We start from the raw sequence: 570,431 nt of genomic DNA, 5'->3' as shown, positions 1-570,431 counted from the left end.
GGCGGTTAAGAAGATGATTGGACTGCTATAAGGATGTTAGTATTGAGATTAACAGCGTGGGAATGTAGCAGTAATGCAAAGAGTTCCAATAGTGGTTTACGTCCTGGAGCTCTTCCTTGGATGTCAGTTGTGCCAAGTCTCTTTTGTATTGTTCAATCTCAACACCTGGGTTCTGGGTTCTTCATTTGGATGAGTCACTGTTTACTCTTGGAATAATTTGGGTCTGACCACTGCTGGGAAATTTCACTGTTACCTGTATTTTTGTACACAGTAGCTCTCACTGTGGTTTGCTGGAGTCCCAAGGCCTTAGAGATAGTTTTGCAACGCCTTCAAAACAGATAGCAGCCTGGAAAGAGTAGAGTGTCAGTAAATTCAATGTCGTCTGACATGAACTTGTCTGGTGAAATAAAACCCAGATTTATAAAAACTGCATTTAACCACATTTCGTTCATGATTTAACAAGGGCAGCAATTGCTTTTTCACACAGGGTCAGGTAGCTTTTCTTAATTAACAACTGAAATCGTCATTTAATAACTACATTTTACATTCACACTTCACTCTGAACCATGTAATGGTGAGAAATATGCAAAACACTAAGAAATCAGGAAGGGGGTGACTTGCACACGCACTGACCTCATTGTCTTAAACTTTTACCACTTTTAATATCCTCCATTAGTCATGTGTTGCAATAAGGAAAAGCATAATTGGTCCACATTAAATATCTTACTAGATCACAGGAGTGTACTATGAAGTAAGTTGTATGCACTTAATGTATTTCAGGCTTTCTGCGTGCTAGCTGACTAGACTCCACCTAAGATCGTAGTCAGAGATAATGGGTATCATGATGGTGGTTATCAACTGTCTTTGTTAAACCTTCTGACCAACTGACAGCCTCTTGACTGAGTCAGAGACCTGGGTGACAATCCACAAAGAATAGAAAAAAATAAAATGAATAATACGATAATAATGATACAATGCTGGCGGAGAGTGCTTCTTCACCCCTCTGTAGTGCTGCAGGAAATTGTGCTGTGGTTTATGTTTAATGTGACAAACAGCTGTACATTTGAGGTGTTAAACTTTAAACTTGATGCAGTTTTTTATTAAACCTTTACTTATATAGGTAGTCCCACTGAGACTCTGGGTCTCATTTACAAGAGAGATTTGTCTGTTTCAGACAAATATTTTAAACTTACAGCAATAATAAAATAGCAATAAAATAACAACAATAAAAATTGACTACTGTCAGTCCTTCTGCAACGTATTCCATGAAGACGAGGCAGAAAAGGAAACTCCAACATCCAACAACTGAATGTAATAAAGTCCTAAGACCACAGGCTATGGCCAAAATGTTCATGTATCACGTAATCTGAGAAATAAGAGGGGACTAAACCACAAATAGGTTTATCGTTAAACATTACAGGCTACTCAGTGCATTCATGTCTGAATACCCATAATTACAATTCATAGTACTCCAGTACACAGGACTGGCTTCTAAGGCTACATTCACACTGCAGGCGAAAGCGCATCAAATCCGATTTTTTTGACCCTATGCGACGCATATCCGATCATGGTGTGACAGTGTGAACGGCACAAATCCGATATTTTCAAATCCGATCTGGGTCACTTTCGTATGTGGTACTGAATCCGATACATATCCGATGTTTCAGAAAGCGACTGCTGTGTGAACGGTCAAGTCGCATTAAATCCATCTTTTACGTCACTGACACAAGACAGACGCCAATTATCAGCGCCAGAGAAGCGCCCGAGAAGACATCGCGAACGCTTCCTGGCCATCCGGTGAGACTGCTGGGAAGACAACGTTGGAGAAACGTGAACATTTTATTTTTACTGCATAACCTGCAGATTCTGACAGAAATCTGCAACTATCCTTTGAAGCACTGCTCCTCTAAAACAGCAATAAGGATCATTATTAGGTTATTTACATTATTATGTAAATAACAAAATAACTTAAAGCAAAAATTGGGAAACATGAAGTCTTTATATTAAGGGCCATCAGTCAAACAATATTGTTTGCTCTGGATCTAAACAGAGCGCGTTGTGTGTGACGTCTTCTTTTGCGCATGCGGGCCGCTTTGAGCGTTCACACTAGAGCGCGTTTGCTGTCGCATTTTATTTGTAGTGTGAACAAGCAGACAAAAAAATCGGATTTGATCAAAAAATCGGAATTGAGCATTAAGACCTGCAGTGTGAACGTAGCCTAAAAGAAGGCTTCTTTCGGTCCATGCTTTGATGTGTTTAGTCATCACTACAGAGTAAGACAGTTTATCTAACAAAAACAGAGTCTCTGGGGGCATTCGAAATGGACTGGTGATCACAGGGAGGGAGAGGCAGCCGAAGCATCTGCATTTGCATTTTAACTTCCTACCTTGTAAACTATGTGACAATGGTATGCTGACAGTGTTAATGCTCTGTGCTACACACATGCTGAAGACATGGGTAGATTGCCTTAAGTTTCACTAAATGCTCTCAGTAAGCGCTCATGGTCTGTAAAGACAGTGAAAGGGCAGCCATACAGGTGCTGATGAAAACACTTTACAGCAAAGACTACTACTAATCCTTCCTTCTATAGCTGTGAATAGCCCTTTTCCGCTGCTGTAAGGGTACGTGACATACCCCACGTCAGGGGTGTCCAACTCCAGGTCTCGAGGGCCGGTGTCCTGCAGGGTTTAGATCTCACCCTGGGTCAACACACCTGAATCAAATGATAAGTTCATTACCAGGCCTTAGGTGAACTTCAAGACTTATTGAGGAGGTCATTTAGCCGTTTAAATCAGCTGTGTTGGATCAAGGACACATCTAAAACCTGCAGGACACCGGCCCTCGAGGCCTGGATGCTTTTCTGCCCCTTTGTCCATGCAGTGTGAAAGAACAGCTTCTACACCATACAGAGAGGCATCGCAGGACATGATAACACACTTTTGGGGATCAAAATGCACGAGGAGTGGTGCAGAGCGTAACGGTTGCGTTACCTGCTGGAATGCCTTCTTATGAGCTTGGTACCACCTCCAAGGACTGTCTGTGCAGTAACCCATAGAGCGGTTGAGCACGGCGGAGAGGTCAGGCAAAAACTACATTTGACCAAACAGGGACACTTTGTTTTCTGCGCTAACCTGTTATTTCTCAGATATCAGCCAATTTGCTGGCAGATGCAATAAAATAATAATAATAATAATAATGATGATGATAATCTCTCTTCTCGTTACTTCTTATTGAGAAGAGAGAAAGACCTAACTCATGGAGAGGACACGCACAAAGACTAAGCTCACTGGGAGGAGCTTGATGACAAAGTGTACAAAAGAACATGCCTGACAGTGGTCAATTTCGACATTGATATGTTTTTTTTTGATAAAGTTTCTTTTAAATTGCAATGTATGCTCATAATACAGCTGATACACTCCTCATTAAAAGGATACAAGCATAAACCCCACGGTGTGAAGGGTTAACTAAGACGGATAGAGCTGAGTGTTGATGGTAAACACTTACAGAACACAGTATCAGACAGGAAGGGCTGATTGGCCTTGGGTGTATGATAACAGGGTGCTGTAGTCAACAAGAAATGGAAACTTCCTTGTGTCACTTGAAGCTGACTTTAGCATGAAAATAAGATGTCTGATCCCTGACTGGAAGTTAATAACTGTTGCCATGAGAAAAGACCCTGAGGAGAATAAATCAGGGGGCACTAAGGGTTAACCACCGCATCTCCCCATCAATAGCCAATCACAATTTTTTCCTGTTTTCATGTGTCTAATATATACTTGGAATTATGAATTGTATTTCATTCTCCGTGTGCAGACTGCCTGACACTGAGAAGTCCACAGCTGTGCAAGAAAAATCTTTAACTGCCTGATAATAAAATAGTGTGAACTGCTAGACTGTCTTCTGAACTTCTCTTAGTGAAACAGAACACAACAGTGACAAGATCCTTTGATCCTTTGACAACATCCTTTGATGCACACGAACGACTCCTTTACACAAACCCAGAGCCTGGACTTATAGATCATAAGCTCCCATTACATTGAAAAAAAGACAAGCCTTCTCTGTTGCATGAGCTGAGACAAAAAGGAGAAACAACTGAGACCAGTTGTGTATCATTTTGCCTTGAAATAGGTACAAATCATAACCATATGAATGGGTCAGTAACAGTAACACCACGTGTAACATTTTAATTTGATTCATATGCTTTGTATGAGCTAAAAATGCAGCACAGGGCAAGTGAGAGAGGAAACTTTATTTACAGCAACACAAACCAGTCATATCAGGAGCATGACGCAATCAACTCTACTCTCATATTTTTAAAAGTTTATGTTGCAAAGGGAAGAAAAGTACATTAAGCAGTAATTGTGAGTAAACTGGAACTGAAATAAATCATTACAAGATGCAGTGGGTATTCACTAAATGTAAACCAATCGAGCATATTTGATTTAATAACCCTTCATTAAGGTGTTTATTTGATTTGGATGGATTCTATTAAAAGTAAATGTGTAGAAGTTGCATGTGTCTGGAGTTGATGGCAGTTTTTTGCTCTTTTGTGTTGTTCATCTTGATAGATGTCCTTCTGGGTAGATGAGGAGATGAGATAATGGTTCAGTGGCGAGCCTGTGTGTGATTCATAGGTCAACACACAGAAACAGAGTGAGCCACAAAATGACCACCAGCAGGGAAGAAGAAGTGATGAAGACAGGCCACAAGAAAGCAGAAATACAAATCGAGGCAACAATGGTGGCATTAACTGATGGTTAGATGATTAGATGATGATTAGATGATTATGCTGTCCTATTCCTTGTTTTCTCTTTACAGTATAAGGATGGTGATAACGATTTCTCCTGAAAGAATGGGGGAGACATAGCACAGGTTTAAGAGAGAAAGAACAATATCACACCTGTGAAGGATACCAAGGAGGGATGTGAGGCTTTCAGTTTAAATATAGATTCACACCTTAACGGGTGTAAAAGGAGGGATTTGTTAGAATTCATTTTTTATCTTTAATATATGTATTCCCTAATATTTTATATTTCACAAATACCTCATAATTTTAATCACACATTTTATCTTTTACTGCACCAATTAATTTGAAATTCCAACCATTTAATAATAAATTGTAAAAACCTATACTATGGGTTTCTTTGTCTTCTCTCATAAAAAATTAACCCTGACATCTTTCATTCCTTCTTTATCTTTAGCACTTCTGCATTTCTTGGTTAAGTGCCCCTTTTTCTCACAGTTATGGCATATACCTTTAAAAATGCAGTCCTTGGCAAAATGTGCACCCCCAACACTCCACTGGCTTCCATGACTTGCTTTTAACATTGATGTACAGTGGCTGGGTGCATACTGCCGTTAGCTTTCTGATTTTCTTTAGGGTTATCAGCTGCTGTCACTATTTTATGTGTTCTTAAAGTTAAGTTTGGTTTCTCCCAACAAGTGGTATCATGTTGTCATCATTGATACCTCGACATATCAGATCCAGTCGCCATCTCTCTCTGTGAACTCTGTGAGCCAACGAGCTAGCTAAATGCAAATTCATACTCTGACCATAATCTCCCGAGAAAACACGTTCATCTTTCTTCTTTTGTTTTTTATTCTTGCCACCTAAAAGGTGTTATAACCTCGGGGTACTCATTCGTGGAAATTTAGTGACCTTACTAGGATTTTTAGGTCCTGATGGGCAAACCGTGGTTCTGTGGTGCAGTATTCCCAAACACATCAACACTATCACTTCTGTAACAATATTTATTTTAAAAATATATAATTTCTGTTTCAGTGTTTTTTCATTTCTTAACCAGCAGTGGTGGGTGGGGGTTCATACCAGATGAGTCAAAAGATGAGTAATGACTTTCTCTGGTGCTGCTGGTCAGCAGCATTCTGGTAAAAGCTGTTATTTGGCTGAAGACCAAAAAAGGAAGAGGAAAAGCGTAAGAAAAACAGAAGCTGGAGGTACGAGTAGGACTAAATATAGAGATTGTGGTTGGTAAAGGAGGAGACCTTGCTGATATGATGGAGAGAAGGAGGTAGACATATTTTGTGTGTGTGCAGGGGACAAATATGAAGGGAGGCAAGCTGTATTAAAACTTTGTAGAAAGGAAGAGAAATAGGACATTAATATAAATAGTGTTGTGGGGACGGAGAGATGGTCAGACAGGATCAGTTTGACATCGAAAGGTTAAAGAAAAAAAATGAAAACAAAGAGGTTAGCAAAGAAAAAGTGGAACATTCAGAGAAATTAAGAAAGTAACAGGAGTACAAGGAGACTGGGATTACAGGAAATAGACAGGTGTCAAAGACAACACACAAGAATGATAGTGAGTGGTACAGACACCCAGGAATTCATTGGCTGGTCAGAGAGACAGAGCTGGACAGGATCTGTAGCAGATTAATCTCCATCATTAATCTGCCTAAACTGTACTTTGAGCACTTTAAGTGCTCCAGGACAGTAGAAAAGCCCTACATACAGTAAAAATCAGTCCACTTATTATTTATTAACAAGTGGAGAAAGTGTATTGAAAAGATGGAAGGAGCAATTTGAGGATCTCCTAAATGTAGAAAATTAGTTAAAGAAGAGGACAGATGGATGAAGTCAATCAACAAGGGCAGCGGATAAGTGAGAGCAGTAAGAGGATATCCAAGGAATGTAGACGAAATGTACTGGTGCCGGTTTTCAGAAGAACGGTAATAAATTAAAAGCAGTTTGCAGTGAGGGGTGAAAAACTGCCCTCCTCTGGCTGCTGAGTGAAATAATGAAGTAAAGTACAAGTTTTCCAGGACAGGATGTTGTGAAGCAGGGGTCCTTAATCCCAGTCCACGAGGGTCCCTGCAGGTTTTAGATGTGTCCTTAATCCATCACAGCTGATTTAAATGGATAAATTACCACCTCAACATGTCTTGGAGTTCTGCAGAGGCCTGGTAATGAACTAATCATGTGATTCAGGTGTGTTGACCCAGGGTGAGATCTAAAACCTGCAGGGACACCGGCCCTCATGGACTGGGATTGGGGACCCCTGTTGTGAAGGAAGACATACAGATGGGTGACGTGACACAGGAAGATGCTACAGATTGGATAAGATAAAAGCACATAATCCACTGTGACAGCCCCTGAAGGAAGCAGGCGAAAAAATAACAAGAATTCAACAAAAGCCTTCTCTTCCTTTGGATTTGTGGCAATGCCATAAGACCATAAGACCCTGCTGAGGTTTTTTTCAATTCAGAATTTATCCACATATTGTTTAAGAAGTTAGCAGTCATAGCACTGCAACATCAGTGAAGGGATCAAGACCTCCCTGTAGTTTCTTTGTTAGTAATGGCATGTAAAACCAGCATGTTTTTGGCAGTATTGTACTGTACCATGTATAAACGCTGTCTGTGTAGTATGGACTGTTTGTCATGATCCTGGGTCAAACTGTGTTTTTGAACGTTTAAGTGGTGAATTTTCTGTCTCGATTTGTAGTTTTGTTTATTCATGTATTTATTGAGTATCGTGGAGGAGTCTTTAATTCTTGCCATAATCAGGGGCAGGGATAGCTCAGTAGGTAGAGCGGTTGCCCCATGATCGGAAGGTCAGGGGTTCGAATCCCCTGAACGGCTACCCTGAGGTACCCTTGAGCAAGGTACCATCCCTACACGCTGCTCCCCGGGCGCTGCACTGGTGGCTGCCCACTGCTTCACTGAGTGAATGGGTCAAATGCAGAGAAGAATTTCCCCACGGGGATCAATAAAAGTGTACATTATTATTATTATAATCGTAATTTTAAAGTTTCATTTGTTCACTCTGCATTCCCTGTTTTGTTCTCTTGGGTCATGCTTTAGTGTTTCCCAATTTTATTATGGTTCTCACTTCTTGTTTTACTTTGATTTCTTGTGTCTGGTGTCGGTGTTTAATTCTACTACCCCTCTTGACTCTATACCCCATGTGCGTACAGAGTACTGGCTTCCCCTCAGTCTTTGTCTCAGCGTCTGATGTTGTGGATCTAGTTTGCTGCTTGATTTAACTTTGAACTCTTTCAAAGCCTTCACAAAGGTTTGTTTGTTTGTTTTTTAATTTTTTTGAGTCTGCAGTTCATGACAGTTTGGTACCAAATTATAGGTCTCTGTAATTTGGTACACAGCAAAATCTCCAGTGTTAAATTAACACTGGAGAGTGTCTATATGGGTCCACACCTCTGAGTGTTAAATTAACACTTTTGACAGTGTTATATGTTTAAAAGTAACCTAGTCAGTTTTGAAGATTAACAATGGCTAACACTGCCTCCCCCCACCGCAGGGAAAAGGGTAACACCATCTGGGTCTGGGTGCGGTTCCCCCTCCAGGGGCAAGGGTACCTAGACCCGGTTCGTAGAGTACGCTTGGGGAGTGTGATCGTGTGTACAGCGTCTCTTTATGTCTGTCTCCACGTTGGTTGAGTGTGGAGTAAGTGCATATGAGAGCATGAGGGTGGGAATGGATGTTTGTGTCTGTGTGTGCCTGTATGTCTGTGTCTATATGTCAGGTTGGGTATCAGACGCCACCTCTCTGGGGACATCTCAGGCCCTCCAAGGTTTGGAGGCCTATCTCCACCCACCACCACTTCCCCTGCCAGTGGCGGACTCCCTCAGACATCGGTGCGTTGGTGGTTCTTTGTGTCCGGGATGGGCGTCCAGGTACACACCGGCTCACTCCTTGGCGGCCGCTTATCGGGACCTGGAGCCTGGGGCTCGCTCGGGCCACTTCGGAGGTGGGGTGCCCCCGGCCTCTCGGCCTGGGGCTCGGTCACTCAGGCACAGCTGGCTGCCGGCGGAGCTCACGGGCGCGTCACTGCAACTCCCCCTGGCTTCTGCTCCGCGGCTGCTGAGTGAGCCCTCATCTGGGACTCTCCTCAGCTCTTTCTGGGACAGTGGCGCGGCTGTCCCTCTGTTGGTCTTCCTTGGTCTCTTGTGTTCTGGGGGCCTCTGGATGTCTGGAGTTTTGATCTCCTCCATACCTGCTTCATACCCTGGGCTGTGGCTCCCCACACTCCCTAGCAGATCGTTACATGGAGAAACCTTTGGAATGCAAGCATGCTGATCCACACAGGTATGCACACAGGTGTACACACGGGTATTCACAGACGCGGACTACAGCTTTCTTGGCTGCTGCCTCAAAGCACATTGTGCGCTGTCTATCTTGCGTGCTGCACAATATTGTTTATTATTTAGTACCTACTGATATCTACTGCTAGCTAGTTTATTGTGATGGTGCTGTGTTTTTTTTATTATGTTGCTCTTTGTTGTTTGCTTTCTCTTCTGTTTTTTCTCTCCATACAGGTGACCCAGGTGTTTTGTTTTTTTTTTGTTTTTTTTTCTTTCTTCCCCCCTTCTCACCGTCTCTTCTCCCCTTTGGTTTTCTTTCTCTCCCTCTCTTTCTTTCATTCTTTCTCCCTGTCCTATCCCCCAGTCATGTCTGTCCCGTTTGTAGCAACCGAAAATAAAATAAATTCTTAATTATAATAAAGGTCAATCAAATGGACCAATATGGCATGGCCATGATGATCCACTTGGTAAAATAAATCCGCTTGGCATCTTTCTTGGCCTTAAGACAACAATTTTGATGGCTAAAGATCCAAACGGGACACACACAAAAAAAAAAAGGCTAACACTGAGCAGTGCTGATTTTCTAACACTGGAATATTTCTAACATTTTGAGTTATTTTCCAGTGTTAGAAAATCAGCACTGCTCAGTGTTAGCCATTGTTAATCTTCAAAACTGACTAGGTTACTTTTAAACATATAACACTGTCAAAAGTGTTAATTTAACACTCAACAGTGTTGTATTTAACACTCAGAGGTGTGGACCCATATAGACACTCTCCAGTGTTAATTTAACACTGGAGATTTTACTGTGTACAGAGACCTATTATCACATGCATTGAATGTCTTGTTCTCTCTCTCTCTCTCTTGGCTTGTTACTAGTTGTTGCTGGTTCACAGTGCAGCAGGGTGTTTTCTAATTTGACACATTTTGCTGCATTTATATTACTTTTTTGTTTTTCTGTCTGTTCACGTCAACCTTTTCACTTCTTCATCCGCACTAAACTCTGTTCCAAAATGTGCATGAAATTGATGGTAGGGGTCGTGCTGAGAGATTCTGATTGGAGAATGCAGTATCAGTAATGACAATGAATGAATAGGCTGTTGTCAGTGTGTGTAAGTACTGGTGCGCAGCAGCCCTTCAATTGGCTTAAAGGTGCATTGGCTTACTTTGGCATGTGGTCATGGCTTGGCCTCCCCAGAGCGTAGACACTAACATTACTGAAGCAATGTGGGATCATTTTGAGATAGCAAAACAAACAAATAAAAAAAATGATGTCGGAGAACTATTCCTGAAGACTTATATTTTCAGGAATAGAGCAAAGAACCAGTAATGGTGGCGTGGCAAATCAAACATAAAGCTCTCATAATTGGCCACCCTGGGAATTTTACCCAAATTATGCTAATTACCAAGAAGGCACTTAGGTCTTTTACACCTAGGACTTAGACATGGTTCAATTAAAAACAAAACAACAATTTATTGACAACTAGTTAAAACATCACATAAAAACAAGAGCAGATGAATCAGTTGCACATGTATTCTAAAACTCAGAGCTGTGGCTTACCAGTGGGTGAGTGGGATGCCAGATGAAGGTAGGTCCAAAAAAAAAAGACATCACCAATGCATACGTGCAGCACAACGTCATGCACACACACACTAACACTATTATGCTGCTCAAGACAAGGGTGTATAATAAACGGAAGGTCCCACCACCAAGGCATCCCAGCCACCTCCACTTCCGGCCTTCTGCATCTGAATAAAAGAAAGAAACGTTATAATGTATTCCAACAAAAACCTAAATGCACCCTCTGTTGTGAGCCCAACTGCAGAAACACCCTGGTGATCCACAGCTAGAAAAAGGGCCTCCTTCCAGTGGTGTAAAACACAAACAAAAGTATACAAATCAAACAGTCAGAGACCAAATATACAAACAAAGTAAATGAAACCCTTAACTTTGAGCAGACGGCCTCACATGTCGGCTCAATGCTTTTCTAAAAATGTTCACCTTTAGTGAAACGGTAAACAACACTGAAAGAAAAGGCGACAAAAAAAAAAACAAAAGAAACCAAAAAGGAAAGGCTTTTGGGTTTCACTTCTGTCAATGTAGCCTGGAAAGGCAGTAGGGTATCGGCTGCCCTCTGAGGCCCACACTTCCTGCAATGCATCATACAATTAGTATTTACAGAAAAAGACAATAGAAGGATCGTTGCAGAGTTACGCACCGGTCAAACGGGGTCGCTGTTAACAAAGTGGCCCAGAGGATGCTTCTGCAGCTACAACCTATCCAGGATATAATTGACTGTTAATGACTGGACTGTCACAATGGTTCCTTTCTTTTTTAGCCATTCTGCTATTAAATTTGCTGCTGTGTTTGGGACCACTGTCCTGTTGTATGACCCAGTTTAGCTTTCACTGTAAAGCAAATTGTACAGTCTCCTGCATTTTTAAGGAAATCCACTACTTTGATAGCTTCTGTCCTGCATGTTTTCCACTTTCTCATTGTAGCAAGCTGAACTTTAAATTGTTCAGAAATAGCCTTATAACCCTTTCCTGATTGATGGGCAACAGCACTCGTTTTGTATCTAGATCTGCTAAAGAGCAGCTTATTTATTTTTTCAATCATATTCTGGCACATAATACCTTAGAAGTAACAGAAGGCGTGCTTTCTTTTTTTTTTTATAGTGACTGTATATCCCACATACTTTTTGAGAGATGACTTTTTATAACAAGCCTCGAAAAGACAAAGTGTCAAGAGAACAGAAGCACTGTCGGAAAAAAAAGCACAGAAAAGTAAAGTAAACCTCACCTACTTTATGAGATGTTATCTATGACCTGTTGCTGTGGTATTGGTAAAAGTGCAATACTGGGTGGGAAAACTACTACAGTCAGGGTACACTCTCACAGCATCGTCTCCGACTTCAAAGACCCAACCAGCCAACCAAAAGAAAAAAACGGCATTTCACTCACGTGGTCACACACCAAAGTTATCTGTTTCCTGTTTGCACGCCATTTCTGTGGTATTGTGTAAGCATCTGGGCATGGTCTTAATACTATGCATGTATGTCCACTGTGCAGGCACACATGCAAAGAAGCTGTACGCTAAAATTAAGATGATTATTAGATATCAAATTTTCCTGCTTGTGTGACATCAAAGCTGTTAAAGTTGCTGTGCAGAGAAAAGGATTAAACAGCATATGACTCAACGGTAAGAAAACAGTATTGCTATTTAGTCTGTACCACCTTTAGGTTTGCACAGGAAGTGACCGTTATCGTTCTTATGAGCAATTTATTGCTTTTTATTACAGTCATAGGGTATTTAAAGATTACTGATTTGATACTGCACTTCAGTTTCTTGTAATTATTAAGAAACTCTCAGCTGAAAAGAGCTCGAAAAGTTTTCGTGCATTTAAAAATTTTGCTCTTTTGCGTGACCCTGTTTTTTGTTGCTTTGTGTTTAGGACATCCTTGATATTTACTTTTTGACACTCAGTGAGAACAAAATACCAGTTGCAGATATTTACATTCCAAATGAATAAATAAATAAATAAATCTTTTTTTTTAAGCTGGCATGGAAGACTTGTCAAGATATTGGGGAATCGACAGGATCTTGTTTCTCATATGCTGCATCGTCTCTATATCTTTACAAGCAGGTAAAATTTATTTTACGGCTTTGACAATGAGTATAATGTAATGGAAAAGTTTAATAGTTTAATTTTTTCAGCTTTTGCTTTTATACTGGAAGCTACATGGAAAAAAGTATGAATAGTGCAAAATAAGCTTAATTTTATATCTGGATTATGACTTAAACTTCAGTTCTTTGTTTTTTTGGGATGGGCTGTATTCTGCAACGTGCCTGCCTTTTTACAAAGCTGTGTATCCTTTTTTGTATATTTGTCACAAAATACGGTTAAATGTTGATTTATATCTCAAGTGAAGTAACCTATCCAGATCTACCTGATATTAAGAAGTAATTCCTCCCTAAATATAAACCCTGTTGCGCAGCCTTGGCAGCAAGAACTGCGATCAGCAGTAACTTGTAATGTGTCTTTCAGATCACTGTGCACAAAACTTGACCCATGTCTTGGCCAGACACTCTTTAAGCATTTTCTTTTAAAGAGCAGAATTCATGAAAACAGAAAAGCAGCCTCCGACCATCACACTACCACCACCATGTTTTACTGTAGCTATGATGTTCTTTTCATGAAATGCTGTATCAGGTTTATAGCGCATGTGCCGAGGCTCAAACCTTCCAAAAAGACAAACTTCTTTTCTCTTGAGCCCACAGATTAATTTCCCAAAAGTTTCATTGATCAACAAGTTTTTTTTATGTCAAATGTGAAATAATCCTTTGAGGTTTTGTTTATTGGAAGCTATGTAACTCAATTTTTAGGGTGTTTTTTTTATTTATAAATGTTGAAACATGAATACTGACCTTAGCTGAGACAAGTGAGGCCTGAAATTCTTTAGATGTGGTTTCATACCTCAGACACCCTGTGTGGTTTTTTTTTTTTTTTTTTTTTTACCTCCTCATTGAGTCGTCAATTCTCTCTTGGGGTAATTTTGTTAGACTGGCCACTCTTGGGAAGGTTAATGTTTATTTACTTGTGGATACTGGCTCTCACTGTGATTTGTTGGAGTCCCAAAGCCTTAAAAATTACTTTATTACAGTCAGGTAGATTTGGATATCTTTTTTCCTGAACAAATATAATCACCATTTGAAAACTGTATTTTTAAAATGTATGTTGGTTATCTGCTCTGAAGCATACAAAAAATAGGAAGTGGGCAAATAGTTTTTTCACAGCACTGTACATGCGTTCAATATTGATAAAGTCAGAAAAAGGATGAAAAAGCAGAGCTGGCATAACGGTGGGCTGCAAAGTGACTTGAAGAGAAACCAGCATCGATAGTCAAGCGATAGTTGATAGTACCCATAGGGTACACAATGAGATTATGTACCCTATGGGATATAACAGTTGAAAGTGCGTAGGAGCATCAGCTGAGCTAACTGATATACCAGGATTAACTTCATTCAGTGACCTGCTCTGTATGTTCTTCTACTCTTTATGCTCAAAGTTAAAGCTAACCATCTACAGCAACTGTGACACGCTTTCATAAAAATTAAAATCATGTAAAAAAAAACAAAAAAAAACACATTTCCCAAAATGCAGTCCTATTCCCCAAAATACTGATGCTGCAGAATGTAAACACAACCCAAGCTTAGTATACTACAGGATACTATATATGTAATGGAAGTAATGAGTAAATGAGGCCTATAAAGGGATTTTTTTTTTGTCTTTCAAGAAGCGAACAGCACTTCCAGGATGGTGGGGAGCACAGTGACCCTGCACTGTACCAGTAACACAACCGGTGACCTCCTTCAACTGACATGGGGAAGGAATGGGACTTGTCTTTTTAGTTTCAGGCCACAGAAAACCTCAAACAGCAGCTCTGTCACCTTAAGCAAGTCTCCTGCTGCTGCCACCCTGAATCTGATCATGTCCACCTTAGAAAGCCAATCATATGCACTAATCATAGAGAGCGCCCAGAAAAGTCACACAGGAAACTACACTTGTGCAATGACCACAAACTCTGGAGTCTTCGAACTGAAATGGGAGCTTGTGATTATAGGTGAGTTTATCAGCTTTTGAAGTTTTTAGATTGCAAAAACCAACCAACCAAACAGACAAAAAAGCACACCTTACACACCCATCAGGACTGAATACAGTGTGGGGGTGGGGCAGAGGCTGGCTGATGGTGGGGCACGTAAAGAAGAAGAGGTTGACAACAATGGCATTTTTTAGCTTATCCCATTTTTATCTTCTTTCTAAAATACACAAGTCCCTGCCCTTTTACTCTAAAGATTACACTGGATTAACTGCAGTTTGTGGGACTTTTATAGGCGGCTGGTGAGAGCACTACTCAAATGCTGTTCTAGGTGAAAGTTGAAAACTCACCCACACACAATAGCGCTGAGCACCTCTGGCTGCACTGACATTTCCTTCATAATTGTGCATTGACCTTAATGTTAGATTGTGTGGCAGGATTAATGCTTTTCCCACTCAAACCACAGTATGAAAGTAGAAATATAAAGCTCCCAAGTTTCAGACTTTACATGAATGACATGAATGACATGAAGCGGTAAAAAAACATTTTGTGAGATGCCTGAGGTCTTTTCAGAGACCACAGGGCAGGTGTAAGCACTTCTGACTTCCTTTCTGAAAACATAGAGCTAATAATAATAATAACAACAAAAAAACAAGATACTGCTGTTGGTTGGAAATTAGCATATCTGAACCAACTGAATTGCAGTGAAATGACTCACTTTTTTATTTTATTTTACAGAGAACGCTGAAGCTGAAAGTTCGAATAAAATCAGCAAAGTTACAACAATTGCAATTATTGTACCTTCGCTATGTTTCCTGATCTTTATATTAACTGCTGTGATCATTCTCAGAGGAGTCTGCAAACGACGTTCACAGTGAGCTTCCTCCAGTCATTCTTTTACATTATTTTATGCCATTGCTATTACAAATAAAGTGTTTTTTTTTTCTTTTTCTTTCTTTTTTACAGAACAATCACCCAGCCTCCGAGAAGGTTGGTAAGTGTGGTAAGTTAGGAAGTTTCTTCGTTTTTTTCCCATTTATACACAATACTTAGACTTAGAAGGTCAAATAGATCTGCCACCTTTTCCAGCTCCACTAGCACAAGGACAGAAACCAACCAATACCACAATATCTGCATTCATGTTGTATTTAAGCTCCTTAAATATGATGTTTTGTTCCTCTTTTTTCCTTCTGCAGCGGGAGCCGACACAACCCACTTATGAAAACCTGGATTTTGAAGGTCGCCAGCAATGTGGACAAATTCAGGTTCACCCTTATAAATACAGGGCTGAGTGATATGAATCGCACAGTAAAATAAGGCATAACTCTTTTAAACGATCATCCACTTTAAACAGCTTTCTCCCTGAGTGTGTTGTAATGAAGAGCACAATCTGTACTTGAAGATGCATTATTTTTTCTCTGGGTAACTGAAAACCAGTCAGAATGTGACATCATCGATTTGTAATCATAAGTTGACAGTACATCCCTGTCAGTTTGTATAGGGTGTGTAAATCCTGAGCAAAATAGCTTTCTTGGAGCTCCTAAATGCACTGTTATTCACTCACTGGCTAATGTTGTTTTAAATGAATTCAGTTTTATTTATACAAGTCCAAATCACACCCACATGTCATCTTAGGCTGCTTGTCTAGTAAGCTCAAGACGTTACAGTTTTACAGAGAGAACAAGTGCCCATTCATTATGCTCTCAGTGCTGCAGTTGCGAAAGTAAAACTTTAAACTTGACGCATTTGAACATGATAGGGTAGTTAGTGCGCTCATCTCTGATGCTGTCTCACAGTTTAATATAGGAGATGCAGAGAGAACCAGATCAAAGCGGAATTTATTTACTTAATTGAAGATTCTTGGTCATAAATAAGACTACACAAACCCTGATCACTGTTTTTGTTATCTGTGTATGCTTTCATTTCATAAATCAGACTTCAAGGCAAATAAGTTACAAGTATATTTATTGTTTTTCTCATGTTGAAATCTCCCAATTCTTTGAATCTTTGGGCTGAAGGAGGGACAATACTCGGTGTATAAATGCTCAATCAACAATCATTTATTTCCATACAATTCAACAGTCAGAGCATTACAACGTCCGGACGGGAGAGATGCTACCAGAGGGTCAGGCACATGTCTCAAAATGGTGACGGGTTGCTCAGCTTTTTATAGTCTCTAGTGGCCCCCAGCTAGTCGTAAAAGCCAAAACATCACATTTTTTCTCTGTTACAGCGCCTAAGTTATGACCTCGGCAGTTGTTTCTCTGCTTTCTGTAAGGTGGGGGTGTGGAATGTGGTCTATCTATCTCCCCTGTCTTTAGACACAGAGTCTCCTGCTTACAACCTTCTCTTCATGATTCAACAATTAAGCATGTCAAGAAAACAGTGTAACACATTCCCAGCAGATCAAGGATACAGAGTGATGCACATTTATCTAATGAACTAATATGTGAATATGTTCTGTTAACTCAAAAGTATAATGAGAACTAAACTACATACAGCTCACACACTCTATATTAAAGGGTATAATGTGATCTACAGCAGTATTCTAATTCAACTACTTTGATTACATATATAAGGTAACATATAATAACAGAATAATCTAATACTCATCACCGGGTAAATGCAAATGCATGACAATGCAAAAAACATAGTTTATGCTGGTGTAACCTCACAGGCGATCTACCTTCTGTGGTTTTAGTACGATACGTCTCAACAGGTTACATACATAGAAAATATTCTTTCATCAGAGATTGTATATCACTGTTAAAGCACACTGTAGCAACAACCCCAAAAGGTTTGACACTGTGTGAAATAAAAACAGAATGCAATTATTTTCCAATCTCATAAACTCACATTTTACTATTTCATGGGAAATATGAGCTCATTTTCAGTTTAATGGCTGCAGCATGTGTCAAAAAAGCAGGGATAGTAGCAACAGAAGACTAATACTAATTAGGTTAACTGTTTTCAGGCCATTAGAACCAATTTTAGAAAATACGACATCTACAAATTGTGGAACAGTTTCAGAATAATGTCCCTAAACATGAATCTGGAGAAATCTCTGTGCACATGTGACAAGGTGGAATATCAATAATTGATGCCTGTCATGATTCTGTCATGGAGGTCACTTCATCAGCTCAGGAACACAGTTTACTGTGCCATCCACAAATACATGGAAACCATACTGGCTGAACCAAACAGGACCATCAGGCTCAGTACAGATGCCTGTATCTGTGATGGTAAAGTGTTGCATTAATTAGTGCTTATGGAACTGGCAGCTTGCATCTTTAAAGACGCCTTCAATGCTAGCCAGGTTAAAGGAAAGTCAACTTTATGACACTGCAGACTCTGACTTCAAGCTCACTAACGCATTAATGGCACTTTGTACTGCACTCATTTTGACTGTATTCTGAAGAGGAGAAACAGAGAGTCAATAAGATGGTACTAAGATCACATTTAAAGACTCTGCATGACTCAGTGGAACATATCTCACATCCTTCCCTTGTCTGTGGTCACTGGTGTGAAGTGGCGTCAATGCTTAAAAAAACAAAACAACCACAACTCACAACAGTGTTTGTTTTTTTTTTAGGTCAAGAAACTGTTTAATTCCAGGCACGGATGTAGGAGGTAATTTCCTGTGAAATTATTTTTCCAATCGTTTAAGAAATTAAACAATAAAATCTAAAAGTGCAAATAGTGCACTGCTAATGCAAGTAGCTTACTCAGTTCATCAGCTGGCAAAGTGAATGAAGAGAAAACTTAAAATTCATGATGAGGGCATTTTAAAAGAGAAGTGCAGTGCTTAAAAAATGCTTCAAAAGACACTAACAGTACACATGAGCCAAGTTTAAACTCAGCAAACTCCTACTGGTTGGAGCTGCCCATGCTGGCAGTCCACACCTCTAATTTTAAAAAGGCTGTACTAAAAACAAGAATAGATAAGTCCTAAAGTAGAAAAAACATCTCCCTCATCCATATTAGGTTAACTGGGGATTCAAAATTGCCCAAAGGTGTACATGTGAGTGTGAATGGCTTTCTGTCTCTATGTACTGTCTCTGCAGAAGACATTGTTGAACCCCTCTCCCCACAGCCCAACCTGTTTGGAATAAGTTAACACATTGCTCCAGTGTTGTTGTTGTTGTTGTTTTTTTGAATACGTATCATTTAATGTGTAGCACCTGTGCTTGTCAGTATAAATGGCTCTGTAGAGACTACATCGATCAGGCATAACATTATGACCACCTGCCTAATATTATGTCTGCCTCTTTTTCTGCTATAACAGTAAACAATTCCAATGCACTGTGTATTCTGAAACCTTTTTATGTGAACCAGTCTTACCTTTTTTGGCAATTTGAGCAAAAGTAAGTCATCTGTTGGATCAAAACATGTGGGCCAGGCTTTGCTTCTCATGTGTAAAATGGCCTGTATTTGTATAGCGCTTTACACTACATTCAGTCATTGGTGATGGCAAGCTACATTGTAGCCACAGCTGCCCTGGGGTGCGCTGACAGAGGTGAGGCTGCCGGACACTGGGGCCACCGGGCCCACCACCAGTAGGAAACGGGTGAAGTGCCTTGCCCAAGGAGACAACAACCAAGACTGTCAGAGCCGGGGCTCGAACCGGCAACCTTCCGATTACAAGACGAACTGCCAACTCTTGAGCCACGATCCCCCCATGTGTCAATGACCCTGTTGCTGGTTCACCACTGTTCCTTCCTTGAACCACTTCTAATGGATACTGACTATTGCAGACTGGGACCACCGCACAAGAGCTGGGTTACTGAGATGCTCTGATCCCGCCGCCTACCTGTCACAATGTTGCCCTTTTCAAACTTAATCAGAGCCTTGCCCATTTTTCCTCCTTTAAACACATATAATTTTAGGGCAAAATGTTCATTTGACCCCTAATATATCCCACTCAGTAAGACGTGACATGATGATCAGCGTTATTAACGCCACCTGTTAGTGGTCATAATGTTATACCTGATCGGTGTAGGTCCTATAGTTACGTTGCAATCAAAGCCATAACTTTTGGAAACTGAATGACTTTATTTTGTACAGAAAAATAGAATGTGAGTGTTGAGTGTATAAAACAATGAAATAAAAAGGAAATAAAAAAGAATAAGAAACTACTTCTTCATTTAAAATCAAATTGACACAAGGGGAAAAGTCACTTACTCAATGCATTTGGTCCCTGCTGTGCCTCTGACTCAGTCTGACTCAGTCCTCAATCCATCATTGTTTGTTGTCACATCTTTTTTTTTTTTAAACCAACATTGTAATTGTGGAAACATTTATTTTGAGGCTTGAGAACGGACATCATAAACCTGCGGGTGATGTCACAGAAGCTACGCCAATCTTTAATATCATATATGGGAACAGGTCTCGGTGACTTCATAGCTGGTTATGGCCATATATGGAATAAATACATCTTTAGAACATCAGAAATCAATAATTTGCAATTCAGTTAATGGGAAATTCTTATATTATTTCTCTTTTTCAAAGATTTAGAGTTATCATGAATTGTTTTAAAGCTAGCAGACATCTAAAGTGCGAATAACTGTAAAAAAAAAAAAGATATAACTTTTAGTTTACTCAGTGGTCATTCATTGTCAGCGTTGCTGTGAATGAATATCACCCCCACAACATCCAGCCAATCAAGAAAAATGAATTACTCACATGGCCAGCGACCAAAGTCATTCACTTCCTGTATGGAAACCACTCTAATATAAGTACTTGGGCAAGGTTGAATCTTTTGCATACATGCTATAGCTGGTATACTGTATAATTACGATGATTATTATATATACACTTTACTTGTTTTTGTGGTCTAAAACGTGTTAAAGGTCTGTTATAGAGATAAGGACCAAACAGCATATGACTCAATACTGGTAAGAAAATGTTGCTATTTCTGTTGTTACTGCATTAGGTTTACACAGGATGTGATCTTTCTTGCTGGAATTATAGGTTATCTGTTTGCAATGAGACATATTTAAATTCTTCTACTGTTCTTCAGTTTCGTGTAATTATAACCCTGAAGGTAAAAAGTCTTCACACGCTTAGAAGTTTTGTTATGGTATGTTTTGCGCTAAAGTGTTTATTGCGTTGTTCACTGTACAAGACATTCTTGATAATGACATGTATTACATGAATCTCAGTTTACAAATATCGACAATTCATCTGTTATATTATAAGGTGGCTACTTTAAAAATGTTATGTTTCTAAATGGATTTTTCTTTCAAGTGGGGATGGAAAACCTTTCAAGATACCTGGACATCAATCGGACCTTGACTCTAATATGTTGCTTCTCCTGTATTTTCTTGCAAGCAGGTATTAGCAATTTCTGTGATGATGATTATAAGTTATGTTTCTCTTTCTAATTAAGAGGTTTATTGTAAAAACAACAACAACCATAAAAACAATTAAAAAAAGAAGACATTTTGGAGGATGTTGTGGCTTATTGTTAGCAAACTTGCTTGTTTAGTTCAGTCAGTGCAGCTTAACTCCAGTACAAAATTTTGTGGATGCAATCTTTATTTCCACAGTGTTTATTTTTTATCCCCTTCAGAAGGTAGCAGCACTTCCTGGATGGTCGGGAGCACAGTGACCCTGCACTGTAGCAATAAGTCAATCAGTGACCTCGTTCAACTAACATGGAGAAGGAATGGGACTTGTCTTTTTAGTTTCAGGCCACGGAAAACCTCAAACAGCAGCTCTGTCACCTTAAGCAGTAATCAGAAAACCCCAGACAGCAGAATTAGGATGTTTCCTCCAGCTGCCCCCCTGAATCTAAATATGTCCACATTGGAAAGCCAACTGTACGCACTAATCATAGAGAGAGCCCAGAAAAGTCACACAGGAAACTACACTTGTGAAACAACCACAGACTTTGGAGTCTTTGAACAGAAATGGGAGCTCGTCATTACAGGTGAGTTTATCAACTTTTGAAGTTTTCAGATTACAAAAACCAAACAAAATATTACTGTCACACATTTATCATAACTGAATGTGGGGATGGGTAGGCCCCATAAACAGGAAAAGGCTGGAAACAATGGGACTTTCCATACATAGAGCTTATCTCTCACTTCCCCCTTCTCTCTCTCTCTTTCTCTTTGTTTCTTTGATATCAAAGATAAGTTTATCTAAAAAATATTCCATGTGATTATCAAAAGTTAAGCTTTCAGAGCAGGCTGGGGAGAGTTGAGTTTCCCTTAATATACTCGTCTACCTCTATATGTACACCTGAACACTTTTGGTTACAGTGGCTTTGCTTTCCTGTTTGTATACAGAGCAGAGACACTGTGGGTACATGAGTACTTCTTAAATGCAAAGCTCCCAAGTTTCAGACATTGACATGACGCACAATTACAATAAGTTACATTTTATAAGAGCCAGAAGTCTTTTGCTTTTACATTTAAGTGAAATTAACTGAGTATTAAAACTGCAGTCAAATGAGTTCCTTTATTATTTTACAGAGGAAGCTGGGAATACATTGAAAATCCATATTGCTGCAATTATTGTACCTTGCGTGTGTTTCCTGATCTTTATAATTAGTGCTTTGACCTTTCTGAGACAACTCTGCAAAAAACAGCCAGAGTAAGTTGGCTCCAGTCATTCTTTTGCAAAATGTAATGCTAATCGCATGACACTGAAACGAACTCTTTCATCTCAACATTTCAACAAACTCTTTCTATTTTTTCACAGAAATATCACCCAGTCTCCGACTGTGACATCGGTAACTAGAATAATTTTTGTACTTTCTGCTGAGAAGTTAGATTGTCTTTGTAGATGTCATGGTCCTGGGTCGTGTGACCCAGTGTTTTGTGCTTAACCTATTTTGATGTTTATTGTTTGTTTAGGTTCTTTAAGGTAGTCCAGTCCTTTTGTAGTTATGTTACCCTTGTATCAAGCCTCCCTTGCCCTTCGTGTGTTTATGTCTGTGTGTCTTGTATTGTCAAGTTCATGCTGTCGCGTCTGTCACCTCCCCCTGTACTACGTCTCCCCGGTTCATGTCTCATGTTTCCTGTTTTACTTTGAAGGCCTGCATTCACTGTCAGTGTATTCAGTTTCACTCCTCCTGTCCTGTCGTTAAGTTCATGTGTGTCAGCTGCGTTCCCATGTGTGGCCACTTCCCCTGATCATCCCTCATGTGTATTTAGTCTCTGTGTTTCTTACAGTCTGTGTCGCGTCGTCTGTGTTCCCACCCCCTGTGTTCCGTATCTCCAGCCATAGCATTTCCATAGTTTGTCCAGTTTAGGTTTCTGTTGAGCTACTACTCTTATGCTGCCCTCACTCTGTTTTGTTCCTTTCATCAGCCATAATAAAAGGCTCGCTTTTGTTTAAATCCACTCCTGTATCTTCGCTTGTGTTCGCACCTGGGTCCACCACACACATTTCCGCACGGTCTGCCTCCGCAGACCGTGACAGTAGACAATTTGCAAATTTATATTTGAAAGATCAAGCAGATCTGCCATCCTCTCCACTTTAGACAATACTGAAGATCTGGATATGCAGCTAAACTCTGATATAGAAAATATAGAAAATCAGTACCACCACATACAATATACCTATTTATGTTAAATTTACTGTTAACTGTTTTGTATTTAATTTAGTTACATTTTAGTGGGATTTTTAACTTTTGAAGTTATTTTGATCTGCGAGACCGTATGTTTATCATTGAGCTACATTGTTTTACATGTTTTGCTCTGCTGTAACACATTTTGTGTTATTTTGATTCCTTTTATGCCAATTTTTTTGCAGCAAGAACATATTTATGAAAACCCCCTGGAACTCTAAGCTCGCCGGCAACGTTTACAAATCCAGGTTCTCCCCTACACAAAGAGTACTGAGCGATAAGAATCACACATAGTAAATAAAATTAATTAAATTAAAATGAAAACATTTAATAAATAATCCAGATATATTTGTACTGTAATGAAGAGCACATTGTGTACTTAAACCTCCATTAAATTTGTTTTTCTTGCTGACTGGACACTTACTATAATGTGACCTCATCAATGTGTGAATACTACAAATCTCTGTAAATTAAACAGCAGGTAAACTGGAGCAGGAACCTGCACTTTCTTTTCTAAATGCACTGTCCTTTACTCACTGGCTAATGTTGTAGTTTTACAATCACAATCTACATTTTGTCATTTTAGGCTGCTTGTTTAATAATTTTAAGACTTTGCAACTTTATAAAGAATAAACAAACAATTTAATCAAGCAAATGGCAGCAATGAGAAGAAGAAATGACATCTTACAGAACAAGATTCAGGTTCTGTGTCTGTCTTTTTAAAAGCTGAGAAGCCAAAACAGTTTTTCAGCGTTTATTTTTACTGGCCATGGATTTTTATCATTAAGGAAATAGAAACAATGGGTCAAATAATTCCTCTGCTGAGGAAACTGTGGAGTCAGGTGATAACGTCCAGACTTAGACATACAAATCTACATTACATCTCTCTTTTACTGAAAACAAAGAAAGCAAATATTAGGTTGTTAAAAAATTGCAGTGTCTGCATTTTATGCAGCATGCCTGTCATGCCTGTTAGTCTGTTGGTTGGCCATTACTCTGCTACACCTAGTCATGAATTTGTATCACAATTTCTGCCAAAATCAGTACTTAAACACATTAGTAATGTTAGACTGCTATTATTTTGCACATAACTGTAAGTAGCCTACTTACAATGTGTCTTTTTTCTCATCTTAATAAAAAAGCATTTTTAAATATCATATTTGCCTCCTCCCTTACTGAAAAATGTAGGTATTAGAACACTAAATTTATTGCCCTTCTAGGTCATTGATTTCAGATATTCCAATCACTTCCATGACTATAGGTGTTTAAAATAAACCACCTAAGCATTCAGACTGAAATGGAAACAAATCATGCATTAAGAGGATCTAATGCCTGTCTCTCAATCTTGCAGTCCATGTCACCCCTACTTGCGGCCCGCATACGACGTGAAGAAATGTTTTTTTTATTATTCAAAAAAATATGAAGGCAATAGGCAAAGTGTTACAGGCATAGTATGAAGCATGTAAATATAATAATAACCACTGCAGCTAAAAAGAGTGACTGACAAGCCCAGTTGTAAGTAAGCTATTAAAACTCAACTGTACAGTGTGTTCGTGTTTTCCTCCGAAACAATAAGTTTCGTTGGAGCAGCCGTTCAACGTCTCTCTCTGGTTCTCGCTAGCGAAGTTAACTCACACAACAAAGTAAAGCCATTTTTCAGCTACGAGCCCGACACGGAACCCGACGTAGCCAGATGTCCCTTTACTACGGTTCGGAGCCGCTGACTTGTTTTATATATGCGTACAAAATATTTTTCTATACGAGATTGCTGCAAAAGTGCAGCCTTACCTAATGTCCACCCTACTATTAACTCATTTTATATTACGATTTAAAAATCTAGTTGGTATTGGTATGGCGAGTAGCCTTCAGTAATAGTAATAAATCACACAGCAATAGTAGATTCATGTAGTTGTAAAAAGCTTGATAATATATTTAGTAATCCAAAGTATTGAGAATACGTTACTCTCACTGAGTAACGTAATGGAATACGTTACAGAATACATTTTGGGGCATGTATTCTGTAATCTGTAGTGGAATACATTTTTAAAGTAACCTTCCCAACACTGCTGGTAACAGGTATCACGAAGGTCGTTGTCAACATACTCTCTTAAACCAGGCGGTCCTCCATTAGTTAAAGGCATTTAGCAAAGAAGAACCCATATGTGATCCAAAACACCTTCTATTGGCCAAAGATAGACTGGAAAATTATTCTGTAATCAGATGAATCAGAATTTTTAATTTTCCACAGTGTGAAAGATTTTGTAAGCATTTGTAAATTTGATCACGTCAATTTAAGTCCTAAAGGGTTCAATGACAATACTGCTGTGTAAAACACACATACAGTTTATGATTATATAACTATAAGCTACTGTATTCTACTTTTCATAATGGACCCAACCGCTAGTTCAGAGGGAACTAATTTTCCTGAGGCAGAGATTTCCTTGGGAGAGGGTGGTTTCTCAACGACATGATTCTGACACCCAAAGTGGGTGGGTCACCTCTGTGAATTACAAACCTCATAGACAGCATCTTTAAGTACACCCATCTCAAAGCTGGCTAGTCAGACTGGTTAGTCCATTATGAGTAACAATAGGGCATTGTTGGGGCTGTTACTTACAGCAAAAAAAAGTAATGTATTACACATTTCTCATTACTTTTCTTAAAGGTAATGCAGTGCATTATGCAATTACTTGTTTGCAAAAGTATCACTGCTTCTTATATTACTTTGTTATTACTTTCTTATTAAGGATGTTATGCACCAAACACATTATAAAAGTGACAAAAAATTGGGAATTTTTTGGAAGTGTCCAAGAAGAAAAGGTGTTTTTGTTTTGTTTTGTTTATCTGTCTCTGCCCACCTGTCCTGCAGATGATTTAAGAGTGCAAAAAAGAACGCATTAAGAAAAATGACTTTGGGCCTTTTTTTGGACACGCCTGGGCTAAGTAATGCTATTGAAATTGTTGATGAGTGCCTATGGTGGCAGGGATGTATTGTTTAGCATCCATAAGGTGTCAGTGATGTTCACCAAATGTAGCACCTTCAAGGATTGACGTAGGCACGATGTAGAGTTATAAAACAGGCTTTATTCTGGTCTTGACATCTCGTGAGAACTGTTCACGGACCAAAAATATAAAACAAAAACATCACATCAAAATGCGCTCTGGTATTTAGTGCCAATCAATCAAAAGTCCTTAATTACAGAAAATAAAACATTTAAAATACACAAACCCCGTGAGCTGACATCCAGGAGGGGCTAAATAGTCCTTTATGGCCTTATTGCCTTATTCTCCATCTTCTTTCTCACTTATTTCTTCTCTTTCTCTAACTTTAAACATTACTTCTCCATGTGTGGAGCTATCCGTGAGCTGCAGCATGCAGACACCATGCTAGCAAAAAGTGGCTGGGTGGAGACCCAAACTGCAAACAACTGTACCCTACACAGTTTACCACCAGAGGGTGCAAAAGAACAAAATCCGGACATACAGCTTAACAAAACATCAAATACAAAAGACCGTTACACCAAATATCGCACTCTTCAAAATGTGTTAAAGAAGCCACAGAATGGACAACCATGAGGTCCAGGAATGCATTGTGACTTCAGTGTCAACTCAGGGCATGCATTCAAGTTCTTCCCGAAGCTCCAGGGACTGGTGGGATCATAATGACAGTGCAGGTCACTTCCAGCTCACAGCTCATCTTGAACTTTGGGCTTGTTGTGCAGTCTCGACCTGCAGACCTCACTCCTCAGATTTGCCCACAGCAGGCCCTCTTAGACTCAGTCTTGGTGTTTAGTTACATAATTTATTATTTTATAATCCTGTTTCCTTGTTCCTTATTTTCATTATACTTTCCCATGTCTTGTTATCAGATTTAATTCAACTGTGTGTAGTTCCACTGGTATCTCCACTCTGCCCTGATCTCTTGTTTATTCAAACCATAAAGCCGTTGTTTTGTTCGTTGGTCCGTACTGACTGTTTGGCTGCGTGTGTATTTTCCTCCATGCTTTCAATGGATTTTTGGACTTGCAGATTGGTACTGTTCTACAACATAAATAAAGATTTGTTTAATGGTATTAATTAGTTCATCTCGGTCTCTGGTTTCGGTCCATACATTCCACAACAACATGACTGCATCAATGTCTTCATGCCAGTGTGCCTGAGGGTTTTTCCTAAGAATTGTCAGGACTGGGTGATACCAGTCAATCCACTCTCATGATCTACAGTTACTCTTAGTACCATTGATATTAAGTTAGACTCTTTTTCTCCAATTGATCTTTCTGAGTTAACTTCAATAATTACTTCCTCCAAACCATCAACGTGTCTTTTAGACCCCATTCCTACAAAACTGCTCAAAGAAGTCCTGCCATTAATTAATTCTTCGATCTTAAATATGATCAACCTATCTCTAATAATCGGCTATGTACCACAGGCCTTCAAGCTGGCTGTAGTTAAACCTTTACTCAAAAAGCCATCTCTAGACCCAGCAGTCTTAGCTAATTATAGGCCAATCTCCAACCTTCCTTTCATATCAAAAATCCTTGAAAGAGTAGTTGTCAAACAGCTAACAGATCATCTGCAGAGGAATGGTTTATTTGAAGAGTTTCAGTCAGGTTTCAGAGCTCATCACAGCACAGAAACAGCTTTAGTGAAGGTTACAAATGATCTTCTTATGGCCTCTGACAGTGGACTCATCTCTGTGCTTGTCCTGCTAGACCTCAGTGCAGCGTTCGATACTGTTGATCATAATATCCTATTAGAGCGATTAGAACATGCTGTAGGTATTACAAGTACTGCGCTGCAGTGGTTTGTATCATATCTATCTAATAGACTCCAATTCGTGCATGTAAATGGAGAGTCCTCTTCACACACTGAGGTTAATTATGGAGTTCCACAGGGTTCAGTGCTAGGACCAATTCTGTTTACATTATACATGCTTCCCTTAGGCAGTATCATTAGAAGACATAGCATACATTTTCACTGCTATGCAGATGACACCCAGCTCTATCTGTCCATGAAGCCAGATAACACACACCAATTAGTTAAACTGCAGGAATGTCTTAAAGACATAAAGACCTGGATGGCCGCTAACTTTCTGCTTCTTAATTCAGATAAAACTGAGGTTATTGTACTCGGCCCTGAAAATCTTAGAAATATGGTATCTAATCAGATTCTTACTCTGGATGGCATTACCTTGGCCTCCAGTAACGCGGTGAGGAACCTTGGAGTCATTTTTGACCAGGACATGTCCTTCAACGCACATATTAAACAAATATGTAAGACTGCTTTCTTCCATTTGCGCAACATCTCTAAAATTAGAAATATCCTGTCTCAGAGTGACGCTGAAAAACTAGTTCATGCATTTATTACTTCCAGGCTGGACTACTGTAATTCATTATTATCAGGATGTCCAAAAAACTCACTGAAAAGCCTTCAGCTAATCCAAAATGCTGCAGCAAGAGTCCTGACAGGGACTAGAAAGAGAGAGCATATTTCTCCTGTTTTGGCTTCCCTTCATTGGCTTCCTGTTAAATCCAGAATTGAATTCAAAATCCTGCTCCTCACATACAAGGTCTTAAATAATCAGGCCCCATCTTATCTTAATGACCTTGTAGTACCATATCACCCTATTAGAGCGCTCCGCTCTCGCTCTGCAGGCCTACTTGTTGTTCCTAGAGTATTTAAAAGTAGAATGGGAGGGAGAGCCTTCAGTTTTCAGGCCCCTCTTCTGTGGAACCAGCTTCCAGTTTGGATTCGGGAGACAGACACTATCTCTACTTTTAAGATTAGGCTTAAAACTTTCCTTTTTTCTAAAGCATATAGTTAGGGCTGGACCAGGTGACCCTGAATCCTCCCTTTGTTATGCTGCAATAGATGTAGGCTGCCGGGGGATTCCCATGATGCATTGAGTTTTTCCTTTCCAGTCACCTTTCTCACTCACTATGTATTAATAGACCTCTCTGCATTGAATCATATCTGTTATTAACCTCTGTCTCTCTTCCACAGCATGTCTTTATCCTGTCTTCCTTCTCTCACCCCAACCGGTCGCAGCAGATGGCCGCCCCTCCCTGAGCCTGGTTCTGCCGGAGGTTTCTTCCTGTTAAAAGGGAGTTTTTCCTTCCCACTGTCGCCAAAGTGCTTGCTCATAGGGGGTCATATGATTGTTGGGTTTTTCTCTGTATCTATGAAGCGCCTTGAGGCGACTTTTGTTGTGATTTGGCGCTATATAAATAAAATTGAATTGAATTGAATTGAATTCATGAGCTACAACAAAGAGACTATGTGTCTCATGCTTCACTAGTAGTTACTGGAAAAGCAGCTGCAAAAGACATGGAAGGAGATCAGTGACCCAGGCCAAGCCAGAGTCAGCCTTTGAAAAAAGTAGATCACCCACACTTGGAGAGGGGCAGTGTGGAGGTGAACTAAAATCCCTTAGTGCAGATGAGTCAGATATGTTAACATTTGCACAGGTATGCCAAATCTTTCATGTTGGTTCAAGGATCAGCAGAGGTTTTTTTTTCCAACACCCATTTCTAGCAAATGGCAAAGTTAAATTGGAGTGTATTATCAGCAAGAAGGCTGAATGTTTACTTACAGTGTGTGGAGTGTTATTGGTGAACTAATAGAACAATGGTGGTCTTAGCTGTTTTGGAAAGCAGGCCGTTTGATTTGACTCTTATTGTCTACGGAGTTCCTGTCTTAGTGGAGTTAGGCCAGTGCATTAACCCTTTAAAGCCAAGTGCATCATATTTGATACATGTGTTTCTGTGAGTTTTTGAGACTTCTACATCATCAGCGTGATGTTTTTTACCCTCAAAAAATGATATAGATTGCATGACACATTTTTAATGACTAAATTACAAAAATCTTAAAGCTCGTATTTACTCGTAATTAAAACTCGTATTAAAAAACTTGTATATGCACATTAAGATTTGATGTATTTTCATTTATGTTTTGTCTAAAGGTTCAACAAACACTCCATTATCAAATAATTAAAGATTTCTGGCAGTTATTTCAGGGTTCAGGATTTAAACGGTTAAACTCAGTGTTGGCTTGAATGTCCTTAAGGACATAACTGATGTTGTGAAAAACACTGATGACTACTGCAAGCTAGTGACTAAGAGCATTGCTTGGTTATTATGTCATCCACCACCAGACTGATGAGGTTTCTGATGAGATAATCACTGTGAAGTTGCACCGTACTGTCAATCAATCAGCAACATTTGCCTCAACGTGCTTTATATTTTAAGTTGAAGACCTTAAAATCACTCAGAGAAAACAGAAAAAACCCCACCCCCATTATACTACAGTGTAGCATTAAAGCTTGCTTTCAGCTTGTGATAAAAAGTGGTTGTCTACCAAAAGGACATTTCTAATATTTCTGTGTATTTTCTATGTGTAATACCTTTGATTAGATTGGTAAATAGACTTTATTGAACACGATTAATGAAGGGGTTATATATAAAATATATAAAAGGGCTTATTGTACCTATATAATAATCAATCCAGTCCCTTTTTTTACCACCTAAATTATCTTGATAAAATATTTGTTGTTACATTATATTTGTTTCAATTTCTACTCCCCTCTCTCTTGGAAAAGAGTTTTTTTACAGTGATAAATAAAGGATATGAAAAAGCCACTTGTGACAAGGATGTTCTTTCTGGGTCTTTTGCTCATGAGAGATATGTTCAGCCTATATTTAACAGATTGTAGGCCAAGTCATTTACAACTGTGTAAACACAAGCAATCCTTTTGGGGCAAATATCAGAAATCCCCTTTTGGCGGATGACTCATCTTTTACTACACTGTGGTAGTGTCATTCTGTTTACTTTCTGTGTTTACCCATAACTCTCATCCCAGATTTGATTCCTGGTTCCTTCCTCCCTCTTCCAAGTCTTTCCACCATCTTTGACCCTTTCCCTCTGTAACAGTGGGATTGTTGTGAATTGTTGTTGTTGCTGCACTAACTGTTACTGAGGGAACACCAGAAAGACCCAGTTTGTGTGTCTCTCACAAGTCAATTTTTCAAACTTGGTCATTCTGTTTTGTATAAAGAGTGTCCAGTTATTCAGTCTCTCCTTGTTAAATGTGTGTGTGTGTGTGTGTGTGTGTGTGTGTGTGTGTGTGTGTGTGAGTGTTTGTGTGTGTTTTTTTAAACCAACATGGCGATGGTAGAAATGTTCATCTTGAGGATTCAAAACATCAGCAAACAGTGGGTGACATCACACTAGCAATGTCCATTTTTTATTCCGTCTATGGGCACAGACCTTGGTGACCTCACAGCTGGTTATGTCCACGGATGGATAGATGTCATTCCATCTTGTTGAGATAGAATATGTAAATGTTGAAAACTCCCCTCCTTCTGGGTCATTTTCTCGAGCTGTGCAGGTGTAAATTTTGAGACATATCTTTTAGGACTTCTATAAAAGTAAATTCCAACACAGTTTATGGGAAATTCTTATATTTTGGGGGCATTTTTTTTTTTAAATTTGTGTTGTGATAAATTGTTTTAAAGTTATAAAAGGTCTAATGTGCGAATAACTATCTAAAATCTATGATGGGCCATCTTAGATGTTAGATGGGATTGAACTTTTATAACACTGTTTAATGGTAATCTTGTAAAAAACATGTGAAAGGGAAACCAAAATGAAACAGTTTTGGTGCCTGAAGATGAATAAGTGATGGGACTAGAAGTCTTCTCTGCAGATGTGTTTGAGTGTCTTTACACAGAATTTTTGCTCTTTTTTTCATTTATGGGCTGTTTGTGTTGTGATGTAGCTCCTGCAGAGAGTGCAAACATGCTGTTCTTGACTAGTTAGAAAATAAAATGTACAATTCAAGATAGGACTGAGCAAAAATCGTCCACAGATGCGTTTCTCTTCCACAAATTTTCAGTGGCATCACAAAACAATCTTAGAGAAGGCAAAATGCCATTTCAAGAAAACAGAAGCACGGTCGCAACGAAGTACAAAAATTTATGCTACATCTCACCTACACTGGAGGTCAGGCCATTACATTTTAACATTCATTTTGAGCCATGCAGCATGGAATCTGTAGTGCCTTATCTGAGCACAAAGCAGTGAAATGCTAAAATGCACTTCATTGTTGGATTCTATTTGATAGCATCAGGGGTACTTTTGTGCATTTACAGACATGGAAAAAAAACAAGTTACGTGATCTGTGACCTCTTTCTGTGTTGTTCAGAAAACAGTCAGAAAATCACAACTTGTTTTACATCTGCAGTGATATAGTAAACCATAAATATTTTTTCTTTTTAAATAAAAAACTTTGGGCTATTATGAATTTAAAGTTAACCAACATCTGAAGTGAGAATAACTGTATTAAAAATTGTTTTAACTTTTAATGTGTAATGTTGCTCAGTGGCCATGTTGTGAGTGTTAGAGTGAACAAATGTCACTCTTACAACATCCTCTCCAACTTGTGATCAAACCAATCAAAAAAAGGTACACCACAGACCAATGCCATTTACTTCCTGTTTGGAAAATATATGTGTGCTGTATTAAGTAGTTAGGTAAGGCTGACTCTTTGGTTGTATATGTGTTGTAGATGCTGTGCAGTATAATTGCTATGATTATTACATATACAGTTTACTCTGTTTTGTGGCATTGAAGTTGTTAAAGGCGTTGTATAGAGATAAGGACCAAATTACACATGACATTCATTACCGGTAAGAAAGTGTTGTTGTTGTGCTATTTCTTTTGTGACACATATAGGTTTACACAGGAAGTGATCGTTCTTACTGGCAATTTAAGGTATCTGACTACATTCACATCTGATTTAAGTTCTTCTCTTTGGCTGCTCTTCTTCAGTTTTATGGTGTTAAAAAGACAATCAATGGAATGCTTGGTGAGATATTTTTGTGCTAGACTGTTTATTAAGTGCTGCTTCACTGTCCAAGGCATTCTTGGTAAAGACATCTTATTTATGATAAGGAAATCTTATTTAGAATTTAAATTTTATACTTTGAGTCAGTTGTACTGAAATCTTGTTTCTAAATAATATTTTCTTCAAGTTGCTATGGGAGACTTTCTCAGATATTTGGGCATCAACTGGACCTCGACTTTGATATGTTGCATCTTCCTGGAAGCAGGTATATTTAATTTACGCTTTCCATGACAATGGGTATAACCTACAGGAACAGTTTGACAATTTGTGAAATATGTTTTTTCCCCTAAAATATAAGTTGGGAAAGTAATTTTACCCAACATTTTACTTAAATATCTACAAATCTTTCCATATAATTTTGTCATAAGTGCATAATGTGGCATTTAGTGGAATCTGTTCAAATGAAATGTACATGATTGTTATACATTCAGTTTATACAAAGCACAGTTTCCTTATTGATGAATTATTTGAAGAAGCAATCTTCAAATAAGTTTGCTTCTTCTGCATTTACTTAAAATTCTTATTTCAAGTTTATTGAGAGTGACGAAACATTTTTAGTTTATCACTTCAGGGATCTGCTGGGAATTTATAGACTTAAAAGTTCACTTAGGTGTGCCTGTGACTGCTCATGTAGAGCTCTAAAAGTCAAAACCAGAATAGAAAAGTGGACTCTGAAGTTCATCAGAAACAAGTCAGAAAATTTCACTCTGAACAACTTGAAGACATTTCAAAGAGGTTGTTTTTGAGACAATAAATGACAATAAAGAAGACAAGGTCAAATCAAAGCATGAAGACAAATTTGTAATTCAGTGTGTGAGACAATAAAACGTCCACAGCCTTTTACATGATATTGATTAACGCTGTGCACCTCTACCCCAGCTCTGCATGAAAAAGCAGAGGTGTAGTTAAAACAGCATCCATAGAAAAGTTGTAGCAAATTGAGATGATAGATTTGGATGTGTTGAGGAGTATCAGCTAAATCTATAGTTGATATGACCTGTCGCTGAGATCAGTTAGTGTTTGGGGATCTTGGCCTCAGCTTAAAGTCAGCATAGCAAAATGTAAATGAAACCAGAATGCAATGATTTTTTAATTAATATGAAGTGTGTATGTTCCTTAAAGAATACATAGAATAAAATAGAGAATTTAAATCATTTGCAAATAATTGCATTCAGGTTTGGTGCATTATATATCATGCAGCATCAAAATTAAACAGGAAATAGGTTAGATTTATTTAGTGTAATGCAAATGTTACAAATCCATTGGATGCAGCAAAATGATGACTATGATGTGATTTTACTTTGTTCCTCAGTTGGGAAAGGCACATCCTTGACAGCTGGGTGCACAGTGACCCTGCACTGTACCAGTAACACAATTGGTGACCTCCTTCAACTGACATGGGGAAGGAATGGGACTCTTTTGTTTAGTTTCAGGCCACAGAAAGCCTCAAACAGCAGCTCTGTCACCTTAAGCAGGTCTCCTGCTGCTGCCACCCTGAATCTGACCATGTCCACCTTAGAAAGCCAATCATATGCACTAGTCATAGAGAGCGCCCAGAAAAATCACACAGGAAACTACACTTGTGAAATAACCACTGACTCTGGAGTCTTCGAACAGAAATGGGAGCTTGTGATTACAGGTGAGTTTATCAGCTTTTGAAGTTTTTAGATTACAAAAACCAACCAACCAAACAGACAAAAAAGCACACCTTACACACCCATCATGACTGAATACAGTGTGGGGGCGAGGGCAGAGGCTGGCTGATGGTGGGGCACGTAAAGAAGAAGAGGTTGGCAACAATGGCATTTTTTAGCTTATCCCATTTTTTATCTTCTTTTTAAAATACACAAGTCCCTGCCCTTTTGCTCTAAAGATTACACTGGATTAACTGCAGTTTGTGAGCTTTTATAGTTGGCTGGTGAGAGCACTACTCAAATGCTGTTCTAGGTGAAAGTTGAAAACTCACCCACACACATTAGCACTGAGCACCTCTGGCTGCACTGACATTTCCTTCATAATTGTGCATTGACCTTAATGTTAGATTGTGTGGCAGGATTAATGCTTTTCCCACTCAAACCAAAGTATGAAAGTAGAAATTTGCACTAATCATGGAGAGAGTCCAGAAATATCCCACAGGAAACTACACTTGTGAAACGGTCATGGACTTGGGAGTCTTCGAACAGAAATGGGAACTTAGTGTGAGGTGAGTTCCTCACTTCTAGGTAGGTGGAAAATGCAAACAAGAAGAGGGTGAAAATTTTGGCATTTTCCTCACCTGCTTGTCACGAGTCGTTATGGTTTTACCTGTGGTTTGAAACCTGTTAAAGGGTGATGGGGGGATGTAAGTTTCCTCTAAAATTGTTTTTGGGGCTGGCAATCCCACATAAAGTGATTTTAGGGGAACGCTAACCTACACCTGCCACTATACATCACATCAGCTGTAACTGCACTTCCATTGCATTCATATTTGTGTCTTACAACACTAGAGACTTCTTTCTAATGAAGGGAACACAAGTTAATTAAGTACTACAAGTGAAATGAGTCACTTTGTTTTCCACAGAGGAAGCTGAATCAAGTGGAATCCATGATGCAACAGCAGTTATTGTACGTTGTGTGTGTTTCCTGGTTATTACAATTACTGCTTTGGCCATTATGAGAAGGGTCTGCAAACAATGATCCAAGTAAGTTGCTTCCATTTATTCTATGACATGATCTTGTGCTAATGGAATCACAGTGATCACAGAAAAAGTTACCAAAAACATATAGATCTCCCTGCAGGCAAGTAGGGGATCAATCTGAATTACCATATCGTCCACTTTAGGAAAAGATAGTGAACTTTACTGATACTGAAGATAATGACTTTTTTTTTCCGTAGGAGGAGCAGAGAAGATCTTTATGAAAACTCATGGGAAACTGAAACTTGTCAAACATGTGAAGCACATTCAGCTCAGCTATTACAAATACGTGCTGAATGACCTAATTGTCATGTTTCTGGGTCATTTCCCCAGTGTTTTTGAAGTCTTGTGTTTTGGTGTCATTTTTGTATTATTGTTTATGTTCTAGGTTCATTAGCAGTCTGTAAGTTATTCTGTCTTGAGTTTCTTATATCCCCCTTTGGTTCCTTCTTTTATGTGTGGGTCCTTCTGTCTTATTTCACTTTTCTGTTCACATGTTTCCCTGAGTGTTTTTTCCTCTCAGTTTTTGTGTCATGTTGTGTGAGTTTTATTTCAGTTTAGTTTAAGTTAGTTGTGTAACTCCTGCACTCCAGCAATAAAGCTGCTTTATTGAGTTTAAGTCCTGTCCGTGAGTCTGCTTCTGGGTCCTATCCTGCCTGCTGTGCATCGCCAGTCCTTGACATCATACATAACAAAAGAATACACAACCTTTAGCTTTACACATTGTGAGATTATTATACTATCTTATGCCACCTTATACTTCTAATCAAATAATTGTTGAATCATTATACAGCTATAGGCCACATTATGCCTTGGATTAGAGATTGTGAAATCATTACACTGATTTATGATGCATTATACTGCTGAGTTATAAGAAATGCTGTTTGTGTAGAATCATGGCCTTCCTTTTCTGATTAGAAAGAACAAAACATACTGAACAGGAAGCCAAGTTCGTAACTCAGGCTCACTGAGAGAGAGAAAAAATGTGGATGTTTAGGTTTTATGACTTTGGAGGGGGGCTTAAGCTATAAGAAAGGGAGAAACCTTCGGACACTTCGAGATCTGGTGGACACCCTCCTGTCCACATCTCCCGTCCGGACGTTTATGCTCAATGTTGTATGGAATAAAGAGATTGTTGATTGAGCATTTATACACCGGGTGTTGTTCTTCCTTGATCCCAATGATCAAAGACTTGGGATATTTAACAACTTGGTGCTGTGTGACCCGGATCTTTGGTGTGCTGAGGAAGGCAGATTTGGTCTGTGGTGAGATCGTGAGACGAGGCGAACAGAGGACCGGTCCAACAGAGTAAAAAGGTGAGCGCCACCTGTTGTAAAAAATCGAAGTGTGCATATTGGACATTCTAAATTAATCTGTTCGCTGAGGTACAAGTATTTTCACATTAAATTCTGTCGGTGTCTGGTTTTGGGAGCGAAACAAAGAACATCATAAGTTGAGGCTGAATTCCAGTGTGTCTAGGTTCCACATTAAATTCTACATTTAATTTCGTTTATGACTGGCTTTTGGGGCAAGAAACTGTGAAAAAAACAAGTTAGGGGCAAATTTCAGTATATGAAATAGAGACTGGCTTTTGGTGCAGAAAAACTTTAAATTATTTCCAAGTTGAGCTTGGAGGTTTCTCTGTGTGTTTCTGCGTGTGAGACATGCTCTCTGTATGTTTCAGTGTGTGAAATATGAACATGGTGACAGTGACGGTGGATGTGTGAATTACAGGGCACTAGAGTGAAGACACGTTTGATAAGATACTCAGGTTGACGCCTAGCGGGCCTTGTGGATTTTGTCCTAGGAGTGGTTCCCCCAACCGGTGTTCTGGACGCAGCCCGGATGTAACTAGGATAGCAACCTTGGGAGTAGGACCTCTAAAAAGCTTTGTTCATGGTTTGGCAACCCTCCTGCCTTTGGACGCAGGGGCAGGCCCAGCGGCGTCTGGTTAGATGAGGTGGCGACTTGGGAACTGAGGACTCCCGCATCAGCCGCAGTATAAACAAAGAGACTGCTGTGTAATCATGGGTTGAAGTTTATTCTGGCGTAGAACAAGATACGTATTTAAAAATCACAGGTTGAGTTCTACAACAGGTAAAAAGGTTGACGAGCACAGCGGCAATAGATTAAGATAACGGGAACCACACCCAGCAAGAATCCACAGCTGTAGAACGGACAGCAGCAAGGAGATAATTAGAGGAGAAATGAAGGTTTTAAGAGCACATAAAAATTGGGTTGAAATTTGGGCCAACTGAGTTGTGGAGGTTCAGAAAGTGTCCAGAGCATCGCAACAAAAGGTGAAACAAAAACACGCACACAGGCAGAGAAATGTAAGAGAAAGGCACCTTTTAATGAAATGCCTTTTTTGGGAAAAAAAAAAAGCTAAGGCAGAGAGAGGCTTTGCTGGATCTGCAGCTCCACTGAACACACATACACTGGACCCCTGCTCTCCCCTCTCCCATCTTTGACGTGACCCTGACCAATCGCTGCAGCAGCTGGACCCACAACAACAACCTGAAAATGTCAACCGTGCTGCAGGAAAGGGATCTTATGCAGCAGAGACGGAGAGCGCTAAACTTAGGGCCTGTTTCACTACACGGGGGGAAATTCCCAGACAGCTTCAGCTCACAGAGCTGTGACGAGACGCCCATTAAGCCTGGATGAAAAGTGAGGCCGAGCAACATAATGCTGACCTTGATTACTCTGCATTAACACTGTGCAGGGCAGTGACGGACCAACACGGATGATCGGGCGGCAGAGGAAAAGGGAGTGGTGGAGACAGAACGAGCAACTGAGGTCAAAAGCCACCTCAGAAAGGACAAAACACAAGAAGATGCAGGTTTCACCTGCGGCAAGCATGGACATTTGGGAAAGGACTGCCCAAATTGGGGTCAGAACCAGGATGGACAGCACTGTGAGCAGCAGCAGTGGTCGCAAACAGACTGAAAAGAAGGAGAGCAGGACCCCAGGGCACGCTTCAAGCTGTGGTTTACCCAAGACACCAGAACAGGAAAGTGATGAACACACACACACACACACACACACACACACACTGACTCAGCACGGAGTGATACACACACATGAACACATGTCCACTTGTTGATTGAGTGAGAAATGACACACACACCTAAACCTAGAAGCTGATGCAATGAGAAGTGATCCACACATAAAATACACATGCACAAGCTCGTGCAACAAAGAGTGATGCACACACACATGCTGATACAATGAAGAAAGCTTTACTAATAAGTGCCTATGCAAAATGCTGTATACACACACACACATACAGAATCTGTTACATGAAGCTATTGATAACACAGAACACATTTTATGTCCTCCAGAGGGCACATATGTACATTTAAGAAAACAATGAAAACAATGTCTCTGTGTGGTGACAGGGTGGACTTTTTGCGTGTGACTTCATGCCTCGGGATGTTTATGGCTGCTCAAGGCCTCGACTGAATTGTTTACTGTGCTTCACGCAGCCTGATGAGGAGCAGTGGTACAGAGTGAAAATGATGAACTACCTTTGTAATGTTTAATTTGGAGCACTGCTTTTTCTATGATTGAGATTTAATTCATGGAGGAACAAAAGGTGCTACGGCAGCTGAGGTTATACTTCCCAAACACTATTGTTCCATGGGGAAGCAAAAACTTTCCTGTGAATTTTCTGGTTTATTTTTGGGTTTTGCTTGGCACTAGGTTGATTTTATCAGTGAGGTTAGGGTTGTTTTCTTTCTCTAAGAGAGAGAGAGACGGTTTTATGCTTGGACATGTCTGGAACTGGCCCTAGTATTTGTTATTCGTATTCTTATTTTATTGTTTACTTTTGTTACAGTGCACTGAGATAAGAAATATGAGAGGTGTGATCCATCGATGGTGATATTTTATGAGTTCATGCTTTAAGAATCAGCTCTCTTTTAACCAGCACCTGGAAGACTGAAATTTAAAGCACTATGAAATATTCTTACTGAAAACAGTCACAAAGTGTGTTTCTCCATGATTGTCATGGGCTTTGGAGAAGTTCATTTATATGGGACACTGATGACATGAGATGGTAAGTCCTGAGTCTAAAAGGATTGCAGCGAGTCAATCCAGTCCAAAATCATAACGAATAGTTTTTCTTTTAAAATTAATGACGTTATCTTGCTGGTGACGGAGACTGGACTAGGTTGCGTGTGAGACTCCACTCTCAGCAATATCTGGTATGGATGTGTGTGAATGAATGCGTGTGACTGGACTGTGATGGACTGACGATGTGGACTAAAGTTTTGACTGACTTGATACTGTGACAAAGAGTGCACCAACCTTAGGATTAGTAAATATGACATAGTATTCACCCAGCCGGTAAGAAAAGTGTGAATGCTTTGCTTTGTTTTGTTTTTTGCAGGAGCAGGAGGACAAGAGAGACCAGAGAGGGAGACTGTAGCTTCACATGAGAGTGTGGACTGCAGACTTAACCTTGTGGTTGCTAATTTTGAGTTACTGATGTTTGCATTAAGAAAATTGTGTTTTAATGGCTGTGTTTTGATTAGGGTATCACGTTATTGTTGGGAATGCCAAATGCTACAGTGGAGAAAACTTTTGATATCACTTATGACTGGAATATATTACTATTAACCATAGCAGGCCACTGTAGAAGTCAATTAAATTTTATAGAGGAAAATAGCCAAAACCAAAACAATATTTATCAATAAAAGGGGAATGGTAGATTTGTCACAGTCATACTCGAGTTATTTAATAACAAACACTGGTCCACGTGATTTAGGTTTCCCCTTAAAATAGTAAATTATTAAAAGTAGAATACAACCGACAGGGGCATGTGCTAGGATGTGATACTGCAAAAGAACAACAGCAAAGTAAAGAAAGAAAACCTATTGTGTTTAGCTTTGATAAATTCAAATTAAAATGTACCATTACACTCAATATATGCAAATTTTGTATGAAGCACATGACTGATAACCGTTCTGTCCTGAGCCTTTGCTTCCTATAGCACCCACTTGATCACACCACCAATTTTCACACGAAAAGGTGGGTAATTGCAAATGTTCGAGGGAGGAATATCACCGAAAGTGGGAAAAAGATTGGCTAACCTGGCCAGGGAATGTAATAAACAGGACTGTCAGAATAGTCGGCGTTAAAGTCACCTTTGACGGTCCAGACTAGGATGGCATTGGACATGCTCAGTGGAAAAAGGGTTGGTGCGACCAAGGTGTGGTTCGACATTTGAAAATGATACAGCTCCAGATGGGCCAGGTATCAGGGCATGGGAGGATGACAGACAATATTAAATGGGGAGAAGGAATTTTCTGGGATTGAAGATTCTCTGGGTGAGTGGTTAACTAAAGCAAAAGCTATCATTTTGTTATTGATTGCTAACTGATTGATAATTGGCCACATTCACAGCTGTATTAACTCGTTGTGGATGCAGTCTATTTCATGTTTAAGGACTCTAATTAACAGATTGAAAACAGTGACACTAAGGGAAGAAGATGCAGTGCCACACTATCAGATGCCAGTGATGGTTGGGCTCAGTGATGAATCAGGTGACCTGGATTCATGGCTGAATCAAGACATAAATCCAACTGCTGTGGTCAGTGAGGGAAAGACAGTGGGGAAAGACAGAGTTTCAAATGTGAATTTCATGTTAACACACAGGTTTTGTTTCTAGGCAGTTCTGCGGATGCCGGCTCGGAGCGGAGCCAGGAGTTCAACAGATTTAACATGATAATTAAACTGATTTCAGTCCCTAATACAGGGTGGCAGAGCTGGAGCAAAGCAACTCAAGAGGAGAATTTCTGATGTTTTCTGAGAAATGATGTCACTAATCTTTTCTTTTAATTTCTAGCTCCGGTGAATTGACACATGGGGGTGTGTCAAAAGTGGGGAATTTGAGTTTTAACATGAAACAATGGTTTCTATGATGATTTTTATGACTTTATTTGTGTGTTTAATAATTTAGGTATGGTAAAACTTATAATGACCCAGAAGTTCCCAGACTTTTTCTAGAGAACCAGTTAAAACGTGTGAAAGTGGGGAAAATGTTAGGATAGAGAATGTTTTATAATTATTTTCATACACACACTGCAAATGTGCTCATGAGAGTTGGCACTCAGTCTTTTGAAGGTCAAAAGCTTTGTTTGGCGTGACTGTCCGGACTGATATATTGTAGGAAATGACTTAGAGTGCAGAGGGGTAAATGCAAACATGCTTACACTCATAGATAATAATTAGACTAATTCTCTAGTCCTGAACATGATATTCTAAACCATTTTTGAATCACTAGAAGAAAAATCGCTAACAACATTAGATTATCAAGGCTAGTCAGAGAGGTGTTTGGCTTTTCTGGTTCTTACACAGAGAGTAGCAGACACCAGACGAGGTCATGGAGATAGGAGGATCCTTGGCAGCAGACACAGAGACTGCCAAGACAGCAATTGGGGTCAAAGGTAGTGTTGTTTGGGCTCCTGCTAGTCACCTCGAGAGGATCCCTGAACCACAGCAATAACCACGAAGGGGTTGGCGAAAATCCAGAAGCACCAGACCAAGGAGGTCCGAAAAGCTCTGACCAAAAAAGGGGGACACAGCTGTGACCCCAGAACACATAGATCTTTGACATAGGGGCAGAATAAATAACCTCATCTATGCAACAAACCGAAGGGTAGTCAACCCCTGACATTGAAGAAAGAAGAGGAGCAGAACATCACCCAACTGGAAGACACTGGTAGCTGCAGAAATAAAATAAAGGTCAAAAGCTCCTCGGACAGAGGTTCTAGTCTGAGTACGTTTGAAGGCTTAAGGTAGCACCATGATGAGGGTGGGGGGAAACTGAAGCACCAGAAATAAAGCTTGGGGAGAACTGGAGAGTGGTGGGAGTGTTATCTGTAACTACTGTTGTTGTTGTAGCCATTATTTTTTCTTGCATTGGAATTGCCCAAACACAGCGATCATACTTCTAATCAAAGAATTGTTGAATCATGTGGATGTGAAAGAGTGCGGATGTTTAGGTTTTATGACTTTGGAGGGGGGCTGAAGCTATAAGAATGTGAGAAACGGTCAGACACTTCGACATCTGGCGGACACCCTCCTGTCCACATCTCCCGTCTGGACATTTATGCTCCAGTGTTGTATGGAATAATGAGATTGTTGATTGAGCATTTATACACCGAGTGTTGTTCTTCCTTCAGCCCAAAGAACAAAGAATTAGGATATTTAACAATATTTAAGTTATCTCTGATCATGAGCAGTCAAAATTTTTCCACCAGGGCATTTCTTCCTCAGAGATGATCCCAGCACCACACAAAACACAACCACTATCTTTAATCCATCGGATGATGAAAATGTGTCATATTTTTCATAAAAATTGACTTATTTCATTAAAAATTCTTAAGAGCTGATCTTCATCTCTCCTCCCTGATTAGAATCCACAACTGTGACACTATATAAATAATGGAAGGGATAATGAGTGGTAAGTATTTTAGTGGGGGCTTCGTATGAAGCAACATCAACATAGCTAAGTCTGCAGCTTTCTTTGTTAATCCAGTCTTTCGTCACTCACACATTTAACTTTTCTTTATAGTCTTCTGCATGCATTTGTGGTCTGACACTGTGCCACAGTTGGTTTGTGGCCAGATCAAAGTAAAGTGAATTACACTGATCGAATATTTGTCAAGATAAACAGCTTAGAAATAAACTGATTGTTGTTAGTGTTTCCATTTGGTGGTTAAAAACATATTTATAGGTTTTCTGTGCCACTAACTGAATACTTTATCACTTCTACTGCACACTTCTGTAACTTCCCAGCAGGTCATCATTTGTTGGCAATAGTGAGATATGTCTTAACAGGTTTCAGCGGAGACTCTGTAGCATTCATAGTGCATTAAAAGACTCATTGAAAGGACTTTAAACCATCTCCGGTCCATTATGTGTTCAGTATGAGTTACCATGGTGATCTAGAGAGGTTGAAAGAAAGACATCTTTGTGGCACTGCAATGTGGGATATAATGGTGCAGTGTATTTAATAGAACAAAGAAATAAAAGTTTTTTTTATATTAATATGATAATGAGACAGGGGCATGCAGGTCATTTATGTTTATTCTATAAAATTAAAGCAAGTCAAAAAACATGGATTCTTATAAAAACACTTGTAAGAACAAAACAGCAGTTTGAGACATTCTGACTTTCAGTTTCTAGTAACGACGAGAATAGATAAAGAGCTACTTTTAAATGATTAAGACACAGTTTCACATGTATAATTGTTGGTATATTATTTCAGAAGAATTTATGAAATCGAACGTGAGGTTTTCTTTTCTTTTCTCCTGTGTCGTAGACAGTATTGAAACATGTCAGGTAACCCATGTCAGGTTCAAGTTTCTAGAAGACTTTTGTTTGCACCGGAGCCTTCCCCGGAACAATGCTACGTTACTCCCCCATCGCACGCAGCACTTCTGAGATATTTTATTTGATAACACAATCAGTTGATCACTGTAGTCATTTTTCTGGTCAAACATTTTGTGAGTAAACCAAAGCTACAAAGAAGCTGTGTAGACTTGTGAAATGAATATAGTCAAAACACTGCTCAGGCGAATTAGGAGCAGCTGGAGACTTGATAGTAAAGAATTAAACAAGATTACCCAAAAATTACAATCTGAGGTTTCCATCCATATGACGTGTTAGAAAGCTTTGGTCGGTGTATCTCATTTATCCACGAGATCCTGTATTGTAATATCATGGATGACAGGTGTGATATATACACTAAAAATATGTGTACTGAGTAGGGATGGGTACCGGTATCGGTTCTGTCATAAACGGTAGTAACCAGACCGAAAAGCAGCGCACATTTCGGTGCTTTATTTTTTTTCCTGAGCTGTGATACACTTTAGATTCTAGCCAATCATTTTACGTTTCCGAGGATAGTAGGCGGGTCCAGGTACGTACGTTCTTTTAGAGCAGAGCTACAGATTAAAAATGCCCAAGGCAAAGTGGTCAAAAGTCTGGCTGTACTTCACAGCAAAATATGCAAACTCAGCAGCCTGCAACAAGTGCTTTAAGCTGATACTGTGATACTGTCAAAGGAGGTAACACCTCAAATCCGATGAAACACCTGGCGACGCATAGCGTTATTTTTAAAAGCCGAGAAATGCGCCATATTTGATAGCTTGCTGCGGGACCTCACACTGTGCACATCTACTGCAGGTGTGGTGCCTGTTATCGGACCCGGAGTTAGCAACATCCCCCAAAAACCCGAAGAGGAGAGTCCTGGCCTCTAGCCCTGCCAGTGTAGCAGAAATGATGACGGATGATGATGGCAGCAGCCGTTCTTCTCTGCGTGAGTAGCTTAATGTTTTTCGTGTGTAATTTACGTTGAGTAGGCTAACCACGTTATTACATTAATGCATGTAAGGTGAACTAGCAAACATCATCATAGCTACATGTGTCTGTCTTCTTGTTTGATGGCAGATACTCCCTTCTCCCCAAAAAGGCTAAAATGACCAAAGAAAAAGTGGAAAACAGTTAAACATGAGAGGTTTTTGGACAAAGTCTGTGTTTTTTCCATTGTTTAAGCACTGCTTCCAGCCAAGAATGATACCATATATGCCCCATAGCTGCAGAAAAGGCTAACATTGTGTCACGGCTGCCGAGGCGAGCCGTGTGGATATAGAAGGAGGACCCAAGATGCAGGCAGTGGATGAGATACCGGTGGTTTTATTTACAGAGGTGTAGTGGCAAACAAACAGTGGGGCATAACAAACAACTAAAGACACCTAAACTGGGAGAACTAAAATAACAGACCTGGGAGCATATGACAACAGATGATGAATAGCAGAGAGACGCAGACGAGGAACAGGACACCGTGGAACACAGGGTAACAGACTGACACGGAGGACCACAGACGAACCGGCAACAGGCAGGAGAACACACAGGGCTTAAATACACACACCAGTAATCAGGGGATGCGAGACAGGAGGGCAACACAGCTGGGAGAAATCTGGGCTGACGGGACAGGGGAAACGTAAACTGATCACACTCACATATGACACGGACCTTCACAATAAAACAGGAAACTCAGATACATGGAACCAGACAAGACATTGAACTAAACAGACAGATTCACAAACAGATGGGGAGACACCATAGACAGACAGATACAGACGCAGACTCAGAGGCAGATCGAAAATAACACAGAACTTAAACAATCATCATCTAGAAAATGATAACAAACTAAAAGCGCTGGGTCACCGACCCAGGACCATGACACATTGTTATCTTTTTACAAATAAAACAGCTGAACACGAGAGGTTTTTGGACCAATTTTGTGTTCTCCATTCTTTAAGCACCAGTTTGAGCACCGTTTAAGCACCGGCACCGTTTCAAAAGTACTGGTTTGGCACCGGTATCGGATAAAACCTAAACGATACCCATCCCTAGTACTGAGGAACTGAGGAAGTCCTTATAATATTTATGCGATTACAATTAAAAAATTTCTTAAAAGGAGTAAAAACATCAACAATGTAACACTTCATAAATATAATTACAAAACAAACAAAATGCAGTGTTGAAATTTCAGGAAAGAAACAAAATGTAAATGTAAACAGTAACTTAAAGCTGGTTAATTTAAAACAAAGCAAACAGCACACTTAAATGATTTAAGGCTTTAAAAAAAAGTTGCCACAAACATGAACACCCACCCCCCTCCACTGAAAACAAAACAAGAAACAACAACAACAGTTAGTCCAAACTATATGACACACAGGAGAAGCTTTGCTGGTTGCTGCATTTTAAAACCAAGCAGTCATTAACAACCAAAACTTTGCAAGATGGAATTCAGTTGAATAAACTGAAAAATATCCATCTGTCCACATCCATTTCTGGTCATTCATTTCACTTTTTATTTACTTTACTCTCTCATCCATCCTGACTGAGTTGTCTGTAGTTTTGCTAGTATCCATGACTGGTAGCATGAGATGGTACCTGACGTTAGGGCTGCTCGATTATGGCAAAAATGATAATCACGATTATTTTCACTGAAATTGAGATCTCGATTATTTGACGATATTTATTTAACCCTTTAAGACCTACCATAGAACCAAGTCTGCCAGAGCTTATATATATATTTTTTTTACATGTTGTAGTGCCATTTTTGGGAGCATTTCAAGTTGCTATACATCAATACAACTGTTATAGCCCATATTTTAATAATATGCATGCATTAAGTCCATAGTAATTACATTAATTGCAAAAAAAGTGCAATAAACTACAAAAAAATTGAAAATCGTTTTTGTTTTTTTATACATATATTTCTACTTGGAGAAATTTAAGAGTTTTATCCCTCAAAACTTTAAATACAAAAAAGTTGCAAAAAATAGTTTACAATAACAGGAAATTTATTTTGAGTGTCTTCATAGTTTTATTTTGGAGATACAGCAATTTTTATATACTGCAGGAAAAACGAAAACAATCCTATGATGCAAATTTGCAAAGAAAACAGCATGTGCATCAAAATAAACTATTTCCAGCAGTGCAATTCGAGTTCTAAGCATCCCAGAAACTATTCAGAAAAGTCAAACATGACTTATAAAAACACCAGTATAGGCTTTTAAGGCTTACAAGTAAAAAAACTACATTTTCCACGAAAATGGCGGACATGCGATAGTTCGCGCTGACGTCTGTTTCAATGTGGGAAGTGTTACAAACAGCTGATCGGATCGGCAAAGCATGTTTCTGGAATATTATGTTTTTGTTCCTGTAAGCGCTTTTTATGCAATTTTTGCAAAGCTTTATGTGGAAGGAAACCGTGACCTAGGACAAGCTGATGGCATGAGATGTAAGTACAACTCCTCCGGTTTCATATGCAAAAAAAATTATTGCGCTAGCTTACATGGTTCAGGTTCTACAGGGATTTAAAAATAGTTACACAAACTGGAGCGTGCCGCTCTGACCGGCTTTAAAGGGTTAACAATAACAATGTATTGAATAATGACTTTAAAAAATAATATAAAATAGTGTGCAAATACTGATATCAGTGCAAATGTTTGCAATATAAGAAATAAATGAAAAATGTAAGCATCTATGTTTAGTGAACTTTGCAGTGTTGCTCCGTGGTGCAGCTACGACACCGTAGCAAAGTTTACACACTGTGTCTACTTGATCCACGTCTGACTCCGCGAACCCATAATGTTTCCACACCACTGAAGTTTTTTTTTTTACCTCTCTTTTCAACCAACGGCAGTCACTCTCCTCTCCAAATAACTTCTGCTTAGCTTTCCGAGCTTCCCTCGGGTCCTCTTAATTGTTGTGACGTGTGTTTGAAATGCAGAGAGGTGCGCTCGATTTGCCACACGGAGCAGCGCGAGAGTAAAGCACAAGGGAGGGGCTAATAATCAGCTCAGTCATTTTTAATGATCGTTGAAAGCCCAGATCGTAATCGTGATTAAAATTCGATTAATTGAGCAGCCCTACCTGAAGTCTATTCAGGCTCCAGACATAGTTCAGCTGCTCCAGGACAGCATATTCATACATGCTGTTGCAAAAACGTTTGCTCTGCATTTCCCAGCACAGTGTATTACATGAATGCTGAACAATAATATACAAGAGTATTGACCCAGCAGCAGAGGTAGGAGCATTGCCACAGCGCTACAAAATGATATCAGTCAACTACTCGGTGGACTACTACTGCCCATGTTGATGAAACTGTCAAATCAGACTCAGTGAGGATGTCATGAGGTCCTAACATTCATAAATGGAGAGATGTCAATGGGGGAGGAATGTAAATGATACCAAGTACTTTAACCTGGTCCTTATCTGTTTATTCCTCAGTCTGCAATGACACGTTGGTGGAGCCCTCAGTACAGGTGCTGTATTATCCATTTCTGCTTTCCACAGCTGTCAGCTGAGATCCCTGAGAGAGACAATTCAGATCCTTTGTATAAAGCGGCATTTTAGTTATGACTGAATATGCAAGATTTTACAAGGACTATTTAAACTTTCCTCCTAGAATATTCAAAACACAATAATAATTTTACTGCTAAGGGGCTCAGATATTTTAAGAAGAAAATTTAATAAAATTAATTGTACATAATTAAACTATCTCCAGTGATACCTTAAATTATGCACACATATATTTAGGGTGATGTTTAAAATTGTGGGAAACAAAAAGACTTTTACCTTTTCCTGGAGTATTTCTCTTTGGCTATTAGTCCCATTTTTAGAATCTTTTGAAACTAGATGATACCGCCTGTGAAAAAATACAAAAGACATAGCGTTCGCATTTTACGGTTAGGTTAGGAACTTTTAGGAGCAATAACAACTTTGTCTCTGTATCCCACCACATCTTAGTTTTTAATTCTCTTTTCCTCCTTTTGTGATTCTTTTCTGTTTTCAGATATTTTGTCACGGCTGCCAGGCCGTGTAGTGTTGGAGGAAAAGGACCCAAAATGCAGGCAATGACTGATGATATGAGTGAGAGTTTATTTACAAGTGGCAGAGTGACAAAAGCAGGAAGTAAGAAGAGAGAAGCTACTGAACAAACTGGGAAAACTAAATAGCAAACCTGAGATCATACGAGACAGGGTGAGGGGCAGAGAGAAGCAGACTAAAGAAAAGAACACCATGAAGCACAGACGAGCCAACAACGAGCACAGACCGACACCCACAATACACACACACACACACACACACACACACACACACACACACACACACACACACACTGAGACCAGGTAATGACACACAGGTGGGAAGCACAGCTGATCCTAATACACAAGATGACCGGAGGATACAAGCTGAACACAGTGACACCAGACACAGACCTTCAAAATAAAACAGGACAATCACAAACACAAACTCCGGGACACAAACAGGGCACAAGGGGAGGACACAGGATACCAAAATCAGAATCAACTAGAACAGAAGACAGTAATCATACTAAACACAAAACGCTGGGTATATGACCCAGCACTATGACATTTTTATTGTTGATCTTTATGCATTTATTTTGTCCTCACTGTGAGGCACTGACTGAATTTGCTGTATTCAGGTGAATATACAACAAGTTTACAAGCATTGTCAAGTCCTTCAATTTCTCTCCCCAATCAGTCGCGGTAGACGACCGCCCCACTCTGAGCTTAGTTCTGCTGGAGGTTTCTTCCTGTATGGAAACTCCCACTGGGTTTAAATCTGGGACTCTCCACCATTTGACTCTTAGAACTGAAGAAGCTTCTCGGATGAGAAATGAAACGTCTTCAATCAACTTAAAGAAGTCCAGACGCTTTTCTTTCCAAGCTCCTTAGACTCCATTCTGTTATCTTGCACTGAGACTGACACATACATGTTGGAAGTTCACAGAAAAAGCTTCCAGGGTGCAAATGTAACACTTGGAATCCTCTCCAGACTTTTTACCTGTTTAATTTATAGTGCAGCCCACACTCTTCTGCAACAGTTTTAGAGGGAAATGCTGAATTATATTTGAGACCTTCAAAATATAATAAGACAACTGAGAATTGTATATAAAAGAACAAATATTGCTGTCCAACCTCAGAGTCTGCACTGCAACGACACTAGTTTTTGTTGTTGTTTTTATGTACAAATGTGTGGACCTATTTGTACATCATGCGACTATGGTTTCACATGAGAAGTACTCGATATTATGCTACATATTAAGTATCTGTGGAGTCATTGTTCTACATACTTTTTAAAATATCCAGATTTAGATAAGCCCCATACTGCAGCTCCAATGACATTGAAGGAAACCAAAAGGCCAAATAAAGTCCAAGCAGTAGAGCAAGTTCCTGCAGGGAAACAAAAAGGAAGAATATAATGAGTTCCCAGTTTCCTGCAATTCAGTTATATATTTTCACATTTAGATGGCTCAGCTGGTATTCAAACACCATGCAACACCTCCACTGAACACATTAAAAACTTGTACTGACAAGATTTGTTACGCAAAAGTAAATCAAAGAAACACGAAACAAACTTGATATGGTGGTCTACGCTTCAGTGGTGACTTGAATGATATTTCTTTTGAATGCAGGTTGTAGTTTAAGCTAAATTAGATGTTTACAAAGGCATTCTAACATGTTTTTTGGGCATGGCTGGAAAATCATTGAAGCTCCATAAGGAGAGGTTTTACTCAAATTTTAGATGTTCAAGTATGTATTTATATAAACTTGTGGAGGAGTAGCACCAGGAAACGGAATAAAATCAAAATGGCAAAACATCAGTTCAAATCCAAAAGTCAGAAACAAATCCAGAAAGATTCGAACAAACTGCATAGCTAAATTCAAGCTGACCTCACCTGATGCCACATGCACATAGAGCTGACTGTGTTTACTTCCATGTGGATTAGATGCTTCACATCGATAGAGGCCGTTTAGACCAGAGGTCAGACTCAGCAGTTGTAGCTTCGCACCCTCTACTTTGACAGCAGACTCCAGCAAAGGCTGGCCAGATCTGGAAAAACATGAACAAACTTTAATGTGAGATGTACAGAGAGGGCAGAAAACTGTGAGTTGCGTCAAAACTCACGTTAATTTCAATTATTAGCCATTTGTCTTTCATTGCTCACCCCAAGATACTGTATTGTTTCATTTTATGAATGCAAAAGTAAAGCTAACCTTACATGTTACATCATTTCTTTCTTGGGCAGAAAATTTTAGTTTTAGTAATGTTTTGTACTGTGTACCATCTTGTTCACCATTTTATAAGTTAAAAGAATCAAATTTAAAGCAATTTTTCCCTTTTGAATTAGTTTTTATTGCCTTATGTAGTGCATTGATTGGACAATTCAATAGGTCACATCTAAACAAAAGCAGGTTTGGATACCAGAAAATAAAACTTCTGTTTCTCCACAGGGTCCACATAGCGCTCAATAACTCTAACAGAAAGAACTAGTCTTAATCCCTTAGTGTAGCTTTAGAGCAATAAACATAAAGCAAGACTAACACAAACACGGCATTCACCAGGAATTCCTCACATCTAATGGATCATCAGCAGTAAACTATAGACAGAGAGCCCAAGAAAGACTACTGAGTGACACCAGTGCAGTTTAATGGATAGGACTTTCCTCATAATGAAATAAAAAACGAAAATAAAACAGCTTTAGTATAAGAAAAATATTCAAGTTATCTGTTATTCCTTTGTCTATTTATAAACATAACATTTGTTACTAGCAATCACTTCAAAATAATCTTAAGATGGAGTTTAGAGGGTGAAACTATTTTATTTTATATCATCCAAGTATGTCCTAACTTTCAATGCTGTAATTGACTGCCAAAGACTCGAAAATACAATGAATCATATCTTGGCCTTTGGCTTCACCTGCACAACAGTGGTGCCAAGGTAGGTGTACCTGGCAAAATTTATTTCCCCTGTGTCGGGAGCACGTGCTGAGCTGTCCAAATCACAGACAAACAGTATCCCACATTCTTGATTTTTAGTTGTTAGCTCTTTATACAGTAAAGTTACAATGGGACACAAATAATATCAGGCTGATCCTTTTTTTTTTTTGCCTGTCCCGATCGGTTCTTTAGACGTCAGAATTGTTGTCTGAAGGCCAACAAAGATCAACAAGGATGATATCAACTTTCAATATGAACTGTGCACACATCCTGTAAATGAGAACAAACAGGCAAGTCTGTACTTGTATCTACCTGAAAAGATGATTGCTTAATGCGTGCCAACTCTTTTTAAACCTGTAAAACAGTCCAATAAATCATTTGCTTTCTGAATATGTTATCCAGATTATTGGCCAACACAAGGCCTACTGGCTCTGATTTGAGAATTGGTTTCTATCTGCTGAGCTGAATCAGCCTACATACTTCCCCAGAGCTCCTGGACAGCCAAAACAACAGAGCTGCAATACTTCCAGATGCTTTCAAACAAGTTTGAACTGGCCTTTCTTTTACACATAATTTTCTTATACTGAAATGGACCTACTTGTGTATTTACTGGCAATATTTAGTTTTCAAGTGCAATTCTGCCACAAAGTTTTGTATCTTGCTTTTGATGGACAGTTTTTGTAGTTATCTTAGAGGGAAAAAATGGGATTCAGCTGCTCTGACGAGTTAATGATATCAACCAAAAATGTTGTCCCTCAAAACAAACAAGCAGACAGGAGTATTTCTTTCTGCAGGAGGTAGGTTGCAGAGTAGTTTTGATTTGGTATAATTTATATAATAATTATAATGCCCTGTAGTGTTGGAGATAGCCACCCTTGGGAGGACTGCATTAATAAGCAAAGGGTTATCAGACCAGATGTTACACGCCATATAAAGCATACAACGCTTTGACTGTGAATATGGTTTCTGCAGAATAAGACAGCATAGCAGTGGCTTAACTTTTGTTAAGTTGCATACCACAGATTGATAAAGAGTTCCTACACTCAGGTTGATCATTGACCATTTTTAAACAATAACTAAAACCAGCATGATGCAGAGGTACAAAGGTTACAAAGATAAACAAACTCCCACATACTGCCCTGCTCACATTTGGTATGTGTATAAAATGACAATAGTTAAGTCGATCCAACCTTAATGGTATATGGGCAATATCTCTGCATTCCCGCACACACATAAAAGGAATGCATCAACCGTTCTAACATGAAAGCATTAAGCAGTATCACCAATGTTATATGAATCTAAAATTAAATCTTCAGATCTCAAATTCACAGACGTCAGCAACACATCAAATCATTATCAATCACGTTCCATTTATATTAAACCCAGAATAGAAACACCAAGTCTTTATGTAATAAAATATGAGGTTGTTGTGAAGAAATAAACAAGAGCCTCAAAACCAAACTGATTGTTTGAGAGTTACTGAATAAAACCATTGCAAAAGAATCAATATAACAGCCTTCATCCCAGCACGGATACAGAAAAGAGAGATGAAACTACTTTCTACTCGTGTGTCTCTGGTCAAGCAATGAGAAAATAGTATATGCAGTTGTCCCGATCCCTCATTTTCTTCTGTATGCGTATGGCGGTGTTCATGCCTTCGTGCAACACCGGGCCTGGAGAGTTTTCCCTCCCTGAAGCCAGGTGAAGCCATATCTGCCAGGTGATCACACTCACCTGGCACCTGATGCTAATCATCCTCATCATGGGCTTACAAATGAACTGAGTGGATGCGCTTCAATCAAGGCTGGATTGTTGAGTAACAGTCAATAAACTCCACCTTGCCAGGTGAAGTTGTCTTTGTCTGTTGTCAGTAAAAAAGTGAATTAACCTTTGTGTCTTGTTTTACCTGAAGGGAGAGTCAGAGCTCAGAAACCCAACATATAGGGAGTTGTTTCCACAGTCACATACCAACTTTCCTGATGACAAAGCCACAGGGAGTGCACCTCATGACCTCGAACATACTCACACAAACCCTTTGAACAGGAAGGTCATGATCACACGCTGACGCCTTTCCCTTTTAAAAGCTTTTGCGTTCTCATTAAGTTGTCACCATTAAGTGTATTTTATTTTCTTAGTTTTCTTTCAGATTCAAAGTAGCAATTTCACCCTTGAGCTCTCTGTTTGAAATGTTTCTCTTTAGATTGAAAAGTTTAGAATTTCGATCTAAACCTATGTTAGTATTTTTTAAACATGTTTTTATATATATTTTTATATATTAATTGTAATCTATCATCTTTATTGATACACTTTATTTTGCTTGGGTTTTTTTTGTGATGTCAGTGTTTTTTCAATTAATTGGAGAAGAAAAGTTTGAAACTTTACTTGCTAACTTTCAGAAATCTTAAAGTGCATGAGAGGGGTTCTGCCAAGGTTACTTTTTTTAAATTGCACAGTAAAAAATGGTTAAAGTGAGATTAGTCCTAATTCGAAATAATTGAGCTACATTGAGCTAAAATGTTAAAGTCAAACATTATGTTAACAAGTTTATTTTGTGCATGTGGATCAATGCAATAAGACTTGGCAATTTCAGTAAAATAAATACTTTATAAAGGAAGATATCCTTTTATGGCAAATTTGAACTGCAACATATCCTAATACCACGGAGAACATTGGCCTTCCCCTCCTAAGTGCTCACCACCCATGGAGGCACCATAGATATTGGGTGGAGTCTGTATTGGGCGGTGGCTGAGGATGCTGTCTTTGGATGCCGTTGGGGACTTGAAACACCTCTTCAATGGCGGGTGGAGGTTCAGGGCGGTGATCCTGTGAATGGTAATCCAGGAATTCGATATTTATGGTCTATCATTACGCTCCTATTGTTATTTGGTCCTTGTACAACTGTAGTAAGAGCCTGTCCATTTTGCTAGTACTAAGTCAAATCCGTTCCGAGTGAGTGTTGGACTTGGCCAAGACTGCTTACGAGCTGAGTATGTGTTCCAAAGTAAGGCTGTCTATGTGCTCTAGTCTAGGCCAGCTGTCCACAACTCCCGGGTCACGGACTAGTACCGGTCCATCAGTCGTTTAGTACCAGGCCGCAAGAGTTGAGGCTCGGGTGTAAAATTTACGGTTTTGAGGGTTTTTAGTGTGGCGGACCACCAGGTGGCTCCACTCACACCCAAGTTGAAGGGAAGTGTGGGTGTGGAGATTTTGGCGCTTACTATATGTGAAGTTCTGAGAGTCAGTTAATAAAGTTGGAGTGAGACACTGAGACCTCTCCTGTCGTTATTACGTACCTCCACATTGGTGACCCCTGTAGCGAACATGCTAAGGCTCGATGACGAAGCCAGCTCTGGCCTGGAAGCATCAGCGGCCGCCGGACCTTCACCTCCGCCGATGGCTGCGTTTGCTGTGGCGCTTAAATTGCCAGATTTTTGGCTTCACGATCCTCCTTCATGGTTCGTGCACGTAGAAGCTCAGTTTGCTCTTCGTGGAGTTTCAGCTGACGACACTAAATACCACCATGTGGTGGCCTCACTTGACCCGCTGTCAACCCGCCGCGTGATGACGCTCCTCCGGGATCCCCCAGCCCAGGGCAAGTACGCCGCCCTCAAGGCGCTGCTGCTGCGGCGTTACTCCCTCTCTGATGCTGAGCGGGCCGAGAAACTCCTTTCCATCGCGGGCCTGGGCGACGGCACCGCTCTCGAGCTCATGGAGAGCATGCTGTCCTTGCTGGGCGCGGATGACGGAGGATTTCTCTTCACCCACCTCTTTCTTCGACAGCTGCCGGCTCCAGTGCGCGCTGGCCTTGCCAACTCCCCGCTATTGGCCACGAAGGATTACCGCTCCCTTGCGGAAGAGGCGGATCGCATCCTCCTGGCTACCAGGACTTTCGGCGTCCAGGCGGTTGTTCAGGACTCACCAGCGTTTTCCCCCGCCCCCTCACCGATGCTCCAGGGGCCCTCCGACTCGTCCACGGTGGCCGGAATCGCTGCACGGCGGCACCGCGGAAAGGGGCTTTGTTTTTATCACCAGCGTTTTGGAGCGAAGGCACGGCGCCGTCTCCCGCCTTGCAGTTTCCAGACCCAGGGAAACGGGCATGTCAGCGCTCTGTAGCAGCCGCGACCGCTGGCAACAACGAAAGGCTGCTTTTCTTAGAGGACTCACGCTCTGGGAGACGTTTCCTGGTGGACTCCGGCTCACAGAAGAGCCTTCTTCCCCCGGCTGGCTCGGACAGGCTAGCTGAGGGTTGCGGGCCATTGCTAACAGCGGCTAATGGCTCTCCCATCAAAACCTTCGGTGAAAGGTTGGTGACTGTTTGCTTTCACGACCGTGACTTTCAGTGGAACTTTGTTGTTGCTGCTAGCTCTGTGCCTATAATAGGTGCTCACGGGCTGCTGGTTGATGTTGCTAACAGACGTTTAATTGATGCTGTGTCATTTTCCTCATTACCCTGTTTGACTCGGGGTGCTCAGCCCGTGGTGCATGCTAACTCAGTAGATTCGAGTGACGTTTTTCAGTGTTTGCTTTCTGAGTTTCCCTCACTCACTGTCCCCACTTTCTCGAGCACGGTGACGAAGCATGGGGTGGAGCATTACATAACTACAGTAGGGCCCCCGGTGTTCGCGCGCTCGCCGCTTCGACCCGGCCAAGCTGCCCTTTGTTTTTGTATATCTTGATGATATACTGGTGGCCAGCAGCTCGAAGGAGCAGCACATGTTCCATCTGCGTCAGGTTTTTCAGCGTTTGGCGGAGCATGGACTGATTATTAATCCATCTAAATGCCAGTTTGGGTTTCCCGTTCTCGATTTCCTTGGGCACTGTGTTTCCGCCGAGGGCGCGGTTCCGTTGCCTGACAAAGTCCGAGCTGTTTCGGAATTTCCGCGTCCCACGAATGTTAAGGCACTGCAGGAATTTTTGGGGATGGTGAATATTTACAACCGTTTTCTCCCCAGAGCGGCACATCTGCTGAAGCCCCTTTATGGGGCGTTAAAGGGTAAGAAAGCTAATGACCCCGTTGACTGGTTTCCGGACAGCATCCAAGCGTTTTCTGATGCTAAGTCAGCGTTAGCTAATGCTGCCCTTCTGGCCCACCCATCCCCCTCAGCGCCGATTGCGTTGACCACCGATGCGTCGGACATAGCGATGGATGCGGTACTGGAACAGCGAATCTCGGGTGTCTGCCAACCGCTCGCCTTTTTCAGCCGTACGCTACGTGACAGCGAACGCAATTACAGCGTTTTTGACAGGGAGCTACTGGCGCTCCACCTGGCGTCTCGTCATTTCCGGTTTTTTCTCGAGGGTCGTCACTTTACCGCATACGTGGGCCACAAACCCTTGACGTTTGCCATGTCCAAGGTTTCCGATCCATGGAGTGCACGCCAGCAGCGCCAGTTGGCAGCCATTTCTGAGTTTACCACGGACATTTGGCACGTGGCTGGTAAATCCAATCATGTGGCTGACTGTTTGTCCCGTGCGCTGGTTTCTCCCGTCTTTCTCGGCATAGACTACTCCGCCATGGCTGCCGATCAGAGCGGTGACCCTGACATCCTCGCGCTTAAATCCACCCAGACGGGCCTCATACTAGAGGACAGACCCGTGCAGGACGGTGGTCCCCTCCTCGTCTGTGACGTTTCCACCGGCCGCCCTCGCCCAGTGGTTCCCGCTTCCTGGCGTCGTCAAGTTTTTGACTCTGTACATGCTCTCTCTCATCCAGGGGTCCGGGCCTCTGTTAAACTGGTCAGCTCTAAATTTGTTTGGCCAGGCCTTCGCAAATCTGTTAAGGAATGGGCGTCGGCGTGCATTCCCTGCCATCGCGCGAAGGTTCATAAACACACCAAGGCGCCCCTGGAGCCGTTCTTCATACCCGGCAAACGTTTCGATCATGTGCATGTCGATCTGGTGGGTCCCTTGCCACAGTCACAAGGTTTTACGCACCTTTTGACTGTTGTTGACCGGACCACCAGGTGGCCGGAGGCGGTCCCCCTGGCGTCCACTACCGCAGCAGTGGTGGCCAAGACGTTTTTGTCGACCTGGGTCTCGCGTTTCGGCCCACCCGCAGACATTACGTCAGACAGAGGCCCCCAGTTCATTTCCGAGCTTTGGTCGGCCATGGCTGATGGACTGGGGGCTAAAGTCCACCGCACAACCGCATACAACCCGCAGGCTAATGGGATGTGTGAACGGTTCCACCGGTCGCTGAAGGCTGCTTTTCGCGCCTCCTTAAAGGATGGCAATTGGGTTGACCGCCTCCCGTGGGTTTTGCTTGGGCTGCGCTCTGCGGTTAAGGAGGATCTCGGCGCTTCCCCAGCTGAGCTAGTGTTTGGTCAGCCCCTCCGCGTGCCTGGAGAATTCTTGCCCGAAAATCCTCCTCCCTGCTTCGATCCATCGGTGCTATCTCTCAACCCGCTTTTGCACTCGCTTCGGGTTCCTGGTCTGGTGCACCATTGCGTGCCTGACACCTTTGTTCCAAAGACTTTAGAGACTGCTAAGTTTGTTTTTGTCAGGCACGATGCCCACAGGACACCGCTGCGGCCGCTGTATGACGGCCCTTTCAGGGTTATTGAACCGGGCCAGAAACATTTTGTTTTGGATTTTGGGGGTCGAAGGGAGACTGTGTGTGTTGACAGACTTAAACCTGCACATGTTCTTCCGGACAGTACTGTAGTGCCGGCCCAGGCCCCTCGCCGTGGCCGCCCTCCTTCGATGGGGTTGACAGACTCTGGTTTTCCCCCCAGGACTACCCCCGGACCACCGGCGTTTGAGCCTCCTCCTGCCTTTCCTGCTTGCCTTCACCAGCCTCGTTCACAGGATGGACCTTCCTCTGCCTGTTCTCTCCCTCCCAGGTTCAGTCGTTCGGGTCGTTTGCTTAGACCCAGGGTCCTGGACTGAATGGAGACCTGACTGTGTGTTCAGGGGGGGTATGTGTGGCGGACCACCAGGTGGCTCCACTCACACCCAAGTTGAAGGGAAGTGTGGGTGTGGAGATTTTGGCGCTTACTATATGTGAAGTTCTGAGAGTCAGTTAATAAAGTTGGAGTGAGACACTGAGACCTCTCCTGTCGTTATTACGTACCTCCACATTAGCAGTTTTTGTTATTTTATTTTTATCGTTTTTATCATTAACTCTGTTTCCCTGAGTCTTTTCCTGTGAGTTGTGAAAAAATCTTCTTTTTTTGGTACCGGTACTGGTTTTATTTTGTTGTAGTTATCCGCGACACCTGAAAAGCCAGTCCATGAAAATAATGTCAGACAAGGGTGGGGACCGCTGGCCTAGGCCAGTGTTTCCCAATAGCTGTGCCGTGGCACATAGCTGTACCTTGAGAAATGATCAGGTGTGCTGTGGAAGATTATCTGGTGCCAACTAATTAGTACTCTAAGCCAGACCTTCCCAAAGTTTGGGGCCCACCCCCTGGGGGGGGGGGGGGGGGGGGGCGCAGAGCCATTGCAGGGGGGGCGCGGTATCACAGACAAACAACATCCCACATTCTTGATTTTTAGTTCACAAACACTTGTTGTAATGACTAACTACTCTTGACATTTTGGTGATGTTAGCTCTTTATACAGTAAAGTTACAGTGGGATACAAATAACATCAGGCTGATCCTGCCACGATTTGTTCCCCCTGTCTAAATCACAGACAAACAGTATCCCACAGCTGTTTATGTTTTTAAACCCATTTTGCACAGAGAGGCATTTTTTTTGAAAAATGCATTGATAGCAATGTTGAATATTATTACACAGGAAAAAAACAACTACATGTAAAATAATTATACCATGACGCCTCTGCCTTTCTAAAAAGAGGGACAGTAACTGCGTGTTTATATGTAAGCGTGTAAAACCTGAAGACGAAACAGCTGCGTTTTCAAAAATACCCGTGTAGGTGCGGACGTAGCGTAAAAGAGTTAGTAGTTTATTTTCTTACTACCTGCAGATTACTTGTATTTGCTTAATTGTTTACTAAATGTTTGAGGTGTGAAATAAACCGCAATTGAGCAAAATATGGGTGTGTGTGGTTGGAGGATGTGTTCGTGCGTGTGTGTGTGTGTGTGTGCGTGCGCGCGCGGGGGGACATTTTCTGTAAAACAAAGTGCTCATGAAGTAAAGGTTGATGTTTGTTTTTCCCTTTCTATCCACCATCATTCAGTTATCTCAAGAACCTTTGTAGCATAATTGTAATGCAAGTAACAACATATTAGTAACAAACTGTAACAAACTGTTTCATGGTGTTTAAACAACTGTTTAAACACCATGAAACAGTTTCACCCGATTAACAGCAAAGACCTGGAGGACATCTTAGGTCAACTGAACTCCTCCTCCTGCTGTTTAGATGTCCTGCCAACAAGTTTTTTCAAAAAGGTCTCAAAGACTTTAGAGTCAGACCTGTTACAGATCGTCAACTTTTCTTTATTATCAGGTGTGTTTCCAGAACCACTAAAAACTGCTGTAATTAAACCTATACTGAAAAAGGACAATCTTGACAAGACACAAATGAACAACTACAGGCCGATCTCAAATCTCCCATTTTTAAGTAAGATCATTGAAAAAGCAGTTTCCCAACAGCTCAGTTACTTCTTAACCCTTTAGAGCCGGTCGGAGCGGACACGCTCCATTTTGCGTAACTATTTTTAAATCCCGGTAGCACTGCAACCACGTAAGCTAGCGCAATAATTTTTTTTGCATATGAAACCAGAGGAGTTGTACTTACATCTCATGCCATCAGCTTGTCCTAGGTCACGGTTTCCTTCCACATATAGCTTTGCAAAAACTGCATAAAAAGCACTTGCAGCAACAAAAACATAATATTCCAGAAACACGCTTTGCCGATCCGATCAGCTGTTTGTAACACTTCCTACGTCCATCAGCGTGAACTGTCGCATCTCCGCCATGAGCTGCCCGAAACCGGAAGTGACGTCATTTTGCGGAAATGTAGTTTTTTACGATCGGGGCTGTGTGAGCCTATACTTGTGTTTTTAAAAGTTATGTTTGAGTTTATGACTTTCTGTGTCGTTTCTGGGATGCTTAGGACTCATATTGCACTGCTGGAAATAGTTTATTTTGATGCACATGCTGTTTTTCTGCAAATTTGCATTATAATATTTATTTTCGTTTTTCCTGCAGTATATGAAAATTGGTGTATTTCAAAAATAAAACTATGAAGACACTCAAAATAAATTTCCTGTGGTGGGAAACTATTTTGTGCAACTTTTTTGTATTTACAGTTTTGAGGGATAAGCCTCTTAAATTTCTCTAACTAGAAATATATGTTAAAAAAACAAAAACGATTTTCAATTTTTTTGTAGTTTATTGCACTTTTTTGCAATTTATGTAATTACTATGCACTTAATGCAGACATATTATTAAAATTTGGGCTATAATGGTTGTATTGATGTATAGAAACTTGAAATGCTCCCAAAAATGGCTCCACAGCATGTAAAAATTTAATATAAGCTCTGGCGGACTTGGTTCTATGGTAGGTCTTAAAGGGTTAAAACAGAATAACTGCTAAGGTTCCTTCCAGTCAGGTTTTAGACAGAACCACAGCACTGAAACCGCTCTGACCAAAGTGTTTAATGACATATGTCTGAATACAGACAGTGGAAAAATGTCAGTCTGAATACAGACAGTGGAAAAATGTCAGTCTTAGTTTTACTGGATCTCAGTGCAGCATTTGATACAGTTGACCACAACATATTACTCAAACGACTGGAGAACTGGGCAGGTCTTTCAGGAACTGTACTAAACTGGTTCAAGACATACTTAGAAAACAGGAAATACTTTGTATCAATAGGTAACTTCACATCTGAGCAGACAAGTATCACATGTGGAGTTCCCCAAGGTTCCATCTTGGGACCCCTTCTGTTTAACATTTACATGCTCCCACTGGCACAGATTATAAAGAACAACAAAATAAACTATCATAGCTATGCGGATGACACACAAATATATATCACAATGTCACCAGGAGACCAAGGCCCTGTACAGGCTCTTGGTAAATGCATTGAGGAAATTAATGACTGGTTGTGCCACAATTTTCTCCAGCTAAACAAAAACAAAACTGAGGTAATAGTCTTTGGCGCCAAAGAAAAACGATTACAGGTCACCAGAGAACTTCAATCTATACATCTAAAAACCACAAACCAGGCGAGAAATTTGGGTGTAGTGATGGATGCAGACCTAAACTTAGAAAAACACATAAAGACAATAACAAAGTCAGCTTACTATCACCTCAAGAATATTTCAAGGATAAAAGATCTGATGTCTCAACAGGACCTGGAAAAACTAGTCCATGCATTCATCTTTAGTAGGCTGGATTACTGTAACAGCATCTTTACAGGTCTACCTAAAAAATCAGTCAGACAACTACAGCTCATTCAGAACTCTGCTGCTCGAGTCCTCACTAAGACCAAAAAAGTGGACCACATCAGTCCAGCTCTGAGGTCTTTACACTGGCTGCCTGTCCGTCAGAGGATAGACTTTAAAGTTCTGATGCTGGCCTATAAAGCTCTGAATGGTTTAGGACCAAAATACATCAGTGACCTCCTGACCCAGTATGAACCTTCCAGATCCCTCAGGTCATCTGGATCCGGTCTTTTATCAGTTCCCAGAGTCAGAACCAGACACGGAGAAGCTGCATTCAGCTTTTATGCTCCTTATATCTGGAACAAACTCCCAGAAAGCCTCAGATCAGCTGAAACACTCAGTTTATTTAAATCCAGGTTGAAGACTCACCTGTTCTCAGCTGCATTTGAATAAAGCACCAAATCCACACTTTTAAGCTTAAATTTCAAAACTTACATTAACTACTGATTTTATCTACTGTTCTGATTTTATCTGTTTTGATTTTATATACTGTTTTGTTTGTTTGTTTGTTAATTAGTTAGTTTGTTTGTTTGCTTTAATCAATTTTAAATCATGCTTTATTTGTTTTTGTTTCTAATGTCTCTGTAAAGCACTTTGAATCACCTTGTTGTTGAATTGTGCTATACAAATAAATTTGCCTTGCCTTGCCTAGTAACTAATTATATTACTGAATTTAGTATAGTGCTAATGGTATATTACTGTATAACTGATAATGTAATGTCATTACAGTAAAGCCTTACTTTGGAACATGTTTCACTGAATACTGCTACATGATGTAATATAGCCTTAAATACAATACCTCTGTCTCAGGGTTTATTTTTTGTGTCAAAGAACATAAATCAAACTCTGAGGGTGCAGTTTAAATTCTTTTTGAACCACATCTTGAATACAGTATAATTAAGATCAACTAAAAAAAAACCCAGAGTACTGGAATGTTTTGGTTAAACCATTCTGCAAATTAATTACCTGCTCCAGTTATATTTAGCTTTTGGGTTGGCTTCTGCCACGCACTCAAATGTGTCCTCTGAAATCAGGCTGATGTTCACTTCTGTGGGAGAGACTGCAAAAAAAGAAAACAAGAACAGATTTAATCCTGAAATAAAAAAAATAACATTTCACACGTGTTTAAATCCTATAATGTTACATAAAGTACACTTTGGTGAATTTTTGTTTACTTTCAATTTCATTCAGAGAAACATTTTTTTCTTGTTGCATTCTGACACCGCTACTGATTTACACTAGTTTGTGGATGCACACAAAGTGGGCTGTGGATATGTGCACGTGTCATGCTCTTAGTTGTTGATAAGATTTATATCAAAGCACTGACAAAAAGCATGCATACCGCTGTGCTGCTTCACAGGATTCTAAAAAAAATATCAAGGATAGCCTCTGTTTTAAAAGTTGAAACCATGATATTATCCTTCTTTGGCAGTCCTACATTCCAAGTGGTCACTAGCTTGCCAACAGTCACTTTCAACTATGCATGCCAAGTTTTGCCTTTTAAGGGAATTTTCAGACACATAACACTACAAATTACCACATCACTAAGCAAAGCTACTGAATGAGCTTTCTCTTTCAAAATAGCCTCAGCTATTTTTGTCTTATGGTTTGACCCAACAAATCTCTTTCTCATTATCAAATTATCCTTGTGAGAGCAATTTGTTTTCATTTATATTTTGTCTGAAATGTCTATTTCTGCTTGACATTTTGACAATTGACCCTTTACTCAAAGGAAAGTCATGAGATCGAAGATGATGTGGCAAGTAAAAAAATCCTGAAGAAGAAGAACAACTTTAAATATTTTATGTTTTCTGTTGCAGAAAGTATGTAAGTGAGGGTTACTTTCTAACAAAAAATGATTTAGAGTTAAAAATATCTATATTATAAGCACTGAATGATCAGACTTTGCTTTTCTTTTGTTTTTAAAGTATTTTATCATTAAATGTGTGCATGGCTAGATAACAATGAGTAACCAGTATAGAGAAATTATCCAAGATGTTTTTGCAGACTTTCTACAGTTTAGTAATTAAACAGCTGAGTGTAATACTGGGTGGTGTGTCTGCGGAGTGCCTTTTTAAAATAGAACAACATGACATTCAGGTAATAATTCTGACTTATCTTGTATCATACACGACAGTTTTAAACAAAAATCTGAGCAAATCATTAAAATTTTTTAAATCAACAGTGACACAAAAGAAGACAAATAATAAACTACATGAGCAGCTGATACTCACAGTAGACCTGTATGGTGAAGGGCAGACTTATTTCTTTAGTCAGGAAGTCACCGCTGATGACACACTGGACCCGTTGACCATTAATCTCTCTCGTAGGAACACCAAACAATGAGCTGACTGTGGTAGTCGTACCGTTGTCATACTGGATGGAGTTTGTTGTCGTCCTCACTTTGTCTCCCAAAGCACCAGTGAGCCACCTCACCTCTGCAGGAGGCTTCGATCCAGCAGCCGTGCAGGTAGCAAATAAAACCTCTTCAGTGCCCAAAGTCGGAAGATTGTCCTTGATGTTTGTGAAAGGAGGCACTAGGAGAGTTACAGCACACAATTACTTAACATGCGAGCAACATGGTGAAAGTAACTGTTTCAAACACAAGCGCAAAGAGAATTATTCTAAATCAAAGTTGTTTTTTTCTTCCATACCAGTCACTTTTAGAGGTATTTCAGTCTTCTGATTTCCACTGGGAAACAGGGTGAAGATGCACGTGTAGCTGCCTTCATCCTTCAGGGCAACATTGGATAACTGGAGAGTTCCATTTTTGTCATTAAAATTCCCGATATATTTAAATCGATCATCACGTCCATTGACAAACCGTGTTTCTTGACTTGGTCCAACAGTGATAAAATTGTCATTACTGGGTTTTTCTCTGGTCCTCCTCTGCCAGGTAATCTGTGTCAAGTCTTCCGTGGAGTCAGTGAGTCTGAGTTTGCAAGGTAAGATAGCTGTATCGCCTTGAACCACTGTCACGCTTCCATCAATCACCTGCAGAGCTGTAAAGTAAATGAAGAAGTATTAATGATGGGAACTGAAAAAGTTGAAATAGAGTGCCCAATAAGGTTTAGAGGATTAAACTCTAAAGTATAAGTTAACTTGTATCTGTCCTCCTGTTTTGTTTTTGTTTTTTTTAATGCAAGGCACAACACATTAATCATTATGTGTTGCAAGAACACTTGATGGTATTTATGACAAACTGGACTCAACCTCACACTGTATGGAGAGACAATCAAAAATCATGTCGTGGAAAAAAAATTGGTCAGCTGTATTATATTTTATGCTCCAGCTACTGACTGAACACCGTGGCTTTAATTTTGGTTTGCATCATGCTTTTTCAAGATGTACTATTGCTCAGCTAGTAGTTAGTGAGCATTCACAGACAAACATGGAAAAATACAGACAATGGTGGCAATCTGCTCTCAACCAAAGTAAACACTTAGTTTTTGGTGCAGCACCTACTTTGTAACCAACTTCACCCAGCAAGAGACTGAAACCTCCAGGAACTACTGCCACCTAGTCTGGAAATACACATTTCTCATGTGCTCAGGTGTGTGTGTGTGTGGCGTCTAATACCCAACCTGACAAATAGACACAGACAAACAGGCACACACAGATACAAACATCCATTCCCATCGCCATGCACACATACTCAGCACTCACCCAACGTCGAGATGGACATAAATAGACACTGTACACACAATCATACTCCTCAAACATACTCTAAACCCCAGGTCCCCTTTCCCATAGAGGGGGAAACTGCACCTAGACCAAGGAGGTGTTAACTTTTCCCTGGAGTGGAGACAAGGAGATCGCCCCCGAGTCCCGATCCCTCCGCCCGCTCATATGTTGATGCGTGTGTGTTCTTTTTACGTTACGTTAGGTAAATCTGAATACACGCGCACAGCTCAGTTTCGCACACGCCGACTGAGATTGACGCATGAATCTGTATCTACAAATATCCCATCTTTCTTAGCGTTTGCCCTTTGATCCATGACTGTAGTTATATGAGCTGTGTTGTAGTGCAAGCATGCATGAATAAAGACAAAGTCTTTCTACATACCTTCAGCACCGCTGCTCAGCAGGAGCACAGCCAGCAGCACCAGGCAAGGTGCCAAAAAGAAACAACACATTTCAATTTTTCCTGAAATAACTGCGCCCGAAAACACAAACAAGTCCACCCATTTGCTCTTCTTTTTCCTGCGAGCAGCTACCCATGCAGTACAGGGTTGAGTTCAGTTAACAAGTTAGAAACACGTTTCTGAAGTGACGACGTTTCAAATCCGTTAAATACTGTGAGGGCGTGTGAGAAAAAACAACGTTCCTCCGTAACTCCGTAGGTGGAGTCAGCAATTACATGATCCTTTGCCCTGTATTTCGTTTGGATCACGGAATTAAGAAATTTGCTTTCAAATGGGGGGTTTTTTGCATCCCAGAAGTTTTTCCTTGGTGATCATTCCTCTTTGATTGTACAGTACGGTACAGTTTTGTTAAACACAAGTTTTATGATGCCTGTTAGTGGCATCAACATAAATATTCAATTAAGAGTCAGCGAGGAAGATAAAGCTGGTGACGAACAAAAAACAGGCTATGTCTGTTACAAAATGCTCATACACACCACTAAGTATGTCTTAAATTAACATTGTTAACAAGTGTTTAATTTAAACAAGAATACAAGAAACATAAACTGATTGTTCTTCTTCTTTTCGATTACACCTGTCCAGATGAAAAGTATTTAAGTTCACTTGAAAAAGCCACGAGAAGCATCCAAATACATTTTTAGAAAGCGCCTCACTTTCAGAGTCTTAAAGTAACTGAGCAATTTTAAAAATTGTGTTTAGTATTTGGGTGAAAATCATTTTCAGTCAGTTACTGGCTAAAATTTAGAATCACTTCTAGACTCAAGTCAGAAATCACCAAACACTGTAGGCTATATCAATAATTTACACACTTGGGTGGTGTGTCATACTTTTCATTGTCATTGTGGATGTTATCTAAGTTTCGACTTATTTAAAACTGTTAGTCATTCGAACTTTGGCCCGCTTCTCCGCCTCCACCCTCCACGTTGCTTTAACAGTATCCCTTTGTTTGGGATCCCTGAACCCTTTAGTTTTAATTACTTTGGATCACAGATCTGACAACTTTGTTTTTATGAAAAAAAGGGCCGTATTTTTTTCCCATCACAGGATTTTGGCTTGTGAATTATTCCTCTTAGGTTGCACATTTTTACTCGCTACATATTATTATACAGACTTTCTATCATTTTATTTAGTTTTGTTTTAAAAAGTTAGGGGGTGGGGGGGGGGGGGGGGGGGTGTACTAATGGATTCAAATTACAGTACAACATAGTCATAGATTTGCTTTCTCTATGTTTCCAGCACTGCTTTCCCCTCTACACGATGTTTAACAATTAAATACAATTTAAAAAATCCCTAAATGTTATAGCATGTAATAGATCATGTGAAACGTTTCAGTTCATTCATATTACTAAACATTTCCCATCACTCATCATCATTCATTCAGATGAAAATACACTGTTTCAGACCAAATAAATAAATAAAAGAAAGGGACTGAAGAATAGTGTATAACACAAAGTCAGCCAAACTTCAGACATATCAATCTGTCCAGTTAGGAAGCAAGAACCACTGTTAATCTACTTCACCTGCTTTGGTTAAAATAAAAGTGGCAATAATTCCACCGGAGAGGCAACACGACAACCCCCAACAAGACTGACTGGTTTTATTTTTCTAGTTTTAACTCTCAACTGGTAAATGGCCTGTATTTATATAGCGCTTTACTTAGTCCCTAAGGACCCCAAAGCGCTTTACATATGCAGTCATCCACCCATTCACACACTGGTGATGGCAAGCTACATTGTAGCCACAGCCACCCTGGGGCGCACTGACAGAGGTGAGGCTGCCGGACACTGGCGCCACCAGGCCCTCTGACCACCACCAGTAGGCAACGGGTGAAGTGTCTTGCCCAAGGACACAACAACCGAGACTGTCCAAGCCGGGGCTCGAACCGGCAACCTTCCGATTACAAGGCAAACTCCCAACTCTTGAGCCACGATCGCTTATCTCATCCTATCTGGTAGGATGAGATAAGACATGCTTCTGATGAGATGGTGGGTAGTGTCCTTTAAACTTCTACCAGACTATGTGGACCATTTGGTGTTGTCAAATGCACAGAATCAGAATCAAATTTATTGGCCAACTATATGTGGAAACACATACAAGGAATTTGGTTCTGGTCGATGGTGTCTCTCAAACGCAGCAATGCAAAACACACAATATATCAGCCAGAAAAGAAGAAATAAACAATACACAATATCTACAAACAATTCAAAACATTAAAGAGTGAAGGTTAGGGAGCATTAACAAAATCAGTGCTTTTGTCACCCAGGAATTGCCTGTTGCCTAACCCAGGCCCCACTGCATGGTTCAGGTGTCAGTTGCAGACCTACCAATTCTGGTGTTCTCAGGAAAATGACAATCAAGCTGCAGGTCTGTGAGCAGACCATCTAGTTTTACAGCCGGAAGACCTGTAACTCAGGTGAACTTCCTTTTCATAATACATGGCTAATTAAAGTGCTATTCAAAGGTGAATTCTATTGAAATTCTATTCAATTTATAATTTGCATTCAAACCTTGATCAAAGGTACAAAAATAAATGGGATTAACTATGACTATGAAAAGAACCATTGACAGGCTAGGACAAGTAGTGGATGTCTAACCTTTTATCTGGGCATTGCTGGAATATCTCCATAGGGAAAGTCATTTTTTGTGTGTAGATTTTCAGGTTTTTATTTGTTTTCCTTGATAGAAGTCAAAAGAAAAGAAAACAGAATCACATCTGAATGACACAACACCAGCAAAAGCTCAAATACAGATAATATATTACTCAAACAGATGACTCAGACAGTACTTAAATATCATGCATCACCTGTCTCTAAAACATTCAAAAACTTTCATGTACTGACAAGTAGTGATATGAAAGCCATTTGGGAGTCGTGCCACAAGAGCCGGCTCTCTGAAAAGAGAAAAGACTTCCCATCATTACTGACAAGATCTGAGGTAGGAAAAGCAAGTGAGACAAATTTGTTATTTGGAAAGAACTACAAGCTAAGATACGTTTTTAACATCAAGTGGTTGAACTGGTTGTAATGTACTGGGTGTCGCATCACTCATGCGCTCTTTAATTTGGTCATAGGGTAACTTAACCACTAATTTAAAGTAACTGCTCTCCAACAAAGTCTAACCTCTGGTTTGGGCATGAGGTGAATTCCTAAAGAGGGAGAGTCCAATTCGAGATGTTCGAGTCTCTGTGTCTCTTACTTTTGTTCTCCTTTGATAGAACACAAGAAAATAAAACAGAGAAACATCTGAGTGACACAACAGCAGCAAAAAAAAATCAAACAATTTCAAAAAGATTTAGACAAACTGCACAGCTAAGTCCAGTAGCGTTTTTTGATACGGGCGACACGGGCGGTTTCCCGGGGCGGCATCGTGGTTGGGGGCGGCATCACGGGCATCGGCAAAAAAAAAATAAAAAAATTGCTCGTACTCCTGCTGCCCGCGCATATTGGAAATGGCCCATTTGCTGGGAGTAAGGGCACCCTCCGTTTGTGAGGTGCGGCACAGGGAGGAGAGGGCAGCCCGGCGGGGGATTCTCTTTTTTCTTTTCTTTTTTTTTTGCCTGTCCCGTTTGGCTCTTTTGCCATCAGAATTATTGTTTAAAGGCAAAGAAAGATGCCCAACGGATTTACTTTACCAAATTGACCATCCCAGCCTTGCCGTAATGGTCCATTTGATTCACCTTTTATTGTTTATTTTATTTTCACTTGCTGAATACGGGACAGACTTGACTGGGGGAAAGAAGGGGAGAAAGAAAGAGAAAGAGCTGAGAAGAGGGACGGGGGAGAAGGGCAAAAAACAAAAACCAACAGAATGGGCAGAAAAAGAAATGCATCTATCGATCACCTGGATCACCTGTTGAGAAAGAAAAAAGAAAACAAGCAGAAGAGAACAAGAATAATATGATAAACAACATCACAATGATATACGGGAATATGACAGTAAATACTAAATATTAAACATTATTGTGCAGCACATAAGATCGACAGATCACCCGTGTGTACATCTGTGAGCATGGACGTGCTTGTTTTTTTTAAAAGGTTCCTTCATGTAATGATCTGCTAGAGGGTGTGGGGGGGGGCCACAGCCCCATCCTCCAGGGCATGAAGCAGGTATGGAGGAGATCAAAACTCCAGACATCCAGAGGCCCCCAGAACACAAGAGACCAAGGAAGACCAACAGAGGGGCAGCTGCGCCACTGTCCCAGAAAGAGCTGAGGAGAGTCCCAGATGAGGGGTCACTCAGCAGCCGCGGAGCAGAAGCCAGGGGGAGTTGCAGTGACGCGCCCGTGAGCTCCGCCGGCAGCCAGCTGTGCCTGAGTGACCGAGCCCCAGGCCGAGAGGACGGGGGCACCCCACCTTCGAAGTGGCCCGAGCGGGCCCCAGGATCCAGGCCCCGATAAGCGGCCGCCAAGGAGTGAGCCGGTGTGTACCTGGACGCCCATCCCCAGACACAAAGAACCACCAACGCACCGATGTCTGAGGGAGCCCGCCATGGCCAACTCCTCCTCCTAGCCCCCCCGCTCCAGCAGGCCGCAGAGAACGGGGGTGAGAGAAGACTCCAAACCTCCCTCCACCCGCTCATTGTAGTGTTGATGCATGTGTGTTCTAAGGTGCATTTAAAACCCAGGAGGGCATGGAGCTACCTGCCAGAGAGCAGCAGGTAAGCGCATAGCCCCTCCTGCTAGCCCTCAATGTCTACGTGTATTTAAAATTGAGAGGTGGGCAACCACGCGAGGGGTGAGGTGTACACCCTGATGGTAATTTGGATTCCATGTATCATGCCCACTCCCAAGATCCTATATGTATGTGTAATGAGGGTGTGAGTAATGTGAATGTCTAAGTTGTGGGATAAAATTGAGGCAGAGGCAGCCAGAAGGGGACAGGGGGGTAGCCTCCTCTGCACCCTGGTGACATACCCCTACTCCAAGGCCCTGCATGTGTGGGTGGTTGTGGTGGAGCGGGAAGAGGGAGGCAGCTGGAGATGGGGAGGGAAGGAAGGGAGGGGCGGGGGATTCTCTGACCGGCTGGAGCGGAATCTAACCAACTCGCAAAAACAAACCAACAAACACGAAAACACCAGACATTATGATACAGACTTATAATTTGTACCGATGTTTTTTCGAAGTGAGCGAAAGGGTTTTATTGCCAAATGTTGAGCAGGTTTACAACATTAGGAAATTGCTGCGGTACTTAGGGCAAACATTGTCATATAATGCTTAAATAGACATAAAAATAAGAATTAAAAGTGCTAAGTAGATAGATATATACATGATATATACATGAGTGCAGGTGGTGATCAGTGCCAAACATGGAATGATGCAGTGACACAGCGTAGGGTCATGTGTTAGTGGTGGGAACAGTCATACGGTTATTGTTCATGTGTCCGACAGCAGAGGGGAAGAAACTGTTCTTATGGCGAGAGGTTCTGGTGCGAATGGACCGGAGCCTCCTGCCTGAGGGGAGCAGGTCAAACAGACTGTGTCCAGGGTGAGAAGGGTCAGCTGAGATCCGAGCTGCACGCCCCAGTGTCCTGGAGGTGTACAGGTCCTGCAGAGATGGGAGTCTGCAGCCAATCACTTTCTCAGCAGAGAACAACAACACGCTGCAGTCTCTGTTTGTCCCTGATAGTGGCTCCAGCGTACCACACAGTGATGGAGGAGGTGAGGATGGACTCGATGATTGCAGTGTAGAACTGCATCATCGTCCGTGTTGGCAGGTTGAATTTCTTCAGCTGCCTCAGGAAGTACCTCCTCTGCTGGGCTTTCTTTTTGACGGAGGTGATGGTGGGCTCCCACTTTGGGTCCTGGGTGATGGTGGTACCCAGGAAGCGGAATGAGTCCAAAAAGGTGATGAGGGTGTCAGTCAGGATGATGGGGGGGAGTGGGGCTGTGTGCTTCCTGAAGTCCACAACAATCTCCACTGTCTTCTGGGCATTCAGCACCAGGTTGTTGTGGCTGCACCAGGACACCAGACGTTCAACCTCCCTCCTGTAGGCAGACTCATCCCCGTCCAAGATGAGTCCAATAACGGTGGTGTCATCTGCAAACTTGACAGACTGGTGGGTGGAGGTGCAGCAGTTAGTGTACAGGGAGAAGAGCAGAGGAGAAAGAACACAGCCCTGAGGGGAGCCGGTGCTGATGGTCCGGGAGTCCGAGACATTCTTTCCCAGCCTCACATGTTGCTTCCTGTCCGTCAGGAAGTCAGTGATCCACCGGCAGATGGGATCAGGCACATTCATCTGGGAGAGCTTGCCTTGGAGATGGTCTGGAAGGATGGTGTTGAAGGCAGAGCTGAAGTCCACAAACAGGATCCTGGCGTAGGTTCCTGGGGAGTCCAGATGCTCCAGGATGAAGTGTAGTCTTTCTGGGAAGGTCTGTGCCAGAGTACTGCAGAGTCCGTCTGTTGAATGTCAGATTCAAGAGGAACAATGCGGTTTTCACTGGGGTTTCTTGTGTGGGTTGCTTTGAGAATGCCAGGTATGTGGCCATTATTATGAGACACTTGACTACTGTACAGCCACAGTGGCAGGCTTGTTCTGCATTGGTGGTAGTAAGTCAGACCAATTCCCAGTGGGTGATGGACTCTACCAGGAGTCAGTGTCCCAGCAGATGAGCAAAAGTCTGTTGATGCATATCACAACACTTCACTCCACACTCAACTCTGCTATGAAACTGTCAATCAGATAGGAGGAGAGTGGTTTATTCATTTGATCTGCCCAAAGTCCAAAACTTTTAGAAGAGTGAACTTGAAAAAAAAAATGGCCTGAGTGCTGAAATTAAAATTTGAATTTGCTTCTGTAACACACTCAAATGAGTCCTCTCAGTCCACTGAACTGTTTACTTCTGTAGGAGAGACTGCAAAAAATGTAGTGAGAAATGTGTTCATCTTGAACCAAGGAAATATTAATGCTATCAAAAGTACAAAAGTATCAGATATATTTTAGTAAATTCTGGTTACTTTTCCATTTCGTTCCAAAGCTATTTTAGAAACAATTCTTTTACTGCTGGCACAGCTCTGTTTTGTCACGGCTGCCGAGGCGAGTCGTGTGGTATGAAGGGAGAAAGGACCCAAAACGCAGGCAGTAGATGATAATGCTGGTGAAGTTTTATTTACACAGTGGTGAGATGGCAAAACAGGCAAGAGGGAAGACAAAACTAAAGACCTAAACTGGGAAAGCTAAATGACAAACCTGAGAGGGTACCAGAATGGGGTGAGAGACAGAGAGACACAGACGAGGGACAGGACACCGTGGCCCACAGACTGACACGACGTAACACAGACGAACCAGCAACAGGCAGGAGAACACATAGGGCTTAAATACACACACCAGTAATCAGGGGATGAGAGACAGGAGGGCAACACAGCTGGGAGGAATCTGAGCTGACGGGACAGGGGAAACGTAAACTGAGCACACTCACATACGACACAGGCCTTCACAATAAAACAGGAAACTCAGACACATGGAACCAGACAAGACATTGAACTAAACAGACAGATTCACAACCAGATGGGGTGACACCATAGACAGACAGATACAGACGCAGACTGAATATAACAGATAGAACTTAAACAATCATCATCAAGAAAATGATAACGAACTAAAAGCGCTGGGTCACCGACCCAGGACCATGACATGTTTATTAGGACCTTCATGTTTACGGTGCCTTTCTGTTTGAGATTTTGAAGCACAGAATGCTGTTTCTCATCACATTTTCCTTCCTTCCTGTCTTCTAATTTCATGAATATAGATTCATGATTTTCACATACATTGCTCTAAATAGCTTGGAGCTCTAAATTAGAGGTATAGTGACCCTCAATAAGCATTACTGTTGTCTTACTTATTTTGTACTGAGTCCAAAATAAACTCCCAAACTAAGAGAATTATGTTTTATATTTCTGCAATCTTAGAATGAATCGCTGGTTCTGCAGCATTCAACCACAAACAATTAAAATTGATGACTGAATAAAAATACATTTGTATTTTGTTTTAATTTTTTAAATTTTCTTTTATGTTTTTATTTTAATATTGATTTTTTTGACTATTGTAAGTGAGTGACACCAAATGTCACAATACCCCTCAACAAAGAGAAGTATGTTGACAAAGGTGTTTACAGAATTTTGATGTTGTGTCTTTTTTGTTAAAAATACCGATGTAGGGTCATCCTCACTTTGTCACCAGTGAGGCACCACTAAAATAAATCAACATAGTGGGTGAAAGGATGGTGAAAGTAATTCTCTGTCTCACAAATGTTTGTTTGTCTGTTTTTCATAGTAAGCAAGTTTAGAGGTATCTCAATCTTCTGATTTCCACTCGGAAATAAGGTGAAGATGCACGTTTATCTGCCTTCATCCTTCAGGGCAACATTGGATAACTGGAGAGTTCCATTTTTGTCATCAAAAATTATGACATATTTAAATCGGCCATCATGTCCATTGACAATCTGTAGTCCATTTCTGGGTTACATAGTAATAAAATTGCCATTGAGAGGTTTTTCTCTTGTCCTCCTCTGCCAGGTAATTTGTGTCAGGTCATCGTTGGTATCAGTGATATGACACGGTAAAATAGCGGTACCTCCCTGAACTACTGTCACACTTCCACCAATCACATGGAGAGCTGTAAAGACAAACACTATTAAAGAGAGGAACTAGGAAAACCAGAAACAGGGGACCCAAGAAGATTTACAGGTTTAAACACTAAAGTATAAGTTTACTTGCGTCTGGCCTCCTCAAAAACTCTTGAGGGAGAGGCTGGAATTTCATTAGAAATTACTTGATGTATCAAACCTGTGTCATCCATTGCATCTTAGATGGAGCTAAACGAGAATCAGATCTTACACACCAAGTTTGATTGTCTTATTTCACAGGTTTGGCACATTCTTCATGAAACAAAAATAAAAATAAAGCCCACTTTGCACTGGTAGGGGTAAGTAAACTAGTCATAGGCAGTTGAAAGTCATGCCTGTATTGCTAAAAACAGGACTAGCTGGATTATATTCTATGCTCCAGCTACTGACACAACAAGCACACCTTTATCATGACTTGAATTTTCACAGCAGATTGGAAAAAAGAATAAAAATTAAACAACTCAACGGTGTGGACGATTGGCCTTCTCAGAGAATTACCTTATTTACCTTAGAGTTGTTTTTGATTTAATGGTCTCATTCTTTGCCTATGCTTCATTTTTCTGCTTTGTGCTGTTTTGTATAACCTTGGTGAAAGACAAGTAACGACTAAGGAGAGTAATGAAAACATTTTTCCATTGCTCTCATTTTTTTACTAGCTTCCCACATCCTTGTTCAACAAAGCAAGGTAAAAAACCAATAGACCCTAGATGTGTGGGACTGAGTCTGAGAGTAAAACAATGTGAAAGTTCATCTTCATCATGAAAAATTTCTTTAGCTATCCAAATTTAGTTAGGGCTCAAACCGGTGTCTACTGCCATACTGAGAAACTCTCAGCTCATGTGAGAAATTATCACATAAAGGCAAATTTACAAATTTCACACATATATGAAGCATTGAAATTGTAACTGAGAAAGTAATCAAGCTTAAGTGTGAATTGATTTGCTGCATTGATGGAACTGTTCAACCTACAAACAGTTCAGAGATTTTCAGAAACACAGGGAGGCATAAAACTGTCACAGTTCCTAGGTGTTTGACTCAGTGTTTTGTTTTTCACTCTTTATTTTTTCAGTATAATTTATTATTGGGTTCTCTTTTTTTTTAATTTTTAACTTTTTTTTTCTTTGCTTTACTGCTTTATGTTGATCTCTATGATATTCTTTTGCATATTGAGTCTTTAGTTCTTGTGAGTTTTAGTTATTGAGGGTTTTCTGGAGCTTGTTGTCTTTCAGTTTTCTGTCAGTTCCCCCTGTACTCTCTCTGACCCTCTGTTAGTCTTGGTTCTGTGTTTGCCTCCATTCCAGTTTAATATCTTGTTCCCTTGTTTAGTTATGCTTTGCTTCCTGTTTAATTTTGGTGTGTTTATAATTTTGCTTATTTTGCCATTTTTTGAAGTAGCTTCAGATGTTTATTTGTTTTTTCTTACCCTCTCCCCGATTACCTCTTGTGTATTTATAGCTCGAATCTCACCTTCAGTTGTTGTCTGCAAATTGCTCAGTTAATCTGGAGATTTAGCAATAAACATTTTAATAGCAGTTTATAGTTTTATCACTGTGTGTGCTCTCACTGCTGTTGATGGATGCACATTAGAGCTTTGTAACTTTAAACTGGAATCATTCAAACATCAAACCTTACTAATGAAGAAGATGTGGAAATCGCTTGAGCTTGTGAAATAAATTTGATTGATTGTCTGATTGATCTGTGATTCCTAGAGTGCGAAAGAGACACAAACAAACAATAAAACAATATTTAATGGCTTTCTAAATCACCAAATTGATCTGCAACCATCCCTGTGGTTTCAGTAAGGTACAGCTTAACAACTTGAATTCTGTCACAGCTGCGTCGTTAGTTGTGTGATGTGGAGAGAAGGACCCAAGTGCAAGCACAGATGTAGGATTTGTTATGATATAACTTTATTTACAGAGGGGTGAAACAAACTACAAACAAGGGCTGAACACAAGAGCTGCTACACTGCAAAACCTAAACTGGAAAGACTAACTAAACAAACCTGAAACGCAGATAGAACACAGGGAATGAAGGGCAAAGATGACAGGACAGAGACTATCAAAGTAAAACAGGAAATGCAACAGGTATGCACAGACATGAGCTTAACTCTAAGACATCAGACATGGCAACAGGGAGGGAACACAGAGACGTTGGACCAGGGCAGGCACAGAGACACAGAACAAAAGGAGCTCAAAATCAAAAAACAGATACCAAACCCTAAGAGCAAGATAATCCTAACAAGAATTAACTTGAAACATAAGATAATAATCAAAACCAAAACCACTGAGTCCACAGGCTCAGGACCATAACACATTCATCAAATCTATTCTGCCAGCAGAGAATCAATATCATATTATGACATTTATTAAGTATCTAAATGAATTTAATAAACTATTTAAAATGTGTTATACATTTTTTGTTGCCAATAGAAAAAGAAGAGGAATAAAATCAGGGAAACACTAAGACATTAAACGGTATTTTAAAAAAAAAAATTAAAAAAATTACACCTTCCCACTATCGTGCACAGGGGTCCAAGAGATATTTTAAGAATTGTGAAGTTATTTTCTGCATAATCGATTGTTCAGTTACAGCATAAGTTGTCATAGCAAGCTATAGCAGTAGGTAGTGAACCAGAAAATCCAGTGTTAACCCTGAAGTTACCCAGATAAGCCAAAATCAGACATATGCAGGTAATTGTATTATAGGCTTAGGCCTCTAGATTTAAAACAAGGTATTAACACAGTGAAAAGTTTCCATGGACATGAATGGGTTACTTTTTGGTTGTCTTGGTTATCTTTAAAAAATAATAATAATAATATTTTTTGGATCAATAATAAACTCCAGTAAGGAGCACCACTCGTCAAGCATGGGAGAGTCTGTGGAGGTTTATTACTGGAAAACAATTTCAGTTCTCAGCACAAATGTTTTCTGGCAATCTGTACATTCTGCAGCTGTGGAGTGTTGTAGAGCCCTTTGTGTGACCCTGAGGGATGAGGGACATTTGTGTCACAGGAAGAGATGTTTATTATCGAGATTATGTCGACTTTCCTCGGACTGACTTCTATTTACTTCACTTAAAAAAAAAAATGCTGTATGCATCCTCCTTTTATTTAGTTTAGTTAGTCTTGTTAAAGTAAGTACTCAATGTTTACTTATTTGCTGGTAACATGTGGGCAATACATGACGAGTTAATTTATATGTATCTATATCTTTACATGATTATTAGCATATGCATAACAAAAAGGAGCACAGTCAGCAGCACCAGACGACTCAGCATCACACTTTCATGTGCTTTCGTGCAAATACAACAGATGTCAGACTGAGAAGGAAATTGCTAACATTCCTCTGACACACCTAACGGGAACAAATGTCCCGCCCCAAGAGTTCTTCAACAGTACCTCTTTGTGAACCTTTTTCTGGCTGTTACTGTGGTCAGGCTGTGTGTAAACATTCAAGTTGTGCATAGTTTCAAGTAAAGTTTACTAATAATTTGTTACCTATATACATTTAAAATAGACTCAAACTGTTCATTAGTGCAAAACCGTAGTGCTTCCAGCATCCTCAATACTGTTGTGTTGCTGTAATTCTGCCAGTGAACATTACCGTAATATGATTACCAGAACTACAAACAGGCAGTTACTGCTGTTACCTGTACAGAGTCAAAGTATTTATGTTCTTTTGAAAAAGCCACAAAGTGCATTCAAAACTTGCAAGATCCAAATACCTAGACTTTTAGGTAGTTTCTGCCGCACCCTGGTAAAATAAACCACATTTAAACACGTGATGTTCCACAGGCTTTTTCCAAAAGTACTGCATTTTTGCACAGTGACCAAGTGCTGTAACCAAAACACATGGCACCTGTTTGTGATTGTTATAAAATATTAATTAATTAATTAGTTAAATTTAGCATATTTAACATCATTACACGTGGTGCTATCCACTGGTAAATTATTTGGGTTCATTTAAGCAGTCAAACCTCACTCCCATCTCCACACCAACTCAAAAAAGAGCTTATGTACCATCACTGGTAGCAAGCAGGTTGGGCTGAAGTACAACATATTGATAAAATATAAAGTTTTTTTTAAAATACTCAGAAGCATTTATTGAAACGACCACCAGAGGGTAGTGTTGATCCAGCAATGAGGGATTTAGCTGCAATTCTGTGTCTATGCCACGTTGTATAATCGGCTTCTATCCCATAATTAATATCATACTTTATTTTGTTATTGGCTTTAATACCGAATGTGAAAGAATAATTGAAATAGGTGTTTATATTATTTCCTACTTGTACCAATTTCAGAACCAAATCCTTACTCGAAAGCCAGAGTGCGTGCTTAATGTGTGGCAGCAAATACAGTCCTTAAGTACTGTGACATAGTCTCATGTCTCTGACTGGACATTATTAAACGGGGACTGGACTGAACCATGTTCCAGAGATCGTGGGTTATTTTGTCCACTATAATAATGTTGGGATTAAACAGATGATGCAAATACATTTGTGAGCAGAACCACAGGAATTCTACAGACTTCTTGAAGGACATTCAAAACTCTTCTTCGGATGCTGGCTGCCTTTTTGTCTCTATCAAGATGATCCCACACTGTTTCAATAAAGTTGAGTTTCATTGTGTGTTTTTCTTTCCAGGAAAGCTTCTATTATATATAATGAAAAAATTCAAATTTTAGTTCATCGCTTGATAAGACCTGATATCTCTAATTCTAATCACAGTTCTTGTGTTATCTGACATTTTTTGTATATTCAAAATATTATTATGTGTTTTTGTTACAGAGTGCTTGCAACAAAGTGCCAGAAGATATTATTTAAAATGGGTTCTTTGCTAAGCTGTCTCTTACTTGCAGATGCAACACTGGTTTATCCGCCGAGTTTGCTGCCTTTTGTTTAATGCATGAATGATTTATATTTCTGTGTTAAGTGTCCTTGTGTTCTGGGCCAGCCTTGCTGTTGTATGTTTGCTGTGTTTTAACTTTTGTACCACAGTCTTTGTGTCTACATGCAGAGCCCTGCTAACTGTGTTCACAGGCTTGTAAATCAGTCTACAAAGTAAGAGAATAAAATATTGAGAAATGTCTTCTTTTTTGTTTTAATGATTTGAGAGCATTGACCCAAGTATCCAATAAAAATACAGCTGGACAGACAATAAAACATTTCAGTTTCACCACTGTCATGTCACAGTCAGTCATGTCACATGATTAACACCAGTTGGAAGAAGAAGTTTGCTGTCTCAACCACTGAATAAATAAATTAATGTAGTTTTAGAGCTACTTAAGATTAAAAAAAAAAAAGAAAAGAAACACTTAATATTTAAACACACTAACACTGCATTTACCAGTGTTAAGGTTCAAAATATTGGGGATGGAGACAAGAGAAAAAACCACAATAACAACACTGGTCTGGTCGGGTTGAGTCAAACGATGATTTTAATGATCACACGCGTGGGAGATGGACACTGTATGCAGACAGCCTCAGATCTCAAAATGGTGGAGTATTGCTCAAACTTTTATAGCCTCTGGTGCCTCCACCTTATCATAAAAAGCCTAAACATTCACATGCTTTCTCTCACACAGCGCCTAAGCTACGACCTTGGCTCCCCGTCTATCTGCTCCTGCTGAGATGGGGCAGAAAACTCCAGCATGTTCTGTTCTCTTCTAATCAGACAAATAAGACAATAACTTTCTGCGAACAGTATTTCTTATAACTCAGCAGTATAATGCATCATAAACAATATCATTCATTCACAATAAATCAGCAGTCTAATGTAATGCAAATCAGTTTAACTAATGCAATAGTTATCAGCTTCTTCTAATTCAGGAGAATAATGCAAACTAAAACTACATAATAATTCACAATCTTTAATTAGGGGTATAACATGGCATAAAATAATATTAGAATCTAACAATTCCCTCTGATGAGGTCATTAGAATAATGAGCTCACCAACACCCCATAATTCAGTGTGGCCGGGTTCATCTCTTCTCACTCCTGAGGTCCTTTGTCCCCCTGAGGGGCGAACCATATGTGAGATGACCTCTGTGTTTGCGCAGTTCAGATGCAAGAAAAACTATTATTCCAACAATAGCAGGTACAGATGACACTCCCCGGGTCTCCCACAGCTTTATTTTGGTGCTACCTTATACCCTTCAGACGTACTCAGACTAGAACCTCTGTCCAAGGAGCTTTTAGCCTTTATTTTATTGCTGCAGCTACCAGTGTCGTCCAGTTGGGTGATCCTCTGCTCTTCATTCTTCAACCTTAGGGGTTAGACAACCCTTCAGTCGTGGCACAGATCAGGGGATTATTCTGCCCCGATTTCAAACAACGATCTGTGTATCCTCCAGAAAAAGGAACAGGAAGGTGTTCCCCTTTTTGCCCAAGAGCCTCTCGAACTTTGTTGGTCTGGTGTTCCCGGATTTCCGCCAACCCCTTCATGGTTATTGCTGTGTTTATGGGATCCATCCTTTTGTGGTGACTAGCTGGAGCCCAAACGCCATGACCCTTGGACCCAGTTGATGTCTCGGCAGTCACTCTGTCTGTCTCTGCTGCGGAGGATCCTCGCATCTCTGTGACCTCATCTGGTGTCTGTTCCTTTCTCTGTAAGAGACAAAAATGAGAATTTCTCATTTTTAATGGATCCGCAATGAAGTACAGAAAGAGAAGCCAAGGACTGCTGAGTGACACTGGTGCAGTTTAAAGTGAAAATAATTTATGTGTAATCAAATTCACAGTGTAAATAAAACTGCTTTGCTAAAAAAAAAACAAAAAAAAAAACACGTTTTTTTTTTTTTTTTAAATTCCACTGTCGGTTTGTGAACATAATGGATTTAGTTTAAGTTTTAAGGTCTCATTTGACAATTTGACAACAAATGATTTAAAAAAAAAAAAATCACCACAGTTTCTTCCTGTGCATGGATCTGGATTTTAAAATGTTCAGTTTCTGTGGTGAGCTGTTCAATAATCAACATTTACTTCAAAGCACATTGGTCGAGAACCTCAGGGTATAACAATTAAATTTTTTAATTGTTAGTTTCTTGACCTCTCTGTATTTTCAGTGTTCACTCAGTGTGGACCGACACATCGACAACAATGTCTCAGTCAGTAACATTTTCCCTCCTTCACTTTCCAGTTTACAGTCTTCAGCTATGACGGAGTGTCAGGATACCCAGTGTGTGGCAGGCAGATGTGAGAATAACAGAAGGAATTAAAATACCAACAGGACACATGGCCAGAGGAAGATTCCGACACTGGACGGAGGGAGACAGAGAATATATACGAGAGGGAGTCAGGGGAGAGAGGAAACACCTGTGTACACAAACATGATCTAACGGATGAGACAGAGGGAGCTAAACTGAACATGACGCACACAGGATGAAAAGAACTGTCAGAATAAAACAGAAAACACCAGGAACACACACTAAGACGCAGACTAAATACAGGGAACACAGCGAGGACCCAGGGTGACAGAGCAAGGGACGGAAACAGCGAGCGACATAATTCAGGAGCCAAACTGGCAAATAAACATGGAGACAAGATTGACTTAACAGGTAGAGACTGGGGGAAGGACACAGAGACGAGACAAAACCGTGAAGGGGACCAAACAACCTAAACTAGAAATATAGATAAACTCAAAAGCACAAGAAAACCAAACTAAGAAACATAAGTCACACAGAGAATATAAAAATAATGTTTAAACAAGACGTAAAAATCCATAAACACAAAACACCAAGTAGGGGTCCAAGGAAGGGAGTCCTGATTTTAATGCTTGAGATTATAATTCTCAGCATCTAAACTGCAAAACAAACATGTTTGCACATTTATCTTTTATAGGTGTTCGAGGTCTGTGAAAACGTTAAGGATGCTAATGAAAAAGAACAAAATATAACAAAAAAACCCTGAAAAAACACCCCAACCTTAATATGTGCTATACAAAGCCATTAAGAAGTGAGGGTGAATAAAAGGAAAAAGCTGTACAAAGGCATTAAATGTGCTTCACTCCCTCAGCCTTCAGAACAGGAACAGACTGCAGAATACTGCATCAGTGCGCTCCAAAATCATTGGACTGCTTGTAAGAACTCTGGCACAGGTTTTCAGCCAACATGCCCTTAGTGAGGCAGCCAAAATCATCTATGACCCCCCTCACATACTTCACCCCGGCTTCCTTCTGGGTGACGCCTCCACCTCCGCCTCCGCTGGTACTCTGCTTTTTAACTCCAGCCAATAAGAACATTTCCCACACCAGAAACATAAACTACACTCTTCTTATACTACTGACACTTTATTCACTTTTAGTCACTTAGTTATTTATTCACCTTTCAGTCACTTTCATTTTAAAACTGTATAATTTTAAAACTGTGTATATTCTGTATATTCTGTGTATTTATTATTTCACTCCTATTGCCTGTTCTTATTGTCCTGATCTTCAACGTATGCTGCTCGGTTGTTTGTTAATTGCCCCTTGGGGATAAAGAAAGTGTTCTGATTCTGATGATTCTGATTCTCTTGGTTCCTCCCTCTTTCACAGTTACACACTCGAATGAGTCCTCTGAAATGTAACAGAGAATTCAAAGATCAAAAACAGAACTGTATAAACCCTCAACTGATGAAATACTGATGTCAAAACAATGTTTCGTACATGTTTGAATCCTGTCATGTCAGACAAAACCATAAATCTTGGTTTAGTATCAAGGAGTAATCCTTTCAAACACATTCAGAGTTGTCACTGGCTCACTTACAATCACCTTGGTCTGAAAACATCATATTAGGTTTCTTGGTCTTTGTTAGAAAAAATCCTCTTATTAAGTGAGACAGACAGAGTAGCAAGTTCTAACATGTTTATTTTACTTGCAAGGAAGCAAAAGCAAACACCATGAGTGTCTATGTGAGTGCTCACTGGGGCAATCCTGTGTGTTTCATTTATACACTTCTTCCAGAATTATCCTGGGAACAGATTTGTGTGTGAAGCTCTAACAGAAAAGCAGTTCAGTTACACGATGTACTCGTACAACAGATAGCAGAGCCGCAAAAACAAGGCCTGAGAAAAGAGCAGATTAGAGGGTCAGAGAGACAGATACATTCCTTCAGCTTACTGTAAATAGTCATATTGAATCATTATTATTACAGAATTTTCAGGCGGGGAATGAAACAGCATCCAGTCAACAAGGCAGCTGCAGAGACTTAAAGAGAAGACACACTCCCACTTCACCTACCAAACCACTGCTCCACTGAAGTTTTGAATGGGTCAGTTCATCTAAAGCAATTCTATTCTGCCAAGTCATCAGAGAAGTTGCACGCAGTCAGAGATCCCCTTCACTCATACCGAGTGTGACTCAGAAATCTCTGTTGATTATAATCAACAATCCAATCTACGTTTTTATAAATTGTCACCCACCAGAAAAAGACTGACTCAAGCCATGCAGGTATTTGATTTCTAGCTTTAAACTCATTGGGCACTCCCCTTGGAACACAGAGGACGTCCATGTACACACCTCAAAACTAGGGAACAAAAATGCACGATGAGAGAAGCTTAGTGTGCAGGTTACTTTCCAGTCAGAGAGGATTTTAACTCTCAGCTTATGACCCCAGCAAAGCCACCACACATCACCCCTTCTGGTGGTATGGTTAACAAACCAATCCTATGGTAAGGGGAAGTAGCTCATGTCACATCATAGGTGACATTGTATCAGTTTAAGTCATGCAGATCCTGACGTTGCCCATTCCTGTAAACTGTCTGTGGATGCTGCTTCATTCCCCGCCTGAAAATTCTGCAATTCAATAATGATTCCATGGTAACTTTTAGCGTTGGGGGGGTTTACAGGTAAGTGATGCAAAGATTTATATGTCTCGATCGGGGGCAGTAAAGTACTTCTAAACAACTGCAGAACAAGTGCTAGGCTGGCTGGACCCATACCTGATGTCAGTTGAAATCATAATGTGGTCTGGGTTGGTCTAGCAGGTGCAAATGCCACACACCTCGAAACATTAACTTGGGAGACAGTCGAAAACACAATCTAACAACTTATTTTTCGTCTGTATCTCTAACACTTCTTTAGCATTTGCTATAATTAGGGTCATTTCTACTGTGAGGTTTGTGTGTTGGAAATACAGAAACTGTGTCAGTGATTTACTATTTTAAACATCGAAAATGGGCCGGTGCCTGATGCCCAAATACCTAATGCATCCAACCCTGTGTCCCTTATTTCAACATTTTTCAAATATATTATGCCCTTATGTTCTTAACCTACTTTCTTTATAATGGTGAGGCGACCCTTTACTCTGTGTATTAGCAGGTGTCCCCAGTCAGGGCCTGTATTAGACACTACAAGACCCCAAGCATTAGAATAACATCTGTCTGTCATTTGACTGTGCTGATGTCTCCTTATTTTAAAAAAAAGAGAAAAACTGCTTATGAAGGTTCCTTTTTTTTTTGCCTGTCCCGTTTGGTTCTTTAGCCATCAGAATTCAATTCAATTCAATTCAATTCAATTCAATTCAATTCAATAAAACTTTATTGATCCTGATTGTTGACCCCGAAAGAAATTGGGGTAAGGCTGCCGAGAATTATTGTCTGACAGCCAACAAGTTACCTAACGGATTTACTTTACCAAGTGGATCATCACGGCCTTGCAGTATTGGTCTATTTGATCGACCTTTATTTTATTTTATTTTATTTTATTTTATTTTATTTTATTTTATTTTCAGTTGTTACAGACAGGACAGGCATGGTTGGGGGATAGGAAAGGGAGAAAGAAAGAGAGGAAGGAAAAAGAAAAACAGAGGAGAAGAGGGACAGTAAGAAAGGGCACTTAAAACGAAAATATCTCCCAGATCACCTGTTGAGAGAGTAAGAAAAAAAAGAGAAAACAAGCAAAAAGAGTAAATGGACTGATTCTTATATAGCGCTTTTCTACTCTCCCAGAGTACTCAAAGCGCCGTATACAACATGCCTCATTCACCCATTTGCACCCACTCATACAAGCACTTCTAAACACAAGTGCAAACTAAACTACATTCACACTCTGATGAACACATCAGAGGGCAACTTGGGGTTAGTATCTTGCCCAAGGATATTTGGCATGCAGACTGGGGAAGCCAAGAATCGAACAACTAACCTTCCAATCAGTAGCTGAGCTGCTGCACCTGAGCCACAGCCACTCTACAAGCAGCATAATAAACAAAACACCATCGCTTTAATCTAGCTAAGTGTAAATAATAGTACTAGATATTGAATGTTGTTGTGCAGCACACAAGACTGACAGCGCACAATGTGCTTTGAGGTAGCAGCGAAGAAAGGGGTAGTTTTTGTCAATGAACAGTGAATACCCGTGTGCACACCTGTGAGCACACCTGTGTGGACCAGCGGGCTTGTATTCAAAAGGTTTATCTATGTAATGATCTGCTAGGGGTGTGGGGAGCCATGGCCCCATCCCCCAGGGCATGAAGCAGGCATCAAGGAGATCCAGGCCCCAGACATCCAGAGGCTCCCAGAGTGCAAGAGCCCAAGGAGGATCATCGGAGGGGCATCTGTGCCACCCTCCTGGGAAGAGCTGAAGAGAGCCCCAGATGACGGGTCACCCAGCAGCCACGGAGTAGAAGCTAGTTTTTTTTGTTTTGTTTTTTTGTGTATATTCAAACATAACTGAAGATTAGCTCTGAAATTGCCAGCTCTGGCCATGGATCACATAAGCAAAAACTGAGAGGAGGGTGATTGGCTTAATAGTCACAGGAAGAACTGGACCAAGTGACTGACCTGGTTAAATAGTGGAAAATGAAATATCGAATTTTTCCAACCTCCACAGGAGGTTACAGATGGGAAGTGCATCTGTAACCGGAAGGTCACCGGTTCGATCCCCGAGCTCTCTGTCCTGGTTGTCGTGTCCTTAGGCAAGACACTTTACCCTACCGCCTACTGGTGCTGGCCAGAGAGGTGCGATATGGCAGCCTCGCTTCTGTCAGTCTGCCCCAGGGCAGCTGTGGCTACAACTGTAGCTGCCTCCACCAGTGTGTGAGAGTGAATGAATAGTAGCATTGTAAAGTGCTTTGGGTGCCTTGAAAAGCGCTATATAAATGCAATCCATTATTATTGGTGGACAGGACATTTTTCAATCTTTTTCAGTGGGTAAGCAATGTCAATGCAACCTAATGCCTCCCCAGCAGAATTGTCAGGTGAAGTGGAGGTAAACATTATTGTACTTGCTTCTTGCTGATAAGAAAGCCAAATTAAAGCTCCTGAATCCCTCTTTGTGTGAGTTATGAAGAGAAAGGTGAAATGTAGGTAAAGCAGCGCTAACCCACAGAAACACATTCTTCCTAATGAGATAAACCACATCTCTGTTACCTGCCACTACCTGACAGAGCAGGTATACGTCTGCAATACTTCGTTGTGCTGTCTGGATAGTTTCAGAAGAATATGCAAAGACTTTTAGCGTATCTGCAGATTTTAGAAAGAACGGTTGAGTTTTAATTCCTCAAAAATCAAGAAAGAAAAGAAAGAAAAAGATTTACTTTTGAACTGCTCAGTTCTTTAGAGAAAACCAAACAAGGTGCAATTCAAGTGCAAAACTCGTAATTTTAATTGAAGGCTTTGAACAAAACTACTGTATTGCATGAAGCTGAACTGTAGCTGGAGAAACATAAACATAATCATAAAACAGACTGTTTGGTTTGAATACTTTATTGTATCCTTTGTAGGCAATGGGTGAAGTCTTAGAGATCATTGGAGAATGGGTTTTCTCTTCTTGATCCTTTCCAAGCCCTTTAATCTCAGGCTTTTCACTTTCTTATTCTTGGCTCTTACATCCTGTGTTCAGGATGTAAGATCCAGCCAAGTTGGAGTGACATCAGGGGACTGAGTCCATCACTGCAGAATACTACGCCTCCTTCAAAACCTCCTGGGCTTCTTTTTCAGTGTGTTTTGGATCATTGTCCATCTGTACTGTGAGGCACAGAATCAACTTTAATGTATTTGGCTGAAACCAAAGTATACAGGGAGTGCAGAATTATTAGGCAAGTTGTATTTTTGAGGAATAATTTTATTATTGAACAACAACCATGTTCTCAATGAACCCAAAAACCTCATTAATATCAAAGCTGAATGTTTTTGGAAGTAGTTTTTAGTTTGTTTTTAGTTTTAGCTATTTTAGGGGGATATCTGTGTGTGCAGGTGACTATTACTGTGCATAATTATTAGGCAACTTAACAAAAAACAAATATATACCCATTTCAATTATTGATTTTTACCAGTGAAACCAATATAACATCTCCACATTCACAAATATACATTTCTGACATTCAAAAACAAATCAGCGACCAATATAGCCACCTTTCTTTGCAAGGACACTCAAAAGCCTGCCATCCATGGATTCTGTCAGTGTTTTGATCTGTTCACCATCAACATTGCGTGCAGCAGCAACCACAGCCTCCCAGACACTGTTCAGAGAGGTGTACTGTTTTCCCTCCTTGTAAATCTCACATTTGATGATGGACCACAGGTTCTCAATGGGGATCAGATCAGGTGAACAAGGGGGCCATGTCATTAGTTTTTCTTCTTTTATACCCTTTCTTGCCAGCCACACTGTGAAGTACTTGGACGCGTGTGATGGAGCATTGTCCTGCATGAAAATCATGTTTTTCTTGAAGGATGCAGACTTCTTCCTGTACCACTGCTTGAAGAAGGTGTCTTCCAGAAACTGGCAGTAGGACTGGGAGTTGAGCTTGACTCCATCCTCAACCCGAAAAGGCCCCACAAGCTCATCTTTGATGATACCAGCCCAAACCAGTACTCCACCTCCACCTTGCTGGCGTCTGAGTCGGACTGGAGCTCTCTGCCCTTTACCAATCCAGCCACGGGCCCATCCATCTGGCCCATCAAGACTCACTCTCATTTCATCAGTCCATAAAACCTTAGAAAGATCAGTCTTGAGATATTTCTTGGCCCAGTCTTGACGTTTCAGCTTGTGTGTCTTGTTCAGTGGTGGTCGTCTTTCAGCCTTTCTTACCTTGGCCATGTCTCTGAGTATTGCACACCTTGTGCTTTTGGGCACTCCAGTGATGTTGCAGCTCTGAAATATGGCCAAACTGGTGGCAAGTGGCATCTTGGCAGCTGCACGCTTGACTTTTCTCAGTTCATGGGCAGTTATTTTGCGCCTTGGTTTTTCCACACGCTTCTTGCGACCCTGTTGACTATTTTGAATGAAACGCTTGATTGTTCGATGATCACGCTTCAGAAGCTTTGCAATTTTGAGACTGCTGCATCCCTCTGCAAGATATCTCACTATTTGTGACTTTTCTGAGCCTGTCAAGTCCTTCTTTTGACCCATTTTGCCAAAGGAAAGGAAGTTGCCTAATAATTATGCACACCTGATATAGGGTGTTGATGTCATTAGACCACACCCCTTCTCATTACAGAGATGCACATCACCTAATATGCTTAATTGGTAGTAGGCTTTCGAGCCTATACAGCTTGGAGTAAGACAACATGCATGAAGAGGATGATGTGGACAAAATACTCATTTGCCTAATAATTCTGCTCTCCCTGTACAACACATATTTTCAAATCACAAATAAAACATCAGAGACCCAGTACATGAGAATGAATTCATTGTTTTAAGAGGATGTTGTAAGTTTTAGATTACGAGCTGTTCAAAAGGCTTCCATAGTTTCCCTGACATCATTCCGGTTCAGGTCCAATCACATTTATGCCAGTCAAAATATAACCGCACAATGTCTGCAATTGAGGCTTGGCCTATTTTTATTCACTAAAACTTCAAAAGCTATTTGTACATTGTGTACATATCCTTTAATATTAGGAGTAGAGTGCTACGTATTCAGTGCACAAAGAGTTATTGTTCTAAGCACTTTTGAAAACACCCGGATTTATAAAAGAACCATGTAGCTCCAATGGCATTCAAGGAAAGCAAAAGACCAAATGAGGCCCAAGCAGCAGAGCATGCTCCTGCAGAGACACAAGAAGGAAGAATATATTGAGAAGGAGATGATTAATCGTTTTCTCTGTTTATTGGAATTTAGTTTTATATTTCACATTTAAATGAGTTGGACAGTATTCAAACACCACCTGACACCTGTATCCAACACATTGAAAAATGTTTTCCAACAGACAAGATCTGACATAGAAAAGAATGTGAGACAAATTTGGTATGAAAAGAACTTCAAGCTAAGACATGCTGTTAGCTTAAAGAACTGGTCGTATTACACTGGGTGGAGCATCACTCATTGATTGATTAACTTATCTCTAGGGTAATCGAACTACTTCTTTAACGTAACTATTCTCCAAGGAATTCTAACTTCTAGGGCATGATGAAAATGCTTAAATATGGAGAGAAATTTATATGGAATAATTTTACTCATAGTCTAGATATTCAAGTCTCTGTTTATATCTTTCAATAGGAGAAAACAAGAAAACCAAACAGAGTAACATCTAAATGACACAACATCCACAAAAGCTCAGATCTAAAAAAGAGAAACAAAAGATAAATTTGAACAAACTGCACAGCTAAATCCAAACTGATCTCACCTGATGCCACATGCACATAGAGCTGACCATGTTTTATTCCATATGAGTTAGCTGCTTCACACTCATAGAGGCCATTTAGATAAGCGGTCAGACTCAGCAGTTGTAGCTTTGCACCCTCTTCTTTGACAGCAGACTCCAGGAAAGACTGCCCAGATCTGATAAAAAACATGAATGAGGCTCAACATTAAATATACATAAAGTGAGTGAGTTGTGATTTGTGCCAAAAGTTAAATGAAAAGTTAAACTAATTTCAGTCTTTGTGATAGTATTTTTCTTTATTCACATAAAGACGATGGATACACAAAACATCATGTTAATGGAGACAATACTTGGACTACAGCTTGAGCTGTGGGGGAATAAAGGCAGTTGACAAAGTCTTTGTCTTTAGTGAAAAGCAGATAAAGAGCCATTCAGAAAACCCTATGAAGAGTAGGTTTTCACGGTGGGGTTATCAAGGCCCAACCCAGAAACGAGGCAAATGGTGAGCGGGTATCCCTGGGGCAAGGCTTTAACCCACGAAGCCCTAATAAGAATATCCTGAAGAAATAACATGTGCAGGAGATGCCCTAGGTGTTGGGTACAGTGTTTATCAGGGGCAGCCGAGGGAGAGATTTTAGATATCGTGGGTGTGTCTTGGTAGAGGAGATCTGTGGTGGTGCAAAGACAGGGTTTCTGGATAGTTTTAATCTCCCAAATATAGCAAAAATCTGTTGATACATATCAGAAAACTTTTCTTCGCACCCAACTCTGCTATGGTACCTTAAATCTGATAGGACCACTAGCACACTCTACTTAAAAAACATGCCTTAGGCAGTAAAAGAAATATTTATACTTTACCTGCTCCAGGTAAAGTTTGCATTTGGGTTGGCTTCTGTCACACACTCAAATGAGTCCTCTGAAATCACTGAAATGTTCACTTCTGTAGGAGACACTGCAAAAAATAGAGCAAGAAATGTGTTAATCTTGAACTGAGGAAATATTTATGCTATCAAAATAACATCTCACATATGTTTTAGTAAATCTTGGTTAGTTTAGATTTTGTTTTAAAGCCATTTTAGAAAACAGTTCTTTTCCTGCTTCATGGTTTTCATTGGCTCACTTACATACACTTCAATCAATCAATCTTTATTTATAAAGCACTTTTCAAAAAAAAAAAAGTAGCACAAAGTGCTTTACATGGTTAAAAGCAGCCCACCCCACCCCACCCTCCAACTTACTCCACACACTCTCATTAACATAAACAATGTGAATACACACATATTCCCCCCCCCCCCCCCCCCCCACACACACACACACTTAAAGCGTAAAATTGGGCTGGGTACGCATGTGCCAAATGAGGAAACACTATAACAGGGAGCCGTCTGCACCGGGAGCCGGTCACAGACCGCAACCTCCAGGCCGGGCACACAGCAGGAGAGAGGCAAAGAAGCCCCCCAGCCAGGCTGAGAGGACCCCCAGAGACCCAGCAGCCACGGTCGATCACAGCCCCGGTGCAGAGAGCCCCCTCCGAGGAAACACTGGAGATATGACGCAATAGGCTATATACAGGGTAAAACGATAAAATAAATAAGAACGGGATACAATATAAATATAAATATAAATAAAGTAAGAAGATTAAAAAATGAATAAGAATAAAATCAATAAATATTAGGTAAAGCCTAAATTAATAATAGAATAACAGGATAGAATAAAAAAGCATAAAATAAATAAACGTTAAGTAAAAGCTGAATTAAAAAGGTGGGTCTTGAGCCTGTTCTTAAAAACGTGTACGTTCTCTGCGGCCCTGAGCTCCTCCACAGGCTGTTCCACAGACGAGGACCATACCACTGAAAAGCTGCCTCTCCGTGAGTATGTGTCCTGACTTTAGGGACAATTAAAAGGCCAGTACCAGAGGACCTCAGGGTCCGTGAGGGTTCATATGGTAAAAGCAGATCTGAGAGATAAGAAGGCCCAAGACCATTAAGACATTTAAAAACCAATAAAAGAACTTTAAAATCGATCCTGAAACACACGGGGAGCCAGTGCAGCGATTCTAAAACCGGTGTAATGTGGGCCCGCCCTCTGGTCTTCGTCAGCACACGAGCTGCTGAGTTTTGTAAAAGTTGTAAAGTTGAAATATTCTTTTTAGGAAGACCAGAGAGCAGGGCATTACAGTAATCAATGCGACTGGTAATAAAAGCATGCATCAGCATCTCCGTGTTGGCCCGAGAGAGAATAGCGCGGACTCTGGCTATATTTTTTAGATGATAAAATCCAATTTTGGTTACATGTTTAATATGTGGGATAAAACCAAGCTCAGAGTCAAAAATAACACCCAGGTTTTTCACTTGTAGCAAAGGACATAGTGAAAATGCCTCTAATTTAGACAAGAGTTTCTCTCTCTGAGCCTCTCTCGGGACCGATGATTAAAACTTCAGTTTTGTCCTGGTTAAGCTGTAAAAAGTTTTCTGCCATCCAAGATCTTATATCTAGAATACAGTTAAAAAGGGCACTTATAGCTTTAAACTCTAAATTTGAGGTATATTGTTCTAAACAAGCATACCGTTGTGTTACTTATTTTATACTGTTGTTTAGGAGTCAAAAATAAACTCTCATAATAAGGCTTATTGCAGTGGAAACTGTTAACGGGGTTTTATTATTATTTTTTCTATGCATACAGACAACAAACAACTAAAATTACTGATCAAACAATAATATTTTTTCTATTTTAATATTCTTTAGTTACTATTTTATGTGGCCGAGGTAAAATGTTACAGTCCCACTCAACATAGAGAAGTAAGGAGAAACGTGTCTCAATTTAATACTTAATGCTACTTGTTATAAAAAAGTGTGTGTCTGTTTTTGTTAAAAACACTGATGTAGGGTTTGTAAAAAGAACTGAAAGGATAGACATTACATTATTCATAAACAAATGTATTTTATCATTAGATAATGAAACTATTTTTGTCTCATGGCTGGATGACCGGTACAGAGTAATTTCATACTGTGAAAAGAGGTTTTTGCTCATTTCAGTTCAGTAGCATTACCTTATGGTTGAATGTAAACGTGTGTGTGTCTGGCTGTGCACCTTGTTGAATAGCAAATTAAACAATTAAAATTATTAAATGGACAGCGACACAAAAGAGGGAAAATAATAAACTCTATTACCGTAATAGATGATACTCACAGTAGACCTGTATGGGGAAGGGCAGGGTTTCTTCTTTAGTCAGGGAGTCACCGCTAATGACACACTGGACCTTGTGACCATTAATCTCTCTCGTAGGAACACCAAACAGAGAGCTGACTGTGGTAGTCGTGCTGTTGTCACACTGGGTGGAGTTTGTTGTCGTCCTCACTTTGTCTCCCAAAGCACCAGTTAGCCACCTCATCACTGCAGGAGGCTTCGATCCAGCAGCCGTGCAGGTAGCAAATAAAACCTCTTCTGTGCCCAAAGTGGGAAGATTGTCCTTGATGCTTGTGAAAGGAGGCACTAGGAGAGTTACAGCACTTAAATAAATCAACATGCAAGCAGGATGGTGAAAGTAACTCCTTCTCTATGTCACACACAAACACAAAGAGTATTTTAAATAAATGTTTTTTCATACCGAGCAAGTTCAGAGGAATCTCAGTCTTCTGATTTCCACTTGGAAACAGGGTGAAGATGCACGTGTAGCTGCCTTCATCCTTCAGGGCAACATTGGATAACTGGAGAGTTCCATTTTTGTTGTTAAAATTCCCGATATATTTAAATCTATCATCACGTCCATTGACAAACTGGAGTCTATTTCTGGGTTGGATAGTAATAAAATTGTCATTATGAGGTTTTTCTCTCATCTTCCTCTGCCAGGTAATCTGTGTCAGGTCATCATTGGTATCAGTGACATGACACGGTAAGATGGCCGTACCTCCTTGAACCACTGTCACACTTCCACCAATCACCTGCAGAGCTATAAAGAGAATGAAACACTATAAAACTGAACTGGACAAAGCAGAAACAGAGGATCCAAAAAGATTTACAGGTTTAAACACTAAAGTACAAGTTTACTTATGTCTGGCCTCCTCAAAAACTCTTGAGGGAGAGGCTGGAATTTCATTAGAAACTTGATGTATCGAATCTGTATGATACAGTGCATCTTAGATGAACCTAAATGAGAATGCCATAGATCTTACACGCCAAATTGATTACCTTATTTCACAGGTTTGGCACATCCTTCGTAAAACAAAAATAAAAAATAAAGTCCACTTTGGACTTTCAGTCTTTGTTATAGAATTTGTGGGGATAAGTAAACTGATTATAGGCAGTTGAAAGTCATGGCTGTATTGCTAAAACAGGACGAGCTGGATTATATTCTATGCTCCAGCTACTGACTTAGCAAACACACCTTTATCATGACTTGAATTTTCACAGCAGATTGAAAATGAAGTGTCTAAAATTACTGTAACAGTTTGCAGAGAAGGCAACACCCATGTTTTGATTTAATGGTCTCATTCCTTGCCTATGCATCATGATTCTAAATGCTGGGGTGTGCAGTTTTGTTTACACTTGCTAACAGACAAAGTCATGACTAAGTATAGGATATGTAAAGATGTTTTTGCTCGTTTCAAACATACTGTGTCTGAGAGTGAAACAATGTGAAATTTGATCATGATCTTTAGCATTTCTTTAGCACTATCCAAATTTAGCTGTGGCTTAAACTGGTATCTATAACCATATTTAGAAACTCAACACTAATTTGGGAACTTATTACACAAAGGCAAAATCACAAATTTCACAAATGGACTATAGAAATCCCTAGCACAGCAGGTTCACAGCACAAGTTACCATGGGGAATGACCCCAGCAAGAACTCAATCACCTTTAAAGTAGAGAAAATCAAGCATCAACCCCAGAGGTACCAGTATAAGCTTTAAAAAAATGCTATTATTTTAAAGATATTAATAAACGTTTTTAGCGGTGCTCCGAGGTTAACCAGCCCCTTTTTATACTGTGAAAAGATTGTGAATCATAAACCAGCCGTGGATATTTTTGCCATGATCACACTCTGAAAAGTAAAAAGCTAGGTTAACACATAATAGATCAAACAAACTGTGAATTCTGTCAGAAATAAACACTTTATTTGTTGGGAACAAAATACAAAAACGAAGTAGCCATTTTTTACAATTATTATGGATGTTTTAAGGCTGTAAAACCCCTCACTACACACTTTAAACACTTTTCTCAGACAGGCATGATCATTTTCACACTTTTCTCTCTTGTTTAAACAGTTCAAACCTGCTTAGAAAATATAAGTCTAGCATTATAGAATGAAACCAAAGGCTCGCGCTGTGCCTTTGATGGTGAAAAACGTTTCCTCGACATTGTTGTGTTTGTTGGGGAGAAAACTAATAAAGATTCAATACAGCACTTCAGAGTCACACTGCTAGCGATCGAAGATTTAAGTAAACTTGACAGGCCGAAGGCATTCTGTTCTCTACAGGAGATGCGGCACGAGATTGATTGACAATGGTCGACAGCCAATCAGGAATCTCACATCACAGGTTGATTTGAGTTACTTTTAATGTATCTATACCTTTACATGACTATCAAAAAATGAGTGACATAGGCAGCAAACAAACAGCTTCTATATACTGTCAGCATCTCTGCTCAGCAGGAGTGCAGCCAGGAGCACCAGACGACAGGGGATCATAGAGAATTTACTTAGTATGAAATTACTGACCAAGAACACACAAAGAAAAGCTCCATCCATCCATCCGATCTTTTTTCTTGCCATTAGCTCATTGCTGGAGGAGGAGTGAGGAGCGATAATTACAATATAACACAAAAAGAACTTTTACGTTTACGTATACACCATTTATGTAGTATACACCATTGCAACTCAGTATCTCCTGCTTTAATAGTAGCAGGCGTCTGGGTGAGACGGAAACTGCCAACATTCCTCTGGAAGAGAAAAAAAAAAACTCAGACAGTATGTCTTTGTTAGTGAACAGGTTTCTGCCTGTTACTGTGGCCAGGCTTTCAAGTAGAGTTCACTAGTAATTTATTACCATTACAAACGAATTTGAAATTGTACTATTTTGTTATTTTGTTTCTGTGAACATTGTTACACTGTAACATGATCACAAGAAACAGCTTAGCCCTTTAAAAAGAAGTTTTTAAAAAGTCAGTTACTTTGGAATGACACCTTTCAAATAACAGAAAAAGAAAAAAAAACCCACAAAGAGCTTGCAAAGCTTCAAATAGCCATATTTATTTTTTAGGTTTTAGGGAAGCTTTACCCCCACCTAGTGAAATAAACCACAAGTGGATTTCACAGGCTTTTACCAAAGATATTGCATCTTTGCACAGTCATTAAAATTTATAGGATAAAAAGTAGATGGTCAAACCTAAATAAATTGAAATAGAAGGTCACTGATAAGAAATGCCTATCAGTGACTGGTTGTTTTTAGATCATCCTAAACAAAAGACAACTGTTTGTGAATCATACATATAGTGCAGAATTATTAGGCAAGTTGTATTTTTGAGGAATAAGTTTATTATTGAGCAACAACCATGTTCTCAATGAACCCAAAAAACTCATTAATACACAGCAAAATCTCCAGTGTTAAATTAACACTGGAGAGTGTCTATATGGGTCCACACCTTTGAGTGTTAAATTAACACTTTTGACAGTGTTATATGTTTAAAAGTAACCTAGTCAGTTGATTTTCTAACACTGGAAAATAACTCAAAATGTTAGAAATATTCCAGTGTTAGAAAATCAGCACTGGTCAGTGTTAGTCTTTGTTAATCTTCAAAACTGACTAGGTTACTTTTAAACATATAACACTGTCAAAAGTGTTAATTTAACACTCAGTGTTGTATTTAACACTCAGAGGTGTGGACCCATATAGACACTCTCTAGTGTTAATTTAACACTGGAGATTTTGCTGTGTATCAAAGCTAAATGTCTTTGGAAGTAGTTTTTAGTTTTAGCTATTTTAGGGGGATATCTGTGTGTGCAGGTGACTATTACTGTGCATAATTATTAGGCAACTTAACAAAAAACAAATATATACCCATTTCAATTATTGATTTTTACCAGTGAAACCAATATAACATCTCCACATTCACAAATATACATTTCTGACATTCAAAAACAAAACAAAAACCAATCAGCGACCAATATAGCCACCTTTCTTTGCAAGGACACTCAAAAGCCTGCCATCCATGGATTCTGTCAGTGTTTTGATCTGTTCACCATCAACATTGCATGCAGCAGCAACCACAGCCTCCCAGACACTGTTCAGAGAGGTGTACTGTTTTCCCTCCTTGTAAATCTCACATTTGATGATGGACCACAGGTTCTCAATGGGGTTCAGATCAGGTGAACAAGGAGGCCATGTCATTAGTTTTGCTTCTTTTATACCCTTTCTTGCCAGCCACGCTGTGGAGTACTTGGACGCGTGTGATGGAGCATTGTCCTGCATGAAAATCATGTTTTTCTTGAAGGATGCAGACTTCTTCCTGTACCACTGCTTGAAGAAGGTGTCTTCCAGAAACTGGCAGTAGGACTGGGAGTTGAGCTTGACTCCATCCTCAACCCGAAAAGGCCCCACAAGCTCATCTTTGATGATACCAGCCCAAACCAGTACTCCACCTCCACCTTGCTGGCATCTGAGTCGGACTGGAGCTCTCTGCCCTTTACCAATCCAGCCACGGGCCCATCCATCTGGCCCATCAAGACTCACTCTCATTTCATCGGTCCATAAAACCTTAGAAAAACCAGTCTTGAGATATTTCTTGGCCCAGTCTTGACGTTTCAGCTTGTGTGTCTTGTTCAGTGGTGGTCGTCTTTCAGCCTTTCTTACCTTGGCCATGTCTCTGAGTATTGCACACCTTGTGCTTTTGGGCACTCCAGTGATGTTGCAGCTCTGAAATATGGCCAAACTGGTGGCATCTTGGCAGCTGCACGCTTGACTTTTCTCAGTTCATGGGCAGTTATTTTGCGCCTTGGTTTTTCCACACGCTTCTTGCGACCCTGTTGACTATTTTGAATGAAACGCTTGATTGTTCGATGATCACGCTTCAGAAGCTTTGCAATTTTGAGACTGCTGCATCCCTCTGCAAGATATCTCACTGTTTGTGACTTTTCTGAGCCTGTCAAGTCCTTCTTTTGACCCATTTTGCCAAAGGAAAGGACGTTGCCTAATAATTATGCACACCTGATATAGGGTGTTGATGTCATTAAACCACACCCCTTCTCATTACAGAGATGCACATCACCTAATATGCTTAATTGGTAGGAGGCTTTCGAGCCTATACAGCTTGGAGTAAGACAACATGCATGAAGAGGATGAAGTGGACAAAATACTCATTTGCCTAATAATTCTGCACTCCCTGTACACACACACACACACACACACACACACACACACACACACACACACATATACATACATGTACATATATGTACACGTACATAAAAGAATAAATAAAGAAGAACAAAGAAGAATTGTTAGTTTGGTTAACTGACCTGTTTCACAGTTTCCTCAACACTGTTTTAACAATAGCTCTTTGTTTCTTTTGTATTTTTTCCCCGTTTTTAATCTTCATTGACAAACTGCTCTGGGAGAATACCAAAAGAGGAGAGGGAGGTGACTGAGAACAGGTTGTCCCTGTTTCTGTGTTTTTTTTTAATGCACCTGAACATGCACAAAATGCTTCTGTGATGGAGTTACACTGTCCCGGGCTGTAGACAGCTGACCTGAGCACATACATGCACCACCACCATTAGTTTCTACACTTGTCACGCTGGGTCACCGCGGCGGCGCGTCTTTTAGGTGACAGATAACAGAAAGGGGTGAGAGCAGGGGCGGCTCTAGATGGGTGGCATGGGGTGGCAAATAAAATTGCCACCCTAAAATAATCCTTTGCCACCTCAAGTGCCACTCTAGTTTTGCATATGACAGTGTTGTTTATTAAAGTAAGATAGCATTACCACTTTGAGCGTAGTTACAGTTAACATTAAATATAAATGCTGAAACTGAATATATTGCATAGTGTTAAAAAACAGCTTGATTTTGCCACCCCATTTGATTTCTTTGCCACCCTAAGAAAATTTCTCTAGAGCCGCCCCTGGGTGAGAGGTATATTCGAGCGGTACAGAGAGTGGCCACTGGCCAACATATTTTTTTTAACTTACCGTTATTAAAGCTGGTTGCGTAGACTCTCTGTGATCGCCGATTATGTGAGTGGTTATGTAAGCCGATGGTATGGTGTTCCAGGGTTCAAATAGTGGGTTTAATTGAAATTCAAATTCAAATTCAAATTTTATTTGTCACGTACACAGTCATACACAGTACGATATGTAGTGAAATGCTTGGACAACTGCTCGTGACCTAAAGAAAACAAAAAAGGAAAGGCTATGAATAAGATAGGAAATAAATATGAAAAATTAAAAAGGGTAAATTTAACTAGGAAGGAATAAAATATAAATTAAGGTTAAAAATGAAATAACTGTACAACACAAATTAGAATGAAGGGTAAATTTAACTGGGAAGAATAAGATAAAATATATAAATTAAAGTTGAAAATAAAATAACTGTACAACAAAATACACAATACACAATATAGAACTATATAAGAATGTATGAAGAAATCTAAATATAAATAAATATATACACAATAACAGCAGCTGTACAAGTATTAACTGGAAATGAAGAATATAGTGACCAGTGTTGTGCAAAAACAATGTCCAGAAAGTCCAGTGTGTGTGTAAGAACCATATGTGTGGGTCAGTACTGTGTGGTGGTGTGATTGAGAGACCGTATCGCCTGCGGGAAGAAGCTCCTCCTCAGTCTCTCTGTGTTGGTCTTCAGGGAGCGGAATCGCTTTCCTGACCTCAACAGAGAGAACAGTCTGTTGTTGGGATGGCTGAGGTCCTTCACGATCTTCCTGGCCTTGGTCCAGCACCGCCTGCTGTAGATTGAGTGCAGGTCAGGGAGCTCAGAGCGGATGGTGCGCTCAGCTGACCGCACAACCCTCTGTAGAGCTCGTCTGTCCTGCATGGTGCTGTTCCCGAACCAGGTTAAGATGTTTCCCGCCAGGATGCTCTCTATGGTGCACGAGTAAAAGTTCCTGAGCACCTTGGAGGGCAGTTGGAAGTCTCTCAAGCGTCTGAGGTGGTAGAGACGCTGTCGGGCCTTTTTCACCACGGTGTTGATGTGACAGGACCATGACAGGTCCTGCGTGATGTGAACTCCGAGGTATTTGAAGCTGTCCACTCTCTCCACTGGGCACTCGTTGATGACGGGGGTCTGGTAGTTCCTCTCCTGCTTAGTGCTGAAGTCCACTATCAGCTCCTTTGTCTTACTGACGTTTAGAAGGAGGTTGTTCCTCTGGCACCAGTTCTCCAGATTCCTAATCTCCTTCACGTAGGCCGTCTCGTTGTTATCAGAGATCAGGCCCACCACGACGGTGTCGTCAGCAAACTTGATGATGGTGGTGGAGCTGGTAGTGGCCACACAGTCATATGTGTACAAAGAGTACAGCAGGGGGCTCAGAACACACCCCTGGGGGGCTCCAGTGCTGAGAGTGGTGGAGGCTGAGACATGTCCGCCCATCCTTACTGCCTGTGGTCTGCCAGTTAGGAAGTTGGAGATCCACTGACACATAGATGAGCTGAGTCCCAGATGCTCCAGCTTGGTGGTGAGTGTGGAGGGAATTATGGTATTAAATGCAGAGCTGTAGTCTATGAAGAGCATTTTAACATAATTCCCCCTTCTAGTGTCCAAGTGAGTGAGTGATGTGTGGAGGAGATGAGAGATGGCATCGTCTGTGGAACGATTTGGACGGTAAGCGAACTGTAGTGGGTCCAGTGTGTCTGGTAGTGAAGAAATGATGAAGTCTCTGACCAGGCGTTCAAAGCACTTCATCACTACTGAGGTGAGGGCTACAGGGCGATAGTCATTGAGAGAAGCAGGGTGGGGTTTCTTCGGGACAGGAACAATGATGGACTCTTTGAAGCATGTGGGGATCACCGACTGAGATAAAGAGATGTTGAATATCTCAGTGAACACAGGAGCTAGCTGGTATGCGCAGTCTCTTAGGATACGACCTGGGATGCCGTCTGGTCCTGCTGCTTTCCTGGTGTTCACTCTTTTGAAGGCTCTCCTTACTTCATGCTCGGAGATGACGAGCACGTTTCCGGTGCTGGCAGTATCTTCCTGTCTGCAGCCGTTAGCGCCGCTAACACTAGCATTGTTGGAGACCTTAGCTGCAGCCTCGAAGCGAGCATAGAAAGTGTTCAGCTCGTCTGCCAAAGTCGACGTGAACTGTTTAGACGTGAACTGTATTATTTTTGTTTGTTTGTTTGTTTGTTTTTTTGTTGAAACACTGTAGGCTGCCTCGTAGTGGCCATTAATGTCTGTATACATGACGGCCAACAATAATAAACATCGATTATTGTTGGTAAGTATCCAACTTAGACACGGAAAGGCCTATGCTACTAAAAAAAAATACACTTAACCACATAGAAATAATCAAGCTATAGATTTAACACTATATTTACAATAAAGATAATAAACTATCACCATTTGGAGGGATAGACAATCATTCTGGAAAATACAATAATTATAATTCTACAACTGTTTACAACTGTTTATAACTTGCATAGTTCATATTTCTGTATAGTTTTCATATGTATATCCCCAAAAGACAAGGGTTGAATTGTAACCTCTTAAGCCCTAACGCCCCCTGATACGGGGCAAAAGGCAGGAGATCAGTGAAACATACATTTTAGAACAGTATATAACTTAGATGCACTCTAGGCCGAGTAGATTTTAATTGTCCCCAGTCGGTTTGAAAGGTCTTTAAAAAAAAAAAAAAAAAATAATAATTCCATCGTGGATTTTTGTACCATGGAGCTAATTAGCACAAAGGGGTTGAGCTTGACAGCAAATTGCCAAAAAAAGCCACCTTGCATTCAGACATTACTTGCAGATACAGAAAAACTGATGCCTGGTGAAGAATATCGTGGAACCCCACAATCATCATAATGACTATCCTCCTTCCCATCCATGATACTGATGAAATAAAGATGTAAACAAGTGTTTTGTTTATTTGTTCTTTTTTTGGGAGTTGGAGTGAAACAGAAAAATGACTGACTGATCATGCAGATCTGATACATTTGTAAGGAACAACACAACTTGAAATACTAAACAACCAAAAATGACATTAACAATGAAACGTTTGTACATATTATCTTATTGCCGCACACCAGTCTAGATGCATTAGGTTTTAAAGAAATTATTTACGTTGTTTTTCAATTTTACCACAAATAAATAAATAAACATGGAAGGTCATTATTGTCTGAGTTTTTAAGGAGCTTGGAAAGAAAAGCGTCTGGACTTCTTTAAGTTGCTTGAAGACGTTTCACTTCTCATCCGAGAAGCTTCTTCAGTTCTAAGGTCAAATGGCGGAGAGTCCCAGATTTAAACCCAGTGGGAGTAACCCCCCAAAGAGAGACAAAAGGACCCCCTGATGATCCTCTACCTCAGCAGTTCCCAAACTTTTTTTGTGAGGCTACCATATGTGAGGAGCAGAATCTTAAATTTAGTTCTGGATTTGATGGGAAGCCAATAAAGAGAAGCCAATATTGGAGAAATATGCTGCCTGTTTGTAGTTCCTGTCAGTACTCTTGCTGCAGCATTTTGGATCAACTGAAGGCTTTTCAGGAAGTTTTTAAGACAATCTAGAAGATTACAATCTAGAAGTAATAAATGCATGAACAAATTTTTTAGCATCAATTTTAGAGATATTGCCCAAGTGGAAAAAATACTGCATGTTTCTTTAAGACATTCTTGCAGTATAACTGGTGTGTTGTGTGTGTTATCTGGTTTCATGGACAGATAAAGCGGGGTATCATCTGCATAGAAGTGATTATGTGTCATATGCCTTCAAATGAAACTGCCTAAGGAAAGCATGTATAATGTAAGCATAATTACCTAAGTGTGTAAAGAGGACTCAACATTTAGGTCAGGGGTCTCAAACTCGAGTCCTCAAAAGCCAGTGTCCTGCAACTTTTCAACGTGTCCCTATTGCAACATATCTGAATATAATTAGTAGGTCATTAGCAAGACTCAATAGAACTAGACTGCATGCTCAGGTGGCAGTTCAGCCATTTGATTCATGTTACAGCAGCTCATGAGTACACGGTGGAATGATTTTTCCAAACACTTACATTCACTTAAATTTATTTGAGTAGGGTTAAGGGTTGCCATATCAGCATGCAGTCAAGTTCTATATTCTTGCTAATAACCTAGTAATTGGGCACTGTGTCGCACCGTCTATCTATCGTCAGTCTATCTTCGCACAAGCCAGGTCCTTTCCCCTCGAGCCTGGCTTCTATATGCTCCTTCTTCCTGGAGTCTGAGCCTCTCTTCCTTTTTGCCTGCTCAGCCAGTTTTTTAACAGATCCATTCAGCAGCTGATAAGCCACCTAAGGGCGCACCCACACCTCAACAGGTGGCTACTAATTACCAATTCGTCCATTGCCCAACCAGTCCACAGTGAATTAAAAAGAATTCCTGCAAAGCACTGAAAACATGCAATACAAATATCAAAATCAAAATGAAAATCATGCAAATAAACACACTAAAATTGACTATAAGACAAATCCAAATTTTCACTGTGTGACATTTGCATGAACCACTTGAAGTACATTAGATAGCATGCTCTAATCCAGCGGTGCCCAAACTTTTTTTCGCTAGGACCCCTCTGTTTCACAAGAAAAATGTTACATTAACATTTTAAGATCTTACTATCTTCAGGTTTTACATGCTTAGATATACACACACAACTCCTGTTCCTCCATTTAGAAAGGCAGAGGCGACATGGTGTAATTATTTTACTTGTAGTTGTTTTTTTTATGTGTAATAATATTCAAAGTTGCTATAAAATGAAAAAAATGCCTCACTGTACAAAATGGTTTCAAAAACATAAACAAGTGTGGGATACTGTTTGTCCGTGACAGGGGGAACAAATTACAGCAGGATCAGCCTGATATTATTTGTATCCCACTGTAACTTTACTGTATAAAGAGCTAACATCTCCAAAATGTCAGGAGTAGTTAGTCATTAAGTGTTTGTGAACTTAAAATCAAGAATGAGGGATACTGTTTGTCCGTGATTTGGAGAGCCCAGTGCGTGCTCCCGACGAAGGGAAAAGCAATTATGCAGGGGAGACCTACCTTGGCACTTGTGCAGGTGAAGCCAAAGGGAGGACATGCTTCATCATATTTTCTAGTCTTTGGGTTGGAAGGAGGTTGGTTTGGAAATGCTTATGCTTCATTTCCTGCTTTGCGTTTGTGTGGGCGCCCCGTCAAAAACCTGTCTAAAGCAGTGTCCAAGCATTCATTCTTTTTTTTTTCTTTTTTTTTTTTAAAATGTATTTATTTATGCAAGTTTCAAAATTTTTACACATTCACAAACAGGGAGACAGAGGAACACAGACAATAAAGACAATAACAACAACAAAAAAACAAAAAACAAAACACAGGAACAAACAAACAAACAAACAAACAAAAAACAGAGCAACAAACCCCACAACAGGGTACACAGCCAGCACTTATTAAAAACAGCAGAGAAGAAAAAAAAAGCAACTGGTATACATGTCAAACAACTCACAATCTAGTGAGTCCAATCCACAAGATCAAATCCAAAGATCGCTAGGAAGAGCTGATAACAATTATGCAATAACAGTTATGGGCAACAGCTCAGAATGAAAGCAGTTAAAACAACGTGGTCAGGACCCAGGGCGTGGACTGTCCTTCTTAATGTGGTCTATAAAGGGCCCCCATATCTTCCTGGGCCCTGTTTCAGGAAGCCGGTTTGGAAAACTCAGAGTGAAAAACGACACTCACGGTTGAGTAACCCCGAACTGTCCAACTCGGAATATTCGGTTTCAGAAAGGCTGATAACAATTAGTTCAGTCAACGCGGAGTTGCTTTAACCCCAAGTGAAGCGCGCGGACGAGGATACATAAAGCCCTGATAAGCGGAGCACAGATTAAGCGAGTCACCATGGAGACGGAGGGAAAGAAGGCGCGGTCAATGTATCTTACAGCGCTTGAGGCCGAAATTCTGATGGCAGCATATGCCGATAACATGCAAATTCCGCGGAAAAAAGTAACACAGCCACAGCTGCAAAAGCATGCATGGCAAAACATAGCCGACAGAGTCAATGCGTGAGTGTTAATTTAAACATTGATCTAGGGATTTCCACCCATTTAACACGTTATTTTATCATATGTTATTTTATTTGTTATTTTATACATTTTATTTTGTGACGTGATGTGAGCGCAGGTGCAACCCAACAGGCCCCAAACGTTCCTGGCAGCAAGTAAAAATGAAATATAAAAATATAGTCCAAACAGGTAAGGTGTAATTGTATTATGAGCCATAGTGCTTGGTCTGTTTGTCCCATGTAAATCAATTGCAGTTAGAGGCTACATTAATTTTCTTTCTGTAAGCACTTATTGAAATTATCTGAGCACATTACAAGTACATATTTGCTTACTCTGTATGCTCAAATGTGGCCCGTTATAGCCAACAGAAAAAAAGCGGAGGCCCGAAAAACAGGTGGGGGTCCTCCACCACCACCACTCACAGAGGCTGAGCAGTTGGCCCTCAGCCAAAACAGTGGGCGCCCTGTGGCCGAAGGCATCTCTGTGGGGACATCCTCTGAGTCAATAACCCCGCAAGACACAAGTGCCTACATAAGGGGTAAATTCAAAATAATACATGATGTGCATACATCCTTTCTTCACAGTCACCTTTGCAGTGCGACACATTCATTTGATAAACTCTTTACCATAATGAATTATTTTGTAGTGAAGTTATTTTCCGACTGATTTTGCCTTCCCTCAGCCTTGGTTGTCTTTGAGAGCATAATGACAATGAAGTGTAAGGTGCTTGGTATGTTTGTTAATTGCCATTTGGTCCCTTGTAAGTTATAAGTGACCTGTATAAACCTCATATTCTATCAGTTGATGGTGATGGTGTACTGCATCTGGTGCAGCCTCCTGTTGAGCCAGACCAACATGCAGTTGTGAGTACTCTTAATACTCCACAGATTATATGAGTTTACAGTAGAACAGCAATGTTGTCTATTTCTTTACTACAGGAAAATAATGAAGAAACATTGACAGCTGTTACAGAGGAGGAAGCAACAGAGACACTTTATGAGGTTTACATCTTTTAATACTTTGTGTACAGGAAATACAGGCGACCAATAAAGCCAGTTGAACAAAAAATCTGTTTATTCTTCTTTCAACATGTTGAGGTGATGGGTCAAAAGAAATGATTGTGACATATGGTGTCTCTGACTGCGCTTCCATCTTGTATGTCCGTGGGAGGGTCAGGATGTTCATGGTTTGGATCACTGCTGATGTTTGGTTCAGAAGGACAGTGTTCTCCTCTAATTGTGGCAATGTTGTGAAGAATCACACATGCCACAATAATGTCACATGCCCTTTCTGGGGTGACCCTGAGTCTTTGCAGGCACTGGAACCGGGCCTTAAGCATTCCGATAGTCATTTCAATTCTGGCTCTTGTCCTGCAATTAGCCAGATTATATCACTGCTGTGGGCCCGGTTCAGGGTCAGGGTAAGGGGTAAGCAAATAGGGTAAACATGGATACCCCCTATCACCAAGCAAGTAGCCAGTGAACTCTCCTAAGACAGAAGGGTACACTTCAGTTCAAATGTCCCTGAAGCAATTGGTCTTTATATATTTTAAAGTATTCTCAACTCACCATGTCCAAATTTTGTGCTCAGTGTACATTCACGGAATATTTGTGAGTCATGGACAGAGCCTGGCCACTTGGCTTCCACATTTGTGATAATGTTGGCAGCATCACATATGATCTTCACAGTGCAGAGAACACAAATTAGCATCCATTACTATAATGAAATAATTTGTTAGTTTGACATGCTACAGGGAACTATGTACCTGTACATTAATGCTGTGGAAAGACTTCCTGTTCACATAGTCTCCTTCATTTACTGAAGGAGCAATGATTGGAATGTGAGTGCCATCTGTACAGCCAATCACGCCTGGGAACCCTGAAAATAAATGTGCAATTTAAGTAGTAGTCCAAGTATCACCACATCATAAATTAAGTTTTGGTCATCCTGATACCTGCAATTTTGTGGCATCCCTCTTTGATAAATCTTGTGGGTCTGTGACCGGGGAACACCACAAACGAGTACAGGAGACGTTTCAGTGCAACTGTAACATTCCTGACTGCCCGACAGACGGTAGCCTTGGAAACGTGCTCAGCGTCACCAATATTATACAGAAAGCTCCCGTTTGCAAGAAACCGAAGTGCAATACAAATAATATGTACAGAACTGAGAGAATGTCCGCGATGTGTCACATGCGTAATATATGGCCTGAGGATATTATCCAAATAAATTATAGATTGTGCTGAGAAACGGTAACGTTCGCACAGACAATCATCAGGAAATGATAAAATGTCCATACGCGCTCTGATCACTCTCTCCCGGCGGAGAGCTCTGCGGAGAATTTGGGCTTCACGATCTACTGGCTCTTCAAGGAAGTGGCACGCCATGTCCGACACTTCCTACTGTCAGGTTTCCGACAAAGGGGCGGAGACAGTCAGGGTTAGTTGTAGTAAACCTGCTAGGGGGCAGGTTAGCTTCACGGAGTGTGTCGTCATAGTGACTCACTCAGGCTGCAGCTGAACTCGCTTTGTGAAACCGAAAACCCAGAGTTTTCGTTAACTCAGGGTATACTTACTCAGTTTTTCCACTAAACCGGCTTCCTGAAACAGGGCCCTGAACTTCTCCATGGAATCAGACGTAGAGAACCGAATTTCTTCCAGGTATAAACAGGAGACCATCTCCTCGAGCCACCTCTTGAAGCAGGGAGGGGAGGCAGATTTCCACTCCCCCAGAATCAGACGTTTGGCAATAACCATACCAAACATGAAGGCCTGTTGAACAGCAAAGGGAAGTGCCAAGGAGTCGCTGGAGCAGCCCAGGATCACCATAAGACAGTCAGGATACAGTTGCCTATCATAAACAGTGCTATAGAAACTAAAAATACTAGTCCAAAAGGCTGTAAGCGTAGAACAGGACCAAAAAAGATGGCCAAGAGTACCGTCCACAAGTTTACATTTATCACATTTGGGGAAACATTAGGAAAAATCTTGTTCAATTTGGTTTTGGAATGGTGCAGTCTATGGACAACCTTAAATTGAATTAACTGAAGTTAACAGAGCATAGTTTTATCCGGCTTAACACTTCAGCCCATAAATAGTCAGTGATAACCAAACCAGTGTCCCGTGTCCAAGCCTCTTTAATATGGCAAGAGGGGGCTGCCGAAGAAAAAAGGTTAACAAGCCGAGAAATTAAGTGTTTTGAGGTGGGAAGTTCGTTCATTATATTGTAAAAGACATGCTGTATGGGGATGGTATCTAAATTTGAGAATGCTTGCTTGACATTAATTCCTAATTTGTAAGTACCGAAAAAAAATGACTTGTAGGGAGATTGTACTTTGTCTGAAGCTGAGCAAAAGAGGCAAAATGATTGTCAATATAAAGATCCTTTATAGCAATTAACCCTTTGACAGGCCATCGTTTGAAAGCAGCATCCAGCATTCTTTCTTTTTTCTTCTTTTCATTCTGCGCCCCCCATGGAATGGCTCTGCGCCCCCCTAAGGGGTGGGCTCCACACTTTGGTAAGCTCTGCTCTAATCGCTGTAATAAAATATTGTGGTCAACAGTATCGAACAATGAAATGAGATCTAGCAGGACAAGCACAGAGATGAGTCCACTATCAGAGGCTGTAAGATCCTCTGTAACCTTCATTAAAGCTGTTTCTTTACTGTAATGAGTTCTGAAACCTGACTGAAACGCTTCAAATCACCCATTCCTCTAAAGATGATCAAGAATTTCTGAGATACAGTTAGGTCCATATATATATTTGGACACAAACACAATTTTTTTCCAAAGGTAATTGGACACTTGATTCAAAGGCTATTTCATGGGCAGTTGCGGGCAACTTCGTCATTATGTCATCATCAAGCATTATGTTCTGTCAGTGCGCCCCAGGGTGGTTGTGGTTACAATGTAGCTTGCCATCACCAGTGTGTGAAGCGCTTTGGGGTCCTTAGGGACTAGTAGAGCGCTATATAAATACAGGCCATATGTTCATGCAGGTGAAAACAAGCCATCCTTAAGCAGCGAAAACAGAGAAAAAAGAAACCAAATGAACAATCTCTACAAGGTAGGCGTATTGATAGTCCAGCATAAAGAGAAGACTGCATGAAAGTAAAAACAGAAGGTTCACTGCAAGATCCAAGTCATTCATAAGGCTCAAGAACAGAAAGGTTAGATTGGACAAAAAAAAAAAAAAAAAAGCCAGCCCACTTCTTGAAAATCATTCTTTGGACAGATAAAGCCAAGATCAACCTCTACCACAGTGTCAGCAAGAAAAAGTATGGAGAAGATATGGAACATTCTCATGATCCAAAGCATACCACATCTTGGGAGTGTAAGGCTGCCAGTGGCACTAGGACACTAGTGTTTATTGACCATGTGACACAGGACAAGCAACCAAATTAATTCTGAAGGGTAAAGAGCCATACAGCCAAAGCAACAGCCAAGCAGGAGTTTAATAAAGCACAGAAGTGCTTAAACCGAATTGAGCATTCACTTCCCTTGTTGAAGAAAAAACTTTGGACAGAAAGGCCCACAAACAAACAGCACCTGAAAGCCGCTGCAGTAAAGGCCTGGCAGGGCATTAAAAAAATTGGAAACTCAGGTTGTGATGTCCATGAGTTAAAGGCTTCAAGCTGTCATTGCCAGCAAAGGGTTTTCAACCAAGTATTAGTAATGAACATTTCATTTTCAGTTATTTAATTTGTCCAATTACTTTTTAGCCCCTGAAATGAAGGAATAAAATGCTTTAGTTCCTCACATTTTATGCAATCTTTCTGTTCAACCCACTGAATTAAAACTGAAAGTCTGCAATTTCAATGCATCTGAGGTGTGTTATTTAACATTCATTATGTGTTAATGTACAGAACCAAATTAAAAAACAAACAAACCTGTGCCTCTGTCCAGATATTTATGGACGTAATTGTACTACACACCATGATGAAATATGACAAGTTTTCAACTAACAGATCTTTGGAAATCACCTTATCGTTGCAAAAAAAGAAGAAAAAAAGAATGAGAAAAACATTTTAAAAACGTATATGTATGCAGGTTTATTTAACTTTTAAGACAAATAAAAAAACAAATCAATTTACAATGCAGACCAAAGACCATGTTTTAGTTATTTAATCTTTTACGCAAAGCTGCCACATTTGAGACACCAGAGTATGTTATACTATCACTACCATATACCAAAGTGGTTCTCAGAAATTTTCTGCTATGCCCCGTCTTACAAAGTTGATCCCAGGAAGTCATTAACAATCAGTAAGGTGCAAGTCCTGTAGTTAAAGGGCAACATTAACACATAACCAGACTGTTGGCTGTTTATTGACATTCACAAAAGTAACAAGTAACAAACAAAGAATCAAAAAAAATATATCAGTTTATTTTAATTTCACCTCAGTTTGTCCCCAGGTAATCCATGCTTTTATAACAGCGTCTTTGTGAAGCCACCAGTAAGTAATACCTCATAATTTTAATGTGTAAAGATATGATGCCAAAGGGAAGAGATTTTTACTGGGTTTCACTTTTTTGACAGGTTTTAAAGAGCCAAATGTGCCTTGGCTGTTTTGTTGCATGCTAAATTCAGGCTTCAGGATAGGTTAAGGCTTTTCATATAGCTGTGATGGCTAAGGTTGTGGAAAGGTCAAATGTAACAAATAACCATTAGTGTAAAAATAAAAACAATGCTGTCTACACTTCAGTAACAAGAGAAAAATAGCTCAAGGTGTACAGTTAAAATACATATACAAGTGCATCGAATGCTAAGAAGGATTAAGATAGCTAAATATGTTTTAGTAAAAAATATGGAGGTACAAAAAATACTTACTTCTAAATACTTATTTACTTACAAAATCTAAACACTGATTTAGCAACAATGACTTGATTGGTCAGATACTGGTCAAAAGTCATGCTCCTCAGAAAAAAAATTTGGTATCTCTATCATTCACTGCAGTAAAAGTTCGTACCTAAAACAGATGTGCAAAAGTTCCACTAGGAAATCAACAGGTCTGTGAAAACAACATGAAATAAGGGAAACAAAACCTTTCCTTTCTAGCTAAACTCTCCCGGAAAATGTTCAGACTTAATGTTTCTTATAGATGGTTAAATGAAAAAATTTAAGCAGGATAAGACCTTTGATTTTAATTCAGTGCGCCCCAGAGCAGCTGTGGCTACAATGTAGCTTGCCATCACCAGTGTGTGAATGTGTGAATGACTGAATGTAGTGTAAAGCACTTTGGGGTCCTTAGGCATTAAGTAAAGCGCTATACAAATACAAGCCATTTACCATTTAATTAAAAAAAAACAAAACCCTAAAATAATAAATCTGGCAAAATGGAGGATCTTTTATCTGTATAAAAAAGTCCCTGATGAGTGATTGAGATTCCTTTTTTTTTTTTAAATAAAAAGGACAAAGGCAGGGCTGCATAGTTATAAAATTATATACTAATGATACTGGTTGAAATTACAGAGCAAGTGTTTGCACCCTCAGCTTTGGTTGCTCAGTAGTAATTATACACCAGACAGACAGATTACTGCATTCAAGGTGTTGTCTGGTGTGAGTGTTTGTACTGTCTGCGAGCTGTTTTGAACCCAATGTCTGCGTGGGCTTTCGTGGTGTACTGCTGATGAACAGGCTGTGTGTCTAAACTTGTGCTGGTACTGTACATTTTAAACCTAAAAATATACAATTAACATTGCTACCCTTCATGAAGGGTAGTAATAATAAGTAGATGGGGAAAAACAAAAACAGCTGTAACCACATTAATATAACTGCTATCAACAGCCAACTGCAGATGAAAGCACTTCAAACTGTTGGTGGAAACAGTATGGATCCCAAATACTGCTTAAGTTGTTCATGACAACAGGAACAGGCAGTAAAAGCCACATCCAAAATGCTGTGGCAGTGGGAGTGACATGCAAGGAGAGTGGGAGTCAGTTACCAATGTTTTGCGTGTATTTATGCAATTACTGCAATTTTAAAGTAAGACAAAAACATTTATAAACCTGAATCACAAAATAAAAGGGATTCGCGGGTAGGAAATGTTACCAAATACCTCCATCTATTCATCTGTATGTTTACCAGTTGACTGTGGAATGACACGTTGGTGCAGGCATCGGTCCAGATGTTGTCCCTTATTTGCTCCCACAGCTGTTAGAGGAAGCCGGGGCAGAACACTAATTTAAAATTGCATTTAATTTCAACTGAACATGAAGAGACTTTCAGTTTATCTGCTAATGAATGTTTAATATTATAAAACTATTATAATTATAAACGTTTAATATCCTAGACAATAGTAATGGAAAAATTATTATTTTAACTTCTCAGCTGCTTTAAATTGTTTCCTCAAGAAAAGCATATTTAATAAAATGCCTTTTGCATAACTAAAACTATAAATATACCTCAGATAATAGAGTTTTACATTAAATTCAAGTAAAACTAATCACAACCAAGGCAAGAGAGACTCAACTCCCAATAATAATGTCATTTATATAGATCATCAACTAATAAACTACCTGTGGTATTGCAACATACTTTTTTAATAGAACGAATTATGAAATATGTTGCTTTAAGAAGTACTCAGCCCTTGATAATGCTGCAAACAGCTAGTTTGCAATGTGTCTTTCAATAGCAGCTTAGTTACAGCCTATTGTGGTATGTGGGCCATGTGTAAGCACATTGTGTGGGCCAGATCTGGGCCATACCAAGTTTGCTATGTGGGACACTTCTGTAAAAGCTTCTGAGGAAATTATCCAATTTGAGACCCTCAAAACGGATGTTTGATTTTGAATTGTGCAAAAAAATAAAAGAAAAAAAGAAAGAAAGACATTTATATTGTTTTCCAGCCCCTTGAATTAAACCTGAGTCTGGACTGTACCTGCATTTGATTTTTTACCCTTTTCTACTTACCAAAGATTACTAGACCCAGTTGTCCATTATGTCCATATACTGTTATATCAGAATGACTACATATTATACCACATATTAGCTATGTTATTGTTCAAAGTACCTTTTAAAACGTCCAGATTTATAAAAGTACCATGCTGCAGCCCCAACATTCAGGGAAAGCAAAACAAGAAATAATGCCCAGGCAACACGGCTTGTTCCTGCAGGGGCACAAGAAGAAACAATATCATGGGAAAGAAATTAAATATTGTTCTTTCTCACTTCCTTAACATTTAGTTTTATATTTCACATTCAAAACTTCCTTGTATTTTCAAGTTTTAACGTGCAAAAATAAATTAGATGAACTTGATATGACCCTGAAAAAAGCTTTCACAAGCTAGGACACGCTCTGAGATTCTGTCAGTGAGGCAGAATAACATGTATTAATAACATGTGTTGCACTGGGTGAAGCATCCGACAACCATTCATCAACATGCAACATGACACAACATCCACAAAAGCTCAGATCTAAAAAACAGAAACAAAAGATAGATTTGAACAAACTGTAAAAGCTAAGACTTCACCTGATGTCACATGCACATAGAGCTGACCGTGTTTACTTCCATATGCGTTAGATGCTTCACACTGATAGAGTCCATTTAGATCAGACTTCAGGCTGAGCAGTTGTAGGTTTGCACCGTCTACTTTGACAGCAGACTCCAACAAAGACTGGCCAGATCTAGAAAAACACGAATGAGACTCAACATGAAATGTACAGAGAGAGCAGAAAACTGTTGTACCAAAAGTCGAATACATTTCAGTTATAAGCTCTTTGTTATAGATCTTTACTTGCTCACACTAAGATTTTGTATAAAAAAAAATAAGAGTAAATGGCACTTTTCATGTTAATTATAACTTGAAAATATTTAAAGCACTGCATTGGCCAGGGATTCCTCACATTTATTGGATCATCAGTGAACTACAGAGAGAGAAGCCAAAGATCGCTGAGTGACACTGGTGCGGTTTAATATGAAAAGAGTTTATAAGTATGTGAAAAAAAATCATGTTATTTGTAATTCCACTTTTGTTTTATGAACATAGTGAATTTCTTACCTACAATTACATTTAAAAATGTCCCAACTTTAAGTATGAACATCATACATCACGAAAACAGCTTTCCCTGAAGACCAGGCATTTCTATAGTTCAGAAGCACCTGATAAAATTATTTGTTTAGTTGCTATTTTTTGGAAAGCATCATCCATATATCGACCGACACATCACCTATGGGTATGTGTATAAAAGTATAGTAAAAATGCAAGGCAGGGTGTCTGTACTGCTGTGATTGGCTGAAAAGCCAAGAAGACAAATGAATCATCAATGCTCACAGCTGATCTTCTTGAGAGCCTCTTTACCATCTGCCTTTCTACATCTAGTAGCAATAAAGGGCATGCTGAAGCAGTTTTCATTACTTTTGAAGAGTCTACCTAACAGATGCAGCAGGTAAATGTAATGCTTTAAGCATTTTGTGTTGCTGTGTTTATGTTTTGTTTTTAATGCAATTTTTGACTGTTTTGCTTTTCCATTACTTTAAGTGGGAACACAGAAGCTGGGAACAATTCTTGCCTTTGTCACTGGAGCTAATACTCTTCCACCAGTTAGCTTCTCTCCACAACTTACCATTTAGTTTTTTTTTACCAACACCAATCCAGGAACCATGTGTAAACTACCTCATGAATCCTCATATCATGAACAAATTAAATGGTCTTGGGTTGCTTGGCTGCTATTACTTCAACAAAGAATTCTACACCCAACCCTAACATGAGATAATCATCTGTTGAATAAGATTTTTTTTCTTTTTTTTTTAAAAAATTAGGCGACTTTATGAATTTTACACTCTAGTTGTTGAAAACTTTTAGCAAGGTAACACGGTCGCAGTCTTGTTACCTTTGTTGCCCAACACCAATATAGCCCTGGTTTTGAATCCAAAAACTTGGACTTATAAAGATCTAACTAAACACAAAAACCTTTTAACTATTTGGAAGCAATATCTAAAAACAGTAAAAGGCTAATGTGTGTGTGTGTTAGTCCCCATAGGGAAATTGCTCCTCTGCATTTAACCCATTCACCCAGTGAAGCAGTGGGCAGCCACCAATGCAGCGCCCGGGGAGCAGTGTGTAGGGACGGTACCTTGCTCAGGGGTACCTCAGGGTAACCGTTCAGTGGAGTCGAACCCCCGACATTCCAATCATGGGGCCACCACTCCACCTACTGAACTATCCCTGCCTTAATGTAATTGTCTGGACATTGTAACAACAATTAAATAGAGCTCTTATGCAAAATTCTAGTTTATCCTCACATTTAGACTTTATGTGTTTAAAATCTCACTGTAGGGTTTGGTATAACCTTTGTATGCTTAGGTGAAGTGTGTGTGTGTGTGTGTGTGTGTGTGTGTGTGTGTGTGTGTGTGTGTCAGTATGACGTCGTAAGGAAAACTGCTTAGCTAGGTGCAATGATGTTTCATTATGTTATCTGCTAACTGTTTTGCTCAGAAGGATGAATCTCAGAGCCAGCGCCAGGGGCTTCCTGGGAAAAGATAGTGGGAGTAGCTTTTAGGTCTTCATCCACAGGCCGTGGGACCTAAAGATACAGAGAGTTGTGTGTGGAGGGGTAAAAGAGAAGCATCCGAAGGGCAGAGCAGGCATGACTGTGAACTGTGATGTTTGATGTGTGTGTTGGCTCTCCTGCCCAGAAATAAATAGCTCTTTCCGTGTTGCAGACTTTATTCCACTTTATTCCATTTTGCAAAATTCCACAACAATACTGACTCACTGTTGGTATATGTATTAAATAGCAATATTTAAGTCCATCTAATTTTCTTTGGACACATGGGCAGCATCTCTGTATTCCCATTCACACATGGAAAATCCAACATCCAATTAGAGTCATCATGTATGTGCTCTAGCGGTCAAGACAATGGCATTACTGAAGACACCAGTGTTACAGTATTAACCTGAAGTGACCTCCCTATAACTTCAAAGTAGTTCAGAGTTAAACCATCTAAAAGTTACATTATCAACCACATTATATATGTACTATACACAAATGAACTGGGTTTATATAGTTTATACAACGATATCAATTAAAGATGAAAGTGAGGCCACATAGGCAATTTATGGAAAAGCAGCACACTTGATGGTCTCTCAAATGTAATCCCTGTTCATACAAATAAAGGTGGATCAGTTACACGTATAACTGAAAGTCTTATCTTTTCTCTGGCTATTGGCTAAAAGATCAGAAAAATAAAATCTCAATAGCCGAATCTTGATAGCATCTGCAAGAGCTTGCCAAAAAAAACAGTACCTAAAATACTGGTATGAATGACGTTAATGTCAAAAGGTGATGTCGCTATCAATAAATCATCTCCTTGGGTTCCCCTCCAGTTGCTCTTCAGTTTCTGGGATAACACCAATGGGATAGAAGTATGCATGCAAAATAGCTGCAGGTTCAGGTAACTGTCTGTTCTTTTTTTTTCCTTTTTTTTAAATTTTCTTTATTTTTTGCTCAGACACATGAAAAATTAGAGGGAACATTGATCGTGGGACAGAAATAAAGTGAGTAAAAAAACTACCTAAATGCATTTAGAATATATTTAGAACTATAAATTAAATTATCTTAGCAATTATTGGTTTTTTTAATGTCATAATTCCAACCCTCCTCCTTTATCCAGGCTTGGTACCGGTGTTCTGACAAACCATTCTAAGTTTAACTGGCTGACCTTTTGATCAGATCGCAGATTATGTGCTTAAAGTACTCACACTGAGCTTTCATCTGATATCATAGTCTGCAGTTTATTTTGCAAAATTCACTGCCAGCACTACAAAAAGAGTTTTTACCCACATGTGTACATGTGCCTCTAAATATAAGTCTCTTTCTCTCTCAGCATTTAAATGAATATTTCAACCGAAACCATTACTAAAACTGCTTTACCTGATCCAGGTGAATTTTGCATTTGGGTTAGCTTCTGTCACACACTCAAACGAATCCTCTGAAATTGCTGAAATTTTCACTTCTGTAGGAGAAACTGCAAAAATCAAAGAAAAAAAAAACAAAAAAAAACTGTAAACCCCAAACTAAGGAAATACTAATCATGTCAAAATAATGTTTCATAAATGTTTGAACCCTGTCACGTCAGGCAAAACCACAAATCTTGGTTTTCATTCAGTTTCAAAGATGAATCCTTTCAAACATAGTCAAAGGTGTCACCGGCTCACGTACAGTCACTTTATACTAAAAACAACATATTAGGTTTCTTGATCTTTTGGGGAATTCCACCAGAAACAGAACACCACAGTTATATAACATCACTAAAAAAAAAAGAGCACACAATACTTCAAAACAGCCTCATTTAATTTTACTTATAGTTTGACATATAAATTGCTTGTTTGATAATACCCATGTTTATATTATATATATATAATGTTCTTCCTCTACCCCCCTGCAATTTTTGCACAAGTCGAGGAGCGTGTCAGGTTACATTTCACTGTTTTATACTTGTATAACTATGCATGTGACAAATAAAGAACCTTGAACCTAGGGGAACTGCACAGATTTTCTCACTGGAAAGAGAATGATGCTAATTGAACTCATCATCTAGCTTGAGAAGACAGCTTTTACTTAGTGACATGGTGTTTTGTCATGCAGGAACCAGTAGGACATAACCTCAGGCCACAAACTCTGCAGGACAGGCTGAATATCTGAAATAGTAGTTTATTGGTACTGAGAGGTGAAGGTCTGCAGAGAGAGCAACTAAAATTACGGAACAACTGACAAAAAGTGACATACATTATATTAATAATGTATCTAATAAGAATGCATGTATAGAACCACATTGCACACAAATATTCCAGTATTGTAGTACCAGTCACTGAGGAAACAGACTTGTGTCTGGACTCAAAGTCAATAGTTTCATCTCACTGGAATAACTACTGTGGTATGACTTCACTGTATTTTTTTGGTTACATGATTTCATCTTTTGCAATAGTGGTGTAACAACACCCTTTATACGAGTCTAAATGTCGCAACTTAGTCTGTCTGGTTTTTGAGGAAATCTCTCCGTCTGCTGTGACAACCTAAATTTAAGAGACTTAACACAGAGGCAAAGTCATGCCAGCAGGGATAAGGTTGCAACTGCAAATGCAACCGCCCCCCCCCCCGCTAAAACCTTCTCCTGAACAAAGACAGAAATATGAGAACGTTTATGTCTGTTTTTGTATAAAACAGGCTGAGATTGATCCTGGGTGTGTTGGTGTACTTTACAGTGATAAAAAAAAAAAAAGAAGAGGAAAAATAATAAACTCCATGAACAGCTGATACTCACAGTAGACCTGTATGGTGAAGGCCAGGGTTTCTTCTGCAGACAGGGAGTCACCACTGATAACACACTGGATCTGGTGACCATTAATCTCTCTCGTAGGAACACCAAACAGAGAGCTGACTGTGGTAGTCGTACCGTTGTCATACTGGGTGGAGTTTGTTGTTGTCCTCACTTTGTCTCCCAAAGCACCAGTGAGCCACCTCACCTCTGCAGGAGGCTTCGATCCAGCAGCCGTGCAGGTAGCAAATAAAACCTCTTCTGTGCCCAAAGTGGGAAGATTGTCCATCACACTTGTGAAAGGAGGCACTAGGAGAGGTACAGCACACAAATAAGTTGACATGTAAGCATGACAGTAAAAGTAACTCTATCTACATCGGTTATACAAACACCTAGAATATCTTAAAACACATTTCATTTGTATACCGAGCAGGTTTAGAGGAATCTCAATCTTCTGATTTCCACTTGGAAACAGGGTGAAGATGCACGTGTAGCTGCCTTCATCCTTCAGGGCAACATTGGATAACTGGAGAGTTCCATTATTGTTGTTAAAATTCCCGACATATTTAAATCGATCATCACGTCCATTGACAAACTGTAGTCCATTTCTGGGTTGGATAGTAATAAAATTGTCATTATGAGGGTTTTTTCTAGTCTTCCTTTGCCAGGTAATCTGTGTCAGGTCATCATTGGTGTCAATGACATGACACGGTAAGATGGCCGTACCTCCTTGAACCGCTGTCACACTTCCACCAAGCACCTTTAGAGCTGTAAAGAGCATGAAACACTAAGATCAAACCTCAGCTTAAAGATAAGAGACAAGAGAGGAGATGCTTTACACAGATTTAAAGTTACAGCTAAAGCAGTTAATTAAAAGTAGTCTAACATAAATGTAAATGCTGTAATTTGATTATTTTAATAAACCATATAACTTGGATGGATTCGATGCTGGCGTGACCACAGTGCACGTCTGATTTACACAGATTTAAAATTACAGCTCCAAGTCCATCTAGGATAAATTGTTCAAAACCCAAGCAAAAACTCTCAGAGCATAGTGTCTGATTTGGTTATTTGGCCTGTACAGAACCATTTGGAGCCATGGGTGTGGCTTCCTGGTTTTTACCTAAAATGGGACACTCAGCTACAATGCGTCCAGGCTTCATACAATAAAAACACATTTTTCCAAGTTCAATATAGAAGAACTAGAAACGTTGGTACGGCCACTTCCTTTAGCATCAGGATGAGATATTTGTCACTAGTGCGGACTTAATGGGTGTCAGGGTATTTCATACATTATTCCAAATCAAGCACCATGGTGACAACTCAAAACAGTCACTTTATTCAGTCTTGCAAAGTTGCCTGCCTCCAACAGCTCTTTTGTCTTGTACTAGCAAACAAAAGGAACAAAAGAAAAAACACTAGCAAAACAGTTTTAGTAACTGTAGGCCACAAAGCACAATATAATTACAATACAACAAACCACAGTACAGTAAAGACAATTAAAACTCAAAATACCATTTACCACACAAAATGTGACCGACATAAACACAACTGCACAATTACAAAACTCAGACAAATCAAAGTAAAAATAACCTGTTGGGTAATCGTTGGGTAATTGCTCCAAAATACACTCTGAAAATCTAAAGCATACGCAAGAATCCATGTGCTACCAACTACTACTGACTTGTTTTGCCTTATTAATCTAAAACCTTCCAGGTTCCTACCTATCTGTAAAGTCTGGCTTCAATTGAATTTATTCAGCTGAAGACAAACTTGTCTTATATAATCAGCATTCGCCGAAAAAATGTGAACAAAATATAAAAGTTTTTGAACTTTTCACTTTTTACTTTATAAAAAGCGTTACTGCTGTTTCGGTTTAAATTTAACTTTGTCATACCTGGTTTTTCATTTCTAGTCTGTTTTCCCTTCACTCACGTTATCTAGTCCCACATTTTTCGCTGTTAGATTTTTACAGCCTTCAGTTGTAACATCTGCCAGATTATCTCCCTTCAGCTGCAGCCTATCGAAGTATGGAAAACAAACTACGTACCGTCAGCTTCTCTGGCAAATAGAAGCACAGATATTAGCAACAAACGACAAGTTATCAGGGGAAAATAGCGTTGCATGACTTCTCGCTGTAATTGCCAATGAAAAAACAGAAAAATCCACTCGCTCTGCTTACTGCGGTCAAGTGAGCCCTCACTTACGAAGTCACAGTCAAGCTAGCCGCCCCGCCAGCCGCACCTAAAATGTGGTTGCACTACTCTTACGCATATTACGGTACAGGTGCCGACTGGCTTAGAAACGAAGTGTTTTCTGTCCTGACACTATTTTACTTCACAATCCACTCCCAGTTTTGGTTTATCTCCACTTTCCCCCCTGTGATCCACAGCCCAAATTACTGTATGATTCAGAGAAAATTAACAATAAAATTTGCCCAATTTACTCTACTGTACTCTTAATATTCTCATCTTTGAGCTCAGATTACAGGAAAACTGTAAGAGGTGACGCAGATATTTCACTGGATTCTGACTCTGGGTGACCCCCACTCTTCACACTGTCATCCACAGCAAAAATTACTGTACGGTTTTTGAGAAAATTGATAGTAAAATCTTCCCATTTTGCTTTACTGTACTCTACATATTGACATCTTTGAGCTCAGATTACAGGAAAACTGTAAGAGGTGACGCAGATATTTCACTGGATTCTGACTCTAGGCTGTCTCCACTCTTCACCCTGTGATCCACAGCCAAATATACTGTACGGTTTCTGAGATTGCTGTGTTGACAGAGTATGATAAAGGCTAAGAAAATATACTGCCTAAAATAATATCAAATTTATACAACAAATTACAAAATTGCCACATCTGCTGTTATTGCCATGTGTTAGAGCATTATTTAGTCATAGAAAATACATATCATTGTAATATCATCAGTAAAAGAAATACTCCCACTATGTAAGACATGTTTTTAAATTCAGTTAATAAATATTGTATCAAGTCCATACAGATGTTTAAAGACATAATGCAAAGCATGTTTGTTTCTTATTGCTTACAAATGTGTTTGCCTTTAACATAATTTACATTTCATTTATACATTTTCACAGACGAAACAATAAAAGAGGTTTCCTGAACTGTTCTTGATGGCCCAAATTTTGAATCCTTTTGAGGGTGATGCATTATCCAAGAAAGTGGGAAATTTGTTCATTGATCTCTGACCCTAGCTGACTATGACGCCTCCTAATTCTGCTTCCAGCCTTGCTGATTAATTTGTTCTTCCTTTTGGCATCCCTGTCACTGATGCTGTCACCAGTTGTACACAGCATCTCTGTTTGTCCACCAGTCTAATCTGTAATTCAGGTGAACCCAGAATTACATGTATCTTAAGATAAGATAAGATAAGATAAGATAAGATAGAACTTTATTAATCCCTCGGGTGGGTTCCTCTGGGAAATTCGACTTCCAAAAAAAGCACAGCAACGACCGAAGTTACAGTTACAGAATTGTTATATATATATATATATATACACACAAACACACACATATATAAATACAGAGACAAATATAAATAAAATATACAAAGGGGATAAATAGAATAAATAGGAATAAAAAATAAAAATACAAGTGAATTGCACATTTCAAGTATTGAGTCTATTGCACTGTTGACTATTTACAAAAAGTATTGCACAAGGTATTGTACAGTGAGGTGAAGAGGCACTACAGCTTAGTTGTTCCCCCCTCCTTTGTCCTCCTGTTTCCCCTCCCTCTCCCCTCCAGAGAGGAGTTAAACAGTTTGATGGCGTGTGGGACAAAGGAGTTTTTAAGTCTGTTAGTTCTTGTCTTGGGGAGAAGCAACCTGTCACTGAACAGACTCTTCTGATTGTTTATGGCCGTGTGCAGAGGATGCCCAGCATTGTTCATAATGTCCAGCAGTTTCTTTAATGTCCTTTTCTCTGCCACTGTCACCAGAGTGTCCAGCTTCATGCCGACCACAGAGCCAGCCTTCCTGATCAGTTTCTCCAGCCTGGATGAGTCCCTCTTTGCTGTGCTGCTCCCCCAGCACACCACAGCATAGAAAAGTACTCCAGCAACCACTGACTGGTAAAACATCCTCAGGAGCTTCCTGCAGATGTTAAAAGACCTCAGCCTCCTGAGGAAGTACAGTCGGCTTTGGGCTTTTTTATACAGGTGCTCTGTGTTGCATGACCAGTCCAGTTTATTGTCCACCCACAGCCCGAGGTACTTGTACTTGTTGACCACCTCCACCTCCTCCCCCTCTATCTGAACTGGCAGTGGACCTTCTCTGGACCTCCCGAAGTCCACAACCAGTTCCTTAGTCTTTGAGGTGTTGAGTTGCAGGTGGTTTGTGTGACTCCATGCGACAAAGTTCCTCACCAGACTTCTGTACTCCTCTTCCTGATCATCCCAGATACACCCCATGATGGCCGTGTCATCTGCAAACTTCTGAATATGGCATAATTCAGAGTTGTAGCAGAAGTCAGAGGTGTACAGGGTGAAGAGAAGAGGGGACAGCACAGTTCCCTGTGGTGCTCCTGTGCTGCTGACCACAGTGTCAGACGTGATGTCCTTCAGCCTGACGTACTGTGGTCTGTCGGTGAGGTAGTCGGAGATCCAAGCCACCAGGCAGGGGTCCACCTCCATCCTGTTCAGTTTTTCCTGAAGCATACAGGGCCGGATGGTATTAAAGGCACTGGAAAAGTCAAGAAACAGGATCCTGACCGTGCCTTTTCCCCCATCCAGGTGTGAGTGGGCTCTGTGTAGGAGGTACAGGATGGCATCCTCCACTCCGACACCCGCCTTGTATGCAAACTGTAGTGGGTCCTGGGCATGTTGTACCTGTGGTCGGAGGAGGTTGAGGAAGAGCCGCTCTAGAGTCTTCATAAGATGTGACGTCAGTGCCACCGGTCGGAAGTCATTCAGCTCATTGGGCCGGTTCTTTTTGGGGACCGGGACAATGCAGGATGTCTTCCATAGGGCGGGCACTCTCCCCAGTCGCAGATTGAGGTTGAAGACTCGTTGTAGCGGCTCCCCAAGTTCAGCAGCACACGCCTCTTTGTAATGTTTCAAAAAATATACACTATATGTTGATGGGCATTGTCACACTTTTCTTTCCTTTATAAGTAAGAATCTCTATGGTTTTAATGACAATTCATATACAGATTGTGGAGGACATTTAATTCAACATTCAAAAAAGTTCCTCATCAGCAGACTATAGTACAATTTCAGCCCACCGTTAATAAACCCATCCAATGCAGGGTTATCAGAGAAATTATGCAAATGTTATGTTTTCATGTACTGGTAATCTATTTATCATTTATCATGATTCCTGCTCTGATGATTACTTTCTTCTACTTCTGTAATTTTAATAGATAAAGGATGTTGAACATTAAGCTCCAAACAGGATGAGTGAGGAAGACCACAGAGGAGAATCGTGGATGTAGTAAAAGAATGCATGCAACCGTTTTTTTTTTCATGGTGGAGGAGCAACTTCTGATACTATCTTAAAGAAAAAACACATCAAATTGAAGAGTAAAAATAATGACAACAATATGTCTACATTTTTTTTATTAATTCCTTAAAGTAAATGCAGTCTTGTCATGGTCAGAGTTGCCCACTCATATTTAACTAATTCAAATACAATTACTGCATATCAATGCTTATGTTCTAATAAAAGGCATTGTTTAATACTTCTTCCATGACAACCCAAATAAATCAATGAGAGGGAAACGGGAAGATTAGTAATCAGGCAAGGTTTACTGTTCATTTACCATTCCCTGGTAACAGTAAGCTTAACAAAAGAAAAATGTTGGGGACGAGAACCGGGCGGCTGAGCCAGATCAAAGACATTACTAAAACAAAAAGACGCCAACAGCTTCCCTAAAGTGGAAATAAAATAATATGCAAAACAAAAGGCCTGTCTACCTGCTTGACACATACAGTGGGGCAAAAAAGTATTTAGTCAGCCACCGATTGTGCAAGTTCCCCCACCTAAAATGATGACAGAGGTCAGTAATTTGCACCAGAGGTACACTTCAACTGTGAGAGACAGAATGTGAAAAAAAAAGTCCATGAATCCACATGGTAGGATTTGTAAAGAATTTATTCGTAAATCAGGGTGGAAAATAAGTATTTGGTCAATAACAAAAATACAACTCAATACTTTGTAACATAACCTTTGTTGGCAATAACAGAGGTCAAACGTTTACTATAGGTCTTTACCAGGTTTGCACACACAGTAGCTGGTATTTTGGCCCATTCCTCCATGCAGATCTTCTCGAGAGCAGTGATGTTTTGGGGCTGTCGCCGAGCAACACGGACTTTCAACTCCCGCCACAGATTTTCTATGGGGTTGAGGTCTGGAGACTGGCTAGGCCACTCCAGGACTTTCAAATGCTTCTTACGGAGCCACTCCTTTGTTGCCCGGGCGGTGTGTTTTGGATCATTGTCATGTTGGAAGACCCAGCCTCGTTTCATCTTCAAAGTTCTCACTGATGGAAGGAGGTTTTGGCTCAAAATCTCACGATACATGGCCCCATTCATTCTGTCCTTAACACGGATCAGTCGTCCTGTCCCCTTGGCAGAAAAACAGCCCCATAGCATGATGTTTCCACCCCCATGCTTCACAGTAGGTATGGTGTTCTTCGGATGCAACTCAGTATTCTTCTTCCTCCAAACACGACGAGTTGAGTTTATACCAAAAAGTTCTACTTTGGTTTCATCTGACCACATGACATTCTCCCAATCCTCTGCTGTATCATCCATGTGCTCTCTGGCAAACTTCAGACGGGCCTGGACATGCACTGGCTTCAGCAGCGGAACACGTCTGGCACTGCGGGATTTGATTCCCTGCCGTTGTAGTGTGTTACTGATGGTGACCTTTGTTACTTTGGTCCCAGCTCTCTGCAGGTCATTCACCAGGTCCCCCCATGTGGTTCTGGGATCTTTGCTCACCGTTCTCATGATCATTTTGACCCCACGGGATGAGATCTTGCGTGGAGCCCCAGATCGAGGGAGATTATCAGTGGTCTTGTGTGTCTTCCATTTTCTGATGATTGCTCCCACAGTTGATTTTTTCACACCAAGCTGCTTGCCTATTGTAGATTCACTCTTCCCAGTCTGGTGCAGGTCTACAATACTTTTCCTGGTGTCCTTCGAAAGCTCTTTGGTCTTGGCCATGGCGGAGTTTGGAGTCTGACTGTTTGAGGCTGTGGACAGGTGTCTTTTATACAGATGATGAGTTCAAACAGGTGCCATTCATACAGGTAACGAGTGGGGGACAGAAAAGCTTCTTACAGGAGACGTTACAGGTCTGTGAGGGCCAGAGATTTTCCTTGTTTGAGGTGACCAAATACTTATTTTCCACCCTGATTTACGAATAAATTCTTTACAAATCCTACCATGTGGATTCATGGATTTTTTTTCACATTCTGTCTCTCACAGTTGAAGTGTACCTCTGGAGCAAATTACTGACTTCTGTCATCATTTTAGGTGGGGGAACTTGCACAATCGGTGGCTGACTAAATACTTATTTGAGTTAGATTTAAAACCGTTGTAATTGATTACAATGAATGTTCTCATAAGAAGAATTATTTGAATTTAGTTACTATTGTCTTGTTGAAACACAGGTCGCATATTTGTGGAAACAACAGGAAACGGAAGTTGTTGTTTCTGTGGTCCCATCTCAGATTAGAGGTAACAACTTTGTCATACGTCACAGTGAGTTCCTGACCCTTAGACCACACAGCTGGCTTGTTGGAGAGGTATGTAAAGTAGTTATTAAAAAAAAAAAAAGTACTGCATAAGGTTAACGTTAAAGCTGGTGCAGGACATTAGTTTTTCCCTACACATTCAGTAAGTACTACTTTAGATCGACATTCCAGGCATATCCTCATGACTGAATACTGAGTATACGTAAGTTAAAAAAATCTTTATTAAACTTTGTATTCCAAAACTTTATCATGTTTACAAAGTAATAAAAGGTTATTTATTATACTCCTCAGGTCATTGAAAGTCTCCTGCACCACTGGGCCATTCGGCTAAATCAGGGGAATAATATCTACATTATGAACCACTACACGAGCGGTGTGATCCTCTATGGAGAGAGAGAACTAATCAGGAGACAAAGCTTGTCCAAGGTAAAAAATTTTTTTTATATATTCTAGAATTAATTTTTTAAAAGTTCATTAATATCTCGAAATGGAAAAGGTATTGTTGCAAATTTGTAATTAATTCCTAATATGTCACAGGTGAACTTTGACAACTACAGAGCCGTTTTATCCTTTGTGAACATTGGAAATATACACTGGAAGTTTCTGGTTAGTATGAGCAGCATTTCTGTGAAAACAGTTTGTTTCAATAACACATTATTGAAAATTTATGTACTTTTTAAATTTATATATCTATCGCAGTACATAAATGCAGATGACAGCTGTCTGTATTTGGTCGATCCTTCAAGAAACTCTTTGGAGCAGGAAGAGTCTGACCGTGCAGCCAAAAGATTCTGGTAATTATGCGTTATTACATGTACATAATAACATGAAGTATTAGAGAAGTGACAGGAGGACTTAGGAGGTCTTTTTCTAAAGGTGAACGTATGGTTGTAGATTAAAGTTTAATAAAATCTGTGGTTATCAGTTCTTTAAAGAATTTAAAAAAATAATTCAAAATTACACACATATGTAATTTTAAATAATAAAAAAACCACTGACAGTGTTTAAGCAGTGATACATTTGAGACAGTTAACATTTGTAGATTTAAAAGAACATGTTAATAAGTTTGATACTTCATCTAACATAATGTAGAGCACAGGGCTTTCTGACACACCATTAAAAACAGTGATATGTACTATATGTGTCTTTTTCTGTGTGACTTTTATCTTTCATTTGTATATAAATGTGATGTATGTTATGTTCACAAAGTGAATACTTCAAAATGAGGAGGACATGCTACAACAAAACAGACTGGGTGAATGTGAGACTTCGAGGAGGAGTACTGACACATCCATTTCAACGGGATGGTTCTAGCTGAGGAGTAATGGTCATCATGGTATGGTACCACAGTAACGCAATAATATTTTTCTGTGAAATTAGATAAGAAGATGGGGTGGGGGAAGTTAAAATAACCTTAAAAGGTTAAATTGTGTAAACAGGAAGTGTAACATTTGCAGATGTTTTCAATTAATTGTTTTTGTTTTTTTTTATTTCAGATGGTCAAAGTAGTAATGGAAGCATTCCCAAATAAACCAGAAATGACATTTTTGACGACAAAAAAAGAGATGGCCCAGGCACGAAGGACATTTGCACAGACAATACTTGAGGCCTCTGGTGTGTAATATCTTCTTCAAATGGACATATTTATTTGTGTCAAACTGATGAACACTAACATACATATATATATATATATATATATATATATATATATTTTTTTTTTTTTTTTTACACCAGTCTTTACGGTAGCGCCTTTTCGCTTTATGTGCCGATTGAAAGCCTATACCCGCGCACACGTGCGCGCGCGCGAACAGTCGCACGCACATGCGCGCACACAAATTACAATGAAACAGCCCGATACAGTCAATACAATTATGGAAATGTCAGAAATTCATTAAAAATCATCCTAAGTAGTTGATGTCCAACTTTCAACACATCCCTCCTCTGGGACACCTACTGTACCTGTGTGCCAAGTTTCATCCAGATTTACTGTAGAATTCCTCAGAAATTAAAGGACATTTATATTCAATCTAATACAGCCAATACACTACAATTATGGAAATTTCAGAAATTCATTAAAAATCATCCTTAGTATTTGAAGTCCAACTTTCAACACATCCCTCCTCCGGGAAACCTGCTGTACGTCTGGGCCAAGTTTCAGCCAGATTTACTGTAATATTCTTCAGAAATTGCAGGGAACTTATGTTCAGTTCAAGAAAGGCTGAAAGACGACCACCACTGAACAAGACACACAAGCTGAAACGTCAAGACTGGGCCAAGAAATATCTCAGGACTGGTTTTTCTAAGGTTTTATGGACTGATGAAATGAGAGTGAGTCTTGATGGGCCAGATGGATGGGCCCGTGGCTGGATTGGTAAAGGGCAGAGAGCTCCAGTCTGACTCAGACGCCAGCAAGGTGGAGGTGGAGTACTGGTTTGGGCTGGTATCATCAAAGATGAGCTTGTGGGGCCTTTTCGGGTTGAGGATGGAGTCAAGCTCAACTCCCAGTCCTACTGCCAGTTCCTGGAAGACACCTTCTTCAAGCAGTGGTACGGGAAGAAGTCTGCATCCTTCAAGAAAAACATGATTTTCATGCAGGACAATGCTCCATCACACGCGTCCAAGTACTCCACAGCGTGGCTGGCAAGAAAGGGTATAAAAGAAGAAAAACTAATGACATGGCCACCTTGTTCACCTGATCTGAACCCCATTGAGAACCTGTGGTCCATCATCAAATGTGAGATTTACAAGGAGGGAAAACAGTACACCTCTCTGAACAGTGTCTGGGAGGCTGTGGTTGCTGCTGCACGCAATGTTGATGGTGAACAGATCAAAACACTGACAGAATCCATGGATGGCAGGCTTTTGAGTGTCCTTGCAAAGAAAGGTGGCTATATTGGTCGCTGATTTGTTTTTGTTTTGTTTTTGAATGTCAGAAATGTATATTTGTGAATGTGGAGATGTTATATTGGTTTCACTGGTAAAAATCAATAATTGAAATGGGTATATATTTGTTTTTTGTTAAGTTGCCTAATAATTATGCACAGTAATAGTCACCTGCACACACAGATATCCCCCTAAAATAGCTAAAACTAAAAACAAACTAAAAACTACTTCCAAAAACATTCAGCTTTGATATTAATGAGTTTTTTGGGTTCATTGAGAACATGGTTGTTGTTCAATAATAAAATTATTCCTCAAAAATACAACTTGCCTAATAATTCTGCACTCCCTGTAGGTCTGTTGACAGAGCTCTGTACAGGTCTGCTCGAGCTGACCTGAAAAGGGGTCCCACCTGTCCAGCAACAACACATGGCATGGAATAATAGACATCATAAACCACAGAGGCAGAACTGTGAAAACAGAAAACCTGAGTGTGCAGCTAGCAGAGGAAATAAACAGCTTCTTCGCCTGCTTTGAAACACCACAACAGCAGCATTCATCTGCCTCAGCCCTGCTCCCATCCTCATCCTCACCTGGTTCCTGCACCGCTCCATTCACTGTAACGGAGCACGATGTCAGATGTGTGTTCCTAGCAGTGAACCCCAGGAAGGCGGCCGGTGCCCACCAGCTCACCCTCATCTCCACCAGAATCTTCAACCTCTCACTGGATGAAGCAGCCATCCCATCCTGTCTAAAATCAGCCACAATCATCCCAGTACCAAAGAAGTCTCCCATCACCAGCCTGAACTATTATTGCCCTGTGGCCCTCACACCGGTAATCATGAAATGCTTTGAGAGACTAGTCCTTCAGCACACCAAGGATTACCTCCCCCCAGAATTCGACCCCCACCAGTTTGCATACCGTGCAAACAGATTCACAGAAGATGCCATCACCCTCCACTCGGTGCTGAGTCACCTAGAACAGCGGCAGAGCTACGCCAGAATGCTCTTTGTGGACTACAGCTCACCCTTCCACCACTCGCCCATTGAGAGCCTACTAACTTACTGCATCACAGTTTGGTACAGCAGCTGCACTAAGGCGGATAAAGCCACCCTCCCAGCATGTTTGCAATGAGTAGGAGATGCTCTGTATCTCACTGTACAACTGTATAGTGACAAAGGTATTGGGTTCTTTTCTAAAAATTGCTATAAACAGAGGAACCCAAACTGATGAAAAGTGGCGAATATTTTTTTTCAAATGACTATTTTTAGTGGATTTTTGATATAGAAGCAGAATGACAGAATGTTAAAAGAAGTTACTTTTAGTCATTCTAAGCTGGGCATTGCGTTCTCTGGCTGTTCAAAGCCATGGAACTTTAGACTTTCCAAGCAAATAATGATGGCCATACTGATGTTCTTTTCAGTACATTTTACTTTATGTTCATTTTCATTTTTATGATGTTTCTATTTTTACATAATTCCTCCCACATAGCAAAATTGGTATGGCCTGGATCTGTCCTACACAATGTGCTTACACATGGCCTGCGTACCGCAAAGAATGACGGCCCTATGGTGGCCCAGATCTGGTTTACCAGAGGTGGCCCACACATGAGCCAGCACAAGGCCAGTTGCAGACACACTGCTGGCCCTGTGCTGGCCCAGAACAGTTTCAGCTCTGGCCCCAGATGTCAGCCTAATGTGTACCTTAGCCATGTAAGCCATGTAATAACAACATGTGCTGGAACATAATAGTGCAAAAGTAACATGACGAAACTCTGTTCAGACAGTGAATGGACTGATTCTTATACAGCACTTTTTTACTCACCCATATTACTCAAAGTGCTCTATACAACATGTCACATTCACCCAATCAGGCCAAATGTGGCATGCCATCACATAAACAGTGCCATCTTACCATGCCAGAAGTCAGCCAGCAGTGCCGGCTTGACACCAGATCCAGGCAAGACCCGTCTGCTATGTGGGATGACTTGTTCTTTTGGCATTTTAGTTGTGGATTATGTTTGGGCTGTGTCTCTTGCCCTTTCAGTATTGTTTTCTTGTGCTTCTAAGTGTCCCTTTGTTTCTTTTTAGGTTATGTAGTATGGGTTAGAGATATTTTGTATGTTGTTTTTGTTTAATAAATCCGCCTTTTGGATTATTCCCTGATGTGCCTGAGTTCTGTTATTTAGTGTCACTTTGAAAGGACACACATCCAGCATTGACATATAATTGTTCTTTCAATTTTTGATAAAGATTACAGTGAATTGAGATGTAACTTGGCACACAGGACGCCCAGAGGAGGGATGTGTTGAAAGTTGTACCTCAACTACTCAGGATGATTTTTAATGAATTTTTGAAAATTGACATAATTCTATTGTATTGACTGTATTAGATTGAATACAAGTTTCCTGTAATTTCTGAGGAATTTTACAGTGAATCTGGATGAAACTTGGCACACAGGTACAGTCCCAGATAGCAAGGAAACACTGAAACTATGTTGAGTCAATATCAGGCTGTGTCATTGAATCAACGTTGAAGTGTGATGTTGACCTAACGTCACTCTTGCACCCTTTTTAAATGTTGAAACAACATCAGGTTTTGATGTTGAATCAATGTTGAAACCTGACGTTGATTCAACGTTATATTTTCTAATACTGCTGACATTGAAACAATGTCAGATTCTGATATTGAAACACTGTTGAGCTATGGTGTTGATTTTCCACCTCTTTCGCACAGTTGCTTTTTATTAAAACAACAGTTAAATCATGACTGGAAATCTACCTTTCTTTATAGGTATTTTAACCAATACTAAACTACTGCATGTTTCCATCAATACTTCAACCACCTAAACACATAATTGTACTTATTCCTTAAATTGGACACCCTTTATAAAAAAAACCCAAATGTCTCACAATGTATCATGTCAATATTAATATCCTAAAATAAGAAAGCATTGCATGTGATGTAACAGAGAAAAAAAATAAACAAAAAAAGGTCAATAGGCATGTTTCGTTTGCTAAATACTTTATTAAAAGACAGTTTCCTATTTACGTTTATATGATTCACAGAAGTTTGTAATTTTTTGCATGATGTGCGTCCTGCACCACCCAAACGATCTGGGGCGTATCGGAGCCATTTCTGCACTGCTTGTGCAAAGACAAACTCGGACATAGAGTTTGCCCCTAACTGCTGCGTCAGGCTCCAATCAAGGCAAAGCGTCTCACCTATAGACACATTTTAAGAGCTGGAATTAGCGTGTCTCATGTCTTAAATGTGTATGCAAGTGCTTGTGTGTTTAACCAACAGGCCGTTGTTATGTATTTAAATCACATCTGACAGCTATTACACTTTATAGTTACAAAGTGTACATAACCTTTATATACTTACCATTGCCTTATTTGCCTCTTGTGATTGAAGAGCTGCCATTGTTTAGCTCCTCAATGTTGTGCAAGGGCAAATCCAGAGGCAGTACCCCAGCATCTACCGATTCATTGCAGCCGGTATTGCGGATGGCTCTGACCTCCTCACGGAGTTCGTTAACAGCTCTCGTCAGGTCTGACAGAAAAAGATAAAATTTTTAAGTATTTAAGAATACAGACAACTTGTCAAAAGTTTCCTTGTGTCACACACAGATATGTACAAAGACACTAGACAGTATTTTATTACCTGGTATTTTCACTCGAGGGGCCTGGGGAAACCATTTATTTGTGGGCTGCTCATCTGCTAAAGAAAAAAAGTTGAAAACGGTCATAAGTAATTACAAATGTGCTTTTGGAATATTTTTTCCTAAAGTTACAGTTTGATTTATAACAACACACACAGGAAACGGAGATGTGCAAGAAGGTACAGTATACAAGGAATTTTTGAAGTGCACAAGTGTACACGGCTTTGCATTTATAAAAAGTTTACAAACTTCCACTTTTTGGACTATATTATGTGGTGATATTGCAGTATGCAAGCACCACAGATATGTATAAAAGACAAGATCATAAATTCTTAGCAATCAAAGATATGTTTGTGAAATAAAAAAAGTTTTACTTGTGCTTTCTTTTATGACTGGTCTGAGTTTCAGCTTCGGACTGAAGGTCAGACATATCACAGTGTTCACTTAGATATTTCTGAAGACTGCGTTCTGCTTCGTGAAATGTGTCTGGAAGTACAAACACAATGTATGGCCAGACATAAATTAGGACACGAAAAACTTGTTATTGTTACATTTATACAACACCAATCCAGATGATACCCACCATGGCTTATTAGAAGTCGGACTGGTGCATAGGTGAGCCATGTTGCACCAGGATGAACTCTCCTCTTTACTGCGTCGTGGATCCTGAATGTGTCTCACGGAGGATATGGAGGCCATGACAATTTCTCCCCATTTATCCATGATCTAGGGACTATTTCTGTACCACCAGTGCTAAACTGCACAATGCACCAGTCTTTCATTTTTATCTTTTTTTTAATTTGGAGTCCTTTTTTGCCCTGTCTAGGATAAACAGGAAACAGATAATTACAATATATTTCATAGTCACTACAAAACTTGATCTATTGATTGAACTAAATAATAAATAATAGCTTAAAATGTATATAGGCAACAATTACAAGCAAACCCGTATATGTAAGCATTTAAACACTGAAGATAATAAAATTAACAGTATTTTGTCTAAGTCTGCCATTGTAGGAATTCATGGCACCGAGACAAAAACTTGGCGCACAGTGTGGCGTCAAAATAGGCGCACACCTTTGACGCTGCGTTTTCTCCGTCTTCCTCGTCCACACGTAAATGCTAAACGCAGTTTACGTGTGGACAAAAGGTGCAAACGCAAGTTAGGTGAGCGTGCAGCGTAAAGTTAGGTGAGCGTGCAGCGTAAAGTTTGAATTGAGTGCGAATCGAAGCGGGTGCTCTCCAATCATTAAAAGTAACAAAGTCATTGAACACATTTATACAGTTACCTTTACGTTTATCAATCATATATCACAGATTTACAATTTATTTGTAGTACTATGCTGCCCTCACGACACGTGACCCTGTGAGGTTAGACAGCTAGCAAACAAATAGAAGAGGTCTTCCACACAAGGCTTGACTTTCTTGTTTTTATGTAACTAGAACATGAGAAAAAATGAAAATGAATCGCTGGTTAACACACATCTTAATAACAACTTGCCGATTAGCCTAGCTTAACATGTACATTACATCAGCATACAGTTCGCTCCATGTAAACACACATAACGACTGTCTCTACACATGTCAATACTCACAAAGACGAACGTTTTCCGAGGTGCGAACGTGTGGAGCACTCTTAGCGTGAACATGAACTAGTCCCTATTTAATAACTGCCGGAGCACTTTTTCACGACATCATAAACGAAAGGGTACATCAAAGATAGGTTAGTGAACAGAGCGCTCCCTCGCTCCATTTCCGCACATAGGATACAAAGATCTCTTGTGGCAATGATGTCTCACTCTGAGCTTATTTATCACTCTGCTTATGTGGCTCAATCAGCACACGCACCAACCGCTGACTTTTGACTCAAGGGCATAACACTCCCCGCTTGATATACACACATTATATCACAATAAACATCAATACAACATATTCAAACATCATCTAGCATTGAAGAATATTCATTCAGTCTCTGCAAGCAAAACAACAATCTCTGAAACTGGTCTGAGAAACATTTTAACAGTCCCATCTTTTACAGTCCGCACTTCCACTTTTCGGACCTTCTTGTCGCTGCTGGGGAATGTTTTTACTATTAGTCCCATGGGCCATTCGTTCCTGCTGGCTTGGAGGTCCTTTAGCAGGACCACATCTCCTATTTTGACATTAGGTCTAGTCTCTGTCCATTTTGCACGACTTTGTAAGGTGGACAAATATTCTCCTTTCCACCTTTTCCAAAAGGTATCAGCAAGGTGTTGAACATGTTTCCATTGTTTCCCAAACAGCTGCCCTGATGAGAAGTTCCCAAGTGGGGAGGACACAGCACTCATCTTCTGCGTTAGTAGCACTGCTGGAGTGAGTACTGCAGGACTGTCAGGGTCGGTGGATATGGGAACAAGAGGCCTTGCATTAATAATTGCCATCACCTCGGCCATGAAGGTGCACAACACTTCATGAGTAAGACGTGTTTGTACAGTTCGTAACAACATTGCATCCAGAATGCGCCTGGCAACGCCTATAAGGCGCTCCCACGAGCCTCCCATATGAGACGCATGAGGGGGATTGAAAGTCCAAACACACCCTCTCTCTTGCAGGTACTTTCCTACTGCTTTGTTTCCCGAGTTTAGGTCTAATTCCTTACAAGCGCCCACAAAATTCGTGCCTCTGTCCGAGCGCAGAAACTTGGCCGGGCCCCGAATAGAGAAGAGCCTTCTTAATGCATTGATAAAACTATCAGCAGACATAGTCTCTATCAGTTCGATATGCACAGCCCTAGTTGACATGCATGTGAATAACACAGCCCAACGTTTGTTCTGGGAACAACCACCTCTTGTACGACGCGTCACAATAGTCCATGGCCCAAATACATCTAGGCCTACAGTGGTAAAGGGTGGTTCAGGGGTGACTCGGTCTGCAGGCAAGTCTGCCATTTTCTGGATCTGCATTTTGCCTCGCAACTTGCGACATGTGACACACCGATGAATGACAGATGACACAAGCCGCTTCCCTCCAATTATCCAGTACCCAGCACCACGGATAGCTCCTTCAGTTATGTGTCTTCCTTGATGAGCCACTCGTTCATGATAGTGAGTTACAATTAGCATGGCGATGTGGCTGGTAGATGGGATAATCAGAGGGTGCTTTTCATTTTCTGTGAGATCGGCGGCGGAAAGACGTCCACCGACTCGTAAGAGACTGTCTTTGTCCACTACAGGATTGAGCTTTTTGAGTGCATCAAATATGCCACTGACCTTCCTTCCTTTTTTAATGTTTTCAAGCGTCCCTTTGTAAGCTTCTTGTTGGACGGCTCGAATAATGACTGCTTGGGCTCGGGTGAGTTCTTGGACGCTCGGTGTCTCACTGAAACCTTTCCATCCCCTTCGCCCACTTGTCTTTTGTGCAAAGGATGTAACTACATGAATGAGTCTGGCTATGACTCTGCAAAGAGTGATCCAGTTTGAGTACTTTTTGAAACGGTCAGAACCCAACTGTGGCTCTGCTACAGTAGTTTTCATTACTTTTATTTCCGGATGTATCTCTCCGTCTTTTTCAGGTTCGATGAGCGTGAAAGGACCAGTGTGTGGTTCTGTGTGTGGGTCAGAGTACAGAAAGGGTGGACCTGAGAACCAGGTACTGTTCTGCAGGTCTGCTGCTGGAATGAACCGAGTGGCCTGGTCAGCTGGATTTAACTCACTTGGTACATAATGCCATTGACTCGGATGGGTGGATGCTCTAATGCGCGTAACCCTGTTGGCAACATACATGTAGAATCGTCTGGAGGTGTTGTGTATGTACCCCAACACAATCCTACTGTCTGTGTAAAAAGTCACATTGTCTACTTTAATGTCTAACTCGTCTCTGATGAGCTCAAACATTTCCACCGCGAGCACAGCAGCACATAGTTCCAGGCGTGGTACAGTGTGTGCGGGGCGGGGTGCGAGTTTAGACTTCCCCATCACAAACCCAGTATGACACTGTCCTTCACTGTCAACTGTACGCAGATAGACTACTGCACCTATAGCGACAGTGGAGGCATCACAGAAAATGCAAAGTTCTTTCACTTTCGTTGTGCTTAACGTACCTGGGCTGTAGCACCTTGGTATTTGGAGGTTCTCAAGGGCTTGCAAAGAGTCTTTCCATAAGTCCCACCTCTCCTGTTTCTCAGGGGGTAAGAGTGTGTCCCAGTCTTTTCCATCAGATGACAGTTCCCTGAGTAATGCTTTGCCCTGCATTATTATGGGAGCAGCAAATCCCAAAGGGTCATAGAGGCTATTAACTGTCGACAATACTCCCCTCCGTGTGAATGGTTTGCTCTCATTTGACACCTGGTAAGTGAAGCTGTCAGATTGTAGGTTCCAACAGAGTCCCAAGCTTCTCTGAACTGGAAGAGGGTCTACTCCTAGGTCTAAATCTTTCAGGTCCTTTGCACGATCCTCAACATGGAAAGCTTCCATGACTTGACTGCAGTTTGATGCCACCTTGTGGAGGCGCAAGTTAGACTCTGCCAACATGTTTTGCGTTCTTGTGAGCAGGTTGATTGCTTCCTCTGGCGTGGCGACTGATGTGAGACCATCGTCAACATAAAACTGACGCTCAACAAACTGTCTTGCATCAGATCCGTGTTCTCGTTCTCCCTGCTGTGCTGCCTGTCTCATGCAGTAGATGGCAACAGCGGGTGACGGGCTGTTTCCAAACACGTGGACCTTCATTCTAAACTCAACTATGCTCTTTGTAATGTCATTGTCCTCATACCACAGATAACGCAGATAATCTCTGTGGTCTTCGCGCACAACGAAGCAGTAAAACATTTGCTGCACATCGGCTGTCAGGGCTATGGGCTCTTTGCGGAAGCGCAACAGCACTCCCAATAGGGAGTTGTTCAAATCAGGTCCGCCAAGAAGCACTTGATTGAGCGAAATTCCATCACATTCTGCACTTGAATCAAACACGACTCGTATTTGTTGTGGCTTCTGTGGGTGGTATACCCCAAACGTGGGCAGATACCAATGTTCTTTATTTAGTGGCAGAGGAGGGGCAGGCTCGGCTTGGTCGTTATCCAACATTTTCTGCATGAATTGGATGTAGTGATCTTTCATTTCTGGTCTCTTTTCCAAAGTCTTTCGGAGAGAGCAGAGGCGTTTTAGGGCTTGTTCTCTGTTGTCAGGGAGCCTCCTTCTCTGTGAGCGAAAGGGTAAAGGTGCAACCCAGCTGTTCTCTTGGTTTTGATAAACTTCACTGTCCATTATTGTCAGGAATGCTCTGTCGTCGATAGACATGGCTTGTTTGTTATCACCCTCAGATCTAACAAACACAGAGTGTCCCAAATCGTCTGTGATGCAGGTTGCATTCATAGTGACCCCATAATTCTCTTTAACGTGAATTGTGTTTGGGCAAGGCTCAAAATAGGATGCACGTCCATTATCTAAGGTGTGTGTTTTATAGACATTGACCTCTGACTGACTGTGCACTTTTCCTAGACACACCTCCCCCACAATAACCCAACCCAGGTCTAGCCTTTGGGCGTATGGTGCATCATTGGGTCCGTTGATTTGCTCACGTACCTTATGGACCCTGATGACGTCCCTTCCAAGGAGTAAAAGGATTGGGGCGTGGTGGTCGACAGGTGGGATGTTATCTGTCACTGGAAGAAGATGTGGGTGATGCTGGGCAATCTCTGGAGAGGGTATTTCAGATCTATTGTCCGGCACAGAGTCACATTCAATTAAAGGGGGTAGCTGGATGTTGACTTCTCCATCCAAAGACTCGAGGAAGAAGTTTACAGCTCTCCTACCTGAGGTTTGTTCTCTGCCAGAGCAAGTCTTTAAGGTGTATGGAGTGGGTTTGGCATTGATTTTGAAAAGGCTGAAAAACTCTGACTTAACCAGTGACCTGTTGGACTGATCATCTATTACTGCGTACATTTTTATAGCTCTCTCTTTTTGGCCTGCGGGATACACTTTGACCAAACTGATCTTAGAACATGAACGTGGGCTATCACCTTGGCCACATACCTCTGTGCACTTCGACTCGACTGAAGGTGAGCTCTCGATTTGCTCTTCATTGTCGTTGTTTCCTGGTGTAGTACTCTTAGGGGCAAGAGTAGGACCAGGATGCATTGCAGATAAGTGTTTGAGGCTGTCACATTCAATACACTTAACCATTGCTTTACAGTTTTTTGCAATGTGTTGGACAGACCCACAGCATCTGTAGCATATGTGGTGCTCTTTGAGATAGGCTTGTCTTTCTTCAATAGGTTTGTCTCTAAAGAGCTTACACTTTTTGAGTGGATGTGGTTTTTTGTGGATTGGGCACTGGCGATCCGGTTCCTCCATTTTCTTTGGACTGAGATTATTCTGGTCCGACTCTGCCGTAATGTCCATTTTGTGTGCTGACACAGTAGGTTTGCGACTATATGACCTCAGTTTTTCTGTGGGAGAAGGGACATGGGTGTTGGCCTTGGACATAGCAAAGCTTGGGTCATTCCTCATTTTCGCTTGCCGCTGGACAAATTGTGTGAAAACTGAGAAAGGAGGAAATGACACACTATGAGTCTCCTTGTACTGTGTTCCTACAGTTGTCCACTTTTCCTGTAGGTTGAAGGGAAGTTTTTCCACTATTTGCCTGACTCCTCTAGCTGTGTCCAGGTAAGCAAGTCCTGGGAGCGCGCCATCTTGTTTAGCACACTGAAGCTCCAATAAGATGTCACTAAGTTCCTGCAGCTTAACATTGTCTTTGTTTGTGAGTTTGGGAAAGTCCTCTACCTTTTTTAAGAGTGCGTCCTCAATAGCCTCAGGTGAGCCGTAGCACTCTTCAAGGCGTTGCCAGACCATCTTCGCACCTGCAGCAGGATTGAGGGTGTGTACAGCACGAATGCGCTTAGCCTGTTCGGATGATGTTGGACCCAACCATTTTGTTAACAAGTCTAATTCCTCTCTTGGAGACAAATTTAGGTCTTTGGTTGCGCTGATGAATGAGGTTTTCCATGCCCAATAGTTTTCAGGTTTGTCATCAAATTGCAAAAGACCTGTGCTGACTAGTTCTTTGCGAATTAGGTATTTTGCAAACTGTTGCATTTCACTTGATTCAGGTACACAGTTGTTAAGGTTGGGGGTGTGCTTTGTGGAGTTGGACCAGTACGTGTCGACTACACCAGTGTTCACTGTTTGCTCCTGTTTCCTTTCTCTATTTACAGGTGGTGTTTTCGTCTGAGTGTTGGTTATAAAAGGATTAGTTATTTGTGTACTGTCTTGTGCATCTACTTCATTGCAATTTCCTTTAGGAGGCTGTGCTGAGTCGTGCTGAGTGTCTGGGTAGAGTAACTCACATTGTTGTTGAACATATTCGTTAGTGCGGTGCACTGTACTGATGGGCTCAGCTTCCTCACAAAGTTCTCCGTAGAGCTCCCCGCTCTGAATCTCTGCTTCTTCATAGGCTGAGGCCTCTGCTTCAGCTGCGGCTATTGCTTTTTGGCACTGGAGGACATGTAGATGAGCATCCAGTTCAGCTCTCTGTTTCATTGCATTAGCTTCCTTTTCAGCGAAGGCCAGTTGAGCTCGTGCTGCTTGAGCTTTGGCGTAGGCCCTTGCAGCTGCAGAAGCTGTTGATGAGGATGTCCGTTGAGAACGCCTTGTCGAGGTTCTGGATTGCTGCGACTTGGTGTCGAATGGTTGAGACCGTTGCTGCGTTGTAGCTGGTTGAGTGGCAACGTCTGGTTGCTGTTCACCACCGGCTGCTTCGTCTAGCTCTTCAGCAGCGTAGTCTTTTAGGTAATTTCTTCCTGAGCGTAGACTCATGTTGCTTAAAGTAGCTCTGTATGTTTGAACCCGCTGAGTAGGCGTCTTTTCCTTCATCTTTTTACTATGCTGCCCTCACGACACGTGACCCTGTGAGGTTAGACAGCTAGCGAACAAATAGAAGAGGTCTTCCACACAAGGCTTGACTTTCTTGTTTTTATGTAACTAGAACATGAGAAAAAATGAAAATGAATCGCTGGTTAACACACATCTTAATAACAACTTGCCGATTAGCCTAGCTTAACATGTACATTACATCAGCATACAGTTCGCTCCATGTAAACACACATAACGACTGTCTCTACACATGTCAATACTCACAAAGACGAACGTTTTCCGAGGTGCGAACGTGTAGAGCACTCTTAGCGTGAACATGAACTAGTCCCTATTTAATAACTGCCGGAGCACTTTTTCACGACATCATAAACGAAAGGGTACATCAAAGATAGGTTAGTGAACAGAGCGCTCCCTCGCTCCATTTCCGCACATAGGATACAAAGATCTCTTGTGGCAATGATGTCTCACTCTGAGCTTATTTATCACTCTGCTTATGTGGCTCAATCAGCACACGCACCAACCGCTGACTTTTGACTCAAGGGCATAACAAGTACTATGCTAAAAAGCAACTACAGAGCGAAAGTCTGGGTCAAGCGCCGAGGCGACGGCAAGAACAAAGGAACCCTCGAAGCGTTAAAGCTAGCTTTGTAAGGGAATATAACGGAAAAGTATGAAACGAAAATGTTTTCTTTGTTGATAGACTTTGTTTGCAGTGCAATTTATTTGTTGCCGGATTGTAAGATGAAAGTAGACACAATTTCGGGCTCCCACATTTTATCCGAAACTTTACATTAACAAGTTTGTTTTGGTTTTTTTTTTTTTACTGTTATTCAAATGCAACCGTGGAAATAACGAATAGAACAAAAGTCATTCATTCTTACCTTATACTAATCGTGGTGCAGGCCAGTGCAGTGCATGAACTGATGCCTTCTCCGGTCAATTCCGCTGAGAGTAAATCTAATGTCCCGCTCTACTGTACAAGACAATGGTTACCTGGAGGGATGTACCAATGTGATAGGGGTGCTGCGGAATAGTCCAAGTGGTAGCAGCTTTAATTTCCCGCTCAACCATAAATCGATGGTTTTTCAACGTGATTGTTGTCACCTTGTCAACTATAAATAGATCAACAATCAACGATGACAGAACAACAGTGAATCAATGTTATTTCAATGTCAGTGTCAGGTTTCATCAGTATTTCAATGTTGTTTCAACATTGGTTTTGTGTTGACATTTCAATCCTGACGATTCTGATGGTTCAGATGGAAAATCAACATCTGTTCAATGTCTCCTTGCTATCTGGGGTAGGTGTCCCAGAGGAGGGATGTGTTGAAAGTTGGACATCAACTACTCAGGATGATTTTTAATGAATTTTTGAAAATTGACATAATTCTATTGTATTGACTGTATTGAATTGAATATAAGTTTCCTTTAATTTCTGAGGAATTCTACAGTAAATCTGGATTAAACTTGGCACACAGGTACAGTAGGTGTCCCAGAGGAGGGATGTGTTGAAAGTTGGACATCAACTACTCAGGATGACTTTTAATGAATTTTTGAAATAAACATAATTGTAGTGTTTTGACTGTATTGCACTGAATATGAGTTTACTGTGAATTCTGAGTAATATTACAGTAAATCTGGGTAAAACCTGTCCCAGAAGAGGATTGTGTTGAAAGCTTGGCATCAACTTTTAAGAATGATTTTTAATGAATTTTTGAATATGCAACCAGACTGTCACGATGGCTGTATTGGGCTGTTCCATTGTAATTTGTGCGCGCGCGCGTGTGTGCGCGAGTCTAGGCTTTCAATCAGGATATAAAGCGAAAAGGCGCTACCGTAAAGACTGGTGTAAAAGCGCAAGGAAATCTATGCGGCGGATAGGAGGCGGCTGGCTTGACCGCGGCTCACAAATGACGGCTCACTTTACCGCGGTCAAATAGAGCACATTTCATTCATAATGAGGTAAATCCAAGACCATCATGTATTCATGATTTGAATCCTGGGTTGTGTGAAATCCCAGAAATAAAATAATAGACAAAGTGAATCTGTGAACTAAGGTGTAGGTCTGTTAGGTTATGTTGTGGTGATCCTTGGGTTGGGGGATTTGTGTTCATACTGGAGTGCAAAATTAAAACCAATGGAAGATAGACAAGAAAAGTTCAAAGCCATCAGGTGCTCAGTTTAGAAAAAATAGAAAAGAAGAGGAGGAGAAACAAGCAAAAGATACAGGTAAGCAGATGTGTCATTGGATAATGGCAGGTCATCCTGAAACAATCAGAATACTTTAATAATCCCTAAGGAAATAAAATAGAGCACATTTCATTCATAATGTTGTAAATTCATGATTTGAATCCTGGGTTGTGTGAAATCGCAGAAATAAACCCTGGACAACGCAAATCTGTGAACTAAGTTGTATGTTGTGTTGTTCCAAATCTAAGGAGCTTGGAAAGAAAAGCATCTGGACTTCTTTAAATTGCTTGAAGACGTTTCACCTCTCATCCGAGAAGCTTCTTCATTTCTAAGGGTCAAATTGTGGAGAGTCCCAGATTTAACCCGACAAATGACCCCCTGATGATCCTCTACCTAATCACTAGGCGTGAAAGCGGGTGTGAGTCACAATCCAGAGTTTCGGGTGAGTTCATTGTGAAACCTAGCCCCACCCTATCATGCGAATTCCTGAGGTCAGATGGCTCAGGGAGTGAGTGGGTGATAAGGCTGCTGGGAAGGGATCTCAAAACTGGATTATGGCAGACAGTCGGTGTCGTAAGCCACCGCCTCTGTTCAAAGATATTTGCTCACAGTGGACATAGATGGCTTCTTTCACTCCTCTTTCAAACCATCTGTCCTCTCTGTCCAAAATGTGAACATTGGCATCCTCGAAAGAGTGTCCTTTATCCTTAAGATGCAGATGGACTGCTGAGTCTTGTCCTGTGGAGGTGGCTCTTCTGTGTTGTGCCATGCGCTTGTGAAGTGGCTGTTTGGTCTCTCCAATGTAGAGGTCTGGACATTCCTCGCTACACTGTACAGCATACACCACATTGTTTAGTTTGTGTTTTGGAGTTTTGTCTTTCGGGTGAACCAGTTTTTGTTTGAGTGTGTTGCTGGGTCTGAAATGCACCGGGATGTCGTGCTTGGAGAAAACTCCCTTGAGTTTTTCTGATACACCGGCTACATAGGGGATGACAATGTTGTTGCTTCTGTCTTTCTTATCCTCCCTAGCTGGTGTCTGATCTTCTGTTCTGTGCCTCTTTGTTGACTTTATAAATGCCCAATAAGGATAACCGCATGTTTTAAGTGCTTCCTTTACATGTGTGTGTTCCTTCTTTTTCCCCTTTAGGCTTAGAGGGAACATGTGTAAGGTCCTAATTATTCCAAGTTTGTGTTCCAGAGGGTGACAGGAGTCAAAGAGGAGGTACTGGCCCATGTGTGTGGGCTTCCAGTAAACTTCACTGTTGAGGTTGCCATTCTCCTCAATGTGCACAGGGCAGTCTAGGAAACGCAAACAGTTATCTTTTGTGTCTTGTTTGTGCCTTCCTGTTCCAACTGTCAGCAGCACAGACACTGTCCAAAAAGGTGGACAGAAACATTTTAAATGATTTAAGAGACATAAAAAAACCCCAAAAAAAACAAACACCCGAGGCATTGCCAGCATTTTTCTGTAAATAGCTGTATATAACTTTGTTGCTTGAAAAATATGGACATATTTTTTTCTAATTTACAACTTATGTTTCAGACTATGAAAATGAGTTGTTGAACATGTTTGTGGTTTTCACAGAAAAAAAAACGACTTTTTTTCTACTTTTTGTGGGGGGGGGGGGGTGATTTTAGTTCTAGTGTATTAATATAATGTGGGGTTTTTTTATAATGTGTGTTTTTGGTTTTTTTTTGTTGTTTTTTTAAATGTGCAAGCAGACACATGAAGCTGTAAAAATGATACCAACTCAAGGTAAACAGTTTTTAAAGGTGAAATATATAGGTAAAATCAAAAGTTATCAGAAACAGCTTAATATACCGTTTTAACCACATACGGACCCCAGAGGTTTAATAAAGGATTGTTGTGCTCTTTGCGCTCATGTCCACTAGAGGGCAGTATTGATGAGATGAGATTCCATCCTCAAAGCTTTGATTCAGTCTATTCCTCTTTGTAATATCTGCTTCTCTCACATGGCTAACAATATATTTTATTGTTTTATTGACTTTAATACTTAATGCAAAAAATAATGGAAAATTATTGAAAGAGATGGTTATATTATTTCCTACTTGTACTGTTAAATTACCCCAATTCTTTGATCTTTGGGCTGAAGGAAGAACAACACTGATATTATAAATGCTCAATTAACAATTACTTTAATCAATACACTCTTATTATTCCATATAAACACAATGAGCAATACAATCATCCGGATGGGAGATGTGCACAGACAAAATGTCGGACCGTTACTCAAACTCATATAGCCTCTGGTGGCCCCCACCTTGTCATAAAACCTAGAACCTTGGCTCCCTGTTTTTCTGCTCCTGGCTAATGTGGGGGAGAAGCTCCCGTACAGTGCGCTCTGTTCTTTCTACAATCACAAAAAGAAGGCCATGATTCTCTGCAAACAGTATTCTCTTTATAGATCAGAATAAATCAGCAATATGAAGGACCATAAAACAGTGTAACTCATTCACAGTAAATCAGCAGTATAATGTAATACAAATCAGTCAAATAAATCTAATAATTTCACCTTCTTCTAACTCAGGAGTATAATGCAACCTAAAACTATAATGCGTTCATAAGCTTAAATCAGAGGTATAATGTGGCCTATAGTCATACGATGATTCAGCAACTCTTTGATTAGAGGTATAATGTAACATAAGACAGTGTAATAATCTCACAGTACCAATTTCATCATCCCCATTCACCCGTCTGTTCGTGACACTTATAAAGTCCTAAACACATTTTGCTTGTTGTTTTTAAATTGGAGTTGGGTGTGAAACAGAAGAAGGCTGTAAGTATGCTTAACTGGTCATGTGAATGCATTTGTGAGGATATCATTTAAAAGGGGTTCTTTGCTAAGTCTTCCATTACTTGTAGACACAACACCGGCTTATCCATGAGTTTGGTGCCTTTTGTTTTATGATTTACAGTTCAGTGGTTAGTAGCTTAGTGTTCTGGGCCAGCTGTGAGAACAGTGAGCTCCTGTGGCATGCTGTGACTGAGTTTTAACTGAGATCTGTGAGTAATGCCTGTTCTTTTGTTTGGGTGATATACTGGCACAGCAGTCTCAGCAGCTTTGTCTTTTCCTGGTCCTACTATTATCTTCCCTCATCCTCCAGATCTTATTCAGGGTGAATAGTTAAAAGAGGACAAGCTATGACCAAACCATTTTCAAAAACATTTATTTCAGAGGTGCTCTACAAAACGTACAACAACCACAAGTCAGAATGCAGAAGCAGCAAAGAGATTAAATCACCCTTTCTCACTCCCGAGGCTTAACATCCCGATGTTTTGTCACGTCCCGCGGCGTTCCTGAGGAACGCGAAAGGTGACCGTCCGCATTCTCGTGGTACGCGCCGGGTCATGGATGGAATCCAGTGGAGTGACAGTCCCGCGGTAATAGACGTTCCAGCCCTAAACCTAACCTTATCCCTAACCATAACCATGTTCCTAACGTTAAACAGCACTTTAATGACGTGAAATAGTGTTTTCCCAAGTGATTTTAAGAAAAAGAGCAAACGTGTAGAAAGAGTCCAAACAGTTCTCATGTTTCCTCATTTTTCCGATGTTGTCCTTTAGGAACGTGTTAATATGTTGACGATTTGTCACCTAGTGTAAAATGTTACACTTTGGGAGTGAGAACGTGTTGAAATCACATTTGCAAACGAAATAATGCTGGTACCTTTCTGTAAATAAATGAAACTAAGGGATCCTTTTTTTAAACATGTTGCAGAAAACAGTAAAACAGATTCGATAAAAATCAGTAATGTAACACAATTGTGTTACATTACCACAGCATTTACACATATTCAGGTTTTCAATTATTTTTTTGAAATTTACATTTAATCAACAAACAAACAAACATACAAAAACATATCAGTTCACCTTCATTTCACCTCAGTCCCAAACCCCGCACCCACCCTGGTGATCCATGGTTTTACAGCAATGGCTTTCAGCAGATTATGACCCACAGTTTTTGAACCACTGTTTTAAAGTGCACATGAAACACTACATGCCTAAAGTCTACATCTTACATCATGGAGCCCTGCTCTCAAAAACTGACATAAATTTAACACTGTCTGTCAGTCTGGATTGAAGAAATAAGTGCTTAAAGTTAAAGTTTTTGATTGGCACCAAATTGTGCCAGTACAGAATATCACATCACTGAGTTGTCTGGTTTGTTGCGACAAATAGACTTCCATTAGCTTATGTTAGCGAACTAGTGACAGAACCTGGTGACATAATGATCTGTACTAGGACATGATGTTGCTATACATATTCTTAAACTTTAAGCACCTATTTCTTAAACCAAGCTTCACAGACAGTGCTAAATCTACAGTTGTATGAAAAAGTGTTCACCTGCTTGATTACAAGACTTGATTACAGTTGTTCCTGCTAAGGGTGGCACAAACATTTATTGGTTTAAGTTAATTGCTTAGCTTAATAACAAACACGTTAATTTAGAAACTGCATTTTGTGTGTATTTGTGTCATCTTTGTCCACTGTTTAAATTTGTTTGATGATTTGAAACCTTTGTGAAAAACATACAACAACAACAACAACAACAACAAAAGAGTTTAGAGGGCAGAGGTGCTCCCAACCAACCTCTTCTCTGAGTCTGGCTCCAGGAGGGGCCCCTCACCCATCACCAATTTGAACTGGGGATCTTACCAGGGGCAAATTGCTCCCAACATCATAGCTCCTAGATTCACTGGGGCACACAAACCACTCCACCACATTAAGGTGCTAATTAATGAGGGGTGAGCTCATTGTGAAACCTGGCCAGGTTTCACAATGAGCTCATTGTGAAACCTGGCCAGGTTTCACAATGAGCTCAACCGAAACCACCAGATGCTTTTCTTTCCAAGCTCCTACGATGACCTGGATGACTGAGAACCTTCACAGACGTCTGGTGTGAATGTTTGTTCTGGGTGTCTGAGTGCTGTATTGAACTGTCTGCGTGAGCTTCTGTGACTTACTGGTAATACATCTGTTGTTATGAATGGTTGATGTGTCAGAACTTGTCCTTGCATTAGATTGTAAACTTAAAACGTAACATTAACATTGTTACCCTTAATGAAGGGACATACTAATATCCAGGTGGGGGAAAAATAAACAAATGAATTTACAGTAACTACATTAATATAGCTTCTGATGAAAGCAGTTCACACTCTTGGTAGAAACACAAGCACAGCTCTCAAGTGCCATTAATGTTGTTACACATCAAAACAAAGGAACAGCCACATCCAAAATGCTGTGGCAGAGTGGGACTCAATTAACAATGTTTTGCTTTTAAAATGCTGTAATTACTGCAAATATAAAGTATAGTGACAGCAAGACAGAAACATTCATATCCATGGATTCAAAAAAAAAAAAGACATTCAGGATTATAAAAGTACCGAGTACCTCGACCTGTTCATGCGTTCATCTACAAGCTGACCCTGGAACATGCTGGTGGAGCCTTCAGTCCAGATGGGCAATTATCTGCGCCCACAGCTGTCAGAGGATGCTGAGGCAGAAAATTCAGAATATATAAGAAGTATTCAGCTTCTAATAATGTTGCAAACATCTATTCAACTTAATACAAGCTACAATGCTTCTTTTAACGTCAGCTTAATTGTTGGCTGACTTATTGTGGTGTTAAAAATAATTCAGAATGAATAACTACAAGTTCCAGCAGACAAATGGAGAAACATTGTTGTAAACACATTGAAACAAATTTGCCGTTACTGACTTCGTGCTGTTCTTGCTCTGCTTCATTTGCTGAAAAATTCTTCCAACAAAATGTCACAGTTGCAATCTTCTCCATACTTTTTACCCATTTCATTTACAAAACTGCTTTTTGAGATTTGTGATGGAATTAACCAATTATATTTGTGATTGTTCAAATTTAATCGGTTGACTGAGAGTTGTGTAAAAAAGCAAGCCCTAAAAAAGCCTTATATCTGAAGTCCTACATATTATACTACATATTAGGTGTATACAAAGTTATTGTTCTTTGAAAGCGTCCAGATTTATAAAAGCACCATGCTGCTGTCCCAGCGACATTCAGGGAAAGCAAAACGAGAAATAAGTAAATTTAGTTTTTATATTTCACATTCAAAACTTCCTTGTACTGAAAGGTTTTAAGGTACAAAAACAAAGGAGATGAACTTGCTATGACTTTGGAAAAACCTTTCACAGGGTAGGTGTCATGGTCCGGGTGAGTACAGGGTTTTTCCACTCCGCTGGGCTCCACCTTCAGGCAGAGACTCCAATCAGCTTCCACACCTGGTTCCAATCAAGTCACCAGCATATAAGACCAGCATTCACAACAGACCTCTGCCAGACCTTTTGCTAACTCACGTTAGTGCTAGGCTGCCAAGCCCTTGTGAGAGCCCTTAACTCCTGCTTTTCTCCTCACCGTGTTTTCTTTGTCATAGGACCCACCTGGCAGTCGCATTTCCCAAGCTAAACTACCCACATCTCCGCCTGGACGCTGGTTCTGTCATCTGGTTGCTTCCTTTCCATCATTGGACTACACCTGCCTGCCTCCCTGCCAAGTCCCTCACTCCAAATATATTGTGGATCCTCTCTGGACACTCCTCACCCGGAACCCCTTGGACACCCCCTCCTCGCATGACACTTTAACCTACAACGCGTAAGCCCTAACCACCACAGTCTAATCCTTCAGCTGTGATTCACTAGACTGCCACTGACTACTTGTCTCCTCTCATTATAGTGACTGCGTACCTCCATCCAAGCCGCTGCCCCTTTTTCCATTCCCAGGATCCATCCATGAAATCTAGCACCTAGTCATAGCACTCAGTTTCATGTTCATAGTTTGGCCTCACAGTTCTCAGTTCATAGCTTCCACAGTTCATAGCTTCCACAGTTCATAGCTTCCACAGTTCATAGCTTCCACAGTTCAGAGCATCCACAGTTTCCTGCTTTGTAAGTTCACTAGGCACTGTAAATAAAGCACTGTGTTCACGCCCGTTTTGCCTCCCTCTTTGTCTGCATTTGAGTCCACACCCACAGCCTGGCCCTCTCGGCCCTAACAGTAGGAGAAGTAATGGATTTCAAACCATTGCTTATTACCTTCATAGGGTGAGTCATTCGTTTTAATTTAAGTCTAGATGTTAACGTTTCTTTTTATTCCCTTTTATAGAAGTCCACAGAAAAAGAAAACAGAATAACTTCACAATGACACATCTACAAAACCTCAAATCCAAAACTCAGTAACAAAACCAGAAAGATTTAGACAAACTGCAGAGCTAAATCCTCACCTGATGCCAGACAATGTGAAGACAATCTTAGTTTTAGTAAGGTTTCACACCACACTCCTCGTGCCTGTAAGCCAAGTCCTGCTAACTCTGTGATCACAGTCTTGTACATCGGTCTGCAACTTAACAGAATAAAATGGTGAGAAATGTCTTCTTTTTTTGTTTTAATGATTTGAGAGCATTTAATAAAATGCAGCCAAACAGTATCAAGTTTTAATACCAGACAATAAAATATTTCAGTTTCACCACTGGGTCCATTAAGCTCACAGTTATGTCACATGATTAACACCAGTGGAAAGAAGAAGAGTTTGCTGTCTCGAGCAGTGAAAAAAAATCAATTTATGTAGTTTTAGAGCTACTTACCGGAAAAAAGAAAACATTAATCTTTAAACACACAAATACTGCATTTACCAGGAATTTCTCACTTGTAATGGATCAGCAGTGAAGTACAGACAGAGAAGCCAAGGACTGCTGAGTGACACTGGTGCAGTTTATTGTGAAAAGAGTTTATGTGTAATCAAATATACAGGGCAAATAAAACCGCTTTGTCATGTGAAAAAAAATATTCATGTTGCTTGTAATTTCACTGTCGATTTATGAATATAATTCTTTTCTTATTAACTATTACTGTGTGTGATGGCTGCACTTACAGCCACACAGTGGTAATATCACCATGTTAGTGTAGAGGCTTATAAGTAATATTGCATTCACATTTCTTTCTTTAAATATAGGAATTTATTTACAGAACAATAAATAACTGGTTTTGGTTTAGAATTCATTCACATATCCACATAACGCTGCATTCTAAAATAAGTGCGCACATTTTAGTTTACACTGTTATGTATGATTAATCTTTTGTTTTCTGAGTTACCTTAGTTGCAGCTGTTCCAGTCCCTTGATTAAGGAGCCAAGAGGTGGAAAAGGGGCGGAGCGAGCTTTAAAGGAAGGCTACAAATTGGTTCACGCCATAACTCAGGACCATGGGGGGGAATTGGAGTTCATTATGTTTGGTTTAGTTAGGTTTTGTGTGTTTTACCCCTTTTCCTGTTTTTGTGGGCTGATCAGCCACTATTTAAGTTTCCCCTTTGTCTCATTAAGTTAGGTCAGTTTGTTTGAGTTGTCGGTTGTGTTGTTAACTTTGAGTAGAGTTTTGTTAGTTTGACCTCTTTTATGGGCCCAAGATTTTGATTCTTTTTGCATGAGTTAACCAATTATGTTTTTTGGGTTAAATAAAAAAATCATTTTTTGGACTTTAACCTGTGCCTAAGTTTCCTTCACTGCTCGGTCCATCACACTGTGAAAGAATCACAGCATGGAGCTTAAATGCTGAAGATATTTAATGACGTTTTACAGAATCAGTTATAACAACACATTTACACAAATTCTGTTATTATAAATTTGAGTTTCTTTTACTTTTTCTATTTTATGCGGCTCTATTTCGTAATTGTACTCATCTAAAATGTAAATATACTTTTGCACCCTTTACGCCAACTCGTTTGACCTCCCGAAGGAGGAACTTAAAAAGCTCAGCTGGGCACTCACCTACCTTAACTGGGAAGTTATGAATCTCTAAAAGGTGCCAAAGCGAGATAATCAAAAAAAAAACCCAAATCCAACACAGAACTCCCTTTTCAATTATCCCGGACAAGCCCCCACTTGTTACGTTCCCCTGGGGGGGGGGGTCTAGGCATTAAGGGGGAAGCAACAAAAGTGACCGGGTCAGAAAAAGGAGTCAGGGAGGCAAAACAGTTAAATAAAACAGTTTTATTGAAGTTATTCAACTAAAAGAGACGGACAAGCCGTTATCACCATAAAAGAAACACAAACAAAACTCAGGCGTTGGTCAAATAAAGCAAAAAGTCAAAAGGAAAGCACAGCTCACTAACTGAAAACCACAAAACACAGCTCACCAGCTGGAAACACCGCAAAACACTCAGCTCACTAGCTGTACCCACACAAATGGCACTCTGGCCCAAAGCTCACCCTGCTCTGGGCTTAAATACCTTTAATTGCTGATGGGAGTCAGCTGTACAGGAGGGAAGGGTGGCATCTCAGGCAGGAGGTAGTGGGTCACGCCCACACAGGCACCCTCAGGAGAGAGAGGCCCTGCTAGGGGCGTAACAATGGAAAAGTGCCCATGAAGCAAAATAAATGACCTTGATTACAATTTAGGTAAACACTGATTAGGTGATTCTTGTGCATCTGTAATGAACATTTGTCCATTGGTCTATATTTTTTGACTTGTTTGAGCTATCCTGCTAAGTCCTGGTGTACTAAATGGAGAACAGCCTGTGCTTCTATTGATATCTCAAGTGTTTGTGCTGCCTCTTTTAGCCCAAAGAGGAAGGAAACCACAAAACTAGTTCAATGAGAAGATGCCTTTTTCCTTGTTGCATATACAGTGGGGCAAAAAAGTATTTAGTCAGCCACCGATTGTGCAAGTTCCCCCACTTAAAATGATGAAAGAGGTCAGTAATTTGCACCAGAGGTACACTTCAACTGTGAGAGACAGAATGTGAAAAAAAAAAAAAATCCATGAATCCACATGGTAGGATTTGTAAAGAATTTATTCGTAAATCAGGGTGGAAAATAAGTATTTGGTCAATAACAAAAATACAACTCAATACTTTGTAACATAACCTTTGTTGGCAATAACAGAGGTCAAACGTTTACTATAGGTCTTTACCAGGTTTGCACACACAGTAGCTGGTATTTTGGCCCATTCCTCCATGCAGATCTTCTCGAGAGCAGTGATGTTTTGGGGCTGTCGCCGAGCAACACGGACTTTCAACTCCCGCCACAGATTTTCTATGGGGTTGAGGTCTGGAGACTGGCTAGGCCACTCCAGGACTTTCAAATGCTTCTTACGGAGCCACTCCTTTGTTGCCCGGGCGGTGTGTTTTGGATCATTGTCATGTTGGAAGACCCAGCCTCGTTTCATCTTCAAAGTTCTCACTGATGGAAGGAGGTTTTGGCTCAAAATCTCACGATACATGGCCCCATTCATTCTGTCCTTAACACGGATCAGTCGTCCTGTCCCCTTGGCAGAAAAACAGCCCCATAGCATGATGTTTCCACCCCCATGCTTCACAGTAGGTATGGTGTTCTTGGGATGCAACTCAGTATTCTTCTTCCTCCAAACACAACGAGTTGAGTTTATACCAAAAAGTTCTACTTTGGTTTCATCTGACCACATGACATTCTGCCAATCCTCTGCTGTATCATCCATGTGCTCTCTGGCAAACTTCAGACGGGCCTGGACATGCACTGGCTTCAGCAGCGGAACACGTCTGGCACTGCGGGATTTGATTCCCTGCCGTTGTAGTGTGTTACTGATGGTGACCTTTGTTACTTTGGTCCCAGCTCTCTGCAGGTCATTCACCAGGTCCCCCCGTGTGGTTCTGGGATCTTTGCTCACCGTTCTCATGATCATTTTGACCCCACGGGATGAGATCTTGCGTGGAGCCCCAGATCGAGGGAGATTATCAGTGGTCTTGTACGTCTTCCATTTTCTGATGATTGCTCCCACAGTTGATTTTTTCACACCAAGCTGCTTGCCTATTGTAGATTCACTCTTCCCAGTCTGGTGCAGGTCTACAATACTTTTCCTGGTGTCCTTCGAAAGCTCTTTGGTCTTGGCCATGGCGGAGTTTGGAGTCTGACTGTTTGAGGCTGTGGACAGGTGTCTTTTATACAGATGATGAGTTCAAACAGGTGCCATTCATACAGGTAACGAGTGGGGGACAGAAAAGCTTCTTACAGGAGACGTTACAGGTCTGTGAGGGCCAGAGATTTTCCTTGTTTGAGGTGACCAAATACTTATTTTCCACCCTAATTTACGAATAAATTCTTTACAAATCCTACCATGTGAATTCATGGATTTTTTTTTTCACATTCTGTCTCTCACAGTTGAAGTGTACCTCTGGTGCAAATTACTGACCTCTGTCATCATTTTAAGTGGGGGAACTTGCACAATCGGTGGCTGACTAAATACTTTTTTGCCCCACTGTACTTGCTGCATCCATGTTATGCATGTATTCATAACAAACACAATATGTGGAACATTCTTTTTTTGCTTCTGGAAACACCCAGCAGCTAAAGTTCACTGCCAACACCACTAAAACAAATTTAAATAACTTCTGATAATAGTTAATATATTTAGTATAAATATAGTTTTAAATACCTGTCTTTATCTCTCAGCATTGAAATGAATATGTAAAAACTGTTCAAATTACATTGTCTGCTCCAGATAATATTTTCACTTGGTTTGGCTTCTGTCAAACACTGAAATCACTGTAATGTTCATCTCTGTGGGAGAGACTACAAAAAATAAAGACATGAAAGTTTTAAACCTGAACTGATGAAATGCTAATGATGTCAAAATAATGTTTGAATCCTGCCACGTCAGGCAAAACTATAAATCTTGGTTGCTTTTCATTTAGTTTCAAGTAGTAATCCTTTTATAGACTTTCAAAGGTGTCATTGACTCATTTACAATAAGCTTGGACTAAAAACAACATATTGGGTTTCTTGGTCTTTTGGGGAATTCCACCAGAAACAGAACACCACAGTCATACATTGTCACTAAAACCCCCCACAATACTTCTTTTTCAAAACATCTCAGTTACTTTTGGTTATAGATTGACACATAAACTGCCTCCTTTGATAATTCCCATGGTAACTGTGCAGATTGTTTTGACTGGGGGAGAAGAATAAAGCACAATGAACTCATTATCTAGCTTGGGAAACCAGCCTGAGACAGCTTTTACAGGACAAATTGTAAATGCTTGGTACTGAGGGGGGAATGTCTGCAGAGAGAGCAACTAAAATGACAAAAAAGTGACATAACTTATTATTAAGTAATGTATCTATCTAGAGTACATATATAAACCTATTCTGCACACAAAGATTGTAAATAGTGTACTAGACTACTGTCAGCCAGTGAAGAAACACTCGTGTCTGGACAGCAGTCGTTTCATCCAGATTCCTCCCCTATCAAAAAACCTTATTGACTGCTTTAATTTGCTGCATTTATTGGCAATAGCCAATTAAATAATTAAAATTATTAAATGGACAGCGACACAAAGGAGGATATATAATAAACTCTATTAACCTCAGCAGGAGGCTTCGATCCAGCAGCCGTGCAGGTAGCAAATAAAACCTCTTCTGTGCCCAAAGTGGGAAAGTTGTCCTTGATGTGTGTGAAAGGAGGCACTAGGAGAGTTACAGAAGGCAAGTAAGTTAACTTATAAGGATGACAGTAAAAGTCAGTCTGTCTACAATTCATGAAAAAACACATCTCTTAAATAAATTTTTTGTTTTGTTTTTCCTATACCAATCACTATAAGAGGTATCTCTGTCTTCTGATTTCCACTGGGAAACAAAGTGTAGCTGCTTTCATCCTTCAGTGCAACACCTCTCATCTAGACTATGGACCATTTCATTCTCCATCTTCTTAATAGCTGCCCTCACTTCTTTACTAAACCTCTGAACTTCCTGGTTCATCAACTGTCCACCATGTCCTCCACTCTCTTGTTTTCTACATACATCAGCTGGAAGTATGCTTCCATCTTCTCAGTGCACTCGCATCATATGTTTCCATTCTTATCGCTAATCCCCCTAATTTGCTCCATCTCTTTGCCTAGCTATCCAGCATCAAAGTCACTTAAAACTGTTCCCTTTGCCACCCTGCTCATTACCAGACATCTTACATCAGTACAGCCAGTACTCTTTCTAATCTTTCTGAGTGTCCCACTTCTTAATTGATTCACAGGGGGAAATAATCCACCAAAACATATACCATCATGAGACTGAACTCATTTACAAGCAGCTTCACATTTTTTTCACCTTTTCTTTCTTTTATCTTTTCTCTAAAAAGCAATTCAACAAAGAAATCTCTGAAATCTAAAATGTCTAAACACCAAAGAAACTTCAATGCTTCACTGAGCTAACTAGAAACTGTGGCAAATCATGTTTTTCATTTCATTTATTTATATGTTATTTTCTCTTTCAGTTTTTGTCATAACATGGTTCTCTTTTAAATGGCCTGGGTGATACAAAACTGTAAGTAAGATACAGTGGGGCAAAAAAGTATTTAGTCAGCCACCGATTGTGCAAGTTCCCCCACCTAAAATGATGACAGAGGTCAGTAATTTGCACCAGAGGTACACTTCAACTGTGAGAGACAGAATGTGAAAAAAATAAATCCATGAATCCACATGGTAGGATTTGTAAAGAATTTATTCGTAAATCAGGGTGGAAAATAAGTATTTGGTCAATAACAAAAATACAACTCAATACTTTGTAACATAACCTTTGTTGGCAATAACAGAGGTCAAACGTTTACTATAGGTCTTTACCAGGTTTGCACACACAGTAGCTGGTATTTTGGCCCATTCCTCCATGCAGATCTTCTCGAGAGCAGTGATGTTTTGGGGCTGTCGCCGAGCAACACGGACTTTCAACTCCCGCCACAGATTTTCTATGGGGTTGAGGTCTGGAGACTGGCTAGGCCACTCCAGGACTTTCAAATGCTTCTTACGGAGCCACTCCTTTGTTGCCCGGGCGGTGTGTTTTGGATCATTGTCATGTTGGAAGACCCAGCCTCGTTTCATCTTCAAAGTTCTCGATGATGGAAGGAGGTTTTGGCTCAAAATCTCACGATACATGGCCCCATTCATTCTGTCCTTAACACGGATCAGTCGTCCTGTCCCCTTGGCAGAAAAACAACCCCATAGCATGATGTTTCCACCCCCATGCTTCACAGTAGGTATGGTGTTCTTGGGATGCAACTCAGTATTCTTCTTCCTCCAAACACGACGAGTTGAGTTTATACCAAAAAGTTCTACTTTGGTTTCATCTGACCACATGACGTTAATTCATGGATTTTTTTTTTCACATTCTGTCTCTCACAGTTGAAGTGTACCTCTGGTGCAAATTACTGACCTCTGTCATCATTTTAAGTGGGGGAACTTGCACAATCGGTGGCTGACTAAATACTTTTTTGCCCCACTGTACACATGTTGTAGTCCATCTTCTGGACAAGGAAAAACTATTAGGAAACGTATGTAGCGGTATGTGTTTTTAATATTCAAACATAGCTGATGATTGACTTTAAAATTCCCAGCTCTGGTAATGGATCACATGAGTAAAAACCTAGAGGAGAAAGACAAAGCACAAAGGAAGGAGGTGCCCTCCTTCCTTTGTGCTTTGTGTCCCACAGGAAAAACTGGAACGAGTGAGTGACTTGGAAATGCAATGGAAAATGAAAGCATAGACAGGATTCCTTTGTTGACCTTCCTGAATTACTGAAAACACTGCAGGTATTATTGGTGCAGAACAATAATACTTGCCTTGTCTTATCACACAAGCCAGTGTATTGTTCTTTCACATGCTTCAGTTTAACTGAGAATTCGGTGAATTGACCATAATGGTTTATACAGTTTTAGTCTACATGCTTCCTTCAACAGTTTCTTTATTTTTCACAAGCATTAGCCAAGACATGTAGGTGTTCCAGTAAATATTAGTAAGAATAGAGTAAAAATTATAGTTGTACCAAAACTATCCATAATTTCAGTATGCTCAGTTTAGGATTAGTTTCACTTGCATTTTTACTTATTTATTCACTTTTTTAATTTTGCTTCATGTTTTTCTTCTTTTCTTAACGGATTAATCATTCCCCGTTGTGAAGACTGTAGATGACACTACTGATTTGAGTTCATTTATTTTAATATGTCTGTAACTTGTACACACTTGTACTTGCTTTATGTTTTATATTTAAGAGGAGTAAAGTTATTCATATAGTTTTTATTCTTTATAATATGTTGTGCAGATCACTGCAGTCATACTTATCTTTACAGACAAGGTGAATAGATAGGTAGCTAGACAGAGAAAGAGAGAGAGAAAGAGAGAAGATGCATTATTAATTATTAAATCCAGTCTGATGAGAATTCACTGCTTGAGTTCAGTTTTGGTGTTAAACTCCCAAGAATACCACCTGGATCAATAGTCTTTTTTTCTGATTATTGGCAAAAGGTTTACAGCGGTCTTCTTCTTAGAGATGCTGCTAAGGCTGTAATTAAGCCAAGAGATACAATAACTGAAAACATGTGCACATAAAAAAATCTCCTGATGAATGAATCACAGGCAAGGATATGCTGTATAAACACTGTATAAATTAACAGTACTCAGTGCTGGTTCTAACAGCCAGAGCTGCTTCAAGCTTTATCAGAATCACAATCAGAATACTTTATTAATCCCTAGGGAAATTATGCAAGTTACAGTTGCTCCAGTACAGTAACATTAAGAAAAACAGAAAACAAAACCGACTGAGACAGGACTCTTCTAGACACTCTAACACCCACCAGGACAATGTACATTTCAGATTTTTCATTTAAAATTTTCAGATTGTCTATTTTATTTAATTCATGTATTGTACAAAATTCACCCGGGTGGGAGGTATTGGTATTGTCCAACATTGTCCTTATCTTGGACAACATTGTAAATGGTAAATGGCCTCTTCGACACCACCTTAAAAGAGTGCAGCTCCATACACACAACATTACTGGCCTTATGGATCAGTTTATTGACTCTGTCGGCATCAGCAACCCTCAACCTGCCGCCCCAGCATGCAACATCATAGAGGATAGCACTGGCCACACCTGACTTAAAGAAAATCCTGAGATTGGTGGTGTGGCTCTGGATTCCAGGCTGACTGCAGGTGAGGTTGTAGGTGAACATCTGGCACAGCTGTCCTGTGCCAGATGTTCTGTTGACCCACTGAGAGAGGCTTCATTTAAGAATCACCAGGAACACTGAAGCTCATTGCACTGATCAAGCAGGACTCATGATCTTCACCAGCAGCTCCCTCACAGGGAAATCTTCAGAGCTCCACCGCAGGCCGACCCCAGGAGATGGATAAACCCAGCATTTCATGAACACTGTGATGGAGACCTTTGGTTTGTGTAATGTTATAAATACTCGTTTTTTTTAATGTGCAAAAAACTGTAAAGGAATTCCAGATCACAAGTTTGTAGTTTGACATACAAGTGATGACCTTTGAGCTTCATCAGGTTTTATTTAATTGTGTCAGAGAAAATCAGCTGTGCTCTTCATGCAGCTGAGTACATCAAGTGTTTAAAACAGAAGCTGTGCAGGTCTGAGATCAGCAGCTCGCTGAAAAACCAAGCTGAGGTCCTGTTAATGCTGATATATAGTGACACAGTTACATGGGTGATTAGTCCTTTTGACTTTTTGTCTTTAACTTTGTCAATAAAACAGCTGCAGCTTTCACTGACAGCACATGTGGTACTTTAACCTTTGTACTGTTTTCATCAGTTCATTTTGCAGCTAACATGTGAACATGATGGATGATCTGTCTGCTCTCACTGGTTGGTGCTGAGGTCCAAATCTGAGGGCAGCTCCTGTAATCACAATGAGAACAGAATCATCACAAACTGAAATATGAAGTTTATCTTTCAAATCCCAAATAAAGCTGATCCTTCTCTGTCCTCACACACCCAGGATCTGAAGCTCTTCTCTTACATTTTTTTTTCAGTTCTACGGTTCAATCCATAGTTACTTATTAATGAGGAGTTACTGAAGTACAAGCTTTAAAAAAATAAATTGGTGTTACTGTCTTTAAAGATGTGGCAAGAGACTAGGGTTGCCAACCGTCCCTTAAAAAACGGAATCGTCCCGTATTTCGAAACAAAAGTACACGTCCCGTATTGAGCTAATAAGGGACGCACTTTGTCCCGTAATACAGTGATAATCAAAAGTAGTCTATAACTTTTAATGGAATTAACACTTTGTTTGAAAACATAATTCCCAGCCCCTCTCCTGCTTTGTGACCAATGAGCTGACAGCACACTTGTGACAATTCGAGTATGACAATTCAGATTACCGCTCATCTCATTGGTCGAGGAAAGGTCGCTGTGCGTCCATAAAATGAAGGTTATAACAGAAAATCTGTCGCTCTCTCTCTGTCTTTCACTCACACAGACACACCACCACCATCAACTTTGCTAAATTGCTAATGAAAAACATTGATCAGGCAGCTGTGATTGAGCACCAATGTAAATCCAACTATTTTCACGGTTGTTGTGGTCGTGATAATTTTGTGATGCCACATCGAAAAGGCTCGGATGAGCTTTCCAAAGTTCTACAAGTTGTGCCTCCATCGCTTGTGTCCAGATCACACGCGGCACTGCCGTGCTGCTCCGTCTTTTTCACCGACGTTTGCGCGTGAGCAGTGTGAGCGCCTGTGGTGACACTAGGGCTGCCACGATTTGTCGACTAGTCACGATTACGTCGACTATCAAAATCGTCGACGACTGATTTAATAGTCGACGTGTCGTTTGAAGCTTTGTAAGATCGCAAAAGACGCAGGAATAATAGCAGGATTTAAGAGTGTAATAACGGACTGAAACAGAAGATGGCAGCACTGCATGTACAAGGATTCCAGCTGCCGTTAAACCCCGAAGAAGAAGAAGAAGCAGCTGTGTCCCAGAATTCATAGCGCGGCCCAGCTTAGTTTCCAACAATGGCGGTAGCTAGTTAGTTTTAATATTACTCTTATTATTCTTTCTGGGTCACAAAATAAACGTTTAACATATTTTCAGGCGAGAATGTAGCTGTGTAAACCTCAAATATCGGCTCAGTTTATCAGGACACCACATATTTTCAAAAGCGCTCCGACGTTTTCGGAGACGTCTGTTACCCACTAGCTCGATAGCTAGCCGGGGGCTAGGTCACTAGCGCCGTGAGAACACCGGACTCCCGGCAAATTGTTTTCAAACCCACCGCCGTCTTTCGCGACTCAGGTTAAATATATATGAGTCACTTAGATAAATTAAAAATGTTGTTGTTTGGCTTTTTTTTTTTTTTAGTATTTTATTTGTTCCTGAGTAAATCGGTTTGTCTGAGATTAAAGTTATAGTTTTTACACAGCTGAATAAACGTCAAGCAGACAGCTGATTATCAGAAGTGTGAGATGCTGGAGAATATACCCCGGTGTCCTGTTATATTTTAGATAGCAAGGAGTTTATTAAACTTTACCGAAACAATCTGCAAATTTCATTAAAATTTAATAAACTATCATCTTGTCTTTATTTTTAGTTAGCACCTTAAAAGCTTAAAGCTGTAAGCTAATGATAGTTATATAAGCTGTAGTTTTACGTCCAGTGGATGATGATCTGATTAGTCGACTAATCGCAAAAATAATCGGTGACTAGTCGACTATCAAAATAATCGTTTGTGGCAGCCCTAGGTGACACCCTCACGAGCGATTGATGATCGGGAGCTGGTCGTGAGGTGTTAATCACTTCTCGTTACCCCACGTATACTACACGACGCACAATGAAGGCCAAAATCGGTCCGATCACTCAAAAATCGGCTCAAAATGGGCCTGAAACCGCACAGTGTGAGCCCAGCATTAGAGCAGCAATGTTTGTTCCCCTCAGAGAAAGGGAAGAATGGGAAAAGGAAAACACCTGGCTGGAAAAAGTTAATATGGGCATGTGCAGTGAATATCAGCGCTATGTGGCCAGAAGTGTGATAATATAATTTATTTTGTGTAATAAACAACTGCAAGGATAGATGATTACAACAAATTGATAACTAATACATAAAAGTAATACATAGATGAATAATGATGATGAGTTAAGATGCGTAATCATGTGAACAAGCGGGTTTACAAACAGGAGCAGCTGATTAGCATTAGAAAAGCTGAAATAATACCTCAACTGAAGCCAATTGTACTAAATGCACTAAATGTGCACTGTTACAAGAATATTTTTCTTTCTATTGTTTTCTATTATTTTAAGTTAAGCAGGACAAAGTTCTTTTAAAGAAAGATTTACTTATATTCTCAAAAGTTAAGCATGACAGGCTTCTGTTTAAGAAAGAGGCCTGTTTTATTGTGTTAATGTTGTCATTTTGAGCTAAAAATAAATGGCTAAATGATCATTTGTTTCACATGTGTTCATATCACAAAGAATAGAATATGCATCTACTTAAATCAACTTAAAGTCAAATGGTTAAAAAAAATAATTTCACACACAAAAAAAGAGCTAGAAAATTCACCACACTGGGAAGGGTGAAGACAACTGGGTCGCCCGGCCCTGGCCACGAGGTGTCCCTTATTTATTTTTCAGGGAGTTGGCAACCCTACAAGAGACTGAAAACATGCTGCTGTTTGAATATATTTAATAATCAGCTCTGCAGCTCTGAGCTGAAGCAGAGTGCAACCTGTTGCTTTTACAGTATAATACTTGTAATAAAAGTACAGTAACGGTAATTAGTGACTGAGCAACTCGGGACGTTTCTCTTGATTTCTTTAGTCAGGGTAAATTCATTCATCTGCACGGATTAGCTAAACGAACTTTAAAAACACGTTTCCCCGACAGCCGCGTGCTCATTTTAGCTAGGTCTCAGGACCTAGCTAAGGACGGTAGTTACGGATGATCTTACAAACACGTTTAACTTACTGAAAAAGTGAAGCAGGGCCTCGGATCCTTCTGTCGGGTTGTCCAGTTTACTGAAGAACACCTCAGGCTGTCAGGTTAAAACACTCGGTCGTGGTTTTGTAACGTAAACGCTGGCCCTCCTCTCAGAGCCTATGCTCGATCTGCTATTCCTGAACAGAGATACGCAAGTTTCCCCGTGACTGCAGCTGTCAGTCAAAGCTGCTATGATGACGTTACACCCCAATTTAACATCGCCCCGTTAGTAATTAGAATCAAACTTATGGGAAAGGAGACCCCTTAGACATGAATCAACGCGATGAGAACTATTGATAACAAAAGAAAGAATCATATCCACTAACATGGAGGAGGCGAGGTTTATGACCTACACTTCAGCCAGACACCAGGGGGCGACAGAGACGTTTTGGCTTCATTTTTTGGGAGCTATCGCGTCGTCCATGTTTTCTACAGTCATTGATCAAACACTGCAACAGATCTAAAACTACAAAAAGAGCAAAACAACACACAAAAAAAATGAAATAAATGTAAAACTTCTTCAGCCATTTGAGGCACCAGTATAGGCTATTTGGTATTAAAATATAATAATAATTAATGGTGATAAATCGTTTTCTGCTTTAACACATTGGTTCTCAAACTTTCTGACATGCCAAAATTACAAATGCAAAAATAAATAATTAAAAAAAAAATTTTTTTTGCCCACACCAAGGAGTTTGTAATTAGTCAAGTAATTAAACAGTCATTAACAAATCAAAAAGATACAAGATGAATTTTAGTTAAAAGTTGACAATAAGAGCAACAGGCTCTTGTTTTTTAATGACCTTTACAAAAACAACAAAAAACAATCAAAAACTTTTTTTCCCATGATGCTTCAATACCTGGTCCATGTTCCACAGCTTGAGAACCACTGTTATCATGTGCAGTGCATGGATATACATTAAAAATTAAAACAGTTTTACTGATCTTACTTTTTCAAAAGGTTTAGAAAACAGAAAGTGTCATGTCTTCATTGTTAGGTTTAAAGAAAAGAACAAAAACTTGATAAATAATATAAAGTGTAGAGTTAAAATACACACGCAAGTGTTGCTAATGCTAACAAGGATTAAAATTTATGTAACTGAATTTACCATACTCAGCTATGCAAAAGGCGAAAAATATCTTTACATCCATTATTAAATCTAAACGCAAATTCAGCAACAAGATCCAGACAAAATGAGTCAACAGTTTCTATCCTAAAATAAAAATAAAACAACATGCTGCTGTGGCCCCCTTCCGGTACTGAAGGTAGGCAACATGTAATAATACATACAGTATGCCCTCCAACCAGCCACCATCCAATTCAGAGTCATTTACATTAAATGTAAGAAAACACCTCAAGTTTTCCTGAACTGCAAACAGCAAATCAACAGATCTGCGAAAACATGAAAGTATAATGTGACCTTTGACACTGCACATTTCATAAATTCTGTTTTTGCTGACTTTGCTTTCTGTCTTAAGTTTGTATACTCGTAGTTCACAAATGAATTCAACACAAAACAGAGGGTTTCATTGACATGACTTTAGAAGCTTGTTTATAAACAGCTGTTAAATATGCTAATTAACCTTTTACAAAAGTGAAGCAGCCAAAACAAAAACTTAAGGCAGTACCAGAATACATTTCTAGTATAAAAAGAGGTATTGTTTTAATAGCTATTATTAATAGCTGCAGTGCTGACATGTCTGCTTGACTGGTTTAAAACTGTAAACATTGTAAGTTTTATACTCAAACATTCACATAAGTACCATCATGACCACTGAGACAATGGAAACTGTGACTCAACAAGACTAGAACATTTAAAAAAAACAAAAAAACCTCAGAATTTAATGATAATAATTTAGAATATGCACTTAACACATGAAAACATGGAAAATCATTAAAAAAAATGTAAACTTGACATCACACTAACAAAATGCCCACCTTCTAATCTATCACATAATATTTCAGTCAGTGACCAACAGTGTTGGTCAAGTTACTTGAAAAAAGTAATCAGTAACTAATTACCAATTAATTCCCCAAAAAAGTAATCATATTACTTTACTGATTACTTATTTTCAAAAGTAATTAATTACTTAGTTACTTTTTAAAAACACGATTTACAACCTGAGTAGGTGATAAAGTGATAGATCTTTCAGCCTAATTCTACTTTTTCTGCATAATCCATCATACAAAATGTAATCAAATGGAAAAGTCTCTTTTTAAAACGTGTTTTATTAGTTTTAATCTTTTAACTTTATGCATCAAGCAAAAAATTTAACTATATGCAACATTCTCTGACTTTAATAAATTAGTTTAACATTTAAACTTATTTTCTGCACATTCCAGCACATAAAATATATTTTTTTTGTGTTTACACTCACTCTTTCAAATAGATGCAAGTAAAACACAGCAGAAAATAAATAAAATCAAAGACTAGCGGTCCTGTTGCTCTATTTTCACCTGTAAAGCAGGAGTGGGGTAGGCGGAGGTTTGCCCTGGTGCAGGTGTACCGCAGAATCCGCGAGTTTCTCTGTGAGTTTCCCATTACATCGTTGCGCACTCGGTGCTTGCTTGGAGGTTTAGGGGTTTTTTTTCCACTGTAAAAAGAAGTTTTCTTCCCACGCACAACGGACACTAATGTTTTTGTCACTTTTTATGGAATCAAACTCAAAATAAGGTCAGTACTTCCATGCTTTAAACGCTGCATGCTCATACTCTCTCCCGCACTCGATATATGATCCGTTGTTGATCTGCACACAGCTGTTGTCACGAATGTAGCACTCGCTTACGTCACTTTCATGAGACAGTCTCACACAAAAAAAAAAAAAAATCACGGTTTTAGTAACGCAGTAACGCAGCGTTCCTACAGGAAAGTAACGGTAATCTAATTACCGTTTTTGCAATGGTAATCCCTTACTTTACTCGTTACCTGAAAAAGTAATCAGATTACAGTAAGGCGTTACTTGTAACGCCTTACTGCCCATCTCTGGTGACCAATGTGGTGGGGAAAAAATTTTAATCATAAAACAATGAATGTTTGTTAATTAGCAATAAATTTCATAAATCCATGTATGAAGTGTGACTTTATAGACTGGTCACTGCTCTCCACCTACAGCAGCTGGAGTTATGAATCATTAACAAAGCTTGTTTTGCCTGAGTGGATATTTTAGAAAACCTTTCCATCTCATTATGTATGATAGCCAACAAAGTACACTGCTCAAAAAGGAACACTTGATTATCACCATATATCACAAACCAGTTTTAGCACCCGATTCACATAACACTGGACCACTATGGCCCCTCCAGCAGGTGATGGGTTCACTGGAGTAACTGGGGTCAGCCAGGACCCATGAATAATAGGTTTTTAATAAAAAGCCCCTTGACTAAGCCTGGCTTTATGAAGGGCCCCTGGTAACCAAGATTCTGTCAAGTAACTTCTCATCATCAAACTCTTTTGAATCACACTTGGTCTGGCCCTTTACCCATGACCAATTTACCTAGGGAGACCCTACCAGGACCAAACTGTCCTCGACAACAAAGCTCCTGGGATCAGAAGGACACGCAAACCCCTTCACCGTGATAACGGTGTGTTCACACCGAACGCGATGGACGCGAATAGAGCGTCAGGTTTACATGTAAAGTCAATGGAAAGGCGCGATGACGCGCGATTGCGGGTCCCGCGAAAATTCGGAAGCAGATTTGCGTCGCGAAAACGCGAAAACGCGTGAAACGCGCGTCAGTGTAGCGCGTCTGGCGCGTTTGACTCGCGAATAAAACCACGCGCGTGAGTTTTTGTGTTGCATTTTGTGCATACGCGCGTTTCGCGTCTACCGCTCGAGTTGGAAAAATCTGAACTCCAGCGTCAAATCGCGCCGCGACAACCAATCAGGAGCCTGGTGACGTGGCTGTTACCTAGGTCAAAGGGGCAGATCCAGCCAAAGCCTTTCATACTTCAATGGAGGGGAAGGCTAATCAATGCGGTAGCAAACAACTCGGAGCTGTACAACACCAGCTGCTTTCAGTACCGAGACAGGAATAAAAAGGACCGAGCTTGGAGGAAGATATGTGAAGAGATCGGGCAACCTGGTAAGTTCATTCATTTCTCTTTTGAAAGTTTTCACTGACCCGGGGAAGCCGCACAAAAGCTAGCAAGCCACCGCTATTTTCCCACTGACGTACAAATACCGTTCTGCTTTTATGCATGTTGTCATTTAGGAATATATTTTATTGTTTATTAATAAACAGCACACAGTGGTCCCGCTGTTCATCCGTCACTGCTTTGCTTTTTCGCTGATTTTTTATTGCACAGTACAGCATTGCATTCTGCAGCCTGATTGACAAATCTCCTGCGCTTGCCAAATTTATCACGTTTGGTTTTGATAACCATCGCGTCCAATAGAAAAAACAGCACAAAAACACCCATAACTATGAGCCTCATTCGGAAATAGACACCTGCACCGTGAGGGAAAAAGGCGCACGAAAGTGGCGGGCAGATGAAGACAAACCGCGGCATAATAATACTTTTACGTTTTGCAATCTACAAAGGTTTGCACTTTGAGAATCAATTGTGAGAACTGTGACCAGGGGCTAGTTATTCTGAGAACCCCTGCAATAAATGAGGGACCACTGTCTACTCTACGATTATTATATCCAACCTGTTAACATTTAATACTGTATTGATAGAACCAACTGATTCTGCAGCAGAGCATCCCCAGTCCCTGAGCTCCTGCTGCTGCACCCACAGATATGTACAGCAAGCACTGATACCTTTTTAGTCGGTGGGATTCCCTTGTGATCACCTTTACTAAATATCTACAACCAATCTGATTATATCCTGTTATTGTTTTTTTTTTTTTTTTCAATGTTGAAATTAAAATCTAGTAGCAGCCTTCTCATTTCTTTGTGTTTTGTGCTGTTTTACAGGCCCACAGAGGAGGACGGCTCCGAGGCAGATGAGGGACGGGTCCCAGGACGGTCCATCGGCGGTGGAGCTGGCCATCCTGGAGTCCCTGAAGAGGCCACACCAGTCTCCAATGGAGCATTTCCTCCTCAGCCTTGTTCCTGCTCTGGAGAGCAGCTGGTCCTTTTTATTCCTGTCTCTCTGTAAATTCTTATATTTTATATATTTATGTTTAATGTTTTTCTGTTTGAGACTTTTAATATTATTTCAAATAAATGTTTATAATGACTAATGTCTCAGTTCTACTACACAGCAAATGTTGGCACACAACTTGACACATGTAGAATTTATTTCATATTATACTAATGACAAAATATACTGATACAGTGGGATGCAGAAGTTTGGGCAACCTTGTTAATAGACATTATTTTCCTGTATAAATCGTTGGTTGTTACAATAAAAAATGTCAGTTAAATATCATACAGGAGACACACACAGTGATATTTGAGAAGTGAAAAGAAGTTTACTGGATTTACAGAAAGTGTGCAATAATTGTTTAAACAAAATCAAGCAGGTGCATCAATTTGGGCACCACAAAAAAGAAATGAAATGAATATTTAGTGTATATCAATGTGTGTGTCTCCTATATGATATATGGGGTGCCTTTGTCTGGATGTGCTTCCCATCCAGAGCTGCACAGCACAGAGGAAAGTTCCAGCGCTCCTGGAATCCCTCTATGATGGACCGCCAGTCTCCAGGTGAAGGCACAGCCATGAAGTCGTCCACTAGACAGTCCCAGATGGACGTCGCTGCCTGGGGGATGATCTGACACACCGACTCTGAAACTGAACGCTTGGTCCTGAAGGAGTCCCCGGTGACAAGGAACCTGGACAAAATTGTTCAAAATCAGTATTATGTGTACTGCAGTTACAAAATACATTATTCAAATTCCAAAATACTTTTGTGATGTCAGATTTAAATCACAAAACTTAAATCTTACATAAAACATTTTGTAATTATAAGGATAATTACAAAATGTATATTAGATAATATCTAAAACAGTTGTGTTTTGTTTTAACTTTAACATATCATAATTTGATTGGTAGCAACTTTCACAACTACAGTGAGCCAATCACTCATAATTCCTAAACATGTCAATCAGGTAGGAATGAAGTAAGACATTAATAGAAATAAAGAGTTGTGTGTTGACATGTAGCCCTTTCCTTGCTTAAATCATTAATATTTTTGAAAAATTAATCTGTGATAAGACAGCTTATCAAGATAGAACCATGTAACTAGAGATGAACCAAACTGTTCACAGTTTTATCTAACTCAGTTTTAATAAAGGCTGTGACCCCTGCTATAGAGTCTGACAGCTGCAGGGATTATATACAAATATTCAACTATCCCAGAATTAAACCAGGTCTAAATAAAAAAGGAGTGAGTATCACTACAAAGGTTAACTCAGTGGTCCTAATGCTACAGTTTGATATCAGCAAACACCGAGCGCATACATTGATGTGACACCACAGCCATGCTATCATGCAAACACTGATAACAGCATAAATCGAATTAAATCGGGACTTGATGAGACCTTCTGAGTATCACTAGAAATATTATAAAGAGTCGTCTCTGTACCACAGTTTGCTTTCAGTAAACACCGACAGCATTCACTGTTAGCATAGCACATCCATGTTAGCAGTGTATAACTGGATGGATTAGCATATTAGCACAGGTATCAATAAAGGACTACCGTATTAAATAGTTTTACTAACCTCAGGCAGACGGACAGGCGCTCTGCAGGTGGGATTGAGCGTCTGTAGTTGGTGTCTAGGCGGGCGATGCTGGGACCGACGAGGGAAAGCAGGTCCTCAAACTGGCCGACGGTGATAGCGCTGGAATCGGCCGTCATCCAGGCGCAGCTCCTGGAGCAAGTGGTGAAACTCACCAAACTGCTCATGCCTCTGGAGGACCTGATGGACCCAGGTACGGCGAGGACGTCTTTTACGCTGCTGCTCTGCTCTCCACAGTACATAGAGAAGGGAGACTCTCTCTTCAAGCGCTAGCTCGATAGCTGCCATCTTGCAAAGATACCGGTCTGGCACAACTCCCTCCCACATTCCTCCCACATTTCCGGTTCATGCGCGTCAAAATATCATATTTTGACGCGCGATGGATTTTTCTTGGACACGCGTTGAGACGCGAATGTACACGCGTCAAATTAGGGGCGTTTGGGGCGTTTTATTCGCGTCCATCGCGTTCGGTGTGAACACACCGTAAGGTGGTGATTCATGAAGGGAGATCACACCTGGACAAATCTTTGCTTTTACTTCTGTATCAATTACCCTATGCTTACTTTGGATCTGTGCCTGAATTTAACTGTTTACTTTTGCTTATCAGTTCCTTTATTAAATCATTCCTCACACTGCGCATTATGACAGGAAGTGAAGATAAGGAAAACAGAAAGATAACATCAAAGGGCAAACTAATAAGATAAGATAAGATAAGATAAGATAACCTTTATTAGTCCCACACGTGGGAAATTTGTTTTGTCACAGCAGGAAGTGGACAGTGCAAAAGTTATGACGCAAAAATTAGAATACAATAAGAATAACAATACGTTGTCAAGGTGTGCTGTGTGCAGCAGGATGTAGGACTCAAATGCTGGACTTGGAGACTGAAACTTGGAAACTTGAATATGAATTCAAGGAAACTAAAACTAGAAACTCAAAGCACGAAGCACTAACTAGAAAAACTGGGGAACTGGGAAACAAAACTGCGAACAGAGAACTAGAATGCTACCAGAAACAGAGAGACGAAAACACAGCACAGTGAGGGTACAACACGACACAGAACAAGGAAAACACAGGGCTTAAATACACAGAGGTGTAATGAGGGAACGAGACAAAGGAGGAGTGCACAGCTGGGAGTAATGAAGCGTTACAAGACGAAGGGGAAGCAAAACTGAAAACATTTACATAGGACAGGGACTGTCAAAGTAAAACAGGAAACATGAGACAGATCACAAAGACTGCAGCATCCAATCTTAGTAAATACACCGATTACGATTAATGACTGATGAGAGAAACCAAATTTTCCAGTTTTCCTGGAAAACGAAAGTGTAGCTTTCGTTTTCCAGGAAAGCTGCACTCTCCTGGAAAATGCTGCAACGTGTTACTTTTTACAGTTAAAGGAAAAGATTTCAGCAGGGTGAAGACCTTTAATTTTATTAAAATTAATTTAAAAAAAATAAACAAAAACCCTATGATTCAACACAGTAAAAAAAAAGTCTCATTCTAACCTTTTTAAAGATTTTTTTTCCTCTTTCAAATTTCCTTGTATGTTGCTTTACGTTAGGTTATCCGAGCAAAACATCTGCTTTCACCCCCATGTACAAACAAGGGTGGGGCTGTATTACTCAAGTATTATATACTATGTGGTAATCTTACTGGTTGGAATTACAAGGTATTCAGACGGTGTGCTTCGCTTGACTGTTTGTACTGTCTGAACCTTATGGTCTCTGTGGTCTACTGATAACACTGATAACATTGTTTTAAACAGAAGCCCTGTGGGTTGTTATCCTCAGTAGCTTAACGGCTTGTGTTATCAGGAGATGAAGAACAGAAAGAACAGTTATCTTCTGTGAACAGTCACAGAAAAACTGCCATTCATATTAGCCAGAGCTGGTATGTACACCCTAAATGCTGTGGTAGTGACAAGAAAGCTATAACTAAACTTCATTAAAAACTAAGAGATGATAAACAAAAAGGGGGCAGAGAGATAAACGAACACCAAGTATGTCCACCGGTTCTCCATCTGTTCATTTACCAGCTGACTTGAGAACTTGAGAGCTTTCAGTACAGATATAGTCCATCCTTTGCTTCCACAGCTGTCAGGGAGATTGCTGTGGTAGACAGTTCAGAACATTTGTTTAAAATGGTTTTAATTTTAGCTGAACATGCAAAGACCGTCAGTGTATCTGCATATTTTAAAAAGACCATTTAAACTTCTATCATATTCAACACACACACTCATTTTTTAAGAAGAGCAGATTTAATAAAATGACTTGTTTAAAACTAAAACTACTAATATATCTACCATAACTGCAAAACAAAGATTTTTACATTAAATAAAGTCATTAGCGTCAAAATATTCAGAGAGAGAAATTAAACTTTGAGTGAAAAAACTGCATATTTCAACAAATTAACAGTTACTGACCTCTGTCTGACGTTGTTCTTACTGCGCTGCACTGTCACCAGCTGATTCATTTGTTGGGACACGCTGCCAAAAAAGTGCAAACCTATGCCTGGAATTTTGGGGACATTAATTAAAAATCCCTCCAACACCACTGCAATAGCGCTGAAATAAAACAATCAAGTGAATGAGTAACCCAATGTTAAAAGTCAGATATCCAAATACGTGAAACAAAGGCCAATGGCAAACGAGGAGCTATTGTCTATTGTAACACGCTAACTAGTGCACTTTTTCCCCCCACAGAAAGTATCAAAACTGCCAATTAGGCCATTCCTAAGATTTGCACTCTCTCTGATAAGATTGCTTTGATTTTGCAGCATAAGTATGGCCTGACTAACTACCGTCAAGAGCTCATTTATCCACACTTCCATACTACTTTCCTCTTTAATTTAAGAAAAACTAAAGAAGCATTCCACACAGCTTTTAAATAAAGTGTCCATTTAAATTCAAACACCTCAAAATAGAAACTGTGTATTTAAAAAAAAAAAAAACGAAAGTAAAAATAAAAACATTTTTTGGTCAACCCCTTTGAATTAAAGAGTCTATACTTCAGTTTGGACAGTAGGTCCACATGCTTTAAAGTCAGATCTACTAAATATTATTCTACATTTTGGAAACATGCAAGTTAATGTATGAAGTACCTTTGATCTTCATGTTCATAAAAGTACCATACTGCAGCCCCAACGATGCTCAGGAAAATCAAAACACCAAGTAAGGCCCATGCAGCAGAGCACGATCCTGCAGGGACACAAGAATGAAGGATATAATGAGAATTACATTATCTGGCATTTATGTTTCATATATTGAGATGACTCAGACAATACTTAAACATATACCATACACAAATCAAACATGTAGCTCATGTAGGTTGAGGGCAGGTTAACAATGATCACTTCTGGTACTGTTGGTCAAAAATGTTCTAGCAAAAACTTTTCTAGTCTTGGGTGAAGATAAAGGAAGAGAAGATGGGAAAGGTCTGAGAAAGCTGTCTGATACAGTTGGGGAAAAGCAGAACGAAATGAACTGTTTCTAATTTTTATGGTAGTTTCATTTTAATGAGACAACATATCAACCTAAAGTCCAGAACAAATAGCCAGAATTCTGGTTTCAACGGACTGACAGACAGATTAAACCAATCAATTAATCACAGATACTTCTGACCTGAACTGAAGAAACCACAGAATTGGTTCCTTCTTTTCCAACTCTGCACCATGGGAAAGACCAAAGAGTTATCAAAGGACATCATGGACAAGAATGTAGATCTGCTGTAATGGATTACAAGACTATCGGCAAGTAGCTCGGTGAGAAGGTGACAACTGCTGGTGTGAATATTTGCGTGCGAGGGGCTGGACGGCGCTAACGTGTTAACGTGTTAAAACAAAGGCACTGCCTTTGTTTTAACCATATTCTATCGCAATATTTCATTTTCTTATCGTTGCCTAACATTATACTGGCATTACCGTGAACGGTATGATATGGCCCAGCCCCAATCAGAATGATGCAACATCCACAAAAGCTAAAATCCAAAAGTCAGAAACAAATCCAGAAAGATTTGGACAAACTGCACGGCTAAATCCAAGCTGACCTCACCTGATGCCACATGCACGTAGAGCTGACCACGTTTACTTCCATATGTGTTAGATGCTTCACACTGATAAAGGCCATTTAGATCAGAGGTCAGGCTCAGCAGTTGTAGCTTTGCACCATCTACTTTGACAGCAGACTCCAGCAAAGTCTGGCCAGATCTGGAAAAACATGAACGAGACCTGAACGTGAAATGTACAGAGAAGGCAGAAAAATGTGAGTTGTGCTAAAAGCTAAACATCTACGTTAATGGTGGCAGTTTTATAAATTATGGTCGACATTGAGTGGATGGATCTATGCAGGTCAGATTTTTGGAAGCATCCTTCATGTTTCTTTAAAACTAAAATGAGGTCACTTCAGCCTGTGCAGCTAGTTTTAACCCTCTCAGGCTCAAATTAAGTTTTTGTTGCTAATGCACAACCAAGTCCTGCAGTGGTACTTCTGAGTAAAAAAAACTTTATAAAATATGTATGTGGGGTAATCAGGTTGTTAGTTTTTAACTGTTGCAAATCGGCAACGCCTGCCTCAAGAGGGTTAACCACAGGCCTGCTTAAAAACAGCAAAACCAGTGGAACTATGAGGATATTGTGTGCTCACAGTCAACTGTCTTGTTTGGTGAACACATTGATCGACTTGTACATAGAACTTCAGATAATGTCTCTCCTCTTTGTCTCCTGCTTACCTCTGCAATCCAAGACAAACATTTTAATCAGATTGCAGCTTATATGCCTAAAGTGCTCACACTGAACTTTCATCTGATATTATAGTTTGCAGCTTATTGTCCAAAATTCACTCTAAACACTCTAAAACCATCTTTACTGACATGTGCTTGGTGATAACACCCTTTCCTGGGGGGTGGCTGTAGCTCAGGAGGAAGAGATGGTCATCTACTGAATGGAAGGTTGGTGGTTTGATCCTTGGCTCCCCCAGTCTGCGTGCCAAGCATGCTTGGGGAAGATACTGGCCAGATACTAAAAAGTTGCATCCATTGGAGTATGAATATGTGTGAATGTTAGTTAGTGAGTACTTTAAAAGCATAGAAGAAAGTGTTTATGTGAATGGGTGTGTATAAAGCGCTTTGAGTGCTCTAGGAGAGTAGACAAGCACTATAGAAGACTCAGTGCCTTTAATATTACCACTCCCGTGAAATGAAATGAATATTTCAACTGAAACCAATATTCAAACTACTTTACCTGCTCCAGATAAAGTTTGCATTTGGTTTGGCTTCTGTCACACACTCGAACGAGTCCTCTGAAATCACGCTAATGTTCACTTCTGTGGGAGAAACTGCAAAAAAAGAAAGAATGAAAGACCTGTGTTAATATGTAAAAAACAAACAAGCAAAGAAATGCATTTTGGGTACTTTTCATGTAGTTTCAAGGAGAGATCCTGTCATACACATTCAAGCATGTTGGTGCTCTGTTTAAAAGCATGGCCTTTATGGGGATTTCAACCAGAAATAGAACACCACAGATGAACCGTGTCATTTAAAAAAAGAACCCACACAACTGGAAGCACATGCTTTAACTTTGAAAACAGCCTCTAGTATTTTTGCTTCACTGGACAGATCTGAAACAAATGAAGTCATTGTCAAGCTTTACAAACAGGTTTAAGCTAGTCTGTGCACCATGGTGTCGTGTCACTTGCCTTTAGCTGCTGACAGTTAATTTTTAACCTGAACATCTGCACTCTTACCGAGAGCAAATATATAGTGCAAACCTATATTTCACATGACCAATGTAAATAGTGCATTGCACAACTGCTAGTAAGTTAAAAAAAAAAACACAGTTGAACTTTGATTAAACAGACATAGTTTCAATTCTACTTTTCCCCTACCAAAGCCGTGCTGATACACACACTGATGCACAACTTTATTGAGTTTTCTGCATTTCAACTGAACTGGGTGGTTCTGTCTCAGGACACAGATCAGGTTCCATTACTCGTCTCATCATTTGCAAAATCTTTATCCAGCTATTGTGACAACATGAGTGAATGACAGTAGCATGAGAACAAGGATAAAGCTGGTATCCCATACTGGGAAAAACAAAAATCAACAAATTAACTCATGAACAAAGAAAAAAAAGCAAAACCATGTCAACTCTTAACACTTAAGGTTACCTGAAAGTATGAAGTTTTGAGGGTTTATGTCTGCTTTTGTTCAAACCAAAGATGCAGGGTATAGTTTTAAAAAAGTGCAGCTATTACTTTTATTTTATCCATAATTGATGAAGCTATTTCTGTTGCATGAGTAGATAACACAGATCAACTGGTAGCAAGTAATTAAGTTATATAGTATTGCTTTGCAGTTGCAGTTTAATCAGTTAATCCTGGGTGTGCATGTGTACTTTTAATATTTGATTTAATAATCAAAATTGTTAAGTCAACAGTATAAAAAAAAGAAGACAAATATTAAACTACATCATCAGCTGATACTCACAGTAGATCTGTATAGTGAAGGAGAGACTTCTGTCTGTAGACAGTGAGCCACCACTGATGACACACTGGACCTGGTGACCGTTAATCTCTCTCGTAGGAACACCAAACAACGAGCTGACAGTGGTAGTTGTATCGTTGTCATACTGGGTGGAGTTTGTCGTCGTCCTCACTTTGTCTCCCAAAGCACCAGTGAGCCACCTCACCTCTGCAGGAGGCTTCGATCCAGCAGCCATGCAGGTAGCAAATAAAACCTCTTCAGTGCCCAAAGTGGGAAGATTGTCCTTGATGTTTGTGAAAGGAGGCACTAGGAGAGTTACAGCACACAATCAGTCAACATGCAAGCAAAATGGTAAAATGTCTGTCTCACACACAAACACCCACAATATTTGAAATAAAGTTTTGTTTTATGTTTTTTTATACCAAGCAAGTTTAGAGTTATCTCAGTCTTCTGATTTCCACTGGGAAACAAGGTGAAGATGCATGTGTAGCTGCCTTCATCCTTCAGGGCAACATTGGATAACTGGAGTGTTCCATTTTTGTCATTAAAATTCCCGATATATTTAAATCGATCATCACCTCCATTGACAAACTGCACTCCCTCTCTGGGTAGGATAGTGAGGAAATTGTCATTGTGAGGTTTTTCTCTCGTCTTCCTCTGCCAGGTAATCTGTGTCAGGTCATCATTGGTACCAGTGACATAACATGATAAGATAGCAGTACCTCCTTGTTCCACTGTCACACTTCCACCAGTCACTTGGAGAGCTGTAAAAAGCATTCAGATAAAAATTTAATGAATTCTTTTGTGTGTGTATGTGTGTGAGAGAGAGAGGTTGGGGGCGTAGATAATAAATGATGATACACAACCATTCAGTTTGATGAACCACAAAGTTTGATTAAAAAAAAAAAAAAACAACAACATAATAAGACCCTGCAGCGCACATTGACGCCATATGTCTTGCAAGCCAAATCTCTGAAGCGTCAATATTAAAATAAGGTGCTACAGTGGACAAATATAACATTCAAATTCAGTTCATTGTAGCCTAGTCACTACAAAATACCTTCTATATCAGCACATAGAAGAGACACGATCACGAGAAGGACACGTAGTAGCGCAGAGTCACATATGGCCGGTATGTTGTGGCAGAAGCTGCCAAAAAAGGAAGCAGCTCCATCCATCCGCTAATCATTACTGTCCACTAATCATAATATTTACACATTCCAACTTCCGGGAGAAAAAAGTCCACAGCCCAAAAATGTTAGAGGACCGATGATTCTCTTGGGAGTCTTGCAGACAGAAAGAAGGACGCGGGCTGAAAATGGCTGGATACGGACTAGTGATGCGCGAATCATGAACGAATCGTTCAATACTCGAGAATCACTTTACTGACTCATGAATCATGATTCACAAGCTCAACTGACTCACTGACTCATCCCTGTTGCTGTTAGCAGCAATGTATCTAGCTTATAATTAAAATTGTGGTGAAAAACACAACATCCAGTATCTTAACAAAATAATTTCTGCTCTGAACTGGCAGAAAAAACCCTGAATAGAAGCTCACATCAAGACAATAGCTCCTCGGTTCACAGTAGCATCGCTCTGCTAACATGCTAACAGCACATTTGAGCTACTCACCCCCTCCCTTACTGTGCTGAATCGTAAGCGTAAGCGAATCACTCAGGACTCACTCACCCCCTCCCTCCTGGCTCACAGCTTCTTCTTCTTCTTGGTTGGCAACCAATGTTAAGGCGCATTACCGTCCCCTGGCTCACAGCTCAGTAGACATTTAGATGAGAAAATATATACTTAACACATTTAAGGAAAATACTAATAAAATAAAAATAAACAAAATAAATGTTTATTAAGCAATTTTGATAGGAAATTGCTTAATTTTAGAAATGTTTTTGCTATTTTTTGCTCTATAAAATAGTTGTTTTCTTTTAGAATCATTCATCTTAGCAGTAAGATTTACATGAAAAGAGAAACAAATTAAGTTTGAGTGAAAATGTACATTTTTTGCACTCTCTGGTCAACTAACTCAGTGAATCAAATGACTCAAAAATGCGATTCACTTTGGTGAGTGACTCATTAAAACTCGATTCAGTAAAAAGAATCAAATTTACCATCACTAATACCGACAGTGACACACAGAGGGGAGATAGAGGGGGGAAGGGGTGGGCGGGTGGTGGAAATAAAACCTTTCACACATGAGATGAATTAAGGATGTAGCTTTCTGTTGAGCCTTTTAAACGGCGTAACCGACGGAAACACACATGGCTTTAAATGTACATCAAAACAACGGCGATCACAGGGAGGAACAAAATCCTTGCTGTCTGCACTGCCTGAGAAAAGAGTGGGTTTTTTTGGTTTTTGTAGCACTCTCGTGTGATGCGACGAGCCAATAATCACTCTCGATGTTAGTCCGCTGTAAAACTTTAATGCGTACGCCAGCACACGACAAAGAACACCGGAAGAACAAAACTCCCCTCACCATACTATTCCGGTTGGACTAGTCCCCCACAGTTATGGCAGGTCTGCACAAACAAATATTGCATGGTGATCATTTAACCAATGATCTACAGTTTTCTTTTCAGGGGTGCATTCAGGATTTTCCTTAATTGGGTGGCACAGGACCCAAAAACCAGGCAGAGGGGCTCACATGAAATCTGAATAAAACACTGGGCGCCATTTTCAGGTTAGTATACACCACTGTGTCCTGTTGTCAAGAAAACATGGTGCTGCACAAGGGTTTAAGTATCATTTGTGTTGGATAATTGTTTTACAAAGCAGGAATAATGTATTTAGATTTTATCCTTCAGTAAACAGAAAATAGTGAAAGCTTCTTAGGTAGGATGCTTAGGTAATTCACCTCTGGGAGATCATAAAATAAAAAAATATATACAAATTATTATATTATTATTAGCTGACATTATTGGAATTTTCCTCCTCAATTTAGATGATGCAGTAAAACCAAGAGAAGTGTGATGAATGTGAGTTGATTTCTTGGCACTACCTTATCAGTGATCAGCCAGAGACCATTCATGTGTAAAGCTTCCAAGTGAAGCTTCACTTAGTGTCTTTAAGGTAGTTAAATATTTATCCAGCCTCTTTGTTTGGTTTTGCATTCTGTGGACAGTCCCAGTGCCTTGTGTCACAGTCAGCTGCACAAACACATCAGTGTTATTTGATTTGCATGAAGGATTTAAATTAAAAGGAGGCTGTTCTCTTTGCATTGGGTGAGTATGGAAAGTGAAAAGCCATCCGTGAGCCTCCAGTAAGTCTAGAAATACAAAAAAGGCACAATTGCTAGTGCTTATAAACTGATCTGTAGAGTGTTTCCTGTTTTCATTCTCATTTCATGATGGCAGGTGATGGACAGATTCACTGAATATACACAAAATGCTTCAAAATAGCAACTATATCCGCATCCTTTAAAATTGTTCAGTTTGACTGAATTCAGTCTTTACATTTTTTGATTCAGCTAACAGTAACTAACAGTAATTAACCTGTAATACAATAAATTACAAGAATCCATCTTAGTCAAACATTACCATTGGGTTTTTTTCTTTTTAATCACACTTAAAGAATTGGTGGTAACCAAGTTATCAATTTAGGAATATATTGTGGCATAACAGACAAACTGTCATAAGCATATTGTAACTCATTACATGCAGTTATAGTCATAGTTAAGTGAAATCTTTAGTGTAAATGCAAGCTTTGAATTTTTTATGATTGTTATTCATAAAACAAAAAAAATCCAAAAAAACATCTCTGACTTACTTTGATAATAGAGTGTCAGCATTTTATTAGAATGTACATGTGCTGTAGGCTGAGTGGATTTTAATGTATTGTAGGCAGATTCATCTGCTCTTGGGGCTTTTAGCAACAGCTAAAAGCAACTATTTGTAGGCCTAAATGATGTTTTCTTCCTTTCTTTTTAAAAACCATGCTGTGGAAAAACAAGTGAAAATATAATGACTCACTCAGTAAATGCAGGCTATACTGTGTCGTGGTAATGTTTGCAGTGATGGATGTTGCAGTGGTGCAGGGCAGGCTGTGGTATCCTTGGTCACTAATGGGTTAGGGCCTGGTGGCAGCAGAGACATCATAAAATAGATTTATGGGACAATTGTGCAACAGCAAAAATCGTTACAGAGCTGTACCTTCAAGGGGATACTTCTATCATGGAGTTTTTATGTGTCTTGCTTGCTTCTTGGAGGAGTCATCAATTAAAATTTTAAATGCTACTAAATTCCATTTCGATTCTACCTTTATCCCAGATAGAGATTGAAGAGCAGCCATTATTGCTAAGCTAACATCCTCTTCTATACTATAACATTTGTGTAAATCAACACAGGGCAACAGCAGCATAGGTCAGCTTACCAGTGACGCATTTGCAGTTGAGTACCTCACCTGCTACATCCCTCTTTAAACCCTTCTTTGCTTCTTCTCTCCAGTTAAGTTCATGGTGTAGAGCGCCAGGGGTGTTTTCTGTTCAGACATCCAGACATCAGATCACTCAGGTCAAAACTGACTTAATCTTCCAAATTAATGAGGTACAAGATCAGGACCTTTTGAAAAAAAAAAACCCCAAACAAAACAAAAGGCTTCTTAGTCTTTATGAACTGTAACATGTCTCCTGTTTTCATTCTTTTCAAATCACTGGAATTAGAATGTAAGTCATCTAGTCTGGCAATTGTTAGTTGCATGGGCTTGTTTTTATAGCTGCTCCTTCCTCCTCATTGATCTAACAGTGCCTCTTTGTTTAGATTCCTTAAACCGTTTCCTTTTGTCTAGGATTCTCACTAACAAGCCTCTTTTTAATTTTTATTTAACCTTTATTTATACAGGTAGTCCCACTTAGACTGGGCTCCATACCATCTAATCCTGCAGATGATCAGCAGGGAGTATGCACAACTCCATGCTGATCAGGGGCAGATCTACAGGGGTGGCATGGGTTGTAATCTCGTGCCACCTCTAGTGGTAACCTGATTTTACAAATACAGTGTTGTTTATTAAAATAAGCTAGCATTAGCACTTTGAGCCTAGCTACAATAAACATTGAATATAAATTCTAAAACTGCATAATGTATTGCATAGTGCGTGCAATACACGCAAAATGGTTCAGCCAAAAGCTTAGGGCGTACCCATGACAGATTAGCTTAATACAAAACAAGTGATCAGCACAACAATATTATCACAGAACATATGAAAAGCATGTGCAACGTAATCTGATCAGGATGCCTCCGGGGCATGTCCCACATGTATGCGGTCCCCGAGGCAGGTCCAGGACATGCTGGCAAGTTTACATCACTCAGATGGCTTTATATGATTGGAAAAGGTTAAATAAGTCGCTGGGATGAGGAAGATCTGGGCATGTCTAAGACTGCAGCTCAAATGGATAAGTGGTAGCAAATGATTGGATGGAAGCAAACAGAAATCTAAATGTAATAATATGGAAACAGGATTTTGGAAGAATTTCTGAAAATGTTTCCCCCAGTATATGGATAGGAGTGCAATACTGTGGACAGTTTCCCTTTAGAATACAAAAGATTTTTAGCAATTGTACTGATAGTGCAGATCTATAGTTTCAGATCACCTACAAAGACACAATGAAGCTAATAAAAAGTTTAGTTAGCCAACTCAACCTGTGGAATTACAGTAAAAATCTCTCTCTCCTCACAGCACGTGAGAGACTGAAGTTCTGTCTCACAAGACTTATAATTATCATGTATTTCCTGTTTTTGTGACAGAAGTCAGTTCCCAACCTCATGATCACATGCTGAGTTATGACACTTTGGTCTGTGTATCAAATTTATCCAAAGTATCCAAATGTGATCCTAAAAACTACCTGAAAAGCCTTCAGTTGATTCAGCATGCTGCAGAGTACTGACAGTGACTAGAAAAAGAGAGCATATTTCTCCCATACTGGCTTCTCTTCATTGGTTCCCTGTTAAATCCACAATCATATTTAAAATCCTTCTCCTCATATACAAGGTCTTGAATAATCAGGCCCAGTCTTGTCTCAAAGACCTCATAGGTCTGTACCAACCCAGTAAAGCATTTTGCTCTCAGACTGCTGGTTTACTTGTGGTTCATAGGATATTTAAAGGTATCATGGGAAGCAGAGCCTTCAGCTTTCAGAAGCCACTGCCTTGGGTGCAACCTCATGAACAAAAATATCACTTTGGGCCAGACTGCTTTAATGTTGCAAACCATGCCAGTCCTAAAAATATAACACTGTGCAGACATGGATCAATATTCTGCTCGGGTTTTTTGATTTTGTGCAAGACTGAGATGTGCAAGCATGTTTTTTAAATTTTTATGTTTTTAGCTATAACTTTATTTGATATTAAAATAAAACAAATAAAATACATGTTAACTTTTCTGAAGTAAATAAGCTATCTTATTTATACTAGGAATACTAGGAAAGTCAAGCAGTTTCTTCTATGTGGACTTCGCTATGAGTTTAATTTCTCTTTTCTTGTTAATGGACCATCCTACCTTCTTTACTCTTTGCTCAGCCAACCAATTCTAGGAAGCAAAAAGGCTTATAGGTACCCTGTCAGGGAAACATTCTATGGTGATAGGTTAATCATTATTTCAAACAAAACTAAGTAAAACTACTGTTGTCTATGGCCCCTAAGGGATCAGTCATGATCCCTTAAAATCGTCAGCTTTTCCTCCCACACGGTGCCAATGCCAGCTCCACCTTGAATTTCATTGAGACAGACATTTCATCTAGCTGCCACTGGAATCCACCCTTAGTGCTGGGAGTTTCCCACGATGCACTGAGCATTTCTCCTTTCTGACCTCTTTTCATTCACTATGTGTTTACACAACCAGCCTGAGCCAGAGACTTTGACTTGCCTTAAGCTTGTATACTCCTAACCAACAAACAACACAAAACAGATGATGAAATAGATTTTTACTCACATTACAATGAAAGCTTTTGTGTCAACAACAGTGAAATTTGCTAGTTAGCCTTTTACATTTTGGAGCAGTTTCTGGAAGGGGAAGCAGTGACTCTAACTAGCTTAGTTATCAAAAACTGTAGATAATGTCACAGTACATTTAGAGTATAACTCTTTCCTTATCACAATGTTTAACAATAAAGCAAACTGCTGAATAATAATAATAATAAAATAAAATTTTAAAAAGGGGACACTTGTCACAGTATAGCACAAACTAGCAACTGGGGATTGGTCCATCAAGGCCTCTACGTTTTATCCACATTACACTGGACCACCACAGATCCTTCATCAGATGATCTTGCCCGATGTGGCTCCTTTGGGCTAAGCCTGGTCAGGGGCCATGTACTACAGAGGTGACTCTCAACAAGCCCCTTGCCTGAGCCTGGGTCCAGGTTGGAGCCATAGTAACTGAGATATGGTCGTTGGACCATTTTTGAATTTTTCATCAAAGAAGTCTGTTAAATTTCACTTGTTCCGGTTGCTCACCCGTGAACGATTTGCCTTGAGGGGCAAATTGCCCCTGACAGCATAGTTCCTGGGATAACTAGGGCATACAAACCTCTCCACCATGATAAGGTGGCAATTCCTGTCTGTAGTTATGTTGTTTCCTCTCCAGTGCACTGTTGTCACTGCTGAAGGATGGCATGAGTCATTGGAGCCATTTGACCAATCTGTGTTATGAATCAGTCAACTGAGTTGAGTGTATGGAGTTAAAGGTCTGGATGAGGACAAAAAAAGGAAAAAAAACAATAACATAAAGATTAAAATATGATATTAGGGTCATTCTCCTGGGTCTTTAAAACTTTTGGACTTTCAAGTTTTGTAGTTCTGCTTATTGTTAAATAAATAGTCTCGGTCGTTGTGTCCTAGGGCAAGACACTTCACCCGTTGCCAACTGGTGGTGGTCAGAGGGCCGGTGGCGCCAGTGTCCGGCAGCCTCGCCTCTGTCAGTCTGCCCCAGGGCAGCTGTGGCTACAATGTAGCTTGCCATCACCAGTGTGTGAATTTGTGTGTGAATGGGTGACTGACTAAATGTAGTGTAAAGCACTTTGGGGTCCTTAGGGACTAAGTAAAGTGCTATACAAATACAGGCCATTTACCAAATATTAATATCACGCAAAATAATAAATAATCTTAGTTTACTTATTCTTTAGGTTTTTAACTTCATATTTCAGAGAAGTGTTTTCTCTGTTCCTCTTATGTGTAGTGTATGCGTTCTGGTGATATTTGTGTGTTATTATTCGTTATTCCTCCTCTGCCTCATTGTGTTGATTGTCTACTTGTGCTTGTTTGCCCCGGCTGTGTCCACTTCCCTTGTGTATCTTGTATGTCAGTATACTGATCAGATCAATGATGGATCAGAGAAACCTGATCTTCCTAACTACTCATGGAAAATACATCTTATTGTGTTTTTTAGTTAAAATAAAAATATCTGCAGCAGCCAAGCTTCAATTTTCTTAAAGTTAATAATAATAAAAATAATAATGATAGTAAACATAAATCCAATAGAGAAGCATCTTTTATCAGTAAACTTTTTAAAAATCCCTTTAAGTTGCTTTATATTAAATTTTACTAGTGCAAAACTTGTGCATTCACTGTCAGGAACACACAAAAGGCAGGCCTGTATTATTTATTACATAGTGTGCACTATGTGGCAATCTGTCATCAGACAGACTGATTAATGCATTCAGTGGGTTTGTGTTGTGTGAATGTTGTGTGGTCTAAGTGCTGCATTATAACTACTATCTGCGTGGGCTTCAGTACCACAGAAGTCCAATAGGAAAGCTCTATCTAGTCTTTAAGTGATGACATGATCAATCCTGCTTCCGGGCCCAAACTACTCTGCGTTGTGTTGTTAACATGTTTTAATGCTTTGTATCTTGTTCTATTTAATCTCAACAACTCCCTAAAAACAGTCAGTGATCACTGTCGGCCTCTCTTTTTTATTACCGCTAATCATTTTAAAGCTCAGTCTTTTTAACCCTTACAATGCAACTACAGCACAGCCCATGCAGCAGTATATTAATGACTAACCTCGTATTGTGGATGGATTATCTCAGTTTTTCTCCTGACTGACGTTTGGTCTGTTTCCAGCATCCTGCTATGCGATTACATTTGTCCCTAACCCCTAACCCTCAAATTAACTTTTATGGAGTGGAAAAAAATTCATCCTCCAGCTTCAATGTGTTTATATTATGCTAACATAGCCGTGTCGCAAGCGATCACCTAGCACACCATTATATACCAGCTAGTCCAACTTCAGTAACCCTACAAACATCACTGCTGTTTACTTTCCTGTCTTCATTTATTTTGGAAGTGATAGCAGATCTGTACGTTTTATTTTGTTTCAGAAATCTCTCAGTCAGAACATGGTGTATTATATTTAGATGGAAACTAGCGCGCCAACTCCCTGCTAACTTCTAACTCTGTTAAATTTAATAAAATCTGTTTTCACGAATGCCTGGATGTCAAACTCAATTGATACACCTGGTAAAGCAGCCACACTGATCATTTAATTAAAGATGAAAGAATTTAGACAGTTTTTACCACTGAGAGGAAAATAGGACAGAAAAACTGAGCTTCAATCAGCACAACCAGACAGACCAGCTACAACTGCATTCACACAGTGGCTGTATAGTGTCATGGTGCTTTTCAAATACATAATGTGCAAAAAAAAGACAAAATGTAAAAGTCTGAGTAAGCTTAAAATTTGACATTGTATCCTTAAGGAGAGGTCGTACTAACCAGCGGAGTCTACAGTTACCACATTAATAATACAACTGATGAAAGTAGTTCTGACTGGTGTAAACAAGAAACGGAAACCAAGTAAATATTTCAAGAACCTTTTTATGATTCTTCAAAAGGAAGAGACAGCTAAAGCTACATCCTGAAGGTCTTGGCAACGACAGGCAAAATTAGAGAAAATCAGTGAACAAATAATTAAAATATTTCACTGTATTTCTATCATTAAGCAGGAATCATTTCACATTACTGTAATTTAACACATGGCAGACAGGACAAGAAAGGCAAACAGTGCTTGCCTTGTCAAATCGAAAAATACACATAAATTAAAATGTACCAAAGTAAAACAATTTTTCTCCTTTCATCTTGAACAGTGTTGCTATAAAGTTCCCCACCTGTCTGAATCCATCCTTTACATTACTGCCATCCTGTGGTAGCTGTTGGCAGTTGTTCTTGAAAGCTGTGTTGTTTGTTTCAATCTTCCAAAAGATTGCAGCTCTCTGTTTTGATGGTGTGTGGTGAATGAGGACCCAGGATTGCAGACATGGAGGCAGCACAGAGGAGTTTCAGCCAAAGGAGAGCCTTTTAATGAAAAGGAAGCTAAATACAAACTGTCTAACTAACAGGATCACAATTTGAACATAACGTACAAGTATAAGGGAAGACAGACACAATACATACACAGGAAGGTGGTTAGGAGAAGTGGACACAGGGAACATGGGAACACAGCCAGAGAAACATAGACATGACAAGATGGGAAGCAAAGCAGAACACGAGGCACATGAGATGACGACTACCAAAGTAAACAGGAACACACAAACGCTGAGACACGGACACAGAGATGTGAAGAGACAGAGAGAGCGAGAGACATGACTGAGGAAACAGGTAGTCTTGTCTCCATGCTTATTAACCTGATTTTACAGTGAGACATTGAGGACAAGACACAGAGACGACACAAAGACATGAACGCAACCTATTATCAAACAAGACACTGCGAACTAGAAATACAGATAAACTCAAGACTAAACTAAAACTAAGAGTCTAAACTCAAGCTCTGACAACTATGAGAGGAGATGGCAGTATGTTTAACCAGCTGCTTTTCCACCAGTCCACTGTCATTTTTCATTACATTTTAATTCACACTGTTGATATTGACAGTCAACCATGTTCTTCAAGCTTTTTATTTGAGCTGATTTATACTATCAATGTATTTTAATATACTTAAAACTAATCAAGCTGTAGGCCTGTTTTTTTCTTGGGGGGGGGGGGGGGGGGGGGGGGTTCAGTATACAAGGTATATACCTTCAGGCGACTGTTGATCTGTTTCTTTACCAGCTGACTTTAAAATGACATGTTGGTGGAGCCTTCAGTCCAAATAATGTTCATCTTTGCTGTCAGAGAGATTCCTGAGGGATCATACGGAGCATTTGTTTAGACCTGTATTTAATTTCAACTGAAAATGCAAATACTTTCAGTGTCTGCAGATTTAACAAAGAACATTTAAACTTCTATAACACTTAACACACACATTAATAAAATGTTTTTTTTCTTGTAGCTCAGCTCTTTCAAGTAAGATAGATGTAGTAAAATGCCTTGTACACAACTAAAACTATAATTGAGTCTCCAGTAAACTGCACAACAGTAGTTAACATTAAAATATATAATTAATCCCAACATTTTTTTCAGAGACTTATTTAACTGTGGGAGAAACAAAAGTGAGCTATGAAGTATATGAACAAATTAACTGTTACTGACCTCTTGATCTCTCTGTAGGTCTTCTTCCTCTGGTCCGTGATCTTTGTTTCTCACACTCCCAGATGTTTTGTGTCATGCTGCTTGCCACCATGTTGGTTTAAAGACCTCCTACTGTACAAAATAGTGACACAGTATTCACAGAGGCTGCAAATCAACTTTTAAAATGTTGCCTCTGTACACCAGAACAGTAGATTTGAAATAAAATGATAAAGGTACAATTTAATTGCAGACTCAGTTGCAACTGAAGGAATTGAGCAAAAACTTCTGTATTACCTGCAGCTGAGATTCAACTTGACAAATAAATATAATCATAAACTAAGTCGGAATACTTTGTTGAATCCTTTGCAGGCAGTGAGTGAAGACTTGAACTCTTGGACATCATCAAATTCATTTCTATCTTTTTACTGCATTTGTCTTCAGTGACAGTATATTTGTTCATGGCTTCGCTTTTATAAAGAGGGAAAGGCCATGTAGCATGTGGTTCAATTGGGGTAGACTAGCACAATTGCATACTTATTGGACCAAAGGCCACTTCTTCAGGACCACTGAGGGTATCACACATGACAGTCTCCCCACTAAGAATAGCAACTACAGCCTCTGAGCTAACTACAGTTTGTTAACCTAGACAATGAGGAGAATGTGCTGGACAGGTGAAGAGAACGTTTAATATTTCTATTGCACCAAGCTAACTAATGCACTTTGCTTTTTGTAACAATGTAACAAAAATGTGATTTGGCCCCTCGTAATACTGGAAAAAACAAACAAACATCCGGATATCTATACTGATATGGACTGGGTAATGTGTAAGGAACAAATGGATGTCACATTGTTCGATGGAAATGAAAATGATCTACCTACAGAGGGATAAATTCAAAGACACCCTGAAAATCAAAGTGAAAAAAAAAAGATACAGCAGTTTTTTGGGTTTAGGAGAGTGATTAGTACCAATTCTTTCATCTGCCTGCATATTCTCGCCTATTAAGGTCAAGCATTATTGTATAAGAGGAGGAAACCAGGATCAACTGAACTAGCGTAGGGCCTGACAATGTGTTCAAGGATTTCACCCTGATTCCTAATGGCAGCCTGTAGAGGTCTCTGCGTCCCTCCATGGATTTGTCTCCCCACATCATCACTGACCTACCATCAAACTGTTCATGCTAAATGATGCTACAGGCAACATAATGTTCTCCATGGCTCCTCTCTACCCTTTCATGTCTGTGACATATGCTCAGAGTGAACCTTTTCTCATCTATGAAAAGCACAGAGCACCAGTGGTGGACCTGCCAAATCTGGTATTGTATGGCAATAGCCAATAAGGCTTTCATGGTACCGGGCGGTGAAACTACATGAAAGGGCTTACTAGAGGATGTCAGGCCTGCCTTTAGATTAAACTTTACACTTAAGACATTAAGTACATAAGCTTTAAAATCAGAAGTATTCTGTATTATTCTAGATATTAGATACATGCAAGTTCATATATGAAGTACCTTTGAAAACATCCATGTTTATAAAAGTACCATGCTGCAGCCCCAACAACATTCAGGAAAAGCAAAACACCAAATAAGACCCCAGCAGCAGAGCATGCTCCTACAGGGACACAATAATTAAGAACATGAGAATGAGATGATTGTTCTTTCCCACTTTCATGACATTTAGTTTGTTATTTCACATTTCATTAAAAAAAGACTGAGACAATAAAGAAACATTATCTACCCAACACAAATCAAGCACATGGCTCACAAAGAATGAGATTTCCACACTGGATCAGTGGGTGACTGTGTTTATAATGAGGGTTTACAATGACTTGTGGCTTTTGGTCAACAGGATGCTGGCAGAAACTGTGATACTGTTGGCCAAACACAGGTCACTTGAGACAAACAAAAAGAACCAATGAAATGAATGTTTCAGCTGAAACTGTTATTCAAGCTACTTTACCTGCTCCATGTAAAATTTGCACTTGGATTGGCTTCTGTCACACACTCAAATGAGTCCTCAGATTTTGCTCTGATGTTCACTTCTGTGGGAGAGACTGCAAGAGCAGAAAGACAAATAACATGAAAATAATGTTTCGCCTCTGTCTCCTACATCTTCGATCCGAACTCGACAAACTTTTGGGACTGAGGCTGATGCTGTATGGGACAGGCCATGATTCAGTCTTTAGCAATAATTGTGAAACAATGATCTTTTTTAAATCAGTCTAGATGTCTTTGTCTTTCAGAAAGTATTTTCCCATCTATTGTGACAACATGCTACTGTGTGACAAACAGGAGGCAAAGTCATGAGATTTGGCATGTTTCACTCCCATTCATTTAAAAAAACAAAACAAAAGAAGAACAAACTCCAAAACAAACTTTCTGGAGTTGATTAGTTTTAGTCATTTGAGGATTTTGTGAAACATCAAAGTAAAACTGCTTTTGTTTACATCATTTAATGATGTAAGGAGTCGAACCAAAGTTTGGTACATAGGATGTTTTGTCTTTACAACACGTAAGGCTTTTAGCAATGTAAGAATTGGGAAAAAGATCATATCTATCAGTCCCTCAGTAGAGCTGTAGGTATTTTGTCTTTTGTAAATAAACTGTTCAATCGTTTCACTAACAGAGTCCTGCGACTGAGTCTGTTCATACATTGCGACAGATGTGTCCACTGGCTAATCCACTAGCAAACTTTGCAGAGATTTCCAAGAAAAAATATAACAAATACATCAACCATGGATAAAAGATAAATAATAAACTACATCCGCAGCTGATACTCACAGTAGACCTGTATGGTGAAGGGCAGGGTTCCTTCTTTAGACAGGGAGTCACCACTGATGACACACTGGACCTGGTGACCGTTAATCTCTCTCGTAGGAACACCAAACAGAGAACTGACTGTGGTAGTCGTACCGTTGTCACACTGTGTGAAATTTGTTGTCATCCAAACTTTTTCTCCCAAAGCATCAGTGAGCCACCTCACCTCTGCAGTAGGCTTCGATCCAGCAGCCGTGCAGGTAGCAAATAAAACCTCTTCTGTGCCCAAAGTGGGAAGATTGTCCTTGATGTTTGTGAAAGGAGGCACTAGGATACACACAAAGAGCACACAAATAAATCAGCATGCAAGCAGAATGGTGAAAGTAACTCTGTCTCTGTCTCACACACAAACACAAGAGTATTTTAAAATAAAGGGAAAAAAAGTTTACTATTAGGGGAATCTCAGTCTTTTGATTTCCACTGGGAAACAATGTGAAGATGCACGTGTAGCTGCCTTCATCCTTCAGTGCAACACTGGATAACTGGAGAGTTCCATTTTTGTTGTTAAAATTCCCGATATATTTAAATCGATCATCCTGTCCATTGACAAACCGTGGTCCTTCCCTTGGTTGGACAGTGATAAAATTGTCATTATGAGGTTTTTCTCTGGTTGTCCTCTGCCAGGTAATCTGCGTCAAATCATCATCAGTGTGGATGATTTGGCACGGTAAGATAGCAGTGCCTCCTTGAACCACTGTCACACTTCCACCAATCACCTGGAGACCTGTAAAGAGCATGAAACACTATTAAAGCTCAAACCTCAGCATAAAAATAGAAACAAGAAAGAAGCAGATTTGCATAAGGTAAAACACCAGTTTCACAATTACAGCTACAAGGAAAAAAAAAGCCCTTTAGAAAAAAGAGAAAAGAAGAGGAGAAACGAGCAAATGATACAGGTAAGCAGATGTGTCACTGGATAATGGCAGGTATCCTGAAACAATCAGAATCAGAATACTTTATTAATCCCTAAAGAAATTATGTGGGTTACAGTTGTTCCAAGAAGAAATTGTAAAAAATAGTAACAGTAGCAGACTAAGCTCCAAACAATAGGCTACATCATGTTACAGATTTTACACATTTAAGAAATAGCAGTAATATATACAGATCACTCAATTATAAATATCAAGGATTAACAGAGGGGATTATAAATATAAATATAAACAAAATTGACAAGAATATTACAGAGTAGAAAAGAGTGTGTGTAAAAAGGGTGTAACTGCAGTGTTTATAGTGTATTAGATGGAGGAGTCGCTCAGGGAGATGGCCACAGGCAGGAATGATTTCCTGCTTTTTGGTAATGTCAGTCTCTCACTGAACGTGCTCCTGTTAGCCAGTATGTCATGGCGTGGGTGGGAGGTATTATCCATGATTGTCCTTATCTTGGACAACATCTGCCTCTCAGACACCCCCCTAATGGAGTCCAGCTCCATCCCCAACACATTACTGGCCTTGTGGATCAGTTTATTTAGTCTGTTGGCATCTGTGACCCCCAACCTGCTGCCCCAGCATGCAGCATAGAGGACAGCACAGACCACAACAGAGGTACAACAAGATAACATTTATTAGTAGGGATAGTGAAAATTTCTGTTTATGTTTGTAAGCCACTTGGCTATGATTGTAAACAGTAGACACTGATGTAGCTTACTGAATCTTTTGGACTGTGTTCAGCACAGTATTACGTAATGATTGTCAATTGTTGATTTTGTCATGGCTGTGCTGTGTGGCAGGCAGGTAGGCAGGAAAAGGGACCCAAAATGCAGGACTCTCAAAACGGGAGTGGAACTCAAAACGCAGCAAAAACAAAACAAGACTCGGAACAGAGGTGCTGAAACACTGGAACACTGGACATAAACACACAGCATGTTGAGGGTATGACGCGACAGAGAGCAAAGGCAAACACAGGGCTTACAGGGGAGTAACCAGGGAATGGGAAACAGCGCTACAATGCCACTCCCTGGGCAACTGCCCATGTCGCCAAAAACCGCTAATGTCCCCAGAGCAGGAGAGCTGAAGCCATTCCTGTTAATGAAGTTTTACAGAATCAGTTATAATAACACATTTACACAGATTCTCTTGTTATAAATATGAGTTTCTTTTACTTTTTCTGTTTTATGCTGCTCTATTTGGTAGTTGTAAAATGTAAATATACTTTTGCACCCTTTACTCCAACTCATTTGATAATTCAAACAAACATTGCTTAATTTTAGGGATCAGTATTTCATATTACTACGTCCTAACTTTTCATCCAGTGACATCACCTCTTGGTTCAAACAAGACCATTTTTTCATCATCTTGTCTGGTGAGCTGAAACAGCCCATGCAATCCTCCACAGTTCCCAACAACACTACTGCAAACCCAAACACTGTCCAGGTCTCCACCCAACAATCCATACTCAGAGAAGTTTGAAATTTTCTTATATTGCAGTGGACGTACTTTAATGTCACAATGTCCCTTGACTACTGTGCAAGGAAAAAGCCATACAAACATATCTGCTCTAATCTATCACTGGACTTGGCATTGGTTAAACCTTACACTTTTTCTCTAGATAAAACGTAAACATGAAATAATTAAAAAAGAGGATTTATAGCCATCATTTTTATTGTGCTTTTAAGCCAAAGAAGGCATGATTCATGACTGTACTGGATCAATTCACTGACCAACAGGATGCCAGTGGAAAATACACTGCTGATGGCCTTCAGCTTTTAGGCCCATCTTCTGTGGAACCAGCTGCCAGTTTGGATTCAGGAGACAGACACCCTCTCTGCTTTTAAGATTAGGCTTAAAACTTACCTTTTTGCTAAAGCATATAGTTAGGGCTGGCTAACGATGATTCAAATTTGGTTAAGCCACATACCTCAGATTGATAATGTTCTACCTAAATGTAAGAACTTTTTTACCAATTTGTAAACAATAATTAAAAACAGCAAAAGGCAAATGTACATTTCTGGATAGTATAATAGTATTGCAAAGACAATCAACAGGAACTCTTACATATTGTTTCACTCACAGTTGGTATATATATTAAATGACGATATTTAAATCCATCCAACCTTCAACACATATATGGGCAGCATCTCTTCAGTCCTATACATCCTATACATACACAAAGGAAATGCCTCAAACATTCCAACACCCAATCAGAGGACTAGTGAGATTTACTTGACTAATGTGCATATGTGTGCTAGGAGTCAAATGTCATTTGCAGAATCACCACTTTTACATACAAAAATTACATTATCAACCACATTCAATATGTATTAAATAAATAAGAAATAGGAATACAAAGTCGCTGTGTAATGAAACTCATAAGTTAATAAATAAAATGTGCAAGCACCTGCATAAACAGCATAACAAAGCCAAGCTAGCCAAGACCTCATAGGGATGTTAAAGCTTAGTGAATGATGAATCTAGACCAGCAGCCAGAGCCTGAACTTCAACAGGTAAAAACTGATGAGCAATCCATTTCTACCTGTTCAAGCTTCTACAGTCAAATTCCCATGGCAATTGCTTTGTGCCAATTTTCATCTTTTCCTTGCGTTGTCAGCTTTGTGTTTATCCCCAAATTGAACAAAGAAAGATCATTATATGTCCTCATTAGGATAGAGATTTGTGTTGGTGTGTGCGATGTAGTCTATAGGTTTACATTATTACATTTTCATAGAGAAGCAATGAGTTTCAGGTCATTTTATGGAAAAATATTTATTCCCAAGTGGACCATTACAGCTTTTGCTATAACGACCCACTTGATAGCCATATTTTATTAGATTTTTTATTAGGATGTTTCTATTTTTAGTTATTACAATCTCAACGGACAGAAAAAGGATATAGTCAGAAAAAATGCAAAAGCAATGTAACCAGTTTTGTTGCAAATTACTTTCTCCTGGGAGTAAGGAGCTTACAGGATTACTTTTTTGAAAAGTGTTCCCTGCAAAATATGTAATACATTTTTTTTTTAGTAACGACTCCAACACTGATCACAACAAAGAGGAGAAATACCTCCAAAATGCACTTAAATTTGACCACACAGCATGCAATTTGATTTAATCTGCATGAATGTAGTGTCTTTGATATGCTGCTTAGAGCTGGTGGCGATTCTCAAAGCGGACCAAATAAGAATTGATAAGGAAGCTCATAATTCATCACTCGCTATAATGTTAATGTGATGTTAAAGTGGAAAACCAAAGTAATAAGTTCTGGTGGCACTAGCTGTCTTTGTTACAGAAACTCACAAGAATTCAAATCCACTGAGGAGGCAAGGAGGCCTCCAGACAGTCATATCCAAGATCAATTAATCTAATTTCATTAGTTTGACTAATACTCCAGGAGGAGGAGTGATTCTTGTGAACATGGAAAAGTGCACCTAAAGCAAAATATATGACCTTGAGCACAATTTCTGTAAATACCCATTAGGTTATAACTGTGCATATTTCACTAAAATATGAAGTGAAAATATGAAAAAAGTGCATAAAATCCAAAATGGCAAATTGTTGCATTTTCTGTGACATCCTCCTGAGAACCACCCCGTTCATTCCTTCCTTCCACTTAAAGTGTTTACACTGAGTTCTCAACTGATATCATAGTTTGTAGCTTATTTTCCAAAGTTCACTGCCAACACCACTAAAACTACTTTTAATAACATCTAGTATAGTTAGTATAATTGTAGCTTAATATACTTCTCTCTCTCTCTCAGCATTTAAATGAATATTTCAAATGTAAAAACTGTTCAAATGACTTTACCTGCTCCAGATAAAGTTTGCACTTGGGTTGGCTTCTGTCAAACACTCAAATGAGTCCTCTGAAATCACTGTAATGTTCACTTCTGTGGGAGAGACTGCAAAAAATGAAGACACAGCTGTGTTAAACCTGAACTGATGAAATACTAATGATGTCAAAATAATGTTTCAAATTCTCAAATTGTAAATGCTTGGTACTGAAGGGGGAATGTCGGCAGAGAGAGCAACTGAAATGACAAAAAGTGACATACATTATTAAAAAATACTGAAGAATACATACAAAGAATACATATATAAGCCTACACTGCACACAAAGATTGTAGATAGTGTATTGTACTACTGCCATTCAGTGAAGAAACACTGGTGTCTGGACTCAACAGCAATTGTTTCATCCAAATTTCTTCCCCTATCAAAAAACATCATCGGAATGACTGACTGCTCTAATATGCTGCACATCAGCTAAATCGCCTGCTATGTAAGGCAAAACCATAAATCTTGGTTTTCATTCAGTTTCTAGGAGTAATCCTCTAACACACATTCAAAAGTGTCACCGGCTCACTTACAATCACCTTGGACTAAAAACAACATATTAGGTTTCTTTTGGGGAATTCCACCAGAAACAGAACACCACAGTTATATAACATCACTAAAAAAGAGCACACAATGCTTCATTTTCAAAACAGCCTCAGTTAATTTTACTTTAAGAATACATGTATAAAACCACATTACCCACAAATATTCCAGTATTGGACTACTGCCAGTAAATTAAGAAACAGACTTGTGTCTGAACTCAAATGTCTACTGTGGTATGACTTTACTGAATTTGTTGGTTTCGGTTCACATGGTTACATCATTTAGTCTTTTGCAATAATGGTGTAACAATGTCCTTTATATCAGTCTAAAGGTTGTCATTAAGTCTTTCAGGTCTTTCGGGAATTCTCTCTGTCTACTGTGACAACCTAATATTGAGAGACCTAACACAGAGGCAAAGTCATGACAGCATCTCAAACAGGGGAAAAAAAATACTTCTCCTGAACAAAGATGGAAACATGAGAACTTTTTGAGGATTTATGCCTGTTTTTGTATAAAAACAGAGTTTGATCCTGGGTGTGTCTGTGTTCTTTTCTAATTATTTGATTAAACTATTAAATTTCTTAAATGACAAAAGAACAAAAGAAGACAAAATAATAAAATACATCAACAGCTGATACTCACAGTAGACCTGTATGGTGAAGGGCAGGGTTTCTTCTTTAGTCAGGGAGTCACTACTAATGACACACTGGACCTGGTAACCATTAATCTCTCTCATAGGTACGCCAAACAGAGAGCTGACTGTGGTAGTTGTACCGTTGTCATACTGTGTGGAGTTTGTTGTCGTCCTCACTTTGTCTCCCAAAGCACCAGTGAGCCACCTCACCTCTGCAGGAGGCTTCGATCCAGCAGCCGTGCAGGTAGCAAATAAAACCTCTTCTGTGCCCAAAGTGGGAAGGCTGTCCTTGATGTTTGTGAAAGGAGGCACTAGGAGAGTTACAGAAAACTAATAATTCAATATGTAAGCGTGACAGTAAAAGCAAATCTGTCTACATCTCATATACAAACAAATCTCTTAAATACATGTTTTTGTTTTTTCTATACCAATCACTATAAGAGGTATCTCAGTCTTGTGATTTCCACTGGGAAACAATGTGAAGATGCATGTGTAGCTGCCTTCATCCGTCAATGCAACACTGGATAACTGGAGGGTTCCATTTTTGTTGTTAAAATTCCCGATATATTTAAATCGATCATCCTGTCCATTGACAAACCGTGGTCCTTCCCTTGGTTGGACAGTGATAAAATTGTCATTATGAGGTTTTTCTCTGGTTGTCCTCTGCCAGGTAATCTGTGTTAAATCATCATCAGTGTGGTTGATTTGGCACGGTAAGATAGTAGTGCCTCCTTGAACCACTGTCACACTTCCACCAATCACCTGGAGACCTGTAAAGAGCATGAAACACTATTAAAGCTCAAACCTCAGCGTAAAAATAGAAACAAGAAAGAACCAGATTTGCATAAGGTAAAACACCAGTTTCACAATTACAGCTACAAATCCAAACAGGATCAATTTTTCAAAACCTGAACCAGGACTATCAGAGCAGCTTGGCGTCTGGTCTGGGTGAGGAATAAGGAATTAGTACTGTGCAGATCTAATCAGGGAACAGAACTGAATAGTCATATTTTTTCAGTTTCCTTTCAATTCAACACAATTTTATTTAGAAATCACAACAACAGTCACCTCAAGGCGCTTTATTATGTAATGTAGACCCTACAATAATAAACACAGAGAAAAACCCAACAATCATATGAGCCCCTATGAGAAAGCACTTTGGTGACAGTGGGAGGGATAAACTCCCTTTTAACAGGAAGAAACCTCCGGCAGAACCAGGCTCAGGGAGGGGCGGGGCCATCTGCTGCCACCGGTTGGGGTGAGAGAAGGAAAACAGGATAAAAGACATGCTGTGGAAGAGAGACAGAGATTAATAACAAGTATGATTCAGTGCAGAGAGGTCTATTAACACATAGTGAGTGAGAAAGGTGAGTGAAGAAGAAATACTCAATGCATCATGGGAATCCCTCAGCAGCCTATGGTTATTGCAGCACAACTAAGGGAGGATTCACGGTTTATTTCTTATCTGTAAGACTTGGGAGAGGGAATGCTACACATGGGAAAGTTAACCTTCACAGCTTTCTCACCAAGTCCATTATCAGAACTTGTTGCGTTTCTCTCCCGTCAGGTAGAAACGGGACCGTGCAGTGGGGGTGGGGGAGAAATGAGAGGAGGAGTTGCATGGAGTTTAGAAAAAGTAAGATTAGGATATTCGCTACTTAAACTGTTTTACAATTGCGCTTTGTGTGTGTGTGTGTGTGTGTGTGTGTGTGTGTGTGTGTGTGTGTGTGTTAAACAACTATAAAATGTTGTTTCGGATTGCAAATATGGTGCCCGCTACACCCCAACATAACACTGCTTAATCATAAAAGTCAGAATGCTAATGAATCGGGTGGGTGGAAAAAAGACAGAACAAAGATTTTATTTCTTGTTCCAACTGTGCTTATTCTACCATAAACAACAGCCCCTTCTCCTGTGCTCATTTTCTTTGCTGCTGCTCACTGATCATCACCTCTCTTTTTAACCTAGCTTCTAGGGTTAAGAAGAAAACTTATTATTTTCCAAATATTTATGCTATAGCTCATCAGCTTTATTGTTCTTTGCTGGACGCCTAACAGTACACCCAGTACTCCTGTCTACTTTCTTTCTAATCTTTCTCACTATCTCACTTTGTCTTTAATTCAGAGGGAAAGTTGATCCCAAAAACAATGTTATACCATCATCAGACTAAACAGACTTACAAGCAGCTCCCAAGGCTGTTTCACCGATAATCTTGTAAAAGCAGCAGGCATGGAGCTCTCTCCCAACCGTTTAAAACTAAACAAACATCACAGACAGACAGTGCCCAATTTTGTTACAAATGGTTCAAGCAAAAGAGGAGAGAAAGACTGGCCTGGTGCATGCCTTAGATATGCTAGGGGTGCAGCTTAGTAGTCAAATGTAAAGGTTCCTAACTCAGAAGTACATGTGTAACAGCCATAGTAAAAGCCATCTGAAATCTCTAAGAAAGACCCTTCAAGGCTAAATAGCAACCGTGGCAAATCATGTTTTTCATTTCATTCCATGAGTTGCAGCCAAAAAAGTGTTAACAAAAGAGGGGGAAAAAAACAAGGAAAAAACAACACACATTTTATTTTCACTTTCAGTTTTTGTCATAATGCTCTTTTATATGACCTGGGCGATACAGTACTGTAAGAATGTACTGCTGTTAAGTAGTAGTCACAAGCTGTAGTCCATCTTTGTAAATTTGGAAAAGCAGACATGGTGACATTGTTAAGTAGTCAGCTGGAAGTGTAATTAGATCTTCTGCAAAGTCAAGGAAAAACTATTAGGAAAAGTAGGTAGTAGTATTGAGAGGTTCGTTTTTGTTTGTTTTTTTTTGTTAATATACAAACATAACTGATGAACCTCCCAGCTATGGCCATAGACAACATAAGTAAAAACTGAGAGGAGGGTGGCTGTCTCAACAGCCTTTGTATTGCACATGAAGAACTAGAATGAGTGAGTGGCCTGGATAAAGAGTGAGAAATGAAAGCACAAATAGAATTCCTTTTTTTACCTTCTTGGATCACTGAAAACATGACTTTCTTCAAATGCAGAACACTTTTCCTTGGCTTTTATGGGCTCTGTAAAACAGAAGGCAGGTTTAGCACACAAGCCAGTGTACTGCTCCTGCATGTGCTCCAGTTTAACTGAGAATTCTGTGAACTGACCATTATGGGTTATACTTTTTTGGTCCACCTGTTTTTAACAGATTTGTTATTTTTTACAAACATTACCCAACACGTGTGGGTGTTCCAGGAAATTTAGCAAGAGTAGAGTGAAAATTGTAGCTTAATTACCATAACTATTCATAATTGCAATATACACAAGTCTTAGTTTTACTTACATTTTTAATTATTTGCTCACTTTTTTTATTCGTCTTTTTTTTTCTTAGAAAACACACTTCAGCAATTGAAACTCGTGTCCAGAGACTAAAAACAGCAGTTACACGTGCCACGTTTTAAGGTCCACAACATCTTCTGCTCCTGTCTTCATACAGTTTCAACTTTTGTTTGCATTAACTGTAATTTGTTTGAAAAACAGTCAAAACCATCATAGTCTGGCATTTTTTGAGATTGACTGGGATTGAGAAGTGCTTTTATTTGTCGGTTGCAGTTGCCCACAACTGAGATGACAGACCGTGCCAACCGTACATACAATACACAAACATCACATTGGGGAGACAGGTCAGGCTAGGTAGAAAAAAGGAAAAATAATGAAATGTGTAACACGGAAGGGCAATCTAGGAGAAAAAAAGAAATTCTGCTAATACTGGTCCCCAAAAGGGAGTCAGTATGAGGAGAAAAAGAAAAACTCCATAGCACATAAAGAAAACACAGACATCACGACACCTTAACACAGTAAATCACAGACAAGCAATGCTGCATCTGGGACGCTGCAATCTCACGGTTGCGCCTCCGTCTGGCCCACTGTTCACATCGGATGGGAGGAAAGCATGGGAGGCATTGGATTTGGGCGGGGGAGAGTGGGGGAGAGTGGCGGTGAGGGCGTATCAGTATCAGTGTATGTGTGTGGGGATGTGTATCCTGTGTTCAGCCTGAGAGAGTGTCCTTTCACCTATTAGGCGTAGATCAACAGTTCGCAGCCTACGCAGGTGGCCTTGAGGAATAGGGCAAGACAGTCAGTTCATTCTTGTTATCGTATCTCTGGGAAGAATTGTTGTTGTTCTCTTCGGCGTCAACCTTCAAGCGTTGTGCAGCTGGTGCCTTTTTAACCTGTTACCTGTTAAATGAAGGTTCGGGTTATAAAAAAGATAAAAACAACCACATAACAATAGCTGAACTTGAAATCACAATATTTTACCCTCAAACATTTTATTTAAGAACTATCATGCTGTACATCCTGAACTCACCCAAATACTTTTCAGAATCTCGCTCACATTAACCAAAGAAACTATGCATAAAATTAGTGCATGCATAAAAAACTCAGACAGGCTCTTTTGGGCAAAAATTGCATTCTTGGAAGAGTTCAAGGAGAAAACCACTGACTGCTGAGCAAAGGGAACACAATGGCTGGTCTCACATTTGCCAGAAAACATCTTGATGATCCCCAAGACTTTTGGGAAGATATTCTGTGAATCAATGAAAATAAAGTTGATCTTCCTGGAATGTTTGAGTCCCGTTACTGTCATGGTGGGTGGTCGGAAGGACTCAAAATGCAGACTCACAAATCGACAGTTCAGTGCATTTATTTACAGTGCAGGCAGTCTAAACAGGGAAGTAATGAATTTGCAATTGTATCTCGAGAGCAGCAGTGTGGCGGAGGTGTGGTCCCTGGCTCAGCTGCAAGGGAAGGAGTGTGCAGTGAGCTCAAAGGGGCGGTGACAGGAGGCAGGTGAGGCCACAGGTGGTGGTGACTGAACTGATGACAGTCTCTTTTCCTTTTATAGTGAAGCAAGAGACGCGCGCGGGTGTGTGAGCTGAGACCAGCCCTGAGTGGGGACTATGGCATTAACATTACAATAAACACTGAGAACTGTGAACACAGCCATTGTGTGCATGGGTTCACCTTACAAGAAGGAAATCCAGAAGGCTCCTGAGCCATGCCAAGGGGATGGCCACAGTGTGGTGGCGATTGAACTACTATATGCCATGCTTTGGTGGACACGGGCTGTACGCAGACCCTCGTGTACCAAAGCTTGGTTCACCCCGAGGCATTGCTGCAGGCAGAGTGGGTGGAGGTGAAGTGTGCTCATGGTGATATTCACAGGTATCCTATAGTGCCGTTGTTGTTAGAATATAAGCCCCGCTTCTCCGGTGAGCCTGGTGAAGGAAAGAGATGAGTTGGGGTCGGAGGTGCCAAATTCCATCATTCCTGCCTCCCTCCATTGTGATAACCATCTCACACAGGCCCTGAGAGCAGATGTTGCCAAGTTGCAACAGCGCTTTGCAGACATGTTCTCCCCCCTGTCCAGCCAAACGTCGCTCATCGAACATAATTTTGAAACAGCCTGGCGTGATGGTGCGTTTACGCCCTACAGGCGATCTGAACATAAAAGGCAAATTGTTCTGAGGAAATTGACTGAAATGCTGAAAATCGCAGTAATAGAAGAGTCAGAGTCGGTCAATGCAGAATCCTGCTCTACCTTCAAAAACTCCTGGGTTTTTTTGTACTGTGTGTTGGATCATTGTCCATATATACTGTCAGACACTGTCCAATCATCCTTACTGTATTTGGCTGAAATGAATCTATATTTATAAGTCATGTTAAATCAAAAATAAACATCAGTAGTACATGAGATTAAATTCTCAGTGTCTTAAAGAGGATGTTGTTCTTTTCAGATTATGAGCTTTTCCTCATAAGCGACACTTGGAATCCTCTCCGTACATTTTACCTATTTAATTTATAGCATAGCATATAAAGAATGAAACTTGAATACCTAGAATGAAACTTGAATATATAGAATGTATGAACCTCATGTTTAGAGATGAAGTTTTTTTCTGAGTTTCCTTTATAAAATGGCATCAGCTGAACTGTTTCAGTACTTTGTAGAGCTTGACAACTGTTTTCCGACAGCTGTTCAAACTGCAAATGGTAGAAATAATTTGGAGTTTATATTGCGTCACCTTGAAGAACATGTTTTCATTATTGCAACATTTCTAATGCTCATGAATAATGTTCAACAAAATGTTTCTGGGAGAAGATTATGCACGCTTCTTGAGGGAATTTATTAATCACTGATGGAGATGTCAACTGAGCAAACACTTCAGGCAGAAGCTGAAGCACATATTATGGGCTCATTATACCAATCTACATCTCAAAGTGGAAGGCCAAGTTAAGTGATAAAAATGGAAACAAATTTATTCATAATGTGTATGGCACTTGACACAGTCAATAGATGGCAAACAAGATAATGAATGCAAGGAATAAGGAAGAAGTTAACATATTTGTTATTTTGTTTCTTTTAGAGGATGGAGAGCAATTCAGCAGAGGGTCTACAATGTCACTGTCCCAAATCAAGTGTGATATGTCTTTTTTTTCTTTTTAAATTCGATTAATATTCATTATTACTTGCTGAATTGCAGTAATTTAATTTTTTTTGCTGTGTTATAATAAACAAAGTTGTATAATGTCTGGGTTGAAATATTGTTTATCTAAAGATTACATGACAGAAGTACAATGCCAAAGTCATAGACCATATACCACACCAAACCATCACTTTTGTTGTTCCAACAGTCTTGGAGGGATCCATCCAATGTGGGATAGTGTCAGACCAATAGCGGTGGTTTTGTTTGTTAACTTCACCATTCACATAAAAGTTTGCCTCATCACTGAACTGAGGGTCCTGTACCAATTTTTGTTTTGCCCATTCTGCAAATTCTGTGCGCCGATCTGGGTCATCCTCGTTGAGATGCTGCAGTAGCTGGAGTTTGTAAGGGTGCCATTTGTGAGTAGCTAATATCCGCCGAAGGGATGTTTGACTAATGCCACTCTCCAGTGACATGTGGCGAGTGCTACACTGTGGGCTCTTGCTGAATGAAGCTAGGACAGCCACTGATGTTTCTTCATTAGTGACAGTTTTCTTGCGTCCACATTTTGGCAAATCCAACACTGAACCAGTTTCATGAAACTTAGCAAGCAATTTGCTGACTGTAGCATGGGACATGGGTGGTCTCATAGGGTGTCTTGGATTGAAATCTGCTGCAATGACCCGGTTACTGCGTTCACCAGATATATCAACACAATTTCGATCCACTCCTCACGTGTTAAACTCTTCGACATGTCAATGGCTGTGAACAAAGAGAAACTTGTAAATAACTCATGACAGAATAAAGTTACGTTGAAACCAAGCACACCATTGTTTTTCTTGTGACATTACCAATAAGTTTGATGTGTCACATGGCCCTCTTCCTATTGAAAAAACAAAAGTTGTATCCAAGATGGCCGACTTCTAAATGGCCACCATGGTCAGCACCCATCTTGAGGAGTTTGCCCCCTCACATATACTAATGTGCCACAAACAGGACTTTAATATCACCAACCATTCCCATTTTATTACGGTGTATCCATATAAATGGCCCACCCTGTATATATGTATAACATTTCACACATACTGTTACTTACAATTAAAGCTGACAGTCTTTCTCTCTATTGCAGTTGATTGTTTATTTCAAATGATCAAAAACCTTTAGACCTATTTGAACATTATGTGTATATGATTTGATATCAGGAGAACTACATATTAAGTGTATGAAGTGTTGCTGTTCCGAGTACCTTTGAAAACATCCAGATTTAAAGAAGCACCATGCTGCAACCCCAATCACATTCAGAGTAAGCAAAATACCAAATAAGGCCCAAGCAGCAGAACATGCTCCTACAGGTACACAAGAAGGAAGAATATAATTAGACTAATGTTGTTCTCTTTCCCCTTCATGGCTTTTAGTTTTATATTTCACATTTAGATGACTCAGACAGTATTGCAAGTCTTCTAAATGGCAATAGGACACCTCAGGTGGCTTGGCTATATTCCAAAATCATTCTACACCTGGACTCAACATATTTAAAAACTTCCATCTGCTGGCAGGTGAGGCACAAAAATAAAATACAAACTTAATATGACCGTGAAAGAAGCAAGCTGGCAGTTTTTGGGAGTAACAGAATACATGTACCGGCGTTACGTATTTAAAATACAAAATATGGGTAACTGTATTCTGTTACAGTTACCGTTTAAAAAGGTAGTATTCCGAATACAGTTACTTTGTTGACATAAAGGGATTACACGGAGGTCTTTTCCTGTTTCATATGTTAGGCTGTCCCCTCTCTATTTTTGGTAATTCCATGCCAGTGGAAACCCAAACAAAACACGCATTAAGAGGCTCTAATGCCTGGGTCTCAATCTCGCGGCCCATGTCAACTCTACCTTCGGCCCGCATAATGACGCAAAGAAATATTTAAAAAAATATTGTTCAAAAAATTATTTAATATGAAGGCAATAGGCAGAGTGTTACAGGCATATCCCTAAAGAATGTAACCTCATGGTCAGTGTAGCCCAGTTGTAAGTAAGCTATTCAGACTCGAATGTACACTGTGTTCATGTTTTCCTCCTTCTTTCTTCTATTGGAGCAGCCTTTCAATGTCTCTCACTGGCAAAGTTGACCCAGACAACAAAGTAAAGTTTTCGGCTACGAGCCCGACATGGAACCCGACGTATTAGCCAGAGGTCCCTTTACTACGGTTCGGAGCCGCGGACCTGTTTTCTGTTCTGTTTCATGCTGTTTATACTTTAAGCCAATCTCTTCAAGCTAGTTGGTGTTCAGAACAAGATCAGAATGAAGCAACACCAGCAAAAGCTCAAATAAATACTCAGAAACAAATCCAGAAAGATTTGGACAAACTGCACAGCTAAATCCAAGCTGACCTCACCTGCTGCAACACGCACATAGAGCTGACCATGTTTACGTCCATATGCGTTAGATGCTTCACACTGATAGAGGCCATTTAGATCAGAGGTCAGACTCAGCAGTTGTAGCTTTGCACCGTCTACTTTGACACCAGGCTGTGACAAAGACTGTCCAGATCTGGAAAAAACACGAACAAGACTCTACATGAAATGTACAGAGAAGGAAAAAAAAATGTGAGTTTTGCAAAAATGCAAATTAATTTTAGTCATTAGCTTTTTGTGTTGCACTTTCCTTGCTCACACCAAAACATTACATTATTTAATTTTTACCTAATTACATGACTCCCTGAAAAACAAGATCCGAGAAGGTAGAGGCAGCCAGGCACATTCACATCACAACCCTCTCCCAATTGTTTCCATTTTCCCTTTTGATCCCACCATTATATCATAAAAATAAACACCATATTATTAAGCTTAGAATTCATGTTTGGGCACAAGAAAGATCATTCATTTACTCAAATCAACACCATCTTATTATATTCACTCTGTTTTACATTTATTGTCCACTTGTTGGCACAGTAGAGCAAGTGAAGCACAATGCAGCTTTGGCCCATGAGTTTACCAAGTGGATGAAAAGCTTTAATGCTTCATGAAACTTCATACAGCCATTACTGATTGCAGAATAAAGATCCAAATACTGAAACACAACAAAAAGGAAAAAATAATTTATTTTACTCATGTATACATGTGTATTTAGCTATTAGTAGTGTCTCATGGTGATGGGTTTACTTAAATTTTTAACTTCCTAATTAATTCCCTCCAACTGTTTTCTTACCACCATAATTACATCTTCCTCTCTTTCTTTCTCCCTCCATTTTTGGGACTACTGTCCCTTGTCATGCATTTCTCCATGGACAGTGCTAGCAACAAGGCTTTATAATAGTCACTGCTTGTAATAGGATTGATGGTGCAGCAGCTAACATTTTAGTTAATTTGATACATTTTAATTTCTAGTTTCTTTTTTCTTTTTCTGTCATAGCATTTAAAGCTCCACCTTTTCACTTTTGGTTGTCCATCTTTATCAAAGGTTTCTTACACAGTAAACTTCTGTTCTACAAGGTGGATGGTAGGAGACCGGCCAGTCTTGTTAAGAGATTTGATCAGGCAATCCAGTGTCAGTAATGAAAAAGAATAAATGAGTGGCAGTCAGTGCTTGTAGGGCTAGTGGCAGTGGACCACCAGCCAGCCTGTAGGCTATAAAATAATATTGACGACAAAGAAAAAAAATGATATTGACCCATCGGCCCAGAAGTGTCCTGGCACTGGGAAAATGCCTGGTATGCCAGATTACCAGTCCAGCCCTGGTAGGTAGAAAGACTAAACACAGATGGACGCAACAGACACAAACACAGTGAAGGAACACAAACCTCAGAAAAAATGAGTATCAAAATAAAACAGTAAGTAAATAATACAAATAAATAAATAATACAAAGGTTAAATAAAAACCTACATATACCAAAAAAAAAAGTATAAAAAAAAGTGAACATTTAAAACTGCAGTGTTAAGCGATGCGGTAGAAAGACTTGGGTGCACCTAACTTTTGTGCTGGTGCACCTAAGAAGAATGTTAGTCTAGAGCCCTGACATATACAAGACTTAACACAATACAACTGAAAGCAAAACAGAAAAGCACTAAATAAGCCAAAAGTAATATTAAACAAAAGCACAAAAACCTTTTTTTAATATTAGTTTCTGGCACAGGCAGTTAAAAATCACTTAATTTGGATTTTGAGTACACCACGTGACCAGATGATTCATTATTTAGTTTCTATTTTTTTTTTTAAATATCTCTGTCCAGCCTTTCTATGGGGAGTTTGTTTGTTATTTTCATACTTGCACGAGTTCACGGGTTCACCAGCTACTCCGGCTTCCTCCCCCAGCGCAAAGACTGATTCTTTGTTTTAGTAAGCTGGTGACACGCCTCTTACCATTATAGCAACTAGGACAGGCCCCAGCCCCCACACGCATGACCCTGAACTAGATAAGTGGACAATGATAAGTGAAACTATGTGTCAACAGTCTTTCAGCTTCTGTCTGCTGTTCTAAAACGGCCTGTGCAATCCTCCAGAGTTCCAATGACAAAACACTTTTCTTTTTATTTGCAACATTTTTTTCAGTCAAGTCACAATGTCTCTTGACTATTGCACAGCAATTGCAATAGGCTACAGCAGATCATTTTATGTGGCTTTTTGAATGCAGTTTTCCTATCCTGTCACTGCACATTGACTTGAGTAGAAAAGATGATCAGATATGTTTAACTGGATATCATCAAAAGGAGGGTTGCACCACTATTTTTATTTTTGCTTTTAAACCACTACTGATTAGTAGTAGCAGTCTTCAATTATAGGCTTGTTTTATAGTCTACGTTGTGGACATTTTGTTGTACTTCTTTTTTGCATGTTGTCAGAGGTTGTCAATAAATGTTAGTTAACCAACTACAGCTGATGAGTTTGAGTGATACAGGTAGGCCTGTCATGGGACTAGTGAGCAAGGGGAGTTGTACTCTTGGTTGGGTTGCTAGCTTGACTTTCAACACAATGTTCATTCTCAATCATTGGATTTTCTTGTTGTTGAAGCTTTCTGGATTTTTGGCCTCCGCTTTTTTTTTTGTGTAACTTTACAAAAAAATATTCACTCAGTTCGGACCATCCACACATTAACAGCCATGCCTTTGGGATTCCTATAGTTTATGCTGAAGACTAGAATTCTCTGAGCTTCTTCAACTAAAATTCAAATGTGTTTGCACATTTATCTCCTGGAAAGAGCTCACTGTCAGTGAAAGGAAAAAAACCCCACCACCAACAACAAAACTTATGGCATCAAGTCTATTCAGGTGAAAAAAAAACTTCACAAACACAATTATGTAATACTTCTTTCAGTGTTTCCCTTTTCACAAGCAGTCGCGACAGTGGATGACTCTGAATATTTGAGCTTGCAGAGGTCTCCTCCTGGTCTCAAACCAGTGAGATTTCACGTACGAATGTGTAAACTACTACACTATGGAGTCACCACAAGTATCTAATGGAATAGTATCCAACTTTGCCCAGCTTTAACAGAATTTTTATTTAATTTACTTTGTGATCTTTTCCATGGGAGTAGGCTACATCAAATTTGACAGTTGCTGCATTTATGGAAATAATCTTACACAGCTGCATTAGAAGCAGTTTGCATTTCACTTGAGAATAACTCTTACACGTGACCAGTTTTTGTACAGTTTATGTGATTCTTAGGTTTGTGGTTATTTGTATGTCATCTATTAAGTATGTTTCTCTTAGTCTTCCGTTTTGTGTGATTTTTGAGTTTTTCTTCCTCATTGTCTTCTCCTGTGTTTAGTCAGTCTCATCTTCACATTTGTTTTTCTCTTGTCTCAGTGTTTTCTGTTCCATTTCTGTCTTTCCAGTCAGTCATGTCCCCATGCTTGTTTCTCCCTGGTTCCTCTGCCAAGCCTTTGTGACATAGTCTCTGTGTTATCCTACTTCCTGTTTTAGTTTTTACAGTCCTTTTTCCTATTTCCTATTTCCTTCTTTAGTACAGCTGTGTTATGGTAAATGGCCTTAATTTGTATAGCGCTAGTCCGTAAGGACCCCCAAAGCGCTTTACACATCCAGTCATTCACCCATTCATACACACATTCACACATGATGGCAAGCTACATTGTAGCCACAGCCATCCCGGGGCGCACTGACAGAGGCGAGGCTGCCGGACCACCACCAGTAGGCAACGGGTGAAGTGTTTTGCCCAAGGACACAATGACCGACATTGTTCAAGCCAGGGCTCAAACCGGCAACCTTCCAATTACAAGGCGAACTGCCAACTCCTGAGCCACGATCGCTCGTTATGTATGACCTGTTGCCCATCCTCTCGTCATGCGTAATGTGTGTTCCTCGTCGACAGTGTTGGTCAAGTTACTTGAAAAAAGTAATCAGTAACTAATTACTGATTACTTCCCCAAAAAAGTAATCCCGTTACTTTACTGATTACTTATTTTCAAAAGTAATTAATTACTTAGTTACTTAGTTACTTAGTTACTTTTTAAAAACACGATTTACAACCTGAGTAGGTGATAAAGCGATAGATCTTTCAGCCCAATTCTACTTTTTCTACATAATACATCATACAAAATGTAATCAAATGGAAAAGTCTCTTTTTTTTAACTTGTTTTATCAGTTTTAATCTTTTAACTTTATGCATCAAGCAAAGATTTAATTATATGCAACATTCTCTGACTTGAATAAATTAGTTTAACATTTAAACCTATTATCTGCACATTCCAGCACATAAAATAAAATATTTTTTGTGTTTCTTTCAAATAGATGCAAGTAAAACACAGCAGAACATAAATAAAGTCAAAGACTCAGCGGTCCTGTTGCTCTATTTTCACCTGTAAAGCAGGACTGGGGGTAGGCGGAGGTTTACCCTGGTGCAGGTGTGCCACGGTCAGTTGAAGAATCCGCGAGTTTCTCTGTGAGTTTCCCATTATGTCATAGCGCACTCGGTGCTTGCTTAGAAGTTTAGGGTTTTTTTTCGCTGTAAAAAGTTTTCTTCCCACGCACGATGGACGCTAATGTTTTTGTCACTTTTTATGGAATCAAACTCAAAGTCCACGCTTTAAACGCTGCACACTCATACTCTCTCCCACAATCGATATGTGATCCATTGTTGATCTGCACACAGCTGTTGTCACTAACGGCGCACTCGCTTACGTCACTGTCGTGAGACATTCTCGCAAAAAATCACGGTTTTAGTAACGCAGTAACGCAGCGTTCCTACGGGAAAGTAACGGTACTCTAATTACCGTTTTTGCAATAGTAATCCCTTACTTTACTCGTTACCTGAAAAAAGTAATCAGATTACAGTAATGCGTTACTGCCCATCTTTGCTCATCGATTTGTTCCCATTTGCTGTGTTTCTGCTCTGTTTTCTAGTTCCTAGAGTCCTGGTTTCCTCCTGGCCTGTACTGTTTAGTTTTGAGCTGCCTCTTCCACTTCATCCCTTTGTGTTTGGGTCCTGCCTGACCTGCCACTCACCATACACACACACACACACACACACACACACACACACACACACACACACACACACACACACACACACACACACACACACAGTAATTATTCAAATGACTTTACCTGCTCCAGTTAAATATTGCATTTGGGTTGGCTTCTGTCACACACTCAAACGAGTCCTCTGAAATCACTCTAATGTTCACTTCTGTGGGTGAGACTGCAGAAGATATAGAGAAAAGTGTGTTAATCCTGAACTAAGGAAATATTAATGATTTCACATATGTTTGAATCCTATTATGGCACGCAAATCCATAAATCTTGGTTACTTGTCATTTAGATCAAGGAGTGATCCCTTCATAGTGATATAAATATGTCACTGACTCGATTACAAACACCTTCAACTAAAAAAACTGAAGGTTGGTAACACTGCAGGACAGTGCTGTGTCACTGAAATGGTCATGGATTGGTATTGAGGGATGAAGGTCTGCTGAGAGAGCATTCCTCTATGTCATCACCGGCATTACCTTGGATTTCTGGCACAGCTCAGTCCATTAACTGTAGCTACTGACAGTCAGCATGTCTCTGACAAAATGAGTGTTAAGTTTTGACTTTTTTCGATGCCTCAGTTCAGGTAAACTAAGCTCACTCAAGGTAGCCAAAAACTCCAAATTGAGGTATATTGTCCTCAGTAAAGATCAATTATTTTGGTACTTGGTATTTGGTCTTTCATCTGACAGTCCAAAAAACAAAACACCCACATTAAGTATTATTTAGTCTTTAACACTAATGGCGTAACAATAGCCTTTGTATCAACCTAGATATCCTCATTTTGTTTTGACTTTTGCTCTACTTATCTTTCAGAAATTCTTTCTTAATCTGTTGTGACATAATATTGACTGCCACAACCAGGAGACAAAGTCATGAGAGCAGGGGAGATGTCACAATCGCATATGAAGAAAGAAAAAAAAGTAAGACTGGACATAGCTGCAGTGCCAGAGTGGAACAGTTGACAGCCAATATCTAATTATACCTCCCCTGTTTCTACACAGCAGCAAAATGGTGCATTGGGAGAAAACGCTGAGCGGACAGGGAGAGGACAGCATAGACAGAGTTGGGGGACAGTGCTGTAAAGCAAATAACAGTGTAGAAAATGTAAATTAAAATACTGTGATAAAGAAACGGCGTGTGCAAGGTACATGTGTGTGTGTGTGTGTGTGTGTGTGTGTGTGGGGGGGGGGGGGGGGGGTTCATAGTGGCAGACATGCTACAACTTGGTTAAACAATTAAAATTCTAAAATCAACAGTGACACAACAAAAGACAAATAATAAACTACATCCGCAGCTGATACTCACAGTAGACCTGTATGGTGAAGGGCAGACTTTTTTCTTTAGTCAGGGAGTCACCGCTGATGACACACTGGACCTGGTGACCATTAATCTCTCTCGTAGGAACACCAAACAGAGAGCTGACAGTGGTAGTCGTACCGTTGTCATACTGGGTGGAGTTTGTTGTCGTCCTCACTTTGTCTCCCAAAGCACCAGTGAGCCACCTCACCTCTGCAGGAGGCTTCGATCCAGCAGCCGTGCAGGTAGCAAATAAAACCTCTGCAGTGCCCAAAGTGGGAAGGTTGTCCTTGATGTTTGTGAAAGGAGGCACTAGGAGAGGCACAGCACACAAATAAATAAACATGCATACAGGATGGTCGAAGTAACTCTGTCTCTGTCTCACACACAAACACCCAGAATAATTTAAATAAAGTGTTTTTTCATACCAAGCAAGTTTAGAAGTATCTCAGTCTTCTGATTTCCACTGGGAAACATTGTGAAGATGCACGTGTAGCTGCCTTCATCCTTCAGGGCAACATTGGATAACTGGAGAGTTCCATTTTTGTTGTTAAAATTCCCGATATATTTAAATCGATCATCATGTCCATTGACAAACTGCACTCCATCTCTGGGTAGGATAGTTAGGAAATTGTCATTGCGAGGTTTTTCTCTCGTCTTCCTCTGCCAGGTAATCTGTGTCAGGTCATCATTGGTATCAATGACATGGCACGTTAAGATAGCAGTACCTCCTTGTTCCACTGTCACACTTCCACCAGTCACCCGGAGAGCTGGAAAATACATGAAAGATCAGATCACAGATGAAAAAGTAAAAACAAAAGAGCATCCAAGAAGATTTTCACACTTAAACACTTAAAACACACACTTAATTGACTGTTTATCTTGATCATTATTTTGACTTTCAACAATTAAATAAAAGTGCCTGAGTGAGAATAGAAATAGAAAACAAAGCAAAAGCAGACCAAGCTCTCCCTGATCATGTGCCTGGATGTGCCAGTCAGCTGTTTTGGATTAGTCTGAATGAGTAACACTATGTCATCGAGGAAAAACGGGAGCTGGAAGCATGTAAATATAATAATAACCACTGCAGCCAAGAAGAGTGCCTGATGAGCCCAGTTGTAAGTAAGCTATTAAGACTCGACTGTACACCGTGTTCGTGTTTTCCTCCGAAAACAATAAGTTCCGTTGGAGCAGCCTTTCAACGCCTCTCTCTGTCTCTCGCAAGAAAAGCTGACCCACACAACAAAGTAAAGCTATTTTTCGGCTACGAGCCGACAGGGACTCCGCCGTATTAGTCAGAGGTCCCTTTACTACAGTTCGGAGTCGCGGACCTTCAGTAATAGTAATAAATCACACAGCAATAGTACATTCACGTTGTTGTAAAAAGCATGATAATATATTAAGTATTCCAAAGTATTCAGAATACGTTACTGTCATTGAGTAACGTAACGGAATACATTACATAATACATTTTCGGGCATGTATTCTGTATTCTGTAATGGAATACATTTTAAAAGTAACCTTCCCAACACTGCCGATGAATGAATATTCCTACTATGATTATTTAGTGGCCATAGATGGGCCTAATAGAAAAAAACATGGAAATTAATTTACGCAAAATAAAAGGTCCTCAATTAATTATACTAAATTTGATATTAACAGCTACTTTGAAGCTACATTGAAGATCTCATTAGAAAAACAGAAATTATTTCATCCCCAACCATGTTCACCTCACATACTTTATCATGATAAGGATGCAATAATTCAAACATACACTGAAAATATGGAAATGCTTTTCAGATTTTGAGGGGAACATGAGGTAGTATTAAATGTTTTTATTTCAAAATTGAAAAAAAGTGCTACTAAAGACGGTCTTTAGTGCTAAATTTCTTTTTTACATTCAGTCCACTGACCTGACAAGAAATAAACATGAACAAAACTTGTGCTATTTACAGAAACTATATAAATGATATTAGGTGCCTTTCAAATCATAAAATTTACAGGTTTTGACTTCAGGTCTTGTTTTAGTCTGCTGTAGCTTGGCATCTGTTTCTGTATATCACGTTTAACATAAAGCACACCTTAGGTATTAAGTAATCTGAATACAGGCAGTCAAAAATCATGGCTATATTACTAAAATAAGTAGACTAGCTGGATTATACTTTGCTCCAGCTATTGACTTAGTAAACACACCCTTACTATTGCTTAAGTTTTCACAGCAGATTGAAAAAGAAGAATCTTAAAATTCTCATTTATGCAACTCCAGGAGACTAGATGATTGCCTTCTTTGTGTGTGACTTTGCTGACAGACAAACTACTGAAAGGTAAATGAAAACATTTTGCTAGTTTCCCACGTCCTTGTGTACTCAAGGTAAAACCAACAGACCCTGGCTGTGTACTGAGCTGATAATGTAACAATGACATAATTTTGTAACATCACCCACCATGAAGATCTTTCGAGTTATATCTAAATTCTGTTCCTACCCAGTGAATTGCTATAATCTTATCTCATGTGAAAAATCCTCTCACAAAAAACAAAAACAAAACAAAAGTCAACCATACTTTTTTGTTTTATTTTATAAACTGTGGGTGAAGTGGGGGGGGGATCACGCATAAGTGGGAATTTATTAGTTTATATGAACTGTCCTGAAAATGAAAAAGAAATAGAACTGTACATATTTAAACTGTAGAGCTATGATCTGTACACACTCTTAATCCACCAGATATCCCATCATTTTGATGTTTCTACATCACCACCACCAGGACCCGCATTGGTAATGAGCAGTTACTTTTTTCATTTTCACGTTTCCCTGCCCGTCCGTTGTGACACATGCAAGTTTATCTCATTTCAGCCCAAGCCGATCCAAGCGTGTACAAAAAACTTTCAACATACCTTCAGCAGCTTCTCTGGTCAGCAGGAACGCAGATATTATCACCAAACGACAGGGTATCACGGAAAACATGGAGTGGCACTGACTTGTCATAATAATTGTCCGTGAAAACATAAACAAAACATGTAACTCTGTCCGCTTCATTTGGTTTTCTTTCTTGTGATTTGCTCATTGCTGCTGCTGCTGCGGCTATCCACGCCCATTGTTTCAAACAGGAAGCAAAAGTTACTTTCAAAGTCAAATGTAGGAATGCGGAGGGGGGGATACTTAGTCAAATTTGACAAACATCATATGATTTTACATTCTTTTCGTTGTTTTCGGAAGGTGCCGCTTGTTTTGCTATGATCACACAGAAATTAAAGACACGGGATAAGCATGAGTCTAAGCCAGCTGACCTAGGACGAGAGGTCCATGGTCATGGTTGGGAAGGTTACTTTTAAAATGTATTCCACTACAGATCATCATCTGCTATTCATCTTCCTGTTCCGTCCTCACACCTTATTACTATGGGGAGCAGAGCTTTCAGTCGCTCTGCTCCTCGGCTCTGGAACTCTCTTCCTCCTGCACTAAGAAATATTGACTCCCTCTCCGTATTTAAGACACAGCTCAAAACACATCTGTTTAAACTGGCTTATTTGCTTTAATGCTGATTTTATCTGTTGTCACGCTCTGTTTTGTAATTTTAACTTATTTTATGTATTTTATGACTACTGTTCCTTTTATTGTTTTTGTAAGGTGACCTTGGGTTTCTGAAAGGTGCCCTCAAATAAAATGTATTATTATTATTATTATTATTATTATTATTATTATTATTATTATTACAGAATATATGCCCCAAAATGTATTTTGTAACGTATTCCTTTACGTTACTCAATGTGAGTAACGTATTCTGAATACTTTGGATTACTTGATATATTATCATGCTTTTTACAACTACATAAATGTACTATTGCTGTGTTATTTATTACTATTACTGAAGGTCCGCGGCTCCGAACCGTAGTAAAGCGACCTCTGACTAATACGGCGGGTTCGTAGCCGAAAAATAGCTTTACTTTGTTGTGTGGGTCAACTTTGCTTGCGAGAGAGGCGAGAGACAGAGAGAGGCGTTGAAAGACTGCTCCAACGGAACTTGTTTCGGAGGAAAACAGGAACACAGTGTACAGTCGAGTCTTAATAGCCTACACAACTGGGCTCGTCAGGCACTCTTATTGGCTGCAGTGGTTATTATTATATTTGCATGCTTCCAGCTCCCGTATCTGCTCGATGACAACTCGTACTTTCAGGGCCGTGCAGAGAGGTTTAAAGGGGCGGGTGCTCAAAGTTAAAAAGGGGCACATTGAACCAGGCTGAATAACAGTATTGCAATAACAACAACACACATTCATCAAGAATCTAATATGGGCAACAAGGCAAAGCAAACATCGCCGATGTTTTACCTGATGGGTACATGGTAAATGGCCTGCATTTGTATAGCGTTTTTCTAGTCCTTAAAGACCCCAAAGCGCTTTACACTACATTCAGTCACAGCCACCCTGGGGCGCACTGACAGAGGCGAGGCTCTGTCAGCCCTCTGACCACCGCCAGTAGGCAAACATGGGGTTAGTATCTTGCCCAAGGATATTTGGCATGCAGCCAGGAGGCAGCCTGGGATCGAACCACCGACCTTCTGGTTAGTGGCTGACCTGCTCTGCCACCTGAGCTACAGCCACAGTACAATGTTGCTGTTGAGGTGTTTCTGCTGCTCCTGCTGCTGATAGTGCTGGAGGGCAGGGCTGTGTTGATCTGAGACTGTAGACATTAAAAAGTCCATAGGAGAGATGGTAGCTGATTAAACAAGTGTCATGAGATAATAACAAAATGCAAAGATTGGTGACAGCGCTTGGAACCATAAGGACACAAAAAACTGTGAGAAATAATTTAGGCTCTGCCTGTGAATCACTCTTTGCTTCTCTTCTTCCTTCCATCGCATCATTTCATATATCACTCTCCACTTGCTGTCTATCTGAGAACAAGGCACAACTTGTTATTGCAATAAACTATAATCTAATTATCCACACCTAACAACTCTTGCACTTAATCTAAATGATGACAGAAAAATGTTATAGCCCTGCCTTTAGTAGCCTCACACAGCTTCCTCACAGTTTCCTCCTCATGTCCTTACCAGCCATGTCTGGACAATGTTATATCATGAGTAATCCATCCATCCATCCATCCATCTTCATCCGCTTTGTCCGGGGCCGGGTCGCGGGGGCAGCAGCCTAAGCAAAGAGGCCCAGACCTCCCTCTCCCCAGCCACCTCCTCCAGCTTATCCGGGGGAATACCAAGGCGTTCCCAGGCCAGCCGAGAGATATAATCTCTCCAGCGTGTGTAATGAGTAATATTTTTTTTAAATCCATCTAAATAAAACACACACATGCACGCACACACAGTGACATTTTAGACCTTCTTCAGAATACTGAATATACTATGGGCATCATGGTGCTGATCCAGAATCCTTGCATTATTATTTATTACTAGAGCTACAATAATAAAGGAATGAGGAGGGGGAAGTAATAAATATGAAATAATGTATTTATGATGATTCCATTTGTTTCACTATCCACTCTGTGCAGGGGCAAAGTTTATTACATTTTTAAACTGTAGAGATACAATCATTTTACTCCTGTAAAATCCAAATTTTGTCTTATTTAAAATATAAATCTGATATAATCTGCTTCTTAATGTATGTTCTTTAAAATACAGCGTGTGTTTTTTAATATATTATAATTATAATAATGCATAATTATGTGGACATGCATATTAGATCGGGCAGCACGGTGGCACGGTGGTTAGCACTGTTGCCGCACAGCAAGAAGGTCCTGAGTTCAATTCCAACATCAGGCCGGGGTCTTTCTGTGTGGAGTTTGCATGTTCTCCCCATGTTTGTGTGGGGTACTCCGGCTTCCTCCCACCGTCCAAAGACATGCAGCTTGAGGGATAGGTTAATTGGAAAATCCAAATTGCCATTGTGTGAATGGTGTGAATGTGCGAGTGAATGTGAGTGCGAATGGTTGTCTGTCCCTGTGTGTTGGCCCTGCGACAGACTGGCGACCTGTCCAGGGTGTACCCCGCCTCTCGCCCTATGACAGCTGGGATAGGCTCCAGCGCCCCCCGCGACCCTGAAAAGGATAAGCGGAAGCGGATGGATGGATGCATATTAGATCGTTTTTTAGTGAAATATAATCCCCCCAGAAAGGCAGGAAAAGCCCGGAAACTTACTTTAAAACTAAATATGTTCCGTAAAACGGTGACAGCCTTACACAGGTAGCCAGCAGCTATGACCAGCACTACTTGTGCAGTTAAAAAAAGGACAGGTAATGTTTGTCGCGCTGTTGCACACACAGCACGCTCGTTTGTTTCAGTTCGTCAGTTGCAACAAGACAGCTTACCAACGTGTACGTAATAAGCTAATACTCCTGTGTGCTATACACTACAGTGTGCGCTGTACACTAGTGATGGCCCGCTTGAAGCTGAAGCTCCGGTGCGTGTGTCAAAAAAATCAACACACTGCTTCAGAAGCACTGTATCGAAGTTTGATTCGTTTGGCCAGAGTCACGTGATCGGTGACGTCCGAAGCTTCATTTAGAACCTAACTGCTTCGGTATCTGATTCAATGGTTTATAAGGAAGCGAATCATTCACGGGATTTGTGGAGTGTTTTGATGGTGACAGATAGCGAACCACTGATCATTCCACTGAGAGATTTGGAGCCAGCGAGGAATAGAGGAGGTTCTGTTGTGTGGGAGAATTTTGAGTTGATTTTTGTCAATCGGGTGGGTTTTACAGCTTTGTGTTCTGGCCGTTTACTTTTGTTTTGTGCGTGTTTATTATATCTGAAAACGGGAAAAAGATAAAATGTCAAAAATCTGCCTCCATAATATAAATATCATTAAATAACTTTAGAAAAACTTCCACTTGACTCTTTACATGTAATGTTGTAAAAATATATATTTTATTGTTTAATTAATCTGAAAATGTTAGTCTGCCAAATGTGCAGCAATTGAATTTATTTATTCTCTTTAGCTGATAGTTTGTGGGGCCCAGGTAGACTGTATAACTGCATCTCTACCAGTTTCTCTGCACTCCAGCCTCCTCTGGGCCATGTGAAGGGATTTTCCTTAAGGCAGGATAAATGATCTCCACGAAAAGGAACAGGTTCGGCCATCGCACACTAGAACAAATTCTCTTTTTAAATAAAAATGAAAAAGGGTTACCTTAAATGCATCATGTTTTTAATTTGCAATTTCATAAGCATTTTTCCTTTCCATTTCACAATCAATTCTACCCACAGGTCAAAAATATGTCTGGGAAAATTTCCCTAATATAATATTATTTATAAATACACCTGTCTAGCGATTAATTGCATAAGTGCATGGAGGCAGGACCTCAGGGCAGAAGCATACTCCATAATGTGTTGTACATTATTATATGTATATATTATATGTAACGTGGTATTTTTCAATTATTGTATTTACTAACATCAAGAAGTCACAAGCAAAGGAAGACCACACCATGGTGCATGTTTAAACAAGGACACCTACCCGCTTCAGGACACCTACACCAGGAGATGCCGGACTAGAGAAGCGCAGATACTGAAGGACCCGTCCCATCCTGGCAACAAACTGTTCCAACTTCTGCAATCTGGTAGAAGGTTCCGCATCTTCCGGGAAAGGACAGAGAGACTCAAGAGGAGCTTCTATCCCCAAGCCATCCGTGCCCTAAACACACACACCCGCCCTCTCACATCATCTATAATTGACTGAGTCAGGACTCTTCCAGACACTAAACCAAGGCACAATGTACATTTCAATTCCTTTAATTTTAAATATGTTTATATTGTCTATCCTGTAAAATAGTCAGATGTCTATTCATATTAATGTACAGAATTCACCTGCTTGCTGCTACTGCTGCACATTCACCCAGTGTATATACTACACACACACACACACATATATATATATATATATATATATATATATATATATATATATATATATATATATATATATATATATATGATGTTTTTCCTCTACACCCCCCCCCCCCCCCAATTTTTTGGCACATGTCGAGGAGCGTGTCAGGCTACATTTCACTGTGTGTTATACTTGTATAACTGCATGTGACATATAAAGAACCTTGAACCTTGAGAGTTTACTGGTCAAAACTATTTATTAAACAAATAAAACACATTTTTTTAACCACCAAAAAATACACGTTCAAAGCAACACAACAGCGGCCCAATATCAGACAAAACTCCACTCTGTAGAGTAGGCAATCGTAATGAAGCAGTTGGTTTTATTTTGTGGATTCAAGCTGCTCTTTGTATTTTTGGCCACCAGATGTCACCAAACAGGACTGTGTTGAAAAGCTTCGAGTAATGAACCGTTTTTCAATACAAGCTTCAGTGCTTCAGAAAGCTTCATTTGGCCATCACTACTGTACACCTACTTACTGGTTTTGTCGCATCAGTCTGTGTCTCTGAGTTAACTTGTGTTTCTCCTACAGCTCCGAACCGCAACAAATGCGCGTGCTCTTTGTGAGCTCGTTCCCGTCTCGTAACCAGCGCGTTCTGCCGTCAAGGGCGATCATTGGTTAAATGTGATCATGTGACTGATGCAAGCCAGATCCTTTTATTTAGCAAAACTGTGATTAATAGTTAAATATTATTGTTGAGGGGCACAGACAGGACTCCGCACGCACACACACATTAAAAAAAATTATATATATATATCTTTTAAAGTTGCCTCAACAAAAGGGCACTTTGGGCACCCATCAGGAAAGGGGCGGGTGCTCAAGTCCCTCTAGCCCCCCCCTCTGCACGTGCCTGCGTACTTTTCTCCCTCCCTCGCGCTCACACACAGACACATAACGGATATGGCAGTCCATTCTCCCTACAGCACGGACTACACTGCCCATGATGCTACATTCTTTAGCGCTATGCCTGTAATCCTCTGCCTGTTGCCTTCATTTTAAATCATGCAGCATGAATAGTATCTGACCTTCTTGATGGATGCTCAATCATCCAGGTAAGAAAATCCACAAAAGTTGATTCTGTTCTTCTTGAAGTAGCATTTTCAAGAAGATGTTTTGTCACTCATCAAAATATCATCCAAGTGACAGTGAGCACTTGGGTGGTCTTTCCCTTTTAGGTGAAAAGGTGCTGGTTTCAGTCATTATGCAAATGCACTGTTTATAAGATTGGGGAAACTGCAGTCAGCTGAGACTGAAGAAGTCACTTGGATGAGTGACGAAACGTTTCTCCCACTGAAAACCCTGATTTCCAGATTAACAGAATCAACTTTTGAAGATTTACTTACCTGGACGATTGAGCCTGCATTAGGATCGTATTTTCTAGTCTTTGGCTTGGAAGGACGTTTGCTTGGAAGCATATCTGGCGATGCTTCAACCTCTGCTTTGCGTTTGTGTGGGAGCCCTGTCAAAAAACCTGTCCATTATGCTAGCAGTGTCCAAGCATTCTTTTTTTAATCCATACCGTGCCCCCACTTTGGGTACCACTAGCATAATAGATAATGAAGTGCCATCTGCTGGTTATTTCACCTCATTACATGCCGATGAATCATTTCAGGTAAATTCATTCTGTGCATTCAAATCTTTTCCAAAAGATGGCAGATCAAGACACTTCAAAACATGCAAATATGTCAAGCTTAATGTTGGCAAAATGGACTTTAAACAAGAACATCATTTTTATTAAAACCACAAGTACTCCTCTCAGTAGACTGAGTCTGTTCTCCTGCAACACTGTTTGGCAGCTGGTCTGTACAAGTGTTCATTCATAGTTTTGATGTCTTCAGTGAAAATCTACAATGTAAATAGGCACGAAAATAAAGAAAATCCAGCTGAATTTGGTTTCTATCTCAAGCACGTATATTTATACCATGAAGTCAACACAAAACAGATGATCAGAGGGTTTCATTGAGATTACTTTGTGTGAAGACAGCAGTGAAATATTCTACTTAGCCTTTTACATTTTGAAATGGAAAGCAGCTTAAAGAAAACACAGTACATGACATCAAAGTGCATTTAGAGTATAAAGAGACATGGTGCTGAATGATTACATTTTTATAGCTGTGGATAATCTTTGCAGTGTTAACATGTTTTTGTGCCGGTGGTTCTAATACTAATAAGCGGGTGGAAAACAATAAAACTGCTGCAACCAGTTTTATTGCTGATGAAACCCAAATGGCAATGACAGGCAGATGGGGATATAGATGAGAACCAAGAATCTTCATCCATTTTTCATCCTATTTAGTAGTCGAGTCTGGAACAAAAGGATGGTGGCGCCTTCAGTCCAAATGTCTTCCACAACTGCCAGAGACACTCCTGAGGCAGAGAATTCAGACACATTGTTTAAAGCTGTGTTTAAATTTAACTGAACATAAAAAGACTTTCAGCGTTTCTGCAGATATTAGAAAAAGATATTAATTTAAATGTTCTAAGTAGTCAACACACATAATAGTAATGAAAAAATGATAAGTTAATACATTTATTGCTCAACTGCTCTCTCAAAAAGGCAGTTACAATAATTAAAAAGAAATATTGTGCATAACTAAAGCTATAAAGTATGGCATACATAACACATACAGACATTAAGTCATTATTCGCCCCCAACACACGCACACGCCCATCTTTTCCCATTGTTTAAACATACCTTTTGTGCTGCCTCTTTTTTTCTTCTTTTAAATATACTGATCACCTTCCTGGAGCTTGCTGCACTGGACATCTTCCTGGCTGAAGAATTATAAAATATTTTACTTACTACTACTACTACTACTACTACTACTACTACTACTACTACTACTACTTATTTACTATTAGCTGACAATGACGAGTGGTCGAATAATTTTTTTGAACCATTCCTAAAATAGCAATAAAACACTGAAAACACACTACTCCACATAAATCTGTATGATTGGCAAGTGTATTTATAAAGCACTTTTAGTTATATGTAAACTCAATGTGCTTAATACAAACGAGTTACTGACAACGCGTATGTAGGTGATGTCAAGTAAAAGTAATTATTCTACAGAAAGTTTTTTCCATCTGTGTTTTATAATTAATATTACTGCTGCAGATGGTTAAGGTTGATGCTTTTCACTCTGTTTAATCTAAAGTAATAATGGATTGCATTTATATAGCGCTTTTCTAGGCACCCAAAGCGCTTTGCAATTGCAATTTCACTATTCATTCACTCTCACAATCACACACTGGTGGAGGTAAGCTACAGCTGCAACTGGCTGCCATATCGCGCCATTGGCCCTTCTAGCCAACACCAGTAGGCGGTAGGGTAAAGTGTTTTGCCAGGACAGAGAGCAGGGGGATCGAACCGCCAACCTTCCGGTTACAGATGAGCTTCCCAACCCCCTGAGCCACGGTCGCCCCAGCAATAATCATATTTAATAAAATCCACTATGACTGTCCTGTGAGGACAGCATTTCTCTGAAGAAACAGTTGTTTAAGAGCTCAAAAAATAGCATCAAAATCATGATTGTTTTTTAGAAAAAACAAACAAAGAAAAGAAGACTGAATTAAAGGGCTTAGGTGATGTGCGACACAGTAAGATGCAGATTAGTGTGAAATCAGAATTTTCAACTACTTCAGAACTTCCTAGGCTGGACTTTAACTTTATTGTATTTGGTTGTATTTGTTTTTTGTTTTGTTTTTTTGTGAAATTTCAAATAAACATCAGTGACTAAATGCATCAGATATTTCTGTCAAGGTTTATGATAAGCTTTGATATAAGGAGTTTTCCATATTATGCTACATATTAAGTGTATGCTGGGTTATGGTTCTAAGTACCTTTGAAAATGTCTGCATCTATAGAAGTACCATGCTGCAGCTCCAACAACATTCAGAGAAAGCAGAGCACCAAATAAGACCCAAACAGCACAGCATGCTTCTACAGGGACACAAGAAGGAAGAATATAATGAGATTGGGATGTGTTGTTTACACTTTCATTGCATTTAGTTTTGAATTTCACATTTGGATGAATCAAACAGTATTCAAACACCTGTACCCAACGTATTCCCGATATGACCTAGAAAACAACAATCAGTAGCTTGAACATCCTCCGAGGTGAAACTGACTTGAATAATAATGTGTTGCACTGGATGCACCATCCCATTCAAACTCATCCAAAAGCATGTCTTTATCTTGGAGCCGGTTGGAGCAGATGAGCCTGGTTCTGGAGGTTTCTTCCTGTTAAAAGGGAATTTTCCCTTCCCACTCTCGCCAAAGTGCTTGCTCATAGGGCATCATGATTGTTGGGGTTTTCTGTGTTCTGTATACTATTGTAGGGTCTTTACCTTATAATATAAAGCGCCTTGAGGCAACTGTTGTTGTGATTTGCTGCTATATAAATAAATCTGAACTGAAACTTGTATGTGGTGCTGGCTGCGGTTTAAGTCAACCACTTCATTAAAATATCTGTTTATCAAGGAATTCTAACCTGTTGTTTCAGGATGGTTGGAATAGTTTTACTTTAAATCTGGAAGCAAATGTTTCTCTTTCAATCCTTGACAGAAGTCAACAAAGAAGAAAACTGAACAACATCACAATGAAAACATCTACAAAAGGTCAAATCCAAAACGAATATTGAATTGAATATGATCATATACTGCACTGGGTAAGGCATCCATTATCCATTAACTTGTCTGCTTTGTGCTGACTTTAGGGTAAGGCAACCACTTCTCTAAACTAGCTGCTTACCAAAGAAATCTGTCTAGATGTTCGAGTTTCCTTTGACAGGAATGGACAAAAAAGAAAACAGAATAACAACACACAAAAGCTCAGAAATCACAAAAACAATTCAGAAGATTTTGACAAACTGCACAGCTAAATACAAGTTCACTTCACCTGATGCCACATGCACATACAGCTGACTGTGTTTTCTTCCATATGCTTCACACTGATAGAGGCCATTTAGGTCAGAGCTCAGACTCAGCAGTTGTAGCTTTGCACCCTTTACTTTGACAGCAGACTGCAGCAAAGACTGGCCAGATCTGGAAAAACATGAACGAGACTCTACATGAAATTTTACAGAGAGGGCAGTACAATGTGAGTTGTGCCAAAAGTCAAAAGAATTTCAGTTATTAGCTCTTTGTTAGCAATGCTAAACTGCACACTGTGGTATTCAAGAGTCTGGCTTCATAGCAGAAGAGTCCAGAGTCTGAACTCTCCAGACCTTTCACCACATTTGCAGCTAGTATCGTCAGGTTATAGGTTATGGAATGTTATTAAATAAAGACATAAGAGTACACAGTAGTAAACACGGTCATGTCCTGACTTGTTTTTAGATGTATTGTTTCAAGTTAAAAGTTAACCAGAAAAAAAAGTTCTGATTGAACATTTTATATGTTTGCTGTGTTCTACTATTAATAAAAAGCAACATTTTTTCAGATCAATGCATTCTGTTTTTATTTACACATTGTCTCAATATTTTTTGTAACTGATTTTGTATCTGCATGTTGATTGCTATACAAAGATTTGGGCAGTAAAACACTTGTTGTCAGCATCCAAATGATGTTTCCTTTGTTGGAAGACCAAAACCTTAGCAGTATATACTATGTGCAGTATTTTTATACGTGTATAAATATATGTCATTTATTTTCTGAATATACAGCTTGCTCACACGCTGCTCCCAGTGCTGATATTTTCTGAAAACACTGTCAGCTAAAGTTTAAATGTTGTATTTTTAAATTGGCTGGCCATCTGATCAGACTGCAGCTTATGTGCTTGAAGTGTTCACACTGAGATTCAATCTGATATTATTGTTTCTACAGTTTATTTTCTGTCTGTCTTTTGCCCTGTCTCCCTCCTCCTCCCTCCTCCTCCCTCCTCCTAAAATTGAACTGACCTCTGTTACAGGTAATATAGCTCTAAATACAATGTCACTCTATCTCTCTAAAGGCTTTTCCAGAACATGTTTGAGCTGAAATCATTATATAAACTACTTTACCTGTACCAGGTAACGTTTGCATTTGGGCTCTCTTCTGTCACACACTCGAATGAGTCCTCTGAAATTGCTCTAATGTTCACTTTGGTGGGAGAGACTGCAAAAACAGAGAGAGAACTGTGTTAGTTCTGGGTGGCAGAAATACTAATGATGTCTGGAAGTGATATTTTTCAAATTTTCCTCTTGTGCAAACCTTGTCGCAAATACTGCAATCCAGTGCTTCACATCAATGTACATAATTATTTTAATTCAGCCACACGTGAGAGTTTTTTCACCATACACAGGTGGACTTGCTGGTGCCTTGCTGGATAATCCAAATGTGGATTATGATGGGCGGACATTCCCCATCATGATTTTGATCAGAAGTCCTGTTTCCATCAGTTATGGAAGGCCGTCCAGGTCCTGAAGCAGCTAAGCAGCCCCAGACTATTGTAGCTTAAATTGTAGACGACAAACTTCTACCGCTTCCCATGTGTGCTGCATGGATCTTATGACTGAGGAGATTGGTGAAGTATAATGAACAGCTTTTGAAACTGCTTTTCCTGTATGACATAACATCTCTTCATGCAGTAAGTAGTGGACCGGAAAAAGAAAAACAATCAAAATTGGTCAGCAACATTACTCTGCCAGACAGGCTGCATCATTACAGTCGTCACTGACTGGTACTTCATCAGAATTACCCAGTATTCCCAACACAGGTCAGGTCCACTAACCTGTAAATCTGCATGGCTCTAAAAAAAATCTAAAACTGATTCGAAGCCTAAAAACTCAAAATTCTAGGTGTATATTGAACTCAACAGATTGCATTAATTATTTTGCACTGTCCAAAAAGTAACCCCCATGCTAAGGCTCCTTGGCAGTGGAAACTGCTGAAATGATTTTTCCATGTTTTGGGAATGAAAAAAATGACTCTTTCCAAAGCCTCTTTTGGAATTCGTTAATAATATTTGAGTTCAGTTCAGTAATATCACCTTCCAGTTGAGGAGGAGTTGTACAGGGAGATGACCAAAGGCGGGAATGATTTCCTGCTTTTTGGTAATCCCAGTCTCTCACTGAACGTGCTCCTGTGACTAGCCAGTACATCATGGAGTGGGTGGGAGGTATTTTCCATGACTGGCCTTATCTTGGACAACATCTGCCTCTCAGACACCACCCTAACGGAGTCCAACTCCATCCCCAACACATTACTGGCCATATGGACCAGTTTATTTAGTTTGTTGGCATCTGTGACCCTCAACCTGCTGCCCCAGCATGCAACAGCACAGAGGGGGTGTTCGCCCAGGGCACCAAACAGTCCCAGCTCTTTCTAACAGATGGGTTCTGCCTTATAGAAAACCATGCAGATTCTTCCTCAGCCTCTCATTTATAAAAAAAAAAAAACTGCCACTTTGTTTTTTGAGAAAAACTGTCCTGTAATTGGCAGGTTTACTGAAATGAATTGCCTTTATATTTGTACACTAGCACACTGTTAGTTTCTTAGTCCATGGGTGTATTTTAAACACATTTAAAAGTTAGGAAGATCATATCTAAATTCATTGTGGGTCAAAAAGAGTGGTTTGTAATATCAATCTCATTAGGTCGTAGATTTAAAACTGCTTTTATATCACAATTTAAAACAACAACAACAACAACAACATGGATTTCTGTTCACAGCGCAGCCAATTACCTTCCACTGCTGTCAGTAAGCAGTGTCTGCGATTTTTACAATGACCGCAGTCTTTTTTTTTAAACTTAATTTACAAAAGTACAGGTTTAGATATGATTCGTAGTGAAATCCGCACGAAACGGACGCATTAGAGCAAAGACAAGGCTACATACCGTCAGCATCGCTGGTGAACAGGAGCAAAGAGATAAGCACCAAACCAAAGAGTTTCACAGAAAAGTGGCTGGAATTTCCAGGAAAAAAACTCATGACTGTTTCCACAAGAGATAAGTGATGTGCCAGCAACAGTTAGTGGGTTATTAAGAGATAAGTCTTACAAAATCTGTTAGGGCAAAAAGGAATCTCACAGAAAAATCTACTACCTCTTTGATCTACTGGTAGAGGAGGAGTTTGGCTATTTGCTCTACAATCCTAGGAGGGGATGGCTTTGGAATACGTGATTCTTTGTGCTATTTAAAAGCAACCATAAAAACTCTTCTGAGATTTTTATGACTGCAAATAAAAAATAAAAAAGATTGCAGGATTGCAAGTTTAGGCGAGTTTACAGCCCCAGGTCCAGGTGAAAACAAGTAAAAAAAAAATCTTACCTTATCTTCTCTTCAGTTAGAATAATTATATGAATTAAGATGGAGCAATTTATGTGTTGCTGAGTGTAGCATGGTGGAAAAGAATTGAAAGAATCTTCCACTAAACATTTGGGTTGGAATTGCTTTTCATTTTTTTGCTAACTGCATGCTTAGATGTTTTTGTGTCTTGTGTGAGGTGAGTCACACCAATGGGGGAGTTGAGATTCTACTCTAGTCCAGCTGCTAGCTATTTGGAAGCTACAGGAAGCAGTTGATTGGGAAGGATTTTAGCCCTTCTTTATAAAGAGGAGAGGAAACTGGAGGGGTGTTGTTGTTTTTAGTAGGACATTGTTGCAGCAGAGAAGTTGACTTTGGAGACGCCAGGATAAAAAGTGTACATTTTAAAGGGAAGGATTTTTAACCTGGCCTGGTTTTGCTTTTAAAATAATCTGATAATGTTGGAGGGAGGACTCGTTTTAATTAGGATTCATGTGGATCTGCTGGGATAAAAATACTAGTTTGGAGACCTTGTGTGCCCAAGGAAACTAGTCAAAATGTAGAGAAGTTTGAGCTCAAGAACAGAAGCTCCAGGATCTTGTGTAGAGACCCACACTCTAACAACGCCAGGTCTAATAAGGTGGGTGGAAAGCCTTTCTCAGGAAGATGCAAGATTGATATGTTTTTGGGTGCTTGTTCTTCTGAGTGACCACCTTTCCCTGTTTGTAACCAGGCTAACAACTCTAACAACCTGCGGCAGCTTTGGGCCTTGGATTCCAGGCCGGAGTGTGGTGGTTTCTTACTGGTCAATATTAGAGCCCAGGGGTGTCAAACTCATTTTGCATCACGGGCCACATACTGCCCATTTTGATCAGAATTGGTGAAACTCCATTTTCTGTCAGTGTACTGGTTTTTATATGATAAGGACAAAGCTGCTGTGACAAAGAAGTCTGTCTGCATGACTCCTTGGAGTTTGAGCTGAAATTTCTTCTGCACAGTCAATTTCTTGTCAGAGGTCATTTTGGGGGGTAAAAAAACCCCATTAAACTGCAGACTTGTAATAAGCGTAATAAGCGAGCCAATGAGGCAGAAATGAGGTGTGTGTGTGTGTGTGTGTGTGTGTGTGTGTGTGTGTGTGTGTGTGTGTGTGTGTGTGAGTGCGTCTATGTGGTATGGATTGACATTTGACCTGCGCTGTACCTGGGCTCCGGGGACATTTCGACTTTTTGCTGTGTATTCATGTGTCCCCCTAAAACATGACTTGTAAATGCATTTTTAAGTGTCTAAATAATAATTTTTTCTACTTCTTATGAGGTCATTATTTATCTTTTGACCTGTATTTGCTTAAACTGTAGTGTAAATTCATTTATTAAACTATAATTAAAAGATTTTCTGATTTTCTTAAAAGTCCACCTATACCCCCTCACCTGATTTTTGTGTATTCCAGTGTATTGCACAGCGACGTTTCGAGTTAGAGTGGATGTGTGTAGGTACTGCAATTTAATACACATTTTCAATACACACGGCCGGAAGTCATTGTGATTGGTAGGCTATATATATGGGCGGTACCTACAGGAAACGGCGCCACAACTTTCGCGCGCGTGCCCTTTAACAAGTGTATGTCGACGGCAATACGAAGACGGATTAAAAACACAAAGGTAAGCCTTTTTTAATGTAAAATGCACCATGACTTTAATACTATATGAAATTATAGGTGCACAGGCCTATATTAAACTGGTTTAATTTATGCTTTATGGACTGTTAGTGAGTCTTTGAAGAAGTAAAACGGCCCCAGCGTTTGTCATTGAGTAAATAAAATAGGGCTGACGACTAACCGCGTCAACGCGATAAAGCGGGCTAACCCGTGTTAGGATTTACTCGGTGTTAAAGCATTATTGTGGCTTAAACGTGTTAATGCCGACATCGCGACTAACGCGATTAACAATTAAACCAGCGCAGTCTGAGTCAAAATCCCTGATGTCGCTGTTAGCTAATTTCGGGCAGTTTGTCCAATGTCTGTCCATTCTGCTGACAGCCCTAAAATAAAAGCAAGGGTATAAGTGTATTTAGTCGTGTATTTATTTATATGCCTGAAGAAAAAACTTCTTACAGTTTTGATGCCTAAGCTTTCTCAGTACTTGTATCACTCTCTGCAGTCGCCATTACAGAAATGTCACATGTCGCCATTTTGAGTACTAGGCCTTTAACATTTTAAAAGAAGGCATAAATTAGCACTATGAATAAGTCAGCTGTGTTTATGCTGTAAACTACACTACTGCTAGTTCTGCTACTACTGATGATGATGACAATGATGACGATAATCGTAATACTTTATATGCTTTGGTAATACAGCCAATCGTACAGGAGAACATGCGAAGGAGACGCATTCCTCCACGGGAGGATGCAGTCTGTCATGTTTCTGCTGGAAGGGACAAACTGGGACTTGATATCCACTACATAAATGCCTTCAAAGGTAAGTTGGTCTTTAGTTTGGATTAGATTTGGAGTTTGTCACTTTGTCTTTTGTCACTCACTTGGTATGCCTCTGCAATTCAGGTCGGGGCATTTTCACGACTGTTCCATTCCAAAAAGGAGACTTTCTTTTGGAATACAGAGGTAAACTCATAACAAAAGAAGAATGTGAGCGGAGACACAGAGTTTATCATGACAGCCTGAAGGTGTTCATGTTTGAATTCAAGTTTGATGGAAAACTCTGGTGGTGCGTATTATATCAGTGTAGTTTGATTAAGATTAAATTACACATTGCTTTTGATTTATGAAAAAAAAGCTTCCTAACTAGTTAAGCTAATACTTTTTTGCCTAACCCCACAGTGTGGATGCATCTCAAGAAGATGGGTCATTAGGCAGACTTGTCAACGACAACCACATCAGTCCAAGTGCTAAGATGAAAATATTAAATATCAATGGAAAGCCCCATCTATGCTTATTTGCAAGCAGAGACATAAGTCCAGGTGAAGAAATAGACTATAATTATGGTGACTCGGATTGGCTCTGGAGATGCAAGGTATTTCTACAATTGTACTTTTTGGAACTGATAAATTGCATACCCTAAGCCATTTTTACATTTGTACCTACTCAAATTGGCTTAACGTGACTTACGGCATCTAGTTTTTCACTGAAATTGAGTATCACCTACTGTGCCTGGGGTAACTATAGCAATGCAGCCGAGCATCCAGTGATATAAATGCCACAGCAAGCATGGACGTCAAGGTGACAAAATGCCTGCTGCTCAGTCTATACTTTAGTGTTCAATTCAGGGATCACGCTGTTAATTTTGGTCGCTATTTCAAACATTTCAGAGTTTCAAAAATGATGGCTTGGATTTTCACGAAGGAGGCGCACTCATAACTTATCGAGTGACACCATTGACCAGCCACCTGGTGGCATTCAGTCTATGTCAAATTTTCTGATCACTTTGGATCACTTGGAACCTTGGTGCAGTAGTTACTGAAAAACTACATGGTACTATAACCTACTGGAAAAACAGGGGTAGGTACTAATGGAAAACAGGCAATTGTGATGGCTGCCACATCAAAGCCCTCTAAAAGCACTAAAAAAATATCAGCAGGTATGCAGAAATAAAAAATGGCTTTCGGTTTCTAAATTTTAACAGTGATTGATGTTTAATGTGATTCTACACAGCAAAATCTCCAGTGTTAAATTAACACTGGAGAGTGTCTATAAGGGTCCACACCTCTGAGTGTTAAATACAACACTGTTGAGTGTTAAATTAACACTTTTGACAGTGTTATATGTTTAAAAGTAACCTAGTCAGTTTTGAAGATTAACAATGGCTAACACTGAGCAGTGCTGATTTTCTAACACTGGAAAATAACTCAAAATGTTAGAAATATTCCAGTGTTAGAAAATCAGCACTGCTCAGTGTTAGTCTTTGTTAATCTTCAAAACTGACTAGGTTACTTTTAAACATATAACACTGTCAAAAGTGTTAATTCAACACTCAACAGTGTTGTGTGGACCCATATAGACACTCTCTAGTGTTAATTTAACACTGGAGATTTTGCTGTGTAGCCTCTTTAGTTAGATTCATTTTAAATTTTGTCCCTCGAAGATAAATGGGCCCTAGTGACAGTTCGTTGCTGCTACAGGTGATTGTTTTACTCCTTTAGCAATGGCTTAAAAAATAAAGAAATCACACTGACTATTTGTCTCTTAATCATAGGGCCTTAAATTCTCTATACATGACAGTGAATATTTTAAAGACAATAGCTTGAAACTTATCTTTCTCATACAGTTTATTTAATGTTTCAAAATCCTCTTCAAAAATGCACTGTATATTCATTTTCTATCTGTTACACACGAAGACGGAGACCAGCCAGATTCAGAAGACTGTGAGCTGCCTAAAGCCGCAACCAAACAGCTTTCCAAACAATGATCTGGACCTGAAACATCCAGAGCCTGAAAGGGTAAATATAATCCAGTGTACCACTTAATGAACTAATAATTTAATCTATCATCATTCTTTATGGATGCTGTGTGTGTGTGTGTTTGGCAGTCACCTGGGTGTGATGTGATTTACATGGACCGTGGCTTGTAGGTCCTTTTCATTGTTTCAAAGTGCAAGTCTGGATAACATCTGAGTGTGTGTGTGTGTGTGTGTTAACCACCCAAATGTGACTTAGGAGGACCACACTGTTATTGGGGGACTCCGTCAAAGTTTGCTTCATGGTGACATCACTCTGGTTTTAGGAGGGGTCTTCTCGTATGTCTTGACAGTTTGACCTACAGCATGCAGAACTGACTGCATGTGCTTTGTTTCTATGTTGAAATTTTTTGAAACTCAGGCTTGAACATTAAGATAGATAGTACTATACAACTTCTTAACTTGTTTTAGGCACTTTTTACTGCTTTAGTGCATGGGCTCTCTCTGGCTGTGTACTCTGGCTTCTTCCCACAGTCCAAAGATGTAGCTTATGGGGTTAGGTTAACTGGTGATTCAAAACTGCCCTTTGGTGTGAATGCAAATGCTTGTCCTTCCATGTTAGACTGGTGATCTGTCCAGGTTGTACTGCCCTATGGTAGCTGGTATAGGCCCCAAAACTGCTACCCCACAATCCTGATAAGGATAAGTGGAAGAGGATGGATGATTGCAAAGGAATCAGTTGTTAATTATTGTAGCCAGTATTTTTTTCAGAAGAAAACATTTCTTGAGTGGAAAGCCCCCCCCCACACACACACACACATGCAAATTAAAAACAGAAGCACAGGCCTGCCCAGTACAGTTGCAAGAAGAGCACTTGGTCTAATCTTTGTGCCATCTTTTCTTTGTTGCAGGATCTTGATGAAGAAATGCCTCAGCAAGGCTCAGAAGCCATGCATTCTTCTTCAGTGCAAGATTTTGAAGAGGTAACATTGACCTAGGACAGATTTTAATGAATGTTTCTCATGCACGATGTGTACCTTACGCTATTTGCCGATAGTGAAATGGTCTATTCATCCTCTTGAGTGATGCATTTTTAGTAACTGTCAGATTACTGTTCTTTTGTCTTCATTCTCTATCTGTTACACACGAAGACTGAGACCAGCCAGATTCAGAAGACTGTGAGCTGCCTAAAGCCGCAACCAAACAGCTTTCCAAACAATGATCTGGACCTGAAACATCCAGAGCCTGAAAGGGTAAATATAATCCAGTGTACCACTTAATGAACTAATAATTTAATCTATCATCATTCTTTATGGATGCTGTGTGTGTGTGTGTTTGGCAGTCACCTGGGTGTGATGTGATTTACATGGACGAAGTTTATTAGTTGATATCTGCAACTGAATTGAAAACACCTCACCTTTCCAACTGTCCAAAACAAATAAATGTTGCAATATTTTGCTAACAGTGTCACAATCATCGTCTGGTGTGCACAACAATATCATCTTTGGACAAGTGCATTCAGTGTGTGGGACTGGTTTCCTCCCTCAAGTGGCTTGGCTATAAGTGCAAAGGTGAGACATTTAGTGAATAGGTACATTATATAGTAAAAAGCATTAATGGAGTTCAACAAGTTAAGACTAGCTGAAATGAACACTGCTCCCTTTTTAATTAATGGGTGGTCACGTCTAATTAAAGAAATGTAGTATTACCTCATTGGTGCAGGACCTTGTAAAAATGGTATACTTGGGATTGTCCTCAATTCCCCATTCCATAACATAAACTGCTCAAAATAATAAAGGGAACACTTAAACAATGCGATGTTACTCCAAGTCAGTCACACTTCTGTTATATCAAACTGTTCACTTAGGAAGTAACACTGACAACCAGTTTCACATGCTGTTTTGCAAATAGAGTAGACAACAAGTGGAAATTATAGTCAATTCACCATAATAAAGGACTGGTTCTGCAGGTGGTGACCACAGACCACTTCTCAGCACTTATTCTTTCTGGCTGATGTTATGGTCACTTTTGAATGCTGGCGGTGATTTCATTTTAGTGGTAGCATGAGACAGTCTACAACCCACACAAGTGGCTCAGGTAGTGCAGCTCATCTAGCGTAGCACATCAATGTGAGCTGTGGCAAGAAGGTTTGCTGTGTCTGTTAGTGTAGTGTCCAGAGCATGGAGGTGCTACCTGGATGTGGAGTAGGCCATAGGAGGGCAACAACCCAGCAGCAGGCCTTAAATAGTAAAACTATGTACTATAATTTCCAGTATTTGCTCTGTTTTTTGTCATATCTCGTTGTTAATGTGAGGTTTTTGGGGGGGTTGTATGTGTTTGGTTTTTTTGGTTTTTTTTTCCCCCACAATTTCTCAGATGAAATTGCATTAAGTGATGCTGAAACAAAGGACAGTGAGAGTGAATCAGATGATGATGACACATCACTCACAATGTCGGCGTGTGGCACCAGTGAGCCTGTACATGCAGTAGCTGATTCCACAAACACAGCGCAGCCCCAAGACACTGTAGATTGTGGTAAGTTACCACTAGCTTGGTTTCTGTGGATAAAATGTTTGTTACAAATATTAAAACTTAATCAAATTGTGTAATCAGCAGATGAAGGACTACTCACAATGCCTGCAGCAAGTGAGACTGCTGCTCCCTCTGAAGGTAAGGGGTGCAGTTGGTTCTCGAAGCTTATTATTGTTTCATCACTTTGCAACATATGGCAAACTGCAGAGTGGTGGCAAAAAGTCACTTGGATGAGTGACAAAATGTTTCTCCCACTGAAAACGCTACGTCCAGATTAACAGAATCAACGTTTTGGGATTTACTTACCTGGATGATTGAGCATGCATCAAGAGACTTTTATTCAACTTTTTATTCAGTCTTTTATTCACAGCGGAACACTAAATGTTGTCTCATTTTAGAAATTTGATAAATTTTCAAACAGAATTTTAGCTCGTTTTGATATTGATGGTAGCAACACATTTCAGAAGTTAGTACAGGGTAGCATCCATTCTTTTAACAAGCAAATGTTTTTTGTTTTTTTTGTTTGGTTTTTTGTTTGTTTTAACTACTACTACTTTATATATCTTCCAGAGAAAAATGCCGCTCAATCCCACAATTCCCGAAGAGCTCCCAAAAACATGTGGTCCAAGGCTGAGGTTGCTGCAGTGATGAGGCATTTGAAAGACCACATAAACGAAGGGAAACTAGCCACCAAAAATGAATGCAGTCATTGCAAATTGGTAGAAGATCCGGTGTTGGCAGGAAGAACAGTTCAAAACATAAGAGATTTTGTAAGAAACAGAGGATTAACTGCAAAAAGGCAGAAAAAAATGAACTAAAATAACTGTTTAGAGAGCTGTGGTTTTACATCTTGGTCAGATTGCCAATTGTTGTTAACACTGATGTTCTGTTTAAAGAAAAAAAAGTTCTTGTTAAATACAGAAGTAGTTTGTATTTCATAATTTTTACATTTAATTTATTTAGGGTTTTTTTTGACGGGTTATATTTAAAATAAAAAATTATAAATGCATATTTTCTCCCCTTAATATTTACCTTTAAACTATTAAAATTCATTTTAAATGTTTTTAATTTTTCTGTTTTCTATATTTTTATATTTCTGTGGGAAGCGTGGGCATTTTTGTCCATAGATTTCTTTTTTTATTTATGGTTAAAATTAATGTTCAGATCCAAGAACACTAATAAAATGATGTTCCAGTAATCCTGTGTCCTGTCAGATGTGTATTCATGGTAATGATGAGCTATTTAAATATTACATCATTGTCCCTTTAAAGACCCAATATTGCTTTTTTTGGACCTCATAAAACACATTGTTGTCAAGTGGACAATGTCTCCAGAAAACACAATAGAGTCTGGTTGGTGTGTATCAGTGTATCTAGACTTCTATAGGGAGTGTATGAGGTCTGAAGTGACCCAAATTTTTTTCAGATTTTTTCGAACACTTTAACCTCGCTCCCTTGGCTCTAAGTCCTTTCAAAAGGGTAGTCCACTTAAACCACCACCGGGCGGATTGACGTAGTATAGTCCCGCCATACCACATAGACCCGTATGTGTGTGTGTGTGTGTGTGTGTGTGTGTGTGTGTGTGTGTGTGTGTGTGTGTGTGCAGTCAGTGTAAGAGGGAAATCATTAGAATGTTTTTTCTAACCAGCAGCCTAGCTTTGGTCTTTTGATTAGATTAGATAAAACTTTATTAATCCCTCGGGTGGGTTCCTCTGAGAAATTCTGTTTCCAGTAGCACAGCACTGACAGAAATTGCAAAAGAATGTATGCAGAAATAGAAATATACCATATATACACATGTATAAATACAGAGACATAAATAAATACAGAGTATATAATAGTGACAAACAGGGGCGGAGCGTGGGGGTGGCTTACGGGGCTTAAGCCCGGGTTGTTTTGTCAGAAGCCCGGGGTCTTTTGGAGTGTAATTTTTTCATAGTTAGATGCCTGGCTGACAACTGTATAAAACAAAAAGTACACACAATATTCGAAGCACATAGTGCACAGTGTGGGAATTTACGACTGTGCGTGAATCCCCCCTGATATTGGTATGATCCGAGCTCAGGCACTAAGCGACTGAGCGAGGGGGCGGGGCAGCTGCTACCTGTGAGTGCACTGTTGGAGAAACAGAGCCAGCCATACTAAGGAGAGCTTAAGTTTGAGCAGGTACCAAAGCAAATCATTCGTACCGTACAAATAATGTAAATATGACGGTGAACCACGAAAGATTGATATGAAACTGATCACTTGACCAATATTACGTTACTTGCTCTTCAAGTGAATCAACAAATGGCGAAATGAAAAGCCGAACAAATGCCATTTTCTTTTAGTCTTAGCTTACGTGTGTTTATTTCATATTTTCAGTTCTTACCCTCCCCGACTAAATCGGTTTCAGTTATGTACTGAAATATAAGAATGGACATTAGAGGCTTCTTTCAAAGAAGAAACTCAGGTAAATGTTATTTTATATATTATGCTTTGTATGCTGTTCAGTATATTTCTATGCAAAACAAGAGGGATTTCAGTACACAGCAGGATATTTACATTTGTAACCAGATATTTACACTTTATGGAGAAAACATAAAACATTTTTACTGTACAACATCAATTTAGAGTAAACTTTTGTTTTAGATAAATATTGAAATATCTTTTGAATTAGTTAAATGTCAGAATAAAGAGAGAGAGATCTGTCTATTTATTATCACTTTCATCAAATTTAGGAGTACATATACACTAAGTTTGTTAATTAATAAGAAAACTCCAGACAATTCCATTCTGAGCTGAAGAAGCTTCTGATAGGTTAGTAGAGTCCATGTGAGTAAACTGGTGGCACACCTGTGGATGCATATAAGGCAAAACACAGAGCCTTCTTCTTTGAAATGGGAAAATCAAGAGATGTCAACCAAAACACCAGGAAAAGAACTGTGGAGCTCCATAAGTGTGGCTCAGTTTGAATACAATTTGGTGCCATTTGCAATTAAGAAATACAGATAGTTTCTCTCTTTACTCTTAAAGTTAACAAATATGTTTTTTATATTTATCAATCTAAAAAAATAAACATTTAGTCTGATTTGATGTTACAATTAAAAAAGTGTTTGTTTTGATCTGAAGAGTTTGTAAATATCTGGTTTCAACTGTATATTTTATGATTGTCAGCACAAAGAGAGAGAGAGAGGAACAGAGAGAGAGAGCAGAATGAGGACAGAACAGATGAACAAGAGCAGGTGAGACACACATGTTAGTCAAATGGTCGTTTGCCAAAAGTATCACCGTATCATAGGTCCTCATGTATCTCGTACCTAGTGTTTCTTTTTAGGTTTGCTATTTTTCAAATTCTATATTTATTAAGTTATGCAGGCTTGTTCGCACAACAAGGCCAAAATAATTATATAAACTTTTCTCAATCTAAATATTGTACTTTGGTAGAATTAAAAAAAATAAGTGTAGTGCAGGTCTATGATGATTTTTAGTGCTACTATCATCTAGTTCTGATTCTGGTTCTGTCTTGGTTAAGTCCTCAGTAGTCCTGATTTTGAACTGTTGTAGTCCTGTTTTAATTCTGGATCAGTTCTGCGTCTGGTTGAATTGGGGTTTAGTCCCTGTGTCTTGATACAGCCCTAACTTTGTTCTGCCTTGCTGCTTAATTAAAAAACTAGTTTAAGGTGTCCTGCATGTGTGATATATATTTTTCCCTATATGAAGTCATTCTTTTTTGAACAAAACTCAAAACAGAGCCAATTAATCTTTCAGTCATTTCTAACCCCACCCCCCAAAAAAAAAAAAAATCCCACATGCATACTACCCTTTTGGGCTAAGCCCCGGGTGTTTCAAATCTCTGGCTCCGCCTCTGGTGATAAAATACCAGGGAATTGCACATTTCGACTATTTTTAGTCTATTACACCGTTGAGTATAGAAAAACATTGCACAGTGAAAAGGTAACTACAGCTTAGTTCTTCCTGCCCTCCTTTGTCCTCCTGTTTCCCCTCCCTCTCCCCTCCAGTGAGGAGTTAAACAGTTTGATGGCGTGTGGGACAAAGGAGTTTTTGAGTCTGTTGGTTCTTGACTTGGGGAGAAGCAACCTGTCATTGAACAGACTCCTCTGGTTGTTTATGGCCGTGTGCAGAGAATGCCCAACATTGTTCATAATGTCCAACAGTTTCTCTAATGTCCTCTTCTGTGCCACTGTCACCAGAGTGTCCAGCTTTGCCAACCACAGAGCCAGTTTTTGATTCGTTTTTCCAGCCTGGATGAGTCCTCCTTTGCTGTGCTGCTCCCTGTGACAAAGTGGAGGAGCAGTTGCAATGCTCTCCATTTGTCCCATATGTGTTTACCTTTTTTTGCACATTATACACATTATTCTGTTTCTATGTATTTGCTATGATTTGCTATTTGTCAAGTAACATTGCTTCACTCACTATCCCGGGTTCGTTTGTGTAAGCGTTCTGTTGCCGGCAAATCAAACATTCTGCAAATTAAGACAAATACTAAGTTATGTTTCTTTATATTTTATTATGTTACAGATTAAGTCATTTGTTCACACTTACTTTGTTTGTCTTTTCAGTCGTCATAAGGGTCAGGTGTGGGGAAACGCCCGCATGGCATTTCCTCAAAACAAGTGGAGGGGTTTCTTTTTCCATAGAGATGCTTCCTTTTGTTTGTGTTAAGGTTTAAAGGGATTTGTTGAATGTTTTTCCTTTCGTTAATACTGCCATTTAGTTGTGTAAATGTGCATGTTAGAAGTGTGTAGAGGTTTTGTGTTTTTGGATAATCTGTGTAGAGTCTTAGATCTCTCAGTTGAGTGAGTGGTACTGGCTGGGCAATTGGAGGGAAATTGATGGCCCTATTTAAAGCCAGTCTCTACCAGATGCAGGAGAGAGAAGTGAGCCACGTCACGTTTTGTTAATAGAGTTTATTTGGGGGTGGGGAAGTTAATTAAGTTCACTGTAAATAAATTGCTCACCTTGGAAACCTGAAATGTCTGCATAGTCTGCTTCCCTACCACCTTCCTTGACATTTGAGTCTGACTACTTCACACTCCCCCAGTACACCACCGCATAGAACATTACTCCAGCAATCACCGACTGGTAAAACATCCTCAGGAGCTTCCTGCAGATGTTAAAAGACCTCAGCCTCCTGAGGAAATACAGTCTACTTGGGCCTTTCTTATACAGGTGTTGCATGACCAGTCCAGTTTGTTGTCCACCCACAGCCTGAGGTACAGGTGTTGACCTCCTCCACCTCCTCTCCCTCTATCTGAACTGGCAGTGGACCTGGTGGACCTCCCGAAGTCAACAACCAGTTCCTTGGTCTTTGAGGTTTTGAGTTGCAGGTGTTTTGTGTGACTCCATGTGACGAAGTTCCTCACCAGACTCCTGTACTCTTCCTGATCATCCCAGAAACACCCCATGATGGCCGTGCCTTCCGCAAACTTCTGAATATGGCATGATTCAGAGTTATAGCAGAAGTCAGGTGTACAGGGTGAAGAGAAGAGGGGACAGCACAGTTCCCTGTGGTTTTGCTGCTGGTTCAGTGAATTTTGGTCACAGAGTGATGAAGCCTGCAGTTGGTAATCTCAGTTTACAGCACCTGACGGATGTGCGCGTACATGACTGTGGGATCCAGGCTTTGTCTTTACAACTTCTTGTGGAATCTGTTTATCTGCTCTTAATTCGTTTCCTGGTTTAGCTGATTGGAGGTTGTTGAAATAGTTTTGTCACATTCAGCTGAGATTCTGTTTCTGTAGGTACCACTGTTGCAATTTATTTTTTATCTTTAAGGCTGTATACCTCATTAGCATCACATATTTGTTTTATCCCTTACTGCACACAAAATAAGTATTGTAGAATAAGTTTTGGATGTAGACTGTTACACTGTGGTACTAACAGATACAAGACTATGACCCCTCTCAGGAATGTGGATAGAGGTTGTGATATCTGCAATAGGGCTGTAAATGGTAGGGAATGTTCTTCCACTCCTTCCCCATTCTCTAACTTTCTACATGCCTGACAGGATTACCACATGCAATAAAAATGCTTACTGCCTGTGTGTGGGAGCCAGAGAGAGACTCAGGTCCATGACGCTAACCATTTCATAATAAATTGTGAAAACTTATAATTTGAGCATATTTGCCTCCAGTATTGGGGGTTTAACGAGTTAATTATTTATTGGTTAATTGCTATAAGTAGAATGGCCATAAGGTTTTTATCAGTAAGAAAAGCTGTAAAATTTAAGAAAATGCAGTAAAACAAAATGTGTGCTTGTGCGTGTTTGTGGTGAGCAGCAAGTTAATTTGTTATTGTTATAAATGGCTTTAAGTGCACATTCATGCCTGTGAGACTCATCCAAACATAAACCATGGCTCTGTGCTACATGCAGACATTTCTGCATCTCTGCCATTTAAACACACTTTGTATACAATCAATTTTAAGTAATATTTAATACTGAACTGTAAATTTAGGCTTTTTTAAGGAAGATATTTGTTATTCAGTGTTGTCATAAAGGCCTTAATTTTTTTGCAATTTGCTACTACTAGGGAGAAAACATGTGAGGTTTAAGGCCTGGATAAATTTGAAACATTTTGTCGTTAAAAATGGAAAATGGCTGAAAATAAAAACGGTATTACGTTAGCCAGTTTCATAAATACTGAACTCAGATTTGGAGTCTCCAATATCATTGAAATGTAGGCAGATGCTGCTCACTTTCCTTTTTCGCTCATTTCTTCACTTTTACTGCAGGCTTGGATTTAAATCTGCCTCCCCCATCTTTCTGTGCACCTGGCCTGTATGGATATACTTGCTGTCTTCAGATAATAATGACAAATGATCATAATGACCAAAATTCAGTATTCTAATTAATCTGAACTCTCACTGATAAAAATCTAAACAAAGATACAGCTCCATTCAAGTCTTTTCAATGACAAAGAAGGACGTCACAAAAACCAGAGCATGGTTAAAAACTGTTTGCCCTTAACTTACTGCAACATCCAAAACCAGAGATCGTTACAAAGCAGGACTTTGGCTTATCCAGGTAATTTCAGGGTTGACCTTGTTTTTTTGTACCACAAAGATGGTTCTGGGATGTTACTGCGATAATCGCTATGGTAATTTATACTACATCTGCTTATAGATCAACAAGTATGAAATCACTGCCTACTGACCAATCAAGTCTCTAGAAAATTCACCATTCCTGCAAAATCTTTTTTTTTGTTTGTTTTTTTCATTTTTACTCTGAAACCCTTAAATAGCACTGATTCTGCAACCGAGATTACAAGGACTGAATTTGCAGCTAAAATACGAATTAAAATAACTTTATTGATCTCAAAGGGAAATTCACATAACAAAGCTCATCTGCTATTTTTATGAGAATTTAAATAGCCGTGGGAGGGAATGCTTTTCTGCAACTCTGTTTCATAAAAATGCCGTAAAGTTGGCGACCACAGTTATTCAAGATGGCTTCTATCATCCTTCATGTGCATCTTTCTACCATCTCCCCTAGCGTGTCCATTCTGGCTCCAATTAAAGAGCCAGTTTTCTTCACTGGTTTGTCCAGTCTCCTTGCATCCTTGTTTCTTATGCTTCATCCCCAGCAGACTGCAGCATCAGAAAAACCTACTTATCATTACAGGTAGTCTAGTTTGTTATCTAGGTGTAAACCTAGATATTTATATTTCATTACCACCTCTGTGTCTGCCCTACACACTTTCACAAGCTGAGGGAGGCCTGAATCTTCGGAAATCTGTTATCATTTCCTTCGTCTTTGAGGTGTTCAATGTGATCAATGTGAACAGAACACCCTCTGAGCAGAGGCGGAGTCAGACATTTGAAACACCTGGGGCTTAGCCCAAAAGGGTAGTATGCATGTGGAAATGACTGAAAGATTAATTGGCTCTGTTTTGAGTTTTGTTCAAAAAAGAATGACTTCATATAGGGAAAAATATATGTCACATGTGCAGGACACCTTAAACTAGTTTTTTAATTAAGCATCAAGGCAGAACAAAATCAGGGCTGTATCAAGACACGAGGTCTAAACCCCAATTCAACCAGACCCAGAACTGATCCAGAATTAAAACAGGACTACAACAGTTCAAAATCAGGACTACTGAGGACTTAACCAAGACAGAACCAGAATCAGAACTAGATGATAGTAGCACTAAAAATCATCATAGACCTGCACTACACTTATTTTTTAAATCTACCAAAGTACAATATTTAGATTGAGAAAAGTTTATATAATTATTTTGGCCTTGTTGTGCAAACAAGCCTGCATAACTTAATAAATATAGAATTTGAAAAATAACAAACCTAAAAAAAAACACTAGGTACGAGATACATGAGTACCTATGATACAGTGATACTTTTGGTAAACGACCATTTGACTAACATGTGTGTCTCACCTGCTCTTGTTCATCTCTGTTTTGTCCTCATTCTCCATCTCCCTCTCTTTGTGCTGACAATCATCAAATATACAAATATTTACAAACTCTTCAGATCAAAACACAAACACTTTTTTAATTGTAACATCAAATCAGACAAAATGTTTATTTTTTTAGATTGATAAATATAAAAACATATTTGTTAACTTTAAGAGTAAAGAGAGAAACTGTCTGTGTTTCTTAATTGTAAATGGCACCAAATTGTATTCAAACTGAGCCACACTTATGGAGCTCCACAGTTCTTTTCCTGGTGTTTTGGTTGACATCTCTTGATTTTCCCATTTCAAAGAAACAGGCTCTGTGTTTTGCCTTATATGCATCCACAGGTGTGCCACCAATTTACTCACATGGACTCTACTAACCTATCAGAAGCTTCTTCAGCTCAGAATGGAATTGTCTGGAGTTTCTTATTAATTAACAATAAACTTAGTGTATATGTACTCCTAAATTTGATGAAAGTGATAATAAATAGACAGATCTCTCTCTCTTTATTCTGACATTTAACTAATTCAAAAGATATTTCAATATTTATCTAAAACAAAAGTTTACTCTAAATTGATGTTGTACAGTAAAAATGTTTTATGTTTTCTCCATAAAGTGTAAATATCTGGTTACAAATGTGAATATCCTGCTGTGTACTGAAATCCCTCTTGTTTTGCATAGAAATATACTGAACAACATACAAAGCATAATATATAAAATAACATTTACCTGAGTTTCTTCTTTGAAAGAACCCTCTAATGTCCATTCTTATATTTCAGTACATAACTGAAACCGATTTAGTCGGGGAGGGTAAGAACTGAAAATATGAAATAAACACACGTAAGCTAAGACTAAAAGAAAATGGCATTTGTTCGGCTTTTCATTTCGCCATTTGTTGATTCACTTGAAGAGCAAGTAACGTAATACTGGTCAAGTGATCAGTTTCATATCAATCTTTCGTGATGCACCGGTACGAATGATTTGCTTTGGTACCTGGTCAAACTTAAGCTCTCCTTAGTATGGCTGGCTCCGTTTCTCCAACAGTGCACTCACAGGTAGCAGCTGCCCCGCCCCCTCGCTCAGTCGCTTAGTGACTGAGCTCGGATCATACCAATATCAGGGGGGATTCACGCACAGTCGTATATTCCCACAGTGTGCACTATGTGCTTCGAATATTGTGTGTACTTTTTGTTTTATACAGTTGTCAGCCAGGCATCTAACTATGAAAAAATTACACTCCAAAAGACCCCGGGCTTCTGACAAAACAACCCGGGCTTAAGCCCAATAAGCCACCCCCACGCTCCGCCCCTGCCTCTGAGTGTATCAAATTAACTTTACTTGGCTCTGTCAAGAAACTAAAGTGATTTTGTGTATGTGACAGTAAGCCAGTGGCGTGTCTAGAAAATTTTTGTTGGGGGGGCCAGGTAGGGGCACAGATTTGGAGAAGGGTGGCCGATGTAATTGGCAGATAATGTTAAAAACAATTCTACCAACCGTTAACCATAATTCAATAACCCTACGAACCTAATAACCGAATGCGCTTTTAACTCTTATTAGAATGAGATTTTAACCACTACGGTGCAAAGTTTTTAGATACTGCGTTGATAAAGTACAAGAGATACAATCAGTCAGTGTTTATTCAGCATTCAAGGACATCAATATTTGCATAGTATTTTTACTGACATGTAGTGCACATATGTTTTGGGCAAAAACATTTTTGAATATTAAAATACGAACATTTTTAACATACAATTGGCAAATTAGCCAATGTCAATGCAAAACCAATGCCTGTTTAAAAAAAAAAAGAAGATAATCTTCTCACAAACTGGTGTTTGATTTTGAAACAGGAAAAAAGTGGGGAAACAAATGAAAAGACTAACATTTGAATAAAACCTGAAAGCAAGTAAATACTTTCTGTGCTGCCTTTTGTTAAACTTTGGTAATATTGAGAACAACACTGGCTGATGATGAAATGCAGTCAGCTGGCATGGTGACACTGCCAGTATTAACCTGCAGGACTGGACTGGGACAAAAAATTGGGCATTTTCACTACAGATTGGCCCACCAGGGCCCTGTTTCAGGAAGCCGGTTTAGTGGAAAAACTGAGTAAGTATACCGTGAGTTAACGAAAACTCTGGGTTTTCGGTTTCACAAAGCGAGTTCAGCTGAAGCCTGAGTGAGTCACTATGACGACACACGCCGTGAAGCTAACCTGCCCCCTAGCAGGTTTACTACAACTAACCCTGACTGTCTCCGCCCCTTTGTCGGAAACCTGACAGTAGGAAGTGTCGGACATGGCGTGCCACTTCCTTGAAGAGCCAGTAGATCGTGAAGCCCAAATTCTCCGCAGAGCTCTCCGCCGGGAGAGAGTGATCAGAGCGCGTTTGGACATTTTATCATTTCCTGATGATTGTCTGTGCGAACGTTACCGTTTCTCAGCACAATCTATAATTTATTTGGATAACATCCTCAGGCCTAATATTACGCATGTGACACATCGCGGACATTCTCTCAGTTCTGTACATATTATTTGTATCGCACTTCGGTTTTTTGCAAACGGGAGCTTTCTGTATAATATTGGTGACGCTGAGCACGTTTCCAAGGCTACCGTCTGTCGGGCAGTCAGGAATGTTACAGTTGCACTGAAACGTCTCCTGTACACGTTTGTGGTGTTCCCCGGTCACAGACCCACAAGATTCATCAAAGAGGGATGCCACAAAATTGCAGGTATCAGGATGACCAAAACTTAATTTATGATGTGGTGATACTTGAACTACTACTTAAATTTTACATTTATTTTCAGGGTTCCCAGGCGTGATTGGCTGTATAGATGGCACTCACATTCCAATCATTGCTCCTTCAGTAAATGAAGGAGACTATGTGAACAGGAAGTCTTTCCACAGCATTAATGTACAGGTACATAGTTCCCTGTAGCATTTCAAACTAACAAATTATTTCATTATAGTAATGGATGCTAATTTGTGTTCTCTGCACTGTGAAGATCATATGTGATGCTGCCAACATTATCACAAATGTGGAAGCCAACTGCTCAGCCTCTGTGAGTGGTGGTGGTGGAGGACCCCACCTGTTTTTCGGGCCTCCGCTTTTTTTCTGTTGGCTATAACGGGTCACATTTGAGCATACAGAGTAAGCAAATATGTACTTGTAATGTGCTCAGATAATTTCAATAAGTGCTTACAGACAGAAAATTAATGTAGCCTCTAACTGCAATTGATTTACATAGGACAAACAGACCAAGCACTATGGCTCATAATACAATTACACCTTACCTGTTTGGACTATATTTTTATATTTCATTTTTACTTGCTGCCAGGCACGTTTGGGGCCTGTTGGGTTGCACCTGCGCTCACATCACGTCACAAAATAAAATGTATAAAATAACAAATAAAATAACATATGATAAAATAACGTGTTAAATGGGTGGAAATCCCTAGATCAATGTTTAAATTAACACTCACGCATTGACTCTGTCGGCTATGTTTTGCCATGCATGCTCACTTTCTTTTGCAGCTGTCGCTGTGTTACTTTTTTCCGCGGAATTTGGATGTTATCGGCATATGCTGCCATCAGAATTTCGGCCTCAAGCGCTGTGAAATACATTGACCGCGCCTTCTTTCCCTCCGTCTCCATGGTGACTCGCTTAATCTGTGCTCCACTGATCAGGGCTTTATGTATCCTCGTCCGCGCGCTTCACTTGGGGTTAAAGCAACTCCGCGTTGACTGAACTACTTGTTATCAGCCTTTCTGAAACCGAATATTCCGAGTTGGACAGTTCGGGGTTACTCAACCCTGCGTATCGTTTTTCACTCTGAGTTTTCTAAACCGGCTTCCTGAAACAGGGCCCAGGTATTAAAGCCATAAAGCCTTTGAATGAAAACAAATGCTGTTGTGACAGTGATGTACGCTGTCTTTTTGGTATATGTATGATTTCTATACATTTTACGTCAGATAAAAACTTTGTTCGCAAGATTCAGATAATTATTTAATAAAAGCTAGATATTTTAAATGAGAATAAAAAAGAAAAGTATTTCTTTGTGCCCTCCTCTCCCTGTTAATGCCCTACCTGGCCCCCTGGAAACACTTTGCTAGACCCGCCCCTGCATAGTTACCAGCTGTCAGCTACATAAAAAAAGGATCCTGGTGTTATTTATCTCTCAGAAACAGTTCATCACTTCCCTTCAACTCATTCCTGTCACCTAAAAGGTAAACCTGTTTCTCCATCACAGCTCTGATAATTCAGTAAGGACATCTCCTGGTTTCATCCTCATGTTTCCCTCTCACCACATATCCAAACTGACATCATGACCAGCAGCTTTACAGCTGTGGCTCCAGAAAACATCAGCTGATACTAGAAAGTAATATTAAATAAATTCTAACAACAGCTGATCAAGCTTAAACGTGCTGCTGTTGTTTAGCGCGACATCTGCTGGTTTCCTGTTTCTGGCGCAAAGTGGGCGATAAACAAACAAGAGAGACGATCAGCTGATCATTGATCAGTTTCATGATTGAAGTAGCAATAGAAGAGGGGGGGGGGGGGGGGGGAGAGATAAGAGAAGAGGCAGCTGTAAAGACAGAATAACTCCAGCTTTGTGTCTTTTTCCATCCTAGCTGAAGTACGGGACAAACTGCATCTCTTCTCAGCTCAATACGAAACGCGTAATATTTTCTCTGAATGAGGGACCATTCCATTTTTTAAGGAGCTGTTGGCAACTCTACTAACTAACCTTATGAATAAAATAAAGTTCACTATCAGTAACATCATAGCAACCGAACAGCTATATAAACTCGTCATGCTAGCTCACGCAGTATGAGGTATTGTAACTGACTGTAAAAAGTCAGCACAACGAAAATAAACTGCACCTAAACTTGGTTTATATCTGACCCAGATAGACTGCAGGTCATAACTTCTTACCTGAAGTTCAGTTCACCTGACATTCGGACCGGCGGCCGCCTGGGGTCTCTCCTCCTGCCTCACCTTCCCTCATCCACCTGTTGCCTCTGTGGAAGCTCCGCCATAGCCACCACCAAACAACTGAGTTATTTTTACACATCGGCCAGCATCTGGCCAATCCACCACCTCTCATTGTTCATGCCGTTACAAAAAAAAAAAAAAAAAAAAGTCATCAGCCCACCATGCAAACGTCCGATGGCTAGTCCAGCTATGTTAACTTGTTAATCTTTCCCCGAAAAAATGTTTTCTGCGGTGCCGTCTTTCGTGCTTGGCTCTCCTACCTTTGCTAACATGATGCGCATAGTGCAGAAGCCGGTGCTGCATTCACTTACCCTCGGATATCTGAGCTTCACTGTGAAACCATAATCGTACATTTGATATTTCATTAAATTTTATTGTTTTAGCTTCGGGGTGGCACCTGGGGTGGCCAGTCTGCAGTAAGCATTTGTTAAAGTGTATCTAATTTAAACTTTTGTAGTCAAATATTTCGCAGCTAAAGATTGCACCAAATCAACTGCTTTCCACCTAAAAGTGATGAATCAAGCAAAATCCAGAGCACACAGTGTCCTTTAAATACTGCAACAGCAGCCAGGAGTCATCTGTACATGTAAATGCCAACTTTGAGCATCAGTTGAATTAGAGTAGCTGCATTTCCTCCTGCAGGAGCTTGATACATACAGATCCTGTAGCTTGGACAGATTAGTACAACATTACAGCCACTATGTGGAGCTCTTTCTCTATTTTCTATATTTGATGGTCTTTCCCTTTTAGGTGAAAAGGGAAAGACCATCTTTAAATCTAGGAGGGTATCTAAGGGTACATCTTTCACCATCTTACAATGCTGTGATTGCAACCATTCCCCATCTCTCTGTGAATGGGACTCATGGCCATTGAGCAGTGGTCTTTGATTAGTGGTTGTTGATAAATGGTCATGAGAATTTGCATATTAATAATGAAGGAATTGACCTCCCAGCCCATTGTTCCTTCAGTGTTGCTAGTTTCAGTCATTATGCAAATGTACTGTTTATTGGGGAAACCTGCAGTCAGCTGAGACTGAAGAAGTCGGTGATGAAACGTTTCTCCCACTGAAAACGCTACGTCCAGAAGAACAGAATCAACTTTTGGGGGTATCTGACCTTACATGGCCCCTCTATATGCTTTATTCTCATTAACATTATCAAAATCATATTGTTGTCTGCGGATATCTCAAATAGGAAATTTACCACTTTTTTCCAGTCACGTGTTATTACTTCTTAAGCTAAATTAGTTATCGCCACCACCCTTGCCTGTGGGAGCTCCATCTGGGGCCTCCATCTGTTTTATCCCGACCTTCTTTGCTGAGCCTTTCCTTAACTGTGTTTCTGCCTCAATATTTTCTTCTTCCTTGGATTTTCTCTGTTGTTGCTGTTGCTTTTTTGTTTTTCTACAATTTGTTTCAGCTCTCACACATTTGCAACCATCAGTATAGTAATTTGACTTCTTACAGTCACACTTAAAAAGGTTGACCTAACAAGTATTCAATTTAGGCATAACATATGTTAAACTATCACCATCTGCTGGCTACTATAATTTTCAAGTCAAGGTTCAAATCCTGAACAAAGAGGAGAGACAGAACAGAGGAGAGGCATATACAGAAAAGAAACATAAATGTAAAGTATGTTAAATCCAGGTTTGATGTTTTAGATTATTATTTGAAAAATAAAACAAAATGTCTCAAGTAATAATCTGTTTGAAAAGCACATCATACACTTTCTGAAAAACAAAAGATACATTGTCCAGATACATGTACCGGTACTATAGGCTGAGTCGATTTTAATCAGTTTAAATGCCTGTTTCTGTCAAAGTAATTTAATTATGGTGGGCATGTTGTCCTTGTGTCATTGAGATAATGTGTTTAAGAGGAATCATCATGTTGTCCCTGCAGTTCAAAGACTCCCTCTGGCTACAGTCTGTGAGGAGAAAGAGTCAGGAAGTCAGTGAGTGCCTGAAGGACTAGGATCCACGTGAGGATGGCATAAACAGCATCATAGACTGCATCACTGAGATCACTGCCTATGTAAATATATGAACCATAATTCCAACAACAAGCCCTGGATCACCACTGACCTGAATACTAAATGAAAGGAGGGTCGTCAACTGCTCATAATTACCTATAATTTCCTTATTGATTCATAAAGTATTCTGATTCTTATAACCCCACCAATCCCATCTTCCTGTCTGAAACCCCTGCTTGTATACGTTTGTGACCACTGGTCAGTTCGGGAGATGGCATGAGCTACTAGCTGATGCAGTGTGCTCGCTGTCACCTGGATGATATTTTGGTGGTATTGTGAGAAAGCAACCAAACTCCATCATGGTGAATCCTTCTCTCCCACTTCATCCCACTCTACTGAGACAACAGAGCTCTTTCTCCCTCAGACAGGTGAATACACTGATAATATTCCATTGTGTAGTTTTCTATCCAGGTGTGCTTTTAATGCACTGGGAGTCCATTTGGGAATCCATTGTCTGTCAGGTTCTTTTCAGATGTAATTTCATGGTGGATCTAAAACTGATGGTGCTTTTCTTTGTTCATAACTCCATTAATTTTGACATGATCGCCAACACGACTGACTGATATGCAGCTCCATACCATGACAGAACCTCCACCATGTTTTACAGATGCCAGAAAATTCCACATTGGATTTCTTCTCTCCACAAGACCAAAACGTCCAACTGGAATTCAATATCAAGGATCACAGATGGGGTTTACACACCTGAATGTATATACACATGTATACTGAGGGAGAGGAACGTACTGATTTTATGCATGATTATTTACTTTTGAAGAAAAATGATAACAAAAAGTATTTCAGCAGTGTAACATGTTATAAAAGCAATTACAAAACAAAGTTTCATTTTAAGCAAACAATAAAAAACACAAGATATAAAGCAAGCACACCAAATGATTTATAATTGGTCAAGAATACAGATCAAACAACACACTTTAGTGATTGAATGCTTAAAAAAAGCTGCCACACAAAAACCTAAATAAATTGAAAAGTACAACCATCTGAGACACAGGTGTATGATATATGATTTGATATGATGTATAGCTTTCCAAAAGCAGGGAACCCTGACTGTGTAATGCTTTAACAAAGTAATTCTCCAGCTTTCTCTGAAATGTCAGCCAATTATTCCCTACAGTAGTCGCACCACCAGCTCCACAGTTTGAGAAGACTGTTTTAATGTGTAGTGTAAGGACATGTTATCAAATGGCTCTCACAAATATCCCCTGTGTACATGTGTAAATGAGAGAAAAGACAAGGCACAGTTTATTCATTAATGCTGACTCTTTCAATAAACAAGTTTAGAGATTTAAAGTTTAGAGTTAAAAAACGCGTACTAGTGTAACTATTGCTATAAAGGATTAAGATGAATTTAGCTAAATGTAACCTACACAATTAAAATACAAACATATCTTCATTTGACACACAAACTTGGCAGCAAATAGTTGATTGGTTAACTAACTGGTCAAAATACTCCATCAGCCTTTTTATGTCTGGGGGTAAAAATTATGGGCCAAAGTTTAAACACACATGCTGTGAAATTTTAGCTTCATATACCGAATACAGTTTTGTGAAAAATGGTCTATCGACCTACTATCAAGCCATTTCTTTTCTTAAACTGGTCAAGGAAAAGTCAGATTAGCAGCTGAGAGTGCATTTTGAAGGTTGACATTGTTTTTCACAGTATTTCACTGCTTTTCTGTAGTGCATGTAATACAGAACTTAAATTTGACCTTAGAAACTGCCCATGTCACATATTCTGTTTTTGCTGACTTTGCCTCCTGTCGTTAGCTTGTATACTCATAATAAAAGTCGGCACAAAACAGATGATCAAAGAGTTTCACTGACATTACTTGATAAGTTTGTGTGTCAACAGAAGTTAAACATGCCTTTCACCATTTTGGAAAGTGAAGCAGCTTACAGCAAACACTGTAGAGCGAGTCTGGCTCTCTGGAAACAGAGATCCAAGTGATAGCTCCTGGGAAAATACAGGCATCATAAGCTTTGCAGAAATACGTAAGCCAATGTCGAACAGAATTATCAGTTACAGTCAGTTTCCGTCTTTATGATGACACACTTTTCATAACAGTGAAGTAAAACAGCTCTTTATCAGTCAGCACACTTATTAGACCCGTCTATGTTTTAAATAAGTCAGCTCGGCTGAACGGATGGAGTTAAAGGTCTGAACCAGAACAACAAAAGATAAGAAATTAAGAGAGTGCATTTGCATTTGTGTAACTTAGCATTTGTTACTTAATGCACTATGTAGTCTTGTATTCATATAATATTAAATTTTAAATTTACCATTTTTAGTATTTTATCATTACCTAAAAATGAGTATTTAATCATACTCCCATAAGTTTATAAGAAATCGGTTCATATACTTGGGCTCTCTGTTCAGGTTTGTTATTAACCGTTGATCAGCACATTCATTTAAGTAAATACATGAATAAAGATTAAGATTTTTTTTTTTTACTTGCATGTGTAAGTTTTGTTTTATTAGAGCAAAACTTGTACATTCATGGCAAGTACAGACAAGTGCAGGCCTGTTTTATTATAGTTTTATGTAGTAGTTTTACTGGAGGGGAGTAAGTGTGTGCACCATCATCATGCACAAGAGAAATTTAGCACCATTCACAGTGTGCAGTGAAGCTATTCTCTGTGTGAGTTTTTGTATTGTACTGGTAATTCATTTAGTGTTTCTGATACAAACACTGTGGGTTTTATAAACTGCAGCTTAATGACTCGTGTTATCAGGAGGAGTAAAGAACATCAGCCAGAGCTTCAATGCAGACACACCTGCTGCAGCTGTGCTAGCACACTGACTGGATACTGTTATGGTGCTTTTATAGGCACAAACAAAAAAGGAAAACATGTAATTCCATATGAATGGTTGATGTGTCCACAATTGGCCAGTATTGTACATTATAACCTTAAATACTTGTTACCCTTAGGGAAGGGTGTTACTGAAGGCAGGTGGATTTTTCATTCCTGAATTTACAGTAACCACATTACTATAGCTGTCAACAGTTTTCACTGATGATGAAAGCTTTTGACAAGTTGGGGGAAACACAAGAACAGATGGCAAATATAGTTAAAGCTTTTCATGACAATAGAGGACCAGGCAGTTAAAACCACATCCTAACAGTTGTTCCAGTTACATGTTGTTTCACAACATGGCCTTTTTAAAAAAAGACTAAGCTAACTCTAGAATAATATGTTGGTAGAAACTTCAGTTGAGATATTTTCCATCTTTGGCTTCCACAACTGTCAGAGGGATTGCTGAGGCAGAGAATTCAGAACAATTGTTTAAAAACCTGCATTGAATTTAAAACAAACACGCAAAGACTCTGTGTATCTGCAGATTTTACAAAGAATAGTAATACTTCTGTAATATTCAACACACTATTAAAAAAAGAAGGGCAGATTTAATAAAATAATAAAAAAAAATATAAACATATCTCCACCATATCAGAGAGTTTTGCATTACATTTTTTTTTCGATCGCTTTGGCCCAGTTCTCAGAGCAGAAAAGTCAGTCTCACTATTCTATTTTTGTCTGTTTTCTTTTGCATATAGTTTAAAGATTATTATTTTGCTTTTCTCAATTTCATCAGTTTTGTAAAATAAATATTAAAATCCTTCGGATTTCACTTTTGTTTCTGAAATATGTGTACACTACATTAGGCCTACATTTTTGCAATATTTCTAAAGTCATTTAAGGTTTTGAGGGAAAAAAAACTAAACAATTTGATGACTACGTCTTTAAAGGGTGGTGAAAGGTTTCTATTCATTCATCACAGAGATAAAGTGACTGACTGACTATTCGTTTTTTGAACAATGTAAGAAAGGTTTTGATTGTAGTAGTTCCTTTTGCACAAGAGACTCTGTTATGAAAAATGCTCTGTTTTGAGAATTGCATAAAGAGTGGTTTGAATGACTTTTCTGCTGTGAGAATTGCACAGAAGCAATTGAGAAAAACTGTAAGTTAAGTCATTAGCACCAAAATATTGAGAGACATATTAATTAATTTATATTTAACATAATTAATTTTGACTTTAACATCTCTACAAATTAACCGTTGGTGACCTCGCTCACTTCCTGCAGTTGTTCTTGCTCTCGTCTTTGATCATCTCCTGCACTCCTGGGAGATGGTGGGTCTCTAGGCCCATCACCATGTGATGGAAAACACCTAATGCCAGAGAAAAATAAGACAGTATGCATGGCTTACAGTTAAGCCCGGAAATTTTGCGGCATTAAAAAATGAAACAAAGGTGAAATGTCAGACAAAGCAGAACACGAGGAGCTTATCCCCAGAAGTGGATCATCATCCACTGGCTGGAACTACTTTGTATTTGGGACAAATGACATTAACTAAGAACAAATTATAAACAAATGTTGCTGTAGAGTTGTGTTGGCACCACACAGCAACACAACTAACTGAACCACCTGAAAACTCGCCACAAACTAAGATGAATGTACGAAAGCCAAGAAAACCAAAATCATAACTCAATATCAATAAAAGCAAACCTGTACAGTCTGTCAATGTGTCCCAGTGAATGAACACTTTGTCTGCAAATACATTTTAATTTGAGGATTATAGTGAAATGTAAGAGAGAAACCAGTGCCCTGTTGAATCGTTAGTGTTGAACTTTGCGGCAAATGCAATTTGGAATTTTTAAAGAAATAACCAAGCAGTTTACACAGTTTTTCAGTGACCTGTCAAATTGTGTCTGTGTGTGTGTGAGAGAGTGTGTGTGTGTTTGAAGTACCTTTGAAGTTGTCTGGATTTATTAAGGTACCATACTGCAGCAACAACAACATTCAGGAAAAACAAAACACCAACTAGGGCCCAAACAGCAGAGCATGCACCTACAGACACACATGGAAAAAAAGAATATTGTGTGAATGAGGTAATCCTTTCTCTCCTTCATGGTGTTTAGTCTTTTCAGACATTGTTCAAACACCATGCAGCACTTGTACCAAACATTCTAAAACTTTTATGCTCTGAAAGGTTCTGAGACAAATGACCATGAAAAGAACTATTTGCTAGGACATGTTCTTCCAGTGATGGAGCTGACTTTAATATCATTTTTGCTCTGTGTGGAGCTTCAGTCATCCATTCATTAACACTACGTTTTATGCCGGAGATGTCTTAAACCAACCACCTCTTTAAGCTGGCTGGTTTTCAGAAAAACATTAGAATGAAGCAACACCAGCAAAGGCTCAAATTAAAATTCAGAAAGATTTGGACAAACTGCACAGCTAAATCCAAGCTGCCCTCACCTGATGCCACATGCACATAGAGCTGACCATGTTTAGTTCCATATGCATTAGATGCTTCACACTGATAGAGGCCATTTAGATCAGAGGTCAGGCTCAGCAGTTGTAGCTCTGCACCGTCGACTTTGATAGAAGACTGCAGCAGAGTCTGGCCAGATCTGGAAAAACATGAACAAGGCTCAACATGAACTATATATATATATATATATATATATATATATATATATATATATATATATATATATATATATATATATGTATATATATATATATATATATATATATATATATATATATATATATATATATATATATACATATATGCATATGTATATATATGTATATATGTATATATACATATGTATATATATATATATATATATATATATATATATATATATACATATGTATATATATACATATATGCATATGTATATATATGTATATATATATATATATATATATATATATATATACATATGTATATATATACATATATGCATATGTATATATATGTATATATGTATATATACATATGTATATATACATATATATATATGTATATATATATATATATATATATATATATATATATATGTATATATACATATATATATATATATATATATATATATATATATATATATATATATATATATAGTATGCACACACACACACACACACACATACGCAGTTTTTCTTCTCTTAATTACTTTACCTACTCCAGATAAAGTTGGCACTTGGGTTGGCTTCTGTCACACACTCAAATGAGTCTTGTGTAATCACTCTAATATTCACTTCTGTGGGAGAGACTGCAAAAAAAAAGACAGAAAACTGTGTTAATCCTGAATTGAGGACATAATAATAATATCGAAATAATGTTTCACAAATGTTTGGGTCTCATTGCATCAGACAAAACAGTCAATCTTTTCAAGACAAAAACAGTAACAAGGTTGTGACTGGCTAATTTATAATCACCTTGATGATGGAAAAAAGAATATTACATTACATGGAAAATCCACCAGAAACAGGACCCCACAGTTGTACCATATCAATAACAATAATGCACTTCTGAATAAGCCTGCTTTTTACTTTCATTGCAACTTCCATTATTTTTGCTGATGGTGTGACCAGCAAACCTCCTCCTCTGCCATTTCCCATTTATATTCAATGACTTACGACTGGAAAGATAAATTACATTTATCTTAACGTTAAGCATGTCGGTCACAAATAACCTTTATGCTTGACAAACAAATCTGAAACAGCTTTTGCTGTGACTTGGTGTATTATTGACATCAATGGTTTTGATGGTATGGCATGTTATGGTTCCTTGCACGTGTGAATTAGATGGGTTGTTAATGACATTTGATGAGAATTCCATTTCAGTGGCACCTTTAGAAATATGTTAACTTAGAAAAATTGGTGATGTGTTCAATACTTATCTGCTGTGTGTGCATGTGTGTGTAAATATGGGGACATTGTTGAAGTGACAGTGGTGAAAGAGAGAGTGATATCAATAAGTTTTGGAATTTGATAAATTTGGGACATTTAACAGAGTGTATAGTTTTAGTGAATCATTAGTATGTAGTGTAATGAAAAAAAATTGAGGCATTGTTTGCATGTCAAAAGCTGTTATAGAACTTTGTCGTTTGCTAAATTTGTCAATAATTTTCTGTTAAATCTAACAATTCATATTTGCATTTCAAGTTATAAAACTTAATTGTTAAAGATTTTTGTGGTTTCTGGCACTCACAGTAGACTTGTATGTTAAAGGGCAGGACTTCTTCTTTAGACAGGGAGTCACCACTGATGACACACTGGACCTGGTGACCGTTAATCTCTCTCGTAGGAACACCAAACAACGAGCTGACAGTGGTAGTTGTATCGTTGTCATACTGTGTGGAGTTTGTTGTCGTCCTCACTTTGTCTCCCAAAGCACCAGTGAGCCACCTCACCTCTGCAGGAGGCTTCGATCCAGCAGCCGTGCAGGTAGCAAATAAAACCTCTTCTGTGCCCAAAGTGGGAAGATTGTCCTTCACATTTGTGAAAGGAGGCACTAGGAGAGGTACAGCACTAAAATAAATCAACATGCAAGAAGGATGGTGGAAGTAACTCCGTCTCACGTACAAGAATATTAGAATATTTGAAATAAAGTATCTTTTCATACCGAGCAAGTTCAGAGGTATCTCAGTCTTCTGATTTCCACTGGGAAACAAGGTGAAGATACACGTGTAGCTGCCTTCATCCTTCAGTGCAACATTGGATAACTGGAGTGTTCCATTTTTGTTGTTAAAATTCCCGATATATTTAAATCGATCATCACCTCCATTGACAAACTGCACTCCCTCTCTGGGTAGGATAGTGAGGAAATTGTCATTGTGAGGTTTTTCTCTCGTCTTCCTCTGCCAGGTAATCTGTGTCAGGTCATCATTGGTATCAATGACATGGCACGGTAAAATAGCGGTACCTCCTTGAACCACTGTCACATTTCCACTAATCACCTGGAGAGCTGTAAAGTGAAATACTGTTAAAGAGCAGAAAAAAAGTAAAAAAAAAAAAACAAAAAAGCGTCTCCAAGAATTTTTGGGCTTCACAATTAATCAAATATGAATCTTGATTTGAGTTTTACACAATTAAATGAATATGGCTGATACTGAAAACGTTTGCACAAACTTTATGCCTGCAAGTGGCAATAACAGCTTTTTCCTACACTGTGAAGCTTCCTGGATTAATCTGGATGAGTACATTAAATCAACCTAAAAATTATAATTTGTATTATACATGCATCTCAATAAAAACATTTAAAACAAAATCTCAAGGGGTTTTTTTCAGCTTGTAGAAACCAAAGATTCCTGCCCATTCTGCTCCAGTCATATGGGTAAATACTGGACTGTATGTAGCGGAGATGACAATAAAGTTTACTTTGATTTCAGCAGCGAGCAGGCGCACCGAGGGCTCTCGCTCTCACTTTATAGAATTTCGAAAAAACATCGGTGCAAATTATAAATCTGTATCATAATGTCTGGTGTTTTCGTGTTTGTTGTTTTTTTTATTTTATTTTATTTTTATTTTGCGAGTTGGTTATTAGATGCTGCTCCAGCCAGCCAGAGAATCCCCCGCCGCCCCGGCCGCAAGGAGCATCAACACCTCGCAAACGGAGGGCGCTCTTACTCCCAGCAAATGGGCGATAGAAAACCGATCGGTGCCTATGCCATTCCCAATATGCGCTGGCATGATGTCGGAGCAGCATGAGTACGAGTAATTTTTTATTTTTATTTTTTTCCCGTGATGCCGCCCCCCACCACGATGCCGACCCGGGCAACCGCCCGTGTTGCCCGTATCAAAAACCGCTACTGGGTAAAGATAATAAAATACACAATTTTTTAAAGCTTTAAGGTCACAGGTCCTGAGCATCTTCTGAGTATGTCTCCTTATAATAATAATAATGATATTAAATAATAATAATAATAATAATAATAATAATAATAATAATAATAATAATAATAATAATAATAATAAATACATTTGGACAACACTAATATAATACAAAAACATAATTTCAGTCATCCGCTTCAAAATCCCCACATTCTTCCCTGTCAGATTTTGACAACAATCAGTTAACACCTGCCATTTTATCTCATTTCAGCCCAAGCAAATCCAAGCATAAACAACAAAAAAAGAAAACTTTCGACATACCGTCAGCTTCTCTGGTCAGCAGGAGCGCAGATATTAGCAAAAACACGCGGTTATCGCGGAAAAATAGCGTGGCATGACTTATCGCAGCAGTTGGCCATAAAAACACAAACGAAAGTAGCAGTTCCATCCATTCGCCCATATCTTGCCGTTACCTCGTGGCTGCTCTCAGAGGAAGAAAAAACAGAAATGGCATAATGGACACGGTAAGGCTTTACTTAAGTCACGTAACCTGGATCGGCCCCTGGGACACTTGTGCTGGGTCTTATAATTATGAAAAGGGAATAATTCCCCTTTTCTCATTATTATTTCTGCTTTGGATTGTGAAGACATTCATTTTTACAGTCAGATCCAAAGTGTAATTACATAAATGACGGCTTATTGGAATAATTGCCGTCATACGAGAAACATACAAAGAGACTGATGGGTGAGACAGCGCTGCGTTGTAAAATTATTAAGGTATTTTAATAAAAAGTCGCCTCTAAGAGGGTCAAAAATTTTAAAGTTACAGGGAATACAAATAATATCAGGCTGACCCTGCCACAATCTGACCCCCTGTCCATGAACAAACAGAAGGCTAGTGTTTCAGCTACATGTGTTTTACAACAATAAAATAGAAAATTGTTTTAATTGATGCACTCAGAAAGGTGTATTTTTGGTTCCAGCAGACATAACTTTTAGCGACATGCAACAATCAGAGCAAATATTATTTTTATATGACGTCTGAAAACAAACACAGAGCCGTTATCTTGTTGAGAACATGTTAATGTTATATTGAGGGGCAGTGGCGGCTCCTGAAAAAAATCTCAGGGGGGGCAATTTTTATGATATCGACTAAAATGACCCATTTAATGAGTACATCAAACAACACAATTTTAATTTTAATTTAAAATGAACAACCATATTCTGGCCATTTGTATAGATTTGTAAAAATGAACAACCATATTCTGGCCATTTGTATAGATTTGTAAAAATGAACATGAACAGATTTTTATTTTTTTTTTGAATGAATGAAAAATAACTATTGAAAACAACAACTGTAAACTGATTGGGGGGGTGGGCTAAAGAGAGAAAGAGAGAGGGATGGAGAAAGAGAGTAAATATGGTTAAGGGTTCTTATTTGTACAAGAACTTTGCTCGTCTGTCTTTCTGAGTGGCAAATTTCTCGATGACCCTGGTGTTGAAATCAGGAAGTTCTTGTGTGAGTTTTTTCTCTATGGACAGCATAGCCAGAGCGTTGAGCCGATCCTGAGCCATATTGTTTCTCAGGAAAGTTTTTATCCTCTTTAAAGTAGAGAAACACCTCTCCGATTCTGATGTTGTCATTGGTGTGGTGATGAGGATGTTAAGAAGACTTACAGTTTCGGTGAATGTGTCTTGAAGGTTGTTTTCCATCAGAACCTGATAGAGCGCCAGCGCACCACTACAACTCTGAAACTCCTCGTTGTCGTAGATCAGGGACAGTTCTGTTTTAAGTCTGGCTTTGTCCAATGAGGGATAGGCTTCCACTGTGGTTTGTAGTGCTGCATCTGGAAAATTTTTGCTGTGTTGTTGGAACAAGTCTCCTTGCAACAGAGTGGCGCTGACAAGGTGCTTGGTGAAAGAAAACCTCTCCTTGGCATGGCTCATAATGGTGTCGCACACCTATCCAATAATATATAATTGGTAAGAGTTAGATTCAGTGGTAAGACTTTGGCACATGTCTCATGTTAATCATTATTCTGAAAAAAAAAATCTGTCCATAACAAAACAAAACAGTCATGACCACTATATCAAATGACATCTGACAACATCGTCATTAGATTTTATCTGATGATCCGATTTAAATCAGACCAAGCAGCTAGTGCTTACCTCCAGTGCCAAATGGTGTTGCCTGTCTTCCCCCAATGTTCTCCGTCTCTTTGTGGGTGGGTCTTGAACAGGTCCCCTGTACTCCTCATCCACAACCAGATTAGGAAGTGCCTCCCTGATCCAATACATAAGTTTCATTAATGGCTTCTGAAAACTGAATAGGGATATATTAACCAAACACAAACCAAACAAAGGTTGTGTTCTAATTACCGGGAATTACCGGATTTAATTAATAACCGGACCTGGTTTAATGGCTGGGGGAAAACCAGTGCAAGTAAATAAAGGCCCTGGCCATAATTTCAGGAAATAGCCTATGGTATAGGCTACATCAAATCATTACTGGGAATATACTTCATCAAATATACTTAATCAAATATTTTTCATAAAATTACTTCAAAGGCTGATATAAATCAAAATTATCTGAATTCCATTAAACATTTAAGTCACAGAACACAGAATATATGCAGAGAATTTGATAGAATCTATGCATAGATAATTAACCTTTATTCTAGGTTACATATTTATGCTTTTATGCCTACCTGATAGCCTGCATGCGGCTGATGAATGTCTGGGTGATCCCTGCGATGGTGACAGAATCGATGTTTCTCTTCTGTAGGTGGTTATACAGCATGTCTACATGTGGCATTATCTTGTGAAACAAGGCCAGGAAAAAACAGAAAGCTTCGTCTTCCAGCATTCTCACGAAACCACCGGCATCTCTCTTTGTAGGGGCATCAAATCCTTCACTGTTACGGATGGTCTGAAAACACCTCACCAGATCGTCTTTATGTTCATACACTGTATTCACAGCACGACTGTTGAAGTTCCAACGGGTTGCCGATGCACTTGGAAGTCGGTGCGCCACCACCTCGTCAAGCACTGCAGTCCTCTTGCTCGATTTAGTAAAAAAAGAAGCGAATCCTGCTATGTCGGAAAAAAAGTGACTGATTTGAGGGATGTGGGAGGTTGCTTGTTGCATTACCAGGTTTAACTGATGGGCATAACAATGTACGTAGTGAGCGTTAGCATAAATGTCCTGTATCTTACGCTGCACTCCTCCAGTGGTACCCCTCATTACAGCGGCCCCATCGTAGGCCTGGGCGATCAACTTTCTCTCTTGTCCCTGGGGGAGGATGAAGCGCAGCCTCTCCGATAAGGCACTGGCTATTGCATCTGCACAAGCATTGGGTAGCTTGATGAATTCAAAAAAACGCTCTTGAATACGGTTTCGTTGGTCAATGTATCTTAGCACCATGACTAACTGACAGTGTGTAGAAATGTCAGTGGTTTCATCAGCTTGAATGGCTAAAAACTTCGCTGCCTTTACTTCTTCCACGATCCTTTCTCTCAGAACTGCCAACATGCAATCCAGGATCTCGTTCTGGACTGTTTTCGAGGTGCCTTTAAATACAGTAGCATTTTCAAGGTGTTGCCTCAAGTCGTGATCAATTGATGCCATCAAGTCGACTAAACCTCTAAAAATCCCTGGATTGTCTGAGGAATCACTTTCATCATGTCCCCGCATTGCTAGCTCAAAAGCACCACAAAACTTAATACAATCGATGATTTTAGATAAAATATGACGGTTTTTATCTACCTCTTCGTTGTGCCTTCTTAAAGCAATCCGATGTCCATCATCTAGCTGCGCCGCTATGCTAGTTTTCCCTAGCACAGCTAGCTTTACACTGTTGTCCATATGAACTCGTGAGCTTTCATGTTTCTTGATTCGTTCGGAGAGGTGCTTTAAGTCGGTTTGTCCAGATTGTGTCCACGTCAAATCACACTTGTCACTTTTGAACAGTATGCACGGGAAACAAAAAAGTGCATTAGCTGTTCCACAGCCTGTCAGCCACGACTTGCGCTGGAACCAACTCCGACAAAAAGTCCTGTTGTATGCTTTTGACTTCTCCTTCGTTGCCTGGGTTAGTTGAATTTCGGGCTTGTCAGGTCCCAACTCTTTAACTTGCAGTTTTTCTGCCATTGTCCTTCTGGCAAAAGGGTAGGTTAGAAGCGATCTAACCGAATTTGGGGGAGGCTGTGCCTCAACCGTTAACAATACCGCTGCCATCGTCTCTCTCTGACCTTATAGCTCACTTAGGCTACTGACTGAGGTAAAATTCTAGAACAGCAAATCTTCGCGCGTTTTCTGCAGGGGCGCAATTTTAAGCGCCCCCAAACCATTTAATTCAGCGACGCTGATAGGTCAAATATTTATTATTTTCCCCTGGCAACCATTTAATGATAGGCTATTTCGCTGCATATCAAGGGCGCTTTGACGAGCGCCCCAGAAGAAGAAAAACACCGTTTGTTGGTTGAACTTTAATGAGTCAGCTGGTGAAAATGTTAAAATACGCCTGGCTGTATATGGGCACACACATAGTAAAACTATCATTGATGAATTTTTTAAAAATATATATTTTTACTCCTCCACATTTGGGGGGGCGGAGCCCGAGCGCCCCCTATGGGCCAGCCGCCACTGTTGAGGGGTAAAGCTTATATGAATCACACAGGCATGATTCTACTCCTATCAGGCAAAACGTCCTCTTTTTAAATAATAATAATAACAATAATCATCACTTGAGAACAATAAACATATAATTTTTATATCATAACCTACAAACTAATCTAATGTAATTTCCTTTCCAGTCTTTCTCACTCACTATGTGTTAATAGAAATCTCTGCATTGAATCATATCTGTTATTAACCTCTGTCTCTCTTCCACAGCATGTCTTTATACTGTCTTCCTTCTCTCACCCCAACGGTCGCAGCAGATGGCCGCCCCTCCCTGAGCCTGGTTCTGCCGGAGGTTTCTTCCTGTTAAAAAGGAGTTTTTCCTTCCCACTGTCGCCAAAGTGCTTGCTCATAGGGGGTCATATGATTGTTGGGTTTTTCTCTGTATCTATGAAGCGCCTTGAGACGACTTTTGTTGTGATTTGGCGCTATATAAATAAAATTGAATTGAATTGAATTAATGTAAACGATGATTTTCACTTTTTCACGAAGTTACACATTGCTACTTTCACCTTTAGTTGGTTGGAATGGAGGCGAAGTTAATTGGATCCGCTCTCCCTGCCAGTGCGCCATGGCACGACACTTTTCATCACTTTTTGACAGGAAGCCAAGACTTAGTATTTGCCAAAAAACATTATTGCCCGTCAAGGCTGGACTGGGACAAAAAATTGGCCCGGGCATTTTGACTAGAGACCGGCCCACCAGGGGTAAAACCGCAAAGGATTCTGGGAACTTGTGGCAAGAGCTACTAGCGCACGCAGGCTTTCAATTACACTCAGTTACACAGCGATAAAAAGAAACCCAAAAAATGTTCAAGGTTCAAGGTTCTTTATTTGTCACATGCATAGTTATACAAGTATAACACACAGTGAAGTGTAGCCTGACACGCTCCTCACATGTGCAAAAATTTGGGGGGGGGGGGGGGGTGTAGAGGAGGAACATTATATATATATATATATATAGTATATACACTGGGTGAATGTGCAGTAGTAGCAGCAAGCAGGTGAATTCTGTACATTAATGTCAAGAAGCTGTTGTATTATTAACTGCAATAGCCGGTCGCATGACAGCCAAGGGAAGCCGACGGGTAAAGAGATCGTTTTTCTTTTTTATCGGATTACGTCGTTGAAGAGAAATTTTTTAAGCCATGTTTCCGAAGTAAGAGCCGATGGATGGTCTGGATATACCAAATATAACGTCTCAGAACACTCCAGCAGCTCACATGTTAGTCTGCTCCAAGCATTCCCACAAAGGTCAGAGTTTTGTAGTAATTAATACGTCATTTTTCTTAACATAATTGGTGATATAGGTTACAAGCAAGTCTGGTGCTGAACAGAAATTGTCGCGCTATGCTCCTTTATTTATTGTGCATAAATAGTGAATTGTCCTAACACAATATTGCGTTTCGCTTCTGTTATTATGGTACATTGACAAAAACATATACTTTTATTCACAGGATAAAACAGTTGTTTTGTATCACTAATTGTCCAGTACGATTACAGCATACAGTATTATTGTCACTGCTACATTTCTGTAATGCTACCAGAAATTATTTCCACTACTAATTAATTACCGTTGAGCTCAAAGGTTATATTAATAAACGGTTAACGAATGTGTATTTATGACGACGATTTGTGAGACTGGTAAACTTACCTTTGTTCGTACGATGGTCTTTCGTTCTACACGGTGCATTTCAAGGTCCTGTACCCATCCGTCCGTAAACCGTACCTGGGCTTGTTGCAGTGACCTGAAGTTACTAAACTTCATGAGTGTATGCACTCACTCCAAGAACTGTATAATTATAAATCTCAGCGTGGTGAAAGTCGGGCAGCACGCTAACGTCTTTTGTCCACTCTGTGTGCTCGTAAGGGTCTGACCCTTTCACTCCTTTGATTTTTTCCTCGTATCTCTTCTTTGTCTTTTCGTCAAGTCTGTCTTTGTACGGACCGGTGTTGTGCCAAAAAGTGATTGTCTGCCAAAAACTGATTTCCGGTATTTGCCAAAAAACTGATTGCTCGTATTTAAACTGCTATAAGTAACTTGTTGGGCTATAATATGTGAAACATATGTCAAATGCATCCCTCATGGATGACATAAAGTCATCTTGAGCCACAAACAACATTCGTGTAACAAGGTAGAAGTCGCAATCAGTTTTTGGCAGTGACTTTTATATAACCTTTATTTATGCAGTTAAAAAAAATCTTATTAACATTAAAAATGTCTTTTGTAAGAGTAAGTTGGCCAAGAGGACGGAAGAAATGGCAGCAAATATTACAATAGTTCAATAAAAATATTTGAAGTGGGGATAAAGGAGCGGATTGGTTATAATGTAAGTACAATAACACAGAGTTGTAAAGATACTTGAAAAACAGATAATTTTTTAATTCTATATATAACCTCTTTGTAAACCCTGTTCACCGAAGTCTATTTACGAACATACATAAAGATATTACACATAAAAAACACACAGAAACATTGGAAATCAGTTTTTGGCAGACAATCACTTTTTGGCACAACACCGGCATTGTTCTCCTTTTGTTTTGTACATTCCTTTTTTGTACGGCAAAGAAAAAACAAGAAGGTATTGGAACCGGAGACTGAACGTTTTGCGGTGCTGCAAATGCTTGCATTTGATGCGGTACTTGGATTGTTTTGCCACGAGTTCCCGGCATGCAATGCGCGAAAATCACGTGATTGCTAAACAAGAGGGAGGGTGCATCCGGCCTCCTTGGCTATAATTGGTCCAGCCCAGAGTCGATCATGACCAATTGGCCAATCCAACACCTTTCATTATATACACCCTAAAAATAAATTTTTTTTTAAAAAAAATCCATCGGCCCATAAAAACAAAAAATCGCCAGCGGCCCACCGGGCAAATGCCCGATGGCCAGTCCAGCTATGTTGCCCGTATTTAAACTGTTATAAATGACTTGTTATCCTATAATCTGTGAAGCATATCTCAAACATATTTCTCATGAATGATATAAAGCCAGTTTGAGCCACAGACAGACGGTAGAAGCTCCAGTCAGTTTTTGGCAAAGTGACTTTTGTATCTCCTTTATTTATCCAGCTGAAAAGTCTAAAAATGTCTTAAAAAAAGACAGCTCTGGCCAATTGGGCAGCAGACAAATAAATATAATAGTTCTATAAAGATAATGTATGTGGCCAAAACACACTGGATGATTTTATGTAGGCACAATAATCCAGAGTCAAAAAGTTATTTGCAAAACTGGCGTTTTCTTTATTTTATATATAACCCCTTTCATAAATTCTGTTGACTATAGTCTATTTACTAATATAGTAAAGACATTACACTTTACCTCGCAGAACAGAATTTAGTGGAGGAGATGAAATTGTTGGAAAGCAGGACATTTGTGGATGTTTTTTTTTTTCTTTTAAAAAAAAAAACTCAGTCTGCATCCTGCACTCAATCGTTACATTTTCTATAAGAAACAATGAAGTGAATTCGAGCCCTCACCTGCTCCCTAACACGAACAAAAAAAAGACAGTTTGTGGCCTAACTGGTGCAGACAACTGGGGAACTGAAATATAAAGTAGAAAAGGGGTAGTTTGTTAGTCAGTGGGGAGTGTGGGGATGAACAGAAAAGTATTTGACCAGCATAATATGATCTGCAGTATGATCATTGCTTTAACAATGTAACAGATAGCTTTAAGATGGCCTTAAGATGTTTATGATGATGTTAACTTTGTATTCCAGGTGCAGTTATAACTATTTTATACATATTGCATATCTGTGCTTATTTGAGTTGATGTTCAGGTTCATTAATGGTTGTGAGCTTCATCTAGTGAGAGTGTCTAGATGATCCATGTTGAGGGAAAACTAGAACATAGAAGGAATTGCAGTACATGCTTACACAACAGTTCATTTTAATATCTTTTATATGTTCATATTCTTGTATTAAGCTTTAAGTAGGGGTTCTTGATTAAAACATTTATTTAGTAGAGGACACATATATAGTTTCAGTTGTTGCATATCAGAGTGGCTTCTGTCTCTCTGTCTGGTTAGAGGTTAGGAGCTAGTCGCGAGGTGAAACAGGGTGCAATTGTGGTTAGCACACAGACACACACTTAGTTAGAGAATCATTTATAGGTGAAAGTTTAATCATGTTTTGCTGGGGTTGCAACAAGAGCAGTTTGTCGCAGAACTGCTGCGAGCATCCGGCAGTGACAGGAAGCACCTGTTGTGAAGATAGGAGACAATTGTTCTTTTAAACGGTGTCAAAAGTCGTTGTGGTTTTGATTTGATCTATGTATAAAATGTATCTGTGACGTTGAAGGGGCGTCATTAAATTTAAGCCCTGACGGTATAAATATCTGTTTAATGCTTTGAGTAAGTTGAAGATCAATTGCTGTTTCCTTTGATCTTCCCACATGTGAATTAAAATCTTCGTTTGACTTCACCCGGCCGGACCAGTGTGGTTATTTTTCGATCACCTCTTGTACCCTTCCTCAATTTTTGAATCTTAACAGGAGAAAGCTGTTAAATGAAAGGTTTAAATAATATGTCGTCAAAGTAGCACTTCCCTTTGTGTCTAGGTTGGGTACAGCTTCCAGAAATGAAATTGAATAATTTGCTCGGATTATATTTTTGCTTGCGGATGTTATGACATGAATATAATTCCATAGGGCAACAACAGATGAGAAATTAACTTCAATATCGATTAACTGGATATTATAAACTTAAATACTTCCATCGTTACCCAGAAGGAAGGACTGTAGGGAGCAAAATTAGTATTTTTATTATTTTTACTTATATTTATCACCATGGTATGTGCATCACTGAATAACACATCACAGTAAAGAGCTCAACTTAGCTTCCCAGACTTTCTTCTAATAAGCAGATGTGGAAACAAGCAATTATAAAATTACAATGACTACATGTTCAATACTGCTGCAAGCACTTTCAACTGCTGATGAAAGCAGTTTAAGCTTTTGGTGGAAACACAAGTACAGATTTCAAACTGTACCTACACCTGTTCTTCAGGTCTGTCGGTGGAGCCGTTTATTCTTTTCTTCCACAGCTGTCAGATTGCTGAGGCAGACAATTCAGAAGATTTGTTTAAATTTACATTTAATTTCAAATCTTTAAAGATGTTTTATATAAAATAATTTAGTATTCAACACACAATGAAAAAGATCAGTTTTATTCCTGAGCTGCTTATTTTATTTAAGAGCAATGTTTTTAAAAGTTTTTGTAAAAATAAATATATCTTCAGTATTTTCATAACAGACAGTTTTACATTAAATAAATTAATTAGTACAAGAATATTTTGAGACATATTTAACTTTGAGTGAAACAAAAGAGGACCTGCTGTTGTTCTTGTTGTTGTTGTTGTCCATGCTCTTGTTGCTCATAATTTGCTGTTCAAAAAAATAAAATATAAAAGAATGACACAGTATGTACAGTTAGGCCTTCACAAGTTATTCACAATTATGTAACAGTACAATAACATTTTTGTTAATAAAATCAATGAATAATTGTCATGAATGATTATTATCTCAAAATAAATCAAAATAACTGATTATCATGTTGGCCATGATCATGTAGAAACACTGACCCCAGTATATGAAATAGAATTTTGTTAGTAGAATTAAATGTTGAGCTATTCCAAATGTTTTATACATTCAGTTTTTTTAAACATAATTTTGATGCTGGAAAATTTTGTTTGATCTGTACATAGAATATTGCTTATGAATATCCCTTTTATTTCTCCTTCCTGGATGAAGTCAAGTCTATTGTACTTAGCTAAGTAGTGCACTTTGTTTTTACAGAATGTATCAACTTCTTAGAGTTTCTTTGACAACATCTGCAACTTCCAAACAACTTTCAGATTGCAAATGCCACACGTAGATTCCTCTCCATACTTTCTACCTGTTAAATTTATGAAGAAATAACCCAGAAACAGTCCAAACAGCTTTTGAGAAAATTGCTGAAAGAATTTGGAGCGCCTCAAAATAAAGACTGCATAAAAAATCAAACATATTTTTTCAAAATTTTTGAACTGAAGAGTTTTCAATTTGAATAACTGCATATGCTTTGACATCAGAGGAATAACATATAATTCTGCATATTAGTTACGTGCAAGTTAATGTTTGACGTACCTTTGAAGTTTATAAAAGTACCATACTGCATCCCCAACAACATTCAAGGAAAGCAAAACACCAAATAACGCCCAAGCAGCAGCGGATGCTGCTACAGAGACAAAATAATGAAGAATATTATTAACATTAACATATTATTCATTCTCATTTTTGCACTATTTAGTTTTATAATTCACATTTAGGTGATTCAGGCACTTTTCAAACAACATGTACCCAACACAAACCAAACATAGCAGACCACAAAGAACACAATTCACAGACCAGCTTGGTTGGAGCCAAATAAATGCCTCTGGTGCTTTTTGCCGGTGGTAATTGTGCTACTACTGTGAAAAACAAAGAAAGTGGGAAGGTGAAAGGTGTGTTGGAGTGAGAGAGAAGGTAAGGCAGAAGTGGGGGAGACAGTGGGTATTCATGTAGGTGAAGGGAACACATGTTGAAGTGTTTAGTAGGTACGGCGTTGAGAAGAGAATTGCAGAAGGACAGATGGTAGTAGACAGAAGCGGTCCTAGCCTGTTTGGTGCCCTTGGCGAACACTCCCCTTCCCCCCTCTTGTGGAGCCTTGCCTGGTGTAGTAGACCCCAGTCTGTCTCTGTCTCTGTCTCTCTCTGTCTCTGTCTCTCTCTCTCTCATATATAACAACTTTGTTGTACTGACAAGTTCTGAAGCATGAAAGTAAATGAGATAAGTTGATATGACTGTGAAATGAACCTATCACAAGCTGGGACCTGCTCTGAGTTTCAAATGGTGGAACTGGTGTGACACAACCACTTCTTTAAGCTTAAAAGATCAAATAGCATATCAGAAAGACACAACGTCCTCAAAAGGTCAAATCTAAAAATCAGAAACAAATTCACTGCACAGCTAAATCTAAGCTGACCTCACCTGATGCCACATGCACATAGAGCTGACCATATTTTTTTCCATATCTGTTAGATGCTTCACACTGATAGAGGCCATTTAGATCAGAGGTCAAACTCAGCAGTTGTAGCTTTGCACCATCTGCTTTGACACCAGGCTGTGGCAAAAGCTGGCCAGATCTGGAAAAATATGAAAGAGCTTCAGTTATTAGCTTTTTGAGCTAACCATTTGCTTACGCACACCAAGACGATGTATTCTTTAATTTCAACCTACTTTGCATAGCCCAGGTAACTCACATGTTTACAGTCTTCTATATAGGTTCATAACTTAAGAGTATTAAATATGAAACAAATTCTTCAGTTAGACCTTTTCAAGTCTTTTCAACGCAGAAGAGCTCGCTCCCCAATCCTTCCCAGCTACACACCTCATAACATTAATAACTTTTTTGCATTTGGTTTCAATCCGGTCAATATGCTCGAATCACCATTCATTTCCTGCACGATCTTCTTCTTCTTCTTCTACCATTTTAACGGCAGCTTGCATCCATAGATGTTGTATTACTGCTACCCCCTGGAGTTTACTTATATCACATCTAACTCTTTAAATCCTCTTAAATAATCCTGTATTTCTCAGAAACTGAAGAACCACTCCTTTCCCTTCTTGACATCCTAACCAATCAACCGCCTTTTCAAATTTCAATTCCCCCGTATTTCCCATTTCTACCCTCATCATTCTCCTATAGTTACCATATCTCCTGCACTTAATAAAAACATGTTCAACAGTTTCCATAACACCACACCAATTACATAACCCCTCAATTGTTTCCCCATCCTTAAAAGACCATTCAGGCAACAATGCCCTGATCTTATTCTACTCATATAACAATCTCCTCCTGCCTATTCATTCCTTTATTTCTTTTTACTTCTACTGTATTTTGTACCCAGTAAAATTGTCTCCCTCTAGTTTCATCATTCCATTTTCCATAACTTCTTACTTTCTTTCAAAACTATACACTTTCCTTCAGATTTAGATAATGGTATCTGAACATCTACGTCTACTCTTTTAATAACTTTAGCCATCTTATCCGCTCTTTCATTAACCATATCGCCTTTATAACTGGCATCAACGTTATTACTACACTTTTGCCCTGTTCACACACTCTGTGGTGAGCAAACGTAACTTCATACAGAATGTTGGCTTCTGTCACACACTCAAACGAGTCCTCGGAAATCTTCTTAATGTTCACTTCTGTGGGAGAAACTGAGAAAAGACAAAGAAACACACGTGTTAATCCTGAAGTTGGAAAATATTAAATCATATCACTATAATGTTTCAAATTTGCCTGAATCTTGTCAAAGCCACTGTTTTAGTTACTTTTCATTTAGTTTCAGGGAGCGATTCTTTCATATGCTTTCAAGGTTGTCACCAGATCACCCACAAACCTTTTCCTCATCTGCTATTCTCTGTGCACACCATGGATCTTATGACTGAGGGAGATGAATGAAGCCCAATGAAGTAATTTTGAAGCTTGATAAATTAATTTGAAACAGCCTTTACGTCTTGACGTGGTGTTTAGTCATGTTGGAAGTAGAAGGTCAAAAATGAATAAATAGATCCAGATTAGAAACATTCTAGTCTGCAAGATAGGCTGTGTTACTCAAATCATAGTTGAGTGGTGCTTCTATTTCACTACGCTTACCCTGGATTGTTGGATTACCTTGGACTGCATTCCTCTGAGAAATGACTGAATATCAAGAAATACTCTTACTGACACTTTAGCTCAGCTGAACAAAGCTTATCTGGGTTTTCTGGGTATGTTGACCTCAATGGGCATCGCTAATTCCACGCTGCTTTCAAGAATCCAAAAATAACTCTAACAGTAATGCTCTTTGCAGTTGAAACTGTTAAATTTATCTCATGTTTCTATTTAGTCGGTTTTGACAAAAAGGAGCTATTACAAGCACAATTCCCCAGACCACAAACAACTAAGTGTTTTGAACAACTTAATTCATGTATCAATATATAATGTATATATTGCACACAAGCATTGCAGATAATGTATTGTCACTTGTCAGCAAATGAAGGAGCACATCACCGCCTGGATTAAAGAGAAATAGTTTCATCCAGATTTTCTCCCTTACCAAATGTCTGTCATGCTAAACATGGAGGCTAAAACGGCTGCAACCACCAAGTACCTGCAGAGGGTCAGGCAAGTCCTGAGGAGTCAGCTGAATGGTAAGAACAAGATCCGGGCCATCAACACGTACGCCCTGCCCGTGATCAGGTACCCTGCTGGGGTAATAGGCTGGCCAAAGGAGGAGATAGAAGCCACTGACATAAAGACAAGAAAGCTCCTTACCATGCATGGAGGGTTTCACCCCAAGTCCAGCACCCTGAGGCTGTACGCTAAGCGGAAGGAAGGGGGCCGGGGACTGGTGAGTGTCAGCACCACAGTCCAGGATGAGACAACGAACATCCAAGAATACATTGGGAATTTGGCCCCAACTGACCGAGTGCTCAGTGAATACCTCAGGCAGCAGAAACCCAAGAAAGAGGAGGGAGACGAGGAACCATCATGGAAGGACAGGCCCCTGCACGGTATGTACCACCGGCAGATAGAGGAGGTGGCTGATATCCAGAAATCCTACCAGTGGCTGGACAAAGCTGGACTGAAAGACAGCACAGAGGCACTAATCATGGCAGCACAAGAACAAGCTCTGAGTACAAGATCCATAGAGGCTGGGGTCTATCACACCAGGCAAGACCCCACGTGCAGGCTGTGTAAAGATGCCCCAGAGACAATCCAGCACATAACAGCAGGGTGCAAGATGCTAGCAGGCAAGGCATACATGGAACGCCATAACCAAGTGGCCGGCATAGTGTACAGGAACATCTGTGCCGAGTATAACCTGGAAGTCCCGAGGTCAAAATGGGAGATGCCCCCAAGGGTGGTGGAGAATGACCGAGCTAAGATCCTGTGGGACTTCCAGATACAGACGGACAAAATGGTGGTGGCTAACCAACCGGACATAGTGGTGGTAGACAAACAGAAGAAGACGGCCGTAGTGATCGATGTAGCGGTTCCGAATGACAGCAATATCAGAAAGAAGGAACACGAGAAGCTGGAGAAATACCAAGGGCTCAGAGAAGAGCTCGAGAGGATGTGGAGGGTGAAGGTAACGGTGGTCCCCGTGGTAATCGGAGCACTAGGTGCGGTGACTCCCAAGCTAGGCGAGTGGCTCCAGCAGATCCCGGGAATAACATCGGAGATCTCTGTCCAGAAGAGCGCAGTCCTGGGAACAGCTAAGATACTGCGCAGGACCCTCAAGCTCCCAGGCCTCTGGTAGAGGACCCGAAGGATAAACCGCCCGCAGGGGCGTGCTGGGTGTTTTTTATTTATATATATATATATATATATATATATATATATATATATATATATATATATATTAGGGGTGCAACGATATTCGTATCGATATTGAACCGTTCGATACAGTGCTTTCGGTTCGGTACGCATATGTATCGAACAATACAACATTTGTAATTTATTTTATCAATTTTCCTTCTGACGATGCTGTCTGTGTTGAGCGCGCAGGAAAGACTGGGCAGATCTGGAAAAACATGAATGCATTTACCAGGAATTCCTCACATGTAATGTATAAGTAGTGAACTGGAGAGAGAGAAGCCAAGCACTGCTGAGTCACACTGGTGAATATGCATAATGAAATATTTAGTGTAAAAAGACTGTTTTGCAATGTGAAAAAAAATGTTTATGTCATTTGTAATGTCTGGACTTTAGCGTTGTTGTTTTGAAAGAACAGATTGCAGATACAAGTGGAGGAAATTAAGGGTGGCTGGCCTCTCCCTTAGATACGGCAAGGACATCAGCTATTTGGTAGAGGTTCAGAGTAGTGCTGCTACTCTGCTACACATCAAAAGGTGCCAGTTGAGGTGATTCAGGCATCTGACAAGGATGCCTCCAGGGCAAAGTGTTCCGGCTATGTCCCACTGGAAGGAGGCAAAATGTGGAACACGCTGGGGCGATAATATCTCTCAGCTGGTCGGGAACGCCTTGGCATTCCTCTTGACAAGCTAGAGGGAGGTTGCTGTGGTAAGGCAGGCTCAGCTTCTCTGTTTAGGCGGATGCCCCAGCAACACAGCCCCAGATAGGTGGAAGAAAATGGATGGATGGATGTTTCTTTTTCATGAATCAGCATTTCATTTAACTATGTCCTTATGTTCAATATGAACTGTGCACACATCATGGAAATAACCTGCCCTGAAAAACAGGCAAGTCTGTATCACACCTGACCAAATAGTTATATATTTAGTGCCCACTGTTTTATACCCATAAATAAGTCCCATTTGATCATGTCTGAGTGAACGTGTTACCCTCATAGTTGAACGAGAAATGACCGATTGGTTTTGATTTGAGAGTAATTAAATGAAACCATCTTTCAAAACTCTTTTTAGCTTTTATCTGCTGAGCTAAACCAGCTTACACAACCCTCCAGGGTTCCTGGAGCACCAGGACAGCACAGGTACGAAGTACTGCCCAAAGGAGTAATCCACAAACCAAGTTCAATGCAGTCAGGCTTTCTTTTTATTAGCTGGTTTAACAAAACCTAAAACCCATGTTGGAGATGAAGGTTACCATAATAGTGTTCATCTACTTTCTCTGTCTGCTGGGCTTTATGCTTCAGACTTCATGTGTCCTCACATAAATTTGGTCATGTGACTCTTTTTCAACAGGAAATGATTCCCTACGCCACCTACTCCAATCAGCTGTTATCAGTTAATAATGAAAAATCTCAAAAGAACATAAAATACAACACTAATAATAAGACAATGTTATGAGTTTGACATAAGTCGCCACAGTGATTTACCCAAAAAGAAATACAGTTTCATGAAGTAGTTTACATTTTACACACAATTAACCTTCACTTGTGGCCCGTTTGTACCTAATTGTGTACAGGAAATCTACATATATATCTATATATACACACACAAATGGGGCCAATGGGGTGGTCGTGGCTCAAGAGTTGTCAGTTCATCTTGTAATCAGAAGGTTGCCAGTTCGAGCCCCGGCTCGGACAGTCTCGGTCGTTGTGTCCTTGGGCAAGACACTTCACCCGTTGTCTACTGGTGGTGGTCAGAGGGTCCGGTAGCGCCAGTGTCCGGCAGCCTCACCTCTGTCAGTGCGCCCCAGGGTGGCTGTGGCTACAATGTAGCTTGCCATCACCAGTGAGTGAATGTGTGTGTGAATGGGTGAAAGTCTGAATGTAGTGTAAAGCGCTTTGTGGTCCTTAGGGACTAAGTAAAGTGCTATACAAATACAGGCCATTTACAAATGAGAAATGAATCATGAATTTTGGTCTTAAAATCACGATAGGGAAACTCCTGAACAAAATGCACTTGAAGTAAAAAGGCAAAAACAACTAGAGTAAAACCTCGGGGGTGTTTCAAGCTTGACTAAATCTGTTCAGTAAAGCTAAAAAACATTACAGCAAGCATTACTGTCAGAGCCAGTAATGACTCTGACAGCCTGCAGTAATGACAGTTTTTGCCAGAGGGAATACAGTAAAATGTGAAACTGCTCACAGTAACTGCTAAAAACCAGAGGTGTGGACTCGAGTCACATGACTTGGACTCAAGTCAGACTCGAGTCATTAATTTTATGACTTTAGACTTGACTTGAAAAAATGTTCTAAGACTTGTGACTTGACTTGGACTTTTACACCAATGACTTGGGACTTGAATTGGACTTGAACCGGTTTACTTGAAAAGACTTGATATTTTACCCCAAATATAAAATCTAACATGCATATTATATAGAGATTGAAAATGTGACGTCATTCACGGGTAGAACCGCAAAGGATTCTGGGAACTCGTGGCAAGAGGTACTAGCGCACGCAGGCTTTCAATTGAAGTCAGTTATACAGCGATAAAAAGAAACACAAAAATGTCAAGAAGCTGTTGTATTATTAACTGCAATAGCCGGTCGCATGACAGCCACGGGAAGCCGACGGGTAAAGAGATCGGTTGTTATCGGATTACGTCGTTGAAGAGAAATTGTTCGAGCCATGTTTCCGAAGTGACAAAGACGCGACGGATGGCCTGGATTGCAGCCATTCAAAGATCAAATATAACGTCCCAGAACACCCCAGCTCACAGGTTACTCTGCTCCAAGCATTTACACGAAGGTCAGTGTTTTGTAGTAGTTAATACGTCATTTTCATAACATAATTGGTGATATAGGTTACAAGCAAGTCTGGCGCTGAACAGAAATTGTCGCGCTATGCTCCTTTGTTTATTGTGCATAAATAGTGAATTGTCCTGACACAATATTGCGTTTCGCTTCTGTTATTACCATGGTACATTGACAAAAACATATACTTTTATTCACAGGGTAAAACAGTTGTTTTGTATCACTAATTGCTCAGTACGATTACAACATACAATATTGTTGTCACTGCTACATTTCTGTGATGCTACCAGAAATTATTTCCACTACTAATTAATTACCGTTGAGCTCAAAGGTTATATTGATAAAAGGTTAATGAATGTGTATTTATGACGACGATTTGTGAGACTGGTAAACTTATGATACGTACGATGGTCTTTCGTTCTACACGGTGCATTTCAAGGTTCTGTACCCATCCGTCGGTAAACTGTACCTGGGCTTGTTGCAGTGACCGGAAGTTACTAAACTTCATGAGTGTATGCACTCACTCCAAGAACCGTATGATTATAAATATGCATATAAATATGCTAAGATGAGATAGCTGACTTCATCTAACTAGCAAATGTTGTCCAGGCTACGTTGGTGATGCAGTTTTTTTTAATGTGTATGATATTTTTGTCATGCGATTTTAAAGCCGGTCCTACAACCGCATCCAAGAATAACAAGCAGCTTATCTCAGAACCATCGGTGTAAATTATTCTAGGAGCTAAGTTTAATTGAGCTGCATTTTAAAGAGGTGCAATTTCACAATTTGTGTATATTTTCTACGTTCACTATTTTGTCATGTGTTGAGAAAAACACATATTTAAAAATTACATGGTCTAATATTTACATTTAGTATATAACTGCAACATGCTTTTTTTCGTTTTTTTTTAAAGACTCGAAAGGACTTGAAATTCAAAATTTCAGACTTGTGACTTTACTTGGACTTTTACACCAGTGACTTGAGACTCGACTCTGACTTGCCTGACATTACTTGAGACTTGACTTGAGACTTGAGAATAAAGACTTGAGACTTACTTGAGACTTGAGAATAAAGACTTGAGACTTACTTGAGACTTGCAAAACAATGACTTGGTCCCACCTCTGCTAAAAACTAAACAGCTTAAATAAATACCTTAAATGTTTGTTTTGTTGATTGTTATCTGAAGAACCAACCATGACTTATTATAGCATCTACTTGAGCTGAACGTCCATCCATAATCCCTCAATAGAATAGAATAGCTGTTTATTGTCAGTGTACATATGTATATAAATTGTGGTTGCACCAGGCCAAATATAAATAATAATTCAGCAGGAATAATCAACAGATAAGAGAGAATATATACAAAAAAAGAGGTATACAATACAAAGGCACATACTATGTGGGGGATAGTGTTCGTTTACAGTCTAAATAGCCCTGGGGAAGAAGCTGTTTGTGAGTCTGGATGTTTGGAACCTGATTAACCTGAGGCGCCATCCAGAGCGCCTGTGATGGACTTTGTTCTCCTGAGACAGGAGGATCTGGCAAAGGCCTCCATGGGTGGCAGAGGGCAGCCAATGATTTTTTAGGTAGTGTTAATTCCCCCTTGTGCAGCCTACCACCCAGCCAGTAGGAGAGCATGCTCTCCACTGAGGAGAAATAGAAGACCAGCTTTAGCTACTGGTTCAAAGTTATTCTTCCTCAGGATATGGAACAAGTGCAGCTACTGCTTGACCTTCTTTACCAGGGCAATGGTGTTGTGGGTCCAGGTAAGGTTGGCAGAGATGTGGGTGCCCAGAAACCTGAAGTTGGAGACAAACTTGGATGGGGGCTGTCTGACTGATTGGGGCCAGGTGGTGATGGAACCTATGATCCAGGACCAGGTGGGAGGGGCATCTGAAGGTGATGATGAGATTATGGTGTTGAACGCTAGAGCATACTCACATAGCTCTTCCTGTTCTCTAGATGGCTTCGCGTTCTGTGAAGGGTGATGGTAAATCTGTGCTGTAAACTGTAATTTGGTGGGGGTCGAGACAGGGAGGAAGGAGGTTTGTGATGTGCTGAGACACTATCCACAAGAAACACTTCATGACCACAAGACATGAGGAGTATGATTCTGCAGTCACTGAGGCTGTCTATTCCAGTCCTTTGGGGGATGGGAATGATGGTGGGGGCTTTCAGACAGATGGAGCCAGTGCCGTGATATGTTCACAAAGTTATAAGTTCAATTGACACTGGTTGGCTGTATTGCACACACCAATGAGAATTCACATCCACTCAAGTCAAGAAAACTCCCAAACTGTCATATCCAGGTCACATTTATCTAATTTCACTAAAATTTGATGAGTAATTCTTGTGAACACAGAAAAGTGCCCATAAAAGGAGAGTTATGACCTTGACCCCAGTTTGACTGAAGACCCATTAGGTGATAATTTTGTGAATATTTCACTAAAATATGAGCAATATTCTAGGAGTAGAGACTGTTGTGAATTGTGGAAGGACAAACACATGGCAGATGCCTCATCATAGCATAACTTTCCATGTTAATGTATTTTTAACTACAGCTAAGGAGGAATATCTGGAAGACAAAAAGAACGAAACCTCAAAAACTTAGTAAAACATCTAAAAACAATAATACCCCAAACTTCTCTACTTGTAGATGTATATATTTACCTTAAATTATTTTATTTTTTCAGAACCTACAGTTTAACCACAGTCTGTTCCTAAAGCGTGCATGTTCAGGAAACACCCATCAGCTAAAGTTTAAATGTTGCCTTCTTTAATTTTCCAAAATTCACTCCCAACAACTTTATTATGTGTTATACTGTATATCACTAAATACAATACATCTTTTTGTTCCTCAGGGGTTTTTAAAAACAGGTTGCACAAGACAAACAAAAAGAAGCAAATTAAAGTTTCAGCTTAAATCATTATTCAAACTACTTTACCTGCTCCAGGTAAAGTTTGCGCTTGGGTTGGCTTCTGTCACACACTCAAATGAGTTCTCAGAAATTGCTCTAATGTTCACTTCTGTGGGAGGGACTGCATAAACAGAAAGAGAACAGTGTTAATTCTGAAATGAGGAAATACTAATGGTGTCAAAGTAATATTTCACATTTGCCGGAATCCTATCATGTAACACAAAACCATAAATTCTGGTTTCTTTTATTTAGTTTGAAGGAGTGATCCTATGCTACACATTGAAGGTTGCCAAGGGCTCACTTACAATCACCTTGTCTGAAAAAAGGATATTAAATTTTTTTTTTTTTATGGAAAGTTTTGAGGATATTAAATTTTGTGTTCTTCTCAGGGACTTCCACCAGATACATAACACCGGACAAAACCAGAGGAACCTGTGTTCAGTTTCAAAACAAGCCTCTGTTAGTTTTGCTTCATCCTCATTCCTCATGTGTACTGAATGGATCTTATGACTGTGGAGATCAGTGAAAATAATGGACTCATTGTCAGGCTTCACAAACAAGTTTGAGGCAGACTTTGTCACATGGTGTTTTGTCATGCTGGAAGTAGTAGACCAGAAACAAACAAAATAGGCATGGCTAAAAACAGACATCGTCAGCAGCTTTACTTTGCAGGATAGTGGTGTGCCCCTAAAATCATAAATGGTACCTCTGCTTTAAAACAACTGGATTGCTGAGCCATTTTCTGACTTTAGCTGCTGTAAGTTAATTCTGACCTGAACATATACATGCAACTGAAAAATTATTAAATGATGAATAAGTTGATACCTGCGATCATGTGAACAAAACTCATTTGAGGCAGCTGAAATATCTAGACAGTACAAATTGACTGGTAAAGAGTATTTGATACTGCCTTACGGGGCTTTTCCTGATTCAGTTCAACTTCTTTTTTTCAGTTCAATCTATGGCTGTTTATATCTGTATATCGTTTTAATATACATTTTTATGGTCAAATAAAAAAAAAATCTTTATTAAAAATGACACAAAAGACAAATAATAAACTCTATTAGCAGCTGATACTCACAGTAGATCTGTATGCTGAAGGGCAGGGTTTCTTCTTTAGACATGGCGTCACTGCTGATGACACACTGGACCTGGTGACCGTTAATCTCGTAGGAACACCAAACAGAGAGCTGACTGTGGTAGTTGTATCGTTGTCATACTGTGTGGAGTTTGTTGTCGTCCTCACTTTGTCTCCCAAAGCACCAGTGAGCCACCTCACCTCTGCAGGGGGTTTCGATCCAGCAGCCGTGCAGGTAGCAAATAAAACCTCTTCTTTGCCCAAAGTGGGAAGATTGTCCTTGACGCTTGTGAAAGGAGGCACTAGGAGAGTTACAGCACAGAAGTAGGTCAACATGCAAGCAGAATGGTAAAAGTAACTCTGTCTCTGCCTCACATACAAACGCCCAGAATTTTGGGAATATCTTGTACATACCAATCACTATTAGAAGTATCTCATTCTTCTGATTTCCACTGGGAAACAAGGTGAAGATGCATGTGTAGCTGCCTTCATCCTTCAGGGCAACATTGGATAACTGGAGTGTTCCATTTTTGTTGTTAAAATTCCCGATATATTTAAATCGATCATCACCTCCATTGACAAACTGCACTCCCTCTCTGGGTAGGATAGTTAGGAAATTGTCATTGTGAGGTTTTTCTCTTGTCCTCCTCTGCCAGGTAATCTGTGTCAGGTCATCATCGGTACCAGTGACATGGCATGGTAGGATAGCAGTACCTCCTTGAACCACTGTCACACTTCCACCAATCACCTGAAGAGCTGGAAAGTGAAATACTATTAAAGATCAGGCCAAATAAAAGTAGAAAGGAAAAAAAGAGTCTCTAAGAAGACTAAACCAAATTTTTCTTTCTTTGTGTGTGCTTGATTTCTTCGCTAAATCTTGAACTTGTGTTTGGTAGTTCTTTTTAGACAAATACAGCGTTTTCCTCCCATAATAAAAATTCTGCCTTCAACTAAAGGATAAATCCCTAGGATAGTGATAATGTTCTTACTATATGTATCATAGCATGTATATATGCCTGTATGTAGCCTTCCTGCTCCCTAACCAATAGGTCGACCTGAACAAAACTTTGCACAAACACTGTGGCACGGCCAGAAATTATTACCATCTATATGTTAAAAAGTCATTAAATCATTTGTTTTTCCATAAAGATTGTTTATTAGTTAGTCATTGTTAGTCATCTGTAACTTAACAGTGACAAAAATTGGTATACTTGATGGAATTATGTTCGAATCACCACTGATTACAGAGTAATGACAAATGAACTGCAGGCATGACAAAACCTCTCTGCAGGTTTGGTTTTTCTAATGTTTTTAACCATTTTCTTAGGTGTTTAATCTAATCGAGATTAATATTACTTTTGTTTATTAAATGATCAAAATAACAAGAACATACACTGAAATCTGTCAAGTAAGGTAACAACTCATGTCCTTAAATCAAGAACAGGATTTAAAATCCTCCTCCTCACATTAGTGATGTGCAATACCACTGATTTCCTTTCCGATCCGATACCAAGTAATATTCAGGGTGGTATCGACGATACTGATCCGATACCAATACTTTGTACAAAAACGTATTTTATTTATTGTATCTCAAATTATAGTGTCATAATGATTACAGGGCATCAGATTACTTGTTCTTATCACTTAATAATGCAGAGTTCATCATATAGAAATAAAAAACCTGATGTTGTGCCTATTTGAACACCTTGCCTGCCTGCAGCACTAAAGGACTCTGTGAGAGACGTCTGTCTCGCCCTGGCAGCACCTGTCCCTCTCCTCCTCTTCAGTTCGCCTCAACATATACTCCTCATATTCTGTGATATGATTTACTCTGAGGTGTTTGACAAGGTTAGTGATGTTGCCATATGTTACCATACATGCCAACCCTCCCGATTTTTCCGGGAGAATACCGAATTTCAGTGCCCTTCCTGAAAATCTCCGGAACCACCATTCTCCCGAATTTCTCCCGATTTTCCACACGGACAACAAAATTGAAAAACCATATTGCAGAATTCATAGCGCGGCCCAGCCAATTCCAGTTTCCAACAATGGCGGCAGCTACTTAGTTTTAATATCACTCTTATTTCTCTTTCTGGGTCGCAAAAAACTTTTAACATATTTTCAGGTGAGAATGTAGCTGTGTAAACTTCAAATATCTGAGCCAAGTGACACATTGTTTTCAAACCCCCACGGTCTTTCACTACTCGGGTTAAACATGATATATAAGTCACTTTGATAACTTAAAAATGTTATTGTTTGTTTTTTTCAGTGTTTATTTGTTCGTGAGTAAATCGGTTTGGCTGAGATTAAAGTTATTAGATTAGATTAAATTAAATTTAACTTTATTAATCCCTCGGGAGGGTTCCTCCGGGGTTTTCACACAGCTGAATAAACGTCAAACAGAAAATGATTAAACAGAAGTGTGAGACGGTCGAGAGTTTACGTCAGCGCCCGGTTATATTCACCCTCCACTGAGGGAGCCTGTGGCATACTACCCGGCTTTCTTTAGACCGCGAAGGCCGGGTCCTCAGGTGGACGCAGCCTCTGAATTTGGACACCCCCGCTGTTTCCGGGCCGGCCAATAATAACGGTGATTTAACGTATTTTATCCGATAAATAAACCCTGTAAAATGTATTTATCACGCCGCCCCCTCACAGACCTTGTGAATGTCTCCCTAGTAGGTGTTGTTAATGACAAGTAGCTAAACATATGCCATTTTATGACCAGTAGTCAAGGTAGTAAATTAGCTTAACAGCTGCAGGCCATATATTATCCTTTAGTTCTAATGGTGTGCTATGTATGTAGTTTAGTCTCTATTATACTCTTGAATAAAAGAAACACAATCATTTGTAGTTCATTAGACAAAATGTGCATTACTCTGTATCCTTGATCAGCTGTGAATGTCTGACACTGTTTTCGTGAGAATGTTTTACTGCTGAATCATGTGAAGAAGGCCATAACAGGGAGACTAGGTGTCTGAGCAGAAGAGATAAAACCACATTCTTCACCCCCCTTCCAGTTTCACACAGAAAGACAGGGAGGCAAGGTCAGGAGCCAGGCTCACTAAGAATTAGAAAAACATGTGAAGATGCAGCTTTTATGACAAAGAGGGGGGTCAGGATTAGCTATAAAAGTCTGTGAAAGTTGCCACCATTTTGAGACATGCTGTCGAACCTCTGCAGGCATCTCTCCCGTCCGGACGTTGTAATGCTCTTATTGTGAATTGTACCGAAATAAATGATTGTTGATTGAGCTTACATACACCGAGTAGTGTCCTTCCTTCAGCCCAAAGATTCAAAGAACTGCTTGTTTTCAACATAGGCTATGGCCACAACACCTCACTCTTGGAGCACTTTTTTGCCACATGTATCGCAAACCATGTCTCAGCTGTTTGTGGAGGTAAAATACGTCTGCACAATTAGCTCAGCCATTGTTGTGAGTGCGCACGCCAAGGCGCTGCGAGACATTTATACAGCCGTATTTCGCACATGACTATGAAAGGCGGAAGAGGAAGTAGTTCCTTTGAATCTAGACAATCCGAATGTTATAGTTTCTTTCCACTGTGTTCCTGTTAATGATAAACTACAAATTTACCCTAAATTACTAAAATATCGATATTTTAATGTGAGAATCAATTCTAGAACATAAATGATTGGTATCGGAGGAATCGATATTTCAGGATCGATCCGCACACCACTACCTCACATACAAGGTCTTGAATAATCAGGTACCATTTTATGTTAAACACTTCATAGTACCATATTACCACAACAGAGCAGTTCACTCTCAGAATGCTGTCTTATTTGTGAATCCTATCTGTTTTAAAAGTAGAATGAGAGGCCCTGAGCCTTCAGGCCTCTGTTCTGTGGAACCAGTTGCACAGATTTGGGAGACATACACCTTCTCTACTTTTAAGTTTAGGATTAAAACATTCTCTCTATTATTGTAGGGCTTTAGGTTACAATTTAAAAACCTTGAAGCAACTGTTGTTATGATTTGTTGTTATGATTAGTGCTGCCATGTCAATCATGTTCGCTGCAATTTCCAGTGTGTGGGGATCATTTGTCACCAACTGCATCACGTGCTACAACCCTGGTCTACATATCACCGTTGATGAACAGCTTTTCCCATCAAAGACTCGGTGCTGTTTCCTGCAGTATATTGCAAGTAAACCTGACAAGTTTGGGATCAAGTTTTGGGTGGCTTGCGACCTAAAATCCAAGTACATTTGCAATGTCTTCCCATATCTTGGCAAGGACCCCAATCGTCCCACTGGGGAGAGACTTTCTGAAAATGTAGTAATGAGGCTGATGGAACCATTCCTAGACAAGGGCAGAAATGTTACCACGGACAATTTTTTCACATCGCTTTCACTTGCGCAAAAACTTCTTAGACGGTGTGTTGATTTCTCCCTAAGATGGCAAACTGAAACACTCCAAGTTGGTGACTTTTGGAGATTTATTTCCCTGGATGATTGAGAATGCATCAAGATGAAACACAAAAGGAAGTGCACAGCTTCTAGCAGCTCCCCCACCCCCTCAATCACACACCCCCACTCCCCTCCCTCCAGAATTCCCAGGTAACAACCTAATATACATATGAATGACTAGCCAATTTAGCTTCCACTTGGCTGAAGCTAAAGCTTAGCTAAAAGCCTACCAGCCATTTGGCTGCTCTCCGGGTTTTATAGGTAGAAAGGTAAAAGCCTGGGGATGCATGTGTTAACAACATGTGAAACACTCAAGGTTGCATGCTCTAGTGGCCTGGGAAAATGACTTTGAAAACATACCCCACCTTAAATCTCCATGACAGAGGAATGTGAAAACAATAATCTGCAGCTTGATTCCCATGCTTTCAGTTTGAAGTCATAAGCAAATACATGTACTCAAAACAATGTAAAACCAGATCCTGGTTGCAGTTTGGATGGATAATCAAAAAGCTAAACAATTTAAAGTCTTTCAGTTAGTTACATAAAAACTCTGCCCTGTTGTATAGAAATTAAGGAACATGTGACCAGTCGAATGAAGGATTCATATCTTGGGGTCACTGCTTGAATTCATCCATCCATCCATCCATCTTCATCCGCTTTATCCGGGGCCGGGTCGCGGGGGCAGCAGCCTAAGCAAAGAGGCCCAGACCTCCCTCTCCCCAGCCACCTCCTCCAGCTTATCCGGGGGAATACCAAGGCGTTCCCAGGCCAGCCGAGAGATATAATCTCTCCAGCGTGTCCTGGGTCTGCCCCGGGGCCTCCTCCCGGTGGGACATGCCTGGAACACCTCACCCAGGAGGCGCCCAGGGGGCATCCTTGTCAGATGCCCGAACCACCTCAGCTGGCTCCTTTCGATGTGGAGCAGCAGCTGCTCTACTCTGAGCCCCTCCCGGATGGCCGAACTTCTCACCCTATCTCTAAGGGAGAGGCCAGCCACCCTTCGGAGGAAGCTCATTTCTGCCGCTTGTATCCGCGATCTCGTTCTTTCGGTCACTACCCACAGCTCGTGGCCATAGGTGAGGGTAGGGACGTAGATCGACCGGTAAATTGAGAGCTTCGCTTTTGCACTCAGCTCCCTCTTCACCACGACGGACCGGTGCAGCGTCCGCATTACTGCAGCTGCAGCCCCAATCCGTCTGTCGATCTCCGGCTCCCTTCTCCCATCACTCGCGAACAAGACCCCGAGATACTTGAACTCCTCCACTTGGGGCAGGAACTCATCCCCGACCCGGAGTGGGCACTCCACCCTTTTCCGGCTGAGAACCATGGCCTCAGATTTGGAGGTGCTGATCCTCATTCCCGCTGCTTCACACTCGGCTGCGAACCGTTCCAGTGCGAGCTGGAGGCCCTCACCCGATGAAGCCAACAGAACCACATCATCTGCAAAAATCAGAGATGAGATTCTGAGGCCACCAAAGCGAAAGCCCTCCGCCACTTGGCTGCGCCTAGAAATTCTGTCCATAAAAATTATGAACAGAACCGGAGACAAAGGGCAGCCCTGGTGGAGCCCATCACCCACCGGGAACGAGTCCGACTTATTGCCGGCAATGCGAACCAAGCTCTTGCAACGGTTGTATAGGGATCGAATGGCCCGTAGCAATGGGCCAGACACCCCATATTCCCGCAACACCTCCCACAGGACACCCCGAGGGACACGGTCGAATGCCTTCTCCAAGTCCACAAAACACATGTAGACTGGTTGGGCAAACTCCCATGCACCCTCAAGTATCCTGGAGAGGATAAAGAGCTGGTCCAGTGTTCCGCGACCAGGACGAAAACCGCATTGTTCCTCCTGTATCCGAGGTTCGACTAACAGACGAACTCTCCTTTCCAGCACCCTGGCATAGACTTTCCCAGGGAGGCTGAGGAGTGTGATCCCCCTGTAGTTGGAACACACCCTCCGGTCTCCCTTCTTAAAGATGGGGACCACCACCCCGGTCTGCCAGTCCACAGGTACTGCCCCTGATCTCCACGCAACATTGCAGAGGCGTGTCAACCAGGACAGCCCTACAACGTCCAGAGCCTTCAGGAACTCGGGGCGGACCTCATCAACACCAGGGGCTCTGCCACCAAGGAGTTGTTTAACTGCCTCAGTGACCTCGCCCCCGGAAATTGGCGGGTCATTCCCCTCATCCCCAGACTCTGCTTCCTCCTCGGAAGACGTGTCAGTGGGATTAAGGAGGTCCTCGAAGTATTCCTTCCACCGCCTGACAATTTTCTCAGTCGACGTCAGCAGCGCTCCGCCAGCACTATACACAGTGCAGGTAGAGCACCGCTTTCCCCTCCTGAGACGTCTGACGGTTTGCCAGAATCTCTTCGAGGCAGTCCGAAAGTCTTTTTCCATGGCCTCTCCGAACTCCTCCCACACCCGAGTTTTTGTTTCAGCCACTGCCCGAGCCGCATTCCACTTGGCCTGTCGATACCTGTCGGCTGCCTCCGGAGTCCCACAGGCTAACCAAGCCCGATAGGACTCCTTCTTCAGCCTGGTGGCTCCCTTCACCTCTGGTGTCCACCATTTGGTTCGGGGATTACCACCACGGCAGGCACCAACCACCTTGCGGCCGCAGCTCAATGCAGCAGCTTCGGCAATGGAGACGCTGAACATGGTCCATTCGGACTCAATGTCCCCAGTCTCACTCAGAATGCTGTTGAAGCTCTGCCGGAGGTGTGCGTTGAAGATCTCGCGGACTGGGGCCTCTGCTAGACGTTCCCAGCACACCCTCACTACGCGTTTAGGTGCACCAGGTCTGTCCAGCGTCCTCCCCCGCCACCTGATCCAACTCACCACCAGGTGGTGATCAGTTGACAGCTCAGCCCCTCTCTTTACCCGAGTGTCCAGAACATATGGTCGCAGGTCTGCTGATACGATTACAAAATCGATCATCGACCTACGGCCTAGAGCGTCCTGGTGCCATGTGCACTTATGGACACTCTTATGCTTGAATTCATCTTTCATTTATTCTTTTCATGATAAAATTTTATATACAGTGAACTTCAGTGAACAAGGCTCCTCAAAAACTCTCCTCACTACGAGAGTTACTGTTGAACTGTACACTCATTAACAAAGAGCTACAATCCACAAGTAAAACAAAACAAAATAACAATGTAAAAATACAAGTACAAGTTAGAATGTGTAAAATCTCACTACTAGATGTCAGTAGGTTTCTTTCATTCATGAATAGGTTTTATTCATGCTTTTATTTCTTCTCGTTTGAATTATTGTGATGGTCTTTTTACTTACTTCAACTTCAGCTTTGGATCGCGTTCAGAGTGTACAGAATACTGTAGCAAGACTTTACCTGGCACTAATAAGACGTCACATACTACTCCAGTTAATACTCCAGGCTTCTCTTCAGTGGTTGCCAGTCCAGTTTAGGTTTTATTTCAAAAAAACAAAAAAACAAAAAACTTCCGTGCTCTACACAGAGAAGCTCCCCAATATATCTCTGACCTGTTAAAATCTCATGCTTTAGACCTCAGATTTTCAGGTTAGAGGTTACTGTTTAGGCTTTTCAGGCAGTGGCACGAGGGTTGTGTAATTCTCTTCTGTTTTCTTTATCCTGTACAAACTCCACTGACTCTTTTAAAAAGCAGCTGAAGACATTTCTATGCAAACAAGCTTTTAATTTATTTTTTCATTGTTTCATATTATTATTTATATATATTTCTGGTTTTATTGTGAAGTGCTTATGATTTTTATCTGTGAAAAGTGCTATATAAATAAATTCTACTTACTTACTTCCTATAAAGGGGGATGTGTTATTTTGAAAGAAGCAATATGGATTTAATTGTGGTGTAACAGAAACAAAGATCACTAGGAGAGAAATAAGGAGAAACTGGGAGAGTAAAAGATGAGTTTAGTTTCAGCTGAAAAATGGCAACAAGCTCTTGTGTTGGTTTGTGATTGTAATGAGTGAAGCTGCTGAAATAAACAACAGAGGCTATGAGTTGAGGCTCTGGGTGGAAGCTACAGCCAGCATAAGTGAAACCTTCTCTGAAGTGGATATAATATTGCTGGACAAAAGTAACATTTCTGTTATTTTTTTGGGTGCTTGTTTTTTTGTTTTGTTTTGTTACTTTGTACAGCACTTTGGTCAACTTGTGTTGTTTTTTAAATGTGCTTATAAATACATTGATTGATTGATTCATCGATCGATTGATCGAGAATGTAGCCTAATTTGTGATCAAGCTCTAATCTTCTGAAAATAAGTAATTGTGACAATATCCAGAATAAATAAGCAGGTTTATGTTTTCATCTGTTAAAGCCCAGACAGTAGAGGAGGCTTTAGGTGAGAAGAAGGGGAAGAAGCTGGTCATGTCTCTCCTTTGACTTCTCACTCCTTTGGTAATTTGTGACATTATGAAATATCAGATGAAATATTGTGTATTTTCTTAGGCATATTGGAACAGTTAGCTATGGAATACTACACACGTACAGTTTATGAGCTAGAAGAGGACTCTGTTGAGAATTTTACGTTAACTATGAAGGATGTTTTACAAGGCATGACATGTATGTTTTTATTATGATTGGGCTTTTGAGCTGAGCACACCTAAAAGTTTAAACCTAGAACCTAGAATTAAACCTCACAGGGCGCACATGTCAGGCACAAACACAGGTGAGCAAATCCATTGGTTAACCATTAGAAAGTCTACAAGTCATCCAACCAAGAGGTCTCTTAAGACACAAAAGACAAGACATACAATAAACCTGCTGACCAGAACCTTTCCAAATATGGATAATATTTTCCCCCACCCAAACTCCAAATGTACACAGATGAGTGCCCTTTTGTATCAAAGACAGGACTGCTGCTTAATTACACTGTTAAAACTGCAGCTTGTAATAAGCTAAAGTGTTACCTTCAGCTGGGTGCACAGTTAAAATACTCCAAATGTGAACGGACACTCAGAGGTTTCGGTGATTTCCTCACCTCGGTGTACTAATGTCCAAACTGTTCAAACTGTCTGTAAGGACAATCATCAGTTCTGGGCGTCTGATTGTATTTTACATGTTTTTACACTTAGTCTAAGCTGATAAGGGGATCAGGCAAACACAGAAAAATTGAATGAAGCACAAATGAAGCTCCTTAAACGGATGCTCTTTTGTTGTGTTTATTTTGTTTGTTTATTTGTTTTTGTTTGGGTATTTTTGTTTGTTTAAAATGCTTTTGTGCCATTGTGGTAACTGGTGATATCGGCTGATCACTCATTCAAATTCTTGTACTGTTGATTTTTTTTTTTTTTTACTATTTTTTACTGATTTAACACAGATTTTCTAAGGGAAAATAACGCCAGTTATGGTGTTTTAAGTGTTTCCGCACTTCATTTATTTTATTTTTTGTATTTGGCAGGGGGTGTTGTGGTGCCTACCCTTGGCAACAGGCTGTGCCGCTCCCAGCACTCCCTAACCCCAAAACGTTGATCAAAGCCTGCTCAGAACTGCCTTCCACAAAAGCAGAAGTAATTAAAATAATAGCAATAAAAGATATCATACATACCTTCTACTACATATGTGCACTGAAGCACCACCATCGGGAGCAGCAGACTGCTCATGGAGTCGCAATAACTTCCATCCACTGATCTTGTTAGAGTTAAAATGATATTCACATAAACCAACTTTACGGAGAAACAAATCATTAGGCAAAGATTTTCTGTTGCAGCGAAGTGGCATTAGGAAGGTACCTTAGTTAGTACCTACAACCAGTAGCAGTTTTTGATACGGGCGGTTGCCCGGGGCGGCATCGGCAATAAAAAAAAATGCTCGTACTCATTCTGCCCCTACGTCAGGCCATCGCATAGTGGGAATGGCATAGGCACCGATCGGTTTTCTATCGCCCATTTGCTGGGAGTAAGGGCGCCCTCCGTTTGCGAGGTGCGCCTGCTGCTTACACGGGGAGGAGAGGGTGGGGCGGCGGGGGATCTTCTGGCTGGCTGGAGCAAAATAAAAGAAAGTAAAAACAAACCAACAAACACGAAATTCTACGCGCAAAAAGTGAGCGCGAGAGCCCTCGGTGCGCCTGCTTGCTTGTTTGTTTGTTTTGTAACAGTATAAGCAATTAAAGGCGGTGGATTGGCTAATTGGTCATGATCGACTCTGGGCTGGACCAATTACAGCCGATGAGGTTGAACTTTAAAGTTCTGTACTGAGGGGGAAAGGAACGCGATTTGTCCCGTACTTCAGCTAGAATGAAAAAAAAAGACACAAAGCTGGAGTTATTCTGTGTCTTTACGCTGTCAGCTGCCTCTTCTTCTGTCATTGTCTCTCCCTCCCTCTCGTGTTGCTACTTCAATCATGAAACTTATCAATGATCAGCTGATCGGCTTTTCTGTCGCAAGTCCCGTTTGTTTGTTTATCGCATTGACATTTCCGGTAAGTACTGTTTAAAGGATAGTGTAGGTTTAAGTTTATTAGATTAATACCTATTTACCAACAAGATAGTGTACATCAATGTCACAACAGCATTTGTTTTTATTCAAAGGTTTTTCGTATAATTCCTGGTGGGTCGACTCTAGTCAAAATGCCTGGGTTGATTTTTTGTCCCAGTCCAGCCCTGGTAGGGCTCATGTTACAATGAAACAACGATAGATCAAAGCAGCTAAAAGGATCTACTCCCAGAAGCTGGAAGAACGGCTCTCAGCCAACGACCCTGCGTCAGTGTGGAGGGGCCTGCAGGAAATCACCAGCTACAGACGCCCCCCACCCACTATTGAAGCAAACAAAGACCTGGCCAACGAGTTAAACACTTTCTATTGCAGGTTTGAGACGGACAGACTCCCACGCCCCACCCTCCCCTCCCCAGGGACATTGCTTCAGACATTGACCCCCAACACACCTTCCACCTCTCCCCCCTTCACCCCCACCCTCCCCAATCAAGACTCAACGACCACCCCCACCCTCCCCAATCCAGACTCAACGACCACCACCACCCTCTCCAATCCAGACTCAACGACCTCCACCACACCTCTCACCCCCCTTTCCTCCTCCCTGAAACTCAGAATACACACTCAGGATGTGAGCCGACTATTCCAGAAACAGAAGCCCAGGAAAGCCCCCGGACCAGACGGCGTCTCACCCTCCTGCCTCAAAACCTGTGCTGAACAGCTGGCTCCCATCTTTACTCGCATCTTCAACAGATCCCTGGAGCTGTGTGAAGTTCCCTCCTGCTTCAAACGCTCCACCATCATCCCTGTTCCCAAGAAACCCACCATCACAGGACTGGATGACTACAGACCTGTCGCCTTGACGTCTGTGGTCATGAAATCCTTTGAACGACTGGTGTTAGCCCATCTGAAAGACATTACAGGCTACCAGCTGGACCCTCTGCAGTTTGCCTACCGGGCAAACAGGTTGGTGGATGATGCAGTGAACATGGGGCTGCATTACATCCTGCAACACCTTGACCGCCCGGGAACTTATGCCAGGGTCCTGTCTGTGGACTTTAGTTCGGCTTTTAACACCATTGTGCCTGAACTTCTTTCCTCCAAACTCTCCCAGCTCAGCGTGTCACCAGCTACCTGTCAGTGGATCACCAGCTTCCTGACAGAGAGAAAGCAACAAGTGAGGCTGGGGGAGATCACCTCTGAAACCCGGTCCCTCAGTATTGGTGCCCCTCAAGGATGTGTCCTCTCACCACTACTGTTCTCCCTCTACACTAACGACTGCACCTCCAAGAACTCGGCTGTCAAACTCCTAAAGTTTGCAGATGACACCACTGTCATTGGCCTCATTCAAGATGGTGATGAGTCTGCATACCGGCAGGAAGTTGAGCGGCTGGTACTCTGGTGCAGTCAGCACAATCTGGAGCTGAACACTCTTAAGACTGTAGAGATGACAGTGGACTTCAGGAGACATCCCTCAACTCTGCTCCCCCTCACCATATCAGACAGCCCTGTGTCAACTGTGAAGACCTTCAAGTTCCTGGGTACAACCATCTCCCAGGACCTGAAGTGGGAGACCAACATCAACTCCATCCTCAAAAAGACCCAGCAGAGGATGTACTTCCTGAGACAACTGGGGAAGTACAGTCTTCCACAGGAGCTGCTGATCCAGTTCTACACTGCGGTCATTGAGTCTGTCCTGTGCTCCTCCATCACAGTCTGGTATGGAGCAGCCACTAAACAGGACAGGAGTAGACTGCAGCGGACTGTATGGGCAGCAGAAAGGATCATCGGCGCCCCCCTGCCCTCCATCCAGGATCTGTACCTCTCAAGAACCAGGAAATGGGCAGGGAAAATCATCGCAGACCCCTCACACCCTGCACACAGACTTTTTGATCTGCTGCCCTCTGGCAGACGATATAGAAGCCTGCAGACCAGGACCACCCGACACAGGAACAGTTTCTTTCCCCTCGCCATCTCCCTTCTTAACAGTTGACCTGTCACACTGCTCCCACTGCCAGACTGCAACTGCACCTTATGTACATTTTGTAGTATTCATTCCACCTCATTCATTTCTGTATTTTATGTATATAAGTTTAGATTCGTTATTTATAGTTGGTTTACACAGCTTTGTGTATGTATGTGTAATGTGTATATATAGACACTTGTGTGTGTGTGTGTGTGTGTGTGTGTGTGTGTGTGTGTGTGAGATTTACATTGCTGTGCTTGAGAGCCACCATCTACCGGAACCAAATTCCCTGTATGTGTCTGCACATATACTTGGCCAATAAACACGATTCTGATTCTGATAAATTTCCACACGATCCACTGCAGGTTAATTTTAAGTCGAGTCAGCTCCAAGTGCTGTAATCGCTTCACTGCACCTGTTTTTGAGCACATTTTGTTATATTTTCTGACGTAAAACGCACTTCTGACCGCAGCCACATAAAAATACCACATTTCCTGTTCCTGCACAGCCTTATGGGGCCATATTTACACAATCGTGAACCCCCCCCCCAAAAAAAAAAAAACAACAACAAAAAAACAAAACAAAAAACAAAACGTGCACTATCATTAAATAGCGCTCATAGTCGTGGTTAGTTTAAGAGTGATTTATAAAAGATGTGCTCCCATCTAAACTAATATTAATATCGAGTAATTTTTCAGTTACAGAGGTTTATTAGAGACATTGATATTTCTCGTGTATTTAATAGCAGAAATGTGGCTTTTTAGTGTACATAATGAGCAAGCGAATAAGGCAGAAAATAGGGTTTTTGATGGAAAATTGGTCTTGAAGCACACATAAATAGGAAGTGCAATTTTATTATGGTGGAAGCAAGAGAGCCGAAATAAAAGTGAAATCATCACAACGTACTATTTTCTACTAACTTATGATTGTTGTATTCAGTCATATTTATTCATAACTTTAGACTGCAGTAGTCAGTGTTTTCGTGAGGGGTGCACTGTGTAATTAAGGGTGATATATATACACACACAGAGATAGGAAGTACAGAGATAGGAAGTGCAATTTTATTATGGTGGAAGCAAGAGAGCCAAAATAAAAGTGAAATCATTACAATGTTTTTCAAACATGAAGCATAGTTTTGGTCGTCTTTTGCTGTTGGTTCAGTGAACTTTGGTCACAGAGTGTCGAAACCTGGAATTTGGGAATCTGTGAGACGTCAGCTTTAAGCACCTGATGGTATTTAAAGCTGACTTGGGCCACTAATTTGTTCCAGTTTGTCTTAATCTGTTTTATAGGTTGCATCAAAAGATGCATTGTGTTGCAGGCACTGAGCAGTGACACTAAATTATTCTTACTTGCAGTAACACCACTATTTTCTATGGGCATAATGTCATATCCTGTTTTTGTGTGTGTGTATATATATATCACTCTTTAATCACACTTCACAGTGCACCCGTCACGAAAACACTTATATGTGAGTGGTGCTAGTCAATCAATCACTGACTACTGCAGTTTAAAGTTATGAATAAATATGACTGAATACAACAATCATAAGTTAGTAGAAAATAGTTAGTAGAATTAAAGCACAAAGAATAGAGCAGAGTTTCCATGACTGAGTAGAACACAGAAAAGTTTATCAGTTATCTGTTATGTGTGTGGCGGATGCTTAAGAAATAAAAATAACCATGTACAAGTCACTAAAAGCAGTTTCTCATCTAGAGTGTTTTCTGAAAGAGAAAACACTGCAATCCTATGACAGGAAACATTCAGTCATGGGTCTTCATAGTAGTGCATTGCAGTTCAATTAGTAGCACTAAATTGCCCATAGGTGTGAATTAAGATTCATTATAATGATACCAAAAAACCCATTGGACCCATTTCAACCATACAAACATTGCACAAATATCACATTGGGAAGACAGGTCAGAGAGAAATTGCATGGTTAGAAAACAATGAAATTCACAACATCCGGGGACAAGAGGAGAAAAAAGAACTTTACTCAGACTGAGCTTAGGAGAGCAGTTAGACAACAGAAAAAGGGTGATTGTATGTCTGTGTCTGTGTACATGTGTATCCTGTGTCCAACTTGAGAGACAGAGTGTCCTTACACCCTGTTTTAAACAGAAGTCAACAATCCCCTAGCTGACACAAGTGATCTCGAAGAAGTAGGAGGATAAGGCAGAGAGTCAACACAGTCTTGTAATCTGAGATTTGTTGTTCCATCTTCAGTCTTGGAGCTTCCAGCTCGTGAGGGGAGGCCGCATGAAGACAATGGTTGTTTGGGTTTGGATTGGAGCGAGGAACTGCATCCACTTTTGCAGTTGATCTAATGTCCATCACTGGTACCCAGATCTATCGATTCCCATTGTTTGAGTCACAACATTTATTTTTCTTCTGTAAAATGAAACCAAAAGAGCAGAGTTAGATATTCTTTCTGTTTCTAGTTCTAGGCAATCCCCAGGAAGATGAATGGTTATACGAGGGGATTTCCACAAAATGTTTTTCTCTCCTTACCGTTCTCTAGTTTTGCTGGTAGCATGAGATAGTAGCTGCAAGCCTTTCAGGTCACACAGATAATCCAGCTACTCCAGGATGGCAAATCCACACATGCTCTTGCAAGAAAGCTTGCTGTGTCTCTGAGCACAGTCTCAAGAATGTGGAGAATATATGTGCATATTTCTGACCAAACTGTCAGACTCAGACTGCATGATAGTGGCATGTTGTGAGCACAAATCATTTAGTGAGATTTGTGCTCACAAGCCACCGTGCAGTTTAATACCTATTCCTGTTTAAGGCGTTGTGTTAGTGTTGCATGTCCAACACACCTGTTGCCACTTTCATCTCATATCCCTGAAGTTTCACAGATTTTGTGTTATAATCTGACAACAAGTGTTCCCCAATTTCTTTGAGCTGTGCACTCTTATCACATTTTGGACAGTGGCAACAAAAACTAGAGGCAGCATAAGTTTTGCAGAAGTAATCTGATCAGTCAGATTAGTTACATTCTGTTTCTGTCTTTACTGTAATGATGAAACAATTTCCATGACAGTGAAGTAAAACCACTCAAGTTGTTTCTCAATTTATCTCTGTGCCTTGTGCAACATCCGTGAGTGCTTTAAATAGTCCACCTGTGACTCGCAGCTTACCCACACTTTGTAAAAGCTGCATGATGGCATCAGTCAGTGTACTCGTTTGACTTATTTACTCACTCTCTTTACTCCTATTTAATCATACCTCTTTATAAAATAAAAAAACTGTTTAAAGCAGTAATTACACAGCACTGTAAGGCAACAATGCCTTCCATCATCTTCTGGTACATGATCATCATCTGTTCTCCTAGATGGCCCGTGATCATCATGTGCACTCCTGGGAGATAGTGGGACATGCTGTCTGTCCCACTGTCTGTCATCATGTAGCCCAACCCCCAGCGACCGTGGCGCTGGGGGCTGGGAAGCGCATCTGTAACCGGAAGGTTGCCGGTTCGATCCCCGGGCTCTCTGTCCTGGTCATTATGTCCTTGGGCAAGACACTTTACCCTACTGCCTACTGGTGTTGGCCAGAGGGGCCGATGGCGCGATATGGCAGCCTCGCTTCTGTCAGTCCCAGGGCAGCTGTGGCTACAACTGCCTCCACCAGTGTGTGAATGTGAGAGTGACTGTGAATTGTAAAGCGCTCTGGGTGCCTTGAAAAGCGCTATATAAATCAAATCCATTATTATTATTATGATCACACTGCTCTCCTGGGGGAGGGTGAGACATTATGTGGTCCTTGATCACCTCCAGCACTGCTAGTCGACAGTGATCCATGTCTTCTGTCATCTTCTTGTCCATGATCATCATTCTGTTCTCTTAGATAGTCCATCATCAACATGTGCACTTCTGGAAGATGGTGGAACATCATGTGGCCCGGGATCATCTACTGCACTGCTAGGTCTCAGTGGAACATGCTCACTCTCTGGCGTGTTGTCATTATCTGGTGTGTTTTCTGGTCTCCTAAGAAAACAGTAGGACATGCTCCCTGTCATTATTTGTGGTTAAAAAACCAACAAACAACCAAACAAAACCCAAAGATGCACATGAGAAAGTACATGTGAGAAACTGTTCTAACATCAGAGGAAACACTGTCAGCACATCTCAACATTTTCAAGTGTTGAGATGCTGACTGCTCGTGTCACTTTCAAGTGGACTTTTAGTGCTTTTAACAGAGTGTGCATATGGGAATTTCCGCTTATTTTGTTGATCTACTGTTGAACTTTGTTAGATATTATCTTTACACCTTGTTGATCGTATTCTTTTTCATTTTTGCCTTCATCAACAGCTTCCCAAGGAAATCTTGAAGATTTACTGGCCAAACAAGATCCACAGTCATAACCTGTTGGAAAAACGCAAGGCGGGTACATTCGGAGGAAAATATATAAAGAAGATAATGGAAATGGACAGGATATGCACTGAGGAAACCAGGCAACAACCTCACCAGACAAGCTCTGAAACTCAGAGGGGAAGAGACAAAGAAGAAGGCCAAGAATATATGGTAAAGAGATCTCAAAAAGAATACATTTGCCATCAGATTGAGAAAATGGCTCAAGACTGAGCATTTCTGAGGATCCTCATCAAAGGTCCATACTCCAGAGAAGGGTTAAGTAGGTAATATATGTGCTTTCTTTCCCTTTTTTTTACAGCATATGTACGACCTGTTTAACTTGCACTGAGAACTCATTTGACCACATGTTTTAGGTTAACACTCACAAATTGCAAACACTACACTTGGATCCCTGCTATATGTTTTACTTCTTTCATTTATGAAGAAATAAAAAATAAATTTTTATCAGCACCCTTTAAAGCACATATGCTTTAAAATGAGATAAACTTTATATTTTCCAACATACAGACAAGCAGGTAAATGTTAGAAGTACCTTATCAGAAATCCATGTTTATAAAAGCACCATGCTGCAGCCCCAGTGACATTCAGGAAAACCAAAACACCAAATAAGGCCCAAGCCGCAGAGCATGCTCCTACATGGACACAAGAATTAAGAATATTTGACTTTTCCAATTTTACATTTGGATGACTTGGACAGCATTCAAACACCATGTAATACCTGCACCTGTACACATTCAAAAACGTGTCATTCTGACAAGTTCTAGGGCACAAAAATAAATGAGACAAACTTGATACGACCATGAACAGAACCTATCACAAGTCAGGACATGCTCTAAATTTTAGGTTTTGGAACTGACTTGAATAATATAATGTACTGGATGACTGGAGCATCAGTTATCTATCATTCATTCATTCACTTGTATGTTTATCCCTTCATATGGAGAGTCCATCATTTTACTCCAAGTGTAAATGTTCAAGTTTCTATTTATTTCCTTTGATTGTGGTCCACAAAAAAATAGAACAGAATAACTTCAGAATGATACAATCTGCACAAAAGTTTGGAAATCAGAAACAAATTGAGAAAGATTTGGACAAACTGCACAGCTAAATCCAAGCTGACCTCACCTGATGCCACATGCACATACAGCTGACTGTGTTTTCTTCCATATGCATTAGATGCTTCACACTGATAGAGGCCGTTTAGATCAGAGGTCCGACTCAGCAGTTGTAGCTTTGCACCATCTACTTTGACGGCAGACTGCAGCAAAGACTGGCCAGATCTGGAAAAACATGAATGAGGTTTATTGTGAAATGCACGACAGGGCAAAAAAAAAAGTGAGTTGTGCTAAAATTCCAATGAATTTCAGCTATTAGTTTGTTAGTTGTGTTAGTCATTTTCCTTGCTCACATAAATGTTGCTATGTTCTTGAAATTAAACCAAAATACATGATCTACAGTGGGGTGAAAAACTATTTAATTAGCCACCAATTGTGCAAGTTCTCCCACTTAAAAAGATGAGAGAGGCCTGTAATTTTCATCATTGGTATTCCTCAGCTATGAGAGACTAAACAAGAAAAGAAAATCCAGAAAATAAAATAAAAGACACCTGTCCACAACCTCAAACAGTCACACTCCAGACTCTATTATGGCCACGATGCAAGAGCTGTCAAAGGACACCAGAAACAACAGGCTGGGAAGACTGAATCTGCAATAGTTAAGCAGCTTGGTGTGAAGAAATCAACTGTGGGAGCAATTTTTAGAAAATGGAAGTCATACAAAACCACTAATAATCACTCGATCTGGGGCTCCACGCAAGATCTCACCCCATGGGGTCAAAATGATCACAAGAACGGTGAGCAAAAAATCCCAGAACCACACGGGGGATATAGTGAATGGCCTACAGAGAGCTGGGACCAAAGTAACATCAGTAACACATTACGCTGCCAGAGACTCAAATCCTGCAGTGCAAGACGTGCCCAGGCCCGTCTGAACTTTGCCAGAGAGCATTTGGATGATCCAGACGAAAATGGGAGAATGTCATATGGTCAGATGAAACCAAAATAGAACTTTTTGGTAAAAACTACCTGTTGTGTTTGGAGGAGAAAGAATGCTGAGTTGGGGGCATGGGGGGGACCCTGCGCATCAAATCCAACTTTTTTGACCCTATGCGACCCATATCCGATCATGGTATGACAGTGTGAACAGCACAAATCCGATATTTTCAAACCCAACCTGGGTCACTTTCGTATGTGGTACTGAATCCGATACATATCTGATGTTTTAGAAAGCGACTGATGTTTGAACGGTCATGTCGCATTAAATCCGTCTTTTACGTCACTGGCACAAGACAGATGCCAATTATCAGTGCCGGAGAAGCGCCCGAGAAGACATCATGAACGCTTCCTGGCCATCCAGTGTAGACGTTTAGTGAAACTGTTGTGAAGACAACGTTGGAGAAACGTGAACATTTTATTTGTACTGTATAATCTGCAGATTCTGACGGAAATCTGCTACTATACTTTGAAGCACCGCTCCTCTCTGAAACAGCCATAAGGATCATTATTAGGCCATATGTAAATAACAAAATCACTTTACAACTTAAAGCAAAATTGGGAAACATAAAGTGCAGAACGAGTCTTTATATTAACGGCCATCAGGCAAACAATACTGTTTGGTCTGGGTCTAAACAAAGCGCTTTGTATGTGACGTCTTCTTTTGCGCATGCGGGCCGCTTTGAGGGTTCACACCAGAGCACGCTTGCTGTCACATTTTATCTGTAGTGTGAACAAACAGACAAAAACATCGGATTTGATCAAAAAATCGGAATTGAGCATTAAGACCTGCAGTGTGAACGTAGCCTAAGTGGTGATGTCATACCAGCGAAAGCTTGCCCTCTCTCAGGGCTTTTTCAGCACAGTGTACTTAGACAAACCTAAAGAATCAATGAAATCACTTAAATTAACTGAAACCATTATTCAAACTGCTTTACCTGCTCCAGGCAAATTTTGCGTTTGGGTTGGCTTCTGTCAAACACTCAAACGAGTCCTCTGAAATCACTCTAATCTTCACTTCTGTGGGGGCGACTGCAAAAAAAATAAACAGAAGTGTGTTAATCATAAACTGTCAAAATAAAAGTGAACATACCTTTGAATCCAATCATGGCAGGCAGAACCATGAATCTTGGTTGTTTTTCTTTCTTTCTTTTTAAGGAGTGATCCTTTCATGCACATTCAAGGGTGTTAATCACTGGCTCACTTATAATCACTGCTGACTAAAAAAAAAGGCTCATTAAATTCTGTGGTCATTTTGGGGACTTCCACCAAAAAACAGCTTCACCATGCCACTAAAAGAAGAAACAGTACTGGAGGAGCATGCTTTCACATTTATATTAGCCTGAATTGTTTTTGCTTCGTACTCTGATCATGTGTGCTTCATGGATCTTGTGACTGGGGGGTGAATAATGACAGAATTTTTAAGATAGACAAAAAAGTTTGAAACCTCTTTTACGTTGTGGCATGGCATCATGATGGAACTGGAAGGCCAGAAACAGATAAACAGATGCACATGGTTATTGACATTCTACTCTGTAGGATAGGCTGTGTCATTTAATTTCTGTATACCTTTTTTAATATTTGATCAAATAATTAAACTTCTTAAATAAACACTAAATAGGAACTCCATGAGCAGCTGGTACTCACAGTAGATCTGTATGGTGAACGGCAGGGTTTCTTCTTTAGACAGGGAGTCACCACTGATGACACACTGGACCTGGTGACCATTAATCTCTCTTGTAGGAACACCAAACAGAGAGCTGACTGTGGTAGTTGTATCGTTGTCATACTGAGTGGAGTTTGTTGTCGTCCTCATTTTGTCTCCCAAAGCACCAGTGAGCCACCTCACCTCTGCAGGAGGCTTCGATCCAGCAGCCGTGCAAGTAGCAAATAAAACCTCTTCAGTGCCCAAAGTGGGAAGATTGTCCTTGACGCTTGTGAAAGGAGGCACTAGGAGAGGTACAGCACACAAATAAATAAACATGCATACAGGATGATCAAAGTAACTCTGTCTCTATCACGCATACGAACACACAGAATTTTTTAAAGATAAAAAAAGTTTAGTATACCAAGCAAATTCAGAGGTATCTCTGTCTTCTGATTTCCACTGGGAAAAAAGGTGAAGATGCACGTGTAGCTGCCTTCATCCTTCAGGGCAACACTGGATAACTGGAGAGTTCCATTTTTGTCATTAAAATTCCCGATATATTTAAATCGATCATCACCTCCATTGACAAACTGCACTCCCTCTCTGGGTAGGATAGTTAGGAAATTGTCATTGTGAGGTTTTTCTCTCGTCCTCCTCTGCCAGGTAATCTGTGTCAGGTCATCATTGGTACCAGTGACATGGCACGGTAGGATAGCAGTACCTCCTTGAACCACTTTCACATTTCCACCAATCACCCGGAGAGCTGTAAAAAGCATGAAACACTATCAGATTACAATTTCTTCTATATCTTACTTTTGGTGTGTGCTTTGTCTCTACACCAAATCTTGAAATTAGGCAGTTTTGCAGCATCTTGCTGACATACAATTGCAGTGTTTTTCCTGCATAAGAAAAATGTGGCATAACAAAGAGGTCTTAGCCTCCAAATATAAATGAAAAATGACTGTGACAGTGATAAATATTTGAACAATTTCTCAATTTCTTGGGAGTTTAAAGGACTCAAGCTTAAAATGAAATCTGTTTATCAAATAGCCAAAAGTAACACAACTGAATCCCTTGCTACATGTGAACGAATCAAGGCTACGCGAGTAACTTATGTTACAGCTGTGTGGCAAGCATGAATTGGACCCAAAATGCAGGACTAACAGGCAGAACATGAACTTAAACACTGCTTCATTGCGGGATAGGAAGTGATACAAAACAGAACCAGGCTAAACTGAGCTTCTGAAACCTAGGGGAACACAGGGAGATGCACACAGCATGAGGGGCAACGCGACAACGAACAGGTGCAAGCACAGGCAATAAATACAAAAGGTGAACTGGGCAAAGAGGGAACAGCTAGGAGACACGACTGATGACAATTACACATGACGAGACAGGGAAGACGCAAAACTGACACATGACGCGGACCTTCAACGTAAAATAGGAAGAAGGTCATGCAAGCATACACCTGGGGCTTAGCCCTAAACGGTAGCATGCATGTGGGATTGGGGGGGTGTAGAAATGACTGAAAAACATGGCGTGAAGTTGAAGATTTATTAGGCTGTGTTTTGAGTTTTGTTTGAAAAAGAATAACTTCATATAAGAAAAAAATATATATCACATATGCAGGACACCTTAAACTAGTTTTTTAATACAACAGCAAGGCAGAAAAAAATTAGGGTTGTATCAAGACACGAGGACTAAACCCCAATTCAACCAGACCCAGAACAGATCAGGAATTAAAACAGGGCTACAACAGTTCAAAATCAGGACTACTTTAGGACTTAACCAAAATAGAACCAGAATCAAAACTAGATGATAGTAGCACTGAAAATCATTATAGACCTGCACTACAATGACAACACCTCTTTATTGTGGTAACATGAGACTGTATCTTCAAGGCTTGAGTTTTGCGAACCTGTCAATGACATTTTCAATTAATTCAAGTATTCCTTTTCAATAGATAATATGATGAGTTACTAGTTTGTACCATATTATTTTCTAATTCTACGAAAGTACACTATTCAGATTCAGAAAAGTTTATATAATTATTTAGCCTTGTTGTGCAAACAAACCTACATAACTTAATAAATATAGAATTTGAAAAATAACAAACCTCAAAAGTTCTAATTAGTTTTGGCAAACAACCATTTGACTAACAGGTCTGTCTCACACTGAAAAAAAGGGATTGGCCAGCTCTTGGATTTACATAAGCATCATGCTTACGTAAATCATGCTTCAAAGTTAAGTGTAACTATATAGTGTAGAAACTACATGATATGCAGGGAGGCTAGATTAAATCGTTCATGTCCTGTTCGAGTGAAGTAAGTCAATGACTTACTGCGACACTGCACGGGATTTCAGTCTTACGTGCTTTGGATAGTGGTTTCTGGAAGACATCCATCTCAGTCAAGTCGAGCAGCCACCTCTACTTTTTTCGGTATACCAAAAAAAGTAAATTGGGTGGTTGTTACATTAAAAAAGTCTACCTTGTAATTTGAACACAATAATTTCATGTTTCTATGAACGTAATTAAATCATGAAGGATTTGTACAAAATTCAACAACTTAATTTGTTCTTGTTAAGATGACATGATACAATCTAGTAAGAGTGGTTAGTTGCTGAACTCATGAAATTCACAAGATCGCACGAGATGTCAAACTGCAGGAGAATCACTGGAGTTCTAAGAGGCAGACAACTACACACACGTCATGTGTATACTATTGCTATTTATTGCAGTTTAACCAGTCAAGGACAAAAATGCACAAAAAATTCTGAATCAAGCCTTGAAATCATAGCTTTCCTACTTTTGCTAAATCTGGTGGCATGGTGGTTAGTGCTGTTCCTTCGCAGTAAGCAGGTCCTGGGTTCAAATCCACAACCTGGCTAGTTTGCACTGGCTTCTCTCTGGGTCTACTGGTTTCTTCCCACAGTTAAAAGTCATTCAGTTGTTAGGTTAATTGGTGATTCTAAATTACCTGTCAATGTAAGTGCAAATGATTGTTTGTGATAGACTTGTGAGCTGTCCAGGGTGTACCCTGCCTTGTAACCTATCACTTCAGGGTTATTTCCCAGCCCCCCTGCAACCAGGATAAAGATAGGATGATGGCAGTTTTTGTAGATCCATTCAATTTTTATGGTAACCAGACTCTAGACTTTGTTGAACATTGTGTAATATGAAGACAACATGTAGTATTTAAGTGACCAAGTAGTACTGGGGTAAAAAGTTATTGAATAGTATTGAAATAAAATGACAAAATTGTGAAGGATTAAAATATTCCAAGAGCTCACCTTACTTCATCTAAACATGTTTCAATCGCGTTTTATGAACACAAAATGCACAGGTTTATTGAATATGAAAAGTTGTGTTGATTTAACTCAGTTGTTTAAGTTTCTGCCAAAGCAAAACATTTGTGTGCAACCAATGTCCACTATTGAATTAAGTAAATCCAACATGGCCTTTTTTTCAGTGCACCTGGCTCTTGTTCCATCTCTGTTCTGTCCTCATTATCCTCTCCATCCCCCTCTCTGTTCCTCTCTCTCTCTCTTTGTGCTAACAATCAAGCCAAACACCAATATCATCAAATATACAGTTGAAACAATATATTTACAGAGAAACTATCTGTATTTCTTAATTGCAAATGGAACCCAAATTGTATTCAAAATTGAGCCACACTTATGGAGCTCCACAATTCTTTCCCTGGTGTTTTGGTTGATATCTCTTGATTTTCCCATGTCAAAGAAACAGGCTCTGTGTTTTGCCTTATATGCATCCACAGCTGTGCCACCAGTTTACTCACATGGACTCTAATAACCTATCAGAAGCTTCTTAAGCTCAGAATGGAAACGTCTGGAGTTTTCTTATTAATTCAAGACACAATAAAAACGTGATAAAAAATAGACAGCTCTCTCTCTCTTTATTCTGACATTTAATTAATTCAAAAGATATTTCAATATTTATTTACCTAAAACAAAACAAGTTTACTCTAAATTGATGTTTAACAGTAAAAAAAATGTTTTTATGTTTTTTCCCTAAAGTGTATGTAAATATCTGGTTTCAACTATACTGCTGTGTATTGAAATTCGTCTTGTTTTGCAGCATTGTTGTTGTTTGGCTTTTCATTTCGCCATTTGTTGATTCACTGGAAGAGCAAGTAACGTAATATGGGTCAAGTGATCAGTTTGATATCAATCTTTTGTGATACACCGCCATATTCACATTATTTGTACAGTACGAATGATTTGCTTTGGTACCTGGTCAAACTTAAGCTCTCCTCTGTCTGCCTGTCTGCGTTTCTCCAACAGCAAATTCGCAGGCAGCAGCTGCTGTGCTCAGTCGGCTAGTGCCTGAGCTCGGATCATACCAAAATTAGGGGGAATTTACGACTGCGCGCTATGTGCTTCGAATACTGTGTGTAGTTTTTGTTTTATACAGTTGTCAGTCAGGCACCTAACTGTGAAACAAATTTGTAGGGCATAAGTCTCGAAGAAGATAAAAACACAAAGGATGAGATAAACATTCTCTGCGGGGATGGGAAGCTCGACACTGACATCGAGCTCAGCTCCGATTTTTCGAAACACAAATGTCACGTGACCGTACATTTATAAGCAGGTACATAGGCACGTGTAAAAGAAAATAACAGGCCTTCTCTCTCTATTATCTTTGCGATGGGTTATGAAAACCAGCAGGTCTCCATTCACATAAACCTCAACATTCAAAGTTTAATTAAAGAAATATCACCTTATTCAAATGATTCTAGTCACAGACGAGAGAGAGGGAGTGACAGAAATAGAGATTGGTGATTGACAGGGCTGGACTGGCCATCGGGCATACCGGGCATTCGCCCGGTGGGCCGCTCGTGATTTTTCGTTTTTATGGGCCGATGGGGTTTTATTTCTTTTCTTTTTTTTTACGGTATAAATGAATGGTGGTGGATTGGCCAGTTGGTCATGATCGACTCTGGGCTGGACCAATTACAGCCGAGGAGGTCGAACTTTAAAGTCGAGGTGAAAAGGAACGCGATTTGTCCCGTACTACAGCTAGAAAGTTGCTAATTCAATCATTAAACTGATCAATGATCAGCTGATCGGCTTTTCTCTCTGCGCAAGAAATTGGAAACCAACGGATGTCGCGCTAAAAAAACAGCAGCTTGTTAGCTTGATCAGCTGTTGTAAGAATTTATTTAATATTAATTTCTAGTATCACATGAGGTTTGCTGGAGCCACAGCCGTAAAAACTGCTGGTCATGATATCGGTTTGGATATCCTGGTGAGAGGGAAACATGAAGATGAAACCAGGAGATGTCCTTACTGAATCATCAGAGCTGAACAGGTGATGAAGAAACAGGTTTACCTTTTAGGTGACATGAATGAGTTGAAGGGAAGTTATGAACTGTTTCTGAGAGACAAATAACACCAGGATCCTTTTTTATGTAGCTGACAGCTGGTCACTGTGCAGGGGCGGCTCTAGCAAAGTTTTGCCAGGGGCCCAGGGAGAGCATGAACAGGGAAAAGGGGGGCACAAAGAAATTAAAATGTCTAGCTTTTAATAAATATTTATCTGAATCTTACAACCAAAGTTTTCATCTGATGTAAAATGTATAGAAATCCATTATTGTATTCAGTAAATATTAAGTCTAGTATATACCCTAGTAAGTTATAGTATTCTTTCCTTTGGGAATGTACCATCTGTGCAGTCTGCAATTCTGTTGAAGAAAGATGTTGAATCTATTTAATTACTGAAGAAAAATAATAGATTACTGTGCATTTGTTTGATACGTGCATTAAATTAAAATCGGTTTTGCTTCCTGGTGAAACTGTTGGGGAGACAACGTTGGAGAAACGTGATCATTTTATTTATACTGTGTAATCTACAGATTCTGACAGAAATCTGCAACTATCCTTTGAAGCACCGCTCCTCTCTGAAACAGCAATAAGGATAAATTTTAGGCCATAGCATCCCTGGCTGAATGATGGTCTCTTATACTAATGCGTCACAGAGATTTCATTAAAAGTTTTTTCAAATTTCTCCTGCTCACATATAGCATGCACATCAAATTTGCATCACTTAATTCACTATCACCTAACTAGCTTACAACTACACATAAACTCTATTAAACAACATTTTGATTGCACATAACTAATTCCATTAAAGGAAACATTAACAAACCATGTACAATTGTCAGCCTGGTACTAATTTGCACAGGCAACGTACATATTTTTCACCTTAAGGCACATTTACCATATCGTATCTTTACCAAACATATGTGAAGATTTTACCAAATTTAAAGGTCATTTACAATATGTACATAACAAAATAACTTTATAACTTAAAGCAAAATTGGGAAACGTGAAGTCCGAAACAAGTCTTTTTATTAAGAGCCATCAGGCAAACAATAGTGTTTGGTCTGGGTCTAAACAGAGCGCGTTGTGTGTGACGTCTTCTTTTGCGCATGCGGGCCGCTTTTTATTTGTAGTGTGAACAACCGGACAAAAAAAAATCGGATTTGATCAAAAAATAGGAATTGAGCATTAAGACCTGCAATGTTGTATCAACAAAGCCAGCAGTTCATTGTGATTTGAATTCATGAAATTACCCAGCCAGAAACTGAAGGAGTAGCCTACTAATAGTGTTAACACACACACACGCGCGCAGACATTAATTCAATGTGACCAATTTCTTAGCAAGACAGATGAGTCTCGCTCCTCTCTTTTGTACCCCCTCTTCTGTTGTAAATATCTCATAAACAAAATGCATGCAGGACAACAGAAACACGTGATGAGGACTAAACAATCACACTGCACGAGATTTTGAATTCTGCAACACTTTTCTGTGTCACTGCGTTAGTGAACATCATTATCAAGATGCGACGATCACAAAAGCAGCCAGTTCCGGTGCAGGTGCTGTTTCACAAAGCCTCACCTTTTTTCGTACGAGTCTACCTTCCACAAAAGAAGCAGTAATAACATAAAAATACAACAAAATAGAAAAGAATTTAATCGACGTACCTATTACATCTGTGTGCAGAAGCGCTACCATCAGAAATAACAGACTGCGCAGCATCGAGTGACATCGGGACGATAAACTGTGGCGGTAATTGCCACAAAAAGGAGAAATGTCATCCATCCACTAATCCTCGGTAGATCAATTAAAAAAGAAAAAAAAGATATCCACACATATCGACTTCCGGGAGAGATTAGGTTTGTTAGTGCGTCTTTAAAACACTAGGACGGAAATAAAGCAAGATGCAGGATAGGCTCTGTGCATGTCTAATTTGTAGCTACATTCATGTGAGTAAATGAACAGATAGCGCAGTTTTTATAAAGTATAAAAAAATTACTGGTAGGAACCGATTGTTCATCAAAATGTAGTCGATGACGGATTAACAAGTGGCCACCCGCTGCTGCTGCGAGAAGAGAAACTTTGGGAGTTTCCGTTGTTTTCTGTTTTTTTTTTTTTTTTTTTTTTGGGGGGGGGGGGGGGGTGGCACACAACACTGACAACACTGCAACCAGGCACAGTGCAAACTATAAACTATACATATACCGTTTATAGCTTATATTATTAAGTTATGTATTATATTATATTATATTATATTATATTATATTATATTATATTATATTATATTATATTATATTAAGTTTATACAAAAAAATATACATTTTCTCATGAAGGTCACTGATCTCCCCAAAATGTCTGTGAGGACATCAGGGACAGGTGTGTGAATCTGTTTTTCATTATGGTTATCCACAATCATGTTTTTAACTGTATGATACTCGGATGAGGCCAAATCCAAGAGTTTTCAGAGGGACTAATCTATCTAATCTGATGCTCATCTGCTGATGATGGATGGAGGCTAATGATTCGTTAAAAAAATGCTGCGCTTCTAGCTACTGCTGCCTAAAATGTAACACCATTAGACTGTGATTCTTTATGGAAAAGAAATAAAAAGAAAAAGATAGGATGTTTGCCCCTGGTTTATTTAAGGATGGTCATGTTGTACATTCCTGAACTTAGTAAAACATTTAAATACCATACTAAACAAACCATAAGTATAAACTGAATTCAGACAGGCAGCAGTGGTTTTAACCAAAATAATTCTTTTAATAAAAATACATTGCAATAAAATCTCGGAAATTAATTTATTTTCATCTGTTTCTGTGAATTTAAATCTCCACCAGGGGTTCTTTGGTATAACAAAATCTGACTGTTCACAATTTCTGCTCTTACTTGGCCCAGTTGAAGAGATGCACCCACCATTCAGCAGCAGTCAGGAGTCCCCACTCCTCAAGTGCAGCTTGAGACTGCTGCATCAAACCCGGAACCTGCTTCAGAAGCCGTGCCTATATCTGCCTCCGCATCCACAGCCCCCTTAGCCTGCTTGCCTCCGTTGCCAACTCAGCCTGTACCTCCTGCTTTAATGCAGCCTGCATTGCCCATTTCACCGCCTCCTGCTTCTCTTGTGATGCCTCAGCTACTCTCCCCTGTTACATCACAGCCAGAACCACATGTGCCTCAGTCAGTGCCCCCCACCAAACCGTTACAGCCTGAGCATGCCCCACCAGCAGGCACGTGCAGGGGGGGGCAGCAGGGGCTTGAGCACCTGCCCCTTTCCTGATGGGTGACCAAAGTGCCCTTTTGTTGAGGCAATCTTTTTTTTTTCGATGTGTGTGTGCAGGGCTGTGCAGAGACGTTTAAAGACGTTCAAAGTTAAAAAGGGGCACATTGAACCAGGTTGAATAACAACAACACACATTCAAGAATCTAATATGGGATTGCATCATACTATACGTTTGCTTTGCCTTGTTGCAAAGTAAAAGTAGCCTATGTTTTACCTGATGGGTACAATGTTGCTGTTGAGGGGTTCCTGCTGCTCCTGCTGCTGGGGGTCAGGGCTGTGCTGATGGTAAATGGTAAATGGCCTGTATTTATATAGCGCCTTACTAGTCCCTAAGGACCCCAAAGCACTTTACATATCCAGTCATCCACCCATTCACACACAGGTGATGGTAAGCTACATTGTAGCCACAGCCACCCTGGGGCGCACTGACAGAGGCGAGGCTGCCGAACACTGGCGCCACCGGGCCCTCTGACCACCACCAGTAGGCAACGGGTGAAGTGTCTTGCCCAAGGACACAACGACCGAGACTGTCCAAGCCGGGGCTCGAACCGGCAACCTTCCGATTACAAGGCGAACTCCCAACTCTTGAGCCACGATCGCCCCTGATCTGATCTGATCTGATCTGAGACTGTAGACTGTAAAAAGCCCATAGGAGAGATGGTAGCTGATTAAACAAGTTTTATGAAACAATAATAACATGCAAAGATAGGTGACAGTGCTTGGAACCATAAGGCAACAAAAAACTGAGAGAAATAAACTAGGCTCTCCCTGTGAATCACACTTTGCCTCTCTTCCTCCTTCTATTTCCTCATCTCATCTATCACTCTCAACTTGCTGTCCATCTGAGAACAAGGCACAAACTGCTATTACAATAAACTATTATTTAATTATCCACACTTAACAACTCTTGCAATTAATCTAAATGATGTTGGAAAAATGTTATAGAAGCAAAACATTCCTGGAATACCTTTCCAACAACTGGTACATGTGTTATTGTTACCTGTGCTCTTTGTAATCCAGCTGCTGAGGGATCCACTGCTTTTAGTAGCCTCACACAGCTATTTTTGTCACTGTTTCCTCGTGTCCTTACCAGGCATGTCTGGACAATGCTATATTATTAGTAAGAATTTAAAAAATCTATACAAATAAAACACACACACACATACAGTGACATTTTAGACCTTCTTCAGAATACTGTATATACTATGGGCACAAGTTTCCATCACGGTGCTGATACAGAATCCTTCCCTTATTATTTATTTATAGTGCTATAATAATAAAGTAAATACTTATAGTTATAGAATATTCACAACATACTTCATACCGTGTACATTATAACATACCATAATAGACCCATTTCTGTAATATACTCACATATCTATATTATTGCTAATATATATTGTAATATATCTCAATTCAATTCAATTCTTTATTTATTTGTCACATGTAGTTATAGCTAGTACAACATACAGTGAAATGTTTTTCCTGGCTAAAAATATATCACTAAAGCACTTCTGGATGGATGCAAACTGCATTTCGTTGCCCTGTACCTGTGCATGTGCAATGACAATAAAGTTGAATTCTATTCTATTCTATTCTATTCTATTCTATTCTATTCTATTCTATTCTATTATTCTAAAAAGAATACAAAAGTAAATAATAATTACAAAAAAATAATGTATGTTTGAATATCCACTCTGTGCAGGCAGAAAGTTTATTAAATGTTTAAACTGTAGAGAAATAATTTTGCTGCTGTAAAGTAAGCATTTTGTCATATTTAATAGAATAGAATAGAATAGAATAGCCTTTATTGTCATTGTACAGAGTACAACAAAATTGGAGTGCCACTCCCTTGGTGCAAGTTTCAATAATAAATATAAATGTAAAATATAAAAAGTACAAAAAAACAATTGTAAGTACTCAAACAATAGTATGTACAATATATACAGGATAGCAGCATTAATATAATGACAGTATGAATAGCAGCATAATATAATGACAGTGACGGTATGGAATAGGTTCAATTGTTTTTGTGCTTATTTACTACGGTGGTAGCTCTGGGAAAGAAGCTATCCCTGAATCTGTTTGTCCTGGTTTTATGTGACCTGTACCGTCGGCCTGACGGTAATAGTTCAAACAGTTGGTTGCTGGGGTGAGAGTGGTCCTTGATGATATTGCCAGCTCTGCTGAGGTACCGAGAGTTTGCAGTGACCTCCAGGCTGGGCAGAGAGCAGCCAGTGATCTTCTGGGCTGTGTTGATGACCCTCTGCAGTACTTTCCTGTCCGCAGCTGAGCACCCTGCATACCATGTTGTTATGCCGTGCGTTAGGATGCTCTTTAAAATATAAATCTAATATAATCTATTTCTTAATTTATGTTCTTTAAGAAACAGTGTGTGTTTTTTAAATATCACAATTTTAATCATCCATAATTATGTGGACATGCTTGGTTATGCAACATCGGACATTGTGGACCCTGATCCCATTACTCCTAACCTTCTTGTTAAAAGTCTGCTTGTTCACTATAACTGTTTAGATTACGTTACCCATGATGCACCTCGGTATCTGTACTTCCGGTTGGGAACGTGTTCAGTGCAGTTTAGTGATGGTAAATTTGATTCTTTTTACTGAATCGAGTTTTAATGAGTCACTCACCAAAGTGAATCGCATTTTTTGAGTCATTTGATTCACTGAGTCAGTTGACCAGAGAGTGCAAAAACTTTACATTTTCACTCAAACTTAATTTGTTTCTCTTTTCATGTAAATCCTACTGCTAAGATGAATGATTCTAAAAGAAAACAACTATTTTATAGAGCAAAAATATTTCTAAATTTAAGCAATTTCCTATCAAAATTGCTTAATAAACATTTATTTTGTTTATTTTTATTTTATTAGTATTTTCCTTAAATGTGTTAAATATATATTTTCTCATCTAAATGTCCACTGAAATGTGAGCCAGGGGGCGGTAATGTGCCTTAACAATGGTTGCCAACCAAGAAGAAGAAGAAGCTGTGAACCAGGAGGGAGGGGGTGAGTGAGTGATGCGCTTACGCTTCAGCACAGGAGGGAGGGGGTGTATGGGCTCAAAATGTGGTCATAAATATTTTGTACTTGTAAAAAAGATTTGTATGTGTAAAAAAGATTTGTATGTGTAAAAAAGATTTGTGTGTGCGTAAAAAAGATTTGTGTGTGGACTTAGAAAAAAAACCCCTGCAAGTTACAAGTACAGATTTTGACCCTATTTTTCTTCCTTTCATCTGATTGGTCAATGTCATGTCAATCACAAATGTAACAATCCAATCAGAGAACAGATGGGTTTGGCTGTCGAGGGGCGCTTTTTTTGAACTGCAGGTCTTTGAAGGGAATAAATGCCCTTTTACATGCCAACCCAGCGTTTTCCTTCATCACCACGAAGGAAAACAGTCTGTGGTCGTCCGAGTTTGGTGATTTTTGTGTCACAGGTCTACATGTTTAATACAGGGACTTCCACAGCCTTTTCAACAGCGCTGCGGTGGGGGTGGGGGCGAGCAGTGTTTTGGAAATGACAGTCTTCATTACAAAGCTTTCTTCGTTATGAATTAGCATACATGTTTTTATTGAACATTTGAAGAACCAGCAAAAAAACCAAACTCTTGTAGAGGACATAAAGTCAGAGATAGAAAAGACAAGGAGCAGGTGCATCTAGTACAGGTAGAGCTGCTGCAAAAACCTACAGAGCCCAGCAGCCAGCGTAACAAATTCTGGATCCTTTGCTTTTAGTTAGCATTAGCAGCACATCCTGCGTCCGATGTGAAAGGACTTTTATGCTGGGCACTGTGACTCACAGCAATGGTCCTGGGTCAGCCCTGACTTTGTGTTAAACTAATCCTAAAGTAATAATGGTATTTCTAACCACTGATATACCACAACTTTTTCCTTTCAACAGCTACTGAAAGTTAGGGGACCTAGCTGCTATCGGATATTTATATAGCGATCCTCCAGCTTCAAACTGTATCACCCTTCAAGGACCTGCAGTTCAAAAAAGCGCCCCTCCGACAGCCAAACCCATCTGTTCTCTGATTGGATTGTTACATTTGTGATTGACATGACATTGACCAATCAGATGAAAGGAAGAAAAATAGGGTCAAAATCCGTACTTGTAACTTGCAGGCAGTGGCGGCTGGCCCATAGGGGGCGCTCGGGCTCCGCCCCCCCAAATGTGGAGGAGTAAAAATATATATTTTTAAAAAATTCATCAATGATAGTTTTACTATGTGTGTGCCCATATACAGCCAGGCGTATTTTAACATTTTCACCAGCTGACTCATTAAAGTTCAACCAACAAACGGTGTTTTTCTTCTTCTGGGGCGCTCGTCAAAGCGCCCTTGATATGCAGCGAAATAGCCTATCATTAAATGGTTGCCAGGGGAAAATAATAAATATTTGACCTATCAGCGTCGCTGAATTAAATGGTTTGGGGGCGCTTAAAATTGCGCCCCTGCAGAAAACGTGCGAAGATTTGCTGTTCTAGAATTTTACCTCAGTCAGTAGCCTAAGTGAGCTATAAGGTCAGAGAGAGACGATGGCAGCGGTATTGTTAACGGTTGAGGCACAGCCTCCCCCAAATTCGGTTAGATCGCTTCTAACCTACCCTTTTGCCAGAAGGACAATGGCAGAAAAACTGCAAGTTAAAGAGTTGGAACCTGACAAGCCCGAAATTCAACTAACCCAGGCAACGAAGGAGAAGTCAAAAGCATACAACAGGACTTTTTGTCGGAGTTGGTTCCAGCACAAGTCTGTAAAACTGTAAGTCTTCTTAACATCCTCATCACCACACCAATGACAACATCAGAATCGGAGAGGTGTTTCTCTACTTTAAAGAGGATAAAAACTTTCCTGAGAAACAATATGGCTCAGGATCGGCTCAACGCTCTGGCTATGCTGTCCATAGAGAAAAAAACTCACACAAGAACTTCCTGATTTCAACACCAGGGTCATCGAGAAATTTGCCACTCAGAAAGACAGACGAGCAAAGTTCTTGTACAAATAAGAACCCTTAACCATATTTACTCTCTTTCTCCATCCCTCTCTCTTTCTCTCTTTAGCCCACCCCCCCAATCAGTTTACAGTTGTTGTTTTCAATAGTTATTTTTCATTCATTCAAAAAAAAAAAAAAAAAAAATCTGTTCATGTTCATTTTTACAAATCTATACAAATGGCCAGAATATGGTTGTTCATTTTAAATTTAAATTAAAATTGTGTTGTTTGATGTACTCATTAAATGGGTCATTTTAGTCGATATCATAAAAATTGCCCCCCCTGAGATTTTTTTCAGGAGCCGCCACTGCTTGCAGGGTTTTTTTTTTCTAAGTCCACACACAAATCTTTTTTACGCACACACAAATCTTTTTTACAAGTACAAAATATTTATGACCACATTTTGAGCCCATAGGGGTGAGTGAGTGATTCGCTTACGCTTACGTTTCAGCACAGGGGGGAGGGGGTGAGTAGCATAATGGGCTTGGATTTACAACATTATAAATGAAATGTGCTCTATTTGGAAGCAGCAGATCTCCCTCCCCTTTCGACAGGTTGTGTGTGAGACTTTAAATCATCAAACTGTAAATTTTAAATTGTTATTGATCCCTTTACCCCGAGTCCTAAAGTGTATATTTATTTTCTTACTCTTCTTATATATATTGTTTGTTTACTTGCACTGCTGTAACTGGAGCCTCGTCGTCTCGTCTCTCTATATACTGGACTGTATGTAGCGGAGATGACAATAAAGTTTACTTTGACTTCAGCACCAAGCAGGCGCACTGAGGGCTCTCGCGCTCACTTTTCGTGTACAGAATTTCGAAAATACATCGGTGCAAATTATTAGTCTGTATCATAATGTCTGGTGTTTTCGTGTTTGTTGGTTTGTTTTTATTTTGTTTTATTTTGCGAGTTAATTATTATTAGATACTGCTCCAGCCAGCCAGAGAATCCCCCGCCGCCCCGCCCTCTCCTCCCAGCAGGCACACCTCGCAAAAGGGAGGGTGCCCTTACTCCCAGCAAATGGGCGATAGAAAACCGATGCCTATGCCATTCCCTGGCTGACGTCGGGGCAGCATGCGTACGAGCATTTTTTTTTTTTTTTTGCCGATGCCCGTGATGCCGCCCCCCACCACGATGCCGCCCCGGGCAACCGCCCGTTTCGCCCGTATCTAAAACCGCTACTGCACTGAATTGTTGTAATCTGTAGACGTCCGGTTTGCCAATATATATACACAAGCCGGAAATTCATTTATGGTCTTAGGGTGCCATCTAGTGGCCATGAGGTTATGGCAGATTGTATAACATTACGCTGGAAACCCACAGTCAGGTTAACATATAGCCCGACGGGCGGGGCTGAGATAGATTTTGGTCGTCCGACGGAGAAATCGCTAGCTCCGGGACGTCAGGCTAGCGATTTTGCGAGCCCTGCCATGTGCTCAGCACGCAGAGGGAGAGTGGGAGTCTAAAGGAGCAGCAGCAAAGCATAGCAGTTGTAACACCGTTTTGTGTGATTAATTGTGTGTTAATGAACCTGTAAGTGTTATTCCCTTGAACAGATTCATTGGTATGATAATGGCTATAGTTGTTTGTGCATGTTAAAGTTATGCCTCAGCATATTAATACCATGTTTGTAGGATTATTTAATTATTTAGTACTCAGTTAATAGCAGTGGCCAGAATCTCCCATGATGATTACATCCAGCATTTAAAGGACTTTTCTATTGTTTATTGTTTAGTTTAGCTGTTGCTAGCTTGCCATTTTCTTGCCTCACTGCTAGTCACTTATAAGGCATGTGCCATTTAGCCAATTTATGGTCTGCAGTGACCTCTTGTGGACATTATATAACATTACTGTGTCGAGTAGATGATGTGATTGTTTTCTTAGTTATCTTCGACTCTATTAATTATAGAATTGCCTTCATCTCCGTGTCTTAATTGAATTGGACTGCACAGAGTTGCAGTCCAAAGAAGAGAGATCATCCAGACCAGGCTAATCCAAAACATGTCGGCCAAATGTATGATCAATTAAATTTTCATTAAAAAATAAATAAAAAACAAAACAGCAAAACATCTCAGTCACAAACAATTTGATATTTAAAGTCCATCAGGCATTTTCAGAAGAATCAGAGGCTACAGATTTAATTAATCCTCTCAAAGTGGTGTCTGTCCTGTATACTTTATTTAAGGTCTTCCTAAAACACCTAATTTTAAGTACATAAAAAAGGAATAGCAAGAACAAAAACAAGAACAAAAAACAAAACATGGAAAAGCAAAGACATGACAGAGAACACTTTGTGAGAAATGAGAATCTGAGTCATAACAAAATTTGTCTAACATCTCTGCAGCAAATCAAGTTCCTGTTCTTCTGGAGTCCTAGTTCGTCTTTTACTGTAATCACATGACATTTTTGTAACATGTTACTGTGGTAAGTAATTACAATAATTACATTACAGCTATAACTATGTCATTACTTGTGTTAATAAAATTTCTTCAGTTACCTGCACGCCAGGCAGACATAAAGAAAAAAAATCAAACAAATATATTTTTTTCCTGTGCACTTGCTCTATAGGGAACCAATTTCAGCTAATGTGCTGTGAAGAGGATAACGCTGGTACAGTGATACAGCTTTTCAGCAAAGGACATTTGGGCATTAGTTGATTTTTATTGAACTAAAAGAAAGGAATGCAACATTAACATCTGTGAGAGTTATTAGCACAATGCTACTGCAGGAAACCTATTCAGTTTGCCAGTTGTCTTACTTGTGTATTAATTGTATAATAATCAAGTTTTATATCAATGCAGCCTGGACTGTCAGAGTAGGTATACTGCATGTTATTTAAAGCATACAAATTATAAATAGTTATAACAATGTAATGACAAAAGAACAAATAATAAACAGTTGTTACAGAAACTAATTCAAATCAAAATGATGAATACAATTCATTCACACAATTCAGAGAAATTGTTTGTCCTGGCAATCAGGATAAAGATTTAACATTCTCTGGATGCATTCAATTTGTTTCAAATGTTCAGTTTATTCAACCTTTAAAAAAAAACACCAGGTGGTTAATGTTCCTGTCAGCATTAAGACAGCCATTTGAGACAGCCGTACAGGCTATACAGTATTAAATAATAATACTACTAATAATAATAATTAATGGTGGTAAATAGTTTTCTGACAACATGGAAACCTACCCGTGTAATGCTTTAGCACAGTGGTTGTCAAACTTTTTCTGACATGCCCCACTGTACAAAGGAAAAATGAAATGAATGAAATTCAATAATTAAAAAAAGTTTAGTGTCCACATCAAGGAGTTTGTAATTAGTTAAGTAATTAATTACTCATTAACAAATCAAAAAGGTACAAGATGAATTTTAGTTCAAAGTCAGCATTAACCTCCTAAGACCCGAACTCTTCCACGTCATGCAGTTTTAATTTCTCTTTGATATTTGGGCTGATTGGGACCCGATGAATGTAAAAACAAAGAATTACCAGATATATTTTTTTAACCTGATTTTTATTTCTAAGAAAAATGAAAGCCACATATGAAGATATTTGTTTAAAATTTTGATAGAACAGTGGCAGTATAATGTCCTCATAAGTGGATATCAGGCCCTTGTAGAGCAAAAATGAGTATTTTGGTCTAAATAACCCAAAATGTGATGTCCACATATGTGGACGCCAGGTCCTAGGAGGTTAAAAGCCGACTTTCCAGAGAAATTAACTAGGCTTTACAAAAAAAAAAATAATATATATATTTTTTTTCCATGATGCTTCACGAGTGGGGCCATGTTCCACAGCTTGAGAACCACTGTTATCATGTACGGTGCATGGATATACTTTAAAAATGAAAACATTTTTAATGATCTTACTTTCTGAAAAGGTTTAAAACCATAAAGTGTCATGTCTTCATTTTTAGGTTTAAAGGAAAGAAAAAAAATCTGATGAATAATATATATGTATGTAGAGTTAAAATACACATGTAAGCGTTGCTAATGCTAACAAGGATGAAAAATTTATGTAACTAAATTTACAATATTCAGCAGTATGCAGGAAAAAGGCAAAGAATATCTTTACATCCATTACTAAATCTAAAAACAGATTTAGCAACAAGATCCAGACAAGATGAGTCAGCAGTTTCTATCCTAAAATATAAATAGTATAAAACAACACGCTGCTGTGGCCCCCTTCAAGCTTGTTTGTAAACAGCAGTTAAATATGTGAATTAACCTTTTACAAAAGTGAAGCAGCTTAATACAAAAACTTTAGGCAGTACCAGAATACACTTCTAAAAAGTATAAAAAGAGGTATTGTTTTGTAGCAATTATTAATAGCTGCAGTTTGCTTGACTATTTAAAACTGTAAAAAGTTTTATACTGAAACACTCACATAAGTACCATCATGACCAGTGAGACAATGGCAACTGTGAATCAACAACACTAGAACATTAAAAACAAAACAACTCCCCCCCCCCCCCCCCCCCCCCCCCGCGAATTCAATGATAATAATTTAGAATAAGCACTTAACACTTGAAAACATGGAATATGATTAAAATTTTACTTTCAACTTGACATCACGCTAACATCCTCACACAATACGCCCACCTTCTGATCTATCACATAATATTTCAGTCTATGACAAATCTGGTGGGAAAAAATCTAATCATAAAACAATGAATGTTTGTTAATTAGCAATAAATTTCATAAATCCATGTATGAAGTGTGACTTTATAGACTGGTCACTGCTCTCTACCTACAGCAGCTGGAATTACAAATCGTTAACAAAGCTTGTTTTGCCTGAGCGGACATTTTAGAAAACCTTTCTCATTATGTATGATACTCAACAAAGTACACTGCTCAAAAAGGAACACTTGATTATCACCGTATATCACAAACCAGTTTTAGCACCTGATCCACGTAACACTGGACCACTATGGCCCGTCCAGCAGGTGATGGGTTCACTGGAGTAACTGGGGTCAGCCAGGACCCATGAATAATGGGTGTTTCCAAAAATAGCTCCTTGACCATGTTTGGCCTTATGAAGGGGCACTGGTAACCAAGATTTTGTCAAGTAACTTCTCATCATCGAACTCTTTTGAATCACACTTGGTCTGGCCCTTTACCCATGAACAAATTGTCTTGGGAGACCCTACCAGGGACAAACTGTCCCCAACAACACAGCTCCTGGGATCAGAAGGGCACGCAAACCCCTTCACCGCGATAAGGTGGTGATTCATGAAGGGGGATGTAGGGAATACTTCTTTCCTACACCTTGACAAATCTTTGCTTTTACTTCTGTATCAATTGGTTACTCTTGCTGATCAGTCGCTGTTTTTTATTATTCCTCACACTGCACATTATGACAAAGAGCGAAAATAGGAAGATAACATCGAACTAATAACTTATTACGTGTGTGAATACTATAAAATCATAAATAGCTTGTTTAATTTTCTCAAACTTTTCTTTCCTGCTGAAGCAGACTTTTAAACTGCAGTGTGTTGAGTACCACCACAGAATTTCCAGCATTTTAGTGTGTATGCTTTGGTGTTCTGTTCTAGTTTCACATTAAACATTGACCAGCATGTAATCTAAGTTAATACAGTCATTAAGATTAATGATTAATGAGAGAAATGTGACCTTTGTAACTATACTCTCCTGTAAAATGCTATAACGTACTGCTTTTTACAGTTAAATTAAAAAATTTCAAGGGTGAAGACCTTTGATTTTCTTCAAATTAATTAAAAAAACAAAACGAAACAACCAATAATTCAACACAGTAACAAAACCTCACTATGATTTTTTAAAATACGTTTTTTTTTCTTTCAAATTTCTTTGTATGTTGCTTTATGTTAGATTTCCAAGCAAAACATCTGCCGTGCACTAACAAGGGTGGGGCTCTATTTTTCAAGTGTTATGTACTATATGGTAATCAGACGGTGTGCTTCACTTGACTGTTTGTGCCGTCTGAACCTATTATCTGTGTGAGGCTCTGTGGTGTACTGATAACACTGATAACACTGTTTTAAACAGAAGCCCTGTGGGTTGAAATCCTCAGTAGCTTAACGGCTTGTGTTATCAGGAGATATAAATGTCACAGAAAAACTGCCATTCATATTAGCCAGAGCTGGTATGTCAAGGTAGAACCTAAATGCCATGGCAGTACAAGAAAAAGCAATAAAGAAACTTCATTAAAAACTAAGACATGATAAACAAAAGTGGGGCAGAGAGATAAACGGACACCAAGTACCTCCACCTGTTCTTCATCTGTTCATTTAGTAGCTGACTCTAGAATGACATGTTGGTCGAGCATTCAGCCCAGATATTGCTCATCCTTTGCTTCCACAGCTGTCACAGAGATTACTGAAGTAAACAATATAAGAGAATTTGTTTAAAACGGTATGTAATTTCATCTGAACATGCAAAGACTTTCAGTGTACCTGCATATTTAAAAAAAAAAACTCCTACAATACTCAATGCACACATTAATAATTAAAAAGATTTACTTTTGAAGAAGGGCAGATTTAATAAAATTACTTGTACAAAACTAAAACTACAAATATATCTGCAATAACTGCATAACATAATTTTACATTCAAGTAAATAGCGCCAAAATATTTGGAAAGAGAAATTTAATTTTGACTGGAACAAAAATGAAATGAAAACAACAATGGCACATTTCAATGAATTAACTGTTACTGACCTCCATCTGATGTTGTTCTTGTTGCGCTGCACTGTTACCAGCTGGTTCATTTGTTGGGACACGCTGCCAAAAAAGTGTAAACCTACGCCTGGAATTTTTGGGACAATAATTCAAAATGTTCAGTTTCCCCTCCAACACCACCACAATAGCTTTGAAATAAAACAAACAAGTGCATGAATAACCCGACGTTAAAAGACAGATACCCAAATATGCAAAACAAAGACAAATGGCAAACGAGGAGCTTGTCCGAAGAAGTGCATCATGTATTGTCTGGAAACACTTTTGATTTTAGAGCGATGCAGTAATTTAGGTGCATCACCTGAGACAGTACAATACAACTTTTTTTAATAAAAAAAAAAAAAACATCACTCAATACTCATTAAATAATCATATTCTCCATATTGATTGAAATCATTGAGATTAACATTTTATGAGACTAAATTCACTGTGTTTTAAAGAGGATATGTACTTCTCAGATTATCCTTTTTTATGTTTCCATCCTTTTCCTTTCTACTATTTTGGTACCAGATTTACTTAGTTTCATCTGTGGAAAAAACATTGTTCACAAACTAGTCTTCCGTTTCCCTCTCGCTAAATGAAATCTAGCCTAAAATGTCTATTGTAACACGCTAACTAGTACACTTTTTTTGCCCCACAGAAAGTATCAAAATTGCCAATTAGGCCATTCCTATATAAATAAAGACATATACTCTACTATACTTCAGTTTGGACAGTAGGTCCACATGCTTTAAAGCCAGGTCTACTAAATATTATTCTACATATTGGATACATGCAAGTTAATGTATGAAGTACCTTTGATCTTCATGTGTATAAAAGTACCATACTGCAGCCCCAACGATGCTCAGGAAAAAAACACATATAAAAACACCAAGTAAGGCCCATGCAGCAGAGCACGATCCTGCAGGGACACAAGAATGAAGAATATAATGAGAATTACATTATCTGGCATTTATGTTTTATGTTTCATATATTGAGATGACTCAGACAATACTTAAACATATACCATACACAAATCAAACATGTAGCTCGTGTAGGTTGAGGGCAGGTTAACAATGATCACTTCTGGTACTGTTGGTCAAAAATGTTCTAGCAAAAACTTTTCTAGTCTTGGGTGAAGATAAAGGAAGAGAAGATGGGAAAGGTGTGAGAAAGCTGTCTGATACAGTTCGGGAAAAGAAATGAACTGTCTCTAATTTTTATGGTAGTTTCATTTTAATGGTAAGAGACAAAATATCAACCTGAAGTCCAGAACAAATAGCCAGAATTCTGGTTTCAACGGCCTGAACTGAAGAAACCACAGAATTGGTTCCTTCTTTTCCAACTCTGCACCATGGGAAAGACCAAAGAGCTATCAAAGGACATCATGGACAAGACTGTAGATCTGCTGTAATGGATTACAAGGCTATCAGCAAGTAGTTCAGTGAGAAGGTGACAACTGCTGGTGTGAATATTTGGAAAAGGAAGAACTATAAAATGACCATCAATTGCCCTCAGCCTGGAGCATGACAGTAAGTAAGATGAGAGATGAGCAGCAGTATGGCTTCATGCCAAAGAGCACTACAGATGTTTTCTTTCAGAGTGTTGATGGAGAAGTACAGAAAAGGCCAGCAGGAGTTTCATTGGGTCTTTATGGATCTAAAGAAAGGATATGTTAGGGACCCAAGAAAGAAACTTATACTGCATGAGGAAGTCAGGAGTGGCAGAGAAGCATGTGAAGGTGTTGCAGAACATGTATGAGGACAGTGAGACAGTGAGATATGCGACAGAGATGACAGATGGGTTTAGGGTGGTTGTGGGAATACATCAGGGATCAGCTCTGAGCCCCTTTTTGTTTCCAATGGTAATGGATATTCTGACAGATGAGGTCAGACAGGAGTCTTTTTGGACTGTGATCATTGCAGACAACAGTGTGATCTGTACTAAGTGACGCAGGGGAGGAGTTGGAAGTCAACTCGAAGAGATGGAGGTACGGACTGAAGAGAAGATATGAAAGCCAGTAGAAGCAAGAAAGAATATGTGATGTGTGTAAATGAGAAGAAGACAGGTGTAACACTGAAGCTGTAAAAACTAGCATCAAAAGCAACAGACAATGCACAAAAGAAGTGAAGAAGAGAGTGCAGGCTGTGTGGAGTGGGTGGATAAACATATTGGGGTGATTTGTGACAGAAGGACAGCAGCAAGGGTGAAAGGTAAGGTTTACGAGATGATACCGCTATGATACTGCTATATGGTTTCCAAATAGTGGCACTGAAAAAAAAAATACAGGATGTTGAGCTGAAGATGCTCAGATTTTCATCAGGAGTGAACAGGATAGACAGGACTAGAAATTAGTAAATCAGAGGGAAAGCTAAGGTTGAAGACAAAATTAGAGAGACTAAGATGTTTGGGTGTGTGCAGAGGAGGGAGAGTGAATATTTTAGATGTTGAATATTTAGCTCCCAGGCAGAAGAAAAAGAGAAACACTGACGTTTCATGAATGTAATAAAAGAGGACATGGAGGTTAGCATGAAAGATGAGAATGCATAAGGCAAATTTGGACAGGACACGGGACTCGGGGGAAGTCAAGGGGAGGCGGCGTGTGTTTAATGGTGAACAACAACTGGTGCAACAGTGCGAACGTTGTTCCTCTCACACGCTCCTGCACACCAAATCTGGAACTACTGTCCATCATGTGTCGTCCTTTTTATCTACCTCGGGAATTTACATCGGCCATTGTAAGTGCCGTTTATATTCCACCACAAGCGGACACGGTCACCGCCTTATGCGAGCTGCATGAGGCACTCACACAGCACCAGACACAACACCGGGACGCTGCGCTTATTGTGACGGGGGACTTTAATAGCGCCAACCTCAAACGCGCAGCGCCGAACTTTTATCAACACATCACCTGCCCCACCAGGGGTGAAAGGACACTGGACCACTGCTACACTACGGTCAAGGACGGCTACAAGGCACAATCCCGCCCTCCGTTTGGCAAATCTGATCACGCCGCCATCTTCCTCATGCCAAAATACAAACAAAGGCTGAAACAGGAAGTTCCGGTTCAGAGGAAGGTCGCGCGCTGGACGGATCAATCGGTGGCCGCGTTACAGGACGCACTCGATGACGCAGACTGGGGCATGTTCAGAAACAGCTCAGACGATGACGTCAACGTGTTTACGGAAGCGGTTGTGGGATTCATCGGGAAACTAGCGGATGATACCGTGGAGACAAAGACTATCACAACATTTCCCAACCAGAAGCCGTGGGTGGATAAAACCATCCGCAACGCTCTGAGATCCCGCACCGCTGCCTACAACACGGGACTCACAACGGGGGACATGGACCCGTACAAAGCCGCGTCATATAACGTGCGGAGGGCGGTGAAAGAGGCGAAGCAGCGCTACGGGAGGAAACTAGAGTCACAACTCCAACAGAGTGACTCTAGGAGCCTGTGGCGGGGACTAAGGACAATAACGGACTATAAAGCACCAACAACCGGTATGACGAACGCGGCCGTGACTCTGGCAGACGAGCTGAACACTTTCTATGCTCGCTTCGAGGCTGCAGCTAAGGTCTCCAACAATGCTAGTGTTAACGGCGGTAACGGCTGCAGACAGGAAGATACTGCCAGCACCGGAAACGTGCTCGTCATCTCCAAGCATGAAGTAAGGAGAGCCTTCAAAAGAGTGAACACCAGGAAAGCAGCAGGACCAGACGGCATCCCAGGTCGTATCCTAAGAGACTGCGCATACCAGCTAGCTCCTGTGTTCACTGAGATATTCAACATCTCTTTATCTCAGTCGGTGATCCCCACATGCTTCAAAGAGTCCATCATTGTTCCTGTCCCGAAGAAACCCCACCCTGCTTCTCTCAATGACTATTGCCCTGTAGCCCTCACCTCAGTAGTGATGAAGTGCTTTGAACGCCTGGTCAGAGACTTCATCATTTCTTCACTACCAGACACACTGGACCCACTACAGTTCGCTTACCGTCCAAATCGTTCCACAGACGATGCCATCTCTCATCTCCTCCACACATCACTCACTCACTTGGACACTAGAAGGGGGAATTATGTTAAAATGCTCTTCATAGACTACAGCTCTGCATTTAACACCATAATTCCCTCCACACTCACCACCAAGCTGGAGCATCTGGGACTCAGCTCATCTATGTGTCAGTGGATCTCCAACTTCCTAACTGGCAGACCACAGGCAGTAAGGATGGGCGGACATGTCTCAGCCTCCACCACTCTCAGCACTGGAGCCCCCCAGGGGTGTGTTCTGAGCCCCCTGCTGTACTCTTTGTACACATATGACTGTGTGGCCACTACCAGCTCCACCACCATCATCAAGTTTGCTGACGACACCGTCGTGGTGGGCCTGATCTCTGATAACAACGAGACGGCCTACCTGAAGGAGATTAAGAATCTGGAGAACTGGTGCCAGAGGAACAACCTCCTTCTAAACGTCAGTAAGACAAAGGAGCTGATAGTGGACTTCAGCACTAAGCAGGAGAGGAACTACCAGACCCCCGTCATCAACGAGTGCCCAGTGGAGAGAGTGGACAGCTTCAAATACCTCGGAGTTCACATCACGCAGGACCTGTCATGGTCCTGTCACATCAACACCGCGGTGAAAAAGGCCCGACAGCGTCTCTACCACCTCAGACGCTTGAGAGACTTCCAACTGCCCTCCAAGGTGCTCAGGAACTTTTACTCGTGCACCATAGAGAGCATCCTGGCGGGAAACATCTTAACCTGGTTCGGGAACAGCACCATGCAGGACAGACGAGCTCTACAGAGGGTTGTGCGGTCAGCTGAGCGCACCATCCGCTCCGAGCTCCCTGACCTGCACTCAATCTACAGCAGGCGGTGCTGGACCAAGGCCAGGAAGATCGTGAAGGACCTCAGCCATCCCAACAACAGACTGTTCTCTCTGCTGAGGTCAGGAAAGCGATTCCGCTCCCTGAAGACCAACACAGAGAGACTGAGGAGGAGCTTCTTCCCGCAGGCGATACGGTCTCTCAATCACACCACCACACAGTACTGACCCACACATATGGTTCTTACACACACACTGGACATTCTGGACATTGTTTTTGCACAACACTGGTCACTATATTCTTCATTTCCGGTTAATACTTGTACAGCTGCTGTTATTGTGTATATATTTATTTAGATTTAGATTTCTTCATACATTCTTATATAGTTCTATATTGTGTATTTTGTTGTACAGTTATTTTATTTTCAACTTTAATTTATATATTTTATCTTATTCTTTCCCAGTTAAATTTACCCTTCATTCTAATTTGTGTTGTACAGTTATTTCATTTTTAACCTTAATTTATATTTTATTCCTTCCTAGTTAAATTTACCCTTTTTAATTTTTCATATTTATTTCCAATCTTATTCATAGCCTTTTCCTTTTTTGTTTTCTTTAGGTCACGAGCAGTTGTCCAAGCATTTCACTACATATCGTACTGTGTATGACTGTGTACGTGACAAATAAAATTTGAATTTGATTTGATTTAAATGGTCTGAAAAAAATAAGCAAAATTCTTGAGCCAACCCTCATTTCCTTATAGTTTATTTTTAAGGAGCCAGACTTTATTTCTTTCTTTAAAGTATTTCTTCTTAGCTTCTCTAAGGAGGGCAGCCGAAAGAAGACTACATGCACCCACTGCACATTCAAAATCTCTCAGACTAACACAGTCTGAGGCATAAGAAACTTATATGGCCATGAACAGAATACAGTGGAACCCCGATTTACGAAATTAATTCGTTCCTGGGGGTCTTGCGTAAGTCAAAATTTTCGTAAGTCGAAGCACCTTTTTCCATCGCCTTTTGAGTGAGGCGATGCTGGCTGAAGACAAAGTTCCTAGTGGAGGAGGAGGTGGCAGAGGTTGAAGAAAGCATACGTATGCATGCATACATACATACGTGTACATGTACATAACATTATGGAATTTAATTAAATTTTTTACAATTTTCTATTTTATCTATTTCGTTAAGTGGGCATTTTGCCACGGGCAGAAATATTGCCGTTACTTGAATTTTTCATTAAATGGGGTCTTCGTAAGCTGGGGTTCCACTGTATATTTAATTTAAGACATGCTTTAAGTTTTAAATTGTAGAACTGACTTGAGTAATATGTACTGCACTGAGTGGAGCATTAGTCATCCATTTACTTGTCTGTTTTATGCTGGCTCTAAGGTAAGTTTCATGTTCATAGTTTGGCCTCATAGTTTTCAGTTCATAGCTTTCACAGTTCATAGCATTCATAGTTACCTGCTTTGTAATTTAACTAGGCACTGTATATAAAATACTGTGTTCACATTTGAGTCCACACCCACAGCCTGGCCCTCTCGGCCGTAACAAAGGCAATCATTTCTTTAAGCCATTTGCTTACAAATGATTCCTAACCTCTAATTTGGATGTGGGTGGAGTGCCTACAGAAGTCCATCATTTTACTCTCATAGTAGATATTTAAGTTTCTATTTATTTCTTTTGAAAGAAGTCCACAGAACATGAAACAGAACAAGATCAGAATGAAACGACATCCACAAAAGCTAAAATCCCCCAAAATCAGGAACCAGTTCAAAAAGATTTGGACAAACTGCACAGCTAAAACCAAGCTGACCTCACCTGATGCCACATGCACATAGAGCTGACCACGTTTACTTCCATATGTGTTAGATGCTTCACACTGATAAAGGCCATTTATATCAGAGGTCAGGCTCAGCAGTTGTAGCTTTGCACCGTCTATTTTGACAGAAGACTCCAGCAAAGACTGGCCAGATCTGAAAAACATGAACGAGACCTGAACGTGAAATGTACAGAGAGGGCAGAAAAAAGTGAGTTGTGCTAAAAGCTAAACATGTATGTTTTATAAATTATGGTCGAGGAGGACATTGAGTGGATGGATGCAGGTGAGACTTGGAAGTAACCCTCATGTCTCTTTGAAACTGCTTTGCATGACATGTGCTTCTTATCACCAAGCACGTGTCATGTGCTTGGTGATAACATTATTTCCTGGGGGTTGGCTGTAGCTCAGGAGGTAGAGAAGGTCATCTACTGAATGGAAGGTTGATGACTTGATCCCTGACTCCCCCAGTCTGAGTGCCAGATATCCTTGGGCAAGATACTGACCAGATACTAACAAGTTGCATCCATTGGTGTGTAAATGTTAACTAATGAGCACTTAAAAAGCATAGAAGAAAGTGCTTATGTGAAAGAGTGAGTATAAAGCGCTTTGAATGCTCCAGGAGAGAAGAAAAGCACTATATAAGACTCAGTGCCTTTATTATTACCACTCCCATGAAATGAAATATTTCAACTGGAATCAATATTCAAACTACTTTACCTGCTCCAGATAAAGTTTGCATTTGGTTTGGCTTCTGTCACACACTCGAACGAGTCCTCTGAAATCATTCTAATGTTCACTTCTGTGGGAGAAACTGCAAAAAGAAAGAAAGAACAAGAGACCTGTGTTAATTCTTAACTGAGTACATCTTTTTTTTTTTTTTTTTTTTAAACTGAGTACATCTTAATAAGATCAAACAACTTTTCATATATATTTGAATCAAAACAAAGAAATGCATTTTGGGTACTTTACACTTAGTTTCAAGCAGAGATCATTTTGTACACATTCAAGCATGTTGGTGCTCTGTTTAAAAGCATGGCCTTTATGAGGATTTCAACCAGAAATATAACACCACAGACGAACTGTGTCATTTAGAAAAAGAACCTACAATACTGGAAGAGCATGCTTTGAAAACAGTCTCTAGTGTTTTTGCTTCACCTTCTGCCATTTCCCATGTGTGCTGAATGGATCTCAAACAAATGAAGTCATTGTTAAGCTTTACAAACAGGTTTAAGCTGGTCTGTGCACCGTGGTGTTGCCTCAACTGGTGAGAGTTAATTTTTAACCTGAACATCTGCACTCTTACCGAGAACAAAACTCATTCAAGGCAGCTGAAATATCCAAATTCTGGGTAGACATTATTCATTTTGTGATGCTCTCAAGATTCAAATTATCGAACTGGTGTCAAAAAGGGATGCACATTATTTCACACAAGCAGTGTAGATGTGGAATATACAGCTGCTAGTAAGTAAAAAAAAAAAAAACACAGTTGGACTTTGATTAAAGATACATCGTTTTAGTTCTACTTTTCCCCTACCAAAGCCGTGCTGATACACACACTGATGCACAACTTTATTGAGTTTTCTGCATTTCAGCTGAACTGGGTGGTTCTGTCTCAGGACACAGATCAGGTTCCATTACTCGTCTCATCTTTCGCAAAATCTTTATCCAGCTATTGTGACAACATGAGTGAATGACAGTAGCATGAGAACAAGGATAAAGCTGGTATCCATACTGGGAAAAACAATAAATCAGCTCATGAACAAAGAAAAAAAAGCAAAACCATGTCAACTCTTAACACTAAAGGCTACCTAGAAGTATGAGGTTTATGTCTGCTTTTGTTCAAACCAAAGATGCAGGGTATAGTTTTAAAAAAGTGCAGCTATTACTTTTATTTTATCCATAATTTATGAAAATATTTCTGTTGCATTAGTAGATAATAAAGATTAACTGGTAACAAGTAAGTAAGTTCTATAGTATTCCTTTGCAGTTGCAGTTTAATCAGTTAATCCTGGGTGTGCCTGTGTACTTTTAATATTTGATTAAATAATTAACGTTCTTCAGTCAACGGCAACACAAAAGAAGACAAATAATAAACTACATGAGCAGCTGACACTCACAGTAGACCTGTATAGTGAAGAGCAGACTCTCTTCTTTAGACAGAGAGTCACCGCTGATGACACACTGGACCTGGTGACCGTTAATCTCTCTCGTAGGAACACCAAACAACGAGCTGACAGTGGTAGTTGTATCGTTGTCATACTGGGTGGAGTTTGCCGTCGTCCTCACTTTGTCTCCCAAAGCACCAGTGAGCCACCTCACCTCTGCAGGAGGCTTCGAGCCAGCAGCTGTGCAGGTAGCAAATAAAACCTCTTCTGTGCCCAAAGTGGGAAGATTGTCCTTGACGCTTGTGAAAGGAGGCACTAGGAGAGTTACAGCACACAATTAGTCAACATGCGAGCAACATGGTAAAATGTCTGTCTCACAAACAAACACCCACAATATTTTAAATAAAGTTGTTGTTTTTTTTATATACCAAGCACGTTTAGAGGAATCTCAATCTTCTGATTTCCACTGGGAAACAAGGTGAAGATGCACGTGTAGCTGCCTTCATCCTTCAGGGCAGCATTGGATAACTGGAGTGTTCCATTATTGTTGTTAAAATTCCCAATATATTTAAATCGATCATCACCTCCATTGACAAACTGCACTCCCTCTCTGGGTAGGATAGTGAGGAAATTGTCATTGTGAGGTTTTTCTCTCGTCTTCCTCTGCCAGGTAATCTGTGTCAGGTCATCATTGGTACCAGTGACATAACACGATAAGATAGCAGTACCTCCTTGTTTCACTGTCACACTTCCACCAGTCACCTGGAGAGCTGTAAAGAACAGAAAACGTGATTAAGGCAGAGCTGAAAATAGAAACAAAAGAGAATCCAAGTACATTCATATCAAAGTGTGATGAACTCTTTTGTTTTTGCGTGTGTGTGTGTGTGTGTATGCTTCATCTTTCAAACAAATTTTGAAATTAAGCTGTTTAGACATTGAAAAATAACTATGAAAAATATTTATAACTAGTTTCTGTGGTGTTAAATCTACTCAAGCTTTAAACTTATTTTGTTCATCAAATGATCAAAATAAGAAAATACACAGATGTCTGGTAACGTAACACAGCTTATTTTCTTCAACTCCATGTAAGCCAGTCAAGGTTATGTGCGTAGTCATGCGCCCACCTCCACTCTTAACAGAGGAATGAAAACAATATTCTCCAGCATCCTCACCATGCCCTTATATAGTTACATAGTTAATAATAATAATAATAATAATAATAATAATAATAATAATAATAATAAACTTTATTTATAAAGCACACTAAAAAACCAAGGGTATACCAAGGTGCTTGAGAAAAAATAAAATAGGAAAAAGGAGATGAGAGGGAAAAGAGAAAGGACCTGGCACGTATCAATTATAAAACCTTGACAATCATAATATATAAAAGTATTTAACAAGCATAACGGATAAAAATGTACCAACGCACACCAAATGTTACTTGGTGGAAAAGCAAGATTAAATAAATAAGTCTTCAGCCGTGATTTAAACAGTGACATCAGCATAGCAATGAAAGGCAATATTAGACTTCTCAAAAATTGCTCCAAGAGAGAGCAGATATAGTGAGAAGAGAATAGGTCCTAATACAGATCCTTGAGGTACACCAAAGCGTACAGGTACCGAGGAAGATGAGAAGTTGCCCAAATTAACCGAGAAAGACCTGTCAGCAAGATAAGATTTAAACCAGTTGAGGGCAGTGCCTCTTATACCCATAGTATGCTCAAGTCTTAGTAGAAGAATGTTATGATCGACCATATCAAAAGCAGAGGAAAGGTCCAATAAAACCAGGAGCACAGAACGTCCAGAGTGAGTGCTTACAAGAAGGTCATTGAGAACTCTAAGCAAGGCCGTTTCAGTGCTATGCCGTGGCTTAAAGGCAGACTGAAATTTCTCTGCAATGTTGTTCGCGTCTAAATATGCCTGAAGCTGAGAAAGAACTAGTCGCTCCAGGATCTTGGACAGAAACAGAAGCTTAGAGATTGGTCTATAGCTCAAAAGATCATAACAATCAAGATTCTTTTTTTTTTCAGAATAGGCTGGACTACAGCATGCTTAAAGGCCAGTGGGACAGATCCAGAGAGTAGAGAAAAATTCATTAAGAACAGAATGCTCCAATTACATCAAAGCAGCCCTTAACAATGCGTGATGGGAGAATATCAAACACAGCATTGTGTTTTTAAGTTGATCAACCAGCTGCTTCAGAGTCTCAGTTACAGTTAGCTACATAAAAACTCTGTATTGTAGTTCAGTAACATGTGACCATCCTGTTAGGCCATTGCTTGGATTCATCTGTTCTCTCATTGACTTATAAATAACATTATATGAAAAATGAACAATAAGCAACATTCTTGAGGGCATATGAGGAAGAGAGTAGTGCTACTAATTATACAGCACGTCCATGAACAAAGAACTACTGTTTATTGTATCAACACAAACTGAAATTACAAGCAGAAACCATCAATTTCAAGTTAAATATGCACATGTAACAAATAGATAATAAATGATAATACACCACCATTCACTTTTATGAACCACAAAGCTCGTTTAAAAAAAAAAATAAAAAATAATAAGACCCTGCAGCGCACATTGACGCCATATGTCTTGTGAGCCAAATCTCTAAAGCGTGAATGTGATAATAAGGAGCTGCAGTGGACAAATACAACATTCAAATTCAGTTCATCGTAGCCTTGGTACTACAAATACCTTCTACGTCAGCACATAGAAGAGACAACGTCAGGAGAAGGACACGTAGCAGCGCAGAGTCACATATGGACGGTATAGGAAGCAGCTCCATCCATCCGCTAATCATTGCTGTCCACTAATCCTAATATTTACGCATTCTAACTTCCGGGAGAAAAAAGTCCACAGTCCAAAAACGCTAGAACACAACAGAACCGATGATTCTGTTGGGAGTCTAGCAAAGAAAGTAGGCGGGCTATAAAATGCTTGGATACCTCCAGCGACACACAGAGGGAGGAGCAGGAGGGGGGAGGGGACGGCGGAAATAAAACGTTTAACACATGGGATGAATTAAGGATGCAGCTTTCTGATCAGCCTTTTAAACAGCGTAACCGTCGAAAACACGCGTGGCTTTACCTTAAATGTACATCAAAACAACGGCGATCACGAGGAGGACCAAAATCCTTGCTGTCTGAGAAAAGAGTGGGGTTTTTTTGGTTTGTTTCCAGGGAGCATCTAGGATTTTCCTTAATTGGTTACCACAGGACCCGAAAACCAGACGGAGGGGCTCACATTATTCAAATCTGAATAAAACACTGGGCGCAATTTTCAGGTTAGTATACACCACTGTGTCCTGTTGTCAAGAAAACATGGTGCTGCACAAGGGTTTAACCCTCTGGGGTCCAGGGTATAATTGGCCGTTTTTGACTACTTTTGATTTTACCTCTATATTTCACCTTTAAAAACTGTTTATCTTGCCTTGTTTGGTATTATTTTTTTCATCACAACCTCAAATATCTGAAATTTGAGTTATTTTTCATTTTGGTATACTATATTAGCACAATTGATCTAAATTCAGACAAAAAATTCAAAATCCAAATAGAAAAAAGTTATTTTTTTTACTGTAAAACCCACAAACATGTTTAACGAATCATTTTCATAAATTGAAATGCAAATAGAAATTGTACGTTTCTAAAAATTATGCACAAGTTTTACAAACAACAAAGTTATATGGTATTATTTACCTAAAATGCAGCCAAGGCCTCAGGCATTTTTTTATATAACCATTTAAATCTATTTACAGAACAATCAGGTGTTCTGCATCAAATAAGAAGGCACACAATTTATTTGTGCCAGTCCAAAAAATAGTTTGTGTTCAGTATAAGACAGAGGAGAACAGCACAGGCCTAAACCCTGCAGGTCTGACAACAGGAGGTGCATCAGTCCTGTTTTCCATGTGGGAACAGTGTTTACACTGGAATCTGCCTTTGGTGGCTTTTTTGGAGCAAATGTGACATTCAGCAGTATAACTGACACACAATACAAAACAATAACTACACAACACACTAATTACAGCCTCCAAACACACTAAACGTCACTAATGTCTCACATATGAAAACTCGCTCTCTCTTTCTTTCGCTCGCCCGCTTGTCACTGCTAAAACTTCCCCTTCTCCCTAAACAACCAAGTACCACATGTTGCCATATGATTTTTTAGATTGGCTGGCATGGTAAACTCTAACACCAATAGGGAAGGGGTACCTTGTTGAGTAATTGTTTTACAAAGCAGGAATAATGTATTTAGATTTTTTCCTTCAGTAAACAGAAAATAGTGAAAGCTTCTTAGGTAGGATGCAAGGGCGTAGATTTGGCATGGACGTAAGGGACATGTCCCCACCAATATCCAGCGATTATTGAATTGTCCCCACCAATAATCCTACGTCATGTGACAAATATGGCCAATGTGATTGGCTGTGCCTTTCAGGGAGCTCTATTTAGTTTTAGGAGCTGCAAGCCTGCGCTGCGAGGACCTGCAAGGAGGAGAGGAGGATGGCAACAAAAAGGAAGAACCTGGATATAAGAAAGTATTTTTCAAAGAAACCTGTAAGTCACTTAAAGCCAAGTTAACTCATAAAATGTGTCCGTCATAATAATGTTACAGGCTATGCTAGGCTTTGGCCCACATCAGTCTAAAATTGTATGTAACCATGAATAACGTGTTTTGGAAGCTAAATGCACAACAGGCAGCACTATTAGTTATCTCAGTCTCCCAGAGTAGCAATCAATCAATCAAGGCTTTGTTTGCCACGTGCAGGTTGCCCTGCAGTGAAATAGGACACCTCCCCCCCGACCTTACACACACAACACAGACATCACATGGGGATACAGGTCGGAGATCGGTAGCGTTACAGAAAAAAGGGAGGACAGCATGAGAACAGGAAACAAAAAAACTCCTCTGCACAAAAAAGCACATAAATGTCCACAGCACAACATTATGGAACACGTGACAAGCCACAGGGTCGGGTGGGCGGTGAGGAGTAATCCGAAGCAAACACAGCAGCCATCCTGCCCAGCGCTACCATTCCAACGCGGGCTCAGACCCGCCATGTTCCCCAGGAGGGAACAAGCATCGAAGGCGTTTGGAAAGGGAGGGGAGATGAGTGTGTGCATATCAGTGTATATGTATGTGTGTGTGTATCTAGAGTTCAGCTGGGACAGTGTCCTTCGCCCTGCCAGGCTAAGTAAACAGTCTTCCAGCCAACCCAGGTGGCCTTGCACAGAATGGGAAGGAACAGACTAAACACAGTCGTTATCAGGGAGTTTTTGTTCGGCTCCAGCCTTGAGACCGCAGCTGGCGCTGAAAGGGTATCCGCATGAAGTGATGGTGCTTTTTACTTTAGTGCGAACAACTCATATGAATTTCAAAGCAGTTCTAACAGTCCAACACTGGTCTCTCAATCTCCCGTTGGAGAGCCGTGAGCTTCTCCATGATGTTATCAAACTTGCGCTCTGTGATGTTGTCATTCTTGTGCTCAAAGAGCCGATTCTGAGAACTCACGACTAGGGATGGGCACCGGTGTGTAAATGAGATTACACAACCGAAAAGCAGCGCACATTTCAGTGCTTTATTTCGGTGCTTTTTTTCGGTGCTTTTTTTTCCTGAGATGTCACACACTTTGGATTCCAGCCAATCATTTTACCTTTGCAAGCGTAGTAGGCGGGCCCAGGTACGTAAGTTCTTTTAGAGCAGAGCTACAGATTAAAAATGCCCAAGGTGAAGCGGTCAAAAGTCTGGCTGTACTTCACAGCAAAAGATGCAAACTCAGCAGCCTGCAAGAAGTGCTTTAAGGTGATACTGTGCAAAGGAGGCAACACCTCGAATCTGATGAAACACCTGGTGACGTATAGCGTTTTGTTAAAAGCCGAGAAATGCGCTGTATTTGATAGCTTGCTGCGAGACCTCACACCGTGCACATCTACTGCGCTTGGGTTGCCTGTTATCTGACCCGGACTTAGCAACATCCCCCAAAAACCTGAAGAGTAGAGTTCTGGCCCCTAGCCCTGCCAGTGTAGCAGAAATGATGACGGATGATGATGGCAGCAACAGCCGTTCTTCTCTGGGTCAGTAGCTTAATGTTGTTCGTGTGTAATTTACATTGAGTAGGCTAACCACGTTATTAAATTAATGCATGTAAGGTGAACTAGCAAACATCATCATAGCTACATGTGTCTGTCTTCTTGTTTGATGGCAGATACTCCCTTCACCCTGGCCAAAAAAGTTAAAATGACCAAAGAAAAAGTGGAAAACAGTTAAACATGAGAGGCTTTTGGACAAAGTTTGTGTTTTCCATTGTTTAAATACTGCTTCCAGCCAAGAGTGATGCCATAAATCCCCTATAGCTGCAGAAAAGTCTAACATTGTTATCTTTTTACAAAAAAAACAGCTGAACATGAGAGGTTTTTGGACCAATTTTGTGTTCTCCATTCTTTAAGCACCGGTTCGAGCACCGGTTTGAGCACAGTTTAAGCACCGGCACCGTTTCAAAAGTACCGGTTTGGTACTGGTATCGGATAAAACCTAAACGATACCCATCCCTACTCACGACCACAGTGAGCCTCAAAGAGTGAGTAAGGTCAACAATGACTCAAATGAGATTACACAATCCTGATGTATGCCATGACCACCAAGAGAGACTGGACAGTATAGATGTAAAACAAATATGGCAGCAATTTATCTCAGTTAACGAGTGTTTGGCTCCTTCACACAGTGGACATTGAGTTGTTGTGTGGGACATGTAGTCCATGTCTGTTGCTGTACGGTAGTTCATGTTTAGAATAAAAAAATCCCAGCTCACTGATTTGATAGGAGCAATAGTGTCTAAAATGTTGCATAATTTTGCTGAGAGATCTTTTTCTTTGTGATAATCTTAGATGAGTAGTTAATGGACAAAAACCACCAGGTCATTCAGTGTTCCCTTAGTGTCAAAGTATAACAGATGTTGGTGTACTATAACTGAACTAATGTTGTTAAGTCCCTAAAGTCATATTCTTTTTATTGTCATGACTGTATTTGAAGCTATTTTTATTTTTGTATGATACCTGATTTATATGGAATATGGCTGAAGTAAACTAAAGCCTAACTTAGTCAGTCATTTGTTTAATAGTAATTTAACATGATATAATTCACATATAAAACTATGAATTGTAATTTTAAATAGTTTAAAAGCATGCAGAATAGGATATGTAGGCAAGTGTATTTCTCCTTTTTTATCAAGAAGCAAAGACAAGAAGGAGGAAAAAAAAGAAAAAAGAAACAGGGCAGGGTTCGGTGGTTGAATCATCTGTCCCCACCAATGCCAAAACCAAATCGCCCTTGGTAGGATGCTTAGGTAATTTACATCTGGGAGATCTTAAAATTTAAAAAATATACAAATTATTATATTATTATTTGTTGACATTATTAGAATTTTGCTCCTCAATTTAGATGATGCAGTAAAACCAAGAGATGTGTGATGAAATGTGTGAGCTGATTTCTTGGCACTACCTTATAAGTGATCAGCCAGAGACCATTCATTAAACCCTTCTTTGCTTCTTCTCCAGTTAAGTTCAGACAGGCTGCACAGACCTTAGAGAAAATGGTGTAGAGCGCCAGGGGTGTCTTTCTGTTCAGACATCCAAACATCAGATCACCAGGTCAAAAAAAAATTATTTTACTGACTTAATCTTCCAAATTAATGAGGTACAAGATCAGGACCTTTTGAAAACAAAACAAAACAAAACAAAACAAAAGGCTTCTTAGTCCTTATGAACTGTAACATGTCTCCTGTTTTCATTCTTTTTAAATCATTGGAATTAGAATGCAAGTCATCTAGTCTGGCAACTTTCTGAATAAAGAACAATTGTTAGTTGCATGGGCTTTTTTATGGCAGCTCCTTCCTCCTCATTGATCTAACAGTGCCTCTTTGTTTGGATTCCTTAGACAGTTTCCTTTTGTCTAGGATTCTCACTAACAAGCCTCTTTTTATTTCTTATTTAACCTTTATTTATACAGGTAGTCCCACTTAGACTGGGCTTACTACCATCTAATCCTGCAGATGATCTGCAGGGAGTATGCACAACTCCCTAGTGATCAGGGGTGGCAGGGGTGGCATGGGTTGTAATCTCCTACCACCCCTAGTGGCAACCTGATTTTACAAAAGACAGTGTTGTTTATTAAAATAAGATGGCATTAACACCTTGAGCCTAGCTACACTAAACATTGAATAGAAATTCTAAAACCGCATAATGTATTGCATATGATTGCCCCCCCCCCCCCCCAAACAAACAAAAACAAACAAACAAACAAACAAACCAGCACACTGTAAACTATTAAAATTTCCACACAGCCTAACTCAGTGATCAGGGTCACCATAAATCCTGGCATAGTTCATAATTTAAATACAAAAATTAACATTTATATTTAAGAGAGCAAAAAGTCATGGCCCCAGTAAATAAACAAAAATGTCAAATGCAGAGATATTTTTTATTTTTTTGCCTTTTATTGTCTTTGTTGCATCTTTATGTGCGATCCAGTAACCTTGGTTTGCAATACAAGAACTACACAGATAATTATGGAAGGTTATTATTCTCTTGATTATTGTTCCAAGTGTGACCAAATGTCACCCAGTGTGTCCTTTGTCTTATATTCTCCATAGCAAGCAAGTACTAAAAACAGAGGCTTAGAAAAGAGAATATATCAGCAGTGTTGGGGAGTAACGGAATACATGTACCGCCGTTACGTATTTAAAATACAAAATATGAGTAACTGTATTCCGTTACAGTTACCGTTTAAAAAGGTGGTATTCAGAATACAGTTACTTTGTTGAAATAAATGGATTACACTGCGGTACTTTCCTGTTTCATATTGTCGCGGGTCAGGACTGTTTGGGTTTTGTTTGACAGCTACGTTCTGTTGTTCCAGGCGGCAGCGTTATGGTTGCCATGGTTACAGGGCGACGCTCTCTCTCTCTCTCTCTCTCTCTCTCTGCGACTGTGTGTTCCCTGGGTGAGAGAGCGCCTTTTCGTTGTTGTTGTTGTGCTAAGCTAACAGGCAGAATGCTACAAGCATAGCTCTAAAGAATGTAGCATCGTGGGCAGTGTAGTCCGTGTTGCAGGGAGAATGGACTGCCATACACGTTATGTGTCTGTGAGCGCGAGGAGGGAGAAAAAGGGGAGTGGAAAGGTACAAGTTGTCATCGGGGAAAACGGAGCTGGAAACATGTAAATATAATAATAACCACTGCAGCCAAGAAGAGAGCCTGACGAGCCCAGTTGTAAGTAAGCTATTAAGACTCGACTGTACACTGTGTTCATGTTCCCTATATAATCACTGTGCTTTCAAATCCTCTGTAACTTAACAGCTTACATTATCAGGAGGAAAATAGAACAGACAGAACAACTGAGCTCCAATCAGCACAGACAGACAGACCAGCTGCAACTGCATTCACACATTGACAAGAACACAAAAGACAAGAACCAACAAACTTAAAAATTCCTTTGTCCCACACGCCATCAGACTGTTTAACTCCTCTCTGGAGGGGAGAGAGAGGGAGGGGAAACAGGAGGACAAAGGAGGGGGGAACAACTAAGCTGTAGTGCCTCTTCACTTCACTGTGCAATACTTTTGTTAATAGTCAATGGTGCAATAGACCTCAATACTTTAAATGTGCAATTCACTTGTATTTTTATTTTTATTCCTATTTATTCTATTTATCCCCTTCGTATATTTTATTTATATATGTCTCTGTATTTATATATGTGTGTGTGTGTGTATATATAATATTCTGCTCACGCTCTGTAACTTCTGTTGGTGGTCTTATCTTATCTTATCTTACATTGGCTGTATACTGTCATGGTGCTTTTCAAATGCATAATGTGCAAAAAAGACAAAATGTAAAAGTCTGAGTGATGTGACATTGTATCCTTACGGGTAAGGTTGTACCAAGCAAGTGGGGAAAAAAACAACAATTAGATAAAATCAAGTAACAAATAATTTAAGTAATTTAATTTAAGTATTTCACTGTATTTCTATCATTAACCATGAATCATTTCACATCACTGTAATTTAACACATGGCATACAGGACAAGAAAGGCAGGCTTGTCAAGTCTAAAAATAAACATAAATGAAAACCTACCAAAGTAAAACATTTTTTCTCCTTTCATCTTGAACAGTGTTACTATAAAGCTCCCCACCTGTCTGAATCCATCCTTAACATTACTGCCATCCTGTGGTAGCTGTTGACAGTGGTTCCCGAAACCTGTGTTTTTTGTTTCAATCTTCCAAAAGACTGCAGCTCTCTGTTTTGCTGCTGTGGTGAAAGAGGGCCCAGGATTGCAGACATGGAGGCAAAACAGAGGAGTTTCAGCCAAAGGAGAGCCTTTTAATGAAAAGGAAGCTAAATACAAACTGTCTAACTAACAGGATCACGATTGGAACATAACGGAACAAGGACAAGGGGAGACGGACGCAATATATACACAGGAGGGTGGTTAGGAGAAGTGGACACAGGGAACATGGGAACACAGCTAGAGAAACATAGACATGGTGAGATGGGGGAAGTAAAGCAGAACACGAGGCACATGAGATGATGACTACTAAAGTAAACAGGAACACACAAATGCTGAGACACGGACACAGAGATGTGAAGAGACAGAGAGAGCGAGAGACATGACTGAGGAAACAGATAGGCAAATAAACATGGAGACAAGACTGACTTCACAGCGAGACGCAGAGGACAAGACACAAATGACACAAAGACAAACCTAATATCAAACAAGACACCTTGAACTAGAAATACAGATAAACTCAAGACTAAGAGACTAAAGTCAAGCTCTGTGTATGCTCTATAAACAAAATTGAATTGAACTGAATTGAATTGAGTTTGACTTTCATATAATCCAATCTTAAAACATGCATGTGTCATGGTGGGTCTTCAACCAAGTTTTGAATTTATTATGGTCTTGTGATTCATTCCTTTGGATTTAAGAGATTTTTAGTCGTGACTTTTGTTTTCTTTAACAACTGCCTTTATTTTTTCTACCTCTGGGCTGTTAAGTTATATGAGTTTCCTTTTGTGTCTAGTTTCCCTGTTTTGTTACCCTTTGTTTCTGCGGTCATGTGCCTGCGTTTGTCTGACATCCCCGTGCTTTTAAGTTAATCTGTCTGTGGTCCAGACCCTGTTGCAGGTTCATGTGTCACGTATGGTGTCCTGTTCAGGCAGGGGCATCTGTTCTTCATCTGTTTATTTACCAGCTGACTTTAAAATGACATGTTGGTGGAGCCTTCAGTCCAAATAATGTTCATCTTTGCTGTCAGAGAGATTCCTGAGGGATCATACGGAGCATTTGTTTAGACCTGTATTTAATTTCAACTGAAAATGCAAATACTTTCAGTGTCTGCAGATTTGTATTTGTATTTGTATCTTTATTTATTTCAGACATAATAAAACAAACAAAAAAACCAATATATACTCATCTACATGTATTTTCATTTACGAATATGAATATATGTGTAGATATACACACACACACGTATTTGTACAGACAAACAAGAAAAATATAATAAAATAAAACACATTCGTCTAACATGAGATAACAGTTGTTTGGTCTGAAAAGGAGTAGGAAGAAGTATGCACATACTTATTAACTCCTACCCCTGCTCAACATCTTATTAATCCCACATATTTACCTAATTCTCCTCATCACATATTCCACACAATACACAAGAAAACTTATATCAACAAGGCTGGCACGATATTTATAATTTAAATACGAGTTGACATATTTATACATACATTGGGTGATTGTCTTTTTCAATATCATATCCTTCCAAGAGTAATTTTCGAAGTGTCTTTATGAACTTGCCAATTCCTGAGCATTGCTGTAATTCTGCAGTAAAGCTATTCCACAGTTTTACTCCATAAATAGTTACGCAAAAGGTTTTAATATTTGACCGTGCTTTAAGAATCTTCAGATTCAATTTACCCCTTAGTTCATAGTCTCCTTCTCTGTCATAGAACATCCTCTGTATATTTCTTGGTAACATATTGTATCTAGCTTTATACATAATTTTTGCCGTTTTGTATTTTATAAGATCCATAAACTTCAATATTTTTAATTTCAAAAACATGGTGTTAGTATGGTCTCTATATCCAGCTTTACTAATTATCCTGATTGCTTTTTTTTGAATTTTACATATTGGTTGAAGTGAAGTTTTATATGTGTTTCCCCAAATTTCCGCACAGTATTCCAAATATGGCAATATAAGTGAACAGTAAAGTACCCGGAGTGATTTGGAAGGCAAAAAATATTTAACTTTACTCAGTATGGAGACACTTCTTGACAGCTTAGCTTGTACATACTTTATATGAGGTTTCCAGCAAATTTTGTTATCTATTATCACACCCAGAAATTTTGTATCTGAAGCTTGCTCTAATTCGACATTATTTACTAATAACTTTGCTTTGGCATCTTTTTTATAATTTCCAAATAACATAAATGTCGTTTTTTCCAAATTTAATGATAACTTATTTCTATCAAACCATGTTTTCAGTTTAATCATTTAACAAAGAACATTTAAACTTCTATAACACTTAACACACACATTAATAAAATGTTTTTTTTTCTTGTAGCTCAGCTCTTTCAAGTAAGATAGATGTAATAAAATGCCTTGTACACAACTAAAACTATAATTGTGTCTCCAGTAAACTGCACAACAGTAGTTAACATTAAAATAAATAATTAATGTACTTTTTTCAGAGACCTATTTAACTGTAGGAGAAACAAAAGTGAGCTATAAAGTATATGAACAAATTAACTGTTACTGACCTCTTGATCTCTCTGTAGGTCTTCTTCCTCTGGTCCGTGATCTTCGTTTCTCACACTCTGGTGAAGTTTTGTGTCATGCTGCTTGCCACCATGTTGGTTTAAAGACCTCCTACTGTATAAAATAGTGACACAGTATTCACAGAGGCTGCAAATTTGTGGACATTAAATCAACTTTTAAAATTTAGCCTCTGTACACTAGAACAGTAGATTTGAAATAAAACAATAAAGGTACAATTTAATTGCAGACTCAGCTGCAACTGAAGGATTTGAACAAAACTTCTGTATTACCTTCAATCATAAATAAAGTCTGAATACTTTGCAGGCAGTGAGTCTTTTTACTGCATCTGTCTTCAGTTACAATATATTTGTCCAGGGATTCACTTTTATAAAGCCAGGAAACACCATGTAGGATGCGGTTCAATTGGGGTAGACTAACACAATTGCATTCTTATTGGACCAAAGACCGCTTCTTCAGGACCACTGAGGGTACCACACATGACAGTTTCCCCTACTAAGAATAGCAACTACAGCCTCTGAGCTAACTACAGTCTGGTAACCTAGACAATGAGGAGAATGTGCTGGACAGGTGGAGAGAACGTTTTGTATTTCTATTGCACCAAAGTAACTAGTGCACTTTCCTTTTTACAGAATGTAACAAAAATGTGACTTGGCCCCTTGTAATACTGGAAAAAAAAATCATCTGGATATCTATACTGATATGGACTGGGTAATGTGTAAGGAACAAATGGATGCCACATTGTTTAATAGAAATGAAAATGATCTACCTACAGAGGGCTGAATTCAACGCTACCCTGAAAATCAAAGAGGTTTGGGTGATTAGTACCAATTCTTTCATCTGCCTGCATATTCTCGCCTATTAAGGTCAGGAATTATTGTACAAGAGGAGGAAACCAGGATCAACGAAACCAGCGTAGGGCCTGACAATGTGTTCAAGGATTTCATCCTGATTCCTAATGGCAGCCTGTAGAGGTCTCTAGAGGTACATAAGCTTTAAAATGAGAAGTACTACATATTATTCTAGATATTAGATACATGCAAGTTAATATATGAAGTACCTTTGAAAACATCCACGTTTATAAAAGTACCATGCTGCAGCACCAACAACATTCAGGAAAAGCAAAACACCAAATAAGACCCAAGCAGCAGGGCATGCTCCTACAGGGACACAATAATGAAGAACATGAGAATGAGATGATTGTTCTTTCCCACTTTTATGACATTTAGTTTTTTATTACAAACTTAATTCATAAGACTGAGACAATAAGGAAACATAATCCACCCAACAGAAGTCAAGCACGTGGCTCACAAAGAATGAGATTTCCACACTGGATCAGTGGGTGGCTGTGTTTATAATGAGGGTTTACAATGACTTTTGGCTTTTGGCCAACAGGATGCTGGTAGAAACTGTGATACTGATGGCCAAACCATAAAAGAAGTGGCAAAAGTGGCAAGGGGTAGGGGTATTTGAAGTCAGCAAGAGAGAAGCAAAGATAGGGGTATGAAGGTGAGACTTTAAATATAGGGACTATATGCAAACCTAGAGAGCAGTTTAATACAATGTAAAGAGAGAGTAAAGGAGAAAATTGGAGGACAGATGATTCTGGATTCAGTGAAAAGGTGTTGAACACTTATTTTTGGAAGACAGAGGAACACAGGCTGACCTATGAGTGGGGGAAGATCCACACAGGGGGATTATATTTTATGTAGGAGACTGTAAAGTAGTGTCAGGGAGGAGCACAGCTAGGAATAATGATAATAATAATAATAATAATAATAATAATAATAATAATAATGGATTGCATTTATATAGCGCTTTTCAAGGAACCCAAAGCGCTTTTACAATTCCACTATTCATTCACTCTCACATTCACACACACTGACTACCAAGCATTGCATGGTAGTCTGTTGGATGACTCTGGAGGTCAAGTAGAGAAAGTGAGTGAAAACAGAGACAAGGATCACACGGTGGAAGCTGAAGAAGGAAAAAATGTGCAGAATTCAGGGTGGAATTAAGACAGGCTCTGGGTTCAAGATTCAAAATGTTTATTGTACAAAGAAAAGCATTTCTCTGTACAATGAAATTCAGCAAAGAGAGAGGTGGCAAAAGAAAAAGGTTTATAGTTGAGCTGAGTGTGAAGCTGGAGACCAAGAACAGCTAGTGAATCTGGAAGTGCATCGGATTATTGTGAAAAGAACTTAAGTCAGCAGAACATGTGCGTGAATGCAGAGTAACAGTGAATATGCAGGGAGCAGAGATACAGAAGGTAAATTCTTTTAAATATCTGGGGTCAACCATCCAAAGCAACAGACAGTGCACAAGAGAGATGAAGCAGAGAGTGCAGGGAGGGAGGTTCGAGTGTGTGGAGACGAGCGTCACGGGTGATTTGAAATGAGTACATCAGAGTTGCAGCTCAGATTAAGTGGCGTGCAGACAAAGAGAGGCAAGGCTGAGATAGTTTGGACATGTGCAGAGCAGGAATAGTGGACATACTGGACAAAGGATGCTGAAGATGGAGCTGTCAGGTAGGAGGAAAAGCAGAAGACCACAGAGGTGGTGCACGGATGTAGTGAAGGAGGACATGCAGATGGTTGGTATAACAGAGGATGATGCTACAGATTAAAGGAAGCACTTCTTTAAGATAGCTTCTTACTAAAGATTAGTGGAATACATACATAGGTAGAGTCCATCATTTCACTTTTAGCTTAGATGTTCAAGTTTCTAATTATTTTCCTCATAGAAGTGCACAGAAAAGAAAACAGAGTAATATCAGAATGACACAACAGCCACAAAAGCACAAATCCAAAAATCAGAAACAGATATCCAAGCTGACCTCACCTGATGCCACACGCACATAAAGCTGACCGTGTTTACTTCCATATGTGTTAGATGCTTCACACTGATAGAGGCCATTTAGATCAGAGGTCAAGCTCAGCAGTTGTAGCTTTGCACCGTCTACTTTGACAGCAGACTGCAGCAATGACTGGCCAGATCTGGAAAAACATGAATGAGACTCAACATGAAATGTACAGAAAGAGCAGAAAAGTGTGAGTTGTGCTAAAAGTCAAACACATTTTGGTTATCAGCTCTTTGCAATAGATCTTTTCTTGCCCACAACAAGATTTTGTATTTTTTTAAATTTTCACCTAAATACAAAAATACATCCCACTTAACATGTTCAATTATTTTTGTGTGAAAACAAGCTTAATTTTAGTAAGATTTCAAACCACACTACTCTGGAGAGCGGCCCAGCTAACTCCCTGTTTAGCATCCTGTACGTCAATTTGTAACTCACAAGATTTTGATGTTTTTTATCATCTTTTGTGGAGCATTGATATGAGGATTTAACAGGACACATCTACTGTAAACAGCAGCAAATTCTGACGCCAGATGATAAAACTTCTCAATCCACTGTTAATTTACATTACTAACATGAGCAGAATGGGGTTGCTCTCTCAAGAGGCTCAGAATGAATTAATGCATCTTAAGAGCCACTTAAGATAAAACACCACTTAACTGTTTAAATGCATAAACACTGCATTTGCCAGGAATTCCTCACATCTATAATAATAGCGCTTTTTGAGAACCTCAAAGCGCTGTACAATACCACTATTCATTCACTCTCACATATTCACACACTGGTGGAGGCAAGCTACAGTTGTAGCCACAGCTGCCCTGGGGCAGACTGACAGAATCTAATGGATAAGCAGTGAACTACAGACAGAGAAGCCAAGAAGGACTGCTGAGTCACACTGTATCATTTTAGGACCCATTATTTCATTTCATTTCATTTAAATATGAACTGTTAATACATCCTATAACCTACTCTAAAGAACAAGTATGACTGGATGACTGCTTATTATTAGTCTAATCTAGAGTTGGATGTCTCGAGACCACTTTTACGTGGTCTTGATCTCGTCTTGGTCTCGACGGACTTTTGTCTTGGTCTCGGTCTCGCTGTTTCGGTCTTGCCTTCTCAAATCGACATAGTGTTCGGGGGATTTGGAGTCAACCATCAGCGGAGCGGGGGGGTGGCTTACTGGGCTTAAGCCCGGGTCATTTTTTCAGAAGCATGGGGTCTTAGATGCCTGACTGACAACTGTATAAAACAAAAACAACACACGAAGCACAGAGCGCACCGTCGTAAATTCCCCCTAATTTTGGTATGATCCGAGCTCAGGCACTAGGCGACTGAGCTCAGCACCCATGTGAGCGAGGGGGGAGAAGCTGCTGCCTGCGAGTTTGCTGCAGACAGAGGAGAGCTTAAGTTTGACCAGGTACCAAAGAAAATCATTCGTACTGAACTAATAATGTAAATATGACGGTGTATCACAAAAGATTGATATCAAACTGATCACTTGGTTGCGTTACTTGCTCTTCGAGTGAATCAACAAATGGATAAATAAAAAGCCGAACAGCAATGCTGATTTTTTAGAGTCTTAGCTTACATTTCATATTTTCAGTTTTTACCCTCCACGGCTAAACAAACTCTCTAAATCGGTTTCAATTGTGTACTGATGTACACAACAATGGACATAAGGAGCTGCTTTCAAAGAAAAAACTCAGGTAGATGTTATTTTATATATTATGCTTTGGATGTTGTTCAGTATATCTATGCAAAACAAGAGGAATTTCAATACACAACAGTATATTCACAGTTGAAACCAGATATTTACATACACTTTATGGAGAAAACATAAAAACTTTTTTTTTACTGTTAAACATCAATTTAGAGTAAACTTTTGTTTTAGATAAATAAATATTGAAATATCTTTTGAATTAGTTAAATGTCAGAATAAAAAGAGGGAGCTGTCTATTTTAATCACTTTCATCAAATGTAGGAGCACATATACACTAACTTTATTGTTAATTAATAAGAAAACTCCACACACCTGGCACACCTGTGGATGCATATAAGGCAAAACACAGAGCCTGTTTCTGTGACATGGGAAAATCAAGAGATGTCAACCAAAACACCAGGAAAAGAACTGTGGAGCTGCATAAGTGTGGCTCAATTTTGAATACAATTTGGTGCCATTTGCAATAAAGAAATACAGATAGTTTCTCTCTTTACTCTTAAAGTTAACAAATATGTTTTTATATTTATCAATCTAAAAAAAATAAACATTTAGTCTGATTTGATGTTACAATTTAAAAACGTGCTTGTGTTTTTATCTGAAGAGTGTTTAAATATCTGATTTCAACTGTATATTTGATGATGTTGGTGTTTGGCTTGATTGTCAGCACAAAGAGGGAGAGAGAGAGGAACAGAGAGGGAGAGAGATGGAACAGAGAGGGAGAGAGAGGAACAGAGAGGGAGAGAGATGGAACAAGAGCAGGTGAGACACACATGTTAGTCAAATGGTTCTTTGCCAAAACTCATCAGAACATGTATCTAGTACCTAGTGTTTCTTTTTGGATACCATTTGTTACTTTTCAAATTCTATATTTATTAAGTTATGCAGGCTTGTTTGCACAACAAGGCTAAATAATTATATAAACTTTTCTCAATCTAAATATTGTACTTTGGTAGAATTAAAAAATAAGTGTAGTGCAGGTCTATGATTATTTTTAGTGCTACTATCATCTAGTTCTGATTCTGGTTCTGTCTTGGTTACTGTTGTAGTCCTGTTTTAATACTGGATCAGTTCTGGGTCTGGTTGAATTGGGGTTTAGTCCCTGTGTCTTGATACAGGCCTGACTTTGTTCTGCCTTGCTGCTTAATTAAAAAACTAGTTTAAGGTGTCCTGCATATGTACTGTATATAGAATAGCATCTGGCTGCAGTTTAAAGACTTTCTTTGTCTCGGTCTTGGTCTTGGTCTCGTCTCGACTCGGTCTCGTCTCAACTTGGTCTTGGTCTTGTCTTGGTCTCGATACCCTCTGATCTTGGTCTTGTCTTGGTCTCGGATTAGGCGGTCTTGACTACAAGTCTAGTCTAATCTCACATCTCTCCAACGGCGCCATCCATATGGGTCACCAACATTATCACCTTTTGTTTTTTGGATCTGAGAGGAACTCAGATTATCTCTCAGGAGTCTTTTCAGTTTCTGTCTGCTGAGCTGAAACAGGTTTACATAATCCTTCTCTAGAGTTCCCAGACAACCATTGTAACACCACAACAAAGGCAAGTAGTGTTCAGGTCTCCATACAACAGTACATATGCTTCGAGACAGGTTATAACTGGCCTGTTACAATTTTATTATACTAAACTCAACCTACTTATGTTTTAATATATATATATATATATCATTAACAAGACTGGCTACGGATACCGACTACGGAACGGAGCAGTTGTCAGCCACCTCCTGTACATGGATGACATCAAGCTGTATGCCAAGAGTGAACGAGACATCGATTCACTGATCCACACTACCAGGCTATACAGCAATGACATTGGAATGTCGTTCGGACTGGAGAAGTGTAGTCGAATGGTATCAAAGAGAGGGAAGGTAGTCAGAACTGAGGGGATTGAACTACCAGAAGGCAACATTGCAGACATAGAGGACAGTTACAAGTACCTGGGGATCCCACAGGCGAATGGGAACCATGAAGAGGCCGCTAGAAAAGCTGCAACCACCAAGTACCTGCAGAGGGTCAGGCAAGTCCTGAGGAGTCAGCTGAATGGTAAGAACAAGATCCGGGCCATCAACACGTACGCCCTGCCCGTGATCAGGTACCCTGCTGGGGTAATAGGCTGGCCAAAGGAGGAGCTAGAAGCCACTGACATAAAGACAAGAAAGCTCCTTACCATGCATGGAGGGTTTCACCCCAAGTCCAGCACCCTGAGGCTGTACGCTAAGCGGAAGGAAGGGGGCCGGGGACTGGTGAGTGTCAGCACCACAGTCCAGGATGAGACAAGGAACATCCAAGAATACATTGGGAAGATGGCCCCAACTGACCGAGTGCTCAGTGAATACCTCAGGCAGCAGAAACCCAAGAAAGAGGATGGAGACGAGGAACCATCATGGAAGGACAGGCCCCTGCATGGTATGTACCACCGGCAGATAGAGGAGGTGGCTGATATCCAGAAATCCTACCAGTGGCTGGACAAAGGTGGACTGAAAGACAGCACAGAGGCACTAATCATGGCAGCACAAGAACAAGCTCTCAGCACAAGATCCATAGAGGCTGGGGTCTATCACACCAGGCAAGACCCCAGGTGCAGGCTGTGTAAAGATGCCCCAGAGACAATCCAGCACATAACAGCAGGGTGCAAGATGCTAGCAGGCAAGGCATACATGGAACGCCATAACCAAGTGGCCGGCATAGTGTACAGGAACATCTGTGCTGAGTACAACCTGGAAGTCCCGAGGTCAAAATGGGAGATGCCCCCAAGGGTGGTGGAGAATGACCGAGCTAAGATCCTGTGGGACTTCCAGATACAGACGGACAAAATGGTGGTGGCTAACCAACCGGACATAGTGGTGGTAGACAAACAGAAGAAGGCGGCCGTAGTGATCGATGTAGCGGTTCCGAATGACAGCAATATCAGGAAGAAGGAACACGAGAAGCTGGAGAAATACCAAGGGCTCAGAGAAGAGCTCGAGAAGATGTGGAGGGTGAAGGTAACGGTGGTCCCCGTGGTAATCGGAGCACTAGGTGCGGTGACTCCCAAGCTAGGCGAGTGGCTCCAGCAGATCCCGGGAATAACATCGGAGATCTCTGTCCAGAAGAGCGCAGTCCTGGGAACAGCTAAGATACTGCGCAGGACCCTCAAGCTCCCAGGCCTCTGGTAGAGGACCCGAGCTTGAAGGATAAACCGCCCGCAGGGGCGTGCTGGGTGTTTTTATATATATATACACATATATGTATATTATTGTTAAACAATCAACAACTGTTGCAAGTGACCTTCACATTACTTTTAAATTTATTTTGTAAATTTCCATGCGAGCAGCCCAGGAGAATTTTCAGGCTGCTCTTTAACACTCTGACGCTGGTCTCTCAATCTCCCGTTGGAGAGCCGCGAGCCTCCCCATGATGGTATCAAACTTCTGTTCCATGGTGTTGTCATTCTTTTGATTCTGAGACCTCACAACTGCAGTGATCCTGATGTATCCCCCCATACGCTTAATGGTGTTATTTTGAGCCTTCACAGCAGCTGTAAGCGTCTCCAAGGTGTTAACCATATTACGTTCGTTGTGAGAGGTCGCGCCTCGTCCCATCGCTTCGATTCCAGCGGGCAGCCTTGGGGGGGTTTGAACAGCCGGTTCCGCTCTCTTATTTCTCCGATAAACCAGGACTAAGCCAACTCCGATCAGCAAGAACCCTGTTATCACGGTTCCGAATAGATAGATACTACCAACATTCAAACAATATGTGGACTGTCCCACCAGGGGAGAGAAAACTTTAGACTTACTGTATGCTAACGTCAAGGATGCATACAGCTCCTCCTCCCTCCCCCCACTTGGTAGGTCAGATCATAACCTGATTCACCTCACCCCCCGCTATGTGCCAGTTGTGAGGAGGGAACCTGTGACCACCAGGACTGTTAGGAGGTGGTCAGAGGAGGCAATAGCGGAACTACAGGGCTGTTTCGAGGTGACCGACTGGGAAACACTCTGTGAGCCTCACGCCGAGGACATCAATGGGCTTACTGAGTGTATCACAGACTACATAACTTTCTGCACCGACTCCATTGTTCCAGCTCAGACTGTTCATTGTTACCCAAATAACAAGCCGTGGGTGACTAAGGACATCAAAGCCCTCCTCAACAACAAGAAGAGGGCTTTCAGAGGGGGCAACAAAGAGGAGGTGAGGAAGATCCAGGTGTTACTAAAGGACAAGATCAGAGAGGCTAAGGACAATTACAGGAGGAAGCTGGAGTGGAAACTCCAGCAGAACAGCATGAGAGAGGTGTGGAGGGGCATGAAGACCATCACTGGATTCAGGCCAACCAACAGCAGGGGAGCTGAGGGAGGTGAGAATAGAGCCAACGAGTTGAATCTGTTTTTCAATAGATTCGACACCACAGTGTCTGCTCCTACCCCCACAACCTCACCTGCAGTCAGCCTGGAATCCAGAGCCACACCACTGTGCCAGCCTCTCTCTTCACATGTTGCCTCCTGTGAGATTCCTGACACCCCTCCCCCACCCATCACCTTCACTCAATACCAGGTTGAGATGCAAATGAGGAGACTTCACTCAGGCAAGTCTGCTGGACCAGACGGAGTGAGTCCCCTTGTCCTCAAGACCTGTGCCCCCCAGCTGTGTGGAGTCTTTCATAAACTGTTTATGCTGAGTCTGAGTCTGCAGAGGGTCCCGGTGATGTGGAAGACATCATGCCTCGTCCCTGTACCAAAGACGCCTCGTCCCAGTGGCCCCCAGGATTACAGGCCCGTGGCACTGACCTCCCACATCATGAAGACCCTGGAAAGGCTCATCCTGGACCAGCTGCGACCCATAGTAAGACCACATCTGGATCCCCTTCAGTTCGCTTATCAGCCTCGTCTCGGAACAGAGGACGCCATCATCTACCTGCTCAATCGTGTCTACACCCATCTGGACCAGCCGGCGAGCACTGTGAGGGTCATGTTTTTTGACTTTTCCAGTGCTTCCAACACCATCAGGCCGACCCTCCTGGGTGATAAGTTAGCAGCGATGCAGGTGGATGCTTCTCTGGTGTCCTGGATTGTTGATTACCTGACAGGAAGACCACAATATGTACGTCTCCCACAGTGTGTGTCTGACAAGGTGATTAGCAACACAGGGGCACCACAGGGGACTGTCCTCTCCCCCTTCCTCTTCACCCTCTACACCACAGACTTCAGCCACTGCACAGAGACATGCCATCTTCAGAAGTTTTCTGATGACTCTGCGGTGGTTGGATGCATCAGCAGGGATGATGAGACAGAGTACCGGGCTGTGGTCGACTCCTTTGTCACGTGGTGTGAGCAGAATCATCTGCAGCTCAACGTGGCAAAGACCAAGGAACTGATCGTGGACTTCAGGAAGACCAGGAAACACTTGACCCCTGTTTCAATCCAGGGGGTCAGTGTTGACATTGTGGAGGACTATAAATACCTTGGAGTACACATTGACAATAAACTGGACTGGGCTAAAAACACCACAGCACTTTACAGGAAGGGCCAGAGTCGTCTCTATTTTTTGAGGCGACTGAGGTCCTTCAACATCTGCCAGAAAATGCTGAGGATTTTCTATGAGTCTGTGGTGGCCAGTGCGATCCTCTATGCTGTTGCATGCTGGGGGAGCAGGCTGAGGGTCGCAGATGCCAACAGACTTAATAAACTGATCCGTAAGGCCAGCAATGTTGTGGGGATGGAGCTGGACTCCCTCAAGGTGGTGTCGGAGAGGCGGATGCTGTCCAAGATAAAGACAATGTTGGATAACACCTCCCACCCACTCCATGACATGTTGGTCAGTCACAGGAGCTCGTTCAGTGAGAGACTGAGATTACCGAAAAGCACCACTGAACGACACAGGAAATCATTCCTGCCTGTGGCCATCTCCCTGTACAACGCATCCACTTAACACACTGTTTGCTGCTACAGCTACACATGTTTCTTTTCCAAATATTTATTTATAAGTGACTTGTGTATGTATGTATATATATGTATATATTGTACTATTCTTAGTTAGCATATTGTCTGTCTTGTCTTAATGTTGGTTTATAATGGAGCACTGTAACAAAAAATAATTTCCCCCAGGGATCAATAAAGTATTCTGATTCTGATTCTGATTCTGATCTTCAGCGTCCTCGATCGACAGTCCCGCCAGGCACATGACCCTCCAGTTCTGCCACCTGTCCATAGTGTAACCGGCAGGGAAAGTCCCTCCAGGGCACTCGGGCTCTCCCGAGCCCAGACTTCTCGTTGAGAAAAGGGTGTCAATAGCATTCAGAGACCAGTTGATCAAATCCATAATTCTCTTTAGGTTTTAGAGAACGACAGTGAGAGAGTGTTCCAGGGAAAGTAATGCACACGAGACAAGACAAGGACATAGAGGCTAAGCAGGGAAGATAAGGGTAAGGAGGAGAGGAGAAAAGTGCGACCGCCTTCGCTGAGAGCCAGTGGTAACTGTAACAGTTACCACTGTGTAACAGCAAATACCTTAGAATTAAAGCATTTTAAGAACTGCATGGCAGCAGTCATTATTGCCTGTGAAGCTAGGAGTGTACATATTTTTGTTTATGTTGAATAAATAAGTAACAAGTGGATGAAGGGACTGTATAAAAAAAACATCAAAAACATTATCATCAATAGTCACGGGACACTGAAATCTTTCCAAATGACTGAATTTGATACTTTATTTACTATGTGGGCTTTTCCATTTGAGTAGCCTACAACATTTCTTTCAGTTTTATTCATTGTTATGTGAGGAACCAACCATGATTTATTATAACATCTACTTAACGAGAGTGTCTGTGATGTAGTAGCTCATCTGGATCATTATCCGTTTGTGTAATGCTGAAGTACAGAAACAAAGTGATAAGTTCTGTTGGCTCTGCTTGGCTTTATTGTAAAAATGAATGACTATTAAAATCCACTGAGAACTGAAAAAGAGTCTCAAACCAGTAGTGATTGTTGTGAACCAACATGTTCTCATCCCAAAGTGTAACATTTTATGCTATGTGACAAATTGTCAGTATGTTACGCTTTTGGTCACATATGACCCAGTTTGAGTGAGGAACCATTACATAATAATCATGTGCGTATTTCACTAAAATGTGACCAACACTCAAGGAGTAAAAATATTTGAAGTTTAGACATATGATCGATGTCTCACCATGAGTCATCACTCATTCTTTTAACATATGACTGACTTTACTCAACATCCAACTGTGCTATGGTCAATGGCGTGTCCAGCGGGGTGGCCTGGGGGGGCACAGGCCACCCCCCAAACCAGACTGGCCACCCCAGGTGCCACCCCAAAGGCAAAACAATAAAATTCAATCAAATATCAAATGTCCGATTATGTTTTCACGGTGACGCTCAGATATCCGAGTGTAAGTGAATGCAGCATCGCTTCTGCGCTATGCGCATCACGTTAGCAAAGGTAGGAGAGCCAAGCGCGAAAGATGGCACTGCAGGAAACAATTTTTCGGTGAAAGAAAATGAGGACAGAATAAATGTCCCGGTAAGTAATATCAAGTTTGTTGAGTTTAGTAAACTTCGGTGAAATTAGAATACCAAGGAAAAAAATAACACTTAAAGAATTATTGCAGCCGTCGAATATTTCAGACAGTATGCTACTGAGGGCAGCTAACATAAGAGTTATGCGTTATAAGATATAATCTAAGTCGTAACATTGCTGTATGGAGCTGCAGATTTGGTTGCAGGTTAACATAGCTGGACTGGCCATCGGGCATACCGGGCATATCCCCAGTGACTTATTTTTTATTTTTTTTGTAATGGCATGAACAATGAGAGGTGGTGGATTGGCCAGATGCAGGTCGATGTGTAGAAATAACTCCGTTGTTTGGTGGTGGCTATGACGGGGCTTCCACAGAGGCAACAGGTGGATGAGGGAAGGGGAGGCAGGAGGAGAGACCCGAAGCAGCCACCAGTCCGAGTGTCAGGTGAACTGAACTTCAGGTAAGAAGTTATGACCTGCAGTCTATCTGGGTCAGATATAAACCAAGTTTAGGTGGAGTTTATTTTCATGTTGCTGACTTTTTACTGTCAGTTGCAATAACTCATACTGCGTTCTAGCCAGTTTGACGGAGTTTTTATACAGCTGGGTGGGTGCTATGATGTTACTGATAGTGAACTTTATTTTATTCATAAGGTTAGTAGAGTTGCCAACGGCTCCTTAAAAAAATGGAATGGTCCCTCATTCAGAGAAAATATTACACGTTTCGTATTGAGCTGAGAAGAGACGCAGTTTGTCCCGGACTTTAGCTAGAATGGAAAAAAGACACAAAGCTGGATTTATTCTGTCTTTATGCTGCACAGCTGCCTCTTCTCTCATTCTCTCCCCCTCCCTCTCCTGTTGCTACTTCAATCATGAAACTGATCAATGATCAGCTGATCGGCTTTTCTCTCTTGTTTATCGCCCACTTTGCGCCAGAAAGAGGAAACCAGCAGATGTTGCGCTAAACAACAGCAGCACGTTTAAGCTTGATCGGCTGTTGTTAGAATGTATTTAATATTAATTTCTAGTATCAGCTGATGTTTGCTGGAGCCACAGCTGTAAAGCTGCTGGTCATGATGTCTGTTTAGATATGTGGTGAGAGGGAAACATGAAGATGAAACCAGGAGATGTCCTTACTGAACCATCAGAGCTGAACAGGTGATGGAGAAACAGGTTTACCTTTTAGGTGACATGAATGAGTTGAAGGGAAGTTATGAACTGTTTCTGAGAGACAAATAACACCAGGATCCTTTTTTATGTAGCAGACAGCTGGTAACTGTGCAGGGGCGGGTCTAGCAAAGTTTTGCCAGGGGGCCAGGTAGGGCATTAACAGGGAAAGGTGGGCACAAAGAAATACTTTTCTTTCTTATTCTCATTTAAAATACCTAGTTTTTATTAAATAATTATCTAAATCTTACAACCAAAGTTTTTATCTGACGTAAAATGTATAGAAATCATACATATACCAACAAGACTGTACATCACTGTCACAACAGGGTTTGTTTTCAGTCAAAGTCTTTATGGCTTTACTACCTGGTGGGTCGGTCTGTAGTAAAAATGCCCAATTTTTTTGTCCCAGTCCAGCCCTGCAGGTTAATACTGGCAGTGTCACCATGCCAGCTGACTGTATTTTATCATCAGCCAGTGTTGTTCTTTATCAATATTACCAAAGTTTACGATAAGGCAGCATAGAAAGTATTTACTTGCTTTCAGGTTTCATTCAAATGTTAGTCTTTTCAGTTGTTTCCCCACTTTTTTCCTGTTTCAAAATCAAACACCAGTTTGTGAGAAGATTATCTTCTTTTTTTAACAGGCAGATAAAGTTTTGCATTGGCATTGGCTAATTTGTCAATTGTTTGTTACAAATGTTCGTATTTTAATTTTCAAAAATGTTTTTGCCCAAAACATATGTGCACTATATGTCAGTAAAAATACTATGCAAATATTGCTGTCCTTGACTGCTGAGTAAACACTGACAAAGCACTGATTGTATCTCTTGTACTTTATCAACGCAGTATCTAAAAACTTTGCACCGTAGTGGTTAAAATCTCATTCTAATAAGAGTTAAAAGTGCATTTGGTTATTAGGTTTATAGGATTATTGAATTATGGTTAAGGGTTGGTAGAATTTTTTTTAAAACATTATCTGCCAATTAAATCTGCCACCCTTCTCCAAATCTGTGCCCCTACCTGGCCCCCCCAACAAAAATTTTCTAGACACGCCACTGTACACAGATGGTCTGAATTTGTGAAGCGAGTGGTATCGCATTTATCGAAGTCGGCTCCTCGTTGTTTTTTCTAAGCCACGATTAGGCTCATTGAGAGCAGGCATGTGCATGCAGACAGTGTTTATTTTTACATCTGGTGGGTAACGTCCCTCCCTATATTTTTGGAACAGTACCTCTGAAGCTTGATTTAGATTTCTGCAGGAAATTTACGTTCTAACTTCAGATGTAACACCTCTTAACACTAAACCGGTCCATCATGCTGTTGTTTCCAGTTACAGCGTATATTTCCTGCTGAAGCATATTTCAGGCATAAGACAGAAACATTACAAAAATATACACCTGCAGGCCACTCTATTGTCTTTATTTGACTAAATGCACTAAATTGCTGCCACAAGCTTTTGAACACATGTACCTAATAAAGTGGCTGGTGAGTGTCCTCAGTCCCAGCTCGGATACAGATGTGTCGGTGTGTCTTTGTTCCCTGCAGTAGTGCCCTCTCCAGCTCAGTCATCATCCACATACCCCAGGACACTGTCCGAGCCAAAGAGATCATCGCCTACGTCAACACGCTGAAGACTCAGGTCAGCTATTACGCAGAGAGGCTGTCTCAAGCTGCCAAAGACCAATCGGCCAGCGGACTGGAGTGGACGCTCGCCAGTCTGGTTGACAAGGTACTAAAAGTGTTTGACGTTACGTGGGGACGCTTCATATTTCATTCATACCCTCTTCCTTTCAGACCCGTCAGCTGGTGGCAGTGTGCGGCTGCAAGCTGCTAGCTTCAGCTATTTAGGCCCTGAACGCAGTACGAGTACATCGCAACCAAAGCTTCTCCTTCCGCTGAGTCTGAACAAGTAGTGCTCCGCAATGACAAGGATACGCTGAGAGCAAAGTACAGCGGTCACAACAGCCAGTCGTCACTGCACGTGGACTGGCACGAAGAGGAGTGGGTGAGTTGATCAGCAGTTATTGGCTGTTTTCTGATTCCAGATTTTTTATTTCTTTAGCATGACAACAGACAAGCTTAGTTTCTTGGCACACATTGTGGATACAGCTTGATATCTTAACTACACTCTGAACTCTGTTTTTCTTTTCTTGTTGCTTCTTCTTCTTCTTGAGTCATCCCTCTCATGTTGATTTCCAGCTCAGGTCACTCCTTACTTTTAAGAAGTTGGAGGATTCGTGAGCAGATTTTTCCTTCACCATATCAGCCGACTTTATTCTATGAGAAAATACTCTTAAATGACTCGTCTTTAAAAAGTGTTCAGTGTTTTATGTCTGGTCTGTGTGTCATCTTTGTCTTTACAATGTTGCAGCAATACTTTAGTAATGATATGATATGATATGATATGATATGATATACCTTTATTAGTCCCACAAGGGGAAATTTAAATGTTGGTTTAGTGTAAGCTCAGCTTTTTAACTAATGTAAGAAGTGTTATGACTGACTCGTTTTTAATACCTAAATCTGGCCTCAGTGCACAAACCTAAATGAATCGGTACATATGAAAGCGCCCAAGTCACGAGCTGTGTTCAAGGACATGGATAAAACAAAAAGGTTCAAATTTGTGCCCAAAAACCCCACAAATCAGTGTCACTGTTTTAAAATCTGCTGCGAGACCGCTCTAAATGTCAGCTTTTTCTTTACGTAAAGACTGGGGTCTGTAACATATCAGCTCGTTTCTTATTTATTAAAGAACATGCCTGACACCAGGCTTTTGAGTTAACGGCTCCATTCGATCTCTGCAAGTATTTTTAAGTATTTTTAGGTTCTTTCCAGCAGGATTTGTGGCTAGTTCTGGAGCTTGACCCTAAAAGATTTCAGTGTGTCGGTGCTTCTGCTTTCCCTGTTGTCCTTCTCTTCCGTCTTTATTTCTGTTTCTGTCAAATTTAAAAACAACTGCACTCTGAAATACACACTCTTTGCAAGATGTTGTCTAAACTAGTGGTTGGAAGGCATATTTGTGTTTGGTCTCTGATGGTTTATTTACACTTTTTGCAGGCCACGCCCACGGACTACAGCGCCATGATGAGCAACAAAGCCAAGAAGTCTATTGACTTCCTTCTGATGCAGGACACCGCCCCGACGATAGCCACGGACGTGTCACTGCAGTACCGCCTCGACATCGTCTTCTGCCAAACGGTCACCTACACATATTTTAATTATTGTATGTCTGAGCTGATGCGTTTATCCTGGAGTGACTCAGAGTGAAGGAGAAGGCCAAGAAGAAGTGTAAATATCATAGAAGCAAGGAGTTCAGAGCTCTACGACTTAGTGTCTTTATGGTATTTATGTGTGTAATGGAGACCAGGGGTTCCATTACCCTTACTTGTATTTTTATTAATTGACTGACTGATTTGTATTTAAAAACCGTAATGAAGAAAAACACACACTGGTTGATTGTGATTCTTTATTAGGCTTTTTGGGTTGTTATTTAAGTGACTCGTTAAAGGTGAAGAGACAGGGGGACTGGCCATCCTACCTGTGTCAGGAAAAGAACCTGTGTTAGAGCTGTTCACATTTAATCATTTGTCTGTAACCTAAATTAGTTGTATATGTAAAAAGAGAAGTGTTAACAGTACTCACTTTGTAAAGAGTAAAAGCAGCTCAATCACCTGCTTATGAGCTCCTGGAGAAAACCAATGTGCCAGGCTAGGGGAGTGTGTTGGAGTGATTTTGTTAAAAGTTGTCATTATTGTGCTTGGACCTTGTCTTGAACTGTATGTTCAGATATTTTCTGTTCCTCCCCCACATGTAGGATGTTGGGGATGTTACTAGCTATAGTTTTCAACTGCAGGCACAATCTATGTAAGATTCTGGTTTCCTTATTTGGTAAGGAATGTTCACTTCCTGCCCTTTATGGGCTCACCATGTAAATGGTGGACTGTTAGAGAGGTTAAGCCATATACGAGGTTGAGGGGAGATGACCCTTTTATGACTAGAGATGCGGTTAAAACGTTTGTAAGCAGGAAGTCACGTATACAGACACACATACACTCTCTCTCACTCACACACACACACACACACACACACACACACACACACACACACACACACACACACACAGTGCCTTAGCTTTTACCACACAACATATGGGGTTTACAATGGGCGGTTGTGTAACTGTTTTCATTCAATAAAAGGCTGGAGTTGGAGTTGTCTGAGTTTGGGTGTAGAGCTTGCAACTCTGAGAATCCGACCAGGCTTCCCCTGCACAAGTAAAAACCAATCGAACTCTGATTGTCTTACTTTGTTCTGAGTCAGCGAGGGCTGAAACCTAACTGTGTGGTTAAGGTGTTTTAATGCAGCGGTCCCCAACCGCCGGGCCACGGACCGTCGTTTGGTCGAGAGATGAGGCTCGGGTGTGAAATGTATGGTTTTCAGAGTTTTTATCGTTTTTTATCGTTATTTTGTTATCGTTTTTATCGTTAACTCTGTTTTCCTGGGTCTTTCACGTGTGTTATGAATAAATCTTCTTTTTTTCCGGTATCGGTACTAGTTTTATTTTGTTGTATTTATCTGTGACACCTTAAAGGCCGGTCCGTGAAAATATTGTCGGGCATAAACCGGTCCGTGGCGCAAAAAAGGTTGGGGACCGCTGTTTTAATGTATATAGAAGAGACTGGTTTATATGTTATGGAGTTATTTATAGGACTTGTTACAAATCTTCATATGTCTATGATGTGTTATATCAGCCCGTTCTCACTCCCGAGGCGTAACATGTCGACGTTTTGTCACGTCCCGCGGCGTTCCTGAGGAACGTGAAAGGAGACCTTCGGCGTTCTTATGGTACGCGGCGGGCTATGGCTGGAATCCAGTGCAATGACGCTCCCGCGGTAATAGACGTTCCAGCCCTGTATTCCAGCCCTAAACCTAACCTTATCCCTAGCCCTGACCATAACCTTATTCCTGACCTTAACCAGGACTTTAATGATGTTAAATAGCGTGTTTCTAAGCGATTTGAAGAAAAAGAGCAAACATGTGTAGATTCAGTCCAGACAGTTCTCATATTTCCTCTTTTTTCCGAGGTCGTCATTTAGGAACGTGGTGGGTAGCCGAAAACGTAATATGGTGACGATTTGTCACCTAGCGTAAAATGTTACGCTTTGGGAGTGAGAACGTGTTGGTTATATTGTAGTGGTTTTCTTATGGGGAGGGTTTTGTTTCCCTTTGGTTTGCTGACCCCCAGACTTGGTCTATTCCAGATGCTCACCTGAATCAGGTAGAGTATAACAGGAAGCCATTTGCTTTTCAGAAGGGTTGGATTCTTTGCTGTATCACCATGTGTTCTCATTAATAAAGTACATTTTACTCCAGTCTCGTGCTATTTTAGTGGAAGTGACCCATGACCGTCGGCCAAAACTGACAATATGACTATTAAAAGTCTGAGTAATACTGTAATTTTCTGCTGCTCATTCCTGTGCAATATCCCATCTGACCTCCCGTCATATTTCTTTTCAAGATTTTCTTATTTAATCACTAGTGTACATATATTTATAGATACATATATATATATATATATATATTTTTAGTCATCTTTTCTCTTTTACCACGTCTCTCTAATATTTTGCTCTTTACTATTTTTCTATTTTTTATTTTATTTTATTATATTTTATTATATTTTCTTCTACTGTACCATGCTGCTGAGTGACTGCTGCTCGTCAAACACATTTCATTGCAATGTTGACCCTGTGCTAACTTGCATATGACAAATAAAACTGAAAAACTGATAAAACTGAAAACAGTAAAGGCAAAGGGAACACATTAAGTAAGGATTTCACACTCCCACTCACAACGGCACTTTCAAAGCATAAAGCCAAATGCTTCAAAATTTCATTTTGAGGCATTTTAAAAATGAATGTGTTTGAGTTTCATTGCTCCAAAGTAATGTTTTCATATAAGCAAGATAACAACCAGTTTGCAACCATGTAAGTACAGTCCTCTATTGTGAACAGACGTGTTGGCAATCTGTCTGCGTTTATAAATTAGACAACAGTTATTTGCAGATCTTCATCAATCTGCCTGAGAGTGATTGCAGTCGGTCTGAGTTGGACTGCAACTGTTTTGAGTCAGGTTGCCTCCAAGGAGGCAGTTTATTATTTTCCTTTCCTAGTTGGACAGATGGCTGTTGTTTTGTTTTTACTGTAGTGTGCTGGGCCATTAATGGCTCAGGGGCTGCAGCGTATCCGCGCCAACACCTAAGGCCAACGTGGAATCACCGGTCAGACTAACATAAAGAAAGAATCTGTTAAATTACACATTTGTATTCATTAAGTCACAGACAATGAAAACAAGCAGAAATCAAGATGTAATATTTTTATAATTTTATTGATGTTAAATTAAAGTCCCAGCTTAGTTATGTTATCAGTGCAAGTCACTTCAATCTGTATAGCACCAAAGGAAACAATGGTGTTTTCAAGGTGCTTCACACTGTAAGGTAACAACTTACAGTATTAAAAAGAAAACCCCAAAAGAACAAACCCCTCTGAGCAAGCACGAGGCGACAGTGGGAAGGAAAAACTCCCTTTTAAGAGGAAGAAACCTTCGACAGAACCAGGCTCAGGGCGGGGTGGCCATCTGCCGCGACCATTCCTGGGGATTTCAAAAATGACTTGATCTGATCTAAATGTAAAACTAGCTCATTTAAAGTGTCCAGTGAGTTTTAGAAAATATTTTGCTGTTGATATCACGATGTCACTATAAAGTGGAAACTTTGTTTCTTCCCTTACACCTCCCAAAAAATGCCCGCACCGATGAGAAGCACTTAGATATGCAACTTGGTTCTGTGAATATCTTTCTTTTGAAAGTTTTAACAATATCTTCATCAAGATCTTGGAAGTTTAATTGCCAGAATGTCACCAAAGATGCATGCTTCCATCTTTTACAGAGGGATTTGAAAACCCTCTCGCTGAGTTTCTTGAACTTCTCTGGTGGGATTTTGTCGTATCTGGCCCTGATTTCAGTCCAGATTTTCATGGTAAGCCGGTTGGAGATAGCTTCAGCACTTTCAATGCTGAAGACTGTGCCTGATTTTTTTGAAACCTGGGAAATCAGTCCTTCCACAAAGATTTCCACTGAAAATCTGCATCTTTCTTTCTTTTCATATGATTCCAGTCTATCAGTAACTGTTACTGCCAACAGGTGTTCTTGGAATACTGAAGTAGTTATGATATTAAATATTGGTTGTTCCATTAAATTCATTGAATCCTCCTCCCCACTCCTCCCCATTTTCAATGATATTAGTGACAATTTATGTAATTTGTCACAAATATCAGTGAAAATCGCATTAGCAATGCAGTCAAAATAATTCTGCACTTTTCGGTCTAAATGCAAATCCATCCCCTTGAATTTGTCCAAGAGTAGATCCAACAAACGTTTTTGGTGAGAATGAGGGCACTTTAAAAGTTTACCAAGCTTTGAAAGCACAGCCTGAATTAATGTCTCTAACCATCTTTCAAAGTCTGTTTTTTCAGGTGGCTCACAGTCTACAGAAGATCTGTGATGCTGTATCTTTTTATATGACTCCGTTTGACTTACGTTTGTTAACGGTGGGATGCTGGCTTCATGTTCAACACAGGATTTCTGCTGCTGGGGATCTGGAATTGGATTGTTTTCTGCTTTTGCAGCACTGTGTTGGTCAGCATTTTGACAGCTTTCTTCTGTGTTAGCTGTTTCTTGGCTGTTAGCATCTATATTCTGTGCTGTATCAAACTCCTGCTCAGCAGAATCGTCCAAAAATTTCACACGTGACAAAACCGTTTTGCCAGTAGTGGTGTGGACAGAACAGTTTTCATGTACAGGGGAGTTCTGGGAAGACCTCAGCGGTGATACTGCTAGTGACTGTTCACACAGGTCCATTACGTCCTCTACAAAACCTACAAGCCGCTTAGCGGTGACGCAATCCGGATAGCCTGCGGTAAGCTCTAACAACTGCTTGTTCGAAAAACTACTGACCAAGTTATCCAAGAGGGATACCAAAGCATGTACTGTAGAATTATCCCCATTGGTCTGAACTGTTTCATCATGTGTCATTGTGTTACAGTTCGAGCTTGCCATTTCACTTTTTTGTTTTTTATGTCTAAAATGTTGTTTTGTGTTAAACTCCGTGTTTGAACGTTTAAAGCGCTGCTGTCCCGCTGTGTGAATGCGTTTCAACTGAACAGCCAGGTCTATATATAAGGTCGGTTTAAGGTTTCTTTGTAACGTCACCTGACGTTTCTTTGTAACGTCACCAGTCAAAGGACTGGCCCGCCCCGTCATAACGAAAGGGGCGGGACAAATCTGTTGCTTAGCAACTGAAAAAAAGGCACACCGCGCTGAATGCTACATCCGGCCTGCGACGGTACACCGCCTCCGCACCACCGTTTAAACATGAAGTGTGGATGTTAGAAGATCCCAAATATGGTGAGCTACTGGGAAATTACTCACGTTTTTGTTCTTGAGAGTGAGCGATAATAAGCGACATTTTATTGAGAAATTACAGTAGTCTGTCTACAAAAACTACAAAAATGACCTAAATAAGACAGAAGTACACATTCATTTTTATCGTTTTGTCAACAACAGGGCGCATGAGGTTTGTTCAGTATTTGTTGTGTCTACAAGGCTCAGGCGCCCCCATGAAGTGTCTTATTTGTATAGTTGAAAGCATTATAAAGGAACGCAAAACTAAATTACATATAATTATAATTCTTGGCACTTTCTGGTGTGTGTGAGTTAGTGTTTCTCTTTTATGATTTGTGGGTCCAGCATCAAATTCAGAATCCTTCCCATCACACATGAGGTCTTGAATAATCATCTTATTTTAAAGACCTTGTAGTTTGATAGTTTGCTCTCAGACTGTGGGCTTCCTTGTGGTTTTTAGGATATTTAGAAGTAGAAGGGGATCATCCTTCTGTGGAACCAGCTCCCAGTTTGAATGCAGGAGACGGACACTATCTCTACTTTTAAGATTAAGTTTCAAAGTTACCTTTTTGCCAACGCATATAGCTAGGGCTGAATCAGGTGACCATGAATCCTCCCTTAGTTACCCTGGGACTACCCTGCTGGGGGATTCCCACCATGTGTTTATACACCTCTCTGCATTCAATAATTAGTTCTTGTTCATCTCTGGCTCTCGTCCACAGTGTGTCTTTTGTCCCCTTTTTCGTCTCCTCATCCCCAAAGGGTCGCAGCGGGCTGCCCCTCTCTGACCGTGGTTCTGCCAGAGGGTGCTTCCTGTTAAAAGTGAGTTGTTCCTTCCCACTGTATTGAGGTTTTTTCTTTTTAATTGTAGACTTTCTACCTTACAATCTATACCACCTCGAGGAGACTGTTGTTGTGATTCAGCTCTGCATAAATACAATTAAATCGAATTAAGTGGGTTCAGCTGTTTTGTGAAATAAATGTGAGTGACATGGTAAGTAATAGCCTGCATGTAACTCATGGTAAGAAGAGCAATATCGCCCCCTCCTGGTTCAACCTTTTTTTCTTTGCAGTAATCTTTCCAATAATAATACATATGCACTAACCTCATGCTTGCTGTTAACAATAGCCTAAAGACACAAAATCAAGTTTAGTTTTTTCCTTAAGTTTATGTTTTTTTTTATATGGTTGGCATTTATTTTGTTTCTTTTTAATAATTAAATTGATTCTATTGATTGTTTGCCAAGCACTGAGGTCTCTGCTTAGACTGTGCTACTGGGATCACTGATTTAAAAATGAGGCAAAAGCACCAAAGTTGTGCTCAAAAATAGTACAGTGAGCTACAACCTGTTGCTGTAGTAATTCTAACACACTTATTGTTTTTAAATACATACATGTTTAGTTCTTTTAAACCTAATTATATATATTTTTTGCAAAAGTGTCACCTAAACACCCAAATATACGTAATTCAAAACTTACTTTAATTATTACCCATTTGGCTGGTAACATGGACCCAGTCTGATGGATAGTTACTGAACAGATAGTCTTTTCTTTAAAGGCTGCATTCAGAGCAAATCATTGTAAAAACAAGACAAGTAATAACTATAATACTAAACTACAATAGAGAGAAAATCCAGTAAATATAATTATATTATGTAAAAAATATACAAATATTTACCTCTAATTTAAAAAGACATTACAAGGGTACTAGTTTCATTTTAATCTCAACATAATCTAAATTGACACTAAATCAGTTTAAATATTACAGCTGAAGGTGATTTTAATAAATGTACTGCTGCTTGACTTTGTTTTACTACTGCAGTATAATTTATCATGTACAAAAGCTCCAAATGTTGTTTCACTGACTTAATGTTCTGATGACGTTTGTGTTACTTTGCAGGAAATAGTCAGGACCCAGATGAACCTGTGCTGGAATTCAGTGTGGGTGAGTAATATGAGCATTTATGAAGGCTGTCCATGACCTGTAATTAAATTTAGCGTCATTAGTGCCACTCATTGCAAGTGACAGTGCACATGCTTTCAGCATGGAGTCTGCTCTTATGGTAGCAAAATAAATTCAGAAAATCTCCATCAAAAAGCAGCTCAGCAGCAGAAATATATATGGTCAGCTGGTTGTGAGTTAATGAGCATGTGAAATCAGTGTGAACATTTTGAAACAACAACTCTCCAACCTCGTAATTGTAAGACTGCCTGTGCAGCCACAGGAGCCTTCAGAGAGTCTTCCTGCTTGTCTCTTGGGTTGATTTGCTCGTGTTTTCTCACCCAGTCAATGACTGTAAAAGGGCTGGACTAATTGGAGGCAGGTGTAATTGATTGCACTGATATGCTAGTCTACTTATAGCCCACATTACAAACACTGCTGTGTTATTTTGTCTCTCAGTGCAGGTATGTAATGTGACAAAACCTCTAATGATCTGATATGTTTGGGATGGATGGGCTGTGAATTATATAGTGAATTGTCTTATTTTGTCGCTCTGTGCAGGCTTTCTACTTACAGGGTGGTGGGTCTCAGAGGACAATTGCTACCCCTGTTGAAGTGAACAACGTGTGGAGTGCAACTGGCTTTGTGGCATAGCTGGCTCTGGCCTTGGACTGTGTGTTTTTACTTTGTACCTAAATGGGACACTGGACTTTTAACTACTATTCATTGTGTTTATAAATAAAATTTTAGAATTTTATTGACTGTCATCTTTTTGCCCACGGTGGAGACGGTTGGTCAGACCTAGAATCTGTGTGCGTGTGTGTGTGTGTGTCTGTGTGTGTCATCAGCAGGGTTTTGCATAAAAGAGTGTGAGCAGGTCAAAAGGTCAATTCATTTATTGTAGTTTTATGGCAGCACCCTCTAGTGGCCTTGAAGCAAACAGTCTCCTAACTAAGCCATGACATCTCTGGTCTCTCCTACTTTTGTGTGCTCTGCTGGAGGAGCAGCATTGGATCTAGTGATACTGAGTAAGCTGATTAGGACAGGCCTGGAGAAATGTGGTTTCCATGAAGTATCAGGAAAAAAACAACCTTGTATTGTAAAATAATAATACACGAATAATAAATACTTTTCATGACATTCAGATTTCTGGACTCACGAGTTCATAGAACATTAATGTTACGAAACATTGAGAAGTCTTAAAACTACATTGTATACTTATTATTTATTTACTTTAATCAGATTTGACTGGTATTTTTAAACATTAAGTTTTTGTTCCTTCAACTATTGTATTTAAGCTTATGACTCACTCACAGTATGTTTATATAACTGCCTAAAAAACGGTGAGGATGTGGCCGCAGTGGCTGAGAAGCAAGAACTTTGCTTTGTCTTTTTTTTTTTTTTTTTTAAATTGGGAAGCATAAATGAACATACCAGAAAACCCTGCACGAAGGAGCCATATTTGTTTTTTGTGTGTGCATAAGATGACGCTTTAGTATTATTACACATATGATAAGGATGTTAGCATGCAACACACAAACTCAAGTGGTGTTGCCAAGATAGTTGCTGACTGGCAAGAAACTTCTAGAAGAAATCTGGTGACAGTCCAAAGCACAAATTAGATATTCACTGAGATATTCAACATCTCTTTATCTCAGTCGGTGATCCCCACATGCTTCAAAGAGTCCATCATTGTTCCTGTCCCGAAGAAACCCCACCCTACTTCTCTCAATGACTATCGCCCTGTAGCCCTCACCTCAGTAGTGATGAAGTGCTTTGAACGCCTGGTCAGAGACTTCATCATTTCTTCACTACCAGACACACTGGACCCACTACAGTTCGCTTACCGTCCAAATCGTTCCACAGACGATGCCATCTCTCATCTCCTCCACACATCACTCACTCACTTGGACACTAGAAGGGGGAATTATGTTAAAATGCTCTTCATAGACTAAACAGCTCTGCATTTAACACCATAATTCCCTCCACACTCACCACCAAGCTGGAGCATCTGGGACTCAGCTCATCTATCTGTCAGTGGATCTCCAACTTCCTAACTGGCAGACCACAGTCAGTAAGGATGGGCGGACATGTCTCAGCCTCCACCACTCTCAGCACTGGAGCCCCCCAGGGGTGTGTTCTGAGCCCCCTGCTGTACTCTTTGTACACATATGACTGTGTGGCCACTACCAGCTCCACCACCATCATCAAGTTTGCTGACGACACCGTCGTGGTGGGCCTGATCTCTGATAACAACGAGACGGCCTACCTGAAGGAGATTAGGAATCTGGAGAACTGGTGCCAGAGGAACAACCTCCTTCTAAACGTCAGTAAGACAAAGGAGCTGATAGTGGACTTCAGCACTAAGCAGGAGAGGAACTACCAGACCCCCGTCATCAACGAGTGCCCAGTGGAGAGAGTGGACAGCTTCAAATACCTCGGAGTTCACATCACGCAGGACCTGTCATGGTCCTGTCACATCAACACCGTGGTGAAAAAGGCCCGACAGCGTCTCTACCACCTCAGACGCTTGAGAGACTTCCAACTGCCCTCCAAGGTGCTCAGGAACTTTTACTCGTGCACCATAGAGAGCATCCTGGCGGGAAACATCTTAACCTGGTTCGGGAACAGCACCATGCAGGACAGACGAGCTCTAGAGAGGGTTGTGCGGTCAGCTGAGCGCACCATCCGCTCCGAGCTCCCTGACCTGCACTCAATCTACAGCAGGCGGTGCTGGACCAAGGCCAGGAAGATGGTGAAGGACCTCAGCCATCCCAACAACAGACTGTTCTCTCTGCTGAGGTCAGGAAAGCGATTCCGCTCCCTGAAGACCAACACAGAGAGACTGAGGAGGAGCTTCTTCCCGCAGGCGATACGGTCTCTCAATCACACCACCACACAGTACTGACCCACACATGTGGTTCTTACACACACACTGGACTTTCTGGACTTTGGTTTTGCACAACACTGGTCACTATATTCTTCATTTCCGGTTAATACTTGTACAGCTGCTGTTATTGTGTATATATTTATTTATATTTAGATTTCTTCATACATTCTTATATAGTTCTATATTGTGTATTGTGTATTTTGTTGTACAGTTATTTTATTTTCAACTTTAATTTATATACACTCAACAAAAATATAAACGCAACACCTTTGTTACTGCTCCCATTCCCCATGGGATGGACGTAGAGACCTAAAATTCATTCCAGATACACAATATAACCATCCCTCCCAAACAGTGGTCACAAATCAGTCCAAATGTGTGGTAGTGGGCACATCTGCTATATTGAGATAATCCACCCCACCTCGCAGGTGTGCCACATCAGGATGCTGATCTGACATCATGAGTAGTGCACAGGTGTACCTCAGACTGCCCACAACAAAAGGCCACCCTGGAATGTGCAGTTTTTTGCGCTATTGGGGGTCTGGGGACCCAGAACCGGTCAGTATCTGGTGTGACCACCATTTGCCTCATGCAGTGCAACACATCGTCGCATGGAGTCTATCAGATTGTCAATTGTGGCCTGTGGAATGTTGGTCCACTCCACTTCAATGGCTGTGCGAGGTTGTTGGATATTCGTGGGAACTGGTACACGCTGTCGTATACGCCGGTCAAGCACATCCCGAACATGCTCAATGGGTGACATGTCCGGTGAGTATGCTGGCCATGCAAGAACTGGGACATTCTCAGCTGCCATCTGCCCTGAACAATGTGAACCATGATTCATCCGTGAAGCGCACACCTCTCCAACGTGCCAGACGCCATCGAATGTGAGCATTTGCCCACACAAGTCTGCTACGGCGACGAGCTGGAGTCAGGTCAAGACCCCGATGAGGACGACGGGCATGCAGTTGAGCGTCCCTGAGACGGTTTCTGACAGTTTGTGCAGAAATTGTTTGGTTGTGCAAACCAATTGTTCCAGCAGCTGTCTGAGTGGCTGGTCTCAGACGATCTTCGAGGTGAACCTGCTGGATGTGGAGGTCCTGGGCTGGTGTGGTTACACGAGGTCTGCGGTTGTGAGGCCGGTTGGATGTGCTGCCATATTCTCTGAAACACCTGTGGAGACGGCTTATGGTTGAGAAATGAACATTCAATGCACGGGCGACAGATCTGGTTGACATTCCTGCTGTCAGCATGCCAATTGCACACTCCCTCATTGCTTGTGGCATCTGTGGCATTTTGCTGTGAGACAAAACTGCACATTCCAGGGTGGCCTTTTGTTGTGGGCAGTCTGAGGTACACCTGTGCACTACTCATGATGTCAGATCAGCATCCTGATGTGGCACACCTGTGAGGTGGGATGGATTATCTCAATATAGCAGATATGCCCACTACCACACATTTGGACTGATTTGTGACCACTGTTTGGGAGGGATGGTTATATTGTGTATCTGGAATGAATTTTAGGTCTCTACGTCCATCCCATGGGGAATGGGAGCAGTAACAAAGGTGTTGCGTTTATATTTTTGTTCAGTGTATGAAGACGTGGATTCTCCTTTTCACATGTTAGCATGTTGTTTGGCCAGCTGTGGCTTACATTACCACAGCTGTGATAAAATTATCAGGAGTACTTCTATGTCTATGAGGGGAAAGCTTTCCTTGTTTACATATAATATAATAATGATACAGATAATGAAAGTCAGACAAAGTGGATCATGTCTTTTACAAAGTGCATAAATAAATCAAGCAGATTTTTTTTCGGTTGTGGTTTCTGAGTTGTGAAATGTCTGCAGCTCCGGAGTGGACTGTATTTGATTTGTCACATTGAAAGAGGGCCAGAAAATTACATAATCAGTGAAGCCAAACACATGTCTCTTTCCTAATATGGGCAATGTCTTTAGTAAAACTCAGCTGTAAGCATGTCTCCAGGCTCTGAATTGAAGGATTTTAGCACACAATGTTATGTGTTTTCAAACTCACAAAATCATATTTTACGTTCTTGAAGCAATAACCACGTGAAACTGAAGTTTAAATACTTTTCTTCCCTACATCCTGTGTGCAAGAGTCAATTATAGCATCATTTGGAGAGTTATATTTCATTTAGCATGTTATCGCATATCTGAAGGGGACCTAAAATAAAGCACAGTTCAGTCAGAGGGTCTCTTATTGATTGAAATCAACTTTTCCTGCTTTTAGGAGATAACTGAAAGTATACATGAAAGTGCCTTATCTTTTATAACCACAGGTTTTTTTTTATAATGGGTGTTTGTGTAAACGGTGTGTCACAGAAATAAAAGGCTGCTGTGGCGTGATGGTTCTTCGTAGTGGTCTGACACCGAGGGCAGAGGGGCTGCTCTGAGATCCTTCCCTTGCTAGCATGTGAAAAACCGGTTGAGCTGTTCGTCTTGTTTCATTAACGGGAATAAGTCTCTAAAGCAGCGGGGCCTGTGGAAGCGCAGACCCAACACTTTCCAGTAGCATAAGATTTTTTGCCAAGAAGTGCGACAGCAAAGAACTGATTGTCCAAATATAAGTTTCCTTACTTTTTCTATGAAGTTTATATGTTTGTAAAAATAAAGTAAACCATCTGCTCTAAACAGGTTTACATAGACTCAAGATTCCTTTTATCATTTTCTTGAAAATGTGTTTTTGGGGTGTTTTGCAAAACTAACTTTCCTCAGTCACACACTTTTTTCCTTCAGTTAAAAAACTTGTAGATCTGGCATATTGATCGATCACAGGTTTGATAGCTTATCTCTGGACAGTCAGCTTAAAGAAGAATTTGCAAAGTTCATTGTATTTATTTAAGATCATTTTTGACAGCCACAGCTGTGACACATCAATGATTTTTATAAGATATTTATCACAGACTGACAGAACTACGAGAAACACCTTTTAGTTATCGTCCTTTTTAGTCGTCTGAAAAGTTCATATAAAAGCAGAGGTTTCTCTGTTTTAAAGACACAGAACATTTTTAAGACACAATCACACAAGTAGATATTTCAAGAAGACAGTGTAAACAAACATTTAGGGGCTGTGGTTTCACATGTTGCTCCACCTATCATGCGTTAGAGTCACCTTCCAGTAAGTTTCCAGGTCACTTACCCAGTATATGTACTCAGACTGGAACCAGTATGTTTGAGATTCATACAACCAGAAAACTGTCTCCTCTGTTTATTGTGTGAATTCACACTATTGAGATCCTGTTTCTCTTTAAACTTTATTCTACCTTATTCTAGTTGCTCCGACCTTTGCTGGTTAACTACTCCCTCCGTTTTCAGCCGATTTCCACCATTTAAACTTGAATCTGTTCTGCTCCCTGTGCTAATGCCAGCTGTATCTTTTGGTGGTCATACCTTTCATACTTTTTGAGATATTACAGTTTTTGCCCGTTGCTTGAACACTACAAACCCATGCTTAGACTAAAGTAACACAACTTGAAGCTTTTGTTACCATACCTCAAACACATGTACCCCTACCTTAAACAAAAGCGCTGCTTTGCACCCTAGTTGCAATTATGCAACACACTTACTCCTTTATGCAACACACATGGTCCTGCATGCTACACTCTATTTCATACATAAGACACTTTGTTCACAAAATGAAATTTCAGGGTGCCATTTGGAAAACACATGTACCCAAAATACAAAACACATCGGGTAATTGCAACCACTCAAATACACACCTGAAGGCACTTACTTGTAAAACTGAACACCAATTAGCCAACTACAAAAAGCCCTCAGTTTAGCCAATTCAAGAACTTTGCAAGCATGGATGGAGGGAGAGCAAGAGGAGGAGGAGGAGGAGCAGGTCGATGTCGAAGTCGAAGTCGAAGAGGCCATGCACGGACCCATATTTCTGATGATATAAGAGCAACTTTGGTGGACCATGTCATCAACCATGGCCTGACTATGAGGGAAGCTGGGCAGAGAGTCCACCCACATCTAAGCTGCTTCACAGTGGCATCTGTAATAAGAACATTCCGACTAGAAAACAGGTCTGTCTTCACCTCTCTACCTTCTACTCCACTCAGATGGTTTTTATAGCACTGTTCTACAGTATATACCATTACCATATCAAGTGTACAGGGTATTGCAGGGTGCTAAGGCTCCTTTTGCAGCCAAAGTGGTAGTTTCTGTGAAACATAGCATGATTACTTATATTGAAGTACAGTGGATGACACAGTACATACAGTAAAGTACTGTAAGAAAAATAAGCAAAGCGATGACAATATGTGGTTGTATTTCTCTAGACTGACTCGAAGACCTTCTGGGGGAGGACGCCAACGCCTGTTCACACAACAGCAGGAACTTGCCGTTGTGGACCTAGTGAGGGCAGACAATGCCATCCGTCTCCACCAGCTACGAAAGCAAATACTTGCAGACAGGCAAGTGTTCAACAGCATAAACCATGTGAGCATCACCACCATCAGACGCATCTTGGGAAAACACAGCATCACCATGAAGCAGCTCTACAGAGTCCCATTTGAGAGGAACAGTGACAGGGTCAAAGGACTTTGAGCTGAATATGTATGGGTAAGTGTAACTGTCCTTTACATGTACAATACAGTATTGGTGAAATCCAGTAGCAGCTGAATATGTACCATATCAGTACCACATGGATCCATTCTGAGAGCTACACAGGTACCTGTGTGATGGGGTTCTGTATGTGTAGCACTGTAGTACAGTAATATGTTCTCTTGGCCATGGATGGAGTTGCACAGCCTCATGAATTCATTTTCATTGATGAAGCTGGATTCGACCTGTGCAAAACAAGACGACGGGGTCGTAATGTCATTGGTCAAAGGCAATTGTGCACGTCCCAGGGCAGCGCAGGGGAAATGTCACATTGTGTGCCGCCATAAGCCTTCGAGGGCTTCTGCATCATCATGCAAAACTAGGTCCATACAACAGCCAACATATACTCACATTTCTAGATGCTCTCCATAACATAGTTGTACAGAACAGACCAGATCAGCCCAGGTTTGTTTCCATCAGGCTGCTCTGGTCCAGGCCTGGTTCTCCAACCACAACCAACTTGAAGTGGTATACTTGCCCCTTACTCACCATTTTTAAACCCTATAGAGGAATTTTTTTCGGCTTGGAGATGGCGTGTATATGACCGCCAACCACATGCCCGCATGCCTCTTCTGCAGGCAATGGAACAGGCCTGCGGCGACATTCAGGTGACAGCAATCCATGGATGGTTTCGACATGCAAGAGGATATTTTCCCCGGTGCCTAGCGAGAGAAGACATTGCTTGCGATGTCGATGAGGTCCTGTGGCCAGACGCCAACAGACGGCGGGATCCATGAGCCCACGTATGCACAATTGTCATGATTTTTTGTGTTTACAGTATGGTGTTTTTTCTATTACTGTATTATGGTGTTTTTTGGGTTTTTTTTGCTTTCTCTGAATTCATGGTAAATGGCCTGCATTTGTATAGCGCTTTACTCAGTCCCTAAAGACCCCAAAGTGCTTTACACTACATTCAGTCATTCACCCATTCTCATGGTACTGCAATGTACAATACTGAGTAGGCCTATTTGTTGTTTTGGTTGTTTGAAAATGTGTCTCCTGAAAATATGCCTTCTGAATAAACAATGAAAGACTGCAGTGTTTTATATAAAGTAGAATAGTGTGCTCCCCCTGATCTGTAAGTGTTTGCATATGATGCAAGTATGTGTCATTTTGTCAACAGTTACATTTTGACAAAGGAATGTTAGGTTTTGACAGCAGAGTTTAGGTTTTGAGAGTTTCAATTTGGCACAGATGTGAATGGTATATTTCCCAGTGTTGTGTCGTGTGTACCCAGAGGTTGCCCTTTGTTACAAATTAAAGTCTACAAATCAATGGCATCACACTGGCCTATGTTTATTCAGTCTATGATTACATGTCAGTGAGATCTTGGAGCTGCCAGCATGCAAAGCTGCAGCTTTAGAATTTAGGCTCTAATCCTTTTTTCCACCATTTTTTTTTATTTTTCTTCTTCCTTTGTTTCTCAGACATGTATGTTTTTTTTTTTTTTTTTTTTTTTTTTTCTCCCATCATTTCCTCTTATTGTCCCTTTACATACTCTTTGCCTCGCTCCAGTCTACTGCCAGAGTTTCAGTATTTTATTCACTTAATAGCAGGACAGAATACCACGTGACTGTGGCCTTGTGTTATACCCTCTCTGCTGCAGTGATGCTGCAGACAAACACAAACATCGTGATCAGACATTTAAGAAAAGCCTCTTACAGATGAAGGTCTGTGTCTCTTGACCTAAACACATAATCAAGTTAAATCTAATTTATGTTCATCAGTGCCCCTCACACTGTAACTTAAAGTAATACATTTGTTACTGGTTAATTACAGAAGCACGTTTGTGAGCATAAAGATGTAAGCCTTGGACCATCGGGATGAAATGTGGTTGGGAAACTTAACAAGCATTGATAAAGCTTCATCAGTAGTTCGAACAATGCCTCAAAACCTTCGCTCACCACAGGTGGTTAGCAGACTGTGGTTGTACCATGCAGCCTAATAACATGCAGTAAATTGCAGGTTAAAGCAGTCTGCTTACACATTGTTAAACGAGGGAAGGGAACTAATGTGGCTGTCACATGACCCTTTTGTCCCATTTCATCCCAGCATTTGATTAAATTGCTGCTCACTACTTAAAACTGATCACATAAAACTATTTTTCTTCATCTTTTAATGATTACCAAAGTCTGTGAATCCCCAAATTGTTCAGTTGTTCTTTTTGCTCCCTATGAGGTCACTTTTACCATGTGACAAAAACAACACCCCACTGTACACACTTGAGCCACCAGCAACTTTATAAATCCCCAATAAAAAGCTGACAGGTTGCAATGATGTTCCAAATAACTTATTAAGAAAACAACTAAATACACAGAAAATATTATGAAAACTGGTTTATTTTATATCTCCTAGTTTGAAGTGAAGCAATAAAAACATGTATAAAACATCACAAACTGTAATATTATACAAATGCTTACGTCCTGCTGATGCAATGGAGACATCTTCCAGTGACAGTCTTCATCCGTGTGAGTGTGAGGAGGCTCCTAAACCCACCGACACAGAAGTGCATGTTCACAACTCCCTCTGTGCAGGTGGGGTCAGGGCCCTCCTCACCCTGGGTGAAGAGGGGTGGTGCTGTGGCCAGTCAGGTATGAAGTGCTGAGAGTGGATCTTTGGTCCTCTGTGCAGCTCTGTCCACTCTCAGCTGCCCTGCAAAGCAATAACACGAGAAAGACGTCATTTTAACACAAAACAGCATTTCCATTGTTGGTAGCTGCAGCATGTTGTTAAAATGCAATTTTAAACTCAACATATACACACAATAACTATAACTAAACTTAAACCTACAGTACTGTAGGACGATGATTTACACCAGCTATTGGAAGGATTTAGTCTTCAAGACAGTTTGTAGCCAATGTGAGGTGATAACTTACATAGCTGGAACACAGCACCACTCTCCAGTTTGTCATTTGGTCATCCATCCTTCTCATCGGGTTGGGGTAAGGCTGTCTTCTGGGTGGAGTATCTCTCTGTGTTAGCTCCGTCCTGGGCGTTGAGTGTCTGAAGTGCTGAATGCTGGGAGAGGACAAGTGTAAAGTACCTGAAGACAAAAAGACAAAGAGAAAAGCATGAATTCACAGATCACAGAGTTGTTCACTTTACTTTTCTTCTGTTATGTGTTTTTACCTTACCTCTGATCCCTGAGCCACAGGCTATACCTTATGTAAAAACAAGAGACTACAGTCAGTTCACGACATCATTTTAAACCTTTTCTACTTATTTGTGTTGACATTAAGTACGGACTTACCTTTGTCCTGCATGGTGAGCTAGAGCTTGAGAAAAAAATGTTAGTCATTTACAAACACTGCAAAGGCCAACTTAAACATTTAAAGCTTAAAAACAAGTTCTAACATAATCTAGTCAGAGTCGCTGTCATCAAGTGAAAGGTTAAAAGGCCTTTCCCAGAAGCGTCTGACACCAACAGAACCCGAGGATGTTGAAGGGCCATAAAACGTGTCATCACTTACCTTGCACCTCTTTGCACTTACCTCATCAGTGCAGGTGTCGTCTCCGCTTCTCTTTGCTGAGGAGGTGAGAGCTGAGGTTGAAGGAGAAGCTGAGAGAGTAGCGGAAGAAGGAGCAGGAGAGGAAGGAGCTGAGGGAGCAGGGGAGGAAGCAGCTAAGGGAGCAGGAGAGGAAGCAGCTGAGGGAGGAGCAGAGGAAGCAGGAGAAGCTAAAGGATCACCAACCGGGAAGAGTGGGGCGTTGGCCTGGCCGAAAGGCGGCATGGCGAACGGGGCAGCACCTGGAGCAATAGGATGTTGCCAATCGTGCCAAAACGGCTCTGGAGGGAGCTCCTGGATGAGAGGGGAATCAGCTCTCTCATCCATGGTGTCATACCCCGAGTCGTCACTAGGCCAATCGGCCCACTCTTCTGAGTTGTTCCAGTCAGAGGAATTGTCAGTGTCTTCACTCACCTCTTCGACGTCCTCAGGTATGTAGGGAGGGTACTCACCTTCCTCTTCACTGTCATCAGGATCCTGTGCTTCAGGAGAAGAGGGTGAGGATGGGAGAGGGATATACTCACCATACTCACCTTCACTGACACGCTCGGTATCAGAGTCATCCAGGATCCTGATGACCTCTGGAAGGCCTTCTTCTGCAGGACGCTCAACCACGTAGTCGAGACGACCTGTGAGGAAACAAGTTTAAAATAACATTAAGAATGTAATAAACATCAAGTGCTAAAGGAACAGAGCTACATCTGTTAGTTTGAGCAGACGATGAGAGAAAAGCATTTTAGGCTACATTTATGTCAGACTGAATGACACTTCTACTTGTTCATGCAAGCAAAAAACAGCTAAGTCAACTAAGTTCACATCATTAACTGCTATATAATAAGATATAGTAGTGGCATAACATAAGGATACCATTATTACTACTGTACTATGATTACTGTTTTCATATTCTTTTTTATATTCATTTATTTTTGTTATTTTTTATTATCATGTTTTGTAGCAGGGGAAAAGTTATAGTTTATTTCAATAAAGCCTTTGATCCAAGAAGAACAGGATGTTAGGAAGGGACCGGGATCTGGTGTGTTTACACCTGTGTGTTCTGACGTCATGACATGCTGAAGATGCTGTTACCACAGAGACTGATTTTGGGGCATTTTACAAATTTTAGTCCGTTAAGCTATTTTTAACCAAATCATTAAAAAAGTGTCAAATTTGAAGCCTTCAAATCAAAGTAACACCTTTTTTTTCAAATTCATACACCAGTCGTTAATAATTTCTACACCTCTCCCGGAAAATTTAAAGCATACAAACAATTTACGGGGAAAAATCTTGGAATAAGCATATTTTGATAACATTAAAACTTGATATTCACACTGGAACTTGTTAAATTATTACAGTCATTTAGTAGCTCTTAAAATAACTGAAGAAATGTTAAAAGTACCTGCAGCGAAGTCCAGGGGGCTGTCGAGTCCACGACGAGCCATCTTCAGGTTTTGCTGTATGAAAAACAAGTACAAACAATCCAAAGATGAAGTACTTGTTGTGGCGAGCAAGTCAAATCCGCTTTCAGTAAATATTTTCCGAAAACTTAACTTTCCACAGGCTGAGGTTGGAGCAGGTCAAAACAAGTCCAATAGCAAGTGTAAAGGGACGAATGGAACCTTGTGCAGCATTTATATACCCTCCGCAGGCCATGGTTACGGTTGCCAACATTTTTCTTTTAAAAGCTAACAATAACTTAGCGTTCTCGCTACTCACTATGCTGTTAAACAGCTATATGTTAGCAATGACAACATTTAACAATGCTAGCCGTGCTGATTAGCCTTAGGATTGCTTGAGGTTGTTTCCAGCTCTAGTGGTCATAAGCGAACTTAGTTCTGTGCCAGCTTTTAGCACGAAAATCAATCTTGTAAAGCTCACTATTAAACTGACAAAGCCTTAGAGCCTAGAAACTATGATACTTACAACTGTGCTATGTTTGTCTCATAGCATATAGCAAGACCCCATAACTGACCTTTGACCTCTTCTCAAGATTAGATAATGCTATATAGAGCTATTTTAACACTATGTTTCTTACTGCCATTGTTTGACAACATATAAGCATAAAGGAAATGATATATGGAGATTCTAAATATCAGGTTATTATGACTTTATTATAAACTTTACAGTAACAGTTCAGAACTATTAAGCAAGCTTAGTTTTGGAAAAATCCCATTTGTGATCAAAACTTTTTACTTCATATTTATTACTAAATAATTCAATAAATTATACTCAAGTACTGAATAGTCACAAAAAATAGTAATTATGCTGAAAATTATGTTAAAGTGGTTTTCGACTGAGCATATAAACAAAAGCCTGGGAAAAAGTTCTGTTGAACAACACACATATGTTACCAATATTGTAGCCGGTGTTATTTAATAATTTGTTTTATTTTTGATACAATTTCAAACTTTATTAACCTTTTCAATAAAACAAAGTCTCAGATTTAATTATTCTGAAACTAAGTTTAAGCTTCCCAGAACGTTTTGTTGCAAGTTACATTACTGATATAAGAAATATAAAATGTTTGTATTGTTCACCCACAAGTGCAGTCTCTGGCTCAAACACAGAAGCTTGATATGTTTGGTTGTCAGTCCAGACATTCCTAAAGAAAGTTGTCCTTCTTCAGCTCCAGACCTTTCTAGATAAAAATGGCATTAGTGAAGTATTTCAGTCTGGTTTTAAAAACGCACCACAACACTGAAACTGCTCTTGTAAAAGTTTTTAATGACCTTTTAACTTTTCTGACTTGGGAGATTTTGCCATTTTAATACTGTTAGACCTCAGTGCTGCATTTGATGGGATTCTTCTCGCTCGGCTTGAGCACTGTGTCAGAATCAAAGGGACTGCTTTGGAGTGGTTTAAATCTTACCTGTCCAACCAAAGTTTTTCTGTTAGATTGGGGGAAACATCGTCCTCAGAAGCCTCACTTTCTTGTGGGGTCCTCAAGGAGTCCAATCTTGGTCCAGTTCTCTTTTCTGTTTATATGCTCCCCATGGGTTCAATTTTTTGAAAAACATGGGATCTCATTCCATTGCTATGCAGACAACTCACAGATTTACCTGCCACTGAAACGTGAATCTGTGAGTCGTCTGAAGGGTTTGCTAGATTGTTTGGAGGATGTTGAGGATGGCATGGATGGCTTTTAACTTCCTTAACCTAAATGAACAGAAAACAGAGGTGATTGTGTTTGGTCCCTGTGACCGCTGTGACTTTGGCCCTTTAGGAATTCATAATAATAATAATAAAAACCTTTGCAAGGAACCTAGGAGTGTTTTTTTTTTCTCTAATCTAATGTTTGATAAACAGATTAATGCTGCCTTTGCTGTAACTGCTCCTAAGCTCCCTTCACGTCAGGACTTCCCCAACATTGGACACTTTTAACTGACCATTCATCCTCCTCTTTCTCTCATTTTTTACATTCATCAGGTCCTCAGAGTACTCGTTCCATCTTCCCAACACACTCTTTTCACTGTTTAGCACATTTCCATCTTTATCCATCTTACTCCACAAATAGTCTTTTCCTTCGGGGCCGACAAACTGACAACTTTCAACATAATCCATTTGATTTCCAGCTTCAAACTCGTGATAATGACGGACACTCTCTTCACCCTGAAACAGCATTCATGAAATCTTCCTTCAAGATTACAACTACTTGATTTACAGTGGAGTGAAAAAGTCTTTGGCTTCTTCCTTATTTCCTTTTTTTGTATGTTTTTCACATGTGAAAGTTTCAGATCAATAAACAAATTTAAATATGAGGCTATTTAAAAAAAACAAACATCAATCATCCAAACAATTTATTCAAAAAATGGAATTTTGAAACAAGTGAGCTGTAAATACAAAATTGCAGTTGCACTAAAACACATTTTTGCATTGTCCAACTTTCTTATCTCTCGTCTGCTCTCACAGTGAGTCACACACATTTGTATTTACAGAGCACACTTTGACAAGTAGTCTAAACTCTGGGTGAAGTGTGTGATCACACCGAGTCCCAGCTGGTTTGAGGAGCAGACTGAGTCTCTGCAGGGTTTAAACTCAGTCCCTGGAAAACAGACACAGTCCAGTTATATCTGGATGAAAACTGTCTCTGTGAAGGCAGTTTTGTTTTTGTTAACACTCCCTCAGAGAGGGACAGCTGGTTCATGTTTATTTAATCCCATTATCCAAAGACACTTCTACATCATCATCCACAGTTATGGGTCAATGACAATATCAAATAACAAGATCAGAATAACAACCTTAGGATTATTGAGATTTGTACTTACTGTGGTTTCATCCATCTGAGTTTTGTTCCCTAAAATGAGAGAAGAAAGTCAATTTCAGTTTTGTTTTAAAATTCAAAATCATTCAATCTTAAATGTACCTTTATGTCTTGTCCTTATATTGACTGTTGCAGCAGTTATTAAAAGCGCTGCTAATCCCACAGAGACAACAATGAACCTCAAAGAAACAAAAAATCTGTCAAACACAAAAAATGTGATTATTAAAATTATTTGGTTGCAGTTTTCTGTTCCGTGTAAATTCCTTTCTTTTAAAAATGTAACAGCATTTTATTAATAAATGTGCAAATTTCTGTGATATGATTTGTATTTAAAAGTATTTATATACAAAGTTAAAGTGAGTTTTCATTTGCATATCATTTCAAAAGCTCAAATAAATTTAAAATAAACAGATATTTATGCAACCAGCTTAATCTTCAGTCCTGCTTTTGAAGGACTCTTCATTGTTGGGGTTGTTTCTGATTTTGTGCTTATTTCAGTTTTTCTGGCTGGATTCTTTGTTGTTTTTGTGTCACCTGAATAAATGAAAAAGTAAAAGCACAAAAGTTTTTCATGTTTCTCATCTGATGTAAACATGAGAAACAATATTCTACTTTCACACTTGAAATATTTAAGTAAATGTTTGATGTGATTTTACTTATATTAACAGCTGATCCTGATCTCAGCTGTTTCCTCACCTGATGGCTGACGGTCGAAAGTAAACAGCTGCACTCTTCTTGTGTTAGTGTCAGTCACTTCACATTTCAATATTTTATGACGTGATGAGTATAAATAATTATTCTTCAGAAAAGACACAGTGGCAGCGCAGTGAGTCTGTGAAGTCACTATTTCTTTGTTCTCTTTGTCCACATCTCGACCTGTAAGCAGCCACTTCACTGTGTGATGACACTGTTCATATGTCAGCACAGAGCAGCTTAACGTCACCGTATCAGTGTCCTTATGTTCAGTCACTGGTGAACATAATGTAACAAAGTGAGACAAACAGAGCGGAAATTAGTCAAGTTATCTTAATCAGTTTCAGTATGATTATTGAACATTTTATGTCCTGAAAAGATTTGAACTGAAAATATTTTGATGTAAATACTCACAGGTAATAACAGAGAGATCAACCAAAGACTGATGAACCAGAGTATGTGTAGATTGTATTTTGTCTAATTTGTATTGTCGACAATAATAACAACCAACATCCCCGACTGTGAGCTTCTTTATGAGCAGAGAACAGTTCACTGTAACTCTGTCTGTCTGATTTAGTTTTAGCTTGTTCACCAATCTGTCCAAGTGTGATCAGCTCTACGTAGTCCCATCACAGTTATTCTGCTCATCTATCACATTCACACAAGGCAGAGTGACGTCATCTCCAACTTTAATAAACATGGAGGCTTCAGTTACAGATACTGTTGAGAAGATTGAAGAGAAATATGATAGACATTAGAATACAGCACTTTTACAGTTAGAGTGAAGATATTTTAGACACAAGTTCATAAACAGAGCATGCTCAGCTCTCTTATTTACTGTAAAGGTTGTTGACTGTAATAATATGAACAATATTTAGTTTGACTGCTATTTAAGTGTTTCCTGTATTCTTTTTTTTTTTTTATATTCTTTATTTCTACAATATTACCTCATAAAGATGATTACAGGCATTAATTAACACAGTTTACAAGAGAAAAACGAAACAAAACGAGAAGAAAGAAAGGCAGATAGAAAGAAAGAGAAAGAAAAAAAAAAGGAAAAAAAATTATATATATATAAAATAAAAGGAGAAAGCTCTGTCGGGAGTAAACAATTAACTAAATTGGTGGTTTCAAGCTTTAAAGAGAAAATTCGGTTTATAGGTATTAACGTATTGGACCCACTTATCCCAACACAGATGGAACCAGGCCATCCTGTCATTAACATGAGCTGTTACTTCCTCCATCCTATATATCTCTAACGTAATTTCCCACCATAATGACAAAGTCGGTATGTCTTGCGAGGACCATTTCTTTATTATACATTTCTTACTTGCAACCAATAAAGCTCTTAACAGACATATGTCATTTTTGGACCAGTTCTGCGGTATACAGCCAAAAAAAATTGTCTTCATATCCTGAGGGAATGTACAGTTAAAAATGCCTTGTAATATACCATGAATGTCTTTCCAGTAAGTCCGTAGCACAGGACAGTCCCACATAATATGGGTGTGACGGGCTCCTTGGTATCCACAGTTTCGCCAGCACACGGGAGGATTCCCATCATAGTGAGCCTTTTGACATGGAGTGATAAAGAACCTTATCAGAGTTTTCCATCCGAACTCCCTCCAGCTTTTGGAGGAAGTACTCCTCCATTGCCATTCCCACATCTGAGTCCATTCTTCCCTAGAAATACACATCCCTCCCTCCTTTTCCCATAACATCTTCACATAATCAGTTGAGTGTGGAAGCTTATTCATAAAAAAATTGTACCAAAAAAAAATGAGTCTTGTGTCAACATCCCCACTGTACGCCTGTCTAAATAAAGTTACCAATTCCACGTTAGTATTTGACATCTGACCGATTGTTGTCTTTATATAGTGTCTTATTTGCAAGTATCGAAAAAAATCCTGTTTTTCTAGATTGTGTCTCTGTTTCAGCGTGTCAAAACTAATAAGGTTCCCATCCTTTATCAAACTATCATATGTAGATAACCCTTTAGCAGGCCAGCTTTTAAAACGTGAGTCCAATTTATTCGGGGCAAAGTCAGAATCATATGCATACCATTTGAATAAAGCCAAATCCTGTTCAAGTTTGAATTCTTTCACGACTTTTCTCCATATATTAAGTGTGCACGACACCCAGGGGTTATGAATCTTGTCAATATATTTTCGAATATTCGAGTCCATCAGGACAGCTTGTATTGGGGAGGAAAACATATTCTCCTCTATAGTCTTCCAGTGTGCTTGGTAGCTTGTATCACACCAATTAACCACCGTTTTCAACTGAGCAGCCCGATAATAATTTTTTAGTGATGGCAACCCCCATCCTCCCACCTTCTTATGTAATTGTAAAGTTTTAAAACAAACCCTCGGCCGCTTCCCCCCCCCATATAAACCGCGATATTATTTTATCCCATTCATTGAAACGACTTGGATCAATGGATATTGGTAATGTTTGGAATAAATATAATATTCTTGGCAAGATGTTCATTTTAATAGATTCAACTCGTGATTCCTGTCTTCTTACCTGCGATCTGAATCATGAGCATCAGACATGAAAACATTTGAATCCATCTGAATTCATCCATCGTGCTTCTCTGTCTCACTTCTTTCTTGTTCTTGATCTCGACTGTCACACCCTCTGAACTGTTGACTCTGTAAGACTGTTTGTACTTCCTGTCATCAGTGAGATGTCACTTCCTCATCACAGCTTTAGGGATCCAGTTGTTATTTTTGCTGATGATAATGTTTCATAGGTTGAGTATGTCAGCTTTTCATGTGTCTGAAATTCATGATTTTTATAAACATAATTTATTGTAATGAGAAATCACATTCAGCAGGTGCACTTTGTGTCTATTCCCACAGAGCATTTGTGACAGACTGACAGTGATTTAAATACTGATTGTTAGGATGAATTGAAGATGATTAACTGATAAACAGAATCCAGTCAAGCTATTTGGTGATTGGACTCTGATGGCCTTCACGGCTGATTGGATTCCAGCTGATGAAAGAATTTAGGCAGGACCCCCCACAGTCCAGACATGGTGGTGGTTAAGATGGAGAATTGGATGGAGCGCTGAGTAACATGTCTGGAAGGGAGATTGAAAGATGAGCAGGGAGATTTAAAGTACATGAAGTGGAGGCTGATTGTCTTGAAGAAGGCCGGGAGAAAGACGATTGGACTTGACCAGTGATGTCAGCAATCAGCTGGACAGTGTTCGAAAGTGGAAGTGATGAAAAGCTCTGGCCACTAAACACCCAGGAAGTAGACAGAAGTGTGATTATAAGTCTTCCTCATTGTACTCGTGAAGGCTGAACTTAAGCTTCATGTGTTTCACTCCCTGAAAATAAACAGACGACTGAGGAAGTTGAATGTGTGAAGTTTAAGATAAATGTTTCTATTAATGCAGCTTCTCTTTCTTTAAAATGTAAGAAAATGAAAGCACATAACAAGGTTCTGTTGAAGGGTCAAACACCTCCGCCACCACAGTTGGACTTTTGATGTCTAATAGATCATTTGATTACACAGCTGCAGCTACAGAACATAAAGCAGGTCTGAGACGCTCCTCTTCCTCATTGTTGAACTGAAGACGTTTCTGAGAACTGAAAGTGTTTTGGTGAGAGTGTGGCTACAACAGCAGCAGAGCTCATGAGGTTTGACTTTATAATAACGGACAGTTAAACATCAGAAACACAAACTATTATCACAATTGTTGAACGCTGACACTATGAAATCGGTTTAAGGGTTCAGAGAGTTTGTGTTCAGTCTTTCACAGTTGTGTGAGGAGAGCAGGAAGGAGGCAGGACAGACTCAAACTATCTGTTGGTGTTTTATTGATATATTTAAAACAGAAATTGTGACCAAGCAAGCAGAAGATGTGTACCAGGGTTGTGAAGCAAAGGTTTCTGCAAAGGACACATCTGTGCATCCTTGATTGTAACTCCTGCAGCAAGTCTCCTCTCCTCTCTTTCCTCTGAGTTAAAACATCCTTTAACATGGTTTACTTGGTTTACTGAAAATGATTTGCAGCTCACGAGCAGGAGGACACAGGAGACCTGCACACCTCCAGGACACTGCGGAGTGCAGCTCGGATCTCAGCTGACCCTTCTCACCCTGGATACAGTCTGTTTGACCTGCTCCCCTCAGGCAGGAGGCTCCGGTCCATTCGCACCAGAACCTCTCGCCATAAGAACAGTTTCTTCCCCTCTGCTGTTGGACACATGAACAATAAACGTACGACTGTCCCCACCACTAACTCATGACCCTACACTGTGTTCACTGCATGATTCCATGTTTTGGCACTGATCACCACCTGCACTCATGTATATATCTTTCTACGTAGCACTTTGAATTCTTATTCTCATGTATATATCTCATGTATATCTCATGCATATATCTTTCTACGTAGCACTTTTAATTCTTATTCTTACTTTTATTTTTTTCATGTCTATTTAAGCGCAATTTATGACAGCATGTTTGCACTGAAGCACCGCAGCAATTTCCTAATATTGTAAACCTGCTCAACATTTGGCAATAAAACCCATTCTGATTCTGATTCTGATTCTGAGATGAGGAGGCACAAAATTGAAAATTGAGACAAGTCTTGGGAGTGGTGTCATTAAAGCTGCTGGTAGAGTGCTCAAGGCCTGCGCCGACCAGCTGGCTCCTGTGTTCACCAGACTATTCAACCTCTCCCTGACACATGCCTCTGTCCCTCACTGCCTGAAATTGTCAACAATAGTCCCAGTCCCCAAGTCCACCACCATCAGTAGCCTCAGTGACTACAGACCCATCGCACTGACTCCAGTGGTTGCAAAGTGCTTTGAGAAGCTGGTCCTAAAACACATAAATGACTGCCTCCCACCCAGCTTCGACCCCCACCAGTTTGCCTACAAGGCAAATAGGTCCACAGAGGATGCAATTTCCACTGCTCTCCACTCCGCTCTGCATCACCTGGAGAATCCTGGGACATCAGTAAGGATGCTCTTCGTTGATTTCAGCTCAATACTATCATCCAAGACATTCTTATAGACAAGCTGGTAAACTTGGACTCCCCCCCTCCACATGTGCATGGATCAAAAACTTCCTCACAGACCGTTCACAGTCAGTCAAGGTTGGCACCCAGCAATCATCCACCCTGTCACTCAGCACTGGCTCACCACAGGGATGTGTGCTGAGTCCATTATTATACCCCATCTACACCAGTGACTGCACCCCTACGCACCCCTGCAACATCATCATCAAATTTGCAGACGACACCACTCTGATGGGGCTCATCACCAACGATGATGACACCGCCTACAGGGATGAGGTCCAGCGACTGTCAGAATGGTGTAACTACAATAACCTCACGCTAAACACCAAGAAAACCAAGCAAGTGGTCATGGACTTCCGCAAAACAAGAACTGACCCTCCTCCCCTCTCCATAAAAGGTGACTATGTGGAGAGGGTGTCCTCCTTTAAGTTCCTCGGCACCCACATATCCGAGGACCTATCCTGGTCCATGTGGTGTATTCATAATTGTCTCTGGTACATTTGTTGTATGGGCAGTATGTGTTCACTGTTTGATTGTGTAATTACGTGTTACGCACTGGCAATGCATGCCGGTAGATGGTAATACAGGAAGAAAAGAGATGGTCTTACCGCACACAGTGGTCCCGCGTACTTATTCAGATTCAGAGTAAGAATCACACATGGTGTCAGAAGTGCTGTGTGACTCGTAAGACTCCATACATCTGCCGAGTGTGAGGAGAAGGGGAAGGTGGAAACAAAATGCCGAATGACGACGTAGACGATCGTCCGAGGGCAGGAGTTAGCACCGCGGCTAGCACTCCCAGCGCTACGTTTAGCATCCAACCACCGGAGCCCTTTGATTTTTCCAAACCACACGAATGGACAAGATGGGTCCGTCGCTTCGAGAGATTCCGTCAGGCAAGTAATCTGTCTGCGAGCTCGGAGGAAAATCAAGTGAACACTCTCATATATTGTATGGGAGACGAAGCGGATGACGTCCTGAGAGGACTAAAGTTAAGTGATGTAGACCAACGGGACTATGCTAAAGTGAGAGATAGCTTCCACAACTTTTTCATTGTCAGGAAAAATGTTGTTTATGAGCGCGCACGTTTTAATATGCGCAAACAAGAGCCGAATGAGACTGTTGATGCATTCGTGACTGCCTTGCATGCATTAGCAGAGCACTGTAACTACGGACCGCTCCACGATGAGCTGATAAGAGACAGAATAGTAGTGGGCTTGGCCGACATGAGGCTGTCTGAGCGCATGCAGATGGAAAAAGACTTGGACTTGGATAAAGCTATAAATATGGCCAGGCAGTCAGAAGAAATCAAAAAGCAACAGTCAGCTTTGAGAAGTGAAACAAATGTAATGCATGTAAATGCGAAAACAGTTGACAGAGTGATACAAAAGCACGACAAAACAAAGTTCAACATGTTCAAAAATAAAACTGTCAAAACACAACAGCAATATAGCAAGAGACAAAGTAACAAATGCTACAAGTGCGGAGGCTCTCCACATCCGAAACCTGAGTGCCCAGCAAATGATGCAAAATGTCATTTATGTGGAAAAAAAGGTCACTACCAGCGAGTCTGCAGACAAAGCAAGACAGTGCAAAGTATTGAGGAGGAAGAGGAGCAAGGTTTCTTCCTAGGCTCAGTTTCCAGTGACGGCCAGGCGTGGACAGCCAACATACAAGTGAAAGATGCAAAAATCACTTTCAAACTGGATACTGGAGCAGATGTGACTGTAATAGCTGACTCGGACTTATCAAAGATTTTTGCTAACGAACACAGACCAGTTCTCCAGCAGCCAGAAAAACCTTTGTTAGGCCCTGGAAAAACACCACTGGACGTTGCAGGTTTTACAAAGCTACAGCTCAACTACGGAGCGAAACAGACAACAGAGAAGGTCTATGTTGTAAGAAACCTGAGCACTCCACTGCTAGGCCTGCCCGCCATTACAGCTCTTGGCCTGCTGGTGCGAGTTGACGCGGTTTCAATGGACACTCTGAAGACTACTTACCCTAAACTTTGCAATGGTCTAGGGAAAGTGCAGCGGGCCTATCACATTAAACTCAAACCGAATGCTATGCCGTACTCACTCAAAACTCCGCGAAGGCTTCCTCTGCCTCTGATGGGAAGGGTAAAAGAGGAACTCCAACGAATGGAAGAGCTTGGTGTCATTACCCGAGTTGAGGAACCAACGGATTGGTGTGCCGGCATGGTTGTTGTTCCAAAGAAAAACAGCCCTAGGCTAAGACTTTGCGTAGACTTTACCGGACTAAATGAGTATGTGTGCAGTGAAAAATATGTGCTGCCATCGGTTGAACAAAGTCTCGGAATGCTCGCAGGAGCCAAAGTGTTTAGCAAACTGGATGCCAACATGGGCTTCTGGCAGATTCCCCTGTCCGATGAGTCTGCCAAACTCACCACCTTCATCACACCCTTTGGGCGCTTCCACTTTAACCGCCTACCGTTTGGGATCAACTCAGCGCCCGAACACTTTCAGCGCATGATGGCGGAGGTCATCGAGGGTCTCGAAGGAGTGGTGTGTCACATTGACGATGTGTTGGTGTGGGGACGTAACCATCAGGAGCACGATTCCCGTCTCCATGCTACACTGCAAAGACTGGAAAAAGCAGGCATAACGCTGAATGTTGAAAAATGCGAGCTCTCCCAGAGCAAGGTTGCTTTCTTGGGTCACATCATAGCGGATACAGGAATCAGTCCTGACCCGAAGAAAATGGAGGCAATTACAGAAATGACAGAGCCAACTAATGTGTCAGAGTTGCGCAGTTTTCTGGGCATGGTGAATCAAGTGGGCAAGTTCATCCCCCATTTAGCTGAAAAAGACAAAGCCCTGCGAGATCTTCTTTCCAAAAAGAACGCATGGTATTGGGGAACTGACCAAGTGAGAGCTTTCAAAACATTACGAGATGCCCTGACCTCACCCCCAGTGCTCGCAATGTATGACCCCAACAGAGACATTAAAGTATCAGTAGATGCTTATATTGTATGGGAGACGAAGCGGATGACGTCCTGAGAGGACTAAAGTTAAGTGATGTAGACCAACGGGACTATGCTAAAGTGAGAGATAGCTTCCACAACTTTTTCATTGTCAGGAAAAATGTTGTTTATGAGCGCACACGTTTTAATATGCGCAAACAAGAGCCGAATGAGACTGTTGATGCATTCGTGACTGCCTTGCATGCATTAGCAGAGCACTGTAACTACGGACCGCTCCACGATGAGCTGATAAGAGACAGAATAGTAGTGGGCTTGGCCGACATGAGGCTGTCTGAGCGCATGCAGATGGAAAAAGACTTGGACTTGGATAAAGCTATAAATATGGCCAGGCAGTCAGAAGAAATCAAAAAGCAACAGTCAGCTTTGAGAAGTGAAACAAATGTAATGCATGTAAATGCGAAAACAGTTGACAGAGTGATACAAAAGCACGACAAAACAAAGTTCAACATGTTCAAAAATAAAACTGTCAAAACACAACAGCAATATAGCAAGAGACAAAGTAACAAATGCTACAAGTGCGGAGGCTCTCCACATCCGAAACCTGAGTGCCCAGCAAATGATGCAAAATGTCATTTATGTGGAAAAAAAGGTCACTACCAGCGAGTCTGCAGACAAAGCAAGACAGTGCAAAGTATTGAGGAGGAAGAGGAGCAAGGTTTCTTCCTAGGCTCAGTTTCCAGTGACGGCCAGGCGTGGACAGCCAACATACAAGTGAAAGATGCAAAAATCACTTTCAAACTGGATACTGGAGCAGATGTGACTGTAATAGCTGACTCGGACTTATCAAAGATTTTTGCTAACGAACACAGACCAGTTCTCCAGCAGCCAGAAAAACCTTTGTTAGGCCCTGGAAAAACACCACTGGACGTTGCAGGTTTTACAAAGCTACAGCTCAACTACGGAGCGAAACAGACAACAGAGAAGGTCTATGTTGTAAGAAACCTGAGCACTCCACTGCTAGGCCTGCCCGCCATTACAGCTCTTGGCCTGCTGGTGCGAGTTGACGCGGTTTCAATGGACACTCTGAAGACTACTTACCCTAAACTTTGCAATGGTCTAGGGAAAGTGCAGCGGGCCTATCACATTAAACTCAAACCGAATGCTATGCCGTACTCACTCAAAACTCCGCGAAGGCTTCCTCTGCCTCTGATGGGAAGGGTAAAAGAGGAACTCCAACGAATGGAAGAGCTTGGTGTCATTACCCGAGTTGAGGAACCAACGGATTGGTGTGCCGGCATGGTTGTTGTTCCAAAGGAAAACAGCCCTAGGCTAAGACTTTGCGTAGACTTTACCGGACTAAATGAGTATGTGTGCAGTGAAAAATATGTGCTGCCATCGGTTGAACAAAGTCTAGGAATCCTCGCAGGAGCCAAAGTGTTTAGCAAACTGGATGCCAACATGGGCTTCTGGCAGATTCCCCTGTCCGATGAGTCTGCCAAACTCACCACCTTCATCACACCCTTTGGGCGCTTCCACTTTAACCGCCTACCGTTTGGGATCAACTCAGCGCCCGAACACTTTCAGCGCATGATGGCGGAGGTCATCGAGGGTCTCGAAGGAGTGGTGTGTCACATTGACGATGTGTTGGTGTGGGGACGTAACCATCAGGAGCACGATTCCCGTCTCCATGCTACACTGCAAAGACTGGAAAAAGCAGGCATAACGCTGAATGTTGAAAAATGCGAGCTCTCCCAGAGCAAGGTTGCTTTCTTGGGTCACATCATAGCGGATACAGGAATCAGTCCTGACCCGAAGAAAACGGAGGCAATTACAGAAATGACAGAGCCAACTAATGTGTCAGAGTTGCGCAGTTTTCTGGGCATGGTGAATCAAGTGGGCAAGTTCATCCCCCATTTAGCTGAAAAAGACAAAGCCCTGCGAGATCTTCTTTCCAAAAAGAACGCATGGTATTGGGGAACTGACCAAGTGAGAGCTTTCAAAACATTACGAGATGCCCTGACCTCACCCCCAGTGCTCGCAATGTATGACCCCAACAGAGACATTAAAGTATCAGCAGATGCTTCATCCTATGGTCTCGGAGGTGTTCTTTTGCAGCTGTGGGAAGAAGGATGGCGACCAGTGGCGTATGCATCGAGGTCCCTTTCTCCTACAGAACAACGATACGCACAAGTGGAAAAAGAGGCACTGGCATCTACATGGGCGTGTGAGCGTTTTCGTGATTTCCTGATTGGTAAACATTTTTGTCTTGAAACGGACCACAAACCTCTCGTTTCCTTACTGGGAGGACAAGCTCTGGATCTCTTGCCACCCAGGATCCAGCGATTCAGAATGAGACTCATGCGTTACTCGTACACTGTGCAGTACGCCCCAGGGAAATCGCTCTGGACAGCAGATACTTTGTCCTGCTCACCTCTGAAAAAACCAATGAACCTGTCAGACAAAGAGCTAATGGAAAGCACAGACATATATGTCGACAGTATTGTAGCAAACATGCCTGTCAGTTCATCATATATGCAAACACTGAAGGAACAACTGAAAAGCGACAGTGTGTGTGCTCGCGTCATGGACATGTGCACCGAAGGCTGGCCAGAACATGCAAAACAAGAGCCTTTACTGCGAAATTACTGGCCTGACTGAGCCACGCTCACTGTTGAAGACGGCCTTTTGTTAAAAGACACACGGCTTGTCATTCCTTCAGCAATGAGAAACGAGGTGCTGGAAAAACTACACGAAGGACATCAAGGTGTTGTAAAATGTAAAGCTCGTGCACGCCAAACAGTGTGGTGGCCCGGGCTGAGTCAACAAATCTCTGAGATGGTGCTCAAGTGCAAAACGTGTATTCAAGAAAGACACAATAACAGTGAGCCACTCATGCCAACAGAATACCCTGCCCACCCATGGCAGAGAGTGGGCACAGATCTTTTCGAGCTGGGAGGGAAAACTTACCTTCTCGCTGTTGACTATCACTCTAGATTTGTTGAGATTGCTTTGTTAAACAGGACAAAATCAAACGATGTCATTACTCACCTGAAATCTTTCTTTGCCCGTCACGGCATCCCAGAGGTCCTCATGTCTGATAATGGGCCACAGTATTCAGGTCAAATCTTTACAGACTTTGCAGCAGCATACGGCTTCAAACACATCACAAGCAGTCCCAAGTTTCCGCAAAGTAATGGAGAAGCAGAACGTGCTGTGCAGACTGTAAAAAATCTTCTGAAAAAAGCAGCTGATCCTTATCTAGCTCTTCTTGCCTATAGAGCTACACCACTGCAGTCCGGATACAGCCCTGCAGAGCTTTTAATGGGCAGACGTCTGCGAACCACACTGCCGATGCTTCCATCGCAGCTGGAGCCCACACTGCCGGACAACGCACTGCTCGCTCGAAAGGAAAGGGAGAAGAGGATGATGGACATGGCAAACTTCAACAGGCGCCACCGCGCAAAACCTTTATGCAGCCTGTCCCCAGGAGAGCAAGTTTGGGTGACTGATGTCAAAACTACAGGCACTGTTATCCAAAATCACTCTACACCCCGATCATACACAGTGGAGTTACCACAAGGGACTGTGAGGCGTAATCGTGTGCATTTGATTCCTTTAAGTTCACCTGTGCATGAACCTGCTAATGTGCCTGTGTTGCAGAAGCCTCAAACACCCAGTGTGATCCCTGCTACACCTGTTGACACTGATGTGGTCAGAACCAAGTCAGGGAGGCCAATAGTTAAACCTAAAAAGTTAGATCTGTAAGAAAAAAAAGAAAGGTTGTTGTTATGTAACTGTGTTATAAGGGTTTTGTAGAGCACAGTAAAATAAAGCTAAAAAGAGTTGTTAAGAAAAGAAAAGAACAAGAAAACAAAAACAAAAGGTTAAAAATGTAATGCAGATTGTTTGCCAGATGTTCTTGTATGGCTTTGAAAAAGAGAAGTTCTGTCCTGAGAAAAGGAATATTCTGTTTTTGTTTAAAAGGGGAGATGTGGTGTATTCATAATTGTCTCTGGTACATTTGTTGTATGGGCAGTATGTGTTCACTGTTTGATTGTGTAATTACGTGTTACGCACTGGCAATGCATGCCGGTAGATGGTAATACAGGAAGAAAAGAGATGGTCTTACCGCACACAGTGGTCCCGCGTACTTATTCAGATTCAGAGTAAGAATCACACAGTCCACAAACACATCAGCTCTAGTGAAGAAAGCCCAGCAGCGCCTCCATTTCTTGAGGGTGCTGAGATGGAACAGGCTGCAGACTGACCTCCTAGTGTCCTTCTACCGTGCCACTATAGAGAGTGTGCTGGTGCACGCCATCCCTGTGTGGTACGCTGGTTGCACAACAGCTGACAAGAAGAGACTACAGAGGGTCATCAGAACTGCAGAGAAGGTGATCGGCTGTCCACTCCCCTCCCTGGACTTAATTGCCAGCTCAAGATGTCTCTCCAGAGCCAGGGCAATTATAAAGGACCACCTCCATCCTAACCACCACCTCTTCAACATCCTGCCCTCTGGAAAAAGGCTCAGATCCATCAGGTGCAAAACCAACAGACTAAAGAACAACTTCTTCCCGTGGGCTGTCAGAACTCTTAATGCAAACTAAGAGTGTGTAAAGACTTCCCCAACACATCCACCCTGACACTGCTGTTGATCATCTATGTGCAATTACTCAGTCTTTCCATGTTCTGTGCAATTTTTTGGCTCATGTGCAATTATTTTGGTCCCAGTCTGTTTCAATGTTTCCTACACATACACCATGTATATAGTTCCACTCACATATGTATACATATACACTGTTTTTTATTTTATTCTATTTATTTAATTATTTATTTATTTTCCGCCTTCGTTGTATATTGGTTTCTCTTCTTACTTTAGCACCTTTGTGGTTCAGCTACCCAATTTCGCTGTGCAAGAAACTGCACAATGACAATAAAAAGCTCTAAGTCTAAGTCTCTAAGTCTCTAACAGGTGACTGTGCAAATACTGGAAAACTGAGGACCTCTGGCGGACAAAAGGAATAATACACAAAAAAGTGCTCAGACATAAACTGTGAGAGTTTAAAATTTGTTCTGCAAAAATAGAATTTCACCAAATTAATAGAAATGCATATTTTCCAGATTACATTACTATAAAAAAGAATATTCAAGATATTGATTCAGATTCTATTTAATCATCATGAAAGACATGTTATAAAACTCATACTGGACTTTTGACACTGCACATATTTCACTTACACAAACTATAAAGGCATTAAAGGCAATTAACAACAGTCATATTATAAGAGAGGATTAAGACTTGAATACACATCTTCTATCAGATTAAAATAACAACAGCGTGAAACACAAAAACTGTTAACATTGCTTTAAAGTTCTCATCTAGTTTATATTTACCTATAAAACCAGATGAGATTACATTGATAATATAACAGCAGTTTTCTCTGCTGAGTTGATGTTGCTGATCAGTGGCTGGACGACAAAAACAAAACATAATCAGAATCAGAAAAATGTATTAATCCCTAAAGAAATGATGTGGTTACACAATGATAATAACATCATAAATGTTGCTTTGGCTCATTGACCTCAGGTATTTGAATTTCTCCACCTATATTACCTCTACTCCCTGAAGCATCTCTGTTAAACCTGTCTCCCTCTCATTCACACAACTTCTCTCCAGAACACTCCTCCACCGCTACAGGCCGTCTTTCACCTGTTTCTTAATGTTGTCCACAAACATAATAGACCAGAGACTCCTGCCTGACCTCAACTGTCAACCTACCCATCATCATAAAAATGAGAACAAAATAAAGAGCATAGATTCCTTTCAGTACTTTGGATTTCTTTTCTTTTGACAGAGGAAAAATTCAAAATAAGATGAACAGTAAAAACAGGTAATAAATAATAAAAATAGAAGCTAAGGAAGATCTTCAGAACACAAATTTGAAACTCAAATACAACTCAAAACTCTAGGACCATGGCACTGAATCCTGTGTGCTGTTCAATAGTCTAGCAATAGCAATAGTTTTAGTTGTATGTTTTCTATCCAGCCTTCTCTTAGAGCAACTGCTCATATCCATAGCAAAGAACTCCTGGTACCAATTATATTTTCATTTAAAAAAAGGAAAAATAAGTGTATTATAATGTAGCTGGGCACTGTCCCAAAAACTGGTGTTTCTTTAAATCTGTTGGACCCATAAACAATATTCAAGAATTGTCTTTCCATTAAATGCAAATTCTTTTTTTTTCAACAGCTTGAACTATGTTATTTTAAAATTGACAGTAGAGCAGAAGTCACTGCATCATTTCATCATCAACACGAATCTGAAAAAAGCTGTCTGATATATAGATAAAATAATAACAAACAAACAAACATATCACTAAACAAAACACCTTATCTTGGTTTTCTAGGTGTTGCTGATGGTGACATAGGAAACTTCAGGATCCACTGAAGGATATAAAAAAACAACAACAGCAATAGAATAATATTAAACACAAAGTGAACCCGTCTTCCTTCATTAAATAGGTTCTTTTAGATGTTAAGGAGGAATAGACTTAACCAGGCTGGCGGAGAATGAAGACAACCGGACACCTGCTGCAGATGGGGAATCAGTGAACTTTTATTGAGACAGAGACAACCTCTCAACAAGCTCACATCAAGAGATTCCAAATATTTGCTGTGAGGATGGGTATATATTCTCTAAAACTTACAGGAGGGGGTTGTGAGGAAAGTGCTGCATTAGCAGAAAAACAACTCCATAAAAGGAAATCGGCCTTGGGTGTTCTAGTCTCTTCGCTTGCAGATATCTTTCACCTGCAGGATGAGGCGATCGCTTCTTATCGCTCTCAAGGCCAAAGTCGTGAGCACATTTTTATTACACAGTTGCACAGTAACTTTAAAGCTGAACAATATTTAAAGCTGAATAATGTTTGATCAGATTATATTTTCTTCAAATCCCCCTTTTGACCCATCTTAAATGGGTCAACACACAAAAATAAGTAACATTCAAAGGAACACAGAGACGTGTCGAAGCCTGGCTCGAAAAACTCCTCGGGTCTTATCATTTGTCTTTATCTGTCATTGCAGATGAGGAGAAAAGAGTCCAGGCACCACCCTGCCCAGGGGTCGGCTGCAAGCAGTCTCGGTTCCCGACGAAAGCAGTAACAGCTGTCCTGCACACAAGGGTACAACGAGTTAGTGCAACCAGGGTAGTGACACAAAATTAACAGTTCCTGTAACTCAGCAACCAAAAAGCATAAGTAATGATAAAAATGTGGAGAGTACAGAGTATACTATAATAATGAGAGATATAAACGTGAAAATGTGAAAGAATAAATCAACCGTAAAATAAACTCAGAACGGTAACTGCTAAGGACATTCAAAAGTGAATATGGTAAAACTGGAGAGGAAGTGGTGGGCAAGACCCTAGGGGCTACATTTGTCAGATTGGGACTGTCAGAAGGGGGCGAAGCTTTTGAACTTGAAGGTGTCAGAAGTGTCGGGGGCCCTTCACAGATCAGGATTATGCCAATGGGAATGAGACCCAGGGCCAGGAAGCAAACAAAGACGCAACATCTTTGCCTGCCTGTCATTTCAGGGGGAAAGGGCCAAGACATGTTTACTTAGCTTGGATGTCGTCTAATAGAGGATGATGGGGCACAGAAAGGTGGTCCAGTTCCCCCCACCTCGCCAAGGGCGTGTTCTAGGAGTTAAAGAGCAACAACCTGCAATCTGTACCAAAAAATCTTCATAGTCCCACCGGAAAATCATAAGAGTAATAAACGATTCAGCTCAACAGACAAGTATCATGTTCAGGTTTCTCCAATCATTAAATCACTATTATTGCCACAATTTGCTTTATTCACCCTTTGGGCAATGTTATTCCAAGAGAGAGAGAGAGAGAGAGAGAGAGAGAGAGAGAGAGAGAGAGAGAGAGCGAGAGAGAGAGAGAGAGAGAGAGCGAGAGAGAGAGAGCGAGAGAGAGAGAGAGCCCCTAATGGCCAGTTAGTGGGCTCTAGGTCAAACTGTCCCCAAATTTGTTATTTGTTATTATTACTTGTTTTCATGTCACTTGTCTGTTTTCTACTGCACCCCTCTCACCAAAGCAAAGCAAACATTAGCAGCACATTGACCGTAGTCAGGCATCCTCATTCCATAGGTGCTATAAAACATTTCCTGTAAAAGAATCACAGTTTTCAAGACAGGGTGTGTCTCCCCCAACACTCTCACCAGAATACAGTGTAATAGCATCCCCAACTCCTAACCCATAAACACCGTTTCTTCACACATCCGCCCAGAAATCCTGTAATAGAAAAACATTAAAACTGTAACCCTGTAGGGAAGAAAATGTAAATGGTAACGCTGCGCAGTTACCTCTGTAAGCAACATAAGACACAAAAATGGCATTTACAGGTTCACTCATCCTCGAATATTTTGTCATCCTTCTACTCCTGTAAAAGAAACCCACATAAATTCATCCACCCTTTTATCCTATCTAGGTGGAGGTGGTTAACCTTGAGTCATGGTCAAGTCTTGTCATCTTTTACCAGTCAGTCCGTTTGTTTTTATTCCCAGTCTTTCATCCATTCATCCGTTCTTTGCTGATAGTGAAACCTGTCGTCGCATCTAGTTTCCACACTCAGCAAAATGACGTCATCTCAAAAAGAAACAAGAACTTGAGTTTGGATTACCTCGCTGAATCCTTTTTTAAACAGGGACTCTCGTTTCTAATTGTCCCCACAAGTGTTTCCTCCAGAACCCATTTCAATGCGGAGAAACTCACTTACAACAATTTTCTCGCCGACGTGTAATGCTTGTAATTTCCGATGTGCAGATCTGCTTAAAGAAAAGATTCACAAACAAAAATCAGTAAATATAAAACAAAATAAAATGAAAAATAACAAAAACAAAATGCAGACGCCCGGGTCTTAGGACTTGTCACTGAATATTCTTCCCATCAATAAAAATACCAACCTAAACCTACACAGAGTCAAATCAACACCACCTCAACCTTTTCATATTCATAAACCTATATGTTTTGCGTTCGTGAAACAAAATTGAACCATTAAGTAAGTTGAGCTCTTGAAATGTTTTAATTCTCTTAATTCTGCCAGTTTATTTCAACACTTATTCAATGACTTTTATTCAACTGCTACTTGGTCACTCGACTTTTACCTGTTCAAATTGCCTAGGGTTCAACAAAGTCTAGATCCCCGTTTTCATGAAACTTGAACGGTGTACGATGATTTACTTACAGTAATTTAGAATCATCACTCAACCTAGCTCTACTACTGGCACTGCGTGACTTTTCTCACACTGGAAACCAGAATTTAGCACAGAACTTTAATGCCTCAGGCAATCGCGTTCAAGGGCTGCCCCCCCTTCTCTTCTTCTTTGTCCGTGTGTTCCTCCTTTATTAAATCTCCATCACAATGACGTGGCGCTCTGAAATAAAACTCACACTGTTAATTCCTCGTTTTCACTCTGCACCACTGCTCAGAGTGTTTTCTTTTCTTTTTAGTGTAGAGTAAACAATTAAGTCGAGGCCTTAAGCCCCAGATATCTCGCACGGGCATCATTTTCATAACCAAACCGCTCCGGACTCTGCTCCCCAGACCACACAAATGCCCTCTGGGCTTATTATTATAGCAAATTCTGTATTTGACTTTGTTGTGTGCAGCATTGAGCCTTTGTCAGTAAAGCATTCTTCATTGCAGCAGCTGGAGCATTGTGTGTCACTTCTTAGTAAATTAAATCAACATTTTGATTTTAGTGCATGGGTATGTATCAGTCTTTACTCCCTCAACAAGTGCATAAGTGTTCATGTGTGTGTTTCCCTTCATTCTAAGTAGGCGCATGCAGAAGTGTGTGTTCGTGTGTTGGTATATGTTTGTGTTCATCACCTTCCTGTTCTGTAGTTTAGGTAAACCAGCGGCCTGACGCATGGCCTAGGGTCCTCCCCTCCTCTTTGGGTCTGTTTATGTTGTCCTTACTTTGCTCCACGGCCTTCTGCAGCTCTGCTGTTCGGCTCTTCTCAGAGGTCAGCATCCTTCTGCTCACCGTCCCTTTTCCTCCGGGCTTAATGCGCGTCTCGTCACAGCTCTGTCAGCTGACGCAGCCTGGGAATTTCCCCCGTGTAATGAAACGGGCTTTAGGTTTAGTGCTCTCCGTCTCTGCTGCATGAGATCACTCTTTTGCAGCACTGTTGACATCCTCAAGTTGTTGTTGTGAGTCCAGCTGCTGTGGCCTTCAGGGGTCAAAGGGTCAAAGATGGTCGCGGAGAGGGCAACGATGGTAGAGGGGAGGGTAGGAGTCCAGGTCAGCTTCGGCTCTCAGAAAAAACAAAAACAAAACAAAACAGGCGAACAGGAAAATGATGTTGTGTTGGCTGTGCTGTGTTGGCTGTGTTATCCCGAGAGGGGAGAAACAACGAGATCTCGTCTCCCCCCTTTTTTGTTTTTGTTTTTTTTTTTTTTTTTTTTTTTTTCACCATATAATCAACTCATAACCCCTCAAGTTGACAGGACAACACAGGTACGTGTTAAAATTCTTAAGATCCTGTTTAGAAACCTAAAAAGGAATTTCCTATCATTCAGTAGTCATTTGTCTTAAACAATCAACAAAAACATGTCCCAAGTCGACCCTTTTAACCACTAAATTTGTCGTGTCCCCACTTAATCCTCAGACCAGTGTCTTTGTCTTTTGACGTTACGTTGTTGTCCTGCAACCCAAAGCGTTTAATTGTCAGTAATGTATAAACTATATCATTTAAAAACAGGTGTATGTTAAGTGTCGCTACTTTAACCTTGCATGTACGTGCACATGTATGTAAGCTGTTTCTTCATTGCATGTATGGGTGCGTCTGTATATGGGTTACTTTAACTTTTTCTCAAACGAGGCATGTCTCTAACACGCACATGTGTCTGTTCCTCACCCTTCTCATATCTTTCTCTGGTTGTGTGTGGTTTTATTTGTTTCAGTGATTTACCAGGAACATCTTTTCCTTTTCTCCATGTCTTCCGCCAGAGGTTAACACTGGTGAGATTCAGGGACACAGCACCCAGAGCAGTTCAGCGAGAAAAACCCGCCTCAAACTACATTCTCTCTTTTTTGTTTTACCGGGAGGGGTGAGGACAACTCTGGTGTCCAGCCGTGAATTTTAGCCAAAGCTTGGCCTGTCTTCTGCTGCCGTACTCAGGCTTCCAGGTTAAGAAAAAACACCTGTATGAAGACACTAAACATACATTTAGTATTTGTATAAACATAACTGCCTAAATCATTGAACTCTTGAGGAGGGTGTATTTCAGAATCAGAATCAAAATCAAAAACTTTATTGTCATTGTCATGAGACCGACGACATTAAGAATGGTCCCCGATCATTGCATCATCCCTAGTAATATCAAATATAAAAAAACAATAAAATTCAATCAATAAAATAGATAGAATACTTAAAATACTAAGTATTCCCACCGTCATGCTTCAGACCGTGCATAGATTAACACAAGAGTGGCATGGTGGACATTTTTGTAGTATTCAGATGTGTTATTGCAGTTGGATAACAGCTGTGTTTGAGTCTATTAGTCCTTGCTCTGATTGCCCTGTACCGTCTGCCTTAGGGCAACAGTTCGAACAGGGAGTGGCCAGGATGTGAGGTGTCTTTTATGATGTTTTGGGCCTTTTTAAAACAGCGGGCGTTGTTTGACTCTTTACTAACTTTAAAACCCCACCATAACAATTTCTCACTGACAAACTTCTATGCATCCATTTAAACATGCGAAGCCAGCACAAAATCACACACATACCCCTACAGCAAAGCTTTAACATAACCACAATGCAACTCCTCCCTTAAACGGGAGAAATCACCCTGAATCAACCAACTCTATATAAAACGTCAAACAAAGATAAACCACAAACATTTCTACACTTCTGTGTCTTCCACGCAGCACAATAGGCAGAAAAACACCGATTACTCACAGTCTACAACAAAAGAAAAACCTGCTCTTTTCACAACTCTCACAGCTAAAGTCAAAACTCTTACCCAGTGCCTCTGAAATAATAAAAAAATCACCAAATACTCGATTACTCTTTTCACTCGCTCCCTCTCACCCCCTTCTTCCTCATACAGCATACACGCTCGCTCCCGCGGACCCGCTCGGCCCCGCGGGCTCACTCGGCCCCCACCTTTTTTCTCTCACAGAGACAGAGAGAGACCCTTTTCCTTTTTTTTTTTTTTTTTTTACTTCGGTCTATCTGCACAGAGTTTACCTCATCTCTTTCCTTCTATGGGCATGCACACTTCCTGTCTCACACACACAGCCCCTCTCTCAGAGAGAGCAGAAAAGAGTTTTTCCTTTTTTCAACACTCAGGAGAAATTCAACAGACAGTTTATACCACTATTTTACACTTTATTTACACACACCGGTAATTTATGTTCTATTTACACACGGGCCCGCATAGACATATGCCAGAAGAGGTTACCCCTAACTTTTTGACTAATTTAAAAGCACCTATAGCCCAGGCCTAGCCTTGCTGATCAATTACCGTTTCAAGTACGCCGCCTTGAAAACGGCCTCATTACTAAGTTCTAGTACTTTAAAACTGCTTCCTTTCTGTGTCTTTTATTGCTTTTAAAGGAGAATTTGGGCCAGCTGGGTTTCTGCCTCTGTTAGGCACTAATCAGCTGGGGCGCTGCTTTAAAGGTGAGTCAGCACTGAAATATCCCTTCAGGTGTTACCAAGCTTCTACCAAACCGGAGTCTGGCGGGTAACCTTGCCTAGAGCTTCCTGATAGGGGTGCTAGTTGGTTGTCACCTTGTTCACACGTCTCATTCACACTTCATACATTACCTGCAGTCACTCATTACCCTCCTTATGTATGTAATAAATGTGTAAAAAAAATTCTATGTGTGGTGTATTATTTTAACCAAAAGAGGAACCTAGTTCCTTTAATTGTGTAATCTGTGAACAACAGAGAACCAAACTGTCCTGCCCAGTGTTCCACAGCAAGCATTCAGCGTGTATTTATGTGTGTCCAATATCAAACAGAACATCAAAACATTTAAAACACTAAAATCATCGGGGTTTTAAGAAGAGATCCGTTTTCTCCTATTGATCAAAGGGACCCCTCCTATGGACTCCAACCAGTACTTCTCTTTTTTAAGTTTTAGAGGATCTTTTCTAATAAAGTCCTCTGGGCCTTCCTAACCCTTCTGTAGTTTAGAGAATATTACTAAAAAATATTCTCAAGGCCTTTAACCTTTTAATTTGTTTAGAAAGGCGTTACTAATAAACCCTTTCAAGGTCCCAGACCTGCTGAGGTATGTATCCGACACCGGAGAGCAAACCCGTCGGCTGCAACCGTGGTCAGACCTCAGTTCACTCTTATCTTTATTCACTTATTCACTTATTTCTTATTCACTTATCTCTTATTCACTTGTCTGATTCTCAACAAGCCTTAAGTAAGCCAGACAATTTTGGTTATGAATTACTAGGAGTTTGGACACTAAGTATTTTTATAATGTTCAATATAGCAGAAATAAAAGGTCTGCTTACCTTGTTTTTTGTGTGTACACAGCTTTTGTCCAAACTCCGTTCACTCAGACCACGGCCGATGTCCTCCCTCCCGTTCCAGTTTGACCTGGAGCGGATCCTGTTCGTGACGCCAATTGAAGGATATAAAAAAACAACAACAGCAATAGAATAATATTAAACACAAAGTGAACCCGTCTTCCTTCATTAAATAGGTTCTTTTAGATGTTAAGGAGGAATAGACTTAACCAGGCTGGCGGAGAATGAAGACAACCGGACACCTGCTGCAGATGGGGAATCAGTGAACTTTTATTGAGACAGAGACAACCTCTCAACAAGCTCACATCAAGAGATTCCAAATATTTGCTGTGAGGATGGGTATATATTCTCTAAAACTTACAGGAGGGGGTTGTGAGGAAAGTGCTGCATTAGCAGAAAAACAACTCCATAAAAGGAAATCGGCCTTGGGTGTTCTAGTCTCTTCGCTTGCAGATATCTTTCACCTGCAGGATGAGGCGATCGCTTCTTATCGCTCTCAAGGCCAAAGTCGTGAGCACATTTTTATTACACAGTTGCACAGTAACTTTAAAGCTGAACAATATTTAAAGCTGAATAATGTTTGATCAGATTATATTTTCTTCACCACCTAAACAATGAAGAGAAAAACATGCTGACTCCTCAGTAATATCCATCCATCCACTTATCCTTTTTAGTGTCGCGGGGGTGCTGGAGCCTATCCCAGCTGTCATAAGGCGAGAGGTGGGGTTCACCCTGGACAGGTCGCCAGTCTGTCGCAGGGCCAACACACAGAGACAGACAACCATTCACGCTCACATTCACTCCTGCATTCACACCTATGGGCAATTTAGATTTTTCAATTGACCTATACCTTTAGAAGTGCTTGTATGAATGGGTGAATGAGGCATGTTGTTTAAATGGCCTGCATTTGTATAGCGCTTTTCTAGTCCCTAAGGACCCCAAAGCGCTTCACACTACATTCAGTCATTCACCCATTCACACACACATTCACACACTGGCGATGGCAAGCTACATTGTAGCCACAGCTGCCCTGGGGCGCACTGACAGAGGCGAGGCTGCCGGACACTGGCGCCACCGGGCCCTCTGACCACCACCAGTAGGCAAACATGGGGTTAGTATCTTGCCCAAGGATATTTGGCATGCAGCCAGGAGGCAGCCTGGGATTGAACCACCGTCCTTCTGATTAGTGGCTGACCTGCTCTGCCACCTGAGCTACAGCCACCCCTACAGTGCCCCTACAGTAGTCAAAGCACTGGGAGAGTAGAAAATTGCTATATAAGAATCAGTCCATTTACCAATAAAAAAAAACACTGCAAAACACACAAAACAAAATAGAAATAAGAAAAATGGTAACAGACATAGGAAAAAAAACGTAAATAGGAAAAACGAAAACAGAAATAGGAAAAAACAGATTTCCAAAAGCAAAGGGAAGTGTTTCTGGGGAGACAATAACCCGACGGACCAGTTGCAGGGACGCAAAACATGCTAGGTGTGTTTTATCATGATTCATATAATACTGATGATGGATTTTTAGGCTAATAGTTAGGCTAACACATATACCACTCATCTTTTCTTTCCTCACAAAACCGATAAATCCTCCACTTCTTTTAAGTGTCTCCCAGCGCAATTCTTAGCATATTTTGGTTCCTGCAACTGGTCCGTCGGGTTATTGTCTCCCCAGAAACACGTTGTGCTTTTGGAAATCTGTTTTTTCCTATATCCGTTGTCGTTTTTCCTCTTTTTGTTGTGTTTTGTGTGCTTTTGCAGCATTTTTCTTATTGCTGGTGTTTTCTTAAGTTGCAGTGGCCTCTCAGGGCCACCGTACAACTGAGTTCCTAGTCTCCACTATGGCCTAATCTCCTCATGTGTATTTAAAGCCCCAGTTTGCTTCTGTTCTTTGTTATGTTCTATGTTCCTTAGAGGCTAGTTTGTGACTTCCAGATTTTTAGTGTTGCCTGAATTATTTTGTGTTTTGCATTTTGGCCTGCTAAGGTCAGCAATAAAGCTGCTTTTTAAGTTTAACATGGATTTGAGTTCTGCACTTGGATCCTACTTTGCCAACAGCTATCCTTGAAAATATGTCTCACTGTAATGCAACATAAACAACTCTTCATTCATCACTTTAATTTCTCAGAAATGGTGTCTCAAGATATTGCATTTGTGTTTTGACCTCTTACTTCAGGTTTTACGATTCATGGTGTGGTCTACTGATTTTATTTTTGGCCTAACTTTCTTATCTTTTGGATGCTTTTTCAGTTAGTGTCATGCATTTACAATTTTTTAGAGAATAAGAAGAAGTGTTTTTAACTCTAGGTGTAGTGGGTGATCTCACCGAGTTCTGATTGGTTTGAGTCTCTGCAGGGTTTGAACTCAGTCCCTGAAAAACAGACAATAGTGCGGTTACATCTGGTGGAAAAGCATTTCTATGAAGGCAGTTTAGTTCTTGTTAACACTCCCTCAAAGATGAGCGGTTTATTTAATTGTCTTTTTAGTGGCAGATATAGGAATATTTAATTATATGTTTCAAAACTCACAGGATTTTCATTCTTCTGCATTTTGTTTCCTGGAAAGACAAAAACAGTCAACTCTAACATTCATAGAACAACTTACAAATGTTGTATCTGTAAATGTTCTCACCTTTCATTCTTTTCCTTATGATGAGACACACAGCTGTTATCAGCAGTGCGACCAAACCAATAGCTCCATTGATGTACCACGAAATAGCTGCGATAAAGCAGACAAAACAAATTTGAAACATTTTTGCATGTTAATGTTTGAAAAACGTTTCACACCATTTAACAGCCATGATACTCAAGTGAACAATGTTTCCTGCCAAAACCACACCATCATATCAAATGTTACATCTTATGTTTCCTATAGGATAGGTAAGTGATTTTCTGTCATCAAAATGTAAATAATATTCATTAGGAAAAAAGATGTAAACTAAAGTATGAACTCTCCTTAAAACTCTAAAAGAAAACGTGTTTTTCCTGCTTAATCATCATAATCTTACGTGATTTTGAAGGATTGCTGATTGTGTTTGGTTCTGATTTTGTGCTGCTTTCAGTTTTTCTCGCTGGTTCCTTTGTTGTGTTTGCTTCAGCTGAATAAATGACAAAACCAAACCAAAAAGTGTGTCATTATTTCACAAGTTGTTAATGAAAAAAAGATCTTAAAAATGTAAAATCTATCAAACTAATATTTGAGGTCATCTTAAACAGTTGATCGTGAGCTCACCTGTTTCCTCACCTGAGGGCTGAGGGCTGAAGGTAAATGGCTGCACTCTTCCTGTGTCTGTATCAGTCACCTCACACTTCACTGTGTTGTATCCTGCTCAGTAAATAGGGTAATACTTTATAACAGAGAGAGAACATTTCACCTCAATAATCAATCTGTCTGGTTTAGTTGTGGCCTTTTCACCGATCTGTCGAAGGTTGATCAGCTGTGCTGTTAGTTTCTTGAAATAAAAAAACATTTAGTACCATCACAGTTATTCTGGTCATCACATTTAGACGAGGCTGAATGACGTCATCAACAATCTTCATTGAAGAAAACCAATAAAAAAACATTAGAATACAGCACTTTTTACAATAAGAGTGAAAATCAATTTAGAAACAACTTTATAAACATGCTTCCCTGAAACAGCAGATCATGCTCAGCTGTCTTATTCATGTTATTGGTAAGTGATTGTAATAATATTGATACGATTATTATTTCACTGCTATAAAAATGTTTCCTCTATCCTTACCTACAATCTGAATCATCAGCATCAGACATAAAAACATTTGAATCCATCTGAATTCATCCATTCTGCTTCTCTGTCTCACTTCGTTCTTGTTCTCAGTCTCAACTGTCACAGTCTCTGAACTGATGACCCTTCAGGACGGTTTGTACTTCCTGTCATTTGTCATGTTTCACCACAAATTTAGCAATTTTTAGTCGTCTCTCATTTATGTTGATGATAATGTTACACAGCTGGAGTAAATCAGCTTTTCTGAAACATTTTTTCTAAAGGAAATTTATATGAAGACTTGGCAGGTTCATATTTTTGTCATTCTCACAGTTGATTTGTGACATTGATGTGTTTGACATTGAAAAAAAAATAATGAATAAAGAAGTCGAATGTGAGATATTTTTTGGAATAATGCAGCTCCCCTTTTTTAAATATTTTAAATCAGAAGGTGCATGACAGTTAATGTGTCAGACTCAATGAATTGATGAATTGATTTTACAACTGCAGGTACAGGAAATATAGCAGATAATGCTATTGGAGTGAAACCCAACAGTTCCTCACCGTTAATCTTAAGTAATTTCCCCCTGATGAGGTCGAGAGGAAGTGTGTTCGTTACAATGTGGTGTGCTCATTTTACTGTTTTTTTAAGAATCTGCTGTTACAAGTGAAAATCTAAAAAAATTAAGGGAAGGTAAGGCCCCCAAATGTTTTGGGTTCGTAGCGACACTCTTGGTTTCTGACAGAAAACGGTAAGTGGTGAGAATAGAGGCTGTGGTTCAGGGGTTATCAGCAGTAGCATTTAACAATAATCTGTGAAATTGGTAAATAAGTATGCTCATTAATATGTTATATATAATATATTAATATGCTCATCAATATGCTCTAGTGTTTAAAACCCTAGAGTTCAGCAAATTAAATTCAACAAATATATCACGAACACCTTATTTGTGATAACCAGTGTTTCAGTCACAGGCCTGTCGGTATTATTCAAGTTACACAGTGGATTTTTTTCTTTTGGCTAAATACAAAATAAGAACAGTAAAAACAGGACACCCAAAATCATAATCCAGCTTGACGCAAGGAAGATAAGATTAGTTAGGGAAACTATCACAGCAAAGGCAGTAAACTAAAAAGGGCAAAGGGAAGACAAGACACAAATTGGGAGGCAGAAACCGGTGAAGGTAAATACACCCAGCTCAAGGCAATCACGGCAGAGTTGGCAAAGGTGTTAGTAAAGCTACCAAGAAATGAAAGAAAACTAACCAAAATAAAATAGGAAATGAAAAAAGACAAATAAATCTAGAGACCAGACAAACACCTAATGAGCCAGGCATTCATTTAGAGCAAAACTAGTTGTGGGCAGATAACAAATGAATAGAAAAACATTTTATCTCCAGATGACATTATTGTAAGCAATAAGAAGGAAGAAACTGATACAGATTTAATGGTATTTAACGGTCAATAAACTCATGCTACAAAACCCATAACGGTCATTTAGAAATCTAAAACAAACAAAAGCCGAGCGCTACCCCCAACTCGCTAATTGAATAAACAAGGGAAAAAAATGATAGAAAATAATAAGGCAGTTCTCTCTTTCTGCTTCAGTGCTTAGTTAAAAGTCAAAGTATCAACACACTAAATACAAAACTTGGCAGTTCTCTGAAATCACACACCCAGATCTGTCATAGATGGTTTGGAGGCCAAGGACGGGCCTGCTGCTGCTGTCAGCTACTGCCGGGGAGACTGCTGGAGAGGATTTTTAAAACAGCCACTTGATGATGGAACCAATCAGCAGCTGCCAGCAAAATCCAGCCACTGTGATTCAAAAGATGGCCAGAGCCGTAACAATAGGATTAAATCTATTAAACTAGATAAGATTATACTGATAATACAACAGCAGTTTTTTTCTGCTGAGCTGATGTTGTGGATCAGTGGTATCTGACAGAAACACCAGAGCCTCCAGTGCTTTCATACTTTATTGAAACATCATCTTTATCATAATGTACCTGTGAAAAACAAGCAAAAAACCCAAAACCAAATGTATCAGATTGTGAGACAAATAAATTGGCATTGTGTTTATTATTACCTGTGGTTTCAGTTATATTCTTTCCATTAGTTCTTAGTTTTCTTTTCTTTTGTGTTTTTGAGTGTTAGGTTGAAATTGTTAAATGTTACCATTATTGTACTGCCAAGGTCTCCCCTTCCATCCATCCATCCATCCGTTCGCTTCCACTTATCCTTCTTAGGGTCGTGGGGGGTGCTGGAGCCTCTCCCAGCTGTCATAGGGCGAGAGGCGGGGTACACCCTGGACAGGTCGCCAGTCTGTCGCAGGGCCAACACACAAAGACATCATTCGTGCTCACATTCACACCTATGGGCACTTTGGATTAATCAATTAACCTATCCCCACAAGCTGACAGAGGCGAGGCTGCCGGACACTGGCGCCACCGGGCCCTCTGACCACCACCAGTAGGCAACAGGTGAAGTGTCTTGCCCAAGGACACAACGACCGAGACTGTCGGAGCCGGGGCTCAAACCGGCAACCTTCCGATTACAAGACAAACTGCCAACTCTTGAGCCACGATCGCCCCAAAATTATAAACACAACAAAAGCTATTTTGCCCAAACACCTGAAATACATCTAATTAATATTTTAGCTATTTTTAGTTGTTTTAAACAGCTGATCGTGAGCTCACCTGTTTCCTCATCTGAGGTCTGACAGCTAAAGGTAAACAGCTGCACACTTCCTGTGTTAGCATCAGTCACGTCACACTTCATTTTCTCATATCTTGATGGATAGATATAGTGAGACTTCCAACGGGTCACAGTAGTGGAGCAGTCAGTCTGTGAGGTCAGTATTTCTTTGTCATCTTTGTTCATATCTTGACGTTTAATCAGCCAATTCACGGTGTGATGACACTGTCCATATGTCACCACAGAGCAGTTTACAGTTTTTCTCAGTTGCTTTGGTGCATTTCTCACAACAGAATTGATCTCTGCACCACTACTAAGGCTCTTCTCAAAACAATTGGTGCAAACTGCAAAACATGGTGGATAACTCGCAAAAGTGAGTCACCTCATCAAAAAGAAAAGTCAGTTGCTCAAAATAAGTAGTCAATGCTTCAAAAGCAAGTCCCTTAATCAAAACAGATAATATATTCATCAAAAGCAAGTACTTATATCAAAGTGTCAGGGCTGTCACAATTACAAGTCATTACACCAGCACCTTTGGTCACAAAATCAAATGGTTAGAACAGGTTCTCATTGTGACGGATTTCTTTGTAGGTGCTTCCCAATGACTAATAATAAAAAGATTAACCTGAGACAGATGAACCAGAGCGTTTAGAGTTTGTATTTCTCCTAATTTGTACTGTAGGCATGAATAAAGACCAACTTCCTCAAATGTGAGCTTCTTAATAACCAGAGAACAGTTCGCTGTAACACTCAGTCTGTCTGATTTGACTTTGTCTGTCCAAGTGTGATCAGCTCTACTGTTGTTTTGTGTCTTGAAACAAATGTCCACTCAGTACTGTCACAGTTATTCTGCTCATCTATCACATTTAGACAAGGCAGAGTGACGTCATCTCCAACTTTCATAAAAATGGATATTTCAGTTTCAGATACTGTTGAGAAGATTGATGAGAAATATGAAAGATAAATTAGAATGCAGCAGTTTTACAATCAGAGCGAAGATTTTAGACTCGGGTCTGTAAACATGTCCCATATTTCCCTAAAACAACAGTACATGCTCAGCTTTCTTATTTACTGTAAAGTTTATTGACCATAGTAATACTGATAATATTTAGTTTTGTTGCTAATAAAATGTTTCCTGTATCCTTACCTGGAATCAGAATCATCAGCATCAGAGATAAAAACATTTGAATCCATCTGAATTCATCCATCGTGCTTCTCTGCCTCACGTCTTTCTTGTTGTCGATCTCAACTGTCACAGTCTCTGAACTGATGACTCTTTTTACTTCCTGTCATTAGTCAGATCTCACTTCCTCACTGCAACTTTAGTCATTTGTAGTTCTTTCTTCTTGTTGGTATTGAGTATGTGAGCTTTCTCTGAAATTGATGAATACATTTAAATATTAAACAAAGATGACACAAATGAACACAAAATGCAATTCCTAAATGAAGTTGTTTATTATTAAGAGGGGAAAAACCTATATGGCCCTGTGTTAGACCAAGTTAAATGTGCGACAGTGTCAAAGTGCTATAGACAAGGGTGCAGGGATCAGGTCTCCAGGGAATCTGCAGGGAAAAGCAGGGGGAACACACTCACTCTCCTTCTGTCTCTCTTGGCGTCTCACCAGTCTCTCACTCCTCTCTCGTACCAGAATTTCTGTAAGGAACAAGGGCAGGTCCAGGGTGTCTGTACACAGGGAAACGACGTGTTAGCACAAGATTCAAAATCCAAGAGAACTAGATTACTAGTGTCCTAGCCAGGACTTCACTAACATGAGTCAAGCAACAATACAGCAAAGAGCAGTCTAACTTCTTCCCGTAAGTAGAGGCCGGTTAATGAGACGCAGGTGTTCACCATCTCCCAGGTATGTAGGCCAAAGGCGGGAGCCCACAATGGCCTCCGCCCAGGCGATAGAGGGAGAGAAAAGGAGAGAAAAACAATACCAAAGCCCACTTGTAGCAGAATATTTCTCAGGCAGACGGTGACACTATAGTTTTTAAACATAACAAAAATCAGACGACGACTGGTTTGATTTAACTGTGGTGATGTTTAGATTGCTCGAGTTGAAAAACGTGTTGCCGTCCAGTTTGTGTGAAGTCAGCATTACAAAGAAAATGCAACAACCTATTAACAAAAAGTCCTTATATTTACTGTGATAGTTGACCTGCTGCACTCTTGGTCTTAAAGCAAATTAGTGTTGTTTTAAGCTTTAGAAAATGAGAAACAGTAATGTTAAATATATATGTATCACAATGGAGTGGACTTTGAGAGATAGTTTTATCTACTCTGCAGCATAAGCTGAAAAACCAAGGCAGGATCCATGAAGCTGAAACACGTCAGCAGAAGGAGGAAAAGGTGGTGAGGCAGGAAAAAGAGACTAAGAAGGTATCTCAGGCCACCAGGGTGGAGAGAGACTCACGGTTGAATTATGAGGTACAGTAAGCCTGAAAAGACAGGAGTGCTTCAGCTCGCTGTGTCGTTGTCAAAGAATGACAAAGAAAGAATCTAGTTGTCGTCCTGCAGAGGCAGCCCTCTCCGCCCATCCCAACCTTGCAGAAAAAGCTGGCAAATCTTGCGCCATCTAGGCCCTCCTCTGTTTTTAGCCAGCGCTCGTCTAGAACTCTGAGTAACTCATTGCAAAGACAGCAAATTTTTTCACATTTTGCCCTGTATGACAACTCTATAAATAAATAAAAATGCATTCACAGAATTGCTCAGTGTCAGCACCAAACCACCCACCACCCAATGAAATTCCCAGCCAGCAGGGTAAGATTTGTGCAAATTATAAACCTTTATTTTCCTGATCCCTGCCCTGCCTTCAGTCCCCTGTCGTGCTTCAGATGATCAACAGGAAGTGTTCAGTTTGCTGTCAGCCTTACGTTGGTGTCTGAGGAAAGAGCGGTGACAACTGGAGGTTCAGATGGGTTGCACAGATTCACACGAGACCCACTACAATCTGGTAAACAGGTATTGCAGTCAGGCACCACTGAACAGCAGGGTAATGTGTGCAGGCATAAGATGCCAGAACAACAGGGATTTCTATCTTTTGTGCCAGGCTTAGAATCAGTCATTTAGAGATGCTGCTATGTTGAATTTAACCCAGTTAACCCCCAGATGTGGTGAGGCAAAGACACGATACTAACTCTGGGCTGTTAACGTGTGATCTTAATTTGATATTCGTAGTGAAGAATGTATTCAGTACAATGTTTTACAAGACATTTATTCATCTGTGCTTGTATTCAAGTTTACAGCAAATCATCTGAGAAATGCCTTTGAACTGGTGCCTGTTTCTGGGCTTTTCTTTTGTCACAAACTGCTCACAAAGAAGGACGAATGCTTTAGGAAACAAAAGCTTTGGAATGTATTCTGCAAGTACAGGTCAAACGTAATAGCCTCATTGTTTTATAGCAATGCTGAATTAACTTATGTCACTGCAGGACAGTGCAGCCAGTGGGGCTGATTGTTATAGTCACTGTGCACGACAAGAAAGCATTTGACATGGTGAACTGCTGCCACGGTTTTAGAGAGACGTCTGTTTGTTATTAGAAGTAGTTGTTCTGTTTAATTTGGGGTTTTTCTCCTTTGCTTCTTCGTAGAAGACGACCAATCTGCACATCGAGAAGCTGTCCTGTCTTCAGCTAGGAGTCCTTCTCCAGCTGCTGCACATGCTAACAGGCAAAACATCAGGGAGTAATACAAGCTTTTAATGCTTATGTGAACCACAGGCGTGCTTATAATGTATCAACCTGCAGTGAGACTGTAAAAGCAAAATCTTTCTTGATTTAATTTTCATTGCACAAATAATAACAGATTCAGGAATGTATTCAAGGAAGAGACTGGCAAAGAAAGAGTGGGATAGTCAGGGAGCTGAAGGAAGGAGTACTAAAAGGCTAGGTGCACAGCAAAGAGAGAGGTGTCACTGGCACAGGAAAAGGCTTGTAGTGAGTTGTATGTGAGGCTGGACACTAAGGAGAAAATGATTTTTAATGAATGGCAAGGCACATAAATTGTGCTGGAAGAGAGTAACCAAGTATAGAGATGGAAATGTGCTAATGTGAAGAAAGTGTGTTGAGAAGGGAGAAGGAGTACTTTGGACGAAAATTGAATTAGAGAAGGAAGTGAGGCAACTCTGAAGAGGATGGAGACGGGAGGCATAGAGAGGGTAGGAGTGAAGGCTATGATAAGGTGCGAAGAGAGTAACTGTGGTGCTGCATAAGAAAGTCCTGAGGGGCAGAGAAGTATGTGATGGGTTGAGATTACATCAGAGAGAGGCTCTGAGCCCCTTCTTGTTTGCACTGGTGATGGAGAGGCTGACAGATGAGATCAGGCAAGAGTCTCCGTGGATGATGTTTTCAGACAACCACAGAAAGGATTTGTGGATGTAGTGAAGGTGGACATGCAGGGGGTTGGTGTGACTGAGGAGGATGCTAGAAATAGAGAGATGGAGGCGGATGATCCACTGTAGCGACCTCTAAAGGGAGCAGCCGAAAGAAGAAGAAGCACAAATAATTCTAATCATGCTTTTCTTTTATTCTCAGTACTAAGCTATGTAAAGGAAGTCAAGGTTGTTTCCTCCTACAATCACTTTGGTCATGCTGTTCTTACAAGTGTGGAGGTGCCAGATGGTTTAGACTTGTTTAGATTGGTGCTCTGTCTCCCTTTATCCAAACTAAAACTTTGATGGGGTTTTTTATCTTCACTAAACACTTTTGTGCTTTGTGTTTATTATTGTGCTACTGCAAGTATTTCATATATTAGTCAGTTGATTGTTACTGTAGGGCAGCTCTAGGACAATCCCTGATGTGATGTAGCTTGCTTTTATCCAGCAGATACGACATCTCATGAGGAGGTTCGAACCCTGTACCCTGACCCTCCTGCTGACGCACAAAGTCTGGACATCCAGCAGCAGGCCCTTCTACGTGAACAACAGCACAACAGTTTCTATTTCTTTTAATATTGGAAGTCAGTTATTCATTAATGAATACAAATGGTGACTGAAGTTATTTAGACAGGACATTAAACAATAAACTTCCAATAAATTATGAACAATGTGTGACTGAATGTGTTCAGTGAAAGACTTTGAAAATATCGCAGCATAAAACCAGTGTAAAAGTACTCAGACTACTTTTGGGGGTATTTATTTGATGATGCAACCAGAAAATGTGCAGGTTGTGAGTTTAACATTTTCAACACTGGAGAAGAAGTACATGTACACAGACTAGCTAATGACAAACATTTTTTTTTAAATTAACCTTTATTTAAACAGGTTGTTCATTTTTCTGAGCTTATCTGGTGTCCAGTTTCGGTGGCAGTAGCATAAGCAGAGAAGACCCAGACCTTACTCTCCCGAGCCAGCTCCTCCATTATTTGGGGGACACTGAGGCATTCTCTGCTGAGTGCTGTGATCTCCCCAACATGTCCTGGGTGTGTCCTGTCTGTCCTGGTGGGACATGCCTGGAACATCTCACCCAGGAGGCGTTCAAGAGGCACCCTTGTCAGATGCCTGAACCTCCTCAACTGGCTCGTTTAGATGTAGAGGAGTAGCAGTTAACTCGGAATGAGACAGACAGCACCTACTGCTGGGGTGGGCCTACAGGAGGGAGAGCTCATGTCGTCTCTTCAGGACACATCACTGGACCCCAAGAAGCTCTCCCCGGAGCTCCCTTTGGCTGCTGGGGTCGGCATACGTTCAACTTTAAAATCACTCTTGGTTCTTGGCTAGCTTTGTGTTAGCATCCTTTGTGTACTGATGCTTGCAAGAAGCTAAAGTTGCTTTGGCAGAATTTTCTTTCTCATATATGCACACATAAGGAGAGAGATGTTTTATAAGCTTTAGTCATCACCGTGCACTTTTCCTGATTCACACAAAATACAGCAATCTGGCACCTTCCCACAGGGTCTTGCACGAGTATTAAACATGTTCATTTGTGCTTTGGACTGTCACCAGATTTCTTCTAGAAGTTTCTTGCCAGTCAGCAACTATCTTGGCAACACCACTTGAGTTTGTGTGTTGCATGCTAACATCCTTATCATATGTGTAATAATACTAAAGCGTCATCTTATGCACACACAAAAAACAAATATGGCTCCTTCGTGCAGGGTTTTCTGGTATGTTCATTTATGCTTCCCAATTTAAAAAAAAAAAAAAAAAAAAAAAGACAAAGCAAAGTTCTTGCTTCTCAGCCACTGCGGCCACATCCTCACCGTTTTTTAGGCAGTTATATAAACATACTGTGAGTGAGTCATAAGCTTAAATACAATAGTTGAAGGAACAAAAACTTAATGTTTAAAAATACCAGTCAAATCTGATTAAAGTAAATAATAAGTATACAATGTAGTTTTAAGACTTCTCAATGTTTCGTAACATTAATGTTCTATGAACTCGTGAGTCCAGAAATCTGAATGTCATGAAAAGTATTTATTATTCGTGTATTATTATTTTACAATACAAGGTTGTTTTTTTCCTGATACTTCATGCAAACCACATTTCTCCAGGCCTGTCCTAATCAGCTTACTCAGTATCACTAGATCCAATGCTGCTCCTCCAGCAGAGCACACAAAAGTAGGAGAGACCAGAGATGCCATGGCTTAGTTAGGAGACTGTTTGCTTCAAGGCCACTAGAGGGTGCTGCCATAAAACTACAATAAATGAATTGACCTTTTGACCTGCTCACACTCTTTTATGCAAAACCCTGTTGATGTTACACACACACACACACACAAAGAGATTCTAGGTCTGACCAACCGTGGGCAAAAAGATGACAGTCAATAAAATTCTAAAATTTTATTTATAAACACAATGAATAGTAGTTAAAAGTCCAGTGTCCCATTTAGGTACAAAGTAAAAACACACAGTCCAAGGCCAGAGCCAGCTATGCCACAAAGCCAGTTGCACTCCACACGTTGTTCACTTCAACAGGGGTAGCAATTGTCCTCTGAGACCCACCACCCTGTAAGTAGAAAGCCTGCACAGAGCGACAAAATAAGACAATTCACTATATAATTCACAGCCCATCCATCCCAAACATATCAGATCATTAGAGGTTTTGTCACATTACATACCTGCACTGAGAGACAAAATAACACAGCAGTGTTTGTAATGTGGGCTATAAGTAGACTAGCATATCAGTGCAATCAATTACACCTGCCTCCAATTAGTCCAGCCCTTTTACAGTCATTGACTGGGTGAGAAAACATGAGCAAATCAACCCAAGAGACAAGCAGGAAGACTCTCTGAAGGCTCCTGTGGCTGCACAGGCAGTCTTACAATTACGAGGTTGGAGAGTTGTTGTTTCAAAATGTTCACACTGATTTCACATGCTCATTAACTCACAACCAGCTGACCATATATATTTCTGCTGCTGAGCTGCTTTTTGATGGAGATTTTCTGAATTTATTTTGCTACCATAAGAGCAGACTCCATGCTGAAAGCATGTGCACTGTCACTTGCAATGAGTGGCACTAATGACGCTAAATTTAATTACAGGTCATGGACAGCCTTCATAAATGCTCATATTACTCACCCACACTGAATTCCAGCACAGGTTCATCTGGGTCCTGACTATTTCCTGCAAAGTAACACAAACGTCATCAGAACATTAAGTCAGAGAAACAACATTTGGAGCTTTTGTACATGATAAATTATACTGCAGTAGTAAAACAAAGTCAAGCAGCAGTACATTTATTAAAATCACCTTCAGCTGTAATATTTAAACTGATTTAGTGTCAATTTAGATTATGTTGAGATTAAAATGAAACTAGTACCCTTGTAATGTCTTTTTAAATTAGAGGTAAATATTTGTATATTTTTTACATAATATAATTATATTTACTGGATTTTCTCTCTATTGTAGTTTAGTATTATAGTTATTACTTGTTTTTTATTGACTTGTCTTGTTTTTACAATGATTTGCTCTGAATGCAGCCTTTAAAGAAAATACTATCTGTTCAGTAACTATCCATCAGACTGGGTCCATGTTACCAGCCAAATGGGTAATAATTAAAGTAAGTTTTGAATTACGTATATTTGGGTGTTTAGGTGACACTTTTGCAAAAAAAAAAAAATATAAATTAGGTTTAAAAGAACTAAACATGTATGTATTTAAAAACAATAAGTGTGTTAGAATTACTACAGCAACAGGTTGTAGCTCACTGTACTATTTTTGAGCACAACTTTGGTGCTTTTGCCTCATTTTTAAATCAGTGATCCCAGTAGCACAGTCTAAGCAGAGACCTCAGTGCTTGGCAAACAATCAATAGAATCAATTTAATTATTAAAAAGAAACAAAATAAATGCCAACCATATAAAAAAAAACATAAACTTAAGGAAAAAACTAAACTTGATTTTGTGTCTTTAGGCTATTGTTAACAGCAAGCATGAGGTTAGTGCATATGTATTATTATTGGAAAGATTACTGCAAAGAAAAAAAGGTTGAACCAGGAGGGGGCGATATTGCTCTTCTTACCATGAGTTACATGCAGGCTATTACTTACCATGTCACTCACATTTATTTCACAAAACAGCTGAACCCACTTAATTCGATTTAATTGTATTTATGCAGAGCTGAATCACAACAACAGTCTCCTCGAGGTGGTATAGATTGTAAGGTAGAAAGTCTACAATTAAAAAGAAAAAACCTCAATACAGTGGGAAGGAACAACTCACTTTTAACAGGAAGCACCCTCTGGCAGAACCACGGTCAGGGAGGGGCAGCCCGCTGCGACCCTTTGGGGATGAGGAGACGAAAAAGGGGACAAAAGACACACTGTGGACGAGAGCCAGAGATGAACAAGAACTAATTATTGAATGCAGAGAGGTGTATAAACACATAGTGGGAATCCCCCAGCAGGGTAGTCCCAGGGTAACTAAGGGAGGATTCATGGTCACCTGATTCAGCCCTAGCTATATGCGTTGGCAAAAAGGTAACTTTGAAACTTAATCTTAAAAGTAGAGATAGTGTCCGTCTCCTGCATTCAAACTGGGAGCTGGTTCCACAGAAGGATGATCCCCTTCTACTTCTAAATATCCTAAAAACCACAAGGAAGCCCACAGTCTGAGAGCAAACTATCAAACTACGAGGTCTTTAAAATAAGATGATTATTCAAGACCTCATGTGTGATGGGAAGGATTCTAAATTTGATGCTGGACCCACAAATCATAAAAGAGAAACACTAACTCACACACACCAGAAAGTGCCAAGAATTATAATTATATGTAATTTAGTTTTGCGTTCCTTTATAATGCTTTCAACTATACAAATAAGACACTTCATGGGGGCGCCTGAGCCTTGTAGACACAACAAATACTGAACAAACCTCATGCGCCCTGTTGTTGACAAAACGATAAAAATGAATGTGTACTTCTGTCTTATTTAGGTCATTTTTGTAGTTTTTGTAGACAGACTACTGTAATTTCTCAATAAAATGTCGCTTATTATCAGTGGCGTGCACAGACATTTTGGGGGGCAAGTGCTCCAGGGGGAAAAAAGGGCACTTTTTGCATATGTGGAAAACCTTTTCTTTTTATAATAAAAAAATCGCACAGGTTAAATGCAATTTGACTTTTATTTCAAAACATTCTCTAAAAATCAAAAATCACACCACAAAAAGATAAAATCTGTATCCAACTCTAAACCATATACATACATATTCTCAAGTGTCCATTAAATGGAGTGTACTGCTCTAAAGAAGCATCCTTCTTGGTGCCATGTCTTTGTAGATGTTGATGACCTCGTTGTAATTGATCTCCACATCTTTCTCAATGGCCAACAAGAGGAGATCAGACAACCTTTCTTCTCCACACAAACTTCTTAGTTTATTTTTGATTATTTTTAGCTTTGAAAAGGATCTTTCAACTGTCGCAGTTGTCACTGGTAGTGTTGCGTAGATCTGAATCATTTTGACAAAGGCAGGAAAGATCAGCTGGCCATTATTTTCCCTCAGTATCAGAAATATTTCTCTGAGGTCTTTTGAACTAAAGCGTGGAAGACCTTTAATTCTGTTTTGAGCTGGTCCTCATCTTCTCCATAGAATTCACAGAGGATGTGGACAGCTTCAATGGCTTCTGGGTTTGGTGGGCCTACCCAGTTAGCATGCACAGTTAAGGGCTGGAAGGACTGAATGATTCTGGCCGTTGGGCTTCCAGTATTGTCCCCTTTGAACCTCCTGTTCAGTTCCCCAGTCATGATGTCCAGAAAGGTGAAATATACACCACTCCTGAAATATGCCTCCACTGACTCAAACTGAGCACCTACTTGAGACACTGTGGTGCTGTGTTGGAAACGCACTGGAACTTTCCGCTTTCTCTCCTGACCAGGCACCACGGTAGGTACTGGAATGTTGAAACTCTCTGCCTTCTCTGATGCACATCTAAATATCTCTCCAAATTTCTCCTCAGACCTCATGGTTTGCAATGTGTGAAGCACACCATCAATTACCTTGTAGGCAGTGGAATGGTCCAACCCTTCTTCCTGCAGAGAATCTGATGCCAAAGCAGTGACTTCGAATACTGGTGTGGTGATTTCCATGCAGAGAATGAACATAAAATTAATGGCATTTCTGTACATCTGAGCATCACCTTGGGCCAGGTTAGGTGGGTCACTGTCACTGATGTCATCAAGGAGCATCAAAATGGCTTTCAAATTTCTCTGAAGTGCCTTCAGTGCTTTTTCCCTGCAAGCCCATCGAGTATCTGACAGCTGCTGGAGCTCCATAACACGTTGTCCAGGAAAGAGAGACTCCTGAAATTTGACCAAGGCAGCATGACGCTTTGGGGAGCCTGAGCAAAAGGCATACAATTTCTCCACCAAGTTGAAAAATGTCACAAAATGCTTGCTGGACTTTGATGCCTCCACTAGTACCAAATTGAGGCAATGGGCTTTGCAGTGAACATAGAGGGCCTTCTCATTGTGTGCACGGATTCTAGCTTGGAGACCTTTATACATGCCACTCATGTTGGCTGCTCCATCATAGCCTTGACCATACATGTTCTTCATCTCTAGGCCATTCTTTTGCAGAAGCAAGAACACTGTATTCTCCAGCTCCTGGCCTGTAGTTGTATCAACATTGCACACTTCGATGAATCTCTCCTTTATTTGCATATGATGAAAATATCGCACAACAAATGACACTTGCTCTTTGTGTGAAACATCAGAGGTTTCATCGAGTAGAATGGAATACATTTCAGCCTCTTTTATTTCACGTTGTATCTCCTTCCTGATGTAAGTTCCTAGTGCTGCAATGATGTCATTTTGACTTCTGTTGGAAAGCAGTGACACCTGGGGCCTTGTCTTGGTGGCTTTAACTGTGGCAATTTTTTCCAAATGCATTTTCAGCACACTATCGTAGCGGGAAAATACATTGACTAATTCACGAAAATTGCCACGGTTATCACTGGACTCACTCTCATCATGACCTCGGAATGCTTGTCCCTGACGTGCAAGATACACTGTTAGGTCAATTAATCTTGTCAGGATTTCTTTGTTTGTCTGCCTCTCTCGCTCTCTAACTTCCACCCCTTTTACGTCTGAAACATCAAATGCAGACTGAAGGGCCTTTTTCTGGAAATTGATCCATCTAACCATGCTTGTCATGTGCATCTCTGCGCTGGAGTGTTGTTTGATTTTTTCAAGAGCAGTACTCCACTTTCTGATGCCATCAGTTGTCCAGGCTGTTCTGCTTTTATATTTTTCATCCGAGAGGAAAAGCCGACAACTAAAACAATGCACTGAATTAGCAGTGGGTGAGTATTCCAGCCACACATTAGCAGAAAACCACTGTTTCTGGAATGATCTCCCCTCAGTTTTTGGGTAAGGTATATCAGGCTGACATGGGCCCACATTGCAGCACATTGAAACATATCTGTCATTGCGCTTTATTTTAAATGTATGGATGTGTGTTGGATCTGTTGGGTATTGTAAAGCTGCTAACTTTGACATTATGTGATCGATCTGTTCTTCCTCATTGTGGTCTTCAGAGAGCACTACATCAGTGTCTGTAGGCCTAACTGAACCTGTTGCTGCATTGGTCGCGGCTTCATCTGTTTCTATATCTCCCTCTTCTGCTATGCTGGTAGATGGCATAGAGCTGCTTCCCTGCTGTGACTGACTACAATGGAACAATAATAATAATAATAGTATTATTATTTATCATAATAATAAGCTTAAACAGATAGTTTTAATAATAACCCATACTGCAAGTCTTGTAACATAGAAATAACTTTCGTAGGTACAAAATAATAGTTAGCTCAATGCCTGCTGATTAAGTTCATTAAAAACTAAGTGTGAACAGCTTTTAAGATTTTTCAATAGAATTAACTGCAAGGAGCAGGTTACATTAAAACATTAAAATAGAACCTGACTCTGCCCTTGACTCTGACCTTTCATCTTCATTTTCCTTTCCTTTCATCCAGGAGAGCAGAGAACTGCTTCCCTGGGCTGCCTGTTGTAGATCCCTTTCTTTCTCCTTTCTCAGCCTCTCTTTCCTAGGCATTATGCTTGCTGAAATTAGTAAATAAATAGACCAAAATGTATGAGAACGAATAAGACTGACTGTGGTCATTACAAGAACAGGGCAGAATGGTCGTTTTCACAGGCAATTGGGAACTGCCTATTTTTCCTTTAGCAAATTAATGTGTTAATGTTGCCAATATGTTACACCAAAAAAAATTAACATGTCTAACCAGTGCTTCTCAAAACTTTTAACATGCACCACCCCCAACACCGTACCCTTCAAACTACCAATAACAATGTCACTGTTCTGTCACAATCAGGTCGGAATTGATGGAGAGTGGGGGTTGCCTAAATGGTTTAGGTTACATTTTAAATGTGTCGTTTTTTTGTTTATCCATATGGATGGATGGAGGGGGCAAGCTGGCAAAGTTTGTCATGTGCAGTTTCTGACAGGCTACTTCACAACAAAACAATTGCAGGTTGGTCTTAGAGGGCAAACAGAATAATTTCACTCGATTCATGGGTTACCTGACTGGTTGGGAAGGGAAAGAGCTGCCGTGTTGTCCGCCGTGGCTCCCAGTCGCTATAGTTAGCCTACTATGCCTACTCCAAGTAGTCCTATGTCATGCCGCTGCTACACGCCTCACAACAAATGAACTGCAAGCGTGTTCACGTGACACGGTGACAGTGAAAAAGCGACAGGGTTCGGGTGTCTTTGAAGAAGGGGCACAAATCAAGCCATTATTTTCACACCTTTTTAAATCGCGCAGCTTTAAAAAAAAAAAATCACGTCTTTCAAAAGGGCACTTTTTTGGACTGAGGGCAAAAGGGCAAGTGCTTCAGCACCACCTCGTCTCTATCTGTGCACGCCAGTGCTTATTATCGCTCACTCTCAAGAACAAAAACGTGAGTAATTTCCCAGTAGCTCACCATATTTGGGATCTTCTAACATCCACACTTCATGTTTAAACGGTGGTGCGGAGGCGGTGTACCGTCGCAGGCCGGATGTAGCATTCAGCGCGGTGTGCCTTTTTTTCAGTTGCTAAGCAACAGATTTGTCCCGCCCCTTTCTTTATGACGGGGCGGGCCAGTCCTTTGACTGGTGACGTTACAAAGAAACGTCAGGTGACGTTACAAAGAAACCTTAAACCGACCTTATATATAGACCTGGCTGTTCAGTTGAAACGCATTCACACAGCGGGACAGCAGCGCTTTAAACGTTCAAACACGGAGTTTAACACAAAACAACATTTTAGACATAAAAAACAAAAAAGTGAAATGGCAAGCTCGAACTGTAACACAATGACAAATGATGAAACAGTTCAGACCAATGGGGATAATTCTACAGTACATGCTTTGGTATCCCTCTTGAATAACTTGTTCAGTAGTTTTTCGATCAAGCAGTGGGGAGAGCTTATCTCAGGCTATCCGGATTGCTTCACCGCTAAGCGGCTTGTAGGTTTTGTAGAGGACGCAATGGACCTGTGTGCACAGTCAGTAGCAGTATCACCACTGAGGTCTTCCCAGAACTCCCCTGTACATGAAAACTGTTCTGTCCACACCACTACTGGCAAAACGGTTTTGTCACGTGTGAAATTTTTGGACGATTCTGCTGAGCAGGAGTTTGATACAGCACAGAATATAGATGCTAACAGCCAAGAAACAGCTAACACAGAAGAAAGCTGTCAAAATGCTGACCAACACAGTGCTGCAAAAGCAGAAAACAATCCAATTCCAGATCCCCAGCAGCAGAAATCCTGTGTTGAACATGAAGCCAGCATCCCACCGTTAACAAACGTAAGTCAAACGGAGTCATATAAAAAGATACAGCATCACAGATCTTCTGTAGACTGTGAGCCACCTGAAAAAACAGACTTTGAAAGATGGTTAGAGACATTAATTCAGGCTGTGCTTTCAAAGCTTGGTAAACTTTTAAAGTGCCCTCATTCTCACCAAAAACGTTTGTTGGATCTACTCTTGGACAAATTCAAGGGGATGGATTTGCATTTAGACCGAAAAGTGCAGAATTATTTTGACTGCATTGCTAATGCGATTTTCACTGATATTTGTGACAAATTACATAAATTGTCACTAATATCATTGAAAATGGGGAGGAGTGGGGAGGAGGATTCAATGAATTTAATGGAACAACCAATATTTAATATCATAACTACTTCAGTATTCCAAGAACACCTGTTGGCAGTAACAGTTACTGATAGACTGGAATCATATGAAAAGAAAGAAAGATGCAGATTTTCAGTGGAAATCTTTGTGGAAGGACTGATTTCCCAGGTTTCAAAAAAATCAGGCACAGTCTTCAGCATTGAAAGTGCTGAAGCTATCTCCAACCGGCTTACCATGAAAATCTGGACTGAAATCAGGGCCAGATACGACAAAATCCCACCAGAGAAGTTCAAGAAACTCAGCGAGAGGGTTTTCAAATCCCTCTGTAAAAGATGGAAGCATGCATCTTTGGTGACATTCTGGCAATTAAACTTCCAAGATCTTGATGAAGATATTGTTAAAACTTTCAAAAGAAAGATATTCACAGAACCAAGTTGCATATCTAAGTGCTTCTCATCGGTGCGGGCATTTTTTGGGAGGTGTAAGGGAAGAAACAAAGTTTCCACTTTATAGTGACATCGTGATATCAACAGCAAAATATTTTCTAAAACTCACTGGACACTTTAAATGAGCTAGTTTTACATTTAGATCAGATCAAGTCATTTTTGAAATCCCCAGGAATGGTCGCGGCAGATGGCCACCCCGCCCTGAGCCTGGTTCTGTCGAAGGTTTCTTCCTCTTAAAAGGCAGTTTTTCCTTCCCACTGTCGCCTCGTGCTTGCTCAGAGGGGTTTGTTCTTTTGGGGTTTTCTTTTTAATACTGTAAGTTGTTACCTTACAGTGTGAAGCACCTTGAAAACACCATTGTTTCCTTTGGTGCTATACAGATTGAAGTGACTTGCACTGATAACATAACTAAGCTGGGACTTTAATTTAACATCAATAAAATTATAAAAATATTACATCTTGATTTCTGCTTGTTTTCATTGTCTGTGACTTAATGAATACAAATGTGTAATTTAACAGATTCTTTCTTTATGTTAGTCTGACCGGTGATTCCACGTTGGCCTTAGGTGTTGGCGCGGATACGCTGCAGCCCCTGAGCCATTAATGGCCCAGCACACTACAGTAAAAACAAAACAACAGCCATCTGTCCAACTAGGAAAGGAAAATAATAAACTGCCTCCTTGGAGGCAACCTGACTCAAAACAGTTGCAGTCCAACTCAGACTGACTGCAATCACTCTCAGGCAGATTGATGAAGATCTGCAAATAAATGTTGTCTAATTTATAAACGCAGACAGATTGCCAACACGTCTGTTCACAATAGAGGACTGTACTTACATGGTTGCAAACTGGTTGTTATCTTGCTTATATGAAAACATTGCTTTGGAGCAATGAAACTCAAACACATTCATTTTTAAAATGCTTCAAAATGAAATTTTGAAGCATTTGGCTTTATGCTTTGAAAGTGCCGTTGTGAGTGGGAGTGTGAAATCCTTACTTGATGTGTTCCCTTTGCCTTTACTGTTTTCAGTTTTATCAGTTTTCAGTTTTATTTGTCATATGCAAGTTAGCACAGGGTCAACATTGCAATGAAATGTGTTTGACGAGCAGCAGTCACTCAGCAGCATGGTACAGTAGAAGAAAATATAATAAAATATAATAAAATAAAATAAAAAATAGAAAAATAGTAAAGAGCAAAATATTTGAAAGACGTGGTAAAAGAGAAAAGATGACTAAATATATATATATATATATGTATCTATAAATATATGTACACTAGTGATTAAATAAGAAAATCTTGAAAAGAAATATGACGGGAGGTCAGATGGGATATTGCACAGGAATGAGCAGCAGAAAATTACAGTATTACTCAGACTTTTAATAGTCATATTGTCAGTTTTGGCCGACGGTCATGGGTCACTTCCACTAAAATAGCACGAGACTGGAGTAAAATGTACTTTATTAATGAGAACACATGGTGATACAGCAAAGAATCCAACCCTTCTGAAAAGCAAATGGCTTCCTGTTATACTCTACCTGATTCAGGTGAGCATCTGGAATAGACCAAGTCTGGGGGTCAGCAAACCAAAGGAAAACAAAACCCTCCCCATAAGAAAACCACTACAATATAACCAACACAGACATATGAAGATTTGTAACAAGTCCTATAAATAACTCCATAACATATAAACTTCAGTCTCTTCTATATACATTAAAACAGCGGTCCCCAACCTTTTTTGCGCCACGGACCGGTTTATGCCCGACAATATTTTCACGGACCGGCCTTTAAGGTGTCACAGATAAATACAACAAAATAAAACTAGTACCGATACCGGAAAAAAAGAAGATTTATTCATAACACACGTGAAAGACCCAGGAAAACAGAGTTAACGATAAAAACGATAACAAAATAACGATAAAAAACGATAAAAACTCTGAAAACCATACATTTCACACCCGAGCCTCATCTCTCGACCAAACGACGGTCCGTGGCCCGGCGGTTGGGGACCGCTGCATTAAAACACCTTAACCACACAGTTAGGTTTCAGCCCTCGCTGACTCAGAACAAAGTAAGACAATCAGAGTTCGATTGGTTTTTACTTGTGCAGGGGAAGCCTGGTCGGATTCTCAGAGTTGCAAGCTCTACACCCAAACTCAGACAACTCCAACTCCAGCCTCCACTCGCAGCCTTTTATTGAATGAAAACAGTTACACAACCGCCCATTGTAAACCCCATATGTTGTGTGGTAAAAGCTAAGGCACTGTGTGTGTGTGTGTGTGTGTGTGTGTGTGTGTGTGTGTGTGTGTGTGAGTGAGAGAGAGTGTATGTGTGTCTGTATACGTGACTTCCTGCTTACAAACGTTTTAACCGCATCTCTAGTCATAAAAGGGTCATCTCCCCTCAACCTCGTATATGGCTTAACCTCTCTAACAGTCCACCATTTACATGGTGAGCCCATAAAGGGCAGGAAGTGAACATTCCTTACCAAATAAGGAAACCAGAATCTTACATAGATTGTGCCTGCAGTTGAAAACTATAGCTAGTAACATCCCCAACATCCTACATGTGGGGGAGGAACAGAAAATATCTGAACATACAGTTCAAGACAAGGTCCAAGCACAATAATGACAACTTTTAACAAAATCACTCCAACACACTCCCCTAGCCTGGCACATTGGTTTTCTCCAGGAGCTCATAAGCAGGTGATTGAGCTGCTTTTACTCTTTACAAAGTGAGTACTGTTAACACTTCTCTTTTTACATATACAACTAATTTAGGTTACAGACAAATGATTAAATGTGAACAGCTCTAACACAGGTTCTTTTCCTGACACAGGTAGGATGGCCAGTCCCCCTGTCTCTTCACCTTTAACGAGTCACTTAAATAACAACCCAAAAAGCCTAATAAAGAATCACAATCAACCAGTGTGTGTTTTTCTTCATTACGGTTTTTAAATACAAATCAGTCAGTCAATTAATAAAAATACAAGTAAGGGTAATGGAACCCCTGGTCTCCATTACACACATAAATACCATAAAGACACTAAGTCGTAGAGCTCTGAACTCCTTGCTTCTATGATATTTACACTTCTTCTTGGCCTTCTCCTTCACTCTGAGTCACTCCAGGATAAACGCATCAGCTCAGACATACAATAATTAAAATATGTGTAGGTGACCGTTTGGCAGAAGACGATGTCGAGGCGGTACTGCAGTGACACGTCCGTGGCTATCGTCGGGGCGGTGTCCTGCATCAGAAGGAAGTCAATAGACTTCTTGGCTTTGTTGCTCATCATGGCGCTGTAGTCCGTGGGCGTGGCCTGCAAAAAGTGTAAATAAACCATCAGAGACCAAACACAAATATGCCTTCCAACCACTAGTTTAGACAACATCTTGCAAAGAGTGTGTATTTCAGAGTGCAGTTGTTTTTAAATTTGACAGAAACAGAAATAAAGACGGAAGAGAAGGACAACAGGGAAAGCAGAAGCACCGACACACTGAAATCTTTTAGGGTCAAGCTCCAGAACTAGCCACAAATCCTGCTGGAAAGAACCTAAAAATACTTAAAAATACTTGCAGAGATCGAATGGAGCCGTTAACTCAAAAGCCTGGTGTCAGGCATGTTCTTTAATAAATAAGAAACGAGCTGATATGTTACAGACCCCAGTCTTTACGTAAAGAAAAAGCTGACATTTAGAGAGAGAGGTCTGGGCTTCTCTGCTTGGGCTGCTGCCCCCGCGACCCGGCTCCGGATAAAGTGGAAGAAAATGGATGGATGAATGAATCTTGAAAATGAACAAGTCTTCCAGTACAGAGTAAAATGTGAGAGTGAAAATATTGCGTGTACTTAAAACCCCTGGAGGGTCTTGGGTCGATTTGTGGCTATTTTCAAATTTTGATTACATGCCATTTGCACAGTGTTGAATGGACTATAGCCAAATTCTCCAAAAAAAAAGTTTGATATGATTTTATTTCAAAATTCAAGTCTGACTTCCTTCAATTAGCTTCAGTGGCTAAGCTACAGACAAACTTACACTATTGTGCTTAGTGGTCGATTTGTGCCCCATTGAAACCCATTATAAACGCTATTTTTCACTGCAAATTAATTACGGTCAAAGGGATCGTTGATGTTTAGCGTTCATTTTCATTTTGCAGGACGGGCCTTAGAGTTGTAATTTTTTTATTTGTCCACCGGGTGGCGCCCTTGCTCCACATTTGACCCCGGGCTGGAAAACAGCGGGCTGCTTAGATAGACCTGCGGGAAATGAAGCCTCATTTCCGGCGTGATCGGGCGGGACAATTTTTTGGTCCCTAGGACCGTGAGAGGGTGCTTTTTTTTTTTTTTGTCAACAGGAAATGACGTATTTGTTGTCACGTGGTATCGGGCGTGTGTGCTGGAAAAACGGGTCCCCGGTGATCGTGCCCCGGTAACAATGGCGTGTCCAGCGGGGTGGCCTGGGGGGGCACAGGCCACCCCCCAAACCAGACTGGCCACCCCAGGTGCCACCCCAAAGGCAAAACAATAAAATTCAATCAAATATCAAATGTCCGATTATGTTTTCACGGTGACGCTCAGATATCCGAGTGTAAGTGAATGCAGCATCGCTTCTGCGCTATGCGCATCACGTTAGCAAAGGTAGGAGAGCCAAGCGCGAAAGATGGCACTGCAGGAAACAATTTTTCGGTGAAAGAAAATGAGGACAGAATAAATGTCCCGGTAAGTAATATCAAGTTTGTTGAGTTTAGTAAACTTCGGTGAAATTAGAATACCAAGGAAAAAAATAACACTTAAAGAATTATTGCAGCTGTGGAATATTTCAGACAGTATGCTAGAGAGGGCAGCTAACATAAGAGTTATGCGTTATAAGATATAATCTAAGTCGTAACATTGCTGTATGGAGCTGCAGATTTGGTTGCAGGTTAACATAGCTGGACTGGCCATCGGGCATACCGGGCATATCCCCAGTGACTTATTTTTTATTTTTTTTGTAATGGCATGAACAATGAGAGGTGGTGGATTGGCCAGATGCAGGTCGATGTGTAGAAATAACTCCGTTGTTTGGTGGTGGCTATGACGGGGCTTCCACAGAGGCAACAGGTGGATGAGGGAAGGGGAGGCAGGAGGAGAGACCCGAAGCAGCCACCAGTCCGAGTGTCAGGTGAACTGAACTTCAGGTAAGAAGTTATGACCTGCAGTCTATCTGGGTCAGATATAAACCAAGTTTAGGTGGAGTTTATTTTCATGTTGCTGACTTTTTACTGTCAGTTGCAATAACTCATACTGCGTTCTAGCCAGTTTGACGGAGTTTTTATACAGCTGGGTGGGTGCTATGATGTTACTGATAGTGAACTTTATTTTATTCATAAGGTTAGTAGAGTTGCCAACGGCTCCTTAAAAAAATGGAATGGTCCCTCATTCAGAGAAAATATTACACGTTTCGTATTGAGCTGAGAAGAGACGCAGTTTGTCCCGGACTTTAGCTAGAATGGAAAAAAGACACAAAGCTGGATTTATTCTGTCTTTATGCTGCACAGCTGCCTCTTCTCTCATTCTCTCCCCCTCCCTCTCCTGTTGCTACTTCAATCATGAAACTGATCAATGATCAGCTGATCGGCTTTTCTCTCTTGTTTATCGCCCACTTTGCGCCAGAAAGAGGAAACCAGCAGATGTTGCGCTAAACAACAGCAGTACTGAACCATCAGAACTGAACAGGTGATGGAGAAACAGGTTTACCTTTTAGGTGACATGAATGAGTTGAAGGGAAGTTATGAACTGTTTCTGAGAGACAAATAACACCAGGATCCTTTTTTATGTAGCAGACAGCTGGTAACTGTGCAGGGGCGGGTCTAGCAAAGTTTTGCCAGGGGGCCAGGTAGGGCATTAACAGGGAAAGGTGGGCACAAAGAAATACTTTTCTTTCTTATTCTCATTTAAAATACCTAGTTTTTATTAAATAATTATCTAAATCTTACAACCAAAGTTTTTATCTGACGTAAAATGTATAGAAATCATACATATACCAACAAGACTGTACATCACTGTCACAACAGGGTTTGTTTTCAGTCAAAGTCTTTATGGCTTTACTACCTGGTGGGTCGGTCTGTAGTAAAAATGCCCAATTTTTTTGTCCCAGTCCAGCCCTGCAGGTTAATACTGGCAGTGTCACCATGCCAGCTGACTGTATTTTATCATCAGCCAGTGTTGTTCTTTATCAATATTACCAAAGTTTACGATAAGGCAGCATAGAAAGTATTTACTTGCTTTCAGGTTTCATTCAAATGTTAGTCTTTTCAGTTGTTTCCCCACTTTTTTCCTGTTTCAAAATCAAACACCAGTTTGTGAGAAGATTATCTTCTTTTTTTAACAGGCAGATAAAGTTTTGCATTGGCATTGGCTAATTTGTCAATTGTTTGTTACAAATGTTCGTATTTTAATTTTCAAAAATGTTTTTGCCCAAAACATATGTGCACTATATGTCAGTAAAAATACTATGCAAATATTGCTGTCCTTGACTGCTGAGTAAACACTGACAAAGCACTGATTGTATCTCTTGTACTTTATCAACGCAGTATCTAAAAACTTTGCACCGTAGTGGTTAAAATCTCATTCTAATAAGAGTTAAAAGTGCATTTGGTTATTAGGTTTATAGGATTATTGAATTATGGTTAAGGGTTGGTAGAATTTTTTTTTAAAACATTATCTGCCAATTAAATCTGCCACCCTTCTCCAAATCTGTGCCCCTACCTGGCCCCCCCAACAAAAATTTTCTAGACACGCCACTGGCTATGGTAGTTCAGATAGGACTACTGGGAATGAAATTTGAGAAATTATATATGAACAAAACCTCACAAACTTTGTTAACCATATAAAAACACTCTATACCGCTCTTTTTTTTTTCATGGCTCAGCACAGGTCACTTGAGACAAACAAAAAGAACCAATGAAATGAATGTTTCAGCTGAAACTGTTATTCAAGCTACTTTACCTGCTCCATGTAAAATTTGCACTTGGATTGGCTTCTGTCACACACTCAAATGAGTCCTCAGATTTTGCTCTGATGTTCACTTCTGTGGGAGAGACTGCAAGAGCAGAAAGACAGCTGTGTTAATCCTGAACTGAGGACACAGTAATAACATGAAAATAATGTTTCGCCAATGTTTCCTACATCTTGAATCCAAACTCGACAAACTTTTGGGACTGAGGCTGATGTTGTGTGGTTCAGGCCATGATTCAGTCTTTAGCAATAACAATGGTCTTTTTTTAAATCAGTCTAGATGTTTTTGTCTTTCAGAAAGAATTTTCCCATCTATTGTGACAACATGCTACAATGTGACAAACAGGAGGCAAAGTCATGAGATTTGGGATGTTTCACTCCCATTCATTTAAAAAAACAAAAAAGCACACACTCGAGAATAAAGAGGAAAAACAAAACAAAGTATCTGGATAGGACTTGATCCTCTTTCCAGTAACAAACATTTAGGTCCACTTTCTTAGTTTTAGTCATTTCCTTGAGGGTTTTGTCAAACATCAAAGTAACACTGCCTCTGTTTTATTTAATTATGTAAGGAGTCGAACCAAAGTTTGGTACATGGAATGTTTTGTCTTTACTACACATAAAGCTTTTAGCGTTTTCAGAATTCAGCAACAGATTATATCTATCAGTCCCTTAGTAGTGTCCTAGGTATTCTGTCTGTTATAAATAAACTGTACAACTGTTTCACTAACAGAGTCCTGCGCTTGAGTCTGTTCATGCATTGCGACTGATGCGTCCACTGGCTAATTTTCAGAGATTTCCAAGAAAAAATATAACAAATGCATCAACCATGGATAAAAAAAATAAATAAATAAACTACATCAGCAACTGATACTCACAGTAGATCTGTATAGTGAAGGGCAGACTTTCAACTTTAGACAGGAAGTCACCACTGATGATACACTGGACCTGGTGACCGTTAATCTCTCTCATAGGAACACCAAACAGAGAGCTGACTGTGGTAGTCGTGCCATTGTCATACTGTGTGGAATTTGTTGTCGTCCTCACTTTGTCTCCCAAAGCACCAGTGAGCCACCTCACCTCTGCAGGAGGCTTCGATCCAGCAGCCATGCAGGTAGCAAATAAAACCTCTTCTGTGCCCAAAGTGGGAAGATTGTCCTTGATGCTTGTGAAAGGAGGCACTAGGAGAGTTACAGCACTAATTTAAATGAACATGCAAGACAGATGGTGACAATAACTGTTTCTCACATACAAACACAAGAGTATTTTAAAATAAAGATAAACAAAAGTTTAGTATACCAAGCAAGTTTAGAGGTATTTCTGTCTTCTGATTTCCACTGGGAAACAAGGTGAAGATGCACGTGTAGCTGCCTTCATCCTTCAGGGCAACATTGGATAACTGGAGAGTTCCATTTTTGTCATTAAAATTCCCGATATATTTAAATCGATCATCACGTTCACTGACAAACTGTGGTCCATCTCTGGGTAAGATAGTTAGAAAATTGTCATTGTGAGGTTTTTCTCTCGTCCTCCTCTGCCAGGTAATCTGTGTCAGGTCATCATTGGTATCCATGACATAACACGATAACATAGCGGTACCTCCTTGAACCACTTTCACATTTCCACCAATCACCCGGAGAGCTGTAAAGAGCATTCACACAAAAATTTAATGAATAATGTATGTGTGTGTGTGTGTGTTGGGGTGGGGGTGGGGGGTTAAGGGTGGTGTCTGAGAGGCAGATGTGCAAAATAAGGACAATCATGGATAATACCTCCCTCCCATTATGAATGAAATGTGCTCTATTTGGAAGCAGCCCTCCCCTGTCGACAGGTTGTGTGTGAAACTTTAAATCATCAAACTGTAAATTATAAATTTTAAATTGTTATTGATCCCTTTACTCCGAGTCCTAAAGTGAATATTTATTTTCTTACTCTTCTTATATTTATTGTTTGTTTATTTGCACTGGTGTAACTGAAGCCTCGTCGTCTCGTCTCTCTATATACTGGACTGTATGTAGCGCAGATGACAATAAAGTTTACTTTGACTGCAGCAGCAAGAAGGCGCACCGAGGGCTCTCGCGCTCACTTTTCGCGTATAGAATTTCGAAAAAAAAACATCGGTGCAAATTATAAGTCTGTATCATGATGTCTGGTGTTTTCGTGTTTGTTGTTTTGTTTTTATTTTGTTTTATTTTGCGAGTTGGTTATTAGATGCTGCTCCAGTCAGCCAGAGAATCCCCGTCCTCTCCTCCCTGTGTCGCAAGCAGCGGGCGCGCCTCGCAAACGGAGGGCGCCCTTATTCCCAGCAAATGGCCGTAAGAACACCGATCAGTGTCTATGCCATCCTCAAAATGCGCTGGCATGATGTCGGGGCAGAGTACGAGCAACTTTTTTGCCGATGCCCGTGATGCCGCCCTGGGCAACCGTCCGTCTCGCCCATATCAAAAACAGTTACTGATGAGTACTTAGCCAGGAGTGGGTTATAAAAACAAAACACGACTCTCAATCCTACACTTTTACATTTTTTAAAAACATTTTTAAAACATAATAATTTACAATTGATGTTTAGCGTAGAAACTCGAAGTGATCACCTACAGTGAAGAAATTAAATACCAAAACGAAGGTGATCGCGGGCAGCTCACTAAAAAAAAAGGGGTTTTCTTCTTATTTAAAATAAGAGATGTAAGACGTTTTCTATTCTACCTTCGACCAAAGCAACAGCAATAAAGGATAATCCACGTACCTTCAGCGTCTGTACTCATCAGAAGCACTATCATCAGAAGCATACGTGTCATGGAGTCACATCGTAAAGGGAAACGGTGGCAGTAATTGGCACAAAAGAAGGCAGCTTCATCCATCCGCAAATCTTAAAGTTATAAGAACGTTCCAAAGTCTGGGGAAAAAAACGTTGTTAGGTCGGTAAACGAAATACATATTCGTGTAAACCTTTGGGGGGGGGGGGGGGCTAGAAATGACTGAAAGATTAATTGGCTCTGTTTTGACTTTTGCTCAAATATATATATATATCACATGTGCAGGACACCTTAAACTAGTTTTTTTTAATTAAGCAGCAAGGCAGAACAAGGTCAGGGCTGTATCAAGACATGAGGACTAAACCCCAATTCAACCAGACCCAGAACTGATCCAGAATTAAAACAGGACTACAACAGTTCAAAGTCAGGACTACTTGGGATTTAACCAAGACAGAACCAGAATCAGAACTAGATGATACTAGCACTAAAAATCATCATAGACCTGCACTACACTTATTTTTTTTTAATTCTACCAAAGTAGTTGTGCAAACAAGCCTGCATAACTTAATAAATATAGAATTTGAAAAATAACAAACCTAAAAAGAAACACTAGGTACGAGATACATGAGGACCTATGATATGGCGATACTTTTGGTAAACGACCATTTGACTAACATGTGTGTCTCACCTGCTCTTGTTCATCTCTGTTCTGTCCTCATTCTCCTCTCTCTCCCTCTCTGTTCCTCTCTCTCTCTCTTTGTGCTGACAATCATCAAATATACAGATATTTACAAACTCTTCAGATAAAAACACTTTTTTAATTGTAACATCAAATCAGACTAAATGTTTATTTTTTTAGATTGATAAATATAAAAAACATATTTGTTAACTTTAAGAGTAAAGAGAGAAACTGTCTCTATTTCTTAATTGTAAATGGCACCAAATTGTATTCAAACTGAGCCACACTTATGCAGCTCCACAGTTCTTTTCCTGGTGTTTTGGTTGACATCTCTTGATTTTCCCATGTCACAGAAACAGGCTCTGTGTTTTGCCTTATATGCATCCACAGGTGTGCCACCAATTTACTCACATGGACTCTACTAACCTATCAGAAGCTTCTTCAGCTCAGAATGGAATCGTCTGGAGTTTTCTTAATTATTAACAATAAACTTAGTGTATATGTACTCCTACATTTGATGAAAGTGATAAAAATAGACAGCTCTGTCTCTCTTTATTCTGACATTTAACTAATTCAAAATATATTTCAATATTTATCTAAAACAAAAGTTTACTCTAAATTGATGTTGTACAGTAAAAATGTTTTATGTTTTCTCCATAAAGTGTATGTAAATATCTGGTTTAAACTGTGAATATACTGCTGTGTACTGAAATCCCTCTTGTTTTGCATAGAAATATACTGAACAACATACAAAGCATAATATATAAAATAACATTTACCTGAGTTTTTTCTTTGAAAGAAGCCTCTAATGTCCATTCTTATATTTCAGTACATAACTGAAACCAATTTAGTCGGGGAGGGTAAGAACTGAAAATATGAAATAAACACACCTAAGCTAAGACTCGCATTTGTTCGGCTTTTCATTTCGCCATTTGTTGATTCACTTGAAGAGCAAGTAACGTAATATGGGTCAAGTGATCAGTTTGATATCAATCTTTCATGATTCACCGTCATATTTACATTATTTGTACAGTACGAATGATTTGCTTTGGTACCTGGTCAAACTTAAGCTCTCCTTAGTATGGCTGGCTCCGTTTCTCCAACAGCGCACTCACAGGCAGCAGCTGCCCCGCCCCCTCGCTCAGTCGCTTAGTGCCTGAGCTCGGATCATACCAATATCAGGGGGGATTCACGCACAGTCGTAAATTCCCACAGTGTGCACTATGTGCTTCGAATATTGTGTGTACTTTTTGTTTTATACAGTTGTCAGCCAGGCATCTAACTATGAAAAAATTACACTCCAAAAGACCCCGGGCTTCTGACAAAACAACCCGGGCTTAAGCCCAATAAGCCACCCCCATGCTCCGCCCCTGGTGTAAACCCCTGAAAATGACCAGTGAGGTCAGTGGACAAAGGTACAAAGCATTGCTCCAATATGTAAACCATGCAAGTAATGGAAAACAAAGGCCTCAAATATTACATTTAAACCAGCCGTCATGCAATTTACCTGGACTTTAGTATAACTGCAATTGAGAGCAACACCATTGACGTGGTCTATGAAGTGAAAAGTGCAGCATGTGACTCACAGAATCATGTGCTTGTTATTTTTGACCATTGCAAGATATGAAGTTGTTGTTTCGTTGTAAGCTTTGTGTTTGTTTTAAATGGTCTTTATTAATCAATTTAACAGAACCACTTTCAACTCCATGCTCTGATCAGACCCTAATAAAACTACAGAATGGTGTCTGTTTAAAAGTGGATACTCCAAAGATTATCCCCAGTCGAAAGAGAATTTTACATCCAGAGACTGAACTGCAGAAGATGTGACTTATTTTATACACAGGGTGATGGTAAATGAAGGTTAGATGTGGTGCGATTTCTGTGAAAATAAACAACATTTTTTTAAAAATGGAAGGAATAAAGGTGAATAGAACTGGCTTCAACCATTCTACTTGCTGTGTAAGAATAAATTCTCAACAATTCTCAAATGTACCAAAAGGTGGCACTCCAACAAAAGCAGTGAAATAATATTGGGTATTTTTAAACACAATAGGCCAAATCCTTGTTCATCAGAATCAGAATCAGAAATACTTTATTAATCCCGAAGGAAATTGTGGGTTACAGCAGGCAGCCCAGTAAATGGGGCATGTGCACTTACAAAGGAACCATCTGACCAGACATACTTTACAAAAACATCACATTGGGGAGACATGTCAGAGAGGTAGGCTGATAGGGAAAAAACAATGAAAATACACAACATGAGGTGAGAGGAGGAGAAAAAAAAACTCCACTGAGAATGAGCTCCTAATGGGAGAACAGTTTGAGAACAGAAAAAAAACACCCAAGCACAAAAAGCACATGACAGTCAATACACCACAGAAACACAACATAAGCAACAGGTGGGTAAAGTGTAAGAGAGAGCCGGTGTAGACAGCGCATCCGGTCCTGCAGCATGTCTGCGCCAATCCAGTCGACCTGCCATCTGGCCCGGGAGGGGACACGCATCGAAGGCGTTTGGAAAGGGAGGGGGATGAGTGTGTATCAGTGTATGTGTATCTGTATGCGTGTATGTGTGTCCTGAGTTAGAGTATCCTTCGCCCAGCCAGGCTAAGTAAACAGTCTTCCAGCCGACCCAGGTGGACTTGGACTTATAATAGGAAGGAACAGTCTAAACACCGTCTGTTATCAGGGTGAGCCTTGAGACCACAGCTGGCGCAATATGGTAGCAATGAAATGATGGTAGTATTCCTTTAGTGCGAACAACTGCATGTCAGTTTCACAGCCGATCTAGCAGTCCGTCACTGGTCTCTCAATCTCCTGTTGGAGAGATTGTTCTTGGTGACCCACACAAGAAATACAGGTAGTGCTGTTCACTTAGTTCATCTGATCTGAATGCCCTGCTGCGCCAAACGCATTTGCATTGCCAAGAGAAACTCTTTGTAAGTTCCACTTGTTGAAGGGACTTCCGTTACTGATCTAACCTATCTTTAAATGTAACAGCCAATTGTAAATGAATATTCATACATGCCTCTAAAAGGAAAAGTAGAGTTCTGATGAGCATTTTTAACAGCAGATTTATTTATTTTTTTAGATGAAGCATTATTTCATGCCAGCGTTGTTGTTTTTATTACTCACTAATGACAGGGTAAAATTGCAATTTTGTAGCATGCACTGTGTCACATTTAGTCTTTAGGTGTGAGCAAAATAAAAAATAAAACAAAACAATTGTCTACAAAAGTTTTTATAGACACTATACTGATTAAGTATGCAACATGGTCACAACTGTGAAGTGGGTAAAGGGTGTTAATCTATGCCACCACAGTTTTAAGGCATGTTATTTTATTTTCATTTATAACATGAAGAACAGCCCTTTATTTACTTCATTTATTACAATTTGTTGTTACATTGAAACACTGTATGCAACCTAAGTTCATGTTTCATTCCACATAAGATGAACAACACACCAAGCAGCACTGCTCTTCATTCAGCTTTTAGTGATGTGCCATGTCTTTGCAGGTACAGAGCACACTTGTGTTTGTGAATCATCTTTTTATCCAGATTAAATAGATACCTTGTTTTTAATTTATTTTTTCCATTTAAACTTTAGAGAAGCCTGAAGAAGACCACAGGTCTATCTTGGTGTTCAGAGGAGGCTCAGTGACGTTGACTTGCAACATATCCAACATAAATGCAAAACAAATCTCCTGGAGCAACGGCAGATCTGCTTTCCAATATTCCGTTGTGCTGAATCACACCTCTTCAAATTTTTCATTTTACAAACTGAAAATAAATCACGAGTTATGAGATAATTATTTTTAGTGCTCAACCTCAGGATGAAGGACTTTATACATGTATCATAAGTGGCCTAGATGGACTACACAGCATTACATAGAATTTGACTGTGTGAGAACCTCAAACTTGGGTAGAATAAAAAAAACAGTTATAATGACTTCCAGTAAACAATAAGCAATTAAAATTAATTGGCTGCTTGTTTATGCAGAATCCATTTCATCAAAGTATTTTTTATATATACTCCCATCTGCAATTGGATTCCTTCTATGTGGGATCATGCTAGTTTTCTTCCTCTGCAGGGGAGTAAAAACTTTTAACTTTCTAATAAACGCATCAATGTGCTTTTTTTCTATCCTGCTGTTGAACTTTTGTCAGTATTTTTTATCAGTGATCATTTTCTATTGTGTCTGCCTGCATATAAAGTGTTGCTTTACTCTAAACTACAATTATTTTATGTACATAAGGAAATATATGTCTAGGTTTTGAAACATCTTAAAATTGCATCAGATAAAAAAGAATAGTTAAATGCAACTTAGTTTGAGGAGCTCATACCATGCTGCTCACAGACCTGGATATTGGATACTGAAAAAAATTGTGTCTATGATGTCTTTAATACACGATTTAAAAAAATAAAATTCAAATTGCAAGATAATGTTAACAAATAAAATGTGTGGTTTTTTTTCAGGTAACAAAATAAAAGAAATCATACAATTTGTTCACTACTTCTGTCAGTACTGCAAACTAATGCTAACCTACAAGGGCTGAACCAGCCCTTTGTGCTTTTGATGAGGTATGTTTCTTCATGCAGTAGAAAAAACAGTTATCATGTTTGCATAATAGTTTCAAACAGCATTGGCATGTTAACGAGTTACAGCAAACACACCATATGCAAAGATTTTACTGTTGTGCTAAAACACCACAAATTCTCAAAATGTTTTGCATTTCATGTGGTCACTGTACGATTTAAAATCTCTTTATGAACCTACACTGATCTTATAATGTCCCTAAAACACCTCCACAGTACTAAGATGAGGGGTTTTATTACTGGTCACTGCATTTTCTCTGAAGAAAAATTATGATGAAGAAACGGACTCAAGGTCCAGTCTGCAGTGAGATGCCTTCTGAGTCAGAGGAGGGCAGAAGATCTCTGTCATCTCTAAAACTCTCTGTAACACTCTCACATGTCTCTGGTCTAATTTCTCTCATGTTTTGTTTTTGCACTTTCTAGCTTTATAGTTGGAGCTCCATCAACCACAGGGTCGCACTGCTCATTGGAAAAATAACAAGCGGAGGAGTCAGTATATGGAGAACCTGAATTCAATCTATGATCACTTCTAAGCTGATGAACCATGCAGTTACACAGAGACATGGACATGCAGGAACTGCATGAGAACACATCAGAGGAAATGAAAGAGAGCTATTATAGCCTCTTTAGCTCAAGCATGCAGCTGTCTGTGAGCACAGCAGCTCCAGCATTTTTGACACTAAACTACAGTACGGAGTTTTTTCTCTCACATCTCTGATTTATCTGCAGCAGAAATTTTACTTGCATCCTGAATCATGTGTGTGAAATGTTCATAACTTTGTAGTATTCTAGTTTACTGTTCATATTTAAAATCCTCCACTCAGCTTCTGGTGCACCGATCAATGTGACTGTGAATCAGATGTTGCCATTGCCACCACTTTCATGTGAGTACCTAGTTAAGGTAAACCTGGGTTTACTTACCAAGCTGATATTTGATGTTGATCAGCTGATTTTTTTTCCATGAAAAAATAAATCACGAGTTACCTACAATTATTTTTAGCACTCAGCACAACTGATAAAAGTGGTCTACACAACGGTGTGTGCAATTTAACAGTGTCTGAATATCTCAAAAGTAGGTAGTGGCAATAAGCCGGATCAATCACTTCCAGTGAAGGTCAAGATAGAAATTTAAATTAATTTACTACTAATTTTATACAGAAACCTCTTCATAAAAGTATTTTCTATATATATTGAGCTATGACCATTTCATCTGTTACACCTGTGTTGTCTTTTGAGGTAGAGTTAAACAACAACATGTTTTGTTGTTGTTGTTGTTTTTCTTGTTATAAAAGAAATTTGATCATACCTGTGGCTCTCAGTAGCACATAATAATTAAGCACATGATTGACTAAAGAGAACAAAGAGAACAGCATCTTGAGTTGTGTCCAGTATGACATGGGAGGAGATGTTAGAGGAACTTTGTCTTTACCCACGAAAAGTCCTTCAGTCTTATATATTTATAACCTCATATGAGCTTTCTGTACTTTGATTGGTAGGTGACCATATTTCCATTTCAGTTGTGTCTTCCTCCTTGTCTTATTTTGGTAGCTGTTTTTCTGTCTTGTGCTTAATTTTTGTACATATTGTCTAAATCTTTCTTTGATGGATTGCCTGAGTAAGCAGTATGATTCTTCACCTTATTCCCAGTGCTTCCAATCCGGTTGTTCAGTGATGACGCGACGAATCCTACTTCCGGGTCTAAAGTAGTCTGCGTTTAATATGGCTTTTGTGTTGTTAACATGTTTAATGCTATGTATTTTCTTCTATTTGATCTCAAAAAGCTCCTAAAACAGTCAGTGATCACTGTTGACCTCCCTCGTCTTTTATTACCACTAATCATTTATTTAAGCTCAGTTTTTAAAACCTTAGGATGTAACTACAGCCCAGCCCATGCAACAGTATATGAATGACTAACCTCGTATTGTGGATGGATTATCTCAGTTGTTCTCCTGGCTGAAGTTTGGTCCTTTTACAGCATCCTGCCATGCGATTACATTTGTTTCTGACCACCGAGAACACTCACGTTAACTTTTATCGAGTGGAAAAAAAGTTAGCTTGTTTATATTATGCTAACATAGCTGTGTCGCTAGCGGTCACGTAGCACATCATTATATACCAGCTAGCCCAACTTCAGTAACCCTACAAGCATCACTGCTGTTTAGTTTTCTGTCTTCATTTATGTTGGAAGTGATAACAGAGCTGTACGTTTTAATTTGTTTCCAAAACCCCGCAGTCAGGACATGCTATATTGTATTTAGATAGAAGCTAGCGAGCTAACTCCCTGCTAACTTCTAACTCCGTTAAATGTCATAAATTCCGTTTTCATGGATGCCTGGATGTTAAACTCAATTGTTACACCTGGTAGAGCAGAACGCTGATCATTTTATTAAAGATGAAAGACTTTAGACAGTTTTTCAACTCTCAGTAATGCCATAATGATCGTTTGATATATGGACCTGCAGCGGAGTTTAGACCCAGACACGGCTAGTGACGTCAGACTGAACAACCGGATAGTATTGCTAGAGTTCTGTGATAGAGTTAATGATAATACTAGTTATTGTAAACTTTACAAACCACCCAGCAGTATGTAAAGTCAAATTATAAAATACAAGTAAATAACAATTGCAGAACAGAATGTCAGTGTAATGAACACACACTTCGTTTTGACAAAGCGCACTGCTTAGGTAAATGATCTGAGTAGTTGTTCATCACTGAGCAATTTGTTAATATGTGTTTCGAGCCAAATAAATGACAGGGAGAGAGAGAGTGACGTCAGAACACGTCATACTATAACCTCCCGGGAGCGTACGGAGGGGGTCAGTCGTTGGGATGCGCATGCGCAGACAGAGCGTGCGAGCGGCGGGCCTTGACCTTTCGGGAAAAAAAACACTTTCTCACGGCCGGTGTTCCAGATCTACTGGCGTTTAGATCAACTGGCGTTGGTCGAACAGATGCGTGGCAGTCTTGCGTTTCAGGAGCTGCTACCGACAAACCAGCAAAAAAACACCAAATGCTGGGGCGATCGTGGCTCAAGAGTTGGGAGTTCGCCTTGTAATTGGAAGGTTGCCGGTTCGAGCCCCGGCTTGGACAGTCTCGGTCGTTGTGTCCTTGGGCAAGACACTTCACCCGTTGCCTACTGGTGGTGGTCAGAGGGCCCGGTGGCGCCAGTGTCCGGCAGCCTCGCCTCTGTCAGTGCGCCCCAGGGTGGCCGTGGCTACAATGTAGCTTGCCATCACCAGTGTGTGAATGTGTGTGTGAATGGGTGGATGACTGGATATGTAAAGCGCTTTGGGGTCCTTAGGACCAAGTAAAGCGCTATACAAATACAGACCATTTACAAATGAGAAATCAGACCAACCTGGTGTGGCATTTTGAATTCGTTAAAAGAGTAGGTCGTATATGGGCAATTTGAAAATGCTTTTATGTTTGAAAGCAAAATCAGAATGACTTGATATTGATATGGTAACACCGTGAGGTTGTATACTGTTGACCTAAAGTGAAATTATCCTGTGGAAACAGCAATTTTCATTTTTAGAGCATTTTGAAATCTTTAAAAGAGTAGGTCGTATCTTGGCAATTTGAAAAGTCTTTTATTTTGGAAGGCATAATCAGAATGACTTGATATTGATATGGTATCACTATGGGGTTGTATACTGTTGATCTAAGGTGGAATTACCCTGTGGAAACAGGAATTTTCCATTTTAGAGCACTTTGAAATCACTGAAAGGTAGGTCAATTGTGGACAATTTGAAAAGGCTTTTACTTTGGAAGGCAAAATCAGAATGACTTGATATTGATATGGTATCACTGTGGGGCTGTATACTGTTGATCTGGAGTGGAATTACCCTGTGGAAACAGCAATTTTCATTTTTAGAGCATTTTGAAATCACTGAAAGGTAGGTCCATTGTGGACAATTTAAAAAGTCTTTTATTTTGGAAGGCATAATCAGAATGACTTGATATTAATATGGTATCACTGTGGGGCTGTATACTGTTGATCTGGAGTGGAATTACCCTGTGGAAACAGGAAATTTCCATTTTAGAGCATTTTGAAATCACTGAAAGTTAGGTCAATTATGGACAATTTGAAAAGGCTTTTATTTTTGAGAGCAAAATCAGAATGACTTGATATTGATATGGTATCACTGTGGGGCTGTATACTGTTGATCTAAAGTGGACTTACCCTGTGGAAACAAGAATTTTTCATTTTAGAGCATTTTGAATCGTTAGAAGGTTAAGTCAAATATCGGCAATTTCAAAGGGCCATTACTATGAAAGGCAAAATCAGACTGACTTGATATTGATATGGTATCACTGTGAAAAAGACTGTGGTTGGAAAGTGTTGATATAAAGTTCAAATAGTATTTGGAAATACGACTTTTGCTTTTAAGAGCATTATTAAGTCATTGAAAGAGTAGTTCAAAAATGAAGATTCACAGGGCTTTTACTTTGAAATCCAAAATAAGATGGCCTTGATAGTGACAGGGCACAATTAGGGTACAAGGCTGTGTCATATAGATCTAACATTAGAGTTTGTAAAAAAAAAAGAAAATAAAAGCCTAAATTATACATTATTATGTTCTTAACATATCTGTTAATTCACTCGAAATTGGCTTTTATTTTGAAATCCGGTTTCCACATCCATTCCCGTAATACTTTGAATACACAGGGAATGTAAAACAAACTGGAGGCTGGCTTGACTGCAAGTCTCGAATTGGAGGCTGGCTTGACACCAGTGGAAAAAGTCAGAATAGCGAAAATAAACTCCACCTAAACTTGGTTCATATCTGACCCAGAGAGACTGCAGGTCATAACTTCTTACCTGAAGTTCAGTTCACACTTGGACCGGCGGCCGCCTCGGGTCTCTTTTCCTTCTGCGTCCCCTTTCCATCCTCCACCTGCTGGCCTCCACCACTTGCTAATGTTACTGAATCTGTGGAAGCTCCGCGATAGCCACCACACGAAGTAACGAGTAACGACCCTATCTAAATCCCAGTAACGACTAACGCATTCCTGATTTTGGAATAATAACTAGTTACCGTGCTTGTTACCACAATAATAACGTAGTTACTGTAACGTGTTACTTAATAACGCGTTAGTCCCAACACTGATCATTCATAACTTCATAACTTATTTTTATATTTATTTGTTTCTTTGTACTAATGTTGTTTTGTCCTGGATTATGGCTTTGTCACTCACTAATCTGTGTCCTACAGCTCTTTCCCTTGCCTCTATGTTTCAGTGTGCTGAACATTGGATGGAAAGATTGCACTGTGAGGAGTTTGTGTTTTGACATTGGCCAGGATGTTAAAGCTAATATTTGATGTATTTAATGACCTGACCAGTAAAACTTGTTTTAATGTTTACAGTTGGCCACATCCTGTTTTGCATCTCTGAAGAGATAAAAGTCAAGGACTTCTGAACAGAGAAGCAGAGCACAAAAGTGCAAAGATGAAGTCATTTGCAGTCCTCATTCTGGCAATCGGCAGCTGTCTTTGTGATTCTCAGATTAAAAGTGATTGTGACAAAATTTGTGATGTCTGCTCTTTCACTCGTATAACTCAAGACCTGGGAGCTGTGGGAGAGAAAGTCACAAACATTGCGGATAAAATAACGCTTCTAGAGATCAAGCTTCAAAAAACTGAAAAAGAAGTCATGGATCTGCAGAAACGTATTGGAGGTAACATGAGTCAACCTGGTTTGATTAATTGTAAGATTGAAATGTAATTTTGTTCTGGAAATTCTTATTAAATTTGTTGCTTTCAGGCATTCCTCAGGTAGCCTTTTCTGTAGCCCTCCTTGATTCTGGCTTTGGAAATACTGGCCCTTTTGACAGTCCTACTCCACTGCGGTACAAGAACATTTTCTCCAACACAGGCAGTGGCTACAATCCTTCAACAGGTATTATCTCTGTAACAGAGAAAGTGTTGCATGGAGTCATGAAAACCTGTGAAATCTCACCAGCTTTAATTTTTTGACAGGGATTTTCACAGCCATGACCAAAGGAATGTACTTCTTTCGATTCTCAATGTTTAACAACCTCAACTCTGTTCCCAACTCCGTTGTAAGCCTCATGAAGAATGGTAAAAGACTGACATCCGTCTGGGATACCAGTGGAAGTGATGCCAATGACATGGGTAGCAATGCTGTGGTCATCCCTCTCGAAGTGGGAGACAATGTGTATGTGGAGCTCCAGGCGAACAGGATTGTCTATGACGACAGCATGAACTATAATACTTTTAGTGGTTTTCTTCTGTTTACACTGTAATGTAAACAACATGGTTATATGCTTGCATGACTTCTTATGAGGTAAGATAAATATATGCATTTTTCCAAATTTTTTCCAAAGGAGTTCAAAGTTTTCAATGTTTTATTATTATTATTATTATTATTATTATTATTATTATTATTATTATTATTATTCCTTATTTTGTTTATTGAGTAGTGGAGAGTTCAGAAACCAGTGGTTTCTTAAGGATCTTTTATGAGCTCCTGGATAAGTTATCAGAGCCATCAAAGTTCACAGAAACTCATTAATAGATAAATCCTCATCCATACCTGTAGGCTGTAAACTATTCAAACAAAATATCAGAATGCTTCTTTTTTTCTGATAAAATTAATATTGCCACTTCTTTGACTAGGTTTAATGGCTTTAATGCCGATAAAAAATAAAGGTGAATTATTTAATTAAAATGTCTTGCAACAGGACTGGTTAAATCATTTCTATTAATCAAACTTCTGGGTTCATTAATTCATTCTTTTAGAGGCCAGGATGTTTCTCTTATATGTTTCTTTTGCATGGGCACTGTGTCATCTAGATTACATTTTTAGTTTTGCAAGTCATAAAACCCTTTATGTCAATGAGCTTGCCACTAATAGGGTGTTTAAATCATTTTAGATTTTTTGTGTATTGACAGTTTATGCAAGACCCACATTTGAGATTATCTTGTAGGTTATGATTTATCAAGGTTATTTCTGGAGTTTTAGGGTCCTGGAAAGCTTTGTCAAGCATATCTCTAATGTTTTTACCTCTCTAATCATTAGTGGTTCTTTAAAAATCCCTGGTAAGTTTGGATCACTTTGAAGGATATGCCAATGTTTTAAAATTATTTCTTTAATGTTCCTGGTGTTTGGTGTAAAGGTTGTGCAAAAGACAAGATTTAATTTAAGTTTTGGTTCTACCAGTCTGAGAAATAACCTCAACATCTGGTTTGGGATTTATGAGGAAGATTGTGTGCGAGAATATTTTGTTTTTGGTATTTAATTTTCTTTTAGATTGTACCTATTTATTAGATAAGATTGAAATGGATGAATTAAGAACTAGACACAGTTTTGGTGATTTGCATTGTAAAATGTCTGAATGGTTATTATGAAATAAACTAATTTTGTCTGAATGGTTTTGTCCACTATCTGTCTAGCTTAAGTGTTTATATTTTAATGGTTACATTTTATGTGGAGTGAATAAATAAAAGTATATTTACAAGTGGCCCCTAGAGACAAAGCACATACAAACTTCAAAACACGTAAAAACTCCAAAGCACGTACAAACCCCGAAGCATGTACAAACTCCAAAACACTAAAAACTCAGACGCACGTAAAAACTCAGAAACACGTAAAAAAATCCAAAACACGTACAAAACACAACAGAAGTGAGTGAGATGACCTGATGTGCAAAAATCATTGTTACTGTTAAAATAGGTCAGCTGTTCAAGAGTCTGATAGCAGTGGGGAAGAAGGAGTTGTTGAGTCGAGATGTTCTGGATTTCACACTTCTAAACCTTCGTCCTGAGGGCAGCAGTGTGATCAGTCGGGTGTGTGTGGGGTCTTTGAGGATGGAGGCAGCTCTCCTCTGGACTCGTCACTGGAAGATGCACAATATAATGTGAATGGAACCCGAGTTAGGCAAAAACTGTTATAGCGGCCATGTAGGTGAAACTCCTCCTGATCAGGACAAGGAATCTGATGCCAGTGCAGAAAATATATTGTCATATTATTATCAGTAGTAGTAGTAAACTACAATCATACAAGAACTTTTGGTACATGTCCCAAGTCCTTAGAAAAAGAAACAGAAAGCAATAATAATAATTAATAATAATAATAATAACATAACTTTTACACATAATGTTATGGTCACACACAATGGTCCAGTTAGGTTTAAGAGAAATTAGTAACACTGTTTTTTCATTGCAAGAATTACAGAAAAAACTATGGAAGCTATGAAAAAGGTGAATGCATGACTGAAAACACTGTGAGAAATGAAAATACAACGTTATTCTAACCTTTCCTCCAAGCTGTTTTTGTAAAGGTCCTTGTTCAGGCACCTGGTCTGGCTTTTTCTGCAAAAGTAAAACTGTGACCAGCGCTTTATTTCACATGTTTTATGAATGACACTAAACTTTGTTCTACAAACTAAGTTCTGATGGGATGCTATTTAAATTGTAAATAAAAACAGGATGCAAAAATTTCCACATCTCATAAACTCAGATTTTATTGACAGTAGAAAATTAAAAATGCAGGAGTGTTTAAATGAATATTTTACTTTTTCATTTAAAAAAACAGTTTAAAAAAACTCATTTTGAATTTGATGGTAGCAACGTATTTTAGAACAACTGGGATAGGGCCACAAGATGTGGCATATCTTCACTGTTGTTTATACTACAGTATACTATATATGGTACTAACAGGGTCTTGTGACAAAATGAATGTCATATGGCCAGATGGGTCAGTGGTTTGTGTTAATGAGTTTAGGTCTCACTTTAAATTACAAGACATTTTAAAACAATTCCAAGCAATCCGTACTTCAATAACATGATCTAAATAAAAGCTGACTAGATAACATGAATACCCTGATGGGATGTAATGAAGTCTTGGAGGACTGTAGCATTAATCAAGAAATTATAACCATCTGATTTTATACACATTTAAAAGCTAACCTAATCGGAATTATCCATTCTGTGATATTCCCTCACAAAACCTTAGTGGACAAAGCTCCAGGTAAACCATTGATTTAAGAATACTTTCTTGAAATGGCAATAACTTTGTTTGACGTCATAGTGCAGCCAAACAAAAAACAAAATAAACAAAAAAAACATTCAGTCAAATTCAAGCAAGTGGTAAAGGCACCTACTATTGCTAATTTCCTGCTCCATATAATGGATTGGATTTATATAGCGCTTTTCAAGGCACCCAAAGCGCTTTACAATACCACTATTCATTCACTCTCACATTCATACACTGGTGGAGGCAAGCTACAGTTGTAGCTGTGTACTGACAGAAGCGAGGCTGCCATATCGCGCCATCGGCCCCTCTGGCCAACACCAGTAGGCAAGTAGGGTAAAGTGTCTTGCCCAGGGACACAACGACCAGGACAGAGAGCCCAGGGATCGAACCGGCGACCTTCCAGTTACAGATTCCCAACTCCCTGAGCCACGGTCGCCCGTAATAGTTCTATACTTTGGCTCCACTCCACTAAGTCTGATTTACAGTTTCAGAGACTCTGTATTTTATCTAATACTGGGCGTTGCATTTCATCCTGACCCTGAAACAACATGTTTGTCCCTCTTCCCATCCCATATGGAAAAGATATATATAAATCTTATAAAGTTTGTATCTGTCTTGTGTGAAACTTGTATGAAAAGCATATAAGTGTGAAAACAGATATAAGATCCCTTGAAAAATTATATAATGAAACTTGTATGTTTTGGATACTTACTAAAACAATGTATGAAAGTAATGAGAAAGTGGCCACTTTTATGAGTAAATCATGTAAGCCTTATATGTGATTACTCATGAAAGTGGCCACTTTCATGAGTAATCACATATAAGTTTTTACTATTTCTTTTCCGTATGGGATAATGCAAACTTTCTTCTCATTGCCTGCTTCTTCTAAAAACAGGGATGTGAATGATTGAAACTGCCATGCTCGAAGCCAGAGATGTGCCCTTGAGCTGAAGAGGCTACAGTAGCGATGTCCTCCCTCTGATTGTGTTCCCTTGCAGTTCCTGCTTTGAAACAGAAAAATGTCCAAGTCTCGGTGTAACTGTGTATCTGGATGTCTCGTCAGCTTAGAAGTGACCATAGATTGAATTCTGCAACTCTGTATATTGACTCCTCCATGTGTTATTTTTCAAATGAGCAGTGGTACCCTGTGGTTAAGAGAGACCCACATACAAAGACAAAAAATACAAATAAATATTAGGGGAGATTTTAAGATAGGAATTAAGGCAGAGATGTAAGAATGCTAAAGATACTGTAATAAAGATCTTATGACCTCTTCTGACTGAGGAGGAAATTGATCCTCGACTGGATCCTGATTCAGTGTCCTCATCATAAATTTTCTGTTGAGAAAAAGCAGTGACCATATTATTGCTGTCCAGCAGGTGCTTCAGTACTTTATTCTATGAGAGCTGGTTAGTAAAGGCACTGTACTTATTACAGTGTATAAGAAACACAAGACACCAGTCTCTTTGAAAAGTTGCTAATAGTGATAAGGATAATTATTTATAATTGTATTTTGATATTTAAGTAGAGGAATGAATTATAGATGTAATGTATGAAACCATGGTTTTAATTACACGCACCAACATGAAAATGTGAAAAAAAAAATGCGTGTCTATAATGACAGTGGATTTAAATAGTTGCAAATACAGTATGATTACTGTTTGTCAGTTCTTCTAGTTTGTTTTGTATTTTGGTTACTGCAGTAATAGGGTTTAATTTTGTGATATTCTGAAAGGTCTTGATGCATGCTCAATTATCTAGGTAAGGAAATCCCAGAAAGTTGATCCTGTTCTTCTGGATCTAGTGTTTTCATTGGGACAAACATTTCATCACTCATCGAAATGACTTCTTCAGTCTGAACTGACTGCAGGTTTCCCCTTATAAACAGTACATTTGCACGATGACCAATACTAGCATCACTGGTTAACACTGGTCTGTCAAAAAATAAACAAAATAACTGATGTCTCTCAGTCTGGAACAGTTACAAAGTCATTTCTAAGGCTTTGGACTTCAGTGAACCACTGTGAGAGCCATTACATGCAAATGGAGAACACTTGGAACAGTGGTGAAGTTTCCCAGGAATGACCAACTTACCAAAATTACTCCAAGAGTTTTTTTGTTGCATTTTTTTGTTTTGTTTTTTGGTATTTTAAAATATGATGGCCAAAAGTAGTTAGGTTTAAGTATGAAAGTGTTAAGCCTTAAAATACCACATTGGTGTACTTTTGTGGTTGTAGAGTGAAAACAAGCAGGTTACCACAAAATAAAAATGGCTTCAGAGTCAGTGTATTAAAACTGCATCTAACTATTTTTATGCTAGTGCCATTTCCTCTTTGCACCTTCAACCCTATAGAGAAAAAAAGCCATGAACATGCTGGGTACACCTGTCAAACTTAGAACTAGTTTGCAGTACTTACAAAAATACCAACCAAACTATGCAATTACATTTTCTTTCTTTAATGGTCAAAAAAAGCATTTAGGTTTACTCAAACCTTTGATTATTTTGTAAACTAATAACTAATGAAACTAATAATTCAACTGGTTATGAAATAAAAGATTAATTTTAGTAATAAAATAACCTTCTGAGCTCAGTGAATTCTCTGGTGTGAGCATTCGGCCTGTGAAAACTAATGTAATGATTTTGTTATTGAACTGAATCGAAAGATATCAGTTCATTTAGACTTTATGAATCTGGATTAATCTGCAATGCAGCATATATTTTCTTTATTTGCATTACCTTGCAATTTAATATATGCAATTAAATTTAAATCTTCACTGTGATATGAGCCACAGAAATCAATGCTAATTTCCCTCTTTTTTTTCTTATTTGATGCACTCTTTCGATATTTGAACACCTGGACATAAACAAAATAAAGCTAAATGGTATGGTAAACATAAGAATAATCATCCAAGGAGACACAATAGAAAATGGCATGTCAGTTTTATGATCAAATCGGTCTCCCCAGCTGACAATAAATGTACAGCAGCACAAAGAAGAGCTACATTCTTTTAACCGTTATGAAGTTAAAAAGGTTTTACTCACCTGCAGAGGAAAACAGCCAACATGATGCCGCAAAGAAGAAATCCAATTGCAGTTGACAGTATGGATAGAAAATACTTTGAAATGGATTCTGTAAAGCAGCATAGATGTAATTTTCATTGGTTATTGAAGATTTACTAAAAGTGATTGGGAGATGTTTTTGTTCTACCCACCTTTGGGCTTCTCAGACACAGTTAAATTCCACGTAATGCTGTGTAGGCCATCTGCGCCAGTTATGCTACATGTATAAAGTCCTTTATCCTCAGATTGAGCACTAAAAATAATTATCTCTGTAGGTAACTCGTGATTTATTTTCAGTTTATAAAATGAGAAATTTGAAAAGGTGCGATTCAGCACAATGGAATAGTGGAAAACAGATCTGTTGTTGGTCCATGAGATTTGCGTTGCATTTGGCTCAGATATGTTGCAAGTCATTGTCACAGAATCTCCTGTGAACACCATCATATTTCTGTGTCCTTTTTCAACAAACTCTATTGTTTAAAGGAAAAAAAAATTAGAAATGTATTTGTATTTGATCTGGATAAAAAGACATAAATATACTCTGTACCTGCAAAGACATGCCACACCACTAATAGCTGAGTGAAGAGCAGTGCTGCTTGGTTTAATTTCAACATCATGATCATCAGACTGAGACAGAAGCAGACTTGAACTTCACTTTGAGCTTCATTTGTATCTGAGGAGGAGCCACCAAAAAGGAAGTGGTCTGCTGCTGTTTTGCTGACTCAAAAGTCGTGAGTGTGTGTGTTTCATCTTTTGCAGAATAAAACAAGATGTTTTGTGGGAATAATGCATTCATTAGGTTAACAAGAAATTGTCACAATTTAAGTGATTCCCCCACTTGAAATTTAGTCACTCATGTTATAAACGGAAATATCAGATGCACACGATTAAAGGAGAAATTTTCTAGTGCAGTAAAACCACATCTGCATGGTTTATCACACTTTACCCACAAGAGAATTCATAGCTGTACAACATGTTGCATTCTTGATCATGTAACTCAGACCTTCCCAAAGTGTGGGGCCCACCCCCTGGAGGGGGGGGACACTGCTAGCACTGGGCGCCCACACAAACGCAAAGCAGGAGATGAAGCATCGCTGAATATGTTTCCAAACCAACTTCATTCTAAGCCAAAGACTAGAAAATATGGTGAAGCATATCTTCCCTTTGGTTTCACCTGCACAAGTGCCGAGGTAGGTCTCCCCTGCAGATTTGGTTTTCCCTTCGTGGGGAGCAGCGCTGGGCTGTTCAAATCACAGACAAACAGTATCCCACATTCTTGATTTTTAGTTCACAAACACTTGTTGTAATGACTAACTACTCCTCACATTTTGGAGATGTTAGCTCTTTATACAGTAAAGTTACAGTGGGATACGAATAACATCAGGCTGATCCTGCCACAATTTGTCCCTCGGTTCTATGGTTCCCTTGAGAGGCATTTTTTGAAAAATGCATTGATAACAATGTTGAATATTATTACACAGGGGGAAAAAAACAACTACACTTAAAATAATCACACCTTTACGCCTCTGCTTTTTCAAAATGGAGGGACAGTAACTGCATCTGTATATGTAAACGTGTAAAACCTGAAGATCTGACTATCTGCCATTCTGCAATTCATCTCATGTAAACAATAACGTGGTGCACCGCATGACGTGAAAAAAGGCACATACCTTTAACGTTGCGTGACGAACTCTGTATTCCTTGTCCACACGTAAATGCAAAAATCTCAGTTTTCGGTGATTTGAAACGCCGTTTACGTGTGGACGAAACAGCTGCGTTTTCAAAAATAACCATGTAGGTGCAGACCTAGCATACAAGAGTTAGTAGTTTATTTTATAATTTATTGCAGTTTACTTGTATTTGCTTAAATGTTTGAGGTGTGAAATAATGCAAACATCTGGACAAAGAGAGCAACTGTACTGGAGGAGGTAAACCCAAGATCATATAATGTGAAAACTGAAGTTTACTGTACACTCAAAAGACAATGGGATCATCGGAAGGACAGTGTGATGACAACAACACACCACTTGAACCAACAACACCTGTGATCAGCACGCTCTATCAAGCCACCTGATAGACTAAACCTTTAAGCATATATATATATATATATATATATATATATATATATATATATATATATATATATATATATATATATATATATAACTTTCTGCATTATTGTGTGTTCAGTAGTTTACACTGTCACAAATGTTTGTGATGTAATTCAAGCTATGCAATGTTAGGTATGTTTCCACAGTGTTGTTCAGCAGTTAACATCTAAAGAAAAGGGGATGTGTTGATAGGAGTTATGTGGGTTAGTTCAGCTTCACCACTAGGGGGGTGTCTAAACCAAATTGTGATATATACATTGTCGATGAAGCAGCGGCGGGTTATGTTTACATGCATGGATGTGAGCCACGTTAAAATAAAGAAGCTTGCTCACTACTACTGATGTTTTATTAAAAACACGACAGGGGGGTCGGAGGGGCGCGAATATTTTTCTTGTAAAACAAAGGGGGGCCTAGCAATAAAAGTTTGGGAACCACTGATGTAACTGAACTTGTTATACCTGCCCTATCCTAATTTGGAATAAACATGGAATGGTGAAATAAAGACTTTCTTTACAAAGTTCTGATGTTTCACTGAAAAGCGTGATAACTTGCCCTCACTTAAGTATGAACAATGACTCAACAGTTTTAAAGAGAGGTTTATTCATTTATCATTCAGAACCTCATTGATAGACTATCCATCCATCCATCCATTTTCATCCGCTTTGTCCGGGGCCGGGTCGCGGGGGCAGCAGCCTAAGCAAAGAGGCCCAGACCTCCCTCTCCCCAGCCACCTCCTCCAGCTTATCCGGGGGAATACCAAGGCGTTCCCAGGCCAGCCGAGAGATATAATCTCTCCAGCGTGTCCTGGGTCTGCCCCGGGGCCTCCTCCCGGTGGGACATGCCTGGAACACCTCACCCAGGAGGCGCCCAGGGGGCATCCTTGTCAGATGCCCGAACCACCTCAGCTGGCTCCTTTCGATGTGGAGCAGCAGCTGCTCTACTCTGAGCCCCTCCCGGATGGCCGAACTTCTCACCCTATCTCTAAGGGAGAGGCCAGCCACCCTTCGGAGGAAGCTCATTTCTGCCGCTTGTATCCGCGATCTCGTTCTTTCGGTCACTACCCACAGCTCGTGGCCATAGGTGAGGGTAGGGACGTAGATCGACCGGTAAATTGAGAGCTTCGCTTTTGCACTCAGCTCCCTCTTCACCACGACGGACCGGTGCAGCGTCCGCATTACTGCAGCTGCAGCCCCAATCCGTCTGTCGATCTCCGGCTCCCTTCTCCCATCACTCGCGAACAAGACCCCGAGATACTTGAACTCCTCCACTTGGGGCAGGAACTCATCCCCGACCCGGAGTGGGCACTCCACCCTTTTCCGGCTGAGAACCATGGCCTCAGATTTGGAGGTGCTGATCCTCATTCCCGCTGCTTCACACTCGGCTGCGAACCGCTCCAGTGCGAGCTGGAGGCCCTCACCCGATGAAGCCAACAGAACCACATCATCTGCAAAAATCAGAGATGAGATTCTGAGGCCACCAAAGCGAAAGCCCTCCGCCACTTGGCTGCGCCTAGAAATCCTGTCCATAAAAATTATGAACAGAACCGGAGACAAAGGGCAGCCCTGGCGGAGCCCATCACCCACCGGGAACGAGTCCGACTTATTGCCGGCAATGCGAACCAAGCTCTTGCAACGGTTGTATAGGGATCGAATGGCCCGTAGCAATGGGCCAGACACCCCATATTCCCGCAACACCTCCCACAGGACACCCCGAGGGACACGGTCGAATGCCTTCTCCAAGTCCACAAAACACATGTAGACTGGTTGGGCAAACTCCCATGCACCCTCAAGTATCCTGGAGAGGATAAAGAGCTGGTCCAGTGTTCCGCGACCAGGACGAAAACCGCATTGTTCCTCCTGTATCCGAGGTTCGACTAACGGACGAACTCTCCTTTCCAGCACCCTGGCATAGACTTTCCCAGGGAGGCTGAGGAGTGTGATCCCCCCGTAGTTGGAACACACCCTCCGGTCCCCTTTCTTGAAGATGGGGACCACCACCCCGGTCTGCCAGTCCACAGGTACTGCCCCTGATCTCCACGCAACATTGCAGAGGCGTGTCAACCAGGACAGCCCTACAACGTCCAGAGCCTTCAGGAACTCGGGGCGGACCTCATCAACACCAGGGGCTCTGCCACCAAGGAGTTGTTTAACTGCCTCAGTGACCTCGCCCCCGGAAATTGGCGGGTCATTCCCCTCATCCCCAGACTCTGCTTCCTCCTCGGAAGACGTGTCAGTGGGATTAAGGAGGTCCTCGAAGTATTCCTTCCACCGCCTGACAATTTTCTCAGTCGACGTCAGCAGCGCTCCGCCAGCACTATACACAGTGCAGGTAGAGCACCGCTTTCCCCTCCTGAGACGTCTGACGGTTTTCCAGAATCTCTTCGAGGCAGCCCGAAAGTCTTTTTCCATGGCCTCTCCGAACTCCTCCCACACCCGAGTTTTTGCTTCAGCCACTGCCGGAGCCGCATTCCGCTTGGCCTGTCGATACCTGTCGGCTGCCTCCGGAGTCCCACAGGCTAACCAAGCCCGATAGGACTCCTTCTTCAGCCTGGTGGCTCCCTTCACCTCTGGTGTCCACCATTTGGTTCGGGGATTACCACCATGGCAGGCACCAACCACCTTGCGGCCGCAGCTCAATGCAGCAGCTTCGGCAATGGAGACGCTGAACATGGTCCATTCGGACTCAATGTCCCCAGTCTCCCTCGGAATGCTGTTGAAGCTCTGCCGGAGGTGTGCGTTGAAGATCTCGCGGACTGGGGCCTCTGCTAGACGTTCCCAGCACACCCTCACTACGCGTTTAGGTGCACCAGGTCTGTCCAGCGTTTTCCCCCGCCACCTGATCCAACTCACCACCAGGTGGTGATCAGTTGACAGCTCAGCCCCTCTCTTTACCCGAGTGTCCAGAACATATGATCGCAGGTCTGCTGATACGATTACAAAATCGATCATCGACCTACGGCCTAGAGCATCCTGGTGCCACGTGCACTTATGGACACTCTTATGTTCGAACAGGGTGTTCGTTATGGCCAAACTGTGATTAGCACAGAAGTCCAATAACAGAGCACCACTCGGGTTCAGATCAGGGAGGCCGTTCCTCCCAATCACGCCCCTCCAGGTCTCGCTGTCGTTACCCACGTGAGCATTGAAGTCTCCCAGCAGGACAACAGAGTCTCCAGGTGGAGCACCCTCCAGCACCCCCCCCCCCCCAGGGACTCTAAGAAGGCTGGGTACTCTGAACTGCCACTCGGCGCATAAGCGCAGATGACAGTCAGGACCCGTTCCCCGACCCTAAGGCGCAGGGAACAAACCCTCTCGTCCACCGGGAAAAACCCCAACGTACCGGCAGCAAGCCGAGGGGATATTAGGATACCCACCCCAGCCCGCCGCCTCTCACCAGGGGAAACTCCAGACTGAGACAGAGTCCAGCCCCTCTCCAGGAGACTGGTTCCAGAGCCCAAGCCATGTGTAGAGGTGAGCCTGACTATATCTAGTCGGTACCTCTCAACCTCACGCACTAACTCAGGCTCCTTCCCCACCAGAGAGGTGACATTCCATGTCCCTATTGCCAGTCTTGGCAGCCGGGGGTCAGTCCGCCAGGGCCTCCGCTCCTGGCCGCCACCCGGCACACAATGCACCCGACCCCTATGGCGCCTCCTGCGGGTGGTGGGCCTGCGGGAGGATGGGCCCATGTCTCCTCTTCGGGCTGTGCCCGGCCGGGCCCCATGGACTAAGGCCCGGCCACCAGATTTATCTCATTTTAAGATTACTGTTGAAATACCGTTTTGTTTTGTTTTTTTAATTATATCTTATTTGGAATGGACAAGAAAAATCCATCAACCTAGCAATATATGAATAACATGAAAACAGAGTCCCTCCAGGTTTTTAGAGTTAAGTCCAGGACAGCAAATGATATGATATTCAATGACTCATATAACATAAGGATAGAACACATTATATGGAGAAAAGTCTGCAAACTTTGTGTCATCATATTGAAATTATAACATAGTTTAACTTAAAAGTATTCAGAAGTAATTTCAGCTTGGTGGAATGATGTTGTTATGTCCGCTCAGTCATTGAAACAGGTTTCAGCGCAGAGTTGCATTCATGACTGCGACATCAGAATATCTCTCCTTTTATCTTGGGGTGACTGTGTGAGCATGTACTCGTCTCCTTGAAACAAATTGTCAGTTTCAAAAGAAACAACAAAAAATGAAAATCAAGTAGGAAAACCCTACATTTATAAAATTCACACAGTACTCTAGAGGGCATTTTTTGGTAGTGTTCTAATGTCCTATTTTCTGGAAGGGAGCATGAGGTTGCTTCTGTTTCCTCAGTCACATTAACCCCCAAAAAATGCAGCCCAAACAGCTGATAAGTTTACACACTGTTGGGGTTCTTTTTATCTAAGGCAAGAGAGGGTCTCAGTCCCAATCCAAATTTTCACTCATTTACTGCCTCAAGCAGTTAAAAAAAATGATGTATATGGATTTCTTTCCCATTAAAAAAAACACAGTCTGCAGGAGTTTGCTGTAGCCAATTTCCGGAAGACACGTAGCCCTAATTTGGCAGTAAAAAAATATATAAACAAGAATGTGCTTCTCTCTGATTGGTCAAAAAACCATTGGGGAGGGCCATAGTTTAGACTTAAGCCCCCTGTATTGGCGCACAGGTTGATCCTAACCTCTTGGCGCTCTTCTTCTACTCCATTGGGTGCAGCTTCACTGTCTGACTATCTCTTCTTACGCGCACACACACACACACACACACACACACACACACACACACACACACACTGGCTTGCCTCTCCTTTACATGTTATCTAGTTTCGTACAGCAGAGGCATATGCCTGAGGCAGCTGTTGAGAGCTATCGAGCTATTGTTTGTTTGACCTCATCCTGGTTCACTCCCACATTCCTGCAGACAGGAAGTTTTAGGTAGTGAACTGTTGGTGTACATTTGCATTAGCAGAAGTAGACAATGAAAGTAGGAAATACCCGCAAACTGGCATTTCTCGTTATACAACGTCAACAAAGCAAATGAATAATGCTTTGTGAACAGACCAGTTTCTGTCTTCAGAACAGTGTGTATGTCTATTAACTCTCAACAACGTTCCTGCATATGAGTTGTTTAGAAGTCATCAATACATTTTAGCTACAGATAATAATGTGGATTATACAGTGATACATTCACATTATGCCATAACATTGTGATACCTAGACTGTCTGTTAAATGGCTGTTTACAAACTGACATGGAGCAGTGTAATACTTAATGTTGCTCTTAACTACTTAATATAATACTTAGATAAAGGATCTTGTTCCTCGAACCAGTAATCATACAGGTGTGTATTGGTGTTACGCAAGAGCCTTCCAAGCTGGTCAAAAGTTAAATAAATAGACAATTAATGTGAGCACCCTACAGCAACTTTCAGTCAAAAAAGTTGATATTTATATGTATCACAAAATTGGAAATATATTTTTTTTGTACACATGTGTAATTTAGTTACACTCAAGATCAGAAAAGGCAAACAGGTATTCACGAAGCCTTAGGACGGTTAGGAGTCTTTCGCAGGCAAAACAAAGGTGTGGAGAAAAAAAAGGTGTGGCTGCCTCACAGGTAAGAGACGTCACACAATGCCATGGTTACTCGCTCAGCCTTAGAACAGTCATAGGATGGGCTGTTAATCCCTGGAAAGCTTTAACACTGCTTGGTGTCTGCTCTAGTCTGTCCCTGTGAAACAAAATGCCAGCGTTGACATGAATTTTTCAGCGAAACAACATCTCCTCAGTTTTTTCTTTGTATAACTGGACAAGGGGAAAAGCTTACATTTTTAGAAAACTGAATGTTAACATCCAATGAAGGTATGTAACCTTTTTAAATGCATTTTTGTCTCTCAAATAAGGGAGTAGGAAAGCAAACGGTCACTAGTTGAGAGATATTTCTATAGAAAATTTGAATAAATATGAAGCTAAAATATTACTTTAAGGTTTTATCCATTTAATGATTCTGAGGGATCCTGAGGGATCATTAAACTGATAAAACAGCCCGTGTGAGGTAATGGCACTCTAATAACTTGCATTTAATAATTGGATGAATTGATTTGTTTGAAAGCAAAACCACTGACAGAAAGATATCTCAATACCTTATCTCTCCTCTTAGCCAAGAAATGGTGGAAGGTGTGAAACCAGCAGAGGATGGGAGGTGGTGCAAGTTTTCCCGGAACAAGTATTTCGTCTTTATTCTGGTATTTGCAGGTCTGTTCCTGATTTACAACAGAAATACAATAATACCAGATGAAAACCCAAAAAAGTGGATGCAAAATCAATCAGCAAATTTGTTGAATTTCTTCAGTGGTCAGAGACTAAACATATCCTCACTAAACACTACAACTAATGACAACTCCACTTCTCAAAATACAACTGTACCACCAACACCTGTTCCTTACGTGTCTCCTGGACCATATTTAGTTGAATACCCCCATGACTACCAGTACATCATAAATGAGCCACAGAAATGTGAACAGGAGAACCCATTTGTGGTTCTGATCGTTCCTGTGGCCCCAAACAATAGGCAACACCGTGACATCATCCGCAAAACCTGGGGGAGTGAAAGTCTTGTCCAGGACAAAGTGGTGAGGCTGTTCTTTTTACTGGGGCTGCACACCGGGGAGGAGGTGGAGCAGGTCCAACAGCAAGTACTTCAGGAGAGCAAAGAGCATCACGACCTGATCCAGAGCAACTTTGTGGACTGCTACAAGAATCTCACCATTAAGACCATGGTGATGCTGGAGTGGCTAACTGCACACTGCTCCAGCCCCTCTTATGCTATGAAGATTGATTCAGACATGTTTCTGAATGTACATAATCTTGTCAGTATGCTCTTGAATGCTCAAAAAGCAAACTATATGACTGGGCTTGTGGCAAGTGGCGGTACAGTACTGCGAGATCCAAGCTCTAAGTGGTACCTACCTCATGACATTTATGCTCCGCCACAGTACCCCCGCTATGCTCTGGGCCTGGGCTACATTTTGTCTTTAGACCTCCCAAAAAAGCTCATTGAGGCATCCAGACATGTTAAAGCAGTTTACATTGAGGATGTGTATTTAGGGTTGTTAATGCAGCACCTGGGCATTCCTCCCACTGACTCCCCAAACTGGTATTACTTCCATGTATTTCCTTTGCCATATAATCGATGTGCCTTCTCCAGGATAGTAGCCACCACAACTGATCCAAACACTAACCGTAAGCAGATTTGGAATGACTTTAAAAACCCAGGCCCATACTGCTAACCATAAACTGAAAAAATAAAATAAAAATGCAACATGAAACAACAGGGCAGACTTTCCATGACTCTTTAAAAAAATATGTATTTTTATATTCACATATAGGCTATTATGATACTCATGTAAAATCCCCTAATCTCAAATTTTATTGAAACTGAACTAGTATTGTTCCACTGTATATTTAAACTACACAGTTTATGTAGTTTATTATTTAAAGAGTGACATTTTACATATCTGAGTCTTTGTTAATTAAGTTTAAAAACTGTCAAAGTGAAAACGTGCAGTCACACCCGTTCTTAACACTACAAAACGTGCAGTCACACCCGTTCTTAACACTACAAAACATGATCCCTGACTGTGTTCTCAAGTTACAGTCCTCTCTGTGTTCACAGTTTCTGGGAAATGCAAGGTACACAGAAACAGATATCCTTAAGCATATTGACCTTACAGTGTATTAAATGGATATTTTGCAACAGGTCAGTGTATGATAGAATTTATTTCTCACTGCGATTAAGAAGTTGAGAATTTTCCAAGGTGCATGAATAACATTATAAACAACCTCTACCTTTGACGTCTGTTGCATATGTCCTATCAAACGGTACCCATGCATCAATTATGGGAATATACATAACATAGGGAGTGAAATATATTTATCCCTGTGGCCCTAATTTTTAATTACTTTTTAAACTTTAGTGTAGAAAATTATTTCAAACATGAGATTTCTGTTGATGTGTGTAGAAAATAGTTTAAGGCTTGAAGGATGTTCTTCTTGCTTTACTCCTTCTGTTCATGTTCTAGGCCTCATCTTTACTTACCATACTGTATATATAGAGGAAGTGATGTCTTCCAAAAATCCCCCTTTTTTAACGCCTGTCTGAATGTTTCTTGCACTAAAAGACAGGCTAATATCAACCAGGTCACCACTGACATATCTAGAGTTTTTGTTTTAAAGGTTTTGTTTTATGTTTAATAAATAAACTGTCAGAAACTCCACTTACATTTTTATGAACTTTTGGATATTTAGTGATACGAATAGGATAAAACATTAAAAAACGACTGCTGCCTACACTTACCTTGGATGTTTTGAAATGTTTTTTGCACCTGGGCTAAAGACCGCTTGTGGTTCTGTACAGTAAATACAATTTTTTTTGTCAAAAGTATTTTTATTGAATTATAATATATAATTAGAATATAACTTTAACAGGTACATTATGAATACATTCCATGTGTAAATATGGTTTTATTATTATTATTATTTTTAAAGGTTACAGGGCAATATTAGTTTAAAGTAACTTCTATGAAAACAGGGTTTTTTTCTGTTATTACCACTTAGTTCCAGGCCTCGAGGGCCGGTGTCCTGCAGGTTTTAGATCTCACCTTGGGTCAACACACCTGAATCACATCATTAGTTCATTACCAGGCCTCTGGAGAACTGCAGGACATGTTGAGGAGCTAATTTAGCCATTTAAATCAGCTGTCTTGGTTCAAGGACAAATCTAAAACCTGCAGGAACACCGGCCCTCGAGGCCTGGAGTTGCCCACCCCTGAGTTAGACAAATATTTACAACTGCTGACTATTACATTAGGCTCTTCTGAATATCTGTCTACATTATGCATGCGTGACCAATAACTGCTTAATGTATTTTAAAGTAAAGCTGTACATGAAGGTACTGAATAGATCTTCTTATTTACATTTACAATTCTGACATGTGAAGTGTGTAACAGTGAAAATCTTAGAAAGGTTAAATGCAGACACTTTGTGGCTATTTTGTACGCCACAATTAAACAACGGGATGAAATGGAACGAGTTGAACCTGTATGTCGACTGATTTGTGTGTGCAATAAATAGCTGATACAGCTAAGTTTTAGGAAATGTGTCTGTTATGTGTTTTTTTTTTTTTACATGTATGTGTGTACTTTCATGGCTCTTTGATCATCCACTTACCTTTCATCTGGAACTCAGTTATGTTTTTGTAAAATTTGCCAACAGCTGTTAAAAATATCTCTTTTCATTTTAAATAGAACAAGACTTAATTGATTAATATGGCAATGTTATCTACAGACACCCACAGTAAGTTAACCTTGTAACTTAGTTGCAGCAGGTCATACAATATTACAGTTGTGGTTACCTTGTTCTCCTTAGACGTTTTCACAGATGAAATCCAGAAACAGCTGTGAGAATTGGCTCAGAAAAATACACGGAGGTGTATTTTCTCATATGTAGCACACAGCAGGATACAGTTAAGTTAATACAAGTTTTCACAACCACTGACAAGGACCTTGTACTTTTGATTATCAGCTTCCAGCAAACTAAGTTGGGGGAATGGGAATGGTATTCTGTAATGTACATGCATGTTAAATTTAACTTTTAAAATAAAAACAGAAGATTTGCTCCTTCGTAGGGTCTCCCAAGGGAAAATGGGCCTGGCAAAGCGTTTTAGAGATGAGAGAAAGATCAAGGGAACATTTAATCATTGTAGGGGCTCACCATGGAGCCAGGCCTTTTCTCTCTGCTTCATTATGTATCAGTGGTTATTGGGGGACCACGACACTGCTTCGAACTTACAGGTCAACTATGTACAGACAGTTTTCACAGTGTTTCACACTCAGATTTTTCATCCATCTCCTCTGCTCTCCTTCCTTTTTTTGCTCAACGTCACAGGTCCCACCATTCTATTAAGATCAAATTGGGAGTGATGACTTGCAGCTGTGGCAGCCAGACTCTCCTGACTCCAACCCTGAACCCTCTGCTTCACCTCTCCCCTGCTGTTGAGCCGCAAGCCACACCCGGTCACCACACTCTGCTTTGTGGACTTTTCTTTCTTTCCCCTCTTTCTGTAAGGCCATTTCTTTGTTTTTGTCTTTGTCTTTGTCTGCTTGTATTTTGCCAAATGGGTCATTGTAACCCTGGGCCAATGGAAGAAAAGATTCTACTCCCTGTAGTAAAACAGTCGACTCAGTAAACTCTTCTTCCTCCTAGCGTTTTTCCCGCTCGGTTGCAGGGTCCGCTTTTCTGCAAAGTCGTCTCCACTTGGGTCGGTCAAGGGCGTCGGTCAGATCGGCTTCGATCTTCTTCACGTCGTCCTTGATTCGGTCCATCCATCTCCGCTTTGGTCTGCCTCTAGGTCGACGTCCTTGGGGGCTGAGCCGCAGTGCTGTTCTCACCACTGAGTTCTCATCGCTCCGTACCACATGTCCGTACCACCGCAGCCTCGCTTCTTGCATCTTATCTGTGATTAGCGCGATTCCCATCCTCTTTCTAACGTCGGTGTTCATGACGTGGTCCCATCGTGTTAGGCCTAGGCACCATCGCAGCATCCGCATTTCCATCGTGTGAAGGGCTTGTTCGTGCTTTGCGGTGGCTGGCCAGCACTCGGATCCATAGAGGGCGACGGGGCGCACTACACTCTTGTAGATCTTTGACTTGAGGCGATTGGGCATTCTTCGGTCACACAGGACGCCGGTGACTTGGCGCCATTTCATCCACGCTGCGTTGATCCTGGCTCGTACATCTAGTAGGATATCGCCGTCATTGCTGATCATCGATCCGAGGTATTTGAAATGAGGTACTTTCGCCAGATCTTCTCCATCGACGCTGATCGTGCCGTCGGTCTGGGGGCCAGCCTCTAAGTATTCGGTCTTGTTGGTGTTGAGCCTCAGGCCGAAGTCAGCTAGGCGAGTCTTCCACTGCTGCGTTTGGTATTGCAGTTCTATTCGCGATTCATCGGCCAGGAAGACATCGTCGGCGTAGAGAAGTGTCCAGGGATGGGGTGACTGGAGATCCGCCGTCGCAGTGTCCATGCAAAGGATGAAGAGCAGCGGGGAGAGTGCCGAGCCTTGGTGGACGCCCACATTGATGTTAAAGGGCGGCGATGTTCCCACTGGGCTTCTGACCACGCTGGTGACTTGTCGGTAGAGGAGCTTTGTCCAGTTGACGTAGGCTTCAGGAACTCCATGTGGATGGTCTTGGACTTCTCTCGGTGCTTTTCCAAAAGCAGGCGGGCAGCATGGATGGCGTCCGTCGTGCCACCCCCCCTGATGAAGCCACATTGGTTGGGCGTTAAGTTGACGATTTCTCGCATTCTGGCGTCGATGATCCGTTCGAAAACCTTCATGGTATGGCTTAGGAGTCGGATCGGGCGGTAGTTGGAGCATTCAGCCACATCGCCTTTCCCTTTCCAGATGGGCACCGTTATGCTGGTTGACCAGGCTGCTGGGACGGTCCCGTCTCTGATGATGCTATTGAACAGGCTGGCGAGGACTAAGGCGCCTTGGCGCCCGAGCAGCTTCCAGACTTCGGCTGGTATGTCGTCTGGTCCGGTCGCTTTACCATTCTTCATATTTTTAACGGCTGTTTCCACTTCCTTGATGGTGATTGGTGGGACAGGTCCTGGGACGGGCGGGGCACTGTGGATTGGCTGGTGAGGGAACTCCACGTTGCAGATATCGGAGAAATACTCGCTCCAGCGATTGAGGATGGCGGGCGGGTCGCGGAGGGTTTGATGGTTGGCATCCTTGATGTGTTTGACCTGGCCAATATCCTGTGTTGCTCGATGGCGGCTGCTGGCAAGGCGGTAGATTTTGTTCGCTCCTCCGGGCGTGTCCAACTCTTCATACAGTTGGTCATAGTGCGATGCCTTTGCCGCTGCTACCGCCTTCTTTGCGGCCGATCGTAGGGCCCTGTATTGCTGGTAGTCGCCATCGCTGCGGGATTGAAGCCACACTTTGAGTGCCGACTTCTTTTCCTTGATGGTTTGCTGCACGCTATCATTCCACCACCATACTTGCTTGTCGATGAAGTGCTTCCCTGGCTTCGTCGCCCCAAGGGTGTTGCCTGCTGCGTCACGTATTTGACTGGCGATGTTCTCCCAAGCCTTGTCCACTGGCTCATTGGAGTCCACGTCGAGGTGTTCAAGGGCGTCCATAAGCTGCTGTTTGCACTCAGGGAGGCGCCACCACTTGATCTTCTCCACCGTCGTGGTTGGTGTTCTTCGTCGTCGTTGGCCAAGGTTGAGTTGGAGATCCATCACAAGTAGCCGATGTTGAGGGCCAATATTGGTTGATGGTATGACTTTTACGTTCGTGACTAGGCTGAGATGGGGTCTTCGGACTAGCCAGTAGTCGATTTGGGTGTCTCTGCCGCCGCTGGAGTACGTGATGAGGTGTGCCGGTTTCTTTTTGAAGAAGGTGTTGGTCACGGCAAGATCGTGGGCCTCTGCGTAGTCCAGTACCCGGCAACCATCGTCGTTTCTGGTCCCAAATCCTTGGCCGCCATGGAATCGGTGATATCCGTCTCTCCCCTTGCCTACATGTCCATTTAGGTCGCCGCCTACCGCCACGTGTTCCTCAGGGCTAATCGTTTGCAGGTGGTCGTCGAGGGCGCGCCAGAATTCTGTCTTCTCCTCGTCGGGGCAGTTGGTCTGTGGTGCATAGCAGGAGATAATCCGTAGGACGGTCGGGTCGGCGTCGATCTTCACTGACATGATGCGATCCGATATGCGGGTAACTTTGACCACGTTGTCCCGGAGCTTTTGACTCACCACTATGCCCACTCCATTCTGGGCCCGGTTGCCATTGTAGAAAAGCTTGAAGCCTTCTCCAATGTCCCGTGCCTTCGCTCCCTTCCACTTGGTTTCTTGAATGCACGCGATGTCGATGCGGCGGGTCTTGAGGGCGTCAGCCAATTCTCGACTTCTTCCGGTCATTGTTCCGATGTTCAGGGTTCCAAGGCGGATTTGGGCTTGCTTCTTCAGCCCACTCCCTCCATGAGCAGGTAGCCTTTGTCCACTTCTCACGTCGTTCAGGCGGGGACGACGCGCGTCGCCTGCGGGGGACGCCCTAGCTTTTTGAGACGTCATTGCATGGGATGTGACTGTGGAATACATCGACCGGCGCGTCACTCCACCTGACGTCGAGGACCCTCACCGTTAGCCAACTTCCCGAGGGTCGTTGTTTCCAGCTGGCACCGCGAGGAGGTGGTGATGGGATTTTGCCAGCCGACTCAGTAAACTCTGTTTCACTGAACTCTGCTTTTCTCCTGAGTATATTTTTTATTGGATAAATATATAACACATTTCACCAAAACGTTAGGGAAGGCATTTTTACAATGAGCCAACACTGCTTCCATGGGGTAAAACCCGAGATTACAACATTGACTTAACTTGATTAGATAACCAGTACTTCTTGTTCTTTCATTTACAAGTTTGCATGCGTAATCAACACAGCACAGATTTCCAGACTTTTCTACTTTCATCCTTTGCCGTGCAACAGATTTGTGGACTTAGAATGATTTAGACCCCACTCCTACAAAACTGCTCAAAAAAGTCCTGCCGTTGATTGATGGTTCAATCTTAAATATGATCAAGCTATCTCTAATAATCAGCTATGTACTGCAGGCCTTCAAGCTGGCAGTAGTTAAACCATTTCTTTAAAAAACCCCATCTCTGGACTATTAAAACCCGATTCTTTGATCACCATGATAGAACAGAGAAAACCCGACTCAGAGTGGTCAAAACATTTATATTTCTTTATTCAATCATCTTCTGGAAGAGAGAGCCCTGCACAGCCCCAAAAACCAGTTGAAGAAACTCTAACATTAGAATTTAAAAATGTGTCTCATATAGGTGTTATTTTGGTCCTAAGAATATATTTATTACATGACAGAACCCAGCTGTCTTAACTAATAATAGGACAATCTCCAACCTTTCTTTCACATCCAAAATTCTTGAAAGAGTAGTTGTCAAACAGCTAACAAATCATCTGCAGGGAAATGGCTTATTTAAAGAGTTTAAGTCAGGTTTCAGAGCTCATCACAGCACAGAAACAGCTTTAGTGAAGGTTAAAAATGATCTTCTTATGGCCTCTGACAGTGGACTCATCTCTGTGCTTGTCCTGCTTGATATAGTGCAGATTAGATTAGAGATATCCTGTCTCAGAGTGACGCTGAAAAACTAGTTCATGCATTTATTACTTCCAGGCTGAACTACTGTAATTCATTATTATCAGGATGTCCTTAAAACCCCAAGAAAAGCCTTCAGCTAATCCAAAATGCTGCAGCAAGAGTTACTGACAGGGACTAGAAAGAGAGAGCATATTTCTCCTGTATTGTGTTTCCTTCATTGGCTCCCGGCTGAATCCAGAATTGAATTCATAATCATGCTCCTCACATACAAGGTAATAAATAATCAGGCCCCATCTTATCTTAATGATCTTGTAGTACAACATCACCCTATTAAAGCACTTCACTCTCACACTGTGGGCTTACTTGTTGTTCCTAGAACCTTCAGTTCTCAGGCCTTCAGTTAGGAGCCTTCAGTTTGTGTGCCCCTCGTCAATGGAACCAGCTTCCAGTTTGGATTCAGGAGACAGACACTATCTCTACTTTTAAGATTAGGCTTAAAACCATCCTTTTTGCTAAAGCATATTAGTTAGGGCTGGATCAGGTGACTCTGAATCTCCCTTATTTATGCTGCAATAGGGCTGTATCCCAAGTCAGGGTCTGCAGCCTTAACGGTCTACAAGGGCCGCGTACTCAAAGACAACTAAGGCTGGAAGTGGGAGGCTTGTGAAATGGGACAGTCCAGCCTACAAAATTCCGTCACCAGCTGGACACGCCCTTACCACTTCTCCCGATGGATGCGGAAAACACTGGCGTGCACAGATAGAGACGAGGTGGTGCTGAAGCACTTGCCCTTTTGCCCTCAGTCCAAAAAAGTGCCCTTTTGAAAGACGTGATTTTTTTTTTTTTAAAGCTGCGCGATTTAAAAAGGTGTGAAAATAATGGCTTGATTTGTGCCCCTTCTTCAAAGACACCCGAACCCTGTCGCTTTTTCACTGTCACCGTGTCACGTGAACACGCTTGCAGTTCATTTGTTGTGAGGCGTGTAGCAGCGGCATGACATAGGACTACTTGGAGTAGGCATAGTAGGCTAACTATAGCGACTGGGAGCCACGGCGGACAACACGGCAGCTCTTTCCCTTCCCAACCAGTCAGGTAACCCATGAATCGAGTGAAATTATTCTGTTTGCCCTCTAAGACCAACCTGCAATTGTTTTGTTGTGAAGTAGCCTGTCAGAAACTGCACATGACAAACTTTGCCAGCTTGCCCCCTCCATCCATCCATATGGATAAACAAAAAAACGACACATTTAAAATGTAACCTAAACCATTTAGGCAACCCCCACTCTCCATCAATTCCGACCTGATTGTGACAGAACAGTGACGTTGTTATTGGTAGTTTGAAGGGTACGGTGTTGGGGGTGGTGCATGTTAAAAGTTTTGAGAAGCACTGGTTAGACATGTTAATTTTTTTTGGTGTAACATATTGGCAACATTAACACATTAATTTGCTAAAGGAAAAATAGGCAGTTCCCAATTGCCTGTGAAAACGACCATTCTGCCCTGTTCTTGTAATGACCACAGTCAGTCTTATTCGTTCTCATACATTTTGGTCTATTTATTTACTAATTTCAGCAAGCATAATGCCTAGGAAAGAGAGGCTGAGAAAGGAGAAAGAAAGGGATCTACAACAGGCAGCCCAGGGAAGCAGTTCTCTGCTCTCCTGGATGAAAGCAAAGGAAAATGAAGATGAAAGGTCAGAGTCAAGGGCAGAGTCAGGTTCTATTTTAATGTTTTAATGTAACCTGCTCCTTGCAGTTAATTCTATTGAAAAATCTTAAAAGCTGTTCACACTTAGTTTTTAATGAACTTAATCAGCAGGCATTGAGCTAACTATTATTTTGTACCTACGAAAGTTATTTCTATGTTACAAGACTTGCAGTATGGGTTATTATTAAAACTATCTGTTTAAGCTTATTATTATGATAAATAATAATACTATTATTATTATTATTGTTCCATTGTAGTCAGTCACAGCAGGGAAGCAGCTCTATGCCATCTACCAGCATAGCAGAAGAGGGAGATATAGAAACAGATGAAGCCGCGACCAATGCAGCAACAGGTTCAGTTAGGCCTACAGACACTGATGTAGTGCTCTCTGAAGACCACAATGAGGAAGAACAGATCGATCACATAATGTCAAAGTTAGCAGCTTTACAATACCCAACAGATCCAACACACATCCATACATTTAAAATAAAGCGCAATGACAGATACGTTTCAATGTGCTGCAATGTGGGCCCATGTCAGCCTGATATACCTTACCCAAAAACTGAGGGGAGATCATTCCAGAAACAGTGGTTTTCTGCTAATGTGTGGCTGGAATACTCACCCACTGCTAATTCAATGCATTGTTTTAGTTGTCGGCTTTTCCTCTCGGATGAAAAATATAAAAGCAGAACAGCCTGGACAACTGATGGCATCAGAAAGTGGAGTACTGCTCTTGAAAAAATCAAACAACACTCCAGCGCAGAGATGCACATGACAAGCATGGTTAGATGGATCAATTTCCAGAAAAAGGCCCTTCAGTCTGCATTTGATGTTTCAGACGTAAAAGGGGTGGAAGTTAGAGAGCGAGAGAGGCAGACAAACAAAGAAATCCTGACAAGATTAATTGACCTAACAGTGTATCTTGCACGTCAGGGACAAGCATTCCGAGGTCATGATGAGAGTGAGTCCAGTGATAACCGTGGCAATTTTCGTGAATTAGTCAATGTATTTTCCCGCTACGATAGTGTGCTGAAAATGCATTTGGAAAAAATTGCCACAGTTAAAGCCACCAAGACAAGGCCCCAGGTGTCACTGCTTTCCAACAGAAGTCAAAATGACATCATTGCAGCACTAGGAACTTACATCAGGAAGGAGATACAACGTGAAATAAAAGAGGCTGAAATGTATTCCATTCTACTTGATGAAACCTCTGATGTTTCACACAAAGAGCAAGTGTCATTTGTTGTGCGATATTTTCATCATATGCAAATAAAGGAGAGATTCATCGAAGTGTGCAATGTTGATACAACTACAGGCCAGGAGCTGGAGAATACAGTGTTCTTGCTTCTGCAAAAGAATGGCCTAGAGATGAAGAACATGTATGGTCAAGGCTATGATGGAGCAGCCAACATGAGTGGCATGTATAAAGGTCTCCAAGCTAGAATCCGTTCACACAATGAGAAGGCCCTCTATGTTCACTGCAAAGCCCATTGCCTCAATTTGGTACTAGTGGAGGCATCAAAGTCCAGCAAGCATTTTGTGACATTTTTCAACTTGGTGGAGAAATTGTATGCCTTTTGCTCAGGCTCCCCAAAGCGTCATGCTGCCTTGGTCAAATTTCAGGAGTCTCTCTTTCCTGGACAACGTGTTATGGAGCTCTAGCAGCTGTCAGATACTCGATGGGCTTGCAGGGAAAAAGCACTGAAGGCACTTCAGAGAAATTTGAAAGCCATTTTGATGCTCCTTGATGACATCAGTGACAGTGACCCACCTAACCTGGCCCAAGGTGATGCTCAGATGTACAGAAATGCCATTAATTTTATGTTCATTCTCTGCATGGAAATCACCACACCAGTATTCGAAGTCACTGCTTTGGCATCAGATTCTCTGCAGGAAGAAGGGTTGGACCATTCCACTGCCTACAAGGTAATTGATGGTGTGCTTCACACATTGCAAACCATGAGGTCTGAGGAGAAATTTGGAGAGATATTTAGATGTGCATCAGAGAAGGCAGAGAGTTTCAACATTCCAGTACCTACCGTGGTGCCTGGTCAGGAGAGAAAGCGGAAAGTTCCAGTGCGTTTCCAACACAGCACCACAGTGTCTCAAGTAGGTGCTCAGTTTGAGTCAGTGGAGGCATATTTCAGGAGTGGTGTATATTTCACCTTTCTGGACATCATGACTGGGGAACTGAACAGGAGGTTCAAAGGGGACAATACTGGAAGCCCAACGGCCAGAATCATTCAGTCCTTCCAGCCCTTAACTGTGCATGCTAACTGGGTAGGCCCACCAAACCCAGAAGCCATTGAAGCTGTCCACATCCTCTGTGAATTCTATGGAGAAGATGAGGACCAGCTCAAAACAGAATTAAAGGTCTTCCACTCCAGCTTTAGTTCAAAAGACCTCAGAGAAATATTTCTGATACTGAGGGAAAATAATGGCCAGCTGATCTTTCCTGCCTTTGTCAAAATGATTCAGATCTACGCAACACTACCAGTGACAACTGCGACAGTTGAAAGATCCTTTTCAAAGCTAAAAATAATCAAAAATAAACTAAGAAGTTTGTGTGGAGAAGAAAGGTTGTCTGATCTCCTCTTGTTGGCCATTGAGAAAGATGTGGAGATCAATTACAACGAGGTCATCAACATCTACAAAGACATGGCACCAAGAAGGATGCTTCTTTAGAGCAGTACACTCCATTTAATGGACACTTGAGAATATGTATGTATATGGTTTAGAATTGGATACAGATTTTATCTTTTTGTGGTGTGATTTTTGATTTTTAGAGAATGTTTTGAAATAAAAGTCAAATTGCATTTAACCTGTGCGATTTTTTTATTATAAAAAGAAAAGGTTTTCCACATATGCAAAAAGTGCCCTTTTTTCCCCGTGGAGCACTTGCCCCCCAAAATGTCTGTGCACGCCACTGGCGGAAAACATACTCGCTACAACAAGTCCCTCGTCACAGACGAGTGATTTTGTTGCGACTAATCCGAAACCACGTTCAGGTAGAGTGGAAAAAAACACATACTGATACTATGGGCAGAAATCTGTGCCATCAGAAACTGAATTTGAATAAGTTCAATTTGAATTTGAATTGCTCAGATTGAATCTGAATTGTAACTTGAATAAATGCTTTTGCTGCCCATACGATACTGCTACTGACATTTGAAGTGTGTGTATTTGAAAACGGTGCACTAGCTTAAAACTCCGATATTCACCACTGTAGACGTGAGTCTCAAATAGGAGTATGTGGACCACCACCCTTTTCAGTGAACCAGTACATTTTAGTACATTTCCCTCAAGTACAATAATGAAAAAAAAAAGTGTAGACACGTAAAGTCAGATTTGTAAACTGCAACAACACCAACATCCATAATGATGATAATTAAAACATAATTAAACATAATAACATAACATAACATAACATAATAACATAATAATAATAATAATAATAATAATAATAATAACAAACAATTTCTGTCATTTACCATATTTCCCTTCACCAGACATGACCCCTGTACTGCACGATCAACCTGAGTGTCCCAGTCCTGGACAGGTTTTTCAATGATGAGGACACTAGGCCCAATTTCCGCCTGAGCATAGAGTCTCTGAACATGCTGCTGAATCTCCTTAACCAGGATCGGAGACATATAGTTGGGGTGCCACAATTGAGGTCCTTGTTTTTGCATTCTGGCTGGCAAGTGAAGCATCCTACAGAGTCTTTTCCAGGGTGTTTGCAATACCCCATTCCACTGTCCACCGCATGGGTCACAGAGGAGGTGGTGGCTATTCGCCATCAGGTCATCCACCTCCCTCGGACCCCTGAAGATCTACACATCGTGTCTCATGGGTTTGCAGAGCTGGCAAAACACAGAGCCTTTTTGAAAGCTACTGGTGCAATTGACTCCTGCCATGTCCCCATCAAGCCTCCCAGTGGCCCTGACGGTCAGTGCTACCTGAGCAGGAAATTGGTCCCCTCCATTATCCTGCAGACGGTTTGTGACCATCAGGGCCGCATCATTGATACATATGTGGGCTGGACGGGGTCCGTGCATGGCTCCGCAACAGCCCACTGTATTGGCAGGCCATTTACCCTCCTCCAGGGCATTTCATCCTTGCAGATGGAGGGTACCCATGTCTCCAGCATCCACTCCCCATCATCACTCCCAACAAGAGGCCAGTCCAAGGTTCTCATCATTCCAGGGCAATGATGAAGACAAGGTTCCGGGCCATCTTCCTCCAAGCACCACACCTTTGTGCCACATATAAGTCAGTAGGATACATAGCCATTGCTTCACTAATAATCATCATGATATAATGGGGACTGTATGCTCATGTATTAGGACGCTATTTACAACACAAAACATCTGTTTCAGGTCATAACAACATCTGCCTCGCTGTTGAGGATGTTGTGGCCCCCGAGGATGACGTGCAAGATGAGGGGGAGGCTGGTTTGGAGGCAGGCAGTGGGGCTCTCTGGCGGGATCGGCTATCTGCTGAGGTGTCTGCCCTGGAGGAGGTATCCCTGGACCACGATTATTGTTAGCAGGCAAGTATGCTTTTTGTAGTGCATTGTTAGAGTGCTAGAATATTATGTGTGACATCCATATTAACAGGATTGTGTGCAGCACTTTGTCCTTGCATCTTTTTGCAAACATTTCAGTGACATGGCAGCTGTCGGTTACACCACCCCTGCAAACCCAAGTGATGAGATGATGCAGTGGACAGTGGAAATGAGCACCCCTGAATAACTCCTGGCCACCAAGCTGGAAGACGCTACACTCAGTAGCTGGAAACGCAAACCACGGGTCTCACTTGTGGCACCTCATTCCTTTCTGTGGTCCTGGTCCAGCAGATTGAGCAGTACTGCCTGAGACTTCCTCCTCAGCCATATAGCAGGCCTAGTTAACAGTGCCTGTGCATACTGGGACATTCAGGTTGATCCTGGACTTCAGTGATGAGTCCTAGTGAATGATTGTCATGTTGTGTTGGGTTTTTTGTGTCATTTGTGTTGCACTGATGGTATTCCCTCAGTTCACACACTGTCCTAATGCAGTATAACAAAAGATTTTTTATTCACAGGACTTTGTACATTCCCTTCATTTTTCACATTGTTTGTTCAACAATTCAAATAAAAAGTGTGACTTGTATTAACAGAACTTAAATTATTTTGTCCACATTTTACATATCCTGCACAAACATAAATATGAAAATTATAAGTGTTTGTACAATGGGTCTTATTCACACTTCCTTACTCATTTTTTTCCACAACCTTCTCCAGTAGACATATGAGCCTGTCCATTTGCTCGGCACGTCTTTCTTCAATCTCCCTCTGTAGCCTCATGTCCTCTTTGATCAATGCCAGGACTTCATCCTCCCTGTCCCTCTTCCTCTTTTCTGGTCTTGCCTCCAGCTGGGCCTCATCCTCCTGTTGTTCCACATCCTGCCCTTGGGTGCCCACTGCTGTACTGGGCCTTGGAGTGTCCTCCTGGATGGATGCAATTAGGACTGGAGGTCTGGTAGAAGGCCTCTGTCCTAACAGCTCATCCATTGGAACAAACCAGGGCCAAGTGGCAGCAGTGGTCTTCCCACTCACCCCCTCACCTGATGCGGGATACTTGCATTCAATGGTACTGTACATACTTTGTATTTTTTCTTTAGGTTGTCCCTTTTTTTTTTTTTCACCTGCAACAGGGTGATTTGGCCCGCCAGGCCCATCTACTCCAGGATTGCCCTGATAGACGGAATATGATAGGACGTGTCAATGATGTTAATCTCTGAACAGGATCCACAGCAAAATGTGCCAACTTTGAACTACAAGAGAGGACAGGCACTCTCTATTATGCCCAACAGATTTATGCATGCATACTGTTGCTATACCTCCAACCCGCAGCGGCTGAGTTCTTGGCACCAGTGAACAGGTGTTCATTTTCACCCCGGAGTTTGATGAGCTCAGCCGTCGGCTACTTACTCCCTGGAATATGACAGGATATTGGAGGACATTCTCTACCATCTTACACTACTGTTTCATCATTTTTCTGTTTGACGTATAGTATAATATGTTTGCACATTCAGCTGTGTGCAGACTCCCAACTTAAATCTCAGCCAGACCGATTTTCTTAGTAACAAATACAACATTGACATAAGCCAAGCAATAACATTTGTAAATTATTTGGGTGACTTATGTGACAAGTTTAACCTGAGGGGTGACGGGGCGTGGGCGTTGGGACGGAGTACCCTGTTCTCGCCAACTGGATGAGTTATTGGTAACAGATGTCTCCGAGAACATCAGAGCACTTGTACTGCAGATATGTGATGTGTTGACACATTGCGCAGATATTTGGAGTTTACACAGCTACGTTTTTGTCTGTTGTTGTCTTAACGGGGTTTTTTTGGAGGGTGACCCTCACAAGGTAATATTAAAACTGACCAGTTTAAAAAAAAAATACTGTGTATTTACAGTCACCTACATGTGACAACTGTGGATGAATTCACCGTGACATGTACAATTACACTGCCATTATCTTTTGCATGTTGACATTCGTGTTGGTACTTCCAAAGTAACATACATTTATGGATGTGAGTTTCTGCCGCCTCTGTACCTGAATTGTCCAGGCTGTGCAATGCATTCTGGGATATGCTGGGCCATGAAGGATACACGGACCCATCCTTAAAATTCAGGGAAATGAAGAACGCATTTGAGGGCTGCATTTCGAGCAGCCTTTGAATTGGGACAGCCATCGTTGCGTCGCTGTGATGTAATCAGCCTTAAAATGCGGCCTTTAAGGCTGCAGACCCTGAATTGGGATACAGCCTAGGTGTAGGCTGCTGAGGGATTTCCATAATGCACTGAGTATTCCTTCTTAACCTTTCTCACTCACTACGTGTTAACAGACCTCTCTGCACTAATTCATACTTGTTATCAATCTCGGGCTCTCTTCCACAGCATGTCTTTTATCCCTTCTTCCTTCTCTCACCCCGACTGGTCCCTGAGCCTGGTTCTGCCGGAGGTTTCTTCCTCTTAAAAAAGGAGTTTTTCCTTCCCACTGTCACCAAAGTGCTTGGTCATATGGGGTCATGTGATTATTGGGGGTTTTTTCAGTATGTATTATTGTAGGGACTACCTTACAATATAAAGGACCTTGAGGCGACTTTTGTTGTGATTTGGCACTGTATAAATAAAATTGAATTAAATGGAACTAAATACGTACATTGGATTTCTATCATTTCTTTTTGTTGTCAGTACATCACTGGAGTTTCGTACAGCTAAACCAAATAACTAATTTAACTGATCAATAACTTGAGAATGAAATCCAGTTGAAAAGATGCAACAGACACACATGCATGTCTCGGTATCAGTATCAGTGTATGAGTCATCACCAGGCTAACAGCTGAGGTCAATAATTACTACCTCTGTAAGTGTGTCTGTGAAGGTTCTCAGTCATCCAGGTCATCGTAGTCAAAGGAGCTTGCAAACAAAAGCGTCTGGACTTCTTTAAGTTGCTTGAAGACATTTCACCTCTCATCTGAGAAGCTTCTTCAGTTCTAAGGTCAAATGGTGGAGAGTCCCAGATTTAAACCTAGTGGGAGTATCCCCCCACAGAGGGACAAAGGACCTCCTGATGATCCTCTAATCCCCTGAGCCAAGGTGTGAAACTGGGTGTGGGTCCCAATCAGCCAGGGTTTCGGGTGAGCTCATTGTGAAACCTGGCCCCACCTTATCATGCGAATTCCTGAGGTCAGATGGCCCAGGATGTGAGTGGGCGTTAAGGTGTCTGGGGAGGGATCTCAAAACTGGATTATAGATGGCAGAGAGTTGGTGTCGTAAACCACCGCCTCTGTTCAAAGATGGTCGCTCACAGTGGACATAGATGGCTTCTTTCACTCCTCTTTTAAACCATCTGTCCTCTCTGTTCAAAATGTCAACATTGGCATCCTCGAAAGAGTGACCTTTGTCCTTAAGATGCAGATAGACTGCTGAGTCTTGTCCTGTGGAGGTGGCTCTTCTATGCCACCACTGTTCTATATATAGAACAGACCTGAACTTCATCTTCGGCTTTTTTGCATCGAGGAGGAGCTGCTGAAAAAAAAGGAAGTGGTTAGTTGCTCTGTTGCTAAGCAGGTAACTAACGTTTACATGTAGGTGATTGACCTTAACTATAAATAATAATGTATGTGGAAGTAGCATAGACAATGTTTCATGTCAACACACTTCGTTGTTTTTTATTACATTTTAAAAAAATTAAATCAACTGGGAATACATTTAGAGTATATATAATTTTTTCAGATGCACATTGTAAAGATGCAGGGACATTTTGCAGATTCAATGATTCTTGTGCTGTTCATTAAAAATCTGGGCGTTATAATGATTTTTCTTATGTTGCTCAGTTTGCAACACAGCCAGTAATTCTTGCACTTATTCTGCCTCATGACATTTTTACTACAAACTTCCACTTTAACTTGGCCATTGTTGATTCATAAAAGTATCGAGACTTGTAAAAAAAGAAAAAGAAAAAGAAAGCTGCTGTTAAAAATAGTATTTTGAGGCATCGCCATCCATTTTTTTCCACTTATCCAATGTAGGGGTTCAATTTTTGACCTGTGACATAAGAAAACAATTTATCTATCCACCTCGTGTGCAGAGCAAAGGTCCATGCACCACAAAGAGCCACACACATGGTCTTACCGCCTTAACTAAAAGGAAAAGCATCAACAGGAAATTCACATATTTCAAAGGTGTCAGAGTCAAATTTCACATAATTGTTACACTTTAAACATTATAGTCATTTAAACATTATAAACATTATACAGCTATATTGAACATCACATCACAAACATCACTTTTTTCCTCTTTAGAAGGTGAAGTATTGTTTATTAATACTTCTACAGCCAAAATCTCTTCGTAGCAAATCAACTGGACAAGAAGCCTCTTGGATCAGAGGAGAATCGGCTTGGAGACATTTAAAGAAGTCCACTTGATTTCTTTCAATTTACTTAAACTATTGTGATGTATTTTTTTCCTTCAAAATCTAAGAAGGGGAGATGCATTTAGGCACTGCCTTCCACCCCCTGACGCCCCCATCATGCTTCTGACTTCTTACATGAACTTCCAATAGACCAGGTATGAACAGTGCCTGAGTGAAGAACTTGCAAGTTCCTTGTTCTCACGGTTCCTCTGTAGAGGGTTTCCCAAAGGATGGGGGCTGGCAGGGGCGTCAACGGGTCACAGCCCTCCCCCCCCCCCCCCCCTCTGGGAGAGACCCTGTCGACTGAGATGTTGAGAGGAGGCTTTACCTCAATCCTACTATTAGTTGGTACCAAATCACGTTTTTTAGTTGTAACACCTTCTTTTGCACACACAGTGTCGCACTTTGTTGAATAGTGCTGAATTTATTAATTACTACTCCTTGGCTGTATCCCAATTCAGGGTCTGCAGCCTTAAAGTACGCAGCCTCAATGGTCCTCAAGGGCCGTGTACTCAAAGACCGCTAAGGCCGGAAGTCCGAGGCTTGTGAAATGGGACGGTCTAGCCTCCGTCGCGCTGCCCAGGTTGCCTAGCAACCATGATAGCTGGAAACGTGTGGTTGACAGAAATGAAGGAGAACATTTGTTCATTTGTTTCTACATGAGCTTTGTGTGATTTAATAAGTATCTGAGGCTGAGACCACGGGACTGTAAAACATGATTGTTGGCCTTCATTTCTGTACTGAACAGTCATTTTAAGATTAGTTAGTAAATAACAATTAGTTAATGTTGTTCATGAGACTAAAGTCAGTGTAACTATGATATATGGCCAGGTACACTGGTACAGCACATGTGAGTGAAATACATATGAGTGAACTGTGCCAAACACTGAGCTTCAGTAAAGATTCAAGTTGCAGTTATTTATATTTCCCATCACCTTAAATCTTCATTCAAAGACAAGTATCTTTGACATTGTATATATAGATGTATTATATTTAAGAGACAAATATTGTTCTTTTAATATGTTGGCATTACTAAATTTGGCTCAATGCTTACATATGTATGAAAAGAAAATGTACAAGCTGTGATAACTGTGTCTGATAAAATGAAGAGTAGACTGCTATATGAAATATTCCTTTATTGGGTGAGAAAATCAGACCATGTCATAACTGCTTTAAGTCATACAGAATAGACATCAGAGCCTTAAACAGGCTGACTTCTGCTGAATGGGTAAAACTGGGTACAAAGTATACAAACATATAACATCCTTATAGAATATGATGTAACACTATAGATCAACTTACCTCAGAATATATAAAGCATATAAAAAATTACAGCAATATGATGCAACAAACACAGCAGTGCTACTAATCCAAAATACTCAAAGCTTCATAGAACTGGAACAAACATTTATTTTTAGCTCCATTCTGCTGCTGATACATACTTTAGGTTTCTGAACATTAAACTTGTTGCTGCCTTTCATAGTGTGTAACTTGAAGGCCCTGAGTACTTTCTCCCACACTGAAAACACTGGGATGATAACATTATTTGAACATTACCTAATAAGACTGATTCAGGACAGACAATTAGTTATGTTAAACTTTTCTAGCAGTCCTTCACAAACAGGGAACAGTCTGTCTATTCTCTCCATCTGTCAGCTGCTGCTGGCTCTTCCTCCTCTGCTTCCTCACACACTGCTGAGTTTGTCCTGGTGGATCATCAGGGGTGCAAAGCCTCACAGATGATGTGCAGCAGTGGGTCCCTCAGTCTGTCCTCACTCGGGACACTTGCAGTTGTCACACATGGAAATCAAATGTGTGATAAGCTGCAGGATTCAAACACAAGTGTAACTTATAAACACATGTTCATACTTTTATTACACAATCAGAGAGAAAGAAACAGAGAGAGAGTGCAGGACAGACAGACAGGTGACAGTCTCAGGTGTACACACTGCTACAAAACAGCACAAGAGATGGAGGATTTAGTGTTTGTGTTATTACGAGTGCTAAACAAGAAGAGTTCCCAGATGGTACAGTGGACACACCTGTGACTCCTGTGATTAAAGCATCTTTCTTTCAGCTTAACGAGTGAACCGTCAGCTCGTTCAAACACACGTTAAAGTCCGTTTGGCTGACACCACCGAACAGAGGCAGCAATGTAACATAGCTAACATTAACAGTGCAGTGGATCCTGCTTGTGCCGTGATATTCAGGACTGCAAACCGAGCAGCATCACTGACTTTCAGCTTGTTGTGTTTGTGGATATATGACTGACTTTAATTATCCATAAAATCATCACATTCTCTGTAGGATTAACGTCAACTATTGAACGTCATATATTTTAAAGTAAAGGCTTTAAAACCAAGTTAGTACAAACATCGCTAATGTCACATAACGTTGTCGCCATGTGGCCAACAGTAATGTTTGAATGTTCTTCATTATTAAATTTGCACATAAATGAGTGACATAATATTCAGTACTTACTTTAAAAAGTTTACTCTTCCGCCGCTCTGCTTCTGCCATTTTTTTCGGCAAAATTATCCACGCCCACTGCGATGCATTCTGGGATATGTTGGGCCACGAAGTCTACACCGCCACATCCTTAAAATTCTGGGAAATGAAGGACGCATTTGAGGGCCCCATTTTGAGCAGGCTTTGAATTGGGACAGCCTTCGTTGCGTCGCTGTGATGTAATCGGCCTTAAAATGCAGCCTTTAAAGCTGCAGACCGTGAATTGGGATACAGTAGTGATGGTGAGATGAAGCCTCATGATGGACTGAAGCTTTCCACCCAATTGGTCGACTCATGGTTCGAAGCATTGTGATGATTCATTTGCTCTACTGCGCCATCAAGTGGACAACTCAAGTGAAGCGGGCTCTGTGATTATGATGATGTGTAAACCTCTAAACTGAATAAATAAATTGTTTTCTTGGTTATTTATCCCGAATATTGTCTCAGTATGTGTGATACAAAAGAGAAAGTGGAAAGTATCAGGACAGCGTGTTGGTATGACTGTGTAACTGTTAGCCTCAGACAGTCAGTCAATAGTATAATTCAGATCATAGATCAGTACTTTTGCATATTTGTATAACTATAAAAAGAAAGCTGACACTTTCGAGACTTTATCTAATGTGTAAGCATCACAGCAGATGCCTTTGTGTCAACATAGCTGAGGCAAAAACAGAAAAACGATTTTATAAAAATATTCAGCAGTAGATCAAAACCAAAAGAAAACCATTAATCAACAAATGAACATTACCTGATGCTGCTGAATTTAAGCAGAGCAAATAGAGGTTTTTTTTAGAGACACACCTTAGCGTTTTGCAATTTTGCATAATGTTAAAAAGTTTAAATTATTTTAGTAGCCTATTGAACGGCAGAAATTAGGTTTTCTTTTCGGAAGTATTTAAATGGGAAAGAACAGCGGCTGACAAACAACGGAGGTCTTATGCATAACAAACAAGCGAATAATGCAGAAAACAGATTTTTAGACGGGAAACTGTTCTTGAAGTATATTGTGTGTGTGTGTGTGTGTGTGTGTGTGTGTGTGTGTGTGATTCTGATGCGTCAGCGGTCCGCGCCTTGTGTTTACATCTTTGTGCAGAATCGGTGTACCTGCTCTCATTTACTGTTTTAGCTGTTTGGTGGTGGTTGAAATGTAGTAATATTTATATTAAAAATCGATTCAGGATTTTAATGAATCGATATCACGTTATCCAAGCTGGAATCGATTTTAATCTATAATTAAAACCCGCTCCTAGTACCTGTGTAATCATGCTTATGTACATCTGGATAATGACACAAACTAGTGTTTGGTGCTTCACTTTTTAATAAACTAAAAGACAGAAATCAGATTATAGGATGTGTAGTGTTGTTTATTTATATTATGGTGTTTATCATTTGTGATATTTATTACTGTGTGCATACTTTATTAGGAGAGACAAAATTAAAAAAAAACATCTCTTCCTTGCTGGTTCCATCGAAGAAGAAATGCACAAGTAACTATGTAGCACGTACGTAATCCAATTCCACAACACAGTGTGATGGGGAATCAGCTGTTTTTCTGCCCATTTTATTTCGAATCTGGCGCGAACCGGTAAACCAGTCCCTGAATCAGTCACGTGGTACGGACTGCCCGCGAGGCCTCGAACGTCACTGCATACGTAATCAAAGCAAGCCTCGATACGCGCTTCACAAAAACGCCCCCGAGATTACCCGACACACGATTCGACGCTTCGACACACAGGACACATCACTAGGATACAGCCAATATTCCAGCAACGAGTCGCTCAGAGCCCCTGCATTAAGAAGAGCACGAGAGCAACTGCAAATCACCGGTGATTAGCTGCAGGTGCGTATGCCAAGGGCAGGAGCCCCATCTGAGCTCCGCCCAGGCAGACAGGTAAGAGTCAGAGTGAGAGAGAGCAAAACAACAAATACTTGTAGCAACACTGGGAGGCACAGGGACCATGAAAAATAATGTTTCTTCATATGAAAAGGTGGGGAGTAGTAAAGGAGCAGTTTTATTGCTGGTAAAAAAAACCTCTTACTCAAAAAACAAACAAACCTCTGGACAGAGGAACTAAGGACTGAAACACTGGATTGGAAATACTAAACCGGAACAGGAGACACAGCAGGTTGCGGGTACAATGCGACAGAGAGCACAGGAAAACACAGGGCTTATATAGACAGGGGAGTAATCAGGGAATGGGCAACAGGAGGGAGACACAGCTGGGAGAAATTAGACTAACGAGACAGGGGAGAAGCAAAAATGAACACACTGACAACAGACAGGGGCTATCAAAATAAAACAGGAAACCATCACACTAGGATGCAGACACAGAGAGGCAGACAGAATATAACACATGAAACTCAAACTATGCAAAACATGAGACACAAAACCCTAAACCAGAATCACTGAAAATAGATTATTATTATTATTATTATTATTATTATTATTATTATTATTATTATTAATAATAATAATAATAATAATAATCAACAAAGCACCAGGGAAACAAAACGATCCAACATTCAAATAAAGCCTATACACAAGAACTAAAAATACTGGGTCGAAACGAATCAGAACCATGACACAAACACTACAAACAAAAGCAGAGGAAGATACTTTCACTTCATTACTTAAATCACGCTGCTGTTATTGTGTATATATTTATTTATATTTCTTCATACATTCTTATATAGTTCTATATTGTGTATTTTGTTGTACAGTTATTTTATTTTCAACTTTAATTTATATATTTTATCTTATTCTCCCAGTTAAATTTACCCTTCATTCTAATTTGTGTTGTACAGTTATTTCATTTTTAACCTTAATTTATATTTTATTCCTTCCTAGTTAAATTTACCCTTTTTAATTTTTCATATTTATTTCCTATCTTATTCATAGCCTTTTCCTTTTTTGTTTTCTTTAGGTCACGAGCAGTTGTCCAAGCATTTCACTACATATCGTACTGTGTATGACTGTGTACGTGACAAATAAAATTTGAATTTGAATTTGAATTTGAACAATATGTTCTATTTCACCTGCAACCAGTTAGTGCCAATATTTTTTATGTCATGGAAATAACATCACCATCAGATATTACCTGTAGATGTAGAAATTGTCACCAGAGAGCGCTGTTCAGATCTTTATATTCCAAACTGTAGAGCGATTCATCCAGTGTGTCTTTTCTTTTGCACACTTTGTTTCCTGTTCAGTTTTTCTCAGAACTGTTTTCTTGTCAGCTGACAGCTTGAACTGAGCCTCTCAACCAGTGGCGTGTCCAGCGGGGTGGCCTGGGGGGGCACAGGCCACCCCCCCCAACCAGACTGGCCACCCCAGGTGCCACCCCAAAGACAAAACAATAAAATTCAATCAAATATCAAATGTCCGATTATGTTTTCACGGTGAAGCTCAGATATCCGAGTGTACGTGAATGCAGCATCGGCTTCTGCGCTATGTGCATCACGTTAGCAAAGGTAGGAGAGCGAAGCACGAAAGATGGCACTGCAGGAAACAATTTTTCGGTGAAAGAAAATGAGGACAGAATAAATGTCCCGGTAAGTAATATCAAGTTTGTTGAGTTTAGTAAACTTCGGTGAAATTAGAATCCCAAGGAAAAAATAACACTTAAAGAATTATTGCAGCTGTGGAATATTTCAGACAGTATGCTACTGAGGGCAGCTAACATAAGAGTTATGAGTTATAAGATATAATCTAAGTCGTAACATTGCTGTATGGAGCTGCAGATTTGGTTGCAGGTTAACATAGCTGGACTGGCCATCGGGCATACCGGGCATATCCCCAGTGACTTATTTTTTATTTTTTTTGTAATGGCATGAACAATGAGAGGTGGTGGATTGGCCAGATGCAGGTCGATGTGTAGAAATAACTCCGTTGTTTGGTGGTGGCTATGACGGGGCTTCCACAGAGGCAGCAGGTGGATGAGGGAAGGGGAGGCAGGAGGAGAGACCCGAAGCAGCCGCCAGTCCGAGTGTCAGGTGAACTGAACTTCAGGTAAGAAGTTATGACCTGCAGTCTCTCTGGGTCAGATATAAACCAAGTTTAGGTGGAGTTTATTTTCGTTGTGCTGACTTTTTACCCTCAGTTGCAATAACTCGTACTGCGTTCTAGCCAGCTTGATGGAGTTTTTAGGTGGGTGGATGCTATGATGTTACTGATAGTGAACTTTATTTTATTCATAAGGTTAGTAGAGTTGCCAACGGCTCCTTAAAAAAATGGAATGGTCCCTCATTCAGAGAAAATATTACGCGTTTGGTATTGAGCTGAGAAGAGACGCAGTTTGTCCCGAACTTTAGCTAGAATGGAAAAAAGACACAAAGCTGGAGTTATTCTGTCGTTACGCTGCACAGCTGCCTCTTCTCTCATTCTCTCCCCTGCCTCTCCTGTTGCTGCTTCAATCATGAAACTGATCAATGATCAGCTGATCGGCTTTTCTCTCTTGTTTGTTTATCGCCCACTTTGCGCCAGAAACAGGAAACCAGCAGATGTCGCGCTAAACAACAGCAGCACGTTTAAGCTTGATCAGCTGTTGTTAGAATTTATTTAATATTAATTTCTAGTATCAGCTGATGTTTGCTGGAGCCACAGCTGTAAAGCTGCTGGTCATGATGTCGGTTTGTATATGTGGTGAGAGGGAAACATGAGGATGAAACCAGGAGATGTCCTTACTGAATCATCAGAGCTGTGATGGAGAAACAGGTTTACCTTTTAGGTGACATGAATGAGTTGAAGTTATGAGCTGTTTCTGAGAGATAAATAACACCAGGATCCTTTTCTAAGTAGCTGACAACTGGTAACTGTGCAGCGGCGGGTCTAGCAAAGTTTTGCCAGGGGGCAGGTAGGGCATTAACAGGGAAAGGGGGGCACAAAGAAATACTTTTCTTTCTTATTCTCATTTAAAATATCTAGCTTTTATTAAATAATTATCTAAATCTTACAACCAAAGTTTTTATCTGATGTAAAATGTATAGAAATCATACATATACCAACAAGACTGTACATCACTGTCACAACAGCGTTTGTTTTCATTCAAAGGCTTTATGGCTTTAATACCTGGGGGGCCGGTCTGTAGTCAAAATGCCCGATTTTCTGTCCCAGTCCAGTCCTGCAGGTTAATACTGGCAGTGTCACCATGCCAGCTGACTGTATTTCATCATCAGCCAGTGTTGCTCTTGATCAATATTACCAAAGTTTACCATAAGGCAGCATAGAAAGTATTTACTTGCTTTCAGGTTTTATTCAAATGTTAGTCTTTTCATTTGTTTCCCCACTTTTTTCCTGTTTCAAAATCAAACACCAGTTTGTGAGAAGATTATCTTCTTTTTTTTAACAGGCATTGGCTAATTTGCCAATTGTATGTTAAAAATGTTCGTATTTTAATATTCAAAAATGTTTTTGCCCAAAACATATGTGCACTACATGTCAGTAAAAATACTATGCAAATATTGATGTCCTTGAATGCTGAGTAAACACTGACAAAGCACTGATTGTATCTCTTGTACTTTATCAACACAGTATCTAAAAACTTTGCACCGTAGTGGTTAAAATCTCATTCTAATAAGAGTTAAAAGTGCATTCGGTTATTAGGTTTATAGGATTATTGAATTATGGTTAACGGTTGGTAGAATCTGCCAATTACATCTGCCACCCTTCTCCAAATCTGTGCCCCTACCTGGCCCCCCCAACAAAAATTTTCTAGACACGCCACTGCTCTCAACGTAATGACCACAAAACATCCTCTAAAAAACAGAATGTATTTGGCGCAATGCAGAAAAACACAGAGCTAACTTAAACAGGTATTCCAATTATCACGAACCTCCAATTCTGAACATCCGAAATATTCATCTTAGATACACAAAGGGTTAAGGCCCTTTTTTAAATCACACTTGTTTCAGTTAGTGCTAACCAAAGTATCAATTTAGTTACATATCGTGTCATAACATATAATCAACTGTCACCATCTGCTGGCTTTTTAAAAACATTACATGTGGTTCCACTATGTGTTCTGCATTTATGCATTTAACTTTGTTAAAAAAACAACTTGCTAATCAAATCTTGTTTGGCATTATGCATGTTAATATGCATGTTGGTCAAACTCATTTTAAACTATACTTTTCTAAAAAAGCACAGGCACCACTGCTATCCCTGCTATCCTCAGATCTTACTTTGGTCCAAGAGATTATTGTTTTATTTTTTTATTAATATGGTGCAAGTCAACATCAACAAGTCTCTTCTGAACACAGCTCTGTACTTATATATGCCAATCTCTAGAGATTGTTTTTCCTGCACCAGTCCTCTTAGTGTTCCACATCCTTCCTGTAGCCAGTCTCATCAATGTTTGTGATGCAACCAACAACAGCTGTGTTGTCCGCAAACTTTACAATATGACAGCCTGGTTGAGCAGTCATATGTAAGCAGCGTGAACAGGAGGGGACTTAGCACACAGCCCTGAGGGGAGCCAGTGCTGAGGACTATGGAAGATGAGGAGACATTGTGGATCCTCATAGACATATACATATTCATATACATATTTCATCAACAACAATTAGGCTTTGTTTCTATTCAATAAACCAGCTAAGAAACTAAAAACTAATTTTCACTGATATTCTCCACTGAAAAGATTAAAAGGTTTAAAATCATTTTTCTTAATTCTGAAAACAACCACCTGTTGTTCTCTCAAAGCTCCAAGTGGATTCTGTTCGGTTCATCCATTATTGCCATAACATGGATATTTATTCACTTCACCAGTTGTAGGTTGTATTTTGGTAGCATTTGTGTATGTGCATGTCATTCTGTCTGTAATCACGATAACTTAATGTTGAATTAATTTGTTAAAACTTGTATTAGTGTAAAGTTGGGTCATGTTAAAAACGCCATTAAATTTTCTCTTACATCCAGCAAGGCCATCAAGTCCACTTAATGTTTTGTTTTTCACAAAGAGACAAAAAGCCCTATAACTTTGATGATTTCTGGTGGTATGCATTGTGAACATATAGAAAGTACCTCTTTCCTGGAAACACTGATCTAAAGGTGAAAGTGATAAAAATGTTTGAGGTATTTTAAACCATGTTCATTGTTGCCATTGTCTGTACTGAAAAATATACTGACATATCATCAAAGATATGTGGGGATTGTAAATATAGTGTATTATTTTATTATGACTTTGTTATGTACCTTTCAGTAACTGTTATAGCCGTTTAAATACATTAATATACAATGTTCCTGCACTGAAAACTTTTTAAAAATGCTCCTTCTGTCTCTGAAACAGCATGTTCATGTCCTTTCTCTAGTCCTTGAATCCAACATTTCTTTGCAACAGTAGCCCTGCTGTCCTCATTCTGGTGGGGTTCCCCTGCAGTTTCAGCTTTCAAGTTGAAAAACGTCCATGTCTCTGTGTAACTGGAAGACTGATCAGCTCAGTAGTGGCCATAGATTAAATTCAGCCTCTCCATATACTGACCACTCTGTTTGTCGTTTTTACAGTGAGCAGTGCCACCCTGTGGTTGAGAGAACGCTGCCTATGAAGACCAAAAAGGTGCAAATAAGAATTGGTGGTGAAACTAGGAAAGAAAATAAGGCAGAGACATGTGAGAGTGTCAAAGATGACAAAGATCTCCTGACCTGGTCTCCTGAATTAGGTGGAAACTGATCCTGGACTGGATCCTGATTCAGTGCCCTCCTCCTCATTTTTCTGCAGAGTAAAAGCAGTGACCAATAATGACCACATTTTAGTTATATCCACCTGTTTCGTGTCCATTATCACAAGTGAGTTGGTTAGTAAATTGTAACAAACTCGAAATCTTATAGTGACCACAGGAAATGCAAAATGTCTATCACTGTGAGAAAACCCAGACAATGAAGGCAGTCACTATTTGTAGCTATATTTTTTTAACATGTTAGATAATGAACTGAATTATATATTGAATTGTATTAAAACATAATTTGGAAACAACACGAACTGAAAATTCATACCAATAGAAAACATGAAAACTGTCCTTGGAAGCCTTCCTTTTTTGTATTGTAACACTTTGTAATACAGCTCACTTTGATATATATAAGTACAATACTGTAACTATATACTGTTACACTCTTGTGCTTGCTAACGCGCTGTAACTTACCACAAGTTAAACATAAAAATACCAGGCTATACCTGGTAAATGTTTGTGTTTAGTTACACCTATGATCCAGTTATCCTAGAGTTATGAATTCAGCATTACAATTTTGTTGTCCTTCTTATTGCTGTGTTGTTGTTGGATTGGTTACCTGTGTACCACACCATGATTACAGTACTGAAACATAAAAACTAATACCCAGACTCATGGATTGTTCTTTTTTCTTTGTTCTCCAAAAGCTTTTAAGTATGATGAGCCTCTGCAGACTGGACTCTGAGAAAATAATTAGCTGGGATACTTTTCTAGTTAAAAAAAAAAGGAACATAGAGGTTGTGGTTGGATAGAAAATGGCCCTTGACTCTAACCACAAACACGTCCTCACTACTGACATTTCCTCTTTTCATCCTCTACTGCATAGAAAAATAAGTCAAGCTAAAGCACTCAGGGCTGATTCACCTCTTTTAATTTAGATTAGATTTGTGGTTTTTGCAGAAATAGTGAACACACAAAAATTCACAACACGCTGCATTTAGATGCTTCAAATCCTCAACATGTACGTAAAATTAACTGCTCGGTCAACTAAAAAATAATCATTGGTAATTTGAGATGAACTAACTCTTTCAATGCAGGCATACACAATAAAATTGTTGTTTAATAATGAAATCCGTCTTACAAGCACTTCTGCAACAGTTCTGCATCAGCATAACAAAGAGCAACATTCGTGCATGCATCATGAAGTTATAAAAGTTGTACTCACCTGTAGAGGAAGACAGCTAGTGTGATACCACACAGAAGGAATCCAATTGCAGGTGGGAGTATGTATAGAAAATATTGTGATGAAATTGATTCTGTATAAAATCAGCAGAGAATTCATTTAAATGGCTTATTTGACCTTTACTAGAAGTGATTCATCTGCCTTTTTTCACTACCCACCTTTGGGACTATCAGACAAAGTTAAATTCCATGTAATGATATTTACACCACGGTTGCCTGCTATGCTACATTTATAAAGTCCTTCATCTTCGGGCTGAGCACTACAAATAATTAGCTTTGTAGGGAGCTCATGATTTATTTTCAGTCTATGCAATGAGAAATTTGAATAGGTGCGATTCAGCTCAATGGAATAATGAAAAACAGATCTGTTGTTGGTCCAGGAGATTTGCGTTGTATTTGTCTTGGATATGTTGCAAGTCAGCGTCACTGAGTCTCCTCTGGACACCATCATAGCTCTGTTTTCGTCTTGAAGCATTACTGAAGTTTAGAGGGAAAAAATATCTTAATATAAAATGTGGATATCTCTAACAGTGTATGAAGTTTAACGGCGACAATAAGTCAATATAAATATATATCGGTATCTAATCTAGAAAAAAAATAATCTTAAACACAAATGTAGTCTTTACCTGCAGAGACATGCCACATCACTAAAAGCTTGATGAAGAGCAGTGCTGCTTGGTTTAGCTTGAACATCATGATCATCAGACAGAGAGAGAAACAAACCTGAACTTCCTGTCAGCTTTATTTGTGTCTGAGGAGGAGCCACAAAAGGGAAGTGGCAAGTTGCTTTATTTCTGAATTCTGAACTAATGTATGCGACTGTGTAAATAATAATTAAATAATATAACATGTCAATGTTAGACAATGACTTTAAAATTAGAAGGTTGATTCAAAGTTTAAAGGTTGATTTAAAAATATATAATCTCACCACTAGGTGTCAGTAGATTGCCGTTTGCAGTCAAATGAACTGTGTGTTGTTTCGTTCGCTACCGACACATCACTAGTCCATTGCACTAGAAAGTACACTAAAAGCAAAGGAAGCTATTTCACTTACCTGTTATGTTCAGTGTGTGTGTGTGTGTGTGTGTGTGTGTGTGTGTGTGTGTGTGTGTGTGTGTGTACACTGGAATTAACGTGTTACTACTTTTAGGAAGAGAAATCTATTTAATTGTTCTCACACAAATAGCCTACTGATCTATGCCACCTGCAGCCAATTAGTAACAATATTGTTTAAATGACCAAGATAACATTGCTTTCAGATATTACCTGCAAATGTAGAAATTGTCAGCAAAGAGCACTGTTGAGATCTATTTTAGTCCGAACTGTAAAACGATTGATCCAATGTGTCTTTTCTCTGGTACACTTTGTTTTCTGTTCAGCTTTTCACAGAATTCTTTTCTTCACAGCTTTACAGTTTTTTACAGACGCTAGGACACATTTCTCAATACTTAGGTCACTTTTGCAAAACTCTTCACACAATCCTCCTAACTGACCGTCAGCTTGGCAAAGCAGTTCATTTCACATTCAAAATGCACTACAACTACCAAAACACTTCATTCAGGTCTCAAATAACCTCATTCTTCCAGAACACTAGCAAAGGTTGACAGCCGACAAACACACTTTGTCACCCACAAAACAATGACCTAAAAAACACTAACAACATGTAGCATTACAGTGTTTTCTTGTGTAAAACAAGGACACATCTCTGTTTATAATTTCAATATATGTTACTGGAATGAATCAGACATCATGCAGAATTCGTTAATATTTGTTTATGTATTTTTTATTTTTTTGCACCAAGTAATCCCAAAATACAAGAATTTGTATACACACCATCCACTGATACACATACAATAGTAATGCTAATCTACTCGGTCTTCTCCATTTGGCCACAGGTTCTCATCCACATCACATCTTATGTCATCTAGGGCAACACACCTAGGAAAGAATCTTCTGGCATGCCAGAATTGAAGGAGTTGAAAAATTGAAGGAGTAACACCTGTGTAGATGTTCATCTACAATGAGAATAAGCTGTGGCTGGTTAAACTGCATTTTTAGATTTAAAATATGTTTCAATAAAATATTGTTGTTGAATTTTGCTGTCTTTTCAAGTTTTGCATTGTGTTATTGTTTTGGCCATAAGTTTAACAGTTTTGAAAACAGTATGTAAGCACATGCAAAATGTCCTGTCCGTACAAAGATTTTTGGCAGTTGTTGTGTCTGAGTGAGAAGATAATTCATGAAATTTGAGAGATGTAGTCATTGAATGCATTTTGTGCCAAAACAATGATAACTGGTCCTCAGTTTAGCCCACATAGACTTCTGTTGTGCTCACTGTGTGAGGAGCTTTGCAAACGTGACCTAAGTATTGAGAAATGTGTCCTAGCGTCTGTAAAAAACTGTAACTGAGCCTCTCAAAGTGATGACCACAAACCCCCCCCCCCACTTTGTTTTTAAAAGACTTCCTGCCACAATGGGCTCTAAATGGGTTCTATAGAAAAATGGGCCAACACAAAGCATAAATGACTGATTCATCCTTTGAAAAATAGCATTTATTTAGGGTGCTCACAGTAATGCAGAATAAATAAACTATTGTTTATCTTTTATTTAAGCGCAAGGTTTTTTGCTTTACCACTAAACCACGTTGTATTTGTTAGCACTTTAAAAAAAAAGTGTATGTATACAATATTCTTTTCCCACTTTATTTCAAAGTGCTAGTTTCCCATATTTACGGTTCACCTCACAGAGCTAAATTAAATAAGTATACCAAAACAGGAGATGGAGGTGTTTGAGAGTTTGCTTTTAATGTAACGCGCGGCGACACTAAAGCGGTCGCGCCAGAATGTCACGCTAAAAAGAAAGATTCTTTAAAATACAAGGGGGAGCAAGTGAGTCAGATACCACGGGCACAGAGAGGAAGCAGGTCTGATCAGAAACAGTTTATTACTAGGCCAGGGAGCACAAATAAAAACACCCTTAAAATGTACGTAATAAATTGTTGCAGCTTGCGTTCTGCACCCGAATCCATCATGCGACCACCGCCACAGCTCCCCTTGCGTCGGTGTCCTGTAAAATAGCAAATAGGGGCCAGAACAATGGTCCCAGAAGCGGCCCTGGCTCATGGCCATGGCGACCCTCTCCCAATCCAGCTGCACCCAGTAAACAACAGTAGAGACCCTACACAAATGCAGGCAGAGGTAAACCTCTGCCCTGCTGCCAGTCACACGCGTTGTCTCTTACTGTTGCCATTCCATGAGGTCGGGACTGAGCCGCCGCGTCACACTGACCGGCTCACATTAACCTTCCAGTCTGGGGCCTCTCTCCTTCAGTGCTCAGCTAACCTGTTTTTAAAAGGTCTTTACACAGCTGATAGGCCACCTCCGGACACACCCCTGCCTCAGCAGGTGGTCCCTATCAGCTAATTTGTCCCATGTGCCGCCAGTCCACAGTGGATAAAAACCATGTCACATAAAACACTAAAAACCATGCAATAGAAACAGAATAAAACCATGCAAATAAAACAACACTCATAAATAACCACTAAAAATCAGAATAAAAACAATATACAAGATAAATACAAATTTCCACTGTGTGACATTAACACTGTCACAAAATATTTTCTAAATATATTATACATAAAATGCTTCTAAGTTTGTTTGAACTCAGTCATCACATTTGATGTTATCAGCCAATAATCATGAACCTTTAATTCTCTAAATGTAAATCCCAAGTATTCATCTTATTTTATTCAACCTTTATTTAACCAGGAAGATCCCATTGAGATTAAAAACCTCTTTTTCAAGGGAAACCTGGCCAAGATAGGCAGCAGCAAGTATCTCACGGTTACAGAAATGACACAATTAAACACAGACAACAACAACACACTCAAGCAAAAATAAAAAAATAATAAAATAAAATTTGATAAAATTACAATTATTATATAATTTACAGTGACAAGCAATCCAATTGAAACAGTTTCATGTTATGGAATTGCCTCAAGGATTCTTAGTTTAGTTTTAAAAGCACTTAATGAAATTAATTCTTTCATTTTCCAGTCGCTCTGCAACTCATTCCAAAGCCAAGGATGCTAAATAGACAAAAGCTCTTTTGCTAAGTTCAGTTCGGGCAAATGGAAAAGAATGCAACAAGTAACATTGCAGACGAAGAGAATAACGACCAGCATGTTTCATTGCAAGCAGGAAACATGTATAGGAAGCCAAAAATCCAAGTATTGCCTTATATATAAAACTGTGTAGGTGAGAGTTCCTCCAACAGCAGGCCATCCTACCTGAACAGTATAACTCACATTAGTGAGTCTGAAACTTACGATTAGTGATGAACCTTAGAGAAGCATGAGAGACAGTATCAACCATTCGAAGACATTGAGCAGAAACATTCAAATAGAGAATATCTCCATAATCCAGCACAGGTAAAAATGTTGCAACAACAAGCCACTTCTTTGTATAAAAAGAAAAAGATAGCTTATTTTGAAAATAAAAACTCAGTTTTAACTTCAGACACACAAAAGCTTAAGGCCATCTTTTAAATCATGCTTATCAACATATCAATTTAGTGACATATTGTGTCATAACAGATCCAATTCAGTTTTTTGAGCTGGAACCTGAAGACAGACATTCACACTCCCATTCACACCTATGTGCAATTTAGAATCACCAATTAACCTAATATCACTAACAGCAAGCCTTTGAACTGTAGGAGGAAGTCAGAGTATCTGGAGACAACATTCAAACTCCACATAGAAAGATCACGGCCAGGTGGTGTATTCAAACTCATGACCTTCTTGCTCTGAGACAACAGTGTCAGATAAATGACCAAAAATGTCAAATGTTCAGATATTATTTGCAGATACAGAAAGTGTTAGTTGTAGCAGCACAAATGTCAGTCCAGATCTCTTTGAAAATCACCAGCAAGTTACCTGGAGATCTTTACACAACAGTCATAATTAATGACTGAATGACTTTAGTTTTATGCTTGTTATATACTTACTTATACTACTTGGAAATTGTATATATATGTATATATATCCATTTTCAGCTTTATGAAAATAATCAGGTAATAATAATAATAATAATCAAGAGCCAAAGCCTAACTTAATACCTTTATAACAAAAAATAATAAATTTGAAACAGAAGAAACTAGCAAAATGTAACAAAACAGTCAAAATTAACAATGAAAATCAAATGTTTTTACATAAAATTATACACACAAAAAGGGGGAAAAAGAAGTCTATATGAGGTTTCAAAGAAATGTGTAATGTTTTCAAACTCAATGTGACCTTTCTCCTGAGCTCTCCTTCCACTTGTTTCCTTTTCAGCTTTTATCTGGACTTTCTTCTTGTCAGCACACTAAAAGCCACAGATTGAACTGAGTCTCTCAAAGTGATTCCTGTCCTGTACACTGCAAAACTTTGAGGTTGTGGAGGGACCACCTATGGATTGAAATTGTACGTAAACTTAATCTTTAAAAAGAAAAATAGCAAGCATGAAGGTATAGGTAGGAGAAGATATGAGTTGAAACACTTGAGAAATGAAAATCTGAGTAATAATAAAGTTCCTCTAACCTTTCCTTCCAGCTGAACATGATACTGTACAAAACTCAAGATCTCGATCTCATGAAGGTCGTGGTTCGGGGTCCTGGAGCAGAATCTAATGAAAAATAAGTCAGAACTTTATATATGACTTATATGTTTTTTTGTTTGTTTAGGGGCTTTTTTAGAGATTTGTTTTCTCATGTATTCAGCATTCCGGGTGTCTTTTTGAACTTTGAATTTCCTGTGTACCAAGCCTTGATTTACAGCTGTGAATATCATCAATTTGGGGAGTGCATCTCAGTAGTTTTGTATGTTCCAGTAAAATCTTTTCCCCAAACCGAGACACCATATAAGCTCTGGTACCAAGACTCAGTGCTTCTTCTGTGTTTTTAACCTTTCATGCATGAATTATGACAACCTCGAGGCATGAAAAAAAGAAAAAATGTTCATTTTTTTCAACATGTCCTATTCAAAGAGTTTTTTACATGTCCACTTTGGTGGACAACATACATTTTGAGTTGTGAATTTGACAAATGAATAAATAATATACATAAAAATAAAAATATTTTAAAATACATTTTAAATATATTTTATAACAATATATATAAAAAATATAACCCTGCCACCAACTGGAAGAACTAAAGGTACTGTTCTAGTTTCAGAGTGGAAACATGAACGTTGAATGTGTACCACAAAGAAAATGTCCCCAGAGTCAGTGAATAACTCTGAGCACTTTAACCACTTTTACCACTTCTTCACGACTTTCATTTCCTTTTCTCTCTCTCAATGTATACAAAAAGGGCCAACAAAAAGCACAGAGGGTGATTCAAATCTTTAAATTTAGAAGTTTACAGTTCTTACAGAAATAAAAAAAAAAATGTAAACTTAAGTTCAGCTCAAACTTGATAATTCTGGTGTTCTTCAAGCCTTGAATAAATTTGAAGGAAAAATAATAAAGTATCTCAATATGAAATGATAAGTTGGTGAGTAATAAAAGAAACTACATACATCCAGACACATTTATTCTGTGTTTTATTTTTTATTGAACACACTCGCTGTCGATGGATGCAGTTTTGGTATTTTGCTCCATCACAGTTTGCCATGTTTACTGGCAGAGCTGGAAGCGATGAGAGATTTTTCAGCTGCGTTCTTCTTCTGGTATGAACATCCAGCCTGTGGCTCCTAATATAGTGATATTATTATTTAGTCTTTTTCTTATTTGGTGCAGCCTCCAAACGTTTCAAAACCTGGTCATAAAAGTAAACTAAACTGCATGGTCAACGTGATTTTTTTTTAAAAATTCGGGCAGACACAATAAAAAATGGTCTTTGAGCTTCATGGTTGAATCAGTCTTACAAATACTGACAACGATTCTACAGCCAAACAGAAAAGAGCTACGTTCATGCATTCATCAGGAAGATTTTTCTTACCTGCAGAGGAAGACAGCTAGTGTGATGCCACATAAAAATAATCCAACTGCCGGTGGGAGAATGTGTAGAAGATACTTTGATGAAGTGGATTCTGTATAAAACAAAAAAACCCAGCAGTGAATTCATTTAAATTGGTTATTGAAGTGATTGGCAGTGTTTTTTGTCTACCCACCTTTTAGGTTCTCAGACACAGTTAAGTTCCATGTAATGCTGTATATGCCACTTCTGTCTGTTATCTTACACGTATAAAGTCCTTCATCTTCAGGTTGAGCACTAAAAATAATGAGCTTTGTGGGGAACTCGTGATTTATTTTTTGTATGTGAAATGAGAAATTTGAATGTGTGCGATTCAGCACAATGGAATAGTGAAAAACAGATCTTTTGCTGGTCCAGGTGATTAGTGTTGCATTTTTCTCAGATATGTTGCAAGTCAGCATCACTGAGTCTCCTCTGAACGCCAGCAAAGCTCTGTGGTCATCTTTAAGAATCTCTAAAGTTAAAGGAAAATAATACATTTAAAATTATACTTGGATGAAGTGGAATCTGCATTAAATCAGAAGTTAATTAATTTAAATTTCTTGGTTGACCTTTACTAAAAGTGATTCATCTGCCTTTTTTTGCTACCTACCTTTGGGGTTCTCAGACACAGTTAAATTCCATGTAATGCTGTTTATGCCACTTCTGTCTGTTATGCTACATGTATAAATTCCTTCATCTTCAGGTTGAGCACTAAAGATAATTAGCTCTGTAGGGAACCCATGGTTTATTTTCAGTCTATAAAATGAGAAATTTGAAAAGTTGCGATTCAGCTCAATGGAATATTGAAAAACAGATCTTTTGCTGGTCCAGGTGATTAGTGTTGCATTTTTCTCAGATACGTTGCAAGTCAGCATCACTGAATCTCCTGTGGACACTAGCAAAGCTCTGTGGTCATCTTTAGCAATTTCTAAAGTTTAAAGGAGACAATCAGTCAATGTAAAATTATATCTGCATTTAATCTACTTAACAGAAAAAAACCCACACAAATGTGCTCTTTACCTGCAAAGACATGCCACATCACTAACAGCTGAATGAAGAGTAGTACCACTCGTTTTAGCTGGAATATCATGACTGCAAGACAGAGAGGGAAACAGACCTGAACTTTACTGTCAGCTTTATTTGTATCTGAGGAAGAGCTGTAAAAAAAAAAAGAGGAAGTGGTTTGTTGCAGTTGAAACTCAACACAAATGTATGTGAATGATGTTTTTTGAGAAAATATTTTGAAAGTAATATATACAATATTTCAGGTTCACAACAAATTGTCATTGTTCAAACATGGAAAGTGAAGTGGGAATATAATTATATGACAAATAACTGTCTCCTATACTTTAATCACTCATGTGACTCACTTGTGTAGAGAGGCAACTTTGAACTGCAACACTATATCACCACCTCTGAAAATGACACCTAAACACTGTGGTGTGCTTTATATTGTAAAGTTGGACTGATTGGTTCACTGCAGTAAAGACTGTGTACTTCACACAGTTGTGAAATTTCAGAAAGTTTGATTTTTGAAAGCAAAATGAAAGGACCCAAGGTTTCCCAAAGTTAGATATCATATCAATCACTTCTACCTTACTACTGACATTTCTTCTTTTCAGTGTCTTCCTTGGCTGATTCATTCTTTTAAAAATACAAATAGTTTGGGGTGCTCACTAAATTAATATATTTATTTTATAATTGGAGAATTTCTTGAGTTTGAATATTTTATAAATAAAACGAAAGTTCAATTTACCCATTTTATCTGCAGTTCATCATACATATTATTTATTAGTATTTTTTATTTTATTTTACTTGTATTTTTTAACACTGTACCTCAAACTCTTATTAGTTTCTTATATTTACAAGCACCCCCAAAATTTGCAGGCTTGCACAGAGATGGTAAAACTCTGATGACTGATAATGGAGACGAAGACAGGGAGGAACAGGGGTTTAAATGCACCAAGGAGACAGTCAGAGAGAATTCGGGACAACTGGAGACATTTAAGGATGCAGGGACTGACAGAGACAGGGAAGAAGTCTCATCGTGACGAGTAAAGTTTCTCTTGCCTGGCTGGGCAGTTCTCTGGGTGCCCAGCACCCTCAAAGCTCTGATCCTAGAATCGCCCCCGCCTGCCACGGGGTTATAGTGAGCTGCCTGGAAAGCCATTTCCCGGCGGCTTTGCAGCACCAACAACTGGGGTGTGTCTCCTCCATGCGAGTGTCAGGCAGGGGTGGATCTAGAAGGGTGGTGTTGTAACTTTATGCAGCGTTGTACCAACTGCTGGTTTAACGTGGGTTGCGGTCAAAGTCAACTTTAGATCAAGCACAGAGGACTGAGACGAGGCTATGGTGGAGGTCGGGTCTCTTTTACTCAGCTCGCTTTTCAATCACATACAATACCACAGTACCACCTACTGGTGGGAGGTAGTAATAGCTGCTGCTTATTACAATATACCACATCCCTCTTTTCCGAGATAAAGATACTACCTCTTAACTCCAATATTTTGTAACATAAATGCACCTTTTAAATCGTAGGAACATTAACAATATTATATTCTTGAGACATTAAGTAAAGCACACCTTAGATTGCCTATCACTTGAACAATGCAAATACATATCAGTGCAGTGTTTTTGAAACAGATGAACACATGACAAATTGGATGAGACATGTCAAAATGACCATATGAAACATGACATATTTTCTCTCTTTTCCAACAAAACAGTTATCTAACTTGTACAGAACAACTCAGGTACAGGGTAGAGTGACTTTAAGTTTCCCAATCACTTAGTCTCTATACCTGGCAGGGCGTATTATTGCTCGGCCACTGCGTGTGTAGCATGTGGGTGTATTGTCCATACTTGCAGGACGAGAGTGTTGTGGGGTGTCACTTGCTGGTGGCACAACTGGCTCTTGGGCGTGAACAGACAGTTCATCTGGGTCCATGGATGTGTCCTTAAACAGGCTTGGGTGTATTTTCCTCAGATGTTTCCTGTTCCTCTTGAGCACCTCACCCTCTGGTGTTTGCGCAGTGTAGGAGCGTGGTTCCTCTCGCCGATGAGCTACAACAGCTGGCTCCCAACCGCGCCGTGTTTGCATGTGCACAGTATCGCCTGAGGTCAAAACAGGCAGTGGTCTTGCATGCTGATCAAAGTGGTATTTCCGCTTTGACTGCAGTCCACGCACTTTATCGTGAATGTTCTGTGGGGTTGACTGTCTCAACACAGCACTGGCGCATGGCAGCGTGCTGCGGAGAACCCTTCCCATCAACATTTGTGCAGGTGACACATTCAGTCCTGTGACTGGAGTGTTCCTCAGAGATAACAGCACTAGATGTGGATCTGTTCCAGTTCGTATTGCTTTTTTAAGTGCATGTTTAACAGTCTTTATGGCTCGCTCCGCCATTCCATTTGAAGAAGGAAAACCGGGACTGGAAAAAGTTAGCTTTATCTCCCAAGATGCTGCAAACGATCTCATCTCGTAGCTGGCAAATGGAACATGATCGCTCACTATCTCTTTGGGAATCCCGTGTCTTGCAAAGACTGATTTCATCTTCTGAATCACAGAGTGTGCTGTTTTGTCAGGTAAGTTAAGAACTTCCGGGTATTTGGATAAATAGTCAACTAACAAAAGATATGGCTGACCGTTCAGTTCGAAGATGTCTGCTCCGATTTTCATCCATGGCAGCTCTGGAATCTGATGTGGAATAAGTGGCTCAGCCTGGTTCTTTGGCTGCATTTGCTGGCATTGTTCACACTTTTCAAGCATAGTCTCTATATCGTGTGACATGCCAGGCCAGTACAGTACTCTTCTTGCTCTGGCTTTTGTGCGCTGTACACCTTGGTGAGCGAAATGCAACTTCTCCAGGATCACTTGTCTGAAGCTTTGGGGTATTACAATCTTGTCCCCTATCATAATAATGTCATCGTGGATACTGATATTGTGTCTCATAGGCCAGTAGCTGTGGAGTGTTCTGTCTAAACTCTTCCTTTTAGCTGGCCATCCGTTGAAGTGTCTTCCACGCACAGCCTGTAGCACGCTGTCTGCTGCAACTGCCGTTCTCAGGTCACTCAGTGTTTTCTCACTCAATGTTGCTGTGGCCTCCAGAGCATACACAACTCTTTCATCATTTGTGCTTTCACTCACATTTTCATTGTCACTGGTGGTTGTGGCACGTGAAAGTGCATCGGCTATGAACATGTCTCTGCCGGGGGTGTATGTGACGGTGAGATCATATCTCTGTAGTTGCAGCAGCATTCCTTGTAACCTTGCTGGTGCCTTGCATAGCGGCTTACGCATTATCGCCTCCAGGGGTTTATGATCAGACTGCACGGTCACTGGTCTTCCATAGACATACTGGTGGAATCGTTTAGTGGCAAACACAATGGCTAGCAACTCTTTTTCTATTTGTGCATACCTTTTTCTGTGTCTGTGAGTGCTCGTGACGCATAGCACACAGGTTGCCCTTCTTGTAATAGGCATGCACCCAGCCCATCTTTTGAAGAATCGGCCTGCAATGTTAATGGTTTCTTGTGGTCATAAAATCTCAACACTGGTGCTTGTGTGAGCGTCGCCTTGAGCATCTGTAACGCTGCTGTGTGGTGTGGCTGCCACTGCCACGCTGTGTCCTTTTTGAGTAGCTGTCTTAAAGGTGCTGTGAGTGATGCTTCATTTTGAATGTACTGTGCCAAAAACTTCGTCATTCCCAGCAGACCCTGAAGGCTTTGTTTGTCTTCTGGAGTCGGCATGTCGACAATAGCTTTGATCTTTGAAACATCTGCTTTCTGCCCTGCTGCTGTGATGATATGGCCCATGTATTTCACTGTGTCAACTTTGAACTGAATTTTGTCCTTGTTAAACTTCACGTTAGCTGCTCTTGCTTTCTCCATGACCTTCTGCAGGATTTCATTGTGTTCGTGCTCTGATGTAGCTGCAATTATCATATCATCTGCAATGATAAATACACCAGGAATGTTGCCAAAAGTCTCACAATTCTTTTGTTGAAAAACCTCGCTGGCGGATTTGATCCCGAATGGGAGCCGGAGGAAGCGATACCGGCCCCAAGGTGTGTTAAAGGTACAAAGCTTTGATGACGGCTCGTCCAGCTTGATCTGCCAGTATCCATCTTTTTCATCCAATATGGTGAAGATGGATTTTCCTGCTAGCTTGCTGCGAACGTCCTCGTGTGTGGGGATGGAGTAGTGCTGGCGTTTAACTGCTTGGTTCAGATCACAAGGGTCCAAACACACCCTTAGTGTTCCGTTCTTCTTCTGTGTGGCGACAAGACTGTTGACCCAATCTGTAGGCTCATTGACAGGTGTTATGACATCTCTGTTTTGTAAGTCCTGTAGCGTCTTCTTCAGCGGGTCCATTATGGAGAGAGGCACGTTCCTGCATGCATGAATCACAGGTGTTGCATTTGGGTCGGTGTGTATGTGGTGAACTCCAGGGAACTCACCTAAGCCTGTGAACACATCAGCATACATCTCCACAAGCTCTTCCTTGGTAGAAGGTGGTTTGGCTAGTTTCGTTTTAGTGGATGTTATGGCAAGGGTCTCAACTCGTTTCACCAGATGCAGCTCTTCACGAGCTTGTCCACCCAGGATCGGTTTATCTGCATGGCCTGATACAAGAAAGTCAAACACAGCCTTGTGCTTCCGTGCTTCACACTCAAGAGACACCACACCATCTGCACGTATGCGGGCTCCACCAAAAGCTATGAGTACAGTCTTTGTGGGCTGTAACCGAGGCATCCCTGGTAACTTGTTGTAAACTGATCTGGGGAGCACATTTGCGTCCGCACCTGTGTCTAGCTTGAAGGTGACTGATACGTCTCGGATTGTTACACTTTCATGCCAACTTTCAGTTTTGTGCTTGTCACTGCACACCACGCAATGTACAGTGAATCCCCATCAGTCTCAATGTTATTAATAGTTTTTGTTTTCTTGTAGTTTCTACTTTTCTCTGCGCCTGCTCTGCATACTTTTGAGAAGTGGTTATTTTTCCCACACTTGTGGCATGTTGCCCCATAGGCTGGACACTGTCGGAGCGCGTGTTTGTTGCCGCATTTGTAACAAACCATTTGCTTGTCGTTGCTCGTTTTGTTTTTACTGTGTCCTGATTTAATGTGTCCCGTTATTTTTCTTAATGTGTCCACTGACGTATCTTGGGCTGCAGTTGTTGACTGCATAGCCTGAATCTGTGACTTGGCCACTTCTGCTGATCTGCATATTTCTATCGTTTTGCGCAGTGTGAGGTCGTTGTCACGAAGTAATCTCTCTTTTAGTCTTGTGTCATTTATGCTGAACACCAATTTGTCCCTGATCATGTCGTCCTCATTGACCCCAAACTCACAACTTTTACTTTTCTGACGGAGTTCTGTGATATATCTGTCCACTGTTACACCTGTTGACATTGGGTATGACCAGAACTTATGGCGCTCAAAAACAACGTTCTTTTGTGGACTACGGTAGTCTTTAAACGCTTTCAGAATGTCCTCCATTGCTAGCGCGTCTCCGGCCGGGGTTACAGTGAGTGTATTGTACACTTCAAGCGCCTCCTCACCGATAGTGTGGAGAAGAATGGCTGTTTTAACCTTTTCATCTTTCTCCAGCGCACCCGTAGCAGTCATATATAGTCTGAATCTTTGTTCCCACCTGCACCAGGTCTCAGATAAATTGCCAGTGAGCAGTAGCGGCGATGGTGGCCTGAATTGCTCCATGCCGTTAGCAACGTCTACCGTTAGCTAATCTACGGCTAGCTTACTCACGTCGCGGTCCCCGTTCACACGGTCTCGCCAACTTCTGACACCATGTTGTAACTTTATGCAGCGTTGTACCAACTGCTAGTTTAACGTGGGTTGCGGTCAAAGTCAACTTTAGATCAAGCACAGAGGACTGAGACGAGGCTATGGTGGAGGTCGGGTCTCTTTTACTCAGCTCGCTTTTCAATCACATACAATACCACAGTACCACCTACTGGTGGGAGGTAGTAATAGCTGCTGCTTATTACAATATACCACAGGTGGCATGTGGTGGCAAGTGCCACCCTAAAATGATCTCTTGCCAACCAAGTGCCACCCCAGTTTTGCATATGACAGTGTTGATTTTTAAAATAAAATAGCATGAACATTTTGAGCGTAGTTACAGTTAACAGTGTATAGAAATGCTAAAACTGAATTTATTGCATAGTGTTACCCCCCTCCACAATTAACAAATGGTTCAGCCCATAGCGACCAGCTCTTTTCTTGTTTTCAGTAGCAACCAATGCTTATGATTGTGCCAGAGCACATTTTGAACAACACCATGGGGATTTCAGATTTCACACAGGTGGTTGGTTGTTACACTCTGGAAATGGAATGAAGGTGAGTGTTATTAACCTTCTGGGGTCCACAGACACGCTGCACCTCCAAATCACTGATTTAAGCATCAAGGTGCAACAAGGTGCAGCCACGCTGAGTCTCTATTTCAACCCGTGTTGAAAATTCGGACTGTAAAGTATACACCGGTTTTTACAATTTAATTACACCACATTTACTCAGGGCCTTCTGAAGGCCCTGAGTAAATGTGGTTATCCCAGCTGGACTTTTGTCAAAGCTGGGAAGGCACCTAAAGAAAGCTCCAGCCGATCCAGGAGAGAAGGACAACCGCTGCCCAAGCGAAAACCTGTAGTGATCTCGTATGTGTCAGGAGTATTGGAGCAGTTGAGACACATTTTTTCTAAACACCGGGTCTCTGTGGCTTTTAAACCCCAAAACACGCTGCGCCAAAAATTGGTCCACCCCAAGGATCGGGTCCCCGACACAAACAGAGTAACATAGTGTAAGCTGTTAAGTGCCAGGAGGATTGCCAGGATTTATACATTGGGGAAACCAAACAACCTCTAGCGAAGTGGATGGCACAACACAGAAGAGCTACCTCATCAGGCCAGGACTCTGCAGTCTATTTACACCTACAGGCCAGTGAACACTATTTCAATGATGAGGATGTACACATCCTGGACAGGGAGGAACGCTGGTTTGAGCGCGGAGTCGAGGAGGCCATTTACGTGAAAAGGGAAAGACCATCTCTGAATCGAGGAGGGGGCCTAAGGGTACATCTTTCGCCATCTTACAATGCTGTGATTGCAGCCATTCCCCAACTCTCTGTGAATGGTACTCATGGCCATTGGTCAGTGGTCTTTGATCAGTGGGTTTTGGTCAGTGGTTGTTGATCAATGGTCATGAGAATTTGCATAATTAAGATTAAGGAACTGACCTCCCAGCCCATTGTTCCTTCAGTGGGCTGGTTTCAGTCATTATGCAGATGCACTGTTTACAAGATTGGGGAAACCTGCAGTTAGCTGAGACTGAAGAAGTCACTTGGATGAGTGACGAAACGTTTCTCCCACAAAACGCTACGACCAGATGAACAGAATTAATTTTTGGAGAATATAATATATCAGTCTTAGAAAGTCACTTTAAAATTGGGAGGTTGATTTAAGGTACAGTGTGTATCTGTAATCTCACCACTAGATGTCAGAAGATTGCAGATTGAAGTCAAATTAATTCTGTGTTCTTACTCCTCTCATTTCAAGTGCAACTGGAGGGGTAGTGTGAATGCTGTAGCACAAATACTCGACCACTGTTCATCTGCAGTGATTCTACCAGAAGGAAATAAAAAATCCAAATCCAAAAGATTATTGTTTTATCTTTTTTTTTATTGGATATGCTGCAAGTCAACATCATCAAGTGTCTTCTTGACAATGACACAAGTCTGTACTCGTCTATAAAAATATCTAAGATCTAAAGAAAAATAAATAAATATAAAAATCCAAAATGTCAAAAAAAAATAACTAAACTCCAAAAATGTACATTAACATAAAAAACGTTTGTTCATTTTCTATTTATTACTGAATATTTAAAGAAACCTTACTAAGCAAACATGTACTACATCCACATTAATGAACTATATAAAATACAAATAATTATACTCAAGATTATTACAAGTATATTAAAAAGCAAAAGTCTGCACTTTGCACTTTATTTTTTCTGCAGTGAAACTTCTTTAAAAATGCTTAAAAACAACAAAGCAAACAAAATAAATAAATAAAATTACAACAGTGTTGTACAACACTCAGAGAGTGACCTGCCTTGGTGGAGTTCTGAATTTCCTGAGGGCTTATTGTAGGAAAATGGTTTAGGGAGCTTGAAGTCCTGTATAAATAAATATACTTGACACCCTAAAGACATCCACTATGCCCATTCCCTGCTCACATTTTAATACTTAGACTACTGAAACCGGATTCACAGTTTCGAATACTCCTCATTTATCTGACACTGCGCTTTGGTGCAGACCTGCTGTTTATTTAGTTTAGTTCTCTTCATCTTCCTTTGATGCAAACTTTCTCCTAACTGGGTGCTCCTTGTGAACACGCAGATTGGATGGGAGTGGTTGGAACTGCTCTATTTGTGGCCAGAGATGTGTTTCTGAGTTGAAGAGGATATTGTAGCCCTGTTGTCCTCCTGCTTCCCTGAAAAACATCCAAGTCTTTGTGTAACTTGAAGGCTTTTCAGTTCAGAAGTGACCACAGATTAAATCCAGCCTCTCAATATACTGACTGCTCTGCTTGGTATTTTTACAGTGAGCACCGCTGCCTATGAAGACAAAAGGCTAAAAGAAAATTTAGTGCTGACTCTGAGATAGAAAATAAGGTAGAAACATTTGAGAGTATTAAAGATGATGACGATCTTCTGATCTCTTCTCTTGACTTAGGGAGAAACTGATCCTGATTCAGTGTCCTTATCATTATTTTTCTGCAGAGTAAAGCAATAATGACTCTGACACTCACTAGTCTCCTTCATTCTGCTTAGTGCACAATCCCAGGATATGGTGAAACCCTCCATGCATGGTATGGATGGACTTGTAACCGGAGGTGGGACCAAGTCATTGTTTTGCAAGTCTCAAGTAAGTCTCAAGTCTTTATCCTCAAGTCTCAAGTCAAGTCTCAAGTAATGTCAGGCAAGTCAGAGTCGAGTCTCAAGTCACTGGTGTAAAAGTCCGAGTAAAGTCACAAGTCTGAAATTTTGAATTTCAAGTCTTTTTGAGTCTTTAAAAAAAAAAAAACGAAAAAAGCATGTTGCAGTTATATGCTAAATGTAAATATTAGACCATGTAATTTTTAAATCTGTGTTTTTCTCAACACATGACAAAATAGTGAACTTAGAAAATATACACAAATTGTGAAATTGCACCTCTTTAAAATGCAGCTCAATTAAACTTAGCTCCAAGAATAATTTTCACCGACAGTTCTGAGATAAGCTGCATGTTATTCTTGGATGCGGTTGTAGGACCGGCTTTAAAATCGCATGACAAAAATATCATACATATTAAAAAAAAACTGTATCACCAACGTAGCCTGGACAACATTTGCTAGTTAGATGAAGTCAGCTATCTCATTGTAGCATATTTATATGCATATTTATAATCATACGGTTCTTGGAGTGAGTGCATACACTCATGAAGTTTAGTAACTTCCGGTCACTGCAACAAGTCCAGGTACAGTTTACCGACGGGTGGGTGCAGGACCTTGAAACGCACCGTGTAGAACGAAAGACCATCGTACGTATCATAAGTTTACCAGTCTCACAAATCGTCGTCATAAATATACATTCCTTAATCGTTTATTAATAGGACCTTTGAGCTCAACGGTAATTAATTAGTAGTGGAAATAATTTCTGGTAGCATCACAGAAATGTAGCAGTGACAATAATACTGTATGCTGTAATCGTACTGGGCAATTAGTGATACAAAAAACCTGTTTTATCCTGTGAATAAAAGTATATGTTTTTGTCAATGTACCATAATAACAGAAGCGAAACGCAGTATTGTGTCAGGACAATTCACTATTTATGCACAATAAATAAAGGAGCATAGCGCGACAATTTCTGTTCAGCGCCAGACTTGCTTGTAACCTATATCACCAGTTATGTTAAGAAAAATGACGTATTAACTACAACAGCAGACTGACCTTCGTGTAAATGCTTGGAGCAGACTAACCTGTGAGCTGGAGTGTTCTGGGACGTTATATTTGGTCTTTGAATGGCTGCAATCCAGTCCATCCATCACCTCTTTGTTACTTCGGAAACACGGCTCGAACAATTTCTCTTCAACGACGTAATCCGATAACAACCGATCTCTTTACCCGTCGGCTTTCCGTGGCTGTCATGCGACCGGCTATTGCAGTTAATAATACAACGGCTTCTTGCCATTTTTGTGTTTCTTTTTATCGCTGTGTGACTGATTTCAATTGAAAGCCTGCGTGCGCTAGTACCTCTTGCCACGAGTTCCCAGAATCCTTTGCGGTTTTACCCCTGAATGACGTCACATTTTCAATCTCTATATAATATGCATGTTAAATTTTATATTTGGGGTGAAATATCAAGTCTTTTCAAGTAAACCGGTTCAAGTCCAATTCAAGTCCCAGGTCATTGGTGTAAAAGTCCAAGTCAAGTCACAAGTCTTAGAACATTTTTTCAAGTCAAGTCTAAAGTCATAAAATTAATGACTCGAGTCTGACTCGAGTCCAAGTCATGTGACTCGAGTCCACACCTCTGCTTGTAACTGTCCTTGATGTCTACATTGTTGCCTTCTGCTAGTGCAGTTCGCTCAGTTCTGCTTTCCCTCTTCTTGTTACCATCTCACTACACTTCTCCAGTCAGTATGACATCACAGTGTCATTGCTGTATATCCTAGTGATATGGATCAGTGAGTCTATGTCTCGTTCACTCTTGGCATACAGTTTGATGTCATCCATGTAGGTGTGGTGGCTGATGATTGCTTGATTGTGTAGTTGATATCCCTAGCCAGTCTTGTTGATGATCTGGCTAAGGGGATTCAGACCTTCCACACTTGACCACGCACTTGGCTTCAAGTTGGCCTCTAGCATTGTTCACCACATCCCCATTGAATTCCCGATGAAGGATCTTAGGGTCCTGTTGGTCTTGTATAGTTCTAGACATTCCAGAATCCGTGTGAGTCATAGGCTTTCTTATAGTGAATCAATAGGTTGACAGTACATAGGTTCGTGAACCTGGTCTTATAGTCTTAGATAAAGCAAAAAACTTCTGTCAAACTAAGTGCTCTCAAAGTTGTTAAAGCAAAGATCATTGAGATATAAAAGCTCCCTGGATGGTGATGGATGGTTGGAACTGCTGCGCTCACAGGCAGAGTCATTTGTCTGAGCTGAAGAGGCTGTTGTAGCCCGGATGTCCTCCCTCTGATGGCGTTCCCTTTTAGTTTCTGCTCTGACACTGTTCATGTCTGTCAGTAACTGGAAGGTTTTTCAGTTCAGAAGTGATCATAGATTGAATTCAGTCTCTCCATATACTGACTCCTCTGCCTGTTGTTTTCACAATTAGTGCTGCCACCCTGTGGCTGAGGGAGAGATGTCTATAAAGACAAAGTAAAAATAAAAATCAGTGTAGACTGTACTAAGGCAGAGACATGTGACAGTGCTAAAGGTGGCAACAATCTTCTGACCTCTTCTCCTGACTGAGGAAGAATCTGATCCTGGACGGCATCCTGATTTAGTTTCATCACATTTTTTCTGCAAATTAAAAGAAGTGACTGATAATGAAATCTTAGTACTCGCCAGGTGATTCAGAAATAAGACAGGATAGTCTTGATGCATGCTCAATCATCCAGGTAAGTAAATCCCAAAAGTTGATTCTGCTCATCTGGATGTAGCATTTTCAGTGGGAGAAACATTTTTTCACTCATCCAAGTGACTTCTTCAGTCTTAGCTGACTGCAGGTTTTCCCAGCCTTATTAACAGTACATTTGTGCAGTTTATGCCATTCGTGCAGTTTATGGCATTCGGCATTTGTGCATTCTCAACATATTTTGAGAAAAAAATCTATTTATTTTCCTTCAGTTATGTGAGTGATACTTTTCGCTTTTAAAAAAAATCTATTTTCATATTTCATGAAATGAAAATGCACTATACTATTGTGTAAAGTGCTAATTAGAGTAGCACTAAATATCAAAGCTTAACACTTTAACACTAAACAAAATATATATTAGCACAGACGGGAAAGTAAATGTTGTTTTAGATTTTAAAGTACCTGAGGCTTTTTTCTGATTCAACTGAAAAATGTTTGTAACATTCAGTTTTCTGTTACAGTATTTAAATACTTTGCAGTATTTAAATACTGAAGTCTGATAGACATTACTTGGACACAACACTGAAACAGCCTGATCAGTAGTGTTCACCAAAACACCTGTGACCAGAGCACTTGAGCTTGTTCTGGCACCTCAGTCCTCGATCTGATAAAGATCTGGGCAATTTTGAAGCTAGATGAATATCTGAACATATTTTTTTGAGTTTTTTTCTTTAAATTGAGTTATTTGAAGATTTTCTTCAGAGCTACCGGTGACTTATTACCGAGTTTATTGTTTGACCTTTAGCTCCCTGAGTCCACATGTCAAATTGTCCTTGAGCAAAGGACTGAACCTAAATTGCCGTGTATGTATCGATCAGCAGTCAGTATATTACTGTAGATTTTCAATCATTGTTTTGCATTTTATTTATTTTTTTTCTGGTCCTCTTTTATTTTGTAGTCATCACTGGCTCTCAACTTTGATATTTCACTTCCTGTATTGCTGTGGTCCCGCCTATGTGATTTTCTACCATAATGCGCTTTATACCTGCCTCTGTCTCTCCCCTCCTCTGTATATAAAATACTATAGTATTATAGTTATCCTTGTCCTCTCTCAGATGGACTTTAGTGGTGAGTTGTGTACCAAACCTTGATTTAAAAAGAAAGATAAAGATTGCATTGTTGTCGCTATACATGGGTATTATACAGTGAAATCAGACCAGAGCTTACATTTCAGCAAACTAGCACACATAGATTAATTTGTGCTTTCACTCATCCATTAATTCTACAAAAATTCCAAATTCATCCATTCATTGTGAAGTTATGTGAAGCTTTTACTCACCTATAGAGGAAGACAGCTAGTGTGAGTCACAGTGACTCTTTAAATGCCATCAAACATAATAAAAAATGGTGTTTGAGATTTATGGACAAATCAGTCTTACAAGTGCTGACACCGATTCTACAGCCAAACAGAAAGAAGCAACATTCATGCATTCATCATGAAGATAAAAAGGTTTTACTCACCTATAGAGGAAGACAGCTAGTGTGATGCAACACAGAAGGAATCCAATTGCAGGTGGGAGTATGTATAGAAAATATTTTGATGCAATGGATTCTGTATCAAATCAGCAGAGAATTAATATAAATTGCTTGTTTGACCTTTACTAGAAGTGATTATTCCTGTTTGTTGTTCTACCTACCTTTGAGGTTCTCAGACACAGTTAAATTCCATGTAATGCTGTTTACGCCACTTCTGTCTGTTATCTTACACGTATAAAGTCCTTCATCTTCAGGCTGAGCACTAAAAATAATTAGCTTTGTAGGAAACTCATGGTTTATTTTCAGTCTATTAAAGTTTGAATGTGTGCGATTCAGCACAATGGAATAGTGAAAAACAGATCTTTTGTTAGTCCAGGTGATAAGTGTTGCATTTTTCTCAGATATGTTGCAAGTCAGTGTCACTGAGTCTCCTGTGGATGCCAACATAGGTCTGTGGTCGTCTTTAAGCAACATGTAAGATTGAAAGAAATAATAAATATATTTCAGTAGAAAATCTGGATAGTTCTGTGGTTTCCTCCAAAAATGTCTAAAGCTTAATGGAGATATTAATTCAATATAAAATTATATCTGCATTTAATCTAGAAAAAAAAGAATCTTAAACACAAATGTGCTCTTTACCTGCAAAGACATGCCACATCACTAACAGCTGAATGAAGAGCAGTGCTGCTTGGTTTAGCCTGATCATCATGATCAACAGAGAGAGGAAGAAACAGACCTGAACTTCACCGTCAGCTTTATGTGTATCTGAGGAGGAGCCACAAAAAGGAAGTGGTTAGCCGCTCTACTGCTGAGCTACGAAACTAATGTATGTAAATGTGTCACCATTTGTTCAAACAATAAGTTGGATGGATGTCATGAATGCAATGATTGAATTTAACTACAAATGTCGCAGTTCAAACACAGTTATTCAAGAAACTGAACACAATTATATTGCCAATAATTTCTTCTTGTAATTTAGTCACTCATTTCATAAATATAAGATGCACTGGAATGAAGGAAAATTTATCAGCTGAATCTTTGCCCCCAAGAGTTAAAGTAGCTCTCTCAGAAAAGGGGCTCCAATCCTATTCTCAGCTCTTTGGGGAATTGAACTAAACTAGATGTAATAATGCCAGTATTACAGATAAAGAACCAACTGAGAACCAAGAACAAGACTAAATTCACTAAGTAGTACAAAACGTCTTGGTCAGTGAGCAGCTAACTGTTAAAATAGCAATTTGTATAAAATGTCTTCAGACTGGCCGTCGAATTTCACATTAAGCATCATGAACATGTTGGACACAACTTCCAGAATCATTTCACTTTTATTTTTGGCTAAATTCTCAGCAGCCACATTCAAAACAAAACTAGTTAAGTTCAAATGGAGGGTGTAAAAAGCATGACACATGTCTGGAGCCTGGAGACAAACTGATTGGCAATTTAGAATTACCAATTAACGTAACGCGACTAACAGCATGTCTTTGAACTGTGGGAGGAAGTCAGAGTACTGGGAGAGAACATGCAAACTCCACATAGAGAAGTCCCAGCCAGATGGTGGATTCAAACCCAGGACACAAATGTTAGTCCAAATCTGTTTGAAAATCACCAGCAAGTTACCTGGAGATATTTACACAACAGACATAATCTGAATGAGCTTAATTTTATGCTTGTTTTATGCTTATTAAAAAAATTACATATATCCAGTTTCAGCTTTATGAAAATAATCAGGTGCAAAAAGCCTAATTTAATACATTTATGACAAAACTAATATATCTGAAACAGAAGAAACAAGTCAAAGATAAAAAAAAAAAAAAAACAGTCAAAATTAAGATTGAAAATCAAATGTTTTTACACAAAATTTTACTCGTACAGATAGAAAATTAGGTCTACACTAATATAGTGATTTTGTTATTTAACAGAATTAAATTCAAGAGGTCCAGCTTGGTTTTATGAATCTATATGCATGCTATTTGTTAGCATTGTTGTGTACTTGGAATTTTCATTTTTTATAAAATGCTTTAAAACCATAATAGAAATGTGACAATTTTCATTTTTAAGTGTAATGTAAATAATGTAAATAAATTTACATTTCCTTTAGTTTTTTCTTAATTGGTACAACCTCCAGACGTTTCAAAACCTGGTAATAAAAATAAAACTAAACTGCATGGTCAACATAAAAGCAATCATTTGTTATTTTTGTAAATTGATTCTATAAATCCAGGCAGACGCAATGAAAAATGGTGTTTGAGCTTTGTGGTTGAATTATTCTTACAAGCACTGACAATGAATTAAACAGTCTATACTTTGTTTCCTTTTCATCTTCTTTATCTGGACTTTCTTCTTGTCAGCACACCATAAGTCACAGGTTGGACTGAGTCTCTCAAAGTGCTGCCTGTCCTGTACACTGCAAAACTTTGAGGTTGTGGAGGGACCACCTATGGATCGAAAGTGTAAATAAACTTAATTCTTACGAGAAAAACATTAAATAGCAAGCATGAGGGTAGGTAAGAGAAGATATGAGTTGAAACACTTTGTGTGGAAAAAAATAAATAAATAAAGTTCCTCTAACCTTTCCTTCCAGCTGAGCATGATACTGGACAAAACTCAAGGTCCTGATCTCATGCAAGCCATTTTTCAGGGTCCTGGTGCAGCATCTAATGAAAAATAACACAGAACGTTATTTTTGTTTCATTTTTATATATGGGTTTAGAAATGATTAAGAATTTGCTGATAGTAAAAATAATCATTATTTTTCAGTAGATATTTTGTTTTTTGACAAAGTAGAGGTAAAAATTTTGGTGAAATGAATGAAAACATATTTTGAGTTCATGAAAAATGAATGTAACATTCAGTTTTGTGTTATATTCTTTAAATAATTCAACTTATTTAACACAGTGAAATTCTGATAGATACTGCTCAGGCTCACCATTAAAACTACCTGCCCAATAGTGTTAAGCTCCTCCCCTTGTGTCACTAAAACATCTTTGACTGGAACAATTGACTTTGTTCTGAAACCTCAGACTTCAGTCTGATGGAGATCTGGAGGATCTTGTGAGGTTTGCTACTACATTAATATCTTAGGTTCTTTCTTGTATTCTAAATATTTTCTTTATAGGTATCTGTGATATAGGGTTGGTGCTATTTAATCACAGGGTTGGTTATCTGAACCTCCAGTCCAGTCCAGTCCAATCCAATTTTATTTATAAAGCACTTTAAAATACCCAGCACAGGACCAAAGTGCTGTACAGAAAATATGTTAAAAACAATAGAATAACAGAAAACAGCAAAAATAAATAAACAAAAGACGTGATACAGGAAAAAAAACAGCCCTATATTAAAAACAAGATAAAACAGCATAGAATCAACTAAAAATAAAACCAACATCTCACACGGGGTCAAAGGAGAGGGGAAAGAGGTGGGTTTTTTGGAGTGATTTAAAAACATTTAGAGAAGAAGCCTGTCTAATCTCTAAATGCAGATCGTTCCACATTTCCACAGAGCTGCTACAGCAAAAGCTCGATCTCCTCTAAGTTTAGGCTGAGTCCTGGGTACCTTCAAGAGCAGCTGATCAGCTGACCTGAGAGAGCGGGTGGGTGTATAAGGCTGTAGCAGCTCAGACACATAAGATGGGGCTAGGCCATTGAGGGCTTTAAAAGCAAATAAAATAATTTAAAAATGAATCCCAAAAGAAATGGACAGCCAGTCAAGTGAAGCTAAAATATGGGTGCCAGTTAAAAGAGGAGCTGTGGCATTTTGCACCCTCTGTAGATGAGTAATGTATGATGCACTGATCCCTATATAAAGTGCATTACAGTAATCCAGCTGAGTGCAAACAAAAGTGTGGATAACTGTCTCAAAGTGTGCTGTGAAAGAATTGGCTTTATTTTAGCCAGCTGCCTGAGCTGAAAGAAGCTTGATTTTGCCTTAATCCGACTGTCAAGCTTCAGTTCAGTCCACTTTGACCCCCAGGTTTGTGACAGTTGGCTTAACATACTGGGCCGAGGTATCTAAATACACATTTGGGGTCTCAGTGGGGCTACCAAAAACCATCACCTCAGTCTTTCTGTCATTGAATTTTAAAAAGTTAAGAGACATCCAAGCCTTGATTTCATCAAGATACTGAAGTAATGGTGTGTGAAATATGTGCCTTTTTTCTTTAGAGGGACATAGATCTGACAGTCCTCAGCATAAAAGTGCAATGCAATGCCGTGTTTTCTCAGTATAGGACCAAGAGGGATCAGATATTAAAAAAAGAGGAGGGGGACCTAGAACTGAGCCCTGTGGGACACCACAAAAGAGAGGAGTGGAGGACGACACATGGTTACAGAGACTGACACAAAAAGTTCGCCCTGCCAAGAAAGAACTGAAACACTCCTAATGCCCACCCAGTGCTCCAAACGAGAGAGTAAAATGGCATGATCCACTGTATCAAACACAGCTGTCAAATCTAAAAGCACAAGAACAACACAGTCCCCAGAGTCATGTCAAATCATCTTTGAGCAAAAAACTGAACCCCGAAATGCCCTGGATGCATCAATCAGCAGTGGTTTTAGTGTTATATATTATAACTTTATGTAGTACTCATCATGAGTACTACATAAAGTTCTGATTTTTTTACCTCCTGTATTCCTATTTGACCACACCATTTTAAGTTCCTGCTATATTCCACAATATACCTGCCTCTGTCTCCTCCTCTCTGCATGTGAGCTCTTCTCGTCTTCTTTCAGATTATCTTTCTCAAGTATTCAGCATTCCAGCTTTCTTATCCCTCTTGTTGTCTGGCCCTGTTATGTCTCCGAGTGTCTTGTTGAACTTATTTCCTGTGTACCAAACCTTAATTTATGGCAGGGAATATCATCTATTTGGGGAGTGCATCTCAGTTGTTTGTAGCAAAATCTACATGAAGCACGATGACCCTACGCACAGTGAATGCAGACTCTTTGAGAATAACAAAGGTATTTTTCTAGTTGCAGAATGGAAACATGCACGCCGGAGGTTTACCACAAAAAAAGAAAAAAGAAAGAAAAAGTCCCCAGTATCAATGTTAGCTTTGACTCTGACCACCTTTAACCACTTCTTCACGACTCTTATTTCCTCTTTTCACTCTCGTCTGTATAGAAAAATAGGCCAACATAAAGAACAGAGGCTGATTTAAGCCTTTACAGACGTACTGAACAAAAAACTAAACTTGAAAAATAAAAACTATTTCAGCTCAAACTTGATAATTCTGGTGTTCTCCTACCTAAAACAATAAAGCATCTTCATATGAAATAAAAAGGTTGGGTTGAGTAATAAAAGAAACTACTGCCAGATACATTCATTCTGTGTTTTATTTTTTATTGAACACACTCGCTGGATGGATGCAGTTTCAGTATTTTGCTCCATCACAGTTTACCATGTTTACTGACAGAGCTGGATGCAATGAGAGATTTTTCACCTGCATTCTTCGTCTGGTATTAACATTCACCCTGCGTCAGTGATTTTGTTATTTAACTGAACTGAACTCAAGAGGCCCAGGTTGGTTTTATGAATCTAAATGCATTTTATTTTTCGATTGTATTGTGTACTTGGAATTTTCATTTATCATAATTTGCTTTGAAACCATCATAGAAATATGACAATTTTAATTTTAAACGAATTACTATCCTATAATATTAGCCATATACATTTATTTCCATTTCACTTTGTCTTTTTCTTATTTGGTGCGGCCAAAGAAAGAAGAAGAACACAAAATAATCACATTCATACATTCATTATGAAGATAAAAAAGTTTTACTCACCTGTAGAGAAAGACAGCCAGTGTGATGCAACACAGAAGGAATCCAATTGCAGGTGGGAGTATGTGTAGAAAATACTTTGATGAAGTGGATTCTGTATCAAATCAGCAGTGAATTAATATAAATTGCTTGTTTGACCTTTACTAGAAGTGATTATTCCTGTTTGTTGTTCTACCTACCTTTGGGGTTCTCAGACACAGTTAAATTCCATGTAATGCTGTTTACGCCACTTCTGTCTGTTATCTTACACGTATAAAGTCCTTCATCTTCAGGCTGAGCACTAAAAATAATTAGCTTTGTAGGAAACTCATGGTTTATTTTCAGTCTATTAAAGTTTGAATGTGTGCGATTCAGCACAATGGAATAGTGAAAAACAGATCTTTTGTTAGTCCAGGTGATAAGTGTTGCATTTTTCTCAGATATGTTGCAAGTCAGTGTCACTGAGTCTCCTGTGGACGCCAACATAGGTCTGTGGTCATCTGTAAGCAACATGTAAGATTGAAAGAAATAATAAATATATTTCAGTAGAAAATCTGGATAGCTCTGTGGTTTCCTCCAAAAATGTCTAAAGCTTAATGGAGATATTCATTCAATATATGGATTCTGTATCAAATCAGCAGTGAATTAATTTAAAATGCTTGGTTGACCTTTGCTAGAATTGACTGGATCAGCTTTTTGTCTACCTACCTTTGGGGTTCTCAGACACAGTCAAATTCCATGTAAAGCTGTGTAGGCCACGTTTGCCTGTTATGTTACATGTATAAAGTCCTTCATCTTCAGGTTGAGCGCTAAAAATAACGAGCTTTGTAGGAAACTCGTGATTTATTTTCAGTCTATGCAATGAGAAATTTGAATAGGTGCGATTCAGCTCAATGGAATAATGAAAAACAGATCTTTTGTTAGTCCAGGTGATCAGTGTTGCATTTGTCTTGGATATGTTGCAAGTCAGCGTCACTGAGTCTCCTCGGGACACCAGCACAGCTCTGTGGTCGTTTTTAACGATCTCTATAGTTTAAAGGAGACAATCATTCAATATAAAATTCTATCTGCACTTCATCTGTAAAAAAGTGAATCTCAAACACAAATGTGCTCTTTACCTGCAAAGACATCCCACATCACTAACAGCTGAACAAAGAGCAGTGCTGCTCGATTTATAGTGAACATCGTGATCATCAGACAGAGAGAGAAACAGACCTGAACTTCACCGTCAGCTTTATTTGTATATGAGGAGGAGCCGCAAAAAAAGAGGAAGTGGTTTGTTGCAGTTAAACTCAACACAAATATGTGATTCACCTTTTTTGAGAAAATACATGGAAAAATACATGTTACATGGGAGTAATTTATACAATATTTCAGATTCACAACAAACTGTCACAGTTCAAACATGGAAAGTGAAGTGGGAATATAATTATATGACAAATAATTGTCTCCTATAATTTAGTCTCTCGTGTGACTCACTTGTGTAGAGAGGCAACTTTGAACTGCAACACTACATCACCACCTCGGAAAATGACACCCAAATACTGTGGTGTGCTTTTACATTGTAAAGTTGGACTGATTGGTTTAATGAAGTAAAAACTGTGTATTTAGGAAATGAATTTCAGAAAGTTGAAGATCTCAAAGCAAAATGAAAGGACCCAAAATTTCCCAAAGTTAGAAATCATATCAGTCACCTCTACCTTACCACTGACATTTCTTCTTTTCAGTGTTTTCTTTGGCTCATTCATTCATTTTAAAAATACAAATAGTTTGGGGTGCTCACTAAATTAATACATTTTATTTTCTAATTGAAGAATTTCTCAAGTTTGAATCTTTTATCAATAAAATGAAAGTTCATTTTACCCATTTTGTCTGCACTCAATCACACATTTTATTTATTAGAATTTTTATTTCATTGTACAGTTGGATTTCTTTTAAATCTTTCACAAAATATTAACTCAATATACTTCACATAAAATGCTTCTCAGATTGTTTAAACTGAGTCATCACATTTTTGTGATGTTAAAAACCACTAATAATAAACATCTCGTTCTGTAAATCCCAGGTATTCATCTTAGACACACAAAGGTTAAAGGCCACCTTTTAAATCACATTTATCCAGTTATCACTAACCAACTTGTCAACTTAATAATATAAATATAATCAACTGTCACAATCTGCTGGCTATTTAAAAACATTACATGTTCCACTTGTTACATATATTCATATATATTCTACATTTATGCATTCAAATGTCGTTCATAAGAAAGAATCTTACAGATCAAGTTTGAAAATATGCCAGTATGTATGTTAATATACTAATGTGTATGTTTATCAAACTTATTTTAAACTATGGATTGCTTTTCTTAAAAAGCACATTTTACCTGTAGCATAACTTAAGCAGTTAAGTGAGGATCAAGTTCAGTCATATTAATAAAATATAAAGTGCTCAGATTTAGAGAGATTTACTAAAAAAAAGAATAAAATTGGTACTCAGTGAGCAGAAATTTGATCAAATAAAAAGTTGAAAGGCTGGATTAGTATCTATTAAATGTCACAGTGATTAACAGTGTATCTCGATTGGACACAATTTCAAGAATCATCCTTTTCAATAAGCAATCCAATTGTAGGTGGGAGTCTGTATAGAAAATACTTTGATGAAATGGTTTCTGTATAAAATTAGAAGCGATGAAGGACTGTAGGTCACTTGTAATGTCGCATGTATAAATGTCCATTCCATCCATCCATTCGCTTCTGCTTATCCAGCTGTCATAGGGCGAGAGGCGGGTTACACCCTGGACAGGTCGCCAGTCTGTCGCAGGGCCAACACACAGGGACAGGCAACCATTCGCACTCACATTCACACCTAGTAGTAATTTTGGATTATCCAATTAACCTATCCCCACAAGCTGCATGTCTTTGGACAGTGGGAGGAAGCCGGAGTACCCGGAGGGAACCCACGCAAACACGGGGAGAACATGCAAACTCCACACAGAAAGACCCCGGCCTCATGGTGGAGTTGAACTCAGGACCTTTTTGCTGTGCGGCAACAGTGCTAACAACCGTGCCACCGTGCTGCACCATGTATAAATGTCTTCAGTGAATAAAATAAATTTAAGGGTTCATGAAGTTTAATCACATAATATTTCAACATACAAATAATATAATATGTCAGTCTTAAACAGTCACTTAAAAACTGGGAGGTTGATTTAAGGTACAGTGTGTAGCTGTAATCTCACCACTAGATGTCAGTAGATAGCAGATTGCAGTCAAATTAATTCTGTGTTTAATTCTCCTCTCATTTCAAGTACATTTAGGGGGGTAGTGTGAATGCTGCAGGCCAAACAACTATAACCGCTGTTTATGTGCAGTGATTCTAGCAGAAGGAAATATTGAAAATCCAAGAGATTATTGTTTTATCTTTTTTTTTATTGGATATGCTGCAAGTCAACATCACCAAGTGTCTTGTTGACAACAACACAGCTCTGTACCACTCTCTGATGTAAAGACAAAATAAAAAAATCAATACAAAAATACAAAATGTAAAAACAGAATAGCTAAACTCCAAAAATGTTCATTAACATAGAAAACGTTTGTTCATTTGCTAATTATTACTAAATATTTAAGGACATTTTACTAAACAAACATCCGCTACATCCACATTAATGAACAATAAAAAATTATTATTATTATTATTATACTCAAAATTATGGCACACATATTAAAAAGTATTTCTGTGGGGCAAACAGCAAACGTCTGCACTTTACACTTAATTATTTCTGCAGTGAAACTTCTTTAAAATGCTTAAAAGCAACAAAGAAAACAAAATAATGAACACAAATTACAACACTATTCCCTAAAATCCTGCACAGAGAGTGACCTGCCTTGGTGGAGGTCTGAATTTCCTGAGTGTCTTTTGTTGGAAAATGGTTCAGAGAACTTCAAATCATGTATAAATAAATATACTTACATATACAGACAAAAGGCTAAAATAAAATTTGGTAGACAAAATTTGAGAGTATTAAAGATGATGACGATCTTCTGATCTCTTCTCATGACTGAGGGAGAAACTGATCCTGATTCAGTGTCCTTATCATTATTTTTCTGCAAAGTAAAGCAATAATGACACTGACACTCACTAGTCTCCTTCATTCTGCTTAGTGCACAATCCCAGGATATGGTGAAACCCTCCATGCATGGTATGGATGGACTTGTAGCTGTCCTTGATGTCTGCATTGTTGCCTTCTGCCAGTGCAGTTCGCTCAGTTCTGCTTTCCCTCTCTTTGTTACCATCTCACTACACTTCTCCAGTCAGTATGACATCACAGTGTCATTGCTGTATATCCTAGTGGTATGGCTCAGTGAGTCTATGTCTCGTTCACTCTTGGCATACAGCTTGATGTCATCCATATAGTTGTGGTGGCTAATGATTGCTTGATTGTGTAGTTGATATCCCTAGCCAGTCTTGTTGATGATCTGGCTAAGGGGGTTCAGGCCTATGCAGAACAGCAGTGGGGACAGTGCATCTCTCTGGTAAATCCCACACTTGACCACGCACTTGGCTTCAAGTTGGCCTCTAGCATTGTTCACCACATCCCCATTGAATTCCTGATGAAGGATCTTAGGGTCCTGTTGTTCTTGTATTTCTAGGCATTCCAGGATCTGTGTGAGTCATAGGCTTTCTTATAGTCAGTCAATAGGTTGACAGTACATAGGTTCATGAACCTGGTCTTATACTCACAGATGAAGAAAAGCACTTCTGTCAAACTAAGTGCTCTCAAAGTTGTTACAGCAAAGATCCTTGAGATATAAAAGCTCCCTGGATGGTGATGGATGGTTGGAACTGCTGCGCTCACAGGCAGAGTCATTTGTCTGAGCTGAAGCTGAGGGTATTATAGCCCGGGTGTCCTGCCTCTGATCGCGTTCCCTTTTAGTTTCTGCTCTGACACTGTTCATGTCTGTCAGGAACTGGAAGGTTTTTCAGTTGATCATAGATTGAAGTGATCATAGATTGAATTCAGTCTCTCCATATACTGACTCCTCTGTCTGTTGTTTTTGCAATTAGTGCTGCCACCCTGTGGTTGAGGGAGAGATGTCTATGAAGACAAAGTACAGACTGTACAAAGGCAGAGGCATGTGACAGTGTTAAAGATGGCAACAATCTTCTGACCTCTTCTCCTGACTGAGGAGGAATCTGATCCTGGACGGCATCCTGATTTAGTTTCATCATCATGCTTTTTCTGCAAAAAAAGAAGTGACCAATAATAAAATCTTAGAACACCGCCCAGTGTTTCAGTAAGATAGGATGAGTAAACACTGCCTCATAATGACTAGAATAAACACAAAACATATTCTTCTTTTTTTTTGTTTCCTTCCTTTGAAAATTTTCTGATAGTGGATTATTTATAGTGAAAATTATAAATATCTGTTGCTGCTTTTTGATATTTACCAAATTAGAGGTATGAATTATGGGTGATATGTATGACACACACTTTTAATCGCACAATACATAATCTGACAGTTCATAGCAAAGAAAAATGTGAAAATTGTCTTTGAAAGTGAATGTAAACAGTTGCGTATACAGTTATTGTGTTTTTCAGTCCCATTACTGACACATCCCAGTTCTTTAAGTATTGTTATTATTGTGGTTATTGCAATAATAGGGTTGAATTTTGGAACATCCTGTTATAACAGGATATAATATTCCCAATACAAATGAAAATAGCTAAAGTAATACCACCAGTTCATAAATTACAAGCCTGTTTCTCTACTTTCACAATTTTCAAAAATACTGGAAAAAGTTTTCATTAACAGACTTGACAAATTCATTGATAAACATCAAGTAATAATGGACAGTCAGTATGGTTTCAGACCAAACAGATCAACATCCACGGCATTAACTGAACTAATTGAAAATATCATTAATAATATAGTTCAAAGAAAATGCACAGTTGGAGTTTTTGTTGACCTAAAAAAAAAGAAGCTTATTATTTGATAGACAAACAAACAATTTGTGAAGATTGGTGAATATCAATAAGAGTGCCTGGACAGTGTTTGTGGCGTTCCACAGGGGTCAGTATTGGGACCAAAACTGTTTATCCTGTACATCAATGATATATGTAAAACATCTGATATATTACAGTTTGCTTTATTTGCAGATGATACAAATATTTTTTGTGCTGGAGAGAATTCACGGATTTTGGAAATTGTCACACAAGAAATAATTAAACTGAAAATGTGGTTTGATAGCAATAAGTTATTGCTAAACTTGAATAAAACTACATTTGTGTTATTTGGAAATTGTAAAAGAGATGCTGGAGCAAATTGTTGATAAATAATGTTGAAGTGGAGCAAGTTTCTCATACAAAATTTCTGGGTGTGATAATAGATAACAAATAGATAACATTATGTAAAACTCCGAAAAAAGCAATCGGGATGATTACTAAAGCAGGATTTAGAGACTACACTAACATTATGTTCTTAAAATTGAAAATCCTGAGGCTTATGGATCTTATAAAATAAAAAACAGCAAAGATTATGTACAAAGCCAGATATAATATGTTACCGGGAAATGTACAAAGGATGTTTTTTGACAGAGAAGAGGACTATGATTTGAGGGGAACATTTAATTTGAAGACTCTTAAAGCACAGACAAGAGTTAAAACCTTTTGTATTACCATTTGTGGAGTAAAACTGTGGAACAGTTTTCCTGTGGGTACAGCAATGTTCAAGCATTAGTCCGTTCATAAAGATGTTTTGAAACGTGCTTTTGGAAGAATATGAAACTGATAAAGCTGATGAAGATAGTATATATAACTATGCTAAATTGTATCTGAATTATATCTATCACTGTAGCTATGGTTATACATGTCCTTCAGCCTGTCTTTATTGTGTGGGGTTAGTGATAAGGGGAAGTTGGGGTAACACCGAATATGTTGATTCAATAGAGTGTTGAGCGTGGGGTAGGGATTAATAAGTATGTACATACTTCTTCCTACTGCATTTTGGACTTACAGTGGTATGTAAAAGTTTGGGCACCCTTGATAATTTTCATAATTTTCCTTCGTAAATCACTGGCTATTTGGATCAGCAATTTCATTTAAATATATCATGTAGCAGATGAACACAATGATATTTTATTGTCACTGTTACAAGAACAATGAAAGGCAGTTTGGCATCTCTCCATGTGTGTGAAGTACACAGTAGCTTAAGTATTAAGTAAGTAGATGTTCCTTTTACAGAAATAACAGCCTCTAAACATTTCCTATAGCTTCCAATGAGAGTCTGGATTCTGGTTGAATGGATTTTGGACCTTTCGTCTTTACGAAACATCTCCAGTTCACTCAGGTTTGATGGTTTCTGAGCATGGACAGCCCGCTTTAGGTCACACCATAGATTTTCAATAATATTCAGGTCTGGGGACTGAGATGGCCATTCCAGAATGTTGTACTTGATCCTCTGCCTGAACGTCTTAGTAGATTTTCAAGAACCTGCTGATACTGACTGGAATGCAACCCTCAACTTTAGCAAGATTCCCAGTACCTGCACTTCAGCCCCACAGCATGATGGAACCGCCACCACATTTTACTGTGGGTAGCAAGTGTTTCTCTAGGAATGCTGTGTTCTGTTTCCACCATGCATACCGCCTCTTGTTATGTCCAAATAACTCAATTTTAGATTCATCAGTCCACAGCCCCTTATTCCAAAATGAAGCTGGCTTGTGTCACTGGCTTGCACAGTGACACCATCTGAAGCAAGATGATGTTGTAGGTCTTTGGAGCTGGTCTGTGGGTTGACTCTCACGATCCTTCGCCTCTACTTATCTAAGATTTTTCTTGACCTGTCACTTCCAGCCTTAACTAGAACTGTGCCTGTGGTCTTCCATTTCCTCAATATGTTCCTCATAGTGGAAACTGACAGCTGAAATCTCTGAGATAGCTTTTTGTATACTTCCCCTAAACCATGATGTTGAGCAGTCTCTGTTTTCAGGTCATTTGAGAGTTGTTTTAGGCTCCCATGTACCCACTCTTCAGAGAAGACGCAAAGAGGAGAAAAACTTGCAATTGGCCACCTTAAATACGCTTTCTCATGACTGGATTCACCTGTGTATGCAGGTCAAGGGCCAATGAGCTTACCAAACAAATTTTATGTTCCAATAATTAGTGCTAAATGTATTCAAATCAATAAAACATCAAGGGTGGCCAAATTTATGCACCAGACTAATTTAGTTTAAGTAACTGTTGCACACTTTCTATTTTTATATATATATATATATATATATATATATGTGTGTGTGTGTGTGTGTGTGTGTGTGTGTGTGTGTGTGTGTGTGTGTGTGTGTGTGTGTTGCAGTATTTGAACAGTGTAATTTATTTAACACAATGAAAGTACGATAGACATTACTCACACACAATATTAAAACCACCTGCTCAGCATTGTTTCGATCCCGTTTGTCCACCAAAACATTCATAAAACAGAATAATTCAGCTTGTTCTGCTACCTCAGTCCTCAATCTGATACAGATCTGAGGAGGTTTTAAGGTTGAATATCTGAGGTTCTTGATTGAGTTCTCAAGATGTTCTTCAGAGCAGCCTGTGAATTAGGAGAGTGGGCAGTCTACTAATTCACAGGTTTATTGTTTGATCTAGAGTTCCCTCAGTCCACATGTGAAGTTGTCTTTGAGCAAAATACTGAACTCCAAATTACTGTGCATGCATCAATAATCACAAATTATATTAGATTTTTAAGCATAGTATACACGAGTGAATGCAGTTTGTTGTATAGGTATGCAGTAAAATTGAGGTCACTGCCACTGAAGTATGAAACCATTGTGCATTTTTAGTGTGTTTATTTTCTGTTCCTGTTGTATTTTGTACTCCTCATTGGCTCTCATTTTTGATCTTTCACTTCCTGTATTCCTGTATTACCCCACCCATGTGAAAATCTACATGAATGGAAGGACTCAAAGATTGTATTCTCCAAACAGAGACAACATACACATGAGATCCCATATAACCTCTGGGATCAAGACCTAACCCTAACCCACTATGCAAAGTGATATTGGAGTCACGTTTTTCATATGTCATTTTTGGACGTCAAATTTTGATACACACTGAAGGGGTTGTTTTGTAATGTCTGATGTTGATGTCCGTAGGCCCGCCATGTACAGGCTATTTATAGTCCAAATGTGGTCGTTGTGGACAGATCTTATTTTTATACTGCTTCTGTAGTCCCATGTTTCCAGAGGGTGGAGGGCATGTTTCCTACAGGCTAGGAAGTTATTGGAAAATGATCTAGAAAAGTATAACACTTTCTGAAATGGGATTGATCATAACAGTTATGTATGAAGGAATGCAGAGCGATTAGCGGACATCTCCAAGATGACGCAAGCTCTTGAGCTAAAACAAAAGTGCACGTCTATAAAACATCCAGTGTTTAGTGGGACGACGTCTTCTTTGTTATTTTAATGGGGGTTTTTCCAAATGTATGATGAATCTGTACAGAATGAGTTCAGCTTGCATTCTTTTGTAGTTGTAGGATGTAAATGTACATGTTGGCGAAGGGTTGCCTCAGAGAAAAGTGAATGACAGCTTTGACTCTAACCACTTTTAGCCAGTTCTTTACTACTGTCATTGACACTTTTTGCCCTGTTGTATATAACAATAGCCCCCCTGCAAGAAAGCACAGCGGGCTGATTCACAACTTTAAATTCAGAGCAGGTTTGCGGTGCTTACAGAAGTAGTGAAAAAAAAAGTCTGAGCTCTTTCATCCTTGAAGTTTTCAAAGATAGATAATAATACATCATCTTATTAAATAAAAACTTGCATTTAGCAATGAAAAAGATCTGAGCTTTGTGCAATGAGGCACTGAGCCTGTGATCACTAATGTAATGATTTGCTTTAAAAACATCATAGAAATATGACAATATTAATCATCACATCTATGAACGCAATGGTATAAGCCACAATATCACATTTCTATTTCCCTCTTTACTTATTTAAAACAAACTTTAAACACTTTCAATGTAGGAAATAGAAAATAGAAAATAGTGCTTTATAATCCAATCAGTCATACATGTACTGAGAACACTTCTACAGACAAACAAAAAATTATCTCATTCATGCATTCATTATGAAGATAAAAAGGTTTTACTCACCTGTAGAGAAACACAGCCAGTGTGATGCAACACAGAAGGAATCCAATTGCAGGTGGGAGTATGTATAGAAAATACTTTGATGAAGTGGATTCTGTATCAAAACAGCAGTGAATTAATTTAAAATGCTTGGTTGACCTTTGCTAGAATTGACTGGATCTGCTTTTTGTCTACCTACCTTTGGGGTTCTCAGACACAGTCAAATTCCATGTAATGCTGTGTAGGCCACGTTTGCCTGTTATGTTACATGTATAAAGTCCTTCATCTTCAGGTTGAGCGCTAAAAATAACGAGCTTTGTAGGAAACTCGTGATTTATTTTCAGTCTATGCAATGAGAAATTTGAATAGGTGCGATTCAGCTCAATGGAATAATGAAAAACAGATCTTTTGTTAGTCCAGGAGATTTGTGTTGCATTTGTCTTGGATATGTTGCAAGTCAGCGTCACTGAGTCTCCTCGGGACACCAGCACAGCTCTGTGGTCGTCTTTAACGATCTCTATAGTTTAAAGGAGACAATCATTCAATATAAAATTCTATCTGCACTTCATCTGTAAAAAAGTGAATCTCAAACACAAATGTGCTCTTTACCTGCAAAGACATCCCACATCACTAACAGCTGAACGAAGAGCAGTGCTGCTCGATTTATAGTGAACATCGTGATCATCAGACAGAGAGAGAAACAGACGTGAACTTCACCGTCAGCTGTATTGATATCTGAGGTGGAGCCGCAAAAAAAGGAAGTGGTTACTTGCTGTAGAGTTGAGCTCTGAACTAATGTATGTGAATGTATCACCATTTGTTGAAGCGATAATTTACATTTAAGTAATGTGTGCAATGATTCAGAATTGTCACAACTGAAGTATATTTCTTCCAGAAACTTAACACAATTATATTGCAATTAATTTCCTCTTGTAATTTAGTCACTCATGTCATAAATGGAAAATATAAGCTGCACCTGAGTAAAGGAGCATTTTTCAACTGCTAAAACTGCATCTGCATTGTTAATCAGTCTTTACCCACCAGATAAAAACTGGACCTGCAATGATTTTCTTGCATTGCTCAGTTTGTGACACAACTGTGATTGTTCTGCTTTATGACTGTGAAGTAGAACAATTAACAACAGCAGGTCATTTTTATGGAAGACATTTAGATATGTCATAATCAATAGTTCACTGTTACGTGACTCAGTAAAGAATTATTATTAACATTAATGTGTTTTCTATTAACAGTCATGTATAAATATTCATTAGCAGCTGACTGATGACATTTCATCTCAGGACTGTGTGATTTTGAACAAACTGTTCTTGTGTAGTGACTTCCTGACTTTCTGCTTTTGCTGTGTTGCACGTGTTCTGGTGAAAATGTGAATGTTTTGAGAGCTAAATAACTAAACGTTATCAGGACCTTTCAGGCTCTAACTGATAATGTCAGCGATAATGTCTAAAAAGATCTGCTTAAACATCATAGATTGAATTCAGCCTGCCACCTCACTGGTGTGTTTGTTATTTTTACAAGCAGTGCCACCCTGTGGTTGAGAGAGTTGCTGCCTATAACATGACAAACATCTTCTGTTCTCTTCTCCTGAGGGAAACTGATCCTGCTTCAGTGTCCTCATCATAATTCTTTCTGCAGAGTAAAAGTAGTGACCAATAATAATATCTTAGCACTTTCCAGGTGTTTCAGATACCTAAATATATGAGATAAGATTAGTAACACTGCCTTATAGTGATTAGTATAAACACAAGAGATTTTTTTTCTGTCCTTCACTGTGAGGATTTGATGATAACGATGATTTTTCTGGTGCACGGGTTCTGGTGAGAATGTGAATGTTTTCAGAGCACAATAGCTAAACCTTAGCAACACCTTTCAGGTGTTAAATGTAGAGTGTAAAACCACAGTTGCAAGAGTCAAACACACCTCCTCTTGCTGTGTATAATGCTCCCCTTAAGCTTTGTTTGATAACTGAATTAAAAACTGTTTCATTAGAAACCCTGGTGATGTCAGTGACATAAGTCTCTTTACACAATCACACATATTGTCCCACTATTGACACTCTGGTTACCACCTCAAACTTTTTTGTTTTTATGGTTTTTGTATGTTGTTTGTTTGTTTTTTTGGTAATGCATTTGAAAAACAAAAACAAATTTCATATACTTAGTGTGTGAAATTAAGAAAGCTGTGTCCCACAGGTCTGAGGTGAATAGCCACATTGCTATAAGCTGATGGGACGGAAACAGTAACTCAAATAACCGTTGATTACAGCTGAGTTATGCAGAAGAGCATCTCTGAGCACATGATATGTCAAACTTTGAAGTAGATGGGCTACAGATCACACCAGTTTTCACTCCTGTTAACTAAGAACAGGAAACTGAGGCAACAGTTAGTACTGGCTCACCACAGCTGGGCATCCAAAGATTGGTGAAATGTTTCCTGATGAGTCTCTATTGCTGTTATATCCAAATAATAATGGATACTTTATGGTGGTGGCTATAACATGGTGGATCCGTGCTGCCTTTATCAGCAGTTGGCTGAGGAAGGCTGCTGGTGTTGTAATGGTGGGAGGGTCTTTGTAAAAACTGAGCGAAATGTCCACAGCCAAGATGAGTATTTTTTGTCCACCCCTTTATGACCACAGCGTACCCAATTTCTGGTGCTGGCTTCCAGCAGGGTAACGCACCAAGTCCAAATCTTGTCAAACTTTTTTTTTAAACATGAAAATGTGTTCAAGGTACCAAATGCCCTCCACAGCTTCTTGTGGAGCTTCCTGTGAAGGGCATTTGAGACTTCCTGCCATTCAGGACATTTATCTTCAGCGATGCCTCCATAAAGCACACAGCATCATCAAGGACGACAGCCACCCAGCACATCAGCTCTTCTCCTTGTTACCATCTGGCAGACGTTACAGGAGCCTGTCGGCTCGGACTACAAGACTTAAAAACAGTTTCTACCATCAAGCCATACGACACCACAACACTTAAACACACACAACAACTCCACAGGACGCACTCAGAAGCTACCCTGCAGCTTCACAAGTACTCTGTTTAATCTGCACTGGTCACTCCACTTTATTGATATTTATATTTTTAAAAAAGTGCAATACTGTAACAACTGCCATAAAAAACAAAAACTTTTGTACTGTTTAGTTTGTACTGCTGCTTATTTCTGTGCAATATCCCATCTGCCCCCCCCCCCATTCCTATTTAAGATTTTCTTTAGTTAATCACTAGTGTGTACATATATTTATATATATATACACACATATATATATATATTTAGTCAGTTAACTGAAAATCCTTTTCCTTTACTACATTTTATTAATATTTTGCTCTTTACTATTTTTCTATTTATTTTTTATTAATTTATTTTATTTTTTTCTACTGTACCATTCTACTGAGTGACTGTCTTCTGCTCGTCAAATACATTTCATTGCGATGTTGACCCTGTGCTAACTTGCATATGACAAATAAAACTGAAACTGAAACTGAACTGAACAGTTAGCATGTCTGTTGACCAGAGCACTTTTAGGATGTGGTGGGATGGTAAAGTCACATCAAGGAGCTTACAAATCCGCACAAATATGCTATCATGTTCAACCAAAAGCCCATCACCCCTGTTGCCATGAAGAATTAGATTAGCTCTGAAACAAAAATTACCATCTAATCTGATACTAACAAGGTGTACCTAATAAAGTGGCCAGCTAATAGTGGTCAGTTAAGTTGTATATTCGCAATAAAACTGAGGTTTTCTAGATTTTCAAAATAATGTTAAACATTGTATATGTGTTTGAATGCAAGTGTGCGTGTGTGCGTGCGTGCGTAACACTCTTCAACGTATGATTTCCATCTTTGTGGCCTTGCTGTGGAAAATGACACCTTATCGTGCATTCTGCTCTACTGCAGGTTTAAAGTGAGGAAAGAAAATGTTTTTAAAAACCTTATATGTTCAATGGAAATGGTGTTAGATAATGCAAAACCTAATAAATAACTGAACCCGTTTGAAAAGTCTAATCAGATCCCAAAATGACTCACTAATTAGGAAACTATGTGTTATGAGTAACAGCCTGCATGACATACAAAAATGACTTTTGTCTATCCACCACACATGCAGAACAAGGGTCTAGCAGTACAGAAGGTGCTTCTCGTTTCCTTTATTTCTGCCCACACACAGGGTCTCACACTGCAAAGAAAGAGTACAAACAGGAAATTCACACTTTTCAAAGGTGTTGGAGAAAAACACTATCAGTATATTTTAGTTATTATAGCCTCATCGTGAATCACAGGTATGCTAAATATAAACATGTCATTTTTCTTCTACTAGGTGTTGTAATCGATTCCAATTAATGTTCATTTTATCAATAGATCACAGTGTTTGTTATTATTCTCAGAAACAAGTCCACTACAGCATCAGGTACACTAAAGACAGAGGAAGTTCTTTAATCGTATTGTGTGGCTGCAGATCGAGCTCTAATCACCTTTCTCCTACCTCACAGGCAAAGCACAGTGTGCACCGTGTGCTTTCAATGAAAACAAATTCTGTTACTAAACTCGGAAAATGTGCATCAAAAACTTGTGCTGTACCTGTGAGGACATGGCACACAGCTAAGAATGAATTAAAGAGAATGTCTGATTGATCTGGATCAAACATGATTACAGACAGACAAAGTGAAGCTTCACTTCTACGTGTGCTTTTCAAGGTGATGCCAAGAACAGGAAGTGGTTACTTGCAGGGGACAAAAAAGCAGTTCATTTAACGATGCATGAAGTTTAAGCACATGACAAATTAAATCATAATCAATATAATATTTAAACAATAATTCGATATAAACTAGTTATAAACAAAACATTATGTAATATATAACTATTACAACAAGTGTTCCGGGAGCACAAACCTCCACCAAGGGAGCAGTTTTTACATTTAAGGGGATAGTACTTTTATGAAAGTTTGACCCTATTTCACTCATATCCTTTATATGTTGTCAACACAACCAATGGTAGCAATAAACAAAGTTTTAAACAGCTCCGTATTACACTTGTAAGAATCATCATTAAGTTGACCTTGAAGGGCTCAGTGGACATAATCAAAATGTTAAAGGATCGTTAACATGACCCCACTCGTGAAGGTTTTATCAGAATTTCTTTCAAGTTATTTTGTTTACAGATGGAATAACACACACACACACACACACACACACACACACACACACACACACACACACACACACACACACACACACACACACGCTATAAAAAAAAAATATACACAATCACTCTGGAACAAGCTTATAATGAAGACCTAGATGGAAAAAACATTAACGAGCTTGAGCTGAGAATACATTATTGTCATAACGTGAAAACTTTAAGGAAAATTCTTGAACATTTAAGTTACACTTGGAGTCGACTTGTTCTGATTCACAGTTTCATGTCATCCCTATTTATTTGGTAGACCTGCAGTTCATCCTGTCTCTGAAACAACATGTTTAGTTCCCTTCTCGTGTTCTTTAATACAAACCTTCTTCTAATTGGCTGCTTCGTGTAAGCAGAGGGATTTGTTCTATTGGCTATAGTAGCACCGTTGTCCTCCCTCTGATGGTGCCCCCTTAAAATCCCCTTCATTAAAACTTTTTGTGTGGATTGTTAATCTGCTTAGACATTATCATAGATTGTATTCACCCTCTCCATATAGTGATGCCTCTGCTTTTTATTTTCACAACAAACAGCGCCACCCTGTGGTTGAGGAAGAACTGCCTACAAAGACAAAAAGAGAAAAATAAAAATCAGTGCAGGTTCTAAGATAGAAAATAAAGGCAGAGACATGTGAGTGACCATCTTCTGACCTCTTCTCCTGACTGGGGAGGAAACTGATCCTGGACCAGATCCTGATTCAGTGTCTTCATCACAATTTGCACATCCTACTGTAAGAAACACAAAGCATGCAATAAACACAAAACATTTGCCAATGTGAGAAATTAAGTAATAATTTTTTAACATCATAAATCTGATAAATACTGTTCAATCACAACATTAAAACTATCTGCCCAGTATAGCTCACCCCTTGTGCCACCAAAATGTCTATAAACAGGACAAATGCGCGTGCTCTAGCACCTCTGTTATGACAACAGATTAATGTCTTTGTGTTCTCAAGATTTTCTTTAGCTGTGGCTCAGGTAGGTGCAGGTAGGTCTATTAATTTCCATGTTATTTGTTTAGTCCCGAGTTCCCTGAATGTCCTCATCAGGTCATCATGCACAAAATACCAAAAGCTAAACGGGCCTACAAGCCTCCCTTGGATGGAGTATATCAGATTTTTAAAAAGCATAAATGTGTCTGAATGCAGTTTGTTGTATGGAAATGCTTTTCTCAGTAAAACTGAAGTCACTGCCACCAAAGAGTACTTGTGAGAACCCTGCAGAAACTTTAGGCTGCATGTTTTGTTCCGTTTTCTTGCATTATTTCTGTTCCTGTTTTATTTTGTACTCATCATTCTCTCTCATTTCTCATCTTTCACTTCCTGCATTCCCTACCTTTGTGGTTTCCTCTCATAATGTGTTCTGTACCTGCCTCTGTCTCCTGTGGACTTATAAACTGTGAGTTCTTGTCCTCGCTGATAATCCTTGCATGTATTCAGCATTCAACAGTGCAGTCTTTCCTGTTGCATGACTCATATTTTGTTGGATTAGTTACCAAACCTTGATTTACAACAATAGATATCAGATATTTGAATATTTGATTCTGAACCTATGGATTCTGAACTCTTTCGGTCTCTGCTCCATAGAAAGATACATCATCAAAAGGCTCTGATGGCTGATTTAGTTAATGAACACCAAACTACACTCCAGTTCTGTCTTTTATCTAATACGGTGCAACCTTCAAATATATTTCAAAAGCTGAACATATAACTGAGACTAAACGGTCTGGTCAACATAAAAAAATTATCATTTCTAATTTGGTGTAAAGTGGGAAAAAAAGACAAAATGTTACAAAGCGTGTGAGATTATTGATCGAATCAGTCTAACCAGTCTTAAGCAGTACTGATTATTCAGAACTATCCTCGATTACATTCATGTATTCATGCTTACAATTAAGTAGTTAAAAGGTTTTACTCACCCACAGATAAAGACAGCTAGTGTGATGCCACATAGAATGATTCCAATTGCAGATGGGAGTATGTATAGAAAATACTTCGATGAAGCGGAATCTGTATAAAATCAGCAGTAAATTAATTTCAAGTGCTTGTTTGACCTTTACTAGAAGTGATTAGCTCTGTGTTTTGTTCTACCTACCTTTGGGGTGCTCAGACACAGTTAAACTCCATGTAATGCTGTATATGCCACTTCTGTCTGTTATGCTACATGTATAAAGTCCTGGATCTTCAGGCTGAGCACTAAAAATAATTAGCTTTGTAGGAAACTCACGATTTATTTTCAGTCTATGAAAAGAGAAATTTGAATGGGTGCGATTCAGCACATTGGAATATTGAAAAACACATCTGCTGTTGGTCCAGGAGACTAGGGTCACATTATTATGTCTTATATTGCAAGTCAGCGTCACGGAGTCTCCTCTGGACACCAGCAAAGCTCTGCGGTCGTCTTTAGTGATTCCTATAGTTTAAAGGAGTTAATCAATTAATATAGTCATCGGTAATGACAAATTTCGATAACAGGATGAACATAATTATGTCTGTACCTGCAAAGACATGCCACATCACTAATAGCGGAATGAGAAGTGCTGCTTGGTTCAGTCTAAACATCATGACCATCAGACTGAGAGAGAAAGAGAACTGAACTTCACGATCAGCTATATTTGTATCTGAGAAAGAGCAGCAGGGGAAAAGGAAGCGGTTAGTTATTGTATTGCTAAGAACTGCCTGCGTACTTTTTTCACACGAGACCAGGTACGAGGAGGAACCCAGGACCCCTGCACCAACGTCAGGTCTTACAGTGGGTCCAAGGATTTCATCCTTCATACGTAATGGCAGTCAGGGTGTCACTGTCTAGCCTGTATAGGTCTGTGCTTCCCATCCATGGCCATGCCTCCCTAGACCATCACTGACCCACCACCAAACCGGTGATGCTCCACAGCTTCTCCAGACCCTTTCATGTCTGTAACATATCCTTGGGATCATACTGCTCTAATCTGTGGAAAGCACAGGGCACCACTGGTGGATCTGCCAACTCTGGTCTTCTATGGCAAATGTCAGTCAGGCTCCACAATACCAGGCAGTGAGCACAAGGCCCATTAGAGGATGCCAGCCCCTCAGGCCACACTCATGAAGCTTCTGATTGTTCAGCCAGAGACATTCACACCAATGGTCTGGAGGTCATTTTGTAGGGATCCTGCAGTGCTTGGTGCTCTTTATGTTTAGTTATGTTATTTTATTTTTTTGAGGAGTCTATATAATGATTCCCTTCAGCAACAAATTGTAACAACTAAATTGAGTATAATTATAATTAAGTGTTCTCACTTAGTTTTCCCTTCACTAAATAAATGTATCTGTGTTGAAGATGCTCCAAATGTTATATTATATAAACCCATAAAGCTAATGGAAGTTTAAACTAAGTACAAGTTTAATATTGGTCTTGAGGTTCTAAACGCACCCATCATGTGTGGCATAATTCTGATGGAAGAAATTATGACAACCGTGTCAAGCATGTGTAATTTCCTTCTTTGCGGCTTTGATGTGTGAAATGCGATATTGTAGTAAACTTCGCTCTACTGCAGACTGAAAGTAAGCAAGGGGAAGTTCAGGGCAATCGGGTTTAGATAGATCACATACTGATCCATTGATTAATGATTAATTTTGAGTACTTTTAACTTTTCCATTCCAGCAAATGCAATGTAGATAAAGAGTTTAGCATCACTACCCAAGAAGCTTTTCAATTCCTTTATGTCTGCCCGGTCTTACAACCTTAACTACAAAGAAAGCACATGAACAGGACACAGTGTGTGTGTGTGTGTGTGTGTGTGTGTGTGTGTGTGTGTGTGTGTGTGTGTGTGTATGTAATTAAAGAAGTATTATTGCTTTGTAGGCAGTACATGACTGATGACATACTCATTGCTTGGTTGCACGCATGCCCTCCAGTTTGTGCTATACTGCGCATGTGCGTTCTTCCCGCATTACTTTATTTGTGTACTTGCTGGGCCTGTTTCTCCAAAATGCTGTGTTAATGATTGCGGCCTATGGTTAACAGCTGTCAACCAGAGCACCCGGTCATATGTGCCAAAGTGAGAGCAGGTTCAGCTTAAAAACAGGAAAATATATATATGCAAATGATTTATTGTCATCTAATTTTGTCTCATTAGGTTAAGCAAACCATCCCCAAACTATTCATCACTGAACCATGATTAGTAGTGATTACCTGTTTTGCATTGTTTATCCCTCCCCCCTTTCTCTCTCGTATTTGCAACTGTGAAAAAAGAACAATATTGTGCATACTTCAGTGAAACACAAGTCCTTAAGAACAATTATCCATTTCTGTAGACCTCTAGCATGCAATCAATCAATCAATCAAGGCTTTATTCGCTACGTGCAGGTTGCCCTGCAGTGAAAATAGGACCCCCCCCCGACACATAGATATCTACTACAGGAAGCCTTTAACCCTTAACCACATACTAAAACACACATATAAACATGCACATGCACCAAACACCTTTCTATCACTTCAGAGGACTTCAAAGTGAGGTACATTTATTTTCCGGAAGCATATTTAAATTTTTGTTCCCCACATGTTTCACACACACCCCTGCAAACATAAGAGCTGCCTATGACTCACGCTTACATTTGACTTATACAGGCCTCAGAGAAAGATGTGATAGAAAAACTGTGATTAAACAAAACTCCAGGAGCAAAAAAAAAAAAAAAAAAAGGAAATAATTAAATGTGTGTATGTGTGTCTGCGAGTGTGTGATTCTCAATGACTGTGACTAGTTTCTGACCCTTTCAGGCATTGATGGATGATCGTGAATATTCGAGATGCCTCTTGGAAAGCCCCTGGCAGAAAACGGGGAGACATCAGAAGAGAAAATACCTCAGTTCTCTGTTCTGAGCGCAGCTTGATCCTCTCACATGTACGTGCACAGTGAATGAATTTAAATCTTCTATGAAGAAGACAGTTTTTATAATAATAGCTTGGAAAGAAAGAGCTGTTGTTGTTGGTTAGCTTCTCTCAGTTGCTTGCAGAACATGCTGTAAAAGTCTTTTGTTTTTCCCACCACACTTATCTGTTTTGGTGTAAATATGTACGTTTGTGCGTGTGTGTAGTACAACTGATAACACCTGTATCAGCTTTTGCAGAATTTATCAATCAAACACTTCTGGGAAACTATATTTTTGCATTTTTTCTACTGATAGCTTTTTATGTTGCCGTTTTCACAGTGTTGCCTTCTAGAAAGAGATTGTGAACCTCCAATGCGGTTAGCGCTCAGGTAGATTATGGTTTCAGGTAAATAACTGTACAAACTGCTGTTGCTGTTCAATACCAGAAAGCCATCTTTTGCTTTGTGTAATAGGCTTTGATAGCCTCAACACAAAAGTGCAGTTTCGCATGGAAAAATGTTCCCAGTGAGTGATCTATCTAGCATTGCACTTTTAGAACCTCATTTTATTTATGATGCACAGTTCAATAAGAGTTATGGGTTTTCTATTGTGCTTTGTTCTGTTTTGTCAAACCCATGCATGCTCATGCACTGAAGTAACCACAATGCATGATGACTGATAGCACTGCTGTAGCCACATAACGTCAGAGATGGTGTTCTCATTCCTTACTAACCTCACACACAAAGATTTTTATCTTCACATTTTCAAACTTGCCTTCAGTCCCATCTGACACTGACTCAGCTGATCACCTGAGGCCCTTTTTGTTATGTTCCCTCTTGCTTTCAGTGCTGGACAGCAAATTCTCTCTTTCCCTCCCTCTATCTGATTTTCTTTCATGCTTTTCTGTTTTCTTCTACCCAGTGTGCATTTTCTTGCAAGGGGATAAGTTCTGCCAGGATTGCCAGCTCTCTTAACAGGCATTCCCACTGGTTCTCCACCTGACATACCTGCTGTTGAGCATCTTGATCAACAGCAGGTGTTGATAATCTCCACTTACCTGAAATTTTTAAGGTCTGGTTTATTCACCCTCTGTTCACCAGATTGCTGCAGCAGTACATGCAGCATCACATTCAGGCACACACCTGTTTCTAGCTCTGTGTTTATCTGGGTATTTACCTTGGTTTTTCCTGTTCCCTAGGGCCCCCTGCTGTATCAGTAAAGTTTGGTTCTGGAAATAAACTTACCTGGAAACCATGCTCATTGTAGGAAAACAAAATGTCCTGCCTTGAAAAATCTATTCCGGGGTCTCCAACTCCAGGCCTCCTGCAGGTTTTACATGTGTCCTTGGTCCAACACAGCTGATTCAAATGGCTAAATGACCTCCTCAACATGTCCTGAAGTTCTCCAGAGGCCTGGTAACGAACCAATCATGTAACTCAGGCGTGTTGACTCACAGTTATATCTAAAATCTGCAGGACACCAGCCCTCGAGGCCAGGAGTTGGAGACCCCTGATCTATTCTTTAGAAATGTTAGCGAATAAACAAGGATATTTACCAACAAAATGGAAAAATGTGATGTCTGCATGTCATCTTTTCTCTGGTCTTTATCCAGCCAAATCTCCTCACCAAGAAAAGTGTTGTTTACAGCAAATTCTGACCCTAGTTACTGTTGCTGTCCTATTAGCTTGAAGCTATCCGTCCATTCTCCTCTAAACTTTGACCTCAATAAAGCATTTTGCCAAAAGAACTCACTGGATATTTTTCTCAGACCATTCTCTGTAAACCTTAGAAATGGCTATGTGGGGAAAATCCCAGTGACTCAGCAGTGTCTGAAATACTTAGCCCATCTGTCACCAACAGCCATGCCACAAGTTTCTTATCTTCTTGTTTTTAACATGTTTCCGTGACCAAATGCACTGTGCTTGTGTAGAACAGCTCCACCTAAAGAACAATCGCTGCATGTTATCCGGCTTGTGCTAAATGTTTTGACACAGTAAGCCTAATTACTCATCAAGTCTGTAATCACCCACACAATTTATTACTGCACATGATATGTGTATATGTTAAGTATATCAGTGTGTTGTTGGATGACAGAAAAACCTCTTCATGAGACAGTATGTGTGTGTCTTTTTGATCAACAAAGATTTTAGAACGAGGCAATTTTAACACATACTTGAGACAAAACAGTTTTGCAAAACAGTGCGGTTTGCCTTTCTGCTTTGTGTTTAGCATTTTGACAAAATGAGTCACAACTGGGCCCCTTTTGTTGTTGTTGTTTTTTCTAAACTCAACAACACACCACTTCATGGAAAAAAAAAATGGGGCAGCGTTTCTTGTTTTGGAATCGAAACAACAAAAGTCTGCGATGATGGCTTAAAGCCATTTCCTGTTTCACTCACTGGTGTCTCAGCAAGACTGTTGAGCCTAATTTGAAAAGATGTAAGAGGAGATTGAAATCACAAGGGAATGTTTTATCAAAGGACATTCAAAATGAAGACTTTATAAACTATGGACTGCTTTAAAATTCTTAGCACCGTGGAACCCGAGCAACAATATTTAATTGTTTATAAGCCTCTTAAAGATTATTTCCTCTTCAGCTCTGCATGGTCCCTTGAAAGGGCGTGTGCAGCTCTCAGTGTGCATGCAGAACTCTGCATAATGCAGCCCATCTCCTCAGTCCTAATTCAATCTAACATGCTTTCAGGGTTCAAATGGACATTTCAATGTCATTATATCTTAAAAGCATATCCAGAAATATATTATGTGAATGCCCCTTTGTTAAAATGTCCCCTTTATTCTCTCCTTTTTCCATGCTTTCAAACATAGTTTAAACTTCAGGCAAGGACACTGCTGACTACTAGCATAGGCAGAGGAAATGACATCAATCTGCCATGAGGAACTTCAGTTCCATCCATGTTAAATTTAAGTACAAATAGCTGCATTTTTCTGGAAAAGAAGAAAAAAAATATTGTGGGTTTTTTTTTTTTGTTTGTTTGTTTGTTTTTCTGTCGTTGTGTTTTGAGCCTACTGTGGGCAAAGATTCAGGAAATCGGTGTATACAACTGTGCTAAACTGTATTGAGAATAAAATATTCTCTTAGTCTTTGATTCTCCTCTTTTAGCCTCTCACAGTTGGTAAAATCACCCACAGACACTGAGAGCTGCAGAGCTTTGATGCAGAAAATGAAGAAAATCTTATCTGCAAAGGGAATGTTGCTAGCCGTGTGCACACATACAGCAGGTCCTTTAACATCAGCTACACGAAACACTTCACAGCATGTTTTTAATTCACTTTTCTGCCCATGAAAAGGAGCTCGGTGCTCTGTATCTGCTCGGTGACACTTTAGCAGGTGAGTCTGGGGACTGAAACACCAAATCTGCATTTAGTGGACGCCCCATTCTCCCACTTAATCCATAGCAGCACGTTTTTATTTCCTGAAGTGTGTTTTGTTGTTTTATGTTATGTTTTATTGCGCGTTGTGTTCTTTGGTTTTGTTGCTGTGGCTTTAGTTTCACATTGCACAGCCCATTCTCATTCCCACGTTTTGCATTGCAATATATTCAATGATGTGCTTTGCACTTCTCTCACTGAAAATGCCATATTAAATTTGTCTGTGCTGCATTGTTGCTTTGTTTAACACATTAAGTTTAGTTAGGCAGCTCCCAATGGGAAGCATGAAGAGAAAAAGTCTTTTTCCTCTTCTCTCACAGCGTCCTGCATGGCAACAAAACAGGGAGACAAACAAAGGTCAGTGTATAAGTGAGACAATATGGAAAAATACAGAATATCTCCCTACAGTGTTAGAAACAGGGTCAATTAGGGGCATGAAACTAACTTTGTAAACACAAGGAAAATATTTTTTCATGAATTTTAACACCAGTGCTATCCCAAACACAAGGCCCAGTGCATGTGCACGCTTTCACACACAGTAATACAAAACGCCTCGGGGTGTCAAATAAACACAGAATCTGTTTAAGTAGACTCAAAGGAGATGAAGTTATATATAATTGATGGGTTGCAGTTGAAAAACATTCTTCATTCGCTTTTTTGTGTTCAAAATTCAGTGCGCCGCTGTGTTCAGAGCTCAGACTGTCCTTCTTAATCACTCTTTAATTACTCCTCAGTGGAGCGTGCACACCATTGATGGTTTGTAATCCTGAAATATTGAAATCCTGAAAGAAATAAGAACATTAATCTTTCAGTACGTGAGATACAACAAAGGTCTTTCTGCAGAGGACTTTTATGAACCTAAGCTCTGATCGAAGGACGCGATGCTTAATGATGTAAAAGCCTATTCAAAACTGAAAAATATATATATATATATATATTTTAATTAATACCACTAAAAGCACAAAGTCTGATCTCCTTATGCACTTGTTTATACTATTAATATGTGCATAAATGAATAGGTTCTTATCAAATCAAATCTGAATTCTTTTAAAAGAAGGCCATCCTCTCATTAAAAATGACTACACGTTTCATTGTGTCAGCGCCCTCCAGTGACCATTTGAATGCATGTGGAAAACTGAGACTATTCAATCACAAACAGTATAAGGAGCTTGGAAAGAAAAGCGTCTGGACTTCTTTAAGTTTCCTTGAAGACGTTTCACCTCTCATCCGAGGAGCTTCTTCAGTTGGAGAAGTTCAGGTGGAGAGTCCCAGATTTTAAGCCCTATGGGAATGTCCCCATTGGGGATACAAACACTACTTAAGGAGGAGGCTGGGGGGGATGGATTGGGTGACAAAACATTGAACTTCAAAGCAGGAGACCTCAGTTGGCCCTATACTCATAACTGTAGAAACAAAGCACAGCTGCTTCTCTCATTTTTTTTCCTCCTAAGATCTTGTGTCCTCATTTGGGAACATAACATCTGATACTTCATTATGTTCACTAAGGACCTGTTGCATGCCTAAAAAGTGCTCAGTCTCAGCACATTAAAGTATTTTTAACATGTCAGAGTTTGAGGGTTTGTTTTTGTTTTTTTTTGGCTCTGAGCGTTGCTGATGTTACAAACCATCAAGAAATAAATACAGAAGGTTCTGTTGAGTCACTTTTATTTAATAAACATTATTTACATAGACTCTACAATATAATGTATACAAACTGAAGGTGCAGATGTCCGCATATGCATTGTGCACCCATTCAGTGCAGTACACCTCCACATTTGATTGTCTTAGTCTGAAGAGAAACGAGGGAAGTAAATCATCAAAGTGAGACATCAAGAACCAGAAGCATCAAACAGATGGAGAGAGAGGTGAATAATCAAAATATAAGCTTAAAACGACACAAAGAAGCAGCTGTGTGTTTTAAGAGTTCTTCTGCCCCCTGGTGGCAGCAAAGAAAAGCAAGCGAAACCTTGTTAATAATTTTATGGCTGTTCTTTGAGAGTTTGACTAAAATGGACTGAAACGGCCAAGAGAAATGTTTCCATAAGATCAGTAGGATACAAAAGATTTTATACGAACCGAACACAAAATATGACTGAGCCCCAAACACAGCCATCCACCTTTCTTGAGAGAAAGGCTGCATTTACCGTTTAATTTACACACAATAAATAGCCTACACACTTTCCATCGTTCCTCCCCCGCCTCCTCTTCTCCTCTCCAGACGTTTTCATTGGCCAGGGTGAGACGAGAGGAGGAGGAGAGACTGACGGACTGGCAGGAATTCCTCAGCGCTCCTCAAATTTCTTGAAATCTCGGCAATTCTGCTCGACTGCGTCCCGACAGATATCCGGACCAGCACCCCTTTTCCGAGCAGATTTCCCAAGCCGAATATAAAATGGTAATGTAGAGGACTAAAATTTGGCTTTTCCACAAGTTTGTCTTGACAGTATGAATGGTATGAAAACGGATGGACACTGTCGCTGGCTCATTCTTTTCCCATAAAACCATACTTTCTCTCTCTTTTCCCCTCCTTTTTTTTGTCCAGATGTTCCGAAGTGTGGCTGTGCTCCTTCTGCTCTCCGTAGCTTTGTACAACGCGGAGGTAAGTTTGCTCTTTTCTTTTTCTTTTCTTCAAACAGTTGTCTTTGCGAGGCTTCATATTGGAATCAGCCGTTTTACGCCTGTACTGAACACTTTATAACCACTAAAAAAAACAAAAAAACAAGGCAGCCAAACAACAGCTTTGTTGAGCTTCAACACATCTGGAAAACGAGAAGAAGAAAAAAAGTATTTTATTGGAGAAAACTTGGTGCCGTGGTGAAAATGGGCCATTTATAGTTGGGTTTTCAAGGCTGTATTGTGTCTATGTGATGTAGGCTGGGTTGTTTATCTTCCTAAGCGGAACCACACAATTACGGCAATCATGAGCGTCATTACAGACACATTCTGACTAGTTTGCTTTCTTCCACTTGGGGTATTGTTGTTAATGAGGTTGCACCCATGAGGCACTGGAAAAGTGAGCGCACATATTTCTTAAACCTTCACATTTTCCATCTTGTTTGCTGACCGCACAAAGAGAAGTCCTTCACCTATTCTCTGTTTTTGTTTTGCTGAGTTGTGATTTTTGAAGGTAACATCGCAACAAAAGCTGACATGTGCCATGAGAGGACGAGAGGAGTGACAGACAGCTGTGAAGGAGAATGGGTTTAGCTTTCACAAATCTCTGGGGGACACTCTTCATCAATACTGGAGGGTGTTTTGGTGCCAACTGGCAGCTGCTCTAATGGCATAATGTTTGTTTTGGTGGTTGGTCGGGGAGCATGTGTGTTTGTCTGCAGGGCAGTGAGTGCCTCAAGAGCTGTGAGAATGCTCACCTCATGGGTATCACACTGCAGTGCTAAGTAGTCTCCTCTCTAGGTAAACACCAGGATGTGCTGTTAGTAGGTGGCCCGATTGCACACAAGAATGATTAACTGAAACAGCGTGCAATTATTAAAGTTTAAGCATCTCACAGGGGTGACAGATGGGCTCGTATATGTCAGTGGGTTTGAAGAATGAGTGAAGCTTACTGTCTGGGGTGGATGCTCAGTAAGCCTAAATATGATTAAAAGTAAACCTAGCAGTCAGTTAGCTGAGCTGAGCATGAAGACTGGCAAGTTTCCTGTTCTGAGATGTCTGTTGTGATTGTGCAAGAATAACAAATTTATAGTTATGGAAACAGCTATCAAGATATCCAAGAGTAAAAAAAAAGAAAAAAGAAAGCAAACTACAAGAATGTCTTTGTGATCCAGCACATGGTCTCTTGTAAAAATGATTCTTTTTCCTTTGTTTCTAGCTTTTGTGGCAATCTATGCCAACCAGCTGCTCATTGTACCTCCCTAATTATTATGCAGACCTGAAAGCAGGATGGATGTTCTCATATAACTTGGCAAAAAGTCATTTGTTCTATGTCCCAAATTATTCCTCGAAGAACGAGCAAGCACACACATGCCAGGTGGCACTTGATGATGGCCTGGACCCTCAGTGGACGCAGCTGTTGAACACCTGGCTTTGTGCTGACTCCTCTGTTGACAACAAAAACAGGAGGATGATATAAACACGGTAATAACTGTAGCCTAATTAGAGGGATTTTTCAGCAGGTTAGAGCAATGCCACATGTGAAAGATAAATCAATTATCTGTGGCCGAGCCTGTCTTTATGGCTTAATGCAGATGGCCATTAGTGTCGGAACTGCAACACTGCTCATAGACTGATGTGCCGGCTACCCCGGCTGACCTTCCCCTGCTCTTCCTATCTTTACCCGCTGGCTGTTAAATGTGGGATTGTGTGCCTCCTAATTGAATCTATGGCCGTGATCTGTGAGGTATGTCCTAGATGGGATAGAACAAACGGCAGTTGTTGTTGGGTGGACCCGCAAAGTAATGGGCACCCATTAAAAAAAGAGGCATCTGTTCTCCAAAGGTAATTCTCTTGATAATATATGGCCTGTTGACAGGCTGTGAGAAGGGCCTGAACTGGCATACCAGCGTGCTGTCTAACGAAGGTCAACAAGTTGCAGCAAAGAGGTGAATCTGAGCCTATAGGGTATCTATTTAGCTTGTGTATCAACGATGGGATGCATGTTAAATTGTCTGCATACACATCACTAAAAAAGCTGGAAAGATCACTGAAAAGAGGATCGATTGTGTTTTTATTTGCTGGCACGAGTTTAGGCTATTAAAATGTGGAAACGAACTCCTGATCTATTAAGAAGTCGAATGCGTGTGTGCTTCTTGAGGTGAGAATTTGCTGCGTTTGAAGATAAGCTGCTCAGAAATGCAGTGTGACAGGGTGGCCGGGGTCGAGACTTAAAACTCTGTTTGTGTGTGTGCCCGCGGGCTGGAAAGCAGATATGCATCTTGGGAAAAAAAACCTTGATGTCTTACTCAAACACACCGGGAGCTTGATATGCAAACGAGGTCGGATGCAGGCATAGTGAAAGTCGTAAGACTTTGCGGCCTCGGGGGACATGTGTGCGCACAGCCGCATATAAACAGAGGGGGGAGAGTGTTTATCTTTCCGCTGTTATGGCATGCAGTGTTATTGTGTTATTGTGCATCATCCACGGTGAATGACACATTGGTTAATTTAGTTTATGGCGCTCTGGCATCAACAGGCAGCCAGACTAGTTCGCCAGGACAACATTTCACGTAACAAAGAAAACATGAAAAAATGAAGGAGCTGGATCCCTTTTTCTTTCTGGCCCTGGATTTGTTGCACCCTGATTGAGCTAAATGCTCTCGGGCAACCCGCCATGTTGCCATGTTGATGCTTGTTCTTTCCCATACAAGGTGGGCTAAAAATATCTGCCCAGGTGGAGAGAACATAAGCATGAGGGGACGCCGTGTCCTCTGTCCGTATGAGCCTGCTCTAATTACTGTAGCTCGACATTCAGTCATGGATCCCGTGCAGAGATTGTTCAGGGCGGTGAGATAGTGATGTAAAACAGGAAGGAGATGTCATGCAATTACAGCAGGCAGACTGGGAGTGAGGTAAGACTTGGCTGTGTGGTGTAGGGGTAGAGAAAGAAGAGGTGTGTTACGTTTCACGTCCCTGCAGTGTGTTCTCCTCACTCTTGGCTTGGCTTGAAAGGAGTCCTCATTTAGCTTAGCAGCTGTACTGGTGTCTTATCATTACCGGTACTCTGCACTCACACATAAATTAACACAGGCACCCACGCAAATCACAAAGACTGGCACCAAAGGGTTCTCTGAGCATTTTGTAAAGAATGAGGTAATGCATCATTTTCAATCATAAAAATTAAAAAGCAAAAGTAGGTAATTTACTGACGACTGACTGTTTGCTGCTTTTCTGCCCACTTTAAGCTCTTGGAAAATGTAATGAACATCACTGTGAGCTTGACATCTTAAAAAACAAAACTTCTACAAATATTTACTTCCAGCAGAGATTATTCTGTGTCCAGTGACCCGTCAAAGACAGATCACGCCCTGTATATGCAATGCAGTTTTTTTTCTGTTGAACAGGCTTAACTGTAGGAGGAATGATCAACAGGCGAACACTGCTGTTTTCCAACACTGAGCAAAAAACATAGAGGCTAAAGTGGCTGTTTTGAGCTTTTGTAACTCTTCCATTTTCTTGTGATCTATGTGATAAGAGAGCACTCTATAATGTAGCATACCTCTCTTATCACATGCAGAAACCTTGCTCAAGGGCCTGCAAAGGGTGACTGTGCGCACAACCATGATTGATCCACATACAGCCTGTTTGCTACAGAAATCTGTCAATTTTCCTGTTATTCAGTATATTACACCCTAACATAAAAAAATGATGGTTAAAAATATATAGGTTTTTTTTTTTCCTTTGGGGCAAAACAACTTTGATGGAGCTTGTTTTTCTCTGGTGGTGGTATTGTACCACCACCGGTGCTGAATAAAAGCATTTCATTGATTTGAGTCACTGTACTATGAGTGTGTTGGTGCTGTTTGCTACACCAGGGTGTGTTGCATGCTTTAGGACAGCGGTCCCCGACCTTTTTTGGACCAGTTTATGTCTGACAATATACTGGCCTTTAAGGTGTCGCGGATAAATACAACAAAATAAAACCAGTACCGCTACCATAAAAAGATGTATTCATAACACATGGGAAAAGACCCAGGGAAATCAAGTTAACAATAAAAACGCTTAAAAAAATAACAATAAAAACCCTGAAAACCATACATTTCATACCCGAGCCTCAACCCTCGGTACCAAACAACTCGGGGGTTGGGGACCACTGCTTTAGGACATAATAGTTTTCCCTTTACAACACATCCTACTTCTCTAAAGAGTCAGCTGAGAAAGTAATCTGCAGGATGAACAATTGTAATAAAATAAGTAGTTTAAGCTGGATTTGATGTAGCTCAGCAGAGGTCAAAAAACGTATCAACCGCAGCTCTTCAAGTGATCAAAAATGTGGTTAATATGTGTGGAAGGAAGCCACTTCTTCATAAAAAAATCCCTTTAATTAGCACCCTTTCAGTCTTCTTCAAGGCATGAACAGGTAGCAAGTGAAAGCTGAAGTACAAAAGGTTAAAAGAACATCGCATGATTAGCCTCACTGCAGTATACTGTGAAGCTCGCTAATTAAAAAGATTTTTGAATAGATTGGAGTGCGCAGATGACTGTTTCATTCAGTTTGATCATTTATAGCTCAAATACCTCAGCCGTGACTGATACATAGTGAGAGGCTCTTTTCTCCGTCTATTTTAGTACGAATGAGACATGATACAAAGCAGGGGGGATGACTTTGATTGTCAAACCCAAAGGAAAAGAAAAAGTACTAAAAATCTGTAATTTAAAATGTCATGAGGAATTTCAAGAACCATGAAAAAGTGTGACTTGCAAGTTCTTAGATTACAACAATGCTAAATTTCATTACTGTTTAATCTGCCAATTAAGTTCTCTGAGCCCAGGTGATTGCTTGGTGTATATAGCACATGATCCAAAATACAACGATGGTCTGCAGAAAAAAGATCTTGTGACTGTGGAGGCCATTAGAGAACAGTGATCTCATTGTTAAGTTCAGGAGATGTGTTTGAGATGATCTGAGGTTTGTGACATAGTGTGTTATCCTGCTGGACATTGTCAGCACCAGTACTCAGGTAGGCTGAAGCCAAGAAACTTTCCCCTCAACACCAGTGCACCACCACCACTAGCCTGAACCGGTATCAAGACATTTTTACCAAGAGAACTGCTGCTCATTGGAGATTTTCTGTTTTCAGACCATTCTCTCTAAACCCTAGAGATGGTTGTGCTGGAAAATCCCAGAAGTTTGGCAGTTTTTGAAATCCCGAGACCAGTCTGGGTCACTTAAATCACCGTTCTCCTCCATTCTAATAATTAGTTGTAGCTTCCGCAGCTTGTCTTGACCACGTCTACCTGCCTAAATATGTCAGTTTGCTTCCATATGATTGGCTGAATGAATATCTGTGCTAACAAGGAACACGTGAACACTAGGGGTGCACTAATATAGATACTCACATATCTATATTATTGCTAATATATATTGTAATATATCTATATCACTAAAGCACTTCTGGATGGATGCAAACTGCATTTCGTTGCCCTGTACCTGTGCATGTGCAATGACAATAAAGTTGAATTCTATTCTATTCTATTCTATATATTTTAACTCAAACGTACAGTTTTTAAATTTAATGTTGCTGAAACAACACAGGGATAAAATAATAATTCTATCTGATTGAGGAATCACTCATCTTTGGAAAAGAGAGTTTATTACAGAGAAATGGCTCTTTCCAAAATAAAAGCTATACTATACGCTTCTTCTGGGCTATATTCTCAGCAGCATATTGGTAAATGGCCTGCATTTGTATAGCGCTTTACTCAGTCCTTAAGGACCCCAAAGCGCTTCACACTACATTCAGTCATTCACCCATTCACACACACATTCACACACTGGTGATGGCAAGCTACATTGTAGGTACAGCTGCCCTGGGGCGCACTGACAGATATTAAACATATCAGGTCCCCATAAGGAGAATCATGTGCTAACGGCTGTCTAAATGACTCGGGTAAAGTTTGTAGCATGCGTGCTTGTTGTTTTTGTCTGCTTCCACTTGTCTTTGCACTAGGATGATGTCGGCATAAATGTGCAGTCATATTCGTTGTGTTCCCACTAGTGCTGTCAGTGTTAATCTGAAATGACGTTAACACCACAACACGGCAAATCTCCGTTAACGAGCTACCGCGGATCGCCCCGTGCGTGGGGCTGGACGACGTCAACACGTTAACGAGCTAACTGCGCTAATGCAGTAGTTCCCACCCACGTAATTGAGCATTGCGTGGCACATCCGACACACTGTCTTACTTTTGTCCATGATGCCCTTACCATCAGGGTCATACTTCACATGAAGATCAAAATAGTTCCAAAGGCCAGATCTGAATGAGGGTGGGGGAGGTTCAATTTGCCATGTTGCAAGGAGCTTAGCTTCTGTCTTGCTAGCTTGTGCTGCGCTCAGTGGATCTGCGCTCAACAGTGCAGCCTAGGCGGAGTAGTCGAACGCAGATCCACTGAGCTCTCAACACAGACAGCATCGTCAGAAGAAAAGCTGATAAAATAAATTACAAATTTTGTATTGTTCGATACATATGCTACCGAACCGAAAGCACTGTATTGAACGGTTCAATATCGATACGAGTATCGTTGCACCCCTAGTGAACACATGCGCCTGATACAGTGGCCACAGTGCCTTAATGAAACAGTTGACTTACTTTCTGTGAATCAGATAACATTTTGATTGTTTCTTCTCTCGCTGTATCCTGACATACTTTGAAAGGTTTTGATTAAAAGGAAGGCAAAATACAGTTGTTTAAATATAATGAAGGTCTGATCTCACAACAGGTTTGAAATGTCTACACACACTAAATACATCTTGCAGTCTCTAATTGGACTTTCCCTTGTACAAAAGCGTTCGACATTAGCCCCTACACTGGCCTCAAAGAGGGAGCAGAGAGGAGGGCAGGGAGTCTCCTCATTCCCCTAGACTGAGTGTGAGCCTGCATTGGCCCACCCTCCCCATCCCCCTCACTTGCCCTTCCTCGTGGTGGAAAAATGCAGAGAACAGAGGGGGGTGGGGGGTGGTTCAGAGGGGAAAGAAAGGTGACAAAGTGAGCAAAGAGAGAAAGTTTAAAAGGATAAGGGGAAATGAGCAAGATTATCTGTAAAGAGTCAAAGAAAGGGATTAAAAAATTAAAGGCAAAATAGATGAGAAATTATTGAAAATGATGATAAGAAAGAAAACTTGACTAGAGGTTAAGATGAAGCAGGTAGTGAGGACAGGGGACGTTTTTGTCCGAGCAGAGTGACAGCGGGGTGAACAGGGGAGGGCGGGCCTGGGGCGGTGCTGCGTTCACAGCATTTTGTGTTCTCTGGTGACGTTTTAACTGCTAGCAGATGTTGCTCTGCCCAGACGGTGACTTATTTCCTGCTTTTCTTTAGTCTTGTACTTCTTGCTTTCTCCATTTTCTCACTCTCTCTGTTTCTCTGCTACACTTATCTTACCGTGTATTTCTGTTATCTCCCTCTTCTATTTCTTCTTTTTTCCCCCATGTCTCTTTTCAGTTTAGTTGCTGCATTTCAGCTTTTGAACAATGAGGCTGCTGGGTGTAAAATAACAGGCTGCAGACTGGGGTGACATCATCCCATCCATTGGTGCATTCCTTTTACACTGAATAAGAAACAGGGACGAGAATAACAGGCAGAACTCTGTAAACTGGTCGTTACTCTGAGCCCTTTTGTTTCTGAAGATTTAATCTCGGACCTGGTCCCTCAGAGAACATTTGAGACCACCCCTAGTGCTCTTATAAACCGCTCAAATTAGTTCTTCTTTGGCCTCATTATTTCAAGGACACATACTGCTCTCAACTGCTGGCGATCACTTGTCATGTAATCCATGAAATACTAAGCAGATATTTGAGCCAAAAGGAAGCATGGCAGTCGATCGTGTCTTTTTGATGGGCTGACTGCCTGTTTCTGAGTGGAGGCTTTACTGTACATCTGATCTCACGAGGCTGTCAAGTACAGAAGAAATGAGACTGAAACTGATTTGATATAAATGAAGACACAGATTCACAGAGGGGGGGAAAGGCAACAGAGTCTGAGAATGGAGCAATGTGAATTATTGAAGGCAAAAGAGACAGCTTTCTGTAATGACTCAAAACCAAAAAAAATAATATTTCTTCCCATCATCTCGTTAAAATTCCTTAAGGGAGTAAACTGGATCGCAGTTAGCTTGCAGTGTATCGGGTAAGTGGTTTTCTTCTTTGGCTGCACTCCACTTCTCTTCTGATTAGAAGTTAAGGGGAAACAAGTTGCTCAATTTTGAGCCCTCCCTGTTCTGTCTGCTCCTGGCATGGACTCATGTCTGATGGAGCTGAAGAGTTTTAGACAATCTAACGCTGGAGGGACACCATGGGGAAAACGCTGGAGAGGGGAAGAGCAGGGCCACCTTTATGACCCAAATACTGAGGAGATTTTGGCTCAAGGCAAACTGGGTCGGGTTCCAGCTGAGGCACTACATGGCTCGGGAATGAACCCCTCTTACCTTCTCATTCTCCTGATTATGTCTCTTGTCTACATTTCCTGCCTTTCAGTCTTGTGTTTCTTTCATTTTTCACCTCATTGTTACATAGAATCTCTTGTAAAACACTCGGTTGCATTTAGAGGTAATGGGGGGGGGGGCGTCCATGCATTTGTCTGTCCATCTGTCATGCTGACTGTCTCTATCTGTCACTGTTATTGCCTCGCTCAAAGTAAAATCACGTTTTAGTGCACATCTCCTCCACGTCAGCATTTGTTTAAATAGACTTATGCACCTCCTTGGAGGGAGTTATATGAAAGGAGAAACCACTGTCTCTGAAGCACTTCTGAAGCTGCAGTCAACAGCCTAGCTTTTTGTAGCTTAGGCCTCAGATTCTGACCTTTTTGCTTGTGATAGTTTTCATTTTTCTTCAAATTTGCCAGTTTGTTATGTAAATACGGGGAAATAGATGCTTTTTATAAGCAGTAAATTGAACAGACAACTGTGTGCATACTTAGATTAGATTTCAATATCACTGTAAATATTTCCTCTGCTTCCTCACAAACCGAAGCCTTATCAGTGTCTCAGCACGACAGCAGCATGTGTAACAGTGTGCTGTAGTTCCTTCATTGTTATTCAGCATTTCAATATTTCAAGTGGCCCAGCCTGCATCATTTACAGTGAGGTGTCTCTTACACCCGTGCATTAAATCCAAACTTCTTGAAAAGCCTTTTCGAGCCTTTCACATTCAGATATCGATGAAACTCTATGTGTCATACAGATGTTGAAGCAGCTCAAGCTGATCGACCCTGTACCTTTTTATAATGCAGCACGAATGAACAGCACCAGAAAGTACAGCCTACACAGTGAAAGTAGCGCTGAATCAACACCTCTCGAACACAGCAGACAGGCAAAAGAAGCTCTATGTGAAAACAGTCGAACTGCAGGCTCGTTGTATTGGATTCTATTGAATTAGATTTATTGTGTCCAAAACTAATCCAATCAAACAGATGAAACTAATCTTTTAGTATTATTAGAAATGCCACACTCTGTATTTATTGCACTTACTGCTTTTTTGCAGTTGCTTCCATTATTCTCTTCACTGTTGTAGGCATATCTATGGCAGGGACTTCAGTGCAATCTCTAGGTTAATGTTTTCTATGCTAATAAGGGGCAGGGTGCAATATGGGAAGTGCTCACGGTGGCTGTAAATGACATCAACAGTAGAGAGGCATTGATCGGCTTGTTCGATTAGTGGAACATCTCCAAGATATTTGAAGGTACACACACTAAGCATGCAAATACAGACAAATATGCTGCTGCTTGTACTGTTTTGAGTCTTTGAGGACACAGAGATAAGAAAGGCGTGCAAAGGCAGAGCAGATGTTCTGATGCTTTTTATGTGTTGTGCAAGGTGCCTTTAGGTGCCTTTAGTTAGTGTGCCTTTTCACTGTTGTCTTCATTGGATAAAAGATAAAAGGGCATTTTGTTCTCTAAAGCAAGGATGTGTTCCACTTTAACTCAAGTCCGCCTCATCAACGAGCCATATAACATGCTCGTATGCCCCCCTCCTCTTCTTCACTACCCACCTCTTTCTTAATATTCAGACTGTCCTCACAACTTTCTCCTTTTATTCAGACTCTTACTATTCTCTTATTTTCCTCCTCTGATTTCCATCTAGCTCTTCAAGGCTGGCCTTCGTTCACAGACACGTGTCTTGCATCTGTAAAAGGGCATAGTGCTAGAGATGAGATGACAAGAGAAAGAACTAAAGAATAGCAGAAATGAAAGCAAGACTTGAAATGAGAGTTGCCACGCTGATATAAAAAGATGGAAATGATGCAAAGAGTTTTTGGAGAAAAAAAAGTATTTTAGAAACCTTTAAGTCGTTTCAGCCTCGTGACTAAAACACTGAAATAGAAAACATGTGAAACGCGGGGCAAGAGATTAGTGTCGTGAGCTGTGAAATGTGTCCGTATTGACTGTAATGAGCTTAGGGAAGCTCTTTGTATGAAGGACTCTGGTATGATTCACCAGTCTCTTATGAGAACACTGATTGGCTTTAAATGGGAAAGAAGGCAGTTGTTGTCAGTAAATTAAAAATAATAATTTATCTGGGACATGCATAATGGGTGTGTTTTTGTTTGTGCTGACTTTGTGTCATGTCTTATTTTATGTCTGCTCTGCTGGTGACTGTGTTAATGAGTGCCTTTTAGTTATGGTGAGGTTGATGCCAAGTCCCTACAATGTGTAAACAGAAAGTGATACCCACTTGAATAAAAACATTGATATCAATCTCAGCGTATGAACTTGGAACTACATAAAGATTCAAAGAGGGGAAACATGGGAAGCTCTTTACCAAATAAAGTAAAATAGTGATAACAACAATGATTAAAAAAAAACTTCTCATATTTTCAGGCTACTAACACTCAAGTAAATAAATTAAGCTTTTATGTTGTAACAGCCTGAGATGGGCAGTAACGCGTTACTGTAATCCGATTACTTTTTTCAAGTAACGAGTAAAGTAAGGGATTACTATTGCAAAAACAGTAATTAGATTACCGTTACTTTCCCGTAGGAACGCTGCGTTACTGCGTTACTAAAACCGTGATTTTTTTGCGAGAATGTCTCACGACAGTGACGTAAGCAAGTGCGACGTTCATGACAACAGCTGTGTGCAGATCAACAATGGATCGACTGCGGGAGAGAGTATGAGCGTGCAGCGTTTAAAGCGTGGAAGTACTGACCTTACTTTGAGTTTGATTCCATAAAAAGTGACAAAAACATTAGCGTCCATTGTGCGTGGGAAGAAAACTTCTTTTTACAGCGAAAAAAACCCCTAAACTTCCGAGCAAGCACCGAGTGCGCAACGACGTAATGGGAAACTCACAGCGAAACTCGCGGATTCTTCCACTGACCGCTGCGGCACACCTGCACCAGGGTAAACCTCCGCCTACCGCAGTGCTGCTTTACAGGTGAAAATAGAGCAACAGGACCGCTAGTCTTTGACTTTATTTATTTTCTGCTGTGTTTTACTTGCATCTATTTGAAAGAGTGAGTGTAAACACAAAAAAATATTTTATTTTATGTGCTGGAATGTGCAGAAAATAGGTTTAAATAGGTTTAAAAGAAATTTCTTCCAGTCAGAGCATGTTGCATATAATTAAATCTTTGCTTGATGCATAAAGTTAAAAGATTAAAACTAATAAAACAAGTTTTAAAAAGAGAGTTTTCCATTTGATTACATTTTGTATGATGGATTATGCAGAAAAAGTAGAACTGGACTGAAAGATCTATCACTTTATCACCTACTCAGGTTGTAAATCGTGTTTTTAAAAAGTAACTAAGTAATTAATTACTTTTGAAAATAAGTAATCAGTAAAGTAACGGGATTACTTTTTTGGGGAAGTTGTCAGCTTTACTCCTACAGGAAGTTATTTGGAGTATTATTTCTGCATGCTATTCTATATGCTGTTACCAGTGTTGGTCAAGTTACTTGAAAAAAGTAATCAGTAACTAATTACTGATTACAATATTTGGGGATTTAAAAGTCTACTAATTTTTCTCCTCTTAGACGCATGAAATGTGACCATATGTCTCTGACATTTGCTATGTGTAGTTTTTATTTATCCCTCCGCATTGTCCATGCATGTTTTATGCACTGCGTTTGTGGCATCCCAAGAACACACGAAGAGACTATTTCATCTGTTATTTTCTTTTACAGTGCTGTATTTGCCCTGTTCATGATTTCTTATTTTATCGCATATTTGGCATACTTAAATGTTTCAGATAATCAAAGAGATTTTAATATTTGACAAAGATAACCTAAGAAGATACAAGATACCATTTTTAAATGATGATTTACTTTATTAAGGGGAGAAAAAAGGTTATCTGGCCCTGTGTGAAAGAAATGTAAATGCTCCATAAACCTAATAACTGGTTGTGCCACCGCTGGCAGCAAAAACTAGTGGCCTAGTCAGCATTGGGACTGGAATTAGACTTGAATCAGTTTTCGAGCATGAATTATATGTTTAAAACAGATCTGCAAAGAAGAGTGGACCAAAGTTTTCCACAGTGATGTGAAAGACTCATTGCCAGTTATCACAAACACTTGATTGCAGTTTTTGCTGTGAAGGGTGGCACAACCTGTTATTAGGTTTAAGAGACTATTACTTTTTCACATAGGGTTAGGTAGGTTTGGTTTCCCTTCATAAATGAAATCATCATTTCAAAAACTGCACTTTGTACTGTATATTTGTACTTTGGTTATCTTTGTCTAATGAAAAAAATGGTGTGATGATCTGCAACATGTAAGAGTGACAAACATGAAAAAAGAACTCAGGAAGGGAGAAATACTTATTTCACAGCACTGTATGTCCAAAGAGCCCTGCTGAGATCTCATTTTGAGGCTTTCTTCCATCTGGCTTACTTGACTGACACTTCTGTAATCAAAAGAAGCCAGTATATGTTCTCACTATGGCAACAAAGCTCATGAATCAGCTGCAAAAAAAGGGACCTTCTACCTCTGTATTCATTAGCTAAATGTCAGATATTCTCAGCTGGTTCTGCTAGGAGGGACAGACAGAACTCCGTGTTTGTACCAGATTCATCTTAAGGAGCCCATCTATTATTCATGTTCTCAGAGGTTTCTGCAGGTTTCAACAGGCCTCTTGCCCATCTGTGTCTGAGAAACTGAATTGTCCAACATGTTCAAGGCCGGGGGGGTTGCTTTGAAGATTTTTCCATGACCTCATCTTAGGATAGGAAGTGTGTGTATGTATATGTCTCTGAAGCATGCATAGAACCGAATTCCTCTCACCAGTTTTGAGTCAAAATTGCTACACTGTGATGATTGCATGTGACTGCTCCCCCACTGTCATCCCTTTAGCTCTGAAATCCATCCTGTTACATTTTATCATGAGAGCTCAAGAAGGTTCAGTAACAACATCCCACCTTCATTTTGACCTACATACCAGACCTTGCAGTCATACACAGAGAGACAAAGTTGGAAGCCAGCTCACGTGCAGGCACACAAAGAAGGCCAACTTCTGTCTCGCTGTTACAGGAAACAGCAGCTTAGGGAGCAGGAGTGGAGTCGGGGGTGGGGGGGGGAGAAAAGATTTTGCACTGCATGGGAATGGGCCTAAAGGAAAACACAGCTCAGACTCCAGATGTGGAAACACCCTGTACACACAGCTCTTGGAGCTCCACTTGGCGTCTTCTGATTGGTTGCTAGAGCTCATTTCTTGAGTCTGCTGGCAGTCCCTAAAATGAGCAAACACAAGATGTCAAGACGAGCAAATGAGACGGTGTGTGTGTCCATGAGTGTCAACGAGAGCGAATGAGACACGCTAAATGTGAGAGAAAAGGCTGTTTAACTGAAACAGATTTGCTGGAGACATTTGGATGAAAGAAAAAGAGTATTTTCGAGGAGGCAGCATGGTCCAGCAGGAACTCATCCCACTTACATGTTTTCTGTATTCTGCCTTATTTCATGCCAACTTCTGGATCCAAGTCTAACTGTCACTGACAGGGCAACAATTCAGACAGCTCTGGAGACCTCATTAAAAGTGCAGATACTAACACACACATAAAAAAACAACAAAGATAAGCAATAAACCAGGACACATTTGTTTGAGCACGTAAATATTGCTTTTTTTGCTTATCATGTTGATGAGAAAGGAACAAATAAAATTGAAATGCAGTCAGTTGTTTGAGGATTCCTCAGAGTCTCCAATGAAACATTATGAACCACTACGTGCACAAAGCAACTGAGCTTATTTACCAAAATGATTTAAGTAATTCTTGGTATCTTGCTAAAAAAGATAGGAAACAGATACAAAAATCATCACCTCCTAGACTGAGTGCAGTGCAAGATCGGTGAGCTTTCATCTCGGATGCCATCAGGGGACAGACTCTTGTCAGTTAATTGGGCGAAACGATCTCTTTATCTGTGACATGAGTTTGGTTCCACATGGCTTATTGTGAAAGTTAAATATTTGTGTTTTGGATCCCGTTTGCAGATTCCTGTTTGACTTGATTGGCTATTCTGTTTGAAAAGCACAACAGCGCCGCCCTGTGTTCAACCATCACAAACTTATTTTGCCTTACAGGAGGTGCAGACCAAGAGCAAAGTGTGTGCTAATGTGTTCTGCGGGGCCGGCAGGGAGTGCGCTGTCAATGAGAAGGGGGAGCCCAGCTGTCTGTGCATAGAGGTGAGTGTCGGGTCATTGCTTTTACGCAAGGAAGCAATATATGTCCAAATAATAGATTTGGATTACAAACTCCCTTTGGTTTCACTTCACATTCATTCCCTTTGCACTTTGTTTCTTTGCAGAGCTGTAAGCCCCACAAGAGGTCAGTATGTGGCAGCAATGGTAAGACCTACAGGAATCACTGTGAGCTCCACAGAGATGCTTGTCTGACTGGCCTGAAGATCCAAGTGGCACACGACGGACACTGCAAGGGTACGGATAACAAATGTTGATAAAACAGTTCAAACCGGCATAATTATCACACAATCGTCCTTGGAAATGGAAATGGAAGTTGCATAATTTTCATGTTAGACATTGAAAATGTATTTTTCAAAAATTGTTAAATGATTTTTTGCTAAAAAATGTTTTTTTTAACATCATCATCTTTCTTGCCTTGAACGGTTTTCAGGGTTTTTTCTTTCTTTTTTTTAATTTTTACAATTTAAAAAATGTACACACAGAAACAACATTTTGATAGGATAGGACATAGCAAATCAGGTTTCTCATTCAACTGACCTATCAAGCACTGATTGGTCCATCCATTGATTTTCTTGCACATATCTAATTCAGGGATGCTGGAGCATATCCCCACTGTAATATGGTGAAAGGTGGGGTACATCATGGACAGGCTGGCAGTCTATTGCAGCTAATTGATACTATTCAGCTCTGTTTTGTTCCAAAAACGAAATACTTGACTGTTTAGAGTGCAGTGGAAGCCAAGATAACACGAGAATGCTATAGAGATGAAAAGATGAAAACACAGTTTGGAACCTGTCATGACTGAATTACTAGAGAGGAATTTAACAACACTGACTAAAAATCTCGTGTTCATAACACCGAATGTCAGAGTCATAGGTTACTGTCAGGTCCTTCCTTCTTCCTTCTTGTCCTTTAGCGGGCGACCAGCGGCGGTGGTCGGCTGCGCAACCAGTGCGCTGCTGTTCTCTTGCTTGACCAACGATTATCTTCCACGCTTTTCAATCTAAGGCGATGGTTCTTGCCTGCTCGAGGTCAAGTCAAAGGGCCTTCAAATCATCCTGGATTTGTTTCATCCATGTCTTTTTTGGTGCATTTCGATGCACCCTCCAATCGGTGGGGCGGGTCAACCAGAGTAGGCCATGGGGGTAGCGGCTCTGGTCCATTCGACAAATGTGGCCAAACCAACGGAGTCGGCGGCGCTGGATTAGGTCGCCGATCGTCGGTTGGCTGCCGCAGCTGGTGAGGATGGTGTCATTCGAATGAGGGTCGCGAAGGGAAACGCCGAGAATGCATCTAAGGCAACGCATTTGGAAAACTTTGAGCTTGCTCAGGTCGTGTTTGAGCATTGTCCACGTCTCCGCGCCATAAAGTAGAATGGGCAGGATCAGGGTTCGGTAAAGGCGGATCTTTGTCAATGAGATGTTGTTCTTCTTCCAAACGCACCAGCGCAGGGAAGCGAACTCCGCCGCCTGCCCAATTCTGGAGCGTATCTCCACTGATGATGCCACTTTCTTCTCCTCGACGAGGGACCCCAGATATTTAAATTGTTGGACTTGTTTGATCTGCACACTGTCGAGGTGGACGATCGCTGGTGAGCCATCGGTGGTCAGGACTTTGGTCTTCTCGGCGTTAATCTTGAGGCCGTACGGTTTGGAGTAGAGGATGTGAGTCGCCTCGGTGTCGTCTTCGGCAAAAATGGCGCTATCGTCAGCGAACATTAGATCGGTGATAAATTGATCGGTCAAGGCTTGGACTCCGCGGCGGCCCTTGAATGTTTTGCGCATTATCGCATCGATGACGATGTTGAACAACAGCGGTGACACCACATCGCTCTGCCGGACTGTCAGGTACAGAGTAGAAGCTTAAGTATAAGTGAATCCCTGAGATCTAGTAGATGTGACAATGGGAGGCCTAAAAAGGCCAATTTGGCCCCTTTTCAGTAATGTCATTTAGCTCACCCGACTAATTGTGAAAGCGCTGATAGTAAGCAATTAAACTGATTAGTATGTGATCTCTGAACTAGCATACATTCACTGAACTGATAATGTGAGGTGACTGGGTTGACAGTCATACAATGTCCCCTTCCATGACACTGCACTATCATTTTTATCACACCTCTGCCCTGTAGCCACCTCTTCATATATCTCGTATTAGTATCTTATCTGATCTCGAGTGAACTTTCACTTCCCTGCTGGTCCCTGCTGACATGAAGTTGTTTAGTTAACTGGACCTTAATCTGTGATATATAATCTAAAATGCTTTGGTCAACATAAGTAATGCAAATAATACATATAAATAAATAAATAAGCAAAACTAATTCTGAAACTAATTTCAGCTGAGGTTCAGTTCAGTTGAGGTTTATTTATATAGCCCCAAATCAAAAAAAACAGCTTCCCCAAGGCACTTCATACTGTAAAGTAAAGAACCTACAATATTCTGGTGAGAGCCCAACAATAAGGAGATCCCTGAGGAAAAACTCCCTTTTAACAGGAAGAAACCTCCGCCAGAACCGAACTCAGAGAGGGGCAGCCATCTGCTGCAACCAGCTGGGGGATGAGGAGAAAGACAAAGACAAGAAAAGAAAAAGACAGCATAGGGAGGCAGAACAAAAACACAGATTAAAGCAGAGAGAAGACAAAAATTTAGTGGCATACTGCAGTGGTGTATAAACACGTGAGGAGAGAAAAGAAGTACGGGGAGAAGAAGTGCTCAGTGTGTGTCATGAAGTGCAGCAGCAGTCTGAAAAGAAAAGAAATTACATTGATTTTCAGAAAGAAAATCAAACATAAAAATGAAATCACAAAGGAATAACAAAAATGTACAACTAGAAAGAAAGATACAAAGAAAGAAAACAAAATGCAGAACTTGAAGAAGGCTAGCCTGGACATTGATCGGTGACAGAAAGGTCAGCGAGGGAAAATCATTATGTCACAGCATGCTCTTTGCAGACCTTTGGCCAATTGTTCAGTGACAGACATGTTTATCTCCAATAATGTTCTCCAGGTTTTGTATCAAATGTTGTTTCTTTCTCTCTCTTTTTTTCAAATCACCTTTAGAAAAGAAAACAGAACAGGCCGCTGCCAGTCCAGGTAAGCTTATGTGTATGTGCGTGCATGCTCTTTTTGCTTATATAAACATCCATTCACCCATCCTTTTTCTTCCACTTATCCTTATCAAGTTTGCGTGTTATATAAACATATAAATTAATTTACAACTGAATGTATTTGTAATTTTTTCACTGGATTGTACTGGCATATTAAGGTCTAGTCCATGGTTACATGGATGGGTTACAGTTTACTAACACACGTGCTATACAGTAGCAGACATTTATGGTCTAACTGAAAGAACATATTGAGCCTGAATACACCGATGCACAGTATACCAGGTGTACTGGGTTATTTATTCATGCTGCTGACTTCTGGAAATATCCCCTCTCCTGCAGTGGTTTGCTATGCTGCTGACCGCAACGAGTTAAGATCTCGTGTGATCCAGTGGCTGCAAACTGAGATTATCCCAGATGGCTGGTTTGTCAAGGGTTCCAACTTCTCTGACATCCTGCTCAAATACTTCAAGGTAGGCAGAATTAACCCTTTTCTGTTTTTATGCTCACCACTGCTCCAAAACCAGTGTTTTCACAGAATACCCCAGTTTATTTGTCCACGCGGGCCTCTTTCAGTCCGCCTGCTTTTTAAAGCTGCTTGGGACTGTGTCTAATTATTCATGTGACAGACCTTTCAAGCGAGTCAGCTGGTGGTGATAATTCAGTTTAATGAGGAACTTTGTTCTGCAGAGGAGGGCCCCTTCCTCTCCATGGTTTGACATGAATGCCATTATAGCAAAAGATGGGGGGTTTTGTGTTGGACGATTTAAAACTTTACTTATGCCCAAGATTTTCTTATTTCATCATCATATATGAAGCCCATGTACAGTAGTCAAACAGTAGTCAGCTTGGATGCTAAATCAGTTTGAACAACAACTAGTCATTTTAAAAAAATGAATAAATGAATAAAAATGTTAATGTAGCGCTACAGCCTACCCAGCCTGTGGATCAGAACCCCAAATGACTTCTTACAGAGTTCTTTGTGTTCAATCCTCATGCACATGAGTCTGTGTGTTTGCAGTCATATGACAGTGGTGATTCTCAGCTGGACTCCTCAGAGCTGCTCAAATTCATCCAGCACAACGAGTCAGTTGTGGAGTTGCAGTCCTATGCAGACCAGGAGAGCAACAACCTGCTCCGGTTAGTGTGTCTGCAAGTTTGCATGTTTACGAAAAAGTGTGGAAGTGGAAGAGGTGAGAGAGCCTTCACATATTTATTTTTCCAATGGTACTGCTTGTGCGCAGAAAATCTTATCTTTGTGCTGCAGCACTATTTTAAGACAAGTCATTGAACCTGATCTTGGCCAGAGCAAACATTATTGCAGGCCTCTTGTGGGAAACCATATTGGTAAAAACACCTGCACTCTGTGTAGAAAAAAAGAAAAGCAGCTATCAAAATGATTTTTACAGCATTTGCATTGTTTCTGTAATGGTCCACTGTTACTGTATGTAACAGCTAATATTTATTCTGTGTTTGTGTGCTTCTCGTTCCCCAGGAGCCTGTGTGTTGATGCCCTCATTGAGCTCTCCGATGAGAATGCCGACTGGAAGCTGAGCTTTGATGAGTTTCTTAACTGCCTGAAGCCTGGCTTCAATCCACCAGAGAAGAGTGAGCTTGGAGTGATACTTTGACATAATGTAGCACACCATTAGATCTACTATATAAATTGACCGAAGCACAGAAAGCTCAGTAGTGCAGCTGCTGTTTTCTTAGGATTTTGAGACTCAGCCCTTCAATCTGTTCAGTTGACTGGTGCTGATATATCTGGGATAAAGTTCGCAGGAAGAGGGGGCATTTATCCAGAAGCCAATCTCTGCGGTTGACTTAACTCTGGAGCTACACCAGATTCAAGGACGCACACGTTTATTTGGTGTACTAACTGTTAGCTGTGTAAACTCTGGGTTTAGTCCACATGCAAAATTTCAAATGCAAATCAAGATTTTCATGCCTGGTTAAGGCATTTGATTTTTTTTCTCTTTTTACATAATAGTTTCTCCAGTTTACACACAAAGGTTTTATGCTTGGCGTTGGCTGTTTTGCTGAGTGTTTGTGACTAAGCAAAAGTAACCAAAAGAATGTGACACTGTGGTTATGCTGGTGGATGAATGATGCAGCATTTTAAAATGCTGGCAACTCGTAAAAGTCATAAAATTGGTACCAATGTAAAACTTTTATTGTTCTACTAGAGTCTTATCTGTGGCCTTATCTAGGTAGCGTGTTCTTTATCTTTGTGCAGAATGTGCCTTGGAGGATGAAACATATGAGGATGGAGCAGAGACCCAGGTGGAGTGCAATCGCTGCGTTTGTGCATGCGGCAACTGGGTCTGCACCGCCATGACGTGCACTGGTAAAAAAAACCTGAAAATGGCATTTATCCTGTTTGTTTACACGCACACATTCCACTTAACCGTTGTGTAATCTGACCAGATAACCAGCCAGCTGTGGATGACTTAGCAGATGCTGGAGTGGAGATGACTGAGGAGGAGTGGAACCTCCGTGTGGCCGAGCTCAACAAGCACCAGGTGTGTATCTGTAAACTAAATCCCATCAAAAAAAGTACAGTATATCAGTCGAGTTAAAGACAAGATAAATCAAAAAATTATAAGTGTTTTCCCAACCTTAGAACCTAATATTTGATTTTCTCCCCACTTGGTTCTACTGCACTCCAAAGCTCATTCACTGTCCACTGCTTGTAGAATTGGTTATAAGGTCCACTAAATATAACCTTTATGAGCCAATAGCCTCGTGCCTGCTTTTATATTCCTTGATTACCTGTAGTTCCTTTCAAATCAAATTGCTCAATACAACCGACAGAGGAATAGGTCGCTGTAAATATTTGATGCGTTCCAACCTGGCAGAGCTCGGCGAGCCACAGTATCAGCAGCTTTATTGCTTCTGACAGAACAAGTGAAACAATAAATCCAAAGGAGAGCGATGTTTTCAAATTTAGAGCCATAAAATGATGTTGCTGATATGAAATGTAGGGCAGATGGCCTTAAAAAAAAAACCCATCAATGCTTGAGTTTCTTTTACCTTTAACAGATTTATGTGTTGACATCTTCCTTTAACGTTTCTTGCTTATTTTGATTCACAGGCAGTGCATTAGGTTTAGTAGGAGTAGACTAATTGGCACATGTATTTAGAACAATCTGCAAAAGTATAAAATCTTTTGCAGATTGCTGTTTTTGTAACTTGTGCGTCTGCTTGTGTGCGTGAATGTAACCGTGATGTCCGCAAGGTAGCTCTAGGAATCTGGCTTGAGGCCATGACTGAGTCAGCAAAGCCGTGTACTCTGCACCCCAGAAGAATACTTGGTAGTGCCACTGTAAACAAATGTGGTTCATCGTGTGTACAAGTTTCGATAGGTGACACCAAATTCACCTTCAAACAAATGCAGTGCTGATATTAACGGGAAAGGCGTGCGATTTCCAGAAATACTGTTTCAGTCAGCATGTCAAATGAGACACTATAGCTCACGTTTCTTTTCCCTGTTTTAAACATAGGAGACAGTGGAGAAGATGAAGGCCAGCACAAAGGAGGCCTAAGTCGGGATGCAATGAAAGAAGAGGGTGCACGCCATCATCCTTCTTCCATACTTGATTTAACTCACTTTATTATGTTTCTCTGCTCTGTTAATTATTATCCTTTTTTTTTTTTTTTTACATTTTTAAGTGTTTGTGTTGATGTTTGTTAGTTTCAATCAAAGCGTATCAGTGGATTCCCTTGTGTTGAGTACTGTCATGTTTGATTGTATTACTGCAACCCTACTCTAGCCTCGGGGTTGCTTTTTGTTTTATGTTTTTTTTACTACAATCCTTATATTTTTGCAGTTATTACGAAAAGAAAACTGTCAAGTTATCACTGTTTTGGAATATGGAAGTCACTGTTTGAAAAGGTAGTGAGGTTGAGGGTTGTTTAAATATAGGCGCTGAGTACACAGAGAACTGACTGCTTGGCGCCTCGTACAACCTCTTGTCAGAATGTTGCATAACAAGGTAGAGCTACTAGTGCTTTTCAAAATTTTGTTGCCTGTAGAACTGCCACAGTAGGCCACTACCTGACCATTGCACTTCTCTTTCATTTTCTTTAGCTTTCTTAGGCTTTAGTTCAACCACAACCATGAATTTATTTGTATCTTACGGCTAAAATAATAACATTGCTGCCAAAAAAAAGTTTGCTTCTTTATACATTATGTTATTGGCTTGAGTTGGAGTTCATCTTGTTCCCATGTTATACTTAGTAAAGTCTCTCTGGTGCTTTTTTTCCTTTTTGTGAGGGATTAAACATTTCCCTCTATGTGTGTCTTACTTTTTCGAGATGTAGTGGTCCAGCTTTCGTTGAGACCTGATCTGAATATAGCATGGTGAAACCTGAAACCAAAGTCTAGATGAAGTGTTTGAATGATGTACAAAATTATCCAGGTAAGCCATTACTCTGGACCCAGCAACAACACTATACCTGTGCTTTCAATATCACTCTTAACAGAAGGACTAGCCTCACTGTCAGTGGAAGTAGCTTAGGCGCGTCGATAACCTGGTGCATATGAAATGTGTGCGTGTGTGTCTGTGTGCGTGTGTGCGATTTTCAATTATGACGCTGAGAGTAGCTTGGTTTGTTTATTGTGTTCATTTGTTGAAATCCTGCATCTGAATTGGGATGTCTAAACACCAGAAATCAGTGCCTTAGACCTGCAAACTTTACAGGTCGCTACCATTACCTGCACATAGGATTTTTTTTTTTGCCATGTGGCGTTTCAAGAACAAGTGTGCTTTGATGAAGATGGCATCAAACTAGTGCTTTGTGACTCTATTTCCTATGTGTGTGAAATTTGCATTACTACGTTGAAGCTGAATCTTTATATTTCACTAAAAGTGCAGAGACTAAGGAATATGTATGCCAATAAAGCCCATTCACCACAACACAGCTTTGTCACTTTGTTTGTGTCTGTGTGCGCGTACGTTTTTGTGCTTTTATCTGCCAGATTTACTTATGAGATACTGTTAGTGGGGAAAAAGTTTAAATCATTGGCTATTAAGCTATTCCATTGTCTTCCAAAGTGCAGTGAGCCAGTAATCTCACCACTGGACTGGTTGCCAGTACAGATGGGAATCGCATTAAAAAATTGCACTTCCTACTTAAAAAGCACCAATCAGTGAGACCAATGAGCGTATTGCTGTGCCTATAGTTACATGAAGGTGCTCCTCTCAGCAAATCGGTGACTGCTGGTTGTTCTAGTCTTCCAGCTTGAAAGGGCAACTCATTTGTTGTCTTTACCTCTAAATGTTAACTGGAGTTTCTCTTGCCTAACGGGCTATTGTAATACATTATTTAAATGAAATAACATTTTCAAGTAAAACTTATCAAGGAACCATCCCATGCTTTATGTTCCATCCATTTACTTGGCTGATTATGTAATGTAGACTTTTGGGGGTTTGTTTTTTAAGGGTGTGTGTGTTTATTGGGCCTCAGCACCTCCCTCTGCAACTGGCTGCTGGATTTCCTCAGCCAGAGGCCTCAAGCGGTGCGTGTGGGCAACAAGGTCTCAAACAGCATCACCCTGAGCACGGGGGCTCCACAAGGCAGTGTGCTCAGTCCTCTGCTCTTCACCCTGTTGACACATGACTGCACACCAACCTACAGCTCCAACCACCTTGTGAAGTTTGCGGACGACACAACGCTGGTGGGGCTCATCATCAAGGGCGATGAGACCCACTACAGGAAAGAGGTTGAGCTCCTGACCACGTGGTGCAGAGACAACAACCTCCTGCTAAATGTCAGTAAGACCAAGGAGATTATTGTCAACTTCCAGAGAGGCCACACCTGTCACCCCCCATTGACCATCGACGGCGCTGCGGTGGAGAGGGTGAGCAGCACCAAGTTCCTGGGGGTGCACATCAGTGAGGACCTCTCTTGGACCACCAGCACAGCATCACTGGCCAAGAAAGCACAACAGCGCCTCTACTTCCTGCGCAAACTCAAGCGGGCAAGTGCTCCACCACCCATCCTGACTACATTCTACAGAGGCACTATTGAAAGTATCCTCTCCAGCTGCATCACTGTGTGGGGCGGTAGCTGCACTGACTATAACAGAAAAGCTCTACAACGCATTGTGAGAACAGCTGAGAGGATAGTTGGTGCACCACTCCCCTCCCTGCAAGACATTTACACCACTCACCTCACCCGCAAAGCCATCACAATTGTCAACGATGCAACCCACCCCGCGCACTGTCTGTTCAGCCTCCTGCCCTCTGGAAAGAGATACAGAAGTCTCCACTCCCGCACTACCAGGCTCACCAACAGCTTCATCCACCAGGCTGTGAGACTGCTGAACTCTCTTCCCTCCCGACTCCCAGCCAGCAGAATCACCAGATTGGCAGAAGTATAGGAAGACAGATTGGACTCTACTCCCCCTCACCCACGCACACTCTCCAACAAAGAAACACTCTCTGAACCAAGAACTGAAAACATTCCTGACTTGCATTGCAATTGCACACACCTGCAACTATATATATATTTTTAGTATTTCTTTTAGCACTATTTATATTATTATATTACTATTTATTACTTTATTGTTAGGGCTGTTTTTGTTGTGCATCTGCACCTTATTGTTGTCAATGTCTACGCATGGGACAGTGTGAAACGTAATTTCAATTCCTTTGTATGGCAAGTACATTTGAAGAAATTGACAAATAAAAGTATTCTATTCTATTCTATTTATTCCTAACTAAATCTACAGCAAGTGACACTGCAGACATTGACCTACTCCCGAATCTACCTCTGAATAACAGACAAGCGCTTCTGACTTGGTACAGGGGTTGTCAGTGGAGCAAAATGCAAATAGTACAGCGGATGTTGCATAATTTGGACATGTGTGGACTATTTTCTGTGGCACAAAATTGAAGTCTACTAAAGAACATGAAAAATAGCTTTGGGAATTCTTTGGTTAAAATGGCGTCAATATGAATGCAGTTCCAACAGTGATGCAGAAGGTGAAAAGGTCAGAGAAATGCATGAGGCTATAGGAGAGAATAGTTGGCACCATGAATGTATGTGGGTATACCACAATGCTGTTTAACAAGAAGATAGCCAGCTGACCAAGGCTTGTCAGTAGAGGAATATCTCAAAGCAAAAGTAAAAACGGATTACTAAAGAAGAAAACAATCAGCATAACATGGTCAAGTATGTTGCTTGAAGTATGTTACAAGGAGAAGGGTAGAGCAATGCAGCTCTTCCATCAAAGAGTGACTAAAAAAAGATGCTCTTGGAGGAATGGCAGAACATCTATGCAGAAATTGAAAAATGGTATCTTTCATGCTGACAAAAACTGATTTAATAATCAGAAATAGATGTTTGTTTAAAAAAAGAAGAAGAAATAATGTGAAAATTCAACTTATTGTTCCAGTTAGGCAAAATGGATGTACAATACTGTGCAAAAGTTTTGTACCAGCCCTTATTCCTTTATATTTAGTTTATTAAAAAGGATATTAGAGGATTTATTTAAATATGGGCCAACGTAAATGGAAATTCAGTTTATTATGCAAAAACAGAGTTTGTACAATTATAACAAAATGGACACTTGGTAT

At 40.1% G+C, this 570,431-nt stretch overlaps 31 protein-coding genes, 4 long non-coding RNA genes and 5 pseudogenes across 69 annotated transcripts; 11 read left to right on the top strand and 29 right to left on the bottom strand.

Moving 5' to 3' along the window:
* The first annotated feature begins 12,091 nt into the window (after window positions 1–12,091).
* LOC147311468 (uncharacterized) lies at window positions 12,092–17,130 on the top strand. The gene is made up of 6 exons (XM_086265721.1): window positions 12,092–12,261; window positions 12,620–12,706; window positions 14,358–14,684; window positions 15,399–15,534; window positions 15,627–15,663; window positions 15,857–17,130. Exons 2-6 carry the CDS (start codon window positions 12,625–12,627, stop codon window positions 15,953–15,955), a joined length of 681 nt encoding a protein of 226 aa, XP_086121847.1. The 5' UTR covers window positions 12,092–12,261; window positions 12,620–12,624; the 3' UTR covers window positions 15,956–17,130.
* Window positions 17,131–43,896: 26,766 nt separating this feature from the next.
* LOC147311466 (nectin-2-like) lies at window positions 43,897–66,809 on the bottom strand. The gene is made up of 8 exons (XM_086266400.1): window positions 66,579–66,809; window positions 65,167–65,514; window positions 64,747–65,049; window positions 63,479–63,572; window positions 51,113–51,267; window positions 50,507–50,606; window positions 48,985–49,054; window positions 43,897–48,718 (listed from the first exon to the last, which is right to left on the bottom strand). Exons 1-8 carry the CDS (start codon window positions 66,646–66,648, stop codon window positions 48,680–48,682), a joined length of 1,179 nt encoding a protein of 392 aa, XP_086122526.1. The 5' UTR covers window positions 66,649–66,809; the 3' UTR covers window positions 43,897–48,679.
* LOC147311467 (uncharacterized) lies at window positions 55,286–56,619 on the top strand (annotated as a pseudogene).
* A 23,319-nt stretch (window positions 66,810–90,128) lies between the features above and the next one.
* Window positions 90,129–96,569, bottom strand: LOC147311465 (nectin-4-like). 2 transcript variants are annotated; one of them, XM_086266347.1, is made up of 6 exons: window positions 96,428–96,569; window positions 94,405–94,746; window positions 93,987–94,289; window positions 91,658–91,751; window positions 90,821–90,975; window positions 90,129–90,241 (listed from the first exon to the last, which is right to left on the bottom strand). In XM_086266347.1, exons 1-6 carry the CDS (start codon window positions 96,567–96,569, stop codon window positions 90,129–90,131), a joined length of 1,149 nt encoding a protein of 382 aa, XP_086122473.1. The 2 variants fall into 2 exon arrangements, with proteins under 2 accessions (XP_086122473.1, XP_086122472.1); XM_086266346.1 differs by lacking the exon at window positions 90,129–90,241 and having other exon boundaries at window positions 90,687–90,975.
* A 12,102-nt stretch (window positions 96,570–108,671) lies between these two features.
* Window positions 108,672–121,647, bottom strand: LOC147311464 (nectin-4-like). 2 transcript variants are annotated; one of them, XM_086266955.1, is made up of 7 exons: window positions 121,328–121,646; window positions 119,704–120,045; window positions 119,284–119,586; window positions 117,894–117,987; window positions 114,490–114,644; window positions 114,030–114,126; window positions 108,672–113,170 (listed from the first exon to the last, which is right to left on the bottom strand). In XM_086266955.1, the coding sequence occupies exons 1-7, from the start codon at window positions 121,401–121,403 to the stop codon at window positions 113,155–113,157; spliced, it is 1,083 nt and encodes a 360-aa protein (XP_086123081.1). In that variant the 5' UTR covers window positions 121,404–121,646; the 3' UTR covers window positions 108,672–113,154. The 2 variants fall into 2 exon arrangements, with proteins under 2 accessions (XP_086123081.1, XP_086123080.1); XM_086266954.1 differs by having other exon boundaries at window positions 108,672–114,126; window positions 121,328–121,647.
* Window positions 121,648–126,840: 5,193 nt separating this feature from the next.
* On the top strand, window positions 126,841–128,629 carry LOC147311463 (uncharacterized). The gene is made up of 5 exons (XM_086267317.1): window positions 126,841–127,431; window positions 127,543–127,611; window positions 127,705–127,799; window positions 128,215–128,341; window positions 128,502–128,629. Exons 1-4 carry the CDS (start codon window positions 127,360–127,362, stop codon window positions 128,321–128,323), a joined length of 345 nt encoding a protein of 114 aa, XP_086123443.1. The 5' UTR covers window positions 126,841–127,359; the 3' UTR covers window positions 128,324–128,341; window positions 128,502–128,629.
* A 3,870-nt stretch (window positions 128,630–132,499) lies between these two features.
* Window positions 132,500–133,588, bottom strand: LOC147311462 (uncharacterized). The gene is made up of 3 exons (XR_015125381.1): window positions 133,552–133,588; window positions 133,273–133,440; window positions 132,500–133,109 (listed from the first exon to the last, which is right to left on the bottom strand). It is a non-coding gene; the product is annotated as an uncharacterized LOC147311462 (long non-coding RNA).
* Window positions 133,589–134,951: 1,363 nt separating this feature from the next.
* On the bottom strand, window positions 134,952–141,385 carry LOC147311461 (uncharacterized). Its single transcript, XM_086265640.1, has 2 exons — window positions 139,558–141,385; window positions 134,952–139,443 (listed from the first exon to the last, which is right to left on the bottom strand). Exons 1-2 carry the CDS (start codon window positions 141,337–141,339, stop codon window positions 135,511–135,513), a joined length of 5,715 nt encoding a protein of 1,904 aa, XP_086121766.1. The 5' UTR covers window positions 141,340–141,385; the 3' UTR covers window positions 134,952–135,510.
* A 1,870-nt stretch (window positions 141,386–143,255) lies between these two features.
* LOC147311459 (uncharacterized) lies at window positions 143,256–150,420 on the top strand. The gene is made up of 3 exons (XR_015125403.1): window positions 143,256–143,358; window positions 150,016–150,233; window positions 150,315–150,420. It is a non-coding gene; the product is annotated as an uncharacterized LOC147311459 (long non-coding RNA).
* On the bottom strand, window positions 143,976–147,526 carry LOC147311460 (uncharacterized; annotated as a pseudogene).
* Window positions 150,421–159,886: 9,466 nt separating the features above from the next.
* LOC147311456 (nectin-3-like) lies at window positions 159,887–178,147 on the bottom strand. Of its 6 annotated transcripts, none has more exons than XM_086266950.1 (8): window positions 177,589–178,147; window positions 176,951–177,292; window positions 176,532–176,834; window positions 175,288–175,381; window positions 174,101–174,276; window positions 173,152–173,248; window positions 172,475–172,615; window positions 159,887–160,280 (listed from the first exon to the last, which is right to left on the bottom strand). In XM_086266950.1, the coding sequence occupies exons 1-8, from the start codon at window positions 177,704–177,706 to the stop codon at window positions 160,196–160,198; spliced, it is 1,356 nt and encodes a 451-aa protein (XP_086123076.1). In that variant the 5' UTR covers window positions 177,707–178,147; the 3' UTR covers window positions 159,887–160,195. The 6 variants fall into 6 exon arrangements, with proteins under 6 accessions (XP_086123076.1, XP_086123078.1, XP_086123074.1 ...); XM_086266952.1 differs by having other exon boundaries at window positions 172,475–172,562; window positions 177,589–178,142; XM_086266948.1 differs by lacking the exon at window positions 159,887–160,280 and adding an exon at window positions 170,756–172,160 and having other exon boundaries at window positions 177,589–178,144.
* LOC147311458 (uncharacterized) lies at window positions 167,082–168,548 on the top strand. The gene is made up of 2 exons (XR_015125402.1): window positions 167,082–167,442; window positions 168,280–168,548. It is a non-coding gene; the product is annotated as an uncharacterized LOC147311458 (long non-coding RNA).
* On the bottom strand, window positions 168,581–170,376 carry LOC147311457 (uncharacterized). The gene is made up of 2 exons (XM_086266957.1): window positions 170,032–170,376; window positions 168,581–169,142 (listed from the first exon to the last, which is right to left on the bottom strand). Exons 1-2 carry the CDS (start codon window positions 170,289–170,291, stop codon window positions 168,884–168,886), a joined length of 519 nt encoding a protein of 172 aa, XP_086123083.1. The 5' UTR covers window positions 170,292–170,376; the 3' UTR covers window positions 168,581–168,883.
* A 2,295-nt stretch (window positions 178,148–180,442) lies between the features above and the next one.
* Window positions 180,443–191,319, bottom strand: LOC147311455 (nectin-4-like). Of its 4 annotated transcripts, XM_086265601.1 has the most exons (10): window positions 191,181–191,319; window positions 190,756–191,058; window positions 189,935–190,028; window positions 189,487–189,586; window positions 188,000–188,110; window positions 187,547–187,650; window positions 186,640–186,826; window positions 184,062–184,220; window positions 180,942–181,099; window positions 180,443–180,615 (listed from the first exon to the last, which is right to left on the bottom strand). In XM_086265601.1, coding segments are annotated over exons 1-4 (480 nt in total). In that variant the 5' UTR covers window positions 191,182–191,319; the 3' UTR covers window positions 180,443–180,615; window positions 180,942–181,099; window positions 184,062–184,220; window positions 186,640–186,826; window positions 187,547–187,650; window positions 188,000–188,110; window positions 189,487–189,504. The 4 variants fall into 4 exon arrangements, with proteins under 4 accessions (XP_086121727.1, XP_086121726.1, XP_086121728.1 ...); XM_086265600.1 differs by lacking the exons at window positions 180,443–180,615; window positions 180,942–181,099 and having other exon boundaries at window positions 184,061–184,220; XM_086265602.1 differs by lacking the exons at window positions 180,443–180,615; window positions 180,942–181,099 and having other exon boundaries at window positions 184,061–184,220; window positions 186,640–186,744.
* Window positions 191,320–191,354: 35 nt separating this feature from the next.
* Window positions 191,355–200,926, bottom strand: LOC147311454 (nectin-2-like). Its single transcript, XM_086265599.1, has 6 exons — window positions 200,791–200,926; window positions 199,730–199,796; window positions 197,160–197,501; window positions 196,740–197,042; window positions 195,529–195,622; window positions 191,355–191,515 (listed from the first exon to the last, which is right to left on the bottom strand). The coding sequence occupies exons 2-6, from the start codon at window positions 199,749–199,751 to the stop codon at window positions 191,437–191,439; spliced, it is 840 nt and encodes a 279-aa protein (XP_086121725.1). The 5' UTR covers window positions 199,752–199,796; window positions 200,791–200,926; the 3' UTR covers window positions 191,355–191,436.
* On the bottom strand, window positions 200,829–215,075 carry LOC147311453 (nectin-4-like). 5 transcript variants are annotated; one of them, XM_086265596.1, is made up of 7 exons: window positions 214,876–215,075; window positions 212,411–212,752; window positions 211,992–212,294; window positions 210,762–210,855; window positions 205,597–205,751; window positions 204,448–204,547; window positions 200,963–203,963 (listed from the first exon to the last, which is right to left on the bottom strand). In XM_086265596.1, exons 1-7 carry the CDS (start codon window positions 215,015–215,017, stop codon window positions 203,957–203,959), a joined length of 1,143 nt encoding a protein of 380 aa, XP_086121722.1. In that variant the 5' UTR covers window positions 215,018–215,075; the 3' UTR covers window positions 200,963–203,956. The 5 variants fall into 5 exon arrangements, 4 of the variants coding, with proteins under 4 accessions (XP_086121724.1, XP_086121722.1, XP_086121723.1 ...); XM_086265597.1 differs by lacking the exon at window positions 210,762–210,855 and adding an exon at window positions 210,591–210,648; XM_086265598.1 differs by lacking the exons at window positions 200,963–203,963; window positions 204,448–204,547 and adding an exon at window positions 200,829–200,955.
* A 6,519-nt stretch (window positions 215,076–221,594) lies between these two features.
* On the bottom strand, window positions 221,595–248,836 carry LOC147311450 (uncharacterized). Of its 3 annotated transcripts, none has more exons than XR_015125336.1 (6): window positions 248,395–248,836; window positions 225,889–225,982; window positions 224,787–224,932; window positions 223,730–223,829; window positions 222,582–222,661; window positions 222,197–222,253 (listed from the first exon to the last, which is right to left on the bottom strand). XR_015125336.1 is itself a non-coding variant. In XM_086266449.1 (6 exons), exons 1-5 carry the CDS (start codon window positions 227,795–227,797, stop codon window positions 222,610–222,612), a joined length of 486 nt encoding a protein of 161 aa, XP_086122575.1. In that variant the 5' UTR covers window positions 227,798–227,919; the 3' UTR covers window positions 222,197–222,253; window positions 222,582–222,609. The 3 variants fall into 3 exon arrangements, 2 of the variants coding, with proteins under 2 accessions (XP_086122574.1, XP_086122575.1); XM_086266449.1 differs by lacking the exon at window positions 248,395–248,836 and adding an exon at window positions 227,704–227,919; XM_086266448.1 differs by lacking the exons at window positions 223,730–223,829; window positions 248,395–248,836 and adding an exon at window positions 227,704–227,919 and having other exon boundaries at window positions 221,595–222,253.
* LOC147311452 (histone-lysine N-methyltransferase set-1-like) lies at window positions 229,252–231,849 on the top strand. The gene is made up of 5 exons (XM_086267100.1): window positions 229,252–229,769; window positions 230,464–230,584; window positions 230,668–230,830; window positions 230,944–231,136; window positions 231,432–231,849. The coding sequence occupies exons 1-5, from the start codon at window positions 229,731–229,733 to the stop codon at window positions 231,540–231,542; spliced, it is 627 nt and encodes a 208-aa protein (XP_086123226.1). The 5' UTR covers window positions 229,252–229,730; the 3' UTR covers window positions 231,543–231,849.
* On the top strand, window positions 232,155–236,246 carry LOC147311451 (uncharacterized). Of its 2 annotated transcripts, XM_086267099.1 has the most exons (7): window positions 232,155–232,559; window positions 233,428–233,499; window positions 233,668–233,769; window positions 233,982–234,087; window positions 234,893–235,051; window positions 235,130–235,186; window positions 235,619–236,246. In XM_086267099.1, the coding sequence occupies exons 1-7, from the start codon at window positions 232,419–232,421 to the stop codon at window positions 235,864–235,866; spliced, it is 885 nt and encodes a 294-aa protein (XP_086123225.1). In that variant the 5' UTR covers window positions 232,155–232,418; the 3' UTR covers window positions 235,867–236,246. The 2 variants fall into 2 exon arrangements, 1 of the variants encoding a protein (XP_086123225.1); XR_015125416.1 differs by lacking the exons at window positions 232,155–232,559; window positions 233,428–233,499; window positions 233,668–233,769 and having other exon boundaries at window positions 233,852–235,051; window positions 235,133–235,688.
* A 2,406-nt stretch (window positions 248,837–251,242) lies between the features above and the next one.
* Window positions 251,243–259,698, bottom strand: LOC147311449 (nectin-3-like). Its single transcript, XM_086266450.1, has 7 exons — window positions 259,460–259,698; window positions 257,931–258,272; window positions 257,517–257,819; window positions 256,482–256,575; window positions 255,767–255,921; window positions 255,253–255,352; window positions 251,243–254,672 (listed from the first exon to the last, which is right to left on the bottom strand). The coding sequence occupies exons 1-7, from the start codon at window positions 259,596–259,598 to the stop codon at window positions 254,555–254,557; spliced, it is 1,251 nt and encodes a 416-aa protein (XP_086122576.1). The 5' UTR covers window positions 259,599–259,698; the 3' UTR covers window positions 251,243–254,554.
* A 769-nt stretch (window positions 259,699–260,467) lies between these two features.
* Window positions 260,468–263,778, bottom strand: LOC147311448 (zinc finger MYM-type protein 1-like). Its single transcript, XM_086266447.1, has 3 exons — window positions 261,847–263,778; window positions 261,308–261,422; window positions 260,468–261,100 (listed from the first exon to the last, which is right to left on the bottom strand). The coding sequence occupies exons 1-3, from the start codon at window positions 263,373–263,375 to the stop codon at window positions 260,573–260,575; spliced, it is 2,172 nt and encodes a 723-aa protein (XP_086122573.1). The 5' UTR covers window positions 263,376–263,778; the 3' UTR covers window positions 260,468–260,572.
* Window positions 263,779–267,942: 4,164 nt separating this feature from the next.
* LOC147311447 (nectin-2-like) lies at window positions 267,943–291,045 on the bottom strand (annotated as a pseudogene).
* Window positions 291,046–294,491: 3,446 nt separating this feature from the next.
* On the bottom strand, window positions 294,492–309,338 carry LOC147311446 (nectin-4-like). Of its 3 annotated transcripts, XR_015125418.1 has the most exons (8): window positions 308,924–309,338; window positions 302,337–302,678; window positions 301,915–302,217; window positions 301,206–301,299; window positions 299,342–299,496; window positions 298,749–298,848; window positions 296,351–297,828; window positions 294,492–296,230 (listed from the first exon to the last, which is right to left on the bottom strand). XR_015125418.1 is itself a non-coding variant. In XM_086267127.1 (7 exons), exons 1-7 carry the CDS (start codon window positions 309,039–309,041, stop codon window positions 297,672–297,674), a joined length of 1,269 nt encoding a protein of 422 aa, XP_086123253.1. In that variant the 5' UTR covers window positions 309,042–309,338; the 3' UTR covers window positions 294,492–297,671. The 3 variants fall into 3 exon arrangements, 2 of the variants coding, with proteins under 2 accessions (XP_086123253.1, XP_086123254.1); XM_086267127.1 differs by having other exon boundaries at window positions 294,492–297,828; XM_086267128.1 differs by lacking the exon at window positions 298,749–298,848 and having other exon boundaries at window positions 294,492–297,828.
* A 10,708-nt stretch (window positions 309,339–320,046) lies between these two features.
* Window positions 320,047–334,023, bottom strand: LOC147311445 (nectin-4-like). Of its 2 annotated transcripts, XM_086266578.1 has the most exons (8): window positions 333,709–334,011; window positions 331,434–331,775; window positions 331,018–331,320; window positions 329,618–329,711; window positions 328,900–329,054; window positions 323,067–323,172; window positions 322,254–322,341; window positions 320,047–321,913 (listed from the first exon to the last, which is right to left on the bottom strand). In XM_086266578.1, exons 1-8 carry the CDS (start codon window positions 333,812–333,814, stop codon window positions 321,911–321,913), a joined length of 1,197 nt encoding a protein of 398 aa, XP_086122704.1. In that variant the 5' UTR covers window positions 333,815–334,011; the 3' UTR covers window positions 320,047–321,910. The 2 variants fall into 2 exon arrangements, with proteins under 2 accessions (XP_086122704.1, XP_086122703.1); XM_086266577.1 differs by lacking the exons at window positions 320,047–321,913; window positions 322,254–322,341; window positions 323,067–323,172 and having other exon boundaries at window positions 327,126–329,054; window positions 333,709–334,023.
* On the top strand, window positions 333,996–368,273 carry LOC147311444 (inositol polyphosphate-4-phosphatase type I A-like). 4 transcript variants are annotated; one of them, XM_086266585.1, is made up of 6 exons: window positions 354,571–356,402; window positions 358,656–358,839; window positions 358,905–359,115; window positions 360,168–366,386; window positions 367,465–367,509; window positions 368,068–368,273. In XM_086266585.1, exons 1-3 carry the CDS (start codon window positions 356,299–356,301, stop codon window positions 358,956–358,958), a joined length of 342 nt encoding a protein of 113 aa, XP_086122711.1. In that variant the 5' UTR covers window positions 354,571–356,298; the 3' UTR covers window positions 358,959–359,115; window positions 360,168–366,386; window positions 367,465–367,509; window positions 368,068–368,273. The 4 variants fall into 4 exon arrangements, 2 of the variants coding, with proteins under 2 accessions (XP_086122711.1, XP_086122710.1); XR_015125356.1 differs by lacking the exon at window positions 354,571–356,402 and adding an exon at window positions 333,996–334,297 and having other exon boundaries at window positions 358,656–359,115; XR_015125357.1 differs by having other exon boundaries at window positions 354,571–355,944; window positions 358,656–359,115.
* Window positions 341,084–436,349, bottom strand: LOC147311439 (nectin-3-like protein). 2 transcript variants are annotated; one of them, XM_086266576.1, is made up of 9 exons: window positions 436,211–436,349; window positions 434,767–435,108; window positions 434,346–434,648; window positions 433,459–433,552; window positions 346,688–346,842; window positions 344,907–345,006; window positions 343,827–343,939; window positions 341,262–342,327; window positions 341,084–341,134 (listed from the first exon to the last, which is right to left on the bottom strand). In XM_086266576.1, exons 1-8 carry the CDS (start codon window positions 436,323–436,325, stop codon window positions 342,263–342,265), a joined length of 1,287 nt encoding a protein of 428 aa, XP_086122702.1. In that variant the 5' UTR covers window positions 436,326–436,349; the 3' UTR covers window positions 341,084–341,134; window positions 341,262–342,262. The 2 variants fall into 2 exon arrangements, with proteins under 2 accessions (XP_086122702.1, XP_086122701.1); XM_086266575.1 differs by having other exon boundaries at window positions 343,831–343,939.
* On the bottom strand, window positions 377,352–378,052 carry LOC147311443 (uncharacterized). The gene is made up of 2 exons (XR_015125358.1): window positions 377,907–378,052; window positions 377,352–377,682 (listed from the first exon to the last, which is right to left on the bottom strand). It is a non-coding gene; the product is annotated as an uncharacterized LOC147311443 (long non-coding RNA).
* Window positions 378,170–380,261, bottom strand: LOC147311442 (uncharacterized). The gene is made up of 2 exons (XM_086266579.1): window positions 379,933–380,261; window positions 378,170–379,165 (listed from the first exon to the last, which is right to left on the bottom strand). Exons 1-2 carry the CDS (start codon window positions 379,973–379,975, stop codon window positions 378,390–378,392), a joined length of 819 nt encoding a protein of 272 aa, XP_086122705.1. The 5' UTR covers window positions 379,976–380,261; the 3' UTR covers window positions 378,170–378,389.
* LOC147311441 (uncharacterized) lies at window positions 382,316–386,074 on the bottom strand (annotated as a pseudogene).
* LOC147311440 (uncharacterized) lies at window positions 396,694–430,103 on the bottom strand. Of its 5 annotated transcripts, XM_086266583.1 has the most exons (12): window positions 429,653–430,103; window positions 420,124–420,223; window positions 418,982–419,026; window positions 413,055–413,144; window positions 412,608–412,834; window positions 408,271–408,366; window positions 408,047–408,136; window positions 407,671–407,757; window positions 407,568–407,596; window positions 407,366–407,410; window position 405,765; window positions 396,694–397,914 (listed from the first exon to the last, which is right to left on the bottom strand). In XM_086266583.1, exons 5-12 carry the CDS (start codon window positions 412,666–412,668, stop codon window positions 397,874–397,876), a joined length of 450 nt encoding a protein of 149 aa, XP_086122709.1. In that variant the 5' UTR covers window positions 412,669–412,834; window positions 413,055–413,144; window positions 418,982–419,026; window positions 420,124–420,223; window positions 429,653–430,103; the 3' UTR covers window positions 396,694–397,873. The 5 variants fall into 5 exon arrangements, 4 of the variants coding, with proteins under 4 accessions (XP_086122709.1, XP_086122706.1, XP_086122707.1 ...); XM_086266580.1 differs by lacking the exons at window positions 396,694–397,914; window positions 412,608–412,834; window positions 413,055–413,144; ... (1 more) ...; window positions 420,124–420,223; window positions 429,653–430,103 and adding an exon at window positions 408,782–411,984 and having other exon boundaries at window positions 405,643–407,410; XM_086266581.1 differs by lacking the exons at window positions 396,694–397,914; window positions 412,608–412,834; window positions 413,055–413,144; ... (1 more) ...; window positions 420,124–420,223; window positions 429,653–430,103 and adding an exon at window positions 408,782–411,984 and having other exon boundaries at window positions 405,643–407,410; window positions 408,271–408,363.
* Window positions 436,350–446,734: 10,385 nt separating the features above from the next.
* LOC147311438 (complement C1q-like protein 2) lies at window positions 446,735–448,884 on the top strand. The gene is made up of 3 exons (XM_086266600.1): window positions 446,735–447,176; window positions 447,263–447,397; window positions 447,478–448,884. Exons 1-3 carry the CDS (start codon window positions 446,948–446,950, stop codon window positions 447,762–447,764), a joined length of 651 nt encoding a protein of 216 aa, XP_086122726.1. The 5' UTR covers window positions 446,735–446,947; the 3' UTR covers window positions 447,765–448,884.
* A 12,463-nt stretch (window positions 448,885–461,347) lies between these two features.
* Window positions 461,348–464,928, top strand: LOC147311437 (beta-1,3-galactosyltransferase 1-like). 2 transcript variants are annotated; one of them, XR_015125461.1, is made up of 3 exons: window positions 461,348–461,526; window positions 461,825–463,863; window positions 464,230–464,928. XR_015125461.1 is itself a non-coding variant. In XM_086267456.1 (2 exons), exon 2 carries the CDS (start codon window positions 461,832–461,834, stop codon window positions 462,951–462,953), a length of 1,122 nt encoding a protein of 373 aa, XP_086123582.1. In that variant the 5' UTR covers window positions 461,348–461,526; window positions 461,825–461,831; the 3' UTR covers window positions 462,954–464,928. The 2 variants fall into 2 exon arrangements, 1 of the variants encoding a protein (XP_086123582.1); XM_086267456.1 differs by having other exon boundaries at window positions 461,825–464,928.
* Window positions 464,929–476,809: 11,881 nt separating this feature from the next.
* On the bottom strand, window positions 476,810–477,571 carry LOC147311436 (uncharacterized; annotated as a pseudogene).
* An 11,872-nt stretch (window positions 477,572–489,443) lies between these two features.
* Window positions 489,444–492,635, bottom strand: LOC147311435 (uncharacterized). Its single transcript, XM_086267627.1, has 5 exons — window positions 492,560–492,635; window positions 492,093–492,410; window positions 491,917–492,007; window positions 490,669–490,738; window positions 489,444–490,565 (listed from the first exon to the last, which is right to left on the bottom strand). Exons 1-5 carry the CDS (start codon window positions 492,633–492,635, stop codon window positions 490,464–490,466), a joined length of 657 nt encoding a protein of 218 aa, XP_086123753.1. The 3' UTR covers window positions 489,444–490,463.
* Window positions 492,636–494,859: 2,224 nt separating this feature from the next.
* On the bottom strand, window positions 494,860–500,083 carry LOC147311434 (myosin light chain kinase, smooth muscle-like). Of its 2 annotated transcripts, XM_086266496.1 has the most exons (6): window positions 499,953–500,083; window positions 499,543–499,860; window positions 499,087–499,404; window positions 498,915–499,005; window positions 497,515–497,599; window positions 494,860–497,382 (listed from the first exon to the last, which is right to left on the bottom strand). In XM_086266496.1, exons 1-6 carry the CDS (start codon window positions 500,020–500,022, stop codon window positions 497,272–497,274), a joined length of 993 nt encoding a protein of 330 aa, XP_086122622.1. In that variant the 5' UTR covers window positions 500,023–500,083; the 3' UTR covers window positions 494,860–497,271. The 2 variants fall into 2 exon arrangements, 1 of the variants encoding a protein (XP_086122622.1); XR_015125339.1 differs by lacking the exons at window positions 499,087–499,404; window positions 499,543–499,860 and having other exon boundaries at window positions 499,953–500,049.
* Window positions 500,084–510,195: 10,112 nt separating this feature from the next.
* LOC147311433 (uncharacterized) lies at window positions 510,196–513,818 on the bottom strand. The gene is made up of 5 exons (XM_086267320.1): window positions 513,749–513,818; window positions 513,271–513,570; window positions 513,095–513,185; window positions 511,452–511,518; window positions 510,196–511,361 (listed from the first exon to the last, which is right to left on the bottom strand). Exons 1-5 carry the CDS (start codon window positions 513,816–513,818, stop codon window positions 511,260–511,262), a joined length of 630 nt encoding a protein of 209 aa, XP_086123446.1. The 3' UTR covers window positions 510,196–511,259.
* Window positions 513,819–514,502: 684 nt separating this feature from the next.
* LOC147311432 (uncharacterized) lies at window positions 514,503–520,050 on the bottom strand. Its single transcript, XM_086266465.1, has 5 exons — window positions 519,984–520,050; window positions 519,574–519,891; window positions 518,890–518,980; window positions 515,679–515,763; window positions 514,503–515,544 (listed from the first exon to the last, which is right to left on the bottom strand). The coding sequence occupies exons 1-5, from the start codon at window positions 520,048–520,050 to the stop codon at window positions 515,434–515,436; spliced, it is 672 nt and encodes a 223-aa protein (XP_086122591.1). The 3' UTR covers window positions 514,503–515,433.
* A 2,138-nt stretch (window positions 520,051–522,188) lies between these two features.
* On the bottom strand, window positions 522,189–529,729 carry LOC147311431 (uncharacterized). Of its 2 annotated transcripts, XM_086266464.1 has the most exons (5): window positions 529,607–529,729; window positions 529,197–529,514; window positions 529,022–529,112; window positions 524,036–524,105; window positions 522,189–523,940 (listed from the first exon to the last, which is right to left on the bottom strand). In XM_086266464.1, the coding sequence occupies exons 1-5, from the start codon at window positions 529,680–529,682 to the stop codon at window positions 523,854–523,856; spliced, it is 642 nt and encodes a 213-aa protein (XP_086122590.1). In that variant the 5' UTR covers window positions 529,683–529,729; the 3' UTR covers window positions 522,189–523,853. The 2 variants fall into 2 exon arrangements, with proteins under 2 accessions (XP_086122590.1, XP_086122588.1); XM_086266462.1 differs by having other exon boundaries at window positions 522,189–524,105.
* Window positions 529,730–532,964: 3,235 nt separating this feature from the next.
* On the bottom strand, window positions 532,965–540,373 carry LOC147311430 (uncharacterized). Of its 4 annotated transcripts, none has more exons than XR_015125388.1 (8): window positions 540,295–540,373; window positions 538,374–538,421; window positions 536,701–536,823; window positions 536,298–536,615; window positions 536,122–536,212; window positions 534,852–534,929; window positions 534,688–534,762; window positions 532,965–533,194 (listed from the first exon to the last, which is right to left on the bottom strand). XR_015125388.1 is itself a non-coding variant. In XM_086266878.1 (5 exons), the coding sequence occupies exons 2-5, from the start codon at window positions 536,152–536,154 to the stop codon at window positions 533,135–533,137; spliced, it is 243 nt and encodes an 80-aa protein (XP_086123004.1). In that variant the 5' UTR covers window positions 536,155–536,212; window positions 536,298–536,435; the 3' UTR covers window positions 532,965–533,134. The 4 variants fall into 4 exon arrangements, 1 of the variants encoding a protein (XP_086123004.1); XR_015125390.1 differs by having other exon boundaries at window positions 534,852–534,926; XR_015125389.1 differs by lacking the exon at window positions 538,374–538,421 and having other exon boundaries at window positions 540,295–540,364.
* A 4,307-nt stretch (window positions 540,374–544,680) lies between these two features.
* Window positions 544,681–567,769, top strand: fstl1b (follistatin-like 1b). The gene is made up of 11 exons (XM_086266687.1): window positions 544,681–544,835; window positions 544,983–545,039; window positions 559,629–559,730; window positions 559,853–559,982; window positions 562,805–562,837; window positions 563,191–563,321; window positions 563,870–563,988; window positions 564,344–564,456; window positions 565,085–565,195; window positions 565,276–565,370; window positions 566,352–567,769. Exons 1-11 carry the CDS (start codon window positions 544,833–544,835, stop codon window positions 566,391–566,393), a joined length of 936 nt encoding a protein of 311 aa, XP_086122813.1. The 5' UTR covers window positions 544,681–544,832; the 3' UTR covers window positions 566,394–567,769.
* The last annotated feature ends 2,662 nt before the right edge of the window (window positions 567,770–570,431 follow it).

Source organism: Aulonocara sp. 'chitande type north' Nkhata Bay, linkage group LG16 (genome assembly GCF_057382095.1).
Source record: "Aulonocara sp. 'chitande type north' Nkhata Bay isolate Kocher_YH1m ecotype deep benthic linkage group LG16, A_spYH_male_GT1.1, whole genome shotgun sequence".
NCBI classification, from domain to species: domain Eukaryota; kingdom Metazoa; phylum Chordata; class Actinopteri; order Cichliformes; family Cichlidae; genus Aulonocara; species Aulonocara sp. 'chitande type north' Nkhata Bay.
This window is presented reverse-complemented; position numbering and strand designations above follow the sequence as displayed.

Coding starts and splice junctions, on each gene's coding strand:
- LOC147311434 (XM_086266496.1), bottom strand. CDS start 500,022: ATGATATTCCAGCTAAAACGAGTGGTACTACTCTTCATTCAGCTGTTA. Junction 499,405..499,542: donor TGTGTCTGAGAACCCCAAAG/GTAGGTAGCAAA, acceptor CTTTAACTTTAG/AGATTCTTAAAGATGACCAC. Junction 497,383..497,514: donor ATGTTCAGCTGGAAGGAAAG/GTTAGAGGAACT, acceptor TTCAATCCATAG/GTGGTCCCTCCACAACCTCA.
- LOC147311454 (XM_086265599.1), bottom strand. CDS start 199,751: ATGTTTTCAGTGATCCAAGAAG. Junction 197,502..199,729: donor GTTTTCAGTGATCCAAGAAG/GTAAAAAAAGGA, acceptor TGCTCTTTACAG/GTCTCCAGGTGATTGGTGGA. Junction 191,516..195,528: donor GCAAACTTTATCTGGAGCAG/GTAAAGTCATTT, acceptor TGCTCTTTACAG/GTCTCCAGGTGATTGGTGGA.
- LOC147311448 (XM_086266447.1), bottom strand. CDS start 263,375: ATGGCAGCGGTATTGTTAACGGTTGAGGCACAGCCTCCCCCAAATTCG. Junction 261,423..261,846: donor AGCCGCATGCAGGCTATCAG/GTAGGCATAAAA, acceptor GTATTGGATCAG/GGAGGCACTTCCTAATCTGG. Junction 261,101..261,307: donor AACACCATTTGGCACTGGAG/GTAAGCACTAGC, acceptor ATTATTGGATAG/GTGTGCGACACCATTATGAG.
- fstl1b (XM_086266687.1), top strand. Junction 545,040..559,628: donor TAGCTTTGTACAACGCGGAG/GTAAGTTTGCTC, acceptor TTTGCCTTACAG/GAGGTGCAGACCAAGAGCAA. Junction 565,371..566,351: donor CCGAGCTCAACAAGCACCAG/GTGTGTATCTGT, acceptor TTTTAAACATAG/GAGACAGTGGAGAAGATGAA.
- LOC147311446 (XM_086267127.1), bottom strand. CDS start 309,041: ATGGATGACATTTCTCCTTTTTGTGGCAATTACCGCCACAGTTTATCG. Junction 301,300..301,914: donor GTTCACCATACAGATCTACT/GTGAGTACCAGC, acceptor TTTTTTTTGCAG/TCGCCCCCACAGAAGTGAAG. Junction 298,849..299,341: donor GTATGTGCATGTGGCATCAG/GTGAGGTCAGCT, acceptor GTGTCCATGTAG/GAGCATGCTCTGCGGCTTGG.
- LOC147311457 (XM_086266957.1), bottom strand. CDS start 170,291: ATGTACTGTGGAGAGCAGAGCAGCAGCGTAAAAGACGTCCTCGCCGTA. Junction 169,143..170,031: donor CGCCTGTCCGTCTGCCTGAG/GTTAGTAAAACT, acceptor AATTTTGTCCAG/GTTCCTTGTCACCGGGGACT.
- LOC147311435 (XM_086267627.1), bottom strand. CDS start 492,635: ATGATCATGATGTTCAAGCTAAACCAAGCAGCACTGCTCTTCATCAAG. Junction 492,008..492,092: donor TTTGTCTGATAGTCCCAAAG/GTGGGTAGTGAA, acceptor GATTTTATACAG/AATCAATTTCATCACAATAT. Junction 490,739..491,916: donor CTAGCTGTCTTCCTCTACAG/GTGAGTACAACT, acceptor TTTACTCTGCAG/AAAAATGAGGAGGAGGGCAC.
- LOC147311431 (XM_086266462.1), bottom strand. CDS start 529,682: ATGATCACGATGTTCACTATAAATCGAGCAGCACTGCTCTTCGTTCAG. Junction 529,515..529,606: donor GATGTGGGATGTCTTTGCAG/GTAAAGAGCACA, acceptor TTTAAACTATAG/AGATCGTTAAAGACGACCAC. Junction 524,106..529,021: donor CTGGCTGTGTTTCTCTACAG/GTGAGTAAAACC, acceptor CTTTTTTTGCAG/AAAAAGCATGATGATGAAAC.
- LOC147311442 (XM_086266579.1), bottom strand. CDS start 379,975: ATGGCTCGTCGTGGACTCGACAGCCCCCTGGACTTCGCTGCAG. Junction 379,166..379,932: donor CCCCCTGGACTTCGCTGCAG/GTACTTTTAACA, acceptor GTTTCCTCACAG/GTCGTCTCGACTACGTGGTT.
- LOC147311463 (XM_086267317.1), top strand. CDS start 127,360: ATGAACCACTACACGAGCGGTGTGATCCTCTATGGAGAGAGAGAACTA. Junction 127,612..127,704: donor ATATACACTGGAAGTTTCTG/GTTAGTATGAGC, acceptor TATCTATCGCAG/TACATAAATGCAGATGACAG. Junction 127,800..128,214: donor CGTGCAGCCAAAAGATTCTG/GTAATTATGCGT, acceptor ATGTTCACAAAG/TGAATACTTCAAAATGAGGA.
- LOC147311461 (XM_086265640.1), bottom strand. CDS start 141,339: ATGAGTCTACGCTCAGGAAGAAATTACCTAAAAGACTACGCTGCTGAA. Junction 139,444..139,557: donor TCGAGTCGAAGTGCACAGAG/GTATGTGGCCAA, acceptor ATAGATGATCAG/TCCAACAGGTCACTGGTTAA.
- LOC147311433 (XM_086267320.1), bottom strand. CDS start 513,818: ATGATGATCAGGCTAAACCAAGCAGCACTGCTCTTCATTCAGCTGTTA. Junction 513,571..513,748: donor GATGTGGCATGTCTTTGCAG/GTAAAGAGCACA, acceptor TGTTGCTTAAAG/ACGACCACAGACCTATGTTG. Junction 511,362..511,451: donor TTCCTCAGTCAGGAGAAGAG/GTCAGAAGATTG, acceptor TTGTCTTTATAG/ACATCTCTCCCTCAGCCACA.
- LOC147311444 (XM_086266584.1), top strand. CDS start 356,299: ATGACGGGGCTTCCACAGAGGCAACAGGTGGATGAGGGAAGGGGAGGC. Junction 356,403..358,655: donor TCAGGTGAACTGAACTTCAG/GTAAGAAGTTAT, acceptor TGTTCCCTGCAG/TAGTGCCCTCTCCAGCTCAG.
- LOC147311439 (XM_086266576.1), bottom strand. CDS start 436,325: ATGGATGAAGCTGCCTTCTTTTGTGCCAATTACTGCCACCGTTTCCCT. Junction 343,940..344,906: donor AAACGTGGATGTTTTCAAAG/GTACTTCATATA, acceptor TTTATACAGTAG/GAGGTCTTTAAACCAACATG. Junction 342,328..343,826: donor ACAGAGAGATCAAGAGGTCA/GTAACAGTTAAT, acceptor ATGATCCCTCAG/GAATCTCTCTGACAGCAAAG.
- LOC147311465 (XM_086266346.1), bottom strand. CDS start 96,569: ATGGCAAGAAAAAAGATCGGATGGATGGATGGAGCTTTTCTTTGTGTG. Junction 94,747..96,427: donor GCTGAGCAGAGATGCTGACA/GTATATAGAAGC, acceptor TTCTCTTTATAG/CTCTGCAGGTGATTGGTGGA. Junction 94,290..94,404: donor GATTCCTCTGAACTTGCTCG/GTATGAAAAAAC, acceptor TAACTCTCCTAG/TGCCTCCTTTCACAAGCATC.
- LOC147311432 (XM_086266465.1), bottom strand. CDS start 520,050: ATGTTCACTATAAATCGAGCAGCACTGCTCTTTGTTCAGCTGTTAGTG. Junction 515,764..518,889: donor CTGGCTGTCTTTCTCTACAG/GTGAGTAAAACT, acceptor ATTTTTCATTAG/ATGCTGCACCAGGACCCTGA. Junction 515,545..515,678: donor ATGCTCAGCTGGAAGGAAAG/GTTAGAGGAACT, acceptor TTCGATCCATAG/GTGGTCCCTCCACAACCTCA.
- LOC147311464 (XM_086266954.1), bottom strand. CDS start 121,403: ATGCAACGCTATTTTCCCCTGATAACTTGTCGTTTGTTGCTAATATCT. Junction 120,046..121,327: donor ATTTGCCAGAGAAGCTGACG/GTACGTAGTTTG, acceptor TGCTCTTTACAG/CTCTAAAGGTGCTTGGTGGA. Junction 114,127..114,489: donor CTATGTGCATGTGACATCAG/GTGAAGTCTTAG, acceptor GTGCCCCTGCAG/GAACAAGCCGTGTTGCCTGG.
- LOC147311430 (XM_086266878.1), bottom strand. CDS start 536,154: ATGTGGCATCACACTAGCTGTCTTTATCTGTGG. Junction 534,927..536,121: donor CTAGCTGTCTTTATCTGTGG/GTGAGTAAAACC, acceptor TTCTTACAGTAG/GATGTGCAAATTGTGATGAA. Junction 533,195..534,687: donor GGCATCACTATATGGAGAGG/GTGAATACAATC, acceptor CTTTCTTTGCAG/TGTGAGACCCTGTGTGTGGG.
- LOC147311437 (XM_086267456.1), top strand. CDS start 461,832: ATGGTGGAAGGTGTGAAACCAGCAGAGGATGGGAGGTGGTGCAAGTTT.
- LOC147311466 (XM_086266400.1), bottom strand. CDS start 66,648: ATGTGTTGTTTCTTTTTGGCACCTTGCCTGGTGCTGCTGGCTGTGCTC. Junction 50,607..51,112: donor CTATGTGCATGTGGCATCAG/GTGAGGTCAGCT, acceptor GTTTCCCTGCAG/GAACTTGCTCTACTGCTTGG. Junction 48,719..48,984: donor GAGAAATACTCCAGGAAAAG/GTAAAAGTCTTT, acceptor TGTCTCTCTCAG/GGATCTCAGCTGACAGCTGT.
- LOC147311452 (XM_086267100.1), top strand. CDS start 229,731: ATGTCGACGGCAATACGAAGACGGATTAAAAACACAAAG. Junction 230,831..230,943: donor TTTGATGGAAAACTCTGGTG/GTGCGTATTATA, acceptor CTAACCCCACAG/TGTGGATGCATCTCAAGAAG. Junction 231,137..231,431: donor ATTGGCTCTGGAGATGCAAG/GTATTTCTACAA, acceptor CAAACATTTCAG/AGTTTCAAAAATGATGGCTT.
- LOC147311449 (XM_086266450.1), bottom strand. CDS start 259,598: ATGGGCGAATGGATGGAACTGCTACTTTCGTTTGTGTTTTTATGGCCA. Junction 257,820..257,930: donor GATACCTCTGAACTTGCTCG/GTATGAAAAGAT, acceptor TACCTCTCCTAG/TGCCTCCTTTCACAAATGTG. Junction 254,673..255,252: donor AAATCCAGACAACTTCAAAG/GTACTTCAAACA, acceptor CTCTGGCATTAG/GTGTTTTCCATCACATGGTG.
- LOC147311450 (XM_086266448.1), bottom strand. CDS start 227,797: ATGAGTTTTTTTCCTGGAAATTCCAGCCACTTTTCTGTGAAACTCTTT. Junction 225,983..227,703: donor GTTCACCAGCGATGCTGACG/GTATGTAGCCTT, acceptor CTGTTTTTGCAG/TCTCTCCCACCAAAGTGAAC. Junction 222,662..224,786: donor GTATGTGCATGTGGCATCAG/GTGAAGTGAACT, acceptor ATAATTCTTCAG/CCAGGAAGATGTCCAGTGCA.
- LOC147311455 (XM_086265601.1), bottom strand. Junction 190,029..190,755: donor CTTCACCATACAGGTCTACT/GTGAGTATCAGC, acceptor CTGCTCTTGCAG/TCTCTCCCACAGAAGTGAAC. Junction 189,587..189,934: donor GCAAATTTTACATGGAGCAG/GTAAAGTAGCTT, acceptor GTGTCCCTGTAG/GAGCATGCTCTGCTGCTGGG.
- LOC147311456 (XM_086266948.1), bottom strand. CDS start 177,706: ATGGATGGAGCTGCTTCCTTTTTTGGCAGCTTCTGCCACAACATACCG. Junction 175,382..176,531: donor CTTCACTATACAGATCTACT/GTGAGTATCAGC, acceptor CTTTTTTTGCAG/TTTCTCCCACAGAAGTGAAC. Junction 174,277..175,287: donor GCAAACTTTATCTGGAGCAG/GTAAAGTAGTTT, acceptor TTTCACGTTCAG/GTCTCGTTCATGTTTTTCCA.
- LOC147311468 (XM_086265721.1), top strand. CDS start 12,625: ATGGAAGACTTGTCAAGATATTGGGGAATCGACAGGATCTTGTTTCTC. Junction 12,707..14,357: donor CTCTATATCTTTACAAGCAG/GTAAAATTTATT, acceptor TTGTCTTTCAAG/AAGCGAACAGCACTTCCAGG. Junction 14,685..15,398: donor ATGGGAGCTTGTGATTATAG/GTGAGTTTATCA, acceptor TTTATTTTACAG/AGAACGCTGAAGCTGAAAGT.
- LOC147311440 (XM_086266580.1), bottom strand. CDS start 408,842: ATGGATGAATTCAGATGGATTCAAATGTTTTTATGTCTGATGCTGATG. Junction 408,367..408,781: donor GCTGATGATTCAGATTGTAG/GTAAGGATAGAG, acceptor CTATTTACTGAG/CAGGATACAACACAGTGAAG. Junction 407,411..407,567: donor TGCAGAAGAATGAAAATCCT/GTGAGTTTTGAA, acceptor TCTGTTTTTCAG/GGACTGAGTTCAAACCCTGC.
- LOC147311453 (XM_086265595.1), bottom strand. CDS start 215,017: ATGAAGCGGACAGAGTTACATGTTTTGTTTATGTTTTCACGGACAATT. Junction 212,753..214,875: donor GACCAGAGAAGCTGCTGAAG/GTATGTTGAAAG, acceptor TGTATTTTCCAG/CTCTCCGGGTGACTGGTGGA. Junction 210,856..211,991: donor CTTCACCATACAGGTCTACT/GTGAGTATCAGC, acceptor TATCTTCTGCAG/TCTCACCCACAGAAGTGAAC.
- LOC147311438 (XM_086266600.1), top strand. CDS start 446,948: ATGAAGTCATTTGCAGTCCTCATTCTGGCAATCGGCAGCTGTCTTTGT. Junction 447,177..447,262: donor TCTGCAGAAACGTATTGGAG/GTAACATGAGTC, acceptor TGTTGCTTTCAG/GCATTCCTCAGGTAGCCTTT. Junction 447,398..447,477: donor TGGCTACAATCCTTCAACAG/GTATTATCTCTG, acceptor ATTTTTTGACAG/GGATTTTCACAGCCATGACC.
- LOC147311445 (XM_086266577.1), bottom strand. CDS start 333,814: ATGATTAGCGGATGGATGGAGCTGCTTCCTATACCGTCCATATGTGAC. Junction 331,321..331,433: donor GATTCCTCTAAACGTGCTTG/GTATATAAAAAA, acceptor TAACTCTCCTAG/TGCCTCCTTTCACAAGCGTC. Junction 329,712..331,017: donor CTTCACTATACAGGTCTACT/GTGAGTGTCAGC, acceptor TTCTTTTTGCAG/TTTCTCCCACAGAAGTGAAC.
- LOC147311451 (XM_086267099.1), top strand. CDS start 232,419: ATGCACTGTATATTCATTTTCTATCTGTTACACACGAAGACGGAGACC. Junction 233,500..233,667: donor CAGTGCAAGATTTTGAAGAG/GTAACATTGACC, acceptor TTACACACGAAG/ACTGAGACCAGCCAGATTCA. Junction 235,052..235,129: donor CCAAGACACTGTAGATTGTG/GTAAGTTACCAC, acceptor TTGTGTAATCAG/CAGATGAAGGACTACTCACA.